General features: G+C 46.7%; 3 protein-coding genes across 7 annotated transcripts in view; 2 read left to right on the top strand and 1 right to left on the bottom strand.

Moving 5' to 3' along the window:
- SHISA6 (shisa family member 6) overlaps positions 1–175,634 on the top strand; it is a gene marked incomplete at both ends in the record, with an annotated part of 272,740 nt that extends 97,106 nt beyond the window's left edge. Inside the window, 4 exons of one of the 4 annotated variants that reach the window (XM_080827460.1) lie at positions 32,743–32,838; positions 169,903–169,959; positions 173,625–173,777; positions 175,084–175,634. In XM_080827460.1, the coding sequence (XP_080683586.1) occupies positions 32,743–32,838; positions 169,903–169,959; positions 173,625–173,777; positions 175,084–175,634 (857 nt within the window). The remainder of the gene's footprint in view (positions 1–32,742; positions 32,839–169,902; positions 169,960–173,624; positions 173,778–175,083) is intronic. The other 3 variants (XM_080827462.1, XM_080827461.1, XM_080827463.1) reach the window with 3 other exon arrangements.
- A 26,397-nt stretch (positions 175,635–202,031) lies between these two features.
- Positions 202,032–528,328, top strand: DNAH9 (dynein axonemal heavy chain 9; the record flags this gene model as incomplete). 2 transcript variants are annotated; one of them, XM_080827022.1, is made up of 69 exons in its annotated part: positions 202,032–202,451; positions 210,479–210,675; positions 212,546–212,704; positions 213,786–213,916; positions 217,616–217,827; positions 219,309–219,542; positions 226,468–226,635; positions 228,238–228,354; positions 234,395–234,545; positions 237,038–237,152; positions 241,186–241,254; positions 242,839–242,965; positions 247,035–247,290; positions 248,772–249,013; positions 254,073–254,208; positions 257,659–257,855; positions 257,971–258,395; positions 279,449–279,671; positions 280,299–280,465; positions 286,844–287,714; positions 290,361–290,491; positions 290,824–290,950; positions 294,552–294,704; positions 295,886–296,011; positions 298,554–298,793; positions 299,070–299,230; positions 313,599–313,755; positions 319,999–320,103; positions 329,118–329,275; positions 332,034–332,172; positions 334,263–334,550; positions 343,809–344,019; positions 354,140–354,267; positions 355,684–355,792; positions 356,898–357,045; positions 360,507–360,681; positions 364,931–365,104; positions 365,606–365,813; positions 380,120–380,285; positions 381,950–382,052; positions 382,584–382,823; positions 392,573–392,734; positions 396,306–396,502; positions 404,921–405,083; positions 406,879–407,002; positions 417,690–417,832; positions 418,205–418,366; positions 418,573–418,806; positions 427,860–428,120; positions 435,080–435,505; positions 441,780–441,899; positions 444,462–444,650; positions 447,121–447,356; positions 451,779–451,901; positions 452,839–453,043; positions 453,989–454,153; positions 459,292–459,432; positions 462,462–462,632; positions 464,605–464,727; positions 471,739–471,932; positions 474,507–474,655; positions 486,719–486,846; positions 489,424–489,651; positions 493,919–494,110; positions 495,107–495,298; positions 497,196–497,366; positions 502,720–502,902; positions 520,569–520,958; positions 527,463–528,328. In XM_080827022.1, the coding sequence occupies 69 exons, from the start codon at positions 202,032–202,034 to the stop codon at positions 527,688–527,690; spliced, it is 13,464 nt and encodes a 4,487-aa protein (XP_080683148.1). In that variant the 3' UTR covers positions 527,691–528,328. The 2 variants fall into 2 exon arrangements, with proteins under 2 accessions (XP_080683148.1, XP_080683147.1); XM_080827021.1 differs by having other exon boundaries at positions 248,769–249,013.
- Positions 503,546–559,470, bottom strand: ZNF18 (zinc finger protein 18). Its single transcript, XM_080827023.1, has 13 exons — positions 559,084–559,470; positions 545,640–546,137; positions 544,240–544,429; positions 543,711–543,802; positions 537,527–537,611; positions 536,311–536,418; positions 530,020–531,511; positions 529,737–529,883; positions 529,480–529,637; positions 527,795–527,977; positions 524,912–525,031; positions 511,084–511,185; positions 503,546–503,963 (listed from the first exon to the last, which is right to left on the bottom strand). The coding sequence occupies exons 2-7, from the start codon at positions 546,018–546,020 to the stop codon at positions 530,733–530,735; spliced, it is 1,635 nt and encodes a 544-aa protein (XP_080683149.1). The 5' UTR covers positions 546,021–546,137; positions 559,084–559,470; the 3' UTR covers positions 503,546–503,963; positions 511,084–511,185; positions 524,912–525,031; positions 527,795–527,977; positions 529,480–529,637; positions 529,737–529,883; positions 530,020–530,732.
- Between the last annotated feature and the right edge of the window lie 17,246 nt (positions 559,471–576,716).

The following is a 576,716-nucleotide window of genomic DNA, read 5'->3' as shown; positions in this document are numbered from 1 at the left end:
ATGGGGAAAGGCTAGGGCAGCCCAGAGCTGCCGTCCACCCTCTCTGCACCTCTCCCACCCTCCCCGGCGCCTCCTAGAGGCTGGTGTGCATCCGCCTATCCAGTCTCTCTGGCTCATTTTTTTTTTCCTAGCGAGCATAAGTAGGGGGAGGGGCAGAGGGTGAGAAAGAATCCCAAGCAGGCTCCTTGCCCAGTGCAGGGCTCCAGGCAGGGGCTTGGTCTCATGGCCCTGAGATCATGACCTGAGCCAAAATCGGGGGTCGGACATTCCAACCACTGAGCCACCCTGGGCACACCTTCATCAAGCCTCCTGTGTGATCTCCCTGCTGATGTTCCTGTTGAAATGAAGCAGGGGTGGGGAGGGAGGAGCTCTTCCCTTGCTGACCCCAGAGGCTCCACGAGGTTCTGCAGCCACTCTAGGGCCCAGAGAAGCAGAGGTGTCTACCAAGAAAAAAAAGATCTATGGAGCTACAGCCTTAAGCTACATAAATATTAAATATTAAATCACCTAGGGGTCCACATCCTCTGGGGCAGGTGATCTGAGACAGATGAGGGGAGAAGGAGCCATCCATTGGGAAGAGGCTGAAACCTAGGGGATGAGAAGAGGAAGACAGAGGGTGGGAGGGAGCGAGGGAGGAAGGAAGAGAGGGAGGGAGGGAGGAAGGGAGGGAGGGGTAGGAACCCAGGCTGCAGGAACAGAGAGAAAGGAAGGACTTAGAACCATTAGTTGGTGTTCAGGATATTAAGGGGGGGATGCTCCGAAGAGGACAGATGATTTTTCAAAACCTTGTTCCCCATCAGCAGAGCAGTAACACCCTTCTAGTAGTGAGGATAGATTATGGGGATGCCCCCAAAGCAACAGCCAACCCCCCACCCTGGCCACTCGGGCTGTAAGACAGACCTGTGTTTGAATAGGAATTTTAATATTTTTATATTTAAGTAAGTAAATTTTAAATTTATATTTAATTTTAATATTTTTCCCCCAATTCACATTTGCCCAGATATTTATCCGAAGGTTGCTCTGTGCAGGAGTGGGCCGTGAGTACTGGCTGTGAGCATCACAGGCCAGGTCCTGGTTCTGGAATGTTCTAACTGTTGGGGGTAAGGGGGGAGCAGAGCAAGACCCCGTCTGACATTGGGTTTGAGGATGGATGACACCCGTCTCCTATGCATTTTTCACGCTGTGCGAATTACGCATCTCTCCAGAAACAGAACCAGGGATGGTTCGGGTTGGGTGAGACCTTGGAGGCCTCTAGTCTGAGCCTCTCACTTCACAGACCAGGCAGCTGGGTGCGGCCGAAGACAGAGAACAGGTGAACTGACTCCAGATGCTGCCGGCTTGTGAGGCAGGCGGTGCCCAGGCCAACACAGCCTGAGCTCCCCACCCTCGTCCCGATGCCCGTCTTCCTCCCAGGTCTCGCATGTGAGGGCGGCTGGGGGACAGATTCATATCTTATGCAGGCTTAAAGCCATGGAGTACGGAGCTCCTGTTCTCAACCTAGGGTAAGCTTCCCACTCAATGGCCTTGATCCTCTCTAAGAGGCGGGAAACGGATGTCATTGGTCTGATGACTGGGCATTTCTAGCCCAGGCTTAGGAGATCAGTGCCTTCACCCGGGTCCCCCAGAAGGCAGAGCCTGGAACAAGGGCTCATGTGGGGACGTCGTTTTTGTGGCACGACCCCGGGGGTGGAGGATTGAGAGAGTAAACAAAGGAGGAGAGAAGGCTAATCCAGGGGTTACTGACCTGGTTTTAACAGTGGCTAACAGGAACTCCATCCAGCTCAGAACATGGGCCCTGAAATTGTCTGCCTGAGATGCTGAGCTGGGAGGATTTATCTCCTGGATCCTGTACCCAGAGGCGGTGTCAGCCCCGCTTAGGAAAGTAAAATTCTAAAATGAGGTTTCTGGAATGAGCCCAGTTAACAAGGCAGGACCTTTCTCCATGCACCATTGCCCATCATAAACATCACATGGAGAAGAAAGGGATGAGGGAGAGGGCAGGATTTTAGCAGCCCTAGCCACCATACCATCAATTAGGACCGCCCCCTATAACATAAAAAATGGCACCCTTCATTGCATCCATTTTGGAATGTTGGATGGATGTTGGATTTGACTTTGCAGAATTGATGGGACAGGTGGATAGGGTAGCCGATTTTTTTTTTTAACAGCTTTATCAGGATATAGAATACATACCAGACAATTCATGAATTAAAAGTGTGTATAGTTTGGTGGTTTTTAAATAAATTCAGAGCGGTGCAGTAACCTCACAATCAACTTTAGAATAATGTCCTCACCCCCAAAAGAAACCCAGTTGCCATTAGCAGTGTCTCTCCAGTGCCCCCGTTCTCCTCCCTCCCCTGGCGCTAGGACTTCTGTCTTTATAGATTTGCCCATTCCGGACATTTTATACGAATGGATTCAAGGAATATGGAGTCCTCTGTGACTGGCTTCTTTCAGTTAGCATGATGTGTTCAAAGTTCATCCTTTTCATGGCTGAATAAGATATATGGCACTTTGTCTACTCATCAACTGATGGGCACTTGCAGTGTTTCTGTTTCCGGGCTATTATGAATGATGTCATTATGAACCGTCATGCAGGTCTTTGCACAAAGATATGTTTTTCAGTTCTCTTGTTTGTGTAGGTAGAATTGCTGGCTCACATGGTCACTCTGTGTGTGACATTTTGAGGAACAGCTAGATTGCCGTCCAGCATGGTTATCACCAGCAGTGAGGGAGAGTTCCAGTTTCCCCCCAATACCTGCTATTCATCTTTTTGACTATGGTACCCTAGTGGGTGTGACGTGATGCCTCACTGGGGTCTCCATGTGCATTTTCCTCATAAGTAATAACATTGAGCATTACTTCCTATGCTTATTGGCCACTTGTGTACGTTATTTGGAAACACATCTATCTAAATCCTTTGTCTATTTTTTAATTGGGTTGCTGTTTTATTTTTTAATCGAGAGAGTTTTTATGTAACTCTTTTATGTAAATGTGAATCCCTTCTCAGATGGAGGATTTGCACAATTTTCTCCCAATCTGTGGGTTGTCTTTTGTGAGGCTGTCCTTTAAAATAAAAATTTTCTAAATACAACGAAATATGTTTGATCTACTTTTTCTTTTGTCGGTTCTGTTCTTGGTATTGTATCTTCTAAGCTGATGCCTAATCCAAGCTCACTAAAATTTATTTCTATATTTTCTTCTAAGAGTTTTATAGTTTTAGATCTTATATTCAGGTTTATAAGCCAGCTTTATTCTTTTGTATATGGATATCCAGCTGTGCCAGCCCCATTGTGGCAAAGTCTATTTTGTCCCTCACCCATTTTTCTTGGCCTCCTTGTTGAAAATTAATTGACCATAAACCTAAAGGTTTATTTCTGGACTCTCTTTTCCAATTCATTGATCTATAGATCTATCTTATGCCAGTGTCATACCGTCTCATTTACTGTAGCTCCATAGTAAGTTTTGAAATCAGAAGTCTGAGTCCTCCAACTTTGTTCTTTTGTTGAAGATTGGGCTATTCTGGTTCCTTGCATTTCCATAAACATCTTAAAGAATCAACCCATCAATTTCTATTAAAAGCTAGTTGGAATTTTGATAGCGATTATATTGAAGCTCTAAACCAGTTTGGAAAATGTTGCCATCTTAATAATGTTATGTTTTCCAGTCCATGAACATGGGATGTCTTTCCATTTATTCCAGTGTTCTTCAGTTTCTTTCTATAACATTTATAGTTTTCAGGGTAAAGGTCTTGGATTTCTTTGTTATATTTGTTATTTTTGGTGTTATGATAAAGAGAATGGATGCCTTTATTTCACTTTCTGATTGTTTGAGAAGTAGTGGCTCAGGAATGTTAAAGCACTTGCCCAAAGGTCGAGGTTGCTAGTGTATAGAAATACAATTGATTTTTGTATGTTGATTTTATATCCTGCAACCTTGTTGAACTCACTTATTCTAGTAGTTTTTTTAGTGGATTCCTTAGGATTTTATGTATAAATATGTAATATATATATAAATAAATATAAATGTATATAATAAATACATAATATATGAATAATATAATATAAATATGTATCATATATATCATATATCCTATATATGTGTGTGTGTGTGTGTGTGTGTGTATGAATCATGTCATCTGGAAAGCGAGATAGTTTCATTTCTTCCTTTCCATTCTGGGTGCCTTTTACTTCTTTTTCTTATCTAATTGTCATGGTTAGAACCTCTAGCACATAGAAGTTGTGAGATTATTCTCTTTCTTCCAATCCTAGCAGGGAAGAATTCAGTTCTTCATCATTGCATTAAAATGTAATGATGTGAGTTTTTTGTAGATATTCTTTATCAGATGAGGATATTTCCTCTTATCTATAGTTTTGTAAGGAGTTTTTATCATGAAAGAGTGTTGGGTTTTGTTAAATGCCTTCCTCTGCATCTGAGATGATTATGTTTTGTTCTTGTATTTGGTCCTTTTCTAGTGCTATGATGTAGTCCATTAATTGATTTTCAGATGTTAAACCAACCTTGCATTTTGGGGGTAAATTCTACTTGGTTGTTATGTACAATCCTTTTTACATGTTGCCAGATTTGGTTTGCTGGTATTTTATTAAGGATTTTTTCATCCGTATTCATAAATACCCAAGAAGTTTTGCCTCTCCAAAGCTGTTTTAAGACCTAAAGAACCGTTTTAAATGAGCTCTCAGAGATTGCAAAGTGATTTCCTGAAGAATTAGTTTTACGTTGAAAATTTGGGTCTGTTTCAAAGTGTTCAAAACACTAAACTAGTAAAATACATCTGAGATAAAAATCATCTGGGACAAACTGGTAAATCAGTATTTCTAGAGATAGCTGAAGGAGACTGAAAAGAATTTCTTCAATAATATACCATTCTGTGCTTCTCTTTTGTAGTCTAGAATATTCTTTTTGTTATGATGAGCTGATTGTTACTTGTGCTCATATGAGTTTGTCCTTTGATGCAATGAACAGAAATGTTTGAGTCTCAGTGATACACTCGATATACTTACCATGATATATTTGTGAAAGACAGGCTATATATCATTTGCTATAATGAGTTGATATATTCATTCGGTTCTCAACAGTGTATTCATGGCATAATCAATATACTAATGATATTCTCATGAATACTTAACATGATATATATCATTTGTTACAATGAGTTATTCTTGGAGGACAAACGGCCTCTTTCCATTTCATAAATTCATAGGTCCCTGTATTGCATGTTTGGGGAGATGAATCTTAAGTCACTTAAATCATTCATATTCCACACATATTATTTGAATAATGCTCACAATAACTTTGTGAGATGGACCTTACTACTTCCATTTCATTGACAAAGGAACAGTAGCTCAGGCATCTTAAGGGACCTCCCCAAATGTACATTGCAAGCTGAAACTCAAGTCCAATCTGATAAAGGTGAAAGGAGGGAGCGGGTGGTGAAGAAAATCAAAGCAACATCAGTGGGCAAGGAGAGATCCAGAACCTATGGGTGAAGATGGAGGTGGATTCAAGGAAGAGACAACTGGTCTCAGGGGTAAAAGTGGATACCCTCTCCTCAAGACACTGATCAGGTGGCCACAGATGACACTCGGTGCTGCATCTGGCCCAGTGCTTGCATGCCCACCAACCCTGCACCCCACTCCAGCACCCCTACTCCAAAACCCCCACTACCCCTCATCCTGGCAGCAGAGGACACTCAGTACTGCATTTGTCCCAGTGCTCCCAGGGTTTCATCCCCTACCACCCATTATACTCCTCTTCCATGAACTGACCTGACCTAGAAAGATCCATGGGGACCTATAAGACCAAAACAGAGAGCCCACTTCTGAGAATAAACAGGATTTTTTTTTTTTCAGACTAGTTGGTAATACATAATAGGATGAAAATTCTGTCTTGTTTGCTGAAGGTATTGTCTCTGTAAAGCACAATAGCACCATGAGAAATACGTCCTCCTTTCCTCCACATGTTGGGAGTACATATAGTGAAACAGTATTTTATTGGGCCCCATCACTTTGACATTTGTGACGGTCTGGACAGGAGCTAGAATAGAGCTGAAGCTCAGCTTTGCTCTATTTATGGGACCAAAATGGAACTTGTAAGTTACTTGTTTATATAAATGAGCACGGGGGTTTGATATCTCCTTAAGAGCTAATAAACAGTTCTCAAGAACTTAATACAACCACGTACCTACCAGATCATGGATATGATAACTATAAATAATTTTTGCCTATTATTAAAGCAGGCCTCAAAGACCGTCTTGACAATTCTTGGTTAGTTAATGACACTTATCGCTCTCTGTGCTAAAAATGATTGAATACTTATTTAATACCAACATTTAACTAAATAAGTATATAATTATATAATTTCTCTTAAAATACTCTGTGATCCAGATGGGCCTCAGATAGTCTGAATGGGTAAGGGGAAGTTTATTCCTTTGATTCTGTTGGTACTCAGCAATGTCTATCGAGTTTTTATTTTTTGTTTTGTTTTTTGTTTTTTGTTTGTTTGTTTTCCTCCCCTTTTATCCTTTTAAAGAAACATTTCTTTTGGCGGGGCGTCTATTTGGCAGTCTACCCAATCTATGTATTCTGATTCGCAAGATCCTAAGTAGTAGAATAGAATATCTATTTCATGTTTGCATCAAGATTGCTCATTTCTGGACCTCATAATTACCTTGTGAGGAACTTACTCTTCACACTGATGGAAAGAGTTGAATAAACTTAGGAACAAACATCAGAACTGAAATCCTGAGCCTTGACCATCCTTTTGCTCCTCCCACTCATCTGGCTCACCTCTCCCCAGGGGCAGGCAAGTGTAGGTGCACTTCTACCAAAGTAGCACCCACAGACTTGGAGACATCCTAAAGAAAGGGGTGCTGCACCAGCGGTACCAGACAAGGTGAAGGCCATGTGTGGTCTAGGGTGCTTTGGTTTAATTTTATGCTGCTGGGGAAATACTATCAGCTAGATGCATTAGTTGATGCCTTGCAAGGAAGGAGAAAATTTTGCTGGCCATCATAATTTTGGCTAGAAGTACCACTCCATTAGTTCACCACCCCATGTCTCTCCATCCAGGGTCATCCGCAGAACCGTGTCTCACCTTGTCATCCACCAGCATTATTTTGTGCATATTGTGGCTCTCGTTGGATCGGAAGACAACCACTCATCAGCTTAGAGGCTTAGAGCCGTAGCCTGTCAGGGTGACGCCTCTCAGAGCCCTTGAATTCAGAGTAAAATCCTTGGTTCAGAGTCAAATCCTTTCCTCCTTGGTTTTGGAGTCAGTACACCAGTATAAGATCATTTGGCATTGTTTTCTCTGCTTGGTTGGTACACAGTTCTGCAAAGAGAGCTTTTGTCCCCCACCTACATGGTAACAGTAGAAGTTATTTCTGGTGTGGATTTTACGGGTCAACATTCTGGAAACTGTAAATGCAGGAGGCTGTGTCTCCCTGGGCTTGAGTCCTGGAGCTGAGCAGCCTGGGGGGATGTTTAGGTCTAGGGGCAACTGCTTTATTTCCAAAGGTCCAGTGCTTTCCAGATGCTTCCATGAGGCCTCGGCAGTGTCCTGCCTGCCAGTCATCTTCAACTCTCTGCTAAATTTGATTACTGTTGGGAAGGAAGTAATGGGATGAGGTAAAAAGAGAGTGAGAGAGAGTGGTTATTCACTTGAAAGGTTTCAAGTCAATAGATTTGAAGTAGGCAAATATGAAGTGTGTAGAGTTAAAACCAAGGAGAACACAAAATGATGCATGAACCCAGGGTTCTAGTCCCCTGAATTGTGCCTTCTTTTCAAAGATAATAAACAGAGTTCTGCAAGACTCGGGAGGAATCAGCAGAAGAATGCCGAAACATATTTTGCTCTTCTAACTAAATGTTTCTTTGGCGTTTCCTTCGTTCCCCAACATGGGAATGAGCGACTTAGTGAAAACCAGGGAAAACCACGTCCTTCTTTTTTTATGGCTGATTCATCGGCAGCTCAAAAGCTCTGTGTGACTCTGGTTCCCCCATATCGAGAAGGAAGAACAGGGAAGTCACAGGTGGCACAGAGGTGGGGCCACCATGATGAGGCAGAAACACCAAGTTGGTGCCCTCCAGTTTGTCAAGGTCAAGGTCAGGGTACGGCATGATTGGAATCGGAGAGCCAGGAAAGGTGTGGATCAAGTCAATAGGAACCATTCACTTCTCCAAATGCTGTTTATCAAAAGAGGAAACCTTTAATGTCATTAACAGGTAATGATAGACATGGGATTTGTTGTCCATAAAAATGGTTGGGACTAGTCATGGTGGGGAGGGGGGTAACCCATAACACAGTCACTAATGGAATATGTCCATTTCTGACATCGCTCCACTTTTGACCACAAGCGACGACCTAAGTCTCACATGAAATGGGTTTTCTTTAGTCCTTAATCTATCTATTCTTCTGTATTTGGAGCCAATAACCATCTTCGTACAGTGAGTTTTGTCCTCTCGATTTCCTGATGTGAATGTCGTCTCCATTTTATGCCTGCCCTTCCAACAGCTCTCGCTCCTTGAAATTTTTCTTCTCTGTCCCATCATTTAAAATGACGTTTCCACAAAAGTTCTTTTCTTGAATATTTGCTGGCTCTTCCTTCTCTCCCTTATTAATCTTATTCTGTTCTCCTGGGACTCACTCTCCCCTCCAGGCACATTCTTCTCAAATCCATTGCTGGCCCCTGGTCTGTCCCTACATTTCCAACTTCCTGCTGAATGTCTCCATACAAAGGTTCCACCAAAAACTTGAAGTCGTTTTTCACTTCTGATTTTGAAGCCACAAATTATTTTTAAACTTGGGTCTCTTTCTGTCTTATTCTCTTCCCGTACCGCCCCCAGTGGTGATGGCACCATTCCAGGTTCAAAGAACTATGGATCATTGTTGATTCCTTGTCCTATATAGATCTTCAGTGTATCTTTGTTCTGAAGCCACGTGACACTGACTTGCACTTCTTCCTAAAATGCTTTCATCATTCAGCAAGTATCCCATGAGCTCCTAATATTATTAGGTCCTGTGTCAAGGGATGGGGAGACAAAGAATAAATATGGTTCCTGGGCTTCATGGAGCTCAAGGTCTAATAGAAACAGAGATGTACAGACAAAACAACTAATCAAACTTGATCACTGCTCTGTGGGAGACCTGATTTTAAAATGATAAAAGAGACGGAATTATAATCTGGTGGAAAGATCAGGGTAGTTTTCTCAGAGGAGGTGATGTTTGAGTTGAAACTTGAAGGAGTAGGACTTTATTCATTAGGTACTTCGACAAGCTAGTGTCCTAGGAAAAAGGAACAGAGTGTAAGTTTATATAGAGGGATTCAAGATCATTGTTTTCAGAGAACTACACATGACCTTGGTCTCTGGATATTCAAAGATAAGCATGACGGGACGAAGGCGGGGTGTTTTGTGTTCTGCTAAGGAATGGGGCATTGAGTCTTTACTTGGTAGCAAACTATTAAGGGATTTTAAGCAAGGGAATGACATGGCCAGATTCATAGGCCATTAAGTCCCTGCGTGATGATTGAAAAGGAGATGGTAGGCTAAAAGCAGAAAAAAAAAAAAACAACGGGCATAGTATTTTAATGATCTAGTAAGAGGTGATCAACAGAGGACATAGGGAGGAGGGGATAGATTTGAGATGTAAGATGGAAGAATGAGGAGGGGGCCGCCTGGCTGGTTTGATCGGTGGAGCGTGCACACAACTCTTTATCTCAGGGGTTGTAAGTTCAAGCCCCACGTTCAGTGTGGAGATTACTTAAAAAATAAAATCTTAAAAAAAAAAAAGAATAAGAGGAAGGAAGACTCAGTAAGTCTTAATGACTGATTTAGTATCTGGTAAGGACCTTGGATGGGTTTCTCCAGAATAGGACCCTGGAAAGGGTCTTCACCATCTGTGACAGAATACTGGCTTTGTAGACTTAAGACATTGTTGTGTCATTCTGACCGACAAGCAAGGCTTGGTGTGTGGACTTAGGTGATCTGTACTCCAAGGCCAATGCAATCTACCTCCAGCTGAAGGAGGAAAAAAAAAAAGACAACAAAAAAACAAAACACGCAGCGAGTCTGCCCCCAGCCACAGGGACCCACGCATCTTCATGGTGTACTCAAGAGGGTACCATGATGAACACAAGGGAAAAACAGATGCTTTGACGAATGGAGGAAAGATCATTTATCTGTTCATAATTTAGATTTTAATGTCACTTTGAAATGCAGGATGTCATTCCTGCCTTCTGGGACTAAATGCTGGAAGGAGACATCTGTTTATAGAGTTGTCCTGGGCCTGTTATATAAATTTATGTTTAAGTAATAATTTCAGGTGGACTCTGAGGAAGACAGGGAAAGGGCTGCAGACCCCCATGAATTTTCCTTTCATGAGAGAACTCCCTACCCCAGGGTTCCTCAACATTGTTGACATTTTGGATTGGCTAATTTTTTGTTGTTGTTGTTGTTATCAGGAGGCTGCTGTTGTTGTGTATTGTCAAAATATTCATCAACCTCTCTGGCCTCTCCCCAGGGCATCCCCCCCCATCCCCAAGTTGTGATGACCAAAAATGTCCCCAGACATCAACAGATGTCACCCGAGGGGGCAAGTGTCCCAGGAGAGAACCACAGAGATATACGAAAGCCTCTCAGATTTTAAGGGGCATAGGAATTGCCTGGGGGTCTTGTCCATAGGGCTGGGGTGGAGAGTCTGTCTTTCTAGCCTACTCCCAAGGGATGCCCATGCTCCTGCCCTAAGGGTCTTCACACCTGCCCACCTCTGCTGCTTCTCCACCTCCTGCCACCATCCAGGTAGAGCCTGAGTGGCTGCAGACACCCTACCGGGGCCCCCTCCTGGTCTCAGCCAAGACCCTCCCATCCTCCATGGCGTACTCCACGCTCTCCATCGGAGGGGCAGAGGGCAGGTGCGGTTAGACTGAAGAGGTCCATCTCACCCATCGTGCTCAGGCCTCTGCTGTCACAGCGGAAGCACGGGCAGGGGGAGACGGCCGAGGCCCGCAGTTGCTCCCGTATCAGCTCCTATATCACCCAAGGCAGCTGTGCCTCGGTCCACAGGGCACGGTTCAGAGGGCACACAAGCTAATGGGACCAGATGGTCTGTGCCTTGTTTGTGGGCGCGTGCCTCCCCCAGGCTCACGCGGTGATTTCCTCGTTTGTTCCTGCCCTCCGGAAACAGAACAGCCATTCCTAAATGAACGGGGCTCAAGGCCCCCTTTCTTCCCCGCCTGCGGGCCATTGAGCCTTCAGATCTGAATCTGTTGAATCATGGAGCTTTCTTTAAAAGGGCTGGCGGCCGGCTTGATCTGGAAGCCAAGCAGGGTCGTGATTGGGAGTAAAATGAAAAGAGAAACAACCCCCCACTTGCACCCCCTGCATTACCTCCCATCAAATGCAGGGAATTAAGAGAGGTGTTGTGTGTTCTAAGCCCTTAACTGTTAACACAGGAGGGCGAAGCTCTTGGCAAGCCTCCCTAGAGAGGCCGATCGGCAGCACTTTATTCTGGAATTCCCACCGCAAAGCTTAGTGGGGGAGGGCAGAGCCCAGGGGCTGTTGGCCGGCCCTTCTGTTCTCAAGCCCCGAAGGAAAGACATGGAATTCGGCTTCTTTCCCTGGGAAATGGGTCTTACCAGATTGAAATCCTTCAAAGCTTTAAGACCCACAGTATTCCCAACTGTTACGTTTCTCTTGGCTGATGCCTGCTATTTTATTCCAAAACAGACCCATCGTTTCCAACACGGAAGATAAGGCTGGCCATGGGCCCCCACCTCACCCCACCCCCGTTCCCTTTGGGGCTTCCTAAGCCATCGGAGCCCCCCCTACTATGGTTTCCACCCCACTGCTTTGCCTCAGGTCTCAGGGGCCACCCTCGACACAGCCTCAAAGGGACATGTCTGTCTGAGGCTCGTGAAGACAGCTTCAAACCTTGCACGTTGGTCCTGCGTAGCCTTTGGATTCCTGCTGAAACACATGACCTTGACCGACACCTGGATTACTGCGGGGAATGGACTTGAAACATTCCATAGCTGGGTGACCTTGGGTGGTGGGTATAACCTCTGTGAATCTGGTTTCTCCCTGGTCAGGGTTGTTGAGGGCAATTAGGGAAGGGGCGGGGGTCAGAGGGCCGAGTTCCTGTTTGCTGAGCGCCTTTTTGCCAGGCCGGAGATTTCAGTCTGGGGGATGAAGGGAGCTCAGTGGGCCTCTCGGGCGCATCAGCACCTCTGAGCCAGAGGCCAGGCTCTGGGTTCATTCCTGTTGACCAAAGCAATCTCACAGAACTCCAGCCCTTCTTGACTGGAGGGGCGGGGAGGGGCGGGGGCGGAGGTTGGTTCACACGTTATCTCCCTTTCGGAGAGTGGGGGGCAGGGGGAGCTGTGACGGCAGTCGGGGCTCAGGAAGGAGGAGGCTCAGCCCAGCGGGGTCCACACACCATAGGACTGGCTTCAGGAGCAGACCCGCAGGGATTTCTCCCCCTCGTCTGCTGCCGTGAACTTGGCCCTCTGGGCGCTCAGAGACGCCTGCATCCAGCCCGGGCAGGACCCATCACACGGGCTGGAAGCAGGCTGCCCAGACCCCAGCTCCCTCGGGCTGTGGGAAGGCAGCTGCTTCGGGCCAGCCTCCTCCGGGCTCGCTTCCTTGGTCCGTTGCACTCGCGCGAAGCCGGCTCCTGGAGCTGCGGTTGATCAGAAGCCAACATCCCCCACAATGATTCTCTTCCCTGTCACCCCTCTCCCCACTTCATCTGGAACATCTTATTTAAAGTTCACACCCGAAGAGACGAGCGTGTTGATGGCTAATTTCCCCTAAATGAGAACCAGGAGGCCTCTTCCCTTGGCTGACAGCTGTGGGGTCCGTGTCCATCTGTCTGGTCCCCTCCGGCCCCGACACTGCCTCTGGGGGGAGGGAGGACCGCCAAGGGCAAGCTGCCAACAACGGGCGAGCTCCCGTTCCTTCCAGGAGCACAGCGCACCGGCTGCTGACTCCTGGACCCCAACCCCCACGGTGTCCCCTTGACGTGGCCCAGCGAGGTCCCTGCAGGGCGAGTGGGGGACGACGGATAGTTTTTCTTTCCTCCAAATGCCGTGCAGGGGAAGCAGTCTGCATGGTAGGTAGGGAAAGAGAGGCCTCCTTGGCTTTCCCAGGCTTCGGGAGTGAGGGCTGGAGAGAGAGGCCAGGCTGGTGCAGGGCTCGGCTGGGCTGTGCCGTCAGAAGGGCTGTAGCTAGAAACGGAGGCTGAGGGGTGCAGGCCTGCAGCAGTGAAGGGAGGCTGTGTGTGCATTCTGCATTAAGCCTTCTGGTTGCTCAATTTCACCGTAACTCCTGCCATCCAAATGCACACCGTTTCAAATACAGAATATTCTAGATTACCAAAGAAATCACTGCCCATTAATGAAAGCTTGGAAAACACAGAAGGGCGTAGAAAATGATTCATCATCCTAACAGGTTCCTTGGGAGCAACTGAGGCATCTCTCCTCTCCCCACTGTGTCTCCCCCGCCTGCCCCCCCTTTTTTTAAAAAAGATGTCGTAAGTTATCTATTTATTATAAATCTTTTGCTCACTTACTGTCATTTCGTGAGCATTTTTCACGGCCCTGAAATATTTTTCAAAAGGCAGCGAGCATGACTCCATGGCATCCAGCCTTGAAAGTAACATAATTTATTCAGCCGTTTCCCTGTTGATCACATTTAGCTTGATTCTAGTTTTACACTATTATAAATAATACTGTGATGATAATCATTGCACATAATTCTCTGCTGTGTGTGTAATTATTTCCCTTGGATGGATTGCTATTAAGTGGAATTACTAAGTCACAAGGTGTGCGTATCTGAAGACTCTTATTATATATCATTATATTGCCCTAAAGAGATACCGTTCCATTTTATTTCCTCTTCCGAATTGCCCATTTATGTCCACAGTTTTGGGGGGCTTTTTTTCCTTCTAAGGAGGTTCATCTCTTCTTTGTCAGAGCTTTTTTAAAAATATCTGCTGAAAATATTGACTGTTTTTGTTTTTTTTTTTAAGATTTTCTGTTTATCCATTTGAGAGGGGGTGGGGGGAGGGAGGAGAGGGAGAGCACCAGCAGAGGGAGAGTGAGAAGCAGCCTCCCCACTGAGCAGGGAACCCAATGCGGGACTTGATCCCAGGACCCTAGGATCATGACCTGAACCAAAGGCAGATGCTTAACTGAATGAACCACCCAGGTGCCCCTCTTAACTGTTTAAAAAAAAAAGAAGTTTAATTATGGTAGAATAGCACAACCTAAGATTTACCGTCTTAGCTATTTTAGAGTGTAGGGTTCAGTAGAGTGAGGTATACTGGTGTTGTGCACCTGTCACTGACATCCTGCTCCAGAACTTGGGTATGTTACAAACTGAAACACTGTATCCATTAAGCAGCAAACATGCGTCTTCTAGTTCCTGACACCCACCAGCCTGCTTTCTGTCTCTATGAACCTGGTTGATCTAGAGAGCTCAAATGAGTGGAATCATACAGTATTTGCCCCCCCTAGTGCCTGGCTTATTTCACTTAGCATAAATGTGTTCATGGTTTATCCATGCTGTACCACATTTCAGAATTTCTAGTCTTGTTAAAGCTGAATGATATCCCATTGTGCGAATATGTTACATTTTGCTTCTCTGTTCAACCCTCAATGGGTACCTGGGTGTTGTCTAGTTTTCCGCTATTCTGAATGAAACTGCTATGAACACGGGTGTACATTCCTGGTAATTTTTGACATACAGAACTCTGAAAATCTTATAAAATCTGACCCGTTATTCCTTCCTTTTGTTCCTGGTTTTTCCTTTTTTTTTGCTCTCATGTTTAGACCTCTCTTGCTTGGCCAGGGTTAGGAAGATGGTCACAGATCTCTTCTTCTACCGTCTTATTTCTTCATGTTAAATTCTGGACTATCCCTAGAATGTGTTTGGACAAATGGTGTATGACCTATTAAGAACATGTTGGTTAATGAGAGACACAGATCAAAATACCTCAAATTAACAAGAGCGTATTCAACTGAACAGGGGCGGCTCGTGGCTGGAAACTGGGCAGAGACCTTCTCTCTTTCGGGGGCTCTTCTCTCTGCAACAGCCTTCCTCCCTCTGGAGGAATTTCTGCTCTTAAGTGGTTTGGGAATGCCCAGATTTATGGATGGCATGTCGCTTTGGGATGTCTTGGACAGGACTCCTGCTCCAACTCTGTGTGACTTTACACGTCTAAATACTCTGGAGCATTTCCAACTCTTAGTTTAAATATTCTTGAGAGCAAACCCTGCTTTTTCTTTCTGGCGCAGTCAGCCCTGGCCAGGAAATGGGAGAGGGTGATGTGATAGAAGAAAAATAAGGCTTCCCAGGTGCATCTTTTATCAGGAAATTCATGTGCGGTTTCTGATGGTGAGTATGGGCTGGGCAGACATTGTAATTCGTCTGTATGAAGAGAAGCTGTAGACATCAGTCTTATTTTTTCCCAAATACATAATCAATGCTCTTTCTTTCATCGACTGATTTGGATGCCCTCTTTCTCATAACCTCGATTCTTCACATTTACAAAAATCTTCCTCTTGGGTTTTCCATTCTGTTCCATTTAACTATTCTTAGGATCGTACTGTACTGTTTTAATGATTGTAGCTTTGTCAGTTATGTGATATCTGGTACAAGTTCTCTTTCATTTCAAAATGTCTTGCCTCTTCTCTTGCATTCATGTTCCCCGGGTAGACTTCAGACTCAGTGCATCAGCTTCTTACTTTTTCTACCATTTTTTTTCAATGTGTCAGCTTTTTAGTTCCGATATGCACTGTTCCCATTTGAATTGTTTGAAAACCACATGAACATTGGTGTGAGGATAATTTCCATTTTCAAAACACCTCATGTATGCACTATTTCTACTTATTTTTATTTTTTAATTTTCAAAAATTTTTAAAGATTTTTTTTAAAGATTTGATTTTATTTTTTAAATGTATTTATTTGACAGAGAGAGACACAGCCCAAGCAGGGGAGAGCTGGAGAGGGAGAAGCAGGCTCTGTGCTAAGCAGGTAGCCCTATGCGGGGCTCGATCCCAGGACCCTGGGATCATGACCTGAGCGGAAGGCAGATACTTAACTGACTGAGCCACCCAGGTGCCCCTTATTTCTTTATTTTAGAAAGAAAGAGTGAGCAGGGAGAGGATCAGAGGGAAAGGGACAAAGCAGACTCCTCACTGAGCACAGAGCCCAACGTGGGGCTCAATCCCAGGACCCCGAGATCATGACCTGGGCAGAAATCAGGAGTTGGACGCTTAACTGACTAAGGCAGCCACCCAGGTGCCCCTCTACTTACTTTTAAATAAAAATGAATTTAATGTAACGTAGAGGCTTTTTCTTTGTTTTGTTTTGTTTTAAGCTATCACGGCATCTAAAAACCAGATCCACCCCAACAGAGAGAGGAATTTCGAAGTTAAATCTCGTCTGGCAACCTGTTGAGTGAGTGACTCAATGAATCTGTGTTCAAGTCCATGAACACGGATTGGCTTTTGATACCAAGAGAGTGGAAACCTGGGATGATTGCCTGGATGACTTAGCGGGAGGTGTCCAGGTGGAAGCCAAAGCAGTGGGGGAGATTTTGCTCTTCCTCTGGCCGGGGTCCTGACCTGGACCCCTGACCAGGACTCCTGACTCAGAGGTCTCATGATGACTCAGCACTCCCCAGGTGCACGTAAAGCAGGAAGTCCCATGACTCAGACCTTGAGAGTATTAGAAGGCGAACACAGACACATTGCTCTTGTTCGCTAATTAATTTGTTCATTGATGAATTCAACAAAGAATTCACGAGCACCCGCCCCGTGCCAGGTGCCAAGTGGAGAGGGCTCCACTTTATGGGGGAGAACAGACCACAAGCCACAATGTGATCGATCGCCTGGGGAGCTTGCCAGATGGTTGCTCAAGCCCGGACTTTTGAACACGATATTATTTTTGCTTCTTGCTACTGAGCTCAAATCCTTGAACCCCCCCATGTCCAAATTCCTTGGGTCCAGTTCTCTTGAACACGACCTCTACTCCCCTTCCCACGGATGCTTCCATTCATTCTGCTTTCTTGCAACATAATGTGTCTTTTTTTCTCATGGAAGCTCGGTGCTGCTGGACGACCGCTGGCTTTGGGGTAAAATAATGTTTCCTTCGAGTCCTACCTATTTATGTGACTAGCTGTGCAGTTTGGGACAAATTATTTAAAATGAGGCGGATTTTATTTTTCTTACGTGCCATATGGGGTAACGAAAACACCCTTTGCGAGGTTGTTTCAAAGGTTCCATTAAATGGGATTTTATGTTAAAGCTTGCCGTCAAGTGCCACATCAGAGGTGGTGACCATCGTTATTAATAGCTGGCCTTCCCTTTGGAGCAGAGGGCTCCGAAACCTAGAGATTCATCACACTTCTTCCCGGTTTGGCCTGACTTGGCGAAAATCATTCTTTCTACTTAACTCGCCCCTTTCGAAAGGGTTGTGGGTCTTCAGCTTCTTGTCAACTGTTGCACTGAGTTTATTAGTGGAATAAGTGTCTTCGGGCCAGCCGCTGAGATGAATCTGCTCTGCCGCCTTCCTGGCAAGCCCGGTGCCGCTTTCTCTCCCTCATTGCTCACGGGGCAACCAAAGCAACCTCAGATGCTACAACTTCATTAGTGGCAAATCTGAAGCGTCTCTCTTGATGTCTCTCCCCTCCACAGTCTTTACACTGAATCCCTTCTCCATCCCTCCTGTGTCGCTCCTGGGCAGGGTGGGAGGGTGCATTCCCTCTGTTTGAAGGAAGCCTGCTGGGCTGTTCATTATCCCGGGGTCAGCTCTCCCAGAGTTACATCCTAAATCTGTGAGCAGTCTCGCTTGCAGAACGGCGAGGACGGGCAGTGGCGTGGAAAGGAAAGAACATTAACTAGACTCAGAGGTTGGAGTTGGGGGTCATCAGACTCACCTATACAAGTGAGTTTTAAAGCTCACTTTCTCTTCTCAGATCTGTTGACTCCTTCTTCGAATGAGGGGTCTCTGACGGTCTTTGGGTTGTAAACTTAATTAAATAGAGGCAGTTGGGGGATGGGGATCGTTACCTCCTCTTGGTGTTGGTATAATTAGGGTATAAAGGAGAATCCATTTAGTGCAAGAGTTAAGCGAATGGCTTTTGAAAATGGAGGTCTGATGGAAATCCTAAAATATGGCATGTGTACCAATCTTCTATATAGAAGTCAATGATTTTTTAAAAAGATGTATTTATTTGAAAGACAGAGAAAGTGAGAGAAATCAAAGAGGCAGAGGGAGAAGCAGACCCACTGCTGAGAAGGGAGCCTATTGAGGGGCTCAGTGCCAGGACCCCGAGATCATGACCTGAGCCAAAGGCAGATGCTTTACCAACTGAGCTCCCCAGGTGCCCCAAGTCAGTGATTTCTTATGTGATTGTCTACCGTCTCTCTACCCTCCCATCTCTCCCTGCCCTCTTGTCCACATAAAAACAGAACATTTCCATCACCCCATAATGTTTCCGGTACCCCTTCCCAGTCTATAGTTAACCTCCACAGGTAACCACCGTTCTCATGGCTGTCATCATCAAATGGCTTTGTCTGCTCTTTGGGAGTCTTCGTCAAGAAGATTTCGTCTTGGTCTTCATATACGTGCAGTCGTCTGCATGGACATCTTATGTCTGCCTTTTCATTTTGCGTCCTGTCTGGGAAAGTCATCTGTGTCATTACACGTACCAGCGGCTCCCCCCTCGTATAGTGTTCCTTTCGTGAATATTCCACAGTATATTATGTAAGCTCCATTTGTTGGGCATTCTGAATACTTGATTTTTTTTTTTTTTTTTGATCACTCTTTTAAGTAAAGCTGCTGTAGGCATTCTTGGACATCTGTGATGGTGGACATAGATTCTCCCGTTGGGTAAATGCCTACATGTAGAACTGTTGGGGTACAGGGCAGGAAGACTTTACCTTCAGAAGAAGCTACGCAAAAGCTCTTCAAGGTGCTTTATCATTTTCCATCCCCACTGACGGTAGGTGTGACTTTTAGTCTCCCCACGTTTGGGGAACGCCCCAGCAACGTTTGGTATGGCCAATCTTTTGCACTTCAGCCACTGCTACATGGTGGGCATGTAGTAGTATCTCAGTGCGGTCAGAAGCATCCTTTTTTTTTTTTTAAGAACATTGAAAATTTGCATTTGGAGCCCTAGGTCATCCCCCAGTGAGATAGGCAAATGGGAGCAAGATCCCTCAATGCCCCGAGATTCCGTTACTTCCCCTACAAAATGGTGGGGAACGGGCCATGGTTGGCGTGGGAGGCATGGGGTCAAGGGAGAGTGTTGTGTGTAGTGTTTGGACCGTCTGGAGGAGTCGAAGTGTGAGTGAGCCTGTTGAGGGAGAGAAAGTGGTGGTTGAAAAAGAGTGGGATGATTCCAGGAGCTAAGTCCTGGAGAAGATGAAGGGACACGGATGTTCACGACATCATTTCACTGACACTGCTAACAAGAAAGGCAGAGAGAGAGGCTGGGGGTGATCTCCTGTCAGAGAGAGAGATTCTCTCTTACTGTTCCAATTTCTCCTTGGAGTATGAGGCCAGGGAAAATTGGAGCATATGGAGAGCAGGTATGGGAGGTTCCAAGAGCCAGGAGGAACCTATGAAGGATGTCCGGGAAGCGGAAGGGTGAACGTTGCAGAGAAGGAGAGCAGAACGTGTCATAACATTGAGGTGCCCACATCTGAGGATTGGGGTCATTCATTCTACAAAATACTGGTTATGATAATAGCAAACAGAGCACTTAACATATTCTAGGTCCTGTTCTGAACTCTTTGTGTGTAATAATTCGATTATCAGAAAACCCTCTTTTAGTACTGTGATTTAGTCTCATTTTACAGATGGGGAAATGAGGGTTCAGAGAGGTCAAATCATTTGCCTGAAGTCTCCCAGTGACAAAATGGCAGCTGGTCGGCTCTCTTCGCTGGTGGTTTTGCTGGGTGAGCACGGTGCTCGAGGTTGGAGGCTGGGGCGGTTATAAGGATGGACCATGGCCCCTGAATGGGCTAGGGAGGGAAGAAGGCCCAGGATGGTGATGGATGGCCTATCTGTCGGAGTCTGGCAGGAAACAGATGGCCCTCTTAAAAGGGGTAATTTGAGAACAGTTTAGCGAAAACATCATTAAAAGGAAGGAGGTGGGTTTAAGGAACCCGTGAGGAGGGGAGGAACTTCTGAGCAGGTCCACGGAGGGACCTGAGTATCCTCTTACCCTCCTCCCCCTGTGCAACTCTACCTGGAGGTCCCCGAATGCAATTTGTAGAGGTCAGAGGGAGGGAGGCCCTGTCACCTCCAGCCTTGGGGACCCACCCAGGAGTGGGGGGCCTGTGGGGAAGGTACTTAGCCAGGCGCTCCTTGAAGAGGGTCCTACTCTGCCTCAACCCCCTCCCCCACGCTGAATAGAGAAGACCAAGTATCTGAGGGCAGGGTAGGGGGCCCTGGACCTGCCTCTGACAGGGGTCCTCCAGCACCCCTTACCTCCCACCCCCACCAAAATCCAGCAGAGGAAACTGGAGAGAGGAGAGGACTGGAGAGGAGACTGGAGATTGATCCAAATATATCAAGCTCCCAGTGAGGCTCCCCTGTCTTCCCGTCGGGCCCATAACAATCATGGTTCCCCTGGGTCTTTCCCTGGGACCCAGAGCGGGCAGTCTTGCTTTGCCCACAGAAGGAAACATCTGAGCAGAGTTGCCCGTGACATTATTTCCATAAACTCGGAGGCTTTGCTAATCCCCCTAGCATTCACTATTTTGGTTCTCATCTCCTACTTTGCATTATTCAACGTGGCAACAGATCCTTAACCCAGGTCGGTGTGAAAAAGCCCCAGGTTTGAATATGAACCTTCTCTCATTGAGAACTTCTCAGAGATATGTCATAGTCCACAAATTAAATTGCCTTCCCTTAAGGAGTGAAAGCCCAGCAAAAGATGACAGCCCTTAAAATGCTTTCCTTCTCCTCCGCAACTTTTTTTTTTTTTTAATTCAGCTGTCTTAGTCAGAAAGGTCTCTCTCTGGGGCTTTGGGAGAGGGGAGGACCCTTGGAGCAACTTCTAGAAGCATGGCTTTCCTAGAAGCGTGATCAAATGAAAGGAACCCCCAGTCTGTATAGTGACGGAATTTAGGTTCTGCCCTAACTCACAGGCTACTCTGTGATTTTGTATATTGAACCTTTCGGGAGCTGTTTATTCATCTGCAAAATGGAGATCGCATTCTCCTTAAATATTTCCCTCTAGATAATAAGAGGCGTTCATTGCCAATGTCTCTGCATAAAGGCATCCGGTAAAATTACGTAAGACGGTAGACGTTTTCAGCATTATTTTGTTCATCCGTCCCCACCAGTTTGGACACACTCGCAGAAGGCTCAGTGTTTTTTGTTTTGTTTTTTTCAGATGAGGAAAGGACAAGAAACAGAGAGGGAAAGAGGTCTCAGCCGCCCCCCCCACCTTGGGCTACCCCACTGTATGTCTGCAAGGTGATAACAAGGGGGAGATTTCCTTAACTGACCCCTGCCCTAATGTCCTCAGACGTGGGGGCCAAGGAAAGTCTTCCCTCGTTGTGGAGAGCACCTCCAGCCTCCCTTCCACTCAGATTTTCCTCAGGACTCTTGGCCAGGGTCCTGCTGTCAGGAATGAACCAGAACCGAACGGGGATCGCAGTCAGTGATGGGGATTTGGTTAGACTCTGGGCATCTTTCCAAGGGGATTACAGCCAGCGCATCTGAGGAGAAAATAAATGGCGCGCTGGGGTCCCCTGAAATAGAAACCAACCTCTGCACCGTTTCCTGGGGCACGGGGGAGGCTGTGGGCTGCTTGGTGCATTCGGCAAGGCTCTGATGTGGGAAGACGCAGAGCGAGGTCACAGCCAGCAGCCGGTGACCTTGGGCTGTCTGTTTTCCCTCCCCAGCTCCAGTTTCCTCGTCTGCAAATTTCGAGGCTGGAGAAGGTGCCCTTGAGAAGTCCTTCGGTTGGAACATTCCCTGATTTTGTCTCAATGGCTGGGGGCGGGGGCGGGGGAAAGGAGGAGGGTTTAGCCCTCTCCAAATCTCTGAAGATTAATGTCACCATCAAGTAATCCTCTCTCTCGTCCCCTCGGTAAATAATTAGGATGCACCAGAGGTGTGGTTTTCAGACTTTTATTTCTGAGCCTTGTAATGCTTTCTGAAACAAGAAATCTTACCCCAAAGCTTGTGTAAGATAAAGGAGACCACAGCAGAGCTCCTCTCTTGCAGGGGATAAAGTTGACCTAGAGCTTGCCCTTGGCCACAACTGGAGACCTTTATAGAGGACATCTTCATATTTTTGTTTGTTTGTTATGGTTTCAAACACAAAGTACCAGTTTTCTTCAATCCACATCAACAAAACTGATGGTTCAGGGATATTAACTTGAATTGAAAGGGATTGGTTTAGGAATGACTTTCTGGAGGATTGGCCCCCCCAGTGGGATGGTTATCGAGATGTCCTCTAGGTTGTGCTCCCCATCCCACCCTGCCTGTGATCCTGATCTCCCAGATGGGAGCCCTTCTACTTTCCTCAAGCGAAACGATAGGGTGAAAAACGCCATCTTGGGGGCGCCTGGGTGGCTCAGTGGGTTAAAGCCTCTGCCTTCGGCTCAGGTCATGGTCCCAGGGTCCTGGGATCGAGCCCCGCATCGGGCTCTCTGCTCAGCAGGGAGCCTGCTTCCTTCTCTATCTCTGCCTGCCTCTCTGCTTACTTGTGATCTCTGTCTGTCAAATAAATAAATAAAAGAAAAAAAAATAAAAATCTTAAAAAAAAAATAAAAAATTGAAAAAAAAAAAAAAGCGCCATCTTGAAAGCCAAGAGTTGAGGGTTTGGTATCCAAAACCATCAACCCGTGTGACCTTGAGAATGTGTCTACTCACCCTCTCTGGGTCCGTATTTCCTTCTTCATCATGGGAGAGTGCTGGTTCAGTGTGGGACTGCTGACTGAGCCCTCACAGCCGGGGACCCATATACCTCACCAGGTGGGCTCCGCACCTGGCAACCATCCCCAGGTCTCCCAGCTGCCGAGTATGCAGAGGGGAGATGCCAGAGAGCAGATGTGCAACATTGCCACAGTACTCAACGACAGCCCTGCTAACTCCCCAGACTCTGGAGGAGACAGTCCCCCTGCACTTGTGTGAGGACTGGAATTGACACATTAAAATAAAGCATTCCCAGTAGCTGCTCTCTCGAGAGTTTTTGACTAGTAAACATTCATTGTCAGTGCAGTCTGCAGTGAGACCTGGCCGGCCCCCCATTTACCTCCGTGGACTGAGCTCAGAGTGGCCTCGTTCACTTAGCAAAATATACCTACATGGAGGAACCCAGGCCATCCTGGCTCCCGGCCCCCTCCCCTTTGTGTAGACATGGGTGTGAACTCTTGGGAACTGGAAGGTGCTTTGGGGTTTCTCTGGGAAAGAGCCCTCAGGCGAGATAGCAAAGTCCAAGCTCTATCCAGCTCCTGTTCTTAGCTCTTTCTGGCCCGAGGTCAGCTCGGGGCAGATGCACAAGAAGAAGACCCCACAGAGTTCCCCGCATGGGAAAAAGGAAAGACTGTAGTCTTTTTTTTTTTTTTAAGATTTTATTTATTTATTTGACACAGAGAGATCACAAGTAGGCAGAGAGGCAGGGACAGAGAGAGAAGGGGAAGCAGGCTCCCTTCTGAGCAGAAAGCCCAACTCAGGGCTCGATCTCAGGACCCCGAGATCATGACCTGAGCCGAAGGCAGAGGCTTTAACCCACTGAGCCACCCAGTCGCCCCAAAAGACTGTAGTCTTGATGTGAATAGCAGCTCCCATTTATTGAACCTTCCTGGAGTGGAGTATTAGGCAAAACGATCGGTACCCGGGATCGCCTCTAATCCTCGCCACCCTCCCGCCAGGTGGGTATTAGAATCCGTGTTTGATAAATGCCTTGTCATTTACACAAGGAGAAGTGGCCCCTCTCATTTCCTGGCCTTTGTACTGCTTTCGATAAAATGACATTTATTAGAGTTTTTCCCCCCACATAAAGAAGTACAAAGACAAAAACGAAGTATGGCCCACGATCCCACTCCCTAATCCCTGTTGAACTCTGTAAATAGTACAAAAATAAAAAATAACACATAGACATGTATAGAAAGTTCAGACAGTAGAGAAAGTAATCAAACTCCAAGGCCAACACCTCCCTTCCAATTCCCCCTGGACCTTTCCCCAAAGGAAAGGACCTTTTAGTAGTTTGTGGGCATAATAACTTGCAGAAAAAAAATATATCATTCGTAGCCACCATCCTACTCGCAGTGGTTCTCTACATGTCCTCTCTGTATTGTTTTCATTCTTGTTTGTATCAAAAGATCCTACTGTGAAACGTTGCCCTGCATCTTGCTTCTTCTTCGTCTTCTTCTTTTAATTTGGTCTTGGAGATCTTCCTACCTGTGCACACACATCCAACCTCATCTTTGTGATGCTTCCATGATGGTCCACGATTTCATGGATCCTGGTTTTCTTAGCTTCCCATTGCCAGAAACTGCTATAGTCAAGGCCACATGGTCTGGCCTGGCTCATAGATTATGGGAAGACTCGAAGGCATATATGCGGGGCAGATTTCTAGCAGGGAGAATGCCAGGTCGAAGGCTTGTCCTTCAAATAGGCACCACCAATTTCTACTCTTTCTACCAGCCACAACGAAAGAGCCCATCCTCCTGGCGCTGGGTGTCATGGAAGGCTTAAGTTTTTGCCAAATTGATTAGGTTTTATTTTTCAGAAGATTTGTTTATTTATAGAAAGAGAGAGTGTGGGGAGCAGGAGGAGCAGTGGGAGAGGGAGAGAGAGAATCCCAAGCAGATTCCCCACTGAGCCCGACGTGGAGCCTGACGCGGGGTTCTGTTTCACGTCCCTGAGATCATGACCTGAGCCAAAACCACAAGTCCGAAATGCTTACCTGACTAAGCCACCCACGTGTCCCAAAATCGATTCTTTTTATTTATTTATTTATTTTTTAGAAAGGGCCTTTAAATTTTGACCTGCATTTCCTTAATTGTGACTCAAGGTTAATTGTATTTTTCACGTATCTCCTGGCCTTCCAAAAAAAAACACCCTGTCTTTTTTTCTCTCCGGGGGATGTAATGACCTATTCACACATTCCCTATGCACTTTTTCTAGGGCTTTATTATTATTGATATTAATGAGTGTCGTGGAGGTGAACTAAGGGAAAGGTCCTTTCTCACGTGTATTGAAAATATTTTCCCAGGGTTTACCATGCGTTTGGATTTCTGTCTCTCTCACGTTTTTCCACCAAAAGTTCAGCAGGCAAGTGTCTGCAGAGCAGCCCTAGCACTATTTTGGCTTTTCAGAGACCAGCTCCCTGTCTGTTCGGAGTGCATGCTGTGAATTTCAAGCAGGCTCTAAAGAGGGAGAGCTGCTCCTCTGACCACGGAAGCTACTTTTGGTTTTATTTCATTGCCGTAACGTACTTTCATCACCCTGTTGGCCTACCAGGTTTTCCAGGGCAAGTCCAGTACCTACCACCTAACTGTCTTTCTGCCAAGAAAGCCAATTGGCTAAATGTTACAAATGTGTAACCTGATTTACCGATCTTTACTTGATGAATTTGGGGATTTGGGTACTGCTTGAACATTGTAAATAAGTCCGTCTGTGATTTTTGAAGTTCTGTGGTTTTATTTCTTGCTTGGTGGATTTCGTCATGGGGCGCCTTGCCCCTCCCCCAAGAAGAACTCAAGGGTATTTTAGTCTCTGAGTTCTTAAAACTGGAGACTCTTCGCTTCCTTTATTCTTGAGGGACAATTTGGTGGTGAATAAAATATTTGGGTTACAGTTTCTTAACTAAAAACTAGCTATCCATCCATTTATCCATCTATCCGTCTCTCTATCCATCCATGCATCCATCTATCCATCCCTCCATCCATCCATCCATCCATCCCTCCATCCATCCATCCATCCATCCATCTATCCATCCATCCATCTTTCCATCCATCTATCCATCCATCCATCCATCCATCCCTCCCTCCCCCCACCTCCTTCCCTCCCTCCATCCATCCATCTATCCATCCCTCCATCCATCCCTCCATCCATCCCTCCCTCCCTCCATCCATCCATCCCTCCCTCCATCCATCCATCCATCCCTCCCTCCATCCATCCCTCCCTCCATCCATCCATCTATCCATCCATCCATCTATCCATCCATCCATCTATCTATCCATCTGTCCATCTATCCTTCCATCCATCCATCCCTCCCTCCATCCATCCCTCCCTCCATCCATCCATCTATCCATCCATCCATCTATCCATCCATCCATCCATCCCTCCCTCCCTCCCTCCATCCCTCCCTCCCTCCATCCCTCCCTCCCTCCATCCATCCATCCATCCCTCTCTCCCTCCATCCATCCATCCATCCCTCCATCCATCCATCTCTCCATCCATCCATCACTCCATCTTCCCATCCATCCATCCGTCCATCTATCCATCCATCATCTATGTATTCATCTATCATCTAATAAAATAATTATTTAACTGTGAATGATGCCCCCAGCTACCCAGCATAGGAAATAAAACACAGAAGCACCTCATCTACTCTTCCTCCTCAGTTACATTTCACTCCCTACCTCTAGAAGTATCTGTTTGAAGTATCTATCATTTCCCTGAATCTCTTTGTACTTGTATTAACACTACTTTTGAATGTATCCTGAAACAACATACAGAGTTGCATTGCCTGTTTTATAACTGTCTAGATGATGGCATCCTGTTTTTCCTCACTTTGCTTAGTATACTCAGCATTATAACAGACCGTCCTCCATGTTGCTACTTAGAGCTCTGGTTCATTCCATTTGGACTGTAGTATAGGATTACACCATACGAGTATCACATTATTGATCGCTTGCTCTCTTGGTAGGAAGATGGAGCCCTCTCCATTTGTCTTTATTACAAACAATACTCATTATGAACATGCTCGTGCGTATCTCCTTACGCGCATGTGTGACAATTTATCTACTGAAGGGGACTTGCTGTTTCTACCATATATCTGTCTTAGAATTTCCAAAGTGGATGTACCAATGTACACTCCCAGCGGAAGTGTGCAAGGATTCTCATTCCTGCTTACCCATGTCCGTAGTGTCAGGCATTTTCACTCCTCCCAGTCTGCTGGGTATGAAATGATAGCTCATTATGGCTTTAATTTGAATTTCCCTGATTACTTGCAAGATGGAACACGACTTTATGTGAATTGGCCCTTCGGGTCTTCTCTGCTACAATTTGCTTGTTCGTCTCTTTGGCCCATGCTTTCTGTCGTGTTCTTTTACCTTCTCATTAATTTGAAGTTCTTTATGGGTCTTGGATGTGAATGTAAATACATGTTTTTGAGCCTTTGACTTGCAGTTTCGTGACGGCTTTTGGTGCCTTATGGTTTAAATACGCTCGCTGGCTTCCTCTCTAGTCTGTGCCTTGCTCCTCGTTTCAAAATCCTTTCCTACTTTGAGGTCATGAATGGACTGCTCACTCTTCTTTTCTGACAGATTTAAGGTTTGGCTTTTCACATTTAGGTCTTTAGTCTCCTTTGAACTGATTTCCATGTGTACTTTTTAAAAATTTCTGTATATGTATTTTCCCTTTGTTTTACTTCTATTAAATGAAAAGTCTGACATTTTTCTCTGCCTGTGAAACTCTTTTTCTCTTCTTCTTTCTTTGCATTATTTTCAATGACTTTTGGAGGAATGGAATCAAAACATCTCTACTCAAAAATATTAGCAAACTTTGCATTATTCTCAAAGCCTTAAATTCTTCAAAAGTTTGCTTTGCTTCCCCCCTCACTTTTTAAAGTATTTTATGATGATGGCATTTTCTTTTATTTTTAAATTTAATTAACTGATGAATTTATTTATTTACTGTATATTTTTAGAAGGCATTTCACCAGAATATATCTAGATTTTGGTGCCTTCTAAGACATACTGTGATGCTTGATCTTGCCTTTTGTCTTCGGATCTAAAGACTCTAGTCTTCCCATCTGCTCAGGAGAAAAAAAAACCACACAAAAAAAAATCTATTAACTTTTAATCATTGCTTCTGAATTATCCCTTCTGTGTCTCTTCTAAGAATACTGTTGAAAATTGATGGAGATGCCTAGAATCGTCCTCTCTGTCCCTTCTCTCCCATCATTGCTGTCTCTTTGTCCTCTTCCCCCACCCAGTGCCCACCGCATCTCTCTTGTTGGGATTTACTGCACTGCTCTTCTTCAGGACAAACTCTGTTGGCCATGTCTGCAACCCAGGCCAACCATCCTGGTCAGTTTCTTTCCCTCCCTTGGCTCTTGATCTAATTTCACAGTTGCAAACCACCTTTACATCTCAACTGACATCGCGTTCAGGTAGTACCACCTTTCCCCCTCCTGTTTCTTGCAGCAAATCTCTTCTCCAGAGAAACTTGCCCTGTAGCCACTCAGACTTGCTGCCTTACCAGAGCCACCAGCCTTCTGCTGACTCCAGGAACTCAGTCTCAGACCTTTCTTTAGCTTTCAGTGCCTCCTGCCCAGGGAAGGGAGTGGGGGAGGAGGTAGGCGTTGAACTTGAACGTCAGTGCTCTCCCCATGACTTTGGACTTGTGGATGCTGGTGACGGCGAGAGAGCAGTGGCAAAATTAAGGGTCCAGAATGCACCCAGATGCTGCTTTGCACAGTTGGGGTTCAGCAATTGGAGGCAGGTGCCCCTTTGCAGCCTGAACCCCACCTCATTCCTGGATGCGGCTGTATGTGTGCCCGTACTGTGACCTGGGCAGGCAGAAGGGCATAGATTTAGGGTGGTGGCTGCCAGGTGGAGAAGAGCTGGTTCTTTGTGTTATGTCTAAAGAGTTCTGTGATACCCCTTGTTATCACACATCTGTCCAACTGTGGACTGCACGCATCACTGTGGCCGAAAGGAGACATTGACTCCCTCTGTTCACCCCATCCACCTGGTCAGGGCTTTGCTTTGACCGATCATTCTTCTCATCATGCTGCCCTTGCTCATGCGAGACCCTGCCTCTGGGGGGGATGGAAAACGTGCATCCTCCTGGACCTTGACCTCCTAGCATTGGCCCTGGATCCAGCTCAAGAGGAGCCTGTCAGTTCTGACACAGTGGTTCTTAAAGGGTGGTCCCTGGACCTGTGGCCCTCAGCGGTGTCACCTGGGAACATGTCAGACGTGGAACTTACCTCTGACCTAGGACATCAGGAACTGCGAGGCCGGGGCCCAGCCATCCAGTGAGCACTCAAGGGTGAGGACCTCAGCTCCTGCGGGAGCTGAAGCTGTCACCCTGCCTTCTCCCACTCAACGTCTTGGGCAGCTTTCCCAACAAGTGTCCTCAAAGATGCCTTTGAAAAATGTTATGTGCTCCCTAGAGAGGCGGGTGCTCATTAACAGGTTGCTAGACTTAGTGTTCATGCTTCCTTTTCATGTCATGGAACTCAATATTTTCCAAGCCAATCTGGGCATAGAATTCTTTATTCCCACCGTCTGCTCTTGGTCTTGACCCCTTGGCATATCTTACCTTTACTCAACTCAGAGCCTCGGTGTTGAAGCTTGACCCACCAGGGCTCCAGCTTCTATGAACTTACTCACCACCAGGGAGACCGCTCCCAAGGTGGCATTTCTACTGGGTTCAAGTGCCAGAGAAGAGTCACAACTGCATTCTTGTGACCATTCAGACCATGGGGTGAGGTATGAAGATGGCAGGGCTTGGGGATTTACTGCTGACAAGCTCCGTAAACTTGGGGAACGTGACCTTGTCACAAGGCTCTTGTGGGAAGTTCGTGGAGCCAGTGATGGAAGGGAGACACGGTTTGGAGTGAGAGGAACGGGAAACTACCATTGGCTCAGTCATCTTCCCCTGGCTTCCATTTTTCCATTGGTAAATGGCGGCGTCATAATATAATAGACAACAAGCATATGCAGTTGCGATTAAAATTTTAAGGTAATAGTATGTGTGAAAAATCTCTGTTAAACTGCATTATGTTACAAAATATTCGCTACTATGATGTCCAAAAAAAAAACCAGCCAACCCTTAGGCTGTACATTCAGAGGCTCTGTCTCTGCCTGGCGCATAGTAGGTGATCAGAAAACCGGTGTTGTTCGTGAAACAAAGCAGAGCCCCGAGGCACCAGGGCAATGCTCAGTCCCGAGGGACCTTGTTCCAGCTGACAGATAAGAATGATTTGTAAGTAGCACAGGCACTGTTTATTCTCCATCTTCCTCGGTATTGATTTGTTTATCAAAAATTTTACTTATAAAAGAGCACAAAAATAAACCAGCCCCAGTTCCGCAGGAAGCCTTGTGGGTTCTGAATTAATGAGGTCCGAATTTATGACAGTTCTGAACCGTGACTTCCTTCTTCTGCCTGGCCAAGGTTGGGGGTGGGGTGGGGAGGAAGTGACCACGTTACAGGGCAGGGGTCCCTCTCTCCCTGCGGCGTACCCCTCCACACACCCCTTCCCCCAACCCCTTCATCCCCGATAAAGATGCTTTTCTCCAGGTGCTAGAGGCGGTTTCTGGAGCTCTGACATGGCTCGGGATCCGGGCAGACGCTGCTTAGCTCCAATAATTCTGTTCTGTCAAATTCTGGGTCGTGACCGCAGTATTTTGTAGTCCAAGAGCTGCTCGTGGAAGGCTGTGAGCCCTGAGGAATGAGTATCTCTTCCAGAGTGGAGGGCACGACAGAAATGGTGGCATAATTCTCTTGAGTTCCTCATGTGCTAGGACAAGAGTTCGGTCCCTGGACCAGACAGCAGCAGCATCACCAGGTGACTCGATAGAGATGCGGAGTCTTGAGCCCTGGTCCCAGCTCTGGGAGGGGGCCCAGCAATCCGTTTTAACATGCCCTCCTGGTTTTTCTGATGCACACTCAGGTTTGAGGACTCTTGATGGGGGAGAAGGAGGAAGGAACTGGGAGGGAAGAAAGGGAGGACTCTGGAGCCCAAAACTTATTAGATCGTGGGTGGTCCAAGCACCCCCGAGGGTCCAACAGATGTTCCTTGAACCCACCTGAATAAACCGAACCTAGGTTTTCTCTCCATTTACCCTAGGACAATGGTTTTCTTTCCTGGTTGGCACATTAGAATCAGCTAGAGAGCTCCTTAGAAATAGCATCCCCTAAGCTCAGACCCCGATCAACAGAATCCCCGGAGTTTTGTCTGGACATGTGCATTTTTAAAAGCTTCTAGATGGTTCCAGCATGCACCTGTGTTTGAGATCTACCAATGTAGAGGACGCCTTGTTAAGAAAAGATGTGATTTGGGTTGTCTTTACATATACTATACATTTTTTTTCATTAGCTGTTTGTTTTACTTATTTATATTATAAAAAACGCATACTTACTAAAGGAAAAAAAACTTGTAAAATACAGAAGCACTGAAAGGAGAGAAGAAATAAGACATGAGTTCTAGTTATCTGAAGGTGGTCGGCATTGTTTTCACTTGTAGTTGGATGGTGTTTTCTTTTAATCTTCTTTATTTATTTCTAATGCTCTGGTTTGACTTTATAGCATTGTGATCATACATAATATAGCATTTTCTGTCCACTTTTTTTTTTTTTTAAGGGGGAGAGAGGGTGGAGGAGCAGGGGAGAGAGAGAGAGAATCTCAGGCAATGTCCACGTCCAGTGCAGAGCCTGAAGCGGGGCTCAATCTCACGACCTTGAGATCGTGACCTGAGCTGAAACCAAGTGTCGGACACTTAGTCGACTGTGTCACAAGGGCAATCCGTTTTCCGTCCACTTTTTAACTTCGCCTTCTTTCTGCATAATCCCACACGCTTACTTCTAAGTAGTTCTCATTGCGCTTTTGTAGCAACACAACAAAAATACGCTTTTCTCCATTTTCCTATGTCTGTGCCTCAGGATGGCATTTACGGACTCCTTTTTCTTTACCACAGCCATATTTCCAGAGCTTTGTGAAGTCCCATTTCGAACGTCAGAAGCAGAATGTTACTCTCCTTCTCTTTGAATTTCTTCTCCCAAGGTCCTTGCCCACCCTCACCTTTCCCCAGACCAGCCCCGTGGGTAGACGGCTACATTACGCGGACAAAGAATAACATCTTATTGTGGAAAGTCAGCAGGGGAAAGCAGTGAATATTTTGCCAGTGTTTTATAGCCTCCATTCTGCCCGCCCCCATCGGCTGACTGGATCTCTCCTAAGCCACCAGGCTCCAGTTCCCTGGGATATGGTGGGACTCCTAAACAGGCACATAGAGGGGGCATCCTCGGCCAGACGGAGCCTGGCCTCCGTGCTCTGGAAAGAAAGAAAACAAATAAGTAAGGCAGCATGGAAGAAGCTGGGACAACAGACAGGATTGGGGGGGCAGGAGGGGCAAATACACCGATATTCTGTTGTGCTCGGTCAGAAATGCCAAAATCAAGCCCCATGTACCCCTTTCCCTTCTGCTTTCTATGTATCCTTTCCAGAACTTTTGTCTTTGTTGTGCAAGTATATATATATACATACATATATATATAAATATGTATATCGACTTGATATATATACTTTTTATATATACAGTGTATATATTTGTAATATATATTATATGTGTTTATGAAATAATATATTTTTTTCCTTGACGGCTCTACCTCCTGCCTCAGCTGCTGACTTGCCACTGACGGCCTCACTCTGGCGGGATGAGCGGGAGCCCCAGCTCCTGCCTTATTTTCGCTGCTACGAGTCTTCCAGATAACTCTGCCCCGTCTTCTTGCAGGACATTATGGGAAGGATGCTTACCGAAGTGGAGGACCCGATCTCCATAACTTCATCTCCTCTGGATTTGTCACGTTAGGAAGAGGACACACGAAGGGTACAGTGGAAACCATTTTTTACTAAAACACACAGGTTGCCTAGGGAGCCCCGCTCGGAAGTGCAAAGACGATGTAGAGCCCAGAGGCCAGTCTGAGACAGGGAAAAGCGAGGGGTGGTGCCACGGCAGCCAGTCCTGGTGATGTACGTGGCTTCTGAGAGGTCACAGGTGGGACGGTAGAGGGTCTGTAGACATGACAGAGACATCCCTCCTGCCCCCACCTGCCCTGGCAAGGAGCGGAACCCAGAAGCCAGGGCCCCTTTGGGAGGGACCACAGGCAGCGTGGTGGGAAACTCTGCCAGCGGATGGGGCACCATTTGCAAAGTGTGTGTTCTCCTCTCGGCTCTTACCCCTTTTCCGTTTGAAAGCCACATTTTATAAACTGATGTCAACGCTCTATACTCTGGGTTTCGGAGCCAGCGCGCATGTTGGCGAGTGTCAGTGTCCTAAGTATGTCAGTATAAACTCTCTACAGTGTGAACCCAAAGGTAGAGGTTACACAGACCTTGAAACCTCAAGATGACTTTTCTGCAGAGCTGCTTTGTGCCCTAGCTGACAGCTTGCCCAGCATCTGTGCGGGATGGGGAGGGGGGCGTGGAATCCTCGATTCTGTCTTTTGTTTAAACAGAGTCTTCCTAGTGTTGTGAGCATTCTGTCCTATCAAGAGGAACCGGATCCCCGACTCCTCTGTTTACCCTTCCTAACACCTGTGTATTGTTATAGACCAACTGTGAATTCTGTTGTAGGGATGCTCTAATCCCTGTCTGCCTCTGAATTACGTGTCTGTTTTCAGTGTGAGCGACCAAGGAACTTTGCGATTTTTTCTTACATTCCATGCCAACTACTTTTTAAATTCCCTATGTGATGTTTGTTCATCCTATAGAGAAAAAAAAAAAATATATATATATATATACATATAATATCTGTATCTGTGTATGTATTTTCTGTTGTGTCTCTTTGTGTCTAAATAAAGTTTATTGAGGATACAGGTGGCATTTGTGGCTATGCGAAGTTGCAGAATCAAATTGGGACCAGAAGGGGAGTTGGGCGACACGGTGAACCAGCGAAAGACACAATCTTAGTCATCCCCATATCGGCTCGAAACTTAGGATGGCCCGGCCCCCATGTCATGGGCTCTGCGACCATTACCTAGCGCTACAAATTACAACATTTGTCTGTGCAACAAATTACACAGACCTAAAATGTCGCATTTTAAAACAATACCAAACAAATGTATGATCTCGCATAGTTTCGGCAGGTCGGGAATTCGGGAGCAGCTGAGCTGAATGCTTCTGGGTTGGGGTCTCCCATGAGGTTCCAGTCAACATTGCAGCAAGGGCTGTGTCATCTGAAGGTTTGACTGTGGCGGAGGACCGGCTCCCAAGATCGTTGGTGCCCAGCATGCTGGCTGTTGGCGGGAAGCCTGTGTTCCCCTCCCCCACCCCCACCATGTTCTCTCCGTGGGCGACTTGCGTGTCCTCACAGCATGGTGGTTGGGCTTCCCCAGAGTGGGCGATCCAAGGAAAAGAAAGAAGCCCGAGTGTCTTTTATGACCAAGCCTGTTGGCGACACACTGTCATTTGCTCCGTATCTTACTGGTGACACAAGTCAGGTTTATTCCAGATGGGAGGGAATTAATGCAAGGGCAGTAATATCAGGCACCAGGGATCCCTGGGGGCCATCTTGGAGACTGGCTTCCCCACTCCTACAGCCCGTGGGGCAGAGCAATGGATCCGAATTTTTCCAGCAAAACAGGACAGCTCTTACCAAGCCTTCTCAATGCCAGTAATTTCCCACCCTTGCCCCTACCCCTTGCAGGTGGTCCAACATGAAACACCAGAGAGTTCAATCTAAAGAACTTCCTATGTAGATTATAACAGGGACAGCTTTGGGTTCATACAGTCATTCAACAAACCCTTCACAAGGCCTGCCTGGTACTCAGCGATATTCAGAAGTAAACAAAATGGAATCTTTTCCTGTGAAACTCCTATTCCCCTGGGGGGAAGCAGACAAAATGAATTCTCGATGATGGGAGCAAGGGGAACACCTCCGGCAGGTGCGAGGACGGGAATGCCCAGCTGGGAGCCGGCCTGGTCAGGAAAGGCAGATTGGATGAGGTGGTAATTGGGCAGAGACCCGCATCCCAGGCCAAGGCCACGGGAGGGCAGCCCCGAGGCGGAAGCTTTCTTATGGTGCCGAGAAGTAGGAGTGAATAAAGCAGGGTAGAAAAGGATGAGAAGGGGAGGACATGGGACCCGAACCAGAGGGGAGCCAGGTCGTGGATTTATCGGGCGGCAGACATTAGGCTGCTTCCAAAAGAACCAGATAGACCCCTATCAGAGCAACATGAAGATGATTCTCTATCCCTACCCGTCCTTTGGGTCACTGGCATCCCACATGTGGGGCTTTGCGGTGGCTGCTGCTGAGTTCCCTGATACTAGCTTGTCCGTGCCTCCTGCGGCCGTCCTGAGTGTGCCTGGCCCTGCCCCCGGACCCCTCCACCAGGCACCACCCTCACCAGAGCCTCTTTATCCTTCCCTTCCTCTCAAGGCCTCTGACACCTCCTCTCTCCTCCAGGAACATACCTGATGTGGCTTTTCCTCTTGAGATAATAACTAAAGTTCCACGAGCCAGGAGACTGGGGCTGGGGGAGAAGCTTTGGAAACGGGCTTCTCCATCTGATATCAGAATTCTTTCTCCCCACACAGCCTGGATCTCTGGGAAAGGGTTCAGATCCATCCTCCCTTCCTTCAGTGCATCCCAAGTTCAGCTCTGAGTGGTACCTAGAAGCAAGAGCGGCCCCATGGAAATACACAAGGGGCAGGGCACCCCTCAGGGGCGTCGAACATGGGGCCATTGCTCATCCCGTGTGTTTCGTGCCTTTCCTTTTCCTTCTCTATTTATTTCTTCCTGCTTCCCCTCCCCTGCCTGCCGGGTACCTTTTCCTTTATTCCCATTTTTTCTCTTCTTCCTACATGGGCGTTAGGCCTTCCGGTGACTACCGTTTAGCCCCACCGTGACGCTCAGAACTGACGGGGGACCGGCTCCTGCTTTAGAAGGTCATACCATTGCCCTGCTAGCCTGCTTCCCTGATTTTCACATGTATTCCTAGAAGACTCTGACGATCTGAAAAATCACACTAACGGTCCCTGTTCTAGATGGTGGCGGCAACTTCTTCAGATACTGGGATGTAGCCAGCCCTGGCTGCCCTTTCAAAGGCCCCAGAGGCATCATGGGGAGAGACGGGCAACCCGGCTTTGGTGTTGGCTCGTGCGAATGCAGAGCTGGGGGTGAGGATGCTTTAGAATGAGGTCCACGGTGTACAGGTAATTAAACCCTCCAAGACAAACCCTAATAAACAAGGGGGTGTTTTTGGCTCTTGGGATTGTGAAGGTGAGACATTAAAAGAACTGGAATTCTGAACTTGGGGGGGGGTGGTTCTTAACCACCAAAGCCCCCAGTTCCATCTTTGTCCTGTTAGGAGACCCCATGTTTTAGCCTAGGAGGCCATGTAGCCATGAGTCTGCCTTCAAGGGTAAATGGAAGTCAAGGCTGAGGAAGATGTTGACCAGACTGACCATGAGTTTAGACCAAGGTCCCCCTACACAGTTTTCTCTATTCATTAGACAGGATTACCCACCCAGACCCCCCATGTAGGGCCCCAGAGCCTTGAGGGAACCAGAGCATCCCCCAGGCTGCCACGATGGAAACCCAGTGATAAAGCCTCCTATTTGCTGAGCATTTACTATGTACCAGCATTTCGACACAGGCTGTCTTATTCTCACCTTTACGACGACCCCGTGGGAGAGCCCTTGTCAGCCCCATTTTGCCACAACAGTTCTTTAAAATAAGGGAATGGGAGAAGAGGACTGGACTGCAGGTACAGAAACCCTTTAGAGGGTTAACGTGATGCAGAGGAGGAACAAGGGCAGGACCCGGAAGGGAGTGTGATGTAAAGAGAGTTGTGTTTTATTCCGTTTTAGGATGGGAGAAGCCCCAGTGTATTTGCTCGCTGGTAGGAATGGTCCAGCAGAGAAGGGGAAATTGGTGACGCGGGGTGGAGTGGGGGTGAGAGCGGGGGGTTCAGAAGTGGTGTCCTCGGTAGGCGAGAGCTGATGGGATCCCCCATGGAGATGGTGGATCTCCACCAGGAGCAAAACCCACCCAAGGAGTCCCCCGCAGATGGAAGGCAGAGTACAGGGCCCCAGGTACATGCAGGTGGGCGTATGCCATCAGCGCTCAGTGATTTGGAGAAGCAAGGTCATCCGCTGTGAGGGAGGGAGAGGGTGGTCTTCCAACCCTGTTTGTCCCCAGTGTTCCAGTTTCAGCACAGGAAAGCCCACGTCCTGAGCAGCCCCTCAGTCCCAGGCAAACGGGGACAACTGGTCACCCTAATGAGGACATATGAGCAGGCTCAGCCCTAGTGGCTTCAGAGCATCTTCCACACCCATTTGGGGCCCGGAGACTCACACCCTTGACGCTGCTGCCTGGGGCTGGCCTCTGCACAGCCACGGGTGCTCCTGGACCTCAGGACTTCCCTGAGATCAGCCAGGAGATAGAGACGAGGCCAGAATGGAGGAAGCTGCCGCCCTGGAGGACCATTCCAGACCCTGCAGACAGATCTCGAGGGGATGGATTGCCTCATTCTGTCTGAATGACGCTACCCGGGGACCAGGCTGGCTCTGGCCATCCCCGCTGCCCAGCCAGACTCTCCATGGGGTCTGAGGCAGAAGCTAAGGCAGGAGAGTCCGGGCTCCCTGCAGATGAACGAGGGGAATCTGAGGAAGTTGCTGAGATCAGAGCTGCATGTGACCATCCCAATCCTAGTTCAGGATGCTCAGCAATGAGGGGCAGGGACAATACCCCACCTGCTCAAGTCCCCAGATGTAAGGACGAGGAGTAGCGATCCAGAAGGACAGAGCTGGGCTGCTGGCACCGGTCCCTTGAGCAGGGGACGAAGCCGGGGATGGGTCCTAACATGCAGAAAGCCTACAGGTGTTAGCCAGTGATGAGTCCAGGTACATGTTCTACAAGGAATCAGGGTAGGGGAAAGTGAGGACCAGAGCCTTGGGGTCAGTGTGGTGGCTGAAATAGAGTGTAAGAGGCGGCAGACCTTTGGGTCATGATGGGGTCCAAAGGATAACGTGGGAGTGGATCTGAATAAAGGGGAGGAGCCAGTGAACACGGAGGTCCTTGCAGGGCAGGACCTTCCTCAGGCCTCACACAACCATAAACAGCCCACCCTGGGGGCTGCCACGGCTGTGGCACCTTGTGGAACAGGGTTCGAGATGAGGTCTTCAACTCTAGAAAAGAAAGAAGGGGGGCAGGCCACAACACCCACACCTGGGTTTGAGCAGTAGCCTTCAGACCATCCTATAGATTGTGGTGAGGGGACCCCCAAACCATCATGGCAAAAGAAATCCACCTTCGTTATTTTCCCACTCTGGGAGCCAGGGGAGTGAGTGGGCTTTCCCTAAGCCAAGGTGTTCCAGGGCTGGACTCCAGATAAAGCACAGAGCTCAGAAGGCATCTGGTCTCCATGGCAACGGAGAGCTGGGAAGTACAGCAAGAGACAGGGAAAGCTGGGTCTGGCTTGCCTGAGATTGGCCTCTGAGAAGCCTGGGCCACCTGGGAACATTCTTTCCCGTACTTCTCCGTAGGCCAAGGTGGGCAAGAAGAAGTGGGAGTGGAGCAGGGAGGGGTTCTTGAGTTCTGGGCTGAAGGCACCGTAGATCTGAGCTGTCTGCAGACCATTCTGCTCTGTGTCGGGGCAGCTGCCTTTGTTTACTCTCTGCCTGTTCCCGTTCTCTCCTGATTCAGGGCTAATACCGAGAACCGGGCTTTGACTCCGTGTGCTCAGCCTTATTCGGCGGCATTTGTTAGAATGACATCAACCTCGCCCGGTGGTTGATTGGCTCAAGCTGACTTCGTCAAAGTAAAGACGGGTCTGCATGGCCGGTGAATTCCATGCCCACCTGGTGAATCCATGGCTCAGAATTACTGCTGTTCAAACAAGAAGAGACCAAGGCAGAACGAAACCCAGTACCATACCTCAGGGGGTTCCCAGTTGGATACTTCCATGTGTGAGGTCAGCCATTTTGGTTAAAAGCAGCTCTTCCACAGAGCCCCCTTTCCTACATGGGTCCTGCTGACAGGAACACCCGTGACACCTCCCCATCTCGGGAAGGGGAAGAAAGGGCACTGTGTCCTTCTTCAGTCTTACTGAGGACCATCTTCAGCTAGGTTCATTTGGGTAGCAGTTGAACCTTGCAGATGGACCTTGCGGAGCATGGTGCCTACCAGAGCCAACTTCTTGAGGCGTCCAATGGCCCACTTCTAAGGTAGAACCACCTTCCTTGGCATTGGGAGACCCACTCGGAGGCATTGAGGGTGTCCATCTACAAACTGACCGTCCTCTTAGGTTCTCCTTGTTCTAAGGGCAATGTTTGAGTTGAAAGCAGACACTGATGGGTGTTGGGGCGTCTAAGCCATCATCGAGCTCACGTTACCTAGGGAAATCATGATGTTGAGAAAAAAATCCCCATTAATGCTTGCCTGCGGGCCTTCTACCATTGGCCCATGTGGACTGCTGGGATAGTCTGGTGGGACAGGCCGCTGGGCTGGTGTAAAGAGGGGAAAGGTGACACAAGGCCAGGGGTTCAGGATGCACTGGGAAATTTCCATGGGAAATTCCAGCTCACTTGTAGGGTCCTTGGGTGTTCTGCTCGGAAGAGGAGGATGTCCCGTAGTCTCCAGCAGCAAGGCAAGAAAGAGGTCTTGTTGGTAATTGAAACCAGGAAAACACAGCTCCTTAGCTAGTGCCAGCCTGACTCCTTTTCCACTCAGGCAGGAAGGGAGGTATCCAAAAGGAAACTTGGAACACCCTGAATCTCAGTGGGCCCTTGAAGTCCCCACTGGGAGAGGATAAAGGATCAAGTTTTTGGGTTTTCCCAGAGGCTGGTATGCTCAGCCAGAGGTCTAGCAGCTCTGGGCCACGTTCTGCTTGCTTTCTACTTGCTTGCTGGTGCCAGATTGGATTTTCCTCTTGCCATGACCCATGACCCACGTTGGCCCCAGGGGCAAGTTTGTGGCCGGTGCATCGTCTTCCTGGCACTGGTTTTGGCAATGACTGGTCATCCAACTTGGGAATCTCCCCTTCTCGGGAGCCAGCCCTTGGCGTTGGCTTTCCCTCATTCTCTGATGCTCAATGCCAAGAGTCTCAGGAACCCTGAGAGTGAAGCTATGGGGCTGTCAGGCCCAGGAAGGTGCTGGGAGTGCCTTCTTCCCTACACCAGCGGGCATCTGTGGCCAGGATTTCTCAGTGGCCCCGAAGTGGGACAGAAAACTGATGATCTCAGTTCTCAGGGGCACTACCACTCTCTGGAACATAAGCATAGAATTCTGTGACTCAGCTTCCGTGCAGATGATGGATGTGGCAGGATAATGACATGCCGACCCTTCCTGCCTGGCGTCATGGGCCCAGCCTCAGTCTTACTGACCTCCAGGTGGTGATTCAAACTTCCTTCCTTAAATAATGGTGGAAGAAGGAGTGTGGTGGGAAGAAGAGGGTCACTGGGGTCAGACAGGCTCGTTTAACTCCCGGCTCTCCCCATGCCTGCCAGCCCTGTGACCTTGACCTCTGTGACATTCATCTATAAGATAAGGTAATAGTGCTACCTGCCTCATGGGATGCTATGTGGAGATCCTATGAGATAACAGGCACCAGCACACTGAGCTTAAGCAATGAGAGGTCTTCATATTATCTGTGGCTTCAAATGCTGAAAAGTCTTACTCCCCAAGGGTTAAGGCTAAGGCTATGGGCATTGGCATCTGCTAGGAGCTAGTTAGAAACACAGACTTTTGAACCTACTACACCTGCATGTCAGCAAGACCTCCAGGTGATTCCCATAAAAGTCTGAGCAGCACCACCCTCAAGGGGTTTCAAGTTCAAGCGCCATCCTCTTGAGGGTCTTCAAGGTCACTTCCATTTCTGAGACTCTTCTTGCCGTGAAGACTCTGCATAGGGGAAGCTGGGGTGTCCTGCAGCTGGGGAGGGAGAGACTTCCTCCCCAAGGGAAATTCCTGAGCTCTGGATGGTGATGCAAAGAGACGTCCTAAGATTTGAGCAACCTATCCCAGATATCAGAATCAGGGGGCTTTGTCTATCTCCATGAAACTTAATTATGTGTTGAAGAAGATGAGTAAAATGGTGCCTGGCTCCTGGAAGTACCGTCCCTGTCAAACACAAGGGAAGTGCCGTAAAACATATCCCAAAGAGAGCGTGGGGGAGAAGGGGATGCGGGGACTTAAAGGAGGAAAACCTTTTCTCTGAGTGGAGGAGTCCTAAATGGGCTGCTACAGGAGACAGGAGTTGGAATGGTCCTTGCAGGGCAGGAAGGATATGACAAGCCTAGAGTGGGGCAGGGTCGGCATTGCAGGTAGAGGACAAAGGCACAGAGATGGAAACACCAGTGTGATAGGGCATAGGACCCCTTTTGCAGGGTATGAGGAAGTGATGGGGGCCCTGGGACGCCGGGGGGGGGGGGGCAGCTGGAAATGACCCTGGAAAGGTGGGTTGGAGGCAGTGTCCTAAGTCCTGCCAGGACCAAGGGGGAGCAAAACATGGGCTGAGGTCAGAATTCCAGCCAGGTATCACTGCCCATCTTCTCCCGCTGCGTTCTACTCTTTTGCTTTTAAGAATAAAACTTAAGCAAGGGACACCAGGGAAGCTCAGTCAGTTAAGCATCCGACTCTTGATTTTGGCTTAAGTCATGATCTTAGGGTTGTGGGATCGAGCCCCGCATCAGGCTCTCTGCTCAGCACGGAGTCTGCTTGGGATTCTCTCCCTCTGCCCCTCCCCTCACTCATGTGCTCTCTCTCTCAAATAAATAAATAAAATATTGCTTAATAAAATAAGCAAAACCACAACGTACCAAGCAGGCCCCTGTGTGAGGCAGACTCCCTGGGCAGAAATGGGCACGGCAAACTTAGGGTCAACTCCCTGCCTCAATTTCCCCCACAGCCAGCGTCTGCCCTGCATGTCCGTCATGGTGCACCGACTGCAGAGCTGAGACAATCAGGTGGGCTCACGGAGCCAGTGCCCCATGGAGACTCCACTATCCCCACACCCATGGGTTTTCTGATTTACAGTCTGGAAAGTCTCCCTGTGTCAGGCCTGTTTCCTTGAGGAAGCCGGAGCCTGGAAGTTTTGTAAGATGCCTTGTTCTCCGATACCCTGGGGTCACCTCAGGAGGAGACACCTCCTGATGTGAACTACGGAGTCAGGCAGCCAGCCTCCTCCCACAGGAGACCTTTGACTTGGAACATCCCCGAGTATTCCCAGAGTGGCCCAGTCCCCTGCCCACGCTCTGTGGTACCTGAAGGAAGATGTGCCTCAGGCTAGAAGGAGGTAATTTCCCACCCCACCACCTGATGGTTCGTGGTTCATACCTGAAGGTCTTTCCAGCAGCAATGCATACATGTGCAATTGGGTTCATGGGGGCCTAGAGCTTTTAAAGGATTCATTCTTTGAATAGGATGGATGTCAGATACTTGCTCTCATCATCTGCTTTCCAGTGAATCTTTTCACTTTTGCCCTGGGAGAGTCATTTTGGGGGAGCGTAATGGTTCTGGTTTTTCTGCTGAGAGCACTTGAACCCAGATGCCCAAGCCTGGTGTCCGTTCAAAAGGAATATGGACATTAGCTGCGCCCTGATTGAATTGGGGCAGATTCAACAGAAACTTAATGTTTGTGCAGATGAAGGCGAGGGGCCCCCAGCCGGTGGCCCCCCTGGCTCCTCGTGGGCTCAAATAGAGCCCTGCAAGCTGTCCTTGGGACCTCTCCTGCCTCACCACTCCCATCCACGTGCACTCCCATTCCATTCCACTCTGGCCTCGTGACCTTGCTCACTCTGGTCTCCTGAACTTGCTTGCTGCTTGAGCCCTTCTTTTTTCTTTTTAAGATTTTACTTATTTTGAGAGAGCGAGAGAGCGCTCAAGCTGGGGGAGGGGCAGAGGGAGAGGGAGAATCTGAAGCAGACTCTGCAGGCAGTGAGGAGCCCCACGTGGGGTTCGGTCCCACAAACGGTGAGATCACGACCTGAGCCGAAATCAGAAGTTGGGTGCTTCACCGGCTGAGCCTCCGAGGGGCCCCCTTGTGCTCCCCTCTTATCCCAGCATCCCAGTCCATGACTCCCTCTCTTCCCATTTAGATAGCTCTCAAAGGCCTCCCAGATGGCGTTCATGCATGCCCCCCACATCTCGTCCTCTGCTGAGCAGCCAGACTGATCTTATTCTAACCTAATTTAACCTGATTCAATCCTAAATATACCTAACCTCACCTGAAGCTTAGACCTCTTGTCGCCCTTTGCTTTATAAAAGCTCAAAGGCTCTCTCCTGGAACCAGAGTCTTAAATATTCACCTGAATGCGTCAGAACGGCACTTGTGCATCATAAAAATATTGAGTTCAGGGCCGCCTGGGTGGCTCAGTCTGTTGAGCGTCTGACGCGTGGTTTCCGCTCTGGTCGGGATCTCAGGGTCATGGGATCAAGCCCTGCATTGGGCTCCACGCTAGGCGTGGAGCCTGCTTGAGATTCTTTTTCCCTCTTCCTCTGCCCACTCCTACTTGCTCCTTCTCTTAATGAGTAAGTAAGTAAATAAATAAATAAATAAATACTGAGTTCAAAAGTATTAAATGGCAATGTGCATATCCTCTTCCTTCCTTCCTCTGTCCCTCTCTTGACAGCGTGACTCCGGAGCCAAGCAAACACGTAGGCATGCGAGGCCAAGAATGTTTGGTTTCTGGGTACTGCTGTTCACTGCACTCTCATCAGTATTGGGCTCCTGCCTGTTCTTCCCACTCTAGGGCCTTTGCACAGTCTGTCCTTTCTGTCTGGGAAGTTCTTCCCCTATGGTCCTTATCACACCAATCTACTCATGGTTCAGGGCTTGGCTTGACTCTCTCTTCTACAAGTTAGTCTTCTTGGCCTTCGCATGGAACTAGACCTTCCGTTATATTTTCCGAGTTCACCCTTTACGTTTCCTTTCCCATACTCTTCAGTTACTTTTAATTTGCATGATTCCTTGCCCGATACCTGTCTTTGCCACTAACCACACGAGGAGGCATCATGTCTGGAGATGTCTACCATGTGTTCCCCACGACTCCCACATGCAGTTGATGTTCAGTAGATATTGTGAATGAATGAATAAGTGGATGGATGGACGGACGGACGGATGGACAGATGGATGGATGAATTGAAATTACACTAAACTAAAGTCAAGAGACCTGAGTTGTTACAGGTGAATGTGCTCCTGTGAAAATTCCTTCGCTTCTCTGGCTCTGCATCTTTCTACTTGTAAACGTTTCTACAGTATCCCTTCTAGTCCTAATGTTCCGGGACCCGTGTGTGTGGGGGCTGAAACACAAGGTAGGCAGTTTCTTGTGACCCGAGTCCTCTCCAGAGCTGTTCTCTAATCCCTGTACCTCTGTGAACATTGATATCTCTTCGTTTTTTTGTATCACAGTACTCTTTACAACTGCAATTGTATACATTATGTGTTTATTGTTTCAAAAAGATTTTATTTATTTGAGAGAGAGTGAGAGTGAGAGAGAGCACAGAGGGAGAGGGAAGGGGAGACACAGACACCCCAGAGAGCCCAACATGGGGCTCGATCCCAGGACCCTGAGATTGTGACCTGAGCCGAAGGCAGATACTTAACAGAGTAAGCCACCCAGGTGCCCCTATATAGGTTTTTAAAAGTACCTGGGAGTAAATTGAAGATATGATGTCCCTTACTCTTCATACTTAAGAAAGTAATTCCTAAAATCAAAAACATTCTCTGACATATCCATGGTATGATAATCAAAACAGAAGATTAACGTTGATGGAAGACCATTACCTAGTCTATACCTTATATTTCAAAGCACCACTAACGTCCTTTACAACAAAAGAAAAACATTTTTCCTGGTCCAGCATCAGATGTTACTAGGTTTATTTCTAAGTCATTGAACCCCTTGGTCTCTGTTTGTAACTGGGGTTTCTCTACCTTCCCGATCTCTGCCTGGCTACATTTGTGTATATGAAGGCCATTGATTTTGTGTGTTAATTATATATTCTGCTGCCTTAGTGATTTATTGCATTGTTTATTTTTGTCATTAGCATTCCAGGTACATGATCCTATCATATGCAGACAGAGGTAATATTGCTTCTCCTTTACCCTTATGCCTCTGACTGATTCATCTTGTCTGACCATATTGGCTTAATATCACTGGTACAGTGTTGAGTACTAGGGGGGATCCAAGGCATCCTTGCTTGGATTCAATGTTAGAGAAAATGCTGTAGAGCTTTCCCATTAAGATACTGTCTTCAGGACCAAGATAGTTAAGGAGAAGATGGATGGTTGCATAGATAGATACTTGATTCAGATTGATTCATTTTAAAAGTACCCCTCAATTCCTGGGGTGCCTGGGTGGCTCAGTTGGTTGAGAGTCTGACTCTGAGTTTCAGCTCAGGTCATCACCTCAGGGTCCTGGGATTGAGCCTCGAGTCAGCCTCTGCACTCAGCACAGAGTCTGCTTGAGGATTCTCTCCCTCTGCACCACCCCCCCAAATCATACACTCTCTAAAATAAATAAATAAATCTTTTTTAAAGAAGTATCCCTCAGGGCATCTGGGTCACTCAGTCGATCAAGTCTCTGCCTTTGGCTCAGGTCATGATCTCAGGGTCTTGGGGTTGAGCCCCACATCAGGCTCCCTGTTCAGTGGGGAGTCTGTTTCCCCCTCTCTCCCTTCCCCCTGACTAATGCTTGCTCTCTCTCCCTCTCAAATAAAATCTTAAAAAAAAAAAAAAAAAGAAAAGTGTCCCTTGATACACTTTTCTTGTTTTGTTTTGTTTTGTTTTAAAATCAAGAACAGGTATTGAATTTTGCCCAAGGCTTTTTCATCATTTACGGAAATATAATCTAAGGTTACTTCCCTAGATCTATTAATATGGTATATAATATTAATGGATTTTCCAACATTGACTCAATCTTGCATTCCTACAATAAATCCCACTTTGGTCATGTATTATTTTCTTAATATGGTATTGAATTCTGTTTGTTAATGTTTCATTTTGTATTTTTATATCGATAGTCATGAATGATACTGGTTTGTACTTTTCTTTCTTATACTGTCTTTATGTATCTTTTTAGTATCAATGTTACTAAAGTAAATATCACTGGCTTTATTCAAGGAATTGGGAATTTTCTTTCCTTTTTAGTGCTGTGGAGCTAGTGTACAGCATTAGGACTGTGTGGCCTTTGAAGATTTGAAATAATTATCCTATAAAACCATCAGGGCCTAGTGCTTTTGAGGGTAGTTTATTAGTAACTTTTCCTACAAGGTATGTATTTTTTCCTATTTAACTTATTTTGAAAATTTTGGTAATTGAGTTGGTTATTATGTGGGGTTCTTTTAGTTTTCAAGTTTTGGTTGTTGCTGGTAGTTACCTTTGTACCTACTGTTCAATGATCCTTAGTCCCATGTGTTTAAATGTAAACCTTTTCATTTGGTTTATTAGTTTTATTAGTGTGATATCCTTTAACTTACACGTTTTGCATAAGTTAAGTTATTAGTTTTATTAGTGTGATATCCTTTAACTTATGCGTTTTGCCTACACAACACTTAGTATGTTTATTCTACTTTCTTCTCCCAATTTCTACTTTCCACCATACAGTGTTTGTACCTTAGTCATGTACCCTTCTTAGCCAGCTGGGATTTAACCTTTTAGACTGACAGTGGTCAGTCTCTCTCTTTCTCCCTCCTTCCTCATGACCATTATTTTTCCTCTGATGTTTGTCCAGTCATCTCTTGGTTGGATGAAGTTTATCTTTCAGTAGATTTCCTAATCAGGGCTCCTGAAAACAGAATTCCCTAAGTTCTTATCCTTGAAACTTGTTCTGTAGACTTGATGCTTGATTTGACTGGTTGTAGAATTCCAGGTTCCCGCTTTCTTTCCTTGAGTTTTTGAAGACACTGTTCTGTTGTTGCCTTTGTAAGCTATTGCAGACTATTTTTTTGAGAACTCTAGTGATGGTGTGATTCTTCTGACTTTGTAAGTTATTTGATCTTTTTGCTTGAGAGCTTTGAGCATTTTTTTTCTTTATTTTTGAAACCTGTTAGTATACCTTGGCACTGGAGATGATTGTTCCGAGAACATTTCCTGGGTACCTTTTGGCTCTTAAAGTATGTACCATCAGATTTTCTTTTAATTTAAAGAAACTCTTGCTGAATTATGTTTTTATATATTAGTTTTCTTGCCCAGTTTTTTCTTTCTTCTTAAGGGGACCTAATTATGGGTGTTTCCTTCCCTTCTTTCTAATTCCCATTGCTTCCATTGGTTTATTTCTTAGTCGTGGCTGCATTTTTGCCTTTCCTCAGTGCTTTTGCTGAGGTTTATTTACACTCTGTTCCCTCTTATGCATCTTGTACTTTAGTCAATTTGTCTTTTTCTTCCATCCCTTTCCAGATTTCAGTAAATTCTCTTTCATTTTTTTCTGTTTATTTTCAATGTTTGAATTGCACTTTCAAGGTATTTTTTTAATAACTACAAATAGGTACTTAAGGCTGCTTAATTCATTTCAGAATGTTGTGCTCAGTGTCTTCTTCATGGTCACTTTTATGTGGAGCTAGAAGAAAATTATCATCAGTAGAGGTGTTTGGATTCTTTGTTCAGGTTTTTCAAGATTTGTATATATTTATTCATATTCTTCTCTCCATTTTTTTTTTTTTTTTTGGTATGGGGCAGTGTAGAGGATTCTTATTTCAATGGTAGCCTTTTCTAGTACTGTAGAGAGTACAGTTTCTCTAATTGGCATTATTATTATTGAGAGTTTAATCCTCCTTTGTCTTACTGGATCCCATTCCCCATCCCTGGGATTCTAGCAAATCTCCAAAGAGCCTCTCTCTCTTCCTTTTGACTTTCTTCTTGTCCAGAAACAATGCTACAGAGGACCACCATGTTAATTTGCATGTAGTTAGTACTCTGACCTATTAGGATGCTTTTCAGTGGTTTTCATACCTAGAGTGAACTTTTATTCCAACAGGAGTCTTAGATCTACATCTAGAATTACAAAACTGCTGCAATCTCCCCTCTTCTCTCTTCCACTTTTTATTCCAGACTGTTTTTGTTCACCATAGGGCTTATAGCAGGAGTGGAAAGACAACTTTCTGAGATTTATTTAATTTTTTTTAATTAAAAGTCATTTAAAATCTGGGCCTCTTCTGTTTCCTGGGTATGCTGAGCATGCAACTAGAAAGAATGGGGCTGGAATTAAAGCCAGGACTGTGTGATTGTAAAGCTTTTACTTGTGTTATACAACAGAGAGATAGACCAGGGTCATGGGATGTACAGGTACATGGAGAAAGCTACACATGTGAGCAGTGTCTTTCTTGATCAGCCACAGTCCACAGCCTCCTCTGTAATGTGGTAATCATTCCCTCCTTTTGTGGCTGACTATGGGAAAACCTACATGCTGATTATTAATTCTACCAACTGCATATAGGACTAAATATTATGTCATTGACGACTCTGAAATTATGTCATCACCCCCTTCCTCATTTTACTAGAGTGGCAGATGCAGGAGAACAGAAATCAGAACATTTTTGTTTGTTTGTTTAAGATTTCTTTGAGAGACAGAGTGCGTATGCAACATGAATGAAGGGGAAGGGCAGAGAGAGAGGAAGAGAATCTCAAGCAGACTCTGCACTGTACACAGACCCACACATGGGGCTCGATCTCAGGACCCTGAGATCATGACCTGAGTTGAAACCAAGAGTTGAATGCCCAAACGACTGAGCCACCCAGGCAGCCCAGAATCAGAACAACTTCCACGGCAACATTGGGCCACGTGGAAGGTGAGAGATTTTAGCCAATGATGACGCAACTCTCAGGCAAAGAACTAGCTTAAACTCTGCTGGCAGAGTTCTCCAGTACAAAATAATTCTAAGGTCTAAGGACTTCCCTTAGATTCCATTCCTCCTTTTTGCCTTTTCTCTAGAATTTGATACTACGGACTTCCCACTCACTTGAAAATCATCTTTCATGAACACTAGACTACAGCTTCTTTTGAATGTGCCTTCTTTGCTTCCTCTTCTGTGTATAGTTCCCTTCCCTTACCCCACAAACCTGCACACTTTCCAAGCTCTGGGCTAACCCTCTATTCTTCCCTTTCTTAAAACTTTCCCTTAGAGGATGTACTTACTTGCATGACTCTTGGCATTATTCCTAGTTAAATATCCCAAGACCCGTCTATCTTGCCTCTCTTGGCTTTTGGATGCACTTTACTGATGAAAGCCTTTTCCTAGACATGTGGCCCTAGAAGTGGGGAAGGGAGAGACCTGTCTGCATTTTCTGCCATCTCTTCAAAGTCAGCACATCCTAAGGAGAACTGCGTCTTTCCTCCAAAACCAACTATTTTTGATGAAATTTCATGGATGTCACTTTCTTTTAGTTGCCCAAACTGGCAGCCTGAGTGTCACTTTTCCTTGATATTTTTTTTTTTACTATTCATTCATTTATTTTAGAGGTACAGAGAGAGAGTGCGTGAGGGAGAGAGAGAGCACACACACGAGTTGGGGGAGGGGCAGCAGGAAAGAATCTTCAAGAGGACTCCCCACTGAGCGTGGAGCCTAATGTGAGGTTTGATCTCACAACCCATGAGACCATGACCGAACTGTCTTCCTTCTCAGTTCGAACCTTGTATGAGTAGGCTGCCTGGTATACTTAATCTTTCCCTACATGTACAGTGTTTATTTTGTCTCCACAAAACCTAAATGTTTGTTTTCTCACCTTTTCAGTCATTTTAATGCCGACTCATCCTTGATGACTTTACACCAAGCTTGCATTCCTCCACGCACTTTAACCTCCAAGAGATTTTCCCGTGTCCAAGTTCAGGCAGCTCTTCTTAACCTTCCTAGAGATCTGTAACCTGAAAAGTCATGCTTCTCCCCATATGGACTGATGAGGTAGAATATGGACAGGGAATCCACAACAAGCACTGCCATTCAGAAAGGGGAGGAAAGGGGGGCACTTGGGAGGCACTGGTCCTTAACAATTTTGAAACCTGTCTGAGCAGACATTGTGAGCACAGGGCCCCTGATTTGGGCTGGGGCTGTGCAAGTCACGTGGGTGTACCAAGCACCGGGATGGAAGGAGAACCAGGTCCGTGAGTAGATAGTATGGAGTATGTCACTTCTAGGCGGAACTCTCAGGCACCGAGGTAGGCCTCAGTAAGGGAACACGTGGTGTCAATGGGAAAGTGCAGGTTCTTCCCATGGGTCAAGGTCACACAAGCATTTGGAGTCCTGGTAGCTGCACCCTGTGGAGGGAATCATGGCCTCACAGCCTCCTACCCTTGACCTTGTAGCCCTGAAGTGTCTCCCTCGTGGAGAGGAAGGGTTGCAAGAGAGCTCACGCCATGCGGCTTGGGGTCCCTGAGAGGGAGCGCCCCAAGAGCCCACACTTCTGGGTGGGCATACGAATGCACCTAAGGCTTCATAAAGCACTCTACCTAAAATTCACTCTCCCTGGAATCACTCAGGTAGAGAACACTCACTCCCAAGAATCAGGTTTCCTTGGAGAAAGTTCAGGAGCGGTCAGGGAACAGAATAGGGTCTGTGCACGTGTCTGTACCCTTTATCTCTTCCCGTGGGCACAGGTACTTCTCAGGAGCCCCTGGGAAGCACAAAGTGCCAAGAATCTGATTGGGTCACTTTTCAGACAACTGGCAGGTCTGGAGGCTTGTTCTAGAAGTTCCACAAGGGAGACCGCCAAGACTGCTGTTGCAGGTAGTGACGAGACGGATTCTCAGGAGAGAGGTCAGAGACCCCCAGGGACCTCCTGTCCACGCCAGGCGGATCTGGAGATGCCCAGGCAGAGTGGGCTTGCCTGAGCGGAGGCTGCAGTTCGGGTGGGTGTGGGCGTGGAGTGTCTGGGACAGGTGCTGGGGCCCAGTCAGCCTCTTCTCCGCTGGGACTAATTGGTTTCTCTTTTGTTTTATGGAACTTGACAGCCCTGGTTGTGGCTTTTCGTGGTCGACTGCCCACGGTAGTACCTAATTACAGAGGAGATATTTTAAAGCAACAATGAACACGTTTTCTAAATATGTTCCCAGTCCGTTCCCTCCCTGGGTAATTGGACCCTGAGAAGAAAGCAGGGCAGGGTTGGTGTTCCCAGAGGCCTCTTGTCAGCCAGTCCCAGGCAGGTCACACTGGGGTCACTCAGGAGCACAGTTCCCCAGGGACCTGGAGGCAGGGATGGTAGGGAGTGTGCCCGAGACCCCAAGGCCAGACCCCAGGCCCATGAGCCTCTCACCCCTGCTTTCTTCGTGACGACGGAGGTGCCCCCTGAGAGCTAGGTAGGAAATTATACACTTCAGCCGAAGAAGCAAGGTGTTCTGTCAAAAGAAAAATAAAAATATCGAGCGGCTTCTGGGGAGATCAAAGCTGGACTCAGTCGAAAGCTCCTGGCATAGGTGATTCTGAGACTCTTTCCTTTGTTCTTTTGGAGAGAAGGGTAGTTGCACTCGGAACAGCATACTTACTCATCTGCGGGGTTGTTCTGTCTTCATTCCATGCATTTGACCCCGTGCTAGACAGGGAAAGGGTCTATTGCCCGAGCCTGCCTGGGCAAGGAGAGGCACCAGGGGATCTGGAGCAGGGTCCCAATCTGGCCCCCCGAAACCCAGAAGGAGGATAGAGACCATCCAGAGACTTCATGCCTCTGTATCCCCAAGACCTCGCTGGGTCAGACCCCACAGTCCTTCCAGCTGCCTCTCAGCAGAGGAAGAGGAAAGAAGATGCCCGTGGTTAGCTCGCCGGGCTATTTCCTTATGTCTGGCTGGCCACCTCCATCTGCCCTCTCCCTGCTTAGAAAGGCCTGGAAATCTCTACCAATTACAAGCTGCAGGCCAGATGCAGAAGGAGGTCAGTGTGAGGCATGAATCACAGGGACTTCTCAACTGGAGAGATGTTCTCATAACCACCGAAGGATGCTCAAGGACACACCATAATGACCTGTTGCACTGGGCGTGTGCGTGTGCACACACACACACACACATGCACGGACACACATACACACATGCACGGACACACACACACACGCACGGACACACACAAGGAGATTTAAACTCTTTGCCCCTTATCTATCCTTTTTGGAGACTCACATGGAAATTGTGTGTCACTTCACGGCACCAGAGTGACCTCACCTTCAGGCTCATGTTTAATCTCTACCTGTTCCTGAGGCCATGAGAACGGGCTGTGTAGACCTCCCACAAAATCCCTGGGTCACATAATGCTCCCCTTCTCAGTGTGGAACCCTGCTTCTGGGACAAGGGGGAAGCATCCGCCTCCCTCCCCAACTTCCCACACAGAGCAGAGAAATACTGCCCAGATCTCTCCATCATGGGCCCTCTGTCCGACTTGGCCTGCACATTAGGACAGTGGTTTTTAACTCCGGCTTCTTGTCAGGTTCATCAAAACTTAAAAATATATATATATATATGCATAGCTCCGATGGGTGCATATCAGACTCTCAAGGGCATTGAATCACCCCCCCACACCCCGAGGATGTGGTTAAGATACGGATCATGATCCCGTACACCTGCCTACGGGTGGGCCCGTGACTCAGCATTTCTGACAAGTCCCCGGGGTTGCTGCTGGCCCAGGAACAAACTGGAAGGGATCAAATTAGGGAGTTAGGGTTCTCAACACGGAGTACAACCTTTGGGGAGCTTTTAAATAGCCTCTCGCCCAGGCTGACTCCCGACCGACCGATTTATAGTTTCTGGGGCCGATGCCCATACATCAGTATTTTGTACATCTTCCCATTATGCAGCCCTGGTTGAGAACCCCTGGTCCAGGAGCTGTTTCCTGCAGGGCGGGGGGGGGGGGTGTCTGTGTTCAGCTGCTTAGCTCCCATCCCAGCCACGGACCGGCTACCTATTCTCCGAAATCCATTTTCCAACCAGCTGGGCACTGCATATTTTTTTTTTTTCCAGACGGCTAGACAATACGTATTATCATCACAGAAGAGCTCGTCGAAACATCTCCCTCTCTACAGATAACCAACAGCAATATTAGCCAAGACCGTGGATCGGGTACATTCTCTTTACACAGAAAATTAATGCTCAATTGTCAGCAAATGCTCTCTTGGCTTCGCTCCCTCTCCTGGAGAAGTCGCCCTTGTACAGTTACACAACCCCACAGCCGTGTGGTGTGTAGACACGCCACATGCCTGGGATGAACCTCTTAAGCAATCCCTCCATTTTTGACTTGGCACCATTTTCGACCTCTTGGTCCTTCCTTAAGAACCCTGAGGATTGAGGATCTTGCTTCCCTACATCTTCCGCCTTCTTCGGTATCATCTGTGTTTCTGAACTTCTGTTCCCAGCGTTGTTCATGAAGCCTTTGCCCACCTCGTTGGCCTGGTGTGCTCCTACCTGTCTTTCAGCTCTTGCTTTCTGGGCTTTGGGAGGACCGCATCTCCCCAGACCAAGACAGGCACTGCCATTCTAAGCACCTGTGTGCTCTCCCAGCGGTCCCTGGGGCTGTGTGTTACAACCCTCGGTATATGGTGCCGTATTTGCTGAGTTCCTAGTCTGCTTCTCCCACTAGACGTGAGCTTTTCGAGAGTGGGAGTGGCATACCCACCTCTCAGTCCACACCATCTTGCACAATGCACAGAACCTAGAGGCTCAAACAGCATTTATCGAATAAACCAATAGTTCCTCTTCTCTTTCGTGCTTTTTTTTCTTCCTACTGCATTGTATAAAAACGTACAGAAACCGATCTGCTTGAGCATGATTCTGACTTGCATATTTGCTCAAATCAGTCCATACCCGACCAGAGTATAATTGGAATACCCAGTTCTTCCAAAACTCTGCCAATCATTCTGCTGTGCAAATAGGCACAGGTGATTGGTTCTAATCAAAGTCATTAGGGTGGTTCTGGAATGATCCTGCTGCCATATGTAGATAATTATGGCAGAAGTCTAAATTTTGGATGCTAGCCAATCCAAATAGCATTAGCAGGAAGAATTTGCATAGAACAAAAGGAGAAGGATGGCACAGTGTTTGGACATAAATAATAATGACTGGTATTTATATAGCATTTTCTATGAGGCAGGCATCCTCTACGTGGTTTCCGTACATTAGCTCCTTTACTCAACAGAACAGCCCTACGAGAGAAGTACTCAGTGGCCTAGGTGGGGAAACTAAGGCCTCAGGAGAGCAGGTAACCTGGCCAAGATTCTACATCTAGTAGTAAATGGTAGGTCTGTTGGGACCTAGTAGATTAGTTTCACGTCAGTGCTCTTCCCTGCTACACTGCACTAGGGAGCTGGCTCCTTCTAGAACAGAACATCAATCACCTGTCTCAGTGTGACTGTTAGCATTCCCCATAGTTCTTGTGTTAGTAAGAGACCTAACTTGATCCCTGGAAGCAGAACAGACCATCTTATTAGAGTAGCAAGCCTCAAATCTTAGGTATACCAGTTGGCTTTCTTTCTACTCTCTCTCTCTCTCTCTTTCACACACACACACACACATATACACACACACGCATGCACACATACAGGCCTACTCATCTGTCTGGAAGGAGAGACTCGGGAACCTTCAATGGACAGCTTATCTATAAAGGCAAATTAAATTTTTTTTCAGAATAAGAACAGTGCTGATGTTTTCCTAGAATTTTATTTCCTTTGGATATTAGATTGGCACACCAGAAAAAAGGCAGTTTGGCTGGTGGTTCCTAATTCTAAAAGACTTGTGTTAATGATACCTCTGTCTGTCCTTACTTGATGGTTCTTTTGGGGTCAACCAGGAAGCTAAGTCCCCCTCATGTGCTCTCTGGGCTGGGGTCAACCAGGAAGCTAAGTCCCCTTTCCCCATGAAGAAAATTAGAGTGAGGGGTCCGTGTCCCATAGTCCCTGTGAAATGAATTGACCCTCATTCTTGGAGTTTTTCACCTTTTGTGAGAACCATTTTGTTGGTGACATCACATTTGAAAAAGGAGTCAGTATTTTTGCATGACCATTTCTTCCAAGATGTGGTCTCCCCGATTATAAGCAAATATGACGTGATATGCTCAGACCAGGTAGATGCACTGCCTCTCTCCATCTCTGAGGTCAGTGGGAGAATCTGGGAGCTGATATTTTTAACAGAGTTCCCTGCAACAGACCATTACATGAAAGAAATGCACCCAGCAAGGTAAGGACTTTACAATAACTTCCATCATCTCTGTCCCTTTTATGCCACGTGGGAAACCATTAGAACTTAATTATTTTAAAAAGAAAAGTAGTGTCAGTATCTTTAAAGCAGTGGCTCTCAAAGTGTGGCCTCCCAGACAAGCAGCATCTGCATTACCTGGAAACTTGGAGAATGTCCATTCTCCAAGAATGTCCATTCTTGGGTTCTAGTCTAGACTAGTCTAGACTTCCTGACTCTGGGGTGGGGATTCACAATGTGTGTTCTAATAAGCCCTCCAGGGAGAACCACTGTCATAAAGAACTAAGATATATAATTAGATCGATCATGCGTCTTAAGATATGATCTACCCCAAGTAGATGGACGCAAACGGTCCATTATTTAAGTATCATGCCCTCAAAGGATATCCCAGCCAATATGTTAGCTAGGAATGGCGCTCTGTCCCAGGCATAAAGTCAAATTGTAAGGAGCTTCACATAAGCCACTGGGAAATTGAAGCCATCCATTTATTAGACTCCAGAAAAACACTTCCTCGGTGTACAAACCATTATTTGCCCATTGATCAAGGCAAGGTGGGATGGGTTGGAGGTTGATGATTAATTCAGATGATTCTTACTTAGAGGAGCTCAGCTGTCTTCCTTGCTAGGATATTAAAACGGAAGATTCTGAAAGTTAATTCAACCAGGGACTTTAATCACCCAAGGTGATAGGATGCACTGAGAGACTGTAAAGATTGGGGGCCTCGGTCAAATTCGAATGTTATTGCTTTTAACTGGGGCTATTGCACGACTCACAGAGCAAATGGAACAGGTACAGTGTGATCTTTAAAATTAGTTACAAAGATCAAAACATTTAAAAAAATAAAAGCTGGAGTGATTTTCCTGAGCATAAAAATGTATCCTTTCAAAAAGAATTAATTTGATAAAATTACTCATTAGGCCCGTGTCTCGTTGTGTCATTATAGCTGTAGTGTCTAAAATAACTTCAACTTTTGGAAGAAGCCGGGACAACATCTAAGTTACTTAATTAGGTCAGACAGTAACTAACTTGTCTTTCCACTACTGGTCTTTGGAGGATATTAGTTATGATCATGCTCTGTTGGTTTGAGAAAGTTAGTGTTTCCTGGGGATATCATTCCAACCCTGTATGGGTAACGTCATAAAGGATCAGAGTTTTGCAACCCACCCCACCCCACCCACCCCCGCCACCGGATGACACCACCACAGCTGACCTGGATAGACCAACAGTCATGACCTAATGTGTTGCTTTTAATACACATATCTTTGGTCATTTTCCTTTCTCTGAGCTCAGGGCCACCAAGATGACAGGTTTATATAACGTTGGAAAGAAAGTGGTAAGGAGTCATAGGCTCACAGAACTCTTTGTGTTGGTAGAAGAGTTCAGCTCTCCTCATCCCCTTCTGTTGGTGTAGCCACAAGCTGTGGGTTAAGACCCAGGAGACTTTTAATATTCCAGAAGTTCAAGCACTCTCCTTGATTTTTAGACCTTTCTTTAAACCAGCCTTGACTCCCCGAAGTCGCAGTCCATAGAGGCAGGCTCTAGGAAGGACGGCTAACTTAAGTCGGTTCTGACCCTGCCTTTGCAGTGCGAATCCCCCTGACCAGTACTGTCACCGAGGAGGCTGGATGGGTTTACCCACTTGCCTGAAGCTATATCAATTCGTGAACATCGCTTTGTGCCCATAGGTTTTCCACCTTGGTCTTTTTCAGACTCGTGACAACTCTACAAGTTAAGTACACATGAGGAAAAGGTCGCTCAGAGACACCAAGCACTTTGCCCAACGTCACGCATTTCCTAAGGGGCAGAGCTAGCTTCTGAGCTCAGGTCCAGTTAGCCCTGGGGTTAGCGTAAGGTCTAACTCTGAAGTCCAGCATCTTCCCTGGCCCTCTTTAGGAAAGTGGGTTACCCCAATACACTGCCCTTCAATAACCCACTGATCATGGGGAAGTTTTCGTAGGTAGATGCAAATCAGTCTTCTCTTGGTGCATCTTTTAGGTCTGGGATGCCCCAGGCATGCACTATGCCAGTTTGGTTGGTTCTAGGGATAGTTTAGGAGGTAGTGATTGTCAAAGTATGGCCCCTAGACCTATGGCATCAATGCTCCCTATGAACAGGTTGGAAACGCACCTTATCAGACCCCACCTGAGACTTACTGATCAGAAACTCTGAGGGTAGGGCCCAGGGATCTGGGTTTTGGCAAGACATCCAGATGGCTCTCCTGGATAAGCAAGGTCGGAGAACCACTGGTCTAACCTCTCCATCCTGGGGAGAGCAACGCCTGTTTCCTCTTCCACCCTGTGATTAGGATTTTCCTATGGGTACCTGAGGTTTTATTCACCACACACATGCCCCTAGGAGCCCAATGGGTATGTTCAAGTGTCTCCAGGCTTTCTGGGATACAGGTACTTTAAAAAAAAAAATAGGAAGAAGAAGAAAAATTCCGCCTCTCCCTTCCATGTTCTCTAATAAATACCTACCCCTTTATGATTCTCCTCTCTAAAAGGAACATGGTTTTCTTGTTTCCTGGAATCCCCTCCTACCTTTATCTTAAAGAAGATAAGAAAAAGGTTGTCTCTGACTATGTGAGGCTGTTGCTTATTAACAGCAAGTTGTAGTGGAAGGATGAGCTGTGGAGACCTATGGAACTGTGGTTAAATATAATTTCTACCGGCTTTGAGACTTTGGGAAAGAATCCATTCAAATCTCTGAACTTTTTCTTTTCCCCCCATTTTTGATGCAAAGAAAATAATACCACATAGGGCTGTTGTGGGAATCGTATGATGTGGAAGGTGCCTAGCACAGTGCCTGACATCTTATAAATAACAACCAGTATTATTATCAAGAGCAAAATGGTCTTATTTTCTCAGGCGTAGAGGTAAGGAAGCCTCTGGGTAAATGTGGTGTGTGTTCCTCAGGGATCAAATTTATTTCTTGGTAAACAATAGAAATATGGTATATTAAACTCAGGATTCCGTTGAAGCTCTCCCACATGTTTTTGAATCTTGAATGGAAAGCATGTCTTGAAGAAAATCTAGACTTCAGAAAACTGGCCTTATCGCTTTGTATCCTATCCTTTCTGGCGGCCCCACCCGTGAGTATCCCGTGTCCCTCCCGCTTGCCCTTAGTCATACCTCATAGGAGCAACGTGGGAAGCGCTAGAAAGGAGGACTCTGACCAGTGGGTGAAAGCTGTAAGTGGGCAGATTATGGTAGAGCTCTACCATAGGGAGAGAGGCTCTGTGGTAATGGGGAGCCTGCCGGAGATGTCCTAAGTGGGGTTTGTGGGAGGTCGGTGGGAGTTGGTTACTCCCACATCCTTCTCAACCAATGAGAGCCTTCCAGGTAGGATTCTTACCCACTTGGCTCCTCTCCAGCGCTCAGCAGGTAACACTGGTGCCTATTTAAATGAGTGAAAGAATGAGTAAGTGAATGAATGGATGAGCGGCTGCCCTTTGATTCTCTACCCCCAGGCCGCTGTACCCTTCTATACCCACCATCACTGAGCACCCTAACTCCACTCAGACTTTCAGTAGCACCCTCACCTTTTGGTTGGGATTATGCAAGTAACAGAGCTGCAAGTAACAGAAAACCAGCCTTGGACTAGGAGGAGCTTATTTACCTGACAAAACAAGGAGTCTTGTTCATTCCCTCATGGTTGCGTAATGGCTGTGGAGTTCCAGCGATCACATCATCCTGGCATTCGAGGGCAGAAGAGCAAGGACAGGGGGAGAGTCCTGCCAACAGATACCTGCTTCTGCCTCCCTGTCACCTCTCCACGGCTCTTGACATACCATCCCAAACTGGGACATCAGCAACCACCATTTATTTGACTCACGTCTATGTGGAGAGGCAGTTGGGGCAGGCTCGGCTGGGCACAGGTTTTCTCTGTGGGGTTTCCTCATGGGTCAGCAGGGTGGGTCAACCTCTGAAGGGGGCACTGGGCCACATGCCTGTCAGGCTTCCCTAAGCTTGTCCCGCCTGGCCACCCAGCAGCATTTCCAGGAGAAGGCCAAAGCCACTTCAGGACCCGTCCATCACTTTGCCTCCTCTGTGGGCCAAAGCAAGTGACAAGGCCAGTTCAGCCGCAAGAGCTAGAAAAACAGAGGCCGCCTCCTCATGGGAATGACGGCGAAGTCACAAAGCACAGAGATGTGCTTCCAAGGAGGGCCAGAGAAGGGAGCCCATTCATCAAGGGCAGACTCATTAGCCAGAACTGAAACTGGCAAAGCGCCTCCTTCCTGCCTCTGTCCTCCCCCTCCCCCTTCTCTTTCTTCCCTCTAAGCTTTACCAGACCCTGTCATAATGACAAGCCAGGGAAAAGGGGGGCTGGGAAAGAGCACTGGGATAAAGCACTTTGTAGTAACCATTGTATCATTAAACCCCCTCCCTGGCTTTTGCTAATAAAGTTCTTCTTGAACCTGTATCCCTATTAGACTGTCAGAAACCTCAGCCCCAGTGAATTCCTGCAGATATACCCCTAGAAGCATTCATTTTGGCCCAGGCAGCCCTCAAAACCGGTTCCTGTTGAGGTGTTAAGGGAGGGGGAGAGACACAGACAATAGGTCTCTTTTCTTCCCGCTGCCCCTCCCAGCCATTGAAATGTCAGTCAGCACTAATTCTTGCAAAGTATCTGTGATTACAGAAGGGCCACCTTCCCCGCTGTGTTCCCAGCTCTCCCTAGGAGCATACTCTGTGATAAGGTATGAAAGGAGACCTTCAAAAACCCGCATATAATAATACGTCTCCCTAAGGATTTTTACTTGAAAGCCAAATGATTTGTAAATGGCATGTAGGTAAATAATCAGTCTGGATGCAGAAACTTGCTGGCGTCATTGTTGTTTCAGGGACTATATATATATGTGTGTGTGTGTGTGTGTGTGTGCACGTGTGTGTGTGTGTGTGTGTGTGTGTATACTCTGAAGATAAGGCTATTGTTCACAAAGGAAAAAAACTAATAACCTCATGATCTAAAGCTTATAAAATCATAGTGAGCAGTTCTTACATATTTATTATGTACCTGGTCAGGTGCTAAGCTTTGGCAGAATCTTTTTTTTTTTTTTAAGATTTTATTTATTTATTTACTTGACACACACACAGAGAGAGAGAGCACAAGCAGCAGGCAGAGGCAGAGGGAGAAGCAGGCTCCCCACCAAGCAGGAAACCTGATACAGGGCTCGATCCCAGGACCCTGGGATCATGACCTGAGCTGAAGGCAGATGCTTCACCGACTGAGCCACCCAGGAGCCCCGCAATGATAGTCCGATTTAATTTTCAAACTTTCTAACAAAGTAGGAAATATCCCTGTGTTTACATAGGAGGTGTCTGAGGTACAGATCCGGAAGATACATTTTCCAAGATCATCCTGGAAGAATCAGGGTTCAATTTCATCTCGGTCTGACCGCAAGCCCTTATTTCTAACCAGAACGCACCGTGTTCTGTTTATTTATAATCCGTGCTGCAAAAGTAATTAGAGTAAGCCTAGAAAAGAATTCATGCTTCCTAAGTATCCACTGACAGTCTTGACTGATGGAGCCCTGTGCCTGTGTGAGAGCCAAGACGTTCAAAATTCAAACAAATGCCTAAGTTACTCAGGGCTCCAATGACCACGGTGCTGTTCAGCAGATGAGACTATATTACTTAAGATGGATGATTATCGATAATTGTAAAAGGTGTAAACAAGATCTTTATTAATGAAGCAGTTCATTAGCTATGTCAGTTTTGCGTATCAATCCACAGTTATAGGTCAGGAGCTTGTGGTGGGTTTCGCTATTGTTTACTGCTTGGTTTTTGTCTCTGTGCCACAAGGTTTTGGTGTCCTCCAACAGATTAGTGTTTCCTAAACCGTGTTCCACAGTATATTACCTTTATGATGTGTTTGTAGGAGTCCCATGAACAACAAAAAAAAAAGGTCCCACAGCCAAATAAATTTATAAAAGGTAGGACTTGTTAACATTTAAAATTTATTGCTTTACTGCGTGACTTATCAGACCCTTTTGGATAGTGCAGTCTGCATCATGGCCCTCCGAGATGGCAGTAGAGTTGGCTTGGTTGGCCATACCTATTGGATGATGGGAAATACTGTTTGATTGCAGGTCAGTCTGATCTTGTTGGTTGGAGTTCATAAATGAGAGCAGACCTGTAGAGCTCTCCAATCCCACTCATGCATACCATGTCTCATGTGTTTTTAAATTATTTTCTTCCCAACCTTCTAAAAATTCTTTTCAGTTTGAACGAAAATTACTTTGCTTTTAGAGATTCAGGACTTCCAGGGGCAGCTGGCTGGCTCAGTTGGAAAAGCAGGTGACTCTTTCTCTTGGGGTTGTCAGTTTGAGCCCAACAAGGGTTATAGAGATTGCTTAAATAAACAGAGATTTAGGACGTCCCATGTTTGTTTACCTAAAGAAACATAATTTATGTGTTAGCTTTTAAAGACCAAAGCACATTTATTTGGCTCTTTGTGTATACTGATTACATGCAAAAGTGTGATGTCTCCTTGCTTAGACATCACTTCACGTTTCTGGTGCCAAATTCTAGAAAGAAAACCGAACTGGGACGGAGGGGTGTGGAGGGGGAGGAAACTACCATTTCTGGAGGGATCGTCTTGTTTAAGTCCTTTTTAGTCTGGCTTAACCCTTTCAGAAGCCCTGGAGGTAGGTCTTAGTGTTTTCACTTTGCAACTACAAAATTTGCATCTCAGAGATACCAAACTATTGAAGCTTACACAGATAGTAAACATAAGATTCAGGATGTGAACCCAAATCTATCTGACCCGAAAATGTGTAATCCACTTCTTAAGAAAAAACAAAACAAAACAAAAAAACCCCACCAACCCGGAAGAATGAAAATAAAATGATAAGAAAACTACCTCTTGGGAACAGGTTTGATTGACAAAGGGATAGTAATAATAGCAACAATTGCTATCATTCCTGTAGGACTGGAGAGGCTAAAAGAGGAAATAACTGGTATCTATTCAACTAGAAAGAGTAAGAAACTCATCTAGTCTGTTGGCTAGGTTTGAAAATTAAGGACTGGTCCTTATAGCTTGGCTAGGATTATTTTCAGAAAGATCATACTATTAATCAAGAAAATGGGTAATAAGAGCCGCGTGGGTGGTTCAGTCGGTGAAGCATCTGCCTTCGGCTCAGGCGATGCTCCCTGCTCAGGCTCCCTGCTCAGCGGGGACTCTGCTTCTCCCTCTGCCCCTCCCCTCGCTCCTGCTCTCTCTCTCAAATAAATAAATAAAATCTTTAAAAAAGAAAGAAAGAAAAGAAAAGAAAAGAAAAGAGGTTGGAGCGCCTGGGTGGCTCAGTGGGTTAAACCTCTGCCTTCGGCTCAGGTCATGATCTCAGGGTCCTGGGATCAAATCCCGTATCTGGCTCTCTGCAGGGGAGCCTGCTTCCCTCTCTCTTTCTGCCTGCCTCTCTGCCTGCTTGTGATCTCTCTCTCTGTCAAATAAATAAATAAAATCTTAAAAAGAAAAAAGAGGTGGTAAAATTCTTGTATTGGCAGGAAGAGGGGGTTTGTTCAAAAAATATGAAGTAGATGGAAGTAGTTGGCTACAATATTGAGTAATTAGTGTCTGGAACTTCTGATTGCAGGATTATGTAAGACGATGGTCTTTATCACAACATGACCTTTGGTACCATCTGATGACCAAGTCATTCAGTGAAATGGCACTGCAGGTTCACCTTGAGACATGGACAAAACAGTGAGACACCCTTGGCCTTTTGTAGATGGGGGCCACTTCTGAGATGTCACCTTTGCTCATATCAGGACTTAGCTAAGATACTTCATATCATCTTTTGTCAAAGTCACTGCGGGCATTTTGGCCACGGTAAGAATAGAACTTTTAGAAGTCAAGCTAGAGTGTGGGTCTTTTGGGAAGCAACACAACAGATCAGTAGCTGGGATGGAGGTTCCCATTTGAATAAACCCAGCATCTATCATTCGATCAGGGACGAAATCTAGGACTTAGCTTGGTCATTTTTAAGGGAAGGGTGACAAGGGGAAGGACTTGAGAAACAAACATCAACGTGCCCTCCCTATCTTGTGAGCCAGGGGTACAGGTTGAGTATAAACCACATATGGCCTCCAACTTGAAAACAAGCAAATGCCTTCCAAATATAGGAAATAGGACTGAATATGTCACCATATGTCAAAAAAAAAAAGTGAAATATATTTTGGTTCTTTATGCTCTGTGACTACCCTCTCTACTTGGCTGGGATCTACTCTCTCAATGTCATCTCATGGTGGATATTTTATTGGTAACGTCCTTGAGGCACCTGGATGGCTCAGTTGGTTGAGCATCTGGCTCTTGGTTTTGTCTCAGGTCATGATTTCAGGGTCGTGAGATTGAGCCCCCACTTGGGTGCCGTGCTCAGATTTTCTCCCTCTGCTTGAGATTTTCTCCCTCTGCCCTTCCCCCTCTGTGCTCTCTGCCTCTCACTCTCTCCCAAATAATAAATCAATAAATCTTTATGAGTATCATCCTTCTTGGTTCTATCTTATTGTATAAGAGACTTCTCTGTTACACATTTCCCCCCACATCCCCTTCTCAGCCATCCCCATCCTGCCCCGCAACACACACACACACACACACACACACACACACACACACACACACACACCCTCTTTGGCTTGATTCCTGGCTTCATCACTGAAGAGCTATGTGATGTCTCTTAACATCTTGGAGGCTATTTCCTCATATACCAAAGAGAAGTAATAACTCCTCTGCCCACGTCATGTTGCGAACTGAAATGTGCTATCTAAATATAAGTTTGTTGTTGTGACTATTACTGCCCTGTGCCCACCTTTCCCAGCGGAGCATAAGCATGTCCCTGGTTGAAGCTGTCAGTCATTGCGTGTGCTGAAAAGTCTGATGGAGAAAGAAGCACCTCTCCCTCCCACCCCACCCGCCCACTGTTACCGTCACATTCTGGAGTCTATGATGGATTTGTTCTTTTCCCTTTTAACTACTTGAGTGGTGTTTCTGGTCAGTGGAGAGCATTTCATTTCTATTGCGTTTTCATCTGCTCCATGGTTGCTGCTAATTGGGGACCTGCCTGTCTTTCCATTTCTCTGCTCACCTGGCTTTTCTTCTGTCTTCCTGGGGGATGGGAGGCTGCCGAGAATGTCAAGGGATGTGAGTAAGCTGCGAAGTTTAACAAGGAGTGAGGACAGGAAAGGCAGGAACTAAGAAAGACGTACTGTTAGGACAATTTGGAAGGTGTTGGGATAATTTCAGAACAGCTTCTCCATTGCTATCATAAATTCATTTAATAGATGTGATCAGATCGCTATTAGAGTCGGAGGACCTCGAGTGAACCATTAGGGATTCGGGGCAAGGTGCAGACATTTCCATGCGGCTGTTGAAAACACCAGGTCCACATTTCTTCAATTCTTCAAACACTACCAAGAGATTTCTTACTCCTATGCCAATACCACCTGCAAAATCGAGTACCGAAATATTAACCTATAAATGTAACTAAATACAAGCATTTCTTTGGAAGGAGGGGACATAAAGGAATAGACACGACCCGGGGCTGGGATTCAGGTGTGCCTTTATCTGACATTTCTGCCGCTTTCCCCCTGGGTGACCTTAAACAGCAATAACTATCATCCAGCAAGCTTCAGAGTAGAACACACCTTCGTGGTCATCATCTTGTGGTTTCGCTGGTGACTTAAAACAAGCACATGGAATCCAACTGGGCCCAAGTCCTGCCCCGTCAGGACAGCTCCGAACAAACCATCGACGCTTGTGATCTCCATTGGTTCCCATACGTGTAATAGGGTTAGTGAGGCATGTGCATACGGTTATTCTGAGGGTGAACTGTGACCACATGGCTAGAAGTGCTTTGCAAAATCCAAAGGATTATGTGGCAGTTTGTGGGATTTTAGAAGCAAGGGAGGAGGTTTTGGACCTTCTACTTGTAGTGTTTGGGCTGAAGGCAGTGGGAACGAAGTCTGTAAATCAAACAGAGAAGGAGGGTATTTGGAGTGATAGCACGTAGTTCACGGGCTGAAGAGCAAAGCTGAAGATCTGAGCTCAAAAACTGTCTAGGAATCATTGACAAGTAGAGAAGGAGAGGGGCCAGAGCTGCAGCTGTAACATGCCCCATTGGAAGAGAATGATTGGGCATGGTTCTTGTCACAGCTGGACCCATCGCCACCTTCGCTGGCCCCAGGAGGAGTTGATGCTGCCACCCCCCAAATTAACCCTACATGGTCACTTGCCTCATTGCATCATAGTAGGAGGAAGCAAGATTCTGTCTCTTACTTCTCTTGGGAACTCTCCCCACTTGGGAGTGGTGTTCAGAAGTCCATTTCAGGCATGTTCTTCTAAAGAACCCACTCAGAGCCTACAGATGATTGCTGGCTGGGCTACATCCCATGTCTCTGCCTTCCTCATCTCCTAGACCTTTTCACCATTTTACATTCCCTCATATCAATGCGTTCAGTCTTTTTAATGAATATCGAATCTCTCCCCTCTACCGGGCATTGTGGGGGATTCCTCCATCTCTCCAATTTTAAGATTTTATGATTAAGTGTTTCCATGTAGCATTTTCCTGGGGATAAAGCCCTATGTTAAGAACACTGTTTCCACAGTGAAATTTTAGAGGGCCTCCAATTTAACATGAAGATGACTATCAGAAGTATCCCACAGATTTAGCAGAGAGGCATGACTGGAAAAGATAATTTTCTCAACAAAAAGAAGGAGGAAATAACAGCACCAGGGGGATTTCTCAGGTCCCACCCATGTCTACTGTTAAACTTTATTATATAAACCAAGAAGGAGGGGTTGTACAAATCAAGGACATATCGCCCATAGCATCAATCTGGAAGTTGGCTTGCCTGGATCTTCTACTGCAAGCGATTTCCACACACCCTCTCCACTTTGCATGTGTCTAGGACCAAGATACAATATGGCCATGGGGTAGAAAGAACGGAAGCTTGGAGAGACTGTTCAAGGCTGATGTCCATACAAAAACAATGGAAGGAACACACCTTTTTCTCACAGAGGCTCTCTGCCTTTCCCCAATTGTTGCTGATTGGATACAGTGGGGCCACAGATTCCTTAAGATGGCAAATAAGTACCTCAGTCTGACTTCCCTAGACAAGAGAGCTTAGGACATATTCTTAGGTGTTAACAGTATATGGAGGAGTCCAGTTCCAGCAACAGGGGGCAGAGGGCATAAATGGGAGTGTGGAAAAAAAAACAGGAGTGACTCTGGGAAAGCAGGAAAGCAAATGTAGGGTTATATCACAGCTTTGTGAACAAGCACGGTAGATTGCTTGGTCTCTCCAGATGTTTTTAGAGAGGCTGCCTGATACCACTGCATGTTTTAATAATCCATCTTGAAGGAAGAAGGGAGAAGAATTATGTAGCTCTGGTCTCTCTTCGGTCCAAGTTGTCCCATGCAGTATCAACTCTCCTGCATTTGGGAGTTGACTTCCTAGGCCTTTCGGTAGACACCTCGGAAACCAGCTCTCTGACACCCAGGAAAGCAGTATCCATGGCACAAGCCACAATACTCAGGCTGAACCTGTGGTGGAAGCAAGCGATTGGCGCTCCCTATCTCTTCACCTGCAGCCTCACTGGAAGCCTGCTGGACGGGATATTGCATGTGTCAAAGAGCCCCCCAGTGTCTCATGCCTCAGTGGCAACAGGAAAACCCAGGAATTAGAGGCAAGAGGTATGCACATCAAAGCATAAGACGTGCCTCTGAGTGATACGAGAAATCCAGAGCAATCAGTAGAGAGAACACAATCTGCTAAGCCAGTGGTATGCCACAAAGGAGGGCACAGAGATGGACGTTCCTTTGGCACCTACAAGAATGCATTTGGGCCAGGAGATCTTCACGGAGGCTCACAAGTACCATCAATGGCCAAGGGTATCCAGAGAGGTCAATACACCGGGTTATGTATGCTAAAATAACCTTACACCATGCCTTCTAAAAAATTCTGGATGAAATACAAATAAATTACAATGCATGGCCGGATTCAAAAGAAAGGGAAATCCCTGCTTCCAGGAAAAAAGAGGAAATTAAAACCATATTGGTAAATGTGTGGACTGGTTTTGCCGCCTACTCTGGGAAGGTGGAAAAGAGTGCTTTTCTTATGCCAGTAACCTATGGGATTTAATTTCCTTTCCTCCTACACAGAAAAAGGACACAAAACCTTAGGCTTGAGCAAAATGGGAAACAGAATCAGAGACCTCAAAGGACTGTATCCATACTACACCTAATATATACACCTAATAAACACACACACACACACACACACACACACGATGGGTCCATATGATGATGGATATACATATCATCATATATACCATCATCACAGGGCAGTGACAAGGAAGCTTTTCTCTCACTGTCTGCATCTGGTTGGGCAAAAAAGTTTCTTCTGAAAAATCAGAACCAGGACTGCGTTTCTTAGAGGTCTGAAGTCTGATTTTATATTGCTCAGCAGCTATAGGGAAACACCAAGGTGAAACTACACCATAAAACAGAAAAAGTGGGGCGCCTGGATGGCTCAGTTAGTTAAGTGTCCAACTCTTGATTTTGGCTCAGGTCATGATCTCAGGGTCATGAGATTGAGCCTTGTGCCATGTCAGTATGGAGTCTGCTTGAAGTTCTCTCTCCCCCTCCCTCTGCCTCATTCCCCTGCACTCTCTCCAAAGTAAATAAATTTTTCTAAAAATAAAAATTAAATAAAACAGAAAAATTTATCCTGAGACAATGATACAAGTAGAGTGTTCAGTGTAAGCATAAATAGAAATATAGGGGAAAGGCAAACCATGAGATTTCTGAAGGAAAAAGGAAAAAGTTCACCATCCAGCCAATTAGACTTTTAGAACCTAAATAGGGCAATCTGAAAAAGTATATAAAAAGTGTCCTTAAAATTATTGAAAATATAAACAAAGAGGATTTATCCTACTAATAAGAGATCAGATCTTATTGAAAAAGGAACAAGTAGCCTTGAAAAAGAACCAACAGTAAAACTTCTAGATGTGGAAAAAGTCACAACTGAAATTGAAAACCAAGTGGCGAGGTTAAATAATAGATCAAACACCACCAAAGAGAGAATTAGTAGATGGAAAATCATTTCAAGAAAGTATACAGAATGCTGAGCAGAGAGAAAAGTATACAAAGGGAGAATTAGGCTGAATAGTTTAAAATCTGCAAATCTCACATATAACTAATATGTTCTATGTTCCAGAAGGAAAAGATACATAGAAAATAGGGGAGAAACAATATTTGAACAGATAATGATAAAATGTTTTCCAACATTGATGAGTGACTTGAATCCATGGATTCAAAAAACACAGTGACTTTTAAGCAAATGAAATAATCAAACCCCCAAATCTCAGGTCACATTTTAAAGCAGATAGAAATTAATGACAGGTCCCTTACACAGAACAAACTTGAACTGGCAGAAGACTTCTCGATATTTATAATTATGCCGGGCGACACTGTGATAACACTATCACAGTCTGTTTGAGAGTCTATAACCAGCTAAACTGTCATTCAGGAGGTAAGACAAAATCAATACATTTTTGCACAAATAAAGACTAAGGAATGTACCTCCATCAACATTAATAAATCTTAAAACATAATACTAAATGAGAAAAGCAAGCTCCAACAGGATATGTAGGACATTATCGACATAAAATTATGAAGCCCCACACTGAAGTATCTACTATTCTTTTGTATTTATTCTTGTATTTAGAATATGAAGCAATGTAGAGGAATAACAACCATATTTGAGATAGTAATTATGGAGAAGTGGGATAGAAGGAAAGCAGAAGGGATGGAAAAGGGAGTAGGTCTTCAGCTACAACATCAGTATCTTACCTCTTTCTCAGTAAGAGAAAAATCTGGAGTTAAAAAGACAAAGTAATAACATTTTAAAAATCTAGGTGGTGACACATCGTGTCTGCCATTCTATTTCTGTACTTTCTGTGTGCTTGAACTACTTCAAAACAAAACTTTTAAAGGAAAAGAATCTATATCAAAAGAAAAAAATCCACATCCACTAGGACAGAGAAGGAAGGAAAGGAGAAACAGGGAGGAGGAAGAAAGAGGTGGCTCACCTGGGTCAGCTCTTGACAGTGACTGGAAACATACTCACCCTTGTAGACAGTGGGAGTCCACGCCAGTCTAAGTGGGAAGAAGTGATGGTGCACCTTTGGAATTCTCTCTCTTCCTCTTCTTCTCCTTCTGCCCCTCCCCTGCCACTCATGAGCTCACATGCTTTTGCTCTCTCTTTCTAAAAAAGAGAGTAAATAAGTGGGAAGAGGTGAAAAAGAGAACCGGATGTTAAATCTGGGTCCTTCCCTCATTTCTGCTACTGAGCAACTACGTGAACACATGCACAGACATCCCTGCTCTGACTCCGTTTCCTCATCTTTTAATCAATGGGGTTGGAGCTGTCAATCAACAAGATCCTTTCCATTTCCAGCATTCTTTTGTTCTACTTCCTTTGACTTTTCAGATGGCCACATTTTAGGGCATAAAAATGGCTTTCGCTAATGCAGCTGTATTAGTGAGGATTCCTTTGTCTTCAAGTGACAGAGAATTCAGTCCAAACTGGCTTAGGGACAGTGAAAAATTGTTGGTTTGTGTAAGATAAAAATCTCATGGCTAGGTCTAGCTTGAGGCACAGCTAGACTACGAGCTCAAAAATACTATCATATGCCCCAGGTTTGTGTTTTATTTTTTTTTTCTTTTAATCTTCATTGGCTTTTGTTATGTTGGCTTCCTTCTCAGGCATCACGTGGTAGACCAGATGGTGGTTGTAGCCAGATGGTGACAGCAGCTCCAGCCTTTAAATCCTCTACGTTTTCTGTTCTGCAAGAGAAGCAAAATCTCCTTCCCTGAAGCCCCAGTGAAACACTCATTGTGTCTCATTAGCTCTGATAGAGTTCTGAGCCCAACATGGAGCCAGTTATCATAGACAGGGTAGGGGTCTATGTGCTAAACTACTTGAGGTGAACAAGCTCCCACTGTGGAATGGGCACAGCTTTGTCTCAGCCACACAGAGGGGGAGTGGGGGAGGATATCAGTTCCCAGACAGAAACCAGGATGCGGTTACCACAAGAAGAAGACTGGCTATCGGATGGCCAAACCATATGTCCACCACAACCCACAAAATGACAGAAGTGATTTCCTGGTAAGGAGGGTCTTAAGAATGTTAAGTCTCATTGTATCCAGAATGACAAAGAGCCAGAGAGAAATCTTAAAAGTGTGGGCCATTCGAAGCCCAAAAGGGCTGTGTGAGCACAAATACATATTGCCTTTCAGTCTCCAGTATTCATGACGTAGGCAGAGAGGCTTCTTCCACTCAAAAGATGTAGTCACATGAGCTCTAAGTAGAATGAAAGAATGGTATCATGGGAAATAATGGGCAGGAGACATCCCCCAACGGTAAAAAAGGAAAGTTTAAGGGGAGGTTATGTGGATTTGTGGAAGATAGAGCATGACATCTTACCAAGAGAGGATTGGGAAGCTGTGTGTAGCTTTGGAGAATGGCACTGTGTAAGATGGGGTAACAACTCTGCCCATGGTGCCTCTCTCAGAAAAAGAACATGTGGGTCACCTGAGTGGCTCAGATGGTTAGGCATCTGCATTTGGCTCAGGTCTTGATCCCAGGGTCCCAGGATTGAGTCCTGTGTTGGGCTCCCTGCTCAGTAGGGAGCCTGCTTCTGCTACTCCCTCTGTCCCTACCCTCCGCGCGTGCTCTCTCTGTTTCTCGCTCTCTCAAAAAAATAAATTAAGAAAGAAGAAGAAGAACATGGGATTCTGTAAATCATTTATCTTCATAGCACTGCAAGAAAAATGTTGTATTTATTCTTGAACCCCTCTCCAAACTTAATAAACCTCAAGTAGATCCATCTTAATAACTCAGAATAAAAATAGGTATGTTTACACCTAATGGGTGCACAGGAAACATTTGCCAGCTGTGATTCCCATAGAGTCCAATAACTCTGGAAATGGGGGAGAGTAACACTTGGGGAGGTGGGGAGGACTGGGGAAGCATTTCCCTATCCTTCCATCCTTATCTGTTGACCTAGATATCCCAGATCCTCCACCTTCATATTTTTACCAGCTCCAGCTTCCTCTCTTGTGTTCCTTGGGTCCAGAAAACAACCACAAAAACTGCACTACGGTCCTTCCCATGTCAACCCTGTGGCAGCTACAGAGATTTTACCAGAAGCAGCTTGGCATTCTGTGTCATAAATCAGGAATGCGCTCAAGAGCCCTGTGCAAAAAAAAACCTTCCCTAAGTCTTCTTCTGGTTGCCTTTTGGTCAAAACACCTGGATGAACCCCTCACTCATTCACTTTCTTCTGCCCATTCCCAGGACACCCTCAAGGCTGCATGGTCATGTTCCATCCCAACCCAGGCCTAGCTATTCAGAGTGAAGCAATTTCAAGTTGGTTGGCTAATTAGCAAAGTCATCCATCATTCAAGTATTCCCCAAAATTTTCCGAACAACCTGCCTTTCACGAGTTACATTCCTGACCTCACTGATGGGAATTCTTCCATGAAAGGACTCCCTTCACAGCAGGGGTGGGCGGTCCGAGGGCTAACAAGAAGGGAGAAGAACAGAGAACCCCAGCCCACCTCATAAGTGAAGTGAAATAAGACCCCCATATGCCATGTCCTGCCATCTGTTCACAGCAGAAGCCCATTCGGTTGAGCTGAACTGGGGCCATTCTTGGCCTGGCTGTTCCTCAGTTTACTGCCTTAGATTGAGTGTAATGGCAGAGACTGGAGAGAGTATCAGATAGCTGCTCACCAGATACAAACATTCCACCTGTCAAGTGAGGCATGAAATCTGTAGTTAATGGTAGCTAACCATCTCCCAGCAGCTACGCTGTGCTCTCTACGTGTAATGTTTCATTTTACCTTCAGAAACCCCTGACTGCTATTTTATCCTCCTTTTACTCTTAGGAAAACGGAAGCATAGGGAGGTGGAATAATGTTCCCAAAGGCACAGAGTTAATAAGTGGTGGGACTGAACTTGAGACCAGGTAATGGGATTTTACCCACCCCAGCAGCACACTGTCTCCTGATGAAAGAACTGTAATAGGGGTGGGAAACGCAGATGTGTTCAGTCTTTGAAACAACCGAGGCAGAGTTATTCAGCCCTAAGAAAGTCTGGGGTCAAAGAAGGCACAGGTGTATTGTAAAACAGCCCACCCTGAGAGTGTCCAGGCAGGACTTAATGAGAGAACTGTCCCTGCTTAAAAGAGGGGAGGCTGAGTATGGGGACTGGGTAGTGGCAGTGAGATTGTCTCTAGAAAGAAGGTATATATTCTACCCGTTCATGGGTGGCTCCACCCAGCAGAATACTGGGATTTGTATCTGCTGTCTGTGGCTGTGTAACAAATGATCCCTGAACTCGTTGGCTTAAAACAACACACATCAATTACCCCACAGTTGCTGGGGGTCAGAATGCATGTGTGGCTGTCCCCATGTGCCTCTAGGTAATAGTTTCCCCCAAGAATGAAATCCCAGGGTTGGCCAAAGCCACAGTCAACTTGAGGTTCAATGGGTGGACAACCCAATTCTAAGTTTACCCAGCATTTATTGGCAGGATTTGGTTCCTTGGGGACTGTTGTCCAGATGCCACCCTCCGCTCCTTCCCACATGGGCCCCTTCCAACAGTAAGACAACTTGCTTCATCAGAGAAGTCAAGAGAGAGGGTGACAAAAGTGACACCCGTCACTGTTGCAAGTCCCTGGGTGGGCCCACATTCAAGGGGAGGTTGATCCCACAGTGGGATTGATATTGGGGCAGAGAATCATGGGAGCCATGTCAGAGGGCTGCACCCCGTGGGAATCCAAGCCTAGCTGTCCAGTTGAATTTTGACCATCAAAATGCAAATACCCAGGGCACCTGGGTGGCTCAGTGGGTTAATCCTCTGCCTTCAGCTCAGGTCATGATCTCAGGATCCTGGGATTGGGCCCCACATTGGGCTCCCTGCTCAGTGGGGAGCCTGCTTCCCCTCTCTCTCTCTTCCTACTTGTGATCTCTCTGTCAAATAAATAAATAACATCTTTTTTAAAAAATGCAAATACCCCTCATAGGAACTGGGGGAGGGGGGGATCAATAAATTAAGTTGTTATCTACATTTGCCCTTTAGGGTAGAAGTGATTATTCAGTCATGTCCTTCAAGATAAGTTACCTGTGTTTAGGGATTTGAATAGGAAAAAGAGGGAAGGGGGCTAATAATTATTGGTGCCCTACTGAATGAATCTGAGGTTCACAGACTTCCAGAGTTTCCTTAAGGTCATGCAGCAAGGAAGGGATGGGTTTACAACTGTAGTCGGTTCTTCCTGTCTCTAAAAGCTCATTTTCCCATTCATCATGGTCGTTAGTGCTGTTTGTCAAGTGCCTCCATTCCGTCTACTCTGTGTCCAGCAGATGACCATACTTTCTACTCTTCTTGTGATTGAGCAGGGCTGGGAAACGAATTCTGGTCCATATGTTGTGAGTAGACACGTCTTACTTCCAGACCTGAGTGTTTGATTGCAAGACCCTTGTGGTCTCTGTGTCACCAGCAAAGTTTGAGTCCCTGAGTGACTGAGGTGCAGACTTGTTCATACCAACCCTTCATGAACCCACAATGGCCACCAACCCACAAAGGCCACCAACCCACAATGGCCAATAACATGAAAAAGAAAGAAACTCGTGTTGTCAGGAGTCCCTGAGCTTTGGAGGGAGAGATTCAAACTCTCCTGACTGATATGTCTCTGAAGGGAAGATGAAGGAGCAGAGAAGAAGGGAAGTGTGGAGGCTGCCCTGAGAGGAGCTCTGGTTCTGGCTTACAGCTGGCTGGTGTGAGGGCATGGCAGACACTCACCTTCACCTTGGTTACCTGCGCCCCATGGCGCCGGCCTCCGGCAGCCTTCTATTTCTGAACATAACTGGCTGAGGTCAGGACCAGAGGGACCGATGGCATGACTCACGGGCAAGATGAGAACCCCGCCGCCACCTCATTTGCTCTGGACGCTCCTTGCTTGGGGAGAGCCAAGAGCACAAACAGAGCTGGAGCCCTGTTATCCCTTCCTGAGCCCGATCTAACACACACAGCTCAGCAAGAGGCTTTTGAAAGAGGCTTAAGTGGAACAGTGTCCTTGCCACCGAGGAGCCTTGGTGGCGGGAGCAGGCATCTGCTAAGCTGGTGTCCCCTCAGCCAGGCTGGGGACCGGTACCCATAAGCTTGGGTGTCAAGGTTGGGGACAGCTTGGGGAGGGTCCCAGGCATAGATGAGTATGCATTACAAGCATCAGGGACCCGTGCCTTCTTCCACTGGGAGATGGGATTGGTTTAGGCTGCCTGGGTCTCTAATTCAGCAGTTCATTTGTCTACAGTTGCCTCTCCTCTGCCCCCCATGCCACTGGTGAGGAGTTGCAGCCCTGGCTTGCTGCTGCTCACACGTACCAATCCTGGATGGACGCAGGTCCCTCGGTAGGTTGCCCTGTCCACACAGGTGACAGCAGAGACACACCCCCTTTGTGGCTCTGTCCCGTTAGCACACACTTCCCCGACCCCATTTACATAGGGGTTGTGTCACTGCATCAGACTTTGCTCAAAGGTCAGAGGATATCAAGTGAGTCAGAGAAGTAGTGCGTTTGATGATACACTGAATCTTGTTTCCTCTTGGTCTGAGGGAAAAGCAATCTTCCCATGTGAGAGACATTATGGACAGCATGGGTTTCTAATTCTGCCTCTTGGTTTTCAAGTCGAAGATCATTTTCGGGGTGATTTCTTCTTCAAGCTTCCACCCTGTGAATTTGTGTCCATCTTTCAGGAAACCCCACTGTTGAGGTTGATTTCATCCAAACACTATCTATTTTCTCTTCCTCTCCATGCAACATCTGGTTTCCTTAAGCCTAAATTATTTGGTCTACAAACACACCGGGACTTGGGGCTGGGACTCTAACACCTTCCAAAGGGGATTTGGGTACTTTAAGTAAAACAAACAAACAACAAGAGTAACTCACCCTTGGCTTCCCCTGTGTCATCAATTTCCATCTATGATCCATTTGAAAAATTGCTTCTGTGGCCAAATACAGTGGAAACATCACTGACGGGTCCCACCACTCTTGATCCTCATTTGGTAGATGGAACAAACTGGCTTGACATAGCTTGCCACCCAGGGTGCCCTTCAGGAATTCTGGGGTCCTAAAAGCAGATCTGCTTGTAAGAAAGAACAAAATAACACAGGTCTAAGTTTCTCCATGAGGATGGATATTGAAAGGTCAGAGAAGAGGGGATAAATAAGGGTTCTGTGGTGGTGAGGGGATGGTTTATTGAGAGGACACTAAAAGAATGGGAAGCCATGCTAGGTTTCTGTGACTTCACACCTGTACAGAGAGCAGGCTCTGCTGTTGGCCATGAGCAATGCCCCTGGGACCGGAGGCAGGGTGGACACCAGCTCAGAGTCAGTGCAAAGGGAACCCTTAGGAGGACACCCCAAGCATCCAGTTATGTAAGTTCTGGTTTACTGTCCTAATGTTCATGCTCAGCCTACCTCTCTGAGAGTCCTGTATGAAAGGCTGAAGTTGAATGAATCACAGGGTTGGTGGACCCTAGGGCCACCACATCTGAAATAGATATTATCTGTGGACATCTATAGAGAACATTGTGTCTGTTACAGTGGTTTAGCTTCAAGCAAGGAAGATTGACCTGCCTAACCTAAGTTGAGAAGGAATTTATTGAAAGGACATCAAGTAGGTCATAAAAACAGAAGGGAGAAACCCACCCAAATGTCCATCAACTGGTGGATGGATAGATTAAATATACAATATCCATACAATGGAATAGTATTCAGCCTTGAAAGGACTGAAGGACTGACAATAGTGACAAAGCTTAAAAACACAACACAAAGTGAAAGAAGACCATATATTGTGTGATTCCATCCATAAGAAATGTCTAGAGAGGCCAATCCGTAGAGACAGAAAGTAGGGTAGTGCATGCATATGGCTGGAGGGCTGGGGAGAAATGGGGAGTGATTGCTAATGGGTACAGAGTTTCTTTTTGCAATGATGAAAATGTTCTAAAATTGTGGTGATGGTTGCAGAATTCTGTGAATATACTAAAAATCAGGGAGTTGTATATTGCAAATGGGTGAATTATCTAGTATGTGAATTATATCTCAATAAGGCTGTAATATATTTTTTAAAAGATGATATTCAGAAAACTTTAAAAAAGTAGAAAAGAGGAGGATGGAGATCCTGGCTGAGAAATACTCAGGACCCAAGACCCTTGAGCAGGTGCCTCCCATGGACTGAATGACCTTCAGCTACTCTTTCTTCTTATGTTTGCCGACTCCATTCAAGACACAAAGGCCCAGGAGATCATCTTACTCCCTTGCTAAACAAGACTACATCCAATGGATGACATTGGATGGCTGGAAAGGAAATCAGGAAGCTGTAACCACAGAGGGGAAAGTAGATGTGAGGTCAGAAGCAGGTATACACTCCCCTCAAGTGTGTCCAGAAACCAGTTTTATGTATCATGAGAGATGCCTTGTCCAGTTATCTGGGTCCAGACTTAGCAAAGCACACATCTTCTTTCTCCCTCGTTTCCTCACAAGTATTGGCAGCCATGTCTAATCCTCACACAGGCTGAACTTGGCCTGAGCCTCACAACCATCTGACCACCCTTCTGCCATTCCTTGCCAGGTTAACAAGCATGGCAGCCCCATATTGTTTTAACATAAGGCAGGAGTGTCATAAGGCTCAGACAAATCCATTTTCACTTTCTTCAGTTGTGCCTTGTGTCACATCTAGAGTTTTCCACAATGTAATTTTTCTGTAATGTTTAACCGGTACCTAGCTCCCACTATCTCCCACATTTCAGTTTCTTTCCAGTCTAACACATCACTCTTGTCTCTCCTTATCTAGTATATTCCAACAGTCTTTAACCTGAAATGAGAAGAAAGATTTGAGACAGAGAGGGAAGGGAGAACTTATCACCACATTTCTAAATCTCTTTCACAGATTTTAAAGATTGAAACAGTTAAAGGTTGTTGAAGGAGGGACTGCTATGGACTGAATATTCATGTCCCCCCCCCCCAAATTCATATGTTGAAGCCTTGACTTCCAATGTGATAGTACTTTTTGGTGAGTCCTTGGGGAGATGTTTAAGGTTAGATGAGGTCATGAGGGTTGGACCTTGGTCTTTTAGGGTTAGTTCTCTCATCAGACACCAGAGAGCTCATTCTCTCTCTTTCCTGTGTGTACGGAGAAGACAGAGATCACAAGCAGGCAGAGAGGCAGGCAGAGAGAGAGGGGGAAGCAGGCTCCCTTCTGAGCGGAGAGCCTGATGTGGGGCTCAATCCCAGGACCCTGAGATCATGACCTGAGCCGAAGGCAGAGGCCTTAACCCACTGAGCCACCCAGGTGAGCACACAGCAAGATGGTGGCCGCCTACCAGCCAAGCAAAGAGACCTTAGGATATGAAAACTACCTTGCCAGAACCTTGATCATAAGCTTCCCATTGTGAGAAATAAATCCTTGTTATTCAAGCCACAGACTAATACAGGCACTGAATGACACCTATGTTGTTGACTGTGAATGAATGGATCCTGAGGCAGCTGAACAATACTGATTGGTATGACATTCTTGGCTTAGTTGTTCTCATAAAGGATTCCATTTTAGACTTTGGAAGAGCCTGATGGAGTTGTAAGATTTGATTTTCAACTTGGTGATACCATCATTGAAAATCTGGCCTTTCCAACCATAAGGTCAGAGTCACAGATGGCTATTCACAGAACAACTGCCACCCAACTAAAGCTAACGGTCATGGGGGACAACCCATTAGCCTCCTGTGTATAACACATGTGTGGCTACATAGTGGCTACCTTAGTTTATTCCCCTGAAAGCAGAGCCTGGGAGAGGATCTTGGCTTCAGGGACGTTATTCCAAAGAAGACATAGTGAGGGGCAGGGAGATGAGAGAAGGAAAGAGAAAGCTAATATAGGGTTGTGGCATCAGAGCTGCTGTTGCCGGTGGAAGGGGCTTGATTAAGGTGCAGTCTCTGGAAAGTATCCAGAATTGTCAACCTAAAGGACTGGGACGCTGGGGTACCCATCCTCTGGCTCCTGTCTCTTGTTAGCCAAAGATCACCCCAGAACCATATAATTCCCATCCTTCCAGGCTGGCACTGGGTGAAAAACTAAGGATTCCCAAGGGTTTGGAGAAGGCTTCAAGGCAGAAAGCGTACAGAGATGAAGTGCAGTGCCATCTTGACGTGGGATATGGGTCAGCATGTGTCTACACTTGCAGGAAAACGTCCTCCATAACTGTGCCTGCAACCAGAGGTAGAATATGAGTGCCTTCTCTCCTGGACAGCATCAACTTAGCATTCTTTTGTGGTAATGCATTTCTTTGTTCTACCTCTCAAGTTCAAGTTGAGGGTAGGTTTGTTCCCTGATCCATGAGCACACTTGTGCTCTTTGGTAGCCAAATAGGTGGATTCCCCAAATGAGTCATTTCCTCCTGGCCCAAGGTGCATTCCACTCCGTGCACTGGCCTGTTGTTTTTAATGCTGGTGTGCCATGTATCTCTCTTACTCATTTTATGATTCCACAAATGAGTCCTTAAACCCCCAGGTCCTTGGGAGCAGGTGTAATAGTGGATGTGATTTGCAGAACAACCAACATGGCCTTGATGGTGTTGGCCTTGGCTCTGAGATATTGGGACTGATACCGCTGAAGGTGGGGCTGGTGATGATAAGACTGGAAATAGCAGTGAATGACACTTGTCATTTGTTATGTCATATGTGATGTCACCTGTTATGATGACATTTGAACCTTGACAGGTTGGGCCAGGGTGGAGGAAGATTCTGGCCACACTTACTTGCCATATTTCTACAAGGTTTTCTCACTCTGCACTGCTCCCTAAGGGCACCCTTGCATTGCCAATCTCCATGCTTGGTACATGGTCTTTGTTTAATTATTAGCCAATTCATTAATTAGTTGTGTTATTAATGAGATGTGTTTCAACCAAAAGTTTATTTTCACCAGCTGTTTTGTTCCTCACCATTCTCTAAACATCAAGATATGTTTAAAAACCTAGGGTGTGGTGGGGCTCCCGGGGGGCTCAGTTGGTTGAGTGCCTGACTCTTGATTTTGGGCTCAGGGCATGATCTCAAGGTGGTGAACTTGAGCCCCATGTCAGGCTCCATGCTCATCTGGGAGTCTGCTTGAGATTCGCTCTCTCCCTCTCTCTCTCTGCCCCTCCCCCTGCTCACACACGCTCTCTCTCTCTTTCTCTAAAATAAATAGATCTTTTTTAAAAATTAAAAAAAAAAAAACCTAGGGTATGCCATTAATAACTAGTCTTCTCAGGCTGCCATTACAAAAGAGTACACACTGGTGACTTAAACAGAAATTAATTTTCTTACAATTGTGGAGTCTGAAAAGCCAAGAGAAAGGTGCCAGCAGGATAGGATGGGTGTCTGGTTAGAGTTCTCTTCCTGGCTGGTGGTCTCAGTCTTCTTGCTCTGTGCCCACATGGCCGGTCCTCTGTGGGTGTGCCCAAAGACAGAAAGCACTCTAGGGTCTCTTCCTCTTCCTATAAGGACCCCAGTCCAATGGGGTGCGTTCCCTGCCCTATGACCTCATTTAGCCTTTATTACCTGCTTACAAGTAAGACCCTTTCTCCAGATACAGTCACACTGCATGGTAGGGCTTCCAGAGATAAATTTTGCAATGATGTAATTCAGTCTTTAATCATAAGTGTATGTAAAAAACTCATTCTATTTTAAAGATGCTATTAATCTTGTTGGGAAACAATGGGCTAGATTTGACTCGCCTTCAGGGACCAAGCTGGAATTGTCAAGTTAAAGGACGGAGACGCAGTGTTCTCCAGAACTAACCCTGAAATGAGGATTCACGTGCATGAGACTTATTACGGAACTCTGAGGGGAGTCTGGTGAAGGAATAAGGGAAGCAGGAAAGCAAATATGCAAATTTGAGCCGAGTCCCAAGGCCTGGTCATTACACCTAGGGTATAACTGGTCCAGGGGCTGAGCTTTGCTGCTCCTGGACCTGTCAGTTGTTGGCTAAAGGCTTGGCTGGGAGACATAAATTCACAGACATTTTCTGTTCTCTGCGCCCAAGAAAATCCTTCCAAGAAGAGAGGTGAACGTGTCCATTAGAGGCAGAAGCACATTTCACCTAGGGGACAGGTGCACAAAAGGGGTGGCGGGAGGGGACCCAAGGGGTCCAGGCTGACCGCTGGCAGTGCCCAGCACAGAGCCCGGAGAAGAGCAAAGAACGTCTCAGGGTGGACGAGCTGTCAATGGAGGAACCAGCGTTCTGGGCAGCACTTGGCCATGCCCGTCAGCTGTGCCTCAGACTGAAGGCACAAGCTCATTTGCTTGCCTTTCTCCTTCCCAGAAAGAACATAGGCCACACTAGGATTTAGCAGTGGGGAGCCACAGATTTTGCAAGTATAAACTTCCAAAAGTAGAAACCTTTTAGACCCCTGAAAATCAAAGAAAATTGTGTGTACTGGAGTCCTGGATATCCCAATTATCCAATTCTGGATAATTCTGTCGATCCTGGACCTACAACTTGCCAACTCTGTGGCCTCAAGCAAGAGATGCTGTCCCTCCGGTGAAGTCACCGGGTCCAGCTAATCCCGAATGTCATCTGTATGTTGGTGGCAGGACATACATAAAGCTGCTAAGAATTTATCCTGCACCTAGGAACACTCAACAAACCTTCGTTCCTTCTTCTACCCGCATCTTTCCTCCTTCCTGAGCAATCGCTTGCCCTCTTCTGGGTACATCCGAAGGCATCTCTGCCTTCAGATGTTTGGGTCTCCAGTTTTTAGCATGCTGGGAGAGAGAGGGTTTTATGGTCCGATGACAGCTTTCCTTCCACCTTTTCAGGTTCTTTACCGAGAACAGAGATTCACCCAGACATCCTTGTACTTTGCTGGAAGGACGGGAAAGACAGTGAGGTCAGGGATGGTGGGCGGGCATGCAGCCCAAGTGAACAGGAGACAGCTGGAGGCCCCTTGGGGTGCTGCAGGGTGAATTTACTTATTCATTCATTCATTCTGTATTTATCAAGTACCTGCTTAGTGCTGAGCAGGAAGCAAGAAAGACCGAGACTGGGGACCTGCCCTGCAGATGGTTCTCTCATTGAGGAGCCATGGAAAAGGTGAAGGAGGTGCAGAGCTACAAGATGACTGGTGGGAAATCGAAGCTACGACTTGCTAATTATCACCTGCACTAAACTCTGGCCAACAGCTATTGCTGTCCAGTGACTTCCATGGGGTTCTCTGGGAGGAGAAGAGAGACAGTGGAAGAATATGATTTGGAGCAAGGGAACACACCAACCCTTGGTCTCTGCAGTGGGAGGGAGGGGGCTGGATAGGATGCTTGGGTCGGGAGAGACAGGGCCACTCAGCAGGGAGGGAGAGAAAGGGGAGTACTCAGTGAAGTCCAGAGGAGCAGAAAATGCAGAGAGGAGGAGAGCCCACCACCATCTCCCCACCAAGCTTCTACCTCTTCTGATGAATAAAGGCACTCCTCCCTCCCTAAGACCCTCCCTACGTCCTCCGCTGGCAGAAGCCCAGACCCAAGGCTCTCCCGGCACTTCCCCCCAGGCTGCCTTCCCTGAAATAGCCCACGTTACCCCCAAGAGGCAGGGCTCCAAGGAGATCCCAGTGATGGGAGGTGTGAGGGTGCTTCCTGTGGAAGAGGGAAGGGAAAGCCTAAAAATGGGTCTACCTGGAACCATTGGAGACAGGAACATATTTTTGGACTCTAGCCTATGGACGGTGCAAGATCATCTAAGCGGAGCTCAGGTGAAATGGGCCACCTCCACCAGGAATCAGGTGCTCACCCATGGATGGGCCAGAGCATGAGCTTAGGGAGAAACGAGTAGGGGAGTTAAGAGTCACTTCTGATTTGAGCCTCCAGGAACAAAACAAAACAAAAAACCCAAAACTAACGTTACTCTCCAAAATTCTCCAGAGTGGGTGTGTCTACGGTGGAGCGGCGTCACCATGGATTTGAATTTCAAAACCTGAAATAGACTCACAACTACTGTGCGTCTCTGTGCTCGACATTTTCACCTACATTAAGCAGATGAATATCCAGCATCCTATTTCTTTTGGGTGGACCGGGAGCCGTGTCCGGTCCCCTGATGAATGCCGCGGGCCCGGCGCTGGGGAGCCAACTGACTAGAAACTTCCAAGGGAGCCTTCTGGGAGCCTCGAGCAGGCCTGAGGACGGCTCAGCTCTGCTGAACCAGGGAACGCTGGAGGCCTTCTGCTCCTAACAAGGATGGTGCCCAGAGCACTGGTGCCCTCGGAGGCGGACCAGGGGCAAAGCCAGGAAGCAGAAACTTCAGCACTGCCTCACTCCCTGGGTATGGGTTGGGGCGTGGGGGGCTTCCTTCCCTTCCCATCCCCCTTATTCAGCATCATCATCACTCTCACAATCTCTGTACCAGACTTTGGGGCTGCTCACCAACGTTTTGGCATTGGAAGCTCTGAACACTGATGTCTTCGTCTGACTGTCCCTATTTTGTAGCTAAAGAAACAGAGCATCAGACTCCAGGTCCCATGACTGGTGCATGACCATGGGTCAGCCAGCAAGGAATCATCCTGCCTGGGGGCAGCTGGGCCCTGATCCGCGTGGGTCTGCCCTCCAGCACAGCCTCTCGTGTTTCTGGCCTTTTCCTTGCCCACGTCTTCCCTTCTTCCCCCCGAAAACCCAGCCATCCCTTTCTGGACTGCCAAAAAGCCCTGTTCCTGAGAGACTAGCAGAGGGAACACCGCCCTGAAGAGCAGAGTCTCTGGGTCCTGCGTCCCCCTACCAGCTCCGCCTTCACTAGCTGTGTGACCTCAGCAAAAGGAGTTAACCTCTCTGAGCCTTGTTTCCCAAATGGGGCCAATTACAGTCCTGCTCCCAGAAGGCTGTCTCGAGGATTAAATACAATGAGACATAAAATGCTTTGCCAAGTGCCTGACACGTACCTGGGTCTCTGGTGCTACCCATTCTCCTAGATTCCAGCAATAGGAGCTTGCCTTTGGACGGGACTCTCCAACAGGCAGAGCTCCCACCCCCACCCTGGGGGTGTGGGGAGCGAGCCCCGGGGACAGCAGTATGCAGGGCGCTGGGCTCAGATGAACTGAGTGTGCAGTCTAATGATATGTCACCTGTCGCCTGCAGCCGCTGCCCATTAGCACTTTCACTGGCACTCGAGCAAGGAAGGGGGGGCGGAGAGAGGGCTAAATTCTGTCCATCCTGGCACTTCTTGGCAGGAAAAGAAAGCAGAGAACTCGCTCAAGGTGGGTTGAAGTTGAAAGACCCTGGGTGAGGCTGAGCTCTGTGCGCTCCCTCCCCGCCGTCACGGGTGTTTGAGTGGGGGCTGAATTTGACAGCTCTGAAACACGTGCTTGGCCCGGCCCAAGAAGCCGTATCTTTAGGAGTCTTGGAGGACACCCTGGGATTCGAAGAGTTTCCTTTCTCTTGCAGCCGCCTGAGCCCTCAGACAAGGGCTGCGCATCTGGGCATAAAACCTGCAGCCAGGAGTTTGCACACCTGCCTTGTGGCTTCCGCTTCACCCTTTAGTACGTCTGCCTTGACTTCCCCATCCCCGAAATGGGCGGCAGCGTGATGCCCCTCACCAAGAGAGAGGGGGACAGCATATTCCTAGACACGGGTCACTCAGCGTCACTCTGCAAATACTTACTGAGCCTTGAGCTGTGGACGTACCCGCCACTGCTAAACAATGGAATTATTAGAACGAATAGTTCTGCCCCTCCCCCCACAGGTCAGGATCTTTAATAGGAGCTAGCTAATCACTGAGTGGTTACTCTGTGGATCAGGCCTCCCAACCTACCCTTATAAGGTGGATGCTATTATTATGTCTCTAATACATACAGAACAAAGGACAAAAAGTGTATGTAACTTGCATGCACTTCTGCTAGGGACAGGCCCATGGGATCCCAAGAAAATGGGGCACATCACTTTGTCCTCAAGACACTCACAGTCTATGGTGATGCTCAGCCATAAGGATTGCAATGTAATACTATTTGTGCTGGAACAGAAGCAACACTAGGGTAAAACTGTCCTGAGAACAAAGAGAATGTCTAGCAAGGTGGGTGGGGGAGGGGAGGGTCAGGAAAGGTCACGGGGTCAGACCCTTGACTTGGAATGGGTGCAGGGGGGAGGCCCCTGTGCCCTCTGTAAAGGACCTGGGACATCTGACCATCAATGACAAGTGAAAAATAAAGCCAGGGAAATAGAAGAGGAGTCGAAAAGTCAAGGTCAAGAAAGGAAAGAGAAAATTGAGTTTTGTGTCTCTCTTTTTCTGTTCCTGTATTTCATGAAAATGGCCAACAGGTGATAGAGGGCACATGGAATGCCTTCGCAAGAGGTTATGGAAGGAGGAAATCCTAGTGAGAGATGGGTGCTGTCCTCGCAGATACTCCAGACCAAAATGAAACAAAAATAATAACAATGACCCCTCCCCCCCCAAAAAAAATCAGAGCTCCACATCTAAAGTCACCAAAAGGGAAGCTTCTAGCTTTGGGTGTAGATCCAGGTGGAGCTTCTCCTCAAACAAGCAGCCCCAGGAGGCTTTCGCCAAGGGGAGAAACAACAGATGTTTATCTAACAATGGTTTATACTTCTCAGGAACAATAACAGGAAGTCAGAAAACAGTTAGCATAATGATCAGTAAATGAGAAGCAGATGTGACCCGAGCTTCCTGGCAACCACGGTGAAAAGGAAAAGAGGATCACTTCTACTGATACATCTGGTTATTAGGAAGATAGAGCCTTCCATGTTCCACGGCAGAGACCACAATTTTCTCGGTGTCCATTTCTAAAGTAACTCCGTTGCAGGGTTCAGCTAAGTTATGAGAAGGCAGGGAGGGATAGTTTTATAGAAAGTGCAGGTGGAGAGAGGTGGTTTTAAAACAACTTTTTAAAAAATGGCCTCTGATAAAGCTGAAGGCATAATGCTTTAAAAGAAAAAAAAAAACTCAATGGAAGTATTTAAAAGAGGATCAGCATAGTACTTAACAGTCCTGAAGAAAGAGCTGTGACTGCATTGCTATCCATACTCACACCTCCACCTTGCAAAATGACAGATTAATTTGATAGTAATGTTTTTGCGATAGATAGTTTTTGCGATGCAAGTATACCAACATTCGTCCAATATATTACACCCTAATTACATGATGGTGTTGCCTGCGTATGGTTTTGCCCTGGGCCATGGGACATGTATTCTTGGTAAAATTCAGTTACACTCAGCAATCAGTGATTGAGCCCCTACTGTGTGCGAGGCATGAGGCTAAGTGCTGGTGGCTCAGAGCCCTGAGAGATGCTGTCCTTGACCTCAAAGAGCTCAAGGGCTTGGGGAGCCGGTAATGATAGATCAATAAGGAGGGCTGTAAGCAGTGGAAATCAGCAAGATCTCCCATCCACAACTAGACAGGAGATGGGACCAAGCTTCTTAGAGAAGATGACCTGTGGGCTGAGACTCGAAAGATGGGCGGGCTTCGGTCAAACTGAGGAATAGTGAGGAAAGGAGGGTGTTGCATGCAGAGGGAAGAGCGTGGACCAAAGCGGAGTGCTTGGATGGAACCATGCCTCAGCTGAGTTTGGTGGTGGTGACACGAATGGGTGTGATAAAAATGCATAGAAAAATGCACATATGCACATCCTTCTTCTACAGTGGGACCATTTTCAAAGACACAGACTTGCAGCCTTGGGAAGTCTGGAGACCCAACAACTCCCCTCCCCCTGTCTTTGCTGTTCATGGCTGCCCCAGTTCGAGCATGTTCGTGTTAATTACTGTGGCTCTGACCTTTAGAATATAACATTCTTAATCCAGTTCCCCGACACTGCTCCCCAGAAAGGCTGCTGTCAGCAAAACACTCTTAGACAAATATTGAATGAAAAGGAATGGCAGTAGACAGGTAAAGATAAAATCCAAGGTGGGCAGAAGTATGGGAGGAGATGGAGTTCCCTATTGGGTCCAGCCCAGGAGACAGGCCACTGTTCTCCTTCCGTCTGGATATCTCCGACCAACAACCTGATCCAGCTTGTCCTGACCCAACTTCCATGGCGTGGAGCTCAGGAAATGTTTCCTCTTGTGTTTGGCTTTGTGATCTTGTGCAAATCCCTTAAGTTACAGGAGTAATATATACCTGTTCATCTCCCACGGCTGTGGCAGAAGACAGTGAGATCTGGCTTCTGGAATCTTCTTACTTCTTCCAGTCTGACCACCTGAAGAAGCAGGTGCACATCTTGACAATGTGACCTTGCTCCCGTGTAGGTGCCAGAGGTCTTGTCTGAGTTCATCTTCTTCCAGACCACACGCCATCTTGCTTCTTCCAAAAGAAGCGGAGCCATTGCTCTTGCCTCGATGACAATGAACCGTTTTCAGAAATGTAAATAAAGCCACAGGCGCGTAAAACAAATAATACGCATTTAAGCACAGACAACAAAAAATGGTGTCAAGGTGACATTCAGAACCAGAGTGACCTACGGCATTTACAGCTTTCTGGGGAGGAAGGCTAAGAAAGAAGGAGAAGGGCCTCTCAGTTAAGGGCAAAATCCTCCCAAACTTAGGGTTGGGCTAGTTCACCCAGCGTGGGGGCAATTGTCTCGTTCCCAAAATACTCCGGGAAAAGTGGTGCGATCTGTGGGAATAATGAGTAGTTAGATATTTTAACTTAACTGCTGCTGACCTCTGAGAAGAAACCCCCGCCCCCACAGCTTCCACGAACAGACTGAACCCAACCTGGGAATGAAGCCACCTTCCTTGAGTTAACACAAATCTCTTAATGCCAAACTCATTAACAGCCCGCCCCACTGCCGCCTCTGCACGGTTGGTTTTGTGTGGTTTTTTTCTCTTCCCCTCCAACTAAACCTTTCCAGAGAGAGGCAGGCACTTCATATTTCTCTATACAGAATGCCTGGGCTGGGTGGACAGATTCCTCCGTGGTCCTCCACAATGGATTCCCCAGAGCTGCTTTGGCATGATCTCCTCCATGAATTTTCCTTCTTCCCATTTTCTCGCACTCCGAACCCACAGTGTTTCATGACTGGCATGTTCTGTAGCTGATGGAAGTACCCGGCGGTTTCTGAGGGGGCGTGTTGGAAAGTTGAAGAGCTGATAAACCCAGCAGAAAGCTTACCGAACCTAAGGCCAGCAGTGGGCACTGAGCTTGGGCAGCTCCGAGATTATGATGAATGTCGCTTTCTAAGGACACTCTATACGCTCTGATGGGACTGTCTACTGTGTGTCCCCTGGGGGCTGGTGTGCTAGGGGATACAGTGAAGATCTAATAACCACCTCATTCATGAGCTGCCTGGGAACAGAAGGGGGAGAAAAAGAGTAGCAAAGGGGAGAACTCGTATTTATGGCGACCCTCCTAAACAACGGGACTTTGCCTACGTTACTTTATTTAGGTCACGGAAGTACTCTTTGGTTGTCCTATTAAGAGGCTAAGGAAAGGGAGGCTCCCAACTCTGACCCAAGGTGTGTATGTCTCTATCAAAACACATCATGCCTTAGCTTTTGTCTGACCATCTTGATCTCTGTGACTAGAGTGTGTCTTTTGTGTCCCACCAGGCTGACTGTTTTGGGAGATATCATGCAACTATAAAAATAAGATTCCTTCTACCAAGGAGTTGATAGTCAGTCTCTTTGGAAATAGAAAGGATATCCTGGAAAGGAAGGGAAAAGCTAATATTTACTGCCTGCTTCTTGAATGTTGGGCACTGTTCTCATATTATTTTGTTCAGATTACCCAACGATCCTTTCTGGTAGGCATTAGCATCCCTATTTTTTTTTTCTTTTTTTCACGAGAAAACAGAGGCTCAGTGGGTTAAGTCACTTCCCGAATGTTGTATAGCCAATGACTGGGTGAAATGGGGCTTCTTGTTAGTTCATCTGTGATGTTCAAGGGTGGCAGAATTAATTTAATCATGCGCTAAAGCCCCAGGCCATGTTCTGTGAAGAGCAGTACGACAGGAAGACGGTGGTTGAGACTTCTTGGAGGGGTGGGGTTTGAGACCGCCTTAGAGATTAGGTGTGGGGTAGACCAGAGGGAGAAACAGACTGGACATCTGATGCATCAGAAAGGCATGAGGGGGGTTGCTTGACTGGTTCAGTCAGTAGAGCACATGACTCTTGATCTTGGGGTCATGAGTTCTAGCCCCACATCAGGTAGAGAGATTACATAAAAATAAAATCTTAAAAAAAAAGAAGAAAGAAAGAAAGGCATGAGTCAAGCCTACATGTGTTACACACTTGTCTCCTTATGTATCTCTAAAAGGACTCACAGAACAGTTTTATTACAGGGTAAAGATACAGCTGAGCAATCGCGGGAGGATATGCATTCAAGGTGGCTTGGGCGTCTCAGGTGCAGGCTGGCACAAAGGACCCCAAGGCCCCCAGGTCTTGAAGCCCCACTAGCACACATGCAAAGTATCTAGGTGCCAGAAAGCCCCAAGTCTGTTCATAGTGGTGGCCTCTCTATAATGACCTGGCCATATAGGCACACTGTACTACAGGGCCAGTCTTAACCATTGAAACCACTCATCTACCCCCTGCCTCCACTGAAACCAGTTACCAATTATAAATTCAATTAATATTACTAAACCATGCTGACAGACGAATGCCTCCTGACCCACGGTAGCTCATGGGCCCATTGGATAGAGAACATCTCTTACTTTTAGTGAACACACCCCATGGTGTTGGCTGAGGGTCAGTAGCTCTGGAGATGAGCATGCATTCAACTCAGGGCAGTGAGATTAACCCACACAGAACAAGGTGGGAACGCCCATGGGCAGTAGGGGGCCATTCAGGAAATGGGCCAAGTGTGGCACTGAGTCTGGGCAACATGAGGGTAGTCTGGAATGTGCTGACTATTGCCAGCAAGACCAGAAGTCCCTGAGGAGCAACGAGCTGGGTGAAATTTCCTGGCCTCCAAGGGCTCCTGGCCTCCAAGGGGAGGCAAGACTGGACCCAAGCATGCGTTCATGGACTATGATAGCAACAATCCAGTCATACAGTCTTGAGTTAAGGTGGTAAGAAGTGGAATATCGAGAAAAGATGACAAGGGAGAAGTTTCCCTTACGGGATAGAAGAGAGCCATCAAAAAATTTAGGTGTGGGTGAGGAAAGGCATGACAGTGGCAGGTGGCCAGAAGTGGAGTGTTTGGAAACAGTTGGGTGGAGAGAAGGGTTATTATAACTTGATAGAATGCAAGTTGAGTCTGAAAAATATATGGGGTGCTGAGGTGAATGATCTGCAGGAAATTGAGGGAGAAGTTAGGAGGAAAAATAGAGGCTTAGAAGACTCAAGACAGCAATCAGAGTGAAGATGGTGGATCTGGTAGGAGGAGGAGGTGGGAAGACCATAGAAGGGCAGAAAGAATGAGAAGAAAGAGTGTTTTAGTCTCCTTGGGCTGCTATAACAAAGTACTATATGCTGTGCTTGAAGAACAGATTTATTGTGTCATGGTTCTAGAGTCTCCAGACCCGGTTCCTTCTGAGGCTCCGAGGGAGAATCTGACCTATGCCTGTCTCTTAGTTTCTGGTGACAGCCAACAGTCCCAACCTTCCTTGGCTTGGGAACATGCCACTTCCCTTTCTGCCTCCATCCTTCTGTAGCCTTCTACCTGGCTGTGGTGTCATGAGTGCCCCATCTCTAGGGGTGTTCAAGTTTTAGGAAGGATACCCATCAGTGAGAAAGTCTGTGGAAGAAATTTCTAGATTCTGTGTCGAGTTGGAAGGGCCCTTTAGCTCTAGTCCACGATTTGCCATCAGCGTCTTGCGTGCCCAGCTGGCCCAACTATGCCTGACATGCACTGTGGGACCCAGCCATGCTTGCATCTGAGCAAGAAGCAGGATCACACTACGTGGAGGACAAATCCCATCTTGAGGGTTGGTCCCCTCAAGCAGAGCCAGGTGTGGTTGGTTGAGGTCGGGCCAGCTTGCAAGAGAGAGGTCAGTTAAGGAGGTCCCCTGATCAGGAACTCAGTCCTGGGGAAATGGAATGGCACGTACATTCCATCACTGCACCTTTCCAGGAAGACTCTGCCCCTGCATGTGAACATTACCTCCATGAAGTCCAGTCCTGTTTCCTCTCTAATTGGCAAATGGCTTGTACACAGAGTCCAAGTGGTGCTCAAGGCCAGCCTCCTTATCATTAGATAAGAAGGAAGACGAGGGACCCAGTGGGTCAACACCTTTCTGTTTCACACCACGGACACAGATGGGGTCAAACTCCTATAGCAAATCAGATCCCTCCTCCAAGAAGTCCTCCTTTAGGACCTGAGAGTCCAACACTGAATCTCACAGCATCATATTACCTCTTTCAAGCTCCTCCAAGGATCCTCTTTCTCCCTGGTCCCTATTCAGGCAATAATTCAAAAAATGTCAACAGTCAACTCTTTGTCAAGCAATGGGCTATTGGCTTCTTGTGGCTTTTGAGTCCTTGAAATGTGGCTAGTCCAACTTTGGTTGTTCCCTAAGTGTAAAATACACATGGGATTTTAAAGAGTGAGTACCAAGAACAGAAAATATTACATTAATAATTTTATATTGATTCCAGGTTGAAATGATCATAGTTTGGATATATGGGGGTTTCTAGTTTTCCAGCAAGTGTTTATTGAGCAGCTACTATGTCTCAGAGTGTAGCAGACTCTCCTCACTCACAGAATTTTATAGAAGGTCTTTTCTATACTCCACAAGAAGATACTATTCCTCCCTGGCTTGGGGCTCTGGGTGTTCTCCCTTTTTATGATCATCCCCCCCCCCCCAAAAGCTGCCCATAATTGCACCACCTAAAGGAAATCACTGTTCAGAATTTAGTATCTTCCTTTCACCTTTTTGTTGCAGAAACATTTCAAAAGCAGATATATACGCTTTTTCTCTTTGTGAAAATGGGAAGTGGGTGAAATTTGTGCTTGGAGAATTGCTTCCAGCAGTAGCTCCTCATTAGGCAGGCCACATACACCAGAGGCCCGTGGTTCTAGCCAGAAAGCAGAGTGGACACAGACTATGGGGCCAGCATCTTTCCCCCTCTTCTCCCTCTTCCCCTCCTCCTCCCCCCTCAACACTCTTCTCCCTCTCCTCTCCCCCCTCCACTTCCACCCTCCTCCTCCTCCCCCTTCTCCCTTTCCTCTTCCTCTTCTCTCTCCTGCTCTTCCTCCTCCTCCTTTCCCCCTTCCTCTCCTCCTCCCTAGTCGTCTCCTCCCTCTCCCCTTCCTTGTCCCTCTCCTCCTCCTCCCTTCCTCACCCCACCCCTCCCCTCCCCTCCTCCTCCTCCTCCTCCTCCTCCTCCCCCTCTCTTTCTTCTCCACTTCCTCCCCACCCCCAGTCTGGCCCCAGGTCTCTGGGAAACACTGAATTTTCTCAGGACCAGAGCACAGGCTGGCATCTGCATTCATTTCCTCCCCAGCCTTCCCTTCCTCTTGTGATGACTCACTAATCTACGCTAATCACTTGGGCAAGCGCCCAGAGATGCATGGACACGTGTCATGGGGGGCAGTGAAGGATCAGCTGTTGACGCTCAGAGGTCATTCACCAGACTGACTCCCAGGAATGGGCAGCCACAGAGCAGATACTCAATGAGGGGAGCTGGGACTCCAAGCAGAGGCACCAGCTTCAGGGAGGTGGGGCTCTTGGCCATCCCCACCCCTCACCCCCCTCCTCCCCTCCCACAGACTCTCAGAGGGACGCTGCTCCCTTGCTGCCCAGTTACCAAACCAGAAGGTTCAGTCTTGAGCTATAGCTTCCCGTCTCCCCACCGCCACTACCACCCTCCCCACCTCCAAAAGCAGTACAACCATGCACAGAATTTTTCCCTTCTGCCCCCTTACTTTTTTCCCCTTTCCTATTCCAAAACATGTGTCAAGTTTATTTTTAAATGTACATGCATTAAAATTGGCTTTTGGTGGAAGTGTCGCTGGAAAAGTACTCCACAATGAAGAGGGAGGGACGAGGCAGGCACGGCACAGCCAGGACGACTCTCAAAGGCATTTGGCAAGGAGAGAGGAGCCGGGCTCCAAAGGTCCAGACTTACTGATTCCACTCATAGAACATTCTGGAAAAAGTCAGACTGCAGGGACAGAGAGCAGATCGGTGGCTGCCAGGGCTTGAGAATTTGGAGGGTACCTCGGTGTGTTTAGGCTGACTTGTCCGCTGAAGCACATTTAGGCTACGAGCTCTTGTTTGGACGGAAGTTTTCATTTCTCTTGGATAAATACCTAGCAGTAAGATTTCTCTGGTCATCTGGTATACTTCCGTTTAATTTCGTAAGTCAAAGCAGTGACTTATATTGGCTGGTATAAATAAGCCAACCTGTTTTCCCTGGGGGTGGCCATCCATTCAATGTTTAAAGCCAAAACCTAGAAATCACTCTTCATCCCTCTGTTCCGTAACTTCCCACACTCACTTTCTCTGTAGTCTTCCACTCCAAAGTGTAGCTTCTGAGGGTTCCTGTCTGTCCATCTTTGCTGCCACCACTTTGACAGAAGTCATTGTTACGTCTTACAAAGCTGCCCACTCCTCTCCCACATCCTCGCTGCCGTCTCCCCCTACCCACCCATTCCCTGCAGAGCAACCAAAGCAACCCATTAAGACATTGATTTGATCAGGTGACTCCCTAGCTGAAGACCCCCATCAATGGCCCGTTGCACTTGGCCTTCAGAGACGCTGGTCGTCTCATCCACACCTACATCTCCACCATCTTCCCACTCCCCCACACACTCCCTCTGCTGCAGTCAGTTGGCCTTCTCAGAGCTTCCGACGAGCTGAGTGCCGGTGGACATGCTGCCCACTGTGTGCAAAGCTCCTCTCTGGGGCCCTGTGTGTATCATGAGCTCATTAGCACCCTAGCTGAAATGACGACGATACCTTCTCAGAGGGCCGTCGTGGCCATCATGGCACTTATCCGGTGAATGAGTTATTGTTGTTAATTATAAAAATATTTCTATTTAAAAAAATTGATTCCATAATTAACTCTTTTTATTATATTAACTCTTTCTACCTAAAAAATAGTTCACCCGCTTGTGATGTGTGTCTTTCCGACTAATCCAGGCATCTCTTTAAAGTGGGGATCTCATCTGGGCTCTCGCTAGCACCTGGGACAGTTCCTGGCACCTAGTAGACGTTTTAAGACCATTCAGGGAGCAGATGCAGGAATAAATGCACGGATGACAGCCTGTACTGGTGACTTCATTAAAAAGTGAAGACGGGGGTGCTTGTGGACGTTCCATATGGGATGACAGTGTTCATAGGATTAGAACCAAATGAGCCCACGCATATAAAAAGCCCCTGAGCGGTGCCCTGCGCACCATGAACGTGCCGAAAATATCTGCTGGAAGAGTGGTAAAGAGATGAGCAAGCTTTTGTGAGAAAGGACCCTCCACCTTCCTAAGGAGACTGAATGTCTTCATTCCTCAGGCAAACACGCACGGAGTCTGCACATAGGAAAGTGCGTGCTCCAGCATACGCATCGTGCTGAACGGCATTCCTCCCGGGGAACAGAGCACAGACCTTTCACAGCTTGCTCTGAGAACAGCCCAGAAGTTCTCGCCCCCGCCCTCCATGGAAACCACAAGAGGGGGCTCCCATTCTGTTTTTAAGGGGGTACCCCCAAAGCAGGGCACGGGGTTCTGTGTGTGTCTCCGACACGGACCGCTCGAGGACCCTTCTTGTCATCAGAAAGCTCTGCGGAGTTCCTCTGACCCCAACACACTAAACATCCTTCGAAGATATTCTGCAGGTCCCCTGTGTCTTGGCGCTCACCCCGTTGTCTCCTCCTGAGCGAGGAGGACTGCTGTGTGATGGAGAGATCCAAACACAGACGAGCAGGTTGTCTCAGAAGTGTCTGCCCCCCTCTCTGCCCCTGCCCTCCACTCACCGCCTCCGGATGCCAACAGACTCCCCGAGTCTCTTCCGCACGTGCTAGCCATTTCCAACTGGCTCCGTCCAAAAGCCCATCGTCAACATAAACCCATCACTTCACCTTTCCAGTGGTATTCTTTTTTCAATTACTCTTAATTTTTTAAAAGATTTTATTTATTTATTTGAGAGAGAGGGCGTGTGACCAGTGTGTATGAAGTGAGGGAGGGGCAGAAGGAGATGGAGAAAGCAGGCTCCCCGCTGAGCAGGGCTCCATCCCAGGTACCCTGAGATCATGACCAGAGCTGAAGGCAGGTGGTTAACTGACTGAACTGCCCCCTGCCCCGGAACCCCACCAGTGTAGTCTTTTCTACACCAGTCAGGAAGGTGCCGTTGTGCATGCAGGAGGCATTCACTCAATGCACATTTTTGAAAAAGCAGATGAGTGGGAGACAGAACCCCTGGAAGGAGGAAAGAGAGTATGTACATGGCATCATGGGCCGCGTCAGACTAGGGTGTCATCACTCAGGGCCACCCACCGAGGCATCTGTCAGTGGACAGCTGCACTGGGGCTGGGACCACCCAGAGGAGCCCCCCTGTTTCTGATTCACCTACGGGCACCACAGGAGCCGGCCGTGGCCCAGTGAACACCCTCCTCACAGACAGCAATGAGCAGAACTCAGTCTCAGCCCGGATTCCGCCACGAACTCAGACAAGACTGTTGCCCTTCTCTGGCTCCTGGCGCCTACGTCCATAAAATGATGAGTGGACGAGAGAGCTGGTCTCACCCATTTTATTTTGTAGCCACAGAGCCGTGTGTCCTCTGACAAAATTGTTCTGGGAAGCCGGTCGGCGGATCGAATTGCCTGGAGGACGTGCTGTGGGAAGTGGGCTAAGGGCTGGAACTTTCGGGCCCCCCTGCCACGGTCACATCTCTCACTGGTCGTTCATGACGGCGGGGGCCGGGGGGTGTCTTTAATGTCGTCTCCGGTGCTCTATCTCTGTGATTTTATAGCCATCTGCCAAGCAGGAGAGCAGACCATAGAGAGTCGCAGACAAATGGAAATAATAAGACCCAAATCCCACTGTGTGTCCTGGCCGTTGAGCTGTCGGATCTTTCCAGCGGACCCTCAGCTCCTGCGAGCTGTCAGTCACCCACGTCTCTGCCTCGAAGCTTCTAGCGCTTGGCCTCCACCTAAGATCCCATCCAGGGCTCCTCTGTGGCATATGTCCCCTCCGTGTTGGGCGATTCTTAGAAGAAATCAGTCCCCCTGTCAGTCCCAGCTCCCTCAGGGGCCTCTCTGCAGATCTCTGCCTAATTGAATATTCATGGTGACCAACTGAATATTTATTATGCCAAAAAAGCTCCATAAGGCCCTGTCTTCTACCCCCCCACCCCCCACCCCGTCTGTATGCAGTCTTTGTAATGCATGCAGCCTTCCCGGGCTGTGGCAGCTGTCCCTTTCCCTCCTCCCCCCATGCTGTCCCTGTCACTCATCTCTTGGCCACACGCTCCCCCACCCCCACCCCCCTGCCCGGTGCTACTAATCCCACTGGGCACTCCTGCCTTAGCCCAGCCCCCCACCCCGGGGGTCTTCCAGAAGAGCCTTTTCTGAGTTATACCCCGACCCGTGCAGACCAGAACAACATGCTCAGCACACGGCAAGGCATTCATTGAGCAAATAGCGTGTGTGAGGAAGTGTCATAAATTCTTTGCAAGTCTTGAGTCAAACCAGTGAGCGTCTCCTGGGTCATACTAGAACTTTCTCGGGCCTTCAGCTGTCTGGTCTGCAAGATGGAGAGCATACCTTCCCCGTGGCATTGGTCCATAGGTGCAATGGCGAGAGGGAGTTGGCTTTGCAAAGCGCATCGGGAGGCCTGGGGTGGATACCCCCCATCCCAACCCTCTCCCTCCTCTGCCTGGGAATAAAGACATATGAACGGCCTGGGAGTGAGCTCTGAACCCCACAGAAACAGACACCGGAGGAGGAGCTGTTATTTCTGTAGCCTCCCCGTTGAGCGAAGCCGGCCGTGTGCTAACGAGGATGGATGAGGCCGTGTGCTGGAAAGATCTGTGCTCCCAGAGGACGCCGCACCAGGGACACAGACGGTCACGGCGGCCAGGACGAGGAGCCCCTCTGCCAACCCTCTGTCTGGACCAGGTCCCCTTGTTCAGTGCTGAAACCGCCTTTGTGTTTTTTCTCTCTCTTTTTTAAAGATTTATTTCTTAGAAAGAGAGAGGGAGGGGCGCCTGGTGGCTCAGTTGTTGAGCGTCTGCCTTCAGCTTGGGTCATGATCCTAGGGTCCTGGGATCGAGCCCCACATGGGGCTCCCTGCTCAGCGGGAAGCATGCTTCTCCCTCTCCCACTCCCCCTGCTTGTGTTCCCTCTCTCGCTGTGTCTCTCTCTGTCAGATAAATAAATAAAATCTTTTAAGGAAGGGAGGGAGGAAGGAAGGAAGAGAAAGAGAGAAAGAAAGAAAGAATGAGGGAGAGAGAGAATCCTTAAGCAGACTCCTAGCAAAGCGTGGAGCTTGACGTGTGTCTCTGTCCTACGACCCTGAGATCATGACCTGAGCTGAAATCAAGAGTCCACCACCCAGCCGGCACTCCTACCATCATGTGCTTCTACCAACTGGTCATCCACTAGGGAACCCACCCAGCTCTCCCAGGAATCCAGATGGCACAACGTTGCTCCTCGATTTACCTAGGCTCTCTCCATGCAGACCCACCACCTACCCTCTGCGTAGCCTTCAGTGGGCTCCCCAACTTCTCTGAGCAACGACATTCCACTTGACAGATGGGCATCATCCTGCCTGCCTCGATGGGTTGTTGTGGGAATTCAGCAGGAGTCACGGCATAAAAGACACTGAATACAGGACGAATCCCAAATGCTCATCCGTCACAAAGCCTTCCCCTGCCCTCCTACACAGAATTAATCTTGTATCCTCTGGACTGTCTCCTGAGTATTAGCAGGTGTCCCTCTTAACTGCCTTTCTCCCAGGCTGCCCAGGATCATCAGGGGTTATGGGCATGTGCGGACTCGCCTTCTAGACATCATCTCCAAAAGGGTGGGCTGGCGGGTGGGATATGGATCTTACTCCCCTTCACATTCACCCCTGTGGGCAGCACAGTGCTTGGGGCCTGGTTGATGTTGGGTAAATGTTTAGCGAATGACAGCGTGAACGTCCTCTCCTTCCTGGACTCAACCCGTGTGTTCTTTTCTGTGCAACTCAGGAGGCAGAGGTCAGAGAAGGGGACTTGTCGTAGGGTCCACACACCCTAATCTGGGGGACGGGCCCCAGTTGCATGAGCTGGGGATGTGAGTGGACAGAGTGGGAACAGCAGAGTCTGGATATGAGACCCAGAGCCCAGCTCCTTCCCTCCACTGTCTGCCCGCCTTCAGCCACAGAACACGTTGAAGGAACTGGATGGAGTCTTCAGAGCCATTGTTTCTTGTCTCTGAAATTGCTTCCTTGTCTTCTGGGCCAGTCCCCAGAACGGCTGCAGAGAGCCCCAGCTGTTTAATATCCAGTCTGCTGATGGGAGCGATTGCTCATCAGACCCCAGAACCCGGACGAGTTCAAGAGGGACCGCAGCCCGCCCTGGCCGTGCGGGTCTCAGACAAACGGCTGCCGGGTACACTGGCCAACATTAAGCAACAAACATGATTAAAGGCCAGAAAATAGGACCCAGGAGGAGAGGATGAGCCATCTGTTTGATATATTGTGGAGAGGAACAAATAACAATGTGCAAGTCTGTGGACATTTTCTGCAAGAAGGATGGTGATGCCCGGCTCAGTCAGGTCTGAACGGGAAGCCAAGAGCTCCAATAGCTGCACGAGGGATTTTGTCCAGACGTATTAAGGAAGAACTTTTCCACTGCCTGGCGGTCAGGGCCCTTACACTCTGGGACCATCTCCCAAAAGCAGCTCCTGTAATGTGATTTTCTTGGTCAAAATGATGGACCGAAGTCTAGCAGAGAAAGCCAACAACTCTTGTATCTGGGGCTGAGACAGAGGGATGAGCTTTTGCATGTCTCCTTTGGGAGTGGATCCGGGACTCCAAGGTATGTGAAGAAGCGGGTCCAGAGAGACGCTTCCCTCCCCCAGACATCTAGTCTTGCACGAGGCCAAGCCCCCATCCTTGACATGGGTCCTGCCATGGCCCATGGAGAGCTGACGAGCCCCTGACTGTCTCTAAATCAGCGGATGGTTGACGGAAAGCCATAATTAATGGATTTTCACTGGGGTAACAAGAGTGCTTGCAACGTAGAGGGACTTCTGTATGCAGTATAGAGTTTTATCTGTTAATTCATGAATGACTAACGGTTTCTGTCTTCATCAGGCACTGTTAGTATATCCAAAAAGTGTCTGTTGAATCTGTTAACGATAGAAATATTTATGAGACAGGAAAAATCATCTTGTGATGTATAGTTCAGTAGAAAACACTCTCGTTTTAGAATTTACTTAGGATTTGTCTTGTAGGTAGGAATAGGTAGTAAGACGTCTAGAAATGGAAATGTCTGTGGTGAAGGAAGAAGTCTTTATACTCACAGGGGTCTGTGCCATGTGAGGCCATAGGGGAAGCACCAGGGTCCATCAGGAGGCAGTGTCAGTGGGGGCAGGGGGGCATGGTTGAGATTCTTTATCATAGTTTCAGCACGAAAGGTAAGGTAGGGTATGCAGATTTAGGATTGGCTGGTTTGAATAATCCCAGTGGGCTCTGACTCTCAGTTGCCTGGTTTCTGGTCCTTGAACAATGAAGGCAGGAAGATTGTGGTCTGGAGTCTAGGAGACTCCCAGAGAAGATGGGAGGAGACGGGCTCTGGATTGGTTCGCTTGCATATGAAGGGCTTGCAAGTCATTGGCTTTCTCTAGGAATTAGCTACCCCTGAGAGGGGCAGTAGCTCCTCCCTGGTCAGCTGAGCCACAGATGCTCAAGCTTCAAGAATACGGAAGAGAAGGAAGCTGAGTTATCACAACTCTACAACCAAAAGGGAAAATAAGGACACGGTTTACAGTTGGGTGGATGTTGGTGGACAATTGGAAATTAATGAGCCTTAGGAAGATGCAAAAATATTCCAGGCAAAGTGATATTACGGAGATAAAAAAGACCAACAAGTTTAGAGAAAAAGGGCAAAGGGAGAGGGAACAGAGGCTCAAGCTTGCGCATTCCTCCCTTCCACTCCTTTCTTGTTCTGCCCTGAGTGGGGGCAGGGCAGAGTCCTTGTGAATCTCTGCTCTGCGAAACATGCCCTGGAGGGTGAATGGCTTATCCAGTTAGGAAGTGTGCTAAGGTATGGGGCTTCTCCCCCCATGGCCCAAGAGGTCTGTCTGTGTTCTACGATCGCAAATTCCACTTTTAACCCAGCTGCCTACCAAGTGTGTGTGGCCACTGGGAATGGATCAGGCAAGCACTGAGCCACCCCCTGCCCCCAGCTCTACCATCTCTGAACCCAGGATGGAGTGGCTGCCAGTGGGTGATGTTAGCAGTATCTACTCTATGGCCACCACCAGTATCAAGGCCAATGGTCAGTCAACTATCCATTGGGAGCTTCTATTGACTTCCCACCTTCCAGAGATAACAAATAGGCCTCATAGGGGTTTGTCAACTACAACACCTGACTCATTCATTGGACGAGTATTTGTTGAACACCTGCCAGGAGTAGGGGTTGTTCTAGATGCTGAGGATACAGCAGTACACGTGGGATACCTGGGTCATGCCCTTGTTCAGTACTGATACAGGCTAAGTCAACAAAATGATTTGTGAATTACACATTGTGTAAATGTCATGACAGAATGGACAGGGATATGTGCAGGAGAATAAGGTGGACCTCTTTGGAGAGATCGGGGTTGGCTTTTCCAAGAGGAAAAGAGTTGGGAGCCTGAGGGAGGCCCAGGAGGGGCCATCTACACAGGTAGAAAGAGATGTACAATGGCTCCAAGGAGGGGAGAACATGATTCATTCTAGGAACTAAACTCCAAGGAAGGGCCATCAAGGAATTTGGATTTTATCCCAAGTTGTGGCAGGAGAGTTTGAATAGGGGGCATAAGGTGAATTAAAGGGATGTTTTTTGAAAGATCGCTTTGGCAGCTCTATGGGGACTGCATTTCAGGGCAGCGAGACGGGGAGCAGAACAATCCCTCAACTGGGAGGCAGCTGGATGGTGAGATTGAGATTGAGTAGGGTGCCTTGGGCAGCAGGTGGAATCACAGGGTACTTTGGAGTGCCGGGACCAGCAGTGGAGTAGGGCCATGGAGGAGGGGAGCAGAGGAAACATCACTGTGAACCTTTAGGCTTCCAGGTTCGGACCTGGCTGGTCATGCTGTTTTTGAGATGGGGAAAGAAGATGCCAGGGGTCAGTTGTTTTGATATCGTCATTAGATTCATCATTATGATCACTACGAAAAATGCTTGTGCCCAAGCGGCACCTGGGTGGTTCAGTCGGTTGGGTGTCTGCCTTCACCTCTGGTCATGATCCCAGGGTCTTGGGATTGAGTCCTGCCCGCATCAGGCTCTCTGCTCAGCAGGGGGTATGCTTCTCCCTCCCCCTCTGCTCTACCCCCGTGCTCGCTCTCTCTCCTCAAATAAATAAAATCTTTTTTTAAAAATGCTTGTCCCCAGTTCAGATCTCAAAAAGGGTGCTATTAACATCAACAACTCAATTTGGCCTCAGTGTATCACATTCTCTCTGCCTGGACATCAGCATCCTCACTCTTGACTCAAGAGTGGGGTTTCTCAGCCTTGGCACTATGGACATTTTGGGGAGGGATAATTCTTGGTCGGGGGAAGGGCGGCTATCCTGTGCATTGTAGGAGAGTTAGCAGCATGCCTCGCCTTCACTCACTAGAGGCCAGTAGCATCCTCTCCCCAACTTGTGACCATCATAAATGTCTCCAGACATGACAGATGCCCCCTCAGGGACAAAGTGGGTCCTGCTTCAGGGCTGCTGCTCCAGAAGCCTAGTTGCTGAGAAGAGGAGGTAAAAGCTCATCTAGGAAGGACAGGCTACCTGCTAGGAGCTTGGGGAGTTCTCAGACCGGCCTGACTCTCAAACTGTGGTGTGTCCCACTGCTCCAGAGCTAATGGCGATCTGGAGCTGGAAAAAAGCCTCACCCAGTAGCCTAAATACACACCAAAATAAATACAAAACACCCATGCCAGGTGCTGCCCCAGGGTTTTCTAATTTAATCCTCATGATCACTTGTCCTACCTACAGGAAAGCAGAGGCTTATACGGGTTGAGTTGCATGCCTATGACAGTGAGGTCACTAAGTAGTGGAGGCAGGGTTTGAACTCACGTCTTCGTTGCCAAATCCTGTACACTTACCTTGGTACCACAGTTGTCTTTCCTGAAGATTGAGCCACAACCTGCAGCATCTGTGCCTGAGGATGTCCTGGCTTCAGAGAGGGGAAGGGCAGGAGCCATGACCCACGGGCCACCAGTGACTCCCATTCTTCCCCTTGGATCCCCAAGTCCAGGCCTATGGAGGACTCATCTCGAGAGTCCTATGTCACCCATTGGAGAGAACCTCTGGGTGCTACACTGCACTGCCCACCACCACCTCCCCAGCTCCAGCAGAACCCCCCTGCCCCAGCAGCCTCACCAGTGCTCTCAGCTTAGGTCTCCCACAAAAGCACAGCCATACCATTATTGCAAGACATCAACCTCCCAGCTGAACAAGAAAGGCTTTCTCCAGACTCCTTAATAAGATCAAAGTGGAATCTCCCACCCAGATGCACAGGTGCCCACCTCCCTGGGCCTCCCAGGCCCCAGTCTCAGAGGTTCTGTGTGGAGTCTCCTCGGTTCCATCCCCCCAAGGGTTGGGGTGGGATGAGTGGTCTTCCTTTACTCCATAACAGTGATCCTCAACCCATCCAGCCTAAGAGCTGCATCACAGTGGCAGGGGGCTAGTCTTGAGTTCCTTGAGAATTGTCTTGTTCCCAACAGACTGCCCTGCATGTGTTCTGTAAATGTTTGCTAAATTGGTGGATGGATAGAAAGATTGGAAGGATGGATAGATACAGAGATGAATGGATGAGTGAATGGATGGATGGATGATTGGGTGGATGGTTGGGTGCATGGATGGATGGAAATAAGGGAGGAAGGAAGATAGGAACAAAGGGAGGGAAGGAAGATTAAGAGATCTTCAACTTTAGGTCATGTACTCCACTAAAGCACACTTTCCCATTTAGAAAACCTCATGATAATTCATGCAACCAAGTTTTTTTTGACTTGTGAGGAAACACCAGTAGGGCAGTATATAGGGTACCTTTTTTTTTTTTAAAGAAATGTATTTAGTAATCAGAATAGTATGCACTCAAGGTAGGGTGAAGAATAAAATTACATTCAGATGTTGTTCTTATAGAGCGGGCCATCACTACAAATCATCACACCACATACCCATGATTTGACAATCTGCCCTACGAAAAACCTAAACACAATCATTCCCTTTTCCCAAGGGACCGTTCAGGAGCAGTGTCCTGACCAGGGCAGCCCACAGTCACCTTGACAAATAGCAAGCATATAGCAAACACTCAAGAAATAATAGTTGTTTTTCTTCTCTCCACTAAATGACTCCTTTAAATAGCATCAACTCTTCATGAACCTTTTAAAAGGGTTTTGTTTGGGGGAAAAAAAAAAAAACCACAGCAGAACATAAAAAAAACAAAGTTGCCTCAAATCCCACTACTTATGATGATTACAAAATGGAGTAAGAATGGCATTCTCTTCTCCAAGCCCACCGTCCATGACTTGGGTGTCATTTACAGAATATTTCCAGGCTTTTGCTGTTGCTTCTTGCATAACTACATGTATATACACACACATATCTTTTTTTTTTTTAAGTCGGCTCCACACACAGCGTGGAGCCCAGTGTGGGACTTGAACTCATGACCCTGAGATCAAGACCTGAGCTGAGACCAAGAGTTGAACACTAAACCGACTGAGCCCCCAGGCACCCCTACACACCTATCTTTTTGTACGAAAGCAAGACCATGCTTTCTGTACTGGTCTGGAACTTACTTCACATGATCCTGTGTCATGGAGAATGTTCTAGGTCAGCTCACTCAGATCGGTCGTGTTCTTGTTTTAATAGTTTTAGTACTTCATGATACAAATGTGCCATCATTTATTTGACCACCCTCCTTTTGATGGACATTGAGGTTGTAGCTTCGTGCATTTTAGGTGTGATATAATGGGGAAAGTCTTCTGCTTGTCTATTCTGTTAATACGTGTCAGACACCTTTAGGGCATTTGGGGAAAAGTGACTGAATTTAAGATCATGCTGTGCATTTTGTTTAAACTTATAACACGCTAGAAACTCTGTGATCTATAGATTTTATGCGGTTTTCCTCCTGTTTGGAGGAACTGTCGTCATTAATATCATGATTAACCCAACCCCCACTGCCACCTGGGCCCTAGCCCATCACTGGAGAGAACATGTTTCCCACAGATCTGGGGGCAGGAAGACAGGAGAATCTATTTCCCATCCTGCCAGAGTGATCTTCCAGTCTTGTCACTCAGAAAAGTTGTGGCAGCTCCCCCTGGTTACAGCGTGTTCCCTGGAGAAGGGAGCCAGAAGCTCGGGGAAGGCCCCATCCTGCCCTCAGGCAAAGCCAACAAACTCACGAAGACGCACCTTGCTTGTTGCTCAGGTTGTCTGTTGGAAGGAACCAAAAAGTCACTGCTTGATGTTTTCTGCATTTCTCACATTCTTTCGGTTGTCCCTGTCATTCCCCCAAAAGACTAAACCCTTCAGACCTTCTCTCAGAGCCTTGACCCTTGGCCTCCAACTGTTCTAGCTTGGTCTCCCTACAGGATCTGGCCCAGTGGCCACTCCCCACCCTCCCAATACCGCATCCTTCCCTGCTTCAGCTTCTGTCCCTCTCCTGCTGGAGCCCGACTCCTACAGGCATTTAGGGCTTACTTAGCACAGAAAGCCTGCACCATGGTGTCTGTCTTTTAAATTATTTTAATATTCATTATGTCTCGCCTTCAGCCTCGTATTGCTGCTGTTGGCATTCATATATACTTATAGAGAGCATATGTCCTATATTAGATTATCGGGTCCTGGAGGACAGGGATGAGGCCCCATAAAGCATTTTTTACTGTCTGCTGTCTCCTGTACATAATAAGCACCTAATGCATATTTTAAAACATTGTACTAAGTTAAGGACCTGATTTACAAGCCATGTTGCTCACTTTGCGAGGAATGTCTTCTGGTTTCCCCAGATCAGGATATAGTTGGCAGGCCTTCTGCATTGTGTAGAGGAGCTAAGGGCCAGAAGTCTTCTCAGCCTCCAGGACGGGCAGTGCTAGTTCAGGGGTAGGGGGAAGAGTGGGCCTGGTCCTCGGCTAAAGGGAGGGAAGGGGCATTTTGCGGGGGGAGCCAGGAAGTCGATCTATGGGAGGAAGCAGAAACCCATCCCTAGGACCTGGCCAGCAATTTCTTCAGCTTCCCCGTTGAGATGTCGTAGCTTCCTGCCCCCAGGGGAACTGGAAACTTCTCTATAATGCTGGAGTCACACCCACCCTGGCTTTTCCTCCTTCAGCTCCTCTGCCCAGGCGCCCTCCGAGCCAGCACGCTCTCTCCTCTCTGCCCGACTCCTGGGCCACGGCTCTGATGCTGAGCTTCACGCTGGGTCCCAGAGCCATGACCTTCCGAAGGCGTCCAATGTCTCTGCGGTTCCCACAATCACTTGTTGGCCAGGATCCCATGCAGACGCGGCCTCCACACCTTCCCCTCTGAGAAGAGAGAGCTTCCAAATGGTCCTGCTGTTTTGTCGCTCTCAACTCAATTCTGCTAATGGCAGAAACATTCCCTCCGCCACCACCCCAAACCCAGGGCTTAAAAACTCACGCCCAGAATGGAGTTCTGGGGAACATGAATGTCATTGAGTCAAGGATGCTGATGTAGACCCCACAAGTCCGTAGAATCCCCGGGCCAGAGAGGTCCCAGTCTGAGGTGGTGGACAGGGAAGAAAGCAGAGGGTGACAAAAAGGCCATGTAGGGTCAGGGAGCTTGATGAAGTGGGGAGCAGCCTCCTTGCAGGGTGTCCTCTGGGTTAGGCAGCTCTGCCTGTAAAGGTCATTTAGGAGAGGTGGGCAGCACACAGGGACAGCCCCAGAACCACCTGCCCCGAAGCGAACCATTCAGACACAGGCACACCCAATGTGAGGTCCCCAAGGGTCTGTTGCCAGTGGGGAGAGGAAACTGGATGGCTCTGTGGTCACAGCGAACCACACGGGCACTCCAGATCTGCTCACTTGCCTTGAGTGTTTCAGCAGGAGGACATTGCCTTCAGGTGGGAGGTCAGGCAGCCCAGCGCTAGGGCTCAGTCCTTGGCGAGGGCCAGTCTCAGGCGAAGGATGCACACTTGGAAATGAGCAGCCCGTGGTTCCCATGCAACCTCTGCTTTGTCCTTGAGCTTTGTGCTTGGGCAAGTCATTTTCCTGGATGTCAGCACCTGGTCCATCAAACGGCAGGACCACATGTAGGTCCCACCTGAGGATCTCTCATTTCAGTAGCTGCCTTTCTGCTGGACAGCCTGGTCATCAGACCTGCCAATCAGGGGATCCCGACTGGGGGGTTTGGCGGATGGAGAGGACAGGATCTGTGTGTTGGAGGAGATTTCTCATGCCCCTCAGTCCTAGCTTTTTCAGGGGTCCTCAGGTAGAACTCCCCATATTCATCAGAACCCCGCCATTGCCCGCCCCCTTGCCAGCCTGCTTGGAAGGGTTCGCTTTTCCTGGCTCTCTATGGGAAAGTGTGATATGAGTTCCCTATGGCTGCTGCAATGAATGACCACAAACTTAGTGGCTTCAAACAACACAAATCATTTAATCTTACGGTTCTGGGAGTTCCAAGTCCGTGATAGGTCTCCCTGGGCGAAAATCAAGGATCTGGCAAGGCAGCAGTCCCCTTGGAGGTTGTAGGGGAAAATCCAGTCCCCTGGCTTTTCCAGCCTCCAGAAGCTGACTGCACGACCTGGTTTGGGACCAAACACCTGTAAGCTGTTTCCTTCTCTAACTCCGACCTTCCGGCTTCTCAGGAACAGGGACCCTGTGATTCTATCTGGTTCACCCCAGCTGCCCAGAATAATCTCCCTATGCCATGCAGGGTAGTACCATATTCACAGGGGCCCAGGGCAGGGGGTGGGGCGGTGAGCATCCTTAGAAGGTCCCCGTGCAGCTTGCCAGGAATGTGTTTGTCCCTGCATCCGTTCCTGCATCCCATCTTCCTGTGCCCCCCCCCCAACGCTCCCTGCCATCCCTTCCCCTCCCCGCCAACCCCTGCTGCTGCACTAAAATTTGGGGTTAGGAGGGTAAAATTTGGGGTTAGGAGGGTAAAATATAAGTAGAGAGCAGCCCATGGTTTCCTCCTCTTTTTTTTTTTTTTTAAGATTTTATTTATTTATTTGAGGGAGAGAGCATGTGCAGGAGAAGGGGGAGGGGAAGAGGGAGAAGCAGACTCCCTGCTGAGCAGGGAGCCTGACGCAGGACCTGACCCTGGGACTCCAGGATCGTGACCTGAGCCGAAGGCAGATGCTTAGCCAACAGAGCCACCCAAGGGTCCCAGGAAACAGTTTCTAAATGGATGTCAGACATCATTGATCCTAGGAACTTCCTGCCCATCAATAGCCCTCCACAGGGGTGCACTCCCAGCCCGCATCTGCCCTGGGCCGCCGCCTAAGGCCTAGCTTGTCCCCCCTCCTTCCTGCTCACCCTTGATTCCTTTATGCCAATCACGCATTCGCCCTATCTCTCCCTCCTAGGCCTAGGTCTTTTTTTTTTTTTTTTCATGTCCCAAAGGTCACTAAATTCCTGATAAATAAAGGACCATGTTTCTGGGTCTTCCTTCTAGCCAGTGTTGGCAATCTGATGGGGCGGGGGACCACTGCCTAGATGTATTTTGCAAGCCCTTCAGTTAGCTCCTGTGGGTATAAATTGATTCCCCTCCTAATTCATTAATTCATCCAGTTTTCTTGAGCATCTAATACGTCCAAGTGCTGCTCTTGGCCTCAGGGTTGTAATAAGCAAGATAGGGATGGTCTCTGCCCTCAGAAGATCACACACACACACACACACACACACACACACACACACACACAGGTGTCTGTCCGACTTCAGATACAGACCTCCCCTCCCCCAGTCTGTGGATTTTAAAGATAGCTTCTAATTTTCGCTGCGACAACGGTCCTCAAAGGCTTCTCAGTTCCCCCTGTTATCCATTAGATGGCAAAAGGATGGCAGGTGACTTTGTCCCCGCAACAGTGAAAAGCAGCTGCTAGAGGAAGGTGGGGCAGGACAGGGCCCCGTCGCACCCGTGGTGGTGGGATCCAAATGTGAAATGAGTCTGCGGGGACCAGCCCTGTTTCTGAGTAGGGAGAAAGGAGGAAGCCTGTGCGCTGTGTCCTAAGTGGTCCTCACTTCTTGGGGGAGTGGGGATATGTGAGGGATTAGGCGGCCTCTTGTTAGAGCTCCTGTTGTTATAAGAGGAAAACAGCTTCTGTGTTTCGAGAGCTCAGTTGGGCAGAATAGATACAGTGTAAGTGCCTAAAAGCAGGGCTTGCCTTGGATAAGCTCCATTCAGATAATGCAGAGCCGAGTATTCCCTTTTCCCGCTAGACCTTCCCGTGTGCGCAGCAAACCTCCCCGTCCCTGTTAGATGCAGCTTCTAAAACCTTTAAAGCTTCCAAAAGCTCCTTGATATTAGTGGTTGGTTTATTCTTTTCCCGGAAAGCTTATGGAAGCATAAAATTGTAAAGCTGGAAGAGACCTTGGAGAACAGATGCATTATTTAATTTATGTTTTTAATTCTCCCAGTTCAGCAGCTCGGGGGAGAGGAGTTTACAACTCCCTTCCCCTCTGCTCCCTGGGCTGCTCCCATTCACAACCCTCTTGCTGCCTTTTCTGGGTGCTCCCCAGACCGGCTCTCTCCTCCGCTCTCTCCTCAAAAGCTGTTCGTTGGTGTTCTTGGTTTCCAGAAACGTGTCTACAGGGGGCACCATGAGGTCTCTCTCCTGCCCATGGTTGGAAGGCAGGGCGGCCTCTGTCTGTTCCGGTCCCGTAGCTGGCTTACAGAGGGACAAGCTCTACCCTGACAGGGCCCACGTAAGTCAGGGATCAAATCGACAGGAGTGCAAGGTGCGTGCAAACACATACGAGAAAGTGGGTTACCACGCCTGGTTCTGGTAGGATGGTGAGAGTCGAGGAGGGCTACAGGCTCGTGCTCATCACAGGAGAGGGGGAGCCCTGTTACCCCAGGGTCCTTCCCTGAGCCTTGCCTGGATAATGCCTGGATTTGTCAGGCCAGTCCAAGCCTGAGCCTCAAAAGGGAAACCTCGAAGTCCATTAGTCCTCTTATAAGGAGAAGGGAGAGTGTGATGCCAAGAGCTGCAACCACAGACTGACCCCCCCCCTTTCCCGAGGCTCTTGTCTGGAATGCTGGTCAGTGTCATGGCAGGAGCACGGGGGCATGGCTGTGCCTGGGTCCACTGAGGTCCAAACTGCCATGGCCCCACAGCCCTGGGATCCCATCCTGAGCCTGCTTGGGTTTTAGGCCTAAGAATGCATTTGACACTGGGAGCCAACATTCTGGAGACAGGGGTCAGGACTGGGGATGGAGGTCTGCCACTGCCCCCCCCCCCCCCACCGCCACCACCACCGAGCCCTGACTCGTGCTCATCATGGCCAAACTCATCATGGCCTTCCTTTCCAAACCTCCCTGAGCGGGAAAGGCTGCTCCTGAGACCCCGGGAGCACTCTCTCCTGATGTCGATGTTATGGCTTCTGCCATTTCCTCTGAAGATCCCTCTCTGGGCCCCGGTGCCCTCCCGAGAACAGAAGAACGCTTCCTGCACAGGCCGAATGAGCCCCCTGTGGTAGGCAGAATAATGGTCCCAGGGATGGCCACGTCCTACTCCTTGAAACCTGTGCATGCCCAAAACAGAGGCAGTTTCTTAGGGCCAGCGGACAGACTCCCCCCTAGAGCCTCCAGAAGGAACACAGCCCCGTAATTCCTTGATTTCAGTCCAGAGAGACCTATTCCAGACTTCTGACCTCCAGAACTATGAGGTTATAAGTTGATGTTGTTGGAAGCACCTGAGCTGTTGCTCGTTTGTTACAGCAGCTGTAGGAAACTAATACGCTCCCTCCCCGCCCAAGAAAGAGGAAACCAGATCAGGCATTGGGGGTGTCCCCCCACCCTTGGGTAAGGTCCGCCCGCTCAAACGGGCCTCCCTGGAGGCGTCCTTAGAATCTCCACAGCTCTACCCTCCTCCTCTGTCCCCGATGGCCTGGCAGAGCTTGGGCTCCAGATCAAGACCTTCTGGCTCTGGCCGCCCTCCCCATGGAGATGTCATGCCGCTGACTGCGGGCGACGCCCCTGTGCACCCGGCTGGGCCACCTCAGAGCACCTCTCCATTCTATGCTAAAAGTCCCATCTTCCAAGTGGCTGATGATGAGCTCCCAGTGTGAGTTGGAGGCAGGGGCGTCCCTTGGGAGGGTTCCTTGCAGACCTCAGTCCCCAGAGGATGAGCAGAAAACCACAGGATCTTCACCATCCTCGTACTTAGGAAGCATGTCGCCCATAAGGGGACTCAGAGACCACCTCCCACCCCCTGGGTTTGGCTTCTCTTCCACAAAGATTATGACCCACGCTCCTTGGGACTAGCCACGGTCCGGCCTTCCAGAGCTGCGGGCATCCATGCCTCAGTCCCCAGCAACAGCAAGAGAAATGGGATGAAAATGAGTAACAAGGCAGTTGTGGAGGGAAACAGTGATGCTGTTCATCAAGCACTGACGTCACAACTTGGCGTTTGAGGAATGGGGCATGGGGCGTGACAGAACATGGGCGTCCGTCTGTTTTGCCCTGACAGAATCTGCAGTGCTACCTCATGCTCCTGTCTCCCAGCAGGAAGCAAGTGGCACTGGGCTCCCAAAGAAAGGGAGAATGTGGTTAGGGGAACTAAGAAGGGACAGCGCGGTCTGGGGCGCCTGGGGGACTCCGTCGGTTGGGCATCTGCCTTTGGCTGGGGTCATGATCTCAGGGTCCTGGGATCAAGTCCTGCGTCAGGTTCCCTGCTCAGTGGGGAGTCTGCTTCTCCCTCTGTCTCTGCTTCTTCCCACACTTGTTCTCTCTCTCTCTCTCTCTCTCTCTCTCAAATAAAGAAAATCTTTAAAAGGGTAGCACAGTCCTGGGGGGCTGGCAATGGCGGGGAGTCATTGCAATCCCTGACCTAGAGCGGCAGGGGGAAGGTGGGTTCCAGAATGAAGTGGGCCTCCCACAGTGACCCACGTGGGCATGAGCTGGAAGAACAGATACCCCCAACGGACCACTGCTCCCCACCCTGTCTCCTGCTGGTGAAGCCCGCTGACGAAGCGCCACAGAAAGCAGAGGAAGAGGGTGCCCAGAGCAGAGCCGGTGAGCGTGAATGCGGAGAGCTAGCCGAAGACACCAGCGTGCTGGTCCACTTCCTGTTTTCTCACATGATGGCCTTCCTGGCACCTTCCAGGGCTCCGCTCTGGGTTATCTCCTCGAGGGGGGACACCTTCCCTGAGCTCTGGGTCTAAAGACACAGCACCCTCCCCTCTGGCGGCTTCTGCATCATCTACCACAGTCCACAGTCATCCTGTCCGTTGGCCATTGTATGTCCCTAGATGGGGGACTGGTGACTGTGTTTGACCCACTGAGATGGAAGTCTGGCCAGGGGACCTTTTCTCTTTCTCGGTCATACCCATAGCAACTCGCGCTAAGCCTGCTAGGTATTCTCAAACACTGGCTGGATGGATTGGCAGACCAACGTTTATCGGATGAATGAGTGGGAACTGGAACCAATGAATAGGAGTTGTCCCGGGGGATATGCAGCCATGGTAGGAACGTCAGGAGAAGCCGAACATGGCCAGGTTCACCCCAGACTCACAGGGTCGTGGTCTACCAGGCACTCCCCTGAGTCTGGGAAGCATTGTTCCCTGGGCTGTGTTTCCTCACAGTGTCCTCCCCGCATGGGTTCCGAGAAGGAGCTAGATGCCTGCACTGTTACCTACAAGACAGAAAAGGGGGAAGTTTGCTGGGAAGAACATGACACAGCAATCGGGGTCCCATCCCGGAGGTGTCCGCAGTGTGTGCAAACTTACACCAGCTGAGGAGCTAAATGGGGGTACGGCACCCGGGATAGAACAGGAAGGGTCCCCAAGGAGAGTCCAACGTCGCTGCATAGGGGGTGGTTCCAAATGAGGTGACCGTCTCACTTAAATACATCAGCGAGGGGACAGTGGTGAAGTCTGTTGAAAATACGGAGTACCTGGAAAGAGAAACATAGTATTCAAGAATCAGAGATAAGAAATTATTTTTGAAATATTCAGAAACATGTCAATATGGCCTTTATTTTCACGGGCATAGAAGAGGCCGTACATTTCATAGAATATGAGATGAAATAGGAGATAATAAAAGGACAGGCTGGAACATTTTTTAAGACCTTGATAGGTTAAGGAAAGGAGACAAGGAGCAAATATGGCTGTTGGAAATGTCGAGGAGCAAATGGATTCCACGGGAAACAGCCAAGCGCGTGTGAGGGGCGAGGCAGAGATGCCGTCCAGATGCTGAAGCAAAAAGGAGCCACGGACGGAAGTGGCCGGAAGCAGGTGTTTGGAGCTTGAGTTCAGAGAGTAAAAATCCACCTGTATGTAAAGGGAATTCTTGAAGGAGAGAAAAGGGGATTTGTTTTCTTTCCTCTTTCTTTCTTTCTTCCTTCCTTTCTTTCTTTTTCTTTCTTTTTAACAAAGGAATTGAATCACTTACAAGGATAAAATAGAACAAAGTAAAAAACAAAAATTTCTACAGAAAGACAGGAAAGAGTGGATGCGATAGGGACTCCCCTGGCAAAATTAACTGGAAGTAACAAACACATAGACAAATACTGATGATTTTTTTTCCTCTTAGTTTCAAGAATAAAGAAAGAATTTGACAAGTGCCCAGGCAGGGCAAAAATAAAAACAAAAACAAACAAAAAAATCTATCTACAAAGAACAAGTTATATTTGTCACGGGGACCTCCATGACACAGATGATGTGGATTCCAGAAGAGAGTTGCTAAAAAGCCAGACAAAGACAGAGACAGAGAGACAGAGAAAGACAGAGACAGAGAGAAGGAAAAGACAGAGAGACAGGGTAAGAGACAAAGACAGGGAGAGAGACAGGAGATAAAGACAGAGAGAGACAGACAGACAGAGGAAAAGGTTGTGATCCAAGAACACAGCAGCCAACGAAGGCGTTGTTTACTTGTCAAGATAATAGAAAGGCTCCCTCAGATATGTAAGATTCCAAACGTCTACCTGACAACCAAAAAAATGAGCCAAATAGTTCCCAAGAGAAGACACAGCAGTGGAGGGCCCTGGAGACTCATCACACACACACATCTAAAACGTGGTTGTCACTGCTATCACAAAAGAATGCAAATGCGATTCTTTTTTTTTTTTTTTTAATGCGATTCTTTCTTTCTTTCTTTCTTTCTTTTTTTTTTTTTTTTTTTTGACAGAGAGAGAGAGATCATAAGTAGGCAGAGAGAGAGGGGGAGGAAGTAGTCTCCCTGCGGAGCAGAGAGCCCAATGCAGGGCTTGATCCCAGGACCCTGAGACCACAACCCGAGCTGGGGGCAGAGGCTTAACTCACTGAGCCACCCAGGTTCCCCTACAAATGCGATTCTTGGAAGAAAAAAAAGGACACTTGTAAAGATAGTCATTGGTCAATATTCATCAGGAGACCAGATATTTGAAAGCCTAACAGGTAAATCTGGGAGGGAGGGGAGGAAATGTCAATATTTGGTAACATTTTCCTCCCATATGTATATAAGTCACTAGGTATAGTTTTTTTTTTTTTTAAGATTTTATTTATCTATTTGCAGACAGATCACAAATAGGCAGAGAGGCAGGCAGAGAGAGGGGGGGAAGCAGGCTCCCTGCTGAGCGGAGAGCCTGATGCGGGGCTCGATCCCAGGACCTGGGATCATGACCTGAGCCATGACCTGTTAGGGCAGAGGCCCTAACCCCCTGAGCCACCCAGGCACCATTTTTTTGAAAATTTTTTAAGGTATAGTTTTATTATGGATTTTGATAACATAAAAAACACAAGCTTGACAATATTTGTAAAGTTGAAAGTGATTACTGTAGGGCAAAAATTAACATTCTGTGAGGAAAACCAAAACATGGCCCCATAAAACTAATGATAGGAAATAAACAATCAAGGAAGCATAAAAAGCAAAAAACAAAACAAAACCCACAAACAATAAAAATACAAACATGCAGAAATAAGAACCAACAAATCCAATCTGAGATAAAGATAAATGGAGTTAACTCCTTTGTTAAAATACAGGCTTTCAAGAAATAATGGTTCAAAAAATAAAGCTTTGCTTTGTGTCACCTACAAGAAATACACCTACCACATAATTACATGTAAGAAAATTTTTAAGTTAAGAGCTAGACAGAAAAATACCAGGTGACACAAATAACTACAAAAATAAAATTCTCTTAAAAAGGCAGTAGGAAAAAAAAAAATTTAAAAAAAAAAAAAAAAGGCAGTAGGGTGTAGAATTCTAAATCACTTCTAGTGTTTTTTATTGCCGAAGTAAATAATACACATGGAGGGCTCACGGATCTATTTCTTTGTGCACGTAATAACATCACATCAGGGGTGCCGGGGTGGTTCAGTCTGTTAAGCGTCTGACTCTCAGTTTCAGCTCAGGTCATGATCTCAGGGTCGCGAGATCAAGCCCCACGTTGGGCTCTGCACTCAGCAGGAAGTCTGCTTGATACTCTCTCTCTCCCTCTCCCACTGTCCCTCCCTGACTCATGCGTGCAGGCACTTACGCACTCTCTCCCCAAAATAAATGAACAAAAAAAATAAATAAATAAATAATAATATCATATCAAGATATATAAAGCCGAAGGAGTTAGAATTGGAAAGAAATGTGGGCAGAAATAAGAAGAGGGGACACTTCTCAAATAAGGCCATAGTGATCTGCATAAATATTTAATAATTCAATACTGACATCATTAACCTACACAGAACTCAAAATATTTTCCTTTCTTATGACCATGGGACGTTTACAAAATTGGACCGTATCTTGGCCCCTGAAGAAAATGTCAGTGAGTTGACTGAACAAAAATGAATGAGAACAAGGGAATTATTTCTTTGTCTCGGGATGTAGAAATATATGACTAGGGAAATCTTTAGAAATTAACAGGGCATAACTGATAAAGAAAACAACAACAAAAAAAGAAATTCATAAATTAAAAGTGGAATTGATTAGCAGAATTGACTCTAGAATTGTGGCTTAGCCAAAATACACATAAAATATATGACATGAATGTCCATGTTAATGAGAACTGGCTAGACAGAAAGATACAAGTCTACAAAAGTGGGGGCACCTGGGTGCCTCAGTGGGTTGGGCGGCTGCCTTCATCTCGGGTCATGATCCCAGGGTCCCAGGATCAAGTCCTGCATCAGGCTCCTGGCTTGGCGGGGAGCCTGCTTCTCCCTCTGCCTCTGTACCTCCTGCTCGGTTTCTCTCAAATAAAATCTTAAAAAAAAAAAAAAAATCCCAAAGGCAACTGGGTGGCTCAGTTGGTTAAGCAACTGCCTTTGGCTCAGGTCATGATCCCGGGGTCCTGGGATTGAGCCCCACATGGGCTCCCTGCTCGGCAGGGAGTCTGCTTCTCCCTCTGACCCTCCCCCCTTTCATGCTCTCTCTCTCTCTCTCATTCTCTCTCTCTTTCAAATAAATAAATAAAATCTTTAAAAAATATATTTTAAAAAATCACAAATACACAAAAGAAGGGTGTGAAATAGAGTAAGAACCCACAGATACAGAAAATAAAATGTCTTATTTCCACAGAGAGAGTAGCTTTCTAGGCAGCCAAACATTGCCGAAATTGACTTTCTGAGAATATTTAAAAGCCTGAATTGGCGAAAAACCGTGGAAAAAATTGAAAAATTTGTCAGTGAATTGCACCCCCCCCCAACAAAGAAACTGAGCAGAGAGAAATCTGCGGGGAACATCGGAGCCTTACGCTACACACCACCAGCCCCAAAGTGAATGCATTATTCTGCTGCTTTTCCAACTAAAAAAAAGAGTTTGCTATTTTACCATCATATCATCAGCCTCTTTTCCATCAGGTAGCTTAAAATTAGCATCACTTTGGTCTCCCTCTATCGAACAAAAAGGACCCTTTCCCCCCACCCCATGTCCTTCTGTAAGTACAAGCACATAATTATCTCCCCTTCCCCATCTTTTTTTTAAAGTTTTTTTTTTTTAATTTATTTGAGAGAGAGAGGGAGAGGGAGAAGCAGACTCCCCAAAGAGCACAGACACCAATGCAGGACTCGATCCCAGGACCCTGAGACCATGACCTGAGCCAAAGGCAGAGGCTTAACCCATGGAGCCACCTACGTGCCCCTCCCTGTCCCTCTACTTTCAAACCGGAGATACTGCTTTTATTATCAAGATGGGTCGGCCAGGAAGCAGAAGGAGGAGACTCATTTTCACAGAGGGGCAGAGGTAGGAGTAGGGAAGGGGCCCAGCCCCGCCCCAGGGCAGGACGCACCTGCTGGGGAACAGGGAGGGGAAGGGAGGGGAGGGGTTGTCTCTTTCAAGAAGCGGAGAGCCACGTGATGGGCCGTGACACTGGGGATGCTCTACGTGCTCACAGGTACTGGGCACTCAGCAGCCAGGCCCTTGGAGGGCAAGACCTCCCTCTCACTAATGACCCACCAGTGCTGTTTGCCAGACCCACAACACAGGGTCCCAGGAAATACTCAGACTCTATAGAAACACTGGGGGGGTTCTAAGTTTGGGTCCAAGCATGCAGCGTTGTGCACTGGGCAAGGCTTCCTCTGCCAGATGAGAAGCAAGGGGAGTTTTCAGTCAGTTATTATAGTAATCGTAATCACGACCTACGAGAACAAGGGGAATTAGGTTGGCCCCAGTCCTAGGGGAAGACCCGGGAGACAGGAAGAAGGAGACGGGCGGGAGAGAGAGACTTCTCCAGGGAGAAGAGATGCTTTGCCAGCACTTTTTCTAAAACGCTCCTTCTAAATGACTCTGGATTTGTGTTTTTCATTCAGACTGGATGTGCTAAGGCATTTTCATTTTGTTCCAGCTCCTTCCCACCCTACCTTCCCAGCAAATTCCATCCCGGCGCTGTTGATTTCTGTCTTGCGACCATTATGGAAATCTGGCTTCATTTCTCCTCCTAATTTATGATCTTGTTAACATGCCCGCATGCCAGATGGTCCTGTTCTTCAGGTTGCGAGTTAATGAGATAAACAAAAACTGCTGTAAGAAGCAAACAGGGGGAGGGTGGTTTTTTTTTTTTTTCTCCCTTCAATGGGCCTCTCTCCGTTTCTCCAAATGTGCTTTGGAGGCCTCTGCTGTAGCTCCCTGTGATTCTAAGCGGGTGACCAGCGCTTGATGGCACTCAAGTGGTCATGGAGAGGTGAGCCCGTCCTTCCCTGTGGTGCTCCGTGCTCTGGGATTCTGTCCCAGGAAGAAAGAGGGCCTTGGGATCCCCCACCTCTCGAGCATGCCTCAGTGCTTGATTGAGCCTACCTGTCCTTGCTTCTGCTTTCTTTGCTCACCCCCGGCACAGCACTTAACACATTGTACTGTGTTTGTTGATTCTTCCATCTGCCTACTCCACTGTAAGCTCCCTGGGGCCAGAGACCACGCCTTTTCCCCCTGAACCCAGAATAACACCTAGCCCAAGTCCAGACACCTAGTTGGCCGATATCCAACAAATTAAGTATGAAACATCTCCATCTCCACTGTAAATAAGCGAGGTATGGCTAAAGTGGGGAACAATGAAGTGAACAGGTAAATACACACTACGAAGTTGGCACAACCAACTGAATTAGTTAGATGGGCTGTCAGACGCCCCAGCCTGGGCGGGGCTGGGCTACGTGATCTTTAAGGACCCTTTCCGTGCCCGGAGAGACAGCACCCAAGGTGAGACCATAATCAGACACACCAAGGTAGAATTTTCCATCATTCTTCATCCAGCCTTCACTGTGGCATCTGGGTCCTGGGAGGAATCTGGAGGAGCCATCTCTCACCCCCTGCTTGTCTTTATCGGCTGTCCTCATACCATTCTGGGAAGATAGCTATCCCACCCCAGATGCAGCAGGGATGCAGGAGAGAGGGAGAGAGAGAGAGGGAGGGTGCATTGCTAAGTTAGCACTAGTAAACCGAGGCCCTCTGCGCAATTGGTGTATAGCTCAGGGGTCAGCAAACTCGGCCTGTCCGCCGCATCGGGTAGCATCTGCTTTTATAAATAAAGTTTTATTAGTACACAGCCCCACTGTTTGTTAACATTCTGTCTATGGATGCCTTCGGATCATAATGGCAAAGTTGGATCTTCGAGATAGAGAACATACAGCCTACACAGCCTTAAATATTTACTCCCTAGCCTTCTGCAGAAAAGGTTTACTGAGCCCGAATCTAGGAAAAACACAGGATGGCCCATGTGCACACAGGGTTGGGTTTGCATAATATGCAGAGGTGGGCCATCCTCTTGTCTTTCATCAGGAAGCATTAAGAGCTATGGCAGTAGATGAATGAATGAGTGATGAATGGAGCTTCTGGCCATAACAGGATCTTTCTTCCTCTCTCAGGCATCCAGAGGATATGACCATCCCTGGCATGACAAAAGCCTGTCAATTAGGGCGGGAAGAGAGATGTCCACTGTTGTTTTTCACTGGCTTATCACAATCAACCATAATCGATTGCATATGGTGGGATTTGGTTGGGAAGACAGGGGGACCAGGGGAGAGCCGGTCGCTCTCTTGTCCAAATCCCACCCACACAGCCAGGTCCCCAGGAAATATGATCACAGCATAGACAGCAGGAGTGAAAAGCAGCCCCTGCACCAATTCATTCCTGAGATCGGCTGGAGCCAGAACAACGGGCTGATAGAATTCCAGATAATAGGATTAGCCTCAGGCGGGGTGCACAAATGCCCCCGACTCTCTGAGATTGGAAACATTTCAGTTTAGCACTCTGCTAATGCCAGGACCCTTTTTGTAAATACCCTGTCTGGCCTGCCAGTCTCTTTTGAACTCCAGCTTGCAATGAAATTAGCCTGCATTGCCCCCTCCCGAGAACCTGGAGTCTGGTCTTAAGGATGTGACCCTTCCTGATAGCAAGACACTGGTGACTTCAGGCCAACTGCCTTAAGGTCCACGAAGTGCCTCCTGGGGAACAGAAGAAGACCAGCCAAATGTTTGCCCAAGCTGCTTTAGATTCAAAAGTTGTTCAGATCTCATTGAGACTACAGGGCAAAGGTCTATCATCAAATCGGTTTTTGTTTTGATCGGCGGTATTGACACCGAAGACCCTTGTCTATTGCAGCATTGGAAGAACAGGACCGTTTCCAGTGGAGAAAAACTTTCCTGACTTTCGTTTCGCCCAAGGCCAGCCCTGTGAATCCTCAGCTGTCCGGACAGATAACCAGGAGACACACACACACACACACACACACACACACACACACACACACACACACAGAGTTGTTGAACAGGGTGCAGTGACTGGCTTTGAAGAAGTCTTAGTTCTATTTGCAGTCAAGAGTTATCAGTAAGAGAGAGGTCTGAATCATTGCATTTACTAGTGGGGAGGGTCCTTCAGCACCATCTTGTTCAACATCTTCAGAGATGAGTAAAACTCAGAGAGCTGAGCTGGGCACCTGGAGCCAAAATTAAAATTCTTGATTCCTAAGCCAGTCTTTTTGTCAATTTACAACACTCCCTCGTTACGTTACTGAGGGCACTTGCATCTTCAGAAGCCCAACTCAAACTGAGCAAAAAAAAAAAAAAAAAAAAGTGAAGTGTATGAATGTACAGTCTCATTTTACTGAAAATGCCTAGGGTAGTGGACTTCAGGCATGGCTGGATCTAGGTATATGGATGGTGTCCCCCGTACTCTATTCCTGTCCATCTCTCCATTCTGGTTTATTCCGTGCAGGCTTTTTTCTCAGATGGGTTCCTTTACATCCTTCCAGGCTAGCACTTCTTGCAGAGAGAGAGAGAGAGAGAGCGAGCGAGCGAGCGTGCACCCTTTCCAGCAATGTATTCAGAAGTCTCAGGGCTGACGCGCATTGTCGCTAATCAGCCTTGCTTGATTATGTGCCCATCCCTGAGTCTCTCGCTGCAGTTGCTGGGCTGTGATATTCACGGCCACTCTTGAAGCCACATGGACAGAAAATGAGAAATAGGTCATTCCTCGAAGAAAAATCAGGGACTCGTGATTTCCCTTCCAGAGGAAGGGGTGGGAGGTGCTGGCTGAGAAGCAGAGTCAGCAGGGATTCATGCTGCTCCCTGCCAAGTCTGCCTCTGAAGCTAGTTTATATTCCTAATTTGGGTCCGTCCATCCTCCTGGTCTGGATCCTTCCTGCTCAGGGTTGGTTGGTTGGTTTGTTTTTTAGTGCCCTTTTTTTTTTTTTTTTTTTTTACGATTATTTATTTCTTTGACAGAGACAGAGACAGAGGGAACACAAGCAGGGGGAATGGGAGAGGGAGAAGCAGGCTTCCCTCTGAGCAGGGAGCCAGATGCGGGGCTCCCTCCCAGGACCCTGGGCTCATGACCGGAGCGGAAGGCAGATGCTTAATGACTGAGCCACCCAGGTGCCCCGCCCTCAGGGTTTTTTTCCGTGCTCACTCTTGGCTAGCTGAGCTGTCTGTAAATTCTTTCACCCCAGGGTAGCTGAACTTCCCCATCAGCCATGAGCTCTAGGTCCCTTCACTAATTCCCTAAATCGTGACCTCCATCTGGGGAGAAGTCTGCCCTGGACCGCTTGTTAGCCTCTTAGCTACCCAGACTTTTAGCAATTTTTTTTCTATTCACACCTGTTGTCGTGGCTTTTCTCTTTTCTCTCTTTCTTTCTTTCTATTTCTTTCTATTTCTTTCTTTCTTTCTTTCTTTCTTTCTTTCTTTCTTTCTTTCTTTCTTTCTTTCTTCTTTCTTTCCTTCTCCCACCCTGACTGCAGAGTCTCTTCCTCCATTTAAATGATTTTTCACAAATCTCCCAATCTAACGCACTGAGTTTCTGGAGTACCCTTATCCATCATCACTTAAAATGAACTCTCTCTCCAATAAGAGGTTTAGTCCCATCTGCATATAATAATAACATAGCGTGGTCCTTAAATACGCTTTCCGTAATGTGATGTGGTCCTTTATAGTGTGTAACTCATTTCTTCTTCACCATCATCCCGGAAAGGAGGCAATGGTTCCATTTGTCAAGTGAAAAAGAAAAAAAAACAAAAAACACCACAAGTTAGAAAGCTTCAGCGTGCGGGAGGGTAGGCGCTGGGAAGCAGTGGGGGAGGTGGGAAGTCCCAGAGACAGGATGCAGACACCGAGGTCAGGGGGCTTCGGTCAGGGGGCTTCCGTCTCATTCACACAGATCCCTAAACAAGCAAAGCTTTGAGCGTGATTCTCCAGTTGGGAATATTTGACTGCCCGGGGAGCATTTGGCAATGCCTGGAGACTTTTCTGATTGATGCAATTCGAGGGAAGGATGCCGGTTGACTGGCCTCTGTCGAGGAAAAACCAGAGATGCTGGTAAACATTCTACAGCACACAGCAAAGCGCCCCCCCGCCCAGCCATCTCCCCCGCCCCCAGGCAACAAGGAGGGATCAGGCCCCCAAATGTCGACCGTGCGGATATCCCAAGAGAAGTGTTTCCCTCCACAGTCCCTAGTGGTTTTCCTTTCTGTCCTCAGCCAGGTGCACGCTAGATCAGTCACTGTGTTATTTCGTCTTCATCAGACCGGGCAGGAAATACACAGGCTGGCATGCTAGGAACCAGGGCCGGAGGACACCTCCTCCTGCCGTCCGCTTTGGTTTCCCCACGCCCCGGCTTTGGGCTGCGCTCAGGGTTGTGGAGCAGAGACACGGAGTGCACCCCTCGCTGTAGCTAGCACCGCGGGGTCCCTGGAGGGAGTGGAGGCAGAGGGTAGGTAGGGGGTAACGGTGGCAGGGGGGAGCAGACTCAGAAAGGAGAAAAAGCTGAGAAAGGAGGCAGGGGAAACGGGAGAGTGGGGAGGATGTCTGGACTTGGCTGGCATGAGAAGAGCGTCATGGGTCATGGAGGAGGGGGGGACGGGGCCTCCCTGCTCCCTCTGCCGGCTTCAGGGAGTGCGATTTTAATGGGAGTCTAATTAAGTCGGAAGCCGTTCCCATTATTCACACTCTGCTCCTGTGGCTCCTGAGCCCACACACTCTGCTACACTCTGGAGAGGCCCCACGAGGGGTGACTCTGGATTTTTGTTGGCTGCGGGGGGTGGCGGGGGGGGGGGGATGTGCGTCCTGGTTTGTGGCCGCCGGCCGGCAGGCAGACCTGGGCTCAGGGGGCCTTCCTTCCCGACCTTCCCTGTCTTGTTCCTCCCCCCAGCTGTGCGGGGTTGGTAGCGGGCCGGCGGTGCAAGGGGGTGTCTGTTGATGAATGTGTGTGGGTCTGAAAAGCGGCAGGAGTATTTCAGGTCCGATGACCTCATGCATCCAGCTGAGGCCCAGTAAAAAGAAAGGGCCTTGCCTGTGGCTTTGGGGCAGGTGCGGCAAACCGCGCCCGGGGCTCCCGGGAGAGGCAGGACAAGGGTAGATCCAGGACTCCAACTCGGGCCTCAGGCCGGATCCCAGCCTGTGAGCACAGGAGGAGGAAGGGAGAGCCTCCAGGACCCTGGTTCCTTTGGGGTCCCCTTAGCTCAATGCTACTATCTCACTGTTAGCAGAAAGTCTCCCCAGCATCAAGATTCTCCAGGAAAGAACTAAGCTGGGGCTAGGGCAGTGGGGACCCTGGGAGGGGGGCAGGCCCAGCCCCATCACTTACTGCGTGGCCTGGAGGAAGACGTCTGTTGCCTGCAGAATGAACCAGAAGCACTTTCACAGAATAATGGCCATACGTGGGGATTTTGCCAGCAGCTGGGTGTGGAATGAGAGAGAAAGAGAGAGGGTGCGAAGTTGGAGTAAATGGAACCCAAGCAGGGTCCCTTCTGATAGGAGTGTGAAGGACTGATGGGAGGAAGGGCTGGGAGGTCTCCCCGAGCCCAGGGGCTGGGACTTAAATGCCAACTCAGAGATCGGGGTCCCGTTTTGTGGGGTTCAAGAGAAACTACGGAAGGTTTTGAGAAGTCAGGTGTGATGTGCTTGGAGTCCCGGATGGGTGCGAGGTGTTGGGGGGGGGCGGGTTCCCACGTGAATCTTCATGTTCTTAGGGCTTTCCAAGAATGCCCCAGCGGAGACGGGGAAGAAGGAGAGGGAGTGAAGGGTCACGGGAGGTTGAGAGTACACGCTCCAAAATGCCTAACTTCTTCTTTGGTTGGGGTCCAAGTGTACCAAGAGCTACAACAGCACTGGGTGAAGCACCGTGACCCTGACTCATAAAAACCATGACAACGTTGAGGGGCAAGTCCCTGCAACCTTCTCTGAGACCCTAGGAGGTGGTCTGGCTTAGGAATCAGAAAGACTTTGCATTCAAGCCTCTCGCAGGTGTATTTCAAAGCCTCAGCTGTCATCCTTAAAACGAGGCGCTTATAGGGAGTGAAGGCAGGTGAGCATCTAGCATGGAGCGTGGTGTGTAAATGCTCAGTAAATGCTCAGTAAATGCTCCTGTCTTCTCTCCACCGCTGTCCCTCTTACAACACACACCACTCTGACACACACCACTGATATCTATTTAACTTTTCCATTGACACCGAATATGTTCAGGAAGATTGGACTAATGACAGGAGTGACTTTGGGGGACCCCCGCATTTATACAGTAGGGTCAGCTCCTGCTCACTGTGACCCCTTGGCTGGCCAGCCAAACACAATTCCTGGAGGGAGAGAAAGTCCCTGTGAATTGCCTGATATCCCTCTCCCTCCCAGCACACATGTTTTCCACCTGCCCAAATTCCTGTGGTTCAAATGAAGCCACAGCCCCTTCACTTCCAACCCATCAGCGGGGCAGGGGTCAGGCTCAGGGGTACCATATGGAGAGGCACCAAAGCTGGAGGGGCAGGTTAGGGCTGGAGATGCCCAGGCTCGCTGACCTCCAGGCCCCTGGGATCGTCCCCCTCTCTGAGACAAGCTCACGAGTACAGGAGTCCCTCCAGAACCCTGGCCTTGGGGCGCTCCTGTCAGACTGGAAAAGCAAATAATGCTTCACCGAATAAGTAATTTTAACCTATTTCCTGGACTGAGTTCTGTTCCTTGTATTTTTTTTCCTACTTGTTTTTTTTTTTTTTTCCTCGTTGGAGTCTAATTTCTCATTTGAGTCAAAAATTATTTCATCAGAGAGGTGGTGATTAAATCTGATAATTAGGAAAAATACCAATTAAGTCGGGCTGCACAAGCATGAGGCAGTCCTCATTCACATAGTGGTTGGAGACCAGGGCTCAGCCAGGGGCTGTCTCAGCCTCGCGGGGTCACAGCCCACGTGCTGAACAGGACTGGGGGCTCTATCTCCCTCAGAGACAAACGGGGGTGTGGAGGCAGGAGCCAAGGGTTTCTCTCCCTTCCCCCATCCCTTTAGCTCCCACATCCCACCCTCTTCCTCTTTGTTAGAACCCACTGCTTGGACCCCCAATCCTACTGAGTATGTTGCTGAGTACACTTGCCCGGATCCTGCCCAGAGCCTCCATCAGAGTGGAGCACTGTCCAGACCTAACCCCAAATCACTGGTCGCTTGAACCAGCTCTAGGTAGAAATGCACCACCTGCCCACCCACAGGACTTCCAGAGAGCCGGGAGCTTCAGAAGGTAATGGGGAAAATGGAGTTTTCTCCAAGGGTGGTCTATGGAACTCTTGCATTGGGCTTCCCCAGGGGCTACTGCTGAGAATAATGGGGAGCTTAGCCAGAATACAATGAACACATCAAAGAATTGAAAAAAGGGCTAGAAGGTCAGGTTGGAGCCACTGGGGCAGGGGGGAGCTCCTGGATGCCAGGCTGAGGGGCTTATACTTATTTTGGTAGGAAAGAGGAACTCGGAGGAGGATAAGACTCTGACACCCAGTTCCGATGTGTGGGCTTTTTTTGCATGCCAGCAGGGCGTCCTGCAGTTCAACTCCATTCTGACACCATTTCCCTAGAGGGAGCATCAGATCAAAACAGGTGAAGGGCTCAGTCCCCCAGGACTTCACCCCCGACACTGTGGAAGTCAGTCGCAAACCCAGGTTACCACCTGTGCGGCTGACCAGCTGACTATAGACGGGAGGTTCCACCTACCCCTTCCTTGCATTCAGTGCATTTACTAGAGAAGCTCAGAACTCGGAGAAGCACTTTACGTCCTAGATGACCAGTTTATCATGAGAGGATGTAACTCAGGAACAGCCAGATGGAAGAGAGGCACAGGGCCAAGTATGGGGGAAGGGGGCAGAGCTTCCACGCCCTCCCTGAGTGCCCCACTCTCCTGACACCTCCAAGTGCTCACCAACCCAGAAGTCTCTGAACCTTGTCCTTTTGGGGTTTTATGGAGGCTTCATTACACATGGACGCCATTGATTGAATCATCGGCCAAAATTGTGACTGAACTCAATCTCTAGTCCCTCTGCCCCTTCCAGGAGATCATTAGATGGGACTGAAAGTTCTGACCCTCTAGTCCCATGGTCAGTTCTCCAGGCAACCAGCCCCTTAGGTGAGGTCCCAAAGTCACTCTATTAACATAATGACAGACGTCTTGACCATTGTCGGGATTTAGGAAATTCCAAATGTTTTAGGAGCTCTGTGCTAGGAACAGGAATGGAAACCAAATATATATTTCTTGTCACCATATCACAAAAGGACATAGATGAAGCTGAGCATAACCAGCAACGGTGTCAGGCAGAGTCCTCAGGCTAAGCCAGTGGCTTTCAAACATGGTTGTGCATTAGAATCACCTAGGAAGCTTTCAGAACTCTCAGTTCCTGAGTTGAAGTCCGGATCAATTACATCAACAAGTCTGGAGTTGGGAGCCAGTCATTAATATTGTTCAAAGCATCCAATAGACAGCCAAATTGATGCCCATGGGGCTGACAGTGACCTACCTTCTGATTGGGTGAACCACCATCCCAAGTTTGCCCAGGAATGAGGGGTTCCCTGGACCATGGGGAATTCAGGACTAAAACCAGGAAAATATGGGCAACGTAGAATGAACTGATTGCCCTGCCTCCAGTAGACTTTACGGGGTTCTGTCTGGGAGAAATCCAACCTCAAGGTGAGAGTCTCTCGTCCATTGTCAAGTCTATCAAGCGTATTAATCAAACAGCATGAGTCTTGGAATCAGAGAAAGCCAGGTTCCATCACTCAGTAGCTATGTGACCTTGGGCAGGCTGACCTCTCTACCATGTGCTTCAGTACCTTTTCTCTCTCCTTCCTTTAATCTTCCTTGGGGGTCATAGATTGAGCTGCATTCCGTAGGCAGTGTTCTCCAGCACATGGCGCCATATGGAGCCAAGTTCCACAGAGGCCAAGAGAACTGGGGACTCTCTGACAGATAGCCAGAGAAGGGTAGGGGCTGGGGGACAGAGATAAGATAAGCTTGCCCATGCCGGGGTGTCTGCACGAAGCGTGCATGTACTCCTTCTTCCACCGATTGGCAGAATTCAGCACAGCGGGGCCTTGTATCCAGGATCATTCCTCGAGGCTCCTTTCAAGGCAGCTATTTACCTGTACATCCCCTAGATATGCCCCTACCCTGGCCATGTTGTATGAAGACTGCAGACTGCCAGGACTCAGCCATTGTCCACTTCTCCTGACACAGACAGAGTCACTGCACCATCCCTCCAAGAATTAAGTGAGCATGTTGGCTCATATGTTTTTGGTTTGCATCCTCTCCATCCTATTTCATTTTAAACCATCAGGGGGTTGATTTATCTATAAAATGTGTAACAGTTGTGTTCTTTTGGCTGCAGGCCAGACTTTTAAATCACACAGTTAAAGCTGAGGGAAAGAAGTCTCAATTATTAAGGGAGGCTGCTTCTGGAGGATTCCCAGAGACCTTTCCCAGGGCCCTCTTTCTTGTGTGGCCTTGCCCCGATTAAGCCAGAAGAAGGCCTGGAAGTGGCAACTGAAAGTCCACCCACTCATCTGTCCATCCGTCCATCCATCCATCCATCCATCCATCATTCACCCTTCCATCCATCCACTAATCCATCTTCCCATTCATTCATCCATCCTTTAATCCTCACATCCATCCTCCATCCATCCTCCATATCCCCATCCATCCATCCATCCATCCATCCCACAATTATTTGTTGATGGCCTACTTTGGACCAGAAGTGATCTGGTGCCTTCTGTTCTGATACTCACACTCTACTCGCAACAAAACTTGAGATTCTCTAGGCATCCTCTCTTGGGAACTGACAGCAATGTTGTCCAACCTGGTGAGATCTCCAGATCCACAGGAGGGTGCCCCTTCTCTTACCACTGTTTTTATCCCAACCAGTCTTCTGCTACCTGAAACTCCTTTAAGACCCTTCATCACAGATGAGACTTAATGCTTTTAAGTCTTTAAGTCTTTAAGTCTTTATCTTGGTTTGGATTTGCTGCAGAATAAAATTAACAGAAATTGCCCTAGCCCGAGTAGCTATAAACTCAAGTGACTATAGGCCAGGGATAGAATGAGATGAAGTGGGACAGGTGGAAAGCAACATAAACTGGTGAGGATCATGGCAAACTGGAAACCATAGTCCCATTTATTATTTTTCTTAAGATTTCGTTTTTTATTTGACAGACAGAGATCACAAGCAGGCAGAGAGGGAGGCAGAGAGAGTGGGGGAGGCAGGCTCCCTGCTGAGCAGAGAGCCTGATGCGGAGCTCGATCCCAGGACCCTGAGATCATGACTTGAGCCGAAGGCAGAGGCTTAACCCACTGAGCCACCCAGGCGCCCAATTTCCTAATTTTTAAAACAACGAAGACCAAAGAAATACTTGTGAGGGAAGATGAAATTTGCATGCCACCTCCCATATTTATGGACACTAACCACAGATTCTAGCAGGGAGGAGTCCCAGGACCCCTGTCCTAGGCCAAACCCCTTTAGATTCTCTCCTCAGGACCAGCTCTGATAGGGGATGCCCTGAAGAGTTGACCTGAAGAGAGGAGAAGAGAGGGGAGCATCATGGGCAGTGGAAATAGAGGAAGGAAAAGGAGACTGCCCTCATGGGAGACCATCCTGCCTCATGTTCTGGGATTGCTTCTAGACATTCTTAATTCTCATGTCTCAGCTGTCATTTTCAAGTGCCCTGATCTTCATGAAACCTGGGAAGTGGTCTGATTTATGGGCTAAAATAATCACTCTGGCTTTTATGAGGAGAAGGGGAGGCTGTGGACATATCCAAGTGAAGAGGACAATTGCTGAATAGGCTACTGCAACGGTCCAAGCAAGAGCCAAACACTGTGGCTAAGGTGTATCAGCCCAGGATGCTGGACCACATGTGGACAAAGAAGGCTTTCTAGACACTTTGGTCTGCTGACCTTGAATATGGCAGTAAGTCAGTCAAATCACCAAGGAAATGCCCCTTCAGGAACCAATCATATCTTATCAAACATTTGTCCAAAATCTTTCCCTTGACCCTGAAGCTGGGCACAAATTGTCACCAGCCATGTTCCCCACAACCTTGAGCTCTCCAACTTATCAGACTTCTCACTCCTCATAAGTTCTTCCCTGCAGGTACCTTATTTTCTATTTTCTTCTTTCCATGGGACTTTCCTCCTCCACCTTCTTCCCACGTCTGTTCCTCACTACCAGGCTCAGCTAGCTCCTCCCCTCCAGGCCCGCACAGCGCTACCTTTGAGTGTTATGTTAAAGTCCATTCCTCTCCTGGGAGCACCTGCTCCTGGCCTGGATTTCAAGAAGCAGGTACTGGACATTATTTCTTTATATATTAATCCCCAGCTCCCAGGAAATGTTTAATAAACATGGCATTTGCAGAAGGAAGCAAAGAAGGGAATGGGGATGACGGGTAGGAGACCCTTACTGATTCTCGCCTAGCAGCCCACCACTCTCCCCTTCCCATTCCTCTCCTACAGAAGTGGAATCCACAGATGGGACATGGGGAGACCCTGGAGCTCTCACACTAAATAGAAAGTTGTCTTTTGTGATTAAGGCTCAGCCCGAAGGGTGCTTCTTACCGTAGAGCCTTCCCTGAGCTGGCCCTCCACAGCCCTGTCCCTCAAACATCTCAACACACCCATGCCCCATCCTTTCTCACCCTCAACTAGAATCAACTAGGGAAGAAGCAAGGTAATCAGGGAAATAAAAAGAAAAAAAGAAGAGGGGGGTGGGGAGGAGGGAATAAGAGGAACCTGGACTGTGGGGCCAGACAGACCAGGATTGGAATTCCAGCTGAACCCCGTAATGACACGTGTGACCTTGTAGGAGCTGCTTTTCCTCTCTGTGCCTGTAACATCACATTTATAAAAGATCTTTATAGGGGCGCCTGGGTGGCTCAGTCTGTTGAGCGTCCGACTCTTGGTTTTGGCTCAGGTCATGATCTCAGGGTCGTGGGAACGAGCCCTGAGTTGGGCTCCTTGCTCAGCATAGAGTCTGCTTGAGATTCTCTCTCCCTCTGCCCCTCCTGCTCACTCTCTCTCTCTCCAAAAAAATAAGTCTTTAAAAAAAACTCTATCTTTTTAAAAAGATGGTCAGCAAGGCGATGGATCTGAAGTGCTTAGCACAGAGCCTGGTGTAGTCACTCAATACATGTTCATGATTTTCGCTTGAATGTCGTGATTGTCATCAGGAGGGGAAGGGAGGGAGGGGCGGCTGGCGTCAGCACTCGGGCTGGCTTCCTCAAGATGCATAATTAACATGCAGCCAATGAAAGCTTCTCTTCTGGGAAGGACAAGGTTGCAAAGCCCCCCAGTCCAGCCTGGGGCAGGACTTCACAGACCCTAGAATTCCTGGCATTGCTAAAGTGGGAGAGACAGTGCAGGACGTTGAAAGGAGGTGGTGCTGCTCCATTCTTGTGTGGGGCTGCGATGACAGCAAGAGGCCACCCAGGCAGTGGGCTATGGAGCACCACTGTCCCCGTTTTGGGACCATGTTCCCACCCCCACTCCACACACACATGCTCACCTCGGCTTCTGCCCTCCACCAGATCATACATGGCTCTGCCTCCCAGGCAGTGACAGGCTCAGCTCTTAATTAGTTAGCACTTTAAAATGGGCTAATTCAGGCTACAGTGTTAATGTCTACTAAGCCTACATATATACTGATTTGGTGCTTTAATAAGGAGCGATGCCTTAAATGAGTCCCTATTAAAAGGTGGCTATGAACATTCACAACATAACTGTGGGGTCTAAGACCAAGGCGGAGAGGTGGGCAGTTTAGCCTGGGCGGTACTGGCAGAGGGAAGCTGACCACATGCCTTAGGCATGCCCTCCCCACCTCTGGCTCCCCCTCCCCATTCCCTGCGGAGATTGTCTTCCCATGTGCAGATGCCCCTCTGGACTTACAGAAGGTATCAGAAGAGGCACTTGGGAAGATCAGTCTTGTCAAGCCCTAGAATAGGTAGGGATGGAGGCAAGACGATAAGGTTGGACAGCTCAGGGGGACACCCGTCCTACCGTAGTCTCTGTGAAAGGTACTGCCTGTCTATGTCGAGCACTGGGAACAGCCCATGTGCTCTTATACAGCAGCCCTTGATGGACCCTGTTCAACTACCTGACTTTATAGGTGAGGGAACTGAGGCACAGAGGTGAAGCGACCTGCCCAAGGTTCCGTGGCAGTGTCACGTGGACATCCCCCAGCCCTGGACACATTCTATACCACACTTTCCCTGGTTTGTTCAAAAGGCCAACTCTTCCCTCATGCACAGCAAAGATGCACCCCTAGGTAGCCACTGGCCCCAACACATCCATATGTATTTATGTCCATATATCTATTGGGCATATTCAATATGGTAGGCACAAAACACGTGTGGCAATTTACATTTAAACCAAGTCACATGTGATAAAATGAACGTGTCATCTCCTGAGCTGTGCCTGCCACATTCTGAGTATGTGGCTAGAACTCTCAGAAAGTTCTACTGGGTGGACACTATGGGACTGTAGATTATACTCAACACAGTAACACAAGCGACCACGATCCTGTAGCTTGTCAGCGGTGAGCCAGGACTTGGCTTGAGTCTGTTCGACTTTTGAGAACAGGTATTTAATTACTAATCTCTACTGCTTCCGGTGAATGGCTAAAAAGGGTATAGAGACTGAAGGATTGCTCTAGAGCCAAGCAAACAGATGTTATTTTCAAGATGGCGAAGACCATGAAAGGGCTCAGAACCGATGACAGGAATTAAGGGGGCTTGAAGAGAAGACCAAAGGGTGATTTGATCCCATCTCTGGGAACAGGAGACAGCCAGCTGGCGAGGGCCAGGGCAGAGGGAGAAAGGGCATGGGGCAGAAGGAGATAATGGCCACCTGGAGATATTCTGAGAAAAAGAGCCTCATGTCACACACCCTCCATAGTCCCAGTGGTGCCCTGCAGACAGGTGACAAGAGCAGAAGGGATCCTGTTCCCACTGCTCATGGTGGAAAGGGCGGGAAAGACAGATGTGGTGGAGGGATCCCACATTCCCCGGCCACTGCTTTGCTGGGAGCTGGACAATTCCTTGCAGCAAACCCCTTTCAGTTTTCCCTACTTCCCACTTTGGTGTTTCTGAAGTCCCTCTCCTTGAGTGTCAGGAAGCAAGGGAGAGGGGCCGAAGTGCTTGGAGCTCGAACCCTCCAGAACTCAGTCCTACCACTCTGACATGGAAGGTTGCGGGAGATTGAGGCCGAAAACATCTCCTCTTTGCCAGGTGCCTGGTTGAGGAGTTGGGGTTCACTAAGGAACTCCAGAGGCATCTCTCTCTTCTAGTTGGCTCCCAATCCTGAGAAGTCTGCCCCGAACAGAAGGTAGTCTTCTAGGGATGGGGTTGGGCACAGGGCCGGGTCTCATGGTGTTTAATTGCGGATTTTCAGGGTCTGGTCTTTGGGGGTGACGTTGGGGTGTAGAGGTAGCTGGGAGGCAGGGAAGCTTGATTACCTGTTCAACCATGTTAAACCTGTTGTTCAACCATGTTAAAACTCACCTGAATTTTCCTCTATAAGAGCCACCAGGGGTCTAGATGTCAACTAGACAGCACCCCATATTACAGATGAAGAAACTGAGACCCAGAGAGGTTAAGTGACTTGTCCAAGAGCACTCAGCTAGTTGATGGCTGCAACCCGAGGCTGACCACACGGAGACTCTCATGGCAGTTCTCACCACGCAGGGGGACATCATTTCCCTATATCCGGCACTGGGAACGTAGTCAACCAGATGTCACTTAAACAAAGCAAAAACAGGCTCCCGTTGGTTCATTTTCAATGCCTGGATTTTTCCAGCAGGGCTGGAGAGTGGAGGTGGGGGCTGGGCCCAAGGGTCTGGACAGAGAAGGGCCTTTGATCTTGATGTCACTGAGATTCTTGACGAATATGGCCCCATCGTTCCCTCCCCCCATCCCCTGCCCTCTCCCCCACCCCCAGGTTGTTGCCCTTCTCAGCCTGACAGTCAGGTCTCCTGGCCTCATTAACTTTGTGGTCCCTGCCTGCTTCTTCCTCCCTTCAGAGCCTGGCCTCTGAGACCATTCTAAAACACTCTTGGAGGTTCCTTTTGCCCTTGGAGATGTCCTAAGGCTGTGTATATTGTCGTTGTCAAAAATGTAACACAAATGGTTGGATTTTAATTGATAGATGTTTATCAACCGACTCTTGTTGGGTTCTGTGTAGGGCTGTGCACCCGATGTAGCCAGCTTCCTGGGGCCTTTGCCTGCGTTCTGTGTGTATCTGTGGGCTCTGTCCGTCTCTCTACACCCGTGCTGTATGTACAAGTATGTTCATGTGTATGCTCCTGATATCTGTCTCTGTGTGTATTTTACCTTGTACCAATGTTCATGATGTAATAAAAGCAGAACCAAACGAACACAACGCCTTCTGGCGATTTTTAAACCTCGGGGTGGGGGGGGACACTCACTTGTCTGGGATGGTTGAGTGAGTTATTATGACCCAAAGGTGGTGGGTTGAAGAAAACTTCCCAATGACCTTGGAAGGTCCGTGAGCCTCTTGGAACCTCTGCCAAAGGTCGGCAGGTAAGAAGGGGCTCATGAAGAGGAGTCTGTCTGTCCCTCCTACTCTCCCCTCCCTTCCCTGATCATAGAAGCCCGGGGAACTCTATTCATTGAAGAGAGACTTGTCCCAGGGTTTTGATGTGGTCCTGCTATTGAGGAGTGAAGCCGGCCTCCCTGGCCTTGGTCCCCCGGTTGGTTGAGGCAGCCCTTATGGGCATCCCTTTGTCTACACTGCCACTGCTGCCCAGTCATGTCCCCCATGGGTGGTGCTCAAAGGTGGGTACTACATTCAAGATGGCGGACTACATGCATGAGAGGCTAGGCACTCTTATGGCTTCCTTTTTATGCATCTGGCAAGTACCTATTGAATTACCTGGTATGTACCAGGCACTCTTTCTAGGTAGTTGTGGGCAAACACATGAACAAGATAAATATGGTCTCTTCCCACAAAGGGCTTATCCTCTGGTGGGAGGGACAGCCAATGACTGAGCCCATAAGTAACAAAGATGCAAGTTGTGTCAAAGGTCCTGAGACAGGAGACACATGGGTGATGTGTCACACACTCTAGATAATAGCAGGGTCAGAGAAACCCTCCCGAGGAAATGTGTGCTTGGAGCTAGATGTCAGGGAAGAATCAGCCTTGAGGATGGCGGACAGAGGAACACCACGGACACATGCTTCTAGGTGGGGATGAGCTGGCTGTGCTCGAGGAGCAAAAATGGTGTGTGTTTGGCTGGAGACGTGTGTGAAAGAGACAAGAAGGAGCAGGGCTTGGAGAGGAAGATGAGACCCTAGGAGATTGGATGTTGTAAGGCATGCTAACGGGTGTGAGTGTTATTCTGAGCCCAAGCAGGACCCATAGGAGGATGGGGGTCCTCTAGAAATGGGCCCTTTACACGGACAGCCTACACTTTGTTTGAGAAATCAGATGGGAGGTGCGATGGGAGAAGAACGGAGGATGACTCTGTGCTTTTGGTTGAACCAACTGGATGAGAAACGGAAGCCCTTGAGCCAATTCAACCTCTTTTCTCCCCAGTCCACAGCCTTCCCAACACACGGCCCTTCTCCACTCCCTCCTTCCCTTTAGTCCCTACCATTGTCTCCCCACCCCTTGTCCCCCTACCCCCAAGCGTGTGCTGTGAGCCTGTGGCCCTTCCCTCCAGCTCCCCTGAAGTCTGCTTGCCTCCTTACCTCTCCAAGGGAAGCTCCTTTACAGGTGATGCGATCACATTAAGTCTCAATGAAGCACTCATTTGTCTGAGTAGCACATTAAAAGAGTCTAAATCAATCATTCTCATTTATAGGAATAATGAGCACTGGGCACAAGATTTTTTACCTGAATGGGATAATAGCACCGTCTTCAAATCCTCCCAGGGAGGTCTGACTGCATAAAGCATTGACGGATTCTCCAAGGCAGGGCGGGGGGGCGGGTGGGGGCAGTTGGTGGGGGCAGACTTCCAGTTCTGCGTCTACACAAGCTCTGTCTCTCAGGTAACCCAGGTCAAAGTGGCATGTGAAAGCCCAAAGCCTGGGCATGGACAGAAGGTGCTCAGCCACTGTTAGGAGAATTGGGAAAATTCCACAGCCTTTACCCCCCAAGCCCATTAGCAACCCTGGGCGGAAAAGGCAATCTGGTTCACTCAGAAGGCGCACACCCGTAGTCGAATAGGGCATCGCACAGGGCCATACCCGCACAGGGCTTCACTGTCTCTAAAGCATTTCGGCCTCTGCCATCTGGTTGGAGGCTCCCCACAGCTATGTGAGGCAGACGGGACGGAGAGCTTTGGACATGCCAGAGGCTGCCTCACTTCTTGGGGGGCTGAGTGGGACAAGCATCGTTCTATGGTCTGCAGGGAGCGGCTTCCTGGCTCGGCTGAAATGTCCTCTCTCTCCCCTTGGGTGTCCCCTACCTGGTCTGGAAACTCTGCCACTTTAGGTCATCCAAGGCTGCCCTATGAGAGACCAGAGTAAGTGCATTCCCGACTGCCCACATCAGTGAGAAGCACCAGGCTAGAATTTCCCCAGAGGTAACAGGGGGGAGTTGGGGAGGGAAGCCACACTTCCTCTCTGTGGCTTGCACAGAGCAGAGCCCTCGAGGGATACAGGTGACCTGGGGAGCCCTGACCCTCAGCCACATCATGCACTGCCCCCTTCTCCCAAGCTCTCTCTCCTCTGATTCTTTCTTGATACCAGAGATGAGACATCACCTTCTCCAGGAAGCCTTCCCGGATGCCTACCTCCCCTCCAGGGTCTCAGTAGCATAACCTGTCCATCCACTAAGCTGAATGCGTGAGTGGTCAGTGTGTCCTGGGTCGGGGGAGAAGAAGCTTCAGCTTCTCTTCTAGCTTTAGTTAAAGGCCTTCCTAGGTCGGACAAGAATTTTCCCAAGCAGAATCAGCCACCCGATCTACCTTGCTGAGCGATGGGGTTGGTCCCCGGGGCTGTGAGTGTGTACGTGGTGTTTAAGCCACAAACCCTGGGAACCATTGGCGAGGTGAGTACCATCCTCGCTCGGCCTGCTTGGTTCCTGTGCAGAGGTTCCGAATGTGTCCCATGGAAGCTTCTGTTTTCCTGTGCAGAACAGAGCAGAAACAGCACAGACTTTCCAGAGACGTGGGTTTCAATCCAAGTGCCACGGTTTACCAGCTCTCTTGGATTGGGGTGGATAACTTCCATCTGGCTTGCAATTGGGTGCAGATAGCAGGATCTAACCAGTATGCTAGAATTCACTAAGCACAGGGCCTGGCCCCTGAAAACATCTCCCCAAACAGCGGGCAGTAGCAGTCTTGTTATTCATTGCTGGGAGTGCCTGCGGTTGGTAGCTAAGGATCGGGTTCTAGAACATTCTGCCTGAGTTTCTGCCCCAGTTCTGCCATCTTCTAAACAAGTCCTCTCACATGGGTTAATTTCCTGCCTCATGCCTCAGTGTTCTCATCTGTTAAATGGAGGGAGGAAGAGCACCTCCCCCCCGACCTTCTTCTAGGGCCATGACTGTGAAATGAGATGGTGTACAAAGAGTGCTTGGAAACGAGCCTGGTGCTTAGCAAGGGGCTCAGAAAATGTTCATTTAGTGCTTCATGCTTATTATTATTGAGCCCAGTGCTACCTAAACTTTCAAAGCTATGTAAAATTAGGTTATAAAACAGGAAAACAATCCTTTAGCTGAAATCAAGAGCCGGATGCTTAACCAAATGAGCCACCCAGGCCACCCTGTATGGTTTTTTTCTTAACTTTTTTTTTTAATCTAAAAAGGGGGAAATGAGATCTTTTTGGTGTTTTATCAGACATTTCTTTGATCGCTGAGGCTGGATATTTTTTTCATATGTTTGTTGACCAATTTTGTTTCTTCAACAAATATTTATCGGTCGTGTTCAGTGTGCCGAGGGCGTTTCTGGTATTTCTGCTATGAGGTCCCTGTTAATGGGAAAACATATAACTTTTAAGCAAGTGGTTGGTTCTTAAATTAATTCTCAACCTGGCCCACATGCCTGGGTAAGAGGTCCCGTAAGCTGACTTAGGTGAGTTCTCTCCCATCGTCCGTGGAGACCATATGCCTCCTCCCTCAGCCTTTGCTCCTCCTGCTCCCTCACTTCTTATGTATAGAAATTTGGAGGTCCCTGTGAGGATGCCCTTCGCTGACCACATGGGCTCTCCCAGCTGGCGGTGAATTCACTCCTTTCTGGAATCGAGCATCTGTCTTCCTCATCCAGAAGCTCCATCCTGTTAATGCCCCAGAGCTGGTCCCCAACAAGCTAAACTCACAGTGACTAGACTCATAAGAGACCTGAGCATATAAACCCAAGAGCCAACTCCTTGACGTGCCTAACTGTTAGGCAAACCCAACGACTGCTGGGCTCTCCAGCACAATTTCTACCTTGGGTGAACTCAAGAATGAGCCAGGGCTCTCAGAAAGAGCTGAAAACGGGAGTAGGCAGCAGGATTTGAAAGTTGGCTGGCTTCCAGCTCCGACGCACCTGTTTCTCCTCTTCCTTCTGGACAGCGTCCGGGTGGGCACAGCCGCTTTGGGCTCTGTGTTGGTGGCTGATGTGACCCTGACTTCTCCATGATCAGCTCTGTCCCACCCCAGCTGTGACACAGTGTGTGTTCTACCACCCATCATGTTAGAGTGACCTGATCCATGCCTCACGTCTGGATTAAAAGTTTCGTATCTTGTTTTCTTGCTCCCATGTTCAGTACATGCATATTGACAATTCTCTATGTTTCTGGCTTCACACATCAAGACACGGGCTTCTGGTGGGGTCTGAGATCACGCAGTAGTGAGGCATGAGGATCCCAGCCTTAATGTTTGCAAGGGAAAGCGAGTAACCAGTTCTAATGATGTCCTCCTTTTCGGAATTTTTTTTTTTTTTTTTAAGATTTATTTATTTATTTATTTGTCAGAGAGAGAGAGAGAGGAGTGAGAGTGAGCACAAGCAGACAGAGTGGCAGGCAGAGGGAGAAGCAGGCTCCCTGCCGAGCAAGGAGCCCGATGTGGGACTCGATCCCAGGACGCTGGGATCATGACCTGAGCCGAAGGCAGCTGCTTAACCAACTGAGCCACCCAGGCATCCCTCGGAATTGTTTTTTAAGAAAGCTTTGAAATGATGGCATGGGTACCTAGTGCAGACTGCTCTGCCACCTTCATCTGTCTCTGCCTTCAGCCCCAGGTGCTCGCTTCAGCTCAGGGGATGCAGTGCCATGTGCTCTCAGACTCCCTTACGAGGACAGCATGGCAGAAGCCCACAGGCACGAGGGAGTTAAGCCCCTGGGGTTCACTGTCAGCCAGCATGAGAGGAGAGCCAGCCAGCACGTGGTTGCCCTGGCAGTCCCTCCCTCCGTAGATGAAGGTAGGAGGCACCCCAAATTGTCTCAGGAGATCCCTGCACATAGCACGGGTCCTTAAATACAAGGCTGGTTTCCCTTCCTTGCCTCGATTCCGGGGGCTATCCCCCTAATGAATAGCGCGCACCCACACTTGGATCTGCTTGTGCTTTTGAATGGGTGTTGTAGAGGCCAAGGAGGGCTGGTCCTTTGGGTAGCAGTAGAGCTCTGTGGACCTCTTTTAGAGACCACAGCAGGGGATGGTGTCTCTGCAGGGACAGCAAAGTCCCAGCAGAAAGACCCATAATTCCCCAAAATCCTTTTTACTGGTACATCAAGGGGGACGTTGCCAGGAAAGGTTCCTGACGTTGCCAGGAGAGGCGCTCCAAAGAACCACTAAGATTTTGTGTATTTCTTGGATGCCAGAATAGAAGAATTTTCCGCCTTAGGTTGGGTTTTCTAGACGCTGAGTCTGAGCTGAGATTTTTGGGCACGAGTTTTATTGAGACGCTTTTCTCAAGGGAAGGGAGGTGAAGAAAGGAGGCTGAGGCAGGGGAAGAAAGCCAGGCAAGGATGTGGGGTGTTCAACCAGGGGAATCATCCCAGGACCTGGGGGGTAGATGCACCAGCTCAGCAAATGGGTCCCAGTTGACGGGACACTGGAAACATCCATTGCATTGCCCATGATCTATGAGGAAGACGCTTTTTCCTCCAAATTCTTCATGATGCGGAGACTTCTGCTCTGCCCGGATGCTTCGACACTCCCCTTGTCCAGGGCTCTTGGTTTAATCTTGAATCTCTCCAACTGAGAGAACTCAGGGGAGTGTGCGGGATTCTCTCCAAATGCAGATTCTTAAAAAAATGTTATGCCTTCACCTCAGTCATTAGCATGAAAATGCACGGAAGTCCCTACCATTCCCTCCAGGATTGCCGCCTTATAATTCCAAATCTTTTTATAAACTGAGCATTTTCTCAAGCATCACATTGCCTCAGAAGTGAGGACCCAAACGTCGCTGGAAGGATCTCTGATGGAAAACTCTGGAAGCTTGCACCCCGCTAGCCCAGGTGTGGGCAGCAGATGCCAAAACTCCTTGCAAAGGACCACAGGGTCTGATTCCTTCAGTTTAAGACTCTAGGCTCCAATTCTGGTTCTGCTACTCCCCAGCCAAATGACCCTGGACAACACAGTCAACCCCCTGCAGGCTCATTCACAGGGACAGAATAAGGATTAGGTTCCGAATGAACATAACAGTGGCTTATCACAACTGGGCATTCAGTAATGTGCCAGCCAACTGGCCTGGGGTGAGGGGGACAACTTGGAGAGGGAGCCCTGATTTACGTTGGCTGATTTCCATGGTGCAAATAGTCCCACTCTGACTGATTTCCAGCTACCTGCTGGTGTAACAACCAGCTTGCAATATTCCCGAATGTTTGAAAATCTGCTCAAGGGAGCTGGTGGGAAGCCAGCATCCCACAGCTAAGCCCATCAAAAGGGTGGCTCCTGGTACCTGCCCACGCCTGTGGGATTGGTGGTTTAGGAAAGGTGCCACTGGGATTATTCCCAGCTAAGGGATAATCCCTGTGGAGATGTCTAAAAGGGTCTTGGTCTGATGGTCATTCTACACCTTCATACACGTTGATAAAAACCTTCAGTGCTTGACTCCTGCTACGTCCAAGACCAATGCCATTTCAACACCTTCTGGTGAAGGTGCTATACTCAGAAATAGTGTTGATGGGACACCGGGGTGACTTAGTCTGTTGAGCTCGGTCATGGTCTTGGGGTCCTGGGATCAGGCCCTTCATCCTTGCCATAGACCGCAGCTCCTGGTCACCTGCCCCCAAAATGATCCGCTAACGCTAGTGATCTAAGGGGCTGGAAATGCCATATTCCCTGCAGGCATGCAAAGTAGGGTGTCAAAGTCTAACGTTCTCCTAACCCACACCAGCTCCCCTGGCCCCTCTCTGCACACTTCTCCTCAAGTATGCTGAGAATTTCAGCTCTGCCCGCAGGCGGGCATCCTGACTCTCCCCCGACTGGTCACCCATCTCACCCCCAGCAGCACCCCGGTCCTCCCTCCATTGATTGGCCTGCCCGTGTGCCTCATGGGGTCTCCTCCTCATCAGAGGATTTATCAAAATATTTCCTCCAACCCTGCGAGGGGCTCCCCCCTTCACAGATTCTGTTCTGTTTCTGCCCCGGGAAGGGCAGGGCTGGAGGCACACAGTTCAGAGGGTGCACAGAGAGTTGGTGTGATGGTCAAGTGTATGGTCTCAGCCTAGAGGTCTCCTGCTCGGATTCCCCCCTCCCCCGCCCCGCCCCATTGTCACGCAGTAACCCTGTGAAGGCTGGCTGCCTGATTTTATCTTCGTGCCTCATTTACCTCTTGGTGAAATGGAGCTGTTGATATTGTGAAGACGGAGGGAACTAGTAGACAGAAGATGCTTCCTTAGCTCAGCATTTGGGACCTGATGACATTAGCTCTCACTCTGATTGGTAGCAGCCCACGATGACAACTAGACGGGCTCTTAAGTGAGTCCTTTTCAAAGGGGAAAAAGGCTGAAGACAGAGGTTTGCTGGACTGCAAAATGTTGAGTCAGGAAATGCGCGCGCACGCGCACACACTCACGCTGTAATCTGTACGGGCTCATTTCCCTTGAAATTTATGATCAGAAATTCAAACTGGGGTCCAAGCGCCCCAGTGATCCTATTATTTTTCTCTAACGAGCTTGCTTTGCCAGTCTGAGACAGTCATTCCCCACCCGGGGCGGGGGGGGGGGGCACGGTGCACATTAGAATCATCTAGGGAGTTCAAAAGGTAACTAACTACAAGGTTAGTTGCACTAACCCTAACTGAACTGGCGTTTCAAATGATGTCGCTTGTAAACTAAAGTGGAGTTAAAACTGTAGATGCCCAAGACCTGTCCGAGACCAAGGACGTTGCAACCACCATGAGTGGGGAGGGAGCAGGGCTGCGAATATTTTGCAAGTTCTGCAGGTGAGGCTCAGGGGCAGCCAGGATAGAGAAATGTTCCTTTAAGGAGATCATTTGCTACCTTCTTTCTCCTCTAAGTTTCGCACACCCTTCCGTCTTTCAGCTCTCAGCTGATAAACTTGCTGGATGTTTCAGGGAGAAAATTAAAGCCATTTGAAGGAGACTTCCTTATCTTTCTGCTGTCAAAACTGCTAAAGTGACTGCAACCCGAGCCGAGACTTCTCTGCCTTCTCTTCAACAGAGGAAGGTCCAGCCACATCCAACAGCCCAAGCCTGGCTTCCCCGCCCATGGGTCATCAGGGAGCCTGGCCACTGTCCCTCTGTCTTTCTGCTGAGCATCATCTCTTCTTCTCCCCCCCAGAATCACTGCCAATGGCATGCAGACATGCTCTGGGTTCTCTCAGCTCTGGGAACAGCCACCACCACAACAAAACTAACCCTCTCTTGACCGTACGCCCCCCTCCAGCTCCCACCCCCGTGACTCCGCTCAGCAGGTGTCTATGCTCCATGCGTCCCCAGCGCCATTCCTGACGGCCCAGAGTGGGCGCAACCCAAGTGTCTGTTGAGGGCAGACCACAAAGTGTGGTCTAGACATACCATGTACAGAAAGTCATGGTTGAGCCTTGAGGACATGAAGCAGAGGGAAGTCAGCCAGTCCCAAGAGGACCAATACCACACGACCCCACTCTAAAATTCACAGAGACGGAAAGTAGAAAGGTGGTTGCCTGGGGCCAGGGGCGGAGGAATGGGGAGTTATTCACGTGCAGAATTCCAGCTGGGGAACACGAAAAGAACAATGGGGATGGATGGCGGTGAATGGACGGTGAATGGACGTCACACCGCCGAGCTGTGCACTTGGCCGTGGTTGAGATGGTGTATTGTATGTCATGCATGTTCGCCACAGTTAAAAATAATAGTAGTAATAGCTGTAGACACCTCCTGTCCCCACTCTAACCTCCCATGTGTCCCTCCACTTACGGCCACCCTGGCTCTGCTTCCCTGGCTCCACCAAACCTGCTCCGGCCAAGGTCACCTTGACATGTGGGATTACAGACGCAGCTCTCAGCGAGCGAGCTGATTGATTCAGCGAGGGGAAGCTTGTGCCCTCAGACGCCCTGCTTTCTGCGGTTTCCATGACACCACACTCTCCTGTTTTCTCTTCCCGACCGTCCCCTCATGGTCAGGCCCCGGGGCTCAGGGTGAAGGTTAACGGTTCCTCAGCTCTTCCCCTGGACCTTCTCTCTCCTCCTTGTGCATACACTCCTTTCTCCAGGGGACATCGTCTCGGCCTTTCCTCTCAACTCCAGACTGGCCAACCCCACCACCTGCTGGACATCACCACTGAGGTGTTCTGCGGGCACCTGGACCTTAATGTGTTCAAAATGGAATTCTTGACGAGGCTCCCTCCATCCTTCCCCGTCTCAGCAAAGGTTGAGCTGTTCAGATCCGAGTGGCGTGCCTAATTTCTGTCACTTCCTCATCTTCCAGATCTCAGGCATCAGCAAATCCACAACTTCCCTTTGAACTCGCGTCTTGGATCGGTCCACATCTGTCCATGCCCACTGCCTCTTTGGTAGCAGTCAACATCTCTCCTCAGCCAAGCGACTGTAGTTGTCGTCTTACTGCCCCAGAGTCCTGACTGATTCTTCTCCAACCTAATCTCAAGCCTTCGTATTTCTTGCCCTCAGCCTCTGTGCTCTAGCCACACAAGTCATTTCAGCTTCTCGGCTGTGCTTGAGAACTTAACTCTTTCCTACCCCAGGACCTTTGTACACACACACACACACACACACACACACACACACATCCTTCTGCTTTCCTCCTCCTCGCCCAAGTCCATTTCCATGGCTGGCCCTTCTCATCCTTAAGACCTCTGCATAAATATCACTTCTCCAGAGGAGCACACCTTCTTTGATCATCCTAAATAAATAAACACCACCTTCTGTTATCATCCACTCCTTATGTCTTATTACCTTCTTAAACTTTGTCACCATTAGTCATTGTTTATGCCTGTTAACTCCTTCTCGTTTGTCGTTGTCAATAAATCCCAACACCCATGAGTACAATGTCTACTTGATTCACCATCATATTCTACAGACCGTCTGGTAGGGCCCACCTGGGACACGCATGGTATACTCAATAAATCCTTGGATGACAAACTGAGGTACTGGGTCCTTGTGGGACATGATACCTTGTCTGTAATGCTTGGGTTCCAATTAAGACTTTTCTGGTCACCTTCTGCAAGTTTGCAATCCTGATTTTCCCCCAATTTTATTTACTAACAAAAACTGAATTCTTCATTAATCATCATCTGCAGATCTCATGCAGGATTTGGATTATGTTACTCTTCAATGCCAAGTGTTTAAGAATCATAATGAAAAACATATTTTGTGCTTAAAGCAAGATTTTTATAAAAACGAGTGCTGATTTGGTATCTTCGTTTCACACATCCCTAACATCACCTTATCCCATTCTAGGTTTAGGCAAAAATCCTCTGGGGATTTGAGGCTCAGATCAGCCTGACTTCAAAAATATTCGCAGCCGATATTTGAGTTACTGGCTACAAATTCTTAGCGAGTCTTTCTTGCCTTCAAAAAAGGAGTTATGAAGAAAGTGGCCAGACTGTAGATCTCCTCTCCTTGTTTGTCTCTTGTCTCACTGAAGAAACAGAAGAGGAGGAACAAAGAGGGAGAGGGAGATAGATAGAACTTTTAGGTCGAGTATTTAAAAAACAAAAAACAAAAACAAAAAAAAAAAAAAACACCCGGATCAGAACCGGCATCTGTCTCATTAGTAGATGGCATATTTCACATTACTCAGCCTGTGTTTTTGTTCTTCCGTTCCAGGGAACTATTTACAACAAGAACTTCTGTATACTGAGCTGCAGGCCATAATGCTTTACGTATAGGCTTCCAGAAGCTTCTTTGCCTTATCACGTTCCCAGACATGTCTTGAGATCACAGATTGCCTCAAATTGCCTGTTTTCAGAGCCACTTTCTAAAACAGGGTATACCCTTTGCTTGAACAGGATTTCTTTCGCTCCCTCCCTTTCTTTCCTTCTTTCTTTCTTTTTTTTTTTTTTCTTTCTCCCTTTCTTTATTCTTTTTTAAAAGACCATTCTTCCCGGCGTTTAAATGCAGCCTCTCAACAGCTGTTTGCACGGGTTTCATCACAGAGCGCTCTCTGAGCCTCTGAAAAAGTCAGATGGTGAGTTTTCTGGGCGCCACCAACGGAGCGTGTCAGTTAGCAAGCACAGACGGCGTGCACAGACACGTTCAAGAGCTGAGTAGGGAAGTTTGCAAGACGAAAAAGAAAAAAAAAAAGAAGGAACGAGAAGGGAGGAAAGCATCCTGTTTCGCTCCCCCTTGGATTTGCCGCCGTGGCACCCGAGCCATGGCTTCGCTGGGTTCATTTCTGGCAATTTATTCCTCCCAGCGTCTGTGGGAGGATGAGCGTCTGCAAAGGGAGTCTGGCAAAACAGAGCAAGTCTAGCGGCATAAAAATGAGGAAGGATCACGGCGGAAGTGGGCAGAGGCCTCTCGTGTGAGCCCGGGGAGACAGCGGAGCCGGGGCAAGGTGGGGGGAGGTCGGCACCTGCTCGGAGCCAGGGCGAGAAATCCAAGTTGCGGCTTGAGGTCTGGCCACCAGCTAAGGGTCAGGCTGACTCTCAGGAACATTGCTAATCACGGCCCTGCGCTGTCCTGTGCGGTGCACCTGCTTTGAAAGCGGAATGCTTGGGTGTTTAAAACGGCCTCAAGTGCATCTGTTTTGTTCTCCAATCAGTTATTTACTGGGTGATGGTGCGGGGGTGGGGGGTACAAGTAAACAGCTACAATCTTGAACCTTTGAAAAGAATATGCAGACCTTTTAGCTTCAACCATGTGATGGAGTCACACCTGGGCTACCTGGTTCAGAGGACCCCAAAACTCCCGAGAAAGAGAGGGGACCCCAATTCCTTCCGTTATCAAATGCCCACGGCTAAAATGATCCGACAGTAACTTGTGGCAAAGTGGGGAAGAAAAATAAAAATTCTAAAAGATAAGGGTTTTTTTTTTTTCCTTCTATAGACTAATATGGTCCAGAATTAGTAAAAAGAGTGTCCTCGGAGAGGCAGGAGGAACTTACGGACAAGAGATGAGTGATGGGTTTTAAGAAACAGGGTTATTCTCCGGGTAGTGCACTTATTGGTGGGTCTTTAAATTTTATTTTACTTTTTTTCAACGTCCTGCAACATTACTTATGTGATCTGTTTTTTTTTTAAATCTCCCCTTTTGAAAGAAAAGAGGTTAGAGATGGTTTAGCTTTCTTGCTTTTAAATCACTGTCTTGCAAAGTTCCAAAACTCTGAAATGAGGGGTGGAAGTTTCCCTCATGTCTCACACATGGGAGATGAGCAGGCTTGTGTTGTCCCTGTTTTCGTTCGATTTTTTTTTTCTGGTTCACATATTGTTCACCTTGTCTCAGAAGGAACTGAAGGAGTTTTGCAAAAGGAGAGGAGGGCTTGAAAGTCGGAGGAAGTAAGACAAAAGTAGGGGACAGAGCAGAGGCAGGAATGAAGCTAAAACATACAGTTCTGTCGTGTCCTCGCCTGTGTGTTTGATCTGGCCGTTTTTTAAAAAGAAAGATTTTATTTATTTATTTGACAGAGAGAAATCACAAGCAGGCAGAGGGGCAGGCAGAGGGAGAGGGGGAAGCCTGCTGAGCCGGCTGAGCCCTGATCTGGCTATTTTAACAGCCAGCCAGATAAATGGAATCTTCTAGGGTAGACAACTCACAATGTCTGGAAAAAGGAATTATGTCCGGGGCTCCTGGGTGGCTCAGTCGGTGAAGCGTCTGCCTTTGGCTCAGGTCATGATCCCAGGGTCCCAAGAGGGAGCCCCACGGGGACTCTGCTTCTCCCTTTCCTCCCCACTTGTGCTCTCTCCTGCTATCTCTGTCTTAAATAAGTAAATAAAATCTTTAAAAAATGAGTCGAAATTACGTCTTTCTTATGTCAGGATCAAGCTACTTTCTCCCAGTGGTTTCCTCCAAGGGGATAATGTGATGTCAGGAGCAAGGTTATGCTAAATGGCAGGTTTCACGGGACTGACTGACATAACCACCTTCTGTAGACCGAGGCCATCAGAGCCGGCATCAGTAAATGCACGTGATGGCAGCATCACACCGTGCCTAGAGCTCCCTGTCCTCTGCTGATTTGGTTGGCCCAGAGATGGCTTCCAATACAGGGATGAGTCAATGACTTATATATTTTTCCTACAATTTTCTCTGCATATGATTTCTTTCAAGCAAACTGTGGATGAATATTGCATGGTAGCGATGGACGACTTCTGGCCGTGCAGGTAGTCTGCGTCATATACTACGCAATGCGTCAGAAAGTAGTCTGCAACACTTGTTGTTTCTTGTCTGGTTCATTTTGGCCATTTTAACTAGGGTAATGTGGTATCTCAATGTGGTTTTGATTTGAACTTCTCTGAGAGGCGGTGGAGAAAGGGGAACCCTCTTACACTGTTGGTGGGGATGCAAGTTGGTGCAGCCACTTTGGAAAACAGTGTGGAGATTCCTTAAGAAATTAAAAATAGAACTTCCCTATGACCCTGCAATTGCACGACTGGGTATTTGCCCCAAAGATACAGACGTAGTGAAAAGAAGGGCCATCTGTACCCCAATGTTCATAGCAGCAATGGCCACAATTGCTAAACTGTGGAAAGAGCCAAGGTGCCCTTCAACAGATGAATGGATAAAGAAGATATGGTATATACAATGGAATATTACTCAGCCATCAGAAAGGATGAATACCCAACTTTTGTATCAACATGGATAGGACTGGAGGAGATTATGCTGAGTGAAATAAGTCAAGCAGAGAGAGTTTGCTTTCTGGTGGGAAAGGGTCATCCTGACCCTCCAAGTTGCTGTCTTCGGTCCTCTCCTCCCCTTCGCTTATTTGTGGAGCATAAGGAATAACACAAGGACATTAGGAGAAGGAAAGGAAAAGTGAATTGGGGGAAATCGGAGGGGGAGATGAACCATGAGAGACTGTGGACTCTGAGAAACAAACTGAGGGTTTTGGAGGGGAGGGAGGTGGAGGGTTGGATGAGCCTGGTGGTGGGTATTAAGGAGGGCACGTATTGCATGGAGCACTGGGCGTGGTGCATAAACAATGAATCTTGGAACGCTGAAAAAATAAAATTAAATTTAAAAAAATGAAAGAAAGCAGTCTGCTTCTGCTTGTGAAAAGGAGGGGGTCTGGCAAGAATGCTAGCCTCCTTTGCACAACAGACCTGAGTCAAAGATGCGCCCACAGTCTGTCCCCAGGGACACCATTGTTTTCCACCTGCTCTACACATATACACTTATATCCCCCGTAGCAAGGGGAAAAACAAAACAAAAACAAAAACCATTTTAGCCTGCAAAGTTTTTGGAACACATTCAGCCACATCCCCACCCCAGGCAAAGTAAAACTCTCAACACAGACTTTCTGGTTTGAACCCTGCCGTATGATGGTGCTTTTTAGGGATAGACAATTGGGAAAATGATTAAGATCACTCGTATGAGAGGTGCCTGGGGGACACAGTCGGTTGAGCCTCCGACTTGATTTCAGCTCAGGTCATCATCTCAGGGTCATGAGATTGAGCCCCAAGTGGGGTTCTGAGCTTAGCAGGGAGTCTGCTTGAGTCTCTTTCTCTCTCTCTTTCTCTACTCCTCCCCACCCCTGCTCTTTCAAATAAATAAATAAAATCTGCAAAAAAAAAAAGATAACTTGTATGCAATTTTAGGTAAATTGGGTAAGCATTAGGGACGAACCTACTAAAATAATAACTAATAGTAATACCTACCAATAATAATAACAGGGGTTGGCAAACATTTTTTGTAAAGGGCCAAAGAGTTAATTAATATTTAGGTTTTGCAGGCAATCTGGCATCTGTCACAAGTACTCAAGTTTACATTCCAGCATGAAAGAGTCTTAGATAATATGCAAATGAGTAATCTAACTGTATTCCAATAAAACTTTATTTCTGTAAGAGGTGGAGTGTGAGATTTGGTCCATAGACCATCGTTTGCCAACCCTAGAAAAGACCAATTTTCTCATCAGGCAATTCCTAATTTAGTAATCAAATAAAATAAATAATGCAAAAAATTCACTCAGTATAAGACTTATCACCCTTCTCATCGCTCTGTGGGTGAAAATGTAGGTGTACAAATCACCCAATCGTAGATCCAGTAAGGGAGAAGGCAAAATTTAAACCAACTTAGTCAGCTGGAGATTTTTACCAACTCCTCGAGTCATACTGCAGTATCATTTTCATATTTCCATCCAAATCAAGAATATGCGTGAAACGCCAAAGCTTCACCCTTAACTGAGTCCTGCCTGTAAGCCCATCAAATCCCTATGAGTCTATTAGTTTCCTTTTATGACTTTTCTCACGGAATAGAAAGATCTATTCCAGAGGTCCGGATGGAGTGGCCAAGAGTAGCTTCCGTGGCCTGGGGAAACCCAACTCTACAGTTGATGAAGCAAGAAGCTGACTTATCCTTTGGGTAAAATGCCCAGGAAAGGAATAGTTCGGTAACAGGGGGTGGTAAAGAGGTGCCCTTTTGGAAGGTGGGATTCGCTTTCCACCTGGTGCAGGCAGGTGGGATCTCACCTGGAGTGCTCGTGAAAGTCAAGTGGCTAGTGGGGAGCAGAGCCCATCCTGCAGAAGGGGTCTCACACAGCCCGGGGAGCAAACACCTTCTCCGAATGAACCCATTCTAGCTTATTTGTAAAACTCAGCTGTACAATGAGAACTCCTCACCAGACTCTAACTAAAAAAGAGCCAGAGGTGAAACAGCAGAGCAGGTAACCTGCATCTAGAAAGACAGGTGGGTGCCTGCTGTGATTCGAGATAGAAACATCCCTGGGTTACTTATACCCTCGAACTGGACCACCTTCTCTGATTCAGGTGCCGATCAGCAAGCCTCTAGGTCTCTTTGTGAACTATGTGTTTGCTGGTTCATCCGTGTTTTTTTCTTTTCTTTTCTTTTGTTTTTTTAAGATAAAGAACTTTAAAATAAAACTGAAAAAGGATAAACTCCTGGGGAGCCACTTCCACATTTTTTTTGGATGTTATAACATTCCCTGAGTTGTTTTCAGCTACTTGATACTATTTACCAAACCAGGCACTTCCAGCCACTGTAACAAGAAAAAAAAAAATTATTGTAAATAGATGTTATTATATAAAATGTACAAGATCTCTATAAGGAAGACAACAAATATTTACTAAGGCACATAATAAAGGATTTAAATAAAGGGGGAGGAGGAATATAGACCAGGTCCCTGAATGGGAAGATTTTCAATTATTCCCCCAAATTATTCTATAAATAAAATAATGGAATTCTAAGCCAAAACCTTAATTTGCTCATTTCACAAAATAGTAGGAAAAGACCCCTGGAAACATTAATGTGTGAGATTCATGTGTACAGACATACACACAAGTGTGAAAAAACAGATGGACATTGGCACTGCTAGATCTTTAGCTATTTAAAGGTGAAAGAAAAATGTAATGATTCAGACAGCATGAGCGGTACCAGACAGACAGAATGAGCAACATGGATTCCTGTGTGTGTGGTGAATTGGGGTTGACAGGGAAAGCACCGAGATGCAGACATTTGTTGGGGTGGGGGGGGGGGAGCACTCTTTCCATTGCAAAGAACAGGCTGTAGTTAGGTGCACGGGGCCAAGACCTGGTGTTTTCAGAAGCACCCAGCTGGGGTCCAAGTCCCAAGGAGATGCCCTGGGACCACAGGTCCCAATACCAGCAGCCCACGGGAGGCTAGCTTCACCCTAACCCAGTTTAAGCACCCTTTTCCTTTCCTATTCAAATGTTGCTTAATATTTTATAGGATAGATTCCCAGTCAGAACCTTGATTTCCCCTAGTTGCTCCTCTACTATCAAAATAACCATGGATTCATTTCTGGCTATGAGTTCACCCTGCAGACCTCTCACAGGGCAACCCTCCCTTACTATCATTTATCTAAATAGTCTGTGCACTGAGCCAAACCAGGCAGCTTCCTCCATGGGTAATTATTCAGGATAGGATTAAGACGGATTTGCATAAAAGTGGGGAAAGCCTGCGTTGGGCTTAATAGTGAACCACTTTAAAATAAATTAAATTCTTATCTCATGACATAACACAATATATTCCATGTATACTTAAGATTAAAATGCCAGAAGCAAAACCCTAAAAGAACAGGAGACACAATATTTCTGCCCTCTGGGAACGGGGATGCTTTTCCTGAGTGTACCTCAACACTAGCCCAGAGTCTCAGCTCAACAATGGTTTTCTGAATGGTAAGTTAATAAGTTGCCAGAGAGACAAAACATAGAGAAAAATACAGATAAGTTTGACTACATTTGGATTTAAGATAGGTATGAATCGAAAAAATTAAATGAAAGAACAAAAGATTTAGGGGCACCTGGGTGGCTCAGTGGGTTAAGTCTCTGCCTTCGGCTCAGGTCATGATCTCAGGGTCCTGGGATCGAGCCCCATATTGGGCTCTCTGCTCAGCAGGGAGACTGCTACCCCCCCACCCGCCTCTCTGCCTACTTGTGATCTGTCAAATAAATAAATACAATCTTTAAAAAAAGAAAGAAAAGACAAATGACTTTTTAAAAATTGCCAGGGGGAGGGTGGGGGTAGGCCTGGCTGGCTCAGTCCAGTAAAGCATGTGATTCTTGATCTCGGGGTTGTGAGTTCGAGTCCCCACGTTGGGTGTGGAGATGACTTTAAAAAAAAAAAAAAAAGAAGGAAAATGTTGGGATGTGTGGTAGATGCAGGACTGATATCCTTTACAGGTGGAATTCCTAAAAATTTAATAAAAGGATAAAAATAAGTTAATCACCCCGATGGGGAAGAAATGAGCCAAGGAAAGTATCAAACATATTTCTCCTGTCAGACATAGGGGACATTAAAAAAAAAAAGATTAATCTCTTGAGTCATCAATGAAATATAACCTTTCAACTCAGCAAAAACCACTTTCTCCAAAAAGAAAAAGTCCAGTGCTACTCAGCAGGAGGGAATACAGACACTACACTCTTCATTCAGAACTGAAAGAAGTATCAATCAGCACAGTTTCTGAGAAGAAATTAAACCACAATTTTAAACGTTACATTCCCTCTCACCTAGGAATTCTGAGTCTAGAAATTTTCCAGAGGAAAGCTATCAAGGACTCCCAGGGAGTTCTGCCTGCAGAGATACAAAGTATCATTCATAATACCATTGAGGTGGAATTCACTTAACTAGCTGGCCACAGGGAAGTGGTTAATGAAACAAAGTTACCAACAATGATAATGATGCATCCATATGGCTGAATGCGCAACTACCAATCATCACAGAAGCCTTCGTGATTGACTTTGACAGTCACGGTATGTATCCTATCATTGCAAAAATCATGACTGTATATGCAGCATTACCCCATTTTTCTGGGGGAAAAATACACGTCTTTCTTTCGTTCATTTTTATTTTCTAGCCTTTCCACAATTGCATGCATTAATTATATCGTTTTTAAAATATCAGAGGCAGGGCACCTGTGTGGCTCAGTGGGTTAGAGCCTCTGCCTTCGGCTCAGGTCATGATCCCAGGGTCCTGGGATCGAGCCCCGCATAAGGCTCTCTGCTCAGTGGGGAGCCTGCTTCCTCCTCTCTCTCTCTCTGCCTGCCTCTCTGCCTACTTGTGATCTCTGTCTGTCAAATAAATAAAATCTTTTAAAAAAATAAAATAAAATGTCAGAAGAAGTAACAACCAGAGCTGTTTCCAGAGGGGAGATGGAGATCCTTCCAGAGACATCAGGAGCCTGTATGTGAGAGCACGAGTGTGGGGGTGCCTTGAGGTCCCCCCCCCAACTTTATCACACTTGATGGGATGTCTCAGCACACCATAGTATAAGTTCCAGCCCCATCCCTGGCGTGTCTGTTGTCAAGGCTAGTCATTTATTTAAGATGTTCTTTGCTGAAGGCTTCCCATACCCATGAGGAAAAGCAGCAGTGTGTGAATTTCCCACAAACGAAGCCAGGATACATTTCATAGCAAGAGAGCGGAACTCTGATGACGGCAGACATTTCTCAACCTAACAAGGGAAACTGCTTCGCAATGGAATTGTGTGGCAAATGGTGAAATTATTAATTGTCCTTTCTTTCCTCACTGGGGATATCAGCTGGTGGCTGTTATTTTCCTGCACTATTCATACGGTCAGGATTCCCAGGAGACCCGAGAAGCCTTTTCAGTTGTCTTAGTAACTGATGTGAGTAGCAAGTGCCGGGGACAAGATCAGCCGTGAAGCATCAGGGAACGAGGCAGCAGCTCAGATCTGGTTAGTGAGGGTAGCAGTGGTGGTGGTTCAGCCGAAGGTGTGGGTTCTCCCCACTGTGTCTTGGCCAAAGCCAAGCTACTGCCCTGTGCCTTGGTGTTCTCATCTTTAAAATGGGGATATTGTGAGTTCTTACCTTTTAAGCCTGCAGGCTTCCAGTTCTCAGCACACAGTGATTTCCAGGGTCTCCCCTGAGTATAGAGTACCTGCAAATGGGTGTGTTGGTACAGGTGAAGGTGCCTTTCTGGAAGAACCAAAGGACAGGACGCAGCATCTGCCCCCCTCCCCTTCCTTGCATGTCGTTTAGAGCCCCAGACACCGTCTCAGGGATCTGAGAGGCTGCACGAATGTGGCCAGCACTGGGGGTTGTGGTATTTCATCCCAAGAGAATTCTGTCTTGTCTGTTTGAGGCAAGTGCTGGAACCAACCACCCCATCGAAGGAGCCCCCCATCGAAGACAGGGGATCAAGTATCGATGACCACCTGTCCTTACAACTTCTCCCTGGCCCTTTGCTCATAAAGCATGAGCACCATAAATTATGGACGCCTCAATCTGGAAAGAACCGGGAGCATTGATTCAGCTTCCCTGACTTCCCTCCTGCATTTCCACAGTCCTCTCCTGGCTTAGTCCCTCTGTTGTAACTAAGTGCCATTGACTGAGCCACTTACAAACAACAGGGATTTGTTTCTCATGGTTCTGGAGGCTGGGAGTTCAAGACCAGGGATGGCATGGTCGGGTCCTGGGGCGAGCCCCCTCCCGGGGTGCAGATGGCCAACTTCTTGTACCTCACCTGGAAGAAAGGGGACTAGGGGTCCTCTCTGGGGTCTCTTTCAGTAAGTCACTAATCCCATCCATGAGGCCTCCATCCTCATGACCTAATCACCCTCCAAAATTCCCTCCTATTCATACCACCCTGCTGGGGGGTAGGTGTCCAACAAGTGGATTTTGAGGGGATGCAAACATTTATTACCGAACATGTCCAAACCGGTTTTCCTTCCTCCTTCTAGTTTTTGCCACCGATCCACCCTTAGGAAGCAAGGCTTTTATCCTGTCACCATCCTGTCTGGGAATCAACAGCCTTTCAGGATACAGTGGGAGTCTTCCATCTGCCATTAAAAACTGCCGTGACCTAATCCCACTCCACCCACCTGTTTCACTGCCGTCCCGAGCCCTCACCCTCCACTGGATCCAAACCATCTGTTCTGCCAGCTCCTCCCCCACTCCTTGGTCTTGGCCTTCCTTTAGGGGCCATGAGTGTCTTTGTCTGACTTCCCATCCCACCATCCAAAATCATATCTCTTTTCTGGCTTTCTTCAAGATGTACCTTCTTTATGAAGTTTTCCCGAATCGTACTCGATGAAAATCTTCCAGATACTCTATGTACCCTCTGCAATTGTATTATCTATGTATTTATTATTTCATGTATTTAAACGTCTATTGAACACCTACTGTGCTCAACTAAGATGGTATCAGATCTGCCTCCATATCTCCATTGGTGCCCAGCATAGTGGACTCATTTATTCTCCCATAAATGGTTGTTGAGTGAAAGCACTAGGTTAGTACAGTAGGGAAATATCAAGATGAATGGTCTATTACTCGCTATCACGCAGACCCAGTGTGTTAGGAGAGAGAAGGCGTGCACCTTATGTCATGGATAACCCAACATAGAAAGCAGTAAATGTCCCCAAGAAACTCTGGAGCATAAGAGAGTTCCCAGTGTGGACAGACCGTTGGCAGCTGAGGGCGTGGCGAAGGCTGCAAGGGGAGGGGTCGTCTTCCAGCTGTTCCTTCAGGATGGATAAGACCCAAGCAAGTAGTCAGTAGGGAGATGGAATCAGAGCTCAAGGAAGGAAACGCATGTAGATGGAACTCAGTGGAAAGGCCAGCAAGAGGTTGTGTGCTGGGACTGTTCTAAGAAGGTCCTGGGCAGGAAAGCAGGCCTGAGAGAGCAGAGGACCCCCAGTATATTCACTGTCCTCTGGAGGGCCATGACCCACTGCCTGGAATTCGGTGTCCTGCATGACGGTCCCCAGAAAGAGAGCACTCTCTGCCCGAATGCCTGGTCTCCTATGTCCCCCCCAGCGGTGTGGCTGGCTTCTGCTGATCTGCATGCACTGATCAGATGGTGGGTTTTTGGTGAACGCCAGAAGGGCTGCCATAGGAAGCCAGAAGATCGCCATCAGTGGGGAAAGGCAAGGGCAAGAAAGGTCTGCATTGCTCTGGGCTGAGTCGGGGAGAGCCTTCCTAGAGGCACATGGGATGGGTGGAAGGACACGTCCTGTAGATCAGAAATTGCATGAGATTTCTCTTCCAAGTATCAGCCATTTGCTACCAGTGTGTAAATCCAAAGAACCGACAACTCTGTAGAAATTCAGTCTCGTTCTGCTGCCAGGAGGAATCCATATTTGCCCATTCTAGCAAAATGGCACTGCGTTTGGAGCCTCTACAGGTGAATTTGAATCCAGATTCAGCCATTTACATTCTATGCGATCTTGGGCAACTGCGTATTATCTGTACGATGTGAAGGAGCTCACAGAATTTTTGTGAGGTTTCAGTCCCATGATACTTGTAAATCACTTAGCATATTAAGTGTCTGATGCAAGAAATTGTAGTTGATAGGAAAAAGATTATTGTCTTTGCCCTAACACAGAAAAACTCCTTTGAGGGGCCCCTGGTGGCTCAGTCGGTTAAGTGTCTGCCTTCAGCTCAGATCATGATCCCAGGGTCCTGGGATCGAGCCCCACATCAGGCTCACTGCTCAGCAGGGAGTCTGCTTCTCCCTCTCCCTCTGCCCTTCCCCCCACTTGTGTTCTCTCTCAGTCAAATAAATAAGTAAAAATCTAAAGAAAAAGAAAAAGAAACTCCATTTGTGCTAGGTTAGTAATGCACGTGGTTCCTAGGGCCAGGCACCACGCTTAGAGTGTCCTCCAATTGGTATTATAATTGTAAAGAACAAATGTGAAGGTTAAAAATGGACCCAGATCTATCTATCTCTCTCTCTCTCTCTCTCTCTCACACACACACACAAATTCATTTCTTAAAGAAAAATACGATACAATGTCAGATACACTCATAGCTCATAGTTGTTACAGGATGGATAGAAGATCCTCTGATAACCTACTTTTCATTTGGGATATTTTGGGGTTTCCCAAAAGACTGTACACCCTCTAAATATCAACCATCCTTCCATTCTAGTTATTTCAACCAGAGTGACCTCTGGTGACATTGAGCTACTTTGTGTCACCCAGTAGATGTGTTGGGTGCCAAGATCCAGTGCTGTTGGAGGGCAATCGTAGGATGGGCTGACTGTGGGTGGGGGTGAGGAGAATCTGGGATTTGCCGGAGGGAAATTTTCCGAGGGAACATCAGAGGTCCAAAACCCTTTAAGGACCCTGCCCGATGCGCCAGTTTGGCCCAGTGTCTAAGGCCAAAGGGATCCCAGTGTCTCTCAGACCCACCTCATCACACACCTGGCACTCATGCCCCATCCCACTCCCGGGTATTTCCAGGGCATTCCAAGGTTGACTTTCCATGGGTATGATTTCAATAACCTTCAGGGATTTGCTTAAGTCCTTATTTCCGGGAGCACGATCAGGCTTCTGGAACAGAGGGACGGAGAATACTCCTTTTATGGTGATTACCTTAACCGCTGGCCAGACCAAACACAGCTCTGGTACCTCGGGGCTTTTGGGAGTCCCATCTTCTTCAAGAAGCAGATCACAGCAGGTGGCAGGCAGCTCTCCCAGGGAAACCTAGAGGTTGTCTTTTTAAGTGAATCTGGCAGGAGACACGTTGTTTTCCTGTGTGGGCATGACAACGCAGGCTGACTGGGAAATTAAAATCCTTGCCAGAAGTGGGCAGGCCTGCTGGGGAGTGGCTCATACAAAGTCAGATTCCCAGGGGTAAGACCCCGGGAGACCCTGAGCCAAAGCCTCTGAAACAAGAAAAGACCGAGACCTAGAGAAAGAGGAGGGGTAACACACAAGAGCATGGGAACTGATGACCTCACAATGGCCTTGTACCAATGTCATTGTAAACCAATCAGACATCTTGGGAGGAGCCCCGCCTTCTGACACCATGAAATCAGGCCTGCCTCCCTACACCGACCTCTTCATACCACCAAGATTTCAAAGATGGGTGTTGTATGAGAAGGGCAATGGATCTTCAAGAAGAAGTGAAAGCCTGAGCCGGGAAAGGAGGGGTGCCTGACTCCTCCACACACACTTAGACACCTCTAAAATATTACAACCCACAAACCTGGCCACCGGCCCAGAAAATCTGCCACTCTGAGCATGAAGAAGAGGGTATAGAGAACAAGAACATAGAAAGTAGGACAGGCAATCAAGGATCATCACCATGGCGTCTTGCCCATTTTCTTCTGCCTCAAGACTAGATTCATTTACTCAACCATTCATCATTCAAAAAAAAAAAAAAAAAACCTGGCAGAAGTGCCTCCAAGGAGCCCAGCCCAGGGATTATTTTGTTAAGGTAAACATGAAAGAAATGTGATGGATCTCCACCTCCAGAAACGTTCAACGTATTAATAGTTGGGGAGAAGCGCCTCCCACGCAGAAGTGTTTAATCGTCTTTCGAAAGAGCAGATGAAACAGAGAGAAGGAAAAAGGCTAAATTACATGTGATTAGGCACCGAAAGCAAATGGTGGCAGTAATAAATTTATCAGTGATCAGAAGGTCAAGGATATCACTGTGCATGGATGTGTGCGAGGATGGCTTGATGAAGGTGCCACAAGTTTTATCTTCAAGGATTGGAAGGATTTGGGGGGAGGTAATGAGAAGAGCAGTCCACGTGGGAAAAAGCTCCTGAGCAGAGCACTGGGGCAGTGATGGGTGTTGGGGTTCGCAGAGAACCTTCTGGTGTGCTGAGTGAGAGGTCCTAGACCATGCACAGCTTAGGAAACACAGTGATGTTGGACACCATTCTTCAGAGTGTGGTCCAAATTCCAGCTGTAGGAGTAACACCTTGGATTTTTTTTAAAAGATTATTTATTTATTCATTTATTTATTTGACAGGCAGAGATCACAAGTAGGCAGAGAGGCAGGCAGAGAGAGAGGAGGAAGCAGGCTCCCCACTGAGCAGAGAGCCCGATGAGGGGCTCGATCCCAGGACCCTGGGAACATGACCTGAGCCGAAGGCAGAGGCTTTAACCCACTGAGCCACTCAGGCGCCCCTGGATTTTTTTTTTTTTTAAAGATTTTATTTATTTGACGGACAGAGATCACAAGTAGGCAGAGAGGCAGGCGGGGGAGAGGGGTGTAGGCTTCCCCCTGAGCAGAGAGCCCGATGTGGGGTTCGATCCCAGGATTCTGGGATCATGATCTGAGCTGAAGGCAGAGGCTCAACGCACTGAGCCACCCAGGCGCCCCTCCTTGGATGCTTTTGAAATGCTAATTCCTGGAGTGGGTATTGTATCACCTAAATCATAATTCGTGGGATGGGGGAAGGGCCCAGAGGTTCTTAATGAGCTCCTCAGGTGATTCCTCAGGACAGTCCTTCGAAAAGCATGCTCCGGAAGGCATCAAAGTGTTAACCTATTGTTCTTTTGCAGTATTCGCAAGCTAATGGCAAGGGTGAAATTAGCATTTAAGAAAGACTCACCCAAAGGAGCAGACGACTGGGAGGAAATCAGGAGGTTATCATAGCAACTTCAGAGTGTGGTGATGGGGCCCAAGACCAAGAATCTGGAACCAATATGCATATTATCTCTTCGTTTTGTCTCAAGATTCCCACTGATCGAGTCATCGTTTATGTTTTGGGGTATTATCTGTACCCTCCAACCTTCCTGTGACTCACTGCGACAGAAATCTGCCGCTGAGCTGTCCCCAGGGATGTCCAACACATCATCACTCTTCCCTTTCCCTGGCTCCCCTTCCAAACACACAGAGGAGCAAACCCACAGGCCCGTGAGCGCATGCGCGCACACACTCCCCCAGCAGTTTACCAGCTTCGTAGAGAAGACTGGCCAATTCCCTTAACAGTCAAACCAGACCCCAGTGTGAGGACACTCGCTGTCAGCTCCAGCACCTTCACAGCTGCAGAGGTGAGGGGGGATGATCCGATGCTAAGAGACCTGTTAACTGTCTGGGATCTACAGGCTCTCGGTGGGCAGAAGGCCCCGCCCTACTTTTATGCTTCCTTCAAGCAGCCTTGGCACCCTGATGAATCTAGATTGTTTTGTCACTTTATAGTCTTGTCAGCGCATCGATCGACGAGTCCTGAGCGCTAATTAATTGTTATGTTATCCAGCTCAATCCATCAGGAGGCTGATGGCCCTGGCTGGGCACTGTGCCAAGGCCCAGGACTTCCTGGAGGGAGAGGGGGAGGGGGAGACAGGTGATGGACAGAGTGGAGATGTAATCGGTTGAGAAGTCCAGGGAGAGACAAGGATGCCAAATCTAGCAGACCACATGCACTGTGCTGTGGAGAGGAGCTCCAGGCAAGATCTTGGGACCCTTAGACTTCCTGGTCTTCGTAGGTCACAAATATTGCCTTCTTCCCTTCTGCATCAACACCTAGCTGCCCACACACCCCAAAACTCCACCCATTGCCTAGAACACCCAACTGCCCAAACCCCCAAAGACCATCTTCAGAGTGAACCACCATAGCATTTGTCAGAGTGAGTTAATAAGTCCATGCTGGACAGTTTTCCATTCGACCCTCCATATCAACTCTCCAGCCTCCTCAGCCTCTTGGGGAGCAAACTTTTCTGGATCGCTTCATGTGGCTATCTTCCACTGTGGGTGCTAGTTGGCTTTGGTGAATGAGAAAGGAATGGAGGAGAGTGGCAATGGGGTACTTGTTTCCTATACTACCTCCCGGTCCATTCGTGAAGCCCTCAGCCCTACTGCCCTATAGCTCTCAACCAAAGCTCAGGGAGTCCTGTCCACACAGCTCCCTCCTGCTTTGCATTCCAGAAGCCACTCCCTTCTTTCACTACTCAGACCCAGTTTGAATAAAGCCCCTCACTCTTACTTGTCCCAAGGCACTGTACTATTCCCTATGGGCTCCCTACATTCCACTCACATCTTTACAAATAGTCCCTTATAAAAGTCCCCCTAAAATACCCAACTGGATGTGTATCTGTTTCCTGTTGGCACCCCACACTGTTAGGTGAAAAAAAAAATTCTCGGGGCACCTGGGTGGCTTAGTGGGTTAAGCCTCTGCCTTCAGCTCAGGTCGTGATCTCAGGGTCCTGGGATCAAGCCCCACATCAGGCTCTCTGCTCAGCGGGGAGCCTGCTTCCCCCTCTCTCTCTGCCTGCCTCTCTGCCTACTTGTGATCTCTGTCAAATAAATAAAAAAAGAAAAAAAAAAGAAAAAAATTCTCTATCTCAAGTAACTAATAAGGTGGATGATTTCTCAGTAGACTTCTCATCTCCCTTTAACACGCCTGGTGAATATCCAAGAGGAAAGATGTGGTATGTAGAATCCAAAGGTTCTTTGATCCAGAACCACTCTCCACTCTCTCCCCACCCCCGGAATGCAGAGTATGTATTTCAGGGAAGCCAGATATACAGTGACAGCCAAGTACAGCTAGCAAAGATGGGGAGAGCTTCCAGAAAATGCACAGCTCCTGGGAAACTCTGCTGGAGAACACAAGGGACTTTCCTGCAAGCTTTCAGATAGTGATGTGTCGTGAGAAAATACAACCTAAGACATAGTCCTTTCTCTGCCACCAATTTCATAATGTTGGGCAGGTCATCTCACTTCTCTGAGCCTCTTTTTCTCATCTGTAAAAGGAAGCACCCGAGCTTGACCAGTAGATTTTATACTTATTAGCACTGCAACTGTTTCTTCAAATGAAATCTTGGGTAGAAGACCAATATGGGAGACAGATGGAAACCAAGCTGCTCTGGGCGAGGCAAGGGTTGGGGGCAGAGGAGTGGAGATGGGTGGGCAGGGCTAAAACACTGCCCACTAGACTCTATTCTTTTTTTTTTTTTTAAGATTTTATTTATGTGAAAGAGTATGAGAGAGAGCATGAGCTGGGGGAGAGGCAGAGAGAGAGGGTGAAGCAGACTCCCCACTGAGTGGGGAGCCTGATGCGGGGCTCGATCCTGGGATCCTGAAATCATGACCTGAGCCAAAGGCAGATGCTTCACCTACTGAGCCACCAGGTGCCCCTACATTCTATTCTTAAACAGGAGCCCTTGAGTTACCTCCAAGGAATCAACAAGATTTCCTGAAGCCAGTTTCAGAAACACTGTTCTAGAAGTACTTTTTAGTGCCTGCTCTGATGTGAGCGCAAGATGGTCTTCACATGGTATCATCATTGCCCTCTCCCCACCCAGAGGAGGTGGAGAGCTATTGAACTTGCACTTAAGGCAAGTCTGGCAAAACAAAAAACAAAAAAACCCATATGGAATCTTCCTCTTTATTTCTGAAAATATCTCCATTTACAGCAACTAGTAATTGCCTTTACCTCAGGATAAAGGAACTTTGGAAACCATTAGTTGTTCCTAGAAAATGTCTTCTGTACCAAATGACTTCTCCCAGCCAATATTCTCCCTATTAAAGTGTGTGAATGTGTATGAAATCTAGACACAGGTCTCATTATCCCTGGATATACAATGTTTGGCCCAAAATATATTGAGGATTTTACTGATACCAAAAGGCTTGAAAGCACCATTAAGCCCCCCAGAGACTAAGGACCCAGTCCAACTTTCCTTTCTTCCTGATCTCTGCCCAGCATCTCTTCAGCTGAGTACCGAGGTCTCCAGGCTACTTGGGAGACCCCACCAGCCTGGTTGAGCAACAGAGAGCTGGGGAGGGTGTGCCAAGCACCTGGTTGAAGCTGGCCGTGGCCCAGTGAGATGGTTAGCAAATCCTATTCCCATAAAGTAGCTACAAACCTAGACAGGATTGATAAAAACAGCCACTTCAGTCCCCTGGACAATTAACCAAAATGCTTAGGACATCTGAGAAGCATTTATGCTTGAAAAAACTGCTGACCTTAAAGTAGGAATGGAGTTTGTGACAGTCTTGGGATTTCTCCCAGCCTCCCCCTAGATTAGTCAGCACAGAGGTTCTGCCAGGATGGGGCTGGCTGTGAATACTGGCAGCTGTGCAGGTCAGAAGAGACTCACTGGATTCGGGGTGTTGGGTGACACCCCTGACCTCTCACCGCATATGAAAGAGAACCAATGCAGTTAACAGCTGACTTCTCATCTAGAGCATTGGAGGCCAGAGATAGATGGGAAGCCCACTCCAAGTGCTGAAAACACCTACCAGTCAAGAGTTCTGTCACAGCAAAATCAACCTTCAAAAGTGAAGGTGCAATGAAGACATTCTCAGGTAAACAAAGACTAACAAAGTTCTTTGTGAGCATACCTGGCTGACAAGAAATCCTAAAGAAACTTCACAGGCTGAAAACAAGTGGACACCAGACAGTCATTCACATTCACCAGAAGAAATTAAAAACACCAGAAGTGATCAATGCATGATTAATCTGAGAAACTCTATACATATTTTTCTCATTTCCTCTCTTAACTTTTTGAAAAGACAAAAAATTTTGTATATCAGTAATTTTAATACTGATCAGTGGGTATAATATCTGTATACGTATATAAGGAGGAATGTCAGAGAGTCTCTTCCTACCTGAAGTTTGGCAGTTCTTCAAGTACAAGTGCTTCTTGGATTGTTGTATGCTTTCTAGTCAATTTCCAGAGTATTAGATAGATAGATGATAGGCAGATAGATAGATACAATGACAGTATAAGGGAGGGAGGTTCGCTGGACCAATATTGGAGCAAAGTTTCCATGTGCTACTGGGAGTAAGTAAATTGCTCCTGAAAATTGTAATAAGTGAAGGTGCATATTGTAATCCCTAGAGCAATCACTAAGAAAATAACTTTTAAGATCGAGTAAAATTGTCAAAGGAATTTAAATGACATAATATAAATGAGAGGCATACCATGCTCATGGATTAAAAGACTTGACAGAGTAAGTATATCAATTTTCCCAAAATAATATACAGATTTAACAAAATTCCTAACAATGTCCACACAAGAGTCTTTGTAGGTATAGCCGATGTTTTTCTAAAATTTATAGGGAAAGATATAGGAACTGGAATCAATAAAATAATTCTCAAAAGGAAAAACAAGCTGGAGGGATCAAACTACTCAATTTCTTTTTTAAAAAAAGATTTTATTTAATTATTTGAGTGAGAAAGAGAGATCATGAGCAGGGGGGAAGGGTAGAGGGAGAAGCAGACTCCCTGCTGAGCCAGGAGCCTGATGTGGGACTCAAGACCAGGACCCTGGGATCATGACCTGAGGCGAAGATAGACACCTAAATGACTGAGCCAGCCAGGCACCCCAGACTACTCAGTTTTAAGAAGTACATAGCTACATCAATCAAGACTTTGTATTCATAGGGAATATAGCCAATGGTATTGTGATAGTATTGTATGATGACAGATGGGAGTTACACTTGTGGTGAGCACACCATAACATATAGACTAGTCAAATCACTGTGTTGTACACCTGAAATTAATGTACCATTGTGTGTCAACTGTACTTCAATAAAAACAAAAGACTGTTCCTGAAAAACAAAAACAAAAAGATTGTGTAGTATTGACAGAGAAAGGACATGTAGATCAATGGAACAGAATAGAAAAACCAGAAATAGATTCAAAACAATATATCCAACTTTTTAAAAACAAATATTCAAAAGCAACTAAATGGAGGAAAGAGAGCCTTTTCAAGAAATGATGCTAAAGTAATTGGCCATCAGGAAGGAAGGGAGGGAGGAAGAAAAGGGGAGGGAGGAAAGGAAGGAAGGGAGGGAGGGAGGAAGGAAGAAAGGGAGAAAGAAAGAAAGGGGGAGGAAAAATCCCTCACCTTAAACTTAAGTCTCATATTTTGTATAAAAATTAACTCAAAATGGGGTGCCTGAGTGGCTCCTTGGTTAAGCATCAGACTTCTGATTCCTGCTCAGGTCATGATCTCTGGGTCATAAGATCAAGCCCCACATCGGGCTCTGCTCTAGCCATCGAGCATGCTTAGGATTGTCTCACTCCCTCTCCTTCTGCCCCTCCCCGCCAATTCCCTCTTTCTTAAACAACAACAACATCAACAACAAAAATCACACCTCAAAACGTATCATGGACTTAAATATAAAACATAAAACTTCTAGGAGAGAAAAAAAAAAAAAAACCAGGAGAAAATTAAAAATCTTCAGGACCAAGGGCTTTGAAAAAAGTTTTGGACTTGACACTGGAAGCACAGTCTATAAAATAAAAAACTGATAAACTGGACTTTTTTATTAAAATTAAAACTTTTGTTCCATAAGAGACTCTGTTAAAAGGATGACAAGACAAGCTACAGCCTGGGAGGAAATATTTACAAACCATATATCCTACAAGTAACTATTATCTAGGATATAAAAAGAATTCTCAACATTTAATAGGAAAAAATGCAAACAATCTGATTAGAAATGGGCAAAAGTAATCAAGAGACATTTCACTGAAGAAGATATACAGATGAAAAATAAGCACATGGAAAGATGTTTTAACATCATTAGCCATTAGGGAAATGCAAATTATAACTACAATGAGATATCATTACACAGCTTTCATAGCTAACTAAAAATGACTAAAATAAAAAATAGTGACAACACCAAATGCTCACAAAGATGTGGAGAAACTAGATCACTCCTTCGTTGCTCATGGAAGTGTAAAATGGTGCAGCCACTCTGGAAGACAGTATGATTAAACATATAACCACCACACAATCCAGCAGTTGTATTCCTGAGTACTGATCCTAGAAAATTAAGACATGTTGATACAATAATCTGAACATTAATGTTTATAGTAACTATTCATAATATAACAAAACCGAGAACCACCTAGATGTCCTTCAAAAGGTGAATACTTAAGCTCTGCTATACCCAGATCATAGAATATTCACTGCTCAGCAATAAAAAGTAATGAGTGATAGCTATATGCAACAATCTGGTGGGTCTCCAGTGATTCATGCTTGATGAAGGAATCCAATCCCAAAAGTTGCATGCTATATGATTCCCTTTATGTAACTTCTTGAAATCATATAAGTATAGAAATGATGGACAGGTCAATGGTGGCCAGGGTTAATGAAGGGGTGGGTATAGGAAAGAAGTGGGTGTGGCTATACAAGGGCCACAGGAAGAATCCTCCTAGTGATGGTAATGTTCTGCACCTTGACTGCATCAATGTCAATATTCTGGTTCTGAGATAGTCTATCGTTTTGTAAAATGTTACCATGGGGGAGGTTGGCTAAAGGGTATACAAGATGTCTGTATTTTTTCTTTTAACTGCATGTGAATCTATAATTATCTGAAATTAGTAATCTTTGTGGTAGAAAATGATACTGTGAAGGCAACATTTATTTTGCTTCTAAATCTGTGATTGGGGCAGGGCTCAGTGGGCATAGCTTATCTCTGGTCTCCTTGGGCAGCTGGAAGACTGGGGGCTGGAATCATGTGAATTCTTCCTCACTCATGTACATGTCTGCCAGTTGACGTTGGTTATGGACATATCTTAGCTGGAGCTTCCAGCCCTTACCTGTAGACTTTGCATGTGGCATGGACGTCCTTACAGTATGGTGGTTAGGATCCAAGGTTGAGTGTGCCTCGAGAGAGACAGGTGAAAACCATATGACCTTTTGCAACCTCATTGTGGAAGTCCTACAGTATTACTTCCATTGCCCTGTGTTCACTAAGGCAATCAAAAAGGTCCTTCAGTTTCAAGGAGACGGAGAGGATGCTCCCTCTAATGAAGGAGTGGGAATGTTCTAGGAGAGCATGGGAGACGAGAACTATAGCTATGGTTGTTTTTATAAAAACATAATGTGCCATAGTTTCTAAAGGCTGACCTCTCTTCCAAATCTACAAGATAGCCCATAGCTACATAGTTTACGCACCATGGGTCCAACCATGCAGAGAGAACAAACCTTTCTTATAATTCCTCATTTCTGGAAAAGGAGCTCTAATTGGCCCAGGCTGAGTGTGGTAGTCACACCTGGTCAAATCAACCATGACCTAGAGTTTGGCCTGTATTAAGGGGAGCTGGGTCATCTTGCAGAAGGTAGGGGGCCACAATAAGAGGGAGGACAGTTTTAGGGTGCCTGGATGGCTCAGTCCATTAAGCATCTGACTCTTGGTTTCAGCTCAGGTCATGATCTCAGGGTCCTGGGATTGAACCCCGAATCTGGCTCCATATTCAGTTTACTTGGGGATTCTCTCTCTACCTCTCCTTCTGACCCTCCCCACCACGCTCTCTCATTCTCTCTCTCTCTCTCTCTAAAATAAATACATAGATCTTTAAAAAAAAAAAAAAAAAAGGCGGGGGGGAGGGGAGGACAGTTTCCTGGGCAGGAGAACTTTCTTCTAGCTATCAAGGTAATCCAGAAAGTACCAAAGCACATAAGGTAGATTTTCTTTAAAAACTGTATGTTCTGTCAAGAGACAAGCATAAAACAACATGACACAGAAAGGTTAGATGTAAAAGGATAGGCAAAGTTTATCAGGCAAATGCAAACAAAAGGAAAGCTGGCTTGGCAATATAAACATCAGATCAAGAGGACTTAAAGATGAGAAAAGGCATTAACTAGGACAGAAAGGGTTATTTAATGCTGATAAAGAGGGCAGCCACAAAGAAGATATAAGCACCATGAGCCTTTTTGTGCTGAATGATGTGGCTAGGGAATACACAAAAGCAATTCCATGATAAATACCAAGAGAAAATGACAGGAACACAAAGTAGTAGGAGATCCTAATACACGTCCCTCCATCTTTGACAGAATAAGTAGGCAATGAATGAATTAGGATAGGGAAGAACTGAATGATGTATTTCATGTGTCTGATCGAACAGATATATGCCCATTTTGTACCCTCCAAAAAGAAAATATACTTCTTCTCTAAGTACTCATGAAACATTTATAAATATCGATCGTATAGTAGCCCACAAAGCAAATCTCAATGAATTTCCCAAAGCAGGAAGTGTACAGGCCCTGTTCTCTGACGACGATGTGATGAGACAGAAAATTAAGAGTCAAAACTCAAACCAACACATCCAAACTCTTTGAAATGTATCAACACTCTATTGAAGAACGCTTGGGTCAGAGGGAAAAACCAAGCCTGTGATTACAGATCATTTAGGACATTGCAACAATAAGAACATTGACAAGACAAAATTAGAGAAAGGACATAGACAAAAACAGAGCTAAAGACCACATATTATTAACAGAGAAGAGGAAAAGTAATGGACCAAAGATTTGAGCCCAGAAATGAGAAAACAAAAACAAACCAAACCAAAGAAAATTAGGCGGGCAGAAATGAACAAGTCCAAAAGCACAAAATAAGATTCGAAGACAGAGAATTGATATGTGTAAGGGGGTAACTCTTGAAAAAAGAAAAATGATATGAATAAATTGCTGACCCAGAAAACATTAACACAGAAAATTAAGAATAAGAAAAGACTTGGAATTTAATATAGGAGGGTTTGGGGTTTTTGTTTGTTTGTTTGTTTGGGAATATTTTAGCTTTAAGCTGAAAAAAGTTTCAAAGGTCCAGTGGATATATTTAGGAAAAATAGGAACTATGAGTTGAATTTAGAGTGGGAAAACTGGTGGTGCCTGGGAGGCTCAGTGGGTTAAAGCCTCTGCCTTCGGCTCAGGTCATGATCCCAAGGTCCTGGGATCGAGCCCCGCATCGGGCTCTCTGCTCAGCGGGGAGCCTGCTTCCTCCTCTCTCTCTGCCTGCCTCTCTGCCTGCTTGTGATCTCTGTCTGTCAAATGGATAAATAAAATCTTAAAAAAAGGAACTACTAAAAAAAACTACTAGAGTTGGAAAACTGAAAGGATTAATATGTAAAGAAAATGTTGCTGAGTGTGAGAAGCAGTGTGGGTAATGGTTAAGGATGTGGGCTCTCATGCCAGATTGCCTGGTTTGCACTCCAGCTTCACCTGTTAAGCCAATTATCTGACCTCTCCGAACCTCAGTTTCCCTAGCTCCAAATTGGTGATGATAACAACATCCATCTCCCAAATGTTTTGTTGTGCAGTCAGTGAAATACTAGGTCAGCCACCCACTACGGTACTAACAAAAACTGTTCACAAGACCCCAGATATTATTTATTACTGCATTCCTCCAAAGTTCCAAAGAACAGATATCTCATGTGCTACATTCATAGTTTCAGGGCACACAGAAAATCTGAATACTATTCACCTGCCTCAATGAAACCATTATCTTGATGCACAAACTTGATATCCTAGCACATACACACACACAAAAACCCCAAACTTTCTTTATGAATATGTATGAATTAAATAAATATAGGCAAGGGGCGCCCGGGTGGCCCAGTCAGTTAAGCATCGAACTCTTGGTTTTGGCTCAGGGGGTGATCTCAGGGTCATGAGATCGAGCCCTGTGTCAGGCTCCATGCTCAGCAAGGGGGGAGTCTGCTTGAGATTCTCTCTCTCTCTCTGCCCCTCCCCCCACTCACTCACTCACTCTCTAAAATAAATAAATAAGTCCTTTTAAAAAGGTTATAAATAAAATACATGCAAACAGAATCCAGTGTTGTAATGAAAGAACACAACACCAAAATCAAATAAGGGAATCCCAGGAAGGGATGAATGGCTCAGAACGAGGGAATCTGTCCATCCACTTTGTTGTTTGGCCGAGCAGTTGGCAGTGTGTTGACCTATAAAGGCTGGTTTTCATTAGTTGCCTAAGGAAATTAGACATGGCCAGAGGGTCAGGGTTCAAGGTTGTTTCATGTCACATTCTTGAACTTTTAAACAATCTAAACATATAATAATAAGGCAATGCTTGACTCTATTAAATAAGCCTACTACGCTTAAATTATAGATTATATAGAGAGTATTCTATAGAAAAGACTATTGTGAACCCATATAAAATATTCCAAAGAATATTTCAAAATGCAAAAGTATATTCAAGATATGTTGTCCATTAAGTATAAAGGAAACAGATTAGAAGTAGTAGACTTGGGATGCTTACATCACTGGAACCCGTATGTATTTATCAGTGTGTGTATATGTGCATATGTCTTTGAACATTTAGGTTCCCTTTCTTTGCTACTATAAAAATGCTACAATGAATAACCTCATACGTTTGTTATTTTGCACAAATGTGAGGATCAGATCGTCATATTTTCCTGCACTTTTCTCCATTTTAAGGACTAAAAGCTGTTCTTACTTGTGCAAAATGACAAATGCAGAAGGTAATTCATTGTAATAGTATGTGTGTGTGTCTGTCTGAATGTAAACATACACATAGTAATTTCCAGGAGGAGAGAAAGAAAAGGAAATGGAACAAAGTGTCATGATGGTTATTTTAAGACAGTCTTAATTTTCTCCTTTATGCTTTAAATTTCTTTCCTTAATTAAATGTTAGCAAAACATTCGAAGTGCGATTCAAGCAAAAGGAAAAGCCTTGCACTTGTAAACAAGATATCTAAATGCAAGACGTTTATCCTGCTTGCAAATGCATCTGTAAAGAAAAATGATAAGGACTACCTCAAAGAAGATATTTAGAGAGGTTTTTTTCTTTTGCAGTTTGGAAATGGGTAGGCCAATAACATATATTCAGATTAAAATTGGTATGAATATTCGTTTTCAAAAATGTGTGTGAATGTGTTTAGCACAAGGCACAGAGCACAACTGGTGACCAAGAATTATTAACTGAATTGAATTGATGATCCTTTCCTTAGTGGCACCTAGACTCTAAGACCCAAGATAAAGAGGGTTTCTGTCTAACTGCCACTCACCATCATTCCTTTGGTCTCTCTCATTTTTAGCAGCATCTCTGATGTCGCCATATTGCCCAAAAACAAATAAACCAAAAAATAACAACAATAGAGAGTGAAGAAACATTTTTTTTCCTTGCTACTGGAGGACAAGCAAAAAGGAAAAAAAAAATTGATCCTTTATCTCCCTTCCTGGTTTCTCTCCTCTTGCTTAAATCCAGGCTTGGTGTAGAATTGATTCAACCTTTGAGTCTGGTCTGAACCAAATGAATGACGTCATGTCCCATTGGTAGGGGAAATGTTGTCTAGTTCAGGATGATTTGTCTTGGAAATGGCCAGGGACTAGAACTAAGAGAAATCTGGACAAAAAGATATATTGTGGGCCTGGATTTCGGAGGTGGGTATAGGAACAGGATTTGGGGACTCACTGGATACAGAGGATGAAGGGAGGGAAATGGACCATGACTGGGGTTTGCAAGCCCATGGAACATCAGTGCCAGGGACAGACAGAAGCTTGACCATTGGACAATAAAACAATGAGCATGCTCAGCTCACTTTGGGACACAGTGATTTGGAATAAGGGCAGAGATTTCAAGGGCATGTCTATAAGCTGTTTAGAATCAAACCCTATAGACCAGTCAGACCTCAAACGAGAGGTGTATTTGAGAACTCAGTATGGGCTAGAAGGCAGAGCCTTCATGAAGCATCAGTATGTCAGGAATACAAGTGGCCAAGGGGTCTGGTGAGGGAGTTGAACACAGAGCGGCCAGAGACAATGATGCCAGGGGTAGAAAAGATGGTTTCAGTAGCAAGATGAAAGAAAACAGAAGCAGATCGTCTAGCCCCAAGAGGATGGCACGGCTGTAAACCATGGTTCAGAAAAACTAAAGCAAAGACTTCATGCCTCCTTTCCCCCCTTGTTTTAGCTGAAATTAGAGGCAAAAATACAGCGTGGAATTAAATAATAACATAGGGATGAAGTGTTCTTTCATGGCAAAACCACAGCTGTATCCAGTCTCAGAAGCCCTTAGAATGCCTTGAACTCTGCACTTGGATGACCAGGACCCTATTAATTTTGTGACTTGTTCAGTCCATATGGACTTTGCCATTTGTAGTGAAAAGAAATGCCTTTGAAATGTTGGTCTGTGTTCATGGAGAGGCAGGACAGAACCTAGGACCCAGGACTCCTGATCCCAAGAGAGGGACAATTCACGTTGGCTTCCCCCATCTCAGGATGCACCCAGATACCTGTCTGGTCAGGAGAAATCAAAGCCCCATAAAGGTGTAAGCGCCCCCCCCTTTTTAATGTTATGTTAGTCACCATACAGACCATCGTTGGGTTTTGATGTAGTGTTCCATGATTCATTGTTTGCGTATAACACCCAGTGCTCCATGCAGTCTGTGCCCTCCTTGATACCCATCAAGAGGCTAACCCATCCTCTTCTTGGTTAACCATACACTAAAACACCCCTTCCCCCCAAAAGGATCTACTCCCCCTGCCCAGTTCCCCACCCCATGTGTGTACACTTGCCAAATGGCCCTTTAGTCTCCATCCTTCTCCCCACCCACCTCCACCCCAACAAACCTCTGTTGTTGGTCAGCCAGATCCACAGATGTGGGTGGGTCTCCATGGTGACAGAGAAAGCCTTGGTACGGAAGGAGAGAGACACAAACAGCAGAGGAAATTTCTTTGCGCCTAACACGCCACCTCCTGCCCTTTGAGTTCCCAGGGCACCAAAGGGCTCGGGCTTCCGAAGGGTATCCTTGGACTCAGAGAAGCACATTTGATGTCAACAGAGGCGCTGTTGTGTGGGAGAGACAATGGAATGCCTGAACTCTTCTTTAAACATCTCTTTTCTATGATTTCCAGGTGATCATCAGTATAACCATCCGATTTTAAGCAGTGCGGCCCAGACCCCTACACATGGTGAGAGACGGCTCTAAGCGTTCCGTATTCCATCCCCATTCTGAGTGGTTCCATCCTGACTCCTGGTCGTGATTCATTGATGCTCAGAAGGTGTAAGGAGCCCACAATGGCTCAGTCCTACCCTTCCACCATTGACCCCTCGTGTCCTGTCTCTGACACCAGAGTAATCTTCCGTCATGAAAGAGAGGGGCTGAGACCCTTTCTTAACCCATTCTCACATAGATCTCACGATCTAGATCACTTCTGTGGTCATCCATTCCATATGTCCACAGCAAGGAGTGAGCACTCTTTTTGGCCCAAGGCTGCTTGTGGTACCATTTACTAACGGCATGAGACTTGGCATAAACCCTATCAAACCACCCCAAACCCAGTAAGATTGGCTAATGCTCAAAACCAGACCGGTTCACCTGAGCGTTAGCCCCTGGGAAGGGGAGGAAGATGAAGGTTCTAGAGGACAGAAAGTGTGAGCATAGCACCAGAGGTTTACAAAGCCACGTTTCCTTCTTATCACTTCCTCCGGCCAGGTTGCAATGTAACCTCTGGAAAGGCCAAGAAAAACTATTTTGGGCACCCGCTTGAAACCTGGTAGCACACAAGACAGCCATGTAAATTATGAACTCTCAGTCATTCCTCTGAAGGAGTGACAACATCATTAAGTTTTAGTGAGAGAGAAACTCAAAGATAAAATCTGCAGCTCACTTGGCAGAGAGACTCACCTCCATCCTGTGAGATTATGCTCTGCGTCAGCACTGAGGTTTTGAGCATTATAATTAGGAGGCTAGAACTGGACTATTTTGATGTCCCCCTCTAGGGCTAGGCTCCTGGTGGAAACAGGTAATGAGAGCAAGAGTTTGATAAGTTTGTTTCAGGTTGCAGGGTCTAGGAAAAAACCAGAATTGGAAGACACTGGAGAGATCAGTTATGAAGCAGCAGGTCCCAGGGGTGATGAGGACAGTGGAAAAGGCAGACGGGTTCGGATAGGAAACGTGGTGGAGAAAGAATCACGAGAACTTAGTTACTCACTGAATATGGCTGACAAGAGTCAACTGTGAGTCAAATGGCAAGCCACGCTCAATGAGAAGAGTGGGGGTTCTTAGTAACGCAACCTGGAGAGGCAGGAAAGCAGCCAGGGTGTAGGAGGGATGAAGCTGTCGATGGTGAATTTGGATCTGGACATCTGAAGCCGGAGAGGACCATAGGATACTCAAGAAAAATGATTCGGCAGGGAGCTAGAAGTGCGGACATGCAGTCTGGAGACAGGTTACAGCTGAAGATGTCACTGCTTTGGAAGTGGGAACAGATGCCCTGAGAGTGGGGGCAGTCTGTGCGGAGAAGGCTGAAAGAGAAGAGCAGAAGGCAGAAGTAGAGAGCCTGGGGGATGCCCATGGTGATGACGCAGCTGCAGGAAGAAGAGCCAGAAAAGGCAAACGAGGAGTGCTCCGTTCACTCCTGAACATTCTGGAAGGATAAGTAGGAGCTGGTTTTCTGCAGAACGAGCCAACCCAAGCACAGCCTCCTGAGAACAGAAGGAAGAACCATTCTTCCCGGCTCCTCTCTCCATCTTTTCTTTTTCCACCTGGTACAAGGGGGTGAGGGCAGATAGATCTGGTCTTTGACCTTGAGCAGCTCACAGCCCAGTGGGAGCATGTCTTCCTTGGCGGCTACACTTTCCCCCAGGAGCTGGCAGAGTGACTATCAAAGGGGAAGACAACCTGTGTCAACCTGATTAACCAAAGAGCATTTATTGGATCCTGATTTGGGGCCAAACACTACGAAGGCATCAAACTGGAAAGCAAGATTTCTGCTGTCAAGGACATTGCCGTCTTTGGTCATCAACAAGACCGGCTCAAGTCAATTGATCAAAGATCACATTAACACTAAGCTGGGTGGGATTGCCTGGAAGACCTATGGGGGCTTGAAGACCAGATATCACCGTAGGCTGAAAAGATGTGACATCGCCATAGCGAAGAGTCTTGAGCAAAGAGAGAATGTGGACAAAGGACAAGTAAGGAAAGACATTGTAATAGGAGAGAGAGCATGAGCAAGGGGGCAGGGTTAATCATGGTGGAGAAAGAATACAAAGAAGAGCTGGCCTTGGCTTAGCAGCATGAGTTGGGGAGCAGTGGGGTTGGGGGGACAGCATCCATAAATGCTGCTTTTGGAAGTCAGTGAGCTAAGCTATACCCTCGGTGGGAGTATGATGCCAAGTTATTCTCCAGCATCACCATAAGTGAAGAAAGGAGAGCTCGGGGACCAGTGCCTGTTACCCAGCTCCGGAGAGCAGTGCTCCCAGCATCCTGCCCACTCCACTTCCTGGCATCTGTCCCAATCCATGCCAGGGAGGCTCTTACCGTACAGTATGTTCTGATCTCTTAGGGGTGTAGAGCGTCCCTCACCCCCACACATATGTACTGAGCTGGCATGAACACCAGCTCATTGGCTGGGCTCCCCTGGCTCCATCCCCAGTGTTTGGGGAGACCAGTGAAGGCAGGGAGGAGAGAGAAGCTGGGAGTTCCCTGGAGGGAGGCTACGGTTGGACCAAGCCTAGCAGGTGATTCTCTTTGTCCCCCACAGTTCACAGAATTCCTGATTTCCATGGTTGGGCACTCTCTTTGCCAAGAGGCAGGCAGAGGCCACAGCCTGGCCCTTCTTGGGGGTCCCACACAATAGAGGATGGAGGGACAAGGGAGAGGCACCTGCCTACTTCATGTTGGGGAATGGTACTGCTGTTGACTTCCTACCGAGGCATGCTTCCTTCCTTCCTTCACAACGGCTCCCTTACCCATACCGGTATCTCCTCTCTGCCCCCAACCACAGAGCCCAGTTCAGCCCATTCACCTCATTAGTCATCTGTCTCATCACCTGCTTATCTTCTCTTCCGTTCCTCCCCCCCATTTCTTCCCCCCTGCCTGCCCCCCACCCGCGGTCTAGCATTGAACACACTCCCTTCCCTCTCTTTGGGGTTTGGGATCTCAAGGGAAGAAGGGAGGAATGGGGAATGATGTGCTAAGCATTTTGCCAACATTCTTTCCTCCAACGGCTCAGAGAGAGCCAAGGGGGCCTTAGGGGAAGGTACTGGAGGAGGAGGAAGTAGCTTTGTAGATCACAGTGGCCCATTGGGGGCCACTCCCAGCAGGGCTTGGAGAGACCCAAGGCAGAAGGGGTGATGTGAGGGATGGAATGGGGGATGGAATGACATCATGGGACCATGTGGAATGGAGTCTCAGGGGAGCTGGGGTCCTGGACCCAGTTCTATGGGTATGGGGACAAGACCAGTCACTCCACCTTTTTCAAAATCAGATTTATCTGAGCCTGAGAGCTATGAGGGAAAGGACAGAATTTTCACACCAAAGTAGACAATTTTATGACCCCTCCTCAGCTCTATCAGACCTACTTTTTCATCAGACACACATGGGGAGAAGGGGTTTGCCACTCAAGGAAGGGCAAGCCACCAGCCTGGCCAGCGACGGTTAAAACATCACCTGCCCCCAGGCTTGTAGACAACTGGAACTGGGCACAAGGGAAACTGAGTCACCAGCACCACCCATTTCCTAGCACAGGGGGCCAGGAAAGCAGGATGAGGACTGAGAGCTAGAACCTGGACCCTCCCCTCCTGCCTGCCCTCTGTCCTCCCTAATGCCATGCACCCCTCCCTTCTTTTGCAGAGAAGCCACGGATGAACAACATCCTGACATCGGCCACCGAGCCCTATGACCTCTCCTTCTCCCGCTCCTTCCAGAATTTGGCCCACCTGCCCCCATCCTATGAGTCTGCCGTAAAGACCCACCCCAGCAAGTACTCATCCTTGAAGAGACTAAGTAAGTGGGGATTTCTCGGGCTTGGGGTCTGCCTCTGTAGCTTCTGTGACATCCGCCTGTCTTTCTCTCTCTTGCCCTACCCCGGAGGGGACAGGTGTGGAGTTCCAAGAATAAAGAGTGAGGCCATGTGAGTCTAGAGAACTTCTGTACATGGGTGGGTTTAAGGCCCATCAAGACCCTTTACAATGTCAAGAAGGTACACAGCAGGAGAGCCCTTCTTTCCTAGCTTTCTGACCCTTGGACCTTCGACCTCCATGTCCCCATGGGGTTATTTTCATGACCACCCGACTCAGGGGCCGAGCCTTTGCTTGATGCTACGGGAGTAACCTACCCCAATGGGTCTACCTCCACCAGCCACCTCCAAGGTGGAATGGTGAATTTCTCTGGCTAGAAGCAGGGGGTACCTGATGATCCGAGGAAGCTGATGAACGGTGGGGAAGACAGAGGCAGAGTCCACCCATCCGTGACCCTCTGGGCAAACCATAAAGCAGTCAGCATTCCCACATTCTGCAGAAATTTGGAAAACAGCAGGAAGCCTCCTTCCTGGAATTTGGGGCAAAGCAGGCTTGTATGTGTGTCCTGCGTAAGTTCTAGGATATAGCAGTACCCGTGAGCGTGGGAGGGCCTCCTGGAGGGAGAGGAGGGCAGAGCACTGCCTGAGGTCCACACAGAGGATGGTTCTGGCCTGCGCACGTTGTGGGCACAGGCCAAGCAGGTAGAGGCTTGATGCTGCCTGCAGCCTGGGGCTGGAGGCCGGAGTGTCAGCTTCCTAGGCGCTGGCTGTTGTTATTCCAGAGAAGGTGTTATTATGTTCCTAAGTTACCAGCCAAGCATGTTCACGAGCACCTCCCGGCTGGAGCGTCTTACTTCCCTGGAGCAACCCAGCTCCTTGCAGAGAGGCTCTGAACCTCATCTGAGGGCCACCAACTGCTTCTTGAGCATTCCAGCCAGTACCGGAGTAGGATCTCAGGGGCGTGGCCATGCCAGCAGCTCTGCCCTGAGCTCCCTGGGGACCCTCACGCGCCCTGGATACTCTGGGTGGTCCTGGACAGCTGCCATCAGCATTGCCTGGGAGCCGGTGAGAGTGACTCCCAGGTTCAAAAGCACCCCAGCCCCCCCCCCACACACACACCCCCACCCCCGGGGTCTGAGTCTGCAGATTCCGTGGGGAATCTCTCCTCCACCTGTCTGGGCGGGGAGGTCCTTGTTCAGTCCAGGCTGCGCTGTCACAGCGTCACCCCAGCTGACTTCTCTCGCTCTCTCCCTCTCCTCCTCCTCCTCCACCCCCCACCCTCCCCACCCCCAGCTGACAAGGAGGCAGACGAATATTACATGAGGAGGCGGCACCTGCCGGACCTGGCTGCCCGCGGCACCCTCCCCCTCAACGTCATCCAGATGTCCCAACAGAAGCCCTTACCTCGAGAGCGACCCCGCCGGCCCATCCGGGCCATGTCGCAGGACAGGGTTCTGTCCCCGGAGCGGGGCCTGCCGGACGACTTCGGCTTGCCCTACGACCGCATCCTGTCCGACGAGCAGCTGCTGTCCACGGAGCGCCTGCACTCCCAGGACCCGCTGCTGTCCCCGGAGCGGACGGCCTTCCCCGAGCAGTCCCTGTCGCGGGCCATCTCGCACACGGACGTCTTTGTGTCCACGCCCGTGCTGGAGCGGTACCGCGTGACCAAGATGCACTCCCATCCCAGTGCCTCCAGTAACTCCTATGCCACGCTGGGCAAGAGCCAGACGGCCGCCAAGCGCCAGGCCTTCGCCTCGCGCAGACACAACACGGTGGAACAGCTGCACTACATCCCGGGTCACCACACCTGCTACACAGCCAGCAAGACGGAAGTGACCGTGTGACAGGCGGGGCGGGGCGGGGCGGGGGTTGGTGGGGAGCAGGAGGGGCGTGCCGCCGGGCCTCTGTCTCTGTCTCCGGAGGCTCCCCTCCCCTCGTCCTGGGCCCCTCTCTAGGAGGTGGGGGTGGGCCGCTTCTTCCCAGAAAGCCATACTCCGGGGGACACAGCCCGGTGGCCTGGCACAGCACACTCAGACCTGGGATCTAGAGCGATCTCTCCCCCTCTTCAAAGCATCGAGGGGAGTGAGAAGAGGGGCTAGGCCTCAGCACCCCCCACCCTCCGCCCCACCCCCATTCACCACTAACTCCCTTTGGGCCCCATGCCCCTCTCCCCCTCCGGGGTGGGAGGGTGGGGCTCAGCGGTGGGTTCTCTCAGCCAAGAGACCCTGGCCTGACCTTGGTCCGAAGCCGCCTGGGGTTGGGACTGGCCAGCAGGTGCAGTCAATGGGCTGACCGAATAGGCTACTTGGTCTCATTCATTTACCTACAACCGTGTCACAGAAATCTTCTAGTGCCTACAAACTGCCTGCTCGCTCTCTCAGAGCCGGGGAGCTGCTGTGTCCATAAGCACAATAACGTTCTCTTCTGCCTGCTGGAACGCTCTGGTCCCCACCGAGTGGCCCTTCCTTCATGGACCCCCTTGGGGTACCCCCTGCCCTGTACACCTCCCCCAACGCCTGGGATCAGGAGGGGTTCCCTTTCTTCAGCTGCCTCCCCAGTGTTGGGAACCCCCAGCCCCAGTTCTAGCTGGCTGTCCCCAATGCAGGTCCCCTCAGACCCCCTCCTCTAGCCCTAGCTCTTTGACCCCTGAGCTCTCTGGGGCTTGGCTTCAGCCCTCTCCACTGAGGAGACTCAGTGGGGTGCAGGGACTTTGGGGGTACCCTCCCTAGCAACCTATCTCCACACTTCCTCCAGGCCTCTAGGTCTGAACTTCGACCCGACACTCAGGCCTGCCTTCCCCTTCTTTGCTCTGCTCCCCAGAGGCCTCTGCCCATGGCCAGAGAGCGGAGGGTGGGGAGGGCCACTGTGATGCCCTGGGCCTCAGGGGCTCGCCATTCCCATCACCCCAGGCTCTGCCTGTCTCCCACTGCGCAGGTCAGGCAGGCGGAGGCAGAGGCTTCTAGAGAGGGTGGCTCAGCCCCCAGCCAAGGAAAACCCCAGGCGGTGGTCCTGCGCCTTGACCACCCCTCTCTCCCCACCACTGCCCACCTGCTTGGCCCCTTCTCTCTTCGGTGTTTGCTCTCTCTGCCTCCTCTGCTGCTGTTCTGTTACCCAGGCCAGGGGCTCCTCTGAATCAAAGCAACAGAGGCCCATTAGGAAACGCAGATAAGGGTACTCCAGGCTGTGGGTCTGGGGATTAACTGGGCAGCTCCCCACCCCTCCCCTGAAGGGGGGCACTCGGGCACCAAGCAGATCCAAGCCTTCAGCTCTGTTGGGGGGCCATCCCTGCCAGGCCTACTCAGCCCCTTCTCGGCCTCCAACCTGGGCAGTGGGCAGTGGGCAGGGCATAACAACCCCCTTGGAGAGTGAATAGTGAACTTAGCAGTATCCACCTCCCCAAGACCAGAGCCTGGGGGGAGAGAAGGGGCTCCCCCATTCTCAGGGCCAGGGCACTTCCTTGGGCTGGGGCTAGGGGAATCAGCCCCAGACTGTCCGGTAAAGGTATGATACGAAAAAATGTGACTGTTGCCACACTCTGACTCCAAAAGCAATGACCTTAAACTGGGATTTTAGGTTCCCCCAGGTCTGCATACAACATGTATGGTCCTTTAACAAGGGGGCCAGGCAGGGGGAACGTCCCAGTGTTCAGCCCTGGGAATTTTTAATCTCACCAAGTCTACAATCCATAGAAAACTCAATCGACTGAGTCCTCTTACTTATTTCAAGAATTCCAAAGCTCTTGTCTCCCCCTCAAGGCTCATCATGAGGGGATTGAGGCTGGGGGTGATGAACACAGCTCTCAGCTTCCGTGTTGGGATGGCATCACTGGGACTGTGAGGCTGTGAGGACAGGGATCACTCTCTGCTTTCCTCCCTGACAAACACATAAACCTTCTCAAGGGCTGGTCCCCAGGGTTTATGAGAGTTTGTTCCAGAAGGTAAGGCCAGAAGGGTTGGGGTGGAGGAAACCAATCTAAACGGAGAGTTGGCCACTCCCGGAAACAAAGGTGTGTCTCTCACAGCTGGTATCCCCCCAAACCCACTGCCCTCTAATCCAGCCTCCCCTCAAAGGCTGCCTGCTAGTGTGGAGGGGAAAGGGTAAAAATCCACTCCCCAGATGTCTGCACACACATACACCCTGAATCAGAAACCTGATCTCATCCTGGGTTGGAAGCATCTTCTTGGTACCAAGTTCTCCAGGCGTCAGGATGATGCTTCTCTCCTGCCCTGTCTGTCTGTCTATCTGTCTGTCTGTCTCAGGGGTTGTCTGATAGGTTGATTCCAAAGCATTTCTCATCTCAGCCTTATTGTTGTCCGGTTTAAAACCTCTGGTGTCAGTCAGATCAGAAAATTCTACCTAACACTTAAATGCTTACTTAGGTTAAATGATTCTTCTGCTTCATACTTGGGTCAGGAAGGAAGGAAGGAACGGAGCGGGGGAGGTAGGAAGGAAGGAAAAAATTGAAGTCTACAGACTTGCTCTAATTCAATCCTTCATTCCAAAATCCATAAAGTTATGTTTCAACTGGGATACAGAAATAGCTCATTTATTCCATCGTCCCACCCACGTTCGGAGAACAAGCAAAGCCACATGACCAGACGAGTTCAGAGAAGAGAAGGTTCTGGGCAGGAACCCAGACATCATGACTCCCAGCCACATCAGGCTGGTGGCCACTAGTACACATAGGAAGGCCATCCCATCCCCACAATGAAAGCCCTCCTTTCCCGGCAAGGGCAGCCCAAAGCCCTGAACTTCCCTCTGCTTGATTTGTTCTTTGTGCGCGTCTCCATTGCTCTGGTGGCAATGAACAGGGCCTCGACACTGGCCCTCTCCCGCCCTGAAGGATTTCATAGGTCTCCTCAATCTCTGATGGCAGTGGAGCTCTCTGGTCCCTCACACCCTTCCACCCTCCATGTCTTGCTTTTTCCAGTTAACTCTTGGCTCCATAAGTACGTAAGTCACAAAGCCTTTCCCAAGAATTCCTGTATCCCCCTAACTGGGGTTCCAACCTTGGGGCTCCCTAGCATCTTGGGCGATGGGTCTGCCTTCTAGAAAGTTCCAGACATTCCCTTTACTCAAACTTCTCCTCCCTTCTACCCAGAAACTTATTTTAACGTCAGTCTTCCATGCCATGGTCTTTCCTTCCTCTCATCTTCCTGGCTCTGCCCTCTCCCCCGACGTACCTTCCTCCATCCCTAATCTGTTTTCCTCCATCCTGCTATCCTCCATTGTTCTAAACCTTAGAGCCCTCAGTGAAGACAAGCAAAGAAGATGTTCTTCAAGACTTCTGCTTGCCTCCTTGGTCTATCCGTGACCTCTCCTGTTCCTACAAGATGATGCCCCAGGCCATGCAGCCTACAGCTCTACCCCTTTGATCTTTGAGAGGTTATGGAGAGAACTGGCCTGTCAAAGACATCATGGTTTGAAGTTCAGCTTTGGTTCCTGCAGCTGGCAAGTTCCTTGAAGCTCCTGCCCAGCCTGCCATGAGCCCAAAGGCTCCTGCTCTGGCCAAAGATTCATATCCTTGATGGCTCTCGGCCACTCTGCCATCTTGCTTATGCCTGTCCTGCTTGTGTGTGTCACAGATTCCCCCTTTGTCTCAGAGGAGAGAGCCTCATGACTCTCCAAGCCTAGTGAAATATTCCCATCGCCCTGCCAACAAATGATCCATTTTTCTTCAGAGATACTTTGCCTGCCACCAGCCTTCCGTCCTCAAGATTCCATCCACAGGCAACCGTGGACTTGACCCAAGGTCATCTGAAGGGGCTGCTGATGACCCGGACCCTAGGCAGCACTTGCTCTGAGAAGGGTTTGACCTGTTACCTCCCACAGACATTCCTCCACCATGCTCCCCAAACCTGGGAAATTTTGCTCTGGAGTATTTTCAAGGAAGCTTGTTGTGTTCTAATGAAGTATTTTTCAGGGTTCAAATCTTATTTTTTATAAATGCAGCATTTTAATGACAGATTCAATATGAAAGCTATGTCTTCCTGGGCTCTACGTTTAATTTCAGAAGGCAGCACACTACAGGAGGAAAAAGCACAGGGCTGAGGCTCTTGGAGACATGGCTTTGGCCCTGGCTCTGTCTCCATCTTGCCGCGTGACCAAGGACGAGTCACGATCTCTCTCAGTGCCTCAGTTTCCCATCTGTAAAACGAGGGGCTTTGACTAGACGAGCTCTGAAGCTTCATCCAGCTCTTACATTCTAGGGCCTCCATTCTTGATTGGCACCCCCCTTCTCTTCGCATTCCTCCCCACCTCGACCGAGCTGCACGCATCCCATTACGCCTGCCCCGCGGTGACAGCCTCGGATGCCCTAGGCAGCCGCCAGACTCCTCCCTGGAGCCTGAGTTGGGCTCCAAGGTCTTGGCCACCCCGGGATGCTGTCATCTGCGGGTGGAAGGGCCTACCCATGCAATAGGTTACCAACAGTGCTCCTGAAAGCCCTCTCCAACAGACACATCCCAGGCATCCTGGGTGTTTGTGTCACTGGGGAATTCTGAATTGGAAGTGTTCGTTTTGATCTGGGCTCGAAGCTGGAGGGAGGCGGTTCCCATTTCAGAGAGAGGACAGGTTGGAGGAGAAAGGTCCAGAGGATGGTCCCCGGGGGCGTAAGTTTGTTTCTGAGGACAGCTTGGAAATGCACGCCAAGCCACAGAGGAGAACGCACAGCGAAAACTTTGTGTTGAAGTGGATGTTACTGTATCTCCCTCCAGAATCTAGGTCCTGAAGAACAAGTCTGGATACCAGGCTCCATCCCAACCGGAGGAGAGGGAGAGGCGTCACCCCTGAGCTGCTAGGAGGTGGGCACTCACCCCAGGCTAGCGCCTTTCTAGTCCCTCCTCCTGACACTACCGTCCTCCTGGTGAAAGCTTGAGAAGCGAGAACTGAGAGTACCAGTCCGCGCCATCAGACCCACCTTGTAAATCGGCCGAACCCATCAACTTCCCATCGGGAAGAGAAACGACGTTGTAGGTTTCCTTAAAACCCTCCCTCCTGAGGGAGAGGAAGACCCCCGCTCCACCTTGCCACCCACTCCCGCTGCGCCCCTGCAATACCACTCCATGGGAGGACTCATTCATTCGCTTCGTTGTGGCAAATATTCCTCTAGTTCTGTAACTCAGCTAGACATTTTGTAGTCAAGAATTCTTGAAATTCTCAAATACAAAGCAATTCTTACTGTAATATTTTTAGTTTGGGGACACAATTTCCTAAGGGGGGGATTAATGAACATTTATACACATTAGCCCAATTTACGGATTCCGTGTTTATTATATGGTAGTACCAATGAAAAGTACCTTTCTATCTGTACCTTTGCACAGTTTCTCCGTTCCTCGTAATGAAGCTTCATGACCAGCAGGGCTCTTGGACCTGCTGTTTCTGTACAGATCTCATTGTTCCACTTACTTGTCAAAGCACATTCTACATGTACTGTAAACAGGTATCACTTTAGTAAGATTTAGTCTTAAGGATTTTTCCACTTTTGTCAGTAACAGATATTTATGGATTAAAAAAAAAAATAAAGCTGTTTCAACATAAACCGTGTCTCTTACAGTAGCCCCATGCTTACTTTTGTGAACACCGAACCGAAAGGAAGAAATGTAGGCCATCGGAGACGGAGTAGAAACAGGGGGTGGCCTATGAAGGAGTTGTATTAGGGTGATGTGCACAACTATATAAATGTACTAAAAATCATCAAACTCTTTATTTACAGTGGGTGAGTTGTATGATATTTGAATTAAGCCTTAATATATTTTGTTTTTTATTTTATTTTTTATTAATTTTATTTTTTAATTTTTATAATTTTATAATTTAAAATAATTAATTAAAATTAAATTTAAAAATAAAATCAATAAATTAAAATTTAAAATTTTTAAATTTTATAATTTTGATAACGTTAATTTTATTAATACTTTTATTTTGTTTTTTAAGATTTTTCATTTATTTACTTGAGAGGGAGAGAGCACAAGCAGGGGGAGAAGCAGAGGGAGAGGGAGAAGCAGGAGAAGCAAGCTCCCCGCTGAGCAGGGAGCCCAACGTGGGACTCGATCCCAGGACTCCGAGATCATGACCTGAGCCGAAGGCAGACGCTTCACGGACTGAGCCACCCAGGCACCCTACAGTTCATTCTTGTCATTAGCACAGGTGCTTAAATACCAGTTGTTAAATATCCATGCCATTTAGCCAGACAGTCAAGCTGCACCGTGAAAATTGATTTAGATTTCGAGTCTTACTCAAGACCCTCTTTCTCTAGACTCGTTTGTTTTATTATTTTCTCCTGGCACGGATTCACTGTGGCTGCCAAGGTCATCTGTTGTTCTGTGTTTCTGAATTTCCACCATAACCTAGATACTGGTGGGCTCGGGTTCAGCAAACAAAGGGTTGCCAAATAGGGCGTGGTCTTCAGCCAACTTCAGAACCTCCCTGGTTCCTAGAATTTACTGTGATCAGTGAGTCGGTGAGTGAGTCGTAGCCTCTTACCACCTGCCTGACTCCTTTGTAATTAAAACCTCTCTTATTGGATGTGTGGAGCTTCTATTGACAAATCCTGCTGCTACCTCCTGCTGGTGGCACTCCTCACCTAAAACAAAGTCACCAAACCCGTTTGCTGTTCTAACACTTGCCACACATATTCTGAGATATTTTTTGCTCACTATAACCATCATTACTGTGGTATATCTCTCCTAAGTCACTGTGTCTCTATCACGACCGTAGCAAACACACACACACACAGTAGAGGAAACCTTCACTAATCTATATTCATTATCAAAAGGAAACCCAAGAGAAAACAAAATTCCGAATTGGAGAATTTTTAAAGAGATGTGTAATTTAATCACCAGGCTTGCACATACCTAAAATGACTAAATCTGACAAGCAACATGTTCCTGAATAGAAAAATCTTAGGAGGGTGGGTTCTTTTTTTTATTGAACAGGTACGAGTAAGGTGTAATTAAAATAGAAATGGTCAGGAGGTATGGACCAGAGTTCTGAATATGCTTTAAATGCTATTTCTGAAATACTTTAAAAGCGTTTTCTCTTAAATAGGTTAAGTATCCCTCTTTAAATGTCATTAACTCTGATAATTTGTTCAATGGTTTCTCTTTGATTCTCGAAGGTAAACCTCAACTTAGCCTATCCCCGTCATCATTAATTTCAAATTGGTGAGATCTGAATGCATAAGGCCAACAACAAGCCAAAGACAGAGAAGACTCCTGTTGGGATCCCTGGAACGTAGGAGTCTCAGCTTTTTACCTCCCATGTCACTTTGGATACTGGTCCTTCCCGCTCTGAGTGAGCATGAGAAGGAAGGAGTAAGAAAGGTTTTCCTCCAAGATTCCAAGAGGAAAATTAAGGACACGCACTGGGCTGCGGCATGTTAGGAGCAGACAAATCAGAAAGGGCAGAGGTCGGGGACGTGTGATTTGAAAGTTCCAGAAGGAGGATGGGTGACTTGCTGTGACTCAGAGATAGTAGAAAAGCCACGATCTGCAATACCCCCTCCCACCATGGCAGGGGAGAAACAGAACTGGGGAGGGTCTGGCAGGGACAATTAAATGTCTGCCCAGATAGGACACCTATCCCTTCTGCTCAGATCTTCTAGGTCAGATCTGGTGACACAGTCCCACTGCGCTGCTAGGGAGCCAGGAAGTGTGATCTGATGACGTTTCAGGCATATGGGGTGCAGGAAACATCTAGTGAGTGGCATCGATGACCCACCCCCCAGTTGCCACGTGCTGAGAACTAAAGATGGGGAGGTTACACAGGCACATGCTATCGCAGTAGGAAAACAATCAAAAACCTCCCATTTTTAAAACTGCTCTGTGGCTGATTTATTTTCTAGGAAGCCAAAGTATGTCCATTTCCATTTCAAATTGGTTAGGAGACGTATATCAGTCAGGAGTTATTTGGTATGAGAAATAAAAACCCACTCAAATCAGCCAAGCCAAAAAAAAAAAAAAAAAGAAATGAAAATGCTATCATTATTAATTAGTATTATTATTATAGGAAAGCATCTTATAGGATCTAAGCATCAAAGGCCTGAATGTACAACCAGGCCTCCCCAAAGCTAAGAAGTTGAAGGTTATCCAAAAGCATGCCAATACCCCTTCCCTAGCTGGCATGGACTCTCATTTTCTTCTTTTCCCAAACAGACTCTCTATTCCTTCTGCATGCGGTTCCTTTCACTCACGGTCACATCTGACTAAAAGGACATCCTTGCCATTAATCTGTCCAATCTCCCGGGCCCGGCCCCCATGGCTAGCAGACACAACCCTTTTGTGCCCCAGTTCCAAAATTCCTGGGAGAAAACCTGACGGTCTCTGTAATGACTTCCCTTGTGTATCAGTCATCTATGGCTATGTAACAAAACACCCCAAATTTAATAGCATCAAAAATAGCAATCATATATTGTTGAAATCTCTCATGGTGTTGAGGGTCGACAGGCTCAGCCAGACAATCCTGGCTCACGGTCCCTTATGTGATCACAGTCCGGTGGTGGCTGGGCTGGAGCCCATCTTCAAGGCTCCCTTATTCACATATCCAGCTGTTAATGCTGGTTCTTGGTTGGGACCCCAAGAGGGGCTAGCCGCTGGGACATTTACACGGGTCCTCGCCATGTGGTCTGGGCTTCCTCATCACACGGTGGCTGGGTTCTGGGAGCAAATATCTCGAGGTAGGAAAAAGAGAGGGAGTGCACAAAAAGGGAGATATTGAGAGTGAACCCGGTGAACGCTGTATGTGATACAGTCTCAGAAGTCACATGGTGCATTCTCCAGGTCAGAGAGTCATGAAGTTCTGGCCAGGTTCAAGGGGAGAGGAAGCACGCTCCATGGTCTAAAGGGAACGTACAAGTTTAGAACATAAGAAAAACATGTTGATGGAAGATACTGCTAATGGTCATCCTTGGGAAATGCAATCTGTCACACTTAGGGCCAAATATCTATCCCCGGTCCCATAGTCATGGTCAAGGACACTTGGACCATGTAATCTAAAATCCACCTGGGGAGTTGTAGGCAGTTTTCTGAAGATGAAATGTAGAATGAGCCCAGACATCGAGCAGCCTCTTTATGGAGGGACATCCGTGCAGTGTGGAGAAAGCATCCCACAAACAAAGCATCTACCTTGTAGCTCCAGCCTCCAGGGCCCAGAGAACACAGCAGACGGTGGATTCTATGAAACCGCATGAAGTTATTTCCCCAAAACAGGGCAATGATTTTAAACTGTGGAGGGTTTCCTGCTTTTCCTTTGACCCCTGCTACCCCCCCACCAGACCTTTCGTCCCTCGTAACTCACCATCCACTCTTCCCCCGGGGAAAAGGTAGAGAGACCAGAGAAAGATAGCTTTGTTCAACTTTGACTTTCAAAATGGACTTTTATCAGGCTCACAGTAGCCAAAAAAAAAAAAATCTTGTGTTATTGCAAGAGCAACACCGTGGAAAGAAAGTGTTTTCGTGGCTATTGCAAGCTGACCTCCGAGTATCAATGATCCCAGCTTGATTAGGAACCACAGGTAGACTGTACATGGGATATGGGGGAGGAATTCTTCCCTATTATGCAGGATGGAGAGAAATACCATCCTGCACGGGGTCAGAAACTCAGGGAGAACCAGAGAAGCAAGGAAGACATAGATACCTCTGAGAAAAGCTTCACCACCATGGGGTAGCCTAGCACAGACTTGGGAAGGAGGGAGACAGACAACAGAATCCTCCAGATAAATTGGAGGTTCTGGGAACAGATGGGTTTCTGCCCGGCTTCCTGCCTGGAACCCCAAGAGGCGCAGTCTCAGGACCTCTTTACACTTTTAAAAATTGTTGAGGATCCCAAAGAGATTTGCTCGGGTGGGACATATCTACATTCTTTTTAAAATGTAAATAGAGACAATTTAAAAATTTATCTCTTTGTTAAAGATTTTATTTATTTATTTGAGAAAGAGGGAGAGCATGAGCAGGGGGAGAGGGAGAAGCAGGCTCCCCACTGAGCAGGGAGCTCCATGTGGGACTCTATCCTAGGACCCCGGGATCATGACTGGAGCCTAAGGCAGACGCTTCACCAACTGAGTCATCTAGATACCCCTAGAAACTTATCTATTAAATCATGTAATAACCAGCCAGCCTATATTGTGTCCAGAAATAACATATTTTTTTATCAGAAATAACTGTATTTTCAAAAAAAAAATAGCAAGAAGAGTGGAATTATTTTACCCCCCCTCCTTTTTTTTTTTTTTTTTTTGCAAACTTCTTTAACGTCCAGGTTATTGGAAGGTCACTAGACCTTGACACCTGCTTCGGCAGTTAGCCTGTTGCAATATCACACCTTGTACACCTCTCCTGACCCAGAGGCAGCCTTGGAAACAGGGGAGGAGAAAGAGAATTACCAACAGAGGAAACAGGGACAGAGCCCCCTTTTCAGGTTGACTGGCCAGCCCAAAGTCGGCCTGATCAGAGTCTAAAGCCAGGCTTTAATTTCACATTTATTTGGAATTGTTATTACAGCGGAGTAGGCATATTACTAAAAAAAAAATTTTTTTTTAAGTAATCTCAACACCCAATGTAGGGCTTGAACTTCCAACCCTAAGGTCAAGAGTTGCGCGCGCTCTACCGACTGAGCCAGCCAGGCGCCCCTAAAGTGGACTTATAATTAAGCTAAGAAGTTACCATTTTCTCATTTTCTGAGGATAATCTGAAAAGCAGGTGTGAGAGGAAGGAATAAAGTTCGCTAATTCAACGGCAGGATTTGCTCGCCTTACATAATGGTTATAAAGATTGTTATGCCCCAATAACGGGTCCATGATTAAAGGAGCGAGACTGATACAAAGCAAAGGTCAAGCAAAGCTTTATTTCGCGCCAAGCATCAAGAATCTAACCGAACGTTCGGGGCCGCACCTCTTACAAGAGAGGGCAACCCTTCTGTTTCACAGTCTAGCTTTTAAGGGTAAAGGCCATGCGGTTGGGCCTGGCCACGCACAGATGACCAATGAGATTGTAACACACACAGGAAACGCCACAGTGATGCTAGGTGACCAATTGAATTATAATTTACCCTAGTAGACATTTGAATCAGCCTATTACACCTTGATTAGGATTGGCGCCAAAAGGGTACCCAAAGGGCAGGGGCCCATACTCCTTGGTAGCTAGGGAGACAGTAGGCAACCCCCTACTGATCGGATGTCTCCACCTGGCCTGACCCATCTTTGTATCTGGGCATTGTTACCTGGAGCTGGTTTCCGGGACCCGCCTTTAAGTGAATCCCCTGGGGGAAGGGGAGCGAGGACAGTTCAAGAGCTAAACAACAAGGTTTTGTTTAACCTCAATGAAAGCCTCTTGACAAAATATAAACATAAAATAGGTCCTTACAAAGATAAACACATCATTATTACGCAGCCAGAAAGAAGGATGCCCTCCTGCCTTTTGCCACAACATGCACGGACCTAGAGGGTATCGTGCTAAGTGAAATTAGTCACACTGAGAAAGACAAATAGCCATCGGGTTTCACTCATAGGTGGAACTTAGACAAACAAATGAATAAGCAAACAAAAAGCAGAAACAGACCTAGGAACACAGAGAACAGACTGACGGTGGCTAGAGGGGAGGGGGTGAGGGGATGGGCAAAGTGAGTGAAGGGGAGTGGGAGGTCCGGGCTTCTAGTTATAGAACAAAGAAGTCACAGGAATGAAAGGCACAGCATAAGGAATATAGTCACGGATACCGTAATAGCGTTGTGTGGTGACAGGTGGAAGCTACGTTTGTGGTGAGTACAATGTAAGAAACAGAGTTGTCCGATCACTATGTCACACACCTGACACTCAGGCAGCATTGGGTGTCAACTACCATCAAATAATTAAAAAAAAAAAAAGATAAGCACACTGTGCATGGGACCTTTGCAAAATACCCCAGATTAAGGAAAAGGGAACATTCACTCTAGAGACTCAAAAAAGGATATCCTAAAATTATAGGAAACGGGAAATTATGTGACATCCTGGCTGGACTACAAGAAGACGAGGCTTTTATGTATCAGGAGCAGAAAAGTGCAAGGAAAGACAGGATGGAAACCGGAAAAGAATATTCTGAAAAGCCGAGAGTGGGAGGAAGGAATAAAGTTTGCTAATGAGATGGCCCCATTTCCTCGCTTTACATAATGGTTATAAAGATAAGCACATCATTATTATGCAGCCATAAGGAAGGATGAGATCCTGCCTGCCGTTTGCAACAACACGGATGGACCTAGAGGGTTTTACCCCAAGTGAAATTAGCAAACTAAAACGACAAATAACCATACCCCTCTTCCCCAACACCTCTTGGTAACAGACTCTGACCGCAAGCCATCCGCTGGTGTAGATGCATGACTCGGACCAGATGAATGAAAGTCCTTGTCTTTAATTTCCAAACTGAAACTTAAAAAGAGAAAACTCCTTCCTTCTCCGGAAATGGACCTTAATGACATGCATCTGGGGGCTCCCGGTGACCTTGTCCCATGTACCATGGGGAGAGAATGTAGGCAATAAAAAGAATAGTGATGATATATTTTTTTAAGATTTTATTTATTTATTTGACAGAGATCACAAGTAGGCAGAGAGGCAGGCAGAGAGAGAGGAAGGGAAGCAGGCTCCCTACTGAGCAGAGAGCCAGATGCGGGCTAGATCCCAGGATCTGGGATCATGACCTGAGCCAAAGGCAGAGACTTTAACCTACTGAGCCACCCAGGCGCCCCATAGTGATGATATTGAATGGTAATTCAAAGCTTGCCATGCACTAGCTGCTGTGTGAATTTCGAGCTGCCTGAGTTAACTCCTTTAATCTTTACTCTTCCTGGCAGGGACAGCTGTATGCCCCATTGTTACCCTAAGGGCAAGGAGAAGCCATTAAGGCTCCCTCCCCACCCCCCAACCCCAGGGAAGCAGTGTGGAGCCAAAATCCAGGTTCTAAATAACTTCTTTTCTTAAAGATTTTATTTACTTATTTATCAGAGAGAGAGAGAGAGAGAAGGAGAGAGAGAACACAAGCAGGGGGAGCAGCAGGCAGAGGGAGAAGCAGGCTCCCCACTGAGCAGGGAGCCCCATGCAGGACTCCATGCCAGGACCCTGGGATCATGACCTGAGCCAAAGGCAGACACTTAACCTACTGCGCCACCCAGGAGTCCCCAAAATCCAAGTTCTGCTTCAGAGTCATCAGTAGAGTTCTACTGTAAAGGATGCTTTGGAGAAATTCACACTGAAGGCAAGGAGACCAGCAAGCCACAGCGGGGGTCTTGGGCCCGGAGAGCCACCAAATCAGAATTTTCGCCCCATCCTTAAAATGTCAGTTGCATAGAGCAATGAACGTAGTGGTCACTTCAGGATTCCGAGCAATTTTCTGGTGATTAAAAACAGCCCATTGAACAATCCACATCATTATGTGTTAATAAAAATATGGAGACTAATGAACTATCCAGCGGTGGACTATATTTGCCTTTCTGTTTGTCTTCCACATGCGAATGTACATATGTACACACACACATACACACACATTTGCGTGTGTGTGTGTACAGCAAAATGAGTGGAAAAGAGTCACCCCAAATCATTAACGACAGTGATGGTGAGTCGAGGCAATTTTTCAACTTCCTTTTACTTTTATGCATTTTCCTGATTTTCTTTAATGAGCGTGCATTCCTTTTTTACTGGGAAAAATGGAATTTATTGTTCTAATTTTTAAAAGAAGTAGGGCTGGGACGCCTGGGTGGCTCAGTTGGTTAAGAGGCTCAGGTCATGATCCCAGGGTCCTTGCTCATCGGGGAGCCTGCTTCCCCCTCTGCCTCTGCCTGCCTCTCTGTCTGCCTGTGCTCACTCTCTCTGACAAATAAATAAATAAAATCTTTAAAAAAAAAAAAAAAAGGAAGTAGGGCTGAAGGACTCATTTAAAAAAAATTTTTTTTTTTTTTAATTTGAGGTGCCTGGATGGCTCCATCACTTAAGGGCCTGACTCTTCGTTTCAGCTCAGGTCATGATCTCTGGGTCGTGAGATTGAGCCCCACGTCGGGCTCAGAGCTCAGTGCAGAATCTGCTTGGGATTCTGCCTTCCTCTCCCTCTGCCCCTCCCACTCATGCTCTCTCTCAAATAAATTAATAAATCTTTAAAAAAAATGTTCTTAATTAATGTATTTAAAGTAGCCTCCATGCCCAATGTGGGGCTTGAACTCACGATCTTGAGGTCAAGAGTCACACGCTCCCCAAACTGAGCCAGCAAATGCTGTAGCCATTTTCCAGCAGAGCCCCATCCATGAAGAAGCCTCAGTCATCATACAGCGCTTGGCTTGAATTGGGTAGGCTCAGGCTGGAATGGGAGGGGTGCAGGTGGCTCCTTCCAGGGCACTCTGCCATCAGCCTGCTCTGACCTTCACCCTTCATTCTTTCTTTCCCAAGACAGTGCTTTGATCACTCTCCAATATGCAGAGAATGTATTCATCGGTTTCATTTGTAACGAGAGAATTGGTCGAAGCAGGGGCCGGAAGAGCTGGATGAATGCTAGCTGTTCCCCTTGGAGAGGCCTCATGCCCTCTCTGGTCTGCCCAGCCCCCATCGCTCCCTGCCGTATCCCCTATGAGACAACCACTCTTGCCTATGAGGAGACACAATTTCTAGGCTACCTTGCCTCTTAGCTTAACATTATGTGTGTTCGTCGCATTAGGAGGTAGTAAGGGACTTAGGACTAGGTCAAATTGGAGAGCATAAGCCCCATCTAAAGGGGGGTTACACCTCTCACCTGTGGCCAATCACGACGGTGTGTCAATTTCAGCCCAGAATGGCCCAGCTTTTATATTTTTAAAGGATAAATATACACTGCTATTAGAATGATGGCTATTGACTCATTTAAAAAGGAAACACTGTCTGGGCCAATGATTTCAGGCTACCTACAATATGTCTGGGAGCCACGGTCTGGTTGGTTGGCCAAAAACACATAACTGCCAAGTCAAAGTGTCAGAGCTAAGATTCCTTACTCTCCTCTATCTGGGGCAGTTCTTAACCACAGGGCTGCCCAGCAGGGATGGGACCTGTAATTCTGAAAAACAATCTTGGACCAATGAGTGAGTAATAACCTCGAACCAGAGGGAATGACCAGAGCATTTCGAGAACCCACAAGATCATGGGCAAGAACTCCCGCATGTAAACATCTCCCTTGGATATTGGAAATAACGTGAGATAATCTCATGTTCTGGTAAGTCACAGGATGTAGGTTTTTATAAGAAAAGGTGCTGGCTACGTGAGGGGTTATTGAACAGTATAAGCAGAGTGAAATCTACGTACACCTCTGACAGTCTGCCTCCGTGAGCTAGCCTTGAGATGTCATTGTGCTGATTTCCACCATGCCCTTCTTACGGGTCAGTAAAGCTCCCGAAGATTCTGAGCTGGACTCGCCTTTGTTCTCACTGTGCAGCTCGGAGACCCCTGGGAAGCGGTGTCATCTAGAGAAAGTCAGTGTAGCAGTAAATCGAAATGATGTCAAACTACAGCGGAAAGAAGGATGAAACACCAAATCTCGAACATCTCAATCTCTCCCTTAAACTGTCACTTCTCGCTACGGGATCTCGGGCAGGAATAAATGCCATGAGAGCAGAGTAGAGAGGCATTTATGATTGTCTGGGGCCACTCGGAGTTTTAGTGAACTCGGCTTGTGCTCGTGGAGGACTCTTTTTTCTCTAGTTAACAGCTGGGGGAAGAATAAAAGAGAGGCAGAGACTCTTCCGAAGCCTAGGGTTTAATTGCAGTGACGGATGTCTTAGACCCAAACAGCTCTAGTTCAAGGCCAGCTTGAGGTCAGCTTACATCGACTATAAGGGAGAAGATCCCAAAGGACAAGAAGGACAAATGGAGAAAAAGAAGGCCTCTGTTTTAGGGGGGGGAAAAAAAAAGGTCCCTCCCTATCTTGCTCATCCAACTCTGTGAGCAAACACGCCTCCAAAGTATGTGTGTTGGGCAGTGATGGTGGAGGGAGGATGGGGGAGCACGGGATAGACAGCCACGGTGACATTGAGCTCGTTGGCCTCTCTCTCCATTAGGAGAAATCCTCGCTCTCTTGACTTTGGTGGGTGTGCGAAGAAAGGGTGTCCCTGGGGTTCACTTTGGACTGGACGAAATACTACCTCGGGAGTCTGATCGATCAAAGTCAGAGGTCTTCCTCCTCGGATTCAGAGTGGGCAAAGAGGAAGAGAGGTAGTTTGTGCAGTTGCTGTGAGCCTCCACTCCCTTGGAAACCAGACTTTCTCCTGTATTCTGTTATCTTAAGGTCTCAACTCAAGCCTGTGGTCAACCGGTGGGCACTGATACCCTTTCCATGGGAGGACAGCAACAGAAGGGGAGGGAAGCCCCCAAGTTCTCCCTGCTCCTTCCTGGGCTGCCTTGCCCGATCTCTTCTGACCCTCTCCCACCCGCCTCCAGCAGCCCAGTGAAGTGAGAAGCTCACCCTTCAAGGCCGTGTCATTGTCTCTTTAATCCTGCTCTCAGAATTGGATGACACAGGCCAAGCTAAGACAGGGAAAGTTAGGTGCACCTTGAGGCTGTACCAGATGCCCCATCATTGTCTTCTATTTCCCCACAGAAATTAAGTTTAGCTCCGGTCCCCCATAAGGTCATCAGCTGGCCTGCAGGATCTGCACCAGAAAATTCACTTGGGGGAACTCTGCTCACAAAGGACAATAGGGAGCATAGGAGAGTGGTAAGGGCTTTGGCTCTGGGAACTGAACCACTACTATCTGAGACCTTCTATTTAAACTCTCCAGGGGTGTCTGGGTGGCTCAGTCGGTTAAGCACCTGGCTTTGGCTCAGGTCATGATCCCAGGGTCACGGGTCAAGTCCCGCATGAGGCTCTCTTGCTCAGCGGGGAGCCTCCTCCTCCTCTGCCTCTGCCTCTCCCTGCTTGTGCTCTCTCTCTGTGTCAAATAAACAAATAAAATCATTTAAAAACAAAAAAACAAAAAACCTCTCCAGACTGCAGACAATTCATCGGCAAAATGGGATTTCAGTTGTACTTAAGTCATAGGGTTTTGTGAAGACGAGATAAGTTAATACGTGTAAAACACAGAAAGCAGTGCTGAGCACGAAGAAAGCTCTCAGGAAATGTTAGAAGAGGTTGTGACTTATTTTAATATGCTGTGTGTGTGTGTAGGAGGAGGAGGAGGAGGAGGGATTAACTATATAAATTTCCTCCCGTCTCAGACAGCAACTAACTCTCTTGTTACAGCAAGCTCTGAATACCTTAGAATCATCTGGAAGTCCTCCGAAACACACTTGGTGAGACACACTCCCAGAGCTTCCCTTTGAGTGGAGCTGGGTCAGGGAGGAAGAATTTGCAGTTCTAACATCCTTGCAGGTGCTGCTGATGGCCTGGGGTCCCATTCTGAGAACCTCTGGCCCAATCCAAAGCAAACCAGGCCTCATGGTCCCAGCCCAGGGCTCTATAGGGCTGGGGTCAGTGTCTTCCTTTTAGTCTTCCTTTTACGTCAACCGTCACCTTGTATCTAATGGGCTCCCCAAGGACAAAGAGGCAATGGTGTCCTCTTCTCTGAGAGTGTGTCTATCACCCCTCCAGACCGGTGGGACTAAGAATGGCTGAGGGAACCACCAGAGAAAGAGAAGTAGAAGCAGAAGAATGGATGGGGAGAGAAGAAGTCAAAGAGAAGGGGAGGGGTGGGTTGGGAAAGAGACGGACAGAGAGATCTAGAAACACAGAGGATTAAAAGTGGTGGTGGGGAGCAGGGGTCAGCTCTTCCTGGAGAAGGAAGGGTTCCCCAGAACACAGTGGTCCTCGGCCCCAGTAATACCTTGGAATCACCTGAAGATATTTCAACATGTCCAAAGGCTGGGACCCTGGCCCCAGATACAACTTCAGGGACCCCAGGGTGGGCCTGGGCGTTGGGGCTTTTAAGTATCACCCCAGACTTTCACATGTGGCTGCAGACGAGAAGCCTTGGAAGAGAGGACGGGACACCCCAGAGACGCTCATCTCCAATTCCCTGGAAGGTTCTCTTGGTAGACTGTGCCCGTCGTCTCCCAGGAGTAACCTGGCCCATCTGGGTCTGCTTCTTTGATTAGGAAGTGGGGGTTGGGAGCTCCAAGGAGAGGGAGAGACTGAGAAGGAACCAAGACCACCTACTTTCCTGAAGGCAAGCAGGAAGAATCTGGAACATTCTCTCTGACTCTGAGAGACAACGCCCATTAGGCAAAGCGTCCAGGATCTTTTCTCTTCTTCTCAGCCCCAGGGACCCTGAAGAACAGTGTCCATTCATCGTGATCCTTTCTCCCCCTCCTCTTCATCCCACATGCCCCACCTGACCGGTTCAGAGGGGAGCACAATTTTGATAAGACCCGCATTACTTCACTCACTCGTGCAGTGAGGAATGAGTATGCGTTTCACAAATGTATGATCCCATTCCCACGGGAAGGGTCGGCTCCCTCAGGCCTTCCAGATGTATGATTTCCTCCAAAATCGAGAGTATCATATCGAAGAACTAAAGTTCGTTGCCAAGACCCAAGAACTCCCGCAATGGCAATAAGAGATGGCTGAAAAGGTATGTGTTCCGTAGCTTTCTTTGCTCCGTCCACCTCTATCCTGGGGGGAAGCTGTACACTCTTTAGATAATGATAATTAACTAGTATATAGAGTTCATTAAAAAAAAAAAAAACAGCTTCATCAACTCTTCGTAGCGCATTTTTGTGGGACAAGTATGGGTGAGAAGCAAGCAAGGATCGCTATTGTTTAGCACATTTAATTAAGTATTTCTCTCATCCTTCTAGGAATTAAACACTGAAGAGTGAATAAACACAGGGACATGCACCCATATTAATCTCTGGTGTATTGCCTTGATTCAAAATCAGGAGCTAAGTGTGCGATGTGGAGTCGTTATGGGAGAAACCAAGTGGTTGAATGTTCAACCCTCACATCTTCTAGAGACACTGTTCCAAGAAGTATCCCTTTTTATGTCTTTTCTCTCAACTGTCTCCCTGAGGGATTCCTTCCCCCTTGCCAAGAAACATCTTCGTCTCCCCTATTAAATTTTTCCCTACTTGCCACTGGTATTAGTTGGGACTCTTGCTTAAGAGGAACAGAAATCCCTACTCCAACTGGCTTACTGGAGAAAAGACATCTTTGTTTACGAGAGTGAGAAGTCTGGTGTGTAGGCTGCAGCTCAAACAATGTCATCTTTCTCCTCCCCACCTCTCAGCTTTACTTCCGTTGTCTTGACTCCATTTTCAGATAGCCCTTCCCCTCATGGCGTCAAGGTGCCCACATCAGTGCTGACCGAAAGCCCTCTAGGTTTAAGTCCAAGAGAAAACAGAAAGTGCTCATTGACCCCAACAGTCCCACCCAAGCCTTGGTTCCAGCTCTGCTGGTCTGATGGGATCACATGCCCATGGTCGCACTGATGACTGTGGTGAGGGGACAGACAGGTCTGGTTAGTTCCGTCATGCACTTCAGTTTTAGAGCTGGGAGCTAAGCCCTACCAGGGGTACCTCAACTGGGGGGTAGGGTAAAAGGTGGTTCATGGGTGGAAATATTTTCCCAAAGAAAAAGTGGCAAATGGTTTCTAGAAGATGGGTGAATAGGGTAAACACACACACACACAAAATCGATGTCCATCAAACCACCTTTCTGCCAACTTTTGAATAACAGGCAAAGTGCAGTGTGGAAATTAACTAGACTCAGAATGTAGACAGCCTCTAGCATTGCCCTTTTGGATTGTCACTAAATGGCTTGTTCTTTCTGAAGACAAGATATCCCATCCATCACTTCATCCCCAAGGCGTGCAGAATAAATGATGGCCAAACGCATTCTTGCTTTCAGAAGTGTGAGAGGACTATTTCTACAGCCCCCAGGAACAGGTTAGGTCAGGGAAAGAAAGATGCAGTCAGTACTATTAATAACGATTAATGAGAAAGCACATTACGTTGTTTAAAATTATATCTAGCTAGGGACACTTAATGCAACCTCTCCCAACTTCTCACTAGAATAACCGAGAAAACACAGAAAAAAAGAATTATTCTTCTCACTTTCACAGCAGTGGCTGGAGATCTGCAATTTCACGATCTGCAAAGACGGACCTTTGACTCTAAAGCATATGGAAACCACCAAACCCATTCTAAATTGACTTCATGAGACCAAGACAACTTTATGACTTCTCCACATTGAGTTCTCACCAACCAAAAGATTTGATAGTATCTAATCTAAGCTAGAGGTTGGCCAACTTGTTCCTGTAAAGACGTAAATATTTTAGGTTTTTGTGGGCCATCCTGCCTCTGTAGACTTGCAACAATTCAACTGCACCCTTGTAGTGTAGGGGGGGAAAAAGCCATAGACTTTTCACGATTCATAATATAATTCATAAATGAATACATACACGAACGAATAGGTATGGCTGTGTTCCCATCGAATTGAAGCTGCAAAAACAGGTTCTGTTGGATTTGGTCCACGGGCTATAGTTTACTGTGATGGTAACCATGTGAAGTGACCGATAATATTTTACCCTTTCATAGCATCCTGCCTAATCTTACCCCACACTCTCCATTCTCAACATCTTTCTACCATCAGAAACAGCAATTACCATTAAAAAAATGGCCCTGGATGAGACTGGATTCTGGGAGGCGTGTACTAAAAGGCAGGAAATGGTCTTGAAATGGGAGAAAGTTACCTTCTCCACGGTCATGAAACTATGACGATTTCTCTGATCTTCCCACTACAATCTTCTAGACCTTCTCCACTTTATTCCCCCACTCTTCCCATGGGCATGGAAGGTCTGATTTCTGTATGAAACTCCTTCTATCTGTAACACTTGGTGGCTCTCACCAAGCCCAGACTGACCCATCCTTGTACCCAGTTAGAGGTAGAAAATAGTCTTGCTGGTTCAAGGTAATCTAATCACTTGATGTAGATATAAGGTCTTTAGGATTCTTCTTTGTTACTCTCTTCTCTGGAGGGCTGGAAGTTCCTGGGGAGCTTATATATCTTCTGGCCACCAGAGGAGGGTCTGCATCTGTCCTATGTCCTCACTGAGATAGAAGCCATCTGGTATAGTCAGTCCTCATAAGCAGAAACTGTCATCCACCAAGCCTCTAGGCAATACAAGTACCCAGACTGTGTCCTTTTCAGCCCAGCCCCAAGCTGACCCTCCAAGCATTTCTGCTCTCCTCTGCCTAGGCATCCTACAAAGATCTTGGGAACTGTCCACCTCTGTCCCTGAATTGGGGACTGCTGTCTGCTTACTCTCCTCAGACCCTGCTCTCACATATTGCTGCTCTCATGCCAGGGGCTTCCCTAGGAAGCCAGGCTCAAGGGTCTGCTTCTATGCACCCCAGGATTTCTGTAGTCACTGTCACATCGTGTCTTCTTCTTTGGACTCTCCTGAAAGGGTCAATAATTCTACAACATATCCAAGCTGTCCTCTACCTTGCTTCCCCAGCCCTCCTCCCACCTTCTCCCTCTTCTTTAGGAAATGTGCTTACGAATCTTCAAGTTAGCATATACATTGGAGCCTCTCAGTCTCCAGACCCAGGACCCTGGGTCCTCAAAGCTGAGTTCCTGCAGTTAAAACAAATGAGCAAGGCGCGCCTGGGTGGCTCATTGGGTTAAGCCTCTGCCTTCGGCTCAGGTCATGATCTCAGGGTCCTGGGATCAAGCCTCGCACTGGGCTTTCTGCTCAGCGGGGAGCCTGCTTCCCCCTCTCTCTCTGCCTGTTTCTCTCCCTACTTGTGATCTCTTTCTCTCTCTGTCAAATATATAAAACAACAACAAAAAAATCTTAAAAAAAAAAAAAAACCCGCACACACAAATGAGCGATACAACAGAAATCTTTTCTTCCTCTTAAGTGTTTAACTCTTACAGTAAAAGAAAAGAAATGGCACAGCTTTTGTGACTATTGTCTCTGCTATGTGTTTGAAAACTATTCAGAAATTCAATAGACTGTTCAAAGCTATATCACACTCCCCAGAGGCATTAAATGTCACTAACTCACTGAGTGGAGAGCCACAGGATAACATCAAAATGTATAGGCATAAAACAAACAAACAAACAAACAAACAAAAGCCTCAAATAGTATTGCAAAATATATCCCTTACTTGTAATTTTGAGTTCACCCTATCAGTTTATATAACCAGAGAACCAGACCAGAAAGTGCAAGCAGAAAATAAGTAATAATCAAAGATTCCATGGAACGATCTTTCCCGCTGTGAAGAAACCCATCATTAGGAGCTCTCATAATTTAGGCAAAAACCATTCAATAGGACTTTGGCTATATCCTAAAACATCTTTTTTTTTAATCACAAACATAAAAAAGGGAGAAAAAAAACCACCTTCAACAATCACGTTGTTTTAAAATGTTACCTACAAAGTAACAAACAACAGCCTGGCTTCAGACTTCTCTTCAACACTAAGTGTCAGAAAGAGATTTCCAGGGTGGCGTAGGTAGCTCAGTCGGTTAAGCATCTGCTTTTGGCTCAGGTCATGATCCAAGAATCTTGGGATCGAGCCCTGCATCAGGCTCCCTGCTCATTGGGACACCTGCTTCTCCCTCTCCCTCTCTCACTGCTTGTGTTCCTTCTCTCACTGTGTCTCTCTCTGTCAAATAAATAAAATATTAAAAAAAAAAAAAAAAAGGATTTCCAGAGAGATTTGAGGAAAAACAGGTATTGTCCTAAAATGATAGACCTCCTTAATCCTGGTCTGGAGACATAGATTTGGCAGCTATTAGCATAAAAGGAGGAATTGTTATTTGGGATGAAGAAGTTCATATCTGGAGAGAATTTAAGATTTTCTTTATTTATTTTTGCAAGACAGAAAACATGAGGCGGGGGAGGGTGGTGCAGAGGGAGAAGCACAGTCCCCACTGAGCAAGGAGGCTGATGAGAGACTCAATCCCAGGACCCTGAGATCATGACCTGAACCAAAGGCAGACTCTTAACCGACTGAGTTACCCAGGTGCCCCAGGGAGAGATTTTAAAGTGAAAAGATCCCAGAAGGTCTGAGATTAGATGCCTAAGCAACATCAATATTGAAGGGACAGGTAAAAACAGTCGTCACAGAGAATCACAGTGCGTGGCCACGAAGTGGATACCCATCTCTGAACTCAAGAGTCTAGAACAGTCCCACACAGTGAATCTACTGTAATAATAATAAATAATAATAAAGAGATCATTATTAAAAAGTGTTGAATAGGAATTGTGCAAAGTAAAAAATCTGATATAAGAAAACTTATGCTCATAGAAGCAAGTGTAAGTTTCTAATTTAAAAAGATGGAAATCAAGGCACCGAGGTGGTGTAGTCGGTTAAGCCTCCAACTCCTGGTTTCAGCTCAGGTCCTGATCTTGGGGTCATGAGATCGAGCCCCAGGTCAGGCTCCGTGCTCAGCACAGTGTCTGCCTAACACCCTCTCTCCTCTGCTCCTCCCTCACTCCTTAATAAATAAATAAATCTTAAAAAAAAAAAAAAGAGGAAATCATTTCATTTGAATAATCACACAAATTCAGTGTCTTCCTTAACGCTTTTGGTAGTAGCCCACTACCTACATCAGGGCTTCTTGTCCCCTTTTATCCACATCCTGGTACACTTCCCTTTCACACTGAATAGGGCAAATGAATGTGTGTATTGTGACTATTGCAGAAATGAGTGTATGGCTTCCAAGGCTAGGCTGTGAGAGATTGGGGCTTCTGTCTTGCTCTCTCTCTCTCTTAGATCATTTGGTCTAAGGGAAGCCTGCCATAGTGTTATGGAGACATCAAGTACCCAATGGAGACCTCCATGTGCTGAGCAGGCCATGTCGAAGCGGCTCCTCCGACCTTGTCAAGATTTTGGGTGATGCGGCCCCTCATGACATCCTGTCTGAAACCTTATGAGAGATCCCGAGCCAGAACCACTCCGATAAGCTGCACCCAGATTCCTCAGCCGCCACAAACTCTGTTACCTAACGAATGTTCTTAAGCTGCTAATTTGTCATGTCATCTGTTACCCAGCAATAGATAGCTAACACATTTGTTATTTTATTTTCCCTTGCTATAATTACGCAAAATAAACTTGATGGCAGCCGCTTTCAATAAATTCCATTTAACCGCACCCCCCACCTCCTTCTAAAGTGAAGGCGAAGGTGGGTTTTTAGAGGAAGAAAGCAAAAGCTGGGTTTCCCACTGTTCCGGAGCCTTCTGTCTCGGACAGTCATCTTCAAGTCATCTCCACGGGCTCCTGGCTTTCTATTTTTACGTATATTGGGCCAAAAGGACAATAAGGATGAAGGGCAAAATAGGTCCTGGTTGGGGTGGTAGAAACTTTATGTGGAGGGTTTACGGGAAGTTAATGGCCCCAAAGTCTCTCTGTCTATAAAACCTGATCAGGATTCACACATTTGGAGACCTTCAGCATTTAGACAATATCATAGCTTCCTCTCTGCAAAATAAAAACTCTGCAGAGTTTTACGATATGTGTAAGAAACCCCCAACACTTCTGTCCCTGATGCTTTTTTTTTTTGCAACATCAATCATCAAATTCATCTTTTTTTTTTTAAAGATTTTATTTATTTATTTGACAGACAGAGATCACAAGTAGGCAGAGAGACAAGGCAGAGAGAGAGGAGGAAGCAGGCTCCCTGTGGAGCAGAGAGCCTGATGTGGGGCTCGATCCCAGGACCCTGGGATCATGACCTGGGCTGAAGGCAGAGGCTTTAAGCCACTGAGCCACCCAGGTACCCCCAATCATCAAATTCATCTTAAAATCATTCCAGTGTGGGGCACCTGTGTGGCTCAGTCGGATGAGTGTCCGACTCCTGGTTTTGGCTCAGGTCATGATCTCAGGGTCGTGAGATCCAGTTCAGCTCAGGGTGAGGCTCCGTGCTCAGTGGGGAGTCTGCTCAAGATTCTCTCTCTCATGCCCTCTGTCCCTCTCCCTACTCATGCATGCTCTCTCTCTCTCAATAAATAAATTAAATCTTTAAAATAAAATCATTTTCGTGCCTCTGCTTGTCCCTCTACTCACAGTTGGTCTGCCTACTATTTAACCTAGCAGTGATAAAACACTCTTTACAAACACAAAGATTCCTTTTCTATTGGGAACGTTTTCCATCATAGGACCTCCCGTGCCCTGGTTATCACGAAATCAATTGTTTTACTTTTTAGCTACCAACTTTTCCTGAGGGCCTCTTAGCTGAGTTGCCTTTGGTAAGTGCTTATTCTGTTAATGTTCCTTTGAAGCCTGTTACATACATTCTTTTTTTTTTTTTTTACCAGAAATTTCTGCAGTTTCTGGTTGGTGACTAAAATCGGGGTGGTAGGGAGAGGGCAAGCTCATTTCAGAGCGGCTTCATGCCACCAGGCTGTCCCCGTCCTTGTTCCATTCTCCCCTCAAGGGCCAAGCTATTTATATCCCCCTAATGAAGAGGAATTCAGCAGGTGACAGATGATAATTTCTGAGGTAAGGAAAGGTGCTTCACCTTATCCTTTTTTGAACACAAGATCTAGGTATATCACAGACTCTGTATATTTAAAAGCACTTGTATGCACATAAAAAGAATCGACCAGGGTCAGATTGATGGAAATCAGAGTAATCTCAGAGTTTGAGTCCCTATCTGTCAGATTGAGCACACACTTAAGGCACGAACAAAACAAGCCACTAATAAAATCCTTTTTTAAAAAAATAATGGATACTGAAATTCTAAAACTGAGCTAAAATTAAATCCTAGTTTAATATTAAATAGTAAATTAAATAAAAATTCAGTACTTCAGCTGCACCAGCATATTTCAAAATGCTCAGTAGGCATATAAACACCATTCTAAAGTATTTAAGTTATCACGGAAAAGAAATTTAAAAACTTCACGGAAATCGCTTACGTCTGTTTTATGATTGACGTAGTTTTCGAGTTTGAATTACACATTTGGGGAGTAGGTTGGAGAATCATCATATTTTCAGTGTCTGGAGACCTCTCAAGAATTTAATCTGATCTTGGCCAACCTTTTATACACTTGCCCTCCCCTCCACGCACCGCGTCAATAAACCATTGCCCTGCACCGTCACCCGTGAGCCCCTGCAAGCACAGAGACCAGGCACTAAATAGGAGCGGCGGCCGGTTTCCTAGCAACAGCGACGCGACCCCGCCCCTTGCCCAGGGCGTCTCTCTCTTACCTGGCGGAGCTGGGAGGGGCGGGGCCGGGAGTCTCGTGTCCAATAGGAGGGGAGCGGAGGCGGGAGTCCGGGCCGCGTCCGCGTCGCCAGGGAAACGGCTGCGGCCGGCGGCAGCGCGCGATGCCGGGCGCTGAGGAACCCGCCGCGCGGGCTGCTGAGAGCGCGGACCCGGAGCCCGGCGCCGCCGACCCGCGCCTGGGACTCCTGGGGGCCTACGTGGCCCTGAGCCTGCGGCCGGCCGCCGGCGCCTGGGAGCGCTGCGCGGGCACGGCCGAGGCGGAGCGGCTGCTGCATGCCTTCCTGGGCCGCGATGCTGAGGGGGGCCCGAGGCCGCTGCTGGTGGTGCGGCCCGGGCCCGGGGGCCTGGCGGTGCGACCGGGCCTGGACGCGGGGCCCCAGGCGGGCCCGCCTCGCGCCAAGGGGCTTTTCTTCCTGCGCACCGGGCCCGAGCCGCCGGGGCCCCGCAGCCTCCGCGGCGCCGTGCTGTGCGGGGACGTGCCCGCCGCCCCTCTGGAGCACCTGGCCGCGCTGTTCTCCGAGGTGAGGGGGGGCGGACGGCCCGGAGGCCCCGCGCCCGCGGCCGCTGGGGAGGGGGAGGGGAGGCCGGGACGGAGGGGGCGGGGCCGGGGGCGGGGCCGGGGACGGGGCTAGAGGGGCTGGGAACGAAGCCCACCTGAGCTGTGGGGGCGAGCTAGGGACAAGCTGAGGAGGGTCAGGCTCACAGTGAGAAGCTCAAGGGGCTCTGACTTGCGTCGGTCCTGGTCTGGGGCCAAGCCAAAGTCGGGGGAGGCTGGAGTCTGAAGAGTGCCTGGTGGGTCCTGACCGTTTTTTAAGGCGGTGTATCTCTCAATCCCTCCGTAAACTGGCGCCCGGGGAGACAGGTAGTGGTGACCTAGGGGGCATCTCGAAGGGGCCAGCGAGGCAACGGAGCTGAAAGGCTATCCACAGTGCCTACCTGTGGAGGGGAGTTGAAGGGAGAGGTGGTTTGGTTGTGATTTCATCTCATTCATAAATCTCACAACGGTGGACCCAGTATCAGCCCTGTGCCGAGATAAGAAGTTGGGGCATCCATCCGGTTGGCAATGTCCAACAGGTGTTTGGAGGGGTCTGCCCTGAGCTCAGGGAGGAAGATCCCCGGAGATGTGGATTCTAGGGAACTTCTGTGACAGCGCAGCTCAAGCTGAGAGAGTGCAGGAGGTCCCAGAGAGGGTGCCCCAGGCGAGGTTCTTGGGACGTTTCGACCTTTCTGGAATGGGAGTAAACGTCCCTGTAAGTTGAGGGTGTGTGTTCGGGAAGCGTGATGCACTGGGTCCTGCGGCTCAGAAAACAAGTATTAATGGAGTATTGGTTATATGATGTTTTGTGTGAGCGAGGCTATCGGGAATACCAAAGAAAGAGAAGACAAGATCCCACCCATGCAATTAATCCTATATTTAAAATATTTAAAACTCCTATGACTGGGGAGGAGATAGAACTCTATTTAAAGTTGGCCACAGTGGGGAGCCAGGTCCTGGAGGTTCCCTGCTAGGCCGGATGTTAGTCCTTTAGTTGCTTTATCAGAAAGCTCTGGGGAGGGGGGAATTCCAAGGAAGAGTTGCCCTGGGTGGGGGGAAGGGAGCCCAGAGAAGCTAGGGTTCTCCCTAGTCAGGAATGTATTTCAATCTTTTAACTACCCCAGTGGCTTTACTGCCCTGCATTGACTGAGCGCCATCACCGCAGAGATCCAGGCTTCTCTCAAATCCCCTCACGAATGATGATGATAGAAGGAAGTGCCATTGTATTCAGAGAAGAGAGACATGAGTGTAGAAGAAGGATTAGGGGACATATACTTCAAGGTAACTTTCAATGTCCTGGGAGATTGAACAAAGTTTTTGTCGTGGAAATATACTTAGTATGTGTGGGGGATGGCGGCCCATCACAGAGTTGTGTCACCACCCAAGGACATGTACCCAGCAAGCAAAAGTAATTTGAATATAGTTCAGATCCTCAAGTGTTCCAGAATGTTCACTGGTGCGTTAAAAGAGACTGGAAACAAACTGAATGTTTATCCGTAGGGGACTGGCTGAATGAATTAAGGTCCATCTATAATTAAAAGAATGATTGCCATGGAATGGTCCTTAAGATAGTTTGTATTCATTGTGGCCAAAAAAAACCCACAGGAGAAAAAATTCACTGTCCCAACCATTTCCAAGTGTCCGGTTGCCAACCACACACACTGTTGTGCAGGGAGTCCCCAGGAACCCCCACCATCCTGCATGACTTGGTCTTTACCCACTGAACAACTCCCTGATTCCACCCTTCCTCGGGCCCTGGCGCCTGCCATTCTGCTTCCTGTTCCTATGAACTTGACCGCTCTGGGGACCTCATGTAAATGGAATCATGCAGTAGGTGTCCTTTTGTCACTGGCTTATTTCCTTTCGCTTGATGTCCTCAAGGTTCATCCGGGGTTGTACCATGTGACAGAATTATTTTCCTGCTTAAGGCTGAGTACTATTCCATTGTATGTGTATACACCACAGTCTGTCTATCCATTCATGCACGGGTGGTTGTATAGGCTGCGTTCACCTCTTGGCTTTTGTGAATAATGCTGTAATTTTTTTAAGATTTTATTTATTTGACAGAGAGAGAGAGAGCTCACAAGTAGGTAGAGAGGTAGGCAGAGAGAGAAGGGGAAGCAGGCTCCCCGCTAAGCAGAGAGCCCAATATGGGGCTCAATCCCAGGACCCTGAGATCATGAGCTGAGCGGAAGGCAGAGGCTTAACCCACTGAACCACCCAGGGACCCCAATAATGCTGCAATTTAAGATAAGTTTTTTTTTCCTTAAGATGCAGAATTATTGTATAGTCTGCCACCATTTCTGCTAAAAAGAGAAGAGAGGGAGGGAGGGAACAAGGGAGGGAGGGAGGAAGGAAGTAAGGAACAAGCACTCATTAACAGAGTAATTCACAGGTCTGAGAAATAGAACACTTATTCTTTTTAAGATTTACTATTTATTTTAGAAACAGAGAATCTCAAGCTGTCTTCCCACTGAGCAGGAAGCCCGATGAGGGGCTCAATCCCAGGACCCTGGAATCATGACTTGAGCCAAAACCGAGAATCGAGATGCTTAACCGACTGATCCCCCCAGGCGCCCCCAAAATTATTTTTAGAACACCTTGAGGGCTTAGCATTTCTCAAAGTCTCTAACAGCATCTCCCCTCTACTTCCTTTACACACCCTAAAGCTGATTGTGCTGCTTCAGTCCCCTGCTCCCCTCCGGTCCCCTCAGCCCCCCTTTCCCCTCCCAGTGTTCCTGGAGAGTGCTCCCGCTCTGCTCTCTCTGTGGATCAGCTTGGCTCCCCATATCCTCCCACACCCCACTCAGCAGCACTCAAGCCAGAGGAGCCCACATGACTGAGAAAAGTCCTCCTGTGCCGGGGGGGAGTGTGATGTCAGTAAGGGGAAGAAGCTATAAATTTCAACATCATTTTGTTACACTAGTGCAGGGTTTAAAAAAAAAAATGCATCCAAGAAATGTTTCTCGGAACTGACAAAACTTAGTAATTAGTTCCCTGCTGCTTGTCTTCCTCCTCCCAGCCACATCGTTCCCTGCTGCCAGGTTATTTTCCTAGAGCTCTGAGACTTGGATGCCGTTTCAGAGTTTTGGGGTTTTTTTTGAAGAGGGAGCGTGGGGATGTGGAAACTGATGGGCCTGGGTTCAAATCCTGGTTCTATGAACTCCATCAGTGTCATGTGACCTCTGGGGTCAGGGTCTAACTCTCTTGCAGGACTGTCATGAAATTTACAGAGAATGTATCAGGGCACTGGCAATAGTGTGCTAGCTTGTAGGCATGACCTAAGGGACAAACGTTACTGTCACTTATCCTACTTAGAAGTGTCCTCATGTCTCTGAGCCATCCTCATCTTGCCCTAGCCTGTCCCTGCTCTCCCTGGAGGAAAGCTGTATTCCCCCACAGCCCTTCCATCTCTGAGCCTGGAGCTGGAACAGGTGTCCTCACTGCTCGATTCATGCTGAAAAACCTCACTTTGGATCTTATGTCACCAGACAATGCCACCCTCTCCCCCACCATTGCTGTGTCATGGCCCGATGGCGCTGCCCCTGGCTCACTTTGACTCTTTCCAACACCACTCCTGCCTTAACACATGGCTACTTCATTAGACACATGAATGATCCTTCCAATAAGCTGGCCTCTGGGATCCTTGAACCTTCCTTCTCCAGTGATCTTGTCCCCCTCCCATCCCTTCCCCAGCCGTTCCTGTGGCCATTCCCAGACCTTGCACTACCAAACCACCCCCTCGTGATACAATTCCACACACCTCTTTCTCTGACCACAGCTCGTGTCTTTCAACCCACTTCCCCTAGCGTCCCACTACCCCGGGGCCTCTGGTCCATCCATCCCGCTGCCTTCCCACTGTCTAACTCCACACCATAATTCCAATGAGATCCAACGCAACACTCTGTCTGTTCCATGCCTGCACCCATGAAGCCGTGGGGCTGAGAAAAACCAGCCAGCACCGCTTTAAATTCATGACCCTGAACATGTGATAGGCCTCTTATGCTTCCCAGCTGACACCTCGAGCTTCCCATTTTCTTGCTTTTCTAGACCACTATTAGACACTTTTTTTCCCCCCTCAAATGCCCAAAATGCCTATCAACCTCATTCAATGGGATGCTTTTGCTTCTTCCTCGGGTTTTAAAAATGGAAATAATAGAATAAAATGTCCACAGATGCCTACATCCATCTCGTCTGCCCATATCCACACTCATTCTGTTCCACTATCCCTCCCATGGCGACAGGTGGACCGTCTGCCATCATCTGGCGACAACCCTAAGCCTCAGAACTGCCACTTCCTCTCTGAATCCCACCTGTTCTCTTCTCCTTAAAGAGATCACGCCAACTTCCTTTCCTCCCTCCTACATTCTTATTTTTTTTTCCTTCCCCACTAGCTATTTGCCATCAAACAAAATCCTCGTTCCTCCCGCCACCTATCGTCCCACTTGTGTGGTCCCCTCTACAGCGATGGGTCTGTTCCTGCCATGCCCCTTTCTTTTCCCGTTTCATCTGACCGTCACCCCCACATGGCATGGAAGAGAAAGTCAAGGACTTGTCAATGTCACCAGTGACCTCCACTTGGCTAAATGGCATGACCCTTTATCAGCCCTCTTCCTGCTTGACCTGTGTGGAGCATTTGGCACAGCTTGTGATGACCCAGTCCTCCAGGAAGCCCCTTTCTTCACTTGGTTTCCAGGACACCAGTCTTCTGGGTTTCCACCAGTCAGTCGCAATGGCCCCTTCTTTCCATTAAAGGTACTCCCTCTTCCTCCCGGCTTCCTAACATTGGAGAGCCCTTGGGGTCACTCCTTGGACACCCTGTCTTCTCTAAAGAGCCTCAATTCCTTGGGAACACTGGTTCACCTGCAAAGTTTCACAGACCACCTGTATCAGACTCATTTGTTATCTCCAGCCTTTGCTTCTCTGAGTTCCCAACTACCTACTCAATGTCCCCATTTAGAAGTCTAACAGATGTATGAGATTCTAATGTGTCCAAAAACACATTCCAGGTCTTCCCTCAAGAATGGACTCTACCCTGGCCTCCCCCCCATCAATTAATGGCAGTTCTGTTCTTCCTTCCTGCTCCCCAAGTCCCAAACTTTGAACTCATCCTGATGCCTTTTTTTGGTCTCACAACCCCACAACGAATCCATTAAAAAAATCATATGGCTGAGCCTTCAAAATGTATACGGAACCAAACCCTCTCTTACTATCTCCTCCATTCTCCCAGGTAACAAGCCATTGTCTTCTGTATTATAGCAATTGCTTGCTAACCCATCTCCCTTTTTCACTTTTGCCCCCTACAGTCTATTCTTAACACAGCAGCCAGTGATTCTACTAAAAAAAAGATGGCAGACCATTTTACTCCCTTTGCTCAAAAACCTTAAATGATTTCCATTCCTCTGAGATTAAAAATCAGAATCCCATAGGCAGGGCTGCTTGGGATCCATCCCCTTTACTGACCTCTAATCTTCTCATTCACCCAATTCCAGCTTCATGGACCTCCACAGTGCTCCTTATCACACTAGACATGCTGCCACCTCAGGGCCTTTGCACAAGTTATTCCTTCTTTCTGCAATATACTTCCCCCAAGGATCTGCACAGAACTCGCCCTGTCCTCCCACCTTTGTTTAAATGTTCCTTGTCAGTGAGACCCATACTAATCCCACCATTTATCATTATAATCTCTCCTGCCCACACTCCTCTGCTCGTCTGCTTCATTAATTAATTTATTTTTTGCAGAATGTTTTGTTTATTGACTGTCTCTCCCCTGAAATACAAACTTCATGAGATCGAGAATCCTTGTCTGATTTCCTCACTGATACACCTTCCCAGCACCTACGGCAGGACTAGCACGTAGTAGATGCTCAATAAATATTCATTGAGCAAATGAATGAATAGTTTTTCATTTCATAGAAAGTTCATGTTCATTATTTTTCTATCACCCAAAACCCTCAAAAATCCAACCCCAAGCCCACTTACCACTTTTCCTTCCTACACACCAGACCCTACAGAGGACACTGGGTATAAAAAACCAGATAAGGGGCACCTATGGGGTACAGTTGGTTGGGCATCTGACTCCTGGTTTCGGATCAGGTCATGATCTCAGGGTCATGAGAACGAGCCCAGGGTCTGTTTGAGATTCTCTTTCCTTCTCCCTTTGCCCCTCCTGCTTGTGTCCTCTCTCTCAAATAAATGAATATTTAAAAAGACCAGATAAGATATAGCCCCTGCCTTTGAGATCCTAGTAATATTCCTTCTCTCTCCTGTTAGGCCTCTTGCCCTGGGTCCAAGAGTGTCCTTTCTTGTCATGAATGAGCAGAGCTCCATTTGTAACATTTTCTCTGTTGGCACTCTCTGTCCACCTGTCCTTGTAAGTTCTCAGTTCAGAGACTGTTTCCAGATGCTCCGGGCTAAGGTCAGCCTCCTAGAGTTCTCCTGCTGGGTTCAGGTGCTTTGTTTCATAGCCACATGGACTTTTTGGTCATTTATAGAACCCAACAAACCAAATGAGTCTTTATTTCCATTACTTACTCAATTACCACATTTCCTGATCATCTTTTTTTCCCCCAGGATTTCTTTCATTCCCCTATTCCTTTCCCTTAGCTGTGAGATTTGACAGGCAGAGTTTCCTAGTAAGTTATACTAACTACAACTTTTTAAGTTTCAAGTGATCAAAACCTCCATTGAAAGTAGCTCAGAGGCACCTGGGTGGCTCAGTCAGTTACACATCTGCCTTCGGCTCAGGTTGTGATCCCAGGGTCCTGGGATTGAGCTCTGTATCTATCGCATGGGGCTCCCTGCTTGGCAGGGAGCCTGCTTCTCCCTCGGCCCCTCCCCCTGCTCATGTTTGCTCTCTCTCTGTCAAATAAATACATAAAATCTTTACACAAGGGGTGCCTGGGTGGCTCAGTGGGTTAAGCCTCTGCCTTCAGCTCAGGTCCTGGGATTGAGCCCCACGTCAGGCTCTCTGCTCACCAGAGAGCCTCCTTCCCTCTTTCTCTCTGCCTGCTTCTCTGCCTACTTGTGATCTCTGTCAAATAAATAAAATAAAATAAAGCCTTTTTTAAAAAAAATCTTTACACAAAAATAAAGCAGCTCAGAAAATTCGAGAGCAGCCTGATTCAGGAGCTCAAATGAGGTCACGGGATTTGGCCTTTCTCCATCTGGGAACTGTCTCCTCCTGTATTGACCCTATTCTGAGACTCCGTAGGGTAACAGGATGGCCACCGTTGTTCCAGACTAATAAAAAAGAGAACGTTCCCTTTGTCAATAAGTTCTGATGAGAGACTTTGACCCCCCTCTCACGGGCTCAGATTTGTTCATGTCCCACCGCTGGATCTAGAAATGAGTACCAACAACAAAAAAATAAAGAGGAACTAGGCCAGGTGGCCAAAACCCCAGTCGATGTTCGCTCTATAGGTAGATTCAAGATCCTCACCTTGGTTTACTTCTTTAAGGTGCCCGTTTTACCCCCTGCAGACAGACGGACATCCTTACCTTCATTTGTCCTCTGCTTTGCCTCCAGCTCCCGTGGCGGTTTCAGTCACCTCTAACTCACCCCGTTAATGAGGGAGGGGCCCCTGCCCAAGAGTTCTGGACCGATGAGACTGACAGCGGATTATTTGTTACCCATAGTCACCCCTCAGAAGAGGCTGCCGTGTTCCAAGGTTGCCCTTGGGAACACAGTGAAAAACCGAAAGCCATGGGAGGCAAGCTGGGAGGCATCCCGGGACTCAGAAATAGCAGCCACATCTGTCCCCTTAATGAGGAGGTATGTTTAGCTAAGGGACCTCATCCCCAGGAGCTGGGCAGCCAGGGAAATTGGCAGGTAGGCTATCCTCGACCCTCCCGTCTTACCAGATGTCCAGGCAGCCCAGAACCTTGGTTCTTAGTAGGCAGCCCTATAGCACAGGAACCCGCAAAACAGTTTCTGAACCTTTCTCAGATAGTCCTTCTTTAAAGTGTTCGAAGAAGGCCCACCTTTGCTGCCCCCCTGCACCTCTGTTCCAGGTGGTTATCCCCATCCTGGCCAACGAGAAGAATCACCTTGACTGGCCCCATGTGGTCCATCTGGATGTCCAGCGGCATGCCCACAGCCTCCAGTGCGACCTCCTGGTTCTCCTGGAGCACGTGAAGGGGAAAACCTTGCTGCCTCTCCCAGCGGGCACAGAAAAACTCGAGTTGGTGGCTTCTCAGATTGAGACCGTGTAAGTAACACCAGCCCGGCCATCTGGGGCTCTGCGACACAGGAGCCGCCGGTTTATCGGAATGTGTCCTTGACAACTTTGTTGTTCCCGACTCTGCGCATCTCCTCGTGCCGCGCACAAGCCCCTTTGCCACGGTCCCCGGACTGTGTGTGTTCTGCTAATCACCACCGTTGCCCCAGTCCCTGCCCCCGAAGTGTCTGAAGACTAACAGAATTATTTCAGGGCTGAGAGCAGCCACACTGATTTCAGGATCCTGTGTATGGGGATAGTGGCTCATCATCGGCAAGGACCCAGGGCCGGGGGTGGGGGGAGACAGCGCCCCTCTTCCCAGCATTTACTCGGCACATAATGTCACAGAACTAACTGGGGGCTCTTAATACAGCTCACACCCCGCTCCCCCAGCTGCTTGAGGCTTCTGGCCAGTCTTGGGGATTTTTTCTCTTTTTTTCAAACAGAAACAAATCTGGCTTCATGGAGACTTGAAGCCAGCTCCAAGATAGCTTTGTTTCTGACCTATGGGGATTCCCCACCCCCTTTTCTTTTAAGCCAGCCTGTGTATCTAAATGATACATATTTTTTTATCTTCTATCCAGCACTTCTGTCTGGGGCAACAGGCCACCTTGCTGTGTGTGCATGGTCTGCCATATTTCCAGGAGTTTGCAAATTCACTACCGTCTCCACTAGATATCCAGGGCCCATGATTTGATCTGGAGAAAAAGTAACGCACGGGATGCCAATGTACTTTGTAATGAGTTTTTGCCATTGGAAGTAATTGGCAACATATATAATTTGAAGCAATTTCCCAGTTAACTAGAAAACCTAATGTGGTTTAATAAAAATATTCAATTTTCGAAATAAATAAATTCAAATTACCCTTTTCCTGTCCCTTTTATATTTTAACATAATAACATTCAGCGCGTGGGTATATAATCATCGCAGGGTTGGTCTCGCTTTGTTCAAATTTGATAATTTCCCAGAAGGCTGGATTGTATTTCAGGGCGGTACGTATCTTCTCCTTTCAATACCTTCCATGATCACTTGGGCCGTATCACCGCTCAGCAAATATGAATTTAATTAAATTAAGCGAAGGTGGGTGTCGGGTAGGAGAACGCGGCTGATGGATTCTCTCTCTGTGTCACTTGTGTCCCGGGTTCATGGCATGAGCTGTCATCCATGGAGGCTTTGTGGCAAGATCACCAAAATGGGTTTCGGATCCTTCATCCCCTCCAACATACCTTGAGTTTTCTTCACTTACTTATTTTGGGAAAGCTGTATGACGGGGAGTGCTGGTTCTTCAGCATTCTGGAAAAGCCAGGACATCATGAAATTGCCCATGATGTCCAGATGGCCAGTGCTCTGCCTTGTGGGGGATGGAGCCTCCCTCCTCTTGCTGCAGAAGGCAGATCTAAGACCAAGTGAAGGAACTGGCGGAGAGACAGGTGTGGTTGGGTGCCGAGCCATATTTTCTCCCAGGACGGGCTGATCTACTAAGGATCGCACCACTTGGTCAAGTAGGGAGCTCCCTGACGTGGGTGGTACTCAAGCAAGGGCTGGATGGTCGTCCGGGTATCTTCCGTTCAGTGTGTTCTGCACTGACGGAAAGGCCCAGCGGGATTAGTCTTCAGGATACTGGTGAGCCCCTTGACCTTGAAATAATTGTGTACACGTGCTCACATCAGCATTTTGCAGAGAGAGGAGCCGTATTTTTCTTATGGACCCCCATATCAGAATCTGTCATCCAACAAAAGCTCAGAATGCCTGGCCGAGGTAGAATTTCCCAACTATTTTTTACGAGACTTGGAATTCTGCTGCCGGGGGGACATGCCGAGTTATTTCCGGTATCCCGAGAGACTCGTTGTGCCTTTCACAGCTGGGATTGTACCGATAAGTCCATCATCTACGCCCTTGAGTCGGCCGTGATCCAATGGAGCCGCCAAGTCCAGCTGGTGCTCAAGAAAAAGTCTTTCCAGCCCCTCCTGCAAGGGGAGAGGCCCACCCCCAAGGCGGAGTTGGAGTTCTGGAAGAACAGGTAGGCCCATGCTCCAATCCTGGGGCGTAGATGTCTTCCAGAGGACAGTGGCCTGGTGGGGCGGGGGGTGGGGGGGGTGGTCAGGAGCAGCCCCGGAGTCTGGTCCCACCCCCAGCTGTTTCTCATCATCCCCAGGCTGGGCAGGCAGCTCAGGGTTTCCTACCCACTGGAGGATGCACCCTTTCCTGGAGTTTCAATAGTCCCCCCTCCTTTCTGGAGCTCATCCTGCCTTCTGCCTTCTGCCTTCAAAGGTTCTTTCAACCAAATGTAAAATTAATGAAGTCTCTCTCATATTTTTCTTCTGCTCTCCTACTCCCTCCTCCTTGGACAGTCAAAGCTCCATGCACACACATTTTTTGTAAGGATCTGGAGAAAGAGAGAGGGGTTTGGACAGTTGGCTGCCTGAAGAATGGCCTCTCCTGGGTCCCAGCCACTCATCAGGAGGGCTGCAGAGTCCATTCTCCGTGGTGTCCCAGCCCCCCGGGATTCCAGAAAGACCCAACTGTTGCTTCTGCTCCTTCCCACCTTTCCTTGTACTGTACTTTCCCACTGTGCTGCTTAATCCTTCACTCAAAACAACACAGAAAGCTCTTTGAGGCCCATGGTCCTGTCCTGGCATTGAACGGAGAGCATGTCTGTGTCACATGAGTGGGCATGACTGTGGGGCTCCAGCCCCATTTGTGCCTCCGTGCTGAGATGCCCTGTCCTCTTGTCCCATCTCTGACCATCTCTCTGACCTCCTGAGGAGCCCTTCCCCGGCAGCTGTGCTCTGACAACACCTCTGTCGCCCGCCCCAAACCTGACTGCCAGAGCTAATGACCTCCAGCTGCCCGGCTTCTGAGCCGCCAGATGGTCACAGCGGTGCTCCCTGCTGCTACCTCCTAGGGCTGCCCCTCTGAACCCAGGTCCCCAACTCTGGCTTTTGCCCTCATTGTTCCAGGAACAGATGCCCTGCTCCGCGGGGCTGGAGCCAGCCTCTCTGGGAGCAGCTGGAGGCAGGGCTCCTCTCTGTCTCCCCGAGGGTGGGTCATCACGTCGTGGCCCGGGTACCCTGGACTCACCCTTCTCCCCCGTGTTGCAGGTCTGAGGATCTGGAATACATTTATGATCAACTGAGAGCCGTAAAGGGAAGGGGCGTGGCGAGGCTCCTGGACAAGCTTCAGAGCAGCTACTTCCCAGCTTTCCAAGCCATGTTCAGAGATGTCCGAGCAGGTGAGGACCCGCCAGAATTTTCCCACCTAACGTCAGAGGCCAGTTTCCTATTTTGCGCCGAGTTATCTTCCTCTCTCTGATTTCCACAGTTTCCCGTTCTTAAAACCCTCCAACCTGACCCACTCGAGCTTGGCGGCAGGAACATGAAATCTGGAAGCGGGGAAGTAGGACCCTTGGGCTCAGTTTGCTTTGCGAGTGCTTTGTGACCTCGGCGAAGTCACCTAACCTCTCTGGGCTTTAGCATGTAACCACGGTTGTGGCACACAGTCTTCCGGCAGGGGCTTCCCTGGGCCACTGTGAGATGATAGAGTGGAAGTCGTCTTGTGCATGTTGGAGTCTCACCTCTGGGATGCAGCTCCCTCTGCCTCTAGCTCCTTGAGAAGGCTCTCTGGTGTTTCTAGCTCCCTTCCGCTTTTTCTTTCTTTCTTTCTTTCTTTTTTTTTAAGATTTTATTTATTTATTTGACAGACAGAGCTCACAAGTAGGCAGAGAGGCAGGCAGAGAGAGAGGAGGAAGCAGGTTCCCTGCTGAGCAGAGAGCTCAATGTGGGGCTCGATCCCAGCACCCTGGGATCATGACACGAGCCAAAAGCAGAGGCTTTAACCTCCTGAGCCACCCAGGCGCCCCCCTTCTGCTTTTTCTGTTCCTGCTTTTCGATGGGCCTGCGATTTACTAGCTGAGATCAGACAAGATCGGCCCTTGTCAAAATTGCCAAGCCAGCAAAGTCTATAATTAGAAGGAGGTAAAGGTTTTTAGGGCTCCCTCTCCCCCCGTCTGGGCACTTTGCTTCTTTCCTTTCTCCTTTCAAACTTCCTCCAGCTCCTCAGGCTTAGAGGTCGGAACGGGCTTTTGAAGATGTTTGCAATGTCATGAGATTTAAGCTTAATCCAAGCAGTGGTTTTTCCAACATTTTTTTCCTCTATCATTTCTCTTTCTATGGAAGTCCAAAATATAAACCTAATCAAGGCACATTTGGTCCTTTACAGAGGGGCGTGTCCTGCGTCCAGACCCATTGTTGGCCCTGCCCCACCATCTCCTCCTCATGGCATAGGTTTTGGAAACCCTTCAGCTAAAGGAATAAAGGTGCCAGTGGTGGGGTTCTTAGTATACTCTGAATAACAGAGGAGAAGCTGGCATAAGAGGATAGTCTTCGAAGTCCTTTTGGGCCCTAAAATCTTACCACAGACATCGCTGTGCCAGCACATAAAGCTGGCTTGGAATGAGATCCCTCTTGGGGCCCCCAATTATTGCTTCACTGAGAGATTTTGTGTCCCAGGGGGAAATCAGTGGTTGTCCCCAATTTATACTTCAGTTCAAATGGGAGGGGTGTCCCCCCAAAGCAGGTGTGCATCACTCCTGGTGTGAGATGATCGGGGGAGGTGCCCCAAAGGGATTTTGATGATAGCAGTTAGGCAAAGGCATGGTCAGAAATTCTGATGGGGTCTTCTGAGAATAAAAAGATTTTAGAGGGACACCTGGCCGGCTCCGTTGGTGACACGTGCGACTCTTGATCTCAGGGTCGTGAGTTCGAGCCCCACACTGGGTGTAGAGATGACTTTAAAATAACAACTCAAAATTGGTCTTAAAAAGATTTTAGAGCTTTTTTGAGCTTTTGAGCTTCCGTTTCTAATTTAATTTCAGAGCCTCTGTCCTCCTTGAACCTAGAAGGACCCACTGTGTGTGTTATACATATTGGTCATGATCAGGGCAGCTCTTTGGCTCAGTGATGGATGGAAGGGAGGGAGAGGAAAATATTCCTGGATCAGTGGGCACGGACTGGAAAATGGTGAGAAGGGAAGAAGGAGGTTAAAAGGGTGGAGGCAATAGAGTGGGGACAAGATTGCCAGAAGTGGCACTGGGAATGAGGACGTTTGTACCACGGGAAGCAACAGATCCCTGCAGGAGACGTCTCATTTCAGGCCACCAGGGGTAAAGGCTTTTGTCCCTGAAGAACCTGTTGTCAACAACTGACCAGCCAAGCACTGGGCATCCCTGTGCAACTGGCTGTTTGTATTTACAGTTTTCAAGAGCCATGAGCTTAACGTTGTGCATTTCTTTCTTCACTTGCCCTGTAGCCAAGTTGTGATCGCACCCTGGACTGGGTGAGCCAAGCCTCAAATACCGTGCCCTTAAAAATCCAGGGAATGCCTACTTATAGGATTAAAGGATTAAGGGTTTGCTTTTTTTTAAAGGTATCCTAAAGAGAAGGCTTCTCTGGCCCTGTGTCCTCGGCCTCCTCTCTCACGGCGCATATGAAAGCTAGAGCATGTGCCTGTTAGCACAGCTGATGGAGGCCCGTACCCCCACCCCCACCCCATCCCACCCCCACCCCCACCCCCACACAGTGGTCTTGATGTTCTTGCCACTCCCTGCTCAGTTCACGATACTGGACTTTTGAAAACTTGATTCACGTACGACTTCCCACTTGGGATATAAAGTATAAACGTACACATTGCCAGCTCATGGTGGAGTGAGCCCCATGGCCATCATGCCAGGGTTCAACCCTGCAACTTGGGGTGATCTTGCTTTGGCTCAGCTAGGCAGGGCTGGCCGATTCTTGGAGGGAAAACCCTAGGCAAGGTATGTAGGTTTTGATTTCTTCCCTTGTTTCTTTGTTTTTAAGATCGATTGATTTATTAGGGAGAGAGAGCATGGGTGGGAGGGGCAGAGGGAGACGGAGAATGTCAAGCAGACTCCACACTGAGCATGAAGCCTGACGTGGGACTCGATCTCACGGCCCTGAGATGATGACTTGAGCCAAAATGGATGCTTAACCGACTGAGCCACCCAGGCGCCCCTGATTTCTTCCCTTGTAAAGTGGAAGTAAAAAAGCTACCACACAGGGTTTGCAATGAGATGATTTATGTCTAGCGAGTAGAACAATGCATAACATACTGAAATGAAATAGTGTCTATTTTGAGCTTCCTTTAGGATGAAGACGGGGCTTCATCACCACAATATAACCTGAGACCATCTGGTCTCATGCGATACTGTCTGATTTTCTGTCCGGGAAAGAGCCAGGCTTTATAAATGGCCCCCCTTCCAGAAGAGTTTCGTTCAATGGGCTTTTGCATTTCCTCTCAGTCGATCTGCAGAATCAGTCTGCGACACTACTGGGTTTTCTCCTTTCCCCTCTCAGTCCCCACAAGGCCACTAATGAAAGGCACCCCCCTTTCTTTGGCTGTGTTCAAAGGAAATGGTGGGAGACTCCTGGCTTTGAAAACCTTGCCGTAGTCAGTCTGTGCTCTCTCTCTGTTCCCTGTGACTGCTCCTTGGTACCAGCTCGCTGAGACAGCTTATTAGCAAATATTCGTCTCGACATTACCTTTTATGGAGCACCTGCTCTGGTCCAGGGGCTGTGCTGATGGTGTACGGGTTCTGTTTGTGCCATGTTCAGACCTTCACATTTGAAGGCAGATCCTTCTGACTCTAAAGCTTGTCCCTTGTCATCAACTTTGGGTGGCCCCGGACCTAGCAGCAGCAGAATACCTCCTAACCCCGGTCACTGGAATGGGGCTAGCAGAGCCGGGCAGAAGCCCAGATACAGGACTTTTGTCAGAGAGTCTCGGCCGGACCATTATTTCAGCTGCCCAGAAATTCTAGCCACTGTTCGGCAGTCCTTCGGTCCCGGGCGCCTGGGCTCCCCTGGGTGGGTATGAGCCCCAAACAGGGAAGGTGACCATCTTCAATCCCTTCCAGCTCTGGTAGAGGCACGGGACATCCAAGTGCACCTGACGCCACTCTCCCGCCACCTGGAACTCCTGGAGAGCCTGGAGTTTCCCGAGGTGAAGCCACGGCTGCAGCCCCTGCTCCACGTGGTCTGTCTGATCTGGGTCACCTGCGAGTCCTACCGCTCCCCGGGGCGGCTCACGGTGCTACTGCAGGAGATCTGCAACCTCCTTATCCAGCAGGTCAGCCCTGGGGAGGTGGGACGCCGAGTCCCAGGGAAGAGTAAAGGGGGCACTTTGTTCAGGGCAGGGAAATAATTATGGTCCAAAGGATTATTTTACGGTCACCACCAATAAATCACAGAGGTGTCCTCAGTATGCTGGTATACATGGGCGGACCAGTCTTCCTGCCCCCACTGCCCACAACTTGGGGCAGGCAGAGGGTTGGCATGGTGAGTTTCACCCTCAGTGCTCTGTGCCCACGGTCATCGGCAAAACCCAGCAGTTAAGAATCCTGTCTCCAGAGCCAGGCGTCCTTGTGACGAATTTTGCCTCAGCACCTGTTTGCTGTGTGTGCCTGGGCAAGTGACTTACCTGCTCTGTGCGTCTCATGTTCCCCACTGTGCAATGGCCAAAAGAAGAGGACCTGTCTGCATCCAGTGCACCCATGCCCTCCTTGTGCTATGAACTCAGCTACAAAGACCTCATGCTCCACACTCCTCCTCCTTCTTAGGGACTCCGTTGCAACACCAACCAGCACAGCACAAACCTCAGGCTATAGACAGAACTTGGGACCGTAATGAAGCTTGAGTGATCTGCCTCCCAAATTGGCTTCTTTTACCTCTAAGGAGCTGTGACCACGAGAACACAGTGAACATATGTAAAGAGTGATTGGTAACAACTAACTTCTGCAGAGCCCATTGCAGCCTGCCAGGTGCTGTGACATTCAAGACCTTGGTCATTCTCAGATGAATCCCATGCGATGGGCAGGAAGAGCCTTATTAATTTATTATCAACATTTAAAGACATGAGCTCAGGCTCTAGGAGGTTAACTGAGTCACCAAAGATTACCCAATCCCGGACTGGAAGCTGGTTGTTTGACTGCTAGACCAGCATCCTTCCATTGCTGCCTGTTCATCATCCAGGACTCTTGTGATTGGAAAGATATGAAAACCCAAACCAAACCAGCATCAACAGAAAGATAATTTATCGGTTCATGTACCTCAAAAGCCCGAGGCCAGGCTGGCTTCAGTCCCGGCCAACAGGAAGGCTCAGATGATGTCACCAGGACGTGGTCATTTCTGCCCCGCCCGGTGGTGGTGAAGGCGGCTGTCCTGATTGCTTCCTAGCTTTCCAGGTTCAAGGCTCTTGGAAACAAGTTCTCAAAGAATTCTTGCTTTTGAATTACTTGACTATATTAGTCACAAGAGAACACCCAGGGAAGAACACGTCCCCCCAGCCCCACCTGGCCCAACCAAAGTTCACGGTGGTTCCTCTGCTCGGGCACCTGCCCGTCCCTGAGTCAGTTCCGGACAGTCTGGCTGGAGCCCAGGTCCCAGTCCACCTGCTGAACTGAGGACAGGGCCAGAGGGTCTCCTAGAGGATGCTTCTGGAAAGTACCGCTGTGCCAATTATTCCGCTCAGAGTTGGGGGGAGTGGGCAAAAATTGTAGGGTGCCCTGCGCCCGTGTATGCTCAGCACCCCCTGATCTGTTTGCGTTCCAGGCTTCTAATTACCTCCACCCGGAGGGCCTCCTGAGAAGTGAGGCGGAGGAAAGTCAGAGGAAACTGTATGTGGCCATGGACACACTGACCTGCTTCAAGCAGGGCTTTCAGGACAGAAGGGAGCATCTCCGCACTTACTTCAAAGAGAACCAGGAGGTCCGGGAGTGGGATTTCCAGTCTTCTTTGGTCTTCGAGCGATTGGATGGCTTCCTGGGGCGGCTGCTCATGGTGCAGGTGGGTGTTCTCGTTCACGGTCAGGCTCCCGGCCGGACTCGGCAGGAAGCAAGAGCAGGAGGAGGCGGGCAGACGACGAGTGGAGGAGATCCGAGGAAGTACAGACGCAGAATCGGGGAATGTCAGTTTGGGGGTGGGGGGGAAGGTATTAAGCGTCCCGATAAACATGAGATGGGTGTGTTAACCGGGAACAGGAAGCCTAATTCAGCCCCTAATTCAGAGGGGCTCTGAGAAAGTGGGGAGCTCTAGAGGAAACACATGTTGAAACTGGAGAAGGATTTCTCCAGGGAAAGAGAGGGGAGGACCTAGAGACGGAGAGAGTGTCTAAGGGAGAAAGCCAGAAGCTAGATCTTACATGAAGCAGACCTTAAATCCTTCACTGGATGGTGGAGAGTACACATAATGGACATCTCCTTTATCCTAAGTGCCTCCTGCTCCTCTGTCTCCCTCTTGCGATCAACCCCTTCCTGTCTGGACGGACACTTGTGCTCCAACCTGCCCAGCCTCGCGACCTGGGTGGGATACCAGCCAGCACCCGCCTCACCCCTGCCCTGCCCCAGCTTTCTGGCCCCGCAGCTGCCCTAGCTCCCCCTCCAAAGGAAGGAGAGCACAGCCCCGCCTCTAGCCCTGGGCACACACGCTAATGATGTGACTTTGCCTATAGACGGCTATGCTACCATTAGGGCATCTTGTGTGCTGGGTGTCTTCAGTAAACATGAGCTCCCTGGAGTCATTATCCTCACAGGAGTGCTCCAGGCTGCTCTTTCTTTCTGAATCAAGGGCACAGAGGCATGAAAAACAGTTGCCCCAGTTTAATTAGAGGATGGCTGCAATGTCGTCCCACTGTGTCTTTCTGCTTTGTCCCCCCTCCCCGCCCCTGCCCCCGACCCCTTGAGTCTGCTGTCCTTTGCTCTGGCTTGCCTCTGCACTCTGAGGTCAGATGCCATCCCTTCTTTCCTCTTCCTTCCCTTCCCACCTGTCCCCCTTCCCTTTCACTTTTGCTCCCTCCCTCCCTTCCTCCCTCCCTTTTTCCTGCCCTTCTGTTAGTTCTTCCTGTCTTGTTTTCCTTACCTTTCTGTTCGCCCTGTCTTTCCGTGATCTTCCTTCCCCTGTGGCTGCCTCCTCCCCCTGTGTTAGCATCTCCTCCCCTCTTCCAAGTTTGCTCTCCCTGATGTTCACTCTGACTCATCGCCATGCCCTCTGGCTCCCCCATGGCTTCCCTGCGTGGCTCAGCGCAGAGGACACGGGCTGTTGATCTGGGAGCGTGTTTCATGTGGCCCTGTAGTTAACATTCTGTGTATCTCTGTGATCAGTGCCTGTTTGAAATGGGATTAATCTGCTTCTCTCCAGCGAGAATTAGCATGAACCTCGCCTTCTTCATCTTGCCCTTCTAATATGTGGCCACTGTTATGCCCCAATAACAGGTCCGTGATTAAAGGAGCGAGACTGATACAAAGCGAAGGTCAAGCAAAGCTTTATTTCGCGCCAAGCATCAAAAATCTAACCGAACGTTCGGGGCCGCACCTCTTGCAAGAGAGGGCGACCCTTCTGTTTCACAGTCTAGCTTTTAAGGGCGAAGGCCATGTGGTTGGGCCTGGCCCCGCACAGGTGACCAATTGAATTACAATTTACCCTAGTAGACATTTGAATCAGCCTATTATACCTTGATTAGGATTGGCGCCAAAAGGGTTCCCAAAGGGCGGGGGCCCATACTCCTTGGTAGCTAGGGAGACAGTAGGCAACCCCCTACTGATCGGATGTCTACACCTGGCCTGACCCACCTTTGTATCTGGGCTTTGTTACCTGGAGCTGGTTTCCGGGACTTGTTTTTATGTGAATCCCCTGGGGGAAGGGGAGCAGGGACAGTTTAAGGGTTAAACAACAAGGTTTTTGTTTAACCTCAATGAAAGCCTCTTGCTAAAATATAAAAATATAAAATAGGTCCTTACAGCCACCGAGACGTGGGTGGCAAGAATTAACAAATACTAGAAACCACGCTAACAAGATGACATCCGTACGTTTACCCTTCTGCATGCTCCTGGCCGGGTTATGTTGTAAAAAGCCTGGTTTTTCATCTCTCTGGTTCCCTTGGATTTCTTGCTCTTCTGATTTGTATTGCTTTTCTCCCTGCTCTTTGGCACAAGAAAGTTTTATTGTGCAGATGGCCTCTTCCCTCTGGGCACCTGCTGAAACAAAAGTTGGGGGCTGGGCGAGGAGGGGATTGGGGGGGCTGTAAATTGCTGTGCAGAGTGGGCCTATCTGAGCTAGCAGAGGGATCCTGTTCTCAGGTTACCAACGTCCTCCCCCTTCTCCCCCTCCTCCTCCTCCCAACCGGGGTACAGCTGATCTCTGATAGAGCCAACCCTGGGGGAGGGAAAGGAAGCACAAGAAAATCAAGAACCAAGGTGTTTTCGGAGCCTACCTCCTGCTCTGGCGGGCAGCCGACACCCAGCCCGGGCTGGGTACCAGTGCCCTTACTAAGTATGACTCGTAAGGTCACGTGCCCGTGGTCACACAGGGCAGGGAGGTTTGGCTGGCGTTTATTACCTTTCCAGCAAAGTTGTGACTCTCCCAGGGAGCTCCGAAGGGCCCTGGTCCCTCTCGCCCTGCTTCCCTCCCTGCATTGAGAGGGTTTTGAACTGATTTTGTACCTTTCATTTGCTTTCATACTCTCGATTCTGCCTCTTTGTACCCAATTTCTACTGCCTGATCCCTAACTCTTTTTGTAAAATAAATCATTTGGGTCAAATTATAACCCACCCCCTCTTCCATGAAAGGGCCTTATTTCTTTGACTTTATGACTTCCTAAGGAAATCCCAAAAATATATAAAATCTTCGCAATTGCAACAGTCAAAATTCAAAGGGGAAAAGAGGGGCTCGGCTGCCTCTTGATTTCCGTCCGTCACCCTGCCTTCCTGTCTGGGGCTTTAGTGCACACACATGGGCACACACACCCCACATGGGGCTGGTTTTTTGTGCCCTCCTTGCAGGGAAGTGGCAGATCCTCCCCCTCCTCCCCTCTCCTCCCCCCTCCCCTTCTGTTTCTGCCTGCAGCCTCTTCCCTACCCACAATGTCCAAAGCAGCTTGGAGAGAACCCTCCTTTCTTTCATGATCAAATTGCTGTAAAGCTGTGATTCACTTGGAGACAAAATGATTTCCTGCTGAGGCTTTATGCGAGGTGATTAGCAGGGGGAGAGGTAATCAGCTGACCTAATGTGCACCACGTTCCTCGGCTCCTTCCACCATCTGCAGCCGCTCTGCTGCCTCCTTCTCCCCAGCCTAATTGGGGCGGCTTCCCTTTCAGCCGGCCCGAGCATGCGGCCACGTAGGAGACCATTAGCTACATAAGGTCGGCCTCTGTCGAAAGGTAAAGAAAACAGTCTTTCACCCAACGACCTTTCAAGATTTTCATCCATGAATGCCTGCTTTGTGCTCTCCCTTAATGAATTCTGGAGACATTTCTTTTAAGACGGGTGGCGTGACCTCTCCTTCGAGACCAGGCTTGTGTTTGTGGGGTTTGGTCATCATTCCCGCTTTCAAGTCCACGCCTCATGGGCCACGGCACAAGTGGAGCCCTGCCCCCCCCCCATCGCCGCTGTTAAAGGTTGCTCAGTCGTTGCAGAGGACCCAAGCAGCCAGTCGGCCGCCTGGGACCCCATGCTCTTTGGGGGATCTGGCCAGGAGCTGTCTATCAGCCCTTGGACCTCTCTCACCCACCACCCTGAGCTAGTGACATCAGCGCGATGGTAATGCATGACAGTGGCCACCGCATATGGAAGTCACACCAAGGCACTCGCCGTGTCAGGGGTTAGCAAACCACGTGGTGTGTGCACGGGCAGGTGAGGTTCATTTAGGGAAGTTGGGTGTCTTGCTTGAAGCTGCATAGCTGGGAAATGGCAGACCAGGTTTGGGGGGGGACCCAGGGCCTTTGAGCCCTTGGTCCTAGGATATTTTTAAGCATCAGTTAAGCCTCATATTGGCTTGAATTACCTTTTATCTGTTTTGCGAGGATGTCTAAATAAACAATGGAAAGAACTGGCGTTCAGATATGTTAAGTATGAAAGTCGTAGTCAACATCCTACAATGTCTGTTTCCACAGTTGGGAGACAACTTTCCGCCTGATTCAGGAACCTTCTCTACGACGTCTCTGATGTCAGACTTCTTCTAAAAGCCATGCCGTGATGGAGAGCTCACTACCTCTCTTACCGCTCCGTTCTATATATAGTCCGGCATTTCTAGGCACAAGAGGCTTCTGTTTTATTAAGTGGAACCACGTGAAATTGCCATTTTGGGTAGGTCAGCAGGGTCAAGCGCAGGGTGTGTTACAAGTGCAACCTGCCAGTTGAGGCCAAATCCACTTTTTTGTCCTCTTCCCTCATTTGCCTTATTTCAGCCCTCTGAGTAGGACCACACTGGGGTCTGCCTTGCACTTGACCGAGGCCCTCCAGACACTTCATGGCAGTCTCACCATGCTACTTAGTGTGCTTCTCTTCTCTGATTTTTCTTATTTGCTCCAATTGCTCTAGAGTCCCTGGTTTTTAGGGTCTCTGCCGACCTGTCACCGTCTCCCGGAGCCGTTGTAGCTAAGTGCGAGTTTACCGATCGTACAGTTTTCTATTCAACAAATGTTTCTCCGGTGTCTAGGACTCCCAGGGGCTGAAGATCCTGTGGTATTTCTGGGACCCAAGACCATGCTTCAAGTAGGCTTGAGACTAAAATAGTGCAAAAAAAATACCATCTAGTTTTCTGATGTCATCAAACCTGTCGGGATGCATCTGCCTTTTAACGTGGTTAGAGAGTATTTTCCTAAAAATTGAAGTTGAAATTCCGCGGAATTAGGAAAGATAAGTACCCAGGTGATATTCCGTAGCACAAACACCTTTCTCCTATCACACTGATTACAACTAAGCACTTTTTGAATGATTTGATTTACTACTTAAGTCAATTTCATTTAAATCAAATTCATTTCTGTTTTCCTCCCTGTATGTAAAGTTGAACCGTGTTTTTATTTTTATTTTTTATTTTTGTTAAAGAGTTTATTTATTTATTTGACACAGAGAGACACAGCGAGAGAGGGAACACAAGCAGGGGGAGTGGAAGAGAGAGAAGCAGGCTTCCCGCTGAGCAGGGAGGGTGAATCGGGGCTCGATCCCAGGACCCTGGGATCATGACCTGAGCCAAAGGCAGAAACTTAACAACGGAGCCACCCAGACGTCCCTGAACCATGTTTTTACATAAAGTCTGCCCCATTTCCCACCATCAGAGGCAAGAAAGAGCCTCTGGTCCAGGCGTAGGTCTTCCTTCTCCATGGCTGGTTCTCTCTGCTTCTCTCCTCCTTGACTCAAGCCGCTTGCTGACGAACATGCCTGAGCATAGCTGAGGACAAGGGTTGTTCGATGGGCTGCTCCAGGCTTCAGGGTGTCCTCCTGGTAACGCAGGGCAAACCAGCCCCATCTTAGCACTTCCCTATGCCCCTATCTCTGTTGCTGGTCTTGGGGTCCCAGGGAGAGAAAGGAGTCTGGGCAGGCTTTCACCGGGCTGGCTGGTCAACCTGTAGCGGTGGCCATTGGCAGCAGGGAGTTCTCGGAATGGAACCGGGACCCGCTGGGTTTTCTCCCCTGTGACACAGTGTTTCGTGTACTTGCCCTTCAATCTCCTTCAGGGTAGAAGACCCCAAAACCACCCAAAGGGCCATCATTCTCTTCCTCTCTCTTGTCAAAGACTCATGCACTTACACTGGAAGTTGTAAGGGGAGAGTCTTGGTTTGTAGGTTGTGATTTCAGACCAGAATTCATGAGAGATAAATGCAGTCTGTCATGTTAGGGTGTTCTGGAGGATCCTGTCAGACGAAGCAGCTTCTGGGGGCTTGGGAGGGGTTCCTACCTAAGGCTCTGAGCTGTCCATCTGTCCCTTAATTCTGAGCACGGCCGGGACATGGCCATATCAACGACCACAGTGACAGTAATACATACCGTGTATTAAGTGCGTACCAGGCACTGACCTAAATCCTAAGCCAGCACTGACTTATTTCATTCCTACTATTGTTACCCTGTTACAGATGAAGAAACCCGACACAGAGATGTCACGTGATTGCCCCCACCCCCACCACCTAGCTGGCCACACGGGGTGCCGTGGCTACAGACACTTGTTGCAAGAACACCCTGCACTTGACTTTTCTTGGCAGGGGTGGGTGCTGGGAGTGGTGGTGTCTCCCCCTTGGCTTGTCCTCGGGACTGTTTGGAGGATCCGCTTTCCGTCAATATCCCCTAAGATTGCTGTCCTTCTAGAACTAGACAACATGCTCCCATTGAAATGGATTTTTTTTTTTTAATCAGAAGGAAAGCTACCAATCATGCAAATAATGTTGTTAAGTTTTATTATTTATTCGAGAACACGGAAAGAGTCTGAAGCATAAATTTGATTTTTTTCTTTTCTTTTTTTTTTTGGTTTGTGTGAATTTTATTTATGTGTACTTTCTCTTTGCCTTATTGGTGAGTTTCACCAAGAGTTGTTTGTACCAACCCAATCTAATAATAAGATCCCAATATTAATCGTCTTCATATTTTCCTAAGCAACCACCACCCCAGTGATTTCTAGCTCTTCCCAGCACTACTGTATTATCTGCTGCCGCTACTATTGTTAGTATTTTATTTTATTTTTAACCATTTTATTTATTTATTTGAGAGAGAAGCACAGTGCAAGCAGGGGGAGGGGTAAAGGGAGAGGAAGAAGCAGACTCCCCAATGAGCAGGGAGCCCGATGTGGGGCTGGATGCCAGGACCCCAAGATCATGACCTGAGCCAAAGGGAGATGCTCAACCACCTGAGCCTCCCAGGTGCCCCTGGTGTTCCCATTTTAAGTATTTTGTGCATTTAACTATTTTGTGCATTTAACTACTTTGTGCATTGTCCCTCCCCATTGCAGAATCTCCTGAAGACAACCCTGGATTTCCACCAACTGGGAAAGCTTGAATTTAGTGGCATAAGAGGGAACGCCCTGAGCCAACAGGTCCAGCAAATGTACGACGGATTTCAAGAGATGTACGGGGTCTTCTCAGAGTCCTCTTATGACTGCTTGGACCCCCAGAGCACGGTGAGGCTTGGAAAAGCTAACTTGCAAGCTTTCTTCTCTTTCTCAGATGCCTCCAGGCGGGAAGGTCTGGGTGTTTACACGCATTTTCCCTGTGTATTTCCTTTGGCCCTGGTTCCGGAGGGAGTCCTCTAGAGGAAGAGGGGGCCAGTGTTGCAGTAGGCAGGATCAAAGGACACAGGAGCCCACCTGTCACCTGTAGCCCGGGGACATCTGAGACTTGTGGGTCCAAGCCTGCAGCAGGGAAAAAAGCAGCGGAAGGGTCAGTACAGAAACAGGGACTGGAATGCTGGGGAGGGAGAGGTGAGTTACGGGAGAAGCAATTACAAGAGTACAGGAGGGGAAGAGGAGAAAGACATTTAGCAGAAATCTGCTTCCGACAGTGGGGGATTAGTTGGCCAAACCCAGAAAATATCCCTTTCTAAAAATTCCATGAATCTGAAGTATGGGGGAAAAAAGGGTGTGGGGGACAGGTAACAAAATAAGATATATACCGTGTGTTTCCTACCAAATGACAAAATAAACGCACCACACCCTACATGCATAGGGAAACACCCTACAGTGTTAGTGTGGTTGGGTTTGGGAGGGAGAAAACGGCTACGCTTTTCTATTTCCCTTTGTCTTTTCGTAAGAATATGCATCAGTGTTGTGAAGCCATAATCACAGGTAATGATTGCGCAGATCAGAGCTTTGAGTTAACCAGGCTTCTCGGGAAATTGGTACCTTCTAAGAAGAGAACACACTTGGGGCTGCCCAATAAAATACAATAATTGAGACGTGCTTACCCTCAAAATATATGTATATATTCACTGTTGATCTGAATTTTAAATTGAACTGGGTGTCTTGTAACTTTATTTGCTAAATTTGGCAACGGGAGGAACAATGGCTAGCTGCCGTCCCTAACCAATTAAAGTGTACTTAGAAGAAATCATGGGTATTTGTTTAATTAGCTTGCTTTTCTTCTAATGACCAGATTAGTTTGTTTGCACTAAAAAAAAAAAAATAGGATTTTGAGTTGGGGGCGGAAGGAGCGTAGGTGGTAATGACAGGCTAACCTCGTTGCTGGGGCTGTGCCGCCGGGGTGGACTTTGGGGCGGCATGAGCTGGCCTTGGGGCTTCAGGAGGTAGGAGAGGAGCCCCGAGAGACGGTGACACAGTGCCAACCTCCCATCCGACTCACTTTACCCTTTTGCCTAGGGTCTAGGAAAACAAAACGGCAATAACAGGGTAATTGTCTACGTGGGCAAAAAGTAGGCAATGCCAAGGTGAAGTTTAGAAAGTTACAATAAGGGTGCCTGGGTGGCTCAGTGGGTTAAAGCCTCTGCCTTCGGCTCAGGTCATGATCCCAGGGTCCTGGGATCGAGGCCCGCATCGGGCTCTCTGCTCAGCGGGGAGCCTGCTTCCCTCTCTCTTTCTGCCTGCCTCTCTGCCTACCTTCTGATCTCTGCCTGCCAAATAAATAAATAAAATCTTAAAAAAAAAAAAAGAAAGTTACAACAAATCCTTGGAATAGCCAACTCAAGGACAGAGGTTGTAGTAAAGAGCGTAGTGGGAGTGAACTTGAGGAGATCATGTTTGTCTTCTGTCCATGTGACATCTCTTCAGGAATTTGAAAACGACGTGTGTGAATTTAACCAGAGAGTAGAAGATCTTGACCGAAGACTGGGAACTATCTTCAGTCAAGCCTTCGATGATGCCCCCGGTTTGGAGCACGCCTTTAAGGTTTGAGCAGTAGGACAGTGGTGGTGGGGTAGGTAGGGGGGCGCTGTTGTGCTCCAGTCTCTATCCCCCCCCACCGACCCCCCCAACCCTAGCAGAGGAGGGAAAGGATCCTCTTCCCACTGTTTTGTTCCTTGCAGAGAACAATTGTTCCTGTCAATCCAGTAGTACTGTGGGTAAACTAGTTAGGACAAAGGACTGGACAGAATTGGGCTTCTCAGGTTGATTATGAATGCTTTTCTAGAAACACAGCAACATAAAAATACATTTCAAAAGAGTTATTCTGGAGATGCCTGGCTAGCTTAGTCAGAAGAGTTTGCAGCTCTTTTTTTCTTTTTCCCCCACTTTAATATTATTTAATTTCAAGTTAGTTAACATAGTGTATTATTTGTTTGAGGGGTAGGTTTTAGGGGTAGAATTTAGTGATTCATCAGTTGCATATGACACCCAGCGCTCATTACGTCAAGTGCCCTCCTTCATGCCTGTCCCCCAGTTACCCCATCCTCTCACCCCCCTCCCCTCCAGCAGCCCTCAGTTTGTTTCCTGTAGTTAAGAGTCTTCTACGGTTTGTCTCTCTGTTTTCATCTTACTTTACTGTTCCTTCCCTTCACCTGTGTTCATTTGTTTTGTTTCTTAAATGCTGCATATGAGTGAAATCATATTGTATTTGTCTTTCTCTGACTGACTGACTTTGCTTAGCATAATACCCTCTAGTTCTGTCCACGTCGTTGCAAGTGGTAAGATTTCGGTTTTTGACGGCTGAATAATATTCCATTTTGTGTGTGTGTGTGTGTGTGTGTGTGTGTGTGTGTGTTTGCACGCATGCGTGCGCACATATCTTCTCATCCCTTCATTTGTCCATAGACATCAGGCCTCTTTCCATAGTTTGGCTATTGCGGACATTGCTGCTATAAACATTTGGGTACACGTGCCCCTTCAGGTCACTACATTTGTATCTTTGGGGTAAATACACAATTGCTAGGTCATAGGGTACCTCTGTTATCAACTTTTTGAGAAACCTCCACACTGTTTCCCACCAGCTGTGTAAGAGGGTTCCCTGTTCTCCACATCCTCGCCAACATCTGTCGTTTCCTGACTTGTTAATTTTGGCCATTCTGACTGGTGTGAGGTGGTATCTCATTGTGGTTTTGATTTCTATTTCCCTGATGCCAAGTGATGTGGAGCACTTTTTCATGTGTCTGTTGGCCATCTGGATGTCGTCTTTGCAGAAATGTCTGTTCATGTCTTCTGCCCATTTCTTGACTAGATGTTTTTTGCTTTTTGGGTGTTGTGTTTGATGAGTTCTTTACAGATTTTGGATACCAGCCCTTTATCTGATAAGACATTTGAAAATATCTTCTCCTGTTCTATAGGTTGCTTTTTTAGTTTTGTTGATTGTTGCCTTTGCTGTGCAGAAGCTTTTTATCCTGATGAAGTCCCAATAGTTCATTTTTGCTTTTGTTTCCCTTGCCTTTGGAGACGTGTCTAGTAAGAAGTTGCTGTGGCTGAGGTCAAGGAGGTTGCTAAGTTCTCCTCTAGGATTTTAATGAATTCCTGTCTCACATTTAGGTCTTTCATCCATTTTGCGTTTATTTTCGTGTATGGTGTAAGACAGTGGTCCAACTTCATTCCTCTGCATGTGGCTACCCAATTTTCCCAACACCATTTGTTTAAGAGAGACTTCTTTCCATTGAATATTCTTTCTTGCTTTGCTGAAGATTAGTTGACCATACAATTGAGGGTCCATTTCTGGATTCTCTACTCTGTCCCTTGGATCTGTCTGTTTTTGTGCCAATATGATACTGTCTTGATGACTACAGCTTTGTAATAGAGTTTGAAGCCTGGAATTGTGATGCCACAAGCTTTGGTTTTCTTTTTCAACATTCCTTTGGCTCTTCAGGGTCTTTTCTGGTTTCATGGAAATTTTAGAATTGTTTGTTCCAGCTCTGTGAAAAATGCTGGTATTATTTTGATAGGAATTGCTTTGAGTGCGTAGATTGTTTCAGGTAGTACGGACATTTTAACAATGTTTGTTCTTCCAATTCATGAGCATGGAATGTTTTTCCATCTCTTTGTGTCTTCCTCAATTTCTTTCATAAGTGTTCTGTAGTTTTCAGAGCACAGATCTTTTACTTTGGTTAGGTTTATTCCTAGCTGTCTTATGCTTTTGGGTGCAATTGTAAAGGGGATCGATTCCGTGATTTCTCTCTCTGATGCTTCGTTGTTGGTGTACAGAAATGCAGCAGACTTCTGTGCATTGATTTTATATTCTGCAACTTTGCTGAATTCCACTATCAGTTCTAGCAATTTTTTTGGTGGAGTCTTTCAGGTTTTCTACATAGAGTATCATATTATCTCCAAAGAATGAAAATTCCACTAGTTTTTTGCCTATAAAGACTTTATTTTTTATTTTATATTTTTTTATTTCTTTTTGTTGTCCGACTGATTGCTGGGGCTAGGACCTCTAGTACATGTTAAACAGCAGTGGTGAGAGTGGACATCTCTGTCATGTTCCTGATCTTAGGGAGAAAGTTCTCAGTTTTTCCCCATTGAGAAGGGGACTGTGGGTCTCCTTAATATGACCTTTATGATGTTGAGGTATGTTCCCTCCATCCCTACATTGTTGAGGGTTTTGATCAAGAAAGGAAGCTCTATTTTGTCAAATGCTTTTTCTGCATCTATTGAGAGGGTCATATGATTCTTGTCCTTTCTTTTATTAATGTGGTGTATCATGTTGATTGACTTCTGGATGTTCAACCACCCTTGCAGCCCACGAATAAATCCCACTTGGTCACAGTGAATAATCCTTTTAGTGTACTGTTGGATCTGATTGACTAATATCTTGTTGAGAATTTTGGCATCCCTGTTCATTAGGGATATTGGTCTGTAATTCTCCTTTTCAATGAGGTATTTGTCTGGTTTTAGAGTCAAGGTAATGCTGACCTCATAGAATGAGTTTGGAAGTTTTCCTTCCATTTAATTTTTTTGAGCAGTTTCAGAAGAATAAGTATTAAATCTTCTTTAAATGTTTGGTAGAATTCCCCTAGAAAGCCATCTGGCCCTGGACTCCTGTTTGTTGGGAGATTTTCGATGACTGATTCCATTTCTTTGCTTGTTATGGGTCTGTTTAGATTCTTCTATTTCTTCCTGTTTCAGTTTTGGTAGTTTATGTGTTTCTAGGAATTTATCCATTTCTTCCTGATTGCCTAATTTGTTGGCATATAATTGCTCATAATATTCTCTTCTAATTGTTTGTATTTTTGTAGTGTTGGTATGATCTCTCCTCTTTCCTTCAGGATTTTATTTATTTGAGTCCTTTCTCTTTTCTTTTTCATAAGTCTGGCTAGGGGTTTTTCAATTTTGTTAATTCTTTCAAAGAATCTGTTCCTAGTTCTGTTGATCTGTTCTACTGTTCTTTTGATTTCTATATCATTGATTTCTGCTCTAATCTTCATTATTTCCCTTCTCCTGCTGGGCTTAAGCTTTATTTGCTGTTCTTTTTCCAGCTCCTTTAGGTGTAAGATTAGGTTGTATATTTGAGATTTTCTTGCTTCTTGGGGAAGGCCTGTATTGCAGAACACTTCCTTAGGACAACCTTTGCTGGATCTCAGATATTTTGAACGGTCATGTTTTCATTTTCATTTGCTCCCATGTATTTTTAAGATTCTTCTTTAATTTCCTGGTTGACCCATTCATTCTTTAGTAGGATGCTCTTTAACCTCCATGTTTTTGTGGTCCTTCCAAATTTTTTCTTGGGGTTGACTTCAAGTTTCATAGTGTTGTGGTCTGAAAATATGCATGGTATGATCTCAATCTTTTTGTATCATTGATTCTTGATTTGTGACCCAGTGTGTGATCTATTCTGGAGAATGTTCCATGTGCACTTGAAAAGAATGTGTGGTCTGCTGCTTTAAGATGAAATGCTCTGAATTTATCTGTGAAGTCTATATGGTCTAATGTGTCATTCAAAGCCCTTGTTTCCATGTTGATCTTCTGTATAGATGATCTGTCCATTGCTGTGAGGAGGGTGTTAAATGCCCTACTGTTATTGTATTATCATCTATGAGTTTCTTTAAGTTTGTCACGCATTGACTTTATATTTGGCTGCTCCCAAGTTAGGGACATAGATATGTACAATCACTAGATATTCTTATTGGATGGACCCCTTTATTATGACATCATGTCCTTCTTCATCTCTTATTACAGTCTTTGGTTTAAATCTAGTTTGTCTGATATAAGTGGGGTTCCTCCGGCTTTCTTTCAATGTCCATCAGCATGATAAGTGATTCTCCACCCCCTTACTTTCAGTCTAGAGGAGTCTTTGAGTCTTTGAGTCTAAAAGGAGCCTCTTGTAAGCAACATATCGATGGGTCTTAATTTTTTTTTATCCATTCTGATACCCTGTGTCTTTTGATTAGAGAATTTAGGCCACTTACAGAGTAATTATTGCAAGATATGAATTTAGTGCCATTTTATTACCTATAAAGTTGCTATTCCTGTAGATTGTCTCTGTTCCTTTCTAGTCTTTGTTACTTTTGGTTTCTCTTTCCCATAGAAGAGCATGTGACTCTTGATCTTGGGGCCGTGGGTTTGAGCCCCATGTCGGGTACAGAGATTACTTAAATTTTTTTAAGGGTTTCTTCTGGAACGCTCTCTTTCGGCCTTATCAGTTGGGTGGCCATTAAAAGTGGAGAAGTCTACTGTGGTTGCCATCCTGAATCCTTGACTCTGTTGCACCATGCTATTTAACCAGTGCTGCCCAGTTGATTCAAGCTGAACCAAACCCTGCGAGTAACTGGTTATAGGAGTCAGCTACTAGCAACTAGAATGAGAAGACTGTACCCTTGCCCTCCATTGCAGGGCAGGAACAAGATGGAAAAATAGGGAGGCGGCTTCGGATGAGGAGTACACAAATGCCGGCATACTGAGAATTCTGACTGAGACTTATTGGGTGACATGACACTTTTGCAGCGCATGATCGACCTTCTATAAACTACAAAGGAACTCACTCTGTAAAGGCTTAAGGATTAGAACCTGGACTGGTCAGTGGCAGTTACCAGGAGACAGCTTTTGGCTCAGTGGAGGAGAGAGATTTCTGAAAGCTATTAAAAGGTGGAATGGACTTCCTTGAGAAGTGGATATGTTTCCAGTCACTGGAAATGTCCTCAGGTAGCTTTAATGACTGGTGGGACAATTGTAGAAGAGGCTCAAACCTCAGAAGGGTGAGTCCACGCTATCCTAGGATACCAGGTAACCCAGCATGCCAGGCTTCGTTAGCCGCTGAGTACAGATACACACAACCTTTTATAAATAGTGCGGCTCCCTACCTGGTATGGGAACACTAGTAGGATTCCTTTCTAAGCATTTGAACTCATTCCAGAAATTACTTCCAGGATTCATTCTCTCTGAAACTTTTTTCTTGCTCCCACCCTCAGATTTTAGCTTTCCACATTCTTCCCAATACCCAGCCCGCTTAGCTTCTTCATCTCATCTCCATCTTCAACCTCCACCTCTATTTTACTTCTTCTTCTTCCTTTTTTTTTTTTTTAATGGAGAACTTCACCTTTCTGACATCTTCAGTTTTCTCTTTGTTTGGTCCTTTACCCAGAATCTCTTGACACATCCGAGTTCAGCATCTAATTTAGCAGACAGGACTCCTTCCTCATTAGAAGCGAAGGAGAGGGGGGCCTCAGTGGCTCAATTAAGGGTCTGACTTCGGTTCAGGTCATGATCTCAGGCCCTGGGGTCGAGCCCCATGTTGGGCTCCCTGCTTCTCCCTCTCTCTCTGCCCTTCCCCACCTTGGACACACTCTCTCTCTCTCTGTCAAATAAATAAATAAAATGTTTTTTTTTTTTAAAAGCAAAGAGAGGGGACCACACTATCACTCTCAACCCATTCATAATTATAGATAGTCACAATAACATTTTTTGATCCTCTTCTGTTGATGGCTATATGAAGGAGAAGCCAAGACACAGGATGTAGGTAGCCTTAGAAAGGTTGACTCTGTGACTACTTCTTTTTCTCTCTCTGCCTCTTCTGCAGCTGCTGGACATTGCAGGGAAACTCCTGGAAAGACCACTGATAGCACAGGATGCTTCTGAAAAATACTTGCTGCTCATCCAAATGTTCATCAAAGACCTGGATACAGTGAGGGCCATCTACAGTCAGCGCATCCAGGAGGAGGCAGAACATGGTAGGTCTGTTGGCTGCAGATTTGGATGGGGACACTTGTGTTACCGGGAAGGGTGCAACTCACTCCGCTTCTATCTGTGAAATGGCCATGAGGGAATCCCTGATACTCTCCAAGAAAACAAAGCACAACCTTCTTGCCTGAAATTTCAGACCATCTCAGGTCATTGTAGAATTCACAGAACTGTGCGTTCCCTTGTGTCCGGGGCCAAGACTGGCAGCTGACCCAGAGCAGTGAGGTCTTGCCTGCCTCTGGTGGAGACCTTAGCATGATGTAGGAGTTGACCCTAGCAGGAGCCCAACAGAGGGTGGCACCATGCCAAGGCATGATTTCTCCATTTTTATGGCAGTTCTTAGAGGCCCTGTCTTATGCGATTGAAAGTCAAACACAAGTCCAATTCAGCTCTACAAACATTTATCGAGTCCTTGCTAGGTACAGGACACATTTGTGGGCACTTATAGGAGAGGCAGGCCAGGATGAGGGATAAAGGAATTAATTCTAAAAGGTGATTCTTTAGGGAACACATTGGGTATGAGCGATATTAACAAGAACACAGAGCAGAACAGAAGTAGTGTTCAGCTTGCCCCATGAAGAACCGTAATGACATAAGATGGCTTGTGGCTGGGAGATCTGAGGGAGCGCGTGTGGCCTAGGTGGCCTTGAGCTGAGCCCTGCAGGCCTGGGGAGCGGATAGCCAAGGAGAAGTGGCGAAGGGCTCTGAAGTAGAGGATGAAGGAGAGGATGTGGAAGGTGACCAGTCTGAGCTGCCCCTGGCTGAAGAAGGTGTATGGAGGGAGATTAGGTGAGCCATGGAATTTGGGGCCAGATTTAGGAATCTGGAACTCATTATTCAGGCACCAGGAAAATTTCCAAGGTTTTTAAGCAAGAGAGGAGCAGGACCACTCTGTGGATAAGCAGGTTTTCTAGCGAGGTCATTAAGAAACGATTCCAGGTAGGAGATCATTCCCAGCAAATCTGTGGGGCCAGGGTCATGCCTTCCTCTGGTCAGATTGCAGAATCTGAAAGTTCACATGCCTTCTGAGGCCTTATTAATTTTCTACTGCTGCTCAGTGAATTATTGTGATGTCTGAGGCTTAAAGAAAACAATACCCATCTTTTGGCTCATCGTTCTGTAGGTCAGAGCCCAGCTTTATGTGCCTTACTCTCCACCCAGAGGGCCCCAGGGCTGAAATCATAGAGTCAGGCAGCCAAGTTCTCATCAGGAGCCTTTGGGGGGAAAATCCATTTTCCAGTTCCTTTTGTTGGGAGAATCCAGTTCCTTGTGACTGTCGGTCTGAGGTCTGCCATTCCTCACTGGCTGCCAGGCGGGGGTGGGGGGGTGGGGGGGGGAGGGCACTTAGTGACTGAAAGCCAGCCAGTCCCCTTCCTTACTGTGTGGCCGGGCTGTATAGCAGCCTCCATCCTCAAAGCACTAGTGGCATGTTGAGTCCTTCTCATGCTTCCAATCCCTGGCTTCTCCTTCTGCCAGCAACCAGAGAAAACAGTCTGCTTTTAGAGGACTCACCTGATTGAGTCAGGCCCACCTGCAATCATTTCCCTTTTGCTCACATATCATCGCAGGAGTGCTTTCTCATTGTAGCCATTTCCCACCACAGTAAAGAGAAGAGGATTATGCAAGGGTGAGGGTCATTGGTGTCATTGTAGAATTTTACCTGCTGTGGAGGTCAGGCAGAAAGTTACTATAATAAATCTGGGTTGGGTCTACTACATCAGGGAGCAGTGGGGTCTGTGGCAAAATAAAGGAAGAGACCACTATTCTGCTCAAGTTGCTAGTTAGAAGCAGTGGCTGGTTCCCACCAAATGTTCTGAGATTTAAAAAAAAAAAAAAAAAATCTAATCTTATTCAGTCGTGACAACTAATCATGAGCAAAGAAGCCCACAGCACGGACCAAAGTCAGACTATCCAGACTGCACTAACTCTGGTCAAGCAGCTCACAATCCACGTGGCCTGTCTCATAACTTTAGTGAATTCTCAGAGAAACCATGGAAATGAAGCAGGGAAGATATCATTCCCATTTTATAGGTGAAAAAAAACTGAGGCCCCAAGAGATCGCATTTCCTGTTTAAGGGGGGGAGGGGGGGAGGGTTTCAGCCCTGAATATACAATTGAATTCCTCTCCAGAAGTTTTGAAAATAGACTACCCGGCCCCACCCAGACCAATTAAATCAGAAAGTTGAAGGCCGGTCAGAGGCTCAGTAGTTCTAAAGAGGCCCCCAGCTGGGGCTGATATGCAGGAAGCCAGAAAGCCAGTGAGTGGCAGGGCTGGGCTGGGCACCCCCATGCTCTGACTGCATTTAATGTTCTCCCCAAGGTCACCCCTCCGTACCGCTGAGCCTACATGCCCATCTCCTGGGAGCCCCCTCCTCGCTTCAGTGTGACATTAGCACGTGAAGGCAGGGCACCTGGGGGCAGGTGTTCCCGGGTAGGGCTGGGAGCCAGGGCCTCACTCATTCCACCTGTGCCGTGTCCCCAGGGTTCTCCTCGGTGCATAAGAACATGCCCACTGTGGCCGGGGGTCTCCGTTGGGCGCGGGAGCTGAGACAGCGGATCCAGGAGCCCTATGCCATCTTCAGACGCATCACCCATCCGTAAGTAACTGGTTCCTGGAAGGCCGGCTTGGTTTCGGGTTCAGCTCCTGCTCTGGAATTTTGAGTGTTGTGAGGAACGCGACTTTCTCAGCTCAGGCATGAAAATCGCCTTCATTTCTTTGCATCGTCAAGCAACAGACCAGCATCTCAGTCCATCTGGGCGGTAACACAGAATACCACGGGCCCGGGTGGTCTGCAAATGGGAGAAATGCTTCACATGGCTCTGGAGGCTGGGAAGGTCCAAGGTCACGGTCTTCTCACTGTGTCCTCCTCTCCCTTCTGAGGGCTCCCCCCCTCGTGGTCTCACCACCCCCAGAAGGCCCTGTCTCCTAAGGCCATCCCACTGGGGGGTAGGATTGCAGCATGAATTTTGGGGTGAGGGGGGTGCAAACATTTGGGAGTGAGATTGATACGTTTGGACTGACCGGGGGCCCCCTGGTGTCAGCTGAGGCTTAAAGGCTGACTGGCTGCCTCTTCCTGCTCCGAGAGATCAGTTTGTAGAGGTAAACGAGTCAGGGTTGTCCCAGCTCTGTGGGATTCTACAGACCCGTCTCTGCCACGACGTCTCCCCACCGCTAAGGCGGCTAGAAAAGAACGAAGCCCAGAGTTTCCTAAAGCGTGGTGTAAGGACTTTGCCTATTAGCATACCCAGGGCTCTGGTCCAATGCAGATTCCCAGGCCTCGCCTCCCTCGCTGGAATCCGAGTCTGGAAGCAGGGTGGAGCCCTTGAATCCCCGTCCTGAGCGGGTGATTCCACGGCTGACCAGGTTTGGTGGGACCCGTTGGCCTGCCGCTCAGCTGAGCCTGGAAGCCGAGCTAGATACAGAGGCCCCCTCGGATGCAAGAAGCAAGAGACAGAACTGTTTGTGGGATCGTGTTCAGGATGCTTCCAGAAAGGGCCGTCTCTCTCTGACCCCTCTTTACAGAGAACTGCACCGAGGGCACTGGAAGGGCAAACAACCGAAACAGAGGGTTTGGCGGGGAGACTGGCCTCCCAGGGGTTCTGGCGCTAGGTAGGGCTTTAGAGATGGTCTGGCCCAGAAGGTGAGGCTGAATGCTTTCAGAGGCCCCGAAGATGATGCCAGGCGGCCAGGATGGGCTCCAAAAGGGGTCACCGCCGCCCCATCCAGGGCTGCCCAGCGGAAAACCAAGACTCAGTATGAGCCAAATGCTGACACCGGGGGAAGCTGAAAATCTGGATGGGGATGTAAAGCGGCCAACTTAGGAAGGAGCCAGTGCCCCCTTTCCCCGAACTCCGCACAGATCAGATAAACAGGTCTGCGGGTCAGGTGGGCCCAGCAGGCAATCCATTTGCAACATGTGATGCAGTCGGAGCTAGCTGAGCTCGTTGTTTTGCAAAGGAAGAAACTGAGGGGAGACAGAACCGACAGGCCTACCGCCCCAGAGAAAGCCCAGAAAGGACTGGAACAGTGTGGGGCTCAAGAGTCCCAGCCCAGAGGAACTCCCAGGGAGACCCCGCCAGGGGAAGCTTGGCCCCCGCGCCCCTGTGGATGTGGGCCAGCCCAAGGGAGGGCATGACCTTGGGTAAGGGGCTCTGTTGGGCTGCAGCTGTGTCCCAGGAGGGGGGCGCTAGGCTTTATCAGCAGCAAACATCCATGGCCACGGGGGAAGGGAGGGTGGTTTACACTGCCTGGGCCTGGAGGGGGGATCTGAATGGCACCCCAGCGCATCCCCCACAGTTCCCCTGAAAAGTCCCATTTGTTTAAAAATGAATTCACATCTGCACTGTTCCCTACCATATACACCTGACCCTTGAACAACACGGGTCTGAGCTGCGTGGGTTCACTTACACCTAGATTTCTTTTTCTTTCCTTTCCATTTTTTCCCCCTCAAAGTTTCATTGTTTCCATTTGGAACAGGGCTTGGGCAAGGGCTCCAGGGCGGTTACAAGCTGCCTAGCGGCTGCAGGGAGACACAAACTCAGGCAAGGGGGATGCCAGAGGGACCCCTCAGGGGCCACCAGGCTCTGGAGGCTCCTCCTCGTGCTTGAGAGTGAGCCTTTCAAAGGGGAAGGGCGTCCTGTCCAGCCCAGCCCTGGGGGCGGCCAGCCTGCGGAGATGCGACAGGTGCGCACCGGCGTCTTGAGGAGTTTCACCTGCTCATCTAGGAAGCGGTCCTCCGGGAATCACAGAGGTGGGGCCTGCGCAGGCAGAACTCAGGGCCAGCTGACCGGGAAGGACCTGGTTCAGCGTCTCGTCCTCCTCTCGGCAGCTGCCACGGCGTCCTAGGTCTCACCACTCCCATAGTGGGACGGCTTCCCTGTGTTCAGGGAGAGGCCCAGCCGCTGCGCTGGTGTTGCAACTTCAAGAGACAAAGGACACCCTTGCCCTTTCCTGGCCAGAAGAAGCGGCCCAGCCCTCCAGGACCACACCACTGAAGTAGAAGCCCGGAGGGAGGGAGGAAGGTGTAGGCGGTCTGCAGGTGCAGGCTGACTAGGCGGCTGACCATGGCCTCCCCCTCCTCGGTGCAATAAATCTGATGAACCTGGGAGCTCGTGGTTGGTCAGCAGGAAGGAGCTGAGCTCAGAAGGCGGTGTTGGATGGTCCCAGAGGCGGGGGATGGCTGAGAAGATGGTTACAAACTTGCAGCTGGGAAAGAGGTCAGAGGGGGCTGGGAGGCTGGAAGAAGGGGTGACGCCTGGTCTGTCCCCTGCACACACCGCCGGAGCCGGAGATGGATCCGGGGGCCGCTGGCCCAGACGGAGTTTTTACGGTGCTGTAAATGTATTTTCTCTTCCTTATGATTTTCTTAACGTTTTCCTCTGCCTAGTCTCCTTTACTGTAAGCATACAGTACATAAGGCATGTCATGTGGGAAATATGCCTTCATTGGCTGCTTATGTTCTCGGGAAGGCTTCCAGCCAACCGTAGCTCTTAGTAGTTTGGTTTTTAGGAAGTCACAAGTTCTGTGCCAGGTCTTTGACTGCATGGGGGTCGGCATCCCCGTTGTTCAAGGGTCAGCTGTATATACAAATGGGTTCCTAAAATGTTTTCCAGTCCTTACCAGGAAGGGAAGTAGAACCTAGGGGGAATTTGCCCTTGCCCTGTGACTTACCAAACTTCCAGGCACCGCTGTGGGAAACTGTTGTCCCCTCTGGCTTCCTCCTCCTCCAGAAACCAAAATGAGATGGGGTGAGGAGGCTGGCGGAAATCCCACAGTGAGGGGAGGAGGGCTGGGGGGAGCTGGCCCACCTAGTCCGAAGCCCTTTCCACGTCTCTGACAACGTATCTGCTCATTGACCAGGGAAGGGAACTAAGCAACCGGGAGGGATTAAAAAAAAAAAAAAAAAAAAGCCCTTCAGGAAATCCAGAGCTTTCTGTGCAGGCGTGAAGGCTTACACGGAAAGCTCGGGAGATCTGGTGAAGAAACTTTGTGTTGGTTTAAAGCCCAAATGGGTTTTTATAAAAATCTTTGCAAGAAGCTGCCTCATTTTGCCGGCAGAACCCGCAGGGTTCCTGGGAAGGTTCCGAAAAGTGCAGGTGCTTCACCCGTTCCCCAGAAGCTGGTCTCTGTTTCCTGTTGCAAAGGAGCATCAAACCCAGCTAACAGTGTACACACACACACACACACACACACACACAACATTGTTTAATGTTATTTAGTCTGTTACGGTGTGGCAATGCATAATATTATAGACAGTTTTTCTCCCTTAAATACAGAAAACTGCGTAGAGCATTTTCCTGTCGTGTCTCAGTTTCCCCTTTATTCAGATTTCAGATGGACTTCACTTACCCACGTGTGACTGGCTGGGCTAGGGCTGGCAGGGGGTGAGGGGTGGCTGCATTCCGCCCTCGGTGTCCCCTGGGGGGCCCGCCCGCATCTCTGGAAGTGCAGGTGCCCTCTAGTGGCCGGTGGGCGCTGTTGGCACGGAGGGAGGCCGGCTCCCTGAGGGGTGTTTGGAGACCGGCCCACGAAGCCATTCAGTCTGTTCTTTGTAGGCCGCAGTTTGTTCCTTGAATCATTATTTTGACTTCTGAATCGATGCCATTTCTTCTTCTCTTTTGTGGGGGCAGTTGCATGGACTCTGCGGAAGGAAAGCGAATGACCCAGAAATACGAAGATATGCTCTCACTGCTGGAAAAGTAAGCGGCTTCCGGGATTGCATTGTTCTGCAAATGGCATAGCACCCCCCCCACGCCTTTGTGGTGCTGGGTTTGTGCAGATTACCCCCCTCCCCCGCCCCCGAGGCTGCCAAATGCCAGTCTGTGTCGCAGGATGGAACTGCGATGGCGGTGAGTACAGCACTGCGGGACCACCAACACAGGGCCTCTGGGGAATGCAGCTCCGTGCCCCTAACGGACACTCTCCAGGGTAGTGTTGCTCGGAGCGTGAACTTGGCAGAGCTAGAGGAAGTAGGGCGCTCCTCGCTGCACCTTGAGATCAGTGTCGCAGAAAATCACAGCAGCTGCTCGCTGAGCGGAAAGCAACAGTTTGTGCTGCAGAAAGAGAAAATGAGTTTTAGCAATACTTCCTGGGCCCTTTTGGAGAAAACACAAGAATGACCATGTACCTGGACTCCTAGTTATTCCTGCTTTAAAGTGGCGGTGAGTGAGTCTTCTGTGGGCACGGTTCCGGCCGCCCACGCTGCCACGCAGTTAGCAAATCCCAAATCGAGGATGTTGGCTCATCCCCTGACTTGGGGGGGGGCCTTTCAGCCCCTTCCCACCCCCCACCCCACTGTCTCTAAGCACCCCCTGTGGCCTTCCCCTCCCTCTCCAGCCTTGTGCCTGCCCCTTCTGGCCTGAGGCGTGCCCAGATCCCAGGCCACCCTTTCTCACCTCTGCTGGGAGCATTCATTTCACTGTCCTATCTCTACTCCTCTGAGAGTCAGTCAAGCCTCAAGGCGGCCCCTCTTCCATGAAAAACTTCCCGGTATTCTCCGCATCATGCACTCAGCCCACCGTTGGATACCTCCTGTCCTGCCCATCTCTCCAGGACTTCCGTATTTCCTGCTTAGCCGTGTTCCACAGCATTAGCAGCACTGACCGTGGGGTGTTTCTTCATCATGTTGACCCTCCAGCCCAGCACGGGGGAGGGGCTCAGTCAGCGTGTAACGACCCAGCCACGGGCACCTTGAGCAGCTTGAAGATCGGTGTGAGAGCAAATCTTAGCCAGTGACGTCTTCCAGCAGTTAATGAGACAAATCACAACTCCCATCACGCCCTGCAAAGACTGCAGGGAGCCTTTCTTTCTGCTCTCTTCTGATTTAAGCTGGGCCACCTTTTGAAATGAGGTGATACCTGCAGGAGCTACCAGGCTGAGCCACTGCCTCTGACTTAAGAACGGATTGAGGGAGGGACACCTGGGTGGCTCAGTGTAGCGTCTGCCTTCAGCTCCAGTCAAGATCTCAGGGTCCTGGGATTGAGTCCACCATCCAGCTCCCCACTCAGCGGGGAGTCTGCTTCTCCCTCCGCCCCTCCCCCCCCAACTTGCGCACGCATGCGTACATGCACTCACCACCGCCCCCATAAACAAAAATCTTTAAAAAATAGAACAGATTCCAGTGTTTTACCAATAGTATCTTCAGTTCATGATACACGTGTGCACACATTCACATGTAGGTATCTGGGCTATATATATCTATTAAGATCCCTCTGTCTTCACTAGGACTTTGCCAGGTGCTGGGAGGGTGCTTAAGAGGTGGCTGTTCTCTCTGGTTCCGGCAGGTATGAGACGAGACTTTATGAGGACTGGTGTCAGACTGTGTCAGAGAAGTCACAGTACAATCTTTCCCGGCCACTCCTAAAACGTGACCCGGAGACGAAACAGATCGCTGTCAACTTTAACCCACAGGTAAGTCGGGCAGCAGGAATTGCCTTTTGGGCTCCTGAAATTGGGTTCCGGCTGATTTCCAAAGCGAAAAGGCTTTTGATAAGAATAGGCAGAAGCTGTTGAGAATTTCCACCCTGGATCTCTTACTGGGGATGAATGCTGCGGTGCCGTGTTTTCTCAGGTTGTCCGATGTCCACCTTTTTTCCCCCACGGTTGGCCAGTAGATTTGTGTTGATTGTGCACAACAGAAGATATCGCGAATAACTTTCTCAACTTTCCTGTGTGTGTGAGAACGGTTTTACAATGAACTTGCCCTTCCACACCAAGTTAGAATGGCAGTTAACACTCAAGATGAACTCCCCCAGAACTTTAAATATCCTAGTCTAGATAGACACTATCTAGAATTCCAGAGGCATATTTAAACAGGTAATAGATACTGCTCCCCATCTTTGGGCAGATGGGGTAACAGCATTACCAGGTAGTACCAAACAGAGCAGACGGCACAGACCTTGAATGCATGTTCCACATGAAGGCCGGAGGGCCAACCCAGTGTAAGACCCCATTGCCACCCTCAAGGAGCCCAGCTAGTTGGAAGCTAGAACCTCAACATGCAAAGATGTATCTTTATTAGATCATTTTGTCCCCCCGGGAGATACTTTGGGTTGTCAAACGTGGAGCAGATGCCAATGGCATGGGGTGAGTAGATTCTAAGAATGCTGCTCAACTCCCTAACAATGCCCAGGACAGCACCCCACAACCAAGAGTGTTTGTCTGAAAACGTCAGTAGTGCTGAGGTTGAGCGATCCCGCTCCAGGTGATCAGAAGGGCAGAAGACCTTCATGTGGCATCTTTCATGAAAGCCAAAAGCTAGCCCATATCAGGGAGTATATCAGAAAAAAACTTTTTCAAAAGTATAGGCTGCATTGAGCTAAAAGCAATTGCCTACTTCTGTCTCAGTGGCATGTTCTCCAGGAATGCACAGAGAGAGCCGGAAACGGAGTGGATAGGATATGAGTGTCTTTTGAGAAAATTACAGTTTAAGTAGACTATCAATTCCGACTGGAATAAAAGTCAGCAAAGGGAGTTGGAGGGTCTGTTTCTTCACTTTGGTACGACACAAGCCTGACATTTAAATCAGTGAACTCCTGGGCATAATTTTATCAGCAGGCACTCTGAGCGGTGTTGAATGTTAAATGCCCAAAGTGAGGAGTTTCTGGATTACCAACTAGGCCACGGTCTAGATGTTGTTAACTGTAGGAATGAAGCCCTCAGGATGAGATGATGTTGAGAATGGACCATGCCTCCTCCGTAGACTCCAGAGCAAGGGCTCTCTCTGCCCCAATGCACAGCACGTAGTAGGTGCTTTATAGGTGTGCATAGGTGAGAAGAGGAAAGGGCAGGGGAGGAAAGGAGGGAGGAAAAGGGGAGAGGGAATTAATACCTGACTTATAAAGTGAGTCAGGGGGAGACAACAAATGCACAAGTCAAAGAAGAGCCGTGAACATCCCTTAGCTCCAGCTTCGAGCAATGGGACCATGACTATGATAGTAAGAGTGAATAGAAGGATGTGACCAGATTTGCCCCTTTGGGGCCAGGATAGCAATTATATGTGGAAAATGTATTTTTTTTTAAAGATTTTATTTATTTATTTGACAGACAGAGATCACAAGTAGGCAGAGAGAGAGGAGGAAGCAGGCTCCCTGCTGAGCAGAAAGCCCAATGCGGGGCTCGATCCCAGGACCTGGGATCATGACCTGAGCCGAAGGCAGAGACTTTAACCCACTGAGCCACCCAGGCGCCCTGAAAAATGTATTTTTGTAAATTATTTCTCTAAATGATTTTAAATTCCCTATTGGCATTTAAATTATTTTCTAGTTTTATCAATCTGTATTTCATTGATCGTAGGATGCACTTTTAAAAAAAATCTTGGCGTCTCTGAAAATGGCACGTGTTTATGGTTTAACACACCACATTTTTCCCCCTTTAGTTGGACATGAAATAATAGTGAATCTTACAGCTGAAGACATCTTACAATGAAATAAAATACATTATAAATAATGCTACAGGAAGGTCTTTGGTTATTATTGTATCCATCCTCAATGGTTTCTTTGGAATGAATGCCTAGAAATGGGATAAAGGATGTTAACATTGTGAGAATTCACATGTGTATTATCAATTTGCTCTTCAGGAAGATGGAACTCTTGTCATTTTCCTGCCAGAAAGATATCATCCTATTCTTTAAATCGCTTCCAGCGTGTTCAACTAAATATCTATATATCTATATATAATATCTCAGGATTGCTTTAATTTGTATTTATTTGACCACCAGTAAAGTAGAACTTTCTCATGTGTTCATTGGCCAGTTACAGTTCTTCTATAATCACTTGTTCGTGTCTTTCTCCCACTTTGGAGTGGAAGTGCCCTCTTTCCCTCTGAATTTGTGTGAGTATTTGGGCAATATTTGTCAGCTATTAAGAAATTTTTGCTTTTGTTTTTTACCAGGTGAGGTGTGCCTTTCATTATGTGAATGATACTTTATGCTTATAAATTCTATCTTTTATTTTCTGGTTTTTTTGTTTGGAAGCGTCTTCTCTGCCTCAATATCATATAAGCAGCCTCCAGGTTTTAATTTTTTTGTTTCCAGTTTTTACATTTGAATTTTTTCTTTTTTTTTTTTAAAGATTTTATTTATCAGATAGAGATCACAAGTAGGCAGAGAGGCGGAGAGAGAGAGAGAGAGAGGAAGGGAAGCAGGCTCCCTGCTGAGCAGAGAGCCCGATGTAGGGCTCGATCCCAGGACCCTGAGATCATGACCTGACCCAAAGGCAGAGGCTTTAACCCAACTGAGCCACCCAGGTGCCCCTACTTTTGAATTTTTAATATCTATCTTGAGCTTATTTCAAAATAAGCTAGGAGGCTGAGGGCATTTCCCTGCCGAATGATTAGCATTTGCCTTAACCCTGAGTAAGTTTGGCTGGGCAGTAGTGAACACTGGCCTAGAACCGTTGCAGAGAGAGTAAGAGTCCAGGTGTCTCCATGCAGAGGTGGGAGAGGGAAGCAGAAGAGAGATGGGGAGAATCTGTGACCTGGTATCTGTTTTGTCCCCACTACCTATACACATCAGTCCTCATAGGTTCTGAGGTAAACAGGATAAATAAACAAAGGGTGTGGGGCACCAGGGTGGCTCAGTTGGTTGAGCGTCTGCCTCTTGATTTTAGCTCAGATCATGATCTCAGGGTTGTGGGATGAAGCCCCATGTTGGGCTCTATGCTCAGTGCAGAGTCTGCTTATCCTTCTCCCTCTGCTCCTCCCCGACACACACACTCTCTCTCTCTCTCTCTCATAAATAAATAAATAAAATCCTAAAAAAAAAAAAAAGAAAAATGCAAAGGGTGAAGACCAGGATGCCGAAAAGCCCAGCCGAAGGCCTCTTTTTTCACTGGACCACATCTTCTTGGCCTCTCACTTGGGCGTTTCCACTTAAACTAGTACCCACAGAAGTTCAGAGAGGCCTGGGTGACTTCCATTTCCTAGGATATTAAAACCCAGAGACAAGCCAACGCAGGCTTCCAGAAATGAAGGGCTATTTCAAGTGATTATATCTAACAATTAAAGTTGTGCGATGGGCATCTCTTCCCAATTCTGTCAGTGTCTGTGACCGTGTGTGTGTGACCTGGCTGGAGAGAATACCGGAAGTCTGAGTTTGAGACTTCTCAGGCATGTGGCTGGCCTAGACCTGGTGATTCTCCTCCCTTGTGCCTTCACCCCTCCGTAGGAATTAACTGGCTCGGTCAGCTGCCTGTCCAGAAGCATCAGGCTAGACCTCTCCTGTCACTCATGCTGCCTTCCTTGAGTTTTTCTTTTCTTGTTGCTCTTTGGGACTTACAGACTTGGTAAGACTCTCTGCCTCTGAGCCCTCTTCCTTCTGCCTAGAACTCAATTTCCTTTCTCTAGATTTAAGGAACACGTAGAAGCAAAAGAGGAGTCCCGGAAAGTCTCTGGGGCCCTGGGGTTTCCAGTCCTTGACTGATAATTGCTGCTTTTCCCTGCCAGGGGGCTACAGCCACTTAATGCTGATTCTCCTCTCCAGCTGATTTCAGTGCTGAAGGAAATGAGTTATCTTGAACCCAGGCAGATGGCACGCATTCCTGAGACAGCGGCCGCCATGTTCTCCTCCAAGGAATTCTATCGGCAGCTCGTGGCTAAGTTGGAGCTGATGGCCAGTTGGTACAACAAGGTGGTTAAAACTCTTTTGGAGGTGGAATATCCATTAGTGGAGGAAGAGCTGAGGGATATTGATCTCCGTCTGACAGCTGCGGAGGGGACTCTGAACTGGAAAACAGAAGGTAACGGGGCACCGCCTGCAACTTGGTGGGGAGGTTGCGGGGGCGGGGGGTGGTGGTCAAGATCCTGATAAAGTTGGTTGAACCTTGAAGGATCCCCCAAGTAATCTGGTTTTGTGTCCGAAACACAAGCCTGCCCTCTCAGACACTGATCCATAGCAGAGAAGGCGAGAAGGGCTCGCGTTCCTCGTCTTCTCTTTGGATATGATCGGTAGATTTAGAAAATCTTGTGACTGTGCTCTGGGGGAGACTCTGAGGTTGCGTGTCTCCAACATATATTGGAGACATTAGCTTTTACTACGTTATTGCAGTTACTTAATTTTCTTCACTAGACTGTAGACATCTTTTTTTTTTTTTTTTAAGATTTATTCATTTGAGAGAGAGTGCGCAAGTGAGAGGAGGGGTAGAGGGAGATACAAAGGGCGAGAAAGAGAATCTCCAGCAGACTCCCTGCTGAGCATGGAGCCCAATGTGGAGCTTGGTCCCATGACCCCTGAGGTCGTGACCTGACAAAGATCAAGAGTCGGACGCTTAACTGACTGGGCCACCCAGGTCCCCTTGGACTGTAGTCCTCTCAAATGGGGGTACTATGCTTTCAGTTCTCAGGTATCCTCCAATTCAGTACGAATCTCACGGATGGTTTAACATTTGCAGGGTACTACGTAAGGGACCAGGCAGGGAATATGGGATATGAGGTATGTGGGACATGGTTCCTACCCTCAAAGAGCTCACATGTAGTTGGGACCACAGACACATGTACAACTCTAAATCATGCAAGACAGGCTATGATAAGAAGCCATCACGGAATTAAAAATACAGCATGGTGAGTCACAGGGGAGGGAGACTAATTCTCATTAGAGTCCTCAAAAGAGGTCGAGTTTCAAAGGAAAGTTACAGTCAACTCAAGTCTTGGAATGCCATGTTAAGCGAGTTTGAACTTTATTTTATATGCAAGAGGGAAGAATGTTTTCAACATTTAATAAAGCAAAAGTGCTCAAAAATATAAGGTCCATTAATCCAAATGAAATCATCCTGGTGCGCTGGTATGCCCCAGCCACTGTGCCAGCTTTTGTGTCCTTGGTTGGTAGGTGTTACCTCTTTGTCTCTTTCCCTCCATAATCAGGGTTATGGTCAACTTTGGCTGCTCAACACGACTAAGAAGAAGAGGGCTCTGATGACAACAAAGTAACCTGTGCAGAAAAGTCTTTTAAAACCTACAAATATTAAGGGCTCCTGAGTGGGTTAGTTGGTTAAGCATCTGCCTTTGGCTCAGGTCATGATTGCAAGGTCCTGCGATCAAAACCCACATCGGGCTCCCTGCTCCGTGGGGGGGTCTTCTTCTCCTTCTCCTTCTGCCCCCACTCATTCTCTCTCTCAAGTGCATAAAATCTTAAAAAAAATAAACCTACAAATATTAAATCCCTTCCTTTTATGGCCACTAGACCTTAGTGATTTCAATTAATTATGTTTCTTTGGGGGAGCAGGCATTTGGGATTATGTCATTCAAATCACCAATGGCATTCACGATCTCGAACAAAGAATTCAGAAAGCTAAAGACAATGTGGAAGAGATTCAAAACATCATGAAAACATGGGTGTCTCCAATATTTAAGAGAAAAGACGGAAAAAAAGAATGCCTTCTTTCCATGGACGATCAGCATGATCGGATGGAAAAACATTACCATCTCATCAAAGAATCTGGACTTAAGATTCACGCCCTCGTGCAGGTAATAACCGGCCTCTCAGATACACATACCAGTAGCCGAGGGAGGGTGTGGGGAAGTGTGTTTGGGTGTAAGAAATGATTTCAGCAGCAGACGCTGTGTCTTCTGCATTCAGGGACAGAAGTGTATAGTGACAGCAAGAGAACTAAAGCTAACGGCTAGGAAGAGAGGCAAGACACATTCTGGTATCAGCATGTCAAAATTAATACTTTTTAAATGGTTGTTAGGACACTGGCACGACTTAAGTCCCACACCAGACCCCAAGGAGATAGAAGGATGTGCCCAGTGCAGAACCCTAAATTAGCATCCGTACTAACCAGCCCCGACTTGCCACACAACCCAGTGTGGGCCCCCAGCAGCGTCCCTGTCACCCAGCTCTATTAGCCTGGGGAGGTGGAAGATGACCTTGGTCTCCCCGCCTGCCTTTGGTAAAGAGAAGAAGCCGTGTAGGCACCTGTACTTGATGCAGCAAGGCTCTGCCCCGCCTGTGATCAGGGCAGCCTCGGGTCTGCTGTCAAAGACCGGACCATGGATGGGAGCTCTAAGTGGCCACCATCTTCAGCCCTATCCCAGCCGCCTACACCAGCCATTTCTGGCAGGTTGATCTCAAGCCCAAAGTCAGTACCGAGCCACGCCTGCCATTTGGGATGATCTGTGGTCTGAAGCACGTGGCATGTTGTACTTTGGACTTGGTTGATTTTCTTTATCTGTCTTCTAGTTCATTAATTTCTGCTGTTTGTTCTTTAGCCTTTCTTTTCTTAATTTGGGGTTATGATGTCCATCTTCCCCCGCCCCCCAACCTCCAAGGGCAGAAACTTAGGGTACAGATTTTAAGTTTTTCTTCTTTTTGCATACAAGCGTTTGACATAATTTTCCTTGTTAGCTGTGCTGTAGTTGCATTCCCCAAATTTCACAGGCCTCATTTCCGTTGTCGTTCAGTCTTAAATTTTTTTGGCTTGTGACTCATACCTTAACTCAGTGGTCATTGAGAAGCGCATGGTTTCATTTAGCCATGTTCGGGGCTTCTCTGGACAGCCCAATGAAATCAATGTTGAGTTCAGTCCCGGTGTGGTCAGCAAAAGTACTCTCAAAGATCTGAATTATTGGGAACTCACTGAGACTTCTTCCGTGACCTAGAAGTCTGTCTGTCTATGGCATGTTCCTTGCACACTTGACAATATGTTATTCTTCCATTGTTGGGCATAGTGTCCTATAAATATCAAGTAGTTCAAAGTGGCTGATAGTATTGTGCATATCTTCTGTATGGTTTCTGAATTTTTTGTCCATTCGTTCTACCAATTACTGAAGGTAGAGTGTTAAAAGCTCGGCCCGTGACTGTGAATGAAGATTTGTCAAAGTCTTTAGTGTGGTCAGAGTTCTCATCAAGTATTTGTTGTTGACTTTTTTCCTGTTTAAAAAGATTTATTTATTTTACAGGAGGAGGGGAGGGAGGGTCTTAAGCAGACTCTGCACAGAGCATGGAGCCCGATGTGGGGCTCGATCTCGAGACTCTGAGATCAGGACCTGAGCTGAAACCAAGAGTCAGACGCTTCACCGAGAGAGCCACCCCAGTGTCCCTTGATGCTCTTCTATTACAAGCACATTTATAATTATTTTAACTTCCTGATGAATTGACCACTTTATACTTATGAAATTCTCTTTTTCTCAGAATACTCCCTTGCCCTGAGACTTCTTTTTTCCTGTTAATATTCTAGTCTTGACTTCCAGATTCACAGTTCCTTCTTCGCCCAGCCCATCATCCTGCCCTTCTATGTTCGACTTGTTTGTTTCCTCAGTTTCGAAATTCTTCTCTTACAGACCGTATAGTAGAGACTCACTTTGCTAACAACTTTGCCGATTAACTGGAATGTTTAGACGATGGCACTGAACATAATTATCGGTATGATTGGATTTAGCTCACCATCTTGCCGTTTCCTATTTGCTTCATGTCTGTTTTGCTTTTCTGTTCTTGTTTTCCTACCTTCTTGTTATTAACCATTTTTTAAAAAATAGTCTGATTTCTCAATGGGCATTGCATCCTGTGCGTAACATTTGCTGTGGTTGTTCTGGGTTTCAGTAGGTCTCAAATGAATCACCATCAACTTCAGAGTTTTCCTGTGAAATGTTTTCAGTGTGGTTCAATTTGACTCTGACTCTTGATTTCGGCTCAGGTCATGATCCCAGAGTCCTGGGATCGAGTCCCGGATCGGGCTCCTTGCTCAGCAGGAAGCCTGCTTCTCCCTCTCTCTCTTTGCTTGTTCTCTCTCTCTCTCTCTCTGACAAATAAATAAAATCTTTAAAAAAAAAATACATTTTTTAAGAAAAATAAAAGAACTCAAGAAAAAATATTTATAGTATTTTATATTCACCCATATACTCACCATTTCCAGATTTGTTTTTTTCTTTCCTGGAAAACAGACCTTCTACCTGTGGTCATTTTCTTCAGCCTGAAGGATGAAGAACTCTTTTTAGTTTTTCTTGCAGATCCGGTCTACCAATGACACGTTCTCTCAGTTTTTGTTTCTCTGACATGTCCTTATTTCACTTTTGTTTTTGAAGGATAGTTTCATTGGCTATAGAATTCTGCGTCGACAGTTTTATTTGTCTTAACAAAAGTTATTTCCTTGTCTCCTCCCCTCCCCAATGTTTCTGAGGAGAAGCCAGCCGTAATTTGTGTCTTTGTTCCTCTCTATATATTGTATTGTTTCTCTCAGGCTGCTTTTAATAGATTCTTTTCTTAATCTTTGTATTTTTTTTTTTCCTGTCTCACTGCGATGTGCCCAGATAGGTCTGCTTTCTGTTCACCCAGCTCAGAGTCTGTGAGCCGCTCGAATCTGTTTTTCATCAACTTTGAGGAGTTTTTAAATCAAATGATGACACTCGGTTAAAAAAAAAAAAATTATGACACTCTTATCTGTTAATCCCAACATCTATTTTATTTTCTGAGTCACTTTTTTTTTTTTTTAATGTGACAAGTTTATTTTTCTCTCACATAAAATCAGTCTGAGGACGCAGCATTGCAGAATTGGTATGACAATTATTTGCTGAGTCTCTTTTTTTGTGATGATTTCCCCTCTCGATTAAATGTCACACTTCCCTGCTCCTTGGCCTGTCTAATAATTTTTGTGGTGGTGGTGGTGGTGGTTCTGTTCCGGCCATGTTGGAGGCCACTTTAGAACAGAGTTGTTACTTCCCTTAAGGCATTTGCGTGTTTCCTCTGACAGGCAGTTAACCTACCGGTGGGTCGGCTTCATCCTGCTGAGGCTTGATGTTTGTGAGGATTGGTTCTAAGGAGACCGTACTCTAGGGCAGCCCTGACCCCCAAAGCATGGTGTCTCTGGGGTCTTGGCAACACTCTGGGCCATCTGTCAGGTCTTCTGCTACTTCGGATAGAACACGCACGTTGCCCAGTGCATCCTATGACCGCACCATCTCCGTGCAGCTTACAAATGTGCTCCGTCCAGCTTTACAGAGTCTGGCCCCTGGGATGTGCAGCTTCATGTTCAAAGATTCAAGGAGACTCGGCGATCTCTGTAGCCCTCAAACCTCCATTGCCTTTTTTTTTCCCCCTGTCTGGCAGGAAGGATGTTTGTCCTTGTGGTCCTCTTCCGGTTTGGCAGGTGCCTCTACGTAGAAAGTCAGGGGTTTGCAAAGCTCAACTTGAGGATTTCCCTTCTCTGAAGGATCCCATCCCTGTTCTCTAGTTGCCCCCAAAGAACTGTTTCTTGGGCAGGTCTGATCTCATTCCTCTGTCTTGGCTAGAATCAGAAACTCAAGGCATCTCTTTTCCTAGTTCACGGAAATTCCAACATTTTTGCTCCTTGGACCATAGTAGAGCTCAGGTAAAACGTGGAAATGTAGAGATAGCCATTCTGATGGTGTGACGTTAGGGAGGAGATTGAACAACTATACAAAGCAGTCATAAAACAAATGTTTTAAAAAATAAAAAGCAGACAGACACACTTAATAACATCTGAGAGCAACTCGATGTTGTCACTGTCTTATGATTTGCATGGCGATGGGCTTTAAATCATTAAGAAAATCGTCTATCTACTTTGGAAGGAAAGAGGTAGGTAATGTATTTTAGACATTTTAGAGTTTTGTCACGTAAAGACAGGATCATGAGGGTTTGTTTGTTTGTTTGTTTTTTAATCCAGGGGGGTTTATACATGGAAATGTTTGTAAAGGGGTGTGCATCACCTAAAAAATGTACTTCTTTCTGCAAAGTAGTTAGCATTTTGTTTGAAGATCTGGGATAAATGGAAAGTTGATGTCAGAAGGCTTGGTAATGAAAATGGTGATAAGTGGGATGTCTATGCCATCCCATCAGGTTGGGGGGAGCTCACTTGTGTTCCTTTATGTGAATGCATTTTCTTTTTTCCCCTCTTTTTAGAGAGGGAGGGGAGGGGCAGAGGGAGAGGGAGAGAACGAATCTTAAGCGGGCTCCATGCCTAGCACAGAGCCTGACACGGGGCTCGATCTCACCACGCTGAGATCGTGACCAGAGCTGAAATCAAGAGTCAGAAGTTTAACCAACTGAGTCATCCAGGTGCCCCTATATGTATGCATTTTCTAAGTCACTCAGCATGGTGGCCTTTAGTAGTAAGTGCCCTGAACAAAACACTCCAGCTCATTTCTAAGGACTAGCCAGGAAATGGTTTACTTGCTTGGACCCCAAATTTATTATATGCCTTGAATCCTAAAGCCCTCTACCCCCAGCACCCCTTCCTCTCTCCACCCTCACTTCTGCCTTGATGTAGTTTCTTGCACAGCACACCCGTCAACACTTAACCAGTCACACTCTGTGTCTCATTTTTCCTGGACAAGTGGCCTGACCCCATCCTCCTTTCTCGGGGACAGGATGAGACCCCCATAGTCCCTTCACGTATTAAGTTCATGTTCCTTTTACTCAGTGGTTATACCCATTAGACAGAATGGACTCGATATATGTATAATAGCAAACTCCCCCCCCCCCGTGTTGTTTTTTCCCTATCCGTGATAACTAGACCAGCCCTTCCATATTATTAAACATGGTTTAAATCCATTCTTCTCTATTTCATAGGAAAACCTAGGTCTATTTGCAGCAGACCCAACCTCTGATATCTGGAAGACTTACCTCAGCTACATTGATGAGATGTTGCTGGATGGATTTTTTCTTGCCATCGAGTGCTCCCTCAAGTACCTCCTGGAAAACACTGGTATTTACTGGCTTAGGGATGTGTGTTATTACTGGAAAGATAACAGTAGCACCTGTTGATGAAAAGTGAAGTGTGATCGAGTGAGTGCTTTGTGCCTTTTCGCAAAATGTTGCAGATGTGTTGTGAATGGTACCTAGTAAAATAGCCAGGGTGCTGAGTTTCTACATTGTTCCCAGAAAAAAAGATTTCTCTCTCTTTAAAACTCAGGTGGTAAGCCAGGCTCTAAGATAGTGAAGCCCATAACAAAAGCAAAAACCCAAGTGCCAATTGAATCTAAATAAAGCTTCATAAAGAGAATGAAGTTGGAGCAGCAGGCAACATAGTTAGTAATGGCAGCATCCTTTGGACTTGGCTCATGGCAGTGGGAGGGGGACGTTCTGTGCCTTTAAGCGTAATGGACTCTATCTCTGTAGCCTTTTGAGAAGACGGGGAGGTTGCTGTCGCCAGGTTAAGTGGAAGAAACAGAAGCTTTTCTGTGTGAAAAGAGGCAAGCTGGGGATGAGGTAGTTTTCGCAAGGAAAGGAATGTTGAGGAGATTGTGGGCTTTCTCTGAAGCTGTTTAAAAAAAAAAATAGCTTGAATTTGTGATGGAAAAACTGAGTTAAGGTACACAGGGCCAACCTTGGCTAGTAAGTGGTGGGATGGAAAGAGAGGAAGAGTTGAAACTTCGCGTTCTAGTAGATTCTGAGGACCTTGGTGTAAGGGTCCCATTGGCAAATTTTGTCAGAATGGAAAGGCTGAGGTGAATAGTTTGAAGCCAGAGGATGTTTAAGAGAGTTAAAGGTGTCAAGTCCAACCCAGGGAAAGAAAGAAAATCCAGTGGTAAGACGGGTAGGTCAAGATCCGTGTCCAGATACCCAGCCCAAACAAGAGGGCATGAGAACTCGGGGCTGAGGATACAGAGGGAAGCAAGGCCAGCGCTGGGAGCAGGGAAGGTGGACAAACCTCCAGTGTTCTTAGTAGGTGGAGTGGCTGAGGTCAGAGACATGCTCTTTGTCTGCAAGGTGCTCCACGAAAGGGGATGGGGCAGCAAGAAACAGGCTCCAGGAGAGTCAGCATGGTAGCGGGGGGATCACCTTCTAGAGCGTGGGGGCAAGTAGCCAGTGGGGCACGGAGCACAGCCACTGAGCCTGGAGAACTGGCTCCTAGGGACCAACAGTGTTCACCTTAGTGGACCAACCAAACCTCGTCTAGCTTTGGAGGTTCACAGGGCCTCAGCCATCCTCTAGAAGATTCTAGAAGTTGCCCCAGCACACTTGGCGCAGGCACTGCATGGGAAATGTTCCTGAACATAGTGACTCCATGCTTGACCGATGCCTATCCAGCTCTCCCGATCTGGGCTGTCTGGAGGGGAGCAAGAGGATGGAGAGGGCATGGTGCAGTCCTTCAAGATTGCCAAAGTGACTTTCTCTCCAACTGGCGGAAAGGAGAAAGGTCCTTTCTTCATGATATAGAATGGGCAGGAGCTGGAATTGGCAGGTGCCGGAGTCAAGGAGCTCTAGATAAAATTTTGAAGGTACTGGTTCTCTAAGCGGGGAGGAGAAGGAACCTAGGAAGGGTAGCCTCTGAGAAGAAGAAAAGCACTGTGACCCTTTGCATAGCCCAGCTGGACCGCTGTGTCCTCCCAGCCCCCCTTCAGCGTTTCCACCTAATTGTGCTTGTTGAGCCCAACACCATTTCCACAGCTTGGGCTGGATTCCCTGTCGCCTCTTAAAATGCAAACCTTGCCTAGGTTCGATGCCACCCACTCTGTCCAGAAGTGCTCTTCCCCCTCTTAACCCCTAAAGTGACTGACTTGTACCAAGGTGGTGGAACCACCAAGATAATCTGGCTTGTATGGTCATGATGATGTCATTGCATCAAACCTTAGGATTAAGTTCTCACAGCAGCACACGGGACCGAAACCTCCGGAGTCAAAATGGCCTCATGAGTCTTTTACACCCTACAAATTGTATATAACCTGATCTATTAAAATTATCAGTATCTCATGCATATAGTAATGCAGAATATATCATGAGTACGTATGCGAATCATAGGCATTTAAAAAAAAAACTCTTCCAGGATCATAGTATAATTTCTGTGCATTCCCTCCGGTCATATATGCTTTTGATGAGACACACTTGAATCCGGGAATGCGAATTGATCAGCCCCACAATTTTGAAGGCAAGGCCCTGGTCTTCCAGCTTTGAGGCTCCCACTGTGGCTTCAGCTGGGATGAATGATGAAGCTGTGGTAGCCAGAGCCCCATCCATAATGTGGGTTCCAGGACAAAGAGGTCTAGCCCCTAAGTTCTAGACTAAGGGGAGTGCTTCCGGTGAGTGGGCTGGTTCCCGCCGTGCGGTGGTTCCACCACGTTCAAGGACCTTGCCTTCATTTCTGTGGTCGAGCTGGGTCACCGCCACAGCCTGGCTCTCGTCCAGGAGCGGGTAAAAGAGTGTGGAGATGGCTCCCCTGCTGTCTCCAGGGCCATAGCCCAGAAGTGGCAGCCATTGCTCTTCCCCATGTGCCACCAGTGAGCTAACCCTCTTGTCAACTTGACCGCAGGAGGGCTGGGAAAGGCAGCCACACGTGCCCACTCTTCCCTCTGCTTCTGGGGGGAAGGGGGTCATGGATTCCTAGGGGTTTCCACCGCCCACAGCAGCCAGCACATCATGGTCTCCCAAATATTTCCACAGTCAAGGAGACCTACAATTGTAAGCGGTTATTAATAAAAGTTTAAGCACCTCATCTTGTCCTTGCAACATTTCGCTCCCTGTTATATTTTGATTTAAATGTAGCAAGGCAAGTTAGTCTAGCACGTAATCAGGGACCTGTTAATTATTTATACTGTTTTTAAATTTTTTACCACTCTGGGACCACAGAATTGAAAGAGGTTCGGTTTTCGTAGAAAAAGATCAGAACAGGCAGGGTGGTAACCTGTTTTTTCCTGCCAAAGCCTGCTACCGACAGGCGTGCCACAGCGCACCTAGTGGCTACCTGTGGAATTGCATGGGGTGTGCCTAGAGGGAAATCAACTGCTTTGGAGAAATTAGCTTTGCACGATCAACCTGTTCTCAACTAGAGGCCATTCCGCAGCCCCTCACCTGCACCCCTCACCTGTTCCCCTGACCTAGGCATTTGGGAATGTGGAAGGGGACTGGCTTGGGTTGTCCAGTCCCTGGGATGTGCCCTCCAAGGACAGGAGGGTAAATGTCCTACAATGCCCAGTACATCCCAGCGCAAGAATTGGCCTATTCAAAATGTCATTGGTTCCCCTGTTGGTAAACACTGCAAGACTGTTACCCTCACCTTTTCTTGGGGGGAGGAGTTAGCAAATTTTACATTTCCATTTTCCCCTACCCAAACAGCTTAGAGCAAGGAAAGATTCAGAGCACCTTAAAAACGGGTACTGTCCTGCGCCCATTTTAACCATTCTCGGTTTTGTGTAAGCATGCTTTCCTTGTTTTTCAGAAAATAAGGCAGGCCTCACCCCAATATTTGAAGCCCAGCTGAGCTTAGCCATACCGGAATTAGTTTTCTCTCCGTCCCTGGAGTATGGGGTGAAGGGCGGTTTCTATGATGCTGTTGAGGGTCTGGTCACCAGCATTTTTGGAATATCATCCCTCGTGCCCCGGCTTTCCCCCCAGAACGGCTCTCCCCACTACCAGGTACTAACCAGCAAGCCCCCCCCCCATCCCACCCCTCACCGGCTGCCAGTCTAATGTGCAGACTTCTGGCAAAGGGTAGGCCTAACCCCCTGCTCTTGCCCCGCCCCTCCCCCAGGCGGACATGGAGGGCATGGCCCATTTGGCGAGCATGAGGAGCGCGCTCCTGGACAGGGTGCAGAGCGTGCTGGCCCTCTGCTGCGGCTATCGGAACGCCTTCAGCCAGTACTCCTACCTGTACATGGAGGACCGGGGGGAGACTCTGAGCCAGTTTCTGCTGTACGGGCGTGTCCTCACCCCCGAGGAGATGGAAGCCCACGCAGAAGACAGCATTCCAGAGAACCCTCCTCTTCTGCACCAGTTTAAGGCCCAGATCGACTCCTATGAAAACCTCTACGAAGAGGTGTGCAGGCTGGAGCCCATCAAGGTGTTCGACGGCTGGATGAAAATTGACCTCCGACCCCTGAAAGCGACCCTGCTCAATGTCATCAAGAGGTGGAGCCTCACGTTCAAACAGCATCTCGTTGACTATGTCACCAACAGGTACTACCGCTGTTCTGGTTTCTTCCAGCCCAGGCTGAGGGGGACGCCCTGGTTTTCATTTCTCCCTAATGGGTTCATTGGTTCAATCAAAAATAAAAGCAACTGGTCGAGGTTCCAGGCCCTTGGTCACCGGTGATGACTTCCGTTTTGCCCTTCCCTCGGTTCATTGATGGGGCCTCCTTTCCTGTTATTTTTCCATTTGGTGCCCCGCGTGTGAAGAGCACCCAGGAAGTGGTAAATAATGTTCTAGGTGATAATAGAGCTCCGAGCTCCCTTTGCCACCCTAACTGAGAAAGCTCTTTAAGCCGGGAAAACAGAGGGGGTCTCATGGGCCTCCTAGATTTTATTTCTACCCCTTGCTTCTTGTCTCAGATTATCCAGCTGTGCCAAGGGCAAGTCACCGAGTCCCCACACCCCCCGATGCCTGTCTGTGCCATCCTAGCCATGGGACAGACTGGATCTGCCGTGGTCTGTTCCCCTGAGCACTTCAACTATCCAGCGCCTGCATATCTGCCACCATCAGACGCTCAGCTACCACCCCAGCCAGAAGCTGGTAGCAGCGGGGGTGGGGAGCGGGGGAGGCTCGGCCCTTCTGTGCAGCCCTCTGGCTTTGGGTGTCAGCTGCGGCCCCAGGAAAGCCAACCTGACCCCTTCCTTGAGTTTGGGGTGGTCTTGCTTAATGCTACTGCTGCCCTGCTCGCTGATCTAGCCCTGGGAGCAGAAAGGAAATGGTGCCCCCATCAAGGATGGGTCCATTTACAAATGAATTCTAAGAATTTGCAAGGGTGATGGTCCTCCTGCTCTAGGAAACTGCAGGAGAGCATTGTGAGATGGTTTAAGTGGATTTCCCCGGTGTTCTTTTTTATTTAATTTAATTTATTTCACAGAGAGAGAGATTACAAGTAGGCAGAGAGGAAGGCAGAGAGAGAGGGGGAGGCAGACACCCTGCTGAGCAGAGAGCCCGATGCGGGGCTCAATGCCAGGACCCTGGGATCATGACCTAAGCTGAAGGCAGAGGCTTTAACCCGCTGAGCCACCCAGGCACCCCTCCCCAGTGTTCTTTAAGAAGAGCCCAGTTTCATATGTCTGTTAGCCATTTGTATGTCTTCTTTGGAGAAGTGTCTGTTCACGTCTTCTGCCCATTTTCTGACTTGATTATCTGTTTTTTGGGTGTTGAGTTTGAGAAGTTCTTTATAGATCTTGGATATCAGTCATCAGGGAAATTCAAATCAAAACAACATTGAGATACCACATTACACCAGATAGAATGGGAAAAATCAACAAGGCAAGGAACAACACATTTTGGAAAAGTTGTGGAGAAAGGGGCACCCTCTTACACTGTTGGTGGAAATCCAAATTGGTGCAGCCGCTCTGGAAAACAGTGTGGAGGTTCCTCAAAACATAAAAAATAGAGCCACCTTATGAAATGGCAATAGCACTACTAGGAATTTACCCCAAAGATACAGATGTAGTGAAAAGGGTCATATGCACCCCAATGTTCATAGCAGCAATGGACACAATAGCCAAACTGTGGAAGGAGCCGAGATACCCTTCAACAGATGAATGGATAAATATGGGGCCATATATGCAATGGAATATTACTCAGCCATCAGAAAGGATGAATACCCAACTTTTGCTTCAACAGAGATGAGACCAGAGGAGATTATGCTGAGTGAAATAAATCAAGCAGATGTCAATTATCATGGTTTCACTTATTTGTGGACCATGAGGAATAGCATGGAGGACATTAGGAGAAGGAAAAAGTGAAGGGGGAGAAGTTGGAGGGGAGATGAACCATGAGAGACTATGGACTCCGGGAAACAAAAGGAGAGTTTTAGAAGGGAGGGAGGTAGGGGATGGGTGAGCCTGGTGACGGGTGTTAAGGAGGGAATGGATTGCATGGAGCACTGGGTGTTCTACACGAACAATGAATCATGGAACACTATATCAAAAACTAATGATGTACTGTATGGTGACTAACATAACACAATAATTTAAAGAATAAATAAATAAAAAGAATAAAAAAGAAGAGCCCAGTTTCCCACATTCACAAGAACTTCGGCTCACTGAGGAACTGAGAGACAAGAAAGGAAAACACTGGGATAAGGTGGGGTAGAAACAAGAGATGTCTCTGAGTGTAGCTGCTTCGTGGTCCCTCCTCAAGCGTGGGTCTGGCCTTCCAACGACATGGAGGCATGTTTCAAATTGTAGGTCTTATTATTTATGTGTGGCCATGCCAGCCAAGAGACTCAATGGAAAATGACTGCCATTGGAAAGGTAGTTTGTTATACCCAGATTCTAAGACGACAAGACACACTATGTCCTATGCAGCCACACAGGGTGGCACTAGGGTCGATCAGGCAGAGGCAACGATGGGAAAACAGGGGCAGGAGCCTTTATTGTGCTTTCCATGGAAAAAAATCATCAAGATAGGGTCAGTGGGATGAGAATGGGCCCTTTGAATGATTTCAGCAGGCTCTGGGATCAGAGGGACACTGTCTAGTTTTTTGGTTCCTGGACCTGGAGTGATTAGGGTAGGTGTGTAGTGGTCTGGAGTGTGTAGCCAGATGGAGGAGGTGGGTGGTTGGAGACACAGATGGACTCTGGTTTGATTGGTTTGCATAGGAGAGGCATGCTTGAAGGCAAGTCACTTAGCTCCTCTAGGAACTTGTTCGCCAGGTCTGGGAGAGGAGGTAGTCCCTCTGGGGTGGGTAAGACCTCAGAGTACATGGCTGATACAGGACACAGTGATGGCAGTGGCCAGGTGCCTCGACCAGGTACGGCTTCATAGGATCTGCTCGTAGGGGTAATAGGATAAAGGCACAGAGTTCTTGTCCTCAGTGCCTTCCAGTGCTGTCAGTGTATGGTCCATATTTGACATTCCTCTGATCGCGAAGAAAGTGGCTCATCTTTGTATGTTTGTGGTCAGTTTCATGTTTCCCCTTCTTTGCCCGGATGGAGCTCTTGCCCACTTTTTCGCGGACTTCATTTTTTCATGTATTATAATTAGAATCTCTTCTTTTTGATATTTCATATATACTGGGTGTAATCCTATGCTAGTTGTATATATTGCAAATCCAGTCTCCCTTTGAGTGACCTGACTTCCCACCGCCTTTATGGTATGTTTGCCTCATCACGTAGCCCAATGAGTTCATCTTCTCGCTAACATCGCATCCTTTTGTCTTGTTACATAAATCCCTTTCACCCTGAGATCCTAGTGATGCTCTCCTATGCCCTCTCCTAAAAGGTTTGTGGTTTTGTCTTTCTCATTCTGTAGCTCCTTGTCTGCTGTTGCCTTGTATGGCAAAGTCCTAATTGCTCTTAGTTTTGTCCTAAATCTCAGTACCTAGCAGGGCAAGTCCCCGCCTTGTTCATTGTCATTAAGACTGTCTCCAGGATTCTTGGCTCTGGCTATTCGACGTAAATTGATAAAAATTCATTTGTAGGAGAAGAAATGTGTTGGGATTTTGATTATATTTGCAACGACTATAGTTTGATTTGAGGACAATGGTCGTCCTTCTTCACAGAATGTTCCTGCCCAGGAACACGTCATCTTTCCATTTCTGTATGCCTTTAATGTCTTTCAATGACATTTTGTAATCATTACCTTTAAAATAAGTCTCATGTCTTTAAGATTCATTCCTAGGTATTTTAATTTCGGGCTCCTGGTACAAACGATATTTTAAAAATCGTATTTACTGTGGAAATGGAATTGATTTCTGTCTATTGATTTTGTATCAACCATCCCTGCTAAATTAACTTATTAATTGCGGTAAGTTAGCAGTGCACTCTTTTGGATTTGCTGTTAACATAGTCATCATCTACAAATTTATAATAGTTTTATTTCTTCCTTCTCAGTGTTTTTATTTTTAATGCATTTTATCACTATTTTTTTCTTGCCACACTGGCTAGGACTTGAGGTTTATTGTTGAATAAAGCGATAATAATGGGTACCTTTATCTTGTCCGATCTTAAAGTGAATACTACAACATTTCACCACTAAGCATAATATTTGCTGTGAGGTTTTTTTTTTTTTTTAAGATTTTATATATTTATTTGAGAGAGCGAGAGAAAGCAAGCAGAGGAAGGAGCAGGAGAGGGACAAGCAGAGTCCACCCTGAGCATGGAGCCCAGTGTGGGGCTCGACCCCACAACACTGAGATCACGACCTGAACCAAAATCAGAAGTTAGATGCTTAACCGACTGAGCCACCCAGGCGCCCCTTGCTGTGAGTTTTTGTGGATTCTATTTATGGAATTAAAGAAGTTCCTTTCTTTATTTTTTTTTTTTAAGTTTGTTTGTTTGTTTGTTTGTTTGTTTATTAGTAATCTCCACACCCAATGTGGGGCTCGAACTCACGACCCCCAAGACCCAGGGTCACATGCTCTCCCAACTGAGCCAACCAGGGGCCCCTAAAGAAATTCCCTTCTATTCCTAATTTGTTAAGGGGATTTAACATAAACAGAGATAACATTTTATGAAGTGCTTTTTCTAACTCCATTAAGAGAATTCTGGTTTTTTTTTTCCCATCGAAATGTTAAAGTGGTGAATACACTGGTTTCTAATATTAAGCCACCTGGGGTTTACTGAGAAAAGCCCCAAATCCCAACACCAAGTATCATCTTTTCCAATATACCCCCTGATTGATTTTGTTTGCAAATATATTGGTTATTGTTGACGTGTCTCTGTTTGAGAGTGAGATTGGCCCTCACTTTTCCTTTCTCATACTTTCACTCAACTTGCTCTGTGGTTTTGCTAGTTTCATAAAATGAGTTAGGAAGTAATCCTTCCTGTTTATTCTCTGGAAGAGTTAGTGTAAGATTGGAATTCTCTGATCCTTGAAGATTTGATTTAAATCTCCTATTGAACATCTGGGCTCGGTATTTTCTTTCTGATGAGATGTTTACCTATAATTTCTCTAACAGTTATAGGGATATTAAGGTTTCCTATTCCTTATTAAGTCACCATTCTGTAGGAATATAGCCACTTCATGTAAATCTTTAATTATTGTCATAACATTTATAATATTCTCTTAATCTGTTTACTCTCCCCAGAATCTATGATTATGTCCCTCTTCTCATTTCTATTTATTTCTACTTGTGCTTTCTGACTACTTTGATTAATCTTGCCAGACATTTGCAAAGAGCCATCTTATAAACTCATTGATCCTCTTTATTAGAATTTAATTTCTATTTCAATAATTTATTCTTTAATGTTTATTATGTCCATCTGTTCCTTTGGATTTATTTTTGTCCTCTTGGATAAGTTAAAGTGAATACTTTGCTTCTTCACTTTGAGTCATTTTTGTTAATGTAACAATAATATTTATGAATTCCTTTCTTAGTACAATTTACCTACATCTTATAGCCTTAGAATGTGATATTTCCATTATAATTTAGTCCTAAGTATTTTTAATATCCATGATGATTTGTTCATATATGTTTAATATTTCCAGGGGCACCTGGGTGGCTTAGTGGGTTAAGCATCTGCCTTCGGCTCAGGTCATGATCCCAGGGTTCTGGGATCGAGCCTCACATCGGGCTGTCTGCACAGCGGGGAGCCTGCTTCTCCCTCTCCCATTTCCCCTGCTTGTGTTCCCTCTCTTGCTGTCTCTCTCTCTCTGTCAAATAAATAAATAAATAAATACCTTTAAAAAAAAAAAAAAAGTATTTCCAAACATAGGGTTCTTTGAGTGATTTTATTTTTAAGATTTTAGCTTTAATTCCAGTGTAGTTAACAAACAGTGTTTTATTAGTTTCTTGTGTACGATCGAGGGATTCGACAATTCTGTATATTAGTGTTCATCACAACAAGTGTGCTCTCTAATCCTCCTCTCTTGTTTCACCCATTCCCCCACCCACTTCTGCTCTGGTGACCATCTGTGTGTTCTCTCTAGTTAAGAGTCAGTTTCTTGTTTTGCCTCTTTGCTTTCCTTAGTTGGTTTGTTTTGTTACTTAAATTCCGCATATGAGTGAAATTTGTCTTTCTCTGATTGACCTGTTTTGCTTAGCATTATGTTACCTAGCTCCATATCCACATTGTTGCAGATGGTGAGATTTCGTTCTTTTTTATGACTAATATTCCATTCTGTATATAGACCACATCTTCTTTGTCCATTCGTCTGTCGATGGACACTTGGCTACTGTATATAATGTTGCCATAAATGTAGGGCTGCATATAGCCTTTCAAATTAGTATTTTGTATTTTGGGGGTAAATACCCAGTAGTGCAATTACTGGATCACAGGGTGGTTCTATTTTTGAGTGAGGAACCTCTGTACTGTTTTCTACAGTTTGCATTCCTACCAACAACATGAGGGTTCCCCTTTCTCCACATTCTCACCAACACCTGTTGTTTCCTGTATTGTTGATTTTAGCCCTCCCAACAAGTGTGAGGTGATGTCTCATTGTAGTTTTGATTGATATTTCCCTGATGCTGAGTGATGCCTAGCACCTTTTCATATGTCTGTTGGCCATCTGTATGTCTTCTCTGCAGAAATGTCTATTCATGTCTTCCGCCCATTGTTTTACAATTTTTATTTATTTTTTAAATTTCTTTTCAGTGTTCCAGAATTCATTGTTTATGCACCACACCCAGTGTTCCATGCTATACGTGCCCTCCATAATACCCACCACCAGGCTCACCCAAACCTCCACCCCTCCCCTCCAAAACCCATAGATTGTTTCTCAGAGTCCATAGTCTCTCATGGTTCGTCTCCCCTTCCAATTTCCCTCAAATCCCTTCTCCTCTCTATATCCCCATGTCCTCCGCATTATTTGTTATACTCCACAAATAAGTGAAACCATATGATAATTGACTCTCGCTGCTTGACTTATTTCACTCAGCATAATCTCCTTCAGTCCCATCCATGTTGATACAAAAGTTGGGTATTCATCCTTTCTGATGGAGGCATAATACTCCATAGTATATATGGACCACATCTTCTTTATCCATTCGTCCATTGAAGGATATCCTGGTTCTTCCCACAGTTTGGTGACTGTGGCCATTGTTGCTATGAACATTGGGGTACAGATGGCCCTTCTTTCCATCTGTATCTTTGGGGTAAATACCCAGTAGTTCTTCTGCCCATTTTTTAATGGGATTATTTGTTTTGGGGGTATTGAGTTGTGCAAGTTCTTCGTATATTTTAGATATGAACCCTTTATTGGATATGTCCTTTGCAAATATCTTTTTCCATTCAATAGGTTGTCTTTTAGTTTTGTTGATTGTTCCCTTCTCTGTGCAGAAGCTTTTTATTTTTATGTAGTCCAATAGTTGATGTTTGCTTTTGTTTTCTGTGCCTCACGAGACATATCTAGAAAGATGTTGCTACGGCCAATGTCAGAGAAAGTACCACTTGTGCTCTCTTCTAGGATTTTTATGGTTTCAGGTCTCACATTTGGGTCTTTAGTCCATTTTGAGTTTATTTTTGTCACCAGTTTCATTCTTTTGCATAGAGCTGCCAGTTTTCCCAGTACCATTTGTTGAAGAGACTTTTCCCCATTGCATATTCTTGCCTCTTTAGTCAAAGATTAATTGACCATATAATCTTGGGTTTGTTTTGAGGCTTTCTATTCTGTTCCATTGACCTATTTTTCTGTTTTTGTGCCAGTACTATACTGTTTTAATTACTAAAGCTTTGTATTATATTTTGAATCCTGGGATTGTGACACTTCCAGTTTTGTTTTTCTTTCTCAAGATTGTTTTGGCTTTATTTAGGTGCTTTTGTGGTTCCATACAGATATGAGGATTATTTGTTCTAGTTCTGTGAAAAATGCAGTTGGTATTTTGATAAGGATTGCATTAAGTCTGTAGATTGCTTTGGGTAGTATGGACATTTTAACAATGTTCGTTCTTCCAATTCTTGAACGTGTAATATCTTTCCATTTGTCTGTGTCATCTTCAATTTATTTCATTAGTGTTTTACAGTTTACAGAGTATAGGTTATTTACCCCCTCGGTTTAAGTTTATACCTATGTATTTTATTATTTTTGATGAAATTGTAATAATTTCTCTTTCTGTTGCTTCATTATTATCATTTAGAAATGCAGTTGATTTCTGTACATTGATTTTGTATCCTGCAACCTTATGAATTCATTTATCAGTTCTAGCATTTTTTTGGTGGTGAGTTTTTGGTTTTCTGTAACTAGTGTCATGTCAGATGCAAATAATGAAGGTTTTTACTTCTTCCTTACCAATTTGGATGCCTTTAATTTATTTTTCTCACCTCATTGCTGTGGCTAGGACTTCCGGTACTGTGGTGCATGAAAATGGTGAGAGTGGACATCCTTGTCTTGTTCCTGACCTTTGGGAAAAGCTCTCAGTGTGTCCCCATTGGGTATGAGGTTTGCTGTGGGTTTTTCATATATGACCTTTATCGTGGTTAGGGATATTCCCTCTTAACCTACTTTACTGAGTGTTTTTATCATGAATGGATGTTGTACTTTGTCAAATGCTTTTTCTTCATCCATCAAAATGATCACATAGTTCTTATCCTTCATCTTTTTTTTTTTTTTTAAAGATTTTATTTATTTATTTGACAGACAGATCACAAGTAGGCAGAGAGGCAGGCAGAGAGAGAGAAGGGAGGAAGCAGGCTCCCCACGGAGCAGAGAGCCCGATGTGGGGCTCGATCCCAGAACCCTGGGATCATGACCTGAGCCGAAGGTGGAGGCTTTAACCCACTGAGCCACCCAGGTGCCCCTTATCCTTCATCTTTTTAAAAATATTTATTTATTTGAGAGAGAGAGTGAGAGAAGAGAAAGTGAAAGGGCAGGAGAGAGAGGGAGAATCTCAGGCAGACTCCCTGATGAATGCAGAGCCTGATGCAGGGCTCTGTCTCACCATCCTGAGATCACCACATGAGCGGAAGTCAAGAGTCAGATGCTTAACCCAGGAACCCCTTGTGTATCACACTGATTGTATCACACTGATTGACTTGCAATTATTGAACCACTGCTGCATCTAGGAATAAATCCCACTCGATAGTGGTGAATGATTTTTTTAATGTATGGTTGAATTTTGTTTAAAAGCAGTTTGTTGAGGGCGCCTGGGTGGCTCAGTGGGTTAAGCCGCTGCCTTCGGCTCAGGTCATGATCCCAGGGTCCTGGGATCGAGTCCCGCATCAGGCTCTCTGCTCGGCAGGGAGCCTGCTTCCCTCTCTCTCTCTCTGCCTGCCTCTCTGTCTACTTGTGATCTCTCTCTGTCAAATAAATAAATAAAATCTTTAAAAAAAAAAAGCAGTTTGTTGAGAATTTTTGCATTCTATGTTCATCAGTAATATCAGCCTTTACTTCTTTTTTTGTGGTGTCTTTATCTGGTTTTGGCATCAGGGTAATGCAGGTATCTCAGAGTGAATTTGTAAGTTTTCCTTCTTCTCGTTTTTAGAATAGTTTGAGAAGAAAGGTTATTCATGCTTCTTTAAATGTTTGGTAGAATTCACCTGTGAAGTCATCTGGTCCTGGACTTGTGTTTGCTGGGAGTTTTTTGATTCCTGATTCAATTTCATTGCTGCTTATTGGTCCAAATTTTCTATTCCTGTTTCAATTTTGGTAGATTATATGTTTCTAGGAATTTATCCATTTATTCTAGACTGTGCAATCTGTTGGCTGTAGTTTTTCATAACATTCTCTTATAATTGTTCATATTTCTGTGATGCTCGTTGTTAGTTCTCTTCTTTCATTCCTGATTTGTTTGAGTTCTCTCTCTCTCTCTCTCTCTTTGATGAGTGACTAAAGGTTTATCAATTTTGTTGATATTTTCAAAAATCAAGTCCTGGTTTTATTAATCTGTTCTATTGTTTTTTTTTTTTTTAATTTCCACTTATTCTCTAATCTTTACTATTTCTTTCCTTCTACTGGCTTTGGTTTTTGTTTGTTCTTTTTCTAGCTCCTTTAGGTATAAGGTTATTTGAGTTTTTCCTTGCTTCTTATGGTAGGCCTGTATTGCTATAAACTTCTCTCTTAGAACAGCTTTTGCTGTATCCCAAAGATCATGGACCATTGTTTTCATTTTCATTTATCTCTATGGATTTTTGGATATCCTCTTTGTTTTTGTTTGTTTGTTTTACCTACTCACTTTTGAGTAGCAGATTTTTTTTTTCCAGATTTTTTTCTTGTGCTTGATTTCTAATTTCATAGGGTTGTGGTCAGAAAAGATGCACTTTGATCTTGATTTTGTTTGACTTGTTTTGTTCCCTAATATGTGATCCATTCTGAGGAATGTTCCATGTGCCCTTGAAAAGAATGTATGTTTCATTTTAGGATTAATTGTTCTGACTATATCTGTTAAATCCACCTGATCCAATGTGTCATTTGATACCGTGGTTTTCCATGTTCTGTTTGGATGATCTGTCTGTTGATATAAGTGGAGTGTTAAAGGTCCCTACTATTATTGTATTACTATCAATTATTTCCTTTATGTATGTTGTTAACTGCTTTAAGTATTTGGGTGATCCCGTGTTGGGTGCATAAGTATGAATGATTTTATGTCATCTTGTTGGATTGTCCCCTGAATGGTTATCTCCTTTCCTTCTTTGTCTTTGGTTACAGTTTTTGTTTTTAAAGTCTGTTTTGTCCAATATAAATCTATTTCACATTCATTTGCGTGAAAAGTGCTTCTCCATCTCTTCACTTTCCTTTTTATTTTCTTTTTTTAAATTAGAATATAATGTATTATTTGTTTCAGGGGTACAGGTCTGGGATCCATCAGCCTTATATAATACCCAGTGCTCATTACAACACATACCCTCCCCAGTGCCCATCACCCAGTTACCCCATCCCCCCACCCTCCTGCCCTCCAGCAACTCTCAATTTGTTTCCTGAGATTAAGAGTCTCTTATGGTTCATCTCCCTCTCTAGTTTTGTCCTGTTTCATTTTTTCCTCTCTTCCCCTATGATCCTCTGCCTTGTTTCTTAAATTCTATATATCAGTGAGATCATATGATAATTGTCTTTCTTTGATTGACTTATTTTACTTATCATAATACCCTCTAGTTCCATCTGTGTCATTGAAGATAGCAAGATTTCATATTTTTGATGGCTGTGTAATATCCCATCATCTATATATCTCCCATCTTCTTTATCCATTCATCTGTCAGTGGACATCTGGTCTCTTTCCATAGTTTGGCTATCGTGGATGTTGCTGCTATAAACCTTGGGGTGCAGGTGTGACCCTTCGGATCACTACATTTGTATCTTTAGGGTAAATACCGATAGTGCAATTGCTGGGTCTAGGGTAGCTCTATTCTCAAATTTTTGAGGACCCTCCATTGTGTTTTCTCGAGTGACTGCACCAGGTTGCATTCCCACCAATAGTGTAGGAGGGTTCCCCTTTCTCCGCATCCTCGCCAACATCCGTCATTTCCTTAGTTGTTAATTTTAGCCATTCTGACTGTTGTGAGGTAGTAAGTCACTGTGTTTTGATTTGTATTTCCCTGATGCTGAGTAATGTTGAGCACTTTTTCATGTGCCTGTTGGCCATTTGGATGTCTTCTTTGCAGAAATATCTGCTCATGTCTTTTGTCCATTTCTTGATTGGATTCTTTGTTCTTTGGGTCTTGAGTTTGATAAGTTCTTTATAGATTTTGGATACTAGCCCTTTATCTGATGTCATTTACAAATATCTTCTCCCATTCTGTCAGTTGTCTTTTGGTTTTGTGGACTGTTTCCATTGCTGTGCAAAAGCTTTTGATCTTGATGAAGTCCCAGAAGTTCATTTTTGCCTCTGTTTCCCTTGCCTTTGGAGATGTGTCTAGAAAGAAGTTGCTGCAGCCAAGGTCAAAGAGGTTACTTATCCCTTCACTTTCAATGTGCATGTGTCTTTAGGTCTGAAATGAGTCCACTGGAGGCGGGTTACAGATGGGTCTTGTCTTTTTATCCTTTCTGTCACCCTGTGCCTTTTGATTGGGGCATTTAGTCCTTTGATATGAAAGTAATTATTGATAGGTATGTATGTATTGCCATATTGTTACTTGTTTTATGGGGGTTTTTTGGCAGTTCTTTTTTCTTTTCTTTTCCTCTTCTCATGATAAGTGGGCTTTCCTTAATGATATACTTGGATTCCTTTCTCTTCGTTTTTTGCATATCTATTATTGATTTTTGATTTGTGGTTATCATTCGGTTTGTATGTAACATCATTTGCATATGGCAGTCTATATTAAGATGGTGGTCACTTAATTTTGAACCTAGTCTTTAATCCTCTCCCCTCCACATTTTAGGTATATGGTGTCATACTTCACATTCCTTTATTTTGTGAGTCCCTAGACTGATTTTTACAGATATATTTACTATTGCAGTGTCTGTGCTTCCTACTTTCCTTACTTTTTCTTATGGTCTTTCCTTTCCACTCAGAGTCCCCTTTACCATTTCTTACAGGGCCAGTTTAGTGGTCTTGAATTCCTTTAAATGTTTGTGTTGTTTTTTTTTTTAGAAACTCTTTCTTTCTCCTTCTATTCTGAACATCAGCCTTGCTGAATAGAGTATTCTTGCCTGCAGATTTTTTCCTTTCAGCAATTTAAGGGCATCATTCTACTCCCTTCTGGCCTACAAAGTTTCTGCAGAAAAATCCACTCGTAGCCTTATGAGGTTTCCCTTGTATGTAACTGCTTTCTTTTCTCTTGCTGCCTTTAAAATTCTCTCTTTATCACTACTTTTTGCTATGTGTCTTGATGTGAACTTCCTTGGGTTGATTTTATTGGCAGATCTCTGTGCTTCCTGGGTCTGGATTGCTGTTTCCGTCCCCAGATTGGAGTATGCTAGCCACTCTAGGGGCTGCTTGCACACTGCCAGGCCTGTGGCATTACCTTGTATGGGCCATGCCCAAGAGCATATTAGAGAGGGCAGTAGTCAAAGCACAGCATGGTGGGGGCGGTGCATTGGGGCAGCCCTGCTAGCAAGTTTTACACCCTGCCTTTCCTCTGTGGGAGGGGCTCTGCAGTGCCCATACTGAGGCGGGCTGGATTGTGGGAGGTACAGCATGGGGGTGGTGCAGCCATGCTAGCACGTTAGGTAGTGAGTCCACAGGTACCCATGTGTTTATGCTGGGGGACAGGAGAGGGAAATGGCGCCTGCCAGTTCCTTCATTCCTGGATGAGTTCCCCAGAAATTTCTGTGTCTCTAGTACATGCTCTGAGATTAGTACATAACTCTCCTTCCTACATGCCCCAGGAACCTTTCAAAGAGCTGCTTCTCTGCTCTATCTCCATGGGCTTTATGTTGTGCTGTCTCTTTAAGGGTAGGGATTCAGTTTCCCCTTGGCTGCCCAGCTCTCCCAGAGCCAAGCCTAGACTTTTTAAAATTCCAGGTTTTGAGTCCCGCTGGTTATAAGAACTTAACAACATTCAACCCCTCTGGTTTTCAAAGACAAATGTTATGGGGATTCACTTTCCCATGTGGACTCCCTGAGTCCTTCTCTGTGCCCCCAGATGCCTCTCTCCCAAAGCTGCTTGGGCAAGTTCATTTAGTTCTGACCTTGTCTCCACCCTTCCTGCCCTCTTTGATGTGGCCTCTTCTCTACATTTAATTGTGGGGTTTATTCTGCCAGTCTTCAGGTGCCCCTCTGATGCGAGTGTTATCTAGTTCTATCCATGGGATGAGGTGAGCCTAGGGTTCTCCTACTCTGTCATCTTCCTGGGACATCCTTCCAGTTATATTTTGTCATGGATTTTTAACAATTGCATTGTGGTCAGAGAAGGTGATATAGATAATAAGCTTCTGAGATTTATTGAAGTTTGCTTTAACTCTACAGTATGGTCAATTTTTATAAATGTTCTGTGCACATTTGAAGAGAATGTGTAATTCTGTAACTGCTGGGGAGGGGGGAATGCTCTGTGTAGGACTATTTGATCAAATTTGTTCATTGTTATATTCAAATCTACTATATCCTCACTGCCTTTTTTTTTTTTTTTTGGTCTGCTTAGTTGATTAATTATTGAAATAGTTGTATTAAAAATCTTCCACTCTGGGGCACTTGGTGGCTCAATCACAAGTGTCTGACTCTTGATCTCAGCTCAGGTCTTGATCTCAAGGTCATGAGTTCAAGTCCTATGTTGGGCTCCATGCTAAGTAGAGCCTACTTAAAATAAAAAAACTTAAAAAAAAAAAAAAAGAAAAGAAAACCCTGTGCTTTGATGGTAGGTTGTCAATTTCATCTTGTAATTCTGTCCCTTTTTGCTTCCTGTATTTTAAGATTATGTTCTACAAGCATACAGAGTTTGACTTTTTATATCTTCCTGGAAAATTAGAACTTTCAGCCACACATAAAAATCTTCTCTATTACTAGCTATATTTCTTATATTAAAGTCTGTTTTCTTTTATATTAATGTAACAAAACCAATTTCCTTTGTATGATATTAGCTTGGTGTCTCCCATTTTATCCTTTGGCTTTTAATCTTTCTGTGCCTTTATATTAGGGGAGTTTTTTTTAATAATCGGCATAGAACTGAATGTTTTATTCACCTTAATATGTATCTTTTAACTGGAGGATTTTGTTCATTAATATCTATTCTGCTACCATTTTATTATATGCTTTCGATTCTTTTTTTCTTCCTTTTCTTGCCTCCTTTGGGTTGAATTTGTTTTTTGTGTTCTTTTTTTAAGATTTTATTTATTTATTTGACAGAGACACAGTGAGAGAGGAACAGAAGCAGGGGGAATAGGAGAGGGAGAAGCAGGCATCCCACTGAGCAGGGAGCCCGATGTGGGGCTTGATCCCAGGACTTTGGGATCATGACCTGAGCCAAGGGCAGACGCTTAACAACTAAGCCACCCAGGCACCTAATTTGTTTTTATTTAATTCCATTTTCTTCCCTTCTGCTAATTTGGATGTTACATCATCCATGTCTACTGTTCTAATGGTTACCATAGCTATTTTAATAAGCATCCTTAAAAGGAATAAATTTGTCAGTTTTGTTACTCTCCTCATAATCAATATAAAGAGTTTAGAATAGTTTGATCTCAACTGTTTAGACATCAAATGATATTCTCATTCATGGTGATTTCAGTTGTTCCCTATTATTTATTTAAATACTACAAATTCCACTTCATTTTATATACTCAATGTTTATTGAAATTTATTTGAAGTCAATTAGATTTATCAAATTTTTGCCCATTGCCTCTTTCTACATTACAGACTAGTTCCCTAAGTTATGTCCATCAGAATTTCCATTAGTTTAAGAGTCTACTGGTGAAACTCTTTGTTTCTTTCTCTGAAAAGTTGTGTATTTTTCCCTTGTACTTGAACTGGGGTTGGGGGGGATTTTTGTTTTTTGGTTTGGTTTGGTCGAAAACTGTCTTTGCTCTGAAGCTAATCAGCTAATTTTAACCTTTATATTTCCTTTTTGGTGAAGGTATCCATATGAAGTACCTTAAGGTTTTCTTTTTTTTAAGATTTTTTAAAAATTTATTTATTTGACAGAGAGATCACAAGTAGGCAGAGAGGCAGGCAGAGAGAGAGGAGGAAGCAGGCCCCCTGCCGAGCAGTGAGCCCAATGTGGGGCTCAATCCCAGGACCCCAGGATCATGACCTGAGCCGAAGGCAGAGGCTTTAACCCACTGAGCCACCCAGGCAACCCAAGGTTTTCTTTTCTTTCTTTTTTTTTTTTTTTTTTAAGATTTTATTTCTTTGAGGGAGAGAGAGCACAGGAAAAGAGCAGAGGGACAGAGGGAGAGGGAGAAGCATACTCCCAGCTGAGCAGCGAGCCTGACATGGAGCTGGATCCCAGGATCTCGGGATCTTTGGCTCATGACCTGAGCCAAAGGCAGACAGTTCACCGACTAAATCACCCAGGCGCCCCCTTAAGGGTTTCTTTATATTAATTCCACCTGGAATTTGTTGGGTTTTCTTGAACTCATCTTGTCTTTCAACAGTTCAAGAAAATTCTCAGCCAGGATCTCAGAGATTGCTTCTTGCCCATTCTGTCAGTTTCTTCTGAGCTCTTAGGAAACTAACGTGAGATGTTTTTTCGCCATCATCCACATATTTTAACAGATTTTCAGAGTTTACAGCTGTCTGTCTGCACTGCAGTTTAGATAACTTTTCCACTTTTATCACACAGCTGTCTGATTTGCTCAGCTTTGTTTAAATCTCCTGTTTAATCCATTCGTTGGGCTTTAAACTTTAATGAATACATTCTAGTTTTAGACCTTCTATTTGGTTATTTTATTTATTTTTTTAAGACTTTATTTATTTGAGGGGTGCCTGGGTGGCTCAGTGGGTTAAAGCCTCTGCCTTCGGCTCAGGTCGTGATTCCAGTGTCCTGGGATCGAGCCCCACGTCAGGCTCTCTGCTCGGCAGGGAGCCTGCTTCCCTTCCTCTCTCTCTGCCTGCCTCTCTTCCTACCTGTGATCTCTGTCTGTCAAATAAATAAATAAAATCTAAAAAAAAAAAAAAAAGAAATAAACTGTCTTTAAAAAAAAAAAAAGACTTTATTTATTTGAGAGAGAGTGAGAGAGCATAGATGAGGGGGGGGCCTCAGAGAGGGAGAAGGAGAAGCAGGCTCCCCTCCAAGCCGGGAGCCTGAAGCAGCACTCAATTCCAGGACCTGAGATCATGACCCAAGCCGAAGGCAGATGCTTAACCAACTGAGCCACCCAGGTGCCCTATTTGGTTGTTTTATAATTTTGTGCGTTCATTTTTGTATTCTCTTGTTCTTTGCTCAAATATTGAGGCTTCTCCTTTATTTACTCATTTTTTTAAGTCTTAGAATGTGTTCATTAGAGGATGATCTTAAGACAACTTGTGATTTGTCAATTTAAAAATGTTTTGTTTCTACATACCATAGATTAAAGGTAACGTAAAGAACTACCAAAAAGTATTAGCTTCCTTCTCCTGGAATTGCCCATCAGCGTAGCACAGTGTGATCATTTTTGAATTGCTAAAATATATTTATTAAAGGCTTTTGCTATGCTTTTCTTCACAAAGTAATGCCATCACAGCCCATAATTTTCAGTAAGTTTTGTCACTTCCCATCTCAGAATCCACCTTCTCAGAAAGCAAAGATCCGTGCAGGATCACAGATTCTGAGTATATTTGGAGAGCCTCTGAAATTGCCTCTCTTCCTGACTCAGGCAATGCTGATTTTATATTTCAACTTAAAGTTGGGTCAGGGGCAGTGGCTGAGACCTACTGAGACTGTAAGAGCTTACTTAACCTTCTGAAGGGTGATTTCCTAAAAAGAGCATTTCTGTCTTAACTAATACATTGTGCTCAGAAGGTTGAAGTTATTTTTCTCAGTCAGTCTGGAATTGGTATCTGAGAAACCACAGGGAAGGCACTTTTTCCTGCCACCTGGGTCACAAACAATTGACAAGGCACTTAAACAGGAACTCTTATTTAACAAAAATATATATGAAATATTGCTATTTCAGATTCTGAATTCTGACATTTGAAATCTTTGCGGGTTTCATTTCATTACTTCTGCTGGCTCCTAATCATGGTGATTTTTTTCCTTGTGTATCTTGAGACTTTTGCGGGTAAACATCACGTTCCTTGGAATGGGTGAACATCTGTGGGAATTCTTTGAGGACTGGAGTGTAGTCTGCTTTCCTTCATTTGTGTCTGCCTGTCATCGAGGGATTCTTCCATCCCTAGACCACCTGCATTTCAACGTGTAGTGGTCCACCTGCTTCCCAGGCTAAGGCAGGAAGTTTCCATGCTTGCCCTTTCCGTGCAGCGGATTTACTTCTTGTTCGCCTTTATGGTGTCATAACTTCACATGCAGCTTCCTACCAGCCCTCTCACCTCGTGTGGGCCCCAGGCTGAGTCACCGGTTCCCCACGTCCCATGAGCAATCAAAATAGCAGCTTACTGTGTCCGGGGTTCAGTAGAAACCATCACAGAAGGACCACTTTGACCCCCGCTTAGTGCTCGGCTCAGCCTCCCGAAGTCCCTTAGTTTTGCGCCACTTTAGTGACACATTGTTAAATGACATTGAAATACATGTTTAAGCATTTTCATGGGCTCAGTGGAAGGGTTATTTATGCATATTATTTTGTGTGTCATACAGCTAGACACACACGTCTCTAGCTTCTCTGGATTACTCCGTAATTAGCCTTTTTCTAGACCACTCCACCAGAACCACTCTCGTTGAGCTCGCCAGCTTTAATCAAGTGGCTGAATCCTGTGATCATCATCTTCATCTTCCTCATACCACTCAGCAGGATTTGGTGTGGCCGATTATTCCGTCTTTCCCCAACAGCTTCTCCCCGTGGCTTTCAGGATACGTCACCTTTTGCGATTTTGCTTCTGTCTCACTGGACCCGTCTTTTTGGTCTCTGGTCTCTTTGGCTGGGCTCATCTCTTCTATATATTAGCATTCCTGAAACCTCAATTCTGAACTTGCTATCTACCTTCCTGGTCCCGGTGATCTCCAACCGAACGCTGAGAATGATCCATGTGCCAGTAACTACCCAATTTATGTTTTTAGCCTCATCTCTCTGGAACTCAAGATTTCCATTCAGCTGCCTGACAGATACCTTCCCTAGGTGTCTGGTGTCTGTGAGGCATCTCACACATAATATTTTTTAAACTTATCCCTCTTCCACCTTCTCCCTCCAAAAAACCCAGTCTTCCTCAGTTCTTCCCCTGTCTTTACATGGCATTGTCATTGACCCCATTGCCAGGAGTTAATGATTTCTTTCATCCCCTCACGTCTCTCCCCAGTCCATCAGTATGTCTTATAGTGTCTACCTGTGAAATTATCTTGAACCTGACCACTCCTCATGTCCACCTTCCAGACCAAAGTCATCGTCATCATCATCATCTGTCACCTGGACAACCATTTGAGTCTCTAAATGGCCCTCCTGGTTTCCATTCTTGTCTCCCTACCTCCAATGCTGCCACCATCATCATCACCTCCTCCAGCTAGAGATCTTTTGAAAATATGTCAAATCATGCCATTCTCCTATTCAGGAAGCTCATGCTTAGAATAAAATCTGGACTCCTTACCCTGGCAGACAAGACCCTGTGGTGTCTACCCCCTGTTGATTCTCTCACCTCCCCCCTTCTCTGTGCTTCCCCCGTTCCTCTCATGCTTCTGCCTGCTGACCTTTTCCCTTTCCTCAAATGCATCAGACTGAATCCAGCCTCAGTGCCTTTCCTCGTGCTGATCCCTGTACCTCAGAAGCTCTTCTCCCATTTCTTTCTGTGGCTCACTCCTTCCCATAATTTCCATTCCTGCTCAAATATCACCTCAGGAGAAAGGCCTTCACTGACCACTCCACAGAAAATAGAACTATCCTTAGTCTCCATCCCCTTACAGCATTCAACACCATGTGAAACTATACAACTTATTTCATTGATTTGTTTCCTATGTATTTTTCCCATTAGAATGTATACTTCATGTATACAGAGCCTTTGTTTCTCTCATTTATCATTCTCTCCTCAGAACCTGGAAGCACGGTTGGGCTCAAATATAGGATATATCTCATTTTATGTAATAGATGCTCAATAAATATTTTTGAAATAAAAACCGGATGTTGTTTCACTCCCACAGTAACCCGTGAGGCAAATGATTTCCCAATCATAGAGGTGAGGAGACTGAGAGGCAGAGATATTAAGTGAGCTGGCCTTGGTTACACCTCTAGTAAGTGTCCAAATTAAACCCAAGTGTGGTATGACTTTAGAGACCATAATGTTTCTTTTTTTTTTTTTAATTAAATTTTTTATTTATTTTCAGCGTAACAGTATTCATTGTTTTTTCACCACACCCAGTGCTCCATGCAATCTGTGCCCTCCCTAATACCCACCACCTGGTTCCCCCACCCTCCCACCCCGCCCCTTCAAAACCCTCAGGTTGTTTTTCAGAGTCCATAGTCTCTCATGGTTCACCTCCCCTTCCAATTTCCCTCAACTCCCTTCTCCTCTCCATCTACCCTTGTCCTCTATATTATTTGTTATGCTCCACCAATAAGTGAAACCATATGATACTTGACTTTCTCTGTTTGACTTATTTCACTCAGCATAATCTCTTCCAGTCCTGTCCATGTTGCTACAAAAGTTGGGTATTCGTCCTTTCTGATGGAGGCATAATACTCCATAGTGTATATGGACCACATCTTCCTTATCCATTCATCCGTTGAAGGGCATCTTGGTTCTTTCCACAGTTTGGCGACCGTGGCCATTGCTGCTATAAACCTTGGGGTACAGATGGCCCTTCTTTTCACTACATCTGTATCTTTGGGGTAAATGACAGTACAGATAAAAGGTTGATATCCAGGATCTATAAAGAACTCCTCAAACTCAACACACACAAAACAGATAATCATATTAAAAAATGGGCAGAAGATATGAACAGACACTTCTCCAATGAAGACAAATGGCTACCAGACACATGAAAAAATGTTCATCATCACTAGCCATCAGGGAGATTCAAATCAAAACCACATTGAGATACCACCTTACACCAGTTAGAATGGCCAAAATTAGCAAGACAGGAAACAACGTGTGTTGGAGAGGATGTGGAGAAAGGGGAACCCTCTTACACTGTTGGTGGGAATGCAAACTGGTGCAGCCACTTTGGAGAACAGTGTGGAGATTCCTCAGGAAATTAAAAATAGATCTTCCCTATGACCCTGCAATTGCATAATGTTTCTTTTTTTATTTTCAATTGTTTGAAAATTTTTCTGAAGTTTGCTTTGAAATAACATCACATACCAAAAGAAGTTGCAAAAACAGTACAGAGTTCCCTTGTACCCTCACAGAGCTTTCTCAAATGATACCATCCTGCTTAACCATGATGCAGTTATCGAAACCAGAAAGCTAATACTGGTGGAGAGCTAGTAACTAATGAACAGACCTTTTTCACATTTCACCAGTTTGTCCCACTAACATGTCCTGTCTCCTGAGTCTCCTCCAGCGTGGAGGTCTCTGCCTTTTACCACCGTGACCCTTCCAAAGAGGACCGTATTCTCAGCATCAGGGTCTAATCTACACAAAATGCCAGACTTGTGGGAAGTTTTCCCCAGTGCCAACTGTTATTTTGGGGGGAAATAAATAAATCTTCCTTTTGAGGAGCAGAAGGGAAATGCTGCTTCCCATTCTCTTTGTTTTGCTTAGCTTGGCTGACCTTGAAGTATTTATCAGGAATAGTGAGAGCGGCATGCTCAAGAAAGTTGAAAAAGGGGATTTCAAAGGACTGGTTGAGGTTATGGGACACCTTATGGCTGTGAAAGGACGACAGGGCAGCACCGATGAGATGTTCGAGCCCTTAAAGCAGACTATTGAATTGTTGAAGACCTATGAACAGGAATTGCCGGAAATGGTGTTTAAGCAGCTGGAGGTCAGTACGAAGGGTGTTTTCCGAATAAAAGAAAGAGAAACAAAGTTTCTGACCTTCAGAGTGGGGTGAGGTGGGTTGAGGTAAATGAGAAATGGGGCTTGGTGAGGACCCAAGGCTCATGTTTTGGAACTATCTGTGTGATGGGTGTGCACTCTCTAGCACACTCTGGAAACTCCTCAAATATGAGGCAGCACAATGCTGGAAGGAGATGGGAGCATTGATGTGAATGAAGTGTTTTGGTTTTTGGGGGGGTGGTTGGGGGGGGGGGATGAGCCAAGTTTTGACTCAGAGAAAAAAAAAAGCAAGTCTGAGAAACGTTAAGATGGACTAAGGAGATGTGAAGCATGAAAGAAAATAGTCAAGAGCTCTGAGAAAGTACAGAAAACGGCACAGGTTGCCCGGGTAGCAGTAGAGGGCAAGAAGGGTATGGAGGAGTCAGAAGGAGGGGAGAGCCGGGCAGGCAGGCGACCAGGGAGAAATGGGTCAGGGGAAGGGAGCCCATGACACCATGACATCACAGCATGGCTTTGTGGGCGACCCAAAGACATCCAGGTGCCATCCAGCGTCGGGTCTGCGGGCGAGGGGGAGCATGATGTGGGTCTGACCACATGGAGGTTGTCTTCGCAGGAGCTACCTGAGAAGTGGAACAACGTGAAAAAGATGGCCGTCACCGTGAGGCAGCAAGTGGCACCACTACAGGCAAACGAAGTGGCCCTCCTCCGCCAGAGGTGCTCAGCCTTTGACCTTGAACAGCAGGAGTTTTGGGAGCAATTCCGCAGGGAAGCCCCCTTCAGGTACGCACCCGCTCCTTCCTTTATCAACATGGCAATCTTTGGGTAACTGAGGGTCTTTCGGTTGAGTTCTTGAATTCTCTTAGCAGATGAAGACTAGTTAAGTCTTCCCTCCCACTTGGGTCTTCGTTAGAACGTGGCGCTGACGTGGGCAGAGCCCCGTCATGGCCTGGATGAGATGACCCAAAGGTTGCACAAAACCGTGCCCTTAAAAGTCTAGAAACTCTGTGTCTTCAGGTTTGTCGAAGGACTCTCTGTGATCAAAACATGAAGTTTTTGACAAAGCCATTCGTATTCTAAATTCTCGCAGACTTGTGTTCTTTTGGTTTAAAAAAGTGGCTGGTAGAATTGGAAAATAGTTCTGGAAGGCGTCTTGGAAGCCTAGGGAAAGGACATGAGGTGATGGAGTTCTTTCTGTCTCTGCTTTGTACTGCTCAGACCCGCCCCCACTTGTGAGAAGGGGTCTTTACTTCAGACAACAAAAGGACCAGGCAGCGTCATTCAGATGGGTCCACGTTGCACACACACAGACACGCACAAGTTTAGCTCAAATCCTCCCTAGGTGGAGAAGTAAGTGTCCAGGGGTCTGTGCTTGGTCCACTGCTCAACGCAGGGGCTCCAGCCAGAACAAGCTGGTTCTCAGGGTCGTGTGTCTGCTGACATAGGTTGTTGATAGAGTGAAAGAACTAATTTTTACAAGTGCATACCATAGTATCTGGCATGAGGATGACCAACCATCCCGGTTTTCCCTTGATGGCTCTGGTTTTAGCGCTGAAAGTCACACTTCCAGGGAAGTCCCTCTGTTTCAGGCAAATTGGACCCGTCAGTCCCCCACCATGGCAGACAGGAAGGACCTACGTGTTTTTCTTATTCACTCACCAAACACTTATTAAGCAGCTCCTGTCCCAATTACTTGGGGCTAGAGAGAACAAGAGGAGTGCATTAAGAGGCAGGCAGGACAGAGGGTCAACTCTGCATAAGACGAACGTGTATCCGTCACGAGACTAAGGCAGTGTGCCACCCTGTTGGCCGCACGTCACAATCACCTGGGGAGCCTCTAAAATTGCCCATGTCCAGTCTGTCTCGCAGACCAACTGAATCAGATTCTCTGGGGCCAAGACCTGGCATCAGTCGTTTGTAAAGCCCCTCGGGTGATCCCAGTGTGCGGCCAAGTTTAAGACTTGCTGCCCTAGGGGGAGGTCACTGGTTCCCTTTCAAGCCCTCATTCCGGGACATGTAATTCCAAATGAGATCTGGATCCCTCTAGAATAATTGCCTTCAGAGCTGTGCCCTTGTTCCAAGGAAATATCTATTGCTCTATTGGCAAAACTCCATCTGGGACCATTCTTTCAATGTCTGAGACCTATTCTCTGGACTCTCCTTTGGAAGCACAACTGAATTTTTGAAATTCAACACCGATCATGCAGAGGCAAATCTGGTGAGGGAGGTGGGTTATCAAGCTGAGTAGTACCGCTCTGTGGTAACAATCCACCAAAGGCAACAGCCATGAAAGCAGTGACGTCAATATCTTTGCATCAACTGTCCCTTAAAATTTTTTTTCAAAAAAGGAACTCCACAGATATTTGGGGAAATAGATTCCCAGGGGGTCTTCTCATACCTGCTTGAAAGTAAACAACGCCCATTTGCTGGTGTGATTTTGTGTGTCTGTTGGAAACGTGTATCCCTCCTTCATAGTTATATCCTGTATCTGTATTGATCAGCTGGTGGTGTTTTTCTTGAATGTGATAGCTGCGTTGTTCTTTTCTTTCTTAGCACTTGTATCTGCTGGCTGGGAGGATACTGCTTCTCTTAGCTGGGTTTTCCAAGCTCACATCTGTTAATTTGACATGCAGATGAATTTTTGCAAGAGAATACTTTGAAAAGAACTGCTCACAGCAGCGTGGAAAGGCAAACATTACTTCAATTGTGATGCGTTTCTCTTCTTGTCAAGAAAACATCAGGGCTGGAGCAGAATTGTGGATTTAGTGCTGAAGGGAGTCTTAGTGGGAATCAACTCCTGCCTCGTTTTGTTCCTTAGTTTGGTGTTATGTGAATGTGTGTGCTTGACATTTTAAGGCACTGTATGTGGCCAAGGATTTTAAATCGGGTTCCTTCCCTTTTAGATTATTTATGAATATCTAAAATGCAGCCCCTGGTGCACTCCTCTGTGAGTGCAAGTTTCTGTCCTTGATTAGACTGCAGGTCTAGCTCACGCTGATCTTGGCTTTGAGGAGGAAGAAGAAAGTGTCTCATTAGGGTCTTGCAGCCTGTCAGATGCTGGGTGAGGTCTGGTCAGTTGAGTTGAGGTTCTTCGTGTTCAAGTGTGACTTCCTTCTGTAGTTCATAAGTCTGAGCTGTATCAGCATATTCCTAGCTGAGCTCCCTCACTTCGAAGTAATTGGCTAAATCATCACCCTCAGTTTCAGAGACTTTCCACACCTCTTGAAGTTAGAGGTGAATTTCCCCCTTTGAGTGAAAGGAATGTTCCACACTCCTAGTGGCCTTCTCTGGTTCAGTGTTCCTGACCTTGAGTGCAGTCTTCTTGACCTTAAGGAATGGTGCCATGACATCCAGTCATCATACCCACATCGAGACCAAGGTTACCCAGCAGTTTCTTAGTCAAAGCACTTGATCTTAATGAGGTCCAACTCAATGGAGACCATTAATGTTTTCAACTGACTGGCTACCAGATTCTGTGAACGGTTGAGAGAGCTTTCTTGAAGACACCCTCCCTTTGGCTACTATCCTGCATGACAGCTAGAGAAAGCAAAGCTCTCCAGATAGCCCAGTACAGCGGACAGGAGGAAAGAAGGGCCTCTGTCTTGCTTGCATAGTATCTGTTGTCTCTTCAATAGTGGAGTAAAGAGGGCAGAATTAGTCACCAAATCTTGCATGGACATATCAGTGTCCTAAGACATGTCATTAGTTCAGCTTGATCCTGTTCTTCCAGTTAACCTGACTCACCTGATTGAGGCTTCCATAGAACAGAAGAGGTTGAGGTCTCAGCAATGGAGTTGGCAAAATACAATGTAAGTGTTGGGATTTTAAGGTAATACATATTGCCTGACCTCAGGGACAATTTCAGACACAAGTACTCAAACATGTTCATTGGGTGGCCAACTGGAACCTCCCCTGAGGTGGCCGTCCACACCCCCTGTAGAAGATGGTCCTTGAGCCAATGTGAAAATGCAGATTAGCCATTTGGAAAAAGATGAGTGGGAGGGAAGGGCATTCTGGGCAAAGGCACAAAAGGGTGAGAATGTAAGAAACAGTAAGAAAATTGCAGGACATGGAACTGAGAATGAAGAGCTCCACACAACCACGCTTTGACCGTGATTAACCGCTGAAGAGTCTAAGTATGAGGACAACACAGTCTAAACACCACTATCCCATGGCTGCAGGGAACGGGATGGAGTGAGACTGACCCAAGGTCAAGTGCTCCATGGGACAGTGATGGCAGCAGCCTAGGTGAGAAGCAATAGCCCTAGACTGAAGCCATGGCCATGACAATGGAGACAGAACAGATCTGGAAGGGATTTAGGAGGGGAATCAGCAGGATTGATCGAGTACAGGAGATGAGCAGGTAGACCAGCACCATTCTCTGTCTTCCATCCTGGACCAGTAAGGGGAAGGCAACACTCATCTGCTTACCGACACGGGGCCACTGAATGGAAAGAACTGGAAGATCACATGTTCAGGTCGGGGGAGGGGAGTTTTGGGATGCATGTGTCATCATGGAAGCCCAGGTATGGTTCTGAGGTCAACGTGTCCCACCTGCTGGCTTCCCAAGAATTAATTCAGTTCTCGCATTCCTCCCTCTGCCTCTCTCCATGCCTCTGTCTAGGTCAGGCCTAAGTCAGTGGTTTTTCTGCAGTGATACACATGAGCACCAAATACCCATTTCTCTCCATTCTATTCATCCCAACTTTCCAGACATTTTTCTTTTAGATTAAAATACTTTTACATTATTATTTCAATTTTAAAGACTTACTACACCCCCTTCCCTCCAAATGCTTTCTTGTTCTTATACTGTATTGTTCCCCTAGGGTCTGGAGAACTACTTTCAGTTTATTAGGCTCATTAATCAGCTCTGTGAATATCCTCACAATGTGCACCAGAGTTTTGAAATGGGAAGAGGGTTACCTGCCCTTACATCTAGGGATTCTTTTTGTTATTTAGGTCAAATTAACTTTTATGTGTGCACAGGAAATGACTGTCCATAAATTTAAACTGTAAATAAAAGTTACACCAAGAGGTAGATGAAGTTTGAAATAGATTTGACAAAGGATCACTTCTTCCAGATACTCAAGGAGCCGATAGTGATTTAAGGGTGTTCACATGTGCTAAGGAAAGAACGGTGAAAAAGACCATTTGTTTTCTCCTGTGTATACCCCCAAACACTCCAGGAGCTCACAGCTTACCTAACAAGTTATTCCTGAATTATGCCTCATTTATAAGGTAAACAATGTGGACTTTTAGAGTTTGTTTGGCAGATCTTCTACAGCAAGAGGCGAAATTCACTTTGCAAGCCACTTTGGTCACGATAAAAAATAGAACCTATGCACCCTGACAGTTAGTCTTTGGAAATGAAGACCAAGCATAAGGGTCACTCATGCATGGTGAGCTTTCCTGCTGGACCACTTGCCCCAACGATGAGTGGAAGGCTTAGGGTTAGGTTTCCTTCTGGTCGCTTTCCTTCTGGTTCTTTTTCCACTGCTCTCCCGGGGGGGGAAGGTGCCTTGCTTGTATAGACGAAGGACCCTCTTCAGCTCTGAGGACTTCAACCTCCTGTTCTGTTCTGGAACTCTCTGGAGCTGGAGAATAGCAAAGACATGCCATGACGTTCAGTCTCATTCTTTTAAGATGTAAATGCACAACTGTAGCACATGAGCCAAGAACTATTTAGGTGAAACAAGCAGAATCAAACCTAGCAAGCATCAAAGTTAATCTGACACTAATTTAATGGTATGCATTACTGTTATTGTGTTGCATGGTAATTAGGCTTAAGTGGTGAGCAGTTCAGGTAAATGACTTTAATTAGGATTACTTTCCATCCGTCAAGTCAAATATTTCCAAAGACAGCTGAGACAAGAGGCAGTTCAAGAATAGGACTCTGTATGCCCTCCTCCCTTCTGCACCAAACTACCCAACCAACATACATGTACATACATTACACACATACACACACACATGCGTGCACATTAGACTGGAGGACATGACCAACTCTCCAGCCACTCATTTCCTCTCAACTTTCCCCTTGATGATGAACCCCTAAGCCAGCCAGGCAGCCCTGCATGTTGGACTCTTGTGTTGGGGCAGAGGCTATGCCAGGAACGCTGGTCTGGAGGGGTAGCACCGTAAAGCGGGTGAGGGTGAGGGACTGTGGGGCCATGCCCTGAGCCCTGGAGAGAAGAGGGTGAGGAAATGTGAGGTGCAGCTGTAAAAACTAGATACAGTGTCCATAGCAGTTGGGTCCAGAAGCCCAGGCCACCCAGGATGCAGGAGAGAGCAGGCCAGAGTGGGCGAAAGGGAGATCAAGGACAACTCGGAGGAGGGACTTAAGAAAATGAGGAGCCTGACTCAAGGGACATAGTGAAGGAATGGGACAGTGACTGTACAGGGCCTTGGTGAGGGCCTTACGCTAGGTCTTCAAGGTCTTCTACCTGTGGTTCCCAAACTTGGAAGGTGCTGTTGCCTGAAGGGAGTGCACCAGTGTGAGCTTCACCAGGGTCAAGGACACCAACTTGGCCCATTGGAACCAGCTGGAGAGCTCGAAAGCAAACTGCCTTTGCCCGGGTCTCACCCCCAAAGAGTTTGATTTAATTGGACTCAGGAGCAGCCTGGGCATGGAGGCGTTCAGAGCTTCCAGAAGATTCACACATGACACCTAGACTGAGAACCAGTGCTCCAGAGGGAGTAATGCCAGATGGGGTCTAGGGTTGGGCTGTAAGTGCCAGCTCTCTCGCTTCTAGACCCCCTGCCACTCGCGGCTCCGGACCAGAGCTGTGGCTGCATGGATAGCATCGACAGTAACATGACAGTGCCCTCTTGTGTCAGACACTCCAGGAGCCAGCAAGTGGCAGCTGAGTCTAAAGGGTGCTTGAACAAGGGCCAGTGGAAAAGGAGAGGAGTGATTTTACCTCCTCGGATGTGAAGACAGGAGCCAAGCGTGATGTTCCCCTTGAATGGCCTTTCTGCAGCTGGCCGTGCTTACCCTACCCTGAGCACCTTTTCTTCCCAGGCTTCGGTGACAATTGCTGCTCTTTGCTCTTTGCTGAAATACTAAGCACTTAAAGATTTGAACTGGTATTCCTTGGGTGATTCCAGGACATGAGCCCTCTGGGCACTATACTCACAAAGGGAACACGTTGTGTCTCATAGGTTTGATAGCGTTGACCCTCACCATGTTCTGGATGCCAGGCACACGGAGATCCAGCAGATGGAATGCACCATGGCCTCCATCTCCGAGGCGGCTGACTTGTTTGAGGTCAACGTTCCCGACTACCGGCAGCTGAAGCAATGCAGGAAAGAGGTGTGCCGGCTGAAGGAGCTCTGGGACACCATCGGGATGGTGACCTCCAGCATCCATGCCTGGGAGACCACCCGGTGGAAGGAGGTCAATGTGGAGGCTCTGGAGTGGGAGTGTAAACGGTTTGCCCGGCACATCCGGAACCTCGACAAGGAGGTCAGGGCCTGGGACGCGTTCACGGGCCTGGAGAGCACCGTGCTGAACACCCTGAGCTCCCTGAGGGCAGTGGCCGAGCTGCAGAACCCGGCTCTCCGGGAGCGGCACTGGAGGCAGCTGACACAGGCCACGGGCGCGACATTCACCATGGACGAGGGCGCCACCCTGGCCCATCTCCTACAGCTCCAGCTGCACCACTTAGAGGACGAGGTCCGGGGCATCGTGGACAAAGCCGTGAAAGAGATGGCCATGGAGAAGACCTTGAAGGAGCTGCAGACCACCTGGGCCGGCAGGGAATTCCGGTACGAGCCCCACCCACGGACTAATGTCCCCCAGCTGCTGTTGGACGAGGACCTCATCGAGGTGCTGGAGGACAACCAAGTCCAGCTGCAGAACCTGATGATGTCCAAGTACATCGCCTTCTTCCTGGAGGACGTGTCTGGCTGGCAGAAGAAGCTGTCCACGGCCGATGCCGTCATCTCTGCCTGGTTCCACGTGCAGCGCACGTGGTCTCACCTGGAAAGCATATTCATGGGCTCCGAGGACATCCGGGCTCAGCTGCCCCAGGTACCTGCTAAGGAGTTCCTGCTCTCTCTCTTCCCTTATCCGAGTCAAGGGAGGAGTCCCCAGTTCTTCTAGCATCTTCTAGCACTTTCCTTCTCTGCCGCATCTTCTAGCACTTTCCTTCTCTGCCGGCCTTGGCTTCACTCTAAGGTACCTCCCGCAAACATGGGCCGTCCAAGTCACCAAAAGTCAGGCAGAGGGAAAGAGAAGGTGAAATGCACACCAATTAGTTTTTCCCTGGAAGGGTGGGAAAAAGGAAGAAGAGCCTGGTGTTTCAGGGTTTTTTTTTTTTTTCTTTTTTTTTTAAATGTATATGCAAGAAAGGAACCTTCTGCGTTGCCCCACAGATGATTACAAAGCAGCTACCCACTGGAAGGGAGCCTTGTTCCCAGGCAAACGCAAGTTCCTTCTCAGCAGGGAGCTGAACACGTCTGGCCTGTGCCACCTGCAAAACACCAGCCTTCCGCTCCGTCCTGAGCAATGATTTCGCGAAAATCTGCATTCTCCTCATTACTGCCTTCCCTGTGGTTGATCACCCCCTTCTAATCTGTCCTAATTTATGTGCCATTAGCTTACCCACCTCTCGATGGACTCTAATTCATTAATTTTTTTTTTTTTAATTTTCTATTTTGCAGACATTCTCCTGTCTGCCTTCGGTACAGCAAGTTCTCTGCTTCCAAATTAGCTTGCTTCCAAGACGTCACGTATCTTTCAGGCCCCACTTAAAAAGTTAAAGCGCATTCCGTCCCAACGTTGTATTTTTCCAGCTCATCCCGCAAAGGCGTCTTTCATGCCCTAATGCAGATTACAGGTTGTACATCTGGAATGAAAAATAGCCGGAAACAGTTCCGAGAGAGATGTTGTCATGAGGCCAAATTGAATAAGCCAGATTTTATTTCTCCCCAGTGCGAGGGACTGAAGAAGAGTGGGTTTAATGAGGAGGTGAGGGCAGAAGTGGAGACTTTTGTAGAGACTCTAAAGAAGGCTTTGGAGAACTTTCAACCACACGTCAGAGAGAATGAATATCACTGGCTTCTCCACAGTGGCGCACATAGGTCCGTGTGCGGAATACGGGAACGCATTTATTTTCTCTGTATTAACAGTACAATCACAGAGACAGTTTAAAACCATAATGAAATTGGTCGTCATCTGACACCCTCACTAGTAACTATTTTCATTCATCATGAATGTCTCCCAATTTGGCTTCACATATAGACAGATTTTTTACATAATTGCTCGCTTTGTAATGATGATTTTTCTTTCCAGCTCTTTCCGTCGGAGCATTTATGTTCCATATTTCTGATATATCGATAACCTTGATACTTTCTCATCTTCCATGTGAGCAGAACACCTCATGGAGCAGTCATAATTTCCCCTGCCATGCTATTTTTAAATCTTCTTGGGAGAGGGGCTAGCTTTCCCACTTGTAGCTGTGGGATGTTGGGCAAATTACTTCACCTCTCTGTGCTCCGGTTTTCTCCTGTAAACGGGGACAAATACAGTCCCCACTTCAGGGATGTAATTAAGCTATGCCCATAGCACATGCTGATATGAGTGTTGTCACGTAATAATAATGCCACAGGTACTGGGCTAAACCCTGCATATGTCATTGTCCTGGGCATTCCGTCGACACTGTAGAGTGGTTGTGTGTTTGAGGAAAACAACAATAATTAATTCGACATCACATTTGCTGAAGAACATCTTTCTTTGGTTACATCAACTTTTGCACAGACCCAGGAGGAACACCGGACCCGCTGTCCGTCCTATGCAGCAAGTTACGTGTTTTATGCCAACGGTTCTCAAAGAGTGGTCCCCGGACCCCGACCTTCATAGGGAAGCCTCAAGGTCAAGACTGTCTTAGTAATAATGCTAAGATGCTATTTGCCTTTTTCACTCTCATTTTTCCATGCGCACACAGGGGAGTTCTCCAGAGGTTTCCAGACACGTGACATCACAACAGATTGAATGCCAAGCAGGAAAGAAAATCTGGTCTTGTCCTAAGTCAGACATTAAATCTTGGGGGGAAAATAAAGTGAAACAAGGCTGCCTTCTCTCTAAGTTATTTTGTTGTGGAAAATACAATTATTTTTTATAAAAGCATGTTATGTTACCATTGTGGGCTTAATATTGTTACTTTTTAGATGAATTAGCAGGGGCGCTGGGGAGGCTCAGTCAGCTAAGTGTCCAATTCTTGATTTCAACTCAGATCACGATCTCAGGGTCCTGGGATCGAGTCCCGTGTCAGGCTCTGTGCTCAGCTGGAGTCTGCTGGAGATTCTTTCTCTCCCTCTGCTCCTCCCTCTACAGACTCTCTCCAAAAATAAATAGTATTTTTTTTTTAATAAATGCATAAACAAATATTTTTCGAAGTTCTCAAATTGAGCTTCCCACTGAGGAGACACAGTGGTGGATAGATTACTTACGTACACAAAACCTCTTTGCACTCCTCTGTGCTTTTTTCAAAAACAGAAAGGGGGTTTAGGACCAAAACATTCAGGATAGTTCCTGAAGTTCTTTCAAGGTCAAGATATTTCCTTCTTCGAGTTTTAGGACATCCTCAGCACCGGTTCCAGCTTCTGACTTGCTTCACGAGGGGATCCCCGAGTCCAAGAAAGCAAAAGTTCATTTTCCCCCACGTGTTTATTTCAGGATTCCAAGAGGTTTGAAGGCATTGACAGTGACTTTAAAGAGCTAGCCTATGCCGCCCAGAAGACGCCCAACGTGGTGGGAGCCACCAACCAACCAGGTCTCTACAAAAAACTGGAAGACCTTCAGAGCAGGTGACAGTCTGCTCGCTGCTGCCGCTTTTTGTCCTGGGAAGGGTGATGTTTCCTTTTCCGGATTCTGTCCCCGAGATGCTTCCTTGAACTGTACGAGTGAGTGTGTGTGTGCACACACACTTTGATTTGCCTGTAGAATAATGGGAGGTATTATTAGAAGCATTTATTCTGGTAGAAATGCACCAGTGTGTATATTTGCAAGTACCCATACGTGTTTCTTGCCCCGAATCTGCCTATGTTGCATACGCTGCATCTGTCTGCATTTTGGTCGAGTCTGTGCACCTGTGGGTCTAAGCCGACTTCATCAGGAAATTCTGTGTCTGTGCCCTCAGGTTATACCTGTGTGAGAAGGCCCTGGCCGAGTACCTAGATACCAAAAGGCTCGCCTTCCCTAGGTTTTACTTTCTGTCCTCTTCTGACCTGTTAGACACCCTTTCCAACGGCACAGCGCCACAACAGGTAAGCTGGGAGAGCGCTCGTGGAAACATCCAGAAGGAGAGAGGGGGCTCCTGGTGGGAGGGTTTCAGGTTCCCCGTCACGCCTCCTCTCTCTAGCAGTGTGCGTATTTCAGACCTGTGCTCCCACCAGCATCTCTGATGCCCCTGGCCTGTCAGTGGCCACTGCCCCCTAAAAGGGAAACTCGGAGGCTGGGAAAGGTCGAGGGGGCGCTAAGCCTTTACAGAGAACGCCTTTGCTCTGACTCTGAAGAGACATCCAGTACATCGCTGTCCAAAGTTATAGCTCAGATTTCCACGGGGGAGAAGACTGAAGGTTGTATTCACTCAATATTTTATTATTTTTGTGGAAAGAGTGTATATGAGGAGCTCAGAATTTGGGGTTCTAGCCTCTGGCTCTGGCCACTCATTGGCCAGGTAGCCTCGGTTGGGTGTCCCTTCTCTTTGACAAACTTCCCTCATCTGTAAAATAGCCACTATGCTACAAAGTTGGCTTTTTTATTTTTTCCCCTTCATATTAGAGTAACTAATTGGAACGCTGTTGGTATTTGGAGTTGACAGTCACTTGGGGGGCGGGGTCTGGTGCCTTAGAATCACCGGGAAGGCTTGGGAAAATGCAGATTTCTGAGCCCTCCCCCCAGATCTCCAGATGGTTCTGTCTGTCTGGGTGGGGCTGGATAATTTGCATTTCTAAGGGATTCCCATGGGATGCTGCTGGTCTGGGGACCACACTTGGAGAGAGAGAGTGACCTTCCCAGACCAAAGGTCTGAGTCTCCCAAGCCACCGATAGGAGGGAGGGATGATGTCTCCCCTTCATGCTCCTGTAGCTCTCCTCACTTCTCACCCTAACAAGGCTTCAAGATTTCTTTCTAGTTCTCCGCTTTTCCTTTGAAGCTAGCCAGTCAGAATACGCCGTTCAGAAGTGACTCCGATGAGTTCTTTTCCCCATTCGGTGTAATTTCATTATTCATTTGAAGTAGAGTCAAGTTCATTTCTTTCTCTTTGCCTTGAGTTTTGGGGGTTGGTTCCCACCCTCGTTGACTGGATTGTTTGAATACGTAGCATTCTAAAGTCAAACTGTGCCAAAAGGTATGTGAGCAGCACTCCTCCTCCTCTCCCTCCCCTCTACTTCCTATAGGTCACCGATCCCCCTCATTTCTGAGTGCACACATGAGCGGATGTACATTTACATTTGCACACGTACCTTTTCTTATTTCCCCTCCTTTCTCACACAAAAGGTAGCGTGCTGTATCTACTTGAATGCCATTTTTTTTTCCTGTACCGATGGGTCCTGGAAATCATGCCCTATCCATTTAAAGATATCTTCCTCATTTTTTTTTTTAATACAGCTGCATCACACCCTGTGGGCTATACTATAGTTTGGCCAGAAGTTGTTTATATTATTTTATAATTCCAAATAATACGGCACTGAATAACGTAGGGGTTTTGTACTGTTGGAGGTCTGCCTTCTAGGTACATTCCTAGAGGTGGGATTTCTGGGTCAAAGGTAAGTGCTATGGGATTGGGTTAGATGTTGCCCCATTTTCCCTCCATAGACGTCCTAGCTTTTTGCGTCGCTACCAACGATGGACGAGAGCTTCTCTCGTGGAGCCAAAAGATGGCACCCATGCATTCGTTTTCTCTCTTTGTAACTAACTCTCCCAATTCCTGAACTGATGTTTTGGGTTTGCTGATAAGAAGCAAGTACTAAAGAGAGATTATCCCTAGAGGTAAAGCCTCCCCCCGTCTTTTTTTTCTTTTCCTATAGATGGAATTCTTTCCAGAGCAGCCCAGGTATGGTGGAGGTGAAATATTTATCCCACTAACATTCTGCTTTGTAACTATATGTTCATTAATTCCATGCATAGGAAAAGTCAGAGATCACTGCCAGACCCTTTATACATGATGCACTCATTCTTAAGTATTTTTTATTTATTTCTCACTTTGTTTGAGTAAATCCTTAAGTTGCTCCCCATTCTGAGAGATGAAGCATGAGAGGCTAGCCCCTAATTCTTTCCGTAACTGTGACCCTCTGCTGTTTTTACGGGTGAGTGATCAAATGGTTGAGTTTGGAATTCACGGGTCACGGCTGTTTCTCTTCACATCCCCTCAGATGCAGTGCTGAGACATCATCTGAGACATCATCTAAGACATCACCTGAGACATCATCTGAGGTCTACCTGCTTCCGGCCGCCCCACCCCCCACCAAATCTTTCTACCTTGGATTCTAATTTCTTTCTGTTTGGATCTCTTTAGAGATCAAAATTTAAGTTAAATTTTAATTCTAGAAAATCTGTATGCATTTATATACTTTGTTCATTTTTCCAACACATGATGAGGTTTTGTTGTTTTTTTTTTTTTTCCCCAATCTGAAAAACCAGGGCTTTTGTGATCTTGAAAACACTTTCTTTCTGTCTGCCTTAAAATACTATTTCTATTCCATCTCTCTGGTTAGTTTCCCCTTCATGTTTCCATAAGTTGAGATTCGGTCTTCTCTGCTATATACATTACGTTCGTGCATTCGTTTATGTTTGCATATATTCACACAGATTTTCAACTCTTACCCCCTCTTCCTTGGAATTCTTCCATAGGTCCTCAAGCTCATCTGCCATATTGAATTTGTTTGTCTTGATTTGGCCCTTTATTATTTGTTGTTTCCTTACATTATTTTCCTACCACTACCAATTCGTCTTCACTTCGTATTTTGTAGCGTTCCTGGTTCTTTCATTTATTTGATAACAAGATGGCGTTTTTCATAATTACTCCTGTTTCCTTTATTAAAACTTCTCCCACCCTCTCCCTCTCGGATAAAGAAGGATCCATCCCATCAAGATATTCATCCTGTCACTGTGGGTTGGTTCTCCTCAAGTACCTCACAGTTTACTTCAACACACGTAGAATTTCTCCTCATAGGCTGGTTGTAGATTTGGGGTTACAACTCAGGGTACCACGAGTCTGCACTCCCTATATCTCAAAAAGCCCTACCAAAGAGCAGCTTTCTATAAATTTTTCCTCTCCAACCTTCCATCTCCCTCACCTCAGGATCATAGTGTGGCTCTCCAGCAACCCTCCTGAAACATTCCTCTGGGACACTACCATAAAGGGCCTCTGTACCATGAGACAACACACAAGGGAGAAGTCCTGGCACGGCCGGGCTTTCTGATTGAGTTGAGAATGCTTGCTTTTCAAATGTTTCCAAAATGTTTCCAAAAGCTGGGTGACTTTTTCCAGAGGCCACTGTCACCACTGCCCTCCTGCAGGCTCTCATCTGCCTATCTCCTGAGGAAGAGGGTTTACGAATTAACCATCATTTTTTTTTTCCTCCAGTCCATTCCCATTTAGATGCAAACAGACATGAATCCAACTTCTGTGGCTTCATTGGGTGGTGGCTAGTCCATGCTTCCCACCAACTTTATATTCCTTTGACCACTCCTACCCAGCTCATTCAGTTCTGACCTCATACCACCATCATTCCCACAAGCTTCCCTCTAAGTGTTTGGTATCCAACCCTCTAATGGCTGTCAGACAGTAGACCTCTGAACAGTACTAATGAGCATCTTCCTGGAAACATCATCCAATCCTTTGGCGTGGTTTCCCTTCGTAGGTCCAGCGCCATCTTTCCAAACTCTTTGACAATATGGCGAAGATGCAGTTCCAGTTGGACGCTGGTGAGCAACCAACCAAGATAAGTCTCGGCATGTACAGCAAGGAAGGAGAGTATGTAGCCTTCAGTGAGCCCTGTGACTGCAGTGGTCAGGTAGAGTAGAAGTCCTGTTCCCTCCCTCCTCATCCCCTTTCCCTCTCAAGTGTCTGCATTCAAATACAGGCAGCCTCAACCTTCAGCATGGCCACCTTGACCTTGGGCCAGAACTGCTGTCTGTGTCCTGGGACTGCCAGCTCCTCTTGACTTGAACTGACATCGGAGAAGCTCCTAGTTCCTGCTCTCCTCTCTCCAGGAAGGACACATGTCAATATCCATCTGTCTTTCTTAACCAAAGACCTGTATGGAGAGGAATAAAATGCACATAAACAACTACCCTGTCAATGAGAAAAGGACTTTAAACATGATTAGCAGCACTGGGAGGCTTTAACATGACAACCCCTGGGGCACCCCACAGGGGAATCTGGCATGCTGACATCTTCCCCTGGAGAAAGTGCTCTTTGAAATCGGCCATTTTCCTGAGATGTCATTTCTCTGTACAAATACAGCTCAGAGTCCCTTCCTCCCACAACCCCAGCCTTGGGAGAGCCAGATCCCATCCCACTCCAGGAACTATCACCTCTAAGTTTCCCTTGTGCAATTCAAGAAGCACAAAACATGGGATGGTTCCCTCCTTAACCCTCTTTCCTGTCCTCTCCCATCACAGCTAAAGTATAAGCCCTTCTTTGTTTCTTATGCTAAGTGATCCAACACAGCATTGTCCCTGGGGCTTCTAATTGAGTCTAGCATCATACCTGGAGAAAAGATCTTTTATAGAGGTCTCCCTTCATCCATGTGTTTCTTGGAAAGCAATTCTAATTCCAGGAAATGATCAGACATTCTTAGTTTTATAAGAAGGAACCCTGGGGTTTGATTCTGGATGTGTCCTTTGGTAGACCAGAAAGCATTTAGTTGGAAAATAAAATTCTGGCTGACATCTCCAGCCTCAGTGTGGAAGAGCTCGTGAGAACCCAGGACTTACTGACCTTGCTCAACCCAGATTAAAACTTCCTTAAATGAAGCCTCCTTTAACCTGCTGCTGTAACCTGTGTGTTCCAAATGGGCCTGTTGTTAATTAACTGAGCCTCGTTCTCACCCATCAGTGTCCTGGGTCCAGAAACAAAATGGCTCCCTATGCCTTCTGGTAGCCATCACGGTTGTACATTTTCTTCCCTCCCTCCGGGTGAAAGATCATACCTTCTTCAGAACCCAGCATCTCACTCAGAGTTCTTTTTCAGGTAGAAATATGGTTGAACCGTGTGCTTGCCCATATGAGGGCCACAGTGAGGCACAGCATGACAGAAGGTGTAGTTGCCTATGAAGAAAAGCCAAGGGAACAGTGGCTCTTCGACTATCCAGCTCAGGTATTCTAACCAGGACCTTCATGGGCCCCTGTCCTTTGCTGGGTCCTCTCTCTTGGGGGCCTTCTTCTGCCTTCAAGGGACACCTGATCTTAAACTCACTATGCGCTTCTCAGAAGAGGCTGATCTGTGAAGGGGGTCAGCCAGAGGGAACAGGGGAATTGTCAGCCATGACCCACTCCAACCATTACCTTGGAGAACCAAGGGTTGGCCATCTTTACCCTCATGGCTACCATAGGGAGAAAATGTAAACCATTCAACTCATTGAGCCAGCCTGCTTGGGATGTCCCAGGATCTTCGCTGAGCACAGGTGACTCCCAACAGGGAACGAGACATCCTAAGATACCATAACCCTGCCCTGGCGAAATTTACGGACTGACGTGGAAGTCAGTCACTTACCAATGAGACCTGGTACTCTGGGAGCACAGAGCTAGCTAGTACGGTTCAGGAACCACCTCTCCCCTTACCCCACTGAGGAGATGACATAGAAGCTGAGATTTGAAGTAGGAGCAAAGAAGTTAAAGATGGAAGGAAAGAGCCACCAAGCATGGGGAGTGCCATGAGTGAAGGCTCGGAGGCAAGGAAGAGCATCTCGTGGTTGAGGAACCGAATGTGGTTGCAGCAAGAGGAAGGGGAGGAGGGAGTGAGAGGCAGCAGGTGGGGTCTGCAGAGGAAACTCAAAGCCAGTTCTGCGCACCACATGAGGGAGTCTGACTTGCTTCTGAGATGTATCTGGACCCTTTCCAGGCTTCTCGGGAGGAAGATGAGAGAAAGGCATGAATTAATGAGAATTGTCTAGATGACTCTGGCTGCATGGTACCCTCTTGCCTTCCCCATTAGGGAAGGAGGGAAGCTGGCGCTGGTACATTTGGGGGCTGCAGATTTTTCCTGGTAATTGAAGCCATAGGAGCAGAGAGGGCCTCCCCTCATTCTGGAAAATATGTAGGTGGATATGAACACCCCCTAGAGCATCATGCAAAGACGGGGTCGGCAAGGAGGGGCGGGTAAAGCAGAATGAGAAACGGTGCCTTTTTAGATAGAGGGAAAAGCAGGGAATGATCATAATGGAAACCCAAAAAATCGGCGGCAGCAGGTGAGAGGTCAGTCATGCCGTGTGCTTGGCAGAGATAAAGCAAAATAAAGAGGCTGAGGGGCGTCCATGAACTTGGTGCGGCCATTTCAGGGAAGTGCCAGGTGGTGTCATGGCACCAGGGGGAGGAGACAGGAGAGGAAGGTGGCAAAATGTTGGCATCGAGTGTAGACTTGGCAGCGAGTGTAGACAAACAGAAGAAACAAGAAAGGGAGTCAGTACTGCTGAAGGGAAGAAATATTCTTTTAACTGTGAAGCTAGCATGTCACATTCAGACCATCCCAATAAGATCACAGCGCAGGCAGAACCGTGCATCTAAACCCAAAGGCAAAATCAGATATAAGAGAGAAGGGTACATTTATATGACGGGTTTCTCTTTTTCACAAAGGGAATCATTCCTGTCAGGTTTCCTATTTACCTGAATCAGAATTTTGGGCCAAGAAAATGTGTTGCCTCCTGCTATTCTGACAGATCTCTGAAACAGTGTCTTCCAGATCAAATGATACAACAGATGATCGATGTGTCTAAATTCTCCACCATGAATAATAAAAAATTCTGCCTTTTCCATCTTAAGTTTCTCAGCAAACAGAAGAAATGTTTATTCAAATCCCTTTTCCCATTTATTTATTTCAAACCTCTGAAAGACAGCAGTCCTGTTGACCACAATGAATTTTGCTGAAGTTCACCTTGATCTTCAAAAGTAGGCTTTTTAAGGTGATAGGTTTTAAGAATTAAAAAATACATGTAGCAAAAGCGTTACAGACAAGCAAAAATATGTCGCAAGCGATCATTGCTGGCTTGCTAAGCTAGAATACTCCGACCACAAGAGGTTCAAGAATAGCAGAACAAAGTCTGAGTGCACTTGAGATGGTCAGTCAGCATATTGTTAAGCTCCCGAGAACAGGAAAGATGCTTCACCTGGGCTGTAGAAATGGAAAGATCGGTGTAGCGATTTCTAAAAACCACTGACATTGACCAGAATGACTCTTTGGTTGTTTTCAACCAAACAATACATTTTTTTTTTTTTTTTTCAAGAGTAGACTGCGCTTTCCCCACTTGGAACCACTTCCCATCTCCAAGGAGATGGAGACAAGTGGCTTGCTTAGTCGAGGTTAATTCAGTCGGTTCTGACCTCATACCACCATCATTCCCACAAGCTTCCCTCTAAATGTTTGGTATCCAACCCTCTAATGGCTGTCAGACAGTAGACCTCTGAACAGTACTAATGAGCATCTTCTGGACACATCGTCCAATCCTTTGGCGTGGTTTCCCTTCATAGGTCCAGCGCCGTCTTTCCAAACTCTTTGACAATATGGCGAAGATGCAGTCGAAGAGGGAGGGAAGGGGCTCACGTCACCCATGCGATTCCATTCTGGCTTTCACTGGGGGTGCATGAGTGGGCTGGTTTGGGAGACAGCCCTGGCGATGGCTTTACTGTGGCTCCTCATGCCACAGGTGGCCCTGACCTGCACTCAGATCTGGTGGACCACAGAGGTGGGCATCGCGTTTGCCAGGCTGGAGGAAGGCTATGAGAACGCCATGAAGGACTATTACAAGAAGCAAGTGGCCCAGCTCAAAACCCTCATCACCATGCTCATTGGCCAGCTCTCCAAGGGGGACCGGCAGAAGATCATGACCATATGCACCATTGATGTGCACGCCCGGGATGTGGTGGCCAAGATGATTGCTCAGAAGGTGAGTCCCAGATCTGCAAGAGGGTCCCCCTTGGTGGGCAGCTACGCCATGAACAGTGGCATAAGGGAGAAGCTTACATACAGCTCAAACGTGGGGGGTTGCAGATTCTGTGGCAGCCGGAGAGCTGGGAGAGGGTCATGGTGGCTGCCCCCAGCGTCAGAGCAGCTCGTGGTCTCTGTGCCCTGGTGGGCTCCTCCCACGTCTCCTGCGGCCTGCAGGCCCCGTGCTCCCTGCTGGACTGTGATTCACCCCCAGTACTCTGCACCCTCTCTCCAGGTGGACAGTGCTCAGGCCTTCCTCTGGCTGTCCCAGCTGCGGCATCGTTGGGACGATGAGGCCAAACACTGCTTTGCCAACATCTGTGATGCGCAGTTTCTCTATTCCTACGAGTACCTGGGAAATACGCCTCGCCTGGTGATCACGCCTCTGACGGACAGGTGAGCACGAGCATCAGCCCCCTGACAGGGAACCCGACTGTGGTCTGCCTCAGGCCAGCCGTGGTCAAGGCCACCATCACTTGCTACTTGTCCGCAGAGGTGAAGGGGGTTAGGCCCCACCACACAACACACGCGAAAATCAAACTGGAAAGGTGTAGGGCAGGGGCCTTCTCAGAACGAACCCCCAAGCAAATCAGGGATCTGTGATTAGTCTTGAGGAATGACTAGGGAGTCACACACACCTGGATCCTCACACCAGCTCTTAACACATACCAGCTACTTGACCTTGAAAAGCTTGACCTAATTCTTGTTCTTGGTTTTCTTCTCTATGGAACGGAGTTAGGAACTCACACCTCACATGAGGTTTGTAAGGACAAAAGACAGTAACGCTGTAAGAAGCTCAAAATATCATAAGTGCTCAGTAGATGATCTTATTATTGTTCTCTCTTTTTTTAAGATTTTATTTATTCTATTGAGAGAGAGCACAATTGGGGGAAGGGGCAGAGGGAGAGGGAGAAGCAGACTCCCCGCTGAGCAAGGAGCCTGACACGGGACTCGATCCCAGGATCCTGAGATATGACCTGAGCTGAAGGCAGTCACTTAACTGACTGAGCCACCCAGGTGTCCCATTCCTATTTTCTTACCAATCGTCTGGCACATTTCTTGAGCACCTCTCACGCTGGGAATCCGATCAGAACCAGGGAGTCCCTGCCATGAAGGAGCTTGTAATTTTTGGAGAACTGTAGCCTCTGACATTCATATTAATTCATGAATGAATGAATTCATTCATTCATATTCATTCAATGAATGAATTCACACCAGTCCCCGAAGTAGTCACTGGGCAAACAAAGGTGCCTAAAACATTTCCTGTCCTTAAACTCCTATTCCGGTGAGGGAAATAAGACCTACACAGATAAAAATATACATAGCCCAAGGGGAAAGCATGCAGGACCAGGTAAGATAGGACTCACAGCCATTTGCCACCAATTTCCAAGCAAGTGACTTAGCTGTAAGCCTTCTGAGCACCAGAGATCCTGCCCACCACAGGAAGAAGAGGACCGGGAACGTGCCAGGGAATGGGTGGTATCCGATCTGGACCTGGGAGGAAGTGTAGGACTCCAACAGCTTCACGGTAGATTAGAATGACTGCCACAGGGTCCATGAAATTGTACAGAAATCTGTGTGCGCGTCGTCACTGTGTCTGGTGAGAGAGTCTACGGCATCCATTACTTGTGAAAGTGGTCTAGGATCCCAAAAAGCTGAAGAACGGCCGACAAGCATTCTGGAAAATGGAATTTTGTGTGCAAAGGCACGGAAATGGGAAAATTCAAGACCTGTTCCTGCAAGAGGGGGTGGACTCTTGACTTGGGGGGATATGGTTGGTCATAAGCCTGGTAAGTTGGGTAAGAATCCTGAATATAAGGTGTGAATCATACCTTCTTTACCCAGTAAGTAGTGATAAATTATCGGAGATTCTTCATCAGAGGAGCAAAACAATGAAAACTCTACTTTAAGAAGATTTATCTGATGGCACAGCCTGGGCAGAGGAGAGCGAGGACAGGCTACTGTAACTCTGTTGAGATTTCTGTAAAATCTACTAAGAGTGCGTACCCTTTCCCCTTCTACTTCCATTGAGCGCTAAATCCCTTTTTCTCCAAACCGAGTCACGTACCTGAATGGCTGGCTTGCTCTAAGTAAGTGACTTGTGGTTGGTGAAGACATTGTCATCGTCTGTGAAGGTTAGGATGGCCACACAGAATCAGTGCCATCTTTTATTTAATTTTCTCTTGCCACGTGCCTTCTGGTCAGATCCTCAGTTGTGTTTCCAAGATACGCTGAGTGGAATCATGATCATGGGACGAAATGGGATGTGGGAATATCCCAACATCATCCATAGAACCAGACCTCATGGTTCATCTCTCCTCTCTGCCCCCATGCTGTACATTTCTTTAATTCATCTTCCTGGAAGGATCTTCCACCCAGAGTCCCCCTCAAACCTTTCCACATTTACTCTTAGATGCCACGTTTTGGGGGGCGGGGAGCCCGCAGAGGCCACATCATTGTCTCTTGGTCACTCCCCACTGCACTTAGACTAAAATCTGAATTCCCTGTGGGACCTAGCAATTCCTGTGTGCCGCCCCGACACCTCAGTCCCTGCACCCCAGCCCCACTGGCCTCCTTTCTGTTCCTTGATCCCCTTAAATTAGAACTTTCTATACATGGGGGGGTTCCCTCTTCCAGGAATGCCTTTCCCATGCTCACTGTTCCATAGTCACCTTCTCATCCTTTCATTCTGTCCTCGGACCTGAGGAGACCCTGCACGACCTCTCTTACTAAAATCCCGCCTCACTCTGCCTCCTCACACACACACACACAGCAATAACCAAGATGGTTCCCAGTGTTTACCTTCTTCCTAACATCTCCCACATTCTGCAAAGACCTTGCTTGCTTGTTTGTTGGCTATATTTCCCTTTGGAATGGAAGCTCTTTCCCATCAAGGAGCTTTGTCTGTCTTGTTCGTTGCTGTGTCACCAGCACCTAGCAGACCTTGAAATTAGTATGTCGAATGAATGATTGGTGGTTGAGTATTGAAGACTCAGACTGTGGGAATAGACAGGATCAAAAAAGAGGTTGACTCAGGAGATGGGCGGAGGACTCGTGCCTTGGCTCCCAAAGGAGGAGGAACAGCTACTCTGTCTTCTGCTCTGAGCTGGGGACCAGCACTCCTCCAGGCCCCAGCTTAGGACAAAAGGCAGAGAACATCTGTTCTGAGAGACGAATTTCTCTGCAGCTGGGACAGTGTTGGCAACAGCAGGTCTTGGGGGGTTTGGCCATCTTAGGGTTGTACTTGGCCTTCACTTGGGATCAGTCCCTTCAAGGCGCCCATTCGGTGTGGCTCAAAGGAAAGGTTTTCCCACCTCACACTTCATTCAGAGTGGACCCTCTCATGTGTCTTTGTCTTAATAATGACTCTCAGTAAGACACCAGCCCTAAGCAGGAAGGAAATCTGGCCCAGGATCCTCTTTGGCAGTGAGTTTTTCCGCCAGCCTTGGAGGAGAAGCTAATAGTTGGGGAATTTACATCACTTGCAACAGAATGATGAAGCCATTATATATTTGAGCCATTCGATTAATGTCTATCTCTTGCCCTAGACTATATGTTACGTGGTGACATTGACCTTGATCTACTCACTGCTCTGCCGTGTGGGACCCAACACCACGTGGGGCACCTGATAGGCATTCAAGAAATTCACTCCTGGAGCAAATTCAGTGAAACGATTTCTGAGACTTATACCTGTCAGAACATATCTCCTTCCTTTCCACAGACATATCAGACGTTATCATTCCAAGTGATAAAAAGTTGCAAGACTTTCTGTTTCCCTGAGCCTTCACACCCGCCCAAGGGTCGGAGAAGATAATTGCCTCGTTCGGGTTTAGAAGCCTCTAGTACTCTAATGCTGAACGCTTTCGAGAGAGGGAGAGGGTAAAGTTTTGACAAGGAATTATCTCTAAAACAGGAATTTATCACCCCTTCTATGGAACAATGCAAATAAGAACTAGAAAGGAACATTTCCGGCAAATAATGGTGAATACTATATAGACCTTGACCTCGTTTTGCACCTTACTTGCTTTTCTGACAAAATGGTACATCGTGAATATTTATATGTAAAATTCTATTTTCTCATTGACTTCCATTATTAGCTCAAGAAATGTTTTGCCCAGAAAAAAAAAAAAGAAAATGGCCTTAGCACAGAAAATCACATTTTAAAGAGCATTCACCCTTTGCTGGTGTGTAGCCTAAGTACATTTAATTCTCTCCTGCCGGAGGAATTAATCAAATGGACAATTGATCCATACAACCTTTGCACATTCATTAAAAACATCCCCGCATTACAGTACATCCGACTGATTATGCCTGTTTCTTTGGAATTTCCCACTGCCCGGATGGGACCTGAATATGTAAGTGAGTGCGGTGGCTTCACCACCGTCGCGGGGCTCGGGCCCAGCACTAAGCTGAAGAACTAAATGGAAATGCTTTTTCAGGCTGAACAAAAGCAATTCACATAAGTTGTTTCTCAACCTTTGGATGACCTCCCCACCCCCCATAACTCCCCTCCCGTCACCTTCACACCCAGCCGCCCCTTTCTGCCCTGCGCTGTGCTAAGTACGGTTTTAATCAAGTGCTTATCGAGTTAGAGTACCTTCTAATTTCTCAGGAACTACTGCAGGCAGGTGAGATATAATTGACCCAACAGTCCTTGAAGGTGATCGGCTGGGGAAGGGCACAGCTAGCAAAAGTCCTGCGCTTTCCCAGTTTTTTTCTGCAGTTTTTATCAGAAAACTTAGTGCTCTGTAAACCAAGACGTAAAGTCACGCAGAGAGGACCGTTGTTAATATCTAGTCTGTTAACTTCTGCCTGGAGATTTTGACAAATAGCAATTGCCATCATATGCTTTATGTAAAAAAAAATGGTAGATTGTTTTGTTTTTTTTTTTAATTTATTTGTCAGAGAGGGAGAGAGAGCACAAGCAGGCAAAGTGGCAGGCAGAGGCAGAGAGAGAAGCAGGCTCCCGTGAGCAGGGAGCCTGATGCGGGGCTTGATCCCAGGACCCTGAGATCATGACCTGAGCCAAAGGCAGCGGCTTAACCGACTAAGCCACCCAGGTGTCCCTGCTTTTTTTTTTTTTTTTTTTTAAAACATAACCTTGTATCATGTGCATATTCTCGAAACATTCTTCTGAAACACTCTAAGAGCTGATTTACCGTCTCTTCACAAGCATCCCATCATTTCTGTAAAACACCCGTAGTATGAAGTGCTTGAGTCACACCTAAGCCTTTACTATTAAAAATGAATCTGCCATGAACTTGCTTATACTTTTCTTTATGATATTCCTCATTATTTCTCCAGGAGAGATTCCAGGAGGCAGGATAATGAGATGACACATGCTTTAAAATTATTCTTGAAACAAGTATCGTTCCCACTCTCGCTGGCCGTTTATGAGAATGTTCACCTCTCAGCATCCTCACCAACATTCAGTATTATTGTTTAAGGTATTATTAATTTTGTATGTCAGTATAGTATCTCACTTGGATTTGGATTCCTTAATTACTCACAGGCTTGAGCATTTTTATGTGTTTATGGCTATGAGATTTTCCTCTCCTGTGAATTATTTATAACTATCATTGCCCTTTTTATTACTTTCATGTTTAGAAAGCCCCCGCCATTTCAAGATCAACTTAATATTCACTATATATTTTAAAGATTTTATTTATTTGTCAGAGAGAGAGCACACACAAGCAGGCAGAGTGACAGGCAGAGGCAGAGAGAAAAGCAGGCTCCCCACTGAGCAAGGAGCCTGACACGGGGCTCGATCCCAGGACCGTAGAATCCTGACCTGAGCCGAAGGCAGAGGCCTTGACCCACTGAGCCACCCAGGCATCCCAATATTCACTATATTTTATTGTGGTTTATTCTATTTTTCCACTTTTCAGTGTCTTTGGTAAACTTTTTGACCATTGAGTTAGATGAGTGTTCTTACCAAAACATTTTTGGTAATGAGTGATAGAAGCCGAGCCTAAGCTAACATAAACAGAGGGAGGACCCGTTTGAGTCTAGCTTGCTCCGTGTAGCAGCTCCGGGCCCGGACAGGGAACTCTCAGCAACGGGACGCTCTCCTATCATGGCTCTGTTTCCGTCTGAGCGTTGTCCTCTTTCTTGCATGGGTTTTCTTTGGGTGGTAGCAAGGGTGGTCTCCATGCCCATGACTTTGGGACTCCTGGTCCAGGAAGAAGAGGGATCCCTTCCCTGTCTTTCTCAGCACCATAGGTCCGACTCCTTGAGGGGACTCTGATGTGTCCCATTTAGATCCCGTGTCAATCTCTGTGTCCATTACTGGAGCCAGTGAGCTCAATCATTTTGCCCAGCCCGAGCCTTGTGCCCACGCCTGGGAAGGTGGGAGATACTTTGATTGAAGGCCATGTAGACAGAGGGCTTTTACCATATGTGTGCGATCCTGAGCAAAGAACACCCACAGAAACGATGGCAGGGAATACTTTATTTCTTTGGTTTCTAAGTAACTGATGGGCACATTTTTTAGTGAGTAATATGCCATTTCCCTCACCCATTTATGATGTTCGCTCTATAACTTCCAAAATTCTGAGTTACCAAGCTGTCTCAAAATGTCTAGTCTGTCTCAGGCGCCTGGGTGGCTCAGTCGTTAAGCATCTGCCTTTGGCTCAGGTCATGATCCCAGGGTCCTGGGATCGAGACCCACATTGGGCTCTCTGTTCAGCAGGAAGCCTGCTTCTCCCTCTCCCACTCCCCCTGCTTGTGTTCCCTCTCTCTGTGTGTCTCTCTCTGTCAAATAAATAAATAAAATCTTAAAAAAAAATAAAAGTCTATTCTGTCTCATCTTCGTGCCCAGCACTATGCCATATTATTTAAAGACTGTGGCTTTATCCTGAGTTCTATTTATATAGTTAAGGTCCACATCATCTTTTATTTTTTATTTTATTCTATTTTATTTTTTTATTTGATAGAGAGATCACAAGCAGGCAGAGAGGCAGGCAGAGAGAGAGGGGGAAGCAGGCTCCCCGCTGAGCAGAGAGCCTGATGCAGGGCTCAATCCCAGGACCCTGAGATCATGATCTGAGCCAAAAGCAGAGGCTTAACCCACTGAGCCACCCAGGCGCCCCCACATTATCTTTTATATATGTACTATATATATATAATTTTCTTTGCTCTTCTATTTCTTTTCAAATGAACTTGAATCATTTTTTTTTGTTAAAGATTTTATTTATTTATTTGACAGAGAGAGACACACCGAGAGAGGGAACACAGGCAGGGGGAGTGGGAGAGGGAGAAGCAGGCTTCCTGCCAAGCAGGGACCCTGACGCGGGGCTCGATCCCAGGAACCTGGGATCATGATCTGAGCCAAAGGCAGACGCTTAACTACTGAGCCACCCAGGCACCCCTGAACTTGACTCATTTTTTTCAAGTTACAGAATATAAATGGCTAAGGTTCTGGTCAGCAAGCCTTAATATCTTCCAGTTAATTTGGAAGGAAGAACCATTTTTACAATATGTGATATTTTTATGTTGCTCCCTATCTTGAACTATGTTTGAATATCTTGCAGTTACATCAGAAAAGTATCTAAGTATCGCTATATGGGTTTTGAGTATTTTATATTATCACTAGGTGTTTTTTAAAATGCTGTTGCTATATAAGGTGGTTTTTCACAATATATGTTTTTAAACAACTTGATCGAGGTTTCTTTCGTGCATCAAAAAGTTTTACCCTGTCCAAGTATGCCCCTGAATGGTTTTTAGCAACTTTACCGAGTGGTGTAACCATCACGATAAATCAATTTTACAACATTTTTATCCTCCTTGATAAGATTCCAGATGCCCGTTTATGTGCCCATTCCTGTCCCCAGCCCCAGACAACCCACTTTCTGTCTCTTTAAACTTATTCCAGACATTTCTTAGAAATGGAGCCATACGATGTGTGGCCCCTCATTTCCAGCTTCTTTCAATTTACGCACAGTCCCGGGGCTTCGTCCGTGATAGAGCATGTGTCTGTAATCTTTTGCTTTTTATTTCTGAATAACATCCCTTTTTATAGACAGGACACATTTTGTCTATCCAGGCACCAGTTGATGGACACTGAGGTTATTTCTGGTTTGGGGCTATTAAAAATCATGCTGCCGTGAACAAGTCTTTGTGTCGGCGTAAGTTTTCATTTCTCTTGGGCACACACCCAGGAGGGGAATGGCTAGGTGGTACCACTGTTTCATGTTTAACTTTTTGGGAAGCCTCCAAGCTATTTTCCAAAGTGGCTGAATCATTTCACGCCCCCACTAGGAGCGGAGTGGAAGTGTCCTCGTTTCTCCACAACCTGGACAACTTTGTTGTTATCTGTCTTGTTTATTACAACCATTGAGTGGATGGGAAGTAGTATCTCGTCAGAGTTTTAATTGACATTTCCCTAATAAAGATGTTGAGCACCTTTTTATGGTCTCATTAGCCATTTGGAGATCCTCTTTGGCATAATCCCATTCAAATCTTTTGCCTACTGTTTGATTGATCTCTTTGTCCTCTCCTTGAGAAGATTCTTTGAATCTTCTTGTTAGATTGCACACATGTTCGTAAGTATCCTGTCCCGGTCTCCTGCTTACCTCTTCTCTTTCTCGATGGTGTCTTTGGAAGTGCAGAAGTTGTTAATTTTGATGAGGTCCAATCTGGCTGTCTTTTATGCACCATGCTTAAGTGTTGTGGCTAAGAAATCTTTGCTTAATTTCACCATATCTTTCTTTATCCCTCTTTTCACTCGCATTTAGGAGAACACTGATTTTTATAAATTCATCTTTTATTCTGCCCATCTACTACCCTCTGTGACAAATTTGAAGAATTTTGTTTCGGATTCTCTTGAGTTTTCTAAGTTACTTCCAGAATGTCCACTTGTATTCGAGACATACAGCATAAAGCATAGTTGTACCAACTCAGGTTTCATACTAGGTATGTTGTTATTTTTTTAAGATTTATTTATTTCCTTTGGTGGGGGGGGGGGGCAGAGGGAGAGAGAATCCTCAAGCGGACTTCCCATTGAGTGCAGAACCCCAGGCAGGGCTCAGTCTCATGACCCAGGAGGTCATGACTTGAGCTGTGTCAAGAGCTGGATGCTTACCCAACTGAGCCACCCCGGTGCCCCAGTGTGCTGTCATCTTCGCTAAAGAGATCACGTATCAGCCAATGCTCTCAGTTCTTTCTGTCATGTTCTGAGAGCAACATTTACCAACTAGTGTGGGCGAAGAGAAAGATGAGCCCTGGGTGAGGAAGGATCTCAGAACCAAATGACATAAGAAACAGATCGTAGAATCGGGGGCATCTAGGTTGAGGACAGCGTTCGAACTTTAAATATTCAAGTGTTATCAGAGGGACAGATTTGTTTTAGGCTGATGCTGAGGACAGTCTTCTTCTGTTGATGGTGTTTGTCGTTTTGAGCCTGGGACCTCTTAAAAGCCATGGATCTTTTTTCTGTGGACTGCCCTCTAACCACCTCTACCCTCTACCCTGTTCTATGTATGTGCAAGCCCTCAAAGATTAATTTACATTTATCCTTCCTAAAGCTCATGTTGTTGGGGCAACCCCATCATTTTCAACTGTTGAGATTATTTAGAATATCAGACTATCTCGTATATAATCAGTTATGTCTTCATTCAAGTTGTCAGTAGCAATAACAAACAGCAGGGACCTGAGTCCTGCTGATGTCACCAGAGGCCCCCCCACCAGGGAGAGATTGTTGGCATCCACGTTCATTCCACAATTATGATTACTGAACCATGTGGTAGGGAGAATTCCAAGAACGTGATCTCCAGTGACCTTTTCCCTTGTATGAGCCTCTCCCCTTTGAGTACAGGTGAAAGCCATAAATATCATGGTATCATTCCCATGATCATGTTTCGTTTTATGGCAAGAAGGAAATTATTCAAGGTAACCATATGAGACCTTGAAAGCAGAGCTTTCTCCTGGCTGAGGACAGAAGGGAAGAGCGGAGAGATTTGAAACCCAAGAAAACTTTGACATGCCTTGTCGATTTTAAAGGCGGGGGGAGCCATATGCAAAGATGGGAGCATGGCCTCCAGGAGCCAAGCCATCCTATGCCCAACAGCAACCAACAAGGACCTCAGTCCTACAAATGGTAGGAACTTCATTCTGCCAAGAACTTAAGTGAGTTAGGAGGCAGATGCTTCCCCAGAGTGTTCAGATAAGAGTTCAGCCAACTGATAACCTTGATTTTGGTCTTATGAGACCCTCCATAGAGGAGCCACTTGGACTTCTGACCTCAAAGAGGGAGGCAATAAAAGAGTGTTATTTTAAGCCACTTAGTTTATGGTGATTTCTTACACAGCAGTAGAAAATGAATACAAACCAACTATGATTTCACCAGCTCTAAGATTAGTCAGACCACATTTCTGGGAGAGCAACAGGCTATTTATAGCTGAAATCATAATGCCTTGGCTTTGATGTTTTCTCTAAGCTGCCGATTGAATAACTGTATCCAAAAAGAAAAGCTACATTGTATGTATTTGTTACCTTAAAAAATAATACCTTAAACTTGGATTGGCCTTCTCTTTTCAAGGCCCCTTCCTATCTCTTGTCTCATCTTACCCTCACAAAAGCCTGCCGGGAGAGATAAGAATAAGACCTGTAGAAGTCATTTGCCCAAAGAGAACAAGATTGACTTCGCTTGATACCAGGAAAGCCTTTCAAACAATTACACAGGCCCGCTGTGGAAGGGGCCGCCTTCTGGAATCCTGCCCTGCTGGGGGAAGAGACTCTGTGGTCCTCTTCGAAGGACTTGATGGGAGAGAGCTTGACTTGGTGAAGAAGCCAGACCCCTGAGGGTCTGCGTGTCCAGGAACAACCAGACAAAATTAATCTGCAGGCGTGTTGGGCCCAGTCGGCCAGGTGAGAGCGCCTCCTGCAGGAGTCTCTGCCATTCCCACAGTCGCTATTGGTTCAAAGCAGCAAAGGTACTGAACTTGGTGCAAAGCCAAACCCACGTGATGGATTCCAGAGACACCTTTTGAAAGGCACCAAGGGTTGCGATCCTGGTCGAGTTGCTCACTTTGTAGTAGAGGCGACTCTGACCTCCGTCTGACTCCAGAGTCCTTGCCTTAGACCACGGTAGTGTGACCCACCATCCTCCGTGGGAAAACAGACACAGACTGAAGCAGATGGCTTGAGGTTAGAGATGGACAAGCCAACAAGACCCCAGATGGAATGTGAGAGCAGGGGCCAGTGTCCCTAAGGCTGGGACAGCCTGCTGGCCAGGGGCCCAAGATAATGGCAATCCTCATGCAGAAGAGGGAAATATCGTTCCTTTGTATTTTTCTTATGGCCCAGGCTCAAGGCCCACGGTCCGTGCCTGAGTTCTTTAGAGCACCTTAGCCCGATTCCCCTTCCTGAACCTTAGGTTTCCCATCTATAAAACAAAGGTGTTGCATTAGCTGATCTCAGAAATCCCTTCTAGCTCTAGAGTTCTGCTATTATGGGAACAAAGATGTTCCTTGTGTTTCGTTTCGTTTTGTTTTGTTTTTTGTACCCCCCCCCCCCCGCCCCCAAGTGCTTCTTCTGGAGATAATCAGAAGCTCATAGAAGCTCAAAATGAGATGGGCACCCAGTTCCAAGGATTTCTTTCCCGATTCTGGGCAAATTCTATTTCTGTGAAACCTTGTGCTTCTAGATTCCCAGATTCCTTGAGAGCCTTGCCCTGCAGAGAGAAGAGGTCTGGGATTGCTCTCCAGCCAGCAGAGGAGGACAGAGATGGGTTGGGGAAGAGTGGGGAGGGGAGCGGGCAGGAGGCTGGGATTCTGCCAGTCCTCTTGCCTTTCCTCCTGGGAGATACAGGGCTGTAGCAGTCCCTGGATAGTTCTGGCATAAGCGTGAGGCTGGGAGGCGTGCACAGCACCGGAACCAGTCTGGAGGCAGAACCCAGCCCACGAGGGCAGCTGTGGTTAATGCTGTGTGCAGGCCTCTGTGATGACCAAGCTACCTGGGTGAACTGCTTTCCTGGGTTTCACATACAAAGGCTGAAATACGTACGGGAGTTTTGTGCTCAGTTAAAGGAGAATTCAGGGACTCTCTTCAAGTCTTTTCAAACCCAGTGTGGTTCTAGTGGAGACACAATCCCCATCTGGCATGAAGGGCGTTAGCCTGGGGTTTCAGGTGAACTCTCGACATCAGAATCAGAAACAGAATTCATTTTGGAGGCCCCCTTGGACAGCACCTCCTGGTCTAGCCTGCAGGTGGAGAGCCTGGGTATTAATTTGCTAGGTTTTGAAAAGTTAGGCCAATGGCACATTTTTAGCGGCTTTCTCGAGATATAATGTACAAGGTCTACAGTTCTTCCATCACAAGCGTGAAATTCAGGGACGCCTGGCTGGTTCCGTCAGTGAAGCACGTGACTCTTGATTTTGGGATTATAATAAATTCAAGCCCCATGCTGGGTGTAGAGATTACCTAAAATCCTAAAACAAATGCACGATTCAATGACTTTTAGTAATTTGTAGAGTTGTACAACCATTACCAACATCCAGTTTTTAACTTGGCCATCACCGTTTTCCTGGTCAATCCCAAGTCCTCTTCCCAAGCAGCCACTGATCTGCTGTCTGTCTCTGTTTTCCAGACATTGCATCGATGAAGTGATACACTACATGATATTTTGCACCTTGGACTTAGCATAATACTTCTAAGGCTTCCCTCTCTTGTAACATATATCCATACGTACTTCATTCCTTTACATTGTTGAATAGTATTCTGCTGGGTGGATACATCACATCATTGTTTACCCATTCGCCATTCACAGACATTTGGGATGTTTCCAGTTCTTGGTGTTAAGAATATTGCTGCTAGGAACATTTCTGTGTAAGTCTTTATCTGAACATAAACGCTCATTTCCCTTCAGCAAAGTCCTGGAAGGGGAATTAGTGAATCATACGGTAAGCTTTACATTTTTGTTTTGTTTTGGTTTGGTTTTTGTTTCTTTTAAAGATTCATTTATTTATGAGAGAGTGCAAGCAGGGTAAGACCAGATGGGGAGAATCCCAAGCAGACCTCCTGTTGACTGTGGAGCCTGACTCGGGGCTCAGCACCATGACCATTGATCATGACCTGAGCAGAAACCAAGAGTCAGATGCCCAACCAACTGAGCCATCTAGTTGCCCCAGTAAGCTTTACTTTTTAAGAAACTGCCGAACAGTCTTCCGAAGTAGCTGTACCATTTTCCATCCCCACAAATGTGTATGAGTTTCCTAGTTTTTTCACGTCCTTGCCAACACTCTTGACCACAGTCATCCTCGTGGGTGCATTGTGGTATCTCACTGTGGATTCGACTCACATTTCCCTCATGACTAGTGGTTTTGAGCATCTTTTTATGTGCTTATTACCCAAAGGCACATTTCCAACTAAGTGGAAAGGCAAGTCCTTTTTAAAAGTACCAGAAACAAGGGGGGCCTGGGTGACACAGTCAGTTGAGCATCTGACTCTTGGTTTTGGCTCAGGTCCTAATCTCAGGGTTGTGGGACTGAACCCTGAGTCAGGCTCCATGCTCAGCAAGGAGTCTGCTTGAGTTTCTCTCTGCCCCGCCTCTTCCCCCCCTCTAAAATAAGTAAATAAACCCAAAAAATAAGAAGTACCAGAAAGAAGCTTAAAGCTGATTTTATTTTGTTATTAGGAAAGATAGTCACAGGAGAGTTAAACAGATGCAATGACTGACCCTGTCATTCATAAACTTGTTTCATCAATAATTACTGAGGGCCTAATGTGCCCGGAGCTCTACTAGTCTCTGGAGATGAAACAATGAATGAGACATGGCCCCACCTTCATGTCCTCCTGAAGATCTAGATGAACAGTGCGTGTGGCTTATATTGTTGGAAGCTGGAGTGGAATACAGTGGAGGAGGAGCTCATCCGAGGGGCATCTGCTCACTTCCCCACCCCTGAGAGGTCCAGGAATACTCCTAAGTGGGGGAAACCATGTCAAATATGAGACCCAAGGGGTGAGTAGCCACCAGCTGGGCTATTGACGGCTGTGTTGAAGAAGAACATGACTCAGGTCGACCAGAAGGGCTGGGCTAGCTGGGGGAAAGAAAGAGGAACGAGCTCAGTCCTAGTGTGTCTGGCTCTCCTTGTTGACTTGAACTGCTGTAACAAAATACCGCAGTCTGGGTAGCTTATAAAGAGCAGAGATGGATTTCTCACCATTCTGGAAGCTGGCGAGTCCAAGATCAAGGCACCAGCATGGTCATGTTCTTGTACAGACCCCTTTTCTGGCTCATAGCTGCCATCTTCTCGCCATGTGCTCGCGTGGTGGAGGGGACAGAGGGTCCCTCCGGAACCTCTTTTATAAGGGCACTAATCCCATTCATGACGCTCCACCTTCATGAGCTAATCACCTCCTAAAGGCCCCACCTCCCCACATCATAGTCTTTGGGGGTTAGGATTTCCACGAAGGAACTGGGGGGTTGGGGCACGCAGACATTCAGAACGTAGCATGGACACATGCGAGTAGCTCTCCATGAAGACACCTTGGGGCACTGGGGCCGGAGGGATGAAGTGAGCAGGTACAAGATCAGAAGGCCTGGCAGTGAGCCCTTGAAGGATCAGGTGACCCTTCAGAGAGTTCTCCCCACAGCGCTGAGGGAAACAGGTGGGAGTGGGGGGCTCTGGCTTTCCTTTACAAAAGCTGTCGGGTCTCCCAGGGCCTAGAACCTGAGGTCTATCTCCCCAGGACCCAGCAGGGCCAGAGCCATTGGTCAGGCCACCTAGGGCCCTAGCAATGACCTCCCACTTCCTGTGTTTCCCAGGTGCTACATCACCCTCACCCAGTCTCTGCACCTGACCATGAGTGGAGCCCCAGCAGGACCCGCAGGCACAGGCAAGACAGAGACCACCAAGGACTTGGGCCGAGCACTGGGCATCATGGTGTATGTGTTCAACTGCTCGGAGCAGATGGACTACAAGGTACGCCTCAACTCAGGGCGGGGCGGTGGGGGAGCAGGACTAGGAACTGGGTGGCAGCCCACATTGGGGTCCAGGTTTATTCATGCCACCCTGGCCCACCTCAGAGGTCCAGGCACAGAGGTCTCTGCTGGCTTCATCCCAGGAGACCTGAGGATCTCTGATCCCTGGAGATTGGTTACCTCCCTGTAAGCCAATGAGCTTCATTTTGAGGTCTCTTGCCACCTGTACGATGAAGAGACTGAGCATCTATCCAAAGGCCTACATTCACTGTTTGACCTAGAACCACAGAAGGGCTCACAAGTGACTCCCATGAAGTCTTCACGTGGAAGTCGAATTTGTGCTTCTCTGGAAAAGTGGACATTTCCCCAGTATTTCTACAAGGGAAAATTACTTTTACAAGGGTAGGTATGACTTCTGAAGGAGACTAGATTAACCTCCACTCCAACAAGTGATACCCACGAAGGTCAAGGGCAAGACCAATGTTCTTCATTCAGGCACTCGTCGTTTTTACTTTTTTAAATGTATTCCAAGTTCTGTGTCCTAGAGAAAAGCAAGAGGAACAAGAGGTCCATAGGTCACTTCTTAGCTAGCAAAATTCTGCTAGAGGTCATATAGATTCTATTTTTTTTTTAAAGTGTAATAAGATTGTCTCACTTTCTCCTTATTTTCATTTTGTTTTATTGTATTATTTTGGTAAACTATCGTAAGTCCCTTTTGAAACAGGATGGCATGTAAATAAATTTAGAGTGGGAGGAAAAATAAAGCCTTAGCATTAGTAGATTAAATATTTTTATGTGTAAATCATCATAGATGGGGTACAAAATAAATTTAATTTAAGAATACTTTTAGAGACTGTGAGCTAACATACAGAAGTCTAAATGAGGTTCATCAGCTGTAAGTTTAATAATTTCTCTTGTATGGAAAATTTTGCTGTGCAAAGAGTTGCAGAGACCTAAGCCACCGTGTTTGCTCACAGCAAGCAAACAAAGTGAGGATTCAGATGCCAAACAGCCGTCCTACCCATATTCTACACAATTTACATTTTACCATGGTTGCTTTTATTGATGAACACATTAAAGTGCTATTTCTCTAAAAAAAAGAGGGGGGGGGGGACCTGGGTGTTTTAGTCAGTTAAGCATCTGACTCTTGATTTCGGTTCAGCTTGCAATCTCAGGGTCGTGGGATCAAGCCACGAGTCGGGCTCCATGGTGGGTGGGGAGCCTGCTTAAGATGCTCTCTCTCCCTCCCCCTCTACCCCACCATGTGAGCATGTGCACACACATGTATGCTCTCTCTCAAAAAAAATTTTTTTAAGTAATATTTCTCTTTAAGTCAGGCTAAAAGAAGGAAGTGGGTTTTTTTCCTATGAACTCAACCTTTAATAATTAAGTTTCTAGATTCTTCTATAGTTGAGCAAAGGCAGCCTTGCTGAATAAGTGTATTCTCCCGGAGGGACATTCCAGAGGACACACTCATTTAGATGTAGAAGACCTGGTGTATTGATTGAAGGAGATCAGCAGGGTTTCTTCAAATTGATGCCTGGCATGCAAACAGAAATAAATGAGTTGGCCCCATGGTGAGGGAGTCACCAAGGCTATCTTCTCCAGTTCTTTCAAAACTTACAGCTGAATCCTCATACCCCACCAATGCCTCTGAGAGTACATGATGAGAAGAGGGGTCTATCCGTAGTTTGTCTGGACTGTGCAAAGCTTTGGTTGAGTCTACTGAAGACACAGATCAGAGCAAGAACTATAGGGATAACTGTAGGGAAAAATAATGGCGGTCTCTTCCTAGGCATCAAATATCCTATGTTACCAACATCCTCACTGAGCCGTTTGCAAACCTCCTCTTCCCTTTGTTGTCCAGCTGATTAGAGTTATTTTCATCACAAAATGCTCTCCAGCAAGCAAGTTAATTTACAGAGTATCACCATTGTTCAGCATGTGTGTGCATCATGAAAGATGCATGATACAGAGGAATACACATAGGTAGATGGATAAATGAGGGAGAAATGAGAGAGATGACAGGATGATAGATAGATGATGGATAGATACAGAGACAGACAAAGTATAACCTGGTCTATCTGGATAGACAATAGAGATATATGAAATAATTAGGGGAGATACCAAATAGCATGTAGAATGTGTGTTCTACAAACTCTAATCCCTGGAATACTTCAGAGATGGGAAGAACACAGAGTACGCTGGTCATGAACATCCTGGAGGATGTGAGACCCAAGGCTGTGTAAGGTTTGGGTGAGTCCAAACAGGGTGTGTGCCATTTTAACACCGCCTAACCCATTAGAACATCAGCTTCAAAGATATAACCAAGCTCCCTGTGCATCACGGTCCTTCCCCTGCTCCTTGCTCTGCCTTCTCCCCTGAACTGTCCTCACAGGGCTTAGCTGGGACGAGGAGAGAACGGAGTGAGGGTCAGGAAGAGCCATTTCACACTGCACCAGGCGTCGTTCTGACGGGTCATTCACGACACTCACAACAACCTGTTTCCACATCCCCAGAGAACAAGTTAGCAATAAATATGGAGCAGTAGCCAAGTGCATGAGAATGGACTGGAGGATAGATTATAGGAGATAGGGGTTCCACAAGGAGGGAGGGACAAAAAGCCATGAAGAGAACATGCCCCAGAAGTGGTGGCCGTTAGGAAGACCCTGTGGGCTTCCGGACTCAAATGGGAGCATGACGAAAATGGGTGGCATTTGAGGAAGACTCCTTGGGTAACCAGATGAATGGGAGCAGGAAGGGACGGAAAGGGGGGAAATTTTTGCTGAGAACATTGCAGTTACTCAAACCAAGGACAGTGAGTCACCAGAGGCTGGGGTAGTATAAATGGAAAAGAAAAAATGAGAGACTTTAACGAACAGAGTGATACCTAGTGGACGTGGTGAGGGGTGGGTGGTAAGACAGGGGAGGGTAAAGAGGAGAGATGGACTGTGGTCAGGGACCCTCACCTTGCCTTCTGCCTCTGTAGGTATCAGGTAATGGGGTGGACACAGAACAGTGTGGAGACTTGGGGAAAAGGTGAAGTCATGGCTCCCCTCTGTTGCATCTGGTTGGAAAACCCATAAACCTAATCGCTTCCTCTGGAAGCCATTGCAATTTTAGTACTAAAGTGTTCTTTATGTCATGCCAGCAGTACTGTCCCCCTTGACCTCAATTCAGAGATGCTGTTGCTGAAGCAGCAAATGGTTTTGAACCTGAAAGTACCTGGGATTTCTTTTTTTTTTTTTTTTTTGGACCTCTCTGTGGCATCAATGCTATAAAACACATCCCTTCCTGAGAAACCTACTCTCAGTCTCTGAAACATTATATTCCACGATAACTCTTTGATCCTGCCTCCTGGGTCTCCTCCTCTGATCCTTTTTTATAATTTCACATTTTATCTGGGTCCTGATGACTCCAGAATCTACCTTCCAGCCTCACCCAAGAACTAGTCTTCCCAATTAGAAGGAAGGGCATTTGAATGCCCTCATGTTTGGTTAACACCCTTTTCTCAGACATTTCCTGCTGACCCCTATGTTCCTCCCAGCCAGCTTCCCCAGGCCATGCATGCTAAGGTTCCCATTTTTCCAGTGGCCCAGTGTGGAAATCTTAGACACCCTGAATTTTCATGTCCTTCCTCCCATAGTTGCAATCACTCACCAATGTTGATTCATCCTTCAGCAGGTCTTTCAAAGCTCCCAGATCATTTGGCCTTATTCCAGAAACAGTGTCTTGTGCTAGGTGACCCCACAGTCAGGCTCATAGTACCTTCCTATTATTGGGGTGGCATCAAAAAGTTTGGTGATGTGGGGTCCCAGGCTGTACTCAGTCCCACGGGGTAAAGTGTGGGGGTAACCAGTATCCACCTATGGAAACTTACCCTTTTTTTGTCTTCTATATCAGATTTCCACGTGATGGAATCTTTAACAAGCTTTCAGAACCACTGTTCATCTGCAAAGATATGGGCTTTTGATTCCCAAACTGCCACATAAGTAATGGTGGCATTTGATATGTTGCCAAAGACAGTAATGGACATAATATATATTACTATATATGCATATCAGGTGTTATATATACCCACACACATACTCATGAATACAATAAGAATAACATCCACCTATAAGATACGATGCCTGGGATTTACATCCCTTCCTCCACAGAGAGACCATCAATGACTACTCAGTCCGAAATAACCGTATCATTGTAGGACTCTCATGAGACTTGTCATTATCTGACCTTCTCTTCTTTTTGTGTCATTGTCTGTTTTCTCCCCTAGAATGTACACCCCATGAGAATTGTGGCTTTGTCTCCCTGCTCACAGCTGATTCCACATGACCTAGGACAGTCCCTGATTCATAGTACGTGCTCAGGAAGTGTCCATTGCATGAATAGAGGAATCCGTTAATTCAGGGAGCTTAATGAAAAGTGGGGCTTATCCTTCCATCATTTTCACAGGCTAGCTTATGGGATGTTAGATCGATTCTCCTAAAATGTTGCTTTAATCTTGCTTTCCTCTGCTCCAAACCTCCACAGACCTCCACAGTCCCTTCTGATAATTCAAGGATTTCGTAACCATGACCTCCTATTGTAATTCAACTTTCTAGCCCAAACAACAGCTTTATTTTTCCCTAGACATACTATGATTTTGCTCATATTTTGCCCATAATATTTACTGCTCCTGGAAAGCCCTTACCCACTCTTCCCTATCCTTTCCCATTCTGCCTGCCCAGATACTTATCATCCAGCATTCCCACTGCGTGTTCTGAAGACAACATACAGTTCTGTGAGATGCCAGCACCCCAGATCTTCTGACTCCCCTTCCTGCATTCTGTCCACTACATGAATGTTCGCCAGCATGCATCCTGAGAAAACCAGGAGTCCCATGAGGAAAACAGAAAATCCTGGCCTTAAAACACTGACCGAATTTCATGGTGCAGGACTTTCCAGTCCTTCCCTTAAAATCCTAATATATGTTGTAAATTAGCAAAGGAGGGTTCTAGAATGCGGTGTTTCCTAAACTCAGTTGACCCAAACGCTTTCTCTTCAAGCAGCGTCTCCGGGATTTGGCATCCCATGAAATCAACTTCGGGAAATGTCCTAATACTGTCTGAAATTCAGCTCTTTGGCAACACTGATTGCTAGCAAGTGCTTTAATTCACTCTCCTCTCTGAACGCCATTAACAGCTGTGTCATTTACTATGCCCATTGGAACCACTAGTCCTGTGGCAATTAACCTGTTTTGTCTGTACGCCTTCTGTCCACAGCCTAGCTAGAAGCACTTAGAGGGACTGAGCCCTTCTGCATCTAGAGCACGAGCTGTGCACAGCGCTGATGGTCAGCGAACCCTCATCACGGAAGCAAATGGGGCTTTTCCACTTGCCCAGTGCTTTAGCGACATCACCTTGCCAATGGCCTTGGGAGTGTCCCCCCGTGACCTCCCCCTTTGTATGACTCCATGGTTTACTGCTTCACACCGAACGCCCAGATGGTTTTTATTTTTAGGGCAGATATGCCGTCTTCCCTTTGAAATTCTTTTCTTGCTCTCATTTGAAAATATTTACCTGTCATCCACTTTCTACAGATCTTATCACTTTCCCTGTCTATCTCCAGCTTCCTAGCTCTCTGGGAGGCCTGGGAGTTGGGGCCCGGATCTAAAGATACAGACATAAACTTTTTTTTATCAGCGCATGCCAAAGGCTGAGTGGAAGGCTTTTTTTTTTTTTTTTTTTTTGTCTGTATGGTGCAAAAAATAATAACAATATTTTATTCATTTCCTGGGATTTTTTTTTTTTAATTTACTTGACAGACAGAGATCACAAGTAGGCAGAGAGGCAGTCAGAGAGAGAGGAGGAAGCAGGCAGAGAGCCCGATGTGGGGCTCGATCCCAGGACCCTGAGATCATGACCTGAGCCGAAGGCAGAGGCTTTAACCCACGGAGCCACCCAGGTGCCCCCATTTCCTGGGATTTTGAAAGCTACAGAATCAACAGTAATGGAAGCCTGATGACATTTTAAAGGATTTTAGTCCAGGTATCTTAAAAATGTTCTGTTTGATCCCATGACTTACATGGGTGCCCGTGGCCATTGAGAATGTAAGTGCCCTTGAAATTATAATAGGAGTTTTTCAAACCAGTGGTCTTGAGAGGACTGAAAGTATCTCTCACAAACAGGATGGGGACTGACTTAGATGCACGACGATGAGCCCAGCACTGAGACTAATTTAATCTTTGTACGTTTTGTTGCAGTCTTGTGGCAATATCTACAAAGGCCTGGCTCAGACTGGTGCCTGGGGCTGTTTCGATGAGTTTAACCGAATCTCGGTGGAGGTCCTGTCAGTGGTTGCCGTGCAGGTATGGGGGCCAGAAGTCAGGGGGAGCCCCGTGGTCTTCTTGCCATGCACTGTGGAAGCCTACGTCCTCTTGCTGTCAAGCTCTGCTCATCTACTTCTGTGTCCCCTTCCCCACGTGGACTCCGTGCCCCCTCCCCTAAAATCGGCTCCGGAGCAAGGATACGGGCATCCTGTGAGTCCGTACCGAGGTGGATCCATTTACTGGCCATGGGACTCCATTTCCTCCTCTGTGACAGGTTCCACCTGCTTCCTGGGGATGAGGAGAGGATCAGACGGGATGGGAGGGCCCGGCTCTTGGAAAGGCCGTGGACTTTGGAAGCGTCTTCCTTGTCGTAGTTGAGTCTGGGAAAGCGGCTCTACCTCCCTCGGTCCAGTTCCCCTCATTGTGTTTAAAGCGAGGCTCTCAGGGTGCCCGTTGCTGAAGGAAGGAAGTCATGTATGGGTCACATCTGTGTGGCCACTTGTCTTTCAACTCATCCAGAAATCGTGTCCTCCATGAAACACCTGTAGCACAGTGAGTGCTATGCTCAGAACTAGGGGGAGGGGACCCCCGGTTGAATAGGACTTGATCCCTAACTTCACAAGTCAACTTTAGTTCTTGAGATGGGCATGAGCGCTCTCCAGTGCTCTAGGAGTGATTTGATTCCGGACTCACGGGATGGGGCAAGACTGCTAAATAATACGCCATGTTGAAACTGGGCCTTAAAAGAGGTGGAGATGGTGTGGATTAGGGTAAGGGTCTTTACAGACAGAGGAAGCAAGCAGAAAGAGGGAGGGGAAGGGACAAGAGAGACAGCCCGTGCTGAAACTCTTTTCTGTGCCAACTACTTCTTACGTATCATCACTTAGGTCATAGATAGACGTTGCGGGGAGAATCCGAAGACCAGCTGAAAAGTAATTTGTCCAAGGACACATTGTCAGCAAGTGGCAAGGTTAGAACTTGAACCCAGGGCCCCCGCCCCCACTGTCGGGGTGTAGGTCTAGACACAGATATCTGGTATATGAGGGGTAAAATGCTAGAGAAGAACGTGAGGCTAGGGGGGTGGGTCCAAGGCAAACAGCAGACGGGCTCTGATGCCGTGACGTGTACTCTGCCTTCTTCAGTGGGCAGCAGGGAGCCTCTAGAAGCTTCTGTAGGGGAAATGGCTCCGTGTTCGGCAATGGTTTTAAGGAGGGGCTGAGCAGCAGGAAAGTCAGTGGCCACAGTGAAGTCAGTGGCCTCCTGTGGTGGCCCCAGTTGGAGCTGCATCCTTAGTGGGAGACCCCCGGCCTTTGCCCAAAGCCTCCCCAGTGCCCCAGCAAAGCAGTCTTTGCCAGCACCTGTTCTCTCCTCCTTCTAGGAAACTTAGTGCCTCGGGGGAGCTTGTGGTCTCAGGCCCTCCCCCCCACCCCCGGCTACCAGCTCCACAAGGCGGTATAAGGGTCTATGCAGTGAAGGAAGCCTATGGTGATGGCACTTGGGACACTGGCATGACTGGCCTCCCAGTTTGTGCCTGGGCTCCATACAGCCCAACCACGTAATTTCCCTCCTGTCTTTTGCCTTGATTTCCAGAGCAATATGTATAGAGGACAGGACAAGAAAAACAGAGCTGGGAAGGACTCTTCGGTCCCCCTAAGCCTCAGTTTGATTCCTTAAGCGTCAGCGAGTGGAATGGGCAGGGCAGGGGTGTGGACAAGGCAAAGGTTTAGCTTGACCGACATGCTTCTGGGGGCAAGGGCACCGCAGACCACCCTGTGTCTGCAGCAGATGGTGGTCACGGTGGGGAAACTGGCAGAAGCAGCACCCTCCCGCTCCCGCTGGCCTGTGCATCCTGACAGGACACCCCTCCCCACCCCAGCATGCTGTCCCCATGCCACAGGCTGTCACCGTCCATGTGGGCTGGAACATCAACGGAGCTCACACCATCCACTGATTCCATGGCTCACCTTCATCTCCAGGTGGATCTGGGAGCAGTAAGCGGTTGGGTGAGGGGGGTCTGCGGGGGTCCCTGCACTTCGCACCCCCCCACACACACACAAGGTAGTCAGGCTTTCCATCTCTTGCATTGGCCAGCCTGTTGGTGCTTCCATTCAGGGGCTCTTGCCCTGTCTCTTGATGAGACTTTCGCAAGTTACAAAACCGCGGAGTTCTTCTCTCATTCCCGGTGGCAATGTATGGTTTTCCCTGCCTTTGGATTGTTGGACTCGGTAGGAGTTGGGGGCAGCAGGAAGTCAAAGAGCCGGCTGGAACACTCTCTCGGACTGAGAACCCTCAACTTGCTTGGGCCACAGGTGCTGGCTGGGTGCATTTCACATCAGTGGCTCGAAATCAGGCGTGACGGGAGTCCTCTCACAATGGAAACTGGCAAATCCTACGAATCGAGCATTTCGTTCTCCTGGCGAGCTGGGTCTTCAGCATTTACCAGCACACTTATTATGCCTTGTCAGAATATGTCAGTGCTCCCAGATTTTTTTTTTTTTTTAAAGATTTAGTTTATTTATTTGACAGAGATCGCAAGTAGGTAGAGAGGCAGGCAGAGAGAGAGGTAGGGGAAGCAGGCTCCCCGCTGAGCAGAGAGCCCGATGTGGGGCTCGATCCCAGCACCCTGGGATCATGACCTGAGCTGAAGGCAGAGGCTTAACCCACTGAGCCACCCAGGTGCCCCAGCTCCCAGATTTTTTAAATTCTAAAGAGAAGCTGAAATTCCAGATTTTTATTTAAAAAAAAAAATCTCCAGGTTTCTGGAAGTTGGCAACTCAATCAATTAAAAAAGAAAGAAAGAAAAAAGAAAAACACGCCTGAGCTGGCCAAAAACATGGCACTGGCTGTGTTCACCTCTGTGTGGTCACTTCAGAACTTAGAAGGACCAGGATTAAGGCCCCTTTCTGCTCTGTGTGGATTTGGGGATAGAGGATGGAGAGTAACATAAATAAAATAGGGCTTTCTCTGAGTACTAATTCTGGGCCTAGGATGGTTCTGAGAGTCGGGAGAGAAGCTTAAGCTCTTTGCGGCCATGAGTGTTGGGATTGATAACCATAATTATACCATGTACCTGGGGTTTTTCTCCTTCCTCCACTGCACACACCTGGCAGCTCATGGATCACCCATTTTTTTTACTCCCTTGCCCACCATCCTCTGTTAGTTCTACCTACTATAATGTCTACCTCTCTCATCTCTGCTGGTAGGAGTTTCCGCATCCTCCCTTCCGGCTGCTGGCCTTACTGCAGAGGGCCTTTCTCTTCCTCTCCAGTCAGGCTGTGTTGAGATGACTGCCCTCCCTGAAATCCAGGGCCACTTAGCCTCAACAGTTACCCCCATGGTGTCTCAGTGCAACAGGGTTGCCAAAGGGCCATCTTGGTGTCCCTCCAAGGAGCCCTGGGGCAGCGCCAACAAGAAGCAGTGAGAGCCAGACCAGGGTCAGTTCCAGAGATTGTGGGAGCAACCCCACATGCAATTGGGATCTTAAACACCTTCTTGTAGGGTGGGATAAACCAGGCAAGGAGATTGGCAAGCGCTTATGTGTGCAGTTCATGTCTGAAACCACACAACAATGTTCAGCTCTGGTTCTGCCATCTACCAGCTGGGTGACTTTAGGCAAGTCTATGTCTCAAGTCCCACATCCGTAAAGAGGGTTAATAATAGTACCTACTAGATGCAGTTGTAATAATTATTAAAAGAGTTAATGTGTGTAAAGCACTTAAAGCTCTACAGATAGTGGGCATGTGACAAGTATTAATCTCTGTGATACTACCGATGGCGGTAATGGTGTTGATGATGGTGATGACCATGATGATGGTGGTGGTGATGATGGTGGTCATAATAATGATGGTGGTGATGATGGTGATGACCATGATGATGATAGTGGTGGTAGTGATGATGATGATGATGACCATGATGATGGTGGTGATGATGGTGATGGGGGTGGTGAAGACCATGCTGATGGTGATCGGGGTGGTGATGGTGGTGGTCATGATAATGATGATGGTGGTGATGGTGATGCATGATGATGGTGGTAATGATGGTGATAACTATGATGATGGTGGCAGTGGTGGTGGTGGTGGTGATATTGGTGGTGGTTATACTGGTAGTGATGATATGGGTGATAATGATCACGGTGATGATGGTTGTCATGGTGATGATGGTAGTGTGAAAACAGTGGTGATAAGATGATAGTGATGGTGTTGGCCATGATGATGATGGTGACCATAATGATGGTAGTCATGGTGATGGTCATGATGATGGTGATGGTGTAGAAATAGCAGTAATGAGAGTGATGGTGGTGGTGGTGGTGACAGTGGTACTGATGACGGTGATGACTATGATGATGATGGAAGTGGTGATTACTATCATTATTATGTGAGCACTGCAGGCCACAGGTTAAAGGGCAATAATAGGGCATGAGACATGGGGCAGGGAAGGAGGGTCCACACCCAGGTCTCACCAGCCTCCTCAACACTCTTCACTCCTTCTCAGCTGGCCCAACTTCAGACTGTCTTCCCAAACATAGTGCCCTCAGTGATGAGGCAATACTCACCAGCCACTTTCCCTAACATAATAGATAAACACTGTGAATGCACCTTATTTTGAAACTGCCCAACAGAATGTCCTAGTAGGTTCTCCGAAGTTCCTTTTTGCTTCTGGAATTAAGTAAGTTCAACCCAGAATTCCCGGATGCTTTCATATTCCAGTCTCGGCACACACCTGTAGGAGAGACACTCTCAAGAAAGTGGTCTGACAACAGCCTGGGCAGAATCCGAGCCCATCCCGTTTAAAATCCTACACCCGTCCAAGGAGAAAATTGCACTTAATTATTCCCGCAGCAATCCAGGCTGGCATGTTGGTTCAGAAGCCACACCAGCTGTGATCGCTTTCCCCCATCCCCCCCCCCACCCCTCTTCTCTGTCTCCTCGCCTGTCTGTGCTCCTCTTCCCCGTAACTTCTCCGAAAGTGCGTGTGCTCCAGGGTTCTTGGAGGTGGGTATTTTCATGTCTCTGTCAGATTGGTCAAGCAGAACTGCATATGTGATTGGGACAAAGTGTGGCATTTGTGAGAGTAATTACTCTGCTATTTTAAAAATGTATAAAATACTACTTACCCTTTTTTTTCCCCCAGAATTTTGCCAGTACCATCTCAATCAGCTTGCTAGGCCTTGTGTCCGGAGAGGCATGTCTGCAGGACACACTCCACCACCCCCCTCCTTCCAGCCCCCTGTCCCTCTTCATGCTCCCTGACCAGACATTTCTGTCATCTCTTCCTTCCCCATGGCACAGATATGCTGGGGCCAAGGAAGGAAGCAGCAAGAAGCAACAGATCATTTAGCAAGGCCTTGGCAGGTCACCACAGCAGTGTTCCAAGGACTCAGGGCACCGAACACATGCTAGGGTCTCAGAACCAAGGGAGCTTCCCACGTACCACCCTTTATAGAGGAGGTGAAGGTCTAAGGTGAAAACACAGAATTACTTTTTTTTTTTTTTAAGTACAAAGTGTGAGTGGGTTGCACTTCCTGCAAACTCCTATCTGCTTTTGCAGAGAGAAGGATGAAGTGAGCAAGGCAGGGTTTTAGTAACACGTGGTATCTGGGGGCAAGGTCGGACCCTGAAGTGGGCCACTTCCCTAGAATGGAAAGGGCAAGGTAGAGGGGCTTGGAGGAAAAAGCTGGGAGGATTCAGGCAACTCCAAGCTAGTCGATGACCTCCTTGACACCTGTTACCTGCAGAAAAGATGGTGTGACCATTAGCCTTCATGAGTGTGTCTGATAAAAGTCTCCAGCCTAGGTGGGAGGATGTCAGGGTAGAGCCCTCCATGATCCCCACCAGCTTTTAGCCTTGGAAGGGAAAGACCTCATTCTTAAGAGATCCCATCGGCACCCCCAGGGTCAGACATGCACACGAGGCTTGTGCGGGATCCTGGACCAATCATCTGCAATCGGGGCTGGCCTGCGATACAGAGAGGTCAGAACTCTGACCCCCCCAGCCCGAGCCCGGTGGGTCTTAAAGGCTCACTTTCTCTTCCAGCCTCCACAGCCTTTAATTATCCCTCTCTCGTGGAGCTCCCTTTCTGCCTTCTGCTTTACATGCATCTGACTTCAAGACCCACCAGCTCGAGCCGGGCTGGCCCAGGTTAGCGGGCTGCAGAGCCATGTCCTGTCCATGGCAGGTGGGGCAGAGGGAGTGGAAGGCGCAGGTGCACCGAGGGGGAGGGGCCAGCCTGCAGGTCTGACGGGGACACCGTGAGCAGTGGGGTGGAGCGGAAATCCAAGAATTAACTGGACCACGGTAGTTCTTGAATTGAGCACGTATCCAAATCATCTGGAGGGCTTACCCATCAACTGGACCCCACCCCAGAATTTCTGACTGGGTCAGCCAGGGGTAGAGCTAAGAATTTGCGCAGGAATTTGGTAGGCCCCAGGATGCCAGATGGTGGAGAAGTCCCTTGTACCCTCTTGCCTTCAATTTCCTCACTGGTAAAATGATTTTGTGGACCATGGTTTCCTCAACTTTGGCATGTTCAATGTCTTGAGCCTGATAATTCCAGAAATTCCGCCCCCTCCAACTTGGGACCACAAAAATGTCTCCAGCCATGGCCAGATGTCCCTTGGAGAGGGCAGGTGCAAAATCACCCCTAGTTGAGAACACTGGTTTCTACATAGCCGTGTGTGTGTGTGTGTGTGTGTGTGTGGTGTGTTCTTTAGTGAGTGAATGTGCCTTTTCTTACCTTGTGGGAACACAGGTCTCTAAATTATGATTATTTTCAGAGCAAAACAAAATTCCCCCAAAAGGTACATGTCTGATGCAGAGCTGTGCGTGGCTGGCACACTGTCCTTCTGGTAAAAGGCAGTTTGGGGAAGGGCCTAATGAGAGCATGAGCCCTGGGACCAGATTGCCCTGTTGGTAACTCGGGTTGCCCCGCGTACCAACTGTTAGACAGCTGGCAAGTTTCTTTTTCTTTTTTTCTTGCAACTTTTTATTTTTGATAGACTTTAGACTTATACTATGAGTCACAGAAACAGCTTCGCTTTCCCTTGTGCCCCTCCCCTCGCTTCCCTAAACTCGGCGTCTTGCATAACTGGGGCACAGCGTTTTAAATGCCTCTGGCTCGGTTTCCCTACTTTTAAAATGAGGATCTGCCCATCTCGCCCAGCTGTTGAGAGGACCCAACAGGACAACTCACGTCAAACACTCAGACGCTCCAGCTTTGAATCGGCTCCATACTCTCGCTCACGAGCGCCCCCTATAGAGTTTCACATGAAAGGACATGTCGCGGTGCTATGGTGCGCGGTAGATTCTCCGTGAGAGTGAGGTTCTGGGGCTAGGGTGTTGCAGGAGGGAAGGCAGAGTCACCGTGAGTGGCTGCAAGGGTCCTGGGCTCTAGCCTTCGCCCAAGGGTATCAGGGCAATCAGTAAATGGCAACTGAACTCGCTTCCCCACCCTATAAGATGGTGCGTATTCGGTGTATTTGATAGCTGGGAGGCCTGGGGCCGCGGGAGAGAGCCCATTCTTAACCACCCACATAAGCTGCGGGGTGATGGGGAGGCGGGAGGAGCTGTGCGGCGCTGTGCCATGAGCCCCACGTGCGCAGGGCGCTGGAGACCACCTGTCCCACGACAGCATTGCCATTCTGTGTGCAGAAGAGAGGTTTCAGTCTCAAACTAATTGCCGGGAGCTCAAATGCGTTTGGTTTCGAGGGCTTCACTTTGGGGAAAGGAGCGGAATCGTAACTGTAGACCCGTCCCACGTTCTGGTGAGTTCTGCCCAGCCAGGCACTGGAGAGAGCCTTGCTCTGTGGAAGGTGGACCCGCTGCTTCCGGCCTTTCTCTTCCACTTCGGCTCCTGCTGTCCATCTGTCGTCCTTCTGTCTGTCCATCTCTCCCTTCCGAAAGTGTTCCAGCTCTGGCTCTGTCCTTCTCTGTTTCTGTCTGTCCCCTCTCTCCCAGACACTCACCTACAGCGCAGTCTTCCCAAAACGCTTGGCTCCTCTAAACACCCTGACCATGACCGACGTGACTAGAGCTCACTCAAAACCTTGCACTGCCCACCCTCTCCCCGCTCCGCCCGCTGTCAGTTTTTGCTTTCAGGAACCCCGAGAAGCTGGACATACTCGGAGACATTCCGGGGCCGGGCCGAACAAGTGTGTCCCTCTTGTCCTCCCTCCTTCTGTCATGGATCATTTTTGCACATGCTTTTCCCAAGCACCGTGTGTGAGAAACAGTGGTTCTATTTCTGTCTCTGCTCCCACTGCTGTAAGAGGGATCTAGAATGTAGAACTGACCAGGTCAAGCTTCAGCTTACGTCCCCACATCGAAGAACAAGTCTGATCTCTTCAGAAAGGCCCTCCTAGCCCTTGGGGATGTGGGTCTGGCCTTAGTTTGCCATCTCCGGGGCACCCGATCCCTGAAGAGGTAGGCTATGATCACAATGTCTGTTCTAGAGACGTGGTCAGAGGAGGTAAGCCAGGCTGAGGACCACATTAACAATTCCCACTGCCTTTCTTAAGCGTTTTCTATATGCTAAGCTCTTTGCAGGCTTGATTTCATTTAATCTTCAGCACAAGCCCTGGGGGTAGGGCCTGGTGTTCCCTCCTTCATGCAGGGCCAAGAGCCCAGGCTCCCGAGTCCCCTTGCCCGCATTCAAGTCCAGAACATGACCACTTCCTAGTGGTGCAAGGTCAGCCAAACTACCCCACTGCCTAGTGCTTCTGGTTCATCATCGAGGATTCGGTTCGAAAGATCTTGGTGGAGAGCAAATGAATTAATATGCAAGAAGCCCTCGGAACAGTGCCCAGGGAGTGGGGTTAGACACCTGCTCACTGTTCACTCCCAACCCCTTAGCTGCTGTGCTCCCAGTACAGATATGGGTGACCAGATTTTTTCTGGACAGGCAGGAGATGGTCCAGGGTGCCGCCACTGCGCCTGTCCTTCAGGGGAAAGGGGCCCCAGAGCAGGTGTCCGCGCCGGGTGTCACAACGCTTCCCAGCCTTAGCTAGCACCCGACCCTCAGAACATGGTGCAGACCTTGTCCGTCGACTCGCTCACCAGGTCAAAAGCATTCAAGATGCAATCCGAGACAAGAAGCAACGGTTCAACTTCCTTGGGGAGGAGATCAGCCTGGATCCTTCCGTGGGAATCTTCATCACCATGAACCCGGGCTACGCAGGCCGCACGGAGCTCCCGGAGAACCTTAAGGCTCTGTTCAGGTGAGTGTCGGCCCTGCCCTGCACCAGGGCCCAGCAGAGAAGCTCTTCCTGTTTTCTTCACTGCAAATGGTTGCCATACATATTAGAAAAAATCTGGAACGCATAACAAAGTAGAGTTTATAAAACCACCTTTCCTGCTATCACTGGTAAAATCATTTCTTGCTGAATTCTATTCTGTTCTCCTTTATACGGGTATTTTGAAGTCCTACATTTGTGGTCGGCACACAGTTTCATACTGGGTTTTGTTTTTTTTTTTTTTCCCACTTCGTACTCTATCATAATCCTAACAGAAATCATCTCTTCTGTTATATGGTCTTAAGAAATCTCATTTCATGGCTACATTTTATTCTGCCAAGTACATGGCCCACGGCATAATTAAGTACGCCCCATATTTAAATATTAAGACAGTGTCTAACATTTAAAAGAAATGTATACATACTGCTGTAATGTGCGTCTTTGTACATAAGTCCTTTTCTCTGTATGTGTGATTATTTTCTTTGGCTAGCTTCCCAGCAGCGGAATCACTGAGTCAACAAGGGAGGTGCGTTTTCAAGGCTCTTGATACACATCGACAAATTACTTTCTGTACAAGAGCACTGCCGAACCGCACTCCTGGTAGTGAGGCACAAGAATGCCTCTTCTGTTTCCCCTTGGCCACTGGTGGAGATTGCCATGCTTTAAAATCTGTATTGTAATAAGAAAATGCAAATGCATTTTCTAGAAGGGGCTGGAGTCTCCGTTCTTTGCGTCAGGGCAGAGAAGGCAGCCCAGCTGCAGAAGAAGCCTCGTGGCTTCTGATTCTCTGCCTGCTGGACCATGACCTAAGCCAGAGAGGCCCTGAGAGTCATGACACAGAGGTCGGCTTCATCTGGGGACCCAGAAGCCCTGCACTCTCGGGGACGTGGAGCCCAGGAAACCGCTGAACCACCCCCCACCCCGTGCACTCCGTCCCTCGGTCTGGTCCCTGTGTGCTCCAGCGGTGGTAGATCCCTGTGTCACAGGAGCGGTGTGGGCATCCCCCCATCCAGGCCCGTGGCCACTGCTACCAAGAGCTGGTTGGAATATCACCAGGCTGCCCCACGTGATGGCTGTTCGTTTGCACAAAGTATTTAAGTGAGCTTTGTGTTCACAAGCAATGGCAGAGGTAGCTTATCGCCCTGATCAGAGCCACTCTCTGCAATTTCCCCGCCAGATTTAAAGGGAGCGTTTACACCAGAAAATCAGGAGGCGGTGGAGAAAAATACGCGTAAAAACAATAAATACGAACATCTATTTTTATACTTCATTTTCACAAAAACCCTACCTGTGAGCTGGGTACTTCTAGTACCCACCTCGTACAGGGAGAAAACAGGGCCAGCACATTGCCCAGGTCGGAACCGTTCCTGGCATTAGCTAGGAGCCCAGGCAGCAGGCCACAGAACAGGGTTTCAGACCCAAACAGTCTGACTCCAGAACCCTTGCCCTCCCCATCTGAAAACTATCGTCCAGAGGTGGTTGTAGCCCTTTGGCAAGCTCCATTCCAATATCTGGTGGGCAGAGTATTTCTTTTTTAAACTTAGGATAAGACCCAGTCTAAGGTAGGACCCTGCCTTCGTTAACTAATATCTTCCCATCCCACTAAATAGTTTTCCTCCTCTATCATTATTTTCCATGGCCTTCTGTTGTATGGATACATACTTTTTATTTTAAGATTTTTAAAAAATTTATTTATTTGACAGAGAGAGATCAGAAAGAGGCAGAGAGGCAGGCAGAGAGAGAGGAGGAAGCAGGCTCCCTGCTGAGCAGAGAGCCCGATGCCGGGCTTGATCCCAGGACGCTGAGATCATGACCTGTGCTGAAGGCAGACGCTTAACCCACCGAGCCACCCAGGCGTCCCAGTGGACTCATACTTAACCTTATTTCAAGCTACAAAATAATTTTGAGACTCTACGTGTTTGGTTCCCCCTTTGAATTTGAATACAATGAAAAATAATTTAAAGGAAAAATGTTCTTGAATGATGTTTTCAAAAATTTTATATTGGTCTAGGGAAAATCCAGCTAAATGTAAACAATCTTAGGCTCCTGTTACATACCTAATAAATTAACTTTAAAAATAAGTAATTTAAAAATCAAATGTTTCTAGAGCTAGCGGGGGGGGGAATCTATATTAAATCCTTATAGACAAAAATACCCCTCTGTATTCCCATATATGCCAGTTTTTAAAAAATTTTATTTATTTTAAAGAGAGAAATAACATGAGAGCAGAGTGAGGGGAGGAGAGGGAGAGAGAATCCCAAGCAGACCCTGCACCGAGCACAGAGCTCAGTGTGGCATTCAGTCTCATGACGCTGAGATCATGACCTGAGCCGAAATCAAGTTAGTCACTTAACCAGCTAAGCCACCCGGGCGCCCCTCACATATGCATTCTTTGGCCAGATGGAGTTAGTGGGTATTTATTTTAGACCTTAGCATTAGATGTTCACATTTGTATGTACATAAGCACAGAATAAGCCCCAGGTGTCTAGACTTGGAGGAGACATGCATTGTGAAAATGAGAAATAGATTCTTATCCATCTCCTTGGACAAGAGAGTCCATATCTTTTATCTTTAGCCAACTCATCCCTAAATTGGGAATCTCTGATCAAACCCTTGCTAAGGGCTTAGTGTTTATATCACAGATCCCCTCTGTCCATGACCTCCACCAATTTCGCTTGTCTTCCAAGCCTCCCTTCACCTGTGGGTGGGAAACCATCTTGTTCCTCTGTCTCCCCATTCACAGGCCTTGTGCAATGGTGGTTCCCGACTTTGAGCTGATCTGCGAGATCATGCTGGTGGCAGAAGGATTCATTGAAGCGCGATCGTTAGCCAGAAAGTTCATCACCCTTTACCAGTTGTGCAAAGAGCTGCTCTCAAAACAGGTACTCTCTCCAGTTTGGCTGGACCACCAGTCCAGTGGGATCGCCTTGCTCTGAATGGGGTCTGGGCCAATGTAGGGGAGCCTTCTCACAGACAGTCAGTTTTCTGTAAGAATAGTAAAAGCTCTCACCACTTCTATAGCAAAGACTCGTGTTCATTTTCTTAGCCTAGCATTAAAACAAAAACTTATTTGGTCCCCAAACTTTTTTTTTTCCCATAGTCTAGCTTCCTTGGGCTGTTTCCTTTGAGTTTCTCCTCCCTTCAGGCCTCTCTTACTAGACCCATCTTTGCAGCCATGGGCACACTCAGCCCCGTGAAATCTGACCCAGGTGGATTTCTTTAAAAACCTCTTCTGTTTCGGGGCCCCTGGGTGGCTCAGTGGGTTAAGCCTCTGCCTTCGGCTCAGGTCATGATCTCAGCGTCTTGGGATCGAGCCCTGCATTGGGCTCTCTGCTCGGCAGGGAGCCTGCTTCTCTCTCTCTCTCTCTCTCTCTCTCTGCCTACTTGTGATCTCTGTCAAATAAATAAATAAAATCTTTAAAAAAAAAAAACAAACAACTCTTATGTTTCTTCATGCTTTCCCGGGCTCCTTGCTCACTGTGTTATCTGCTGGTTCCCCAGCACCACGGACTTGCAGGCCAGCAGCCAACATCCACCAATCCAGCCCAAATCTCCCTTTTGAGCTCTAAACCTGTATATGTAGCAGTCTACACCGCAGTTCCCCGAGCTGGGCCTCTAAAGCCCATCTTCCTGCCCGTCTCCACCCCAGGCTACTTCTGCATTCTGTGCTTCCGAACACAAACCCGCACTTACTCACTGGCTAATTCTGGAACGCTGGGAGTCATCCTTGGCATTTTCTTTTCCATCCAACCATGGATGAACGGTTGCACGTTCCACCCTGGGGATCTCTCTTAAATCCATCTCATTTCTTCTTACCACTTTATATCCAAGCACCCCTGCCTTTTTTTTTTTTTTCAAAGATTTCATTTATTTATTTGACAGACAGAGATCACAAGTAGGCAGAGAGGCAGGCAGAGGGAGAGGGAGAAGCAGGCCCCCCGCTGAGCGGAGAGCCCGACGCGGGGCTCGATCCCAGGACCCCGGGACCATGACCCAAACCAAAGGCAGAGGCCTTAACCCACTGAGCCACCCAGGCGCCCCAGCACCCCTGCCTTTTGATTTAAACTCTTGCCTTTCTACTCATTGCTACTGGTAATTTTTCTGCACTGCTTTTCTCAGAGCATTTGAAGGCCTCCCCAGTGTAGAGCACATGAGCTCAGCCTCGACCATCTCTAAGAACTAACATGGCTTCCTCCTGACCACCTCTAAGAGCTAACATGGCTTCCTCCTGACCACCTCTACGAGTTAACATGGCTTCCTCCTGACCACCTCTAGGAGTTAACATGGCTTCCTCCTGACCACCTCTAGGAGTTAACATGGCTTCCTCCTGACCACTTCTAAGAGCTAACATGGCTTCCTCCTGACCACTTCTAAGAGCTAACATGGCTTCCTCCTGACCACCTCTACGAGCTATCATGGCTTCCTCCTGACCATCTCTAGGAGCTAACATAGCTTCCTCCTGACCACCTCTCCCAGCTAACATGGCTTCCTCCTGACCACCTCTAGGAGCTAACATGGCTTCCTCCTGACCACCTCTAGGAGCTAACATGGCTTCCTCCTGACCATCTCTAGAAGCTAACCTGGCTTCCTCCTGACCACCTCTAAGAGCTAACCTGGCTTCTTCCTGACCACCTCTACGAGCTAACATGGCTTCCTCCTGGATGCCCTTCCTCTCTCTGAACATGCATGGAGTAGCCAGAGAGGTCGGGGAGTGGTTCTGTTTGCTTTCCCTGGCCGCCAACCCCCTGTATACTCTGGGTCTGCTTTGTGGTCAGTCATAGAGGGAAGAGTAGCTAATGCCAAACCAGAAGCTGGGATCTGTGACCACCACAATCTTCCGTGTCATTGGTCCTTTCCTAAGCCTCTGCCCTGGCCTCTGAAGTGACCTGCCTATAATTTCATAGACGCTAGCACAGGCATAGGGCGTCCTGCCTCCCAGCATGCCCCCCTGACCTGTGCCATCTTCCCTCAGGATCACTACGACTGGGGTCTGCGGGCCATCAAGTCTGTGCTGGTGGTGGCTGGATCCCTGAAGCGAGGGGACCCTGACCGCCCTGAGGACCAAGTCCTGATGCGCTCCTTGCGAGATTTCAACATTCCCAAGATCGTGACCGACGACATACCCGTGTTCATGGGCCTCATCGGGGACCTCTTTCCTGCCCTGGATGTGCCCCGGAGGAGAGATCTCAACTTCGAAGCGCTGGTTCGGAAGGCAGTGGTGGATCTGAAGCTCCAGGCTGAGGACAACTTTGTGGTCAAGGTACATGGAGGTTTCCCCTCCCTAGAATTTTTTTTGTCTCTCACTGCTTTTCTTGGGTGTTGGGACATCCGTAATCCAAAGGGTTGCCTTAGACGTACAAATATGTGTCTACCTAGGCATAGTTCATTTCAAGAGCTCTTTCCTGGGGGCGCCCACACTGTGGGAAGGGTGGTGGGGAACGCAAAGGCAAGAGGGCACCCCTTCCATCAGAAAGCTCACAATCCAGCAGAGGACTAAGTCCCAGCCCATTCCGCTCTCACACATGTTCTTTTCCTGTGAATTACTTTAGACGGGATTAGAGAGGACGGATAGTGGTAGACTATGGGAGCCATGCTGCTTCTTTGGCATGTTTCTGAGCTTGTAAGCATCTTGAAGTGATCAAGGGCAAGCTTTTTCACAATTAGAAAGACCCGAGGGTGGTAGGCAGACTAATGCCACCCTCCCTCCCCTCACCCGAGATATCTGCATGCCAGTGCCCAGAATCGGTGCTATGTGACGTGACAATGGAAGATGAGCGTCGCTGATAGAATTAAATCTGCTAATCAGCTGACCTTGGGATGGAGAGATTGTCCTGGGTTACCTGGATGGCCCTGTATTATCACAGTGGTCTTTTAAGTAAAAGAGGGAGGTAGGAGGGTGAGTGTCCCCTCCGCCATCACTGGCAGTGAAGATGGAGAAAGGGGCCACGTGCCAGCAAATGCCGGCAGCCTCTAGACTCAGGAAAAGGCAGGAAAACAGATTTTCTCATAGAGCCTCCAGAAGGGACTGGCCCTGTCAGCACTTTGATTCGTGCCCGGTGAGACCCGTTTCAGACTTCCAAGCACTGAAACCGTAAGAGTCATGTTATTTCAAGCCTCTACACTGGCAGTCATTTGTTAGAGGAACAACAGAAAATGAAGATGTTTAGCAGCAAGTATAGACTTTCAGGAAAAACCCTGAAACTTCAGGGAATATATGACAGGTTCTGTGGCCTTTGGAACCATGATTGTTTCTACTGTGTTCTGGGGAGGCTCAGGGCAGGTGAAGACATTTCTCCTTGCATTAAAACAGTGGGTGACTGAAGAAGGCTCTGTCGAGAACGGATCTTTAACCGTGATTAAAATGGTCTTGATTAGAAGTGAGTATACCCATGACCTGCCTCTTCGAAAAGGAAGCACAGGTTGGGGTGCTTGACTGGTTCAGTCAGTGGAGTGTGCGATTCTTGATCTCAGGGTTGTAAGTTCGAGCCCCACATTGGGCATTGCAATGACCTTTAAAACATCTTATAAAAAATAAAACAGGGCACCTGCCTGGCTCAGTTGGAGGAGCGTGTGACTCTTGATCTTGAGGTTGTGAGTTTGAGTCTCATGTTGGGTGTAGAGATGACTAAGAAAAGTAAATAAACTGGGACGCCTGGGTGGCTCAGTCAGTTAAGGGACGCCTGGGTGGCTCAGTCGGTTAAGGGACGCCTGGGTGGCTCAGTCGGTTAAGCGTCTGCCTTCAGCTCAGGTCAGGATCCCAAAGTCCTGGGGCCGAATTCCGTTTCAGGCTCCTTGCTCAGCAGGAAGCCTGCTTCTTCTGTCTGACTCTCTCTGTCTCTCTCTCTGGCAAATAAATAACTAAAATCTTTTTAAAAAAATAAAAAAATAAACTTAGAAAGGAAGAGAAGGAGGGAAGGGAGAAGAAAGGGAAGGAAGGAAGGCTGGTTGGTTTGTTGGTTGAAAGAACAAGCTACAAGGGATTGGCCAACATGGGGCAAGGACCAAATGCTGTAGTGACTTAACGGCGCTAGCTAGCATTTTTATTGGGGTTACAATGCATAGTTATATCTTTTGGGCTTTGGATAGAAAGTTCTGTATTTTCTTTCTTTTTTTTTTTAAGATTTTGTTTATTTATTTGACAGAGAGAGATTACAAGCAGGCAGAGAGGCAGACAGGGAGAGAGGGGGAAGCAGGCTCCCCACTGAGCAGAGAGCCGGACGCAGGGCTCGATCCCAGGACCCTGGGATCATGATCTGGGCTGAAGACAGAGGCTTAATCCACTGAGCCACCCAGGCGCCCCCCCCCCCCGCCCCCGTATTTTCTGAGTGGTCTGCCCTCATCCCATTTTTCCAGAAGTCAGTTAGTTTTACTGAGCAACTTCACAGATGCTAACGTTCCAGAACACACAGATGTTGCCACAGTAGAAGTGCATGCACACAAGTAACTCTACCTTGGAGCAGATTGATGTGACGAGTCCCACAGAAGAGGATCCTGGGGTACAGGAACATGGGTAGATTTTTTATTTCCTATGCAGCAATGCCTTTGGGAACCCCATGACCACCACCATAGAGTTCACAAGTGCCTTTGTGTGACATATCCCACCAGACCCCCAAACCCCTGAGGCCAACGGGGCAGATGACGGACTTCACAGACGAGGACACTGGGCTGGCATTACTTCTCCAGGATACCCCGGGGAGGGTTCTGTGAGAGAGACTGTGCTCTGCCCTTGAGGAGCTGGGGGGAGGGGCGGGGGGCACATTCCTTCTACTCCATACCAGATGGCGTTTTGAGCACGGAATACAATACCGTGGGAGAGATTAAGCCCCGGGTCTAGGTAAATAGAATTGTAAATTGCCGTCAGCCTCCATCTCTCCATCCCTGAACTTCCATGTCGCCTAAGAAAGCAAAACATGACCTGGTCCATCCCAGTTGTGGTCGGTTTTGCCTGTCCACTGTCCCTACGCCCAACCTCCCTCCTCCCAAGTGCAGTGGATAGACATCGTCAGGGTAGAGACAGGCTTGACGGTGGGCAGAGGGCTGGATGGAGAAACACAGAGATTGTCAACCCAGCAACAGGAAACAGAAGGGCACGGGGGCAGAGAGTGAGCAGTAGGACTGGAAAGTAATATGGGACCATGATCCAAGGGGCATTGAATGCCAGACCAAGGGCTTTCCTCTTAAAGGCTCTGATCCTAAGAGGTGCCCCTTCCCTGGAGGGGTGTTAGGTTCGATGAGGATCCTGATAGACGGGGCACGGGAGCTAATGTCCTGTGACCAGAACAGTCCATGTTCGCCCCAGATGCTCTGGGAGTCTCCAGAGGCAACGTGACCTGACCTCCCCATTTTTGGCATTTTTTCCTATTCAGAATCTTACTTTTCCTGTTTTTTGGTCAGTTGGCCCACATTCTGTGTCCTTCTCTTTCTTTCCTCCTTTTTCATGATTGCTTTCTTCTCCTCGGATAAGACAGATGCTCTCTGTGAAAGGCTCTTGGTACGGCCGGCGTTTTCTACCCACTTCTCGTTCATGCCACCCGCCTGTCCTCCCGAAAGTCCGTTCATCGAAAACACCTAGCGAGGCTCTGCTTTGAGACAGCCTTCTGAGCTCCCTAACTGTGGTCATATGAATTCATTTTTTGAGAAAAAGGAATTAGAAGTACGGGACCTGGAAAGGGATTGTTCGATCAGTTTGTGGAAAGTGGATGGAACCCACGGGTCAGGAGGGCCACCGGCCAGAATCAGAAGGGCTTCCGGAGAGGAGGGCCCTGGAGTTGGGGCTTGGAGTTGCTAACGAAGGAGGACGGGAGCGAGAAAGAGAACTACAAACCACCAAGGTGGGAACATGAAGTCAGTTTACCCTATAACTTTTCCACCTGGCTACCTACTCTCTTCTCCCAGCTCCCCCCCTTCTAGTCCCAGATTCCCGAGAAGGCAGACCACGTACAGCCGGGCACTTAACCCACAGCCGGAAAGAAGAGTCTACAGTAACCTAATAAACTCTGGGGGGAAGCTCTGACTGCTCTTGGAGTACTGGTGCCTGTGTGTATGGCCAGCCTGTTCTCTCTGGGGCCCCTCAGCCTGGAGGCCAGTCACCTGCTGACTCCTCCGCAAGTGAAAGAACAAAGGCCGAGCTCTAACCACCGGCACCAGCTCTCATTCTGGGAGGGCATCCCTGAGCATATCCAGCCATCCCTGCCTTCTAGAAAACGCAACGCCGCTCTTCATTTACACTTGAGGCTCTGCAGATCCTGGAGAAGGCCAACAGCCCAAGAGACAAAGGCAGACCGATAGACTCTCCCCACCCTCCCTCCCCACACGAGCACGCTTGCACACGCATGTGCGCGCACACACATGTACACGCAGTAGCTGACGCCAGTGTGAATAAGGAAGAGAGTGTTTCGAAAGTTCTAGCTAGTATCCTTTAAGAAAATTTTTTAAATGATGCCCAGAAAAGGGGGATGAGATGTTTATAAAAAAAATAAGAACTGGGGGCACCTGGGTGGCTCAGTGGGTTAAAGCCTCTGCCTTCGGCTCAGGTCATGATCTCAGGGTCCTGGGATCGAGCCCCGCATCGGGCTCTCTGCTCAGCAGGAAGCCTGCCACCTCCCCTCTCTCTGCCTGTCTCTCTGCCTACTTGTGATCTCTGTCTGTCAAATAAATAAATAAAAAAAATTTAAAAAAATAAGAACTATCAGAGAATTGTAAAGAGCTCTTTGAAATGTATAATCGTATCATTGATAACATAAAATTCAGTGAGAGCATCAAAAGGTAAAGTCAGGGAACCCCCCAGGACAGAACTATGTATATGTGGGTACAGTAAAAAAAAATGTATATTTTATATATATTTGTTTTTATTCAATATATATGTTTTATAAGGATAGGGACGCTTATGTCTATATGTAAATATAAAATGTGTAGATAAAAATATATATGATACACAAAGTTCAAGAGTCAAGATGACATGGAGAAGATTGATCTCTGTACAACATGTTGCCAATGGGAATTTTAGAACTTTCTAGAACAAGAGAAACATGAGATTAGAGGGGCTCAGTCAGTACTGAACCAAGTAGATTCAAACAGACTGTCGCAAAGACGCATCATAATGGAATTTCGGAAGTCAGGGGTCAAGTGCAAACAGTAAGTTTCCCGGTTGGGTTAGGGACTGAGGAGGTAGGCCCAGGGGACCCAAAGTAGAAGTGAGGTTCAGGGCGACACAAGAGCTTCTCATCAGCAGTACTGGGTCCTAGAAGACCAGGAGACCACTCCTTCAGAGATCTGAGGGAAATGGTTTCAAAACCAATTCTGTGCCAACCAAGTTGTCATTCAAGATATTATCAGAGTCCTAAATCTTACTTCTTATGCACCCCCTTTTTTAGTTTATTTATTTATTTATTTATTTATGCTCTTTTGCTGTTTGTTTTTATTTAAATTCCACTTGACACACAATGTAATATTCATTTCAGGCGTACAATATCATGGTTCAACACTTCCATACATCACCCAGTGCTCATCACAAGGGCGCTCCTTAACCCCCATCACCCACGTCACCCATCCCCCCACCCGCCTCCCCTCTGGTGACCATCAGTTTGCTCTCTAGAGTTAAGGGTCTGTTTCTTGGTTTATTTCTTGGTTTTTTTGGTTTTGTGTTTTTTTTGTTTTTTTTTTTTTTGTTTTTTGCCTTTGCTCATTTGTTTTGCTTGTCAAATTCCACATACGAGTAAAATTCTGTGGTGTTTGTCTGTCTCTGACTGACCTACTTCACTTAGCATTATACTCTCTAGCTCCATCCATGTCATTGCAAATAGCAAGATTTCTTTCTTACGGCTGAGTCATATTCCATTGTATCTGTACCACTTCTCTATCCATTCATCTATCAGTGGACACTTGGGCTGCCTCCATAATTTGGCTACTATAAATAATGCTGCAGTAAACATCAGGGTTATGCACGCTTTTGAGTAGGTTACTTGAGAATATACTATGGAAAAATGAGAGTGAAAAATAAAAAATACCATGGGTTTCAAAAAAATCAAGAATCAGGAAAAAAAAAAAAAAAGTCCTAGCATTTTAGCTGTCAGAGGACCTAGAAAACAGTGAATCCAAATTAGGGCAGGAAGTCCCTGGTGTCCAACACAAGACTTCAAAAATTGATGCATTAAAAAAATGGATACATTCAAAACAAGAATAGGTCAACAAGATGAAAGTTCTTATATCTTTTTATTAAACTTCTCAGTTATGGGGCCTGAGGCATATCTCTTTTAACAAAGTAAAAGGAAAGCAATTAAGAACACCAGGAGAAAAAAGTCATGGTCCAAATATTTGTTTTAAGTAAACATAACCTGATATTGATCACCATATGGAGTATAAGGAAAGAGTATCCATTTGACCTTGGGTTGATGCTGAGAACATCTTCTGTCAAGTCATGACTCTGGGCCCGTAGAGAACACAACATAGACCAGGCAACAGCTTTCTCCAGTAGTGAAAACTCTCTACAGCCAGTGGAATGTAAGCCACGATCGGTCTTCAGCCCTCGATCACGGCAAATCAAGGCCATCGCACTTGTGATGAGCACTGGGTTACATATGGAAGTCTTGAACCACTGTATTGTGTGCCTGAAATGAATATTACATTGTGTGTCAAGTGAAATTTAAATTGAATTAAAATTAAATTAAATAACTACAAGGCCAGAACAGAATATAAATATTATCAAACATAGCAACATAAAGGTATAACGTGTCTGGCAGAAGTTGGGGAAAGAAAGATATAGGGAAGGATGGGGATACTTCTATATTTACCTCGCAAAAGATACTGTCGAGAGTGGATGGATTCCTAATTAGAATCCACTGAGCGTGGAAATAGCTCAATCACCAGTTGATAAACGGATAAACAACTTTTGAAACCTACACAGTGAACTTTCACTCAGCGACAGGGAGGAACGATGTACGGATACATGCCTCCACACAGATGAGGCTTGATGCATTATGAGTGAAAGAGACCATTCACAAAATGCCCCATACTTGCATAAATCTATTTATATGGAATGTCCAGAAGAGTCTGATTTAACAGAGGCGTTGCACGGGGCTGACGTGGGAGTCGGGGATGGGGAGTGACTCCCCATGGGATGTTTTTTTCCTTCTGGAGTTGAAGAAAATGTCTTAATGGTGGTAATGATGGGGGCAGTTCTGTGAATAGGCTCAAAACCATTGCTTCGGACACTTTCAAAAAGTGAATTTTATGGTACTTGCATTCTATCTCAATAATGCTATTGAAATGAATGAAAAGAAGTTGATGGAACTAGAAAGTGATTTTAAGGCTTTCAGGATCAGGGAAGCAGTCAGTAGTTGTTCATGGGGAAAAAAATCTAGGAATATAATACAATCTTTGTTCAATAACCAGAACACTGCCTCCACTTCCCTCCCTGCCCCCCCTTCATTTTTAAATGTGATGCCCTCAGGCCAGTTTCATGCTAAAAACCCTCCAATGCTTCTGTTGTCCTTAGAATAAAATTCCAAGTACCAGTTCCTGCATAGCTGACCCCTGCTTACCTCTTTTATCTTATCTTATACTCACCCCCCACACCCCTACCTTTCTTTGCTGTTCTTTGAGCCCTCCAAGCTTGCCTGAGGACTTTTCTTTCTTTCAAGATTTTATTTATTCACTTGAGAAAGAGAGAGAGAGAGAGAGAAAGCATGAGCGGAGGGGAGAGGCAGAGAGAGAGAGAGAGAAAAGCAGACTCCCCACTGAGCAGAGAGCCCGATGCGGGGCTCGATCCCAGGACCCTGAGATCACGACCTGAGCCAAAGGCAGACGTTTAACTGACTGAGCCACCCAGGCACCCCAGAACCTGATGATCCTATATTCCCTGTCACTCCACCTGGAATGTCTCCCACAGATCTTCACATGGCTGACTTTTTTCATTCATATATTAGCTTACACATCAGCTCCCCACAGACCTTTCCTGATGCTTCCCTCATCCTTATCTCAGAAGGCCCTTCGTTAAGTTCCTGAAGGACAAAAACAAGAGCCAGGATTGCAAATCTTCTTCGGGTACTCTTGGGCTCTGAACCAGAGGAACCACAATCGCTTAGGACACAGAAGAGGAAAATAGAGATGCTGTGGAAATCACAACTCAGCTTCTCAGTCAGTGATCCTGCCACAGTGGAAATGAGTCCTCTCATTCCCCAAACAGAAATGCATTTGCTACCTTCATATTGAGCCTCGGAGTGATGCTCTCCTCCTGATCCCTGGGTTGCACAGTTCTAGAAATTTCATCGGAACACCTGTATCACTTAATTTTTTTTTAAACAGAGAAGTTCCTTTTTATCATGTTTCGGAAGGTAGAACAAATAGGGTGTATGGGGGGGATCTTGGTATTGTACCACACTGTGCAGATTCTAGTACCTTACCCCATCCATTTACATTCCTCAGCCATTGAGGGTCTTATAGTGCAAAATGTGCTTGATCTACATTAAAGTTCAATGTCTTAGCCCATGGTGCATAAGACGCTTCACAATAGGAGCCACTCGGCTTTTCTAGCCATCCTTCACGTTTTCAGCAAATATCTGTTCAACGCTTACTATGTGCCTGATTCTCTGCTAGACACTGGAAATGAAAAGATAAGAAACCCAGTCCTGCCTGCCCTCACGGAGCTGATAATCTAATAGGGAGAAGAGTAGCCATGGCAGTGTTGAGTACTGAGATGTAGGTATGGGACACCTGCTGCCAGCTAAGGCATGTGTAGATCCGACTGGAAAAAGGCGGGAGGAAGGATAACGTCTGAACAGAAGGCGCCATATCTTAAAAGATGTAGACTCAGGAAAGAACATTATTAAGTAACCCCAGTTGTCTACCTGGAATGTGCATGCTGGGGGAGGGGAAAGAAGAAGCTGGTTTGGGCCAGTCTGCAAAAGGACCTCTTAAGCACATCTGAGGGTTTGGGATATTGTCACCAAAGCTATGGAGATCCACTGTAGGGACAGAGTGATGGCAGTGACGTGATCAGATTTTCATTCCAGTAAATGTGCTCCTACAAGCATGGAAAGGTAAACCAGGAGGCAAGCCAGGACAAGAGTGATAAGACCTTCAGTGCTACCATGTCCCCAAGGAGCTCCTTGACTCCAGACTCATCAGACTATCTGGTCAACCACTTCAGGCTCTGTCACACCACAAGCCTCCATGCTGTTAGACCTCTGCTTGCAAATGCCCCTGTTCATCTTGGCAAACTCAGCCCTGAAGCCCCAGTTCAAATGCCTCCTCTTCTTCAAAGCCTTTCTTATTCCCTTTATCTGTACAAAATCAATTGTTTCTTCCTACCTGTTCCCATAGCACTTTATAAATAACTCGATTATAGCAATTATTATGCTTCCCATTTAGCCTGTAAGATCACAGAGAGGGGAGAGTCCTCTCTGAATCTCCCTCACCTGGAACACTCTCTAGCACTTAGTTGATGATTAATAATTATTAATTTTTGGGATGTCAGTGAGTGACAGGTTTGTCCCTCTGGCTGAACTGTGTGTCTCCCCAGGTTGTCCAGCTGGAGGAGCTCCTGGCCGTGCGACACTCCGTATTCGTGGTAGGAGGTGCCGGCACTGGCAAGTCTCAGGTGCTCAAGTCCTTGCACAAGACCTATCAAATCATGAAACGCCGCCCTGTCTGGGCTGACCTCAACCCCAAAGCAGTCACAAATGATGAACTCTTCGGCATCATCAATCCAGCCACCAGAGAGTGGAAGGATGGTAAGAGCAGGACACCCCTGGGACAAAATCCCCGCTATCCTGAGCCCCAGAGGTAGGCTTAAATCTATATCCAAGGGGGAACTTCAGAGGGAAGAACTCTGTCCTGATCAGTTTGGAGTGGGAGAAGGAAGTAAAAAGAATCAAAGAAAGGAAGACCCCAGTTTTGGCTTGGAGGGGAACCCAAGCCCTTGGGAGATTCTCTCTTGGAGACCCTTCCAGCTGCTCCTTGAGAGTGGGCATTGAAAGAGGAGAAAGCAGGGCAGGCATTCTCAACTGTGGTTCTGTGATTGTGTTGCTGAAGTCAGAGTCCCTACATTGCCTGGCAGTGGATTTAAGACATGGATTGGGGTAGGGAGTTCATAGTTCATTTCCCAAAGAGGTGGCATGGCAGGCTCTGGCTTCCCACAGTGGGCACCTGTTCCTATCAGCCCCCAGGAGTGATGGGGAGGCATCACTACAGACAACGGGGACTCGGGCCTGGCTGAAGACATCATTCATTCCCATTCATCACAGATGGGTTCTAGAACCACGATCCCTTCTACAGCGATTCAGAGGGTTCCAGACTCCTGTTCACTTAGTGCTAACCCCAGTGTCACCTTCCAAGATTTAGAAATCACTGGTAGATGCTGGAAAGGGGCGCTGTCATCAGGAGAGAGCTGAAAAGAGGGCTCTAAGCTGATAAGACCTCTTTCTAAAACCCACGTGGCTTCTGGAATGAGGGCCTCTCAGCTCCCTCCTCCCATCTCGGTGTCTGACTACATCAAGGTCCAATGGCCCGGGATCTAATTTAGGGCCTTGAGTCAGAGGCCTAGAACAAGGGGACTTAATGGGCAGCCTCTCTAATTTTTATTTCACTCACCATTAATGAGGCTTAGCATCTTTTCCTCCTTGGCTTTAGTAATTGGCTCTTTTCTGATTTTATTTCCCTGTATTCTTATCCATTTGTAACAGTTCTTTATATATGAGAGATAGTAACGCTTTCTCCATTCTGTGCATCACTAATGGTTTTTTCTGTCTACCGTTTGTCTACAGGCACTTTGTGGCATATTTACCATGCACTTTTTAAAAAACGTTTTAAAAGATTTTATTCATTTATTTTAGAGAGAGAACAGCAGGGAGGGACAGAGGGAGAGGGAGAGAGAATCCCTAGCAGATTCTGCGCTGAGCACAGAGCCCAACGCCGGGCTCAATCTCACAACTCTGAGATCACGGCCTGAGTTGAAATCAAGAGTCAGTCGCTTAACTGACTGAGCCACCCTGGCGCCCCAACCACACACTTTTTAAAAAGAGGAAATTACGTCTGTCTATTCTCTTAGCATCTGGCATTCCTCTTCAGTTGATCACTCCTCCTCTTTTTCAGCTATAGACACAGTATCATAAATTGGGTCCTGAAGATTCCTTTTACATGAACATTTCTTTTATCCATCTGGGATTTATTTGGGGGCTCAGTATGAGGTAGCGAGTCCACCTTGTATTTGCTTCCAAATGGATAATTGAATGTGTCAAGACCATTTATTAAGCCATCCATCCTTTCCCTCTGCATGTAAGCACCAGCCTGTCATATATACCGAGATCTGATTCTGGGTTTTCTGTTCTGTCCCATTCATTATTTAATCCTATACGAGTGTCATTCTACTCCATTCACAGTCATTTTATAACATTTTAAAGTGATGGCGTAAGTTCCTCCTCAATATTCTTTCGTAATTTTCTTGGCTAGTCTCGGGCACTTCTTATTCCATATGAAATTTAAGCTCATATAATTCAAACTTGAAGCTGTGTTGTAATTTTAATTGAAGTTTTATTAAATATGTGGTATTCATCAAATATGGAGACATTGACAAAGATTTATAATCATAAATCTGTATTCGCAAAGAAAGAGAACTACTCAGTCGATGGAGGATCACTTTTTAAAATTTTTTTTGGAGGGACGCCTGGGTGGCTCAGCCAGTTAAGCCTCTGCCTTCGGCTCAGGTCATGGTCTCAGGGTCCTGGGATCGAGCCCCACATCGAGCTCTCTGCTCAGCAGGGACCCTGTTTCCTCCTCTCTCTCTCTGCCTGCCTCTCTGCCTACTTGTGATCTCTGTCAAATAAATAAATAAAATCTTAAAATAAATAAATAAATAAATAAATAATTTGGGGGAACTTGGGAAAAAAGGAATGTGGTTGATATTACTATTATACTTTTTTTCAAAATTGGCAGATCCAATAGACAGAAAAATAAACATAGTCATAGAGAAATTGAGAGATACATCATCAAACTCAATAGAACACATCATTTTAAAGCTTTGTATCTTAGAAGTAGGAAACTTCCTTTCTTGGTATATTCCTAGAACATTTATACATTTGAAGTTTAGTTGGGTACAGAAAAAACTAAAGAATTTAATAATATCAATTTACAGGCCACATTGTCTGATAATAGTGCAATGATGCAGAGATGGACACTAAGAAAATGACCGAAAATAATCGTACTGATTGCAAATCAAGAGAAGCTCTTGAGTAAAAGTATATCCAATTAAGAATTAAAAGCCGTAATAGCAGATAAATATTAAGATGGAAGAGATCACTTAATTATCTGATACATGTTTGGACAACTAGGAGAAATAAAAGTGATCCCTTAGCAAAATATAATATTAACAAAATTTACTTAATAAGAAGCAGAAAACAAACTAGTGAAAAAGCAGTTTAAAACAGTAGCCAAAAAAAGAGTTTCCAAAATGGTAAAAAAGGACACCCCTCAATTCATGTTATGCAACCAGAATAATCTTGGTACCAGCCCTTATGCAGAACCAAAAAAGAGCCCAATCTCACTTAATCATATAGATTCAGAAATCCTGAATAACAGTAGATCCCATCTCTATGTTAATAAAAATAAGAATACACTTTGACTAAGTAGAATCTATTCCAAGAATGCAAGGATGGTTTGATTTTTTTTTTTTAAGTTTTCATGTAAAGCTTTGAAAAATTAAAGGAGGAAATCATGAGCTCAACAGTAGGTGCTAAAAGCTCAGGAGCTGTTCCTAACTTAAAAATTCTAAGTAAAATAGGAAATAATAGAAATCCCTTAAATATAATAAATTTAAAACTTTATAAATAAATCTTTGTCTAAAGCCCAAAGCAGGGGGGAGCATTCTGAATGATGAGAAACTAAAGCCATTTCTATTAAAATCAAGAATAAGTCCAGGAGAGCCGTTACCAACATTATTATTCAGTACTCTTGGTGTGGGATTCTAGAAAATGCAGTAAGACAAGAAAACGGAATATATGATATAAGTTAGAGGAAAGGAAAAAAATTACTATTTTGCTACTTATACAACTTTATGCCTAGAAAATTCAGGAGACATTTTTTTTAAATCTGTAAAATTAATATGAAAATTTGTTAACGTAACTAAGCATAAAATAAATGCACAGGATTTTTTTTATATTTTTTTATTTTAATAAACATATAATATATTTTTATCCCCAGGGGTACAGGTCTGTGAATCGCCAGGTTTACACATTTCACAACACTCATCATAGCACATACCCTCCCCAATGTCCATTTCCCCACCACCCTCTCCCTTCCCCCCTCCCCCCAGCAACCCTCAGTCTGTTTTTTGAGATTGAGTCTTTTATGGTTTGTCTCCCTCCCAATCCCATCTTTTCATTTTTTCTTTTCGTACCTCCCCCAACCCCCCCGCATTGCATCTCCACTTCCTCATATCAAAGAGATCATATGATAGTTATCTTTCTCCGATTGACTTATTTCGCTAAGCATGATACCCTCTAGTTCCATCCACGTCGTCGCAAATGGCAAGATTTCATGTCTTTTGATGGCTGCATAGTATTCCATTGTGTATATATACCACATCTTCTTTATCCATTCATCTGTTGATGGACATCTAGGCTCTTTCCACAGTTTGGCTATTGTGGACATTGCTGCTATAAACATTCGGGTGCACGTGCCCCTTCAGAGCACCACGTTTGTATCTTTAGGATATATACCCAGTAGTGCAATTGCTGGGTCATAGGGTAGCTCTATTTTTAGTTTTTTGAGGAACCTCCACACTGTTTTCCCGAGTGGTTGCACCAGCTTGCATTCCCACCAGCAGTGTAGGAGGGTTCCCCTCTCTCCGCATCCTCGCCAGCATCTATCATTTCTTGACTTGTTCATTTTAGCCATTCTGACTGGTGTGAGGTGGTACCTCATTGTGGTTTTGATTTGTATTTCCCTGATGCCGAGTGATGTGGAGCATTTTTTCATGTGTCTGTTGGCCATCTGGATGTCTTCTTTGCAGAAATGTCTGTTCATGTCCTCTGCCCATTTCTTGACTGGATTATTTGTTCTTTGGGTATTGAGTTTGATAAGCTCTTTATAGATTTTGGATACTAGCCCTTTATCTGATATGTTGTTTGCAAATATCTTCTCCCATTCTGTCAGTTGTCTTTTGATTTTGTTAACTGTTTCCTTTGCTGTGCAAAAGCTTTTGATCTTGATGAAATCCCAATAGTTCATTTTTGCCCTTGTTTCTGTTGCCTTTGGCGATGTTCCTAGGAAGAAGTTGCTGCGGTTGAGGTCAAAGAGGTTGCTGCCCACATTTTCCTCAAGGATTTTGATAGATTCCTTTCGCACATTGAGGTCCTTCATCCATTTTGAGTCTATTTTCGTGTGTGGTGTAAGGAAATAGTCCAATTTCATTTTTCTGCATGTGGCTGTCCAATTTTCCCAGCACCATTTGTTGAAGAGGCTGTCTTTTTTCCATTGGATATTCTTTCCTGCTTTGTCGAAGATTAGTTGACCATGGAGTTGAGGGTCTATTTCTGGGCTCTCTATTCTGTTCCATTGATCTGTATGTCTGTTTTTGTGCCAGTACCATACTGTCTTGATGATGACAGCTTTGTGATAGAGCTTGAAGTCTGGAATTGTGATACCACCGACTTTGGCTTTCTTTTTCAATATTCCTTTGGCTATTCGAGGTCTTTTCTGGTTCCATATAAATTTTAGGATTATTTGTTCTATTTCTTTAAAAAAATGGATGGGATTTTGATAGGGATTGCATTAAATGTGTAGATTGCTTTAGGTAGAATAGACATTTTCACAATATTTGTTCTTCCAATCCATGAGCATGGAATATTTTTCCATTTCTTTGTGTCTTCCTCAATTTCTTTCATGAGTACTTTATAGTTTTCTGAGTATAGATTCTTTGCCTCTTTGGTTAGATTTATTCCTAGGTATCTTATGGTTTTGGGTGCGATTGTAAATGGGACTGACTCCTCAATTTCTCTTTCTTCTGTCTTGTTGTTAGTGTAAAGAAGTATGACTGATTTCTGTGCATTGACTTTATATCCTGACACTTTACTGAATTCCTGTATAAGTTCTAGCAGTTTTGGAGTGGAGCCTTTTGGGTTTTCCACATATAGTATCATATCATCTGCAAAGAGTGATAGTTTGACTTCTTCTTTGCCGATTTGGATGCCTTTAATTTCTTTTTGTTGTCTGATTGCTGAGGCTAGGACTTCTAGTACTATGTTGAACAGCAGTGGTGATAATGGACATCCCTGCCATGTTCCTGACCTTAGCGGAAAAGCTTTCAGTTTTTCTCCATTGAGAATGATATTTGCGGTGGGTTTTTCATAGATGGCTTTGATAATATTGAGGTATGTGCCTTCTATCCCTACACTTTGAAGAGTTTTAATTAGGAAGGGATGCTGCACTTTGTCAAATGCTTTTTTAGCATCTATTGAGAGTATCATATGGTTCTTACTCTTTCTTTTATTAATGTATTGTATCACATTGATGGATTTGCGGATGTTGAACCAACCTTGCAGCCCTGGAATAAATCCCACTTGGTCGTGGTGAATAATCCCTTTAATGTACTGTTGGATCCTATTGGCCAGTATTTTGGTGAGAATTTTCGCATCTGTGTTCATCAAGGATATTGGTCTGTAATTCTCTTTTTTGGTGGGATCCTTGTCTGGTTTTGGGATCAAGGTGATGCTGGCCTCATAGAATGAGTTTGGAAGTTTTCCTTCCATTTCTATTTTTTGGAACAGTTTCAGGAGAATAGGAATTAATTCTTCTTTAAATGTTTGGTAGAATTCCCCTGGGAAGCCGTCTGGTCCTGGGCTTTTGTTTGTTTGGAGATTTTTGATGACTGTTTCAATCTCCTTACTGGTTATGGGTCTGTTCAGGTTATCTATTTCTTCCTGGTTCAGTTGTGGTAGTTTATATGTCTCTAGAAATGTATCCATTTCTTCCAGATTGTCAAATTTGTTGGCGTAGAGTTGCTCGTAGTATGTTCTTATAATTGTTTGTATTTCTTTGGTGTTGGTTGTGATCTCTCCTCTTTCATTCATGATTTTATTTATTTGTGTCCTTTCTCTTTTCATTTTGATAAGTCTGGCCAGGGGTTTGTCAATCTTATTAATTCTTTCAAAGAACCAGCTCCTAGTTTTGTTGATTTGTTCTATTGTTTTTTAGTTTCTGTTTCATTGATTTCTGCTCTGATCTTTATGATTTCTCTTCTCCTGCTGGGTTTAGGCTTTCTTTGTTGTTCTCTCTCCAGCTCCTTTAGGTGTATGGTTAGGTTGTGTATTTGAGACCTTTCATGTTTCTTGAGAAAGGCTTGCACTGCTATATATTTTCCTCTCAGGACTGCCTTTGTTGTGTCCCACAGATTTTGAACCGTTGTGTTTTCATTATCATTTGTTTCCATGATTTTTTTTTCAATTCTTCTTTAATTTCCTGGTTGACCCATTCATTTTTTAGAAGGATGCTGTTTAGTCTCCATGTATTTGCGATCTTTCCAAATTTCCTCTTGTGATTGAGTTCTAGCTTCAGAGCATTGTGGTCTGAAAATATGCAGGGAATGATCTCAATCTTTTGGTACCGATTGAGACCTGATTTATGACCCAGGATGTGGTCTATTCTGGAGAATGTTCCATGTGCACTAGAGAAGAATGTATATTCTGTTGCTTTGGGATGGAATGTTCTGAATATATCTGTGATGTCCATCTGGTCCAATGTGTCATTTAAGGCCTTTATTTCCTTGTTGATCTTTTGCTTAGATGATCTGTCCATTTCAGTGAGGGGAGTGTTAAAGTCCCCTGCTATTATTGTATTACTGTCAGTGTATTTCTTTGATTTTGTTATTAATTGGTTTATATAGTTGGCTGCTCCCGTGTTAGGGGCATAGATATTTAAGATTGTTAGGTCTTCTTGTTGGACAGACCCTTTGAGTATGATACAGTGTCCTTCCTCATCTCTTATTATAGTCTTTGGCTTAAAATCTAATTGATCTGATATAAGGATTGCCACCCCAGCTTTCTTCTGATGTCCATTAGCATGGTACATTGTTTTCCACCCCCTCACTTTAAATCTGGAGGTGTCTTCGGGTCTAAAATGAGTTTCTTGTAGGCAGCATATTGATGGGTTTTGTTTTTTTATCCATTCTGATACCCTGTGTCTTTTGATTGGGGCATTTAGCCCATTAACATTCAGGGTAACTATTGAGAGATATGAATTTAGTGCCATTGTATTGCCTGTAAGGTGACTGTTACTGTATATTGTCTCTGTTTCTTTCTGATCTACTACTTTTAGGGTCTCTCTTTGCTTAGAGGACCCCTTTCAATATTTCCTGTAGAGCTGGTTTGGTGTTTGCAAATTCTTTCAGCTTTTGTTTGTCCTGGAAGCTCTTTATCTCTCCTTCTATTCTCAATGATAGCCTAGCTGGATATAGTATTCTTGGCTGCATGTTTTTCTCATTTAGTGCTCTGAATATATCATGCCAGTTCTTTCTGGCCTGCCAGGTCTCTGTGGATAGGTCTGCTGCCAATCTAATGTTTTTACCCTTGTACGTTACAGACTTCTTTTCCCGGGCTGCTTTCAGGATTTTCTTTTTGTCACTAAGACTTGTAAATTTTACTATCAGGTGACGAGGTGTGGACCTATTTTCAGGGTCTATTTGATTTTGAGGGGCGTTCTTAGCATCTCCTGGATTTTGATGTTTGTTCCCTTTGCCATATTAGGGAAATTCTCTCCAATAATTGTCTCCAATATACCTTCTGCTCCCCTCTCTCTTTCTTCTTCTTCTGGAATCCCAATTATTCTAATATTGTGTCGTCTTATGGTGTCGCTTATCTCTCGAATTCTCTCCTCATGGTCCAGTATTTGTTTGTCTTTCTTTTGCTCAGCTTCTTTATTCTCCGTCATTTGGTCTTCTATGTCACTAATTCTTTCTTCTGCCTCATTTATCCTAGCAGTGAGAGCTTCCATTTTTGATTGCACCTCATTAATAGCTTTTTTTATTTCAACTTGGTTCGATTTTAGTTCTTTTATTTCTCCAGAAAGGGCTTTTATCTCTCCAGAGAGGGTTTCTCTAATATCTTCTATGCCTTTTTCGAGCCCGGCTAGAACCCTGAGAATTGTCATTCTGAACTCTAGATCTGTCATGTTACCAATGTCCATATTGATTAGGTCTCCAGCCTTCGGTACTGCCTCTTGTTCTTTTTTTTGAGGTGAGTTTTTCAGCCTTGTCATTTTGTCCAGATAAGATTTGCTTTCTCCTGCTGTGGAATTCTGCTGTTCTTGGTGAGTGAAGTTGGTCTTGGCTGGGTTTCTTGTTGATCTTCTGGGGGAGGGGCCTGTTGTAGTGATTCTCAAGTGTCTTTGCCGCAGGCGGAATTGCACCGCCCTTGCCAGGGGCCGGGCTATGTAATCTGCTCGGGTTCGCTTTCGGGAGCTTTTGTTCCCTGAGCGCTTTCCGTAGAGTCCAGAGGACGGGAATGAAGATGGCGGCCTCCCAATCTCTCGGCCCAGAGGAGCCGAGAGCTTGGGGTTATGCTCCTCAGTGTTCCCTCAGAGAAAAGCGCCCAACCGCCCCGCCTCCCTGGCCTGTGGTTGCACCTTGAGGAAAGCAGTCAATTGCTGGAACCTGGAGAAAAGCGCCCGTTCGTTTCCATCTCCGTGGCCTCCGGCCACGCTCCGAGCCCACCCAGCCTGCGACCGGCACAAGGTAACCCCGGGCTTAGAGCTCACTCCTCGGCTTTGTCGCTGTAGCCGGCTTCCCCACTCTAATACCTGCGAGCTCTGCGGCCCTCAGACACCCCCAGTCCTTCTGTGACCCCGCGGGACCTGGGGTTATGCTGACCCCGCCTGGGTTTCCCCCCGGTTTAGCCTCTGGAGCGATGTCTCCCAGTGGAGCCGACTTTTAAAAGTCCCGATTCTGTGCTCCGTTGCTCCACCGCTTGTCAGGAGCCAGCCCCTCCCCCCGGGGTCTATCTTCCCGTCGCTTTGGATTCACTTCTCCGCAGGTCCTACCTTTCAGAAAGTGATCGATTTTCTGTTTCTAGAATTGTTGCTCTTCTTCTCTTCGATTTCCCCTTGGATTTGTAGGTGTTCACGATGGTTAGACAAGCTATCTAGCTGATCTCCTGCTACCCGATGCCGTCTCAGCCTGCTACTTCTCCGCCATCTTGACTCCTCCCTCAAATGCACAGAATTTGATGTCTTTTCACTCTATAGCCAGCTAAAAAGGGGAAATACAGGGGGAAAAAAATCCGATTTGCAATAGCAACAAAACTATGAAATGTTGAGGAACACTTTAAGCCAGAGATACATTGAAAACACTGTAAAAGTTTATTAAGAGACATAAAGTAATATTCGAGTAAATGAAAAGACATACCATAGCATCATCTGGGAAAGCTTACTATCATAAAAATCAATTCTCTCCAAATTAAGATCTAAATCTCATGTGGTGCCAATTAGAATCACATTGGGAATGTCTCTCAAAGCCTGGGCTGCGTCACAAGGGATGAAATCTCACCTGGAAGGGTTTTCTGTAAATCCATCCTGTCCCAGTTGCCTGCTGAAGTGATTCTCCAGGTCCCTTGTCACCTAAGCCAGTACCATCAGATTTTGTTGCATTCTGCTGATGTTCTTCCTAAAAGGGTCCGAGGGAGATGCAGAGACAGCAGCCCCTTGGCACTGGCAATGAGATTGCAATAGATTAAGATACAAATCCAGTCCTGACCTGCATTCTCCATTTACACCTTCTCCTTGGTGTCATAGCTAAGAGGCAAAGGCTGTCTGATGAGAAAGGGCATCGATGAAATTGGTTGGTGAGTGATTCATGGTTGCTTTTAGGACTGTTCTCTTCCATCATGCGGGAGTTGGCCAACGTCACCCATGACGGGCCCAAGTGGATCTTACTGGATGGCGACATAGACCCAATGTGGATCGAGTCTCTGAACACTGTCATGGATGATAACAAGGTATGGGCAGGGGGAATCCCCACGCTGTCCCTCATCACCTAGGAAACCAGCTTCCCAGGTGCATTTGGAAGTCTCGATCCCACCCGAGGACTGGCGCCAAGTAAGGAGTTGCTTGAAGACTGTGTCCTTATCTTCTTTCCCAGCTTTATTGAGATATAATTAACATATAACGCTGTGTAGGTTTAAGGTGTGCTGATGTGAAATATGTGTCTCTTGTAAAATGACCACAGTAAGGCTAGCTAACAACTTCGTCATAGAATTGCATGTGCGCAATTCCCGCATTTTTAGCATTGTCATAACTGTTATCAGCATTGTCTGCCCAGAGATGGATTTAATATGCAGAGCTGGAGAGAATCTTAAGTCCTCTGTTTAAATCTCTTCCCTTAAGTTTTTCCTTCTTTATAAATAAGGACGCCGAGGGTTAGAAACATTCTGAGTCCATTGGCCATCCTCAGTGGTGACAAACCGTTATCCTGGGAGAGTGTATTTTATTTGTCGTAAACAGTAGACATCACATCAACACCAATAAAGTGGCCGCTGAGCTGGTAGCCACTCCTGAATTTACTCAGAAAACACATCCGGATTAGAAGTGTTACGATGGTTTTGGCATTGACAGAATCGTTCAACTAAATGTGTGCCCTCCCAGAGGGGCCCACTTTACTTATTTCTTACGGAAGGGCAGCGGACACGCAATGTCATGTGCGTTGTCGGTGCACAACGTAGTGATTGGACAGCCCTTTGTGTAAGGGGGCGCTCACCACAAGGGGGGCTCCCATCTGCCACTGTGTGATGCTGTGACAAAACCACTGGCCATATTCCCTATGCTGTGCTTCTCATCCCCATGACTTGCTCATTCCATAATGGCAAGCCCAGTACTGCCCACTCCCCTTCACCCATTTTGCCTATGCTCCCACCTCCTCCCCTGGATGGACTACTTTATCTTTTTTTAAGATTTTATTTATTCAAGAGAGAGAGAAAGTGTGGGGGGAGGAGTAGAAACAGAGGGTCCAGCAGACTCCCAGCTGAGCCTGGAGCCTGACGTGGGGCCTGATCCCACGACCCCGAGATCATGACCTGAGCCAAAACCAAGAGTCGGACACCCAACGAACTGAGCCACCCAGGCGTCCCCAGAGGAACTACTTAAGAAGAAACAGTAATATGAACCCTAAACCCTTCTTAGAAACAATCTTGTTATTCCAATGTGGTCTAGCTCGTTCGAATCATTGACCACCATTTACTCTTTCTAGAGAACTGGTTTTTTGATTCGCTGCACACATAGGGATGGAGGTAGAGAATTCTTGTAGAAAATTTAGCAAGTACTCGTAATCATAGTGAAGAAAATAGTCCTCCTTAATCCCTGCCAGGAGGAATCAGTCCCCCCTCCCTTCTACCTGAGGTGTCCCTCCCTGTGTCCAGGTGCTGACCCTGGCCAGCAATGAGAGGATCCCCCTGAATCCCACCATGAGGCTGCTCTTTGAGATCAGCCACCTGCGGACAGCCACACCGGCGACGGTCTCCAGAGCAGGTATGACCCAAGCAGGGAGAGTACCCGCCTGGCTGCTCACTTGGAAACAGGTGCTTTCGGCCTCGAGTAGGGTGCGGCCAGCTCTGAAGAAAGCTCCAGACAGGAGCCAGGCATCGGTCCCGTGGACCTCTGGCCAGCTTCTAGCCCCAATCTGTGTCCATGAGGGTGAGCAGATGCCCTAAGGCCAAGGCCACAGGCTGTTCTTAATTTGGATATGGGAAGGGACAGGCCCCTGAGCTGGGCCACTGTCCTCTGCCCAGAAGGGCCTCGGCTGAGCCTGCTTTTAGGCCAGTTCCCGCCTCCCACGTCAGTGGAGATGAGCAGGGACTGCACTTCTCGCTGCATCGTGGCGAGAGGTGACAACCTTGTACCTTAACTTACCTCTGACTCGCCTGTGAGATTGATCGGCACAGCCTAGAGAGTCAGGACAGAGGGTCTGATCTCCACCGTCACATCAGATTCCCTCTTGAGGACCCAGCTGAGGGTGGGCACTTGGGTCTGGAAAAGTCTGTATTCATTCCCTAGGGCTGCCTAACAGGCCACCAGAGACTTGATGGCTTCCCAGACAACGGACATGTACTCCCTCACAACTCTGGGAGTCAGGCATCCAGCTTCGAGCTGTCAGCCCTCCAGGGGAGAAGCCTGTCTTGCATCTTCCAGCCTAGGCTGCTGGCCCCAGGAGACCAGCCTCCATCTCCTTAGTCACGTGGGCACCTATTCAGGGTGTGCCTTGCCTCTCCTGTCTCTTACGGGGACACCTGTAAAAGTTCCAGCCAGATAATACATAGCGATCTCATTGTGAGACCCTGAATCACACCCAAGCAAGGGAAGGGCTTTTTACCGGGTAAGGTCACGTTCACAGGCTCCCAGGATTAGGACAGACACATCCTTCTAGAGCCTTCTTTCCTCCCGAGCCTAGACTTGGCCGTTTGACTGGTCCCCACCCAGAGCAGACCTGCTTACCCTCTCAAACCGAGGCCGGCTCTCTGTTTCTTCAGAGTCCAGGCTTCCGTACATTTTCTACCCAGACAGAGTAACTCCTGGGGGTAAGGAGCCTGCTGTCCTCTGTGGCGGCTTCATTGATCAGAACTCCCCGTGTCCCCAGGAATCCTGTACATCAACCCGGCAGACCTGGGGTGGAGCCCTCCGGTGAGCAGCTGGATTGAGAAGAGGGAAATGCAGACGGAGAGAGCCAACCTCACCATTCTGTTTGACAAGTACCTCCCGGCCTGCCTGGACACGCTCAGAGTCAGGTAGGCCTTGAAGCCCAGCGCAGGAGCCCATGAACTCACACCTGATAGCCCGCTGAGGTCCTGCCCCGTCCCTGAAGCCAGATGTCCACAGAGCCTTCCCCTCCAGGCCTGGCAGGGGGCAGAGGGCAGCACACGTTACCAGATGCCTCTTGTCTGCTCAGGCAAGAATATGGAGGAAGTCCGCAGAACCTGTGGGTGGTACTATGGGGTGACCGTCCTGAGATCCTTCACCCCGCAGGGCACACAGCTGGCCTCCTTAGAAATGATACATCTGTCCGCTGAGCCGACCCGGAGGTGATGATGACACATGTCAGGGATAAACAGGGCCCGCTTCCTGTCACCGGCTGAGTATGCCCACCACCCAGATAATGCAGGACCTGATAGAGCATGTCAATCCCCCGGTCCAGCCCGGGGACACTGCAGATTTGCTTTTCCTCTTACGGGTTTGCAAAAGTAAAAGCAGTAAGTGCTAACCACTCAGCCCGTAAGCAAAAGAATGAGTGCTCTTAAAATAAGGAGACTTGCTACAGCAGGAATTTTGCAGCCGCCTACGGAGGGAGGCTCGGGGTCTGGAACCTGGTTTTGTTCTATCCTTTCTTGCCAGTCGACGTGTGCTTCCCTGAGTCAGGCAGCCAGCCTCCTAGTTCAGCCAAGTCCAACCATCAGCGGTCGGGGCTGGGGAGGCAGCGTGGCTCAGGGATCCGAAATTCCCGAACCTTCACCGAGGTAGGGTCAGGATGATGTTTCTGGGAGACGAAGGCCGCTGCTCAGAATGATCCTTGAGTGGGACGGAGCAGAGCTCGCAAGCATGGAGGTAGAGGGGAAAGGGATCTGCAGGTGGCAGGAGACCAGGGCACTGTCCCAACAAAGAAGTATTTTCCCGACCCGCCCCATTTTCCGAAACCCTTGAAAAGTCTCCAGGCTCTGTGGCCTGTGGGCTCTTTATGGCCTTGGGATCTAATGAGATAAAGCGGCCCAGGTGGCAGGCGAGGCTGGAAAATGGGCACGAGTGGTCAGTGGTGCGGGCGGGCCGGGGAGGTAATACTCCACGGGAAGGGCAGGTTTCGGGAAAATAGCGAGCGTACCCCTGTCCTTCATCATTTGCTGAGACACTGATCTGGTGGAGCCTGTGGCTGAAAGTTGGGCTCTTTCCGACTCTGGGCTTTTAGGACAAGAAATGCCAAACTCTTATCTGTGTGTGTGTGTGGGGGGGGGTATGTGGGGGGGGGGTTGCGCGCGTGCGTGTGCAGAAGAGCGTGCACCGGCCTCCACAGCGAGCTTCAGAGATGCTGGCCGTGTGCAGTCTCTATAGAGACAGTCCCCCGCCCCCATGTCTGAACTCTGTGGCCATCAAGGACGGAACACGTCCGTGGTGTATGGTGCCCGCAGGGGGTGCGTTGAGTGCTCACACGTTTCCTAAGAGGGCAAAGTATCCGTGGGCAGGGGGCTGAGGTTCCGTGCTGTGCCCTGGGCACCATGGCTGTCAGGAACCAGGCACAGGCTTCCAGCTCAGACTTCCCTCCTAGGGCCAGCTTTTGGGGGGCCCTGGTACCACAGAGGTGTGGGATGTCCACACGTAATAATTTTTATATTGAACAAGCTGGCCCCATAAGGGGGGATTATAAATCAACTTGATTTTACTTCCTACTGCTCCTTCAAAAACCTTTTTTATGCAGCTTGTCCTCCTCCCACACCTACATGAAATCCAGGTCCCCACTTGTGACTTTCCTGGTCATTCTGCAGTCATGCAGAGACACATCATCGCTTCTAGGGACACACATGTGAAAACTTGGAAAAGCAAACTCCGTTCACAGGGAAAGCTTCTGTTCCTGCCCCCCACTCAGGCCTGTTCTCACCTGCAGTGGGAAAGGAGTGCTTGACATCTTTTCTCCTCATTCCTCTGCCCACCCCCCCCCACCACCAACCCCCAACTAGCTGTAGCTTCTGCCCCTTTGGGATCAAATGGGGACAGAGAAAAGAGAAAGGGCAGGAAAGGCCTTAATGGCTGGGACCAGCATGGTCTGAGTTACTCTAAGTGTGGCAGATGTCAAATCCGACTCTCTCTCGAAGATTCTGAGTTCCTTGGCCCCTCCGCCATCACTGGAGACCTCCAAGTGCCTTTCTTGGAACTAAGAAATGCCTCTCCACCAGCCAGTCATGCAGGCTTCTCCTGCACAGCCCTCCAGCGGCCCTTGGCTTTTGGACCACCCCTGGATCCCAGGAAATGCTCACGCCCCTTTGCTTTGGTGACCTGGGGTACGAGCTGCCCCAGCAAGCCAGCTCCCCCCACTCCACTGCGAGATAAGCAAGTGTCCTTGGGCTTCCCAAGCACCTGTCCCTTCCCGCCTCTGAGCAGCCATGCGGCCCCTTCCCCAGCGCTGTGCCAGGCCAGCACCTGCCTCCCCTGTGAGCTCTCCTCCAAGCCCCCAATGCTAACTTCTCTCCCTTCCAGCATCTCCCACTTTGACCCTCTCGATCCCCTGAGAAGACCAGGGCCCCGCAGTTGTCTGGAACCTGTTGGCAATGGTCCGTGTAGTCGGCCTCTATTGCCTTGGTGCCTCACGCAGAACCAGGCCTGAAACAGTGGGGCGTGAACCTTCCGTCACAAATCGCAGTGGGAAAAATGAAGGCAAGCCTGTCAGTCCCTAATTTTCTCATCCCTTGTGGAAGTGGTGCCTAGACCACGGGACAGCCTCATGGTAGTGTTGCTGTAAGGACCGCCACCTGGTGAGAGCCGAGCACACACGGGACACCGCAGAGGAGTGCCCGTGTGCATGTGTGTGCTCGGGGGAGGGGGTGAGTGTGCCTGTGTGTGTGCACACGTGCACGCTCACACTCGTGCTCCCTCGCACATAGAGGCATCTCTCAGTCCCTGCCTTTCGGTCAGGACCTCCAAACCCAGTATGGAAAGTTCACAGGCCAGGGCAAAGAGAGCTGTGTTTCCAGAAGACGAACCCCATCAAGCAAATCCTGAGTGTGTAAAGTGAACATCTGTGCGGGCCCCCTCTGCCCCCACCCCGAGCAAGACTCTGGGTCCTGAGAACAGCTTTTCTGTGCGGCTGAACTGAGGGAAGGACCTGAAGGAAAGGAAGGACCAGCCTCAGCCTCAGCCCCGCACCCTCCTGACCCTTGCGGAAACGGTGAGGGAGTGACACTGAGATTTTACCCCATTGTGTCACAGTGGTCTACCCCACTGCCGATGGCGGAGAGGGGCATTCGGTGTGCAGAGAAGGGAAGAGCTGACGGGGAGGGTCCCAGAGGAAGGGCCATGAGAAAAAACCTTCTCAGAGCACTCTGGGCCCCTCTTACTGAGGGGCCGATGAGAGTAAAGGCTTACGTCATCCCCACGTAATCCCAAAGAACTGACGGGTCACAGGTCACCCCAAAACCGAGTAGGTTCCAGCAGGCCTCCAGCATAGAAAATCCAGTGTCATCCAGCGTATCTGGGTCTCTCTTTGCAGATTCAAGAAGATAATTCCGATTCCAGAGCAGAGCATGATCCAGACGCTGTGTCACCTTCTGGAATGCCTCCTGACCGAGGAGGACGTCCCCGCGGACTGCCCCAAGGAAACCTACGAGCTCTATTTTGTGTTTGCGGCCATCTGGGCTTTCGGCGGAGCCATGGTCCAGGACCAGGTAAGAGGATGTGCCATGATTAACCCCCACGTGCAAGCCCACAGTAGCAAAAACCAGTCTTCCAGCAAAGACCTGGAAAAAGAGGACCGCTAAATGTCAGAATGAACACGAAGGCATCAGACTATTTGGTTATCCGTCCGTGTATCTGCTAAAGACATCAGCCTCCAGACAAGGGCCTCTTGGAGTGAGACAGATGAGCTCGGGCTATGTTTTGAGCTCCTGCTTTTGGACTTGGTGATGTATCCCGATTTCTTGGAGAGTTGCAGTGTTTTTGGAAAAGAGGGGTAGGTCCACTGCTTTGCAAGGTGATGCATGTTTGATGGATGGAGTGATGCTGTGTTATGGAAGCTTTAGAGGGCGGAATCCCCTTAGCATTCCAGAACAAGTGCGGTGCGGACGACTCCGTGCCAGACCAGAGTTAATCAGCACGTCTCCAATCCCCCGAAACCCTGAGCTGTCCACAGGAGCGTGGACCAAATGTTGAATGACATCTAGGGGTAGGAAACCAAATCACTATTTCTATTGTTGTATTGGCTGCTGTGGCCTCAGGTATGGGGGTAGGGATGTTGGCTTGGAATATCTTGGTGTCCTATTCCTAACCCTTCCAATATCCCCATATTTTTCTTTTCTTTTCTTTTAAATATTTTATGAATTTATTAGAGTGAGCATGAGCTGGGGTAGGGGACCGAGGGAGAAGGAGAAGCAGGGAGTCCAAAGCGGGGCTCGATCCCAGGACCCCAGGATCGTGACCTGAGCTGAAGGCAGACGCTTAACTGACAGAGCCAACCAGGCCCCCCTCTGCATACTTTTTCTTGGCTTAGTTTTCTCCAAATGACAAGTTCTTTATCTGGAAACATCAGAGTCAAGGTTAGGCAAGCCAGCCTTGGACAGCCGCCTCCAGCTATCAGGCAGTGTCACATAGGGCCTGAGGGCACAGACTCTGGATTTGAATCCTGGCTTTGCCACTTAGTACCTGGGGGACATTGGGCAAATCACTTCCCCTCCCCCCACCTTACTTCCCGCCTGTGTACGAAGGCGATGAAGGGTGCTGACAGCGGTGCCCGTTTTCTATGGCAGTTGTAAGGTTACAGGAAGGGATACTGTTGCGATCATCCAATACAGATACATGCAAAGTTCTTAAAATCATGCTGGAGCGCATACGTGCTTATTAATAGTTGTCTCATACCAGAAATACTCAGTTTCAGAGCAAGCGTCCGGATCAAACCAAACTGCGGTGGGTGGACAGTTAGATTTACTCTTTCTGGTCTGGTTTGATCAGAGGCTTTTTTGAGGAGAGAGGTAGAAAGTTTCAGCCTCCCAAGGCAAATCCCTGTTCTAGAATCCAAGATGGCGGTGACGGGAGAACGAATTTCAAATGAGCAATTAAGTTCTTGTCCATCTTCCCTACCTGAGATCCTCTTTGGTGCTCCACATTCAGAACGCAGCTCTCACAAGCTCCCAGGATGTGTCCCTCTCCCGGTCGCCAGAACCAGAGCCAGATGTTGGGGGGGGGGGGCGCAGATGCCCAAACTGGGAGTGAGGCATCTGAGAATGTCACGCTGCCTCTCGTGATCTTTGGAGCGTCTCCATGGACTGTTGCTTTGACAGATTTCCATTTCCCCTTTGAGACAAGGAATCCAGCAGGATGGACAAGACCTCGCCCAGCTACCGAGATCCAAAAGGCACAGTTTACTGCTTTCCATCAAATGTAGGCCTGACCTTTCAACAGCTGGCGTGTCAGATAGCGACGCTGCTATTTAAATCCACTCAACCCTTTTTATTTTTTTTATTTTTATTTTTATTTATTTATTTTTTTATTTTTACTCAACCCTTTTTAAAAGCCCGGGAGAAAGCATGCCTCCAGGCATCCCGGGAGCTGGAGCACTTGGAGCCGTAGGCAGCCAGGCTAGCACATGGGGAGAGGACGAGGGAGAAAGCTTTTAGCAGCAGGGAAGGCCCAAGGCCCTGACACCAGCCGCATTCAAGCCAAACACCAGAAATAGTGCCATAAGTAGAAAAACAGGAAGCCGGCCAAAATATTCACACCAGGAACAGCGGTGGTGCTGACGTTTGTAAAGCTGTCGTTAAAGCCAAGGAGAAAGTCGATTTGCAGCCCATACCCGAGTTGGAGCTTCAAAAGCAAGACAAGGTTCTCACTGAATACTTTGCAAGGATCACGGGAAATGGTGATGTCTCAGAGAGCACCAGCTCTCTGGGACCAAACACCTGAGTCCAACTCGTGTTGCCTCCGTGTGCTTCTAGAAGCCGTCCTTCTCAGTTTTCTGTCTTTTCTTGTATCAGATAGGAGCTGTTGGTATTAGCCAGGAGAGCTGGGAGCCTGGGGAGCATCAGGGGAGCTGATGTTACAGCCCAGACTTTTGTGAAGTATACAGATGGACCTCCGTGTCCTCAAGTTCAAAGGGCAGGAAGGGGCCACAGGACTGTCTAGATCCAAAGGCAATGGGGTGTCCGCAGGGGCCTCTTCGTGAAGGTCACTGCTGAAGAGACATCCAAGGAACGGAACCGAGACAGGTCTCCTGGCTGACTCAGCAGAGGTGACCCTGGCTTTAGTGTCCAGTTACAGTGGAGGTGAGGTCACATGCCAATACTGGAGAGGAAACAATGCTGGTACGGCCCATCCAGTGGGGAGTAGGGTGGGGGAAGGGGGGCTGATTCCCTGACCCAGAAGCTCAAGGTCGAATTGGAGGCGGGGGGGGGGGGGAGGAGAAGATCCACCCAACCTCCTTTGATCTAGAGGTGGCCTCAGATTTCCCACAGAAATCTAGAACCAGGTTTTTTAATAAGAAGTTAAACGTCTTGAAGGGTTTTATCCAGGAGCTAAAAATGGGGGGTTTTCCAGGTCTTCTGATTGTAGAGCCCAATATGCAGAAGATAAAGCACTCCCCTCGTTTAAAGTCAGATCAGAAGAAGAACAGCAAACAAATCTGTCCTTCTATTAGACCTTGTTTCTGTTCTCATTCAAAAGCAAAAAAATTTTTTAAGAAGCACTCAAAAAAACTAAAAAATAAATAAGAAAGCAAAACTATTCAATCGTACTTACCCAGTAAGAGACAGAATGAGGAGTTCCATTTCCTGCAAATCCAGAATCACCACCACGTGCCCAGCTTCCCCATTTGTCCAGCCTTCAAATTCCATCTTTGTCCTGCCCTCCAGAAACATTCCCTAAAATGCCCCATCCAGGGGCACCCCAGCGGCTCCATCTATGAAGCGTCTGCCTTTGGCTCAGGTCACAATCCCGGAATCCTGGGATCAAGCCCCGTGTCGGGCTCTCTGCTCGCCGGGGAGCCGGCTTCTCCCTGTCCCTTTGCCCTTCCCTCCACTCGTGCTCTCTCTCTCTCTCCCAAATAAACAAAATCTTAGAAAAATAATAAAATGCCCTATCTGGGTCTTTTTTTAGGTGTTCTTTTTTGGGATGTTTCCTAGGTCTGTCTGTTCAAAGAATAGATTTCCTGCCAGTAGTATGCGGGTGTTATGGGGGTGTGTATATATGTGTGTGCACGCATGTACATACATGTTGTGTGTTTCCGCTTGGACAGAATGAGATTATCCGAGTCTACTGGATGTCCAGCCCTATCCTGAGGGGCTCTTGATCTAATGCATATGCATGTAAATTATATGTCTCTACCTGCTCCTTCTGTCAGAAAACCCAGCACAACTTTGTCTCTGCTACTCCTACATTTTAGAAATTTTAGCTCTTGGAGGAAGCTAGGAGTCCTCTTTTCTAGGATAGTCATTCTACAGATGAGGGGACTGCGGCTTTTCTTACCCTGCCACCCCGTGCCCCCCCCCCCATGACAACAGCCACCATCTTATTCATTCTGTCCCTGACCACACCCTGGGATGGCTGAGTCTCTCGGCTGTCTGGGAGGCTGTGGGTCCATCTATCTCTTCAGGAGCTCTCGGCCACGTTTTGCCCATCTTGGGGTCACGGGTGCCCCCCCCCAGTATTCTTACACCCCTCTCCCCGCACCCCGCAAGGATGCTCAGATGCAGTGTCAGCCACGTGGCCAAGCAGCGGCACGTGCTCCTGCTCAGGGCTGGCCCCCTGCGCCACTGTGGCTCATCAGGGCTGATCCTTGGGGAAGTAGCATTCTTCCTGGAGAAGCTGCTCTTTGAGCAAAGCATCTCACGTTCCCCACTCTGACCTCCTGCCTGAGACCAGGGCAGCGTGTCCAGGCTTCGGAAGCCCTGGAGAGCCTTGCCCCCCTGACCCGCTCTGTGTTGGCAGCTCGTGGACTACCGAGCAGAGTTCAGCAAGTGGTGGCTGACGGAGTTCAAGACGGTCAAGTTCCCCTCCCAGGGAACCATCTTTGACTACTACATAGACCCAGCAACAAAGAAATTCGAGCCTTGGTCCAAGCTCATCCCCCAGTTTGAGTTTGACCCCGAGATGCCCCTGCAGGTGAGTACGGCCGAGTGACCAAGGATGTACGGTTGCCCCAAGGACCTTTAGTGGCTCTGGTAGCAGCCTCTTTATCAGCAGCCAAGCATTTTAACCTTGCAGGGACTAGTCATCCCCTGCTACACAATTTTTGAGAGGAAATCCTAGTGCGAGGAACCCACAGATCCACACCCTCCCCCACAAAGACTAGGTAACTTGATTACCAGACTCCACTGGTGTCCTGGGGAACAGAGCGGGGAGACGGCAGGGCAGAAGGTTCCCAAACCCCATAGGGAGGCCTCAGGGAGGCAGACAGAGCTGGCAGAGGGGGGAGGGCGTGCTCTCCGCCCAGAAAGAAGCGCTTATGGGATGGTCTTACTGTGCATATGAAGGAGGAAGACCGTCCTGCCCACAGTAGCCAGCCAGCACCGCCAGGCCTCTTCTGACATTCTCCAGAAAATTCTCGCCAGGCCCCTGTCACTCCCACGAGCCCCTGGCGCACTCGTTCTGTTCTCACCGCAGGCTTGTTTGGTGCACACAAGCGAGACCATCCGAGTGTGCTACTTCCTGGAGCGGCTCGTGCAGCGGCGGCGGCCCGTCATGCTGGTGGGGACCGCGGGCACGGGCAAGTCAGTGCTGGTGGGGACCAAGCTGGCCAGCCTGGACACCGAGGAGTACTTGGTGAAGAGCGTGCCATTCAACTACTACACCACGTCGGCGATGCTGCAAGGTGGGGGCCCGGAACGCGTGGAGGTTGGGGGGCAGGGGAGGGGGTGTCTGAGTGGCCACGTGCCCGGACGTGGAAATGGAGCAAAGCATCAGCACCTGTTCAGCCTGACGTCCCCTGTGCCCGCGCTCCCCTCTCGCCTCTCCTGTCCTTTCCCCACCCCAGCACCTCTGTTCCACTCCTCCTGCATCGTCAGCCCTGACTTTCTCATCCCACCTCCTGCCTTCCTCCCTGGCCTCTCACATGCCTCCCAGGCCAGGAGTTCAACACAGAGCAGCTCTCAGTACCTGGATGCCAAGGAGAGCTGACCCCCAGCGAAGGATTGCCACAGGCTTGTAGAAGCGGCTCTAGGGATCATTTCCTTCGCCCTTCCTGTCTTAGAGATAAGGAGACTGAGGCTCGGGGAACGTACACGATCACCCAAAGTCACCATCAAACGGCAAGGCGGGTGGGGTGCATCCAGCCTTCTGAGCACGTGGGGTGTGCTTTTCGTGGGGAGTGGACGTGCTGGGCTCTTGAGTGGACTCAGGTCCTCCAGGTACAGCTTCAGGGTCAGAGGCTCCCCCCAAAAAAGGAGTTTTCCCCTTGCTAGAGTCACTGTCTCCTTGACTCTCACTACCTGTAGGAACTCCTTGTGTATAGAAACGCTCATCCCGTGAACCCTAGGAGCAGCTCCCTTTTCAAGAGGTGCCCGAGCCAAGTTCCTGGTGATGGGCGAGCACCGGTAGGGCCGGGGTGGGGGGCAGCCCTGCTCCTATTCTCTCCCTGCAACTTGGCCATGCTTCCTGCAGGAGACCCCAGGGCCTGGCCACACCCACAATGCAAAATCCACAGACCAGGAATTCCGGGCACTGGGCTGTTTGCAGACTGGGAAATCAGAAGCCATAGCTTAGTACATGGAAAGTGAGCCTGGCACATTGCCTGTCCAACATCCAGGCTGTAGGCCAGCAGACTTGCAAAACAGGTTTCACTGCAACCTCCTCTTCCTCAGCCTGGACCCGTCTCATTTACCCCATCCTTCCGCGCCATCCCCTGCCCTAGCGAGAACCCCAGGGTCACCCAGCTTGGTATTGGCAGTGTTCTGCCTCCTCAGCTCCCACAGAGAGAACAGCTCACTTCCCTCCCTCCTTCCGCCTATCCTGTCAGCTCTAATAGGGCTGGGGTTCCAGCCAGCTCTGGGTGCTGCTGGGGGCCCCACTGTCTGCTCTCTGCCTCTCAGTGCAGTCAGGCACCCAGAGCCCCTCGTTGACAGAGAGACTCTCCATTTCTTTGTCAAGGGAGCCTCTGGGCTGCATCCCTGGCCGGACTCCTAAATGTTCCACACGGTCCGTCCCAATTCAACAAGCGCCTGTCGTTCACACATGAACGTTAACAAGGAAGACAACGTGAAACAACAGAGACTCACATTAGGACTTCACAGTTGGTCAGTGATGTGAGCATCTTCTGTTTGAATAGCCAAAGAATATGCCTTTTATTTTTTTTAAAGATTTTATTTATTTGTTTGACAGACAGAGATCACAAGTAGGCAGAGAGGCAGGCAGAGAGAGAGAGAGGAGGTAGCAGGCTCCCTGCAGAGCAGAGAGGCTGATGCGGGGCTCGATCCCAGGACCCTGGGACCATGACCTGAGCTGAAGACAGAGGCTTTAACCCACTGAGCCACCCAGGCGTCCAAGAATATGCCATTTTTAAAAAACATTTTCTTATTTATTAGAGAGAGAGAGTGCGCGAGCTCAAGCAGGTGGAGGGGCAGAGGGAGAGGGAGAAACAGGCTCCCCACCAAGCAGGGAGCCCAACACAGAACTCGATCCCAGGACCCCAGGATCACGACCCGAGATGAAGGCTGATGAAGAGTATGTGGAGTTTTTGTGATCTTCACAATGTAAACATCTGTAGGCATGAGGCACTTTTAAGTTTAATCTGCATGATTAATGTGTTTTGTCCACCACTTTCTGAAATCTGTGTGAGCAACAAAATCTATCTCAATTTCTGTAGCGTAAATACTCCGACCATGGCCCCCATTTCCAGCTTCCGGTGCGAAGTCTGGAAACGGTGGGCGGGAAGAGAGGTATAGGAGCTCCCCCTGTGTGGTGTTTCCACTTCCCAAATAGGGTAGACAAAAATAACCTCGAGGGCACAGAGGATGGTAGGTAGGACAAGGTAAAATAACTGAGATGGGATGTGATGAGCTTTGAGTATCTCTACCTTTGTTTTTAAGATAAGTTAACTGGTTGTAAGTTTATTGAATCTATTGTTGAAATAATGAGTGTATTTAAGACCCCAGCTGGCAAGACTCCCTCAGTTGTACCAGTAAGCTCTCAGAAGGCAGCTCCAGGAAACCACTAGCTGCGTCCTTATTCCAGAAGACCCCAACCGCCATCATGGCACGCCACGTCGGCAGCCACGTGACCAGGACCTGGCGGTGGTCGTAAGCAGACTTCACCATGCCTGGCTGGCTCACGCCTGAACACGGTTCTTGTTCACCGGAAGACAGGACTCTGCACTCATTTGTAAGCCCAGAGTCCAGCGACTGATCAGATGCTCAGAGCTCCCTATTCACTCCGATTCTCACGCTGCTTACAACTAAACAACTGGTGTTTAGCAAACACTCACCAAGTATGTGTCAGGCACCAACCTGAGATTGGAATTTTGTACATTGCTAAATGATCGAAGCCTGTCCAGCCCCATGAAATAAGTCCTTGTATAACCCCCATGTTTTGGGGAAGAACATCAAGACACAGAGAAGTTAAGTAAGCTACCCTAGCCCACACAGTAAGTGATGGAGCCTGGGCTTGAACCCAGACTTCCAAGCCTGTGCTCTTAACCCTGAAGTTAATCCTGCCTCCCTGGCAAGAAAATACTTTGAAAGCAGCAATAAATGTTTGCTCTTAGTGCTCTTACCCTTGGTGGGACCATTCGAGTATTCTGGAGGAGTTGTTTTCTGGAATCCTGTTATGAGGATTCTTCGTGTAGAAAAATACTTTATTTATTTTTTTTTTCCTCTTTGTAAATTTTTTTTTAATTTTTTTATTTTAATAAACATATAATGTATTTTTATCCCCAGGGGTACAGGTCTGTGAATCGTCAGGTTTACATATTTCACAGCACTCATCATAGCCCATACCCTCCCCAATGTCCATTTCCCCACCACCCTCTCCCGTCCCCCCTCCCTCCCGCAACCCTCAGTCTGTTTCTTGAGATTGAGTCTTTTATGGTTTGTCTCCCTCCCAATCCCATCTTTTCATTTTTTCTTTTCCTACCTCCCCCTAACCCCCCCCCCGCCTTGCATCTCCACTTCCTCATATCAAAGAGATCATATGATAGTTGTCTTTCTCCGATTGACTTATTTCGCTAAGCATGATACCCTCTAGTTCCATCCACGTCGTCGCAAATGGCAAGATTTCATGTCTTTTGATGGCTGCATAGTATTCCATTGTGTATATATACCACATCTTCTTTATCCATTCATCTGTTGATGGACATCTAGGCTCTTTCCACAGTTTGGCTATTGTGGACATTGCTGCTATAAACATTCGGGTGCACGTGCTCCTTCGGAGCACCACGTTTGTATCTTTAGGATATATACCCAGGAGTGCAATTGCTGGGTCGTAGGGTAGCTCTATTTTTAGTTTTTTGAGGAACCTCCACACTGTTTTCCCGAGTGGTTGCACCAGCTTGCATTCCCACCAGCAGTGTAGGAGGGTTCCCCTCTCTCCGCATCCTTGCCAGCATCTGTCATTTCTTGACTTGTTCATTTTAGCCATTCTGACTGGTGTGAGGTGGTACCTCATTGTGGTTTTGATTTGTATTTCCCTGATGCCGAGTGATGTGGAGCATTTTTTCATGTGTCTGTTGGCCATCTGGATGTCTTCTTTGCAGAAATGTCTGTTCATGTCCTCTGCCCATTTCTTGACTGGATTATTTGTTCTTTGGGTATTGAGTTTGATAAGCTCTTTATAGATTTTGGATACTAGCCCTTTATCTGATATGTCGTTTGCAAATATCTTCTCCCATTCTGTCAGTTGTCTTTTGGTTTTGTTAACTGTTTCCTTTGCTGTGCAAAAGCTTTTGATCTTGATGAAATCCCAATAGTTCATTTTTGCCCTTGCTTCTGTTGCCTTTGGCGATGTTCCTAGGAAGAAGTTGCTGCGGTTGAGGTCAAAGAGGTTGCTGCCTGCATTGTCCTCAAGGATTTTGATAGATTCCTTTCGCACATTGAGGTCCTTCATCCATTTTGAGTCTATTTTCGTGTGTGGTGTAAGGAAATAGTCCAATTTCATTTTTCTGCATGTGGCTGTCCAATTTTCCCAGCACCATTTGTTGAAGAGGCTGTCTTTTTTCCATTGGATATTCTTTCCTGCTTTGTCGAAGATTAGTTGACCGTAGAGTTGAGGGTCTATTTCTGGGCTCTCTATTCTGTTCCATTGGTCTATATGTCTGTTTTTGTGCCAGTACCATACTGTCTTGATGATGACAGCTTTGTGATAGAGCTTGAAGTCTGGAATTGTGATACCACCGACTTTGGCTTTCTTTTTCAATATTCCTTTGGCTATTCGAGGTCTTTTCTGGTTCCATATAAATTTTAGGATTATTTGTTCTATTTCTTTAAAAAAATGGATGGGATTTTGATAGGGATTGCATTAAATGTGTAGATTGCTTTAGGTAGAATAGACATTTTCACAATATTTGTTCTTCCAATCCATGAGCATGGAATATTTTTCCATTTCTTTGTGTCTTCCTCAATTTCTTTCATGAGTACTTTATAGTTTTCTGAGTATAGATTCTTTGCCTCTTTGGTTAGATTTATTCCTAGGTTAGAAAAATACTTCAAATGGAGAATAAAAACTTATACTCGAGGAAAGGTAGATGACCTTCCTGCAGTGCCCGGACCTCTCTCTCTCTCATTCTGGGCCCCTAACCTGGAGGATTGTCCCCTCCTTGCCTGCTGGAACACAGATTTATCCAAAAGCATCAGATTGCTGTCAGTAGACCCAGGAGAACACTGGCTCCTTGCTCCTCACCGGATGCAACATGTCTGCATCCTGTGACTTCCCCAGCGGCCTCTTGATCCCATCCATCCTCCACACTAAGGATGGATGAGGCAGGGGTCTCTAACCTCACCCATCCAGAAGCAAGTAGGAACCGGGGAGTCACCCAGAGCCCCAGAGGAGCCAGCGAAAAATGCCAGAGTCCACGCAACAGAGCTCATACCCTTGACTCTGAAAAAAATGCTGAATTCCCTTATTGGATCCCCCTGCCTCTTTCTTTGGTCACAATCCAAACAACCTTGTTTCTTTGGATTCTCAGCCTAAAACGTTTTAGAAGCAACAAAATGGCAGGCGTAAGGGTGCCCATGACATTTAGAAAAGGGGGAGCCAGAAAGCTGATATCCAAGAGGAAATGGAAACTTTCAAAAAGGAGCTACAAGAACTCCAAGGATAGCTGCTCTGCCCTGGACAAAGAGGCAGGTTCCCCACCCACATCCTGACCCCAGCCCTCCTTTTGCTTCTTTTCGCAGCCGAGTGTTTGCATTGTTGGTCGTGCTTAAGACCTTGTGTAATTACAAAAGGATTGAATGTGTTGCAAAGCAGTCTGCCTCAAAGGGCAGGTAGTACACCCAGACAGATGTGCAAAATGTGCATTTATATCGGGTCTGTAGTGGCAAATGGTGGGAAGTAGCCTAATTATCCACATGACAGAGTGCCAAGCATTATTACAGAGAATGAGGACATTCTGTATGAACAGAGTTGGAACTATGTCCACAGCTTTGTTGCACGAGAAAAGCAAGATACAGAAGAGAGTATACAGTATGCTCCAAAATGTGTCACATTTAAAGAGAGATAGAATGATAAAGAACAAGGGGCGCCTGGGAGGCTCAGTCAGTTGAGCATCCAACTCTTGATCTCGGCTCAGGTCTTGAGCTCATGGGCATGAGTTCGATCCCCACCTTGGGCTCTGCACTGAACCTGGAGACTACATTTAAAAAAAAAAAACAAAAAAACAGACTGAGGGTTGGTGGAGGGAGTTGGGTTGGGAATTGTCTAGATGGGTGGTGGGTATTAAGGAGGGCACTTGTGAAGAGCCCAGGAGGTTGTATGTAAGTGATGAATCCCTGAGTTCTACTCCTGAAACCATCATTACACAATCCACATTGTGTTGACTAGTTAGAACTTAAATAAAAATTTGAAGAAAAAACAAAAAAGAGATAAAATATTTATATATTTTTATACTTACATATACTTAGACTATCTCCAGGAGGACATACAATAAACTGATAATAGGTGCCCCTGGCAGGGGGAACTGGATGCTAAGAAGGACCTGGGAGAATTTCTTAAACTTTTTTAAAAATTAAGAACTGTTTCAAGCATGCAGAAATGTCCAAAAAAATAATATAACAGATGCCCATGTATCCCCCACCCAGATTTCACAGACATTACAATCCTGTCATTTTTGCAGTGAATCTTAGCATTGAAAAGACGCCCCCATCCTCCCTCCTGGCCCCTCTTTGAGGACTGAAGTTGATGTGTATCATTTCAAACTTACACCTTTTTTTAAGTTTTTAAACCCCAGTTGACACATGCTGTAATATTAACTTCAGGTACACAACAGAGTGATTCAGTACTTCCATAAACTACCCCCTGCCCCCGTGGTCATCACAGGTGCCCTCCTTAATCCCCATCACCTAGTTCACCCATCCCTACCCCCACCGCCCCTTTAAGGACCATCTGTTTGTTTTCTATACTTAAGAGTCTGTTCCTGGTTTGCTTCTCTCTCCCCAGTCCCCTGCCCTTTTCTTATTTATTTCTGAAATTCCAGATACAAAGGAAATTATCTGGTCTTTGTCTTTCTCTGATTGACTTATTTCACTTAGCATTATGCTCTCTAGCTCCATCCACATCATGGCAAATGGCAAGATTTCATTCTTTTTTATGGCCGGGTGATATTCTATTTTATACACACCACGTCTTCTTTATCTATTCATCAGTTGATGAACACTTAGGCTGTTTCCATAATTTGGCTATTGTAGATAATGCTGCTAAAAACATCGGGGTGCACGTATCCCTTTGAATCAGTACTTTTGTATCCTTTGGGTAAACACCTAGCAGTGCAATTGCTGTATCTTGGATCGTTCTTTTTTGAGGAACTACCATGGCCTTTTCCAGGGTGGCTGCACCAGTTTGCATTCCCACCAACAGAGCATGAGGGTTCCTCTTTCTCTGCTTCCTTGTTAACACCTTTTGTTTCTTGTGTTGTTGATTTTAGCCATTCTGAGAGATGGGAAGTGATAGCTCATTGTGGTTTTGATTTGCGTTTCCCTGATCAGTGATGCTGAGCAAAATGGATGAAAGACCCAAATGGGAGACCTGAAACCATGAGATTCCTAGAGGAGAACACATAGTAACCTCTTTGACATCAACCGAAGCAACTTCTTTCTAGTTATGTCTCCTAAGTCAAGGAAAGCAAAAGCAAAAATAAACAACTGGGACTACATCAAAATAAAAAGCTTATGCACAGAGAAGGAAATAATTTAACAAAACTAAAAGGCAACCTATGGGATGAGAGAAGCTATTTGCAAACGATGTATCTGATAAAGGGTTAGTATCCAGAATATATAAAGAACTTAGACAACTTAACACCCCCAAAAAACAAATAATCCAATTAAAAAGTGGGCAGAAGACATGACTAGACTTTTTCCAAAGACATCCAGATGGCAAACAGACACATGAAAAGACACAAATTTACACTTTTAGTACATATATGTGCCCATAAAAATACACAATGTTGTGTTACAGTTACACTTTAAATATATATCATACTGTAACTTCCTTTAGCAACTTTTTAAAAAAGATTTATTTATTTGACAGATAGAGATCACAAGTAGGCAGAGAGGCAGGCAGAGAGAGAGGAGGAAACAGGCTCCCTGCTGAGCAGAGAGCCCTATGTGGGGCTCGATCCCAGGACCCTGGGATCATGACCCGAGCAGAAGGCAGAGGCTTAACCCACTGAGCCACCCGGGCGCCCCACCTTTAGCAACTTCTTAAATCATTGTCTATTTCAATACAGGTAGATCTATTTCACTGGTTTTCACTGCTGTGCAGGATTCCATTGTGTGAATAAGTCAGCCTTTTTATCCATTTTCCCACTAAAGGCGGCAGATCTTTTTCGACATTTTCCCTTTAAAAAAAAAAAATCATTGAGTTATAATTGACCTACAACACATGGCACATATTAAAGTATACTGTTTGATAAGTTTTGAAATATTTACACACCCGGATGCTATCACAACAGTTGAAATAATGAGCGTATCCATCACTTCTGAAAGTGCCTCTCCCCCTTACCTTCCACCCTGCCCATGCCTACACAAACACTGACCTATTTCTGTCACAATACGTTAGTTTGCATTTTCTAGAATTGTCTATAATGGAATTACAATATGCGCTCTTTGTCTGTTTTTTTCACTCAGCATGATCTTGAGATTTGCCACATTTTTGAGCATATCAACAGTTCATTCTTTTTGTTCTCGAATAGCAAGATAAAGTATGTAGAACACTCAGAATGGGTCCTGGCTTGCAATAAGGGCTTAGTAAATGGAAGCTATTGTTATAATAATATCAAATCCTTCTTGAATGTAAGGATCTGTAAATACTATGCAATAATTTCAAAACCCTACTGTCAAAACAAAAGGAACCCAAGCAAAAGAGGTGGTTAGGGGGTTTAACCTCAACTATACTAAAGGACATAAAGGACATGTTTTACGTAATGTTTATACTGTGCCAAACTTTGGGTCTTACCCCCTTGGTTCATTTAACCCTCCCTATCCAATGAGACAATGTCAGTCATGTCTTTGCCTGCATGCAGCAGAAAATCTGAGAATAATGACATAAACAGATTTTTTTTTCATGCAACAAGAAGTCTTGAGGTAGGCAATTGCGGATGCTAAATCAATGGCTCAATGATATCAATGCTACAACTTATATTCTCTCAGGTGCTCCATAAGGGTGGCAGAATGGCTGCTGCTCCAGCCATCACATCTGTATTCCAAGTGGAAAAAAGAAAAAAATGAAGGGGAGAGTTAGTGCCCATGTCAGGAAATAACAGCTCTCCAGAATCCCCAGTGATCTGGAACATGGCCACCCTAGCTGGAAAGTGACTAAAGAGAAGGAACTTGGAAATGGTGTCCATGACAGATCCAGGAGTCTCTGTTTCGGCAAGATGAGAAAAATGAGGCTTGCAGGTGTTAAGTGACTTCCCTGAAAGTCACACAATGAGTTAATAGCCAAGCTGTCTTATTGCATCGAGCTTATAGCCTCATTCTGCTTTGATAAGACTGTAAGCCATGCTTCTTGCTTTCCATAATAGAATGCCAGCTCCGCTTGCGTTCATCTGATATCTAGAGCACATGGATATCTTTCCCTTTGATAGTAAATAAAATAGGCCCTTCAGGTAGTCATCGAAACATCAGATTTCTATTGACTTTTCTCCAACAGCTGCCCAAAGCACAGATTTAGAACACTGACACCTCATGCTGAGGGAGGCAGGGACCCACGCGCCTCCCCATGCCCCCAGCTCCTGCAACCCCCACAAACCCACTGCATTGCTTTCATTTCCTTTCCCGCATTACAATTTAATGATCTACCCTTGGGCTCTGTTCAGGGTTAGTATGATCAAAGATCATTTTAAGTTACTTTTATATCTTCTGTGAAACCCCAGTTGAAGGTTATGCCCATTCTGTAACCTGATATTCCTTTTGTAAGTATCGCTAATATGTGCCCTTTAGAATTTAGTGCCTGGAAAATTTTTGTTCATACAAAATGAGAGGCAGATTTGTTCCAGTAGCCAGGATGACGTGGTTGCTGTCATTAAACACAGATTTAGTTCTGAGATTTCAGGTAGGCAGTTCATAAAGGACACTGTGCAATACATTTTGATTTGGTTATAATAACAGATGGGTCCAAAGATGTTTCTTCTCCGGTATTATTTTGGAATCTCTGTTTAGTCCCTTAATTGGTCTGTTTTATGTCTGTTTAAATACTTGAAGCCTCTGTTCATTCTTTTAGAAAATATAAGTAATTTTTAAAACTAAAGAAATTTGCAGTGACCCATAGACAGGATGGTCTAGAAAGAGAAAGAGGAGAAGCAAAGAAATGTACCAAGTCATCGATGGGCTTATATTCGCAGCACAAAGAGAGGAGGCTTAAAGATGATGCTGTTCACAATTTGGAATTCTCTTACTAGCCACCTGTGATTTAAATTATTAGTTGAACAAATATTTGAGTGCTTAATTGCCCTAATTGGTTAGGAATTCAGGCATCAGAACCTTTGTGTAATAGGGCTCTCCATAACATTTTCATGAAAAGTTTGAGGTTGGTCAGGACCGGAAAAGATCGGACTCTCGACCTCAAAGGAGCCCCATCACACTTCCATCATTACGACTGACAGCTCTTGTCCACCTGCCTTGCTGTCTTTCAAAAAAGAGATAACACAAGATGAAATCACAAAAGATATGTCACCTCGTGGGCTGGACACACTGCTCAGGACAAGCAAAGGTAGTTTCAGAGTATTAAAAAAAAAAAAAAAAAGGAATACAATGTATGTTTCAGACAACAGAGAAACCATCCTGTAAATTTTGGTACCTCCAAATTATGGAACACAGTGCAGCAATTAAAATCATGTTTTAGCAGGATATGTTTTTACATAATGATGTTTACAGTACGTGGATTGAATATATATATATTTTATAAATAGAATGTGCAGTATAATTCTGATTTTGTAAAGGAGAAATGGAACAGAGTGAATAGACTGGGATGAAATGCATTACAGTATTGAAACTAATAGCTCCTGAGAGGTGATCGAATTCCAGATAATTTTCATTTTCATCATTATGATTTTCTGTGTTTTTTAATCTTTATATCCTGAATATGTATTCTTTTTGCAAGCGTGCAGAGCACGTTACATTTGGAGAGAATAAATGCAAAGCCCTTCCAGTAATAATGGAAATGTCTTAACTCATGAAAAAACTAGATGATGCGGGAAGAAAAGAGTTCCAAGGAAAGGAAAATCGGTGTGAAGTCGGACAGGATTTACTGCTAAGGATCTCTGTCAAAAACGTGGTCAGGCAGTGAGTTCACCAAACTGGGGCATTGTCAGGGGCAGAAGCCACGTCATGAGAGTGTTCGAGTGGTTCACGGTACAATGACACCAGGTGACCCGGGTCAGAGTCCTGGACAGGAATGGCCAGGGCAGCCCTAGATGCAGACTGGGGTGTGAGGGCTTCTAAGGATTCCCTCCCTAAGAGATGTATGAGAGAGGCACTAGAATCAGTTATCTATGGCCCTAGATCCTAATTCCAGCAAGACTCGTAACCTGCCTTAGCCTCTGTTTTCTTAGTTACAAAATGGCGGTAATGTGTCTTTTGTTGCCATTCATGGGGTTTGTCATAAAATTCATTCATTCACTTCTTTGTAAGTGTCTTTCAGACACCCTACTGTGTGCTAGATAATGTTCTAGGTGCTGGGGTTAGGACAGAAAAACAGAGAAAAATGCCTGTCCTCATGGAGTTTATAGTGTGGAGAGGGTAAGATAATACATAAGACAAATAAGTAGAATATAGAGCATTTTAAGTGAAATTTTAAGAAGAAATGAAGCAGGCACAGGGGATTGGGGGTGAGGAGTTAACTTTGGCCCTAGTGCAGGGCAGGGCTCACTGAGAAATGGTATTTGAGCAGACAAATGGAAACTGGGCTGGCCTTTGGGAGAAAGGATGGCAGGCAGGAGCATCAGCTAGAGCAAAGGCCCTGTGGCAGTGAATGTAACAGAGCAGGATGGCTGGAGCAGAGAGTGTGGACAGGGGAGCATCAGAGAGAAAAACAGAGATACAAGGTTTATGGACGTACCCAGACTGGCTTTTGCCCCAGGCGGGATGGGATGCCCCAGGTGAGTTATAAGCAGGAGACTGGCAGGAACTGATTCACATCTTGGCAAGGGGACTCCTGTCTGCTCTTTTGGGAATGCTACATAGTGATGGGATCCAGAGCGAAAGCAGGGAGGCCGCTTGGCTGGATCTAGCAGGTGAGAGCCGATGGCCAAAGGGTGGTCACGGTGGAGACAGTGAAATGAGAACAGATGGGAACCCACTTTGAAATGGAAATTGCTCCTCGAATGCATGATGGTGTTGAAATATTGCAGAAGGAACTATGTGACCAAAAGCCGAGGGCGGCTGGCACAGGACACGGCTACTGGCTGAATGTGAGGCCGATCCATGTGGAGAAGTTGGGTAAAATGGAGCCGATGGGGGCGCCCGGGTGACTCAGGCAGTTAAGCGTCCAGCTCTTGACCTCAACTCAGGTCATGATTTCAGGGTCGTGAGACCAAGCCCTGCATCAGGCTCTGTGCTCAGTAGGGAGTCTGCTTGAGGTTCTGTCTCTCCCTCCCCGACTGTCCCCCAACTCATGCTTGCTCGCTCGTGCTCTCCAAAGCAATCAATCAATCCGTCAATCTTAAAAAGAAAAAAGAAAGAAAGAAAAAAGATGAAGCACATGAACTCCAGACCCAGGCATGGGCTTGATTGTCAGGACTCGTTTACGACAAGGCAGAGCCCAGAAGATTGGGGCGAGGATGACAATTCTTTATACTTCTCGCATGTTGAGTGCCTTCACCACCAACCTGTTTGCTAACGCTGAGATCCACTTCTGTCCCCCAGTTCTGCCTGGAAACAATCACTTGACCCCCATGCCATCCGAGATGTGACTCGGAAGAGAGCTTGGTCACGCAGGGCTCAAAAATGTGTGTGCCTTTCCCGAGGGAGTCCTCCCTCCCTGGAGGACTTAACATCCTCCTTTCAGGGTGACCCGGTGTGTTCCAAGCGCACTTGCTAACTGACATGCTTTCCTCCTCAACAATCCTTTAGAAGCAAAAGAGCTTAATCAACCCAAATTATAGGGGTCTGCCTCATTCCAGGGGTTGATTTGAATATCACTGCTCTGGGGGAAGGAGAAACAAGTCTTCTTAAGAGGAGATTTTCCCTACAAGAAGGACCGTTCTCAAAAACATGTCCTTGGCAGTCCATTAATTATATTTCATTTTGACAGATCTCGTATATAGTTGTTATATCTTTAGGGGGAAAAAAGGTGTTGGGTGATTAATTGGTTGATAGGGTATGTTAATTGAATGCTAATTAAATTTAAATCTAATTCATATTTGAAACACTTAATTTAACTCAGGGCCAGAAAATTAGAATATTCAAGCTTCTTGAAGGAACTTGTCTTCCTATCTGTCACCTCCAAATGTCTATTGACACTTCCTCCTTGTTTACAAACTTGTTTTTCAAGAGAAGGAATCAGATGGTTCTTAGAGCTTCCAGCTGTAATAAGTGTCAGTTCTTGCAATACATATTTAATTGCTTTATTGGGGGAAAAAAAAAAGTACATAGATCTCCACTGCATTACTTAAGGTCACTCTTAACAAGTCGCATCAGGCTGGGCAGGGCATTGCGTGAAGGGACGATTCTAGAAGAGTCTAGGTCAGTCTCCAGGAAGGTGCTGAGATGCTGCGCCTGGAGCCTGATATTAACCTAAAGGCAGCAGAGGAGCCCTTCAGGATGCTGGAAGCTTCCGGGAAATTCCCTGAGGCTGTGTTCGCCCCAGGAGGAGAACTCTCTGAGACCTCTGCTGACAAGCTACCCACTAGCTCCTGTCTTATCCCCCTGGGGATAAGACATCCCACCCCGATGTGGGAGCCACAGAGCCTCTGTGCTCCTACACTGTGTGACCCAGAGGAAGCAGGTCTACCCAGGATCCAGGTATCTGTAGATTTCCTTGGGAGTCGAGCCCCAGGCCTCCCGACTGTGAAGGTTTCTTCTGTTTCTACTCCGTAAGCCAAGAAAACTGGGGACCACAAGTATGACAGATGGGAGTGTGGGCTCTGAAATGTAACTGCTCCAGATCTGTACCCCAGCTTCGCTTTAGCGAAGTGCCTTTGTTCTTCTGCACCTCAGTGTCCCCATCTGTAAAATGGAATGGTCATACTAATCTTGCACAGATGTTGCGTGGTTTCAGTGAGATTGTGCATGTTTGCGAGGACTTGAGACAGGACACGTTGTAAGCTTGTTGAACGCCTGGTCAATGCAGCCGCCCTCTACCAGCTGAGTCCCGGCGTCACCACTGGTCCCATAGAATATCCCAGATCCGATAGCAAGTGCTGCGGTTTGCAGGCAGGTGCACACTGCACCATTGCCTGTCCTTCACCCCTGTTCTGTCTCTGCTGGCATCTGAGGTTTGAACCTCCCTCCCTTACCAACTGGCTCATCTCCTCAGCTGTCCTGGAAAAGCCTCTAGAAAAGAAGGCTGGCAGAAATTATGGCCCCCCAGGCCACAAGAAGCTTATCTATTTCATTGATGACATGAACATGCCGGAGGTGGATGCCTACGGAACCGTGCAGCCCCACACCATCATCCGGCAGCATCTGGACTATGGCCACTGGTAAGAGCAGGCATGCAAAGGGCCTGGGGCCTGTGGGGTGCTGGGGGGAGGGAGAGGCCTAAGGCAGGGCTGAAGGCTGTTCTGCCGGAGCCACAAACCACAGGTGAGTGCTGGTGCCCAATGAGAAACCCCACAGCAAACCACATTCCTCACGGGATTCTGTTTCCTAGGGAGTTCCCGATGGGCATTCATGCCTACATGGGAAGTTTGGTCCGGGATTCTCATCTCTGCATTCTCATCTAAAGGAAAAAAAAAAAAAAAAAAAAAAAGACCTACCTTTTTCTTCAATGTTCATCTCAAAAGTTGCCTTCTCCAAACCCCCAAAGCAGAATTCACCCACTGTGGCCCCACAGCCCCCAAGCAGGTGCTAGTGAGAACAGACCCCACGCTGTGGTGCGCACAGATGTCAGCAGACCTTCGCAGCCTGTGTCTCCTTTGGAGCGACTCACAGGGTATCACGCTGTCTCGTCAAACAGCATAATTTTTCATGGCAAAAGGTCTGAACTTGTCAAAAAAAAAAAAAGTCCATGGTTGGACACCCCACTCTGACCCACCTTCCTGCATTGAATTATCTGCTGAGAAAATGGTCAGTGCAAAGAGGGAACTAACTCAGAGAGAATGATGGTTGTGATGATGCCCCGAGTTGCCTGTCAGTCAGGCCTCGTGTCTTTGTGGGATGCCTGCCGTGTATCACCATCTGCAGTGTGCACACCAGCATCTGGACTGTACCGGGACCCTTCAGCCCTACACATACACTTCAGACTTAGATGGGCAGTAGGAACTCCCTGGAAACCCTGCCCTGTTGCCTCAGCGTGTTTGCATTTCCACTCTCAGCAATGGCTATTTTGTGCCTTGGGACTTGTCTGCGAGCTTCCCACCCCACCTCTGCTGGTGACCATGGGCGCCATCTTTGTTTCTTGCTTCCACATCTGTATAACTTACTTGCTTCCCCCTGCTTCACTTTCTCCCCGGTCCTGGCACACCTTCCCTGAAGCTGAACCATCACCAGCTTCTCACTTCTACTCTCTTCCACTTCCTGCACTAACCGCCCCTCATCTCCTAAAGAGTTCCTTCTCCTCAATATGGAGACTCACCTAGATTTCCTCTATTGTGTTCAGAAACACCATTTTCTAATTATTGGCCCGTTCTTTCTCCCTACAAAGCCAAATGTCTCTGCTCTGTTTCCACTTCCCCACCTTACCCAACACTGCTCACCCCACCACCTGGTTTCTGTTTCTTCTGCTTTACTGAATGGTTGTTCTTGCTGGACCCCTAACTCTGTCTTTCTGTAAGATCCAACAAACCCGTTGGGTTGGGTCACTGTCTTCTTCTCTCTACAGCCCTGGACATGGTTGACTGCTTTCTCCTTTTGGACATACTGACTTCTTTTGCCTTCTGGGGGACCACACACCCTGGATTTCCACCCTACCCCTTAGTCCATTTTTATGGCTTCTTTCTCCTACGCTACTCCCATAGATGCTGATCCCTCCAGATTTGGGCCTAGGCTCTTGTCCTTTCTCAGTCTCTACCAATGGATCTAGACTTTTTTTTTTTTTAATCCACCCAAACTCATGAATGATAGGACACATCCCACCTCACCTTGACAAGGCATTCACCTGCCTGGGCCCTCACCCAACTCTCACTGTGGTTTCTGTCCGTTCTAGGTATGATCGGAACAAGCTGTCCCTGAAGGAGGTCAGGAATGTGCAGTACGTTTCCTGCATGAACCCCACCGCAGGCAGCTTCACCATCAACCCACGCCTGCAGGTATGGGGGGAGCCAGGGTACCCAAATCCTGAATAAAGTCTACCTTACCAGAGCAGATATCTCTCAGTGACAAGTAATCATTGGCCCTTCCCCTGTCTAGCCTTTGAAAGTGGCAAATCATACAGGATGCTGATTTGCATTTCTAGGGGGACAAAGGTGCTTCCAGACCCAGAGCCGTGAAGCTTTTCGAGCTGGAAGGGGTCATGGAGTCATCTGACTTGGCTCATCTTCAGAGCGATGAAATGACTCTCATGTGGACCTTCAGTATCAAATACTTGTTGGGACTCAGATGCTCTGAGTTCAAGTTCTGCTCTCTTCCTACCTGCTGACATCTTTGACTAAAGGCCCAAAGCCCGTTACCCCCCTAGTCATTTAGATTCAACCTAATTGTAGGTTCAGCATGAGACATGTGACCAGATTATAGAATCCAAAGCCCTTCTAAGAATTCCTCATTATTTCACCCAAATCCCCAAAAGGCATTTTTGACTCTAACTCATGACTCTCTAACTGACATCCTGTTCCCCTGGGCAGCGTCATTTCAGCGTGTTTGTGCTCTCCTTCCCGGGAGCGGACGCCCTGGCCTCCATCTATGGCGCCATCTTGACTCAGCACCTGACGCTCGGACGTTTCCCAGCATCCCTGCAGAAATCCAGCCCCCAGCTCATCAATCTGGCCCTGACTTTCCACCAGAAAATCGCCACCACGTTCCTACCCACAGCGATCAAATTCCACTACATTTTCAACCTCAGAGACTTTGCCAACATCTTCCAGGTGAGTCCATCTGCCCGGAGACACAGTGACACTCTGGTCCCTTCCACTCTAAGTAAAACAAGAGTTAACGCCAAACTCTTAGGCCAACGCACGCACGGGTCTGTGGAATCATGAGCATTGTAAACAGGTGAACAGGGTACCATGGGATCCTCGAGGAAGGACGTCAACCAGATAGAGCTCTGTTTGCGTCCCCAGGATGCATTTTTTAGTTGATTCCTTTGGGTTGCAGAAGGCTCGGCATCTTGAAGAAAATGCTATAGAATGATTCCACTGTGCCTCGGAAGGAAAGCAGAGAAAACTGTTTTGCAGGCCCTGGTGCTATACCCATTATTCTTGGGCACAAAAAGAACGTCCCCTGAGTCATGCAAGAGAGATCTGCTTCCTGAAAAAAAGCCATGTTGGAATATTCATAAGACACCATCTGCCAGCCCCCGGGAGGCCTCGGTTTAAAAACTCCAGGTTCCTTTCCAGGCCACAGCCATTTGAGTCTCTTCGAGCTGCTCCTCTGAGTAGTGATGGCCTGTCTCTGCCTGTTGCTTTCCGCTGCTTGACCCTGACTGCCAAAATGCCCAGAGGGCAGTGCGGCGAACCCCAGCCCCCTCTTCCTCTTGGTCAGGCACACCATCCTCACGGGGTGGGGGGAGTCCACAACTTTCCCATCTGGACAGGAATCTGCAGAAACTACTTCTCAGAGAGACTCCTCCCCCAGAGAGCCCTGAGCAAGGATAAAGGGAAGGATGCCTCTTACCCCAAGCAGAGGCCACACCTGGAGGGGAATGTCTGCCTGTCTGTCTGATCAGGAAGTGAGGCGAGCCCTACCACGGCGAGCACGGCTATGTGGAATTCATTACCCAGGGCCCTACCTGAGCAGGTGGGATTCCAGGGAACCTCAGACTAGCAAAGGCCCTGACCGTGAGAACACAGGGCCTGCATGGTCCAGCCAGGCCTTTTGGTTGGAAAGAGAAGAAATTCCCTAAACATTAGTTCAGAGATCTAGCGACTGTGTTCCAGAAGGGCTGAACCTACCAGTGCAGACACCGAGCCCCACATGAGAGCACGACTTTGAGAACACGCCTAAGCTGACTCAGGACAGCCCTCCTGGGTCCTGGGCCCCTCGCAAACATCAGCTCTGCTAAATACGAGGAGAAACAGAGATTTCCCTGAGATTTCCCTGAGAGCGTGCCGCCAGCCAGTGAAGGAACTAGAACATGAATCTGGGTCTTTGGGTTCCTGGCCAGACGCTCTGTCCTCCACACCATTCTGCCCGTCTCATCTGTGCTTCTGACGAAGAGAACGAGCATAAGGTAGTTGAGGCAGCAAGAAAGACTGCGCTTGAAGGCTTGTAGCCGTGAGGCCAGGATAATCGCCAAGTTTGTGCGTGCCCACTCTCGTCTCTCATCTTTTGAGTATTAGCTGAGAAAGACCTCTTTTTTAAGATTTTATTTATTTATTTGACAGAGAGAAACACAGCGAGAGAGGGAACACAAGCAGGGGGAGTGGGAGAGGGAGAAGCAGGCTTCCCGCTGAGCAGAGAGCCCGATGTGGGGCTCAGTCCCAGGACCCTGGGATCATGACCTGAGCCAAAGGCAGATGCCTAACTGACTGAGCCCCCCAGGCGCCCCAGAGAAAGACCTCTGTTATCACACACCCCCTCTCTGAAACCTCACTGCAGCTTGGCGTGGTGGGGGAGTCACTCTCTGCATTTCCCAAATCCGAAAAGGGAGTTAACGTCGTCAGAACAAATTCACATCACTCATAGGGCAGAGCTGAAGGGAGGAGAGCCTCAAGTCTCTTTTACGAGAAGCATCCCACTCCTGTCCGGACAGACTCCTTGTCACCCACACACCCTGAATTGTATACTCGTGACAAGCCTTTGGGATGCACATTGTTATCCCAATTTCAGAGAGGCTCAGGGAAGTTACCAGCTAGGTGACAGCATGAATGGTCACGAATGTAGAAAGTACACACCGTGTCAGTGGAAAGAATAGGAAAGCATCCGGCCCCATGGGAACCAAGGGAAAGGTGGAGGGGGCCGATGAGAGACAGGATCATAAAGATCACTGGAGGCCAGAGTGGGCCCCACATAAAGAGTCTGTAACGGTCCGAGGCCTTACACGTCTGTTAGCGAACAGTTTCATCCTCAAAACGATCGGGTAAGGTGAAATACTGATTCTTCCCAATTGGGAAATGAAAATGCTGTGCCGCAAAGAAATCGAGTACCTCAATCATGTTTGCACACGCAGCAGCACTGAGACCCAAAGCTAGAATGTTCAGTTCTAATGTGCAGGTAAGCTGGGGGGGGGGAGCAAAGGTGAGGGGGAAGGTCTCTTGTTCCACACGCTCCCCCGCCCCCCAGCCTGTGTCTTTGCCTGACTCGGGCAGCCTGAGTGGCGATCCCCTAGGCTTTCGGCTGCCTGCCAGCTGTCAGCCACCTGCCACAAGGGTGGGTAGGAAAATGCGTCCCTCCCCGGGAGTGCCTGCCTCCCTCCAGCCGCACAGTCCCCCGCCCTCCTCCTCCGGAGGTCAGTTTCAGGCTCAGAGCTTGACCACAGCCTCCCCTGCCTACCTCCCCACCTCCTTGTCTGAAGGCCTGATGATGGAAGCATTGGCACAGGGTGGGGGTGGGGGGATCTGTTAAATGCCTGCGAGAAGACAGGCGTCACCTAGAGAGCACGCTGCTTTCCTCCACTCGGCTTGACCCAGGGCTCAGTAACTCAGACCTTCTCTGCACCTCCCTCACTGTCCTGATCAGGGCACGATCAGGGGCTCCGAGTAGCGGAAATCATTAACCGTTCCCATCCCAGTGTGACTAAGGTGATACAGAGGCTGTGCTTGGTGGGCTCACGTCGACTCAGCCCTTAACTTCTGGGCATCCTGAGCAGTTGGCTTTCCCGGGATTATAAGCTCCAAGTGATAGCACACGTCACTGTGAAAGACAGTCCAGGAAGTTGGGGTTCCTGGTCGGTGCTTCTCCCTGCCCTCTGCGTCTCATCCCTGGCTGATACCTAGGAGAGCCAAGAAGGAGGGAGGCTGAGACACAGGTGTGGGTAGGGCCAAAGGGACCTAATGGAATTTCTTTCTTTGCAAAAATAAACTTATCAGAGTATAATATACATGTAGGAAAGCACACAAGTCATAAGCTCACAACTAGGTTAATTGTCACAGTCATCACACTTACATAACTATGAGAAAGAGATCAAGATCTTTAGATCGAAAAACAGAACATTCCCACATCCCTAAAGGTCTTCCTTTTTTCTCCTTTTGATTTGGTTTTTCTCCCCCACCCCTGGAGGTAAATGCTGTGTGGACTTCTAGTCGAACTGATCCCTAAGTTCTTTTGGCCTTTTTTGGGATGTTATCAAAATAGAATATTATTTTTGTAACTTTTAGCTCACTTTGTAACTTCGTTCAGTGCTATGCTTATACTTACATATACAATCATGTTATTGGTAAAAAAAAAAAAAATACTAGTGATGATTTCCTTCTTTCCAATCCTTTAATCTTATAATTTCTTTTTCTTGTTTTATTGTGCTGGTTACAACTGCCAGTAAAATTTTGAAGAGAAGTTGTGAGAATGGCTTCTTGTTGCATTCCTACTTTTAGGGAAAAAAAGCTTGTACTAGTTGACCATTAAGTGTGATGCTTACTCTGGGTTTTGGGAGACGCTCTTTGCCAGATTAAGAAAATTCCTTCCTGATTATAGTCTCCTAAGAGTTTTAACCATGAGTATATGTTGAAACTTAACAAGCAACTTTTCTGTAGCTCTTAAAATAATTACATCGATTTTTTTTTCTTATTTCTGGAAATGTGATAAATTATATTGATTATTTTTGAATCTTAGATCACTCTTGCATTCCTATAATCAACCCAATTTAATTGCTACATGTTGAGCCTTTTATATTTTGCTGGATTCCATTTGCTATTTTTTAATATACTTTTTGCATCTCCGTTAATAAGATTGTCCTGTAATTCTTCTTTCCTCATAAAATGCATTGGGAAGTGGTCCCTTTTTCTCTCTCAGGAAGCTTTTGGAAAACACCGTAGTGAGCCTTCCTGAAATGTCAGAAGAATTTACTGCTGAAACCCTCTGGAATATTTTTTTTTTAAGATTTTATTTATTTATTCAACAGACACAGATCACAAGTAGGCAGAGAGGCAGGCAGAGAGAGAGGAGGAAGCAGGCTCCCTGCTGAGCAGGGAGCCCGATTCGGGGCTCGATCCCAGGACCCTGGGATCATGAACTGAGCCAAAGGCAGAGGCTTTAACCCACTGAGCCACCCAGGCACCCCTCTGGAGTATTTTTGTGGAAGAACCTAAGTTATGAGTTCTATTTCTTTGTGCACATTAGACAATTCAGATTTTCTATTTCTTCGTGTGTCAGTTGTAGGATATCAATGTTCTCAATCTCTAATTTATTGTTACACAATCATTTATAATATCCTGTGGTTGTCTTTTTAGATACCTGTTGTATCTGACATTATCTCCTCTTTCTTATACCTGATAATGATTATTTGTGACTTTTCTCATTTTCTCTTTTTTTTCCTCTTTTACCAGTCTTGCTAAGGAGTTATCAATTGTGCTAATCTTTTCAAAGAAACTGATAAGTATACACATATGATATCCTTTTTTTGCTTTATTTGCTATCTCTATTTGCTGTCTGCTTTTATATTACTAATAATTGATCTTTTCTTTATAATCTTTTCCTTCATACCTTTAGGTTTGGGTTCTCCTATTTTCTAACTTCTTGACATAGCTACTTGTGTCATCAATCATCAGCCTCTCAGCTCTTATAAAACATTAATTTTAAGGCTATGAATTTATCACTAATTATGCCATATACTGTATCATGCAAACTTTTGTATGTTATATTTTTATTGTCATGCACTTCATAATATTTCTTAATTTCCCCTATGATTTCTCCTTTAACCCATGGGATATTTGGAAGTATATTGCTTTATTTTTTTAGAATTGAGAGATTTTCTAGTCGTCCTTCTCTTATTGATGCTTAGCTTAATTCCACTGTTGTCAGAAAATATACTCAATTATTTCATTCCTTTGAAATTTGTTGAGATCTGCTTTATTTTGCAAGGTCTGACCAGTGTGGCTTCTTTTTTTTTTTTTTAAGATTTTATTTATTTATTCAACAGAGAGAGAGAGATCACAAGTAGGCAGAGAGGCAGGCAGAGAGAGAGGGGGAGGCAGGCTCCCCACCGAGCAGAGAGCCTGATGCAGGGCTCGATCCCAGGACCCTGAGATCATGACCTGAGCTGAAGGCAGAGGCTTAACCCACTGAGCCACCCAGGTGCCCCCCAGTGTGGCTTCTTAAACAGTGCATTCTTCAGGTGCTGAGTGTAGTTGAGTCAATATGTCAATTAGGTCAAATTTGTGAATCATGTCATTGAAATATTTTATATCCCTCGCTGACTTTTTTGACAACTTGTTCTGTAAGTTTCTAAAGAAGTTATGCAAAAACCTCCGTATGCGACTGTGGGCATGTCCATTTCTCTTTTTGTTTATGTCATATTTGCTTTATGTATTTGGAAGCCATGTTATTATGTACACACACATTTAGAATTAGTATATCTTCCTAGTGGACTGACCTTTTTCTTATTATTAAATACACTGCTTTATTTTTTAAAATGGCTCTTGCTTTAAAGACAGTTTTGTGGAGTAAGGTGGCTATTTCTCATTATTTTAGTCCATATCTTAATGCCATATTGTTTCCAATTCCTTCATGCTGTATTGTTTTTCAATTTCTTATTTCAGCCTCTTTTTTTCTTATGTTTAAGGTATATCCCTATAGGCAACAACTAGTTGGATTTTTTAAATCTAGTCTAATAATCATAGTCTTTAAATTAAAATATTTAGTTCATTTATGTTTGATGTTGTTTTATATAGTATATATTGGGATTGAATCTACTTTATACTGTTTGTTTTCAGTATGTTCTACCTATTCTTTTTTTTTTTTTTTGAGATTTTATTTATTTATTTGACGGAGATCACAAGTAGGCAGAGAGACAGGCAGAGAGAGAAGAGGAAGCAGGCTCCCTGCTGAGCAGAGAGCCCGATGCGGGGCTCGATCCCAGGACCCTGGGATCATGACTGAGCCGAAGGCAGAGGCTTTAACCCACTGAGCCACCCAGGCACCCCAGTTCTACCTATTCTATGTTTCCTTAGAATACAAAAAAATGTATTCTATCAAACGAATTACTTTTTATTCTTTTATTTTCTCCCTCTTTTAGCAGGCGTCTTTTTACTGGTCATCTAATGGTTATCAAATGCATCATTTTGTCCCTTTTTCTTTTATAAATTAGTACTTTATCAATTGCCATATAATGCAAGGGTCGTAGAACAATTTACATCCCTCCAATTTTATTCTATTGTTATTTTTAAAATTCAGTGTATATTGAAAACCCATACTACACTAATATTGTCTTAGCCAACATTTATTTTTTTAATATTTATTTGTTTATTTTAGAAAGAGAGCTAGCAGGAGAGAGAGTGAGTAGGTGGGAGGAGCAGAGGGAGAGGGAAAAGCAGGCTCCACTTGAGCAGTGAATCCAACACAGGCTCAATCCTGGACCCTGGGATCATGACCTGGGCCAGAGGCAGACTCGTAAACAATAGAACCACCAGGTGCCCCAAGGCGACATTTAATTAGATTTACTCACATATCAGTCTTCCCACTGCTCTTGTTCCTATTGCATTTCTGATTCTTCCATTTGGAATCATTTTCATTCTGCCTGAAGAACTACTTTAGTATCTAGTGTGCGCTCCATCTGCTACAAAATAAACTCTCAGTTTTTTATTTAACTGAAAATACATTTATTTCTTATTTTTTGAAAGAATTTGGGAAGGGAGTTTAGAATTCTAGGTTGGCAGGGGTGCTTGGGTGGCTCAGTGGGTTAAAGCCTCTGCTTTCCGCTCAGGTCATGGTCTCAGGGTCCTGGGATCGAGCCCCGCATCGGGCTCTCTTCTCAGCGGGGAGCCTGCTTCCTCCTCTCTCTCTGCCTGCCTCTCTGCCTACTTGTGATTTCTCTCTGTCAAATAAATAAAATATTTTTTTTAAAAAATTAAAAAAAAAAAAGAATTCTAGGTTGGCAGCTATTTCTGTTGGTATTTTGAGGGTGTCCTTCTACTGTCCTGTGGCTTCCATGTTTCTGTTAAGAAATTATCTCTCAAGTCTGACGTTCCTTTGACAATACATGTTTGGTTGGCTTTGTTTTTTGTTTTTTGGTTTTTGGTTTTTTTGGTTGCCAACTTTTAAGATTTTCTGTTTGTCTTTGATTTTCAAAAATTTCACTGATATGCCCCGATGTCTAAGTGCTATTTTTTGTATTTATCTTGCTTAGTGTTTATAGCACTTTTGAATCTGGGTTGATGTCTTTTCTTTTCAGTTGTATTTTTTCTCCAGTTTTAGAGACGTTCTGGCCAATATCATTTCAGATGTTGCTTCTGCTTCTCTCTCTTTTCTTCTAGTATTCTAATACACATATATGACATATGTGTCTCATATGTCCCTGACGCTCTTTCTTTTTTCTGTTTGTAATTCAATCTGAATATTTTGTGCTACTCTCTCTTCCTGTGAACTAATTCTGTTTTCAACTCTGTCCATTCTGCTCTTAACCCCACTGATAAGCTCTTAATTCTGTTAACTATAATTTGGGGTATTTTTTAATTTGAGAATTTCCATTTGATTCATTTTTAAAGACTACTGTTCTTTGATGAAGTTCTTTACCTGATGTCCTCTAATGTCTTGGTCGTATTAATCATAGTTTTGTTAAAGTTTATGTCTGATAATTCCCAGTACTTAGATCTTCTATGGGTCAGTTTTTTCTTGATTTGGCCATATCACCTGGTATTGCCAGTAATTCTTGTTTGATTGCCAGACATTAAGTGTTTTAAAATGTGCAGATAATTTGAGGGTTTAGATGATGCTATTTTCCTTCAGTGATTACTTCTGCATCTGTTTCTGCCAGGCTGTTGCCATGAACTGGTAAGATTGAAATTGGGCTCCGGTTTCTGTGAGGACTAAATGATTTGTGATTCACTCATATTCCTAGTGTATAACCATTTGAGGGGTTCCCTTGGGGTTTTTCACCGTGACCCCCTTCTAGGTAATCCCTGAACTTCAATTTTCCTCCTTCCTACCCCTTGAGATAAGTTTGCTCAGCATCTTAACCTGTCATTTGTCTCTCTGTCTTTTCAGTTTCTGAACCCATAAGCCATTAGTTGTGAATTGGCAAATGTCCAAAGGAAAAAGAAATAGTGCCAGGTTTAGGGTTCGTCTTTCTTCCTTTTCTTCTCTCTAGTAATTCAGCTCTTTGAGTCCTCGCTGCCCTGGTTACTCCCTAATGCCTCTAAAAGATGAAACTTTAAAGATAATTTTCCCATCTTTTGTAGTTGACTTCTGTGGATTGGTTTATAATCAGGTATTCTGCCCCCACCAAAAGCAGCAATCTTGATGGAGGTTCTTGCTATGTTATAGTAATTGAAGGATTCAGTATTAGTCTATTCCCTCTTTCAACGAGCACTCATTGAGAATCTAGTATATGTCAGGCACCATGCTAGATAACAATAATACGATAATAAAAATAAACAATACCCAAAATGAAGTCTGTCAATTTCCCTGCCTTTGAGACACTCATCATGAACTGAAAGAAGCAAACCTGTCCAAAGAAAAATGATTTTAGGAACAAATAGATGTATATATAAAGGGTGAAGTAGAACCCATCAGAGGGAATGCTGTTGGGCAGGAAGAGAAGTGTCATGGAAGACTTTAAGAAAGAGATAACACTTGAATTGGATCTTGAATTGTGTGCATGGCAAGAAAAGCAGAAAGCAAGAAGACACAGAAATTATGCAGTATCAGAAAATAATTATAATTTGGTGAAACTGAAATCTAGATTTTTATGGGAAGTGGTAAGAGTGATCATGAGGAGCTAGACTAGTGGTCCTAGTATGACCAGAACTTTATGCCATGCTCATGAGTCAGAGCATTATTTTGTTGGTGATGAGGAATAATTAAATAGCTCCTTCCCCTCTATGATAAAAAAAGAAAGCAATGGCGGAAAACACAGGTCTAATGAGATTGAAGTTATAGGACCTGTTGTGGTCATTGAGAGACTCTAATCTTGGTGGTCTCCATTTTTCAATGAGAAAGAAGACTAAGACATTGACAAATAATAACAGAAAGAGGTGAGATAACAGAGAAATTTTAAAAGAATAGTAAATATTTGGAATAATCCCTGTAGTGTATAGAAGGAAAACATATTATAGATAAATGGACTGCTGGCCTGCAAAGGTTAGTTATAGTCATCCCAGCCCTCTGTCATCATCCTGATTTTACATAAGCCATTGTTCCCCAGACTGTTTTTCGAGTTGGCACTTAGGGAATTGAAATACAGCAGAGAAGCTACCTCTCTCCTCAATACGGTTAGTTAGAATGTAATGGTCAGAGTTTTAGTCTCTAAGGTCAGGCAGACCTAGTTTCAAAACCTTCTGGTTTTGTACCAAAACCACATACTATATATATGTCATAGACATACTTCCTGTCTTTCTGAATCCTGATGTCCACGTTGTACAAAATAGATATAGTAAAAATTATTTTGTAGAATCATGGTGGTGGTTGAATGATTATCTGGAAAAACTTCCAGTCCAGTACCTGTCACATAACTGGTTCAATAAATTATAGCTATTGCAGTTTTAAATTATTGTTCACATGATATTTTTCTCTATTCTCTTTAAAGGGCATTCTCTTCTCCTCAGTAGAATGTGTAAAATCCACACAGGACCTCATAAAGCTCTATCTGCATGAATCAAATCGGGTTTATCGGGATAAGATGGTAGAAGAAAAGGACTTTGATCTTTTTGATAAAATCCAGACAGAAGTGGTCAAGAAAATTTTTGATGTGAGTATTGCCCTGCAAAAAAAATTTTACATTTGAAAAATAATAATTATGCAGATAATCAACCAAATGATAATATCCAGCTCATAAATTGGGGGCAAAATCAGAGACTAGATAGAGAAAGAAATCTGTCATTGTTTTGCTGAGGTGAAAAATGCTAGGACAACAAAAGGCACAAATAAATCCTAGAATGTCAGTTTTGAAAAGGTTTGTGGGGATCATCTGATCCAATTCTTGCATCTTATACTGATTCTTCTCAATAGCATTTCCTGGATTGTTCATCCCAGTGGATGCTCCAACGTCCTTGAAAATGGCAAGTCTCATCTTTGCCAAGGGAGCCATTTTGGAGCCTCTGATGACCAGAAATTTGGAACAGTTTTGAAATTTGGAACCTTTATGACAACTTTAAAGGCTGGAATGTTTTTCTAATAATGATCTAAAATTTATTTCCCTGTCCACTAATTTTAGGTCTACATGAAAAACTCTCAGATATTTTAAGATCATTTGTCTTGTCCTTCCTGGGTCTTCCCTCCCCCAGACCAAATAGCCTGTGTTCTTTTAAGCCACTTCTGACATGGCTTCTGACATGGAGAAATTTGCCATCATCTTGATTAATTTTCCATGAGGTCCCCCTCCAAAATCATGGTGTCTGATTTTCATCACACAACCCAACTGGGGTCTGACCTAGAGCAAGATCATCATTCCTTCTGATACACTATAATTTTGTTACTGTTTCCCAAAATTACTCTCCTAACTAGTTGTACTACAATATACTCTTAGGAAAGAAGATATCCATGATGAATTGAGAAATACTTCATATTCTATCCCTCTCTCAGAAATTTACAGCGCTTTCAGTACATTAAAGCCCTAAAATTCTTGAATAATCCTGATTCATTTATCATTTCCCAAATGTATGAGACCCTGAAACTCTTTTCCCTTCATAAAACCTATTAATAATTTGCAGAACGAATACTCCATAGACTTTGTCTTGGGAAGCATGCATTAACACAGCCCAAGATCATATTACACTTCTAGTGTCAAAATTATCCCACAACTCACCCTGAGCCTTCTAAATGTTGACACATCTCCATATTTTCCACACACACTGCTTGTCCTCTCTTGAACTTAGAAATAATCAAAACTTGTATTTAAATCTACCATGTTGTCCCAAAGCTCACCTGGTTAAGTCTAGCACCAGATTTTTCCCTGATACCATCCTGGGTCTACCTCTGAAGATACAGTCCATCCCAACCTACATGATGGGACATCATTTTTTTCTTAAAGAGTTATTTATTTATTTCAGGGAGAGAGAGAGTGTGTGTGCACACAAGCAGGAGGGGTGGAGGGAGAGAGAGAGAGAGAATCCCAAGCAGACTCTGCACTGAGCACAGACCCCTATGTGGGGCTCGATCTCACGACCTTGAGATCATGACCTGAACCTAAACCAAGAGCCAGATGCCCAACCAGCTGTTCAACCCAGCCGCCCCTTAGCACTGTGAAGTAACTTCTCTCTGTTGGCTCCTTACTAGTATGAACACCCTGAAATTCCCCCACTTATAATTTTCCTATGCCCCAGTATTCAGTACTCTCACATCTTAGATGCCCCTCTGAGCATCGTAGGATTTGCCAAATCATGTATTCATTGTTAGCTCTGCAAACGAGCCTTGACTATCTTCTTCCATTGGTCTGAGCTGGCCCTTTCAAGTATCAACACTCAGCCTTTGAAACAGAGGTTCCTATGTGGGTCTGTATCCTAAGAACGCATTCTTTTGATCATAGACCCGGATATAATTAATACTGCCATCAGTCTTCCCCACTAACATTTGAAATGCCAGCTGGAGGTACCTTTGGCTGCATCAAATCTTGACAGCGGTATTAAAGAAAAGTTGCTAAGTGTCCACCAAGGAAGTGATACTGTCCTGTTTCTACCAATAAAATCTCAAGGTTCTCTGAGAAGTGGCCCTTGTGGGACACGGTGTCACATTAAGTCTTTGAATCACCAGGCAGGTTGATTTTCTCTCTCCCTCCTGAATAGCCTGGCTCTGATCATAACATCAGAAACCCATCATTTTGTTCATCAAAGAGTCTTTGTAGACCAGCCTTTGCAGAACTGTACTTCGGTCATTCCTCTGCTACATCATTCATGTAGATTGACTTCCGGCAGAACCAATTCCCGGTACATTAGCCCGTTTTCGAACTGGGTAAATGGGTTCCCACGTCACTTCCCCACGTGCCTTCTGCAGCAAGCAAGAATGGCCCTCTTGCCTCGCATTAAAGCCTACCCACGTGTCTGGACATCTACGGTTCCTATGTAGCAAAGCCACAATAGTTGGAAGGCTTTCCATAGCCCTGACATCACCTTCAAAGTATAATAACTCTTTCATATTTAACTCTTCCCATTTCCTTCTTATAAACCAGGCAGGAGTCTTGGCTTCCCTGTAGATGAGACTCTCATCCTCACTCCCCACGCCCCCCCCCCCAATTAGATTTGATGAATTTTATCCCTTGAGCTTACAAAGCTAACCCTACAGCAGTGACTCATTCCCCGGGGCAATATCCCTGCCAGTGAAGAACGTGCAGCTCCCCTCTTTCCCTGGTGCCTCTTCCAGTCAGAACTTTGGAAGAAAAGAGTGGCAGGTGGGGAGAGTTGCTTGTACTCGTATAAGTTCCTCCTTAGGTACTAGAAAGTGTGTTCTTTCTTGGACTTACTTCCCCTACCACCTTTCTTCCTTTGGAAAGCTCTAGGATTTGAATTTTGATAAGTAAGTAGTTCCTCTCTAACTTAAGAAAACGATTAGCTGCCTCTCTGATACTTGCAGGGTACCTTAGTAGGAAAGAGACACAGACCTGCTGTCTTTTAAATTAATTGAGTCATACTAGGTTTTTATTAAATATGGTAAGGTCTGCCCTGTGGGCAAGAATTAACACGCCGTCAGCTCATATCTTTATGAAAATTTCCTGCGTTGGGGGCTTTACTGTGAATGTTTCCAGATTATCAGGATCCTTGTAGAGAAACCGGTCACCTAAGGATGGCTCATGGTGCATTTTTGTAGAAACCGAGTTCTCTGGGCTGACCCTGTGAAGTTGGGGCTGGCAGCCCCCAGGGTGCTGTCTCACAGGAAAGAGGAAAGGAGGTTTTATGATGCTGCCGTGCACTGGGAAGCAAGAAGCTGTTGGAACAGATGTGGGGGAGATAAGCACAGTGGGGCAAGGACCCCTTCACCCAACAGTGGTGAAAGATTGCTTGGGGAAATCTAGCCACGTGTCCCCACCCACTCCTCTGCCCAGACATGGGCTCTTACTGGGCCTATGGGAAGGGTACCTCCCACCTTCCATATCCTGTCCTCAGCCCACAGGGAGTAATAAACACCACCCATGACTTCATGGAGCTGGTAAATGAATGTCACACGTCTCCTTTATAAGAGCTGCTCAGGAGAAAGGAAGTAGGGGAAGCAGCACGGATACTTAATTGGCAGGAAGTGTCCAGTGAGAAAAAGCAAATGAGGGGTCTTCACTCTATGGAACCAGAATTGAGTCAGTAAAGGGGGTCCTTATGCCTGTGTTCCACCACCAGGATATCGATGAGACTGTGGAACAGACCCGAGGCCCGAACATGTATTGCCATTTTGCCAATGGTATCGGCGAGCCCAAGTACATGCCTGTACGATCATGGGAACTTCTGACCCAGACTCTGGCAGAAGCCCTGGAGAACCACAATGAAGTCAACACCGTGATGGACCTGGTTCTCTTTGAGGACGCCATGCGCCATGTGTAAGTGTGCTTCTGTTCCTGCCTTTCCTCGGTTGTCTCTTCTTCCCAACATCAGACGTCCCATTTGGGCATTTGAGGACACCATAATCAAACTAGGAAAGCAGCCATGCTTCTGCCATGGGGGTCAAGATGGCGGCCAGTAGAGTAGCTGCGGCAGCATCTGCCATCGGCCCAAGGGGACGGCAGGGTACTGAACTCACGCAGCACGGGATCTGTTTCCTTGTCTGTCATTTGCAATCCCCAGGCATGACCACAGTGCCACCAAGGGAAATTTTGAGATGATGAGAGACACCAGAACAGCTCAGGACCCGCATCCCCACACCATACAAGTCTGAGGACCAACTTTAAAATAATGAGATGGAAGATTTTTGTTTAAATGCTCACACATTTCAAAAATACCCTTGTGAATGTTGTGGCTTTAGTGGAATCACTGAGAGTAGTCACCAAGTCTCTCCTCTCCCACCAAATGCTGTCCCTCTACTTCTCTTTACATTCCCCCAACTGCGTCACATCCCGCCTTCCAAAATCTTGCCACCCTGTCCCCCGGTACCCGTGGACCTCAGCAGCAAAACCCACTCATCTTCAACTTCTCTGAATGTACCCTCATTGATGATTCTGAGTGAAATCCCACTCACTCCTGGGTTGAGCAGAGCTCTTTGTTCTCCCCATTCCATGTACCCCAGACCCTAAAAAGAGCTAAGGGCCCTCCTCTCCCATCTCATTCCAGTGGCCCATTGAAATAATTTCTCCCCAGTTCTTCAAAACCCCAGTTGTTCAAAAGCACAAACACCCAGACTTTCATACTTACTCCCTCGCCTTGTTACTGTCATCTGCTGACATCCAGTCCCTCCCCAACATTTACCAAAGACCTGGGTGCTTGGGTCAACTTCCTTCCTCGACCTCATCGTTCTTCATGGCTGGCTGGCCTCTGCATAGAACCTGTTCTTTTTGTTCCTTGGCCTCCTTAGCTCCAGTGGTCTTCTCTTTCATCCCGCCTCAGCCACTCACTCACATGTTCCCACCCCAGAACTTCTGTCATCAGTGATGAGCCCATCTCTGCAGTCTCCATTTCCAACAGCACACCCTCCGAACTGGGCCTCCTACCCTTCTACTCGCCTGCTCTGGTTTTTGTTCCAGGGAATTCTTTCTTGACCCCGTCGTATTGAGGTATAATTGGCATCTAACATCGCATTAGTTAAAGGTGTACAACATCGTGGTCTGACCTACGTGTGTAACACAAAATGATTACCACAATAAGATTAACAGTCATTCACAAGTTGCAGTTTGGTTTCCTTGTGATGAGGGCTTTTAAGATCTGTTCTCTTGGCAGCTTGCAAATACACGATATGTCATTGTTAACTCTACTCATCGTCTTATACTTCACCTCCCCAGAACTCATTTATCTTAGACCTGGGATTTCATTAACCTTTGACCACCTTCCCCTAATTTCTCACCCCCATCTCCCCCACCTCTGGCAACCACAGATCTCATCTCTTCTGTTTCTATGTGTTTGTTTGTTGTGTGGCTTTGTGGTTTTTTGTTTTATTTTTTCTTTTGGATTGCACTTATAAGTTAGGTCATACAGTATTTGTCTTTCTCTGTCTCACTTCTCTCACTGCAGGGTCCTTCCATGTTGTCCCAAATAAAAATATCTCTGTTGTTCTTCAACTTCGTCAAGACTTCATGTCATGGAGCCAACCACTTTATCAGACTCCTTTCCCCCTCTGGCTACCGTGTCTTTACTGTCCTCAGCCACCATGAGCCCCATCATCCTGGTGCTAGCCCCCCTCACTTCCCTGCCATTGTGTCCATGTGACAAAACCCCCTTCTAGTTAAACCCCACTGTCTTATTCCATACCTGCCTCCAAGCATCTGATGATTGTTTCAGAAAAAACCACCACCCATCCATCCACCCACCCACCCATCTATCTCTCCACCCATCCATCCACCCTTTGGGCTTGGTGTGTTTCAGATTTTCAGCCATACTTTTCACATGGGCCCTTGACCTTGCTGGAAACCCACCTTCACTACCTCCACTAGCCTGGGCAGTTTGCTCTCTTGGCCTATCTGTGGTGATTGCATCCCACATTTTTCTCCTCTTCTCAAGCTTCTAGCATCCCTCCCCTCTCTCTGTTCCCAATTAATGAGCACATCTCTTCCTTCACTGAGGTCATGAAAGCAACCAGAAGAGAATTCTGTCATTTCCCCCACCATCATATCTAACAGCCCACCTACATCCCACCCACAAATTGTGCCTTCTCTGATATTTTAGTAAATGAACCATCCCTGTTCCTACCTAAGGCCAATCCCTCCATGCACATCCTGGATCCCACCTTTTAGCACCTTCTAAGTGACTTGATGTCTTCATGAAATTAAATTATTCCTTTTCTCTCCTGCCTCCCTCCTGCCCCCTCCTCCTCCCTTGCCCCCTCTTGTGCCATCATCATTAATTCAGTAATTGTTGGATCATATGCATCTACTTATAAACATGTCACATTATCATTATCAACAATAATAAACTGTTCCTTCACTCTTATATCTCCTTCCATCTCCTACGCTTTTTTTTTTTTTTTTTTTTGCCCTGTTCACAACAAAACTCATCAAAATGGTGTCTATACTTTCTTACTTCTCATTCTCTTCTGGATCCTTTTCTTAGCAAGTGAACAAAGAAGCTCTTATCCAGTCACCACAGAGCCCCCGCTTGCTAGAGTCAGTTGTCGCTGCTGGGACCTCACCTTACCTAACTTGACTTCCCTGCTGCATTTGTCATGATTAATCTGTTTGTTTACATCCATCCATCTGACCATCACCCATCCATCCATCCATCCATCCATCCATCCCCCCACCCATCCATCTATCCATCCACCCAGTCATCTACCCATCCATCCACCTACCCATCCATCTATCCCTCCACCTATCCATCCATCCATCTACCCACCCACGCACCCATCTACCCATCTATCCATCTACCCATCTACCCATCCATCCATCCATCCATCCACCCAACTATCTATCCACCCATCCATCCACCCAACACATATCTTTGGATTAAGCATACTATGAGTGCAAGGATCTTTTTTGTATTGACCGCCAGATCTCTAATACCTGGGACAGTGTCTGGAACATAGCAGGTACTCAATAAAAACTCTTAGCATCTCATTTAGGATAAATGATGTAGAAGAAAAACAGAGAAAGAAGGAGGATACAGAGCACTGGTGGAGGATGGGGAGGGTGTCGACTGCAATTTTGAATAGGGAGGTCCCTCTCTGGGAATGCAACACTTGATGTGATATGTAACAGCTACCCTGAACATGGAACTCACCACGGGCCTGGTGCATAGAGCTTTGCTTACATCACTTCGTTTATTTGTCACAAAAGCCCTGAAGGAAGTAAGGTCCGATCTTATCCATGTATATATTACACAAGAGGAGGCTACAATCCAGAGAGGTGGGAGAAGCCACCTAGCGCCACACACCTCAGAAACAGAGAGGCCAAGGCTTACACTGGTGCACAGTCTCCAGTGGATTTGCTCTCCATCATCACACTCTGGTGCTTCTTCATTTGTGTTTCTGTCTCTCCCGATCCAGTATGAGCTCCTTGTGCACAGACTCGATTTTGCTCACAGCTGAATCCCCAAAACCTTGGACGCTGTCTTGTGCATAGTTGGTGGCCAGGACCAGGGTTTTGGAACATCCGTTCATGAACCTCAGGAAAGTCCAGTGAGCATTTTCCCCTCCTCTTGAACAACTATCAGAGCCTGTGTCACAGTCTTGGAATTGAGACAAATCTCTGTCCTTTCAGGGTAAATTTAATTTGGGAGAAGAGTAAGTGATTTGGTCAATGTGGTGCCCAACATGGATGATCAAACTGACTCATAATGTTCTTAGGAAGAAATAAGGCTGGGAAAACTAGCTTTTCTCCTGACGCTCCTTAACAGGCTATGAAAATGGTTTCCAGAGAGAAGCCCGAGCTGCATTAGCAATGGCAAAATAACTGGAATAATGAACTACCTCGAGGGAGGCAGCTCTCAAGATTAAAGTATATTTTGGACGTATAATTTCATGTCCATTTGTTTAAAAATATCAATGTCCCATGACATGGTCTTCGCCCTGCCCTCCCATCCCTGGGGCTCCTCGGCCCTCTGCTGCCTCTACTGGCCACAGAGAACAGAAGCAACCCCTTGTGCCAGAAAATGGACCGCCAGCCAACAGTGAGAGACACAGATAACCCAAGAATGACAGAAGACTCATAGCCTCACGCCACTCCACACGGTGCCCGAGGCAGAGGGGTTCGGGCTTTCTCCAGGAAGGTCCTGACTTCTGAGACCCAAGGTGGGAGCAGGGCGAGGCAGAGCAGGACAGAGGCTCCAGCCCTCCCCAGGAACCCACAGGGCTGGTGGAGGGGCCAGGGCAAGGGCGTCTGGTCATGGGTGCGATGAGGCTTGTTCTCATTTTGATGTGATCATCTGGTTTTTTGTTCTCACGACTTGAGCTCTTACCAGTCTCTCGGTCTGATTCCCTGATGCCTTTCCCAAGCTCTGCTGCTAATTCTTCCTGCTGCTTTTATGCTGAACCCGACCACAGAGCATGAGTTACGGATGCAGGTTCTAGAGCCAGAGCCACATCCAAATCCTGGTTTTGCCACTCATTGGCTGTGGTGTTCAGCAGAGGACACTGAACTTCCTGAGCCTCAGTTTCCTCCTCTGGGAAGCGAGGGTAGTGAGAATGTCCATGCTGTCGGGTTGTCGCTGCATGCGGCCAGTGCTTTGTGCTTAATAAGCAGTCCGTAGATGCGAGGCTTTTTCTTTGTTGTGCCCTTAATGGCACCATGGTGCTCTCCCGCTGACTTTCTTCACCGTCTCAGCAGATTCTGGGTCTGCATTTCCTTAAAGCCTCACACCACGTCTTTTCCGCTGCTTTCGGCATAATCTTTATCTCTTTCTGGGTTTATTGGCTCCCACAGAGGTTGTTCTGCCTCTTTTCCTTTCTCTTAGCGTCACTTAATGAAAAAGATGGACTTCTCTTGTGCCCCTTCCTTTGTGTATCATATCCATTCTCTAGGGCGTGTGTGCGTGCATGTATGTGTGTGCATGTGTGCTGCCTGTGCACATGCATGTGAGTGCACACGTGTGCGCGCGTGTGGATGTGTGTGCGTGCATGCTCGCGCATGTGTGCGTGCATGCGTGTGCATGTGTATGTGCATGTGTGTGTGTGTGCGTGTGTGTGCGTGTGTAGCCTTAATAAGCCCGCTCCCTCCAGCTGTGCTGTGGAACATCTTCAGCTTTTGTTTTTAATCTCACAGAAATTCAGTAACGGGCTTAACTTAGACTGCGCTGGTTTTCTCACCCAGGAGCCCGTCAGAATATTGATCTTCCTTTTTTTTAAACATTGTAATTTGAATGCAGAGTCCTTTGCCCTCGTCAGAGGTTGTTAATGGATCCCCAGCTGGAGTCTAATGCTGACAGTTGCAGACCGAACCATTCTTCTCTGGAAACTTCAGGACTAATGATGCATTTCCCATTTAGATGGTGAACAGCAGGGACCATGCTAAGCTGAATTCAGGCCTTCCAGAATGGTGGGGGTAGGGGCGGCCCAGAGAGCCCAGGTGGACTTCTCCAAAGAGAGGGCCTGGAGAGCTTAGCGGCTCAGTTTCTCTTAACCTTGGAGTCAGGCACCCTCTAATGCAGACACGAAGCAGATGAGTCCTTGCCCCTCACATGATGTGTGATTGCGTGCATCCCCCAGACGTGATGCTGACTGTAAGGCCTGTGTGGTGTTTCAGTTTAACGAAAATTCATCGAACACCTTCAAATGTGCGAGGACTGTAGAGAAAGCCAGCTGAGTATGCACACTCTTTTGATGCCTCAAAACTAGGATTTAATAAGGGGCCCAGAGAGTTGTAAATCTATCTGATACAAGAAAGAGAGAAAGAGTAGAAATTCCACAAATAATGATAAAGGGGAAAAGCAAAATCGTAAAAGAACTAAGTGTAGGTCAATAAATAAGTCTTAAATACTAGGGGGAATTAATTTTCACACAGAAAGTTAGTGACTTACAATTTCTGCGTTTTAAATCCAGAAAGCTAAAATTTTCTGCATATCCAAAAGCACATTACAACGAAAAGGTAAAAAGTGACAAATGGGCAGTATGTTTCAGAACATACCTAAAGGGGCCTTACAGATCCGGAACTCTTCGGTTAAGAAGTGGGCATTTGGGGCACCCGGCTGGCTCAGTCAGAGAATCATACAATTCTTGATCTCGGGTTGTGAGTTCAAGCCCCACATGGAATATAGAGATTACTTTAATAAATAAAACTTTTTAAAAAAAAAAGAAGAGGACCATGAACCTAAAAAAGGAAATTCACAAAACAAAACAAAAAAAGTAATAATTAATAAGAAAAATGTTTAATTCCCTAGATATCAAAGGAGTAAAAATTTAGATCATAGTGTCAACCATTCAATCGGCAAAGATTTAAAGACATATACATAAGACCCAGTATCAGCAAGAGTGGGGGCCAGGCTCTTCCCACCTGCTGGTAGGCGGGCCTTGTTGGCTTACCTGCCTTCCTTCTGGGGTTTCCCTTTCAGTAGCCAACACACCCAGCAAACACAGGGGAGAGGAGGCAACGAGGACCCGCAAACATCTAGTAACCTCATCCATGCTCCCGTTTCGTTGATGGGTCAAGTCCCATTCATCAAAGCTCTCCGGCCCCTCCATTTTCAGCCCTTCCTCCAAACTGGGCTTAGCTGCCCTTAAATGGTTCCACTCCCGATGACCCTTCCATAATGTGAATACGGTATCTGTCATCGTGATACCATTAATGCAAGATAGGGACACAGGACTGTAGCGTGCGCTGTTCAATCTCAGAGGTACACTCCGTTTGGTCAGATCCCCCCTGAGTTCTTGGTCTGCATGCTCGGTCAAGTACGAGGCCACCGGCACCTGTCGTCTCCTTTTATCCATTTCCCAAGTTTTCTAACGTAACGCATGCTAATGAAACTCACATAATCTAACATATTCTCACCCTTCAAAAATAACACCCACTTTTTGATCAGTTCTACCCAAGAAGACGACAAATGGGTGCCACCGTACTGGGAAGTAGCTTTTCGGGATGTGTCAAAAGCCATAAAAATTGTCTTACTGTTTGACTTGATGATTTGTCTTTTAGGGATCTATCCTGCAGACATGATGAGAGATAGAAATGAAAAATACTTACATAACAGTACTTATGACTGGAAAATGTTGGAAACAACGTAACTATCCCATAGTAGGCTGTTGCAGACCAGGAATTTATTCTGTGGTTCACCATTAGAAGCATGGCTTAGCGATTACTCAGTGGTGTAGAAAATCATTCACACACTATGGCTAAATGGAAACGTAGCTTCAAAACACTGTTTAGTATACAATGTGAACCTGATTTTGAAAATAAGATAGAAACATATTGGCTTTCAGATGCAGTGAGTGTATGTACCCACAAGTATATACTTACAAACACACAGATTCTAGAAAAACGTCCAGAAGGGCATGTAGTTAATGTCAGTGGTGTCTATTGCTCTTTAGTGTAGAATTGTAATTTTTCTGTATTTTAGGCATTTTGTGAAATGAATAGCTATTGGTTTTAAGGTAAGGAAAGAAAGGGAATAGGAGTTTTTTAAATAAAGAACATAGGTACCTTATGTAACATTTATACGTAGCGCTAAGGGGAAGGAAGAACGTGGAGGAGGGTCATGGACAGGTGGATGGAAAAGCAGCACTTGAGGAAGAGTTAGTGGGTCAGGAGGAAGAGGGTCCTCTGCAGGATGTCGTCTTCATCACTGCTGGGAGGGAATATGGGTACTGAGAGAGGTGAGTAGAGCTTAAAGGGGAAGAACCCAGAAGCCAAGCCAGCGGGCGTCCTGTAGGCTGACACCAAGAATCCACATTCATTACAAAGGCATCAACGTCCAGGACTCCCTGTTGTTCTGCTCACTTTAATTTCACGTCTTCTCTCTCTAGCGGAACAGACAGTTCTGTTCCTGCTTGTCCTTTAGCCTCCCCTGGAATTTCTTTTTCCCCTACTCATCTCTTTTTCCTACCCCCGCCTCCTCTTGACTTAGAAGCACAAATAGGTGAGGCCGAGTGCTGTGGGAGGTGTGGCAGACTCGGGCTCAGCTGGGTAAGCAGGGGAGGAAGCGTGAGTTCAGGTCCCCTCCAGTCCTTTCTGGCTGCCACAAACTCGTCCTCACTGCCACGGGTTCACCAGAGGCTTTGGCTTAAAGCAGAAGGCAGGAGTGACTTCCATCCATTTGGGCAAGAAAGAGAGGCCCGGTTTGGGGACAATGTGGCTTACATTTCCAGCGCTGCTCCCTCGGACCGTGCGACGGGCTCCGCACAGAGGAGAGTCTGACCCAGGCCACGTGCCTCTGCCCTTTCCCCACAGCTGCCACATCAGCCGCATCCTGGAGTCCCCCCGGGGAAATGCGCTGCTGGTGGGCGTGGGTGGGAGCGGCAAGCAGAGTCTGACGAGGCTCGCCGCGTTCATCAGCTCCATGGAGGTATTCCAGATCACGCTGCGGAGAGGGTACCAGATCCAGGACTTCAAGGTGAGCTCCAGCCGCCCACCCCCACCCCCACCCCCCCCCCGCAACACCCACAGCTCCCTGCCATCCCTCCTTAGCTCTGCACTCCCCTTGCTCAGAACCTCCCCGTCAGTGATGGGCCATTCCCTTCCTCGCTTCTGGGCCGGTGACCCTCATTAGACTCACTGGACTCAGGTCTGCCTTTGTAAAACCTCAGCTGCTTCGGCTCCCTTGGGGTAACCTCAGCTCTCACCGGATCGGGGGCGCCTCTGTGTCAAAGTGAGCACACAGCCCTCTAGTGGCTCTGGTGGACTTGGAAGGAGTTCTGACAGTCTGCCCAAGTCCTGTAAGAAATTCACATTTTGAAAGACCCTTCCAGTGCGTACCAGGTACTGGGAACTTCAGAGACGTTTCCTGGTCCCAGACATTAAGCCCTTAGCCCTGCTGCATGATCTAGAACATGGGGAAAAGCATTTATACAACCAAAAGAGGTCACTTTGCCCTTCCCTCTTGTGCCTGGTTACAACAGAGGCAGGGTCGGGAGCCCTGATGTCATTTCTACCAGGATGCCACCCTTGCTGTCCCTGCGCGAATCCCGGCCGGCCTGGGGCTAGACCTACCCGCCTACCTTCCTAACCTCTCAGCCAGTGGTGCTCACTACTGCTCCGAAACCACAGCTCAGCTTCTCCACAGCTAGCTGCATCTAAAGTCAGACACCAGGTCCACGTTAGACGAATCTCCAGTGGTTCCAAAAAAGAGGAAACAAGTCAGTGCATAGAAGTAGGCATTTACAGAATGATCTAAGACAGTGGTTCTCAGCCTTGGATATAGACCGGAATCCCCCTGAAACACCACTGATGCCTGCATCCCCCCCTCCAGAAAGTTTGGCTTAACTAGTCTGCAGAGTAGCCTGGGCGTCAAGACTTTTCAGACGGTTCTGATGAGAGTCGAGAAATGTTGTCTTAACCCATTCTTTAAGTACCTAAGATTGAGAACGGTTGCTACTAAAGGAAGTTCACTAACCTTAAAAGGGAATGATATATGGGCCATGAAAGAAGCTTTGGCCTAAGGAAATGCATGAGGCTCTTAGAAAATGAGCTTTGAGTGGTGCGAGCAAAGAGGCCAAGATCAGGGACTGACAGCTGAGCTCTGTGAGCGGGATACAGAGCTTGAACCAAGATTGACGACGCTGGAAAAATGCAGGGCTTGGCATCCTAGCCCACGACTTCATCCACCTGCAGTTCTGAATGGATGTAATTTCCTACCAGATGATTGTGTGTGTGTGTGCGTGTGTGTGTGTGTGTGTGTGTACGCAGGTGTGTTCCCTAGTATATTTTATTCCAACACAGGGCTTTTGCTGGAACGAGTCATGAGAACACTAAACACTGCTAGCATAAGATACATTCATTATTGGGGTCGGTGGCCCCAAGTACATGACTCTTCTGTCAAGACCGAGAGCAATTGTTTGCCTTCGGGTCAGGTCATTCACTTGTATGATGATATAAGTAACAGGTGAGCAGGGACTATCTCTGTCCCTTTGGAAAGCTGTGCTTTGTACCCCTCGGCACAAAGGAGGAGCTCCGGAAGCAAATACAGGAGCCACAGGGGTTGCATGAATTAACGATCATCACTGTTCAAGTTTACTCGTCCACCTCTACTGGGATTGAGGCCTGGGAATGAGGCCTATTTCCCATTGTTGTTCCACTTTCTTTCCCATTAAAGTAGATAAGGAAATGGTCCCCTTCCTAAAGAGCTGATTGGGGACCTCCTTCAATAAGGCTGTCTTCCCAAAGATCTCTAATGCCGATCGTTTCCGCAGACGGACCTGGCTGGCTTGTGCCTGAAAGCCGGGGTGAAGAATCTCAGCGTGGTGTTTCTCATGACCGACGCCCAAGTGGCTGATGAGAAGTTCCTTGTGCTCATCAATGACCTCTTGGCATCTGGTAAGAAACTCTGCTCGTGAGTGTAAATTCCCCCTGGAATCAGTCATCCCAAGGTGCTCCCAGGTCCAGAGAGCTAGGTCATAGAAATGAGGAAGAAAATTGAGAGTAGAGGACTGGTTCAGTAAGATCCTTCTAGGGTTAGCACCGTGCCTCATCCTGGCTCCTTTCATTGGAAAACAGACAGTAATCTTGGGGCTCTCTGGTTGGAAATAGTCCGGGTTTTGGAAGAAGAGCATGTCTAGGGTCTGGCGATCTGCCGAGCCCAGAGAGAAGGTGCTCTTCCCTGCCCATATCCAAGACAGAGAAACCAGAATGTTCGCAGTATTTCAGGTAGATTAGACATTGGCAAGGAGAGACACAGAGAAGTTGCACACACGAAACTTACACAGCAGGGCAAGATTAGGCTGCTAATTTAAGGAAGGGTTCAGAACCTGGTGCAGGCAAAGGAGAAGCAGCAAGAAATACAGAATCTCTCTCACGTGGTTTTCCTTGACTTCCGAAATACTTGACCGAGGATGTCAACCGTCCCGTGACACTGTCCGTGCAAGACAGGACTTTGTCGGAAAGTTCAGTTGTGATACTTTGCTATTCTTATTTATTTAGGAATTCAGAAATTATGTCAGCCATTCTGGGTAAAAACAATTCTACATGCATGCATGCACACATACGCACACACATATGTACACACATAATCCAAGATATATGTGCATGTATATGCCCAAGAATACAAGACAGTAGAGTACTCAAATTATGCATTTATAGCAATGGGAAGCATATATTTTTGCATCTACATTAATTAAACATAGAATATGCTTTTCTGGCTCTTAAACCAAATTCAGCATCCACAAAACCACCTCTTCGTCTGGGTTAAGAAAGCAATCAGTGCGCAGATGTTCCAGAACAAAATTCCTGCCTCCAGCTTTTTGGCGTTTCGGAAAGCCCTGGTATCCGCCACCCACCCCCATTCTAAATACCATCTTAACATCCTACCACCTTCTTCAACAGCATTTTACCTACAACGTTGTCTCACCTTTCAGCATTTTACTGAATAATGAGAGTGGGGCCAGTGGCGCTCCAGCCCTGTACCCTAGTCTAATTTCTTAAAATTCAAAAAAGGTAAAAATGTGCTTCCAAAAACTTCCAACTTTGGAAACACCAGGAATGTTGCCAAACTCACTCTGTATTTCAGTTGGTGCCGATCCAGCCAGGTCACCTTCTCCTAAAATAATGTCCGAGACACAGAAGCTGATAGACTGTCACCAATGGAAACTTTCGTTCTCAATAAAGTGTTTTTTAATTTTTCATTTAGAAGACAACTTTTTAAAGAGTAAATGAATTTCTGAAGCCCTGCCCAGTGAGAACATAATGCAGTCAGCTTGCTCCAAGGTCGTGAAGTTTCAAGTTCACATTTCTCTTTTAAGGCTTCTATGTAAAAATACGTTTTTACATACACCCGTTACAATGGAAATGCAGTTACAAGTAATACTTCTCTGATATTCCTCCCTTTGTTCTTAACCACTTTGACAGGGAGAACTAGAGCATATCTTAGTTCTAATTTTTCCTGTCAGATAAATAATTTGCTAGAAATTAATTGACTGCCAGTCCAGAGAAGGCTTCAGGAATTCCTCAGGACCTCCCCCACCCCTTCATTTTTCAATTTTGTGGGATTGTGCAATCACTCCATTCTTGAACAACACAGGGCAGACTGTGACACTCTGTCAGGCTACCTTGCCATGAACACATCCCTCTCTCTAGTTATCTACAAGTCCTGTTAGTTTAGAGATCAAGGTAGAGTGAATGTATGCCACTGATTCAACTCTCCCCCCAAAGCATCCTCTTTGATATTCTACTAATCTCATAGGCTCTCTGGTTTCTTCCCACAGTTCATTAGCTCATTGTTTGATCCCTTGATTTCCTGATGCCAATTCCAAAATCAAACCTCATCACCTCTACCCAAGAGTTAATCAGTTGCCACCAATTTTACCCCCCAACCATTTCTGATTCCAAATCACAGCTCTCATAGCTACCACTGGTCTTTTCATCTGTTGTTTCAATGAATGTAGACATTTCTTTTTTTTTTTTTTCTTAAGATCTATTTATTTGAGAGAGAGAGAGAGAGTGCATGCACAAGTGGGAGTAGGGGCAGAGGGACAGGGAGAGAAATCCTCAAGCAGACTCCCCACTGATCACAGAGACACCCAGGATCCACAGCAAACGTAGACACTTCTTAACTCATCCCCCACCTCCTAGGCAATACCTTCTCTAATCCATTCTCCTCACTGCTCCCAAAGGGTCTTTCTAAAATATGGTTTCTCCATTGGTTTCTAACTGAATGCAGGAGAAGATCCAAGAAAACACCCTACCTGACCTACTCCGTGATCTAGTAATTCCCAACTCCCTGAGATGATACACTCTAGAGGACTCTTCCTTGACATCCTCACTCATACCTCCTTAAGGGTTCTTGAGACCTAGTAACACACACCAGCATCCTAAGAGCACAAAGTCTCCAAATGGCTTCATACTTTCAGCATCTTGGCACTAAAGGGTATCACATAAACCAGGTCGGCACACTTTTTTTTTCTATCAAGGGTTGGAAAGTGAATATTTTCAGTTTTGTAGACCAGTCTTTGTCATAGCTACTCAACTCTGTAGTCATACTGGGAGAACAACCATAGACAATATATAAATGAATGATTGCAGTGATGACCAATAAAACTTTATTTATGGACAATAAAATTTGAATGTCCTGTCATTTTCACGAGTCATTAAGTATTATTATTTTAATTCTTTACGACCATTAAAAGTTGTAAGAACCAGTCTTAGCCTGCAGGCCATGCACATGGAGGCAGCAGGCCAGATCAGCCTGTGGATCTGGGGTTAGGCTCCTCCATCTCCAGCATGTTATACCTAAAACACCAAAAGAACCAGGATGCCTGTGTGGCTCAGTAGGTTCAATGTCTGTCTTCGGCTCAGGTCATGATCCCAGGCTCCTGGGATCGAGCCCCGCATTGGGTTCCCAGCTCGGCTGGAAGCCTGCTTTCCCACTCCCACTCCCCATGCTTGTGTTCCTTGTTCCTGCTCTCTCTCTCAAATAAATAAATAAAATCTTAAAAAAAGAGAGAAAGAAAAAAAAGAAAGGAACACAGAGCAACATAGGCAGTCAGCTCTTGAAGTCCGAGGAGTGTGGGTGCTGTCAATTCCAGCTGAACGTTGCTCTTTGTAAAACTTCCCTGTACTCCTTAATTCCCAACACAGGCTAAATACCATTTCATTTTCTTAGAAGAGTTTCCTCTGACCTCAGTTTTTATCAAAGAGCAGAACAGGGTTCTTTCATTACTAAGACCTTGGTTTTGACAAGTTATCGCTCAGAGTGTTTTATATGCGTGTTCCAAAATGCCTTCATGAATGCGAGTTAAATCAAGTTTGTCCAATTAAGGGAAGAAAGTAAATGATCACTTTCATGATCATCCATTTTTTCATTCTGGTCTTTGAAATGGTATAAGTCTAATTAGTATAAAATCCTCACTGAACTCCTGGCTGGGTTAGTGTGGTCAGATCATGAAGGCCAGAAATTTGTTGGAAATTGGCATGACTTTGCTGCAGATAAAGTAGACCGAGGAAGGGCAGCAGCGTCACTGATGGATGAAATCAGAATTCCGGTCACTCTGATTAGTTGATCATTTGCCAAACTGCGCACCTTTGGGGACCTCATCCGATTCCACAAGGGGGCAACCTGGGTAGGGTGGCCCCGGTAGCACCTTCGGCCTCCAACATTTCTATGATGCTCACATTTCTGCGTTAGTTATGAAGGAAGGAAGAAGCACGTAGGTGCTGGAGAACTTGAAGGGGGAGCTTGTATATGATTTCAGGTCCAGATGGGCTCAGGACTCACCTCAAGCCTCGTTCTGGGATTGGGGGAGAGCTCCTGAGGCCCATAGAAAAACCCGGAGTGAACCCTGCTCACTTTTATGTCATATCCAGTGTTTCCAGGATTTTATCTCCGCTAGCACTCTTTTTATCCTTTCCCCGCTCAATGTCCTCTCCTTGCTGAGAAGACCCCGTTGTTTAGTGTGATCCTCCCAACTCTCCCTTTCCCCAAAGCCCATCTTCATGTCTTTATAAGTTTCTTCTCTTCCTCCAAGATGACCATCCCTCCTCCCCAAGACCAACTCCTCCATCTGAACCAGGAGCCCAGCCCCTTGCCCCTGAGTTAGAACTGCTCTGTTCTCTTTTCCCAATTTCTGACTCTCCTTCGTAGTTCTTATGCTCTCACTTGCTTTCTTCCCTTAACGCTTTTCTGTATTTCTTCACAAACTCCTCTGGATGTGCAGAAAGCAATAATACCCCCATGCGGTTACACACCACGTTGCAAAGTAGAAACTCTTAGCGCGCATGTGCAGACGGTCTTTCCAGCGAGGTGCCCAAGACGGGGATGGCTGTTCTGTCTGGTGCATGCATTTCAACTTTACAAAAAGGGCCAGGCTTCTCTCCAGACTAGTCGAATATGTTTCCTCTCTGATCAATAGGGCCTGGATGCCAGTTTCCTCCTAACCTCACCCGCACCCAGTTTCCCTGACATACTGGTTTTTGCCAATGGGCATGAAATAAAATCTCATTGTTTTCTGTCCCGTTTTACTTGTAACCTTGAGCATCTTTCCGAGGGTTTACTGGCTAGGCCTCTTCTGTGAGTTGCCTCTTTTTGTAGTTTGCCCTTTTGCTCGGGGGGTTTTTGGTCTTTTTCTTACGGGTTTGTAAGAGTTCCCTTTATATTCTGAATACTAATGATTTGGTCATTATAGGGGTTGTAGGTACCCTTTGAAGTCTGCATCTGACTTGTGTCGTGCTGATTTAGTTTAAATTCTGTAAAACTTAACAGTTCTTTTTAATGCCCTGTGCTGTTTCAGAGCATTCTGTTCTCTCCAACATGACAATAATTACTTCCTGTATTTTGTTTTTAAATTATTACTGTTTGGGGGTACCTGGGTGGCTCAGTCAGGTGGGGGTCTGACTCTTGGTTTCCATTCCGGTCATGAGCTCATGGGTTGTGGGATCAAGCCCCACGTCAGTCTCCGTGCTCAGTGGGGAGTCTGTTTTGGATTCTCTCCCTCTCCCCCTACCCCCCAACTCTCCCTCTTTCTCTCTAATAGATGGATAAATCCTTAAAATAAGGATTTTTTTGACTGTTTGACTTTTCATATTTATGTCTTTAATCCCCCTAAAATTTATTTTTTTTAATTTATTTATTTCTTTATTTGAGATTGGGGGGTGGCTGGGGGAGGGGCAGAGGTTGAGAATCTCAAGCAGACTCCCTGCTGAGCAGAGAGCCGACACAGAGCTCAGTCTCATGGCCCAGAAACCATGACCTTAACCAAAATCAAGAGTATGACGCTAAACCCACTGAGACACCCAGGTGCCCTTTAAAATTTATAGAGTTCTAATTTTAATTTTTAATCTTAATACTGAACTATCCTAACATCACTTATTGATTAATCCACCTCAAGACTGCAACTGATTTTTAATATCAATTTTTTTATTTATAATTGGGTCTGTTTCTAAGGTGTTGCCCTTGGTGTTCTATTTGTCTGGCCCACACCAATTTCACATTGTTTTAATTAACAAAGTTTTATAAGGAGACTTAATTTCTGTAGGGCAGCTCCTTCCCTCTGGTTCTTCTTCAGAAATGTCAGGGCTGTTTACCCTTTGTTCTTCTGTGCATGTTTTAGAGTATGCTTATCAGGATCAAGAAAGAGATGCGTTGGATTTTGTTGTTGTTGTTAGAATTGCATCATTATGACGGGGGTAATACTGAGTCAGCCTCCCGTGAACATAGTTTCTCTTCCCATTTATTTAAGGTTCTGTTTATGCCTTTCAAGTAGTATGTTATAGTTCTTACACCACGATCTTGCATATCTTTTCATATATTACTACCCGCCTTATTGTTTTTGTTGGTATCCTAAATAACTTTTTAAAATAACATTTGGTGGGTGGGGGGCTCTTGGCTGACTCACTCAGAGTGTATGACTCTGAATCTCAGAGTTGTGAGTTTGAGCCCCATGCTGGGTATAGATCTTACTTACTTACTGGGTATAGACCTTACTTAAAAATAATAAAATCTGGGGCATCTGGGGCGCCTGGGTGGCTCAGTGGGTTAAAGCCTCTGCCTTCGGCTCGGGTCATGATCTCAGGGTCCTGGGATCGAGCCCCGCATCGGGCTCTCTGCTCGGCAGGGAGCCTGTTTCCTCCTCTCTCTCTGCCTGCCTCTCTGCCTACTTGTAATCTCTGTCTGTCAAATAAATAAATAAATAATCTTTAAAAAAATAAATAAATAAAATAAAATAAAATCTTCAAAAAGAGATTTTAAAAAGTAAAGTAATTTTCTTGGCTTGAGTGCAGATGCCCTTTTATTTCCAATTTGATTTGTGTCCCTCAAGCTTGTTCTTGAACATGCTTGTGAGTCCTGGTGGTTTATGTATATATTCTATATACATAATATATATTCATATATTTCTATGTAGAAAATTATATTTTGAACAATAATTTTATGATTGCCTTAGCTATTCTTATACATTTTCCTTTTCTTGATTTTTTGTATAGTCTAGGACCTCCTGTATAACATTGAATAGGAAACATGTTGGCAGTTAAGCTTGCCTTGGTCCTGATTTGAAAGAGAATATTCTAGTATTTCACCATTTGATATAATGTTTGCTTTGGGTCTGTGACAGACATCTATTATAGGTTAAGAGAAATCTTATTTATTCCTAGTTTGCTAACAGTATTTGAAAATTTTATGTATCTCTATAATGGTAATATGTTACTTCTTTAATCTATTAATGTAGCAAATTATTCTCATAGATTTCTCTAAGACTTAACCATCATTGCTTTTCTGGAACAAACGCTGTTTGGTCATCATATATTTATTTTTATATATTTAATTAGGATTTTTTTTTAAAGATTGTGTTTATTTATTTGACAGAGAGAGACACAGCGAGAAAGGGAACACAAGCAGAGGTTGTGGGAGAGGGAGAAGCAGGCTTCCTGCTGAGCAGGGAGCCTGATGCGGGGCTCGATGTGGGGCTCGATGTGGGGCTCGAGACGAGGCTCGATCCCAGGAATCTGGAATCACAACCCGAGCCGAAGGCAGCCACTTAACTGACTGAGCCACCCAGGTGCCTCTAATTAGGATTTTTAAAAAGATTTATCCATCATACACTGCCTTACTAATACAGGATTTTATTTAACTTTCAGAACTTTGCCAATCTTGAAAAAATTATAATTAGGCATACTTTTTAAAGTACACTTCTGTTACTACGAGTGAGGTTGAGTGTTCATATGTTTGCCAGTCTCATTTGTACAAACAAAAAAGTAAACATAGTGTTGATGTACATTTCTGTTACTACAAGTGAGGTAAAGCATTTGTTCATATATTTAAGAGATATTTGTATTTCCTATACCATGAGCTCTCTTTTTGTATGTGTCACTGTATCTTACAGTGGCATTATTTACTTTTTCCTTTTAAAAAAATTTTTTTTAATTTTTTTTAAAGATTTTATTTACCCACTTGACAGAGAGATAGAGAGCAGAAGTAAGCAGAGCAGCAGCCGGAGGGAGAGGGAGAAGCAGACTGTCCACTGAGCAGGGAAGCTCGATGTGGGGCTCGACCCTAGGACCTTGGGATCATGACCCAAGCCAAAGACAGCTGCTTAACTGGCTGAGCCACCCAGGCACCCCTAACTTTTTCCCTTAATGGGGGAGAGTTTCTTTACATATTAAGGAGATTAGCTATTTAACTGTAATTGGAGAAAGTATGTGTTTTCTTTTTTTCACCTTTTAAAAATTTTTAGATGAGAACATTTAAGTTCTATCTCTTAGCAAATTTCAGTTATACAGTACAGTGTTATCAGCTATAATCACCATGTTATACATTAGATCCTAAGACCTTATTTATCTTATAACCAAAAGTTTGTGCCCTTTTATCATATTCTGTCTGTTTCCTTCAACCCCCAAGCCCCAGCAACCGCTTTCTACTCTGTTTCTATGAATGTTTTTATTCCTTTTTTTAAAAATTTTTATTTATTTATTTATTTATTTATTTTTATTTAATTTCTTTTCAGTGTAACAGAATTCACTGTTTATGCACCACACCCAGTGCTCCATGCAATACGTGCCCTCCATAATACCCACCACCAGGCTCCCCCAACCTCCCACCCCCCACCCCTTCAAAACCCTCAGATCGTTTTTCAGAGTCCACTCTCTCATGGTTCATCTCCCCCTCCAATTTCCCTCAACTCCCTTCTCCTCTCCATCTCCCCGTGTTATTTGTTACACTCCACAAATAAGTGAAACCATATGACAATTGACTCTCGCTGCTTGACTTATTTCACTCAGCATAATCTCTTCCAGTCCTGTCCACATTGATACAAAAGTTGGGTATTCATCCTTTCCAATGGAGGCATAATACTCCATAGAGTATATGGACCACATCTTCCTTATCCATTCGTCCATTGAAGGGCATCTTGGTTCTTTCCACAGTTTGGCAGCCGTGGCCATTGCTGCTATGAACATTGGGGTAGAGATGGCCCTTCTTTTCCCTACATCTGTATCTTTGGGGTAAATACCCAGTAGTGCAATTGCAGGGTCATAGGGAAGCTCTATTTTTAATTTCTTAAGGAATCTCCACACTGTTCTCCAAACTGGCTGCACCAACTTGCATTCCCACCAACAGTGTAAGATACTTCTCCAATGAAGACATACAAATGGGTAACAGACACATGAAAAAATGCTCATCATCAGTAGCCATCAGGGAGATTCAAATTAAAACCACATTGAGGGGCACCTGGGTGGCTCATCGGGTTAAAGCCTCTGCCTTCAGCTCAGGTCATGATCCCAGGGTCCTGGGATCGAGCCCCACGTCGGGCTCCCTGCTCAGCGGGGAGCCTGCTTCCTCCTCTCTCTCTGCCTGCCTCTCTGCCTACTTGTGATCTCTGCCTGTCAAATAAATAAATAAAATCTCAAAAAAAAAAAAAAACCCACATTGAGATACCACCTTACACCAGTTAGAATGGCCAAAATTAGCAAGATAGGAAACAACGTGTGTTGGAGAGGATGTGGAGAAAGGGGAACCCTCTTACACTGTTTCTATGAATTTGACTGTTTTTTGTGTTTCAGTTTCCTTTGTTTGGGGTTTTTTGTTTGTTTGTTTTTAGGATCCCACATGTAAGTGATACCATGCGGTATTTTTCTTTCTTTCTCTGTGGCTTATTTCACTTAGCATAATGCCCTCCAAGTTTACTCTGTTACTGCAAATGACAGGATTTCCTTTTTTAAAGCCTGGATAATACTCCTACATATGTACCACATTTATTTGATCCATTCATCTGTTGATGGATGCTTAGGCTGTTTTCATGTTATAGGTATTGTGAATAATACTGTAATGAGCAGAGGAGTATGGATATTTCCAAGATCTGGGTTTTTTCTTTCGAATATATACCCAGAAGTGGGATTGCTGGATCACATGTACTTGTTCTATCTTTAATTTCTTTGGGAGCCTCCATAGTGTTTTCCATAGTGGCTGTACAAGTTTATATTTCCACTAACAGTGCACAGGGGTTCCTTTTCTCCACATCCTCATCAACACCTATTATCTCTTGTCTTTTTGATAATAGCCATCCCAACAGGTGTGAGGTGATATCTCATTGTAATCTTCATTTGCATTTCCCTGATAATTAATGACATTAAGCACCTTTCCGTGTATGTGTTGGCCATTTGTATGCCATCTTTTGGAAACATATAATTGGTCCTTTGTGTTTGCTCTTGTTATACTTTGCCTATGTTTTCACCATTCCATTTTTTCTATTTTTCATATAAATTTTTTATTTTTACATAAAATGTGTCAATTTATATGCACCAAATTTATCTTTCTTTTAAAACATACCAATTTTGAGTTATACTTAGGAAGACCTTCCCCATTCAGAGGTTATAAAAATATTTCCCTCATGTCTTCTGCCATTTTTATGGGTTTATTTTTTATAGTTAAGTATTGATCCATTTGGAATTTATCCTACTGTGCAATGGAATATAAGGATCCAACCATAGTATTTTTTTTCCAGATCCCAGTTTTCCTAATACCCTGTATTAAATGTTCATTTTTCCCATTGATTTTAAGATGTCATACTTATCATATACTAGGTTCCCCAAAACCATTCATGCTCTCTCCCTTTGTTCTTCAGTAGGAAGGGATAGCTCATTCTTCATCAATATATGGATTTATGTGTTTTTTTTTCTCATAAAAAACCACATATTTACTTATATTTATATTATAGGTATTTAACATCTGTTTTATTTCTCCTACTAAATATTAAGCTCCTCAGAAGCAACATTTTTCCTAACAGTAGTTAGTAAATAAATGTTTTAGGCAAAAGAAGTAAAGAGTTGAGAGCTCTTCTGCTATGGGCTGCTAGCCCAGGATGAAAGGATGCCATGTACCCTTGTTCCATTCTTTAAAGTATCATCCCTCCACCTGCACTGAGTTTGGAGTATATACAGTGTCTGTCCAATTCCACCAGCAAGAGTGGTGGGACACGGCCAAAAAATCATGGGCCCTGTGTCCCAAGTTTGGATAGCATCTCACATCCTATTGTATCAGGCAGAGACATGCCAAAGCCACTCATCTGTGTTCCATTTCTCCCAGGAGAGATCCCAGACCTCTACTCTGATGATGAAGTTGAAAACATCATAAATAACGTGAAGAATGAAGTCAAGAGCCAAGGTCTAGTTGATAACAGAGAAAACTGTTGGAAGTTCTTTATAAATCGGGTCCGACGACAACTGAAGGTATAGAAAGATTTACTGCCCAGGATAGGCAGACCAGAGATGGTTCATGAGATCCTCTGCTGATATTTTGGACAAGCTGCCCTCCTAGATTATACTGGGAGTGGGCAGGGAGGGTGGAGTGCCCTTCTTCGCCTGAGCAATTTTGCAAGGCTGCCCTTATCTGCTTCAAGGGCAATAGCCTCTCCCTTGGTTCATGCAGTCCCAGCGTTCTTAATTTCTTGGCTAGAAGCCTGGATAGTATTGACAGATTTTCTTCTTCCTCTGTTGGATTTTTTTCCCCAACTTTCTGGGAAATAACCCAAAGCCGTATCTGTCTCACTATGAGTATCTCCCTGATGCCCTCTTGGTTCTCCCCGCCCTCTGATTTCTCAGGTGACTCTGTGTTTATCCCCCGTGGGGAACAAGCTGAGAGTCCGCAGCAGGAAGTTCCCAGCCATTGTGAACTGCACGGCCATCGACTGGTTTCACGAGTGGCCCCGGCAGGCGCTGGAGTCCGTCAGCCTTCGCTTCTTGCAGAACACAGAAGGCATTGAGGTGAGAGGGCAGAGGAGATACTCCTCAAGGTCCCGCCCACCTGGGGTACAAGGAATTCCATGTCCAGAGTTTCAGGGTTCAAGTTCGGGCTTGAATAGACTTAGCGGAACAGAACTTCCCGTGGGATGAGGCCATGAGTGGGGCAGGCCATCACCTCTAGTCTTCACGTCCAGACAGTCTTTTTATTTTCCACTTTTCAATTTCAGCCCACAGTCAAGCAGTCGATTAGCAAGTTCATGGCTTTTGTCCACACGAGTGTCAACCAGATGTCTCAGTCTTATCTGACCAATGAACAGCGCTACAACTATACAACTCCCAAGTCATTCCTGGAGTTCATCAGACTCTACCAGAGCTTGCTGCGCAGAAATGGGAAAGAGCTCAAGTCCAAAATAGCGCGTCTCGAGAACGGGCTGCTGAAGCTTCACAGCACCTCTGCCCAGGTGGGTGACGGTCTTCCTTCGCCCCTGGCTTCCGGGCCCCAAGAGGGAGTGGGAGCACCCCATTCCAGGGAACTGGAGGGATCAGGGTCCAGGCCTGAGAATCATGTATGGTTTTCCAGAGGCCTCGGTGTCACCAGGCACTGTTTCAGGAGTTAAGTCTCAGCTCCCCCTGCAGAAGGGCCCACTGTGAGCTTCAGGTCTGGTCTGCTCCCACGGACTGATGATGGAGTCCTCCAGAACACCTCTTTAATCTCGCTTGTTAGCACTCGCCTCCTCTTCTGCTACCTTCCTATCCTCTCTGGCCGGCTTCCCTTCTGTCTTCAGAACCAAAAGAGATGAGTGGTTGGGAGAGACAGTTGCAGAACTGTACCGGCTTTTCTTTTATGTCTTTGTATTATCTGTCCAAGCACCATCAGAACCTGACTTCTTAAATCCTGTCTCATTTCTTGCATTTCTTCATATATTCCTCGGTGGTTGGCCATCAAAAGGAGGTCCCTTGTTGTTCTGTCCTTGTAATATATTTCTACTTACTTTTCCAAAGGGAACAAGTTTGTTTCAATTTCCTGTTCCTCCCTTGAGAATTGGAGGACAATTCTAGCACATTCTCTGCCCCTGCTCATGCCCATCAGACATTGCCAGTCCCTTGATGGCCCCCTTCTGTGCTCTGTTTGCTGGCTGCAGAGCCAGCCTCTCATGAACGTGGTGTGGTTTTCTTGCATTTGCACCATTTAACTCAATTGTGATCAACTTAATTCTTGGGCATCCCATGTTCCTACAGAGATCTAAGCCTTTTGCTCATTGTCATCATTTCAGAGTTTTGTCTCCAGCATAACTTGAATTTGCTTCTTCTGACTTGTCCTCTCTCCCCACCTTAGTTTCTTGAATCATAGTTGCAATATGTTGAGAGGATTTCAGTTCATTTAGTGGGATGCCGTGAGCCCTTGCAATCTGTTCACATAGAATTTCTTCTGCTTGGGCCATTTTTCTTCTGTTATCTGGTTTTGTTCATCTGCTCTGGCCTCTCCTCCAGGAGCAATGATTTGCCGGATGGCTTCTCTGTGCCCTGTATCTATTATGTCCTCACTCACTGATCTTATCTTTTTGGCTTTTTTTGCTTCTGGATTCTAGGAGAACTTTTCAAGTTTACCTTCAGCGATTCTAATTTAACAGTGGGTAATATTGCTTCTGCTTATGTTTCCAGGGAAGACTTTAATTATGCTATTACATTTTTAATATCCTAACAGCCCTTCCTCACCTCATCCTTTTCCCCTTCCAACACATCCTATTGCTTTCTTATTTCAGCCTGTTTTCCTGCAACTTTGTCACAGACACCATCCTACCAATGATGGCAGACAGCTCTCTCGATGTATTGTCTAGATCTGGTAGTGCGCCATTTTCAGACCTGTGTTCTTCTTAGTCTCCTGGAGGCTTTTCCCTTCCTTGTTCTGTATTTCTGAAAAGACTCTTTTCTTCTTTTTCTTTATTTACTCTCAGGCACGGTGAGATCTGTTCAGACTTGATGTTTGTCCACATGTGACGTGTAACAATTGTCCACGACGCTCCTCTGTGTCCATTTTGTCGTGACCACACCCCTTCCCAGAGCTACCGTTCTGGGCAGATCGAGGGACACAGATCCCAGCCAAGGCCCTAGCCATTTACCTGGCATGTACCTTTGTTGTAGAAAGGTGGCATCTTCTCTCCCAATGCTTTTCAGTACTCTCAATCTCTGAACTTCTAGAAAACAGCATGAGATAGAATCCCAGAATGCGGTCCTTCCAGGTTATTTTTAACATCTGTTGCTTCTTCCTCTACCTGTCTCCCACCGCCAACCTATGGTGCCCTCAGAATATTGTGCCCCCAGCAGCCCCTGTTGTCCCTCTCCTCGCCTGTTCTCTGGGAATTATTGATCATCCCAGTAGAAGACTGGTTGTACCTTAGGTGAACCCAGCTCTGTCTGCCTGTGGCTAGCGGAGAAGCCTCCCCAGTCCCAGCATCAATCTTGGTCTCTTCTCCTTCAAAATTCTCTACTTCAGTGAGTTGTGCTTTTACCTACCCAATTATCTAAAAATCGGGGACTTACCTTAGATTCTTCTCCTTGTCTCAGTTAAGAATTAACAAATCCTCTACTTTTCTATATATCTCTCTCAAATGTAACCCTCTTGCTGTATCCCTGTTTTCAATGCCTTGATTTAGACACTTCTTACCTGGATGATTTCAACACATCAAACTCCACAATGTCTTCCCCATCCCAAACCTGCATCACCAACAATTTCTCACATCACCCATCAGCTTGGGGTTGTCCTTGACTATTCTCATTTCTGTCACACGCCCTGTGCCCAAACATCAGAAAATCGCTATTGGCCCTAACTTCCGATATGCCCAGAATCCCGGTGCTGTGTACCTCTTGTGCTTCCACGCCCCTCATCTGGGCCACCGGCATCCTTAACCCAGGCAACCAGAGCACCTTCCTAGCTCATCTGTCTGCTCCTTTTGCCCATCTTTGGTCCATCATCTGCAGAGTTGCCAGAATGATGCATTCAAACCACAAGTCGGAGCATGTCACCTTTCTGCCCCAAACCCTGAGATGGCTTCCATTTCCCTAGTTAAAATGGCACCCAGGCTTCTCTGCCATGGCGCCCTGCAGACTCTCATACCTCACCTCCCACTACCCTATGTCCACAACGTTCCTCTCTCTCTGCCTGTGCCACTGCTATGCTCTCTCCTCAGACAACACTAGGCCTTTGCACTGGCTGTTTCCTCTCCCTGGGTGTTCTTCCGTCTCTCACTCCATGGCTCACTGCCTCATCTCCTCCTCTTTGCTCAAATGTCACCTTCTCAGTGAGTCCTACTCTGATGACCCCATTTTCAGTTGCAACCCCACACCACCCCTGTGTCCCTTATTCTGCTCTACTTTATCTTTTTCCCATAGCACTTACCCCACCAACATGTAATTTACTTGTTATCTTTCTTTTGTGGTGTCTGTCCCCATCTGTTGGACACAACCTCCGTAAGGACCAGGATCTTTATCTGTTTGGTTCGCTGATGCATCTGATGTGTCTAAAACAGTGCTTGGACAAAGTAGGCACTCATTAAATGTTTGTTGAATGAATGAATGAATGAATGAATGAATAGATGGGTCCCCCCACTGTATTCTAGACGCAATATCCAATAGAACTATCCTACTGGTCATATATGCAAACTAAATTTTCTAGTAGCTGTACCAAAGGAAGTAAAAGGAACAAAAGGAATTTAATTCTGACCGTGTATTTCAATTTTACATAATTACATCATATATTTTAAGAATAGGTTTATTGAACCCAACACATCTTATCATTTTAACAGGTAATCAATATATAAAGACGTTTTCAATGAAGTATTTTTTTTCTACATGTCTTCAAAAACTAGTGTGTGTGGTTATACTTAGAAAACATCGCCACTGGGACAAGCCACATTTTAGGTGCCCATTCATTACGTGGGGCTGGTGGCTACCAAACCAGAGGGATATTGAAGAGATCCTTGCTGTTGGAGGGATCTTTGCTCAATCCACAAGCTTAAGTCTTCTCTTCTGTGGACATTAATGTTTTAGACACTACATTGCAGATTCTCTGGACTTTTCTAGAACTTTCAAACTATCTTTGCCCGTGTGCCATCCTTTCTTCCTCCCATCTACCCCATTGCACCCCGGCATCCAGCACTTCCTACTGGTTGTGATTGTCCCAGATCTCCACAGCCTGTTCATGTCTCTGGGTTTTTACATCCGCCCCTGCCCTTGTCAGCTTGTCGCTGTCAACACCTATGCGGTTTGCTACCCCCTGCTCCCAGAAGCCCTTTCGAAGCTCTGAGAAGTTGTGCCTTCCAATCTCTGTGGTCCCATCCCCGAATTATGTTTCTTCTCTTGTATATGTCATGTCATACCACCAGTAGTCATTTAAGCGCAGAAACCAAGATTCATTGGCTCATAGTAGGTGTTCTATAAACGTGTAGATAAAGGGCCATATGGGTAGATAAGACGGCCATGGAGCCAACCGAACGAACACTTTCTAAAGTCACCTACAAGATCAGAGTGGGGCTGGTGGGAGGGCTCCCCAATACTGTGTACATGGTATGTATTTCATACTCATGGGTGGTTACAAGGATGATTCTTCTTATAAAAATGGTGTCTTGGCTTTCTAACTCTGTTGTAAACCTTTCATCTGAAATTGTTCCTTTGATAGAAAAAGCCTTAAGTATATTATCACAATCTTGGTATAAGGGTAATGATTTGGATTATGTGGTATCATTATCCTACTACCCACATAGGACAGTTTTGTGAATTCATAATCTCATGGCTAAATGAATCTCACAACCCTGGCTCAGATGGACTCCAGATTTCTTTAGCAACAATAGCAATGTTAGGAGTAGTAATTGGACTGGTGAGAATGACAATAATTAATAATTATATGATCATCCAAGTTGATAAATTTTAGACATAATTTCATGCTTAGACTCAAGGGGTCATAAACGTAACTTTATTTTTCTATAACTAAATTTAACTTAGCTAGAGAGCTGGCTTTTTCATTTAAGAGTGGAAAGTTCTTTTTTTTATAAAGATTATTTATTTGAGAGAGAGAGAGCACAAGCTGGGAGGAGGGCCATGGGGAGGGGAAGCAGACTCCCCACTGAGCGCGGAACCCAACACAGAGCTCAATCCCACGACCCTGAGATCGTGACCTAAGCTGAAACCAAGAGCTGGACATTCAACCAGCTGAGACACCCAGGTGCCCCGGGAGTAGAAACCTCCTAATCTTGCATTTCGGGTTGCCTTGGTCACTTCAAGTTAAAAACTCAGTCTCTGGAGGGCAGTCAGTTCAGAGTCGAAGTCTACCTCCGGGTTGTTTCCCTGTGAAGGGTCTTTTGCTCCTTCCCATCTGGGCGGTGGTGGTGGTCATGGCTTCACGAGGCAGCGGTGAAGCCCCGTGCTGTGGTCTTCTCGCTCTCACTGGCTCTGCTGATGGTGGCCTGTTCTGCTGGGCCTTTGGGCAGCCTCGTCCGTCTTTGCTGCTGCCTCAGATGAGGGCTTCACAGCTGGCATCCCTTCTGTTCCATTCCTTCTCTTGGCACAGTCAGAACTCCCAACTCTGCCTTGGGATCTCGCTCTGTCTCCTGCTAGCATCTTCAGAACCCACTGTCATCCCCATTCCATATTTGGCTCATGAGGAAGAGGGGCTGTTCGGTTGAAGAAATGTTCATAAAAGGCCTACAGGTTTTTGCCAATTCCCTGCATATAAGATTTACTCCCCAAGTCTGTCTGTCTGGAGACTCTTAAATTCAGTTTATCCTGGGGTTTCAAATAATCTCAGGCCACCGAATTTACCTGAAGTTGATGGTTCAATAATTCACCATGATGTATTCATCAGGACTCTTTCAGTTACAAATGAAAAAAAAAAATGAATTCAAGTTCACTTAGCATTAAAAAAAGAAGAAGAAAGAAAGAAAGAAAAGGAAAAGACAGGAGAGAGAGAGAGAAAAAAAATTTTTTTTGAGATTACATGATATATTTGGCAGCTAACCAAAATCCAACTGAAGTTGACTTAGGCCAAGGAACAACAACAACAAATAAAACCAAGAAAATTCAGGGACGGCGCTGAATCTGGACGGGACTGGAGCTAGATCCTCCCTAAACATCCGTGTTCAGGCAAGCGATCCCCCTGAGCTCTGGCAACCTCGGAGTCACATTCTGTCTGCTTTGCAGCCCCACTGTAAGAAGGAGTTCGGGGGCGCCTGGGTGGCTCAGTGGGTTAAGCCGCTGCCTTTGGCTCAGGTCATGATCTCAGGGTCCTGGGATCGAGCCCCGCATCGGGCTCTCTGCTCAGCAGGGAGCCTGCTTCCTTCTCTCTCTCTCTGCCTGCATCTCTGCCTACTTGTGATCTCTGTCAAATAAATAAATAAAATTAAAAAAAAAAAAAAAAAAAAAGAAGGAGTTCGCCTTTCCGGGATTTTCTGCCAAGCTCCTGGATGAATGGCCAGTGGCTCTGACTGGCCTCTTCCGATCATCGTTCTGCCCACACATGAACCATTCTCTGGGACTTGGATATTCTCCTTGGCCAAGTGAGGTTCAAAGGACAACCACTAGAATCCGCTCCACCCAGACTAAGAGGACGTGGGAAGGGAGCATTCCCCAAAGGAAATTCAAACTCTGTTTCCAACACGGGGCTGAGAAGTTGTTATTAGGCAGACAACCATGGGTCTACTAGAGATGGGAACCCTCTCCATCTGAGAGGAGCACCTACGTGAAGCATGAATTCATGTGAGAACATGGTGGGTGACCAGAGGGACTCAGAGGAAGGAGGAAAACAGCCCTGGGCTTCCGGCCCTCGGCTCAGTGGGGGTTGCTGTGGGTTATCCCAGGTTCTGGATCCTCCTTCTGTGGCTCTGAGGAGAAAGGCCTGGGAGGCTTAGCCTTTCTCTTCAAGGATCATGTTCCTGATCCTTGAAGAAGCGACAGTCTCTCACCACCAGCCTCTTGTCACGCCACTCAGTTGACAACCCCCCATCCCCCAAGTGGACATTCATGGGGCTGGCAAGACTGGGGAGAGGCTCTCTTTGCTGGTCGTGACATTGTCCTTCTTCGTCCTCCTATCCGGGGGTGGGGGAGGGTGTCTAAAGAGAAGAGAGCCAAAGAGGGGCTCGAATGCTTTGAACAAGGGAAAAGAGAAGAGGAAATTTTAACTTGACCTTTTTCAACATACCATTCTATGGCAGAAGAGTCATAAAATGAGCCTGACTCATGCCCTCCCTTTAGCTACGTGGGGAACACCTCGTTCCGACAGGCAGGACCCTCCTGTCACAGCTTAAGAGCCATAAAGCTCCCTTCACAGTGCTGGTGATTATTTACCTTGGACCCTAGGTCATGAAGCTACGTGCAGTCAGCAAAACAAACAGGCAAAAAAACAAAAGAACAACAAAAACCCCACAAAAACAAACCAAAAAAAAAAACCCCACTCCAATTTTCTCAAGTCTCCCAAGATTTAAAAAGGAACAAAAAGTTACTGGTGTGTGTTCTGACTGCGGTGATTATGTGGTTCAATCATTTTGGTTTACAATCGCATCTTTGTCCTTGTGGGAAATAACTCCCTGCAGCTGAACCACGGGAGATAGAAACAGATTAACCTTCCGGCACGGGCATATAAGACTCGTTCTGGGGAGCAGGCCTTCATTTGAGGTTAACAAAAAGTCTCCAGTTCCCACGAATACACAAAATTAAAGAGCATTCTCTCTCCCCCCAGCACCCCACCCCTCCGCTTTCCTTTTCTTTTCTTTTGATCTGCCATGAAAAGGGAATTACTGGGCAGCATCTAGGCCCCTGTTTTCTTTCTCCCCTTCTGCATTTTGCATCAGAAAGCTTTCCAGCCTGCTTGGCGTGTTTCAGGAGCCCTGGAGTCATCTTCAGTTGCTGCATGGAAATGGGATGCAGGAAAATGAGACACAGGAGGTCATCCTGCAATGTAAAGTTTATGGGCCCTATTGCCAAGACAAGTGGCTTTTTTTGACTTCCCAGAAAGAAACAGATCTGAGGAGGCTTCTCTTTGCATGTCCAAGGGCCGTAAAACCAGGCCAGTGACTCTCAGACCTGGAGGTGAGCCTCTGTATCACCACGAGGGCCTACAAAAACACAGATCGCCTGGCCCAGTCCAGAATTCCTGATTCAGTAGGTCTGGAGTGGGCCCGAGAGTTTACATTTCTAGCAAGTTCCCAGGGGCTGCTGCTGCTGCTGCTGGTGGTCCCAGGACAGCACTCTGAGAAACAGCACCCTCCACTCAACTGAATGAAACAGAGAAAACCATTCCTCCTCCAGCAGATCATTGAAATAGACCGTTCCTACGTGCTAATGTTCCCAGCACTTCATTATTTCCTCCAAAATGCATATGAATCCAGAGGCTGGATGGAGAGCCCTACTGGGTTCTGGTCTGGCCACTGGAATTCTCTCTGATGGTCATCTCTCTCGTAAGGATCGTGGGAATAGACTAAGAGCAAGAGGAAGCTAATGCTCTTTCTTCAGAGCTCGCTCTAGCTCGCTCTAGCTGGGAGTCAGCCCCCAGCACCTGGGTTTTGGCAGAGACTCAAAGGTGGGAGAGCTCCATGGTGGGAAGAAAGGCGAAGGTATGGGGTGTGTCCCATTGGAGGCTACGGGCCTGCGGAAGCTGGTGGCAGGTGCCCCAGAACTGGGCATCCTATGTGATCGGTTAGGGGAGCGTGTCTGACCTTCTCTGGTCAGTCCTAAGTTGGCAGCTGGGACAAAAGTTAAGGCAGGGGTCCGCTCTCGATCTTAATTGCTACGGAGGCTGCTATTGTTTGCCTTCCTGGATTGTTACGGAGGTGGGAGTCTGACCTTCTACATGTCTGACTGACTTAGAGACAGCAGACTGGTTTCCTGAGCTAGCGATGGTACATAAAGGGTCTGTCTCCTGGACACCAGGTGGGTCACGGTTGTGGGTCAGAGGTCTGCGTTTATACACGGTCTGGCCGCTGTCTGTTCACACGTTCAGTGGCTTGCTCAGTTCTTGGCATACCTCACACTGGCCAATCTCCATTAAATAATGACTGATTTTTACGACATGCCCACTCGTGTGGAAAGTGTTACATGAGGCACGCGGAGTTTTATAAGAGGCGGGCCCCGATGTCCGTGAGAAGCAGCCCACGTCACGTGGGCATCAAGGAGAAAGAAAGGTCAGGACATGTGTCGCTTAGAATCTCCTATGACGTCGTCTACGGCCATACCACCCTGAACGCGCCTGATCTCGTCTGATCTCGGAAGCTAAGCAGGGTCGGACCTGGTTAGTACTTGGAAGGGAGAATCTTCTATGACATCTGCTGTAGAGGGAGGGGGAAAAGGGAGTCCAGGGTCCCTCTCCTCTCCCGGGTCAAGGCACTTGGCTCGAGAGAAGAGCTCAGCTTTGAGCCTTCCTTCCATCAGGAGTTGGCATTTTCCCCGAGAGGTCAGATCCCCAGGGACCCCCCCCAACCCCGTCCAAAGCCCCATTGCTCCCGATAAGCCCAGGGCCTCTCCGCTGCAGGTGGATGGCCTGAAAGCCAGGCTGGCCGCGCAGGAGGGGGAGCTGAGGCAGAAGAACGAAGACGCCGACAAGCTGATTCAGGTGGTTGGCGTAGAGACGGACAAGGTGAGCAGAGAGAAGGCCACGGCTGACGAGGAGGAGCGGAGAGTGGCCCTCATCATGCTCGAGGTGAAGCAGAAGCAGAAGGACTGTGAGGAGGACCTGGCCAAGGCGGAGCCGGCGCTCACGGCAGCCCAGGCGGCTCTCAACACCCTCAATAAGGTGAGAGGATCGAGTGTCCGTCTGTCCCATCTGCTCACCCCTGATGGGGTGGGGGGGCTCCCGTGACCCGGACATCACGGCACCCTGGTGTCCCAGAGAGATCCAAGGGCAAAGGTAGAGGGTTTCGGGCTCAGAATCCAGCCGCCGAAACCAAGAGTCAGACGCTTAACTGACTGAGCCACCCAGGTGCCCCGCAAGTAATTTTTAATAATGAAAATGCCATTATATGTTATTTGTATAATAAAAAAAAATAAGTTCATCGTAAAAAATACATAGGGAACAAACAGAAAATTCTAAGTAACTTTGTAGGGGGGAAAGGGCCGTGAAATTGCAAACGAAACCATCCCCACTAAGGCAGGAAAAGCTACAACGGATTTATTTCAGTTTAGCTATAAAAGTGAAATAAAACTGCCAAGGTAGAGACTCGAAGTGTGCAGAGACTTACTACCCGGCTCTGATTCACAGGGGTTCTTCATGCATTAACTACAGATTGATTGTGAAGTTTGAAAATGATGGGAAAGCAGGGAAGTGGGCATGAAATAACCGAGTTCCAGGGAGGCGAAGGGCTTAAGGACATTCTAGGGGTCCTTGGGTCCACAGGAATGCCCTCGCCACATGCAGTACAGGCTGCTCCTTTCCACTTCACCAGGCCTTTCGGCTCAAGGTCATGAGCTCAGGGTCCTGGGATCGAGCCCTGCATCGTGCTCCAGCTCAACTCAGAGTCCCTGTCATTTGACTTTTAATATTAGCAAGTAATACAAAAAGCACATTTTATGATCAAATGCATTGGAAAATCCTAGAGTTTTCCAAGTTGAGCGGACTTCTCTCCGACAGGACTTCTTAAAGGACTGTGTTATGTGATGAGCCTGGTACTAAAAGTGATAGACACAGCACGAGAAAATAAAACCTCAGATGACTCTAACTTAAGAACAGTGGTGTAAGACACCTGTGTAAAACACTAGTAAATCAGATTCACCATGGCACCCACTGGCGAGTTTTCCCTACGTGAGATTATTCAGGTAACCATCCCCAACCCTAGATCAAAAATGAAAAGCTTCATCGTCATTTGGGGAGATGTCAAAAGGGGACTTAACACAATTCAGCATCCGTTGCTTACTAAAACTCTCAATAAAGTAGGAATACAAGGATATTTGGATTTTTAGCTAACAGATGGCAATCAATCCCAATCCAAGGACAAAATATCCTATCCAATGATAGAACATTAAAGGTGTTCGCATTAGGATAAAAAAAGTATAATAATGGTCTCTGTCACCATTATTAAAAATAAAAAAGTTATCCTAGAGTTTCTAGCCATAATAAATGAAAAATAATCATCATGTAAACATTATAATACCTGTTACAGAAAAAATAATAATAAAAAGGAATGGTTAAGGGCCCATCACAAAATAATTTACAAAAATTTATAGCTTTCTTAATATCAGCAGTAGCCCGTTAGAAAATATGATGTTTTAAATTAGCGATCAAAGCACAAGATACAAATAAGTGAATTGAAACATTGAAAGATGTTTCAAATCATTGAAACAATGTAAAGAAAACTGCACACCCTTGTTGAAGAACATAAAATTTGAATAGACAAATATATATATATATATGTGTGTATATATATATATATGTATATATATATACACACCAAGTCTTTGGGAAGATTCCATATTACAAGGATGTCTGCTAATCCTCAAATTATTTTTGAAGTTAAATGTAAATCCAATTTACCTCCAGTTTGATTTTTGGTTTATTTGTGTCTAATGTCTTTAAAAGTTTGTATCATTTAAGCAGCTGTTAAAGATTTAATAACTTAAATGTCCAACTGTGTGGAGTTGGTAAAATAAATTGTGGCTCATCTAAAGGAGAAAAAAACCACATACTTCAGTTAAAATCATGTTTTACAAAAATAATGACACTGACAATTTCAGATACAATTTTCCATGAAAATCAGGCTCAAAAAGTAGGTAAACAGTGATTGATATGTGTATGTTTGTGTTTGTGTATGTATATGTGTATATATATGAATCAGCCAGATACTCATTCCTACATACTCATGTTCATATATATGTCCACTCATGATCTTTCTTCTGTGTCTTTTAGTCTCTGTCATGTATGCATGTGTACATGTATGACATGTATATATGGCATGTGCATATATATGATTGTGCATGTGTGTGACATGTAGGTGTGCATATGCCTGTGTATATATGTGATGTGTGTTAATATGATGGCATACACATGTGTGCACATGCGTGTATAGTGACGTGTGTACACATATAATTTGTGTACATATGACACGTGTATATATGGCATGTGTGATGTGTGTATGTATGTGATGTGTGTATATATGATGCGTGTATATGTGTGTTGTGTGTTATGATATATATGTGATATATGTGTGTACATATGATATGTGTGTATACATGTGTGGCATGTATGTGTGTTGTGTGTATATATATGGTGTGTGTGTATATATGTGGGTATATATATGACGTGTGTGTATATGATATATAGGTGGGTATACATATGACGTGTCTATATATGACCTAGAGGTATATATGTAACATTTATCTCTGGGTAGTAAGATTATGAGTGATTCCTGCTTTCACCTTTATCTTTGCCAAATATCTCATAATAAGTATTCTTTTAATAAAAGGACTTTTATTAAGCCTTTTAATAAAAATAACTTTTATTAAGTCTTTTAATAAAAGGACAGTGTTACCTTGTAAAACAGTTAACAATAAGAAAAAATGAATTTATGAAATAACTAAAAAAATGATAAGTTCAGATCAATTTTAATTTATGTGAAAGATCCTCTGAACAGAGAAACAAAGCATGATAATCATGGAATCATCTGGGAAAGGATTATTAAATTTGGCTCCATGAAAAGTAAATCTTTATATACCACACAACATTATAAACAAGATTTTTTAATTTAAAAAGAAAGGAGTTCATATCCTCAGTATGTAAAAGCTCCTATAAACTGCGCTGGAAACTCGCCATTTGTCTCCCCTCCATTTACTCCTGGGCCTTCCCCATTCTGTTTTCTCTGTGGCCTGGGAGGCTGGCTTGGGTGGATCAGATGCTCTCCCTCGCCCTCCTGCTTCCAGTCCTCTTTGACCAAAGCGAGCAGGGGATTGGAGGATGGAGATAAACGTGTCTATTTCTTTGGTCCGAACCTGCCCACTGCTGAAAGCTACAGCTCCCGTCAGTTCCCTCTCCACCGATTTTCTCTCTCTCCCTTTCCCTCTCTCCTCTCTGGCCCAACCACAGCTCCCAGGGATAGAAATGGAGACACCCCAGCCCCACACAGCCCATGCTACTAGCCCAGGGTAAGGCACTATCCCTTTATAAATAATTCCTTTCATTAATGCCCCTGAAATTAGCCAGTGTGTTGCACCATCTTTTTGGCCTGCAGCTACCCCAACTAACACAGCAATCAAAAATAAAAAGAGGGGCGCCTGGGTGGCTCGGCGGGTTAGAGCCTCTGCCTTCGGCTCAGGTCATGATCCCAGGGTCCTGGGATCGAGCCCTGCATCGGGCTCTCTGCTCGGCGGGGAGCCTGCTTCCTCCTCTCTCTCTCTCTGCCTACTTGTGATCTCTGTCTGTCAAGTGAATAAATAAAATCTTTAAAAAAAATAAAAAATAAAAAATAAAAAAATAAAAATAAAAAGATAAACAGCCCAGTAGAAATGTAGGCAAAGGTCAATACCCAACAGTTCACAAAATAAGAAACTCAAATTGCTTAAAAACATGAAAAAATACGTTTAGTATCACTAGTAAATATGTATATGCCCATATATGAATTAAACTGATGTTATCCCCTTTTCAGCCTGTCAAATTGAAAAAAAAAAATTTTTTTTAAATAACGTGACCATTGCTGAATGGGGGCAAATGTAAACTTTCTCAGATACTGAGAACTGGAATTTCCGGGGAAGTGGATAGTGTGTACGGAGAACACTAAAGATGTGCCCTGCCCTTTGATCAAGCAAATTCACTCCCAGAGAGCTCATCTAAGCTTTTCATGAAGATTTGTGTAGAAGAATGTCCCGCAAACCTTATCCACGTGGAACATTTTGTGGAAAGGTTTCCAGAAATTGAATGTTTAACGTCAGTTGTGGCTCATCCCCCTGATGGTACGTTGACTTTAAAAATTCTATTTGAGCACAGTAGCCATGTTCTCTCATGCCTCTTTTTCAAACTTCTGCCTACGCTAGCTCCTATATATGTCCCAAACCCAATCACCTGTCACATCTCCACTGTTGAGAGCCCTGGCCCTGGGCTGGCTCAGTCTCCTACTCCAACAACTGTGCAGCCTGCCTGGCTGCAGTGGGGCCAGCTGCTAAAAGGTCTCAGAGCAAAACCACATCATCTCACTCCCTGCCTAAAACCCTCCAGTGGCTTCCCCTTGACGTTAGAATGAACTCAAACTGCCCCCCTGTGGCTCTGGATCCTCCCTGGAGCTCTGATCCTGACCGGCTCTCCTCCCCCCAGCCCCTGCCACCCTCCCAACCCCACTCTACAGAGAAGGAGAAGTTTGAGTAAAAGCTTGGAGAAGAGCAAATGCATCAGGCAGATGGCTGGGAAGAGAAGTCAAGGTCCAGGCAGCAGGGAGAACAAGAGCCTGATGGCAGGAGTGGAGTGAAGAAACCAAGCATGCCTGCTGTTGACTCACTCATAATCCCGCCTGCCTTCCTAGACTGTGTCTTCCATCCTGTGTTCCTCTTAGGAGAACCGTAACCGCCTGCCTTGCAGTGATTGGCTACAGGAGTCCCGCCTAACTAAACGAGATCATTTCCCAGGACATTTTTTTAAAGACTGTTTGATTGATTGATTGATTGACAGTATGCAAGGGGCGGGCAGGGGAGAGGGAGAGAGAGCATCTCAAGCGGCCTCCCCGCTGAGCAAGGAGCCTGACGCAGGGCTCCATCCCAGGACCCTGAGATCATGACCTGAGCCGTAACCAAGGGTCAGCCCTTTAACCGACTGAGCCACCAGGCGCACCCTCCCAGGACATTTTTATTTCCACTTGCACTGGAGGAAAAGTCTCCTCTTCTGGTTACAAAGCCATGGCCATGACCTTGAACAGCTGACCCCCTTTCATTCCAGGTGATTGTTGGACACCCATGTTGATGAGCACCTGCTGTATGCTGAGTTCTGTTCTAGGCCCTGGGGCAACTGTGGTTAACAAGACTGAGGAGGATATGGAAATTCAATAAAGAAAAGGTGGTGACCAATTCTGATAGCCCCAAGTTGTCTGCAGATCATCAAGGTGCTGATAGGAAATGATGGGAAGGGGAAGCTGACGGGGAAGTCCTTCTCAGTGGGCAATGTCTGAATTCTGAATTGAGATCCTGGCGGATGAGAAGGGATGAGCCGGGCAAATAGCTTAGCAAGAAGTGTTCCGGGCAGGGGTCCTGAAGTGGGGATGAGGTTGGCAATCGATGCACTAGAAGGAGGAGACCATGGCTAGAGCTTAGTGACTGAGACAATGACACAGGTGAGGGCAGAGGGGTAGGTCGTAGGCCTTGCAACACAGGACGCCCCTGTGCAAAACAGAAGTACACGCAGGGAACAGCAGAAACAAGAGAAGATGCAGAGAGCTCGCAGGTGCGCAAAACACAGGTCCTGCTCATCCTTCCAGCCAGCTCCGAGCCCATCGCCCTCAGATACTAGAACCAGAAAGCCCTCTTTGTTCTTGAGCTGGGTCTTCTGTCACTGCTGCCAAAAAGGCCGTGGGTAATTTATCGAGAGATACGAATATAAAAAAAAAGACTGGAAGGAACTACATGGAAACATGAACAGCAACATATCTGGGTCGTAGGATTCCCTTTCAACTCTGTCCGTTTTTACGGTTGCTTATTTCAGGACGTTGAGCATGCTGAACTCAACACTGGTTTGAAATCGTGGGGTTTTGTTCCGGATTCTATGTTCTGACTCTGCCCCCAGGGGAGGCCACCCCCCACATGTATGCCGTCCTTCCATCCCCACCTCTGATGAGTTTTCATGACCAAATGTGAAAATGGTTTCAGAAGCAGAGATCATCTTCCCACGTGCTTTCATTAGGAGCAAGAAGTAATCCCCTCCCCTCACCATTTGTAGATTTCCAGGCCCTCTTGGGCTGGAAATGAATTTGGCACATCTTCCAAATCATCCGCAAAACATCCCCTTCCAAAATCATCCCCAAAACAAGTGCTTCTGGGGTCATAGGCTTCTCACACGTGGTCATGACAAACCTTAAATCAATGTCACTTGCATTTAAGACACAGCTTCTCTCACAGATGAAGGCACACCCCTGCTCCCAATTTACAGATGGACACACAGAGGCCCGAGAGTTGAAATGACTTGCCAAGGCCGTTCGGCCGTATCTTTCTGGTGCAAGTGATGCTTGGAGCAGAGGACGACCCCACCTTGAAGCAGGGGCAGTGATTGTGCTCAGCTTTCGGTCTGAATTATTTCCTGGTGGAAAATGTCACTTTGCCATCCGGACAGTCGAGCGTAGTTAGAATAAGCTCATGGAACAAAGCTCTTTAATTAAAGAAAAATAAAATTTGTTGGGTTATAGGGCTAGTCTCTCCAATCCAAGATGGGAAATTAATTTATAATAACCTTATCTTTTATTCATAGCGTGCTGCCTATTTCAGAGAATGCTGGCATCCTTCTATTTTACTGTTGAATGTGAAATAATTGTGTGTTTCTAATGGGCTGTGAGTGGCGTTCCAGAACTGAACAAACGAGCTGAGTCTCGGCTAGCCCTTGGCAGGGGAGTCTGAAGCCCCTGGGGGGTAGCTTTGGTTTCCTTCGGATGAGTCATGACATTTAAAACTCGGAGGGCTCCGCGGGCTTCAAAGCAGCCCTTTCAGAACGATCGTCCTGGAGCCCAAGTCCATTAGCGGCAGAGGACAAAGGAAGCCCGATCGTTTGTCCCTAAGCACCTCCTCCTCTCTCCACAGACCAACCTGACCGAGCTGAAGTCATTCGGGGCCCCGCCTCCGGCTGTCAGCAACGTCACTGCGGCGGTGATGACCCTCACGGCCCGCGGGGGCCGCGTGCCCAAGGACCGGAGCTGGAAGGCCGTCAAGGTCACCATGGCCAAAGTGGACAGTTTCCTGGACTCCCTCGTCAACTTCGACAAGGAGAACATCCCCGACAGCTGCCTCAAGGCCATCAGGCCGTACCTGCAGGACCCCGAGTTCAAGCCCGAGCTCGTGGCCACCAAGTCGTCTGCGGCTGCGGGGCTTTGCTCCTGGGTCATCAACATCGTGCGCTTCTACGAGGTCTTCTGCGACGTGGAGCCCAAGCGCCAGGCGTTGAGCAGAGCCACCGCGGACCTCACTGCCGCCCAGGAAAAGCTGGCGGCTATAAAAGCCAAAATCGCCGTAAGTGAGGCCGGGGCCCCTCCTCCCCCATTCCACCCGGGTAGCCTCTGGGGGAAACCACACGCGCACCCCTGTGTCCCAGCACCCAAGTGTCCCGATTTTGAAAAAGAGGCGGGAAAACCAAAGTGGGATGCTGAAGCTCCTGGCTTTTCCACTGAGGCCCCTTTTGCTTTTTCTCAAATACTCTACGGTCCATGAGAGACCAATCCCGCAGACTATAGGTGGTCTGCGCTGTTCTATAGAAGCTTTCAGAAGCAAGCAGGACATTGTGATTGGGGGGCGGTCCCTTGATTGTAAGTGTAAAACGGTGAGGGTCATTAGCTTTGACTACCTCCGGGTGATGTCTTGAGTAGACCTGCCTCTCTCCAGACTGGGGGATGGGGTGATCGTGGATTTATACCTGTTTGAGAACTCCCCCTTGAACCTCACCTTTGCCCTTAAAAATGGACACAATCAAAGGTAGAAATCGGAATCCCTTAGGACGGGAGAGCCGCTGAAATTCCATTCTAGGCTGTCCCCTTTACAGATGTGTGACCTTTAGAAAGGTCTTTAAAATGCCCACACTTCAGTTTCCTGAAGTAAAATGGACACAGTAACCTCTCGCTTATTGGGATCACAGTGATGACCCGGGGAGAGTGTCCTCACAGGGCCCTCCTGTAGTCCACATGGGGCTAAGGCCACTGCCACAGTCACAACGACCATGGCTGCCCTGCCTCTGCTCTCCCTCCTCCTCCTCCCTACATGTGCTCTCACACACGTGCTCCAGCTCCCGTGATCGGTCACTCCTGGGATCAAGTTCAACCCAAAACACTTCCTGGATCTTTCCTTTCTACACACACATTCCAGGCAAATAAGATCCTTGCGGCAAATCTGTCGTGATGGTAAAAGGGGCTTTACAGATGGTGAGAAGTAAATTGCAGACGTGCCGTCCGCTTCACATGACACGGGCGTGTTGATTGCTAGATTAAATTCCGTGGCTGAAGGCGCTCGTTCAAAGAACCTTGCCACCGATCTCTTTCTCAAGGAAAGAAACTTGGTGCATATTAAGGAGGGCACGTATTGCATGGAGCACTGGGCGTGGCACATAAGCAATGAATTTTGGAACACTGAAAAAAAATAAAATTTTAAAAAAGAAAAGAAGGAAAAGAAACCTGGGCAAAGCAGCTAATCGCTCAGTATGTTGGCTTTATAAATCCAGACATTCAGGGGCCCTCTCCTTAAAACGGATGATAATCACCTTAACAATGGCCTTCTTCAAAGAACACCCAGACCAGAACACCAGAACCCCCCCACGGCTGATTCTGAAGCAAAGAAGCCTCCTGGGAATTTCCATATTCTACAGTCTCTCCCCGAAAAATGTTAGAACTACATTTTCAAAGTTGGTTTTCTTTTTTTTTTTCACTCAAGTCATTTTAACTAAAGGAACATTTGGTGCAAAGGGAATGTTTTCAAAATGTTTATACCTTTTCACTAGCCAACATTCCCATGATGGGCCCAGTCAACCTGTGAAAGCAACAAGCGCATCTTTCAAATACTTGGCTACCTTAGAAAGACACTTCTTTTCTGCCAATTTTTTTTTTTTGAAAAAAAATGTATTCTGGCTTTTAACAACCTCCTCTCCCTCCTTTGCTTATCCACATGCCTTTCAGCGTCCTAACACTTTGGACACTCCCCCACTAATGACAGACACTAACGACAGATACTAATGACACTCCCACCCCTAATATGAGGGCCACCCCAGGCAAGGACATTCGTTCCTCTAGGACACTGAGGCCGTTGCCAGCTCCCCAGTCCCCCAGCTTTATTTTCAGGATTTTATGATACTTCCAAGTAAAGAACATTATATCCAAGCTAAAGTTTGTTTTTTTAAAAAGCATATTCCCAAACAGATTATCAAATACCTAAAAACAGGAATACTGGCATTATATCTGCGTAGTATATTTTGGATGGGTTTTGGGTATAGGTATTTTACTTTTTTTCTGTAATGATAGCATATATTAATATAATGATTCATTAAAAGAATGATAATAAAAATAAGGCATTTTCACGGAGCATATACTGACACGTAAGTAAAATATCAGAGAAAGGCATCTAATGAGAAACCACAGTCTCCAGCCCTATAAGGGCTCGTGTTGAAAAGGACTGGTCAAGCCAGTCAGAGCCTTCATGCTAGTACCTTCTATGTGTTTCCTTTGGCCCACACTCAGTCTTTGCCAACGATTTTGTTAACCACCAGTATTTTTTTTTAAGACTTTATTTATTTATTTGACAGGCAGAGATCACAAGCAGGCAGAGAGAGAGAGAGGAGGAAGCAGGCTCCCCGCTGAGCAGAGAGCCCAATGCAGGGCTCGATCCCAGGATCCTGGGACCACGACCCAAGCCAAAAGCAGAGGCTTTAACCCACTGAGCCACCCAGGCGCCCCTAACCACCAGTATTTAAATCAACAGGAGATTTTTATAAAAATCTGATTTTTGGCTGGCCTTAAAGTCATCAGAAGATTCCTGAACAGCATGAACCGACCCTAGAGTTGAGTAGCCCCTTGAGTAGCCCCATCCAACACAGTTTTTTCACGAGTTCCCACTAATCCCTGTGTTTTTCAGTGTCAGGCTCCTCTGACCAGCTCCCATGGTCTTCCTGGCCCCATCTCTAGACTGTGCTGACATCCCTGTTTCTTCAGCTTCGTGTCTTCTTGATACCATCATGACAACCACTTTTAATTGACATTAAAAGTAATTCTTGCCCTGGGGCAGAGAAACAGCTTCCTTGGAACCTCTGGTTTTCAAGACAAAATTATTGCCCGTTCCTTCAGCTCTTCCCCCGACCTCCCACCTCCCACCTTCTGTTGCCATTACCGATTGTTTCTTTTGCTTTTGAGTCACCGAGATGCAAAATATCTCTGCCCTGTTCTGCAACCAAAATTAAGTGTCCGAGGCTCTGTTCACTGACTGACTGGGAAAGGTGAAACGTCAGTAAATTCCCTTTGCATTTTCTGAACCTTCCTGTATTTTTTTTTAGCAGATCTAACTGGTCCATTAGTATTCCATTTCCTCTATTTATGGAAATTATTATTTATTAGTAATAATCCACAAAATGCTATTTGGGCTAATAAATTCTGAAAACATGAAGGATATACAATAAACACGCAAAAATCACTATTTCTATACGTAAGCATCGAATGATCCAAAAAGGAGATTAGGAAAATCATTCTTTTTATTCAAGGATAGTTGACACACAATGTTGCATGAATTTCAAATGTACAACATAGTGATGTGACAAGTTTCTACATTCTGCTGTACTCACCGTAAAGGTAGCTAACACCTGTCATCACATAGCACTATTACAAGATCATTGACTGTATATTCCCTACGCTGTGCCTTCTATCCCCATGATTTATTCATCCCGTAACTGGAAGCCTGGACCTCCTACTCCCCTTCACCCATATTGCCCACCCCCACTTCCTTCTCCCCTCTGGCCATCATCAGTTTATTCTCTGTGTTTATAGGTCTGATTCTACTTCTTGTTTAAAACAATTCTATTTTTAATTCACTTCCTTTTTTTTATACAATCTTTCCCCTTCCCCCTGGAGTTTCTACTTGGTTTCTGTGGGGTTTTTTTTTCTCTGTCATTAGTTCCTTTTGCATAACCTCATTACCCTTAAACTCTCCATGCAATCCAGTGTCCTAGCACTTCCATTTTTGCCCCCACAACCTTTCACTCTTGTCCCAGACTCAGAGTTCCAATCAGTGTTGGAGAGGAAACACGTTCGCTGCTTTCTTGGGTTGGTTCCAGTGACTTCCAGAGCCCTTGATTTCTCCTTCCTTGATTTCTTCTCTTGTTTGCTGGAGCTCACGCTTAAGTAACTTTCTCAGAAATGTTAAGTAAGAGGTCAATTTTCTGATTGGTTCAAGTCTGGAAATACCTTTCTTTGACTTTTAAACTGACCTGGCAATTCCGCTGAGTACTGAATTCTGATGCTAGTGTCTGTCCCCCTCCCCACCCCACCCTGCTTAGAACACTGAATGCCTTACCCTGTTCTTTAGTGAGAAGTCTGATGAGCAGTCAGGGTCACATTCCTTTGTCAGTGCACTGTGTTTCTGCCTTTCTGAAAGTCTTTACTTTTTTCCCCCTTTTTTTTTTTCTTTTTCTTGAGAGAGCACAAGTGGAAGGAGGGGCAAGGGGAGAGAGAGAAAGGGAATCCCAAGCAGGCTCCATGCTCAGTGCAGAGGCCAATGTGGGGCTCGATCTCATGACTGTGAAATCATGACCTGAGCCAATACCAAGAGTCAGATGCTTAACCAACCAAGCCACCCAGCCGCCCCTTTTTCTGTATTCTTGATGTCTGAAGCTTTGCACTGATGTGCTTAGCTGCCATGCTTTAGATTCACTGTACTCAGCATGTGGAGACTTCTTTTCTTCAACTCTGGAACATTATTTTGTATTATTTCTTTGGTAATCTCCCTTCTGTTTACTTTTTGACCTTATTTTCTAGAATACACGTTTGTTGGATTTGAACGTTCTGATGAGTCTTTTGTTCCCTTGGAGTCACTTTATGTTTTCTTACACTTTCTAACTTTCCTGAAATTCATCTTTTAACCCTTCCCTTGAATCTATTATTTTTTTTACATTAACAAGAATAATAATGTCTGCAACAGTTTTTGTTTTGGGGGGGGAGGGTTTGTTTTGTTTTCTTTGTTTTTTGCCCTCCGCTCCTTTTCCTAACATTCTCTTCTTGTTTTATGGATGAAACAGCTCAAGTATTCCTGAGAAACTACTCATGAAGGATTTTTTGTGCTCCTTGTGACTAATGTATCTTTTCTCAGGTGTTTTCCCCCCTCTTGTTTACCTTAATTTAGTCTTTATCAAATGGCTTCTTGTCCTTTCATGTTTATAAGAGTAGTGCTCAAAAGCTGGTATGGGTCTGCAAGCAAGGGCTGAGCTGAGCTGACTGACCGGCAGAATTTGTTTTCAGGATTAGTTGAGTTAAGTTGGTTGCATCCTTGATGCCACACGTGGTGTCTTCTTCCTGCCACTATTGAATCTCCTGCTGGTGACACAGATGCCTGGTGACATTGGACACTGGGCACATGGGTGGAGATAGGGGTAGAAGATCAGTCAGCTCCCAATGAACCCTCTTACTTTCAGCTCCTCCTTCCATCACACCTAACATTTCCAAATCCCCAGTGCATGTCTCCTTTGGTGAATGGAGGCCCGCTCTGTGTTGTAGCTTCCTGTGCCCTCCTCTGGTACTTTCCACTCTTCTCTAAGTCCAGTCTGCCATAAATTGATTGCAGTCCCTCACTCTCCAGTGCCCCTCAATGTTTGCTCAGTGTTCCAGGTTTATGATGTTTTCAATAGCTTCATAATTATTTTAGAGAAGTCTTGGGAAGAAGAGAAGGTAAATGAGTGTGGCCAGTCTGCCATTATCAATCGGATGACTCACCACCTGCTTTTCAAACTGCTTGGCTGTATAAACTTGGCCCTTGATTTGTTTCTCCTGGGACATGGTAATAGCCAGCAAAGCAACCTGAATGCCAGTTACTGCATAGACATGAGACATATTTGGAGGTATCTACCATGTGTCCCTATGTCTTTGTGTATGCAAATATGTATTCTGGGGGCAACACAAGCTACGTACTTCAATTCTAAACTCTTGATAAATTTAGAAAACATTGAAACCATGTCTTCTTACAAAATTCTCCTCTACTTCAGGATGATTGGACAGAATAGATGAGGTTAGCAAAAGTTACCTGTACTCCTAGGATCTGAAAACAAGGAGAGGACTTAGACTGCACATAGCCCAGTCCCAAACCACAGACCTGTGGCAGCAAATACAGTGTGTGCCCCTCCCAGGACCCCTCCGGCATCCTTCTGACCCTTTTCAGGCCAACCCAGGCTTCGGTGTACTTCTGCTTTTAATAACACTGGTGTTTTAATAACACCTGCAACCCCTTTCCCCCCCAATACAAGGAGAAAGAGAGTTTATGCACCCCCCCATGCCCATCACCCCACTTGGCCCTGCACCAAGGACTGGGGCAGGAAAGCTCAGCCTTCTTGCTTAGGACAGGGCCGATCTGGGCTTCCCCGAGGACTCCACCTGAGATCACCCCTAATTTGCCTGCCTTTCCTTCTCTGCCCTGCCTTCTCCCGTCCCTTATGGCTCCCCCACCCCAGGATGCCTTCCCTAAACACCACCTACACATGACTCTAACTCAGCCCCAATGGAGGTGACTTAGGCTGGAATTACAGATAGATCTTGTGTTCCTTCCTAAACAGCACCTTAATGAAAACCTGGCCAAACTCACAGCCAAGTTCGAGAAAGCAACGGCAGACAAACTCAAATGTCAGCAAGAAGCTGAAGCGACCGCAGGCACCATCTCCCTTGCAAATCGCCTGGTGAGTGTGAACCTCAGCAGCCTGAGCCATAATTACATTAGCTGAGCTTGTCAAGTGCCACCGAGGTACAGAATAGATGAGCACAGCTTAGCACCACTTTGACTTGGGAGGAAATATTAAAATGTGCTGGGATGTGGGCGGGGGGAGAGGGAGGAGTGGATATTAAAACGTGATGGGATGCAGGGACGGAGTCCTGAGAAGTGTGCCTAAGCACACCCCGGTCTGGTCGAGACAGTTTTCCTACAGAGATGTTTGGGAGGATGGGAGCCCTTGATCTATGAGAGAGTGGGGTGAGACATGACACACTATGTGCATATATGCACATCGACCAGAGGAAGCCTTTCGAGACAAAGCCATCCACTCGATAGGCAAGCTCAGCACCTCTTTGCTGTGTAATGTTTGATGATAAAGGCATGACCAGGATAAGGAACTGAGACAGAAGCAGACAAAAATGACACCTCTTGACCCTGAGCATCTGTGAGCGTGACCTTGCCCAGATGCATGTATGTACACTCACATGCACGTGCACAAACGTATGCATACACATGTAGGCTCTGGCCTCCCTAAGAGAGTAAAGCTAAGGGTCCCCGCAGGGTGTTTGTCTTGTGAGTGTCTGCTAACTACCCTGAATCTTAGTGATGTAACACAACAACCATTTTGTTGTCTCTTGTAAGTTTGTGAGTCAGGACTTTGAGCAGGTTTCCCCGGGCAGGTTCTCAGCTCAGGGTGTTGCCTACTGGGGCCACTCAGCGTTCTTTGTCTAGTGGATGGCTGTTTTGTCAATGTACCTTGGCAGGAACCACTAGAAGGGCAAAGCTCTCTCCAGTAGGGCACCTAGACATCTCACACGGGGTCTCGGGGCTCCAAGAACAAGCACTCTAGCAGACAGGAAGTAGAGGATCCCAGTCTCTTAAGGCCTGGGACCAAACACCAACACAGTATCCCTCCTGCTGTGTTCTATCGGTTAAGTGGTCACAGATTCAGGGTGGGGGAGCATAGGCAGGAACTCTTTTTTAATTTTATATATTTATCTTAGAGAGAGAGAAAGAGAGACTGTGGGAGAAGAGGTAGAGGCGGGAGGGAGAGAATCCCAGGCAGACTCCTCACTGAGCACGGAACCCAATGCAGGGCTTGATCCCACAACCCCGAGATCATGACCTGAGCCAAAACCAAGAGTGGGATGCTTAACTGCCTGAGCCACCCAGGTGCCCCACGTGCCAATTCTTGAGGAACGGAGTGTCAAAGAATTCATAGCCTTTTTGTAACCGCCCCCCCCCATGGCTTATATCTCTTGTCCTGCATTAGCTAAGATCCTACAAGGCAGGGTCTGCTGGGTATGAGCTCTCTTCCACAGACAGCCTTTACAGCTCCCTTGTCCCCAGTGAAGGGAGGTGGAGTCGATGCCTTTTGACTTTGATTCCGGCCACCGTGTGTTTCTACAATGAAGCCAGATTTTCTTGTTTAGGGAGAAACGGGTGACAGCAGTGGTGGAACCAGGCCGTGCTTTGGTCAGGAAAGGTGCCGGCATGGAAGTGTGTCTGTGCGGTCGTTTGTTGGACCTGCTCTTGCTGCCTCGTCTTGAGATGGTCATTTGAACTGGACAGTTCGGTCTAGAGACAGCTCCTCTGCAAATGGGCAGGAAGCATCCCAGACCTCCTCGCTGTCCTGGCTTCCATTCCATTTTCTGTCTGGTTTCCAGAACTCAGCATAGCCTTCTTTGTGTGGCTGAAGCAGTTTCTGAACTGGTCCTCTTGGAAGGCAGGCAGGGTGTCCAGGCTCTGAATCCAACCCACCTAGAGGCTGTAGTGAGATAATCCAAAATGGGCCTGGGAGTGGTTGGGTTGGCCAATCCTTAAGGTCTCTTCCAACCATGATGTTCTGGTAGAACTGCCATCTTTTGAGGAAGGACAAGGTCAGTCATTGTTAACACAGACTCAGCTCTACCATATCCGTAGAAAGGAGGCCTCTCCTCCCCTGGAGAGGGGTCCCACGGAGAGGCATGCCATGCCAAAGTGGGGCGGGCAGAGTCAGGACACGTTCCGCCATCTTGGTTCTTTGTGCACCCCCATGGTCCAGTCCCTCTAACTCTGTCTTCATCACCATGTCTCTGTGCCCACCCACTGTGAATTATTTATAGTGCCTGGCAGCGATTTTCTTTATTTTCTGATCCCCAGCATTTGGCGAGGAGAAGGGGGAAGCACACCATTTTCTAATAAGTTCCACAGCCCAGGCACTGCGCTAGGTGACAAACGTACATGATCACATTTAATTTTCTCCCCAGTCTTTGGAGGTAGGTGGTATTTGTCTCCAAGCCTATAAAGGGCAGAGCCCAGAAGCCTGTGCTCCAAGACTGTAATCCATCCACAGCCTGTACGATGCATAACACAGAACAGGTGTGTTTTCTGAGTGTGCACTGTGGCCGGGACAAGTCCCACATAAGTAATGTTCCAAGTCTTCTGGTATCAGACATGCCTTGTGCATTCTCTGTGACTGAGTCCATGGTACTGTGTAGAGTCTGCAGGATGGTGAGCCTTCTCTCCCTTCTGGTCTCTGAAACCACAGGTGGGAGGACTCGCCTCTGAGAATGTGAGGTGGGCAGAAGCTGTACAGAACTTCCGACACCAGGAAAGCAAGTTATGTGGAGACATCTTGCTCACCACAGCTTTTGTGTCCTACCTCGGCTTCTTTACAAAGAGGTACCGGCAGAGCCTCATGGACGGGACCTGGAGACCCTACCTGAGCCAGCTGGAAGTACGTACATCTGAATTTCTCCTGACCACGCCAGCCTGGAACTACCAGTGAGCTCACATGACGCTAACTGTACCACTCTTCTCGTTCCTTCTTGCCTGCTTCCCCCCACCACTCCCACCTGAGCATCCCCCTGCATGGGACGGCACCCATGTCCTTCCACCTGCTCTCCCACATTCCCGACCACTGCCCTCTGGGCCACCCGAGGACGGCATCTCTCCTCTCCATTGGGCTCTCCAGGGACACTCTGATCCCCTGCCCACCAGGATGCCTCGAAAGTAGAAAACTCGAGAGGCACCAGAAGCACCCTGTGTGTTCCCTCCAGTCTCCTTGGTCTTGAGCCAAACTTTGGAGCCGGGGTGGGGCCAAGATTCTGCATTGCCCCTGGTCATGGGAACCAAGACATCTGCAAGCAGACAGCTCCTCCTCCCTCTGTTCTGTGTCCCCCTAGAATAAGTTGGTGGGTTTTGCTCTCAACGCCTCCATCTCTACAGAGACAATGAAGGTGGGGGACATGCTGGCCCTACAGTCAGAATAATTCCTAACTTTGTCCACTTTCCCATAACTCATCATCCTCGATCTCTCGATCTACTGAGGGTTCCTCATGTCCTCCTTCTCCATGAGACAGGAGGACAGAAGTTGTCCAAAGACCCAGATGCCCACAAAGAGGTCGCCGTCCAGTGGAGGAGATTAGGTGCATGAAAAGCAGCTGCAGTAAGAATCAGCCCCAAAGTTCACCACGTGCAGGGAGTGTTGTATTCCAGAACGTGTCTGTAGGCAGTCCTCAGATCATAAAACCTATGCTGTCTAGTGACAGTTGGTTCCACAGATCAGCTCCCAAAATCTTACTCACCTGATGATTTGTTAAATAGCGATGCAAAAAGTATTATGGAAATAACACCTGCATGCGTGCTCTTACAGCACTAGGAAAGAAACAAACATAAAGCCACTGTCTGTCTCTCAAACACTAGAGGAAAGGAAATTATCAAAAGGACAATCATTAACTGAGTGCATGAAGGTGAAGAGCTCAGTGGCAGCTCCAAGGGGATTTTTCTGGCTTTGTTTGGGGTTTCTACACATTTGGGGGCTGTGACCCAAAATGGCACTCAGATGAGACTCATGGATTTCCTCTCACGGGAATGTTTGTGGTGCATAAAATGGACTCGAGATATGTTCCTGATCCCAGGGTAAGAACCTCCAGAGGTAGATCCTGCTTTCAAGGTTTGTTTGATGGTGGTGTCCTGGCTGTCCATCACCCTTGTGAGTGAGACTAAAGGAAAGGGGATGGATTGGACAGGCTTTCCCGAGGTAACAGGGAAGACAAACCACAGAGGAGAGAGGGACAGAGAGGTTAAAGGGTCATGTGTGTGTGAACCTCAAAAACATTCCTCTAAGCAAAAGCAGCCAGCCTCAAAAGGCCACCTGTTGTAGAACTCCATTTATGTGAACGATCCAGAAGAGGTATAGAAAGTAGACTAGTAGAGCTTTGCGCAGTAGCAGTATCGTAGCCAATGAGGTTTATCCGAGGCGCGATTATTGCTAATAGAAAGTAGACTAGTAGAGACTGGGACCTGGGATAGAGGGGAAGGAGGAGTGACTGCCAAAGGGTATGGGGTTCCTCTGGGGGTGAAGACACCATTTTTGGAGCCAGATAGAAGTGGCCATCGCACACAACATCATGATGGACCAAATGCCAGAGAATCAGGCCCTCTAAAATGGTTCATTTAAGTGACATGAATTTTACCCCAATTAAAAAAAATGTAGGTGTGAAGTGGGTCCCCAGTAGAAAATATTAGCTGTAGAAGAATTAAATGAGTTGAGAGAGGTCAACAGAAAAAGAAAAGGAGGAGTCTGGGGCACACACGGGGGCCACAGAGGGAACCGGGCCCTGGGAGGCATCCTCAGGCCCGGAGGTGTGCTGGCGGGCTTCCCAGGATGCACCAGCCAGCGAGTCTGCAGGGAGAGGGTATGCGGACGACCCTGGAAGTGGGGGGTGTTCTGGGCTGGGAGAAAGGGAAACATTTCTGGTTCTTTGCAAGCTGGGCTTCTGTCAGGACGTGGTGAGTGCCGTGTGTGACGGGAAGGGTGACATGGTACAGGCAGGGGTAGGCTTTGAGTATCAGAACTCGGGGGAAAAGGGACCCTATTAGCATGAGCAAGGGCAGAGAGGAGCCTGTGGATAATGCACATATAACCCATGCTAGAAATTCGGTTTAGGTGAGTACACCCAAGAACAAAGGCTCACAGAGGCCAGATCTCCACTGCTTTTCCTTCATCAAGAGAAAAAACAAAAAAAGCTCTCAGGACTTGAAGAAAACGCTTCCAGAAATAATCACACAGCCAGAAAAGCACTCTTCGGGGGGATTTTGATCGTGCTTTTGAAGGAGTCGCGGCAACTTCGGGAGCTCCCCCTGGCCCCAGCTGAGGAAGCCTGCTTCTGCTCTGATCACGTGTCCTCCTCCTGCCTCCTCAGGTCCCCATCCCTGTCACTCCCACCCTGGATCCCCTGAGGGTGCTGACGGATGACGCTGACGTGGCCGCCTGGCAGAACCAGGGCCTCCCCGCGGACCGCATGTCCACGGAGAATGCCGCCATCCTCCTCAGCTGTGAGCGCTGGCCGCTCGCAGTCGACCCACAGCTACAAGGCGTGAAGTGGATCAAGAACAGATACGGCGAGAACCTCCGGGTCACCCAGATCGGCCAGAAGGGGTAGGTGGCTGAGCACGTTGGTTCTCCCTTCGTGTCGTTTGTGCGGAGGGGACAAAAAAAAGTGTCCTGAGTGGATCTTAAGCCCCAGTGGGTTGTTTCTACCTTCCTGCTCCTTCCACGGGGTTTCTCTTGTTCTCTTCCTGTTTTAGGAAACCTCTCATGAAAGATGTGTGGCTACCAAGTCTCTGCTTTTCTTGCCGTGAGAAATCAGGCATGTGTGCATGTGTGTGTGTGTGTGTGTGTGTGTGTGTGTGTGTGTGTGAGAGAGAGAGAGAGAGAGCGAGCGTTCAAGCCTCCCGACCCACCAGGAGTCCTGTCTCCACCATCTGGCACCCCCTCCCATTTCTCCTTGGACACGTCCACCCCGGGCATCACATTCCACGGGCAAGCAAAATTCTGTGTTTCACAAAGTCTCCCTTCATGTTTAGCCAAAAAGCACCTGTCTTAGCCCATCCTAGAGTCCACTTCTCTGCTCGTTGTTCCCACCTCCGGCCCAGAGCCCCGAAGAACAAACCCAAACATTGTCTCTCCTCGGGAATGATGGGCCATTGCAGTTGGATACATAACGACCAAGTCAGTTCTGAACCATCCAGAGCTCTGGCACCTGCCATGTGGCCTCGTACATACCCAGTGGGGGAGTTACTACCCAAAGGGCCATGAACGACACTGAGCATGGCTATCCAGCACCTGTCCCAGGCATCAGCACCTCCTACCTCATGGCTTCAGTACCTGTGTTAGAACCTAGCTTTACATTTTCGGTTCTCAGTTCCTGTTCCGTGCCATCAGGACGCATGAGCGGGATAGGACAGGGCAGTGGTGGAGAGGGCGAGGGACAGAGATCATTTGTGAGGTGGTTGATATGTGCCAGTCCTCACATTAGGGACCTCATCTCAAATGCTTTCCTTAATCCACACAGCTGATAAGGTTAGCATTACTGGTACCATTTCACATCTGGGGAAACTGAGGCTCCCAGAAGCAAATTAATGTCTGCAGGGACATACCATTTTAATTTTTATTTATTTATTTTGAGAGAGCATGAGCGAGGGGAGGATCAGAGGGAAAGGGACAAGCTGACTCCTCACGGAGCAGGGAACCCAAAGCGGGGCTCAATCCACGACCCTGAGATCATGACCTGAGTGGAAACCTGAGCCTCAGACGCTTAACTGACTGAGCCACCCAAGTACCCCAAGAATATACCATTTTTTTAAAAGATTTTATTTATTTATTTGACAGAGATCACAAGTAGGCAGAGAGTCAGGCAGAGAGAGAGAGGAGGAAGCAGGCTCCCTGCTGAGCAGAGAGCCTGATGCGGGGCTTGATCCCAGGACCCTGGGATCATGACCTGAGCCGAAGGCAGAGGCTTTAACCCACTGAGCCACCGAGGTGCCCCAAGAGTATACCATTTTAAAAGCAATGGTAATGCTACATCAAAAACTAATTATACACTATACAGTAGCTAACTGAACATAATAAAAAAATAATAAAAATAAAAATAAAAGCGATGTTCATAACAGCATGATCCACAATATTAAAAATGCGGAAGTAACTCAAGGATCCATCGACAGATGAATGAATGAACAAAATGCGTTGTACCCACACAATGAAATATTATTCAGCCTGAAACAGGAGTAAAATTCTGACACCCCCTGTAACGTGGAAGCTTGAGGACATTCTGCTGAGTCAAATTAGCCAGTCACAAAAGGAAAAGTGCTGTATGGTTCTACTTGCATGAGGTTCCTAGAGTTGTCAAATCCACAGAGACAGAAAGAATGGTGTTCCCAGGGGGCTGAGAGGAGGGGTATGGGGAGTTATTAGTTAAGGGGTACAGAGTCTCAGTTTTGCTGGACAGACAACTTCTGGAGATGGGTGGTGGTGACGATAGTGGGAATATGCTTGACGTCCCTGAGCTGTACAGTTGGAAGCCGCTAAAATGGCAGGCTGTGTGTGATATACATTTCATTGCAATTACAAATTAATTTATTGAATGTTCTTAACAACCAATGGAGGCAGGGTTTGGAGCAGGTGGTCCTCAGTTAGAAACCCAAGGTTTATGTACTCTAACATACAGCCGCCAAGGAGAGTCTTGCTGCTCCGGTCATACGTCCCAAACGCGGCTGCCCAGAGGTCCAGATCAGCCAGCGTTGTTTAACTCAAACACGCAATGTTACAAAAATCATTAAACAGAGCAAATATTGGCTACCAGCATGGATCCCTTCTTCTAGAGAGGGTAAGAGTTGAAATGAATCCCAGGGTACGTCAGGGTGTATTTTTATCTGTGTCATGGGCCAGATAATCTCATCTTGGCCTTTTCCCACACTTGGATCAAAGCTTTCTCTTCTAGGGGCACCTGGGTGGCTCAGTTGGTTGAGCCCCCGACTCTCGGTTTAGGCTCGGGTCATGATCTCAGGGTCATGAGATCGAGCCCCACATCGGGCTCAGTGCTGAGCATGGAACCTGTTTATGATTCTCTCCTTCTCCCTCTGCCCAACCCCCCCACAATCATGCTCTCACTCTCTCTCGAAAGAAAGAAAGAAAGAAAAAGATTCTTTCTAATTAGCTAACAACCGTACCTTAGACACAGGTGCATTTTCCTCTTTGCTTGTTTTAGATCCCTAGTACCAAAGACAGTGATGACACACAGCAAGCCCACAGTAACTATGTGTCCATTAATTCTGTGTTTCTGTGCTTCCCCTTTTCTGTTGGATAGTTTTCTGGATTTGTTGTGTATTATCTGAATATAAATATTCTAATACACACAGTATGTGTTAAGACTCCTAAGTATAGTCTCCATTCATCATATGAATGGAAATTTGTTCCAGGTGTCATTTGCCTTCTGATTTTATTTGTGGGGCTTGATCTATGACAGTTTGGGGGGGCTTTTTTGTTGGGGGGATTTTTTAAGCCAGGTATGTCATCCATTTCTTCCATACATCATGCTTGGAAAAGTCTTTTTCCAGAAATTATATAAATATTCACCTATATTTTTTAGGTTTTTCTGTAAGTTGTTTTTTTTTTTACATTGAAATCCTATCACCTGAAATATATTTTAGGCTCCTATAGAACATACAGACCTAATTTTCATTTTCAAGTAGTTAGCCCTTGTTCCAGTACCATCTATTAAATTCTCCGTCCTTTCCTCAATTAATTAGAGATGACAGTTTACATTAAAGTATTTTATTAAGCAGTCTTTAAACTTTTCCATTTATATAATACTATACTGGTCTCTGATTACCTAGGTTTATATTTGGCAACATTTATTGTGGTAAAGCTCATTACAAAAGTAATATATCAGGGCGCCTGGGTGGTTCAGTGGGTTAAGCCTCTGCCTTCGGCTCAGGTCATGATCTCAGGGTCCTGGGATCGAGCCCCGCATTGGGCTCTCTGCTCAGCAGCAGGGAGCCTGCTTCCTCCTCTCTCTCTGCCTGTCTCTCTGCCTACTTGTGATCGCTGTCTGTCAAATAAATAAAATCTTAAAAAAAAAAAAAGTAATAGGAAAAAGTTACATTGTTATAAAGGGGGGGTTGTTACAAAATAAAAGAAATTTAAAACTGTAATTCATGCTTCAGAGAAGAACTCTGCTAACTTCTTGGTAGCTGAAATCCTTTCACATTCTTCCTATGTATCTTATACATAGGATACCATATACCTATGCTTCAAGGTATATAAAATATTTTAGCATCAGCTACTATGAGTCCCTCCTCTTCTTTTTCAGGACCTTTTAGTTCTTTTTTACCATCCTTATTCTTTTACTAACTTTAAGATTTATGGTCAGTCTCTGTAGTTTCGTTGTTGTATATTATTTGAACTGGAGTTATATCAAACTTACCAGTCTATTCAGAGAAAAATCAACCTTTTAACATGTTTATTAAACTCTGTGTAATGTTAAAAAATTATAAATAACTGGGGTTTGACAATTAGTTGTTAAAAAAATTAAGGTATATCAGTCCAGCCTAACACCCGGTCATAGAAAATTGTTACAGAAGAATGTTTAACAACCTGGGAAAATGTTTCCAATACATTTTACCTCCAAGAACCAAATTATAAAACAAATGTGCTGTACGAATCCACTAATAAATAAATACAAATGCAAACATAAATTAAATTATAAATAAAGTATAATAAAAGGAATCAACTTGAAAATATAATATATCAAAACACACTTTCAACACCAAAATGTGAAAGACCAATGAAAAGGTCACATTCATTTTCGTATCCTTTTTTATATTCTGTCATGTTTCCTTGTTTCTGAAACTGCACAAGATCACAGGAATATATGTTTAAATAGAGGAAAATGGGGCCACCAGAGTCAGCCCAGGGAGCTGCACCTCCACGCATCTGCCACGGAGGCCATGGTTGTCGTATTAACATTTCCTGCGCTTCTGTACCTTGCCACCAGCTCACACTGCCCCACTCTCTCCCCAGCTACCTCCAAACCCTAGAGCACGCCCTGGAGGCCGGAGACGTGGTGCTGATCGAAAACCTAGAAGAGTCCATTGATCCTGTTCTGGGACCCCTGCTTGGGAGAGAGGTCATCAAGAAAGGACGGTAAGACTCCACTCTGTCGCTGATCCTTCCTGGGGAACCGGCTCCCAGAACCGTGAGCAGGTCCGCTCTTCCCAAGCATCCCCTCCTGAACTCCTGTCCCATGCTCCTTGCAGCACGCACCCCTCTCTCTTTTCCACGAGGGAAAGACTTAGCTGCCCTTGACTTGTGGAGAAAGTTTCCTGGAGTAACTCTGCACCCCTCAGTCACGTCCTTGACTTCCTCCTATGTGGGAACAGCGCATGGTTTTGGAGGAATTTTCGAAAAGAAGTGCTCAAAACACAGACTGACTTGTGAGCGTGAGGATTTTATCCAAGCTAGACTCCCAGGTTCTGAGAACTCGGCGCTCTGGCCCTTTGATGAGCCCCTTTTGCTTTGGGGCTGCAAGGGATCAGGGCTTAGCAAGTGTCTGGCAGAAGGAAGAGGATGAGCGAGGACGAAAGACAGCAGGCACAGAAGAGTGAGAGACAGAGAATTAACACGGAAGGTTTCTTTACTCCGGACCTTCGCCCACTGCCCAGGCCATAAATAGTTTTCCATCACCATGAAAAAAGGGCGCCCTATCTTTCAAGCCTGTAAAGCACCTTTGTGCGAACTGTCAGTGTCCTTTTCTGCAAACGCTTTAGTGCCATCTGCTGGGAAATTCTAATAATGTACCAGCCTACTTGGACCACAGTGTGAATGACCCTCCCAAGAGTCAGGCACGCCAGATCAAACATGGCGGCCGCATGAGAAAGTCTCTCACCCCCCGCCCTCCCCATCCCCTTGCCCCATATTAGGGCAAACAGGCATCTCAGGGCTCAATCTAGACATGCTTGGGAGGAATCCGAATGTGGCCATATTGTTTGCTACCATCTCACAAAAAAACATCTAGAATTCTGTCCTTGACCGGATCACCCAGGAAGGCACCCCATCTCCAGCATGACCTTTCGTGTTCTAGATTCATTAAAATCGGAGACAAAGAGTGTGAATACAATCCCAAGTTCCGGCTCATCCTTCACACCAAGCTAGCCAATCCTCACTACCAGCCTGAACTACAGGCTCAGGCCACACTCATCAACTTCACGGTGACCAGGGACGGTCTAGAGGACCAACTGCTGGCCGCTGTGGTCAGCATGGAGAGGCCAGACCTGGAGCAGCTGAAGGTACGTGGGCTACCCACCAAGGAAGGGAGGACGAAAATGCTCGGGCCCCACATCCTGCTCCCCATTCCAGGCGAGGATTAGGGGCTGCTTTTCCTGGAGCTGAGCGTCATGGTTCTTTGCTAGACTTTGCGGGGGGGGGGGGGTGTGACAAGGGGGTGCCCAGCACCATTTAGCTGCCTGAATATCAAGTTGGGAAAGACAATAGAGCAAGGCAAGGACCAGAGAGGCCGAAGACATCAGGGAGAGCAGAAGACACTCTTGTCACCAACAGCAGAGTCTGGCCCGGGTCTAGGAACGTGCTTGGGCCCACACATGAGTCCGGAAGTAACCACCATGGGAGGAGAGGGTCTTAGTGAACTCCAGCTGCTACAACAAAATACCACGGACAGGGGGACTATGTTCCCGCCCTCGTGGACCTTACAGTCTAGTGGAGGAACACAGAAAATAAGCCTAAATACACAAAAATAATGTCATTTGAGGTAGTGACAAGACTTTTCAAGAAAATAATGCATTGTTCTATTGAAGAGTCAGCGAGCTAATTTAAACCAGAAAGGTGGGACGCCTGGGTGGCTCAGTCAGTTAAGCATCTGCCTTTGGCTCAGTTGTGACCCCAGGGTCCTGGGATTGAGTCCCGCATCGGGCTCCCTGCTCAGCGGGAAGTCTGCTTCTCCCTCTCCCTCTGCCTGCCACTCTCCCTGCTTGTGCTCTCTCTCTCTGTGTCAAATAAATAAAATCTTTCAAAAAAGAAGAAAAAGTAGCCACTAATTTAGCCCAAAGTCACATGACTAATGCACATTTGGGATTCCGTTCATCTGCTTGTCTGGCCTCATGCTATCCTGCTTCCCTCTTCATCCATCTGAAGGAAGGAACTTGACCCCATAGCATTTATTCATTTAGGATCCTTTGGGCATCCACACCTGACTCCCCCTTGCCCCATGTCTGCAGTCAGATCTCACAAAGCAGCAGAATGGGTTCAAAATCACCCTGAAGACGTTAGAAGACGACCTGCTCTCTCGCCTCTCCTCGGCATCTGGGAACTTCCTGGGGGACACGGCCTTAGTGGAAAACCTGGAGATCACCAAGCAGACAGCTGCCGAAGTTGAGAAGAAGGTAAAACTGCCGTGTCAGCCAAGGTTGGGAGGCAAGAACCTCTTCCCAGCTCCTGAGTCCTGAGTTTTTGAAGAAAAAAAAAAAAAAAAAGAAGTCAGAATTCCCAGATAGCTTTTCTAGGTTCCCAGATTCCTTCTAGAAAGTCCAGGGAGGCAGGATTCCTGAGTCGACCAGCTCACACCCCATGTTAGGGAGTCCCCATCTTCTGGGAGATGGCGTTTGGCAGCTCAGCCCCAGGGACGTCTAATGAGCATTAAGTCTGTGCCCGGCCTCGTCCTCCGTGCAGGGGACGGTAGCTCAGACTTCATCCTCAGCAGCTTGTGCGATGGCCCCGAAGCTAAGAAGTCACCCTGCTGTGAGCGTTGGCTGGTTCGGGCATGACCGCACCCTGAGAAAACCCACCCGCCCACAAAGATCTCCCAAGTCCAGTGTCCGTGAGGGAACTCGGGTGAATTCTCAGTAGCTCAGCCCTCCAAAACGGTTGACAATGCTGTAGGGAGCTTCCTTCCTTTATGTCACAAGGTTTGGAAGGCTTTTATTCCCCCATGGGGGACTGGAAGACAGGATGTGGGGGTGTCCGAGGCCTTCGCCCTTCGTGGGGAGGCTGCTGCTGCTTACACGGGCTCAGGAACGTTCCCAGCCCTGCTCCTGGGTCAGAGAAGCAATGACGGCCCTGCTCAGTACTGTAACAGTACACCTTTGAGGGAATACACTCCTTGTCAGAGTTTTGGGATTTCTCCAAATATCAAAGCCTCTGTTCCGGGTAGGGACAGGGTAGGAAAAATGAAAAGTAATGATGGGGGCAGGTAGTCTGGCTCATACCCACTCTGGGATAATAGAAAATTGAGGTTGGAGTGAGAGACTGAGAACAGGGAGTTCCAGCCTCACATCGTCTCCATGGCCACTGTGTGACCATCGGGTTTTACTGTGGGTTCTCTGTATCTCCAGATATGAGGGTGCAGGGTTTGTACAGTAAGTACGTCGAAGTTCCACTGTCTTGGGCAGGAGGGATGGGGAGGTGGACAGAAACCAATTCACATATGGTTATATGTGGATAAAAGTTTTAGGGGTACCTGGGGGTTCAGTCGGTTAAGCGTCTGCCTTCGGCTCAGGTCATGATCCCAGGGTCCTGGGATCAGGCCCCACTTTGGGCTCCTTGCTCAGCAGGAAGTCTGCTTCTCCCTCTCCCTCTGCCCACACCCCTGCCTGCGTTCACGCTCTCTCTGTCTCTCTCTCTCTCTCTGTCAAATAAACAAATAAAATCTTTTTTAAAAAAAAGTTTTAGTCAAGGAAATGTCTCAGGTTCCAGGAATAAATGCCTGGCTAGCTATTGGTGCCAAAAACTGAAAGATGGGAGCAGAAATGAATCGGGGGATGAGAAGAAATTGTTATTCTAGTTTGTGTTCTGTTGAGTTTCAAGCACCTTGGGCCATTCTTGTAGGTCTGTGCCTTGGGTTTCCAGATATATAATCTTGGCTTCAACAAGTAGTTGGTCATTGAAACCAGGAGTGGATGAAGTCCCAGGAGACATGTCTGCAGTGATGAGACTGGGAATAGAGCACTGAGGAAGACTAATATGTTTGAAGAGAAATACAGAAGATGTAAACTGGAATAGAGCAGAGAGATGGGAGGATAGACAGGGATTATGAGAGAAAGCATCTGAAGAAAGCGTGCCAGTGGTATTGAATGGTCCTGAGGACTCAAATAAGATATGGCTGAGATGTGGCCACTGAACTCTGCAAAAATCAGTGATCTTGGGGAGAACGGTTTTGGTGAAACCGGAAGCCAGACTACATTAGAATGAGAGAAAATGGGAGCTGAGAAAGGGAAGATGAGTATATATAACCCTTTAAAGAAGCCCGACTGTGAAATGGGAGAGAGAAAAAGGTCAGTGACTTAAGGACATGGATCCCCGAGATGGGAGAGACTGAGGATGCCTCATCCTCATGGAGGTGCGAGGATGCATACATTATAGAGGAAAAGCAGGAGTCAAGAAGAGAGATTAATTTACAGGAAAAAGAAGGAACGATTAATACAGTGGAAGACATAAGAAAGTCAGGGGAAATGTCATTCAGGTCATAGATAATGAGCTTGTCTTTAGAAAGTTGGAGAGGTTCGCCTGGGTGGCTCAGTGAGTTAAGCATCTGCCTTTGGCTCGGGTCTTGATCTCAGGGTCCTGGGATCAAGCCCCATGTCAGGCTTTCTGCCCCATCGGGAGTCTGCTTCTCCCTCTCCCTCTGCCCCTCCTCCCCCGTTCATGCTATCTCTCTCTCTCTCTCTCTCAAATAAATAGAATCTTTAAAAAAAAAATAATAAATAGAGGGAGAGCTAGTTCCGATGTGGTAGGGTCTGGGGACAAACATGAGTCTAGAAATGAGATCCACAGTCCACGGATCCATGTAGGCAACTGAGCTAGGGAGACGGAGACTTAAAGGAATCAGAGGAGAGGCAGAAATGAAGGAGATTCCTTCTGTTGGTCTCTGTATAACCGGAGAGAGTACGAGTCGTGTTCACCTGCTGAGAGTAAAGGAGTGCTGGTGAGGTAGGTAGCTTGGGGAGTGGAGTGAAGGTTTGCAGTTGCTGGAATAGGAATGAAAGGTGACTCGGGAAACACAGTTCATGGACAGCATTAAGAACCCAGGTGAGCTGGAAATGTATGGATCTATGAATGGATCTCAAGAATGCCATTCTGAGTAATTGTATGATTTTTGTTCAGTCCAACCCCTTCCAAGAATCTATGTCTTCAACTGCTGAATTTAACTGATTTACATTTATTAACATTATTGATAGAGTTAATTTCTTTCTACCGTCTTAATTTATGTTTTCTAGCAACCATACTTAGTTTTCTCTCCTTTCTTGCTTTTTCTTTATTCTCCTCTTTATCCTTTGCTGATTTTAAAGTTATTTACTTTGTTTTATCTTACTGGTGAATCTTGTTTCATTTATATATGAAAATTATATTTCATTTTATGTGTGACTTAACAATATATATTTTGACTTAACAAAGTCTAATGATGTATCTGGCCTCTAACCAAAACAATATAAGGACTTTAGAATGCTTTGATCATCCTTTCCCATCTTCTGTTACTGTTTTATGTTTTAGTTCCATGTAATATTCCCAAGGTGGCCATTTTTTATGGCCTTTGTTATTTAGATTAAACATGTATATAAGAAGTTCTCAGACCTCATTTCTTCCTTTTGGATGCAATCTTCTTTTAATTGAGGTAAATAATTATTTCTTCAAGGGCCTGTGGATAGTAAATTCTCTTTGATGTTGACTGTTTCTTTGATGAGCTCTGATCTCAATTTTGGAAAATTTTCAGCTATTATAGTTCCAAGTGGTGCTTCTTTCTATTCTCTACTTACCTCTGTTAGGTGTATTTTGAATCTTCTCATTCTGTCTGCCAACTCTCACAACCTCTTATATATTTTTCATCTTTTTTCTCTCTGAGCTGATTTTGTTCCAATTTCCTCCAATCTGTCTTCTAGTTTGCATATTCTCTTTCTGACGCTAATCCATTCTTTAACCTGTCCACTGGTTTTTCATTTAAATAACTGAATTCTTATTTTTAGAAGTCCTAGTGAGTTCTGTGGGTTTTTTTCAGGCAGTCTGTCTTCCTATTTCTAATGTCCGGATTTTATGCTTTCTTTCATCTCTACTGCTCTTAAGCAGAAATAGTTAATGGTGAGCTATAGACCATTCAGTGATCTTCAGCTCTTAGAATGCTAATCCTTCTGGGATTTGGTGGGGGAGGGAGGGCAGAGTGAGGGTTTCTAATTGTCCCCTCAGGCAACACTTCTTTCTGAAGTTTGTAATTGTTTACTGCAAGCTCATCTTCAAAAGGGGTCATTGTTGTTTTTTTTTTTTTTTTCCTTTGAGACTCTTATGAATTATCATTGGTTTCATTCTTCTGGAGCATAAGGCGGGTCATACTGAGGTCTGTATTTAGTGGTATGTTCTTTCAGAATCCCTCTCTGATGCTAAGGTCTCTTTTCTCATTTTTCCCTGTGATAAGAAATTTTCTGAAAATAAACTATTCCATTGAAAGAGATCCTTTGGCAACATGGGTGGATGTAGAGACTTTAATGCTAAGTGAAGGAGTCAGATGAAGACCAATACCATATGGTCTCTCTCACACGTGGAATTTAAGAAACAAATGAACAAAGAAAAAAGAGACCAAAATATAGACCCTTAACTCTAGAGAACACACTGATGGTCACCAGAGGGGAGGCAGGTGGAAGGATGGGTGAAATGGTTGATGGGGATTAAGAGTACACTTCTCACCATGAGAATGGGTGACGTATAGAACTGTGGAATCACTGTATTGTAACCTGAAACCAATATGCCACTGAACGTTACTACACTGGAATTACATTTTTGTTAAAAAGAAAGAAAAAAGGAAGGAAGGAAGGAAGGAAAGGGAAAGAAGAAAGGAAGGAAGGAATCCTCTTTGTGAATTTACATATTAACTCTTTCATAAAAATTAAAATTCCATTATGCTGTTTTCACTGGATTTTCACTGCCTGGAATTCTGGTTTATTTCCAAGTAATATATATGTAAAGATACATACGTACATACACACATAAGTTTATTTCTTTCTTTTCAAGTTATAAATATTTTTTTCCGTGAAATCTTTCTCATTTGAAATGGAGCTCAGAAGCTCCATGGCCCACACTTCCCAGCGGGAAGAGCTTGCACTCACACTCGTGAAAGATGGCGTATGTCGCCTCCTTTCTCACTCAAGTGCTATTAAAAAAAAAATACCACAGCATGGAGCACTTGGGTGGCTCAGCCAGTTAAGTGCAAGACTCTTGATTTTGGCTCAGGTCGTGATCCTGGGGTCGTGAGATCGAGCCCCACATCAGGCTCTGCACTGGGTGTGGAGCGTGCTTAGGATTCTCTCTCCCTCTGCCCCACCCCCCATGCGTATGCACAAACACATGCGTGTGCTCTCTCTCTCTCTCTAACAAAACAAATAAACAAAATAAATAACACGGCAGCTTCCTAACCTTCTAGCTGCCATGCCCCCCCCCAGACCCTTCCCACCTCCCCCATGCGGACCTGTGTGTATTGACACAGAGAAGCCAGGCTGATGGGTTGGTTGGAACAACGGACCACTGTTTCCCTCCCCAACAGGTCCAAGAGGCCAAGGTGACGGAAGTGGAAATCAATGAGGCCCGAGAGCACTACCGGCCGGCAGCTGCCCGAGCCTCTCTGCTCTACTTCGTCATGAACGACCTCAGCAAGGTCCACCCAATGTACCAGTTTTCTCTCAAGGTGACCTACACCTGCATTGTTTTGCATAATCATTGTAATACAGCCCCCACAACTCTCCCTGAGGGCTTCTCCGTGGGCTTCATTAGCTAGGGCAGGTCTTCCAGGTCAAGTCAGGGAAGGCAGCTACAGTGCCTTCAGACCCATGTTACGGTCCTCATCTCTTTAACTGGGGAATTCAGGACTCACGGGTACTTGGGCTGGAACGAGAGATGCCACAGCCTGACTCACTCAGCGAGCACAAATGACACAGTGGGTGCTGGGGTAGGAGGACCGAGAAATATCAGAAGTGACCCCTGCCCCCAAAGAGCTTAAAATAGGATAGAGGGACAATCAAAGGTACATGCCATCCATACCCACTAAAGACCAAAGCAGGCAATAATAGCAGTCCAGCCTTAAATGACTTGTCTTATTACTCTAATATCCTCAAAGCTACTGCTTTATGGTTGCTGAAATATTTCTAAACCAGAGACGTCAGCAAATTTTAAGTGCTGACTAAACTCACTCGTGAAAAAATAAAGCCCTATAAATTTTATGCGAGTCACTGAACGTATATCTTCCTCTGGGAGGGTATTCAGGAAAAGACCACAGTTGGAGAGACGTTGTGGGTAGGAGAATTTCTGAACAACCTCCTTGTTTGACATAACAGAGGATAGACACCCACACTCAGAGCACACAGCTCATTCTGTGAGGGTAAACTCTGACCAAGTTTGGGGCCAGGGTGTGGGGTTGGAGGTGAGCAGGTTGGAAATCAGGACGTCTCCCGTACCTGGGGCTCACTAAATTAGAGGTGGTATTTAACCATTTCTGGGGCCCCTTCCCTCAACTGCAGATTACATGAAATGTGTTTATAATGTTTTATGGTTTGGGGACACCTGGGTGGCTCAGTCAGTTAAGTGTCCGAACTTTTGATTTCGGTTCAGGTCATGATTTCATGACCTGAGGGTCCACTCTGGGCATGGAGCCTGCTTGAGATTCTCTCTCTCTCCCTCTGCCCTTCCCATCCCCTCTAAAAAATTACTAATAAATATATAATTTATGTTTTTACAAGAAATCTAGTACTTGGCCTTGTATTCAGGTCAAAGCAACAGATGAAAGAATTATGAAGTATTTCAAGACAGTATGAAAGTTAGATGATAAGCCTCATAACTACAAGATCACTCCTTAGTTCTAAGAGCCGTTGAAAAGATATCAAATGAAACCCATGAAAATGTGTGTTCTGAAACACGACGTAAGTTGTCTTGAAGCAATAATATCCTGATAGGGGCTTGCTTCATCATTGGAAGTGCTACTTGGGGCAGGAGGACATTGTGGGGCCCCGTGCTGCTGTTAAGAATTGCTGACCAGCTTGATCACTGAAAGCAGATTTAAATACTTAATCATAATGAGATGAAGTGTCCTCAGGGGCACTGAAACAACAGTATACCCTTGTGTGATTGGAAGAAAAACCAGCCACGGAGTCTCCTTGGTCTTGGCTTTGGTCTGAGGTTGAACTTTATAGTTTCTGTTCCAGGCAGAGAAAGGAGAGGCGTTCTCAGAGCACAGAAACCAGAGACAGGCCAGCGTGGCACATCCCAGCCCTCTAACTTGTTTTGAGCAGGAATGTGTTCCAGTGTGTCTATTTGCTTTTATGCAAGCAAAAACTCTTCAAGAGCCCGTTGTGAACCAGCTTGGAAGTTCATAACATGGTTAAGATGGAACCTACGTGATTGCGATTTTTCCTCAAAACTCAGCCAAAGGCTAAGACAGGGTTGATGAGACTTCACTTGCCACGTGCTCAGGGTGTCCTGAGGTGTCCATCAGTCCAGGACTGATGGAAGGACCGGCTCCCTCTGTCGTGTACCTTACATGGAGGGGCCCAGCTGTTGGAATGGCGTTTCTCAAAGGAAAGTCCAATCCCCAGCCTGCCAGGTGCAGAGAAACATCCCAGGGGATTGGGTTGAGGGTGGTCAGAAGAAGTTGCTGCAATCCTCAACACGAATGAAGAAGGAAGCCTACAAGGGTTTCAGTAACAAGGAAGACCATGGAACTAAGAAATAAAGGAATTCATATTTTCCCCCATTTTGCAAATGAGGAAATACCAAGACACAGATTTTATATTGGTTTCCACTGAGGTTCACATACCCGGTCTTAGAAAGACCTAAGACTTTTTTTTTTTTAATTCTCTCTTTGAAGCCACAAAAGGGGATTGGGAAAAGACTGGAAATCTGCATAGCCACGAGTTGAAAAGGCCCAGTGATCTCTTGATTTCAATTTTCTTTAATGATGCATTGTATAAATATCCCATTCAAAATGTAACATTCCTAATATTTTTATAAGTGCCATATAGTTTAAAGCAATGAAAAATTGATTCATGTAAATTTGTATTTCATACGAAAGCCTTCATGTTCAGAAGATGGAGCCAAAGCTGTCTACGCGCCCTGCTCCCTGATCGCAGGAAGTGTCTATCAGGAAATAAGGGATGCGTAAGAGGACTCTCCAAATGAATGCACAGTTTGTAGGAAGAAAAACAATACATGAGGTTCTGATCATTCCCAAATGGAAAAATAATTAATTTGAAAATATCCTGAGGGCCTACGATGTTTACAAGGGTCTCTTTACAATAATAAATTTGTCCAACACATTTTGGTTCTACCATCAAGAATTGTGGACTTTCCTGGCTAGGATCATTAAGCCCAACTGGTTATTGTTGGCTGTGTATACTCTTTTTGGAGGGTTGTTAATCCAGCAAAACTTATTGGATCTAATTTAATGATTTGGGCTACTGGATAATTACTTTTCACCGGTCAAAACTGTAGGCTCTCGTCTGTATGCCCCATAGATTTGCCCACTTCGTAGCCATGTAATTCATACGAGCAAACTAAGAAAAGAGCTAATAGCATGTTGTCTTGTGGCCACGGTCCCTTCTTGGCAGGCTATGCTGGGAAATCATTTCTGTGGCAGGCGAATTACAGTATTCTTCCCAGGTAAGTCTACTAGCTATGTACAAAGAGAGCTGTGAAAATTACCAGTGTCCACCCTCCCGTCCCCAGGCATTCAGCATCGTCTTCAGGAAGGCCGTGGAGAAGGCTGCTCCAGTTCAGAGCCTCAGGGAGCGCGTGACCAATCTGATAGACAGCATCACCTTCTCGGTGTGCCAGTACACCACCCGTGGGCTCTTCGAGTGTGATAAGCTGACCTACCTTACCCAGCTTACCTTTCAGGTAAATGTGGATTGAAGAAGTTTCTGGAAAAGAGGTCATTTTCCAGTGCCCAACCAGCAGGAGTAAAGAAAGTTTCTTCTATTCACACCGCTTCCCATGGAATGTGATGACTATTTGGCTCTAAGCAGAAGCACTGGACAAGAAGGTCCAATATGGCGCATGCATGTTGCCTCACCATTGTCCCATTCATGGCAGCCATGTCGGATCAACTGTTGTACTTCCTGTTTACCTTGGGTGACCTCAGATCCTTCTCAGCATAGCCCTCCAGCAGCCACGACCCATCAACCCAAAACTGGCACAAACAATGAAACTCGATGGCCATACCAATAACTAGATCCTTGTTGAGATGCTGTAAGAAATTTACAGCATCTCTCATTCTTTATTTACCTTGAGAGTCATGAGTTCAATGTGCCAAACTTCCATGTTAACTGCAAATGTCTTTTCGTAGCCATGGCAGTCTTGGCCTTGAAAAGGTCCTTGGAAACTCTGATTCTCAAGTGTTTGGGTGCATCAGGGCCCCCCCCCCACGGCTAATTTAAAAACCCTTGTCTTTCACTTATTCTCAACACCAAAAAGGCACAAAAACTTATTTTCTTGCATTTATCCGTGTAATCATTTAGGATTGGGAATTTTTTCCGTAAGTTAAGTGGGAGCACACACTAGATTGTCTTGAAGGCCTCTTTCTATTCTAAACACCAGATAGTCTATGATCTCTTCTGGGCTGACAACGTTTGCATGTTCCAAAGCCTGAATGCCTGGGGAAGTGTTAGCGTGGCTTGTTCCCCTTACCCTCTGTATTCCCTCTCCAGCCCAGATGAGTGTGGCCATCATGCAAAGAACTCAGGGCACCTCACTGGCTCAGTCAGCAGAGCATGCAAATCTTGAGCTTGGGGTTGTTTGAGCCCCACACTGGGCACAGGGATTACATAATTTTTTTTTTTAATTTGGGTCACCTAGATGGCTCAGTCGGTCAAGCATCCAATTCTTGATCTCAGCTCAGGTTTTGATCTCAGGGTCATGAGTTCGAGCCCCACATTGGTCTCCATGCCGAGCATGGAGCCTACTTAAAAAAAGAACTTAAACCCCAGCATGAACTGTCTTCCCTCCTGCCACTCATCACCCCCAAGCCCAAAGGAGCTCTCAACCCTAACTTTCTCTCTTCTCTCCTCATAAATATTCTAACCTCATTTTATCAGACCTTTTTCCCTCCTAAGAGACTTTTCCTCAAATTTGCCAAATTATTATTTCTTAGTGAGCATTCCCATCTGTAACCTCACAGCACAGAACACCGTTTAAAGAGGGGGAGGACAATTCCCCAAGCACCTCTCAGTGTGAATCGTTAGCTCTGGCCAAGCAGAGTGCTCCACTCTCCCCTGCTCACACCTCACTAACTCCCCCTCCAAGCCCCCGCCCATTCCTTGGCCCCTCCCTGGAGCACCTTCCCCTCCTGCCCAGACATCCCCACCCCTTTGCTTCTCCAAAAACCAGTTCAAAACCACGTATAGAAGGTTTAATCAAATTAATCTCCCCACCCCTGCTTGCCAGCCAGCCCCCTATTCTGGAAGCCCTTTTGCATTATTGGTTCACGTAGGCATTTCTGTTTTGCGTATATCCGTATGTGACTTTGACATTCTCCTCGAGTCCCGTCATTTGTATATGTCGTCATCTCAGTGTGATTGCGGGGACATACACCATGGCATTTGGGACTGATGTACAAAATGCTTGCCAACCAAGGTAGCTAGTCACTCTCTGTGTGCATTTAAGTCACCCTGATATTTGGGGTGGATAACGCGCACCCAGGAGGGATTTGCACAAACACCCACTTTCTTCCCCTCCCCTCTCTTTCGACAACCAAAACCGATGGCAAGCTCTAGGGTTCGAAGCAGCAGTAATAACCCTGAGTGCCAACCCCGAGATCTCCAGAACCCTGTGGCCCCCAACCCCCTAAAGAAACCATTCTTCCACATTGCAGATTCTCCTCATGAACCAAGAAGTCGATGCGGCGGAAGTGGATTTCCTGCTTCGATCTCCAGGACAGACTGGTGTCACCAGTCCCCTGAGCTTCCTCTCCCATCAGGCCTGGGGTGGTATCAAGGTCAGTAGAAAAGGCCCCCCAGAAAGAAGTCAGGTTCTCATCTCTCAGAGTTTTTCCCCTGACAAGTGTCCCCATGATGTCAGCAGGGCTCCCTTTGGGGTACTAGCACAGAGCTGTGTTAAACATAGGCGGGGGTCTTTACCTGGCACCCCATAGTGGAACTCGCCCTTCCCAGGCCTGCTGGAGAAGCCAGGAGCATGCAAGACACGGGCTCTGCCTCCGGGATGTGGGGAAATGCTAAGATCCCGCAAGCTTCCCGGCCTCAGCAAAGCTGCGTTTCACCTGTCAGTGCTTAGGGCAGAAGGTGGGCTCCTCCGTGAGGCCCTGGGGCTGGCATGGGGGTGCTGCAGCAGGGCTTCCAGCAACCAGACAGATGCCAGGCTCTGTTCGGGCATGTCCGTGAGAGTCCCAACTCGGTCTCCAAGAAGGACACGCATTCCAGCCTGGGATTCTCAGTGGTTAATAATAGCTCACATTTACTGAGCACCTTAGAAAGGCATTCTGTTCTCACACCTGGGAGGTAGGCGGTATCTGTTCCTGTTTAACCCAAAGCCCATTGTCTTGCTATGTTGTACGGCTTAGTTTGTCGTTGTTGTTGTTAAGATTTTATTTACTTATTTGCAAGAGAGAGAACGCATACTCATGTGTACGTGCATCACATGAGCCGGTAGGGGGGAGGCAGAGGAAGAGGGAGAAGCAGGATGTGGTGCTCTATCGGAGGACCCTGGGATCATGATCCAAGCCAAAGGCATCCAGCCAACCAACCAGCTGAGCCACCCAGCCGCCCCTGATTTCGCTAGGTTTTATGCACATCTGTGTGTGTGTGTCTAGTTTCTCGTACTTGAAGGTTCATGTTCCCACCACCGCAGTCAAGATACAGATAATTCCATCCCTGTAGCAATCCCTCATGGTGCCCCTGATAACCAGGACAATCTGCTCCCTTGCCTAATGCCTAATGCTGGCAACCACTCCCATCGTATAATTTGATCCTCCCAAGGATGTTATGTAAATGGAATCCTACAGTATGTAACCTTTGTTGGACTGGCTGGTTCGCAGTGCATAATTCCCTTAAGAGCCATCCAAGTTGATTTACTTTATAACGGAAGCCCAGAACTTAATATTTATACGCACGCTCTCCTCTCCAAAGGGACCATCTTAGGAAATTCAAGGCTAATTCCATTCAGGCTGCCATTGCCCAAAATATTTTTCTAGCTTCTTTTTCAGAGTCTGCGGCTATTCTTTTCATCATCTGTATCTAAATCAGGGCTGTATCTAAATCAGGATTCATTAAACTTTCTGCACAGGGTCACATAGTAAATATTTATGCTTTGAGGGCCAGACTCTGTCACAACTACTCAGCTCTGCCAAAGTCACACACAATACGGAAGCAAATGGAAATGGCTGAGTTCCAATAAAACTTTATTTACAAACACAGGTGGTGGGCCAGATTGGGTCTGGAAGCCGTAGTTGTGGCCAAAATAATAAAGGTGTGATTTGACTTTCATTTATTAACTGCATTTGTCATTCCGGGTCCCATCTGGCAAATAAGCATAATCTCTTCCAGTCCCTTCCATGTTGATGTAAAAGTTGGGTATTCATCCTTTCTGATGGAGGCATAATACTCCATAGTATATATGGACCAAATCTTCTTTATCCATTCGTCCGTTGAAGGGCATCTTGGTTTTTTCCATAGTTTGACGATTGTGTCCATTGCTGCTATGAACAATGGGGTACATATGGCCCTTCTTTTCATTACATCTATATATTTGGGATAAACACCCAGTAGTGTAATTGTAGGGTCATAGTGTAGCTCTCTTTTTAATATTTTGAGGAATCTCCATACTGTTTTCCAAAGTGGCTACACCAACTTGCACTCCCACCAACAGTGTAAGAGGGTTCCCATTTCTCCACATCTTCTCCAACACACGTTGTTTATTGTCTTGTTAATTTTGGCCATCTAACTGGTGTAAGGTGGTATCTCAATGTGGTTTTGGTTTGAATTTCCTGGTGTGTATTTTTTATACTAATAGCTCATTTCAGTTCAGATGTCAAATTTTCATCAGAAATATTTAAGGGGCATCTGGCTGGCTGAGTCAGTAGAGCACGTGACTCTTAATCTCAGGATTGAGTCTGAGCCCCACGTTGGGTATAGAGATTACTTAAAAATGAAATCTTTTTTTTTTTAAGATTTTATTTATTTGACAGAAAACACAAGTAGGCAGAGAGGCAGGCAGAGAGAGAGAGAGCAGAGAGCCCGATGCGGGGCTCCATCCCAGGACCCTGGGATCATGACCTGAGCCAAAGGCAGGGGCTTTAACCCACTGAGCCATCCAGGTGCCCCTAAAAATGAAATCTTAAGAAAAAGAAATACTTGATATATTTTTAGATTTCATAAATCTATGTTCATAGATTTCATTTAGATTTAAAATCACTGATTCATATACCTCAGTTGTTCCAAACATACTTAAAAGTTTTCCAACTACTAAAGCAAGCTCTAGATTCTAAACCTAAATTTTAAAACAATTACAATGAAGGACAATTAAAAACGCAATTCCTTGATCGCATGAGCCACATTTCACCTGCTCATTGACTACCTTGTCGGACAGACAGTGGGAGCCTAGAGTTGAGAATAGTGCCTCCTCGTCTGATGCCCTTATGGAAAATAAATTCTGGAAATCAGTTCTGCAGAAGTAGAGCAGTGACAGACTGGTCAACACAGGCTCTGGAGTCAGACATCCCCGGGGTCAAGTTCAAGTTTGAGTGTATGTGGCCTCTGGCATGTTATCTTACTCCTCTGAACTTTTCTTTCCTCATCGGCAAGATGGCCGTCATCATACCCACCTCACAGGGTTCGGCTGAACAGACGATAAACTGTCAGTAAATGTGAACTGATGCAGTAGGTAGTTTCCCTGAGCTGCCCTAACTAAGCACTGCGAGCTGGGTGCTCTCACAGATCTGGAGTCTGGGAGTCTGAGAGTCTGAAATTTAAGTGTCAGCAGAGTCGTGCTCCCTGCAGAGCCTCTTAGGAGAGGGTCCTCCGTTGCCTCCTCCAGCTCCCACTGGCTCCAGTGTTCCTTGGTTTGTGGCAGACTCAGCCCATTCCCCCAAGGTCTTCATGCGGCCGTCTTCTCTCCGCGTCTCTTTGCATCTTCCCTCCTTATAAGAATGACTTCATCAGGGGCACCTGGGTGGCTCAGTGGGTTGAGCCGCTGCCTTTGGCTCAGGTCATGATCTCAGGGTCCTGGGATCGAGTCCCGCATCAGGCTCTCTGCTCAGCAGGGAGCCTGCTTCCCTCTCTCTCTCTCTGCCTGCCTCTGTCTACTGTGATCTCTCTCTGTCAAATAAATAAATAAATCTTTAAAAAAAAAAAAAAAAGAATGACTTCATCATCCTACCTTGTGACATCATCCTACCTTGACTGCACCTGCAAAGACCCTGTCTCCAAATAGAAGGTCACATCCACAAGTCTGGGAAGTCAGTCCTTCAACGCATCTTTTTGGGGGAACACGATTCACACCACAAGAGTGACAATGAGATGATTCATTACCAGCTGTGGGCTGTACGTACGCTGTGGTTGACGTGGGTCGTGCCTGACGGCATTTGCCCACTGATGGAAAAACATTGAGGAAATTGTGAGTTTGGGTCGAGTCCAGTTGCCTTTGTCTCTATTATCCCACCAAGCCCTCTGCGGCAGAAGTCATAGAGAATAAATGATTCAAAGCCACTCCCTACTGTTTTCATTGTACGTCCCTCCACTCCGAAGCTGCTGCGCCTCCCTCTCTCTTTTCACAAATCAGATTGTTTGCTTTGCTTTGCTTTGCTTTTTTGTTTGGTTTTGTGGGCTAGGTGCCTCTGGCTTTTCAAAGGCTTTTACAAACACGTGCGGCTTTCTCTCTCTTTCTGTGAATCGTGTTATGGAGCCCAGACCCGTCCAACGGAAACGGAGCACAGCGTGTCATGTTCGTGAACGAAACCTTTGATAAATATTCCTTTTAAGTGTTCGGTTGGATTTCAGCCTAAAGGAACAAATATGATTGAATGGGACATGATTTAAAAAAAAAGTTCTTTTAATTCTATCTGATGAGGAAGGTCGATTGCTCTGTTGCCCCCCCAAAACAATGAATAAGCAGGTAATGAGTGAAATCTGGGTGATAAAACACTGTTTTCATTATTTATTCTCTGTAAGGATTTTTTTTTTGAAGTTTAAGTCTCGCCAAACGTTGAACTTGAAGGTAATGGGCAAGTTCTTTTTCTTCATTATAAAAATCTCATCTGGGATGCACGCCTCTGTCAGCCTGTGAAAGGACCTCTTACCAACCCCTCCAGACGCCAGCTGAGCACAGTTGTATTTTGTTACATAGTCCAATGTAATTAGGTTAATTAGTCATTTTCATTTAGCTTATTAGAAGGCTAGAAATCCCTTTCCCTCATTTGGAAGATTAAATGGGGCCGTTGTATTCAACCCAGGGCTTCAAGAAAGTGCGTCCCGGATCCAGTCCTGCAGCTGGGGACACTGATCAGAGAGTCATTTGCCCCGTTGAGTGGTGGCACCGAAGGGGGTAATGGGTGTGCAGGAGGGTTAATGGTGGTGCAAGCTGGGAGGAAGATGGGAGCCAGTTCCTCAGCCCGGAGAGAAGTAATTACAGCAGAGGCAGCTTTTCTCAGCCTGTCAAGAGCCCTCCCGCTAGCCACTCAGATGTCAAAATTTATTAACTGAGCACTTTCTAAGTGCCAAGCAGCCTGCGAGGCCCAAGGCGTACAAAGCCGCCTAAGAAAGTTATTGCCCTCAGGGAACTCACTGTCTTGTGGGAGGTGATGGGCAAGTAAACCAGCAAGGCGATCCAATAACTGTAGGAACCCCGAGAAAGCACCAGGGAGGGTTTTATAGTCTTCAGAGCACTCGTATCTGCATTAGAATATGAGCTACGCAGACAGGGATGACTTGGCCTCATTTTCCAAATGAGAAAATCAAAGCCCACGAAGGTTTAAAAACAGTCTCTGAGTCACAAGAGGCTCCTAAGGGGGACAGGCGGGGGGGGACGCTGAGACCAGAGCCTTCACCTCCTGGAGCTCCCTTCTCCATCCTGCACTGCTCCCCACCCCTCCTCTCAGTACGGGTGATGCACATCCCCTGCTAAGTGGCCAGGGTGAAGTCAAGGGGCCATGGACCCCATGGGAAAGGGCACATAAAAACAAGACGTGCGTTCATCTGCTTGAGAAATAAGCCAAGGCAAGCCCAGGTCAAGGGTCTCTCTCCTTCTCCACTTTACCTGCCCCTGGTCACAGGTAAGACTTTTCTCCTGCTTTCTGACACATCCCACAATCTCCCCTTCCAGATGTTGACTCTTGCTGACCCCACCCTGCAAGATGCCCCTCCCTTGTCTTTACCTCTGTCTCTGCCCAGCAGAATTCTGTATACCTACTAAGGCCTCCCTCATCTCCTCTTTCTCCTTAACTTAGGACCAGAAGCTCCTTGAAGACATGTGTCCTTTTTTGTTTTCCTTTGTATTCCCAAGTACCTGGCATGTAGTAGACATTCAATAAATGTTGCAATGAATGAATGAATGCATGCATGCATTCAAATAACAAGAATGTATTGGGATCCTTAAAATTCATGGCATTGCGGTAGGTGCTTTGGACATAGTCTAGCTTTTAATGTCATTGAAGAGACCAAACTTACAAGCAGAGTTGAGCAGTCATGGAAAGATTGCAGGTAGATGTCCAAGTGACTAATGTTTATGTGGGCACTCTGGAAAAATGGAATGGGAAGAACCCCTACCCAAAATTGGTTCTGATGTCAAGACTGATCATGCCACACACACACCAAGAGTGTACTAAAGAGTTTATTATTCACATAGTGAGTCTTTCTGGGAGAGCAGGGGAGCTCCCAAGCAGTCTGAAAATGGCTTGAGAGCCAGGGAAGGAGACCACTTGGAGTTTTTTTGGTAGTTTAGGATTGGGGCCGGAGTCAGTATTCCAGTACATGGGCGGGAGTTTGCATGCTACAACCTCCCTCCAGCACCAGAGGAGAAAGCACCAATGCTCACTAATCAGCTTGCCCGAACGTGGAGCAGAAAAGGAAGAGGGAGGGATAAGGCTTTAAAGCTGTCAGCAATCAAATATCTAAAAATTGAGTCAGACCCTTTATTGAAGAAATCAAGTCTACAAATGATCCCAAGTAGCCCACACAAGGAGGCTGGGGAGGCTCTATGTTCTAGGTTGCAGAGGATGAACCTGAGAGAGGTTGCTGATTCTGAACAGGACTTTAACAACTTGTAGGAAGGACCCTAACGCATACTAATCAGGACCAGCACAAGAAAAGGAAGGAGTGGAATTTGGGGGAGGAAAGAACAAGGACCTGTCCCACGGTGAAAGCAGAGCAAACGGGGAGTTGAGCTGGTAACGAGTCTGGCACAGTTCCAAGGTTGGCTACAGATACTCTTGGACACAGGAGTAGGGAAGCAGGACGCCCGGTTCACTGGAAGGATCGGAAGGAAGCACTAAATGAAGACATTTGATGTACCAAGTTATGCATTTGAGCTTCATTCTTATGGAAACAGGCAACTCAGGAAATGTTACACTGGCATTAACACAATGTCAGTGATGCTAGGGACGTCTTGAGAGAGAACTTGACAGGAGTTGCCAGTAGAGTGAGCACTGAAAGGAAGGAGTCAGAGACTTAAAAGGTCTGGGCTCCATGACCAGAAAATTCATGGCATCCCTTCTTGTCCCTCCTTCCAGGCAATACCCAGCAGGTAAGGGCTGCTCAATCTTTATTTGCTAAACTTTGCACATTATTGGTCCACTTTGCTGAAGGTGACTTTATCAAAACCTTTCTGCTAGTACCTGGGGGGAAAATCCAAAACTCCAGACAGGAGAATGAATGAAACAGAATTATATCTATACTACTATCTTGTTCCTTGACCCTACCCTCCCCCCCCAAAACACCGTGAAAATTATAGCTTTCTGGAGAAATTGCATTTCCGAGCAAGATTCCCTTCCATTTCTCAGGCACTTTCATCAATGGAAGGATTCTATAATCTGGATCGGGACATTGAGGGATCTGCCAAAAGCTGGAAAAAGTTTGTGGAATCGGAATGTCCTGAGAAGGAGAAGCTTCCACAGGAGTGGAAGAACAAGACAGCCCTACAGCGTCTCTGCGTGATGAGAGCCATGCGGCCCGACCGGATGACCTACGCCATGCGGTACGGGACACAGGAGAGTGGGGAGCCCCAGGGAAGGCATGGGGCAGTCTCAGCATGGCCCAATGAGCAGAGCTGAGCACAAAGGTCAACCCTCTAAGACCTATTGCTATGTGTTTGTCATGTATTTTCTTAATACCTAAGTGCATGATTTGGAAAGAGGTGCTCATCAGTATAAGCCTTATGAAGGATACTGGGCACACCCGATGTGGTGGGAGATGATGGTACCCAGAGGTTCATCCACAGCAGGAAGAACATCTCTCCCCCCCCTTTCTCTCCCCATCCTTTTTCTTCTTCTTCCTCTTCCTCCTCCCCCCCTTCCTCCTCCTCCTCCTCTTCTTCTTCTTCTTCTCCCAATAATAGCTGTCATACTGGGTGTGAAGTGGTATCTCATTGTGGTTTGATTTGTATTTTCCCAATGAATAATGACAATGAACATCTTTCCACATGAAAAAAAAAAAAAGGGAAGAGCATCTCTCTGACCACAAAGAAGCGAGAGAGAAGGAGCAGAGGCTGTAGCTGAGGTGGTAGAAGGATGACAGGAAACTGAGGAGGATCTTGTGTGATGGCATCTCTTTTCTCTGAGAAGTTGGGAGCGAGGTCATCAGGGGAGTCTCTGCGCCTGAGGCGGTGGCAGTGTTGGAATTCAAGGAGGATGCAGAGTTTGAAATAGAGTCTGTGACAAGTGGGAGAGAAGGCTGACCAGGGGAACCCAAAGAACTCCAAGCAGCACTGAGGGCTCCTCTAGTTAAAATCCTGTGTGTGTAATGGCACCAGTCTTCACCGTTGGGTGGTTCTCCGCAGCAACATCCAACAGCTCCGGTGTAGATGCGGTTCCGTAGGTCCAGAGCATGGCTCAGTTCGAGGTAGGGGTTAGGCAAGGGGCGGCGGGGGTAGGGAGATGAGGATATTGACGAGATAATGATTGGGACATCAAGGCGCGTGCAGTCTATAGGGACCGAAAGCAGATTAGCAGCTACCTGGGGCTGGATGGTGGGAACAGGAGTTCTTCAAGTAGGCAGGAGTAATCTTATTTGGCATGACGAATGTGTTGTAAAACTGGATTATGGTAAAGGCTGTATAATTCAGTAAATATATCAAAAATTAGTGAATGGCGTACTTAAAATAGATAGGTTTTTATGTGAATTGTACCTCAAGAAGTTTTTGGTTTGTTTGTTTGTTTGTTTGTTTGTTTGTTTGTTTAAGGTTATAGGCCATGGCATCTACACTGGATAGGAAGGAAGTGAAGAGAGTAGGGGGATGATTTGATTTGATTGATTGATTTTGATTTTTTTGACAGAGAAAGAGCATGCACAGGAGAGGGGGGAAGGGACAGAGGGAATGAGAGAGAGAATCTTAAGCAGGTTCCACAGTCAGCATGAAGCCTGATGCTGACGTCATGACCTTTGCGGAAATCAAGATTCAGATGCTTAACCAGCTGAGCCACCCAGATGCCCCAAGTAAGGGAAATATTTTTTTTTTTTTTTTTTAAGAAAACAGGGAGGACAAAATACTGAAAATCCTACATCGGTCTTGGCACCAGAGCAGGCAATTCAGAGGTGGAATAAGGGTCCGTTGCTGAATTGCTGGTAGAAGGTTTTAGTCTGAGGGTGTGATGTTCTCAGTTAAGGTTTCAGATGTGAAAAAGCCCTCAAGTGATGACAAGGATGAGTTGTGGCCATGAAATCAGGTGGCTGAATGGGGGAAGAAATGAAGATTAAGAATCTGGAGGATTGTCTACATGGATGTTGACGTCACTCAGGCTGGTGAAGAGACAGTCCATGAGTCAAGGGTTCAGGGAAGGACTAGAGTGATGAGAGGAACAGTAGGTGACATCAACGTGCAGGGGTGGTGGGAATGCGGCCAGGGGAATGGGGTGTCCACGGACCCCCCAAGTATGGAAAACCATGGTTTAAAAACAGCAGTCATCAGTGAGGAAGACTGTGATCCCACCTCTCAGTCCTGAGGTAGGTCAGAGGCAGGAGAATGAGCCCAATGGAAGAGACCACAGAGAGAGAAGTGTCCTTGGGGAAACGTTAAGGCCAAGAGTTGGGCCCGATGACCAGTAAGTGGTTACAACTGCAAGGCTGGTTTGGCGTAACATGGGACAGTCTAGAAAGGAGCATTGGCTAGTGGAATAAGATGAAACAGATGGTGATAGAAGCAGGAGAGCATAGGAAGGTGGAGAGGCTTAAATCTTGAGCAGGGAAGGAGGACCGCAGGATGTAGAAGACAGAGGATGCAGCTGGGCCTGCAAGCTTCTAGAAAGCATTGATCCTGGCCATCTTCCGGAAGATGGTGGTGCGGGGACAAGACACCCAGGCTTCCCAGAGGAGTTGGGTGTGGCGCGGACAGATAGGGATTCAGAACAAGCCCTGATCCAGGACAGCAGACAGGCAGGAGCCGCATAGCTTCTAAGTGTTGACTTAAGAACGAGGGAACTGGAAGTTGGCCGCAGCTCTGTAGCTAACCACCAAGCCCATGACCTGAGTACATCCTGCCAGGTCTGTAGGCCTCCCTGTCTCCAGCATCACAGGTCTGTGACAGATACACATGCGTGTGCTTCTTTCCCGGCAGAGATTTTATTGAGGAGAAGCTGGGAAGCCAGTACGTGGCGGGAAGAGCACCCGACTTCGCGACCTCGTTTGAGGAATCAGGGCCAGCCACACCGATGTTTTTCATCCTGTCTCCAGGGGTGGACCCTCTGAAGGACGTGGAGAATCAAGGTGAGAAATCGTGCTCTTGGAGCTGAGGCTGCCCCAGCCCCACGAACTTCCACTCCTTGTGTCCGTTGGTCTCTCTTTTCCTGGCTCAAAGCTCAGTACACAGTACTCAGGATTTACTAACACAGAGAAGTCAGGGTCATGGCTGAGCCAACACTAGGGGATCTTCCCTGGAGGGGGGACCATCCAGGGCAGTGCATGGAAGAGTCCATGCTGGCAATTTTATCCGGAGACCTTGTCCTACCACCCACCCACCCACCCACCTACTCCCCCTTGCTTTGGCTGGAGCGATCTTTCTTCAAGGCTCCTACTGCCCTGAGAATAAGGGCCAAACTCCTTAACGTGCCTCACAGGGAACTTCATCCTCCCATCCCTCCCTCTTTCTCCAGCCTTCTTTAGCCATAGTAGTTGCCTGTTGCTGCTGTAATGAATTACTGCAAATCTAGAGGCTTAAAATAACATGAATGTATTCTTGTACAGTCCTGGAGATCCAAAATCATAAATGGGTCTTACTGCCTCCCTCTTTTCCTTAGAAAGACTCCTGTGATTATACTGGGCCCATTTAAATAATCCAGGATAAGCTCCCCATCTTGAGGCCCTATATTTACTCACACTACAGAGTCCCCTTTGCCCTGTAAAGTCCTACATTCATAGGTCCTGAGGATTAGGACATGGACATCTTTGGGGATCTACCATTCTGCCTACATTCCCCTAATCCCCTCTTTTGCATTCTACATGGCACCCATTATCCCATGCCTGCTGTGTCCCCCCCTGAATCCCCCTACCAGACCAGCTTCTATTCATCCTTCAGATCCCTATTTCAAGTCACCATCTCCAGGAAGCCCTACTGACTTCCAAGATTCTAGGATCCCCTCCCATGTGCTCCTGGAGCACCCTTCTTTATGTCCATCACCTTATAATTGTCTAATGACCACTGTGTCTTCCTAAGAGAGTGAGAGCTCCTTGGGGTTGGGTGTCCTTGTCACCAGGATATCCCTAGTTTCTAAAACTGTGATGGGTACTCAAGAAATAGATACATTAATGAAGGAATGAGCAAGTGAATGACAAAACTATAACCCTGGCAAAACGACATTTCATGAAGTTAAATAAAGACCTGACATGTCAGAGCCCAGGCCATATAGCTCCAAGAGCAGTCTCTTCATTATGCAATGAAAGGATTCCACAGCCTATGCCTGGTGCTTGGGGGTCATTGAGATGAGGCTGACTCGGTCCTAAAGAATGGATAAGATTAGCGCGCTGGGGGCGCCTGGGTGGCTCAATGGGTTAAGCCTTTGCCTTCGACTCAGGTCATGATCTCAGGGTCCTGGGATCGAGTCCCACATCGGGCTCTCTGCTCAGCAGGGAGTCTGCTTCCCCATCTCTCTCTGCCTGCCTCTCTGCCTACTGGTGATGTCTCTCTGTCAAATAAATAAATAAAATCTTAAAAAAAAAAAAGAAAAAAACACGCTGGGGTGGCTCAGTCGGTTAAGCCATGCGACTCTTGGTTTCAGCTCAGGTCCTGGTCTCAGGGTCATGGGAATTGAGCCCCATGTCAGACTCCACATTCTTTAAAAAAAAAAAAAAAAAAAAAAGAATGGGTAAGATCTATGCGAGGAACAAGAATTATCTTTTTTATTCGCTGATTTTATGTATATTTTCATAGTCTCCTAATAAATTCGCACGATGCTTGCATATTTTTAAAGTATGGATAATAAAGAATTCAAAATGAAAAACAACAGTTCTCAGCTCCAGCCAGCCTTCCCCATACCACCCCTTTCCAGACACTTGTTTTTTGTTTTGGGGGGTTTTTTGGGTTTCTTGTGGGGTTTTGTTTTTGTTTTTGTTTTTGCCAATTTCTGAATTTAGTCCTCCTTGTAGCTCCTGCTCTATTTCCTACTAATCTTGTATTCCCAGTTGTTGTTGTTGTTGTTTTTAATATTTATTTATTTATTTTAGAGAGCATGAGGGGGTGGGAGGGGGAAGAGGGAGAGAATCTCAGGCAGACTCCATGCCTAGCACAGAGCCAATGTGGGGCTCGATCTCATGACCCTCAGATCAGGACCTGAGCTGAAGCCCAAAGGAGCTTGCTTAACGGACTGAGCCACCCAAGGCACCCCTTTTATCACTAGGTTTTTTTTTTTTTTTTTTTAAGATTTTATTTATTCATTTGACAGAGAGAGACCACAAGTAGGCAGAGAGGCAGGTAGAGATAGAGAGAGAGAGAGAGGGAAGCAGGCTCCCTGCCGAGCAGAGAGGCCGATGTGGGGCTCGATCCCAGGACCCTGGGATCATGACCTGAGCCAAAGGCAGAGGCTTTAACCCACTGAGCCACCCAGGCGCCCCGTCACTAGTTTTAAATTGATCAATTCTAGATATCTATTTACATTCCCTGATATAAAAAAATAAGAGTTTCACTCCCACTATTGCCCACCAAGACTGTCCACTTCTACCACATTTTTAACAGCTTTACTGAGACATCATTCATATGCGGTATGATTCGCCCACTTCGCGTATACGATTCAGTTTGCTAATATTTTCACAAGGCGATGCGACCATCACCACAATCTAATTTTAACAAATTTGTGTCTCTCCGTGCACCAGAAAAATCCTACATCTCTTAGCGAGTACTCCCTATCTCATCCCATGTCCTCCCTAGCCCACCACCGATTTACTTTCTGTCTCTAAGGATTTGCGTGTTCTGGACATTTTCTAGACGTGAAATCATACATTATGAGGTCTTTCATTGATGGCTTGTTTCACGTAGACTATTATTTTCAAGATTCATCCAAGTTGCAGCTATAGCATATACCATTCCTTTTTTACGGCTGGATAATATTCCCTGTAGATCAATCAAGCAAGTATTAATTTAACAATTATTAAGTCTTCTGATCCAGCACTATAGAATGTCTTCCCATTTATTAAGATCTTCTGTAATTTCTATTATTACTATTGTATAGTTTGGGGTTTATAAAGTGTTGCTTTTCTTTTTTTTAATTGAGGTATGATTGACAGAAAGTGTTACGTTAGTTTCAGGTGTAAAATACAACGATTCCGCGTTTCTGTAGGATACTCAGTGCTCGTCCCAGGAAGTGTACTATTAACCCCCTTGCATTTCTTGAGTTCAGTTCATTCCCGAGTAGTTTGTCCTTTTTGATTCTGTTGTAAGGCGGGATTATTTCCTTAATTTCATTCCTGGAACGGTCACTGCTGGTGACTTTTGTACATTTTTGAATATTGGCCTCCTATCCTGCAACCTGGCTGAACATGTTTATTAGTTCCGATGATTTTTCTGAATTCCTTAGGTTTTTTGCAGATACAAGTTTAGGTGATCCAAGAAAAGATAGTTTCACTTCTTCCTTTCCAAACTGGATGGCCTTTTACTTCTTCTTCTCACCTACTTGACCTGGCTAAAATTTATAACACAATATGAGGTAGAAATGGCAAACTGGGCCATCCTGGGCCTATTCTAGATCTTTGAGGAAAACCATTCAGTTTTCACTATTAAATATGACGTTAGCTGCGGGTTTTTTATAGATACCCTTCATCAGATTGAGCAAGTTTCCTTCTAGTTTGATGAGGTTTTTTTCCTTTATCATGAAAAGTTGTTGGATTTTGTCAAATGCTTTTTCCATATCCATTGAGATGATATCATTTTGTCCTTTATTGATATATTACATTAATTGATTTTTAGAAGATAAAGTAACCTTGCATTCCTCAGACCTCACTTGATCCTGGTGTATAATCATTTTATATATTGCTAGACTCAATTTGCTAATGTTTCTTTGAGGATTTTTATACCTATATTCATAAAAGATAATGACCTGTTGTTTTCTTTCCTTGTGATGTCTTTGTTTGCAGTATGAGAGAAAAATCAGTAACCTATACATGAGAATGATTTGGGAAGTGTTCCTTCCTCTTCTACTTTTTGGAAGATTTTGTGAAAGATTGATATTAATTCTTCATGTATGATAGAATTCATGGTGAAACCACCTGGACCTGAGCTTCTCTTGGTGGGAAGTTTTTAAATTACTAGTTCAATCTCATTTGTTATAAATCTATTCTGATTTTCTATTTCTCCCTGAGTCAGTTTTGGTATTTATTTCTAGGAATTTGGCCATTTTTTAAGACTTTTTAAAAAAGATTTTATTTATTTATTTATTTGACAGAGAGAGATCACAAGTAGGCAGAGAGGCAGGCAGAGAGAGAGAGAGGGAAGCAGGCTCCCTGCTGAGCAGAGAGCCCGATGCAGGGCTTGATCCCAGGACCCTGAGATCATGACCCAAGCCCAAGGCAGAGGCTTAACCCACTGAGCCACCCAGGCGCCCTGGAACTTGGCCATTTTATTCAATTATCTAATTCGTTGGCAAACTCCCAAATTTTGGTATCTATATTAAAATGTTTACTTCCTTGGCATGCCTGGGTGGCTCAGTTGGTTAAACATCTTACGTCAGCTCAGGTCATGATCTCAGGATCCTGGGATCAAGCCCTGTGTCAGGCTCCCTGGTCAGCGGGGAGTCTTGCTTCTTCCTCTCCCCCTACCCCCTACTCTGCTTTCTCTCTCTCTCTCTCAAATAAATAAATAAACAAATCTTTTTTAAAAAATGTTTACTTATGGGGTGCTTGGGTGGATCAGTGCTTCTAAGCATCTGTCTTCAGCTCAGGTCATGATCCCAGGGACCTGGGGTCGAGCCCCACATTGGGCTTCCTGTCTAGCGGGGACCCTGCTTCTCCCTCCCCCTCTTATGCTCCCCCTACTTGTGCTCTCTCTGTGGCCCCCTCTCTCTCTTATAAATAAATAAAATCTTTTATTAAAAAAAATTTTACTTCCTCTATTGGCCATGTTAACTTTTAAACAATGTTAGTGAAACTTAATGTTTTATTTTATGACTTCTAGATCATTTCTTTTGACTTCCCTCTGTGTAAGCTGAGACTTGAGTTTTCCAAATTAATTCAGCTGTGCTTTTTCCATAGACAAGGATGACTATATATTCATCCTACTCTGTTAACATCATTAATTTTATTCATGCCTAGTGCCTAGGCTATGAGTTAACTGTAATATTTGAAAACCAATAGCATTTATGTCATAATTAATTTACACATATTAGTCACCAAAGAGCCAAGTAAATATGCTGGGATTACATTTCCTTCTTCGTGGATCCAATGTCCTCATCTCTAGGGGACTCTCAGAGAAGAATGTTCTCAGCACAGAGTTTCAAAGTCATATCAAATTTCAGTTTGCTTCATGTACATGATGATTTTCTTGGATAACTTTACGTTCTTCCTGGAGTTTCTGAGTGTCTTTTCCTTGTTCTTGGGAGAAGAAACAAATGCCCCCTCTGCCGTTATCATGGCTTCATACCTCTTATTAATCGTATATGTTGTCTAGAATCCACATTATCCTCCTTGAGAATGTTCCACCCAGAGCCCACGTACGTTCTGTTCTAAAATAGATAACTTGCACGTTAGCCACCCTGGGACTTACTGTCTCTATATTCTAGTCAAATACTATCATTTTGGGGATCCTGTGTCTTTTACCTTCAATTTTGACCCCAGTTTTGCTAGCATGTGCCATCAGAAGAGAATCATGGGAAGTAAAAATTCTGTATCCTTGAGTGGCTAAAAGGCTTTAATTTTGCCCGTATACTCTTTCAGTAGTTTTGCTAGGTGCGAAATGGTTTTTCCAGAATGCATCCGCATTGCTCTGTTGTCTTCAAGAAGTCAGTCGTGTTCCCTTGAGGTCAAATGCCAGTAGGGCGCTCTTCTTCCCGTCATGGTAGTTACCTGTTTCTGTGCTGGAAACTTGAGGATCGTCTCCCTAGCTTGTGTTCTGGAGCACTAGGAGCTGTGTTTGGTGGGTGTGGGTCTTTTCCATTCATCTGCTCAGCACTCAGCATGCCATTTTAAGCGGAAAAGTCAGACCTTTCTTGATGTCTGGAAATTTCGCTCTGTTATTCTTGGTAAATATCACTACCATTCACCAAGTTGCTCATCCCCAAAACCTGGGAATCGTTCGCCTTAGAGATTCCCTCCACCACCCACCACACTCAGTCTTATTGATTCTGCTTCCTAAATCCATTTCAGGCTGGTCTCCTTGTCTCTAGCATCATTGTTGCCTTCCTGGTGTGAGTCACCGTAACCTCACTTGGACTGACCCAGGGGCCTCCGAAGTCATCCTCAGTCTTCTCCTGCTGCCTGCAGTCTTTGGCCACTCGGCAGCCAAAGACATCTTGCTAAACCTCAGATCTGACTGTATTACTCTCCTCCTTAAAACACTCCAGTGGCTTCCCTTTGTTCTTAGGGAAAGTCTGGTACCCCTGGCATGATCTATGTGGCCCTGCACAGCATGGCCTTTCTGCCAACCCTTGGCTCTTTCCTTCCCCCAACCTCACTCTACTCCAGCCACACAGTCCTTTTAGATCCTCAGCCACACTATGAGCCTTCCTGACCTGGGCATTTGCACAAGAGATTTCTTTTATCCGAAATATTTCTGCCCAGCCATTCAAGACTGCGGTACCCACTCACCCTATAGGTACCAGCCACTTCCAACCTCCCTGCAAGACCAGTGATTCCCTGTTATGCATGTATTTGCTTCAGAGCATTCAGTACACTTCTAACTAAATATTTCTTTTAAGGGAACTTGGGTAGCTCACCCGGCTCAGGTCATGATCCCAGAGTGCTGGGATCGAGCCCGTCATGGAGCTCCCTGCTCAGCAGGGAGCCTGCTTCTCCCTCTCCCTCTAATGCTTGCTCGCTCTCTCTCTCAAATAAATAAATAAAATCTTAGAAAATAAATCAATAAATACTTCTTTTATCATTTTAACTGAGGTTTGCCTACCTGCTTGTCATTAAGATCCTCAAGTCAAGGACCATGTCCTCTTCCTTATCAGTACCTAAAAGTGTAACTAGCGGAGAAAAAGCACTCAGTAATTATTTGTGAATTAACAGATGAGTGAGTGTCATAAGAACTGTTGTTGTCGCCGAGTTGTTCCCAATTTTCACCTTTTTATCGAGTTCTGCATTCTGTCTTCTGGAGGTTTAGTCCTTTCATATTGGCAAAGTCTAGCTGCCTCATTTTGATCCAGTATTTTCCTTTTTGGAAGCTCGCGGATGCCCTGTTTATGAGCAATTTCCTTCTGTCCTTTGCCAATTGACCTCCATCTCTTTCATCCCGCACTTCAAGGCTTTCTGTCGTTGTGGGGATGCGGACCTCTCCCTGATCCATATTGGTTATTTGTGTCTGAATACATTATCTCAGCCCTGCCCTTGGCCTAATCTCAAGTCGTGTTTCCTTACTGGAGGCAATATTGCTGTTCATCAGCCACAGATTACTTAAGCACCTGTGCCTCCTTCTCTCTCTCCCTTCCCCGGTGCCTTCTTGATGGCTTCATTTATTTTCTAATTCACCCACTTAGAACATAGACTCTGGTGGCAGCCATGCTTTCTGCATCTTTTTTTTTTTTTTTTAAAGTCTTTTTTTTTTAAGATTATTTATTTATTTATTTGACACAGAGAGAGAGATCACAAGTAGGCAGAGAGGCAGACAGAGAGAGAGGAGGAAGCAGGCTTCCTGCCAAGCAGAGAGCCCGATGCGGGGCTCGATCCCAGGACCCTGAGATCATGACCTGGGCCGAAGGCAGAGGCTTAACCCGCTGAGCCACCCAGGTGCCCCCATGCTTTCTGCATCTTGAATCAAATCAGATTGCCTGATGGGCTCCTCTTCTCCAGTTTGGAACCTACACGACTGACTCACACTTCCCTCCCTCTCTCTCCCTAGCCCCAGCGTACTAAGTAAGCTTACTGTCTCTGTGTTTGGGGAGAGTCTGTGTATCAGACAGTTCACTGTTTCACTCCACATAGACACTTACAAAGCTTGGCATCCTTTCCCATTTTTGAGTTTGTGGTTTATGCTCTGAACGCCTTCGTTTCTCTGTCCCTTTGTTTCAACATGGCAGGTTTTAATATTGGGGAGGGTTTTAAAACTTGAGAGTCAGGGCACCCGGATGGCTTAGTTGCTTAAGCATTTGACTCTTGATATCAGCTCAGGTCTTGATCTTGGGGCCGTGAGTTCAAGTCCCACAGTGGGCTCCACGCTAGGCGTGGAGCCTACAAATGAATGAATGAATGAATGAATGAACCTACCTACCTACCTGAGAGTCAAGTGAAAGCTTTGTTGCCTCATCCTCATGCCTCCATCACCCCCTACCCCCAACCCAAATGCCCTGAACCCACAAAGTCCCGTGTAAGATTTTAGGAGTTCTCGAGTCCCTACATCTCATCCACTGACCCTTGATCAGGAATCTATGCTTTTCTGGCAGCTTTGTGCCTCTTAGTCTCCTCCAGGATTTTCCTTCCTCAACAACTTTGGAGGAGGAGGAGGGAGGGGCGGGGAGGAGGACAAAATTCCATCCACTTTCCACGGCTTCTGTTCTAACACAAAACCTAGCACCATCCACCCCCACGGCTTCCCTTCTTGCCTTCTCTGATTAATCCCTTGAAGTGCTTTAATGTAACCCTCTTTGCCTTTCTCTTCATCACCTCCTTCCTGAATGAGCCACACTTCCTTATTTCCATACATTCTCGCCTTTGCTTCTTTAAAAAGCAATCACCCATTTTTCCCAATCACCCATAATACCTGCCTCCTAGGGCTACGGTAGGATAGAAATGAAATCTCGGACATGAAAAGACTTTGAAATGTTCAGAGTACAGTAGCGTTGTACGGCATTCTAACGAAGATGGTAATTCCCCTGTTCTTGGAGGGAGCTCAGCCGGCTGCTTCCTCTCTGTCCTTGAAGCATGGCTTTATCCTTGGCCCTCCCAACCCACAACTCCCCTTTCCACCCTAACTCACAGGCATCTTCTCTTTCACTCGACTCTCTCATCGTCTTACTCCGTCTCTCTCCTCCTTTGTTCAGTTATCTGGCTTTAACAAATAATCCTGTTATTTCCACATTGTAATCAGGAAGAAGCCGTATCTACCACCTTTGCCTTCCGCTGTTTCCTTGTTTGCTCTCTCCAAGGTGCTGATCAGAACTCTGCGCTCACTTCAATTTTTTTGCAAACCTGCTACCCAGTGTGTTCAAAGAAAGTATTCAATTTAGTGTTTCTGTAGCCAGATTATCCACACTTTGCATGCAGCCTCTTTCCCATGGTTCCTGGCTCTCTTCTCTTTTCTTTAATAGTCCATTGGACCTCAGTGAGGTGGGAGCAAGTGCAGTCTTGGTGAAGAGCTTCAGGATTGGGGGAATATTGGTTTTTGTGTTGAGAGAGACTCATTTGTTCATGTGCCAGGGAGTGGGAAAGTGAATAGGGAGATAAAGGTTGATGATACAAGGAGAGATGGGATTCAGGGAGCAGAAGAGGGAAAGGAACAGGGAGGACACTTCTTCCACTGAGCAGGGATGCAGATAAAATGGCAGAAAATTGAAGGAGTTCCTGCCACGTGGCATATGTTTCCCCAGGGAAGCAGAGAGTGAAGCAAACTGCTGGGAGACAACAGGGTCGGGCCTTCCGGGAATTTTTAAAGGAAAGGGGAAACGGTGACACAGCCAACTTCTGGGCACACAGAAAGATTGCCAAACAGCATTGAGGATGAGAATCATGAACTTGGGGTGGCTCCAACTCACCAAATGTTTCCCTTCCTGTCTTGTTAATTCATCCAGGTTTGGGTGGATTTAGCAAAAGGGTGGCACGGAAGCCGAAGGGGCACCGGAGTTGAAGGTTTTGTAAGATCTTCGTTCTAAAGGATTATTGAATCCGTATTAAAATGAGAGGGAAGTCAAGGTGAAGGTTAGAAAAAATAGAAGAGCCAATGGACTGGGCATTTCACTGAAGCAGAGTGACAGGTGGGGAGGGATGAGGGAACCGACTAGAGAGGAGAAAGCAACAGTAGTAGACATGAATGAAGAATTTGTCTGACATGGTTCTTGACAATAGTAACGTCCTGGGCACAGCCATGGGGAGTGAGTAACGGAAGCGGATGGAGTTCAGTTCTTTGCAGATGTCAATGCAGGAGGCTGGAGGTTGGCTGAGTCATCCATTGTGACCTTGAGTTTTGCCGGGATAATGATGAAACGGGACATATGGAAGATTTTGAACTGAGCCCCCAGTGGAAATGAATCTCACTGGGACGTTGGTGGAAGGCAGAGAACACAGAAGTTAGCAGAGAATATAGCCAAATGACACATGCTTAAAAAGAAAGGGGGTTTTTATACAAGGATGGGAAGAAATAACCTGCAAGTGAAGAGGAACCTAGAAAAACATTCCCCTTCCTCCCAGCTCTGTGGCTACACGGAGCTCGGGAGAGGGCCACAGAAGATGCCACATCCTCAGAGACAGACAAAGAAGCATGCTGGGGAGGTGTGGAAGGAGGTTTACGATGGACACGATCTGGGTGACACTGCCACGTGGAGAGTGGGAAGGAAGATCAGAAAAGGAAAGAAGAGTTAAAGGTAGTGGGAGTGGGGAGGCATGGAAGCCATAGTGCAGAACAGCATGAAGATGAAAAGCCACGAGAACATGGCTGGCAAGAGGGGCTTGCTGGTGACGGTGCAGGGAGCCCCGAGAGCCTCAGAGTTGCCAATGGAAGGACCCTGCAAGTTTGCCCCAGCACATCATGGGGCTGGCACATTCGGTCCTTGCAAATCCCATCAATGCTTCCCCTTCTCAACTTCTCCCCATCAGCCTCATCACCACACCTCAAGCCTAGACTAACACACGCTGAGCCCCCCTGTGCATGCCAGCCTCTGCCCCAAGGGGTCCCTGCAGTCCGTGGTTTGCAAACCGATCTTCAGCGAGAACCTCTTCTCCTACATCTCCCTGACAAACAAAAGAAATTGGCTCTTTTGTGAGTAGGAACCTCACGGAGGCTGTCTAATAATCCCAGCACCTTTTATCCTGGTACTTTCTCTGGAATAAGTTGTTTATATTGCCGGTTCCAAAGCTGACATCAGATCTATTGCCAGCAAGGATTTATGGTTTAATAAGGGTGTTTCTCGGGCTCATCTCAGTTGAATCTCTAATAACTCCTCCTCGCTGCAGAAAGTCATCATCTTTCGTCTTGCACAGACTTGGGAAGGAGACTCGATACCTTTTCTTAGCATTTAAAAGAAATATCCAGTATTGACAGTTTTGTTTAAATTTTCTCGCACAAAATATCGAATTGCATCTTTCATTTCAGTTCCCCTGAAATGAAATGTTTAAGGACATATTTTTTAATCTTCTTTCTGTCTTCCTACTTCTTCTCTTTTCTCTCGCGTACTTTATCTTCCTAGAAGAAAATTGCTCCGTAATTCCTGCGTGGCCGTAGATACACTTTTATGATCCTCTGTCTAAGGAATATTATGTAATTTCTCTAAACTTTATCGAACGGGGCTGAGAGCTGACATCCCAGCAGAAGTGGTCCTTGCTGCTGAGACTGGCCGCGTTGTGTAAAGTTTCTCCTGGGCAGGCAGAACGCGCAGTGGGATGGCTGTGTTGTGTGTCCCTGTAACAGCCGCCCTTCCCAGGACGCAGAGCATCTCCACCTGCCCACCCGAGCCCTTTCTTGTCTTGCCTTTGGCTCCTCTCTGCTCTCACTCATGCGAAACGAGGAGATAAGACATTCCTCCGTGTTGAGGAACAGCAGAGGAGGCTAATATGGAGTAAAGACCAGGAACCCGGAACCACTTGAGTCTTACCCCAACCAGGCATCCCTCCCCGCGGAAGTCCAGGGAAAATCCATAGCCTGGGAGCCCTTTCAGCCTCTAGGGCAGCAGACCAATGCCTGGTGTTCAAGCGAAGCCACACCAAAGGGCGTCATCACTTCAGTCCACCCTTGGGGACTCAGCGAGGGGGGCGGGGAGGGTTGATGTCGGACAAGTGCTTCCTGTTGTTGGGGAACAGAGAGGGGGACGAGGTATCCCTCACCCCGCAGCACGCTGCTGAGAGGAAGAGGGGAAGAGTGTGGGGGTTTCAGGCAGGCCTGGGTTCGAGCAGTGGTACGGCCACGGGCCTTTCCTCATGACCACTGGACAACAACAAAGATGGCGGACACGAGCGAAAATAAGGACGACTCCACACCCCTCGCAGGGAGAAAGCTCGGCTACACCTTCAACAACAGGAACTTCCACAACGTGTCTTTGGGGCAAGGACAGGAGGTGGTGGCTGAGGCGGCGCTGGACCTGGCTGCCAAGAAAGGTCACTGGGTCATCTTACAGGTATGACCCCTGTGCCCTGTTCGGGGTCATTCTTGGCCCCACAGCTGTGGGGAGCTCCCAGGGCCATCTCTGGGCTCCTCTGTCCTCTCCATCCCTCTCCCCTGCCTCTCCTTCCACACCCTTGCCCATCTCACCACCTGATCCTCTTCCCCATCCCTCCTCTGGGGTCCTCCCCACCTCTCCCCACGGCTCCTTGTCCCCCACCCCTCACAGGCCCCTGGCCCCCTCTCTTCCTGTTTGGGGCCTCCTCGGGGAGTAGGTATCCAGCTGAAGACTGTGGGAACGGGGTCTGGTTCACGGGCTAACCCCTCCCCAGGCATGTCCCAGAACTTTCCACCGCTCTGCCCTTCTGCTGTGCCCCGCGTTCTGTGTCCTCAGTTACACGTGTGACCACGACAGCACACGTGTAACCGGAGCTCTGCCTCTGCACCCAGAGCTCTTGCCGGCGGGCGCCTGCCTGGGACGTCTCCTGCCGCCCATTCACCGAACTCACAAGACATAAGGGCAGCCCCTCTCCTGTCGCCACCTGTCCCCTCATCCCTGGTTTATGCACCTTGCAGGGGAGTTGGGGCTGGGCCACGGCTCTCCTGGGGTGCCCTGGCTGAGCTGAAGTGACTTACCTGATGACCATGTCCTTCACTACATTCCCTTAAGGAGACACCTGCTCCTTAATCCCCTTTGCGCCCAGCGCCCTGTGCGAACAGAGGAAACACCCCCAAAAGGGTGACAGACTCGATGAAGAGATCAGTGCAAGGGAAAATAAACACACAAGAAAGGTCACTCCCACCCCGTCCTTGCTCTGAGTCCCGAGAACTTCTGTCTCCTGACCCCTCACTGCGTCACCACTGGTCACAGCGAGAACAGCCACCCAGAGTTGGGGGGCTTCGTCCTTCCTTTCCCTGAGGCTCTTTGTCCAGAAACTCAAGAGAAAAGACGGTGACAGCTTGGGATCCTACTTCCTCCCTCACAGGCTGGCAGGATGAGACCCCATCCTGGGCCCTCGTCCTTCAGGGACCCACCCAGCCACGGGGATGGCAAACAGAGAGCCTTTCCTCCCTCGGCACAGAGCGACCCCAGGACGCTTGCATCTGCTGATGTCCTTTCCTGAGAGCTCTCTCAGCTTAAATTCGGGAATTGGAATTCCTGCAGGAGGAGCGGAGGGCCTGGCTAAGACAGCCCTGGCTTTCCCGGGCAGCCCCCTGGAGCCTTGGCGCCAACACAGGGATCACAAATGAATTCCTTAACAAATGCTCATTTCGGCAGCTGCCCCTCACACTTACGTAGTGGTTACGGCACACAAAGCCCTTGAAAGGGCTTAACTTTGGTCCTTTGCAGCGAGTCAGTGAAATAAGTCGGGCCAATATTCTTGTTCTTCCTCCTTTTACAGAAGAGAAAGCAGTGCCCAGAGACCAGCTGCCGGGGCCAAGTGCCGTGCTCCGTGCCGAACCGTATATTTAAGGCTCTGCGGGCAGGCTTCCTCCAGTATTTCTGGAGTTTTCTCTCCCTGTCATAATGGAACCTACCACAAAGGAGCCATCCTGGCTACATCCTGGGTTCTGCAAAGTAGTGCTGAGAAACAAGTGTAGGTTCAGACACACAGACAGACAGGAATCACATGGGGCGGGGCGGGTGGGGGGATGGGAGGTCGCAGACGGAGGAGCGGGGCTTGGAGTGGGAAGCCTTCCCAGCGCGTGAGCAGCAATGCCTCCCTGTGTTTTAGGAAGATAAGTTTGGCAACAATTAGCAGAACGGCTGGGAGAGAGGGAGAGAGGACGCAAGAAAGCTAGCTAGAAGTTTAAATCAGTGCTTTTCACATTTTAACACGCATACAAATCACGGCAGGATCTGATTGAAATGCACTGATTCAGGAAATCTGGGTAGGGCCAGAGAGTCTGCATTTCTAGACAGCTCCCAGAGAAGGCAGCACTCCAGGTCCATGGGCCCGCTTCCGAGTTATCAAGGGTTCAAATCCTCCAAGTGTCAGAGGTGGGGGGTCTGGATTTGGAGCATCTGGACCGTGTGTTCCGGTCTCCCAACGTAGCCCAGCACCTTCAGCTCTGCCCGGAACTTGGTAGAAATGCAAATGCTCAGGTCTGCCTTAGACCCAAGGATCTTTTTTCCTTTTTAAGATTTATTTATTTGACAGAAATCACAAGTAGGCAGAGAGGCAGGCAGAGAGAGAGAGAAAGGGAAGCAGGCTCCCTGCTAAGCAGAGAGCTCGATGCGGGACTCCATCCCAGGACCCTGAGACCATGACCCGTGCCGAAGGCAGAGGCCTCAACACGCTGAGCCACCCAGGCGCCCCAAGGATCTTGTTTTTGAGAAGCCCTGCAGGGAATCCCCGTGCATCGTCAGGTTTGAGCCCTGAATGCTGGAGAGACTTGGGAGATCAAGAGAATAGGGTTCAGTTGCCAGGGACGGCCAGGTCCCATCACTGGGAACCCAAGACACCCGCTGCGATGAGCTTTGTCTGAAGGCCAGCCCCCTGCCCCCCACTGAGGCCTTCCTGAAACCCTCTGACGCTAACAAAACTAAGCAGACGCCTGCATGAGGTGAGGGGGTCTTCCTTCCCACTAGAACATCCACCTGGTGGCCAAGTGGCTCGGCACCCTGGAGGAGAAGCTGGCAGAGCACGCGGAGAACAGCCACCCGGACCTCAGGGTCTTCATCAGCGCGGAGCCCGCGCCCTCCCAGGAAGGCCACGTCATCCCCCAGGGCATCCTGGAGAACGCCATCAAGATCACGAACGAGCCTCCCACAGGCATGCACGCCAACCTGCACAAGGCCCTGGACAATTTCTCTCAGGTATGGCCTGGGGCGGGGGGTGGGGGGCGGGGCGGACGAGCCGTGCCCCTCACCGTGGCCGACTGACCTGCGTCCCAGAGCATCCAGCTGCCCGGGGGGGGGGGGGGGCGAGAAGGGGGGGGACGGGCTGTGGAGCGGTGTGTCCCCTCTGTAAGGGACCTCCCAGTGCCCGCGGAGTACAGCCCCGCTGTCGGTTCCCCAGTACACTGCGGGGTGGGGAGGGGGAGCCAAGCCTGGGGGTCTGTCTTTGGCAAGAGGTGTGGGCCAACTCTGCGCAGGTCTCCCTGCTGAGGAGATACCCCTCGAAGGAGAGGGCTGTACATCGTGTTGCTGTACATCTAAGGGACATGCTACACCAGCCACACGCTTACTGGCTGAGCACGCAGGGGACGGGTGCACGTGTTCCCACGAGAACACCTGCCATCGTCAGGCATCCCAAGCATCCACGTTCACATAACCCAGGTGTCGGATGGGGGATCTGGCCTTGTAACGTCGCCACGTGGTAGGCTCTCACAGCGTGGTCCCCGGAGCAGCCGCAGCTGCTGGGAACTTGGTAGAAATGCAGATTATCAGGCCCTCCAGCGCCCCCAGACCTCCTGCATCAGAAACTCTGGGGTGAGGGCCCAGGAACCTGCATTCTAGCAAGCCTCCAGGGGATTCCAGGACGAAGTTGAGAAGATCAGTACAGAAGGTTCAGGGGTGAGCCACCACGTACTAGAACCTTCCTTCAGTGGGAATCTGAGACTTGTGTTGCAGAGCGTGGGCTTAAAGGCAAAGAGAGGCCCATGGGCTACTGACTTCGTATGTGAGGGTGACTTGTGAGGTCTGAGGCTCAGGCTTTCTTCACCTTCTCAGGAAGGCGGCCTGTCTTGCTGCCTCTTCCTGGGGGAGCTCCCGCTACCTGGGAAGGAGAATCCACAAAGATGTGAAAGCCAGGAGATGGGGGGCTATGGGGCCACCTTGAAGTCCATCCGTCACCCTGGGCCTTGGTGGAGTCCAAGGGAAGGGTTCTAGGATCTGTCCTCTCAGACATTGTCTTCTAACAGCCCCCACAGACCTCTGGCCCCACAGACCCCACACTCACAGACTCACCCCCAGTCCCAGAGCAGTCCCCTCAGGAACCTCAAGGAGGACTCTTGTCACTAACCCAACATAAACCACCAGGACTAGGGGCCCGCTGGCGTCTGGTCTAACTTAGACTTGACAGCTATATGGTAGTCAGGATCTGAGGAGATTTCCTTGAGTGTGTGAGACCTCCCGCCCCACCCCCCCCCGCCATATCTTGGAGATCAAGCAGGCCTGCTTGGAGGGGAAAGTTTCCAAGGAGAAGCAAAATGTGGCCAGCCTCCTTTCTCACTCCCGTTCCCGTCCCAACTCCAAAATCCACTCACAATCTGGAACAGGGAGTGGGGAAACAGTACCAGGAGATTCGAGATCTCTTTGCTTGACGTTTTATTAAGAAACCCCTGCTTGTTGCAACAGAGTAGAAAGTAGGATGCTGTCTCGTTCATGGACCTATTCTTCCCTTTCCTTTAAGTGCTTTTTTCCCCCCCTACATAAGTACTAAATAAGTACTCCATACCAGCGGTCAGAACTTCTAAATTTTCCACATTTCATATTCCATGTAGGGGAAATGTAACATTCTTAAGTCTGAAACCTACAGCCTTCTGTCCAGGAGGCAGTGGCTGGTTCCAAGCAAAACCATTTTTTTCTAGAACAAATGAAACAAGGTGGGATCCAGAGGGAGGCAAAACATAAGAGACTCTTAATCTCACAAAACAAACTGAGAGTTGCTGGGGGGGGGTGGTTATGGACATTGGGGAGGGTATGTGCTATGGTGAGTGCTGTGAAGTGTGTAAACCTGGTGATTCACAGACCTGTACCCCTGGGGCTAACAATACATTCATTATATGCTTATTTTAAAAAAAAAAAAAAAGAAGAAGAAGTTGAGCTAAAGATTTAAAAAAAAAAAAAAATTTTTTTTCTGCCACGAAAAGTCACCGGTTGCCCAACAGTGTGAACACACATCATACCACTGAAATGGACACTTAGAAATGGTTGACACGATCAATTATATGTCATGTATTCTGCCGGGAATTTTTTTTTTTTTTATTCGTAATTGAAAAGTAAAAGGCCCTGGGAGGCAGTTAGCTAGCTCTCTTGAAGGACACTCAGACCCCTCTCAGACCTTTTGCCTCGAGGGTCTTGGACAGATCCAGGGAGAAGGGCAGGAAGGTGTCTCAGATGCTGGGCCTCCCAGTAGTTAATATTACAATATTATGCCTCAGTAGGATTATCACCATCTATAGAGGCCTCTGGCTTCCCCTCTCAGCCTCTCCCCGGACCCTTGTTCTTGGGTTTCTGTCCCCGCAAGCCCCACGTCCCATCTGGGTTACCACGGAAATAAATCCCAAAGGATGCAGGCTTTTCCTGGTTTTTCAGGCCCTCCCACCGTTGGGCTTTGGCCCGTTTAGAGCCGTCTTCGGTAACTCATTCTGAGAGAGAGACAGAGATGTAGGAGTACAGTCATTGCTCACAAGTGTTTTAATTGCTCCATTCTGCTTTTATTAAGTGCCCTGAGACCGAGGCCTGGCTACTACCCCTATATTCACTCTGTTCCTTCAGAGCCCTATTTTAGTCATTTAAGGGACAAATGGCAGAATTGAGCTCTTGGATCCCTGCTGACCCTGCTGTTGGGGACGATCATTCTATTCTGATTTTGTTTGAGTGTGCCACGTCAACCAGGACTCTTGTCTTTGTGCTTAGAGTCCTTTTTTAGCAGAGCCCAGCGCCTGCGTGACTCAGTCGGTGAAGCGTCTGCCTTCGGCTCAGGTCACCATCCCAGGGTCCTGGGATCAAGTCCCACATCGGGCTCCCAGCTCAGCAGGAGCCTGCTTCTCCCTCTGCCTCTGTCCATCCCACCCCCACCCCCCACTCATGCTCGCTCACTCTCTCTCTCTCTCCTTCCTCTCTCTCTCTCAAATAAATACATAAAATCTTTAAAATAAAAAAATAAAGTATTTCCTCATTTAAAAAAAAAAAGGAACAAATGAAGCATCCTGCATCCAGAGGGCGATTAAGGTCTTGCTCGTACAGGCAGTGACTTGTCCTGTGCCACCTCTGACCTTTCCTAGCCATAGCTTTGTGCCCAATATGGTACCCAGCAAAGGCACAGGGGGACCTCCACATGTCCAGGGAGAGAGAGGGACTGTCCTGGGCTCATCATGGAAAAGTCAGATCTAGTAGAAGCTGAATGGGTCCTGTCGCCTCTGCTTCTGCCCAGGTGAGCGAAGTCTAAGGGCCAGTCCTGGGACGAAACGGCAGGACTCAACCCAGTCCAACTGGCGCGAGCTTTGGAAGCGTCCCTTATAGGCTCTGCCTGCAGCATCTTTCTCCTTCCTGGTTACAAAGGGTCTCACTCAGGGGAGATCTTGTTCATTCCAGGCTTGGCTCCTGGTCTTTCCACGCCTTCAAGGTGCACACTTCCCCCATCTGCCACACCGTCACCACCGACCCCCTTAAAATCCACCAAGCACAATCCCATTGCCTTCCTCTGCACTTTCTATTTCTTCCTTCTGTCCCTTCTTTAATCCCCTCTTCATGAGCCTCAAACCCCCCCCCCAACACCGTCTTACGCATGGCAGGCAGGACCCCTCTGTGCCCCTGTTCCCGCAGCCGCGTGGCTGGTCCCCCCGGCTTAAGTTTAGGGGAGCAGGTGGTATGGCAAAGGGCATGGGATTCCTCTTTGTCTCGTGGCTCTGATTCCCATCCTCCCGCTCGGTCGCGCCAGCCGTGACCACACCTGCTCTGGTTCCTCCGTGGGCAAGCAGAGCAGACAGGAAGGGGAGAAACCTGAGATGATGCTCTAGGAGTCCCTACCTGCACCCCCGCACAATGTGTCACTCCTATGTCACACACGATCCTCATGACCCACGACCCTGCTTGCCATCAGCTATGCGGGGGGGGGGGGCTTAGCTGGCACACCCGGGGATGCAGACGTCAGTTGCAAACCAAACCCTGTAAGAACCTGAATCTAAAACCTTCACTCAGATTCTAAACTAGAGCCCAGCCCCTCCCCAAGCTCCCTTCGGACCCTAAGCCCGCGCCCACCCACAGTGCAATCCGTAGTCGGACCGTAGCTCCAAACCTAACCAGGATCTACAGGAGGCTTTTCCAGCGCAACTTCCAACCACCGTAACCCACGCGCTGGTCCGCGCTGCGCAACAGCAGATCTGTGCTAACGTCGGAGGCCGCACCTGCCTTGCAGGACACGCTGGAGAGGTGCTCCCGGGAGACGGAGTTTAAGAGCATCCTCTTTGCTCTCTGTTACTTTCACGGGGTGGTGGCGGAGAGACGGAAGTTCGGGCCACAGGGATGGAATCGTTCCTACCCCTTCAACACCGGGGACCTCACCATCTCTGTGAACGTGCTCTACAACTTCCTGGAGGCCAACGCTAAGGTACGGAGTCTCCGGCCAGTGCTGCGGGGGGCAGGGGCCTCCCCTCAGAAGGGTGACGCAGCGTCAGCAAAGGGAGAAAGGGCACGCGGTGCGAATGGTCTACACCCTCTCCGAGTACAGGAAGGAAAGGCCAGCCCAGGGCCAGCATGAGGCCGAGAAGGGCACCACGGTGAGGTTAGGGCCCAGAAAGCTCAGGAAACCAAACCAGGGACTCATGCCTGGCGCGAGGGAGTCCCTTGAGTCTGTGTCCCAGGACCCACCAGACCATGCCCACCTGACACCTGTTCCCGGTTGAATTAGCCAAGAACACAGAATTTCACAGAAAACTTCGACCAACAGCCCATTCCCTTCCACGTAAGGGCATGTCGAGACCATCCAGGCTTTTGTTGTTCACAGGCCAAACATAGCATCAGCAAGCCGCCCCCCCCCCCCCGCTTGCAGGTGGGAAACGTGCATCAGGCCCAGATGCCCTAAGCCATCACTCTGCCTCCAGCTCCGGGGTCCTGGGAAGCTCACCTCCCAAACACCCCCTCTTCACGCTCTGCACGGACACAAGGCTTTCCCCACGTGGTTCCCCGCCTGACGTCACTATCTTAACTTTGCCTGCTCCATTTCAATCACTTTGAACTTGGAAGGAGACCATAAATGAATATGCTGAGAAGTGGTATGAAATTAGGAACGTTCCCCAGTCTTTACTTTGTCCCGTGTGCTGTTTGCCATGGGAGGGACTTGCCGATGGAGCCTGACTTCCCGGCCACCGTCAATGACCATGAAAGAGGGAAGGCATATACGCAAGGGGGTTGGCACCTTGCCTCTCCTCACTGTCAGATGTAAGTTTTCAAGCATTTACCGAGCTCCCCGGGGCGCTGTGGGTGTGCAGGTGCAGACATCATTGCTCCGAGTATTGAAAATCATCCCGTCTTGTGGCTTACGCTCTGCCCACACGCGAGGGCAGCCCCGATGTCTGTGCGGAGCTCTTTCTTCCCCGTCTCCCAGGTCCCCTATGATGACCTGCGCTACCTCTTTGGAGAGATCATGTACGGAGGCCACATCACAGATGACTGGGACAGGAGACTCTGCAGGACGTATTTGGAGGAATTCATCAGGCCAGAAATGCTCGAAGGAGAGCTGTCTCTGGCACCGGGTTTCCCGCTCCCGGGCAACCTGGATCTCATTGGCTACCATCAGGTAAGGCTCTGCTCACGCAGGACCTGGGGCTTCCTTCAAGTCTGTCCTGCAGGACCAGGGAGGTTCACACAGGGCCGGGGAAGAATGGCCTGTGGAACAGAGCTTATATGGAGTGTGGTTCTCAGCCCCAAGTTTGCCATATTTGATCTGAGAGCGGTAGGATTCCCAGCCTCCAATTAGCAATACAATAGATCTTTCTTTTGTTGATGTTTGGTTCAATAACCCTATTCATTGCTCTTTTCTACAAACAACATCCGGGGCATTCATTTGATTGTGTCCATCCAAGATATTGACAGAGCCATTAGGAGCAAAACTCCGGGTTAAGGGCTTAGCCAACTCTGAGTAGGTTTATGTTAGTGATTCTAAGTATCTTCAGAGGGACCCGATCATGCGGGCAGATCACTCACCCCACCTGTTCTTTGTTGGCTGCTGTAAACACAGGCCCCTGCCCACGCACTATCCCAGGGAGCTCTTCTGAACTGTTACTTTGAGTTCTCCTTTGGCTATGACCACAGCTATTTTTAAAGCGACCATCTTTGCCTATTTAGCCTGCCATGGAAGATATGTTAAAGGATAATTAAAACAAACAAACAAAAAAACTTAAAATAACTCTGAATACCGGCCTTAAGGGAAATACCAGTCACAGAAACATTAACTACAAACTTTTAAAATAAAGTTTTGAATTCATAGAATTTAAACAGAAGGGGGGCCTGGCTGGCTCAGTCGGAAGAGCGGAGGAGCGGGAAACGCTTGCTCTCGGGGTCATGAGTTCGAGCCCCACGTTGGGTATAGAGATTACTTCAATAAATATTTTTCTTAAAAAAACGATGAAATTGAAGAAGATGAACTGCCAAAGTCATTCAAAGCAGAAAGACTTGGACCTGTGAAAGGAAATTTCAAACAGTAGGACTGTTTAAAGAAAAGAAGGAATTTTTAAAAACTGCTTGACCGGAAGGCAGAGAAAGTTGTGCAAGGGCGCCCCCTAGTGCCTGCGGGGCCGTCCGACAAGAGGCTCGAGCTGGGGATGGGCAACGGCCGAGTTTGCAGGTTCCAAATGACTGAGACGGATTTTCATCTTCTTTACATCTCTCTTTAATCCACCAGCTTCTAGGTGGTTACAGGGCACCGACCAAGAGTTCAGGGGTTTGCTGGGGGCTAGAAGAAATACAAAAATAAACACACGAATTTACCTTTAAGGAATGAGCCATCTTTTACCTAGACGAGAGGACACAGCAGGAAATCAAAATCGAATCAGGAGCTCACCCTGAGGGGCACTTTCTCACAGTAGTCAAGAGAACCAGAGCGGCACCCAGAAAACATTTGGAGGAGACAGTGAGGGACAGAGTTTTTAGGGACAGCCGACGGTGGCCCACCGTCACTGAGCACAGGGATGCATTTTTCGGATGGCACGATTAAAAACTGTTTTAATTCAAGTAATTCTTGCCAGAGGCAGGAATTCTCTGGTTAACAGCAAAACTCACCTTGTCCCACAGCTCAATTCTCACTTTTATTTTGCGTGCACGGTCCCATGTTTGAATCTAGGTTCGTCATCTCTGATCCAGATCAATGGGGAAGACAGAGAGGAATTTAAGGGAGAGAGGGCGGGGGCCGCAGGAGGGCTTGAGTGAGACACGAGGTAGGGGTATTTCTCGAGGACTCAGAAGGTGTGCGGAAGGAGGGACAGGTGCAGACCTGGGAGCAGGCTGAGCGGGGGAGACTGGAGACAATCGGGGCCTCTGACCTTCCTGAAGACGAGAATGCCCGCATGGGTTTGGAAGGTCCCCGCCTGACCCGGCATGCAGGGACAGATGGTGTCTCGGTGAGGCTGGCAGCAGCTGGTAGGGGGAGACGGGAGCCACGTCTGGGCTCGTGTGTCACTTTCAGCCCTGACTTGCAGTACATCGACGACCAGCTGCCTGCCGAGTCGCCCTACCTCTACGGCCTGCACCCCAATGCCGAGATCGGCTTCCTGACCCAGACCTCGGAGAAGCTCTTCCGCATGGTGCTAGAGCTGCAGCCCCGGGACGGCCACGCTGGAGCCAGAGCAGGCGCCACAAGGGAAGAAAAGGTAGGTGGGCAGGGAGGAGGATGGCCAGAGCTCCTTCCAGGAGCCCGAGGATGGCCCGCAAGATGCTCCTCCTGCCGGCTGCCTTGGGAGCGAAGACCACGCCTCGCACACCTTCTGCTTGCTTGTGGCCGCATGGCCTTGACCCACCGCCCTGGTCATCCGGCTTAGTCACCGGAGGCACCTGCCACGGGGCTTGGTTTGCTTCTCTCATTCACCCAAAGACCATCCCTAGTCCATTTCTCTGCCAAAAGGAAGAAAGGCAAGAACAGCGGAGGCATGGGGAGCTAGGAAGGGACCTCATGATTTCCTAGCGGGCTGAGCAGTGCGGGGTCGGGGCGGCACTCACGAGAGCCACCCGCACCCCACCAACTAGAGGCTTGCTGGGCGGAGTCACTCGAAGACAAAAATGCCTTCTCTTTGCATGAACTTGGATCAGGAAGTCTTCCAACACGCAGGTGAGGAAGGGCTGCGGGCCCGGAGCTTGCAGAAACCTCAGGGAGGCAGAAGGGCAGACTGGGGTCAGGGCTGGGGTGAGGTCGCCCCCCAGAGGTGACCAGAGGGCTCTGCTCCTGGCGTGCGTGCTGTGAGGGCAGAACAGGAAGGAGCCGCAGCGAAACTCCTCCCTGAACGATGTCCCCCGCTCCCCCCATCCCGCTCCCCAGTGCTGCCTGGATTCCTTTAACTGGGCTTACGAGGAAAGACTGAAGGTTGGGAAGCTGGGGAGTTACCGACTTCTAGGCTCCGGGGATTGAATTTCGGAAAACAACCCGTCTCCTAGTGAAGGAGCCGGACTTTTGTTCAGAGGTGTGGACTGGTGCCACGGGGTGGTCCTCAGATCTTAATACCCCCCAGGGCGAGCCCAGGAGCCTAGAGTTGTGCCTCCGGAGTCGGGTTAGGCACGTGAACCCGGTGACCTGGCTGGCGAGCGTCCTTCGAGAAGGCTGCTGAGTCACACCGCTCAGCCGACCCCCACTATCTGACGGCGTCAGATAGAATCTGAGAATAAAAGGAAGAGAAGAAAGGTTATGCCGCTGGGGAGCCAGGCCAGCTGTAATGCAAACTGTCCCAGCCCTAACGTTGAAAGAGGCCAGGGCTACGCAAGGAAGAGACTGAGGGTTCTCCAGGCGGGGTTCCAAGAAGCTGCTGGTGCCCGGAAGGTCCTCATCCCCCGTGTCCAGCTCCGGGAATGACGTGTGTGTGTGTTTTGCGGAGGCGAGTGGACGGCACACACCGCGCCAGGCAAGGGGCTGTGAGTGCTGCTCGAGCGGCCGGGCCGTGAGCGCTGGGCTCACTCGTCCTCCCTCACACCGACACAACAGCTCAGCGGAGCGGCAAAGAGCAGAGAACTTGGAGGTGACCCAGAGGCGGCACACGGCGCAGATCTGCTCCCCGCCCGCCTCCATCTGAGTGAGAACCTGGGACAGGTGTCCCGCTGGGCCGCCAGGCGCCAGGGGCAGGCAGTGGTGGGGGGAGACACGGCCGCCTCCTCCCACCGTCTTTGGTCCCTGCTTGGATGTTCTTGTGGGGACTCCGTGGGCTCCTCTGATGACCTGAGAGGGAACTGCTGTCCCCAAGTGCCTCTACTCACCAGGGGGTGCCTGGCCACATTAGTTTGCCCGACTGCCATCACCGAGTCCCACGGACCGGGAGGCTTGGACAATAAGTGTATTTTCCCACCGCTCTGGAGGCTGGAAGTCCAAGGTCAAGGTGTCACCAAGGTTGCTTTTCTTCTGAGGCTTCTCTTTTAGCCTGTGGATGGCGGTCTTCTCCTGTCGCCTCGAGAGGCCTTCCCCCCGCGCTCATGGGCCCCTGTTGTGTCTCTCTGTGCATCCGTCCTCTTCCTATGCCAGTCAGATTGAGTAAGGGCCACTCATGGCCTCATTTTAACTTAATTGCCTCTTTAAGGGCCCTGTCTCCAAACAGTCACATTCTAAGATACTGGCGGCGGGGGCGGGGGGGTGGTATCTTAAAACATGTGTTTTAGGGGGACACGATCCAGCCCATCGCGCTGGCTGCAGTGGCCTCCCTCAAACCTACACCCTTCCTGCATAGGGGATGAGGGGTTCTGTGTCCCCACGGGCCCTTGACTACTGGATTTCACTAGTATTGGGCAAGCGGCTTGTCCTTTGGAGGAAAGCGAAACAGGTGCTCTGACTCCTTATACCACAGCACCTTTCAGATGGCTACACTGAGATATTTTCTTTAAAGATTATTTTTTTATTTATAGAGATTACAAGTAGATAGAGAGGCAGGCAGAGAGAGAGGGGGAAGCAGGCTCACCGCTGAGCAGAGAGCCCGATGCGGGGCTCGATCCCAGGACCCTGGGATCATGACCTGAGCCGAAGGCAGAGGCTTTAACCCACTGAGCCACCCAGGTGCCCCTACACTGAGATATTTTTAAACGAAAACGTAACAAGTACTGAAAGAAAACCTGGGTGAATGAGTTTATGATCATACAACGAAGAAGCCTTTTTAAAAACAAAATCTTTTAAAAAACAACTCTGAATCGATAAAGATTGACAAATCTGGTGACCGGAAAAATGTAAAAGATGTGCAAAGCTAAAAACACCGTGAATGAAGTCAGAGACAAGTTAGGGGAAACTCTGCCACACACACTGGGAACGGGCGATCTTGCTCGTATACGACGAGTTCTTAGGTGAGGAGGAAGAGAGGACGGAAGAGGGAGACAGGGATACAAAGTCACAGTAATACGAAGGACCAAAGAAAACAGCAGTTCTCAGTGTCGCTCCCGACTCCATGAAGGTACCTGAAATATCATTTTTCACTTAAAGGTACAGAGTTTTAAAGGCGATAGCATCCAGTGGTGGGGACGTCAGAAAACGGGCGTTCTCCCTCTGTTGGTGGACCTTTCACTTCCAAAGCAATAGCTACTAACATTTCAAATGTACGTATTTTTTTACCCGTAATTCTGTTTCTAGAAAGTCAGTCAGCGGAAACACGCCGAAGTACACAGATTTTATGGTGTATATATATTTATTACAGATTGATTATCGTACAAATGAACGGACCAAACAGGCATCAGAAGGGAAGTAAACAACAAACCGTGGTACACCAAACAGTGACCTAATAAATGTATTATATACTATCCTACGTGTACATATAGCACATTCTGTACGTCACAGTACGCACAGAAAATACATAGTGTTTTTTAACAGGCAAATCTGTGTGTATCTGTAATCTGTCCAGGATTTATTACAAGGTGAAAAGCGAGTGTAGTATGACTCCACTAGTGATAGACGGACAGAGGGAGAGGGCAGAGGAAGGGGGAAGGCTGGAGAGGGCACTGGGAGAGGACGAGAGGACAGATAAGTATCATCGATACCAGATGGACAGAGTTCTGTGTGCTGAAGGACGTCTGCAGGAATTAGAAACACAGAGCAGTTAACATTCTCTCTCCCGCCTCAGAGGGAAGAGACAAGATTGTGACAGGATGTTGTTCCTTATATTGTAGGTATCTATAATGCTTAGCTTTTTACGGTAACCGTTTATTTCTCAAAAAGAAAAAAAAAAAAGGCAGAGGAGTTTGCTTGTGGAAAAAATTAGACCACATCCCTTGCAGCCCGCTCTTCCCATCTGAAGGCCCCTGGGCACCCGCTCCCATCCCTAGCCGTGCTCCCTGACCTCAGGCCTGGTCTCCAAATCCTGCTCGCCCCACTCAGGACAGAAGAGAACTCTGTTTCTCCATGTTCCGTGTATTTTGGGTCCGTGCCTCCAGACTGTCTTTTCACCTCTTTGTGTGGTGTCCGCGTGGCAGCTCACGGATATAGGGCTATTTCTTCAAATTCTGCTCCAACGATAGAAACGTGATATACTTTTGGCATCTGTCTTCTCCGCCAGCAGCAGCCCTCGGGTACTGTTCAAGTTCCGTCCGGGTTTTTGCTGTGGTGGCTCCGGAGAGCCCTTTCTGACAGGGAGAGGAGGCTTTACTTTCCTTTTCGGAGGCTTTATTTTCCTTTTCGGAGGCTTTACTTTCCTTTTCCAGACATCAGCTCTTTTCCGAGAGACGGTGTTGTGTGTTAACAATACAAGGCAAAGTGAATATTAATAATCCCTCTGTAGCTCTGCACGGCTTTCAGATGCTGCCACATCCATCGGCTCCCTCAATTTGATCTCTGCATCAGCCCTGGGAGTTGGGGGAGAGGCGCGGGGGAAGAAAGATGCTCTTGGAAATCTTTATAGACTTAAAAAAAAAAAAAAAAAAAGGAGGCCCAGCTGACTCGCTCACGCTCACGTGGGTGATACCTAACAGAACCGTACTAACTCACGCAAGAGTCTTTGGCTGCACAACAGAGACGAATTTAGCTGAAAGAGGCAAGAAATGAGCCCACTGTGTCAAAGGAACCAACCCGAGAAAGGACAGAAACCCAACGGCTCCAGGGCCCCAGGGAGAAGGAAGAGCGTCCTTTCAGGGCCCTGGGGTCAATGGCTCTGGCCACTCCCTGTCTCTGAATCTCAGACTCGAGATTCACATTCCCCTGCTCCTGGGCATGAGGAGCTGGCTGGCCGCCTCAGATCGCGGGAGGCTCGGGGCCCCGTGGCGGTACCCCAGGACCCTGGGGAGGAGGGGGTCTCACAAGCCGTTACGGGAGATGATGAACAACACCCATCCCAGCAGGTGCCTTGGAGGCCGGCTCTCGAGACCCAGGAAGGGCTGGCACCCTCCCCCGCTCCTCCCTGCTGGCCACGTGTTCTATCATGTCTGCACTCGTCCCATTTGCCTCTCTGCCGACAGACCTCCTGAGCTTACTCATTTACTGCGAAATGGCAGACTCGGCCTCTAAGCGCCTGCCCCGGGACAACCCAGGATCTCCGTGCCTCGGTTCCAGTTTTCCGAGAGAGACACCCTGGCGGTTCCAGCTCCCCTGGTCTAATTAGCTGCCAGTCTGTGATGAAAGGAATCGTGGGGCTGGGAGGAGGCCTCCGTGACAGATGGGGCTACTTCGCCCAGGACCCGCGGACAGAAAGTGCAGGGAGGCCTCAAGGAAAAAGAGAATGGGGAGTGGGAGCACACACACCCCCACTCATCCCTCCGCTCATTGCTCCGGCTTCATGGAGCCACCACCCTAGGCGACCCCGAGTCTTTCCACTTCGATCCCCACCACGAACTGGGCCAGCCCCGGGTTTCCCCAACTCTCTCGGAAAGGCACCTCTGTTCTCTTAGCTGCTCGGCCCCCGGTCGGTCCCCACGGCCTGAGCCGGCTGACCCGAGCAGGCAGGCAGGAGTACAGTCCGGGGGCGGGCCGACCGGCATCTTGACCGGCAAGTCACCGGGGAATGGAGTCCTGGGGGGTTAGAAGCCCTTCTTAACCCCGTGTTTCCCATCGCGGGGCAGGTCAAGGCCCTCCTGGACGAAATCCTGGAGCGAATGACGGATGAGTTTAACATGGCAGAGCTGCTGGCCAAAGTGGAGGAGCGTACCCCCTACATCGTGGTCGCCTTCCAGGAGTGTGAGCGGATGAACGTCCTCACCCGCGAGATCCGGCGCTCGCTGACGGAGCTGGACCTCGGCTTGAAGGTAAGGGGTGGGGGGGGGGGTCCTGGTGGGAAGGGGCACGGCCAGAGGACACAGCCAGATGCCCAGAGGAGAGGAAGAGGGGGTGCCAGGACCTGCGAGCTGGACAGCTGTCCTGTAGCAATCCGAATGCCCGGGACGGCGTCCCTCCCAGAAACCAGGGTCTGGCTGGGCCGCAAGGGCTCCAAGACCAAAGTTCTAGACGAGCGAAGCCGTAGTGAAGTCAGAACGTGCTAGACCGGCCGGTCAGTATCAGCTGATAATTATGGAGCCACCAGGGGCAAGAACGGCCTTTTACAACATCGAGGCTGTAGGAAAGACCCAAGACCCTGCACAAACACTGTGTGGGTCTGTTTCTGTCCCCAGCGACTCACACATGTTTCCTCGATGTGCCAGGAGGGAACCATGTCAGGGGCCTGGCTGTGGTGACCGTGTCCCTCCATGACAGCTACACGGGGTCCTGCTGCCTCTCAGGAGCTGAGGAAGGGGCTGTCATCAGTGTACACGGGTGCGTTTGTGAACAGAACTGGCCCCAGACAGAGGCGAGGTGAGAACACAGTTTTGTAGCTCGGATGTACACCGCCAGAGGTCCCTGTGCGCACGAGGAACAACTGTGTGTTTTGTCACAAGTTGTCCCCTAGAAACTCTGAAACAAGACTGCGAATTCTGAATTAGTGGGTCTTTTTTTTTTTTTTTTAATCTGGTAATTTCCTCCTCCTCCCCAGTATAGGTGGAGGGAAGTAAGGAGAAAGGACAGGCAGAAAGGGATGTTGAAGACAGTATTTGGTGATGTTTCCAATTACGTACCGGCCTGTAATCAAACAAAATACAACATTCCATAGGACGATCTCGAAGGTGAAGGAGGACTTGGGTCACGTGATGCAGCCCCATTACTGCGGCACGCGGGTGTCTACCAGTAGTGACTCGGGGAGGTCTGCGGCAATCCCAGCTTATAGGGTCCGTGCAACTGGGCGCAGCCTGTTTACCCATCCGCCTTCCAGTTCACTCATTTTTTCTTCCAAGAGCTGTGGCCGTGGTCGGGTGTCAGGAATCACAGACTATGCCTGGGCGGAGAAGAAGGGGATGGGCGAAGAGGTTTCTCTTTGCTCTCAGTCTAGTTCAGGCAAAGCTGACCGATGAGCTCCCCGGGCAGGTCTAAGCACTCCCCGCTGGAGGGGGCCGGGAGACCGGGAAGGGGGGCCTTCGTCTGCAGAAGGACGGCCTCGGAAGAAGGGCAGGTCCTCACAGAAGGCACACAGAGAGAGGCGGGAAGAGAAAGGAAGAAAGAAGCCTGTGGCACCAGGGGAGGGGCCCGCGGAGAAGGGGGGACTACAACGGGTGGGGCCAAGGAGAAGAATCTTCCAGAGGAGCCGACAGAGGAGCCCTAACCCTGCTCTACGACTCCCCTGCTCTGGCTAGAGCAGAGGGTCCACGCAGGTGCGTAAATGTGGTGACAGGCCGTCAGGACACCTCGGGGTGGCCTTTTTCTCCTGGTCCCTCTGGGAGCTAGAGAAGAGATTTTTTTATTTTTATTTTTATTTTTTTTAGGATTTTATTTATTCATTTGACAGAGATCACAAGTAGGCAAAGAGGCAGGCAGAGAGAGAGGAGGAAGCAGGCTCCCTGCTGAGCAGAGAGCCCGATGCGGGGCTCGATCCCAGGACCCTTGGATCATGACCTGAGCCGAAGGCAGAGGCTTTTACCCACTGAGCCACCCAGGCGCCCCAAGAGAAGAGATATTTTAAAATGCTGTCACCTAAACCCAGTCTCGCGGCCTGGTCGTCGGAGCCCCCTGGGGATTTCTCACAGCACGTGTCCCAGCTCCCCCGCTGCAGCCGGGGCCCGGAAACCTGTACTTTGAAGTAGCGGCGAGGCGATTCTGGTGACGGGTCATTTGTGGAGCACAGTGTTAAGATAAGCACGTGGAGGAGAAATGTGGAAAGGGGCGTGCGAGGGGCAGGGCGGTGGAGTTCAGGGAAGGGAGAGTTCTTAAGTCTAGGGGTCCACGGGAGGGCCCCACAGCGTGGTGTCTGACGTGGCAGCAGCGAGCGTCCCTGGCTCCCAGCCAGCCACCGTGGGACACACGGCTGGCTCTGCTGACCGGCTCACCTGGCAGGGGGCAGAGGGGACATTCAGACTGAGAGTCTCCTGAACAGTCACTTTTTTTTTTTATTAACATATAATGTATTACTAGCCCCAGGGGTACAGGTGTGTGAATCGCCAGGTTTACACACTTCACAGCACTCACCATAGCACATACAGTCCCCAGTGTCCATAACCCCACCCGCCTCTCCCTCTCCCCCTCCCCCCAGCAACCCTGAGATTAAGAGTTGAACAGTCAGTTTCAAGTTCTGGGAGTGGGTCAGCTGGCACACAGGAGGACAGAGGGCCACTCACGCTGCCCAACACATCAGATGGGGCACCAAAATTAGGAGATGAATTTAATTAAATCATGAAGTCAGCACTCCTAGCATTTATGATAAACTTGTACTTGTAACCATTCATAATTGGCTGGATGGGAAACCATAAGGCTACCAGCCAAAAAGTACCAGCTGAACTGGGAGGCATAGTATGCTAAGCCCAAGGACTGTAGAGGCTTTGAGCCACAAAAGTGGTGTAGGAAGATAGGGTAGGCACTGAAAAGAGGTCAGTTCGCCACAACCATGTTCCCACAGAGAGGAACTGACTTGGGAACTCACCACAGTAAGACATTTGGCTCTGAGCCTTACACAGTGAAAACAGGTTCTGCAAGTAGTCCAAGCTGACTGGTCAAAGGTACTGACTCCCAATAATCAAATGCACAAAAGCCTGATGTACAAAACTCCTAAAGGCCAATTTCTTTCTTTATATCAACTAGGTATAACTTCCAAAGGGTCATATTCTGATGCCAGTGGACCCAGAAAGTCCTCTGCCTAAGTAGAAAAATTCTACAAGAAGCTAAATTCCTAGACCTTCACCGTCTACAGGAGCAGCCAATGATAGGTTAGCACTTAAAATGTGACTAGTCCAAATTGAGATGTTCTGTAAGCATAAGTTAAACACCATACTTAGGAAAGAGACTGGGAAGACGGTGGAGTAGGAGGACCCCAAGCTCACCTCCCACACAGATACAGCTGGGTAACACATCAGTGTAACTAACCCAGAAAATGACCCCAAAACTGGCAGAACAGACTCCACAACTAAAGGTAAAGAGGTCACAGCAAAGAGGGTGCGAAGGGTGAAGACACAGTGGGGAGCTAAAGCAGCCGTGGCCATCCACAGGAGGGAGGCAGCCACGGACACAGGGAATGGGGAGAAACAGACCATCACACCAAGGAGCCCTCACACCTGGCTTTGGAAACCAGAGAGGCCAAATTACATGAGTTCCTATAACCAGCGTGACTTAAACCCTGGAATTTTACAAATCACCAGGCTCAGCTCTGGGAGAGCCAGAGGCCAAGAGGAAATGGAGTCCCCACCTTAAGGAGGGGGCACAGCAAACAAACAGCCTGTACAGATATACTATAGAAGCAGCAGATTGAAATATGCCTAGGGCACAGGGGAGGGAGAGTTAGTTATGATCTCAGAGCAAGTCTGGAGAGGCAGAGATGCTAGGGAGACTCCTGCAGGAACAAAGGGGCTGCCGGGTGCCATTTCCCCTCCCCCGCCCTCCAGTGAAACCACACCGCTGCCTATGGGAACCAGCGTGGGGACATTCACTACCTGACATGCTTACACTACACCCCACTGCCTCCAGCCTGATTGCGTGGGTTCCCTCCTCCAGAAGACCAATCAAAACCTTTCTAAGACCACGTCTCCCAAACCCACACACTTTGCAGATCCACCCCTCCAACCTAGCCAGCCCGTCCCCAGGGCAGCAGCAGGTCCCCTCCTACAGAGAACCAACGCATAAACCTCGCCAGCGCTACCCACCCACACACGTTGCAGATCACCCGCCCCAATACTCCCCAGGCCAGAACCCATCCAAAGTGGTGCCTCAAAGCTAGCACAGTTATAGACAAGGGAAACCCCTTCAAGCTGTGAGCGGATCTTCCAGCAGGAACTCTGCAGGCCAGAAGGCAGTGGCACGATATAGTCAAAGTGCTGAAAGGGAAAAATCTGCAGCCAAGAACACTCTCATCAGCAAGGCTGTCATTCAGAATAGAAGGAGACAGTTTTCCAGACAAAAAGGAATTTGTCACCACTAAACCAGCCTTACGAAAAACATTCAAGGGGACTCTCTGGGTAGAAAGGAAGGACCATAAGCAGGAATAAGAAAAGGAGGAAGCAAAACGGCAGTAAAAGTAACTATACCTATAAAAATCATTCAAGGGATTCACAAGATAAAAGGATGTATAAAGCATGACACCGCATACCTAAAACATGGAGGAAGAAGGAGTAAAACTTTAGTGCTTCCAGATTTTATACTTAAGCAACCATTAATTTCCAATAGACTGCTATATGCAGAAGATGTAAACTTCGAGTCAAAACCCCACAAGAGATATGCAAAAAACAGAGAGGAATCCAAACAGGTAACTAAAGCCAGCCGACTTACAGTGAGAGAGCAAAGAAAGGAACAGAGAAGAAATAGAAACACAACCGTAAAACCTTAACAAAATGGCAGTAAGTACATACATACCTGTGAATAATTCTTCAATGGTAAATGGACTAAATCCTCCTGACAAAAGACACAGAGCTACAGAATGAATAAGGAAAGTAGACCCATCTGCTTGCTGCCTACAAGAGACTCATTTCAGACCTAAAGACACTTGCAGATTGAAAATGAAGGGATGGGGACACATTTGTCCGGGAAGTGGATGTGAAAAGAAGGGCGGGGTAGGAATACTTACGTGAGACAAATCAGACTCCGAAACAAACTAACAAGGGACAAAGAAGGACACTTAATAATCATAAAGGGATGATCCAACAGGAAGATACAATCGTAAATATTTTTTAAAGATTTCATTTATTAGCGAGGGAGTGAGTGAGCACACAGCAGGGGAAGAGGGAGAGGGGGAAGCAGGCTCCCCACTGAGCAGGGAGCCTGACGCAGGTTCGATCCTAAGACCCTGAGATCATGACCTGAGCTGAAGGCCAATGCTTAACTGAGCCACCCAGGCGTCCCAACAGTTGTAAATATGCACTCAACATGGGGGGACCCAAATACTTAAAACGGTTAATAATAATCAGTAGTAATAATATAACAGTAGGGGCCTTTAACTCTCCACTTCCATCAACGGAGAGATCATCCAAACAGAAAGTCAACAAGGAAACAGTGACTTTGAATGACACATTGGAGCAGATGAATTCAACAAATATTCAGAATATTCCATCCTAAAACAACAGAATACACCTTCTTTTCAAGTGCACATGGAACGTTCTCCAGGACAGATTACGTATTAGGCCACAAAACAAATCTCAACAAATTCAAAAAGATCAGAGTCATGCCATGCATCTTTTCTGCCCACAACACTACAAAACCAGAAAGAAACCAAGAGAAAAAATCTGGAAAGAACACATGGAGGTTAAGTAAGAAACTACTGAACAATGAATCGCTCAACCAAGAAATCAAGGAGGAGGTAAAAACATACACGGAGACAGGGGCGCCTAGGTGACTCAGTTGGTTAAGCGACTGCCCTCAGTTCAGGTCATGATCCCAGGGTCCTGGGATCAAGCCTCTCATCGGGCTCCCAGCTCAGCGGGGAGTCTGCTTCTCCCTCTACCCCTCCCTGCTGTTTGTGCATTCGCACGTGCTCTCCAATAAATAAATAACATCTTTAAAAAAAATTACATGGAGACAAACGAAAATGAAAGCACAAACAATCCAAAAGCTTTGGAATGCAGAAGAAACAATTCAAAATGGGAAGTTTATAGCCATACAGGCCTACCTCAAGAAGCAAGAAATATCTCAAACAACCTAACCTTACACCTAATGGGGCTAGAAAAAGAGGAATAAACCAGTGGAAAGAAGGAAATAATAAAGACTTGAGGAGAAATAAATGAAATAAAAACTAAAACAAAACAAAGTGAAAAACAAAAATAGAACAGATCAATGAAACCAGGAGATTTTTTTTTTTAAAAGATCAACAAAATTCATAAAACTTTAGCAGACTCATGTAAAAAAAAGCAGGGGATGGGGTGCCTGGGTGGCTCAGTTGGTTGAGCACCCAACTCTTTTTTTTTTTTAATTTTTTTTTTTTAAGATTTTTTTATTTGTCAGAGAGAGAGAGAGAGAGGGAACAGGAGCAGTGCGGAGAGGCAGAGGGAGAAGCAGGCTCCCAGCTGAGCAAGGAACCCGACCTGGGACTCAATCCCAGGACCCCGGGATCATGACCCAAGCCGCAGGCAGACACCTAACCGACTGAGCCAGCCACGCGTCCTGAGCACCCAACTCTTGGTTTCAGCTCAGGTCATGATCTCAGGGTCATGGGATCTAGCCCCATATCAGACTCCCTGCTGAGATTCTCACTCCCTCTCCTCCTCCCCAGCCCGCTCATGCACGCTCTCCCTTGGGGTGGGGAATGGACACAAACAAAATCAGAAATGAAAGACAAGAAATATAAACCAACACTTCAGTAATACGGAAGATTGTTAGAGATGATGAAAGATTATATGCCAACAAATTGGACAACCGAGAAGTAATGGATAAATTCCTAGAAGCATATAGCCCCCCCCCAAACTGAATCAGGAAGAAATAGAATATTTGAACACACCAGCTACCAGCAATGAAATTAAACCACTAATCAAAAAACTCCCCAAAACACAAAAGACCAGGTGGTTTCCTGGGTGAATTCTACCAAACCTTAAAGAAGAGTCAATACCTATTCATCCCAAACTCTTCCAAAAAATAAAAGAGGAAGGAAAACCTCCAAATTCGCTCCATTTGTCTGGAGGCACCCTGACATCAAAACCAGATTAAAGACACTACATAAAAACAGAACTGCAGGCCAGTATCTCTGATGAACAGAGATGCAAAAATTCTCAACAAAATACTAGAAAACCGAATCCAACTATGCATTAAAGCAATCATTCACCACAATCAAGTGTGATTTATTTCTGAGACGGAGTGGTTCAATATTCACAAATCAATCAATATGACACATCACATAAATAAGAGGATAAAAACCACATGATCGTTTCAATTGATGCAGAAAAAGCACTTGATAAAGTACAACATCCATTCATGATTTTAAAAAAATTTAAAAACTCCACAAAGTAGGGTTACAGGAACCTATGTCAACAAAATAAAGGTCATACAGGAAAAGGCGGAGAGAGAGGGACAAGCAGATTCCCTGCTGCTCCATCCCAGGACCCCAAGATCGTGACCTGAGTTGAAGTCAGACACTCAGCCGACTGAACCCCCCAGGTGCTCCAAGAATCGTGTTTGATTATTCGGATGTTTTAGGACGTCAGACTTTTTGCTTCCTAAGCTGCCTGTGGCTGAATCACCAGATTGGTTTCCGGATACATGAAGGACACTCAGACTTGAACTCCAGCTTGCTGACTTGGAGAACTAGTCCAGCTCTTCACTCTGAGCCACTGGGCGCTGACTTGATAGCGCAGGTCTGATAGGGCCTTGCTTTGACCCTTTGACGACTTACAGTCACCCCTCAACAGGCAGCCGCCCTGGCCCGAGTGCCTTCAGGTCCTCCGGCACCCCGTCAGGAGACCCAGCTGGGTGGGTGGGCGGCGGTCACCCTCGGGACACTGCCCATATCGTTCCCACTTCCCTCCTTCTCTCCTCCCCTGCTCCGGAAAAGTGAAAGCTGGTTGCAAAGACCATGCTCATAGGGAAGAAAAAGTAGATAGGAACTGACAGTCAGGACAGAGTGCACCCTGTGGCCACTCGCAGACGACAATATGGGTGTTACTGACCCCCTTGTGAGCCCAGGGCACCAGCTGCTTCAGACCCATCAGGGGTGCCCTTTCCGAATGGACGCTCCTGGCCCTCTGGAGGTTCAAGTCCTACGTTTGGACTGTAGCCTAGGCATCTGAGCTTTATTATTAAAAAAAATAACAACAGCTCGGCTCACTGACTCCAGAGAATGAAGACCTATAGGAAAAATAAGGTTTTTACTTGATTATGAAAGCATGTCTTTATAGGAGTGAATAAAGTGGTTAAGGTCACAGCCTGCTAGCCTTCGTGTCTACAATAAGGGACCCCTCTCCGCACACCACCCCCCGCCTTAGTTCTCCCAGATTCACCTGCCATGCTGCCATGTGGAAGCAAGTCACAGGACCCTGAAATGCAGCATGTTCCTAAGACAGGGATTCGGCATTTACTTGGTCAGTTTTCTTTTAGTTGACCTGCAAGCAAGCAAGTACAGATATTAATCAGCGGCATGGAGGATCCAGGCAGGAGGAATTCGAGAAAATCGGGCTCGCACAAATGCAAACACATTTCTATATGTTAGTATAGCTGGAGTCTTTAAGAAGGACCCACTTGCCCAGAGCTTGGCCACAGAAATTTCCTGACTGCCCACCCCAGCCAATCTGGCAACAGCCCAGGAAACTGATGTTTGCTGAACAGCTTGTGGGAAACACTGTCCTAGAGTCTATACTTTTCTCTTCTCCTGAGAAACGGACACAACTTAGACTTAGTGAATTTGTGTGGGGTCATTTCTTCTCAGTCCCTACAATGAAAGTGAGTCATTCCTCCTGCAGTTCAAGGTCATGGGAATACTGACCTCAGAAACCAACTACAAGATGAATGGTTTCCTCTTTTCCAGAATTGTTCTTCGCTCTCAAACTGGCAAAACTTCAGAGACAGTACATTCTCGAAGTCTCTGTCACTTCCACATTCGATTAGCAAATGCAAAATCATGGTCAGAATGAATTAACACCATATTGTAAGCAGATGTGAGAAATTTTTAAGAAAGCCAAGTTACACATTTGATGTTTCTCTATCAAAATGACTTCAGATTTCCAAATGGTGTTAAAAATTAAGTATGGCACATTTTTTTTAAGATTTAATTATTTTAGAGCAGTTTTTAGGTTCACAGCAAAATCAAGAGGGACATAGAGAGATTTCCCACATACTCCCTATCTCCACACACAGCCTGCCCCACTATCCACATCTCCCAACGGAGTGGTCTCATTTGTTACAAAAGAGGAGCCTACACTAAATTATCACCATCACCCACAGCCCACAGTTTACACTGGGGCTCACTGTTGATGGTGTACAATCCAGCAATTTGGACAAGCATGCAATGACGTGACTGTGAGGCTTGAAAGGGAAGAAGGAAGGCGATCCCTTCACTGTACAAGCTTACTATGGGGAGGCAGTTTCTGGGCTACAGTTCGGGAAAGAGCCCCACAGTTCTACCAAACTGAGCACACACAGACCAGAGCTCATGAAGGCCAAGGTAGTGGGGTTTGTAGGGCAGAGCGCCTACGACAGGGAGCTGCCCAGACAAAAAGCCTCCGACATCTGCAGAGGGAACCCCCGAAACTCTGGCTGGCTATGGCTCTGCACATAAGTAAGGAAAAAAACTAGCCAAGGCTGGGAAGGAACCATGAGACAGGAGCAGAGAGAACAATTTTTAGAGCTCACACAGAGCTGGGAATAGTTTGTGTTCCCACTAGCTGGAGTACAGAGAAATTAAAAACAAAACAAAACAAAAAACGAAACAGCAACAACATAGGAAGTTTCAGGGAGGATTCTCAGAAGGGTATCAATTTAGTAACAGGACTGAACTGGACCCAGACTAAGACTGAAAGCTGGTCTGGACTCCCCCTGCAGCAAAGCTGAAATGCAAGCCACCAACAGATCCACTGAGTTCAAGTAAATTAACTGCAGGAAAAAAAAAAAAAAAAATCTTTCTGGCACTATTTAAAGGAATACAACAAAATCCAGTACTCAGGAATGTAAAATGTATAGTGTCTGACACACACTAAACAAGCTACAGGCATGTAAAGAAGCAGGAATATATGACCCATATCCAGAAGAAAAGTGGGTCAGAAAAGCACCAGAAATGGCAGGGATGTTGGAATTCGCACGCAAGGAGGTTAGGACACGATCCTAAGATGGCTGTGTATGTTGAAGACAGAAGAAAATAGGAACGTGATGAAGTACAAATGGAACGTATACACAGAACACACAGAGGTGGAAAATAGAGTAGCTGAATGAAAAATGAGACCTTCAGAAGACTTACAGCTGATGAAAACATAGCCAAAGACACTATCCAAAGTGAGGGCAAAAGAAAAAATACTGGAAAAAAGTGAACAGCACATCAGGGACCTGTGGGATAATATCTAGTGGTCTAACACATGTCATCGGAGTCCCAGGAGGATGGAGGTGATGGGGAGGATTAGAAAAAAATACTTGAAGAAATAAGGGCCATGGCTTTGCAAATTTGTCAGAAACTATAAACCCACAGGCACAAGAAGCTCACCATGCCCCATGTAGAATCAACCTAATGAACACTATGTAAAGGTACCTCATGATGAAGTTGGTGAAACCCAAGGGCAAAGCAGATGGGATGAGGGGTAGGGCAGGAGGTGGGGTGGAGTATATGTAAAGGCGCAAAGAGAGAAATGGCAGCAGACTTCTGGTAGGGAGCTATGCAAGCTGGAGACAGTGGAGAGAGAACGTACTAAAGGAAAAGCACCAAAAAGAAAACGATAGGGGTCCTAGGGTGGCTCAGTCATTTGGGTGTCTGACTCTTGATATCAGCTCAGGTCGTGGGCTCAGGGTCATGGGATCGAGCACCGTGGTGGACTTCTTGCTTAGTGGGGGGTCTGACAGAAATTCTCTCCCTCTCCCCACCCTGCTCTCATTCTCTCGCTCACTCTCAAATAAATAAATCTAAAAAACAAAACAAAACAAAAAAAATAAACCCAGAACTCTTTGACAACCAAAAAAAAAAAAAAAAACTTTCAAAAAAGAAAACTATTAAATACAGGCTTACCTCATTTTATATGATTTCACCCTACTGAGATTCACAGTTTTATTTTGTTGTTGTTGTTGTTGTTGTTGTTAATTGGATTGTAGCAACCCCACATCAAGCAAGTCTATGGGTCTCATTTTTTCCACAGCATTTGCTCACTTCATTTCTCTGTATCACATTTTGGTAATTCTCACGATATTTCAAACTTTTTCATTATTCTATTTGTTATGGTTACCTGTGATCAGTGATCTTTGATATCATTATTAAAATTGCTTTGGAGTGCACAAACCATGCCCATTTATTTTTTTTAATATTTTTTATTTACTTGAGAGAGAGTGAGCAAGAAAGAGCACACAAGCCAGGTGGAGAGGCAGAGGGAGAAGCAGACTCCCCACTGACCAGGGAGCCTGACATGGGCTCAATCCCAGGACCCTGGGATCGTGACCTGAGTCAAGGCAGACCCTTAACTGACTGAGCCACCCAGGGTCCCCCAAGTGGGCCCATTTAAAACAGCAAACTTGGTAAATGTTTGTTCTGACTACTCCATTGACCAGCCTCCCTCTGTCTCTCACCCTCTCCACTGGCCTCCCTCTTTCCCGAGACACAACAATATTGAAATTAGGCCAACTTTAATCCTACAGTGATTCCTAAGTAGTCAAGTGAAAGGAAGAGTCCTATGTCTCTCACTTGAAATCAAAAGCTGGAAATGACTAAGCTTAGTAAAGAAGGCATGCTGAAAACCAAGATAGGCCAAAAGCTAGGCCCCCTGTACTACATGGTTACCTACACTCTGAATACAGAGGAAAAGTTCTTAAAGGAAAGTACACTGCTTCTCCAGTGAACACACAAATGGTAAGAAAGAGAAACAGCCTTCTTGCTGACATGGAGAAAGTTTTAGTGGTCTAGGTAGAAGGTCAAACAAGCCCAAGCATTCCTCTAAGCAAAAGCCTAATCCAGAGCAAGGCCCTAATGCTCTTCAATTCCCTGAAGGCTGAGAAAGGTGAGGAAGCCACAGAAAAAAAAGTCTTTAAAGCTAGCAGAGGCTGGTTCAGGAGGTTTAAGGAAAGGAGCCATCTCCACGACATAGAAGTGCAAAGTCAAGCAGCAAGTGCTGATGTAGAAGCTGCAGTAAGTTCTCCAGAAGATGGAGCTAACATGACTAATGAAGGTGGCTACACTCAGCAACACATCTTCAGTGTGTATGAAACAGCCTTCTACTGGAAGAAGACGCCATCTAGAAATTTCATAGCTGGAGAGGAGAAGTCAATGCCTGGTTTCAAAGCTTCAAAGGACAGGCTGGCTCTCTTGTTAGGGGCTCATGCAGCTGGTGACTTTAAGTTAAAGCCAATGCTCATTTACTATTCTGAGAATCCCAGGGTCCTTCAGAATGATACTAGATCTACTCTGCCCGTCCTCTATCCATGCAAAAACAAAGCCTGGATGACAGCCCGTCTGTTTACAACATGGTTTACAGAATATTATAAGCCTGCTGCTCAGAAAAATGCCTTTCAAAATATTACTGCTTGTTGTCCATGCACCTGGTCACCCAAGAGCTCTGATGGAGTTGTACGGTGAAATTTATGTTGTTTTCACCCCTGCTAACACATCCATTCTGCAGCCCATGGATCAAAGAGTCATTTCAACTTTCAAGTCTTACTATTTAAGAAATACATTTCGTAAGGCTCTCGCTGCCATAGATAGTAATTCCTCTGATGGATGTGGACAAAGTCAATAGATAATGTCTGGGAAGGATTCACCATTCTAGACGCCATTAATAACATTTGTGATTCATGGGAAGAGGTCAAAATATCAACATGAGGGACGCCTGGGTGGCTCAGTTGGTTAAGCGGCTGCCTTCGGCTCAGGTCATGATCCCAGCGTCCTGGGATCGAGTCCCACATCGGGCTCCTTGCTCAGCAGGGAGCCTGCTTCTCCCTCTGCCTCTGCCTGCCTCTCTGTCTGCCTGTGCTCACTCTCTCTGACAAATAAATAAATAAAATCTTTAAAAAAAAAAAAAAAAAAATATCAACATGAGCAGGAGGACTTTGGAAAAACTGATTATTGATTCCAACCCTCCTGGATGACTATGAGGGTCAAGACTTCAGTGGAGGTAGTCGCTGCAGATGTGGTGGCAACAGCAAGAGAACTGGAAGCAGAAGTGGAGCCTGGACATGGAACCAAAGTGCTCCAATCTCCTGATAAAACCTCAATAGATGAGTTGCTGTTGCTTATTGATGAGCAAACAATGTGGTTTCTTGAGATGGAAACTACTCCTGGTGAAGATGCTGTGAAGACTGTTGAAATGACAACAACGGACTGAGAATATTCCATGAACTTAGCTGGGAAAGCAGCAGCAGGGTTTGAGAGGACAGACTCCGATTTTGAAAGAAGCTCTACTGTGGGTCAAATGCTATCAAACAGCATCACATGCTACAGAGAAATCGTTCGTGAAAGGAGGAGTCAATCGATGTAGCAGATTTCACTGTTGTCTTATTTTAAGAAATTGCCACTGTCACCCCAGCCTTCAGCACCCACCACCCTGAGCAGTCGTCAGCCATCAACATTGAGGCAAGACCCTCCACCAGCAAAAAGACGAGGACTTGCTGAAGGCCCAGATGATGGTTGACAGTTTTTAGCAATAAATTATTTTTTAGCAATAAATTATTTTTAAATTAAGGTATGTACATTGTTCTTTTAGACATAATGCTACTGCACACTAAACAGATTACAGTACAGTGTAAACATGACTTTCACATGCACTGGGAAACCAGAACATTCATCTGGCTCACTTAATTGCAACATACAGTTTCTTGCAATGGTCTAGAACCGAACCCACAATATCTCTGAGGTACACCTGTAAGCATGTTCTCAGACTACTGAGGGCATTCATATCCAGCAGGCCTAGAATGTAAGAACGTTCAAAGAAATTCTTCAGACAGGGACGCCTGGGTGGCTCAGTTGGTTAAGCCGCTGCCTTCAGCTCAGGTCATGATCCTGGAGTCCTGGGATCGAGTCCCGCATCGGGCTCCTTGCTCGGCAGGGAGCCTGCTTCCCCCCCTCTCTCTCTCTGCCTGCCTCTCTGCTTGCTTGTGTGTACTCTCTCTCTGACAAATAAATAAAATCTTAAAAAAAAAAAAAAAAAAGAAAGAAATTCTTCAGACAGAAGGAAAATGATACTGTAAAGAAATCTGGATCTACACAAAGATATTAATAATTCCATAGATGTTAAACATGTGTGCTGTATTAAAGATATTTTTTATCACTTAAAATCATAAAAAATAATTGATTTTTAAAACATAATAATTACTTTGGATTTTATAATATGTAGAACCAAAATGTATATCAACAACAGCATATGTTGTACGTGATGTGGCGTATTATTTGAAGGTTGATTGTGATAACTTAAAGACATATACTGTAAATCCTAGAGGAGGGGTCAGTAAACTACTGGTCTGCAGGCCCAATCCAGCCCACAGCTTGTTTCTGTAAGGAAGCATTGACTGGAATATGGTCACAACCATGAATTCACACGTTGTGTATAGCTGCTTTTGTGTTGCAACTGATGAGATGAGCAGCTGCAACAGATATCGTGTGGCTTGCAAAGCCCACGGTATTTACTATGTGACACTTTACAGAAAACTTGCCAATCCCTGCCCTAGGGCAACCACTAAAATAAGTAAAATATGGTAGATTTTAAACTCTGTCCTATTGATAATTACATTAAATATAAATGGTCCAAGCATCCAAAGTACTGATTAGAACTGTCAGAACAGATAACTAAACAAGATGTAACAATATGCTGTTGTGTCAGGGATCCTGTCCGCAGATCACTCCCACAGTTGAAGGCCAGATCTCAGCATACAGTTACACATATGACTGAGACTGTTTTAATGGGCCAGTAAGAATACACACAGTTGGATCATGGAGGAAGAAATCAGACGGAGTCAGGACAAATCCATATGCAGACTTCCTTATGCTATCTCCCTCCTGGGAGGTATCACACAGACTATGATCCTATATCCAGAGAAAATATTTTAGGAATGAAGGGGAAATCAAGACATTTTCAGATGAAGGAAAATCATAAAGGAATTTGTCACCAAAAAACCAACCCTAAAAGATGGAGGGGGGGGTCCTGAGATTGTGATATAAGTAGACCCTGAACTCAACTCCTCCATGGTCACACCGCATCTACACACCTATATATAGAATGATTGCTCCTGAAGAGGAAGTGAGGGCTGACCGAACAGCTTCTGCACAACACGTTTATAGAAGTGGAGAACTGATCAGTCATTACTAGGGGTTATGTAAAGGGTGAGGCCAGGAGGAAAGTTAGTGTGCCTAGAAGGCAGCCAACGTGAGGGACACTATGGTGACATAAATGTTTGTATTTTCACTGTATCCATGTCTGCATTCTGTTTGTGACACTGTATTACAGTTTTGCAAAATGTTAGCACACCTGGGCAAAGGGTACATAAGACCTGTATTATTTCTTAAAATTGCAAGTGTGTCTACAATGATCTCAAATAGCTCAATTTTTTTCTAAAGATTTATTTATCTTAGAGAGCATGGTGGGGGGTGGGCAGAGGCAGGGAGAGAATCCCAAGCAGACTTGGCAGTGGAGTATAGAGCCTAGTGTGGGGCTTGATCCCAGGACCCTGAGATCACAACCTGAGCCGAAACCAAGAGTCAGACACTTAACCAACTGAGCCATCCTGGTGTCCCTCAAATAGCTTAATTTAAATAGAAAGCAATGGAAATGCTTCCCAATAAATTTTATGAGGCCAGAACTGACCTGATACCAAAACCAAAGATACTATGAAAAAAGAAAATGAGGGACAAATATTCCTCATAAATCCAAATACAAAAATCCTTAGCAAGATGTTGGTAAATGAAATCATATGAAAAAAGGATAGTATATCATGGTCACATGGGTTCATCCCAGAACTGCAAGGTTGGCTTTAACATTCAAAAATCAGTCAATGGAGTTCACTGTATAAATGTACTGCACAAGAAAACCATGTAATCATTTTCATAGATGGAAAAAAGAAAGGATTTTATAAAACTTAACAGCAACTCTTGATTTTAAATATCAGAAAAATAAGAAAAGGGACTTTACTCAAGTAAATAAAGGACATCTAAGAAAAACCACAATTAATAGTGAAAGACGATTTTTTCCCTCTGAGTTTGGAAATAAGCAAGGATGTCCACCCTTATGACCCTCATTCATCATTGTAAAGAAAGTCCTAGATAGTGTAATGGGGTAAGAAAAAGTTACATGGACAGGGTCTCATAAAAGAGGGTTTGAACTCATTCATTTTTTTCCCTTTGCACTAAATTTAATTTTGATATTTAATGTTATTTTATTAAATCAGCTATTTTTAGGGAAACCTTATTAAGAGCTAAGTTTAATAAACTGCACATAATAATGAATTAGTGGGGTTGCTGGGTGGCACAGCTGATTGTTAAACGTCTGTAACTCAGGCTGTACTCTTTTGGTCTGGCTGACCTGGCACGGCTCTGATGGGGGTGTTTGCCTTTTCTTTAAAATATTAAGGTATTTAGATCTGAAAATAGCCCAGCCACTTGACTCCACGGTATAGAAAATATATACACACTAGCTATGCTTTGTGAGGTTCATGATGAAGTTAGTCATCTATTTCCTATAAATCGGGGGTCAGAGGGTTAGTTTCTAGCTGTCACTTGGGACCTGAAATAAGTTCCTCTTTAAGGAAGGTGTGTTTAACTTTTTTTTTTTTTTTAACAGTTCCAAGAGTTAGGAAAGAGTTGGGCCTAGAACTGCATGGTCCAGCGTCCCATCCCACAGGCAGGGTAACTCCAGGCCCCAGAGACCTGACATTTCAGCAGTCTGCACTTGGGGCGAGCGAAGAGGCCTCAGTGCACACAGGCTGCTCTAATTGAACACCAGCTGGGTGGCTTATCAGCAATGGAAATGAACTTCTCACGGCCCCAGAGGCAGCAGCAGATCTGGCGTCTGGGGAGGGCCCACCTCCTGGTTCACAGTCACCTTCCTACCCCGTCCTCACAAGACAGAGGGGAGAGGGGGCTCCCGGGGGGCTCTTTCATAACAAGAGCGCCAATCCCATGCATGAGGGCCCCACCTCCCGACCCCATCACCTCCTAATGCCATGATCACACTGGGGGGTTAGGATTTCAGCATAGAAATCTGGGTGGGCAGGGAGGGACACATTCACTCCCTAACACAAGCCGCATCGTGTCCTCGAACCCCTGCACAGAAACCGCTATGCTGGAGATGGGTATTCTTCAAGAAATTGCTGGAGACCCTTGTCATAACCAAAGTTACGAAATTGAACGTAACAATGGTTTTCAGTGGAACCTTTCTTTACGAATTTCACGTCGTTGTTGGAAGAGGGCTCCTTCCAAGTGGGCTGTGAATCTAATACGTTGCTTCCGGAGGAAACCCTTGACTTGGGGCAACACAGACCTTCCAGGCTTGGGCCTTGGGTGCACAGAGAAGCCTGCAGGGCTGCTGCAAAGGCTGGGGGAGAACCCGAGCTTTAGGGTAGGTGGAAGGAACAGGGAACCCATAGGGGGTCTGAGGTCTGCAGTGGACATTAACTCCTGCCGGTAGATGGGTGTAGACTGATATCATGGAGCAGGGAGAGTTTTAAAGTCTGCAAATCAAGTATTAGACAGCGACAGTCCCTGTGTCACCATCTTCTGTCTGGCTGGCTGTGCACCATCAGGCAGCGGTCCCTAAGGCGAGTTGTTTCCAGGGACTTGCTGCCCCTCACTCTCTGCCCTCTTGCTCTTTGTCTACAGGGGGAACTGACCATGACCGGTGATATGGAGACCTTACAGAATGCCCTGTACCTGGACACAGTGCCGGAGCCCTGGGCCAGGAGAGCCTACCCTTCCACGGCAGGCCTGGGAGCCTGGTTCTTGGACCTCCTCAACCGAATCAAAGAGCTGGAGGCCTGGATAGGAGACCTGGCAATGCCGTCCACGGTGTGGCTGACTGGCTTCTTCAACCCCCAGTCCTTCCTGACTGCCATCATGCAGTCCACGGCCCGCAAGAACGAGTGGCCACTGGACCAGATGGCCCTGCAGTGTGACGTGACAAAGAAGAACAGGGAGGACTTCCGGAGCCCCCCTCGGGAAGGGGCCTACATCCATGGCCTCTTCATGGAAGGCGCTCGCTGGGACGCACAGGTAAATCTTGGGGGGAGCCTCAGGGCATCCCCTGTGGGCTGGTGAACTTACATACTGCCTCCACGGAGTGTGACCCTGAAAAGGGATGTCCCAGGATCTTCTGACCTAGCTACCCTTCCCTCGCGGCTAGCCAGCCACTCTCACGGAGCCAGGGGTGCCGCAAAGAGCACAGACTCCAGAGTGCATAGAGTACAGTGACGAAAAGCAAGGGCCCTGGACCCGAGCGGCTGGGTCTGAACCCCATCACCACCATCTACGGCCGCTGTGACCCTGGGACATGGTTCCGCTCTCCAAAGCTGTTTCCTCAAGTGTTAAATGGAAAAACAGAGGTGCTGCCAAGATGAAAGTGGTTACAGTGGAGGATATTTGCAAGAGGACCTGGCACATAGAGAATGCTCCCAAAGCGTTAGCCCCACTAGTGGCTGAGCCCCGTCCTCATCCCCCAACCACGGCCACTCTCCTCATTCACGAGCTCTAGGAGGGCAGGCGTCCCTTCTGCCTTTTACGCTGCCCCCATGTGCAAAGGAAGCCCAGCAGATATGACCTCGCAGGACGTTCTGAAAGGATTCCTCACTGAAGCCTAATAAAAACGAGTCACCCTAAGATTTGCTCGGATAAATGACATGAGCAAGGATGGAGGGAACTTTACATCTGTTATACCCATGACCGGGAAGGAGTGCTGAGTCAGACACCCTGCTTGGTAAGTGACACTTAACTGTTCCCAGCAGTCAGCGCCAAGTTAACGGGGAAAAACTGTTAGGACCTACAGTAACGCAGATGGCCATATAAACAGACATACACAGCTGCACTGGGTTAAGCAGTGTCTACCAAAATTCGACCAGAATCTCAGAATGCACCCCTATCCAGAAACAGGGTCTTTGCAGAGATAAGTGGTTACGATGAGGAGAGCAGAGCAGGCCCTAAATCCAAGGACTGGAATCCTTAGAAGAAGGCCATGCTGGAGGCACAGAAGCCGATGTCCTGTGAGGACAGAGGCAGAGACTGCTGGCCAGGGACTGCCAGCGGCCACCAGAAGCTAGGACAGAGGCAGGGGACAGTTTCTGCCTCAGAGTCTCCAAAAGGAACAGATCCTACACCTACACCTTGATTTAAGACTCTGGCCTTCAGCACTGTGAAAGAAGACACTTCTGTTTTAAGCCATCAAATTTATAGTAACTTGTTACAGCAGCCCTATGAAACCGATCGAGGGCCTGTTAACAGAGAGAACAACAAAGTGGGAAAGTGCTTACACAACCTTGAGAAGGAAGCTGACTTCCCCCGTCCACCTGAACATTTGTCCAAGATCCCGTCCATGGGGATCACACATGGATTGTAGTATAGTGTGGCCTAGGGTGGCCAGAACTAGAATACCAAAAAACACCAAACTGAACAATTAGGAAAGATGCTCAGAAGAGCACTGGCACTGTGGAAGAGGGGGAAAGGACACAGATTCCAATAATCTACCTCCAATATCTTATTACCGCGTTCCTCCATAATAATAACTTCCCAAAAAGCAATACCCACCCACCAACAACTCTGGTTCTCAAGTTTCCGCCCCCAAAAAGATGTCAGCAAAATTAAGAGTAAGAATGTCCAAAAATCCTCTCCTCCATAAAATCATAACACTGGACCAAAATTGTCAGAACCAACTTTTTCACAGAACTCTAGAAATCAACCAAAGGGGGAGCCTGGGTGTCTCAGTGGGTTAAATGTCTGCCTTCAGCTCAGGTCATGATCCCAGGGTCCTGGGATGGTTTCCCTCATCAGGCTCTCTGCTCAGCAGGGAGTCTGCTTCTCCCTCTCCCTCTGCCTGTCACTCCTCCTGCTTGTGCACTCGCTCTCTCGCTCTCTCTCTCTGACAATAAAGAAATAAAATCTTGGGCACCTGGGTAGCTCAGTGGGTTAAGCCTCTGCCTTTGACCTTCAGGTCATGATCTCAGGGTCCTGGGATCGAGGCCCACATCGGGCTCTCTGCTCAGCAGGGAGCCTGCTTCCCCCCTCTCTCTCTGCCTGCCTCTCTGCCTACCTGTGATCTCCATCAAATAAATAAATAAAATCTTAAAAAAAAAAAAAAAAGAAAAGAAATCTTTAAAAAAGAAAAAAAAAAAATCAACCAAAGGCTTTTAGCAATCCAAAGAGTGTTCTTTTTTTTTAAAGAGCAGAAGCAGGGAGGAGGGTCAGAGGGAGAGGGAGAAGCAGACTCTCCGCAGGGAGCCCAACAAAGGGCTCAATCCCAGGACCCTGAGATCATGACCCAAGCCGAAGGCAGACACTTACTTGACTAAGCCACCCAGGCTCCCCCAAAGAGTGTTTATGGAAGAAAAATGCCCAACTCTCAGTAAGAGGAGCAGCCTTTGCAGCCTTTTAACTTGCTCTGTTCCATCCCTTTCCCACCAACTCCGTGGAGGCCTTGGAAACCAACATGCCCAGTCACAGTGAAAACCGCAGCCTCCCAGCCACAGGAGGAGGCAAGATGGAGCTGGAGTACTTTCAAAGCCCCATTCCCAGAAAGCAGGCATTATTTTCTCCACGTACTGGATTCCTGGAAGACCCCATTTACAAGTCTGCCTCTACTTGACCTGAGCTGGAGCTCACCCAGGGCAACGGCCTTTCCCCCCAAGGGCATGTACTGAAAACGGACAACCTCGAAGCTTGCCTGAGGTGGTAAATAACAGTGCAAATAACAGGCTAACCAAAAGGCTTAAAAGGAGAAACTGGAGAATGAGATGACCTCCAAGATGTCCCTGGAAACCCAGAAGGCCATGTCATGTGCAGTGCTGTGCACATGCTCAAGAAAGACTGGAGAAGGCTGGGAGCTCACCTCTGGCTGACCTTGAGGCTCTGTGAAAGCAGGAAGTGAAGGCTAAGGCAGAGTTTTAAACTGCCCTGCTGAGCAATGAAGGCATGCCCAACTCCTACACAGAGCCCCTGAGCAAAAGCCGTGAGACTTACCAAAATCTCTGGCCTGTTACTTGCTAACCACTAAGCCAACTGAGCAGGCCACTTCAGTAGTCATATGTGACACAGGCTTTACAGATTCAGTTCAGAAAAGTCGCTAAACAAACGACGACAATAAATCCTACGGAGGGAGAGCTGATCGCCAGACTTGCCACATTATAGTCTTTAAAATTTTCAAGTTTTCGATGAAAAGTTATGAGACATGCAAAGAAACAAAAAGGGGAAAAAGCAGTCACCAGAAATGGTCCCTGAGGGAATTAAGTGGAACATACTAGACAAAGCCTTTTAATCAGTCATTTTAAATATGTTTAGAGAACCAAAGGAAAGTATGGGAACAGTGTCTCACTGAAGAGAGAATACTAAAAAGGATAGAGATTACATTTTAAAAAACCAAGTAGCAACTCTGGAGTTGAAAAGTATAATACCTTAAATGAAAATTCAGTAGAGGAATGCAGCAGTTGAAGATTTGAGTAGGCAAGAATCACCAAACTTGGAAATACATCAATTAAGATTATCCAATCTGGGGGTGCCTGGGTGGCTCAGTGGGTTAAAGCCTCTGCCTTCAGCTCGGGTCATGATCCCGGGGTCCTGGGATCGAGCCCCACATCGGGCTCTCTGCTCGGCAGGGAGCCTGCTTCCTCCTCTCTCTCTGCCTGCCTCTCTGCCTACTTGTGATCTCTGTCTGTCAAATAAATAAAATAAAATCTTTAAAAAAAAAAAAAAAGAAAAAAAAGAAAAAAAAAAAAAGATTATCCAATCTGAGAAGTAGAAAGATAAAAAGAATGAAGTCAAATGAACAGTTCAGAAAACTAAGGGATACCATCAAACATACAAACATTCACATAGTGAGAGTCCCAAAAGGAGAGGAGAGAGAGAAAGAGCCAGAAAGAACATTTGAAGAAATAATGACCACTTTCCAGATTTGATAAAAACATCAATCCACACATCCAAGAATCTCAACAAAATCCAAATAGGATAAACCTAGAAATCCATACCTTGAGGCTCTGGGGTGGCTCAGTCAGTTAAGCTTCCAATTCTTGGTATCAGCTCTGGTCTTGACCTCAGAGTCGTATGTTCAAGCCCCACGTCAGGCTCTACTCTGGGCATGAAGCCTCCTTAGAAAGAAGGAAAGGTAAGGGAGAAGGAGAGGAAAGGGAACATGAAAGGAACAGAAAATGGAAAGGAATAAGGAAAGGGAAAAGGAAAGAAAATCCATACCTTGACATGTTATAAGATAAAGAGAGAATCTTAAAAGCAGCAAGAGAAAAGCAATTCATCACATACAAGGGGTCCTCAATGGAATAAAGAGCTGATTTCTCATAAGAAACCAAGAAGGCCAGAAGCCAGGAGAATGAAAAGTCAAACTGGTCAAAGAAAAAGACTGTCAGCCAACAATTCTATACCCAGCAAAACTATCTTTCAAAAATGAGGGCGAAATTAAGGCATTCCCAGGTTAAAAAGAGAGAAAGAAGGGCATCTGTCTGGCTCTATCTTTTAAGCATCTGACTCTTGATCTCAGCTCAGGGTCATGAGTTCACAGAGAGACAGAGAGTGAGAGAGAGAATACCACTTCCAGGCCAGACCTATAAGAAATACTTAAGGGAGTCCTTCAGGATGAAATGAGTTACAAGACAGTAACTCAAGTCCACATGAAGAAACAGAATACCAGTAAAGGTAATTATATATATAAATATAAAGGAAAGTATAAATGAATTTTTTGGTAACTTTTCTTTCTTAACTGATTTAAAAGATAATTGCAAGAAGCAATAACTATAAATCTGTGCTAATAAGCATAAAAATGTAACTTGTATAATGAAAACAACACAAGGTCTTAAGCACAGGAAGGGTAAGGAATGGAACTTATATAAGAATAAAGGTTTTGTATACTCCTGAAATTAAGTTGGTATTAGCCTGAAGTAGATTTTTTATACATTGATGTTAATTGTAATCCATAGGGAAACCACTAAGAAAATAATTTTTTAAAACAATAAATGAAATAACAAGGGAATCAAAATGGTACAGTAAAATATATCTACTGAATAGAAAAGAAGGCAAGGCAAAGGAGAAACTGAGGAACAAAGACAGAAGACATAGAAAGCAAACAGTGAAGTGGCAGAGGTAAACCTCACCTTATCAGTGATTACATTAAATATAAATAGATTAAACACTACAGTTGAAGAGAATGGCAGAATGTATTTTTCTGATGCAACTATACTCTGTCTACAAGCAATACACTTTAGATTCAAAAACACAATAAACTGAAAATAAAGAGATGGAAACAAATACGTCATCCAAATAGAGAATTCAACCACAATACATCAATACCCCACTACTCATGGTGAGTGCTAACGGTTACAGTTTCTTTCGGGAGTGATGAAAATGTTCTGGAATTACAATGCAAAGACTGTACATTAAAAAACACTGAATTCAATACATTCTAAAAGAGTTGGTGTTTATGATATGTGGGGAAAAAAGAAAGGTTCTACCCCTGCTCCCACTCCCTGCCATAAAGTTGTTCAGGTTAAATGGGGCCCCACCATTTATCTTAGTTCTGTTACTCTTCGTGCCTTATACCAGTTTCTCATAGCACCGAAAAGGCACATCCTCCCCTTTAAATAAACTTTATGGGAAATGAGCCAAGCTCTATCCATAGTAGAAGGGGCTGAATCACCAGCACAAAAGCAAGGAATCTGTGAATCGCTTTGGATCAACATTTCCCAAAGTACGTTCCATAAAACACTAGTGTCATGGGAAATAAATAGGTTGCAAAGAAAAGAGTCCTGTGGTCAAATAAGTTTGGGGAAGCCCAGGTTAAATAAAGTACATCTCTTTTCTTTACTGCTAGGATTTCTTGTCGGCAGTGTGCTAGCGTGCACTATAAAGCTTCAAGCCCAGGGTATGATAAACACCATTTCCCAAGTTTATTTGATGAAGGAACCCTTTTGTTCCTCAAAACATTTCTCAGGACTAGTAATAAATAAATAAATTCATTAATTAAAAAAAAAAAATAAACTGTCCCAGATCAGTCTAATGGGATATCTCAGAAAACCACAGAGTCCCCAGTTGGAAAGCTACAGACTAGTCAGGTCCTCCCTGTCACAGGAGTAAAGATAGAACATAGCTCTGCTCAAAGTCAAAATGCTCTTGAGGGTGGATGAGGTCCCACAGGAGACTGAACAGGACGTAACCAAACTCTTAAAATCTAAAGCATTTGCTGGCAGGAACTGTGTCTTCCTCGTCTTTAAATCCCTCGCACCTAGCATGACAACATCTGGCAAACAGTCGCATTTGATACGCTTATGAAACGAAAGGATGAACAAATATAAAGAGACTCGAGTTTCAAAGGGATTAATTTGTATGAGACACATAACAACTTCTAGAACTCTCCTTCAAAAAGTGATTTAGGCTGGAAAACAGCAGAAGTAGGTTTTCCGCATCTCAGATGCATTCCAACGCGGGTTGTTGAGCCAACCCGAAAGGCAGAAGGCTGGCTCGCCAGGCACTGGGTCGGATCTAAGCTGGCTCTTTTCCTGTTCTTGTCCTCAGGCTGGGATCATTACAGAGGCAAAGCTGAAGGATCTGACACCCCCCATGCCTGTGATGTTCATCAAGGCCATTCCTGCAGAGAAGCAGGACCGCCGTAGCATCTATCCTTGTCCTGTGTACAAGACTTGCCAGCGGGGACCCACCTACGTGTGGACTTTCAACCTGAAGACTAAGGAGAACCCATCTAAGTGGGTTCTGGCTGGAGTCGCTTTGCTTCTCCAGGCTTAGCTGCCTGTAGAACCACTAAGAAAACAAGGCTGGGCTGCAGGCTGCCCGGGACAAGTGGGGGAGGGGAGATAGAGACGCACAGATAAAGGATCACACATACTCACAGTTCTGTAGAATTCTTGTAGGGAACCTGGAGAGAAGTGCCTAAAGTAAGGCAGAGCTGGAGGAATACAGACCCAGGAACTAGGGGAGAAGCATTTCTTAATATTGCACCTTTCCTAATAAAGTGATCGATTCTTCGCGTGTGTCTGGTCCCAGCTGTGAGAGCGACGGAGTCATACATGATCCTGAAGAGACAGAAAGAAACCCGAACCACAAACACTTGAGCCCTGATGTTGGTACCCGACACGTACTCAGCGTTCTAGCTCCCAGCTACTCTGGGGACCAGACACATCAGCTCACCCCCAAATCTGCATTTTGACAAGCTCCCTGGGTGATATGTATGCACTTTACGGTTTAAGAGTACTTTGGATCAGGGATCCCCCAGCTTTTTCTGTCAAGGGCCAGACAGTAAAGAGTTTAGGCTTTGCGGGGCCTCTGTCTCTGTTGCAGTGACTCAATGCTACCACCGTGGCCCCAAAGTGGTCACAGCACATACATAAGTGGGTGTGGCTGGGCTCCAATAAAACTTTATTTGCAAAGACAGACGGTCTGCCGTATTTTGCTGATCATTGCTCTAGAGGATAATGGAAGTACAATCTATGCTATCTATCCTTCATTAATCCACACATGCCTTCAATTGGTTAAACACCTACGGTTTGCTGAGAACACAACTGTGAATGAGGTAGGTTGTCTCCTTGTATCTCTATCATCCTGCAGATCATTTAAGAGGGACCCATGGTGGGGCGCCTGGGTGGCTCAGTGGGTTAAAGCCTCTGCCTTCGGCTCGGGTCATGATCCCAGGGTCCTGGGATTGAGCCCTGTATTGGGCTCCCTGCTCAGCAGGGAGCCTGCTTCCCCCCACCTCTCTCTCTCTGCCTGCCTCTCTGCCTACTTGTGATCTGTCAAATAAATAAATAAATAAATAAATAAAATCTTAAAAAAAAGGGGGGGGGACCCACGGAGAAACCCTTCACCTCAAGCTTTTTAACCTAACAGTTTTCTAGATTTTTCTCTATGGAACAAATTTTCACTGGAAGCCCAAAGAGTTTCACAGTTCTAAAGAGTACAGGGAGGCCCGTGTACCAAGAAGAGTCCAAGAGGGCACAGTATTCCTTCTAGAATCCTTAATCCTGCCTATCCTTAATGAATTATGACTTAGAACAGTGGCCCTAAAACTTAAGCAGACACCAGAGACCCCTTGGAGAGCCGGTTAAAACAAAGACTGCTGGGCGCCACCCTCCAGGATTTATGATTCAGTAAGTCTAACAAACTTCTGATGCTGCTGGTCCAGGGAACACATCTGCAGAACTGATCTGAAACAAAATTCTGGGGCTCCTGGGTGGCTCAGGTTGTGGTCCTAGGGTCCTGGGATCGAGCACTGCGTCCAGCTCCCTGCTCAATGGGAAGCCTGCTTCTCCCCCTCCCTCTGCCACTACGCCCTGCTTGTGTTCTCTCTGTCAAATAAATAATAAGTAAATAAAATCCCAGCACCATATAAATCTCTGCTGGACTAAATACAAACTCGAATGCTAATTCCTCCATGATTTTCCTGGCTTTCTGTCCTGTGGTTCTTGCACCCCCTAATGACGGGTCATAAGGGAGTTAACAAATTCCCCTGGAATCCAGGAATTCCAACTTGCGTTTGTCCCTCCTCATCAAACCCGTAACATACTTGCCAACAACCTACAGGTTTGTGCCTACACATTAATCTGCTTGTAGGGAGAGAGTTCTGCCCTCCTCACGAGCCTCAACCTTCCCGGTCCTCAGCAACAGGAAAACGAGAGCAGGGGAGAGGAGGACCAAGACGGAAGGCAGGCAGAGCAAGACGCCGTGGGGCACGCGATTCTGAAGAAAGGACAAAGCGCACAGGTTAGACAAACGTGGCCCCCCCTCCAGACAGAACTGAAAGTAGATCAACACTACTGACTTCTTCCTGGTACCTACTGACAACACGAGATCATGAAGATCATTTAGGGGCGCCTGGCTGGCTCAGTCGGTTAACCGTCCCACTCGTCGATCTCAGCTCAGGTCTTGATCTCAGGGTCCTGAGTTCAAGCCCTGCGCTGTGCTCCACGCTGGGCATGGAGCCCGCTTTAAAAAAAAAAAAAAATCATTTTAAAGCCCACACCACTTTGGAAAACTGACAGTCAGGAGAAAGAGGGGCAGGTTGAGGCGGGAGAGCAAGCGGGGGGTGAGCTCAGAAGAACACCAGCGATGACACACTTACCTGAGAGAAAGAACGCCCAGCACTAAGCGAGCTCTCACACCCGGACACCGGGTTAGCGATTTCCTATCCCTCTTCAGCTGACTGATAAACTTGGTAAGTTTGTACTGGATGATGAGGAGCTCAACCACCACTTCTGTGAGAAAATGCACTTTGAGTTACAGTTAAAACACAGTGAACACTAGAGACACAAATAAGACCGGGAGCGGCTTTAAGAAGTTTATTTAAAACGAGGGACATCTGAAGTTAATTTTGTACCTGTAGGACCAAGAACACACGGGAGCTCACTGGCCCTCTCCTCTGCCCCTTCTGTAACGGGAGACCCGCTCCAGGACCCCCAACCCAAAGAGCCGGCCTGAGGTCCTTCCCATGAGCAGTAACTGCGGCTAATCCGGTTCAACTCTCCCCACACGGCACCTGTAAAACGGGATTTCCAAGGACTACTTTCTTCCCCAGGGGATCCAACAAGAGATGAGCTGAAAAGAGGAAAACGATTCTTTCTCCTGATGCAGAAGCAAGAAACTAAACCCACACAAAACCCAACCCGGAGGCCACCATGGCCTCCCCGTCCGCAGCCGCGTTCAGGTAACTCTCCTCTCTCATCCCCGAAGGAAATAAAGAGAGGACAGGGCTGGTCTTTAAGAGCTGCAATTTCTCCAGATGGAACGAAGTCTTTTTAAACGGACCAGAGCCAGAACTGGGCCGAGAGAGCCTGACTACTGAAAGGGCTTCTTTCCTAAATGGGACCTTTGATGTTTATCAAGGCTTGAGCTCCAGCTGAAACTCTTCCCGCAGCGGGAACACTTGTAAGGTTTCTCTCCTGTGTGAACCCTCTGGTGTCTATTAAAGTTGGATCTCTGAATAAAACTCTTCTCACAGATGGGACATTTATAGGGTTTCTCTCCCGTGTGGATCTTCTCGTGGTGACGCAAGCCCGAGAAGTCGCTAAAGCCTTTGCCACAGTAATCACATTTACAAGGCTTCTCTCCCGTGTGGATCCTCTCATGCTTCACAAAGTCTGAACTCCGCAGAAAGGCTTTTTTGCAGGTGGGGCACTGAAAGTATGTCTCTCCAGTGTGAGTCCTTTGGTGAAAAACCAGCTGAGAATTCCTATAAAAGGTTTTCCCACACTCCCTGCAGGTGGGGAGTTTCTGGGCCATGGGGGCTCTGGGCTGCCCTCTCGGGGAGGCCTCCCTCCTCTCCTCCAGCCACGGCAGGGACAGTTCCTCTGGATGGGGATTAGCCAGATGCGGTTTCCCAGAATTCCTTCTGGGGGGCGACAGCTGGCCGGCTGGCCCCTCCCCCTGCAGGTGTTCCAGAGCCTCGGGGAGACTGTCCCCTTCTCCAAAGCATCTCGGTTCATCCTCACGGAAGAGGCCACCCAAGGAAGCCTGCGAAGGTGCCTCTCCTGACGCTTGACAGGAGACATCGGAGGCTTCCTGGCCTCTACAATTTTCCAAATTCACATTCTCTTTGTCGTTCTCCTGTCTGTCTCCTGGAAGAAGAAAGAAGATCTGAAATCGTTCCATCAATGGGATGCCCTGTTTTCTAACCGCTATGTGGGGAAAAGGGTCGTCGTGAAACATTCATTCTTCTTGTCAAGAGGGCATCAGTGAGTGAGGAAGGATGGTATCATCCAGCCCGAGTGCGTGGCACTCACTGCCAGGGGCCAGGCTAAGAGGTCCGCCCCGGCACTAGAGCCAAGGAGAATGTCTGACAGTGGAGGGGGCACGCAGGGGGCCCTGTCCCCGTAAATAAGCGACATGCATTTCTTAAGATTTTATTTTTAAGTCTTCTCCACACCCAGCATGGGGCTCGATCCTACAACTCCGAGATCAAGAGTCCCACGGTCCACGGATGGAGCCCGCCAGGCGCCCGGAGCGGCCTGCATGTCTTGAGGCCCAGGGAAAACAAGTGTATTACAGGAGGGTGTTCCTCTGAAAAAGGATACGCTTTTATCTTATTCTACAGAAAACACGCGTCTGATCACTAAAAAAAATTCGGAGAGAAAAGCAGAAGAAAACCAGACTAACCTCAATCATACCACCCAGAGGGAGCAACCGTGATTATACATTTCCTCCCGGTGTCTGTTTGACCCACGCATATCTACAGTTTATATACATGGTGATGTATGTACGCGTGTGCTATTTTTTCTTGTTTTACATAACTGACACCATATTGTATACACCATTCCTTACCTGGCTTTGTGGCACTTATATTGTAAACAGCGCTATTTACCAATTTCACATGGATTCTCCCATTCACAAGTCACCTAAAACTTCATGAAATGCATTTATGTGTCACTTTACTGTGTGGCTCTAATGCACAGTGAGGGTACAGCACAGACGTGGGTCCCTCTCAGCCTGTGCCTGAATGCAGCATTCACCTGCGTTTCACTAACTCGGATGAACAGTTAAAATTTTGTGTTTCTCGGGGCACCTGGGTGGCTCAGTAGATTAAGTGTCTCAGGGTTTTGGGTTCAAGCCCCGCATGGAGCTCTGCGCTCAGCGGGGAGTCTGCTTCTCTCTTTCACTCTCCCTGTGTGCTCGCTCGCTCTCTCTCTCTCTCAAATAAATAAAAATCTTTAAAAAAAAATAGCTTGTTTTCCTCCTAAATTAAGTTTTTGGTTATTACCACTAATGATACATAGCATAAAGGCCTTTATATTGGTGGAAGAATTTGTTTCCAACTTTGAAAAACTACTTTCCTCCTGCAGATCTAAGGAAGCTACGTACCTTTCCTTTCCTGTATTAGTGTCTCCAAATTATCTGCGAGAGACCCAGGAATCTGCCAACAACTTAGATCTGACTTGTTAATTCACAGAGTCTTAGAACACATTCCTCTCAAATGACAAAGGTACTTTTTCTCTTGTCTTTAAAGAAGCCTCTATAAATACCACTTTAAAGCGGAACGACGGTCCATGGGGGAGATGTCACCATAAACACCTAAGACAAAGCACATGACTTCCTGAAGGAACCCTCCTACTGTGGAAATCGAAGCTGTCTGTTGCGGTTTCTGCTGCAATCTTTCTTCGTCCGTCTTCGCCCACATTTCTGACCACTTCAGGTTCCCTGAAGTGTGACTACCATGTCCACAGATGTGAACGCTCCTCCTGAGGCTCCTGACACTGACTGGCGAATCCACCTCCCCCTGCTATGACCTCCCTGCTAGGAGCAGCTGCGCTAAGTGAAGGAGAGCATTCAGTACTTAAATACTGACGATTTCTAAGATATTGGCCGCTGAGAGCGGTCAAAAGAAATAAGGTTTTCGTTGTTATAAATTTTAATTCCTTAGTTAATAAAGGATGAATTTTTTTCATATTTATGAGCTATTTTTCCTAAGACTGCTGCCCATTTTTATTGAGAAGGTCGTTTTTTTCTTATTAGCCTGCATGAACCCTCTCTATATTAAGAAAAATAATCATTAATCCATCATGGTAATGAACAATGTTTTTCACCAATTTAGTTACCTTAGTTTTGTTTGGGGTTATTTATGTACATGGGTAAGTTGTGGCATGGTTTTATTTTTTAATATACTCAATTCTACCACTTTTTCTTAACCGTTTTCTTCCGTGGCTTTTATACTGATAAAATCTTCACCACTCCAGATGTGAGACAGTCACCCACATCCTTCCTTATTATGTTCATATTTTATATCTTTTTCCTCAAATTTAAACCGATTCATGAAGAACCCCTCCCCCCATGGACCCTTGTTCCCTCTTCTTCCACCACACGCTAAATCCCCATACAGACCAGCGTCTCTTCCCAGGCTCCCTTTTCTGTTCCATCAGGCTGGGAGGCTATTTTTTAAATATCCCCTCATTTTAATGACTTCGCGTTTTTAAAATGACGGATTCTTTCTTTTTTTTTTTTTTTTTTTTTTAAGTGGGCTCCACGCCCAACATGGAGCTCGAACTCATGACCCCGAGGTGGGGTCGCGAGCACCACCGCTGAGCCAGCCGGGCGAAATTGACAGGCTCTTCATATTTAGAGACCTAGTGCTGATGCAACATTCTTCTTCCAAGACTCTTCGGTATCCTTACAGTATCCTTCCAGATAACTACTGCAGATTCATTTTCCCAAGTAATTTTGTTTGGGGGACCGGGGGGTAAATCCCTCGGGATTTTGACAGGAGGCGAGTACAAGGCTTCTTCACTCCCCTGCCGCCTGCTTTAACCAGGAGCTATTCCCCCATATGGTCAAACAGCACACATGTTCTCTCCCAAGACTTTTGCCCCCTCAGTGTGAATCCAGATCTGGCAGAATGGCTAACCGTTTTGTCTTTTAGACGGGACCAGCCCTTTCTGGTCCTGTCACTTGTTCCCACACTAATCCGGGGCCCGTCCCTGCACCCCTGGCTCCGGCACCGACTTTCCGCAGGGCTCCTCAAGCACTCCTTCCAGGCCAGCCTGCACATGCCCACCTCCCTGGCCTCTCTTCCCACATAGCCTCTCTTCCAGGAACCGACAACGACATTTCTTTGCCCTTTTATGTAATGCAGGCTAATTTTATAGACGCTCCGCAGTCTCTTTTAAGGTAAGATCTCATGGGACCATGTCAGCAGGTGGGTTGAAGGAGGAGGGGAAAAAAAAAGAGTAAGTGGGGAAATGTAAGCTATAAATCACAAATATATCATCATGTATATCACTATACATCACAAATAAAATGCCCCTGCCAGGGAGCACTTGGGAAATCTGTCCCTTCCATTCAACTTCACTGTGCATCTGAAACTGCTCCGGAAAATAAAATCTATGAAAACAAAAATCCGGGGCGCCTGGGTGGCTCAGTCTTAAGCCTCTGCCTTCGGCTCAGGTCATGATCCGGGGTCCCGGATTCGAGCCCCGCACTGGGCTCTCTGCTCAGCAGGGGAGCCTGCTTTTCCCTCTGCCTCTGTCTCCCTGTCTCTCATGAATAAATTTTTAAAAATCTTTAAAAAGAAAAAATAAGACAAAAATCCTAAGGCAACAACTTCTAAAGCAGTGTTTTCAAACTCTTCTTGTCTTCCACCCACAGTAAGAAATATGAGATAAGAGAAAAAATAAGAAATATTGAGATACAAAACGCATACCCATATTTGGAACAAAAATTTCCTGAAATGCTACCTACCCTAACATTTTATATTTTCTGTCTGCATTCTGATATTTTCTACTCAGTCTTATCACTGCAATTTTTAAATGCTAGTTGCAACCTAGAAGATGATTTATACTATGCTGATTGGTCATTAAACACAGTCTGAAAAATACCGCTCCAGAGGAATCCTTGTGAAATGGTCTTAGGGTAAACATATCAGTCAGAATTAAAACCGTATGTTTCATTTGATGCTTGCTGTCTCTGTAGTACGTTAGCAAAGGAAAATAATTAATTCAATCCCACTGAGGAGAAAGAATGACTTGTCATATAATTGGCATCCCTCGTCCTTTACCTGCACAGTTCTGGGATCTCTCACCTATGGAGAAGGGTGTTGGGTGGAGGGGTGTGGGTACACATGACAGGTAGGTGTTAGTGACTGCGATGTTCGAAACAGAGTCCAGCAAACAAAGGGTGATTGCTACATTACAACAGACCAAGGTCATGTATCTCTTCCTCTCTAGTCTTAAAATACACGATTTATAAAAAGTGCTTGTCGTGGGGCGCCTGGGTGGCTCAGTGGGTTAAAGCCTCTGCCTTCGGCTCGGGTCATGATCCCAGGGTCCTGGGATCGAGCCCCACATCGGGCTCTCTGCTCAGCGGGGAGGCTGCTTCCTCCAATCTCTCTCTGCCTGCCTCTCTGCCTACTTGTGATCTCTGTCTGTGAAATAAATAAATAAAAATCTTAAAAAAAAAAAAAAAAGTGCTTGTCATTGCTGCTGTTTAATGAAAGTTAGGTGCTTGGAGATTAGTTAAACATGTTTTTCTGTTTGTTTTATCTTAATTAGCATTCATTTCGCTAGAACCAGAAGAAAGAAAGAGAGAAGAGAAACAAAGGAGTCAGGAAGGGACTGCTGTTATGTCACCTTTTTGTAGTGGAATTCGACTCCTATCTGTATCGGTCTCCATCTGTCCTAATCTTACTCTCGGTGAGAAAGCAAGCCGTCACGGCACACAAGACAGAAGGCAGCAGGTCCAACGTGTGGTCTCTGTTCCGTGCTGACATATATACACCCCATACCAGAAACGAGGAGACCCAACCTCAGCACTCACACCGGGCTGACCGGATCACGGCTAGTTACAGACAAGCTCGTAGACATTAGGTCCTAGTACCTCCCCCACCACTTCCGATTTAATGACTGGAGGTCGGAAATGAAAGATCACTTACCAACGCAGGTGGGTCTTGGGATCTTCTCGCCGACGTGGAGGTGCAGCCCTGCCAGCTCTTCCCCATACTCTGTTGAATTAGTCAGATCAGACTTGGAATTGGAAATGCCTGGCACACAGAGAGGTAACAGGAAGCCTAGATGAATGGGAAGAACTGGGGACCAAGCTGCGTCCTTCAAAGGTACAACCTGACCGTGAAAGGGAAACACGAAGGATCTGGCGGCCACTCAAAAAACTTATGTCAAGGGGCGCCTGGGTGGCTCCGTCGGTGAAGCCTCTACCTTTGGCTCAGATCGTGGTCTCGGGGTCCCAGGATCAAGGCCCATAGCGGGCTCCCTGCTCAATGGGGAGTCTGCTTCTCCCCAGCCCCCCCCCGCTCATGCTCTCTCTCCCTCTCCCCATCTCAAGTAAATAAATAAAATCCTTAAAAAAAAAAAAAAGAAGAAAGAAAGATAGATAGATCTTAGGCTATTGGGAGCTTCTAAGACACCAGTAACTCACAACATGACCGAGATATATGGTGAAGGTCACAAAAAAGAAGAGTGTGGACAGGTGACCAGTAGGTCCTCCATACCACCTGGCAGGTGCAAGGCTCGTGACTGGGCCCCGCCAACGGTTGGTGGGACAGTGCGGTGTAGTGGCACAGAGCGTGGACTCTGTCAGCCACGCTGAGTTCTGTCATAACTCAGCACTCGCGAGTTACGTTAACAGTGAGCACGTGGCTTGATCTGACACTCAGCCATGGTCATCTCCAACATGGGGAGGCCATCACCTGTCTCATAGATTTCGGGAGTTACTATGGAATGCAGCCGTGACAGTTCCGAGCAGACGGAATCCTTTCAGTACAAGGAAACTCTCACTAAACTTCTGTCTCCAGGGGCGCCTGGGTGGCTCAGTTGGTTAAGCAACTGCGTTTGGCTCAGGTCATGATCCTGGAGTCCTGGGATCAAGTCCCAAGTCGGGCTCTCTGCTCGGCGGCGAGTCTGCTTCTCCCTCTGACTGCTCGGCTCTCCTGTCATGCTCTCGCTCATTCTCTCTCTCTCTCAAATAAATAAATAAAATTAATTTTAACAAGAAAAGATAAAGTGCTATCTCCAGTTCCCAGCCGCGCCCTTCATGCCCTCCCTGCCCCAGGGAACCTGAAGTGGAGCGGCTGTCTCTAAGGCGACACGGGAAATGTTTCACGCCTCCTCCGTCAGACTAGCACATGCCCTCACCTCCGGACACCATCTTCCCGTAGGTCTCCAGCATGAGATCCCAGTACTGCTCCTTCTGCGAGGAATCCAGGTGCCTCCACTGTTCCTAGAAAGCACACCATGCCGTGACTTCACTGCAAGTCTGTGAACCAGCCTTCCCCACCTCGAGGAAAACAGGACCGTGCCCTCGCGGCCCACCCAAGAAGCTAAGGATGGCAGGAGGTGGCTCACCAAAGAGGCCAAGGGCAAAAAACTACAGTCTCCACGTCGCTATTTCTTGCCCTGGTCAGAAAACATTTAGGTTTTAAGGTTCTGGATTTTTTTTTTTTCCAGTTGCACATATTTAAGACTAAAGGGCATAGAGAGAAGGCATAGGCCTTTCCTACACTGTCCTTTATTTTTTTCTTTTAACTCAGTTCTTATAGTAGAGGTCTTTGAACCGTAGGAGCCTGAGAGTCCCAACATTTCATTAAAATCTGGACATTTAAGAGCGAAAAGAAATTAAAAGGGAACGTGTTGGAAATGCAAGTGTGAATCAGCAAAAAGGTGGCAAGAGCCCACGAGGACATCAACTGCGTTGTCTCCGGGACACAGATCAGTGGATTCCAGGCAGAGACGGACGCTGCCTCTGTGCACGCTTGGAAACCCCCCAACGCTTCTGAGTTTAAGGTCTAACATTAGACCAGTTTCCCCCCCACTTAGTGGAAAACCGATGGGTTCTCTGGAACGAGATGCGCCCCAATTATCCCCAAAGCATGCCCTTCTTTGCCTAGGAAACTGGAGAGCAGGGGCTCAAACCTGGGAACGCTGCCTATCTGGGGTCTCCTGTGAATTCAAATTCCAATCTTGCCCCGAGGAGCTGACTGTTAGAGACTCGGTCTGTACAGAGGTGGCATTCATGAACAGCACAGCCTTTGTAGTCAGACACAGGGGCTTCCTGTGTGAGCCTAAGTCACATAACCTTTGAGTCTCCATCCTTACTTGATTAGAGCACGAAACGTAAAAGCTAACAAGTAAGGCGTCACTTGTTTTCACAGCATGTTGTATTCTTCACTCACACCATTCGGCTGTTTACCGAATGCTTACACATCTGTGTGTGTACACACACATGCACACACAAGTCTCTAAGACCTGCCCCTCCTAGCGCATGAGCTACATGAGCTACTGTGCTTTCTCCGTCCCCACGACAACGCCCAGGGCAGAGCGGGCACTCCACGTGTGTTGTCCGGGAGAAACAAAGCCCTCGGCAAATAACTCTTCAGGCAGTGATACATTTATTACCGTTATTATCTTACACATGGTCTACGGGATACTTGGTCTCCCAGACGCCCCACCAAGGGTTTGAGAATTAAGGGGTCCTGTACACTTTCAGGAACCTCAAAGCCGAAAGCCATCCATTATTATCACGAACAGCTAGCAAAAATGAGGCAAAATGGGGGCAAAAATGTGGAAGATATATGAGAATAAGAAAATAAAATCCTCCTACAAACAGGTATACTCAGGGAAGCCATCCTCAGTCTTAAATCAAGTCTGCCCCACAGCACACCAAAGGGAAGCGAAGACCTGAAAAAGAACGAAGATACCAAAAGTCTGCAATGAGCAGATACTAAGTGAAAATTTTAAAAAGCAAAAGACGGGTTGGATTATTTTTTTTCTTTTTTAGGATAAAAATGTGAAAAGTGGGGGTGCCTGGGTGGCTCAGTCGGTTAAGTGTCCGACTCTTGATTTCAGCTCAGCTCACCCTGAGATCGGGCCCATGTGGGGCTCTGCTGAGATGCTTGCCCCCTGCTCCTCTCCCGGCTCATACTCGGGCTCTCTTTCTCTAAAATAAATAAAATCTTTTTTTTTTTAAGTGAAAAGTGACTAATATATTTTACTATATACTTAAGGATTAACTATAACCACATTTTTCTAAAGATTTGATTTATTTATTTGTCAGAGAGAGACAGCACAAGCAGGGGGTGCAGCAGGGAGAGGGAGAAGCAGGCTCCCTGCTGAACAGAGAGCCCGATGTGGGGCTCGATCCCAGGACTCCAAGATCACGACCTAAACCGAAAGCAGCCACTTAACGGACTGAGCCATCCAGGAGTCCCTATAACCACATTTCTAATTTGAATTTTAATAATAATAATATAAAGGAATTCATAGAGTTGTGAGCTTATTTTCTTAGTCTATGAGTGAAGCTACCTTAACAGCCTGCTGAAAAGAGCCAACTTGAGCAAATAACCAGTTTGCTGAATATGGGACCCTTCAACCTTCCCTATCAGAAGACACAGACCCTCGCTCTGGTGGCCGCAGAGAGAGTAACGGGCTCACCAAGCACGGGCGTGACTGCTTGGCTGCCCGGCCTGCCGGACACATGTTCGGTTCTATGGGCACCAGAATGGGAGCCCCCAAGGAGAATACAAGTCAACAGAGAGTGCGGCCCCCCAAATCCCCAAGAGCCACAATCAACTCATTCAAAATTCAGAAAAGATGCTTCAGGAGGGCTCTAAACAGCGTATCTCCACATGAAGCCACACGCTCACTCAAGGAATTGCCAGGAAGCTGGGGATGCGTGAAGCAAGCCCTGACTCTAACAGGCAAGACACACCTGCACCCGTCTTGCCTCTTCCTCATTTTTATAAAAAGAGAAAATAAAAAAATCTCAATTCCTACTCCAGAAGGACAGAACGGTGGACTCTTAGCAAACATAATCTTTCTGTGTGGAGACAGCACCACCTTGTGGGCCCAGGACACACTGCACAACGGACTTGCGCAGAGTTCTCCGCACAGGGCTCCTTTCCCGAAGCCGGAAAACACGGGACTGAATCTGTGTGAGGCTCTAACTCAGTCACGGTGCCTAACAACGAAGGACCACTGTGCAGGCAGGCTGCTTCATTATTCTGGCATTACTCACGAAGCTCCTAACCTGTAAAAGGCAGCAGAGGGAGTGATTACATCTATTTTAATATCTCTCCCTCCCTTCACAAAGCATCCATTAAATGTCAAGGTCCTTCTGAGGCAAATGGCTTTTGTTAGGAGCTTTGTTAGCAGTCAGAGGTTGGAGCAGAGATGCTGGGATTGGACAAGAGTGACTTTTGGGGACGCCTGGGTGGCTCAGCTGGTTAAGCCACTGCCTTCGGCTCAGGTCATGATCCCAGCGTCCTGGGATCGAGTCCCGCGTCGGGCTCCTTGCTCCGCGGGGAGCCTGCTTCTCCCTCTGCCACTCTGTCTGCCTGTGCTCGCTCTCTCGCTCTCTCTCTCTCTCTGACAAATAAATAAATAAAATCTTTAAAAAAAAAAAAAAAAAAAGAGTGACTTTTGTTTGGGCTGAGTAGCTATCAGTTATTTGCTCAATGTAGGGAAATACACACACACACACACACACACACACACACACACACACACACACACAGTATTGCCGAACATTTTTAGTCTTTTGATTTGAGCTATCCAAACCAAGTCATGGTTCGTGTTGTTACCTTATGTATAGTTAAGGCTTAACTCTACGGGTTCAAGTATGTTAAGAAATCGTTACAGACCTTTCATACATAGACTCTGTACTTACTACAGAGGCAACAATAATCCTCCGTGTCTGCTTGAAATGTCTCACAGAATACCCAAATCGTTATCACTATGAAACCTCCTGCATAACAATGTGGTTTCTAGGTCTCTGGAAAGTAGGAAGACAAGTACCCCTGAGTCACTAAAAAGGTCTGGGCCTCTCCCGGCCCCTCCTGGCCCTCTCCCCAGGGTAAACTGTGAAGCAGGTCCTCTGGTTTCTACACTTCTGAGCCTGGGAAGGCTGAGCTCACACCTGACCTGAGCATCACACCAAGCACCACCACCCACTGGCTTCCCTACCTTGACCTTCGCTCCAAGTACCCCAGAGGCAAGTCCAAGAAGGGGTCCCCCGTGGTCTGAAACAATGCTTTGATCAGGGTGTACGGGTTCCAGAAAATCCTTATTTTTAATCAAACGCAACTTTTCTGAGTTGTTAATTTAACTACGTATTCAAAATAAACCTGTTCCCAAACTTGCTCACAGCCAAGATGGAATAACAGAGACCGGATTTACCTTCCCGCCAGCAACAACTGAAAAGAGGACACAGTGTGTGACACAATGGTTCGCAGACATCACGTGCCAGGCAGAGCAGAGCAGAGATCCCTGAGAGTGAGGAAATGAATGAGGCGAGGGAGCCCTGCACTGGCCAAACTTGCTGCCTGGAGAGAGCACCCCAGGAAGCAGAGGTGGGGGGGCCAGGTGGAGGCAGACAGCCTCCTCCCCCTTGAGCTGGCAGAAGGAGCTCAGAATTTGGGGTGGTGAAGGCAGTTATAGTCACCAATACAAAAGACCAGAGTGGGGAGCTGAAAAAAGAGAGAGAGCTCCAGAGATGTACACAGAGTCCCCCACAAGTCTGGGAAAGATCCCCTAAAAGAAGCAGAGGAAACAGAGCTTGGATGGTGCTGGAAACAGTTATTTTCTACCAGCCAGAGTGGAAACCTTGTACATCAGGCAGCATCGGGAAGAATACATGAAAAGGTATTGCCGGTAGTGGGAAAAGTATAAGCCCAGACTAAAGACTTCTCTGGTGCCGTAACACAAATTACATCCAAGTAACTCAACCACATACCAGAGCAAAACTCAACAACATTTAGAGGAATGTCAAAACAGCCAGCACCCAGCAAGGTAAAATTCACAATGTCCGACATCCGGTCAAAGGCTGCTGGGCACACAAAGGAGCAGGAAAACACCTCAAAATGAGATCAATCGATCCGTGACTCAGAAATGACACAGGTGATAGAGTAGTAGACAAGGACATTAACACAGACGGCAGAGCCATATCCTACATGTTCAGGACGGTGTAGGAAAGACCCAACATGTTAAGTACAGACATGAAAAATATAATGAAGCTGCAATTCAAACTTCTAGAGATGAAAACTACACGGGATGGAATTAACAGTGGATTAGACTTTGTGGAAGAGAAGATTGGTGAACCTGAAGACACATAAACAGAAACTATCCAAAATAAAACAGATTTTTTTTTAAAGAGAGAAGAGCATCAGTAAGCTCTGGGAAAACCTTAAGAGATCTAATATATGTCATGTTGTATTCTATACAGCCCATATGGTGTAATTGTCAAAGTCTACAAAGAAGTGGAGAAGGAGGGGTGCCTGGGTGGCTCAGTGGGTTAAAGCCTCTGCCTTCGGCTCAGGTCATGATCTCAGCGTCCTGGGATGGAGCCCTCCATCGGGCTCTCTGCTCAGCAGGAAGCCTGCTTCCTCCTCTCTCTCTGCCTGCCTCTCTGCCTACTTGTGTTCTCTGTCTGTCAAATAAATAAATAAAATCTTAAAAAAAAAAAAAAAAGAAGTGGAGAAGGAAGGGAGACAGAAAACAGTTGAAGAAATACTGGCCAAAATTCTTCCAAATTTGTTGTAAACTATAAATCCACAGATCCAAGATTTCCCAACTATAAGAGACATGAAGAAAATGACACCCAGCTCCATCATAGTCCAACTGTTAAAAACCACTGAGAAAATATTAAAAGAAGAAAACTTACACGCAAAAAAACAAAGGGAAGAGTCCAGATGGCATGATTCCATTTTATATACAATTCTAGAAAATGCCAACTAATGTATGGTGACAGAAAGCAGCTCAGTGGTGGCCTCGGGATCTCAGGACTGGGGGAGTGTGGGGAACAGGATGGACGGATCGCAAAAGGGCAAAAGGCAACCTTTGGGCCTAACAAGTCTGTTTATCATCCTGACTGTGGTCATGGTTTCACACGTGTGTGTACGTGTCAAAAACTTACCAACTGTACACTTGAGATAAGTGCAGTTTGCTGTTTGTCAGTTATGCCTCCGTAAAGTTGGGGGAGGCCACCTCTCCCCCATCAGATAGAAGCATTCAAAATCTCAGACTGACTCCTATGGGCAAGGCCTAGACCAGGATAGGAAGCAGAGCCTTTTCTCAGCATAACCCAAGGAAGAGGAAAAGGGAGAAACGAGAGGGCCACTTCTTCCAGGACCCAGATTCCACTATCAAGATAACTGCTAAACATTCTGCCTCGAGGGAAATGCTGAGACTCAGGTTTCATTCCATGTGTATCGTTCTTGTTGTCCTCTTTCCTCCGCTTCTGAGAACGTGTCCCCTTTCCATCCTCCTGACTGCTGACACCCTCAAGCCCGGCTCTGGGGTGAGAGAGGCAGGGAAGCCAGCTCACCGGAGGTGCTGCTTGGAGAAAGGAGGCTCCGAAGTCCTGGTCTCTGGCGAGCCTTTCCTCTGGTGCGGCGGGACATGGGGCAGCAGCCATCGCTGAAGGGAGGAACAGAAAGTTTGAAGATCAGATGTCACTACAAACTGCTCCCTGGAGGGCACGGATAAAAACTGTCACAAATGAGAACTAATGCATGTCCCACCATCCATGATGCCAAGACTCATGTCTACCTCCCTAACAAACTCCAACTCCCCACAACCTTGCAAGCAGCCTCACCTGTATTTTCCTTTTCCTTCCTTCCCCTTTCCTCAGAACCAGTGTTCAAATGGTCTGGCCCAGTCATAAAGGAGATTCACAAGACTGAATCTTCAAATCAGAGCAATTCAGTAGATCTACCCTGTTTCAAACTTTCCAGAGATACCCTCATCTGAACAGCCCCTCATTTTCAACTCACTCTGAGGCCCACTAACCACAATCCCCAAAACTCCCCAAGAAAGCATCACACGCCACCACGAGTAACTGAACTGCTCCTCACCTAATTCTTGTTCCACGTCAGACTCCTCTTTCACGGTCTGGCTCGGAGGCTCCAGAGGCCTGCAGGGTAAGTCCTGAAGTCCCAGCTCCTGAGGCCCCATTTCAAGATGGCGCTCCACTTCCCCCACTTGGCAGCTTGCAGATTCCATCTTCTCTGACAAGATTTCCTGTCCTAGAACCTGGATGCTGATCTAGAGACCACATATTACTAATTACCGAAAGATCTAGACTGAGGGGTTCTCAGAAGGAAACGAAGAAACTCTAGAAACAAAGAAACAAAGCTAAAGCTCTATAACAGATAATAAGGCAGTCATTTGGGACATGGAGTAGGGGAAGAGAAAACCAACTTCTCTGTCTAGACCAGTAGGAACCTGTGAGGAAAACATCCCGAGAGGGACCAAGAGCTGAGGCCTGAATCGGGCCTGGGAGACCCTGAACGTGCCAGTAGTGATGTGTTTCTACTGGATAGTCTCCACCAATTAAAACTCAGGTATCCTTTGAACAACTTCTCAAACACTTTTGTATAAAGATGGAATGGGACAAGAGACTTTATCTTCTATTTTTAAGGACGAGAAAGTGTTAAATCAGAGTCTTAGAATTAGGGGAGATATGGGGATATACTGATGTGGTATAGTAAGAAATATGTATTTCGTCTTTGTCCCAGGTTCCTGGCAGAGTTCCTACAACTCTTGGAACTGCCGAAACAACAGGAGTGATAGGAGCAACCTTTGTTATTCATCATGAGCCCCTTTCAACCATTCCTGAGTTTATGCTAAGAAGGTGACACTCGGTGGGCTCCCAGACAGCCTCAGGACGGAGGCTGGTCACCACAGGAACCAACCAGGTGACCAGAGGACTGAACCCACAGCCCCAACCCTCTGCCCCTGAGAAAGAGAGACAGGCTGGAGATGTTCAATCACCAATGGCCAATGATTATCATGCCTAAGTAACGAAAGCTCCCCCAAATCCCCTGAACGATGCGGTTCAGGGAGCTCCTGAGCTGGCCACACAGGGCTGGGAGGATGGCCCAGAGACGCCATGGAAACCTCCTCCTTGGAGTCATGCTGGGAAATTAACAAACCCAGAGAGGGGGTGGTGGGAACCTCCACATCTACAGGCCATCGGTCTAAATACAGCTGGCCTGGCTGACTCGCGCTTGGCGTCTGAAGTGGGAGCAGCCTGGTGAGACCGTCCCTTATCCCACTGGGTCTGCCCACCCGCGAGTATCAGGGTCAGATCTAACTGAACCGTAAGACACCTCGCTGGCATCGGAGAACTGGAGAACTGGTTGTTAGCGCGGAAAACCACCCCCACGGCTGAGGGTCAGAAACAAGACAACACACCTGGTAGAGGCCCCAGAGGAGCCCCATGCGTCCCCGGCAGCTCCCACCCTCTGCTTACCCACTGCCACAGTCTCTGCGGGTCTCCCTTCAAGCTCTCCACAAGGGTCACCGCCTCCTCCCCGCTGCCGGGGCGCTGTTTCCGCACCCACATCTGGATCTCCCCGGGCAGGATGGTCAGGAACTGCTCCAACATGAGGATCTCAAGGATCTGCTCCTTCGTGTGAACCTCCGGCCGCAGCCACTGGAAACAGAGCTTCCGCAGCTGCCTCAGCGTCTCGTGGGGCCCAGACATCACCTGGTAACGGAACTGCCTGAAAAGCTGGCGAGCGGTCTCGGGGTTCGAGAGCTCCCCTCGAGGGCCAGCAGCTGGTCCAGAGAACGGGGCATCCTCAGCCTTCGCCAGGGGCGGGACCAGGGCCTGCCCCAGCTCCACGGGCATCCTCTGGCTTGGCAAGTCCTCTGAGATGAAGTGTCTTCTGGGCAGAGCTGTTGCCGGGAGGACGGGGTCTTCACTGAGGCTCTCAAAGGGTCGCTAGAGAGGGAGTGAGAGCCAGGGCTGGGCAGAGGAGAGGGACATATGATCGGTGAGAAAGAAGGCACATGCCCCACCAAGCAAATCGCTAATACTCTCTAACCTTTCATCACCAGCCTGAGCATTTGACAATGTTCCCTCCCAGTCTTCAAACGTGCAAACCAGGTAGAAAAACGAAATGCACCACGTGAAGCATTTTCACTAGAGGTTTCCAAGCCAACGGCTCTTCTGCACCCTTCCTTATCTGCATCGGTATGTCTGCGGACTACAAAGTAAAGCTAAACGAAGACATCAAAGCCCTAGAATTAAAGGCTAATGTTGAAATAATCTGATGCTTCTGTAATAAATGGGAAGCTGAAGAGAACAAACTGATTTTTCCCCCAAAAGATGCAATGAAATTTCTAGGTGACCTCTTTTGAGTGCCACATGGAAAACCGGACGATTTGGGGAATTTAGGAAAACCTGTCAGAGCTGAAAATTTCAAACCTGGGCTCAAAGAAGACTTAGAACAAACAATGACTACCTCAGAAACATTCCTTTGGCCTTGAACTAAGTGAGCAGTCCTTTAGGGCGACCGGTATAAAAATGTAGAAGACAGTAGCTAAGACAGTGAAGAGAGAAATATTCAATGACACAGTTAGTACTCAGAAATGTTTAAAGAATCAGGTACTATTTCGAGTTAACTTTCTTGCATAAGATCCTAATGTTGGCTCATTGGGTCAGTCCTGGAATGTTATTAAAGAGCTACGGGTCATCATTTCTCCATAACACTAACCACAACAATAAAACAAAATGAACACGCAAATCACCCAATCACTTCATCTGTCTGGCTTAATCAGAGATCAGCTTAACACTCCAGCTTTCTGGAAGTTGCTTTCTGGGGCCTGGGGGGATGAGGTAACTGGGTGACGTGATGTAGGGAGCACTGAGGAATCACTGAACTCTACCTCTGAATCTAATAATACACTAGATGTTCATTAACTGAATTTAAATTTTAAAAAATAACAAAAAGAAATAATAAAAAGATAAATATAAAAAACTGATAATATAAATATAAAATAAAGATAAATATCAAAATAAAAAGATAAAAATTTAAATTTTAAAAAATAATAAAAAGAAAAAATAAAAACTGCTTTTTCCGGGCCACCTGGGTGGCTCTGTGGTTAAGCATCCGACTCCTGGTTTCAGCTCAAGTCATGATCTCAGGGTCACGAGATCGACCCCCGCGTCAGGCTCTGTGCTCAGCATGGAATCTACTTGGGATTCTCTCTCTCCTTCTCCCTCTGTCCTCCACCTCCAATTCGCTCCCACACTCTCTCTCTAAAATAAATAAACACATGGTAAATAAATAAAGCTGCTGCTCCCTCTCTATGTGAGGTTTAACAGAGAGCTGTTGCTACAGAGTTAGGAGCAGAAGAAATACAAAATGCCAGTCAGTGATGAGAGGTATCAGTTTTGACCACTGAGAATGGACAGACCTCACTAATACCCAAAGCATCTTGAGATACCAGAAAGGCAGCATGTTAGGAGTAAAGACCATATCCTAGAATAAGACCTACTCTAAACCTGCCCTAGTAGAGCCTAAAGCCAAGACTCAAAATAGATCCGCAGCAGAAACCCAGTCTACTGGTCTAGTCTGATCAAGTCAGAAGGCTTCAGGATCCACTGTGGGCTTTCCAGAGATCTTTCCTAACAAGGTATGAAACCAAGCTCAGTCAGTTGGGCATCTGCCTTCAGCTCAGGTCATGACCCTGGGGTCTTAGGATTGGGCCCCCGCATCTGGCTCCCTGCTCAGTGGAAAGCCTGCTTCTCCCTCTCCCTCTGCTGCTCCCCCTGCTTATGCGCTCTTCCTCTCTCTGTGTCAAATAAATAAATAAAATCTTAAAAAAAAAAAAAAAGCTAATTCGAGTCAAAGGTGATTAGTGAGTAACTCTACTTCCTGCTAGAACAAAACTCAATACTCTTCAGAGGAAGGTAACAGAACCCTTAGCATCTGCAATGTGCCACCCACAATATCCAAGATGTAACCCAAAATTATAGGCCATTTAAAAACATGAAAAGAGCACCTGGGTGGCTCAGTTCATTAAGCAACTGCCTTCAGTTCAGGTCCTGATCCCAGGGTCCTGAGATCAAGACCAACATTGGGCTCTCCCTGCTCTGCAGGGAACCTGCTTCTCCCTCTCCATCTGCCTGCCACTCCCCCTGCTCATGCGCACGCTCCCTCTCAGTCAAATAAATAAATAAATAAATCATTTTTTTTAAGAAAAAGGAAAATATAAAAGAGAAGCCAACCCAAAGATGTCTAAGGACTGCAAGAAAAATATAGTCATAATGAGAGAAGAGATAAGGACTTTGTACAGAGAAATAGAAATTACAAAAAGAACCAAATGCAAATTCTAGAAAAAGAACCATCAACCTGGATTTCCAGACCCAGTAAAAACATCTTTCAAAAATCAGAATTACAATGAAGACATCCGCTTTTAGAATGTGTTCAAAATTGGGGCATCTGGGTGGCTCAGTCAGTTAAGCATCAGACTCTTGATCTCAGTTCAAGGTCTTGAGTTCCAGCCCTGTGCTGGACCCCATGCTGGGTGTGGAGCCTACTCTTAAAAAAAAAAAAAAAAAAGTGTTCAGGGGCACCTGGGTGGCTCAATGGGTTAAGCCTCTGCCTTTGGCTCAGGTCATGATCTCAGGGTCCTGGGATGGAGCCCCGCATCGGGCTCTCTGCTCAGCAGGTAGCCTGCTTCCCTCTCTCTGCCTGCCTCTCTGCCTACTTGTGATCTCTCTCTGTCAAATAAATAAATAAAATCTTTTAAAAAAAAAAGTGTTCAAACTTAAGCAAACATCAACTAAACAGAGACTGCTATACACCTTACATATGAAACCAGTAGTTACCACAAATCAAAAACCTGTAAGAGATACACAAAAAATAGGAATCCAAGCGAACACTAAAGAAAGCTATCAAACCAAAAGGGAAGAGACCAAGAGAACTACAAAATAATAAGAAAATAACAAAATAGCAACAAATACATAACTATCAACAATGTCTTTAAATGGTCTAAATGTTCCAATCAAAAGACATAAGGTAACTGAATGAAGAAAAATTTAATGGGGCACCTGGGTGGCTCAGTCATTAAGGGTCTGCCTTCGCCTCAGGTCATGATCCCAGGGTCCTGGGATCCTTGCTCTGCGGGAGGCCTGCTTCTCCCACTCCCACTCCCCCTGCTTGTGTTCCCTCTCTTGCTGTCTCTCTCTGTGTCATATTAATAAATAAAATCTTTCAAAAAAAAAAAAAGACTCATCAATATGCTGCCTGTAAGAGATTCATTTCAGACCTAAAGACACATACAGACTGAAAGTGAAGGGATGAAAAAACATATACCATGCAAACAGAGTGAAGACAAAAAAAAAAAAAAAAGCCAGGGTAGGGCACCTGGGTATCTCAGTCAGCTAAGCACCTGCCTTCACTTCGTGTCACAATCCCAGGGTCCTGGGATCGAATTCTGCTTCGGGCTCCCTACCCAGCAAGGAGTCTGCTTTTCCCTCTCCCTCTGCCCCTCCTCCCGATCATGCTTGTGCACACTCTCTCTCTCTCTCTAATAAATAAAATCTCGGGGAAAAAAAAAAAAGCCAGGGTAGCAATAATTATATCAGATAAAATAGACTTTAAAACAGAGACTATAACAAAAAAACAGAGAAGGGCACTATATAATGATAAAGGGATCAATACAAGAAGAGGACGTGACAACTGTAAATATTCACGTGCCCAACACAGGAGATAAATACATAAAGCAAATATTACTAGATATAAAGGAAGAAACTGACAGTCACGCCACAATAATAGGGGACTTTAACACCCTCTTTACATCCGTGGAGAGATCATCCAGAAAATCAACAAAGAAACTGGCTTTGAACAACATACTAGACCAGACAGAACTAAGAGATTAATATACAGAACATTCCATTCAGAAACAGCAGGATACATTCTTTTCAAGAGTACTTGGAACATTCTCCAGGACATATCACATGTTAAGCCACAAAACAAGTCTCAATAAATTTAAGAAGACTGTTATCATATCCTGCATCTTCTCCAACCACAACAGTACGAAACTAGAAATCAATTACAAGAAAAAAATCCAGAGGTGCCTGGGTGGCTCAATCATTAAACATCTGCCTTCAGCTCAGGTCATGATCCCGGAGTTCTGGGATGGAGCCCCTCATCAGGGTCCCTGCTCGGCGGGAAGCCTGCTTCTCCCTTTCCTACTCCCCCTGCTTGTGTTCCCTCTCTCACTGTATCTCCGTCAAATAAATAAAATAAAAACTTAAAAAAAGAAAAAACCCAAAGAGAACACAAACACATGGAGCCTAAACAACATGATATTAAACAACCAACAGGTCAACAAAGAAATCAAAGAGAAAATAAAAAAAATACATGGAGACAAATGAAAATGAAAATACAATGGACCAAAATCTCCGGGATGCAGCAAAAGCAGTTCTTAAGAAGGAAGTTACAGCAACACAGTCCTATCTACAAGAAAAAAATCTCAACCTAACCTCACACCTAAAGGGCTAGAAAAAGAATAAACAAAATCCAAAACCAGTAGAGGAAAGGAAATAATAAAGATTAAAGCAGAAATAAACAAACAAACAATAGTACACATCAATGAAATCAGGAGTTGATCCTTTGAAAAAAATCAACAAAATTAATAAATCTTGGGGTGCCTCGGTGGCTCAGTCAGTTACACATCCGACTCTTGGTTTTGGTTCAGGTCATGAACTCATGGGTTCTGAGATCAAGCCCGGCATTAAGCTCTACACTCAGTAGGGAGTTTACTGGAGATTATCTCTCTCTGTCCCTCCTCCCACTAGTGCTTGTGCACGTTCTCTGTAAAATAAAAAATATTTTTTAAAAACTGAAAAACCTTTAGCCAGATTCATAAACAAGAAAGAGAGAGGGAGCTCAAATAAGTAAAATCAGAAATGAAAGGGAAAAAGTAAGAACTCAATTCACAGAAACACAAAAGATTACTGAAGAATATCATGAAACAGTATATATCAACAAACTGGACAACCCAGAAAAAAAAACGGATAAATTCTAGAAACAAACAACCTTCCAAAACTAATTCAGAACTAGGAAATTTGAATGAACCAGTTACTAGTATTGAAATTATATTAGTAATCAAAACACTCCCAACAAACAAATGTCCAGGACCAAATGGCTTCACAGGCAAATTCTAGCAAACTTTAAAAGTAGTTGATAACCAGAAAAAAAAAAAAAAAGTAGCTGATAATTATTCTTCTCAAACTATTCCAAAACATGGAAACGAGGAAAGCTTTCATTAATTCTACAAGGCCAGCACTATCCTAATACCAAAATCAGACAGAGACACTACAAAAAGAGAAAACTATAGGTCATTATCTCTCATGAACACAGATGTAAAAAACCACATCAAAACGTCTGCAAACCAAATTCAACAATACATTAAAAAATCATTCACTTTGCGGTGCCTGGGTGGCTCAGTGGGTTAAGCCTCCGCCTTCGGCTCAGGTCATGATCTCAGGGTCCTGGGATCAAGCCCCGCATCAGGCTCTCTGCTCAGTGGAAGGCCTGCTTCCCCCTCTTTCTCTGCCTGCCTCTCTGCCTACTTGTGATCTCTGTCTGTCAAATAAATAAATAAAATCTTTTTAAAAAATAAAAAATAAAAAATCATTCAATCAAGTGGCTCAATATTCATAAAACATTGTAACATCACATTTAACAAGGGGAAAAAAACATTTATGATCAACTCAATAGATGCAGAAAAAGCATTTGACAAAATACATATATTCAAGATAAAAACTCTCACAAAGTGGACTTAGAGGGAACATACCTTAAAAAAAAAAAAAAAGACATATATTTAAAAGCCTGCATCTAACATCATACTCGGTGGAGAAAAACTAAAAGCTTTTCCTCTAAGATCAGGAATAAAACAAGGATGTCCACTCACCCCTTTTATTCAACATAGTACTGGAAATCTTAGCTGTACCAATCAGACAAGAAAAAGGAATAAAAAGCATTCAAGGGGGCCTGGGTGGCTCAGTGGGTTAAGCCTCTGCCTTCGGCTCAGGTCATATCTCAGGGTCCTGGGATCGAGTCCCGAATTGGGCTCTCTGCTCGGGAGGGAGCCTGCTTCCTCCTCTCTCTCTCTCTCTGCCTCCTTGTGATCTTTCTGTCAAATAAATAAATAAAATCTTTAAAAAAAAAAAAAGCATTCAAACTGGTAAGGAGGAAGTAAAACTGTCACTACCTGCAGATGACATGACAATATACATAAAAAGCCCTAAGTCTCCATCAAAAAACTATCAGAACTGAAAAATGAATTCAGTAAAGTTGCAGGATACGAAATTAACATACAGAAAACCATTGTGTTTCCATACACTACTAATGAAATAGCAGAAAGAGAAATTAAGAAAACAATCCCATTTACAATTGCACATAAAAAAATAAAATAGCTAGGAATAACTTTAACCAAGGAGGTGAAAGACTTATACTCTGGAAACTTAAAAGACAGGGTCGCCTGGGTGGCTCAGTGGGTTAAGCCTCTGCCTTCAGCTCAGGTCATGATCTCAGGGTCCTGGGATTGAGCCCAGCATCGGGCTCTCTGCTCAGCAGGGAGCCTGCCTCCCCCTCTCTCTCTGCCTGTCTCTCTGCCTACCTGCGATCTCTGTCTGTCAAATAAATAAATAAAATCTTAAAAAAAAAAAAAACACTATAAGACATTATTGAAAGAAACTGAAGACAACACAAGAAATGGATAGATACAGCACACTCATGGACTGAAAGAATTAATATGTTTAAAAAACCCAGACTACCCAGACTACACAAAGCAACTTACAGATTCAATGCAATCCCTATCAATATACCAATAGTATTTTCCACAGAACTAAAATAATCCTAAAATTTGTACGGAACCACAAAAGATAACAGCCAAAGCAGTCTTGAGAAAGAACAAAGCTAGAGGTATCTCTGCTCCAGGATTTCAAGATAAACTACAAAGCTATGGCAATTAAGACAGTACGGTACTGGCATAAAAACAGACACATGGATCAAGAGAACAGGACAGAAAGCCTAGAAATAAACCCACATCCATATGGTCAATTAATCTACAACAAAAGAGACAGGACTATACAATGACGAAAAGCGTCTTTTCAATATATGGTGCTGAAAAAACTGGAGAGTTATATGCAAAAGAAGGAAACTGGACCACGTCTTTTTTCTTAAGATCTTATTTATTTATCTGAGAGAGAGAGTGCATGAGCAGGTGAGAGGGGCAGAGAGAGAGAGAGAGAGAAACAGACTCCCTCTCTGCTGATGCAGAGCTCCATCCCAGGACGCTGGGATCACGACCAGAGCCAAAGGCAGACGCTTAACTGAGCCACCCAGGCACCCAAAACTGGACCATTTTCTTACAATATACACAAAATTTAATTGAAAATAGATTAAAGACCTAAATGTGAGACCCGAAACCATAAGACTTCTAAATGAAAACACAGGCAGTAAAATCTTGGGGAACTGCCCCTAGCAACGTATTTATAGGTATGTCTTCTCAGGCAAGGGAAACAAAACCAAAAATAAGCCACTGGGACTATCCCAAATTAAAAAGCTATTGCACAGCGAAGGAAACCATCCACAAAACAAAAAGGCAACTTAGTGAACAGAAAAAGAAATGCACAAGTGATATAACCAATAAGGGATTACTATCCAAATATACAAAGAACTTCTACAACTCAACACCAAAAAAAACAAACAATTCAATTAAAAAATGGTCAGAAAACCTGAACAGAAAATTGTCCAAAGACCTACAGATGGCCAAGAGATACAGAAGAGATGCTCAACATTATTAATCACCAGGAAAACGCAAATCAAAACCACAATGATATCTCACAATGGTTAATATCAAAAACACAAAAAATAACAAGTGTTGGCAAGGATGTACAGAGAAGGGCACCCTTGTGCACGGTTGGTGGGAATGTAAAATGGTGTAACCATTGTGGAAAACAGAAAAAATTAAGAAGTAGAAATACTGGGGCCCCTGGATGGCTCTGTCAGTTAAGTCTGCCTTCGGCTCAGGTCACAATTCCGGGGTCCTGGGAACAAGCCCCATGTCAGGCTCCCTGCCCAGCAAGGAGTCTGCTTCTCCCTCTCCCTCTACCCCTTCCCCTGGCTTGTGATCTCTTGTGCTCTCTCTCTCTCTCGCTCTCTAATGAATAAATAAAATTTTTTAAAAATTAAAATTTTAAATTTTAAAAAGTAGTAGAAATACCGTTTGAGGGGCACCTGGGTGGCTCAGTGGGTTAAAGCCTCTGCCTTCGGCTCAGGTCATGATCCCCAGGGTCCTGCGATTGAGCCCTGCATCGGGCTCTCTGCTCCGTGGAAAGCCTGCTTTCTCCTCTCTCTCTGCCTGCCTCTCTGCCTACTTGTGATCTCTGTCTGTCAAATAAATTAATAAAATCTAAAAAAAAAAAAAAAAAAAGAAACACCGTTTGAGCTAGTAATTTCACTACTGGTATTTCTACAAAGAAAACAAAAACGCTAATTCAAAAAGATAAATGCACTCCTATGTTTACTGCAGCATTTACAACAGCCAAGATATGGAAGTAAACCAAGTGTCCATTGATAGATGAATGGATAAAGATACCATGTACATATACAATGAAATAGTACTCAGGCATATAAAAGAATGAAATCTTAATCATTTGTGACAACATGGATGGGCCTAGAGGACACTAGGCTAAGTGAAATAAATCTGACAGAGACAGAAAAATACCTTATGATTTCACTTATTTGTAGAACATTAAAAAAAATGAATAAAAAACAAAAGCCAGACTCTTAAATATAAATGTTTGCCAAAGGGGAGGGGGGTGGGGGTTATGAGCAAAATAAATAAAGAGGATTAAGAGATACAAACTTTCAGTTATAACAAGTTATACAGTATATACAAACATATCACAGATGAAAAACATACCATAGAGAATATAAATAATGATATATAACATTATATGTTGAAGACAGTTATTGTGGTGAGCATGGAGTAACGTACAGAATTGTCAAATCAGTATGTTGTAAACCTGGAACTAACAGAATATTGTATGTTAACTGCATTTTAATTTAAAAAAAAAAAGACTTTTTTCAAATAAATAAGCTAGGAGAATTTTTCACCAGTGGTTTCTTTTTTTTAAGATTTTATTTATTCATTTGAAAGAAAGAGAGCGAGCATGGGGGGAGGGGTGCACGTGGGGAGAGGAGGAAGTAGGCCCCCCACTGAGCAGGGAGCCCAACTTGGGGTTCGATCCCAGGACCCCAAGATCATGACCTGAGCTGAAGGCCGGCGCTTCACTGAGTGAGCCACTCAGGCACCCCTCGACAGTGATTTGTACTATAAGAAATGTTAAAGGACATCTTTCCAGTTGAAGAGAAACTCAGATCTACAGAAAGATATGAAGATCTCCAAAAATAGTAAATATATGGTGTATAAATATAGAAATACTATGGTTTCACTTCTTCTAACTTCCTTAAAAGGCAACTGACTTTTAAAATCAAAAATAACAACAGCGTGTACATAGAACATAAGTAGAAGTAAAAGATATGAAAACAGCACAAAGGAGTGAGTAAATGGAATCAATCAGGGAATTACACTTTTGAATTGTTAAATGAGGAAGGAATAGGAAGTGGGAAGTGACACCTAAATGTCAGGTGACAAACTGGAAGTGTAAAGGTGTTAAATAAGAGGCAGGAATGAGAAATGTAAATTGTTTAGGATAAAGTGGTATAAATATTAAACTCTAATATGTTAAACTCTGATAAAGATACATACTGGTAGCTGTAAAAATATTATACAAAGAAGAACAGCTTAAAAAAACAATAGAGGAATCCTAAAAAAGACCACTATCTCCGAATACAGTAAGATCAAGAGAATAAAAACCAGAAAGATCAACTGGAAAAAAGGACAATATGGTCCACTAACACAGGACCATATCAGTAATCATATTAAATGTAAATGGACTAAACATCTGAATTATAAGATTACCAGATTTAGAAAAGTAAGATCTAACCACAGAGTCCCTACAATAGAGATATTTAATACATAAAGACACTAAAGTTTGGAAATAAAACAATGGGGGAAAGACATCTTATGTAAACAGCGAGCATACAAAAGCTGGCATGGTTATATTACTATCTGACCAAGAGACTTCAAGAAATAAAGAAAAAGAAGACCATATCATTATGATGAGTCCAATCATTTAGAACCCAAAACCCTAAATGTATATGCACCTAATATCAAGTCTAAAGGGACAAATCCTCATAGCTGATAGAAAGTGAAGACCCCCCCCAAAAAAAAAAAATCAGTAAGGCTACAGAAAATCTGAGCATTATAAACCAATGCAATCTAAATGGCCATTCAGACTTGACAACTGCAGAATACAGATTCATTTCGAGTTCAAGTTCATATGAAACATTCGCCAAAGCAGACCACATGCATAAAGAAGAAAAGACTGGAATCTCAATTGCACCACAGTGCAATGAAATTAGAAACCAGTAACAAAGATACCTAGAAAATGCCAACATACAGAAATTATTAACTAACTAATATAACCTATGGCCAAAGGAAAAAAAATCACAATGGACATTAAAATGTTTTCTTTTCTTTTTTAAAGATTTTTATTTGACACAGAGAAAGAGAGAGAAGGCGCACAAACAAGGAGAGCAACAGGGGGATATGCAAGGGGAGGGGGAGAACCAGGCCACCCACCCCCTCCCCCCTCTACCTACCACCAGCAAGAAGCCTGACTTGGAGCTCCATCCCCGGACCCCAGGATCCCGACCTGAGTAGAAGGCAGACATTTAACTGACTGAGCCACCCAGGCACCCCGAAAATTAAAATGTTTTCATATTGAATGATAGTGAAAACACAGTATCAAAATGTATAGGTAACAGCTAAAGCTCTAGAGAAAAAATGTAGTTTTGAATAAATATGTTAAAATACTAAATAAGGGGCACCTGGGTGGTTCAGTCAGTCAAGTGTCCCACTCTTGATCTCAGGTTTGTGAACTGAAGCCCCGCACCGCTGGGCATGGGGTCTACTTAAAATAAATAAATAAATGGGGTGCCTGGGTGGCAAACTTGATTGGACAGCCTACCTCTTGGTTTCCGCTCAGGTAAGATCGTGGGGTCCTGGGATCAAGCCCTGCTTCTGGCTCCAACCACTCAGTGTGGGGTCTTCTTAGGGTTCTCTCCCTTGCCCCTCCCACTCATGCTCTAAGATAAATAAATAAAAATCTAACAAAAAAACCACATAAATATTAAATAAATACTGAATAAATATACACGCATCCTTTATAACCTAAAGCTATTTGGCTCCTGAGTTTCAAATAACAAGTTGAAAGATTTCAGATGGCAAGAGACTGATGGGTGGACTCATTCAAATTTATTGCTTCCCGAATGAAGACAGCAGTTCAGATGACATTTAGGGAAAATTATAAATCTTATAAAATATTTAAATCTGATTTTAGTAATTATATCCTTAAAAAATGCTAAGAAAAATGCCTCAATTATTCCAGATTAAATTATAGAGGGTATCGTTTCTATTCCAATGATTTCATGAGTATCCGCTCCTGTTATGAAAAATGTTTCAAGCAATCCCACATGTATAGTTGTTAGTCAAACTGTAACAAATCAGAGTGAACTTAAAATGCAACCTTTGGTAAGTATGCTTACAATACCTATGCATACAAGTAGCCCTCTGCTGTGTACCTAATACTGACAAACACTTTTTCCTGAAGCGAACTTCAGTCAAGTCCCGGGAGTCCTCTTTTTGACGAGGCCTGGCCTTTCAGGTCTGTCCTTGACCCTTTCAGTCCCGTTTTAGCAAGAACCTTGCTGAGTCCTGTTTGGAGGGAAAGTCCCTCATCTCCGATAGCTGGTCAAATTCTACATCAATCATGGTGTCTGATCAGCCCCGACACCTGAACAAATTCCCTATCACCAGCTCTGCCTTCTGCAAAACTCCAGTCAAGACGATGTCAGCCAGAGTTCCCTTTGCCCCGGATGCTTCCTCTTAGTCATTGTGCATCCACGCACCCCTCCCTCCCGCCCCTGCACCGGGCTCCTTGGCTGTTTAGTTCTCCACTCCTCCTTGTTGCAGGGTGCAGCCCGGTAGCTCTCTGCTCCTGCAAAACCGCATTGCAGCAGCCCCCCTGAATAAACGCTGCCTCACCGTCCTTAAGGAGCATACGAGTAATTTTTTCCCCAACACTACGTATCAGCTCCTTATTAGGCCCTGTTCATGCCATTTCTAATCCTCACAACCCCCCTGCAAGGCAAGTATCAGAGTTGACTGATTAGGAACCTCGGGAGGCTCACAACGGGCGGCCGACTTGGAACCCACGAAGCTCCAGGCAAGGCCTGTGTTTTGGGGAGGACAGCTGCCAACGCTGGGGGACCTGGGGGTAGGGAGCGGGTTTGGGGGCTTTCACAAACGCCCTGAGGCTGGAGGGCTACTGGAATGTGGCGTCCCGGAGGCCGAGGCAGCGCTCCCCACCCAGGTATCCTCCACTCTCGCTGCGCAACGCCCAAAGCAACCCAGAGAGAGAGGCTCCGGGCATCGGCCCACGCGGGGCCCCTCTCTTCCAGCCTCCGGGGGAAGGCAGAGGAAGCGGCCCGGTTTCGGTGCGGGTCCAGGGGCGCGGCCGAGGAGTCCGGCGCTTAGAGCCCGCTCGCGGCAGCGGCGTCTCCACTACCCCACAGCCCCTCGGCCCCGCCACCCCTGCCCCGCACCCGCCGCGTCCCCGCGCCCTCCGAGACCATCAGGCGCGCGTTCGCCGGCGCAGCCGCCGCTCCCGGGGGCCTCACCGAGGCCGGCGCCGAGACAGGAGGCGCCAGGCCCGACCCCGGGTGGCCGCAGCCAGGCCCGCCCAGCCCGCGCGCGCTCACCTCGGCCCGCGACGCCGACTCCAGGCGCACTTCCGGGAGGCGGGCGACTGCGCGCGCCGCCGGCGCCGGCATTGACGCGGAGGGGCGGGGCCCGTGCTGGGGCGCGGACTCCGATTGGCCGCCCGCGTCGCCCCGCCCCTCCTGCGTCCTCCGGGCTCCGAGGCCGCTCCCGGTCGCCCTCTGCGGCGCTTGGGTCATTCATTCCAGATTGGTGCGTTTGCTCTCTCGCTGGTCTCCAAGCGCTGCGACGGTCCACCAAGATAATTCCCTTGTCTGTCCCAGACCCTGTGCCGGCTCCACATCTTTGCGACTCTGCCAGGAGCCCAGACGCTCAGGCGGGGCCTCTGCTCTCTGCCCCTCCCCCCCACTCCATTCCCACCTTACCCCGCCCCACCCCCGCCTTCGGCCTCCCTGCGGCGTTTGATTTACCCCGACCTCTCCCCGTCCTGCTGCTCCAGCTCCTGGGCGCTCTCTCTCCACTTCCCCGTGTTGGAATTCGGCCAGGTGCTAGCTAACCTGTCGCCTCCCATCCGTCCTCTGTCTGTCTCCCTCCTTCTGCCTCCCCCAGACCCTCTGCTTCAACATATGTATCCTCCTCGGTCCCCTCCTCCTTCCCTTTCCCGCAGGCCAGAAGTCACGAAGCGCTGTGGGTTTGCCTCCTCTCTCTGACACCGCCTCCTCTCTCCACTCTCCACCTCTGTCTCCCTTCCCCGTCCCTGCCGCAGTCGTTTCGTGATACAAAGCAGCGTTGATAAAAGTATCGGGTCCAAATTTGCGAGCCCGGACTCCTATGTGTATCGCATGTGGGTTCAGTTTTGGGCAATTGTCAAACTGGGGTGGCATTCAGGAACGGTTGCAGGGTGGTGAGCTGCCCTGGCCCACGTTTAGAGGAATTGAAGACATTCTGAAGAAATAAGGCTTTGGAAGAGGGAGGAGGGTGAATCGTGATATCTTAACATATCTGAAAAACCAACCAGTGGAAAAGGGATTTAGCATCTTGTTCTAGGTCCCAGGGCCTGAACAAGACCCAGCATGTGAAAACTACTTCAGCTTAACGCAAGTGGAAATTTCTAAAGTCAACTTGTCTAGCAATGCTACTTTATGAGCTCCTGAAGCAACAGAGTGGCAATTTATTGGGAACATTTTACTAAATTTTTTAAAAGATTTTACTTATTTATTTGACAAAGATCACAAAAAGGGATCGAGGCAGGCAGAGGGAGAGGGAGAAGCAGGCTCCCTGATGAGCAGAGAGCCCAATGTGGGGCTCATCCCAGGACCCTGAGATCCAGGCCTGAGCAGAAGGCAGAGGCTTAACCCACTGAGCCACCCAGGCACCCCATATCAGGAACATTTTAAAGAGATACCTGCAGTGGCTGTTTCTTCTGACACAAAGGGCTTTCCTTCTAAGAAAGCCAAGAGACTTTGGAAAGGAAGATGATGAGTTTCTGTCTTCAACATTTTAGCTTTTAGCTGATCGGTATCCAAGGAAGATAACAACAATTCAAAACCTTTAGTCAGGCCATAGATAGTTCATGAATCTGATGGAGGCTATAAATCTTTTCCCAAGGAAAAATCACATACACATCTTCAACATTTTTCACACAAATTCAGGGAGTTCACAGAGCCCTGAAGCCCGTCCTCAGAACCGGTGAAGCTCATTGTAAGAACTCAAACCTTGATAGATGGCTCCTGACATGGAAGTGACACTTGGTAGTTTAATAATTTATTTATAAACTGGCAACTTGAGGGGCTCCTAGGTGACTAATTCGGTTCAGCATCTGCCTTCAGCTCAGGTCATGATCTCGGGGTCCTGGGATCAAGCCCTGCAACAGGCTACCGGCTCAGTGGGGAGTCTGCTTCTCCCTCTCCCCCGACCCTCACCCCTGCTCAGGCTCTCTCTAGGTCTCTCTTTCATAAATAAAAAATCTCTAAAAATAAAAATAGGGGTGCCTGGGTGGCTCAGTCGGTTGGGTGTCTGACTTTGGCTCAGGTCATGATCTCGGGGTCCTGGGATCGAGCCCATGCCGGGATCTCTGCTCAGTGGGGAGTCAGCTTCTTCTCACTCTCCCTCTGTGCTCTCCGCCTCTCTGTCTCTCAGATAAATAAAATCTTTTTAAAAATACAAAAATAAAAAATAAAAATGAACTGGCAACTTGAGGTGAAGCATGAAATTTTCCTTCTGTCTGAACAGACTGAACAACTAAAAAATATATTTTAAAAGTTGGGAGGCATCTCTCTCAGTCTAGGAAATAATGGAACTCTATCATCTATCCTGATTCATTTATTCACGCACTCATTCAGTAAATATTTATCAGATGCCTCTAGCACCCAGCACTGTTCCAACAGCGGGTGACACAACAATGAACAAAGTTCCTGCCCTCAGAGGATTTATGTTTTGTGAAAGAGTTGGCCAATAAATAGACACACAAACAATAATAAGTATGTTGGATAATGATAAGTGTTGTAGAGAAAATTAAGCCAAGATGAGAGGGTATAGGCAGTGTTAGGGATGGTATGTTGTTTAATAGGATGATCAGGGAAGAGCTAACGGATAAAACATCTCAGAACCCAGACCATACGTGAAGGATCAGATCTTGTGGATATCTGGAGGAGGCTCCCAGGCACAGAAAATAACAAATGCCCAAGTCCTGAGACAACAAGTGAAAATAAGAGAAGAGGTATGAGAAGCGAGTCCTGAGACACATCAACATGTTAGGATCAAGAACATAAGGAGGACCCATCAAAGGAGAAAGAGATCAAGGGGCATCGAGATAAGAGAAAAACAAAGACAGATGGATGTCCTGGAGCCCAAGTGTGCAAATTATTCAAAAAAAAAAAAAAAGGAGGCAGTAATCAACTAGATCAAAAGCTAGTGGTCAAGGGTACGATAAGGATTGAGAATTGACCATCGGTTTCAGCAAGAGGGGAAATCACTGGTGACCTTAGCAAGAACAGCAGAGTGGAGAAAACCTGAATGGAGCCCTTCCATAGAGAAACAAATAGAAGCAACAAATAGAAACAAATCATTTAAGAAGTTTTGCCATAAAGGGAAGTATCAAAACGAGGCAAATTAGGCAGTATTGCAGCTTGTTTCTATGCTGAATGGAACGATCCAGCAGAGAGGACAAACTTGTAATGCATGAGAGGGAAGAGAAAACTGTGAAACAGTATTTTTTTTTAAGGTTTTTTTTTAATTTATTTGACAGAGATCACAAGTAGGCAGAGAGACAGGAAGAGAGAGGGGAAAGTGGGCTCCCTGCTGAGCAGAGAGCCCGATGCAGGATTCGATTCCAGGACCCTGGGATTATGACCTGAACTGAAGGCAGAGGCTTTAACCCACTGAGCCACCCAGGTGCCCCTGAAACAGTACTCTTGAGCAGAGGAAAGGTTGCTCTTCGATTTACAAAACTCCAGGTTACTCCAGTTAGGCCACGTGGGGCACCTGCAGAAAACATTCGTCACTGCAGAGAAGCTTAAAGTCAAAAATTATAAGCTGCACCAGAAACAATCCATCAAAAGGGACAGCCCCCAGTTATTTTTTTAAATGAGAACTTGCATCCCCAAAATTAGAGATAATAGAACAATCTGAGTTTTTTTAAAGATTTTTTATTATTTTGTAAAGATTTTGTTTATTTATTTGAGTGAGACCGAGCATGAGGGGGGGATCAGCAGAGGGAGAGGGAAAAACAGACTCCCCAATGAGCAGGGAGCCTGATGCGGGGCTTGATCATGGGACCCCGAGATCATAACCCAAGCCAAAGACAGATGTTTAACCAACTGAGCCACCTAGGCAGCCCATACTTTTTAAATTATTTTTCCGTAATCTCTGCACCCAACATGGGGCTTGAACTTACAACCCCGAGATCAAGAGTCACATGAGCCACCGAAGGAGCCAGCCAGGTACCTCAGTCTGAAAGAGATTTTTAAGTAAGTGTCCTGGATGGTTCAAAGAGTAAAAGAAGTAGAAACCATAAAAACAATAAAAAATAAAATAAAAAGGAGAGCATCATGGAAAGAAAAGAGAGAAGGAAAGACACAACAAACTATTACAACAGCAGAACCAATTGTGTCTTTTACAAACTAAAAAATATTCACTTTGAAATTAAAAAGTCCACTCCTCTTGACATTAGACACAGCAAATATCCTTGCTCCTGATACCACTGCAGAAATGTGAAGATGGCACGCCTGGGGGGCTCAGTGGGTTGAGGGCCTGCCTTCGGCTCAGATCATGATCTCAGGGTCCTGGGATCGAATCCAAAGTCTGGCTCCCTGATCATCAGGGAACTGCTTCTCCCTCTCCCTCTGCCTGCCGCTCCCCCTGCTTGTGCTGGCTCTCGCTTTCTCTCTCTCTGACAAATAAATAAATACAATCTTTAAAAACAAAAACAAAAACCTAAAGATGGATGGAAATTCAGATGGACGCACTAGTGCTTCAGCAAGACTCGGCTTTAAACTGAACATGTTTCTCTCTTCCTCATTCTTGAAGCCTCCCTCGCCTCCCCTTCGCTTGTTTTTCTGTATAGACTCCTTTGTTCCAGGAACTCAGTATCGATATTGACATCTCGCTGACCTCAATGTATACTTAGTAACGAGATTCTGATGGCAGGTGGCAGCGCTGGTCACGAGACCACCTTGAAGACGTGACGCAGGGCTAGCAGCACGTTCCAGATTCCCATGGAAACCGCCCAGATCCTGCATTTTCCTATAAAACCTCTCAGCCTTTTACCCCGGGAAGTCATGTAGTCTTGGAGGCATTAGCCTGCTCTAGCCTCCTGTGCTTGGCAAAGTAATAAATTTTCTTCCTTCTTTACACCCAAACTCTGTCTTCTCGTTACATATTTTGGTTTCGGAGCACAGAGGTCAGTTTTCAGCAACACTCCCACTGTAGAAATAAGGAAACTGAGATCTGGAGGGATCCGTGCCTAACTCAGGGCCACAAAGACATTCAGTTGCTGAACCTAAATTTAAACTTTTTTCTGACTCCAAATTTCATGTTCTTGCCTCTCTCTGCTGCACGATGCCCCAGGATAGAGCTGGTCAGCGAGGACGCACTGCTCAGAGATGGTGTAAGCTTTGGGAGTATTACGGGTGATCTCTTAGGAGAAAAATTTATTGTTATGAATTTAACAATGAAGTTCAATTACATGAGATTACAGTGGGTCAAATCAGTTATCTCATTAACAATTCACTGAAACCTAGTAACATAGATTTGAACAGAGATCTGAAAAGGGATGTTGGCTTTAGCAGGTGGGGGCATGTGGATCCAGATTGACTTGAGTTTAAGGAAGTGGAGAATACCAGTGAAGGCTGTGTGGAAATGCTGACCACACAGAGTGAGCAAGGAAAGGACGTTGGAACAGAAACCAATCTCAATACTCTTCCTGTGACATCAAGATGTGGTTTGTAACCTCCTGACTTCACTAGAGTAAACCGTGGTTTTAATTCATGGTGAATGGAAGCCACATTGTCTTCTATGGGCTGTTCAGAGAGTACTTAACAAAATGCTGGGGTTTTTTTTTCTGGTGAGGAGAAGGCCTAACATATCACTTGTTTTATGGGGAGTGTCTTGAAGGAGGTCTTTAAGATGTTCGAGAAGGTTCAGGTGGGGCTGAGAGGATTTCTTACGTGCTTACAGGTGAGACAAGGGACCACAGACCTGACTGGAGAAATCTGAGTCCTTCTTAAAAAAAAAAAAAAAAAATCTGTGGATAAATCCTGATGCTTCTCTAACCAAACCAAATTCCTGAGGACATAAAATATCTTTAGACAAGGGGTTTTCAGTTGGAGCCTTGAGGATTTCAATGACTAAACCCCTTTAGTGCAGGTGTTTGTAGATATAAGAATTCTTTTGGAGATTTCCCCAAATGAACCGATGACTCTTTTAAGTATAAAAAGCTATTTATTGCATGCTTAGGTAGATGCCTTTAAAGATCTAAAACTTTGGAGCCTGAGAGATGAGAAAGAAACTCAGCTCCGTGAGTACTGAATAAAATGGACTGAACGGTCCCCTCATTTGTCATAGGCTGAGCGTACTTGTGTCATAGTATGACACAAAGGTATGCTAAGAGAAGAGAAGGTCTGTGACATGGGGCACCACCCAGGCGCCCTAGAAATGTACATTTATATCCACTGTCATGGATGATGAATGTCACCTTAACTATATATGTATGTATGTTTGTATATAATATATATTTATGTACACAAAAATATGTCTATATGTGCTGCATGTAAGTATATGCATGCATGTGTATATATGTATAATTACACTGGTAAATATAAGTATTTATATTCTATGTAAATATGTATGTATATGTGGCAGTGTATATATACAGACTATTAAATATATACAAATTATAAATATATAAAGATTATATAATATAGATTATATAGAGAGAAAAGGATTATATACATACAGATTACATATAGAATATATCCAGAAAAAAATATATATCCAGAACATGAAGGTAATTTTTCAGCAATGTTTAAGGTCGTACAATATCCTATCAAGTACTAAGTCCGATGAGAAAAGTTTGGGGGCATCTGGGTGGTTCAGTCCATTGAGCATCTGCCTTTGGCTCAGGTCACGGTTGCAGGGTCCTGGGATCCAGTCCCACTTTGGGCTCCCTGCTCGGTGGGGAGCCTGGTTCTCTCTTTCCCCTGCTTGTGTTCTCTCTCTTGCTCTCTCTCAAATAAATAAATAAAATCTTTTTTTTTTTTTTAATGCAAGGTAGGGGTGCCTGGGTGGCTCAGTGGGTTAAAGCCTCTGCCTTCAGCTCGGGTCATGATCCCAGGGTCCTGGGATGGAGCCCCGCATCGGGCTCTCTGCTCAGCAGGGAGCTTGCTTCCCTTCCTCTCTGCCTGCCTCTCTGCCTACTTGTGATCTCTGTCTGTCAAATAAATAAAAAAAATCTCTTTTAAAAAATGCAAGGTATTGGGTGCCTGGGTGGCTCAGTTGAGTAAGTATCCATGAGCTTTGCTTAAGTTAAGCTATTGTGAGCGTCCAACTCATGATTTCAGCTCAGGTCAGAAGATAAAGCCCCACAGTGGGCTCCATGGTCAGCCCGGAGTCTGCTTGAGCTTGTCTCTCCCCCTCTCCCTCTGCACTTCCCCCACTCATCCTTGCTATAAATAAATAAATAAATAAATAAATGTGCAATGTATCTTTCAATTCGTTTGCAAGAGGCGCTGACTTACGTCAGGGGCTATGGAAATTAGTTGCCCCATTTCATCGAAAACTTTTGCTTAATTAGCAGATGGTACTGAAAAATTAATATGTACTGCCAATGATGTACTTTTTCCATTTGGAGGTTTTGTGTGATTTTTCACTTATGGTAACCATTAAAACTAATGTCAAAAATAAACTTAGAACCAGACCTGAAAAATCTCTGCATAACAGAGTGTAAACCAAGATTTGATCAGAGAATGCAGCATATTCATTTCATTGTTCATTATATTTTTATGAGAACATTACTCGAGAGAAAAATATTTTTCAAATAGTTTTTATTCTCACCTCAGCCTTCCTTGACTTTATTTTGCATATGTTTTATAATCTAGAATAAAAAGACAAAATAATACACGTATATTATTTATGAATAATATACCTACAAATAGTTCCTTCCTAACCCCTCCCCCGTTTTTATTTTTACTGGTAAGGGGTGCTTGCTTAGAAAAGAGTAGAGCCCATGAACCCACAAGCTCACTGCTCTAAATCAGTCTTCTCAAACCCAGCTGCTCATCAGACTCACACAGAAAACATGTTAAGCCCAGATTTCTTGCCTTCATCCCTAATCCAATTTTCTGAGAGGTGGGACCTGGATATACGATTTTTTTTTCCCCTCAAGTAGGCTCCCTGCCCAGCATAGAGCCCAATATGAACTTGAACTCATAACCCTGCGATCAAGATCTGAGCTGAGATCCAGACCTTTTGATATTGATCTGAGGAGAAGCATTCCAGCATCCAGTATAGGTGATTGTCTATGAACTCAAACTTCAAGAGACAAACAGATCTAGTGAGTTTCCAGAACTTACCTGGGCAGGAATAGTAACACAGCACAGGGAGTAGCATGGTCGACCGGTAATCAGGACGCTAAAACAGACCAAGATTTAGTGCCGACTTTTATCCATGAAAACTCTTAGCACGGAAACCTCTTTAGGGTCCTAGCATAGCCATCTTTTTGCGTCTCAGTCCCCTTAGAGAGATATAAAGCCACCTACTTCTTGGGATTGTTAAGAGAATTAACTGAAATGATGTGTGAAAAATGCCCATGATGGGGTCTGGCACGTCGTAAAATCTCACCGTTACTGGTATCCTAGTATTTATGTACCATCCATTTTAGAATGGACTCTTGAAAAGAATGGTAATAAAACATTAATATATCTGAGCATAAGCTCTTTTGCCACAGGATTTCAGCAGAATGCCCAAATATCCAAGAAGAGAAGAAAAAAAAAACAGTTTGACGTGATCAGAGATGCAGAAATTCTCAATTTATTTATTATTAATGAATTTAGTTGTGTAAAACATGACAGTCTGCATAGTGTAATAAATATCGTCTATTTCTTCAAGATCACAGGAAATCCCCAAAGAAAACTGTGGACGTCGTCTCTCAGAGATACCCATCTATCTACCGCTGATGCTGTTTTCTGTGACAGGCCCAGTCTTGATTTTATTTTATTTCTGTTTGTTTAGGGCCTGCCTCAGCTTCTGAGCCTAATCTCTGTCCCTGCAGATATCAAGATTTCAGCTGCCCCCATTAAAAGAGGGTTAGGGGGGGCACCTGGGTGGCCCAGTGGGTTAAGCCTCTGCCTTCGGCTCGGGTCATGAGCTCAGGGTCCTGGGATCGAGCCCCGCATCGGGCTCTCTGCTCAGCGGGGAGCCTGCTTCTCCCTCTCTCTGCCTGTTGCTCTGCCTACTTGTGATCTCTCTCTCTGTCAAACACATAAATAATATCTTTTTTAAAAAAGAAAGGAAAAAAAAGAAGAGGGTTAGGTCTAAAATTCATTGAATGTGGGGCTCAAACCTGGCCAAGACTCTTTCCATATGTTGACTCCCCTTTTGAATTTCAGTTCATGCCAGAAAAAGAGCTTTTCCCCCGCACCTCTGGAAAAACGCAGATTGGAAAGCATCTGACTTTGTAGGTGATTCTTCATCTCATTAACTGAACAGGTCCTCTTGAAAACCTGGGGAGTTCTATTCAGGTAACAACCTTAAAGGATCGAGCAAGATGATTCATACCCCCTTAAACTTTCCACCACCCAGAATTCTCCTTCTCCGGTACCCATAAGTGCCTCATCTTGATCCCTTGGTAACTGACCTCTGTTTTTGGCACTTTGTATGGTCACTTTTGGCACCCATGTATCTCCTTTGCCTTAGGCTGCATGACCTTTGCTAAGCTGATGAGCCTGCCAACATTGGACAACCAGACCTTGCCCTCGCTATGTCGGTGATATTTACCTCTTCTTGAAGACCACGACTCCCGAAAATCCCATCAGCACTGAACAGTGGGAAGCCCCAGTGGGATGCTAGGGATGGCTGGACACGTGCCCATGTCGAGCTTCTGTCTGCACTGGGTTTTTCAGATTGAACTTTCCTCTCTCTGTTGGAAGCTTCAGAGCATGTGGTGACTCCTGGAGTTCTAGATCAATAAGAGAAGCAAGCTTTTTCTGTCCTTGGGGAGATCATAAGACAGGTGATTCATCCGTCACTGCTAATTAGCAGAAAGGGTCTGAACATTGGAGAACACACAGGGAAAGAAGGATTGGGATTAACCAGACACCGGGGTTCATTTAAAAACAAAACAAAACAAAACTGTTTCTCCAGAATGTAGCCTGTTCATGATGTAGTGTCAGGAAGACGCAGACAGAATGAAGTTAATCAGCAGTGGTAGCCCATCTTAGAAAGTCTTGAAGGGGGGCACCACAGGGTTTGGGTTGCCCATGGAGATGTGCAGAAGAAAGAGCATGTAGCCAGAGGCAAAAAAAAAAAAAAAGAAAAGAAAAGAAAGAAAGAAAAGAAAAAGCCTGTCTTGGAAGGAGCTGGTTACCAAGAATTAGGCATGGAATGTATTTTTTTTTTAAGATTTAATTTATTTATTTGAGACAGAGAGAGAGAGAGAGCCAGCCCAAGCAGGAGGGAGAGCTCAGGGAGAGGGAGAAGCAACTTTCCCGCTGAGCAGGGAGCCTGAAGCGGGGCTCGATACCAGGACCCTGAGATCATGACCTGAGCTAAAGGTGGATGCTTCACAGACTGAGCTACCCAGGCGCCCCTGGAATGTATTCTTTATAGCTTACAGAATTCTATCCAAGATCCTTTCCCTCTGATGTCAGTGTAGACCACCCCCCCCACCAGCTGCTGTAAATGGGCAGCCAGTATTCCGTGTCCAAGCACAATTTTAACAATTCTTTCTTTGAATGGGAATGCTTTTTATGGTGCAGGTTTCCCACTCACCCTGTCTGACCACCCCTTTAAATCAGATCTCTTAAAAAAAAAAAAATCAGATCTCTTTATGTATTCACGGTACTTTACTATCCAGCCTCTGAAGGCATTTGCACAGGATTGCTCAGGAATATTATCCAGAACACAGGAGGTGAGAGATTAATGATGCCCACCTTGGGTTTTAGAGCCCATTGGGAGATGCCTGAAAGCTTTGCTGACCAGAGGGTCTGGGGGTAATCAGGGGGAAAGGCAAGGCTGAGTACTTGCAGACTGGGCAGAGTACTACCCTTGTCAGAGCCTCATTCCTAGTCAGTTACATTCACAGTGCCTCATCTGTCTGAGGGACTAGGCATCTAGGAAGGGTTCTTCTCCAATTTCCATATTTTGGGGGGGAAACTCCCAAGAGAGAAATAAATACTAAGGAATTGGTTAAGGGCAATAGACTAGAATTTAGCCAAAGTAAACCGTAACTATTTCCATATTTTGAACTGAGGGTGTGGATCGGTCAGCACGTCCAACTCACATTATTCAAGGATATATTCAAAGAGATATGGATTGGTGTTGACAACCTTCTTTGTGAGCCTGTGTGTCCCTATAGGGACCCTCCTAGAACCATTCACACCACCCAAGTTTGAGAATTGAGAACCAGTGAAGACTTCTCTAGGTGAAAAAAGTACTATCAATGAATTCTGGTGTATTAATCTAGTAATCAATATCTACTGAATGAATTCTTACAGGATTTATCATCAATATATCTTATAATTCTTCAGTATTCAAGCAGAACTGGAAGAGAGAATAATAACTCAGTACATTTCTGATTTAACAAAAAGAAAAACAGAAACATTTTCTGTAAGTAAAATAGTATATATGTATAAGGAAAAGACATACCTTTTTATAAAACAGTTCAAAAATGATTTTGTTTTTCAGTCATTTTAAAATGTAACTGTTTAAAAGAATGTAAATATACAGTAATACATATTTTGCAGCTGTTTTATAAGAATGCTCATTACAACAGCAAAAGGAAAAACAGCCATTCTTCCTGGTTTAAGTACACATTAATGTAGGTATTACCTTTGCATTATTCACAAATTATAAGCTACCAAAGAGTGTATAACAACAAGATTTTCTCCCAATCCAATCTCTCTCCCTTGGGACAATCAATATTTTTAGTCTTATAAGTTTCAATTTATAAGACAGATAGAGGGTTAATTTCACTAATAAAGAGTTCCAAATATATTTTAAGCAAGTATGCATATATTAAATACATACTTTTTTTCCTCTTTTCGCAGAAATAACAATATACTAACATGGTGTTCTTCATCTAGCTTTTTCACTTAACATTATATATAGTTAATCATTCCATAGCACTCCATAAAGAGCTTTCTTACTTTTACACCTGCTAAGTATTCCCTCTACATTATTTAGTTGTTCACCTCTTAAAGGACATTTTGTGTGATTCTAATGTTTTGCTGTAAAAATGCTATATTCAATAACCCTATATGAGGTTTTGTGAACATAAGAGTATCTGCTGGAATAAGCTTCTAGAAGTAAATCTCTTTGTGATAAAGGGAAATGCAATTATAATTTTGATAGAAATTGCTACATTGTCCTCTAATGAGTTGTGCAAATGTGTATTCCCACCAGCAATGTCTAGAATGCCAGTTTTCCACACTCTCATCAACATATTGTGTTACTAAATTTGCTTGTTAGATAATTGAAACAGTGATATCTCGGTGTGGTTTTAATTGGCACTTTGTTTACTTTAAGTGAGGTTAAACATCTTTGCATTTTTAAGAGACATTTATATTTCTTTTTTTGGAGATCTGTCTACTTGATATCCTTGACCTATTTTTGTATTAGGTCGTTGGTCTTTTTCTTGTTGATTTATAGGAACTCTTTATTAGTGAAATTAAGCCTCTATCTGTCTTATAAGTTGAAACAGGACTTTCCCAGTTAGTTGTGTCTTTTGACTGTGTTTATTGTGGTTTTTGCTAAGAAGACTTAAAGATTTTTTCCTATTTTTTTTTAAGATTTTGTTTATTTACTTATTGGAGAAAGAGAGAGCACTCAAGCAGGGGGAACAGAGACAGAGGGAGAAGCAGGCTCCCTGCTGAGCCAGGAGACTGATGAAGGACTCCATCCCAGGACTCTGGGATCACTACCTGAGCCAAAGGCAGAGGCTTAACTGACTGAGCCACCCATGCATCCCAAAGATTTTTTTTCTTAATTGACTTTTTGTCATGCTTAGGAAGATGGGTTCATCTTATACATTAGTGGTTTCTTTTTTTTCCCTTTTACACTAATTTATTTTATTCATTTGGAACTTACTCTGAATTAAAGTTCGAGGTATGGATTGAAATGTACTTCTTTCCAGATTTCTACCTTTGACTGAGATCCTACTTTTAGTTACACTATACTCCTATAAGTATTAGAGTTTATTTCCTGTCTTCCTAATTAGTTCCATCTGCCTGTCAACTCCCGTGCCAGTTCCATAAAGTTTCCATCATTGTAGATTTAAGATATTTTAATATCTTGCAGGGTTAAATCCACTCATTGTTCTCCTTTTTCAGACTTCTTTAGGGGACTAGTTTATTGTTCCATATGAACTTTATAATGAGCTTGTCCATTTTCCTTCAGATGATGAATAGGAAATCTTTTTCTTTTTCTATGAAGTGTGACCAACCCATAGAAAAACATTACTGTGGGTCAAATCAAGAGTAAAAAGTAATTTTATTTAAGTTTTATAATAATGACAAATGTTCATTTTCATCCTCCTGAATTAAAGAAGGGGGTCAATAAAATTTCCCTTACTAAATATAATAAATTAAGGAAATGCACTTCAAATCCACATTAAGGAAAGCTTAGCTCGGTACTTCTCTACCAGATCGTCCGGTATGTGAATTATAGCTCAAAACTGTTATGAAACACACAATGAAACAAAACAATGTTATTAAATTTAAACCAGATATTGTTACTTAATCTCAAAAACAAAAACCACAATGCCCTCCCCTAATTATTAAATCCTAAGATTTTGACTTAGCTAGAGGTGTCTGTGGGGTCTCCTATAAGTCCACAACAACATATGCTCTTTCTCGTGAGGACCCTGTGTGGCTGTACCGAGGTGAGTCCTTTCTTTTATTATTACAATTTTTTTAAAGATTTTATTCATTTATTTGTGAGAGAGAGATCGAGAGAAAGTGAACACAGGCAGACAGAGTGGCAGAGGGAGAAGCAGGCTCCCCGGGGAGCAAGGAGCCCGATGCGGGACTCGATCCCACGACGCTGGGATCATGACCTGAGCCGAAGGCAGCCGCCCAACCAACTGAGCCACCCAGGCGTCCCTATTATTACAATTTTTTAAAAGACTTTTCTTATTTGCAAGAGAGAGAGAGAGCATGAGCAACGGAAGGAGCAGAGAAGAGGGAGAAGCAGTGCAGAGCCGAGGATGGGGCTTGATCCCATCACCCTGAGATCACGACCCGAGCCAAAATCAAGAGTCAGACACTTAACTGACTGAGCCACTCAGGTGCCCGATTCCTTTCTTTCAGATAATAAGTTTCAGTAACTCCTGAATTTTCTAGGAGACCTACCCCATTAGAAAAATCGGTTAGACAAATTTGTACTTAGTTGTTAGAAGTCATATCATTTGGGTTGTGATTTTGCTCGAGGGGGCAATGCAATTTAGCAATATGTTTAACTTCTGTGCACTTTTTTGTTTTATTGTTTTTCATTTTCCCCTAATACTTCATTTTATTTTTTAAAAGATTTTATTTATTTATCTGAGAGAGAGAGAGAATGAGAGAGAGAGAGCGAGCATGAGAGAGAAGGAGTCAGAGGGAGAAGCAGACTCCCCGCCAAGCAGGGAGCCCGATGTGGGACTCCATCCCGGGACTCCAGGATCATGACCTGAGCCAAAGGCAGTGGCTTAACCAACTGAGCCACCCGGGTGCCCCTCCCCTAATATTTTATTACGAAAAATTTCATGCAATGGAAAAGATAATTGTTCACGTCAGTCTACCCATTGGATTTTATCGTTAACATTATATTACATTTACCATTAACATTGTATTACATTTGTTTTAGCATATATATATCCATTTATCCATCCCACTAGCTTTTCATTCAGCCATCTTGTTTTTGACACATTTCAAAGTAAATTGCAGATCTGAGTATGTCCTCTTAGACTTTAGCATTCATACCACGATACTCAAGTTTTTTATTTCAATGTACATTTACATACCTTGAAACGCACAAATCTAGATCATTTGCAACATCTTGATAAGCATATACACTTGTGTAATCCAATCCCTGTTAAGGTATAGAACATGATCATTACCTTAGAAAATTCCCTCCTGCCTCTTCCCACTCAATTATGCTTCATGTTCTCCTTCCCCCAAAGATGCCGTTTTTTGTTCTGTTTTGTTTTAGTTTCATTCGTGTGTGTGTGTGTGTGTTTGTGTGCATGTGTTAATAGTGAAGATAGACGAACAGAATGCAGAATATGAGGACAAACTGTGGGTATAGTGCTGGTATATGAGAATCACAGATTTCTAATACATATTTGAATCTGGTCAGATGATGGCTAATACTATCAATATTACCTTTCACTTAGTGGTAGTGACTTAAAGTGAGGTATTTGCATTTTTTTACTCTTACAAATAATGTTGTGATGAACATTTACCCATAAATCTTTATATGCATGCCTGATTATTAATAGGCACAATTAGTTAACATCTTCTTTTAACTGAACTGACAGAACTTTGATTCTTTTAATGACAGTTAAAAGCTTCTCACATGCTGTTTATTTCTGGTTAAATACAATGTTCAGTCAATATCTAGAAACCCACACAGCTTGCAGCCCTTTGCCTGGAGAGGCGAAATCAGTTATTGGATGTCCTAGTCTTGAGTCCTCAATGACTGGAGATGGACAGGAGATGGGTTTTGCTCAAAGTCAACTGCTGAGCCCTTACAGGGGATGTCTGGTGATTGTTCCTGCCAAATAGTGGTGTCTGACCCTACTTTCTCAGAGGCTGAAATCAGGGTCCTAAAGGGAAATCTAGTTATACTTACTTTTACTGTACTTGAAATGTGAAGTGAAACACGTCTTTGTAATCTAACCATTGAGACATAGGTATCAAAAAAGATAGCAAGCTAGATTTTTAAACAAAGGTGCTCTCACCTGGAGACATGTACATTTCTTTTCTCTACACCCTCTTTTGGGACAAGGCACTCTGATATTGACATACATTGCTATTAGTCGTGGTCTTAATTTGTTGCTCCCATCCTCTTTAATGACAAAGAAATGTCATTACATAGCAGAGCTTAGAGTTTCAAGCATCTATGGGGATTTTCTCAAGGAGCTCTTCTAAATGGGAATTTTAAAAAATAATTTATTTATTTATAAATAAATTTATTTATAAATAATATATTTATTTATTTATTTATTTATTTATAAGTAATCTCTTTACCCAACGTGGGGCCTGAACTCATGATCCCAAGATCCAGAGTCACATGCTCTTCTGACTGAGCCAGCCAGGTGCCCCGTGAATTTCTTTTTCTTTTTTTTTCCTTTTTAAAAAATTCATTTATTTGGCAGAGAGATCACAAGTAGGCAGAGAGGCAGACAGAGAGAGAGGGGGAAGCAGGCTCCCTGCTGAGAAGAGAGCCCAATGTGGGGCTCCATCCCAGGACCCCGAGATCATGACCCGAGCCGAAGTCAGAGGCTTAACCCCTGAGCCCCAACCCCGTGAATTTTTTGATTATTGTTACTTATTGCCTGATTGACTTTCCCTCTCCCCAAAGATTATGCCAGCTAGTAGTTTTATTACTTAAAAAGTAATTTTTTACTTTTTTTTTTTTTTAAGATTTCATTTATTTATTTGACAGACAGAGATCACAAGCAGCAGAAAGGCAGGCGGGGGCGGGAGGGGGGCGGGAAGTAGGCTCCCCGCTGAGCAGAGAGCCCAACGTGGGTCTTGATCCCAGGATCCTGGGATCGTGACCTGAGCTGAAGGCAGAGGCTTTAACCCACTGAGCCACCCAGGCGCCCATAATTTTTTACTTTTTAAAGTAGAAGTGGGGCGCCTGGGTGGCTCAGTGGGTTAAAGCTTCTGCCTGTGGCTCAGGTCGTTATCTCAGGGTCCTGGGATCAGCCCCGCGTCAGGCTCTCTGCTCAGCGGGGAGCCTGCTTCCTCCTCTCTCTGCCTGCCTCTCTGCCTACTTGTGATCTCTGTCTGTCAAATAAATAAATAAAATCTTTAAAAAAAATAAATAAAGTAGAAGTAATTTTTTACTTTCAAGCATTTCATTTTCTCAGCCATGTATGAGTTTTTTTGTTTTGTTTATTTGTTTGTTTGTTTACGGTTGCCATAACCAACTATCACAGCCTGGATGGCTTAAAAAACAGAAATTTATTTGCTCAGAGCCTTGGAGGCTGGAAGTCCGAGATCATGGTGTTGGCAGGATTGGTGTCTTCTGAAACTTCTTTCCTTGGTTTGTAGCTGGCCACCTCTTCCCTGTGTCTTCACAGTTTTCCTTCAGTGTGTGTCTGTCTCTTAGTCCCTTTAAAAGGACACTGGACATATGGCATTAGGGCATACTCATAAGACTTCACTTTACCCTAATCACCTCTTTAAAGGCTTTGTCTTCAAATATAGTTTTTTATACAATTTTTTTTTGGTGGGACACAATTCATCCCATACTGAATGATAAAACACAAATATAAGAAAAATATGAGTGTAAGAAAAAGTAAAAAGCTTATAGCTTTGACAGTTGGAACAAATCAATGTTGTTCCTTGTTTTTGCCCAGATGCAGACCTAACTGATGGTTTGAACAACCCCAAATGTAACTTAAAAAAAATTTTTTTTTACAGATTATTTATTTATTTTAGAGAGAGAGAGAGAGAGAGAGCACAAGCAGGGTAAAAGGTAGAGGGAGAATCAAACTCCCCGCTGAGTGGGAAGCCTGATTTGGAACTCAATCCCAAGACCATGGGATCATGACCTGAGCCGAAGGCAGATGCTTAACCAACAGAGCCATCCAGGGACCCCTGAAATGTAACTTTTTATGTATAATCTAAAATAATACTAGAAAACTGCATGGTTTTAAAGGAATTTCCTAGTAGTTGCCTAATTTCTAGTACTGCCTCCAGGATTTCTATCAAATTTACAAGTTTTGTTAAAGAAATATGTATAATTGGAA

The sequence above is a fragment of the Martes martes genome (assembly GCF_963455335.1).
Source record: "Martes martes genome assembly, chromosome: 16".
Classification (NCBI taxonomy): Eukaryota; Metazoa; Chordata; class Mammalia; order Carnivora; family Mustelidae; genus Martes; species Martes martes.
This window is presented reverse-complemented; position numbering and strand designations above follow the sequence as displayed.

Bases quoted from the DNA above. Each gene is read 5' to 3' on its own strand.
- ZNF18 (XM_080827023.1), bottom strand. From the start codon at position 546,020: ATGCCCGTGGAGCTGGGGCAGGCCCTGGTCCCGCCCCTGGCGAAGGCT. The intron at 537,612-543,710 runs GTGAGCTGGCTT...TGTGCTTTCTAG, and splicing joins TTCTCCAAGCAGCACCTCCG to GAACAGTGGAGGCACCTGGA. The intron at 531,512-536,310 runs GTAAGTGATCTT...TTCTTCTTCCAG, and splicing joins CCCAAGACCCACCTGCGTTG to GAGACAGACAGGAGAACGAC.